This window comes from Rhinolophus sinicus, linkage group LG16 (genome assembly GCF_036562045.2).
Source record: "Rhinolophus sinicus isolate RSC01 linkage group LG16, ASM3656204v1, whole genome shotgun sequence".
Lineage (NCBI taxonomy): Eukaryota > Metazoa > Chordata > Mammalia > Chiroptera > Rhinolophidae > Rhinolophus > Rhinolophus sinicus.
The window spans coordinates 19,038,923-19,541,983 of record NC_133765.1 but is presented as its reverse complement, the minus strand read 5'-3'; the positions used below and the strand labels follow the sequence as shown (position 1 = coordinate 19,541,983).

The 503,061-nt window shown below is 44.6% G+C and overlaps 8 protein-coding genes, 2 long non-coding RNA genes, 1 other non-coding gene and 1 pseudogene across 56 annotated transcripts; 6 read left to right on the top strand and 6 right to left on the bottom strand.

Annotated features, from left to right (window-relative positions):
- Nucleotides 1-9,996: 9,996 nt before the first annotated feature.
- On the bottom strand, nucleotides 9,997-28,370 carry PATZ1 (POZ/BTB and AT hook containing zinc finger 1). 6 transcript variants are annotated; one of them, XM_019754287.2, is made up of 5 exons: nucleotides 26,774-28,370; nucleotides 25,290-25,353; nucleotides 18,903-19,074; nucleotides 12,993-13,130; nucleotides 9,997-11,516 (listed from the first exon to the last, which is right to left on the bottom strand). In XM_019754287.2, exons 1-5 carry the CDS (start codon nucleotides 28,042-28,044, stop codon nucleotides 11,098-11,100), a joined length of 2,064 nt encoding a protein of 687 aa, XP_019609846.1. In that variant the 5' UTR covers nucleotides 28,045-28,370; the 3' UTR covers nucleotides 9,997-11,097. The 6 variants fall into 6 exon arrangements, with proteins under 6 accessions (XP_019609846.1, XP_019609847.1, XP_019609848.1 ...); XM_019754288.2 differs by having other exon boundaries at nucleotides 9,997-11,513; XM_019754291.2 differs by having other exon boundaries at nucleotides 11,340-11,516; nucleotides 12,993-13,065.
- A 22,427-nt stretch (nucleotides 28,371-50,797) lies between these two features.
- On the top strand, nucleotides 50,798-69,660 carry DRG1 (developmentally regulated GTP binding protein 1). Its single transcript, XM_019754303.2, has 9 exons — nucleotides 50,798-50,958; nucleotides 51,789-51,912; nucleotides 52,734-52,909; nucleotides 59,865-59,934; nucleotides 61,872-62,041; nucleotides 64,249-64,379; nucleotides 65,525-65,692; nucleotides 65,956-66,078; nucleotides 69,284-69,660. Exons 1-9 carry the CDS (start codon nucleotides 50,917-50,919, stop codon nucleotides 69,381-69,383), a joined length of 1,104 nt encoding a protein of 367 aa, XP_019609862.1. The 5' UTR covers nucleotides 50,798-50,916; the 3' UTR covers nucleotides 69,384-69,660.
- Nucleotides 52,916-55,787, top strand: LOC141569146 (RNA-binding protein FUS pseudogene; annotated as a pseudogene).
- Nucleotides 69,661-74,208: 4,548 nt separating the features above from the next.
- On the bottom strand, nucleotides 74,209-117,074 carry EIF4ENIF1 (eukaryotic translation initiation factor 4E nuclear import factor 1). Of its 4 annotated transcripts, none has more exons than XM_019754240.2 (19): nucleotides 116,915-117,074; nucleotides 115,850-115,972; nucleotides 103,178-103,251; nucleotides 100,950-101,077; nucleotides 97,380-97,666; nucleotides 96,897-97,098; nucleotides 92,926-93,101; nucleotides 87,906-88,041; nucleotides 87,518-87,697; nucleotides 86,430-86,662; nucleotides 83,744-83,815; nucleotides 83,149-83,332; nucleotides 82,132-82,211; nucleotides 81,645-81,784; nucleotides 79,009-79,093; nucleotides 77,499-77,631; nucleotides 75,974-76,318; nucleotides 75,539-75,703; nucleotides 74,209-74,944 (listed from the first exon to the last, which is right to left on the bottom strand). In XM_019754240.2, exons 2-19 carry the CDS (start codon nucleotides 115,943-115,945, stop codon nucleotides 74,703-74,705), a joined length of 2,958 nt encoding a protein of 985 aa, XP_019609799.2. In that variant the 5' UTR covers nucleotides 115,946-115,972; nucleotides 116,915-117,074; the 3' UTR covers nucleotides 74,209-74,702. The 4 variants fall into 4 exon arrangements, with proteins under 4 accessions (XP_019609799.2, XP_019609803.2, XP_019609800.2 ...); XM_019754244.2 differs by lacking the exon at nucleotides 116,915-117,074 and adding an exon at nucleotides 116,630-116,782; XM_019754241.2 differs by lacking the exon at nucleotides 116,915-117,074 and adding an exon at nucleotides 116,473-116,779.
- A 1,091-nt stretch (nucleotides 117,075-118,165) lies between these two features.
- Nucleotides 118,166-122,213, bottom strand: LOC141569147 (uncharacterized). The gene is made up of 4 exons (XR_012492569.1): nucleotides 122,022-122,213; nucleotides 120,359-120,406; nucleotides 119,876-119,989; nucleotides 118,166-118,570 (listed from the first exon to the last, which is right to left on the bottom strand). It is a non-coding gene; the product is annotated as an uncharacterized LOC141569147 (long non-coding RNA).
- An 87-nt stretch (nucleotides 122,214-122,300) lies between these two features.
- On the top strand, nucleotides 122,301-194,304 carry SFI1 (SFI1 centrin binding protein). 3 transcript variants are annotated; one of them, XM_074321170.1, is made up of 32 exons: nucleotides 122,301-122,700; nucleotides 129,809-129,934; nucleotides 135,564-135,737; nucleotides 137,009-137,080; nucleotides 147,403-147,513; nucleotides 148,467-148,561; nucleotides 152,287-152,404; nucleotides 153,716-153,818; nucleotides 162,075-162,231; nucleotides 163,624-163,785; nucleotides 165,717-165,787; nucleotides 166,741-166,833; nucleotides 171,732-171,829; nucleotides 172,883-172,949; nucleotides 176,004-176,134; nucleotides 183,275-183,356; nucleotides 183,688-183,866; nucleotides 184,656-184,731; nucleotides 185,214-185,309; nucleotides 185,818-185,894; nucleotides 186,956-187,058; nucleotides 188,237-188,333; nucleotides 188,965-189,125; nucleotides 189,552-189,626; nucleotides 190,099-190,173; nucleotides 190,311-190,487; nucleotides 190,558-190,799; nucleotides 191,529-191,609; nucleotides 191,760-191,991; nucleotides 193,143-193,480; nucleotides 193,978-194,089; nucleotides 194,167-194,304. In XM_074321170.1, the coding sequence occupies exons 2-32, from the start codon at nucleotides 129,912-129,914 to the stop codon at nucleotides 194,269-194,271; spliced, it is 3,783 nt and encodes a 1,260-aa protein (XP_074177271.1). In that variant the 5' UTR covers nucleotides 122,301-122,700; nucleotides 129,809-129,911; the 3' UTR covers nucleotides 194,272-194,304. The 3 variants fall into 3 exon arrangements, with proteins under 3 accessions (XP_074177271.1, XP_074177273.1, XP_074177270.1); XM_074321169.1 differs by having other exon boundaries at nucleotides 122,307-122,584; XM_074321172.1 differs by lacking the exon at nucleotides 137,009-137,080 and having other exon boundaries at nucleotides 122,301-122,584.
- Nucleotides 194,305-194,307: 3 nt separating this feature from the next.
- On the bottom strand, nucleotides 194,308-233,435 carry PISD (phosphatidylserine decarboxylase). Of its 9 annotated transcripts, XM_074321177.1 has the most exons (10): nucleotides 233,303-233,392; nucleotides 225,432-225,511; nucleotides 219,707-219,882; nucleotides 200,582-200,780; nucleotides 198,829-198,994; nucleotides 197,136-197,372; nucleotides 196,843-196,981; nucleotides 196,437-196,583; nucleotides 196,012-196,172; nucleotides 194,308-195,614 (listed from the first exon to the last, which is right to left on the bottom strand). In XM_074321177.1, exons 4-10 carry the CDS (start codon nucleotides 200,629-200,631, stop codon nucleotides 195,390-195,392), a joined length of 1,125 nt encoding a protein of 374 aa, XP_074177278.1. In that variant the 5' UTR covers nucleotides 200,632-200,780; nucleotides 219,707-219,882; nucleotides 225,432-225,511; nucleotides 233,303-233,392; the 3' UTR covers nucleotides 194,308-195,389. The 9 variants fall into 9 exon arrangements, with proteins under 9 accessions (XP_074177278.1, XP_074177277.1, XP_019609805.1 ...); XM_074321176.1 differs by lacking the exon at nucleotides 200,582-200,780 and having other exon boundaries at nucleotides 233,303-233,379; XM_019754246.2 differs by lacking the exons at nucleotides 198,829-198,994; nucleotides 200,582-200,780 and having other exon boundaries at nucleotides 233,303-233,435.
- Nucleotides 203,775-209,804, top strand: LOC109459626 (uncharacterized). 2 transcript variants are annotated; one of them, XR_012492570.1, is made up of 4 exons: nucleotides 203,775-204,187; nucleotides 206,748-206,830; nucleotides 208,242-208,418; nucleotides 208,663-209,804. It is a non-coding gene; the product is annotated as an uncharacterized LOC109459626 (long non-coding RNA). The 2 variants fall into 2 exon arrangements; XR_002139424.2 differs by lacking the exon at nucleotides 206,748-206,830.
- An 8,076-nt stretch (nucleotides 233,436-241,511) lies between the features above and the next one.
- On the bottom strand, nucleotides 241,512-289,381 carry PRR14L (proline rich 14 like). 16 transcript variants are annotated; one of them, XM_074321507.1, is made up of 10 exons: nucleotides 289,186-289,365; nucleotides 281,476-282,001; nucleotides 272,971-273,043; nucleotides 262,861-262,973; nucleotides 257,843-260,763; nucleotides 255,070-255,141; nucleotides 254,246-254,417; nucleotides 253,340-253,446; nucleotides 247,160-247,231; nucleotides 241,512-245,894 (listed from the first exon to the last, which is right to left on the bottom strand). In XM_074321507.1, the coding sequence occupies exons 2-10, from the start codon at nucleotides 281,947-281,949 to the stop codon at nucleotides 245,618-245,620; spliced, it is 4,281 nt and encodes a 1,426-aa protein (XP_074177608.1). In that variant the 5' UTR covers nucleotides 281,950-282,001; nucleotides 289,186-289,365; the 3' UTR covers nucleotides 241,512-245,617. The 16 variants fall into 16 exon arrangements, 11 of the variants coding, with proteins under 11 accessions (XP_074177608.1, XP_019609810.2, XP_019609811.2 ...); XM_019754251.2 differs by having other exon boundaries at nucleotides 257,843-262,973; nucleotides 289,186-289,367; XM_019754252.2 differs by having other exon boundaries at nucleotides 257,843-262,973; nucleotides 281,863-282,001; nucleotides 289,186-289,366.
- Nucleotides 289,382-292,134: 2,753 nt separating this feature from the next.
- On the top strand, nucleotides 292,135-396,945 carry DEPDC5 (DEP domain containing 5, GATOR1 subcomplex subunit). 12 transcript variants are annotated; one of them, XM_074321841.1, is made up of 43 exons: nucleotides 292,135-292,188; nucleotides 293,056-293,179; nucleotides 295,186-295,273; nucleotides 295,665-295,711; nucleotides 297,048-297,133; nucleotides 297,940-298,023; nucleotides 299,030-299,079; nucleotides 302,444-302,513; nucleotides 308,935-309,013; nucleotides 309,894-309,955; nucleotides 312,613-312,682; nucleotides 312,976-313,048; nucleotides 314,056-314,159; nucleotides 314,449-314,523; nucleotides 316,325-316,459; nucleotides 317,294-317,355; nucleotides 319,114-319,187; nucleotides 323,650-323,719; nucleotides 325,462-325,498; nucleotides 326,020-326,140; nucleotides 329,311-329,531; nucleotides 332,502-332,705; nucleotides 334,333-334,468; nucleotides 335,451-335,548; nucleotides 341,879-341,944; nucleotides 345,207-345,390; nucleotides 345,868-346,028; nucleotides 349,395-349,512; nucleotides 349,947-350,114; nucleotides 350,938-351,157; nucleotides 352,422-352,558; nucleotides 359,441-359,549; nucleotides 362,068-362,133; nucleotides 372,320-372,474; nucleotides 374,345-374,422; nucleotides 374,938-375,070; nucleotides 376,967-377,075; nucleotides 378,380-378,604; nucleotides 387,078-387,247; nucleotides 390,212-390,383; nucleotides 392,924-392,984; nucleotides 395,942-396,024; nucleotides 396,209-396,945. In XM_074321841.1, the coding sequence occupies exons 2-43, from the start codon at nucleotides 293,122-293,124 to the stop codon at nucleotides 396,499-396,501; spliced, it is 4,812 nt and encodes a 1,603-aa protein (XP_074177942.1). In that variant the 5' UTR covers nucleotides 292,135-292,188; nucleotides 293,056-293,121; the 3' UTR covers nucleotides 396,502-396,945. The 12 variants fall into 12 exon arrangements, with proteins under 12 accessions (XP_074177942.1, XP_074177943.1, XP_019609822.2 ...); XM_019754260.2 differs by lacking the exon at nucleotides 292,135-292,188 and adding an exon at nucleotides 292,218-292,357 and having other exon boundaries at nucleotides 345,234-345,390; XM_019754259.2 differs by lacking the exon at nucleotides 292,135-292,188 and adding an exon at nucleotides 292,218-292,357.
- A 30,781-nt stretch (nucleotides 396,946-427,726) lies between these two features.
- YWHAH (tyrosine 3-monooxygenase/tryptophan 5-monooxygenase activation protein eta) lies at nucleotides 427,727-438,826 on the top strand. The gene is made up of 2 exons (XM_019754298.2): nucleotides 427,727-428,035; nucleotides 437,357-438,826. Exons 1-2 carry the CDS (start codon nucleotides 427,949-427,951, stop codon nucleotides 438,008-438,010), a joined length of 741 nt encoding a protein of 246 aa, XP_019609857.1. The 5' UTR covers nucleotides 427,727-427,948; the 3' UTR covers nucleotides 438,011-438,826.
- A 9,957-nt stretch (nucleotides 438,827-448,783) lies between these two features.
- LOC141569294 (U6 spliceosomal RNA) lies at nucleotides 448,784-448,890 on the bottom strand. The gene has a single exon (XR_012492801.1). It is a non-coding gene; the product is annotated as a U6 spliceosomal RNA (small nuclear RNA).
- Between the last annotated feature and the right edge of the window lie 54,171 nt (nucleotides 448,891-503,061).

Genomic DNA, 503,061 nt, shown 5'->3' with positions numbered 1-503,061 from the left:
TAAAAAAAATAAAAAAGATTGGATGAGGTGGACAGAGGGTGCAAGATTCCAGGCAGAAGGACTAGCATGAGCAGAGGTGCTGGCTGAAGTAGTCAAGAGCTTGGCAGTCTGTGTTTGGGTAATGACGGAGGTTTGGTATGCGGTTGAGGATTGAAGATGAGATGGGAACTGATGGGAACAAATGAGTTGCAAGGAAAGGGGCACACAAGCCTTCAGATGTCAGTATATCCCTGTACCATTAAGACATAAACAGTTTTAAAAACAAATTTGAATGAAGTTAAGTAAATTTAACAACAACAAAATTATGAATGCTCCATTTTTTATTGAGCTATAATTCATATACCATAAAATTCACCATTTCATGGTACGCAATTCAGCAGTTTTTAGTATATTCGTAAGGTTGTGCAACCATCACCACTATCTAATTCCAGAACATTTTCATCACCTCAAAAAGAAACCTACCACCCATTAGCAATTACTCTCCATTCTCTGGCAACCCTTAATCTACTTACTTTCTGTTTCTATGGATTTGCCTATTCTGGACATGTTTAAATCAATGGAGTTATACTATATTTGGCCTTTTGTGTCTGGCTTCTTTTACTAGGCATAATGTTTTCAAAATTCATCTATGTTGCAGTATATGTCAGTATTTCATTCCCTTTTATGGCTGAATAATATCCCTTTATATGATTCTACCACATTTGTTTATCCATTCATCAGTGGGTGGACACTTGGGTTGTTTCCACCTTTTTGCTATTATGAGTAATGCTGCTATGAACAGTCATGTACAGGTTTTTGTTTGATACTTGTTTTAAATTCTTTTGGGTGTATACCTAGAAGTAGAATTCCTGGGTAATTCTATGTTTAACTTTTTGAGGAACTGCCAAACTATTTTCCATAGTGGACTCTCAATTCTATTCCACTAATATCTATGTTTATTTTTATGCCAGTGACATACTGTTTTGATTACTGTAGCTTTGTGAGTGCTCTGTTTTTATTATTCCAGATGTACTTCTGATTTGTAATACATTTATATATCATTATCAGTACTCTGTATTTTCCTTTTCACTTTTTTTGGAGCATGTACTTCTATGGGGATCATTTATATAATCAATACCTTTATCATTTAAAATAATTAACAAGTGTTTTTTTATTGCTTTACTGTGCGGTGCTTGGTTTTGTCAAGTTCTTATTTTACCCTGTTTTCTGGGTTGAGGTTACTGTCCTAGACAGCCTTGTTTGCACTGTTTCTTCTGAATCCAGACTCATTAACTATCAAGCCCCACTTCCTGATGTCAGGGTATGATGGCTGCTGTTTTCAGTTCATCCTCACTGAAACTTGGACTACTCCCATTAGCCTCAGCTCAGACCCAATACTTCCTGCCAGCTGTCAATTAAACTTCGGGGGCAGAATGGCTGCTAAGAAAACCTCTTTCTTGAGCCAGAGCTTTCCGGAGGCCAGGAGTGGCACCAGCCTTATGATCTGCTGTATGCTTTTTTGTAAATTACTATTCCTGAGATGTCACACTGATGAGGAGACATATGGGAACCTGTCTTCTGAATTTCTCTCATGTTGCCAAAACAAGTATTTACAAGTGCTGTTTCCATATGTAATATGTCCCTGTCTTTAGAAAGGAGGAGCTCCCAGAGATTATGGGACTTGTACAAGGTTGCCCAGTGACCTCACAGTGCTAGTAAGAGCAGAATTCATCCTCTACTCCCATGGATTCCCGTCTCATCATCATTACCAAACTCTCCTTCCCTATTGGGCAACGGAAGATAGAACTGACATCTCAGTATTTTCCCTGAGGGAGGTTTTGAGTTTCTTCTTACCTGCTCTTGTGAATAACACAGATAACCCTGCCTCCCAATTCTGAAGACCAGTAAGAACTCTTAAATGAAGAGACAATTACCTGAGCCTCTTGAGAAGGAGCTTTTATCCTTGATCCTTTCGTTTCGCTAAAGAATCTGAATTTCTCTGGCTCCCCCTGCTGGTCCCTCCTGGGCAGTTGCATCTGGTGGCAAAGGATTGGAGCCAGAGTCTAGTTCTGCTAAAGGAAAAGAGAACATTATTGTGGACTGCCCTAGCCAGTCCAGGCAGATCTGAGGCATAGAGCAGCTTGTTGAAAACAGTTCTAGGAAATGCAGCTTTCTGTGTAAGGGGCAGGATATAAGGTGGCCCACCACCAGCGCAAGTCAGGAGGGCAGGGTTGGTGCCTATAGCACTGGAAGAACAGGAATATCAGGACCACATGGGCCCATAAATCGGTAATTCTTTGTAATTCTATGGGGATCAGACCCTATATTGAGACTAGAGATGGGCTCCTCCCCTTAAGACAAAGCAGGCTGGGGTCAAACATAGTCACCATGCAGACAGAGTGGCTCCAGTTTTATTTTGGCCTCCTGTGAAAGCTGAGGCAAGGAAGGTGGTGAAGGTAGACGACAGTGTCCCCAGAGTTCATGGTCCTGTGTGGTGTACATGACCCCACCTCCCAACTCTGAAGACCAGTAAGAACTCTGTGGAGTCCTGGGTGCATGTTTTGCTGGGGCCTCCTCCTTCCACCTTCTGTAACTGCCGTCAATTCTCCACACCTACCCACCCCCTAGATCACATTTCTGGTTGTTTACATGTATTTATCTTTCCCACAGCACAACTTCCCAGAAAATGGACTTGGCGGAATGAATCTTGCCAGACTCCAGCCAGCTATAGGCATCAGGAAGAGGGTTAAAGATGGTCAGACATGAGGACAGATCCCCCCCTCTTCTATTAAGCCCCAAGCCCCAAGCATAGGGTATTTCCACTTAAAGTTGAACATGGAAAATAGGCTTGTGTTCCCCTTCAGGACATAGAAGGAAGCATGTGACTTTCCCCAGTACACAAGGAAGGGGACACAGTCCAGAAGAACCCCAGGGCATGAAAATTGCCGTTGGACTCGGGCAAATGCAACTGTGGAACAGTCATTATAAAGAAATTCATTATAAAGGAATTCATTTCTGTACTGGGTGCTGGGGATGTAGCAGTAGGCAGAGTCCTGCGTTCTACTGGGGGAAGGCAAACCATAAACAAACTTACAACAGGTGAGGGGCACTACGTACTATGAAGGAAGAAAAACAGGGCAAAGGGAGAGGGCAGAAGTGCGTTGTTATAGACGTGGTGGTCAGCGAGAACAACTTTGTCCGGGTGAGGGAGCAGCCCTGTGACTATATGAGTATTCCAGGCAGACGGACGAGAGTGCAAAGGCCGAGGTAGGAGGATGCTTGGCTTGTGCAAGAAATAGGGAAGAGACCTATAGGCTGGAGCTGGGTGAGTGAGGGAGAGAGTGGCAGGAGTAAGGTCAGAGAGAGAACCAGGACCAGATCGCATGGGGCCTTGGCCACCTTGGCAGGGCTGTGGATTTGCTTTGAGTGAGATGGAAAGCCATAGGAGGGTTTGGAGCCAAAAGTAACGTGAACCAGTTTATGTTTGAAAAGGCTCACTCTGCTGCAGGGTGTATCACAGGGAGGCAAGGATGGAGAAAGGAGACCGATTGGAGGATTGTTGCCAGAGACAGGCGATGTGGCTTGGATGCGGTAGATACAGTTTAAAAGTACAGCCAGCAGGGTCTGCTGATGGATTGAATGTTGAGTGTGAGAGAAGGAGAGGGCCAAGCCTGTGGCCTGCGTCACTAGAAGACTGGAGCTGCTCTTTACAACATGGGGAAGACTTGGGGAACTGTGGATCTGAGGGAAAATTCACCAGTTCACTTTCCACCTAGTCAGTGAAATACCTATTGGATCCCTGAGTGGAGGTATCCAAATAATGGTAGACATTTCAAATAATAGGCTCCTCAAAAGAATAACAATAGCCAATAACTGCTTACATAGTGCTTTAGAGTTGACAGTGTTCCCGCATACGTTATCTTACTCTGTTTTCACATCACCCACAGAAGGAAGTTCGTTTTCTTTCCATTTTACAGATAAGGAAGCTGAGATTCTGAAAGGTTTGCACAAGAGAGCCAGTTTTTAGATGCTGCCACGCAGAGGAAGACAACAGCCAGTTAGTCTTGAAGAGCAGCAGCCAACCAACAGAGAGAAGGCCACCTCCGCCAGGCTGTGGGGTTTGAAGACCTGTGCCTCCCCAGCCCTCTCCCAGCCCAAACGCAGAGAAGAACCGGTGGGGAAGTGGCAGAGAAGGCTACGTTCTCCCACCCTCTACTCAAACCACCGTGGCCATGGCCAGGCCTAGCTTCCTGGGGAGGGGGCAGGGCAAGAGCTTTGAAGAGAAGCTTGAAATGGACATTTTAAAAATCAATATTTGTGTAAACATTTGAAACAAATCATAAATACCAGAAGGAGACTATTCTAATTCCTGAAAGTAGCTGAGACTCTATAGCATCCATCATTAAGCTATGCAGTGAGAAAAAGGGTTTTGACACGGTGTCACTGAGGGCAGCTATTGCAAAAGATCAAAAAAGCATTTTAGGATTACTTTGTTACATAGCTTCCTACAAGTAGAATTATTGGTTTAAAGGATATGAGCATTTTTAGACTCTCGATAAAGTAAAACAAATTATTTTCTAAAAAGGTTCTGCCATCGGTAGAGGAAAGTAAGAGTACACCTTGGAACCAAGATTTTTGACTCTAAATCTCAGGCATTTTATTCTGAGCTGGGTTTATGAGCCTCGGTTTTCTTATTTGCAAAACGGAGACAACTGTACCTGTTGCGATCATGAGAATCAGAAGAACTGTGTACTCAATACATGGTGGTCGTTTATATTATAACGAGAGAAGACTTGTCATTTAAAAAGCTGGCACAGAATTCCTCCTGGGAAATCGTCTTTGTTCGTTCACCCAAACTGGCTCCACATTGGGTCCGTCACCCACAGTGACCCCCCACACACACACACACACACACGGGTCTACCCTGACCAGCTCTTCTTCACAATCTGATTGCTGGCTGACTTTTTCCAGCAGCTCCTACACAGTGTGCAATGGCCCTTTTCTCCCTCAGGGACATGAAGGGATTTGTCACTTTGGTCATCAGCTGGTATTTGGACTTCAAGGGCAAGTTTGTCCATGTCCTCCCTTCGCTGAGCTCCCATGCTTCCCCCACCCCAGCCCGCTATACCCGAGTCCTAAGCATGCTCCAGGGTCCTACTCTTAATGCCACCGCCTTCTCAGACCTGGCAACATCTCATCCTTCTCCAGATCATCAGAGCATTTATTTCTCCTCACCTCTCTCTCGTGGTACCGACATTTGTTTATGCGTATGTTCCACGTCCTGTACTGCTCTGTACACTGACATTCCTTGAGAGCAGGAACTCAGGCTTCCTTAGTGCACAGTAGCCATTAAGAATATCTGTTGAATAAACTAGTGGCTGCTAAGAGTCAAACACCAGTCGAGGTGTTGTGAATACAGAGATGAATTACCTTTGAATAAACCCCCTTTGCAAAGAAACCTGGTCTCATGGGGAGACAGATCCATAAAAAGATGACACAAAGGTACAAATATGTGCAGAACAGGGAGATGGCACAGAGGGGGACACAGCTATGGAGCCCAGCCTGGGCTCCACAGTCAGACAGTTCAGGATTCAAGTCTTGGCTCTGCCACTTCACAGCTCTGTGATGTTGGCAGTGACTTGACTTCTGTGGGCCTCAGAATAAAGTAGTACCTACTCCATAGGGTCGTTATGGGCGTGAGGCCCCCTGCACAGTGCATGGCGCCTAGTAGTGATGCAATAAATGACAACTGTCTCTCTTCTGGGGGTCAGGGGGAAGCTATGCAGAAGAGGGGCCATTTGAGCTGAGCTTTGAATAAGAACTCCGCAGGTAGCCAAGAGGTTAAGGACTTTACAGGCAGAGGAAACGACATGAATAAGCAAACAGTGTATCATCATCTGAAGAAAAGCTTTAAAAAAAATTGAAAAACGGCCCCGCCCCTCATGGACTTTGTGTTCCTTCTCATGGACCCCAAAGCTTTCAGCCGGCTCAGGGCACAGATTCTGACTCAGAAAAGAAGATCAGAAGAGAATGCCGTTGGAGGGAGGAGGATATCAGTAATCACGCAGTTTTCTTGTCACCCGCAGCCTTTGACCTCAGACTGGTATGTACTGGCCGTGAGCTCGGATGGCAGCTTTCGGAAGGCCAGCAGACTTTCCCTGAAGCAAAAACAAGTCATTTTCCTGTGGTGCCCGTCCATCGCTACACAAAGGCTTTATTCAGAGCCGCTTACCTCCACAGTGCCTTGTCTTCCAAGGAAACTTGTTTTGTTAGGATGGATTAGTCTCTTAGATAAATATTTGGCATTTCCTTTTACAGCAGTTTAGCAAGAGATGCAGATCCAGACAGTAATTATTCTGCCCTCCTCCTCCTCCTCCTCACCAACCCAGTGAGAACTTCTTCACACGGTGTAAGAGGCACCCTCCTCCACTCGTGGAGAGGACCAGGGAGGGTCGGGCAGGTGGCCGTGGGCGACGGGGGTGGGGGTGTGTGTGTCAGGACTAGAATTCTGGGGACCCTGCTGCCAGGTGTCTGGGCATGATTATGGAAACTGGAGGGACCCCCAGCCTGCTGCTTCCAAGGGCCAGGAGGGACTTGCGAGATTTGTGGTAAATTAGAGTGAGTTTTAGGTGACTTTAGGGAGAGTGGTGACCATTGTCACTCAACATAAGAGATGGCATGACTGTGGGATTTCCCCCTGCAAGGGGCACTCAAGAGAACTGTGAAATTCTGAATTCACTGCCAAAACGGGCAGCCCTCGCTTTCTCCCTGGTGACTCCAAGTACAAGCCTTTCAGGAAAACCAGAAAGCGGAGGGAGGTAAGCAGCCAGAAGGAACCCGAGGAGACAGAAACAGGTTGTCACTGATGGGCCTCATTCACCACTACCCAGTCCTTCCTTCTGCCAGCTCCCTGCCTCCCCATTCTCTGCCCTCCGTCCTTCCTCCTCAGCCCTTACCCTCCAAAGGAGACATGCGTGAAAACAAAATAACCAGAAAACAGGTGAACTGGGCATGCAGTTCTTATTCTGAGCACATTAGGCCCTTCTTTGTGTGGACGCTGAAGTTTCTTAGAATGACCTTGGTTGGGGGACCTGGTATGGTACTCTGTGTGGATCAAAGGATTGATTGATTCACAGACCAAGAAATCACAAGCTCTGCATGTCAGATCAGTTGATCAGTTTAACTCACATGAACCGTGAGCCTGCAGTTGGCTGGAACCCGAGTCTGGGTGACATCCAAGATCTGAGATCAGGGTAGGGCCTGGAGAAGCAGGAAGAGAAGCTGGCCTTGTGCAGTAGTCAGCAAACCATGGCCTGGGGGCCAAACCCAGCCCACCACCTGTTTTTGTACAGCCTGCAAGCTAAGAATTGTTTTTACAATTTTAAATGGTTGGAAAAAATCAAAAGAAGAAGAATGTTTTCTAACATGTAAAAATTACAAGAAATTCACATTTCAGTGTCCATCAGTGAAAGTTTATGGGAACAAAGCCCTGCCCACCCCTTTATGGATTGCCTGTGCCTGGCTGCTCTTGTACAGCAGAGCTGAGTAGCTGTGACAGAGCCGTATGGCTCACAAAGCTGAAAACGTCTACCCTCCAGCTCTTTACATAAAAAGTTCGCTTATCCATGCTCTTGTTCATTGTGAGCGTGTGGTCTGGTGGAGGTCAACTAAAAGGAAGCTTTTTGAGTGTTTCCGAATGTGCTTTACAGGTATCAGCCCACGTAATCCTCACAGCAGCCATGTGAATAAGAACTGTGATCCTCGTGTCCCACACGAGGAAATGGAGACGCACTTGCCCGAGGTCACCCAGCTAGAAAGTGGTGGTGCTGGGATCTGCCCCCAGCACTGTCTCTGGAGACCTGTGAACCAGGGCACAGTGATGATGACCTGGGGAAGAGGCGGATGCAGTGCTGAGGAACGTCAGAGAACAGCGGCCAAGGCCATGAAAGGGTAAGTCAGATGCTCAGAGCTGGGAAGGAAGAGCCTCCAGGTGGAAGGGCAGGTGTGCTGGGAACTGACGTCTGTACTGAGTGGGGCGGGGTGCACATCGCCCCCGAGTGTCAATCTCAGTATGAAGAGTGTGCTCACTCACATTTGTTCTCTGGGCACTCCCTCTGGCACCGACCCTGACTTCCTCAGTGGGTGTTTCTGCTGTGCTGTGCAGGCCCTCATCCCGGGCACCTGGCAGGGCATCCAGTCTCCTCTATGCCAAGCATGGTTACATGTGTGTAAGGCACTATCTGTCACTGAGAGTTTGGGAATGAAGATTCTGGAGTCAGAGGACAGACGTGAGTTTGAATCCCAGCTTGGTCACTTACTATGTGACCTGGGGTGTGGGTGGCGAAGCCTCCAACCCTCTGAGCCTGTTTGCCCATCTGCAGGAGAGCGACAGTGACAGGACCGACCTCACAAGGGAGCGCCGAGGATTAGGCAGAGAATGTTAGCTCATGAGGATGCTCTCCCTTAGTCTTCACAGCCCATCTTACTGATGAAGAGACTGAGGCTCAGAGATTTGCCCAGCGTGGCACTGGACAGTCAAAGCGCAGGCTCTTTACCCTTGACCATGGCAAGAGAAGTCAATCTGCCTTCGCACACCCATGTTCCACACAGCTTTTCTGCCCATGGCCTGAAGTGTGTGGCATACAGAGGAGATGCAGAGGTTGGAGGCACCAGGGGCAGGCAGGGCCACCTCCACTTGCTGCTCAGGCCCCCAGGTGAGTAGTGGTTTGGAAGGAACGGCAGCCTGCTTGCTTTGTTGTTCCCCTCCTGCCCTGTGACAGATACCGCTTCCTAACGGTGGTCCCTTCCTGTCCTGGGACACAACCAGGGGCTTCAGGTGGGGAGCAGGATCGAGAATGTCTCAAGTCCTTTGTTCAAGGCCAGGTTCTTTGCTTTAATACCCAACGGGTATGACCAGCTGGCAGATCCTGAAGTGGTCTACAACACTATGTCCACAGGACCTCAGCATTCCAGGGTTTGTTTTCTCTGATACTCACACCAAAGAGCCCCAGCCTCCGTCCCACACGCTCCGCAGAGCCCAGCCACTTACCCAAGATTTCATGTCGGTGGGTTAGGATTTTTTTTTTTTTTTTTTAATAAATCCAGTTCAGTCTTTTTGCCTTTAAATCAAAACGATGTGATTACTGATATTAATGTGGATCTAAATCATTTTGTGCTCTGTGTTCCTCCTGGTCTGTGTTCATTTCTCTCTCCTTTATCACTTTTTTCTACTTGTTTGGAGGTTAAATGCTGTTTCTATTAATTTAGGAGTTTCCCTCTTCCCTGAGTTTTCTTAAGATGCTCCAGCTACCCTAAGTCTGCCTGTCCCCTCACTCTGATTCTTGCTCCCGTGAATTCTCCACTGTGCTCACTTCTTGCTTCGTTTCCTGTTATCTGTCCCCCTTCTCTTCCTGCATTCACCAGTGAAGGGTGCAACAACCTTTACTTACCCCATAGGTAACAAAGGGTTGGGGTGATTCAAGTTGTTGAGCTCCTTAGAGCCCGTTGGCCATGAGGATTTGCAGCCTGCCGGTCCCTCCCTAGGACCCAGCCGGTCCGCTCTAACTGTAGATCTTCTCTCCCAGAGTCCCACCCCTCTGCCTCTCACCTTCCTAGACACCCCACTCACCCGCCCTCTGTTACTGTTCCTACTTTGCCCAGTTTTCCTTCTTGGACTTCTCATTATCTGACCTCAGGTTAAAGCTGCTTACTTGTTAATTGTCTCTCTCCCATTAAGCTCCACAAGGGTGTTCTTTCACCACTGTATCCCCAGAGTCAGACGCTGGGCCTGGCACACAGCAGAAGACAACAAAGAGTGAATATTTGTTGAACAAATGGGTGAATGCTGGCAGCTGAGTCTTCAGTGGGACCATCTACCTGTGAATCCCAGTGGAACTGGTGCAATGAAGAGAAAGATAGGTCTTCTGGGATCCCATCCCCAGGTGCAAGGGCGTACACTGCCTACCCTCTGGGTGCCACAGACCCCCGCAGCTGAAAAACCGGACTCAGGGGAACAGGTAGAGTAACGTACTAACGTTTTTAATACAGTCTGATCAGATCAATTCACATCACGAGGTCAACCTAGGCTTGCTCATGTGTGACACAACCGAGGTACACAATGTCCCCACCTGCCAGCTCTCCTGCCTTGCTGGCTCCCAACAGCACTGAAAACCCCTACCTCCCTGACCAGACTGGCATTTTTTAAAATTTTGCATAAAACTATTTCTTCCATAGACTTCAAACAATCAACTAGCCAAGTTAATTATGGTACATCTAAACAAAGTTTAATACTAACCCTAACTTGTGACTGCGGTTTACAAAGAGCTCTGTATCACCTGGGATAGCTTTCAGTAGCAATTCACTACAACTGGTCCTAAAAAATAATAACAACAATAATAATAATAATTAGAGAATTAAAACCCAACAGCAAGTTGAATGGTTAAAATCACATAAGAACTGGAATTTGGGGTGGGGGTATCCTCAGTAGCTAAGCTTGCCCTTAGTAGCAAAATGCTAGCCTCCAAACAGGGCTCAGAAAGGTCTGGGCCCTCCAGGTCAAGGGTCAAACTTAGCGGGCTCTCAGAGGACACTCACCCCATGGTCCATGGGATGCTACAGGCTTCCAGCTTCCTTAAACAGTTGGGCATCGGCGTTGTGTAAGTGGGTGGGGACCCTACTGTGGTTTCTTTTGAGGAATATGAGAAAGGGGAATGAGGGATTAGAGAAGTACGAGGGGACCCAATCACTGAGGTCCCAGAATGCTGTCAGGTGTGGGTCTGGGATGGGGGTCACTAAGAAATAAGCACCAGGAATTCCCGCTTCTGCCCATTAGCGAAACCGGGACTGGTGTTGCCTCGGAGGCCTATGTAGTGTTTCCTGCCCTTGCCCCAAACGGGTCTTGCAGATATTTCTGCAGAGCATCAGATGAGAATCTATTTCTAAAGACCTTTGGGGGAACGGGTGGTGGAGAGGGATGGGGTGATAAGGTTGGGGGGTGGGGAGTTAAAAACGAATAAAAATCTCTCAGCTACAGAACCCAAATACATCACTTCCCTCCGCGTTCACAGCATTTCTCAGCAGTCCCCGGATGGCCGTTTCCGTGGGGACACAGCATCTGCCTCACTTCCCCTCAGGCCCCATGGGCTGCTGGTCAACCTCAGGATCTACTAAAGATGACGCAAACGCCGACTGAACAATCTGAAACCCAAAGGACTCAAGGAGAGACATGTTCTGCTGGGGAGAGAAAGGTGAGCCGAGGGCAGGGCCCAGGTCCCCCAGGGGGCCCCCGAGAGCCCGGACATGCACCTTCTGGATGTGTTTGTTCAAGTAGGACTTGGAGCGGAAGAAGCTCCCACATTCGGGGCAAGGGTACTTCTTCTCCCCGTCAGACTCCATTTTGTTTTTGGGGACTGCCATGTCGCAGGAGAAGGAGCCATTGGTGCTCTGCTTCTCCGGCGTCTTCAGGTCGCTGGCGTCCGAAAGGTCACCGTAGGAGTCGGAGCTCTCAATCGGATCCTGATGTGAGCATTTCTGGCCTTCTAGGAGAAAAGAAAACACAGAAGAGAGATGAGGCCAGGCTTTGGAGATGACCCTTCCTGGAGGGGTCATGAGGGGCCAGCTCACAGGCCTGTGGAGGGCAGCTAGTGGCCAGCCACTGCCCTGGCAGAACCCACGGAGGTTCAGCTGGTCAGTTTGGGAGCCTGGCATACCTACGGGGGTGAGGCAGCAGGGCCCTGGGGCTGACAGCCTCCCTGCCGCGGCCTCTTCATGCAGGTGTGCAGGTACCGCTCATCGCCATCTCAGCCTGCTTCCAGGAAGGGGGTGCAAAGAGGGGACCTCCACTGCTTCTGTCCAGAATAACTCAAACACCCCCAACTCCTAGGCATTCTCTTGGGTGCCTCTGAAGGGAAAAACAGCTGTTCTCGTGATGCCAAGCAGGTATGGCAACGGCCTCACCTCTGCACCAGACTAGCTGCACCCTAGCAAGGCAGAACCAGAGCAGCCGGGTCCTCAACCCAGCAGACCCCACCGATGGCTGAGACAGAAGTGCATCCTCTTCCCAATGCTGCAAACACAAATCCTTCCTCACCACCTTCCTTCTGCAAAAACCCTTCCCAGGCCGAGTGGCTAAAGCACAGAGATTAAAAGCAACTTTGAACAACCCAGTCGTCTGGCTGCCACACGCAGGACCCAAGACAAGCTGGGCCTTGAGACAACCCTCACTGCTCTGCCTGCCCAGTCCACCTGCGGTCCTCCACCGACCAGCAGCTTCCTGCCTGGGTTCAGAGAGCCATGCCAGGAAGGGAGGTCTGTGATGGGAGCGTGGAGCATGCCATCTCTGCCATCCACCAAGCCCCTGGCCTCATCCCCAAGGCAACAACGACTTGAAATACCGCAGAACACTCTGAATCAACAAGTGAAGGTGGGGCTTACGAAGCTCTATGCAAACCTTCTCCAAACCTTCTCCAAGTCAGAGGCAGCCAGGTAGCTCACTGAGCGCCATGCATCTCACAAACGCAGCCAGAGGCCCTCTGGAAAGGGCCACTCACAGCAACCAGTCACCCCTATCAAGGGGGGAGCCAGCCTTTGGCTCCCCCTGCCCTGCAGGGTCAAAGGAGAGGAAAGCATTCAGCCACAGCTCCGCACCACCCTTAAAGAGCCACAGGCAACAGACAAGCCCAAGGTGACTCATCATGCAGGCTCCTCTTCCTACCCTGGGCCTGGGGCATCCCTGCAGGGCTCCAGACAGCGGGGACTGGCCAGGAGCAAGGGAGGAGGGCTGGCGAAGAGGAGGCGGGGGGCTGGATCACGGCAGTGCCCTAAAGCCTCACTCACTGCCCTGGAGTGAGATACCTACTGTGACTTTTGTCCTGGAGGCCACTGCCACTCAGATCTCCGAGCCTCCTCGAGGCGGCCAGCAAGCCGGCAGCCTTCCCGCCTCCCCACGCCCGGCCCAGCGCCCCCACAACACAGTCTGCGCAGAGAAGCAAAGTGCAGAGCAAGGGGTCGCTTGCCTTTGTTGCCATAGGTCCTGGCGCAGTGGAACGCTGCTCCCCCATTCGGTATGGGCTCCGGGTGCCTGGAGACCTGGGGAAGGGGAACACCGTGGTGGGTTTTAACATGGACCTTTAAGTAGGAGGCAGAGGAGAAACCTAAACAAGACAAAAGGAGATGAGATCCCGCGGCCAGCACAGAGATACCTGTCTGCTTCCCCCACGCCTCTCCTCTGGCCGCTCTGGCTAGCATGCCCAGGTCAGCTGCACCTAGAAGGGGCCCCTCCTTGGCTCAGAAACGGCTGCAGCCATGGGAGCCACCTGGCTCAGGATGGAGGGTGACAGTGTCCTCGATTCGGCTTCTCTGCAGAGCCCAGTGCAAGGCTGCCGTGGAGGCCCCGGCTGGACAGTCGGAGACCCTGCTCCGCCAAACGCCTCTAGGCTTGCTTGGCACATCACTAACAAGTGGTTTGAGGGGATGTCCCACTGCCGCAGGTCAGCTGCAGGGACCACAGCTAGAAATGTAGTGAGAAAAGTATATGGGGCTCCAGGGCCGCCACGGACCACCAGCCAGCAGAAGGCCTGCTAACACTTGTAACGGTAAACTGCACAACAAACCAGATGGAGACAGGATGAAATCCCAAAGGAATGCCTCCAGGAGTCCCCCTTCTTCTGTTAGGACATGTTCTGTTTTGCTAACTTTCTCACCTTCAGAATACGTAACTGGATTTAGTAACGGTTTAGACCTTTTGAAGAGCAGCAAAAATAGGAAGTTATGTTAAAGAGGCGCAGTCATCTCTTATTCATGGTGGTCTTTTTGGTTGTTTTGCAGCATCCATCGGAGGAAACAGGGATGAACTTTGTCCTTATTTTGGGGGAGGGGCCGTCCAGCCATCTTGGAGCTGCTCCAGCCCAACCCAGACGCTCCGGTCATTCTGAGCCGTGTCGTATCTCAGGCTGGGAAGAGATCTTGGGCCAACTTCCACACCAGCCACAAGTCTGAGGACATGGGACCGGGTCGGCCGGTCAAAGGATGCTGACGGGTCTCGCAGGAAGAAGGGTGTCCTCGCACCCCATGATGGTCAGGTATCAGAAAGTGCCTTCCCAGGAACTGCAGTTTTTTAGCACAAGGCCTAGTTGGAATGCCAGGCCCTGATGATGCCCCTTTAATCCACTCCAGATCTGGCTGATACATTCTCAGGTTCTTTCATTGCCTTTTGAAATGACAGTTATAGGATAACAGTGGGATCCACTACGAACAGGTCAGAGGCTGCAGAGCGCTGTGTAATGTCTGCAGAAGACTTGTGTTAGAAAGTCGGAATTGGCCTGGGCTTTGGAATGCTGCTGGAACTATAGTAAAGGTCCACGGTCAGCAAGGGGTGGTCGTGTGCCGGGGCCCAGTGCACTGCCTGTGTTATCCTGTGGTATTCCCCGGCCACCCTGTGAGCTGGGAATGATTATACCTATTTTACAGGTGACCAAAATAAGACGCTTGGTGAGGTTAAGGAGCTGGCAGTCATGTGTACAGCTGCTAAATGGCAGGACCTGGACTCTGACCCCAGGACCTGGTGCCACCACGTGCTCCTTAACCACTGGGCAAACTCTCGAATGGTTCCTGTGTCTTGGCCCTGGCCCTAAAACGTCCCTTGGATTTTTGTAATAGGTTTTGTTATCACCATTTACACTCCTGTATTTCTCTTCTATTAGATTGGAAGCTGTGAGCAGATAAGGGCTGACCTGTGGGAAGTTTATTTAACAAATACTCCGTTGATGGCAGCGCTTGGTGGTTCTGGAGGAAATGGGGGCACTGAGTGGATTTTCCTTCCTTTCCTGACACAGTTACTTCACAGACCTGCTTGGACCACATGCTGGTGTCCTGTGCTGCCTGGTAGAGCGAGTTGTCCTGTGCTGGGACCAAGGGGTCTGCCTGGGCCCAATCATAGGGGACAGACTGGCTTAAGAGGGTCCTGTACAAACATTCCTCAGAGCCTCAGAGAGAGGCTGTAAGCAGGAAAAAGGATCTTAGCCCTGCTCGTTGCTGTGGCCCCGACAACCAGCATATGGTACCAGGACTTTCTGATGATATGATGGTGCCACTTTAGAAGGGAATTTTTTCCTTTGTTTTTGAATCTCTTGCAGGGCCTCTGAGTGGTCAGGTGTACTCAGGCAGGCCCACTGCAGTCAAAGGGGATGGGCAAGGCGGGACGGAGCACCAGGAATTGTTATAGTTACTCCCTGTGGGAAGAGGCATACCAGGGGAATACAGCAGATGCTCAATGAAAACTTGCTGCTTTTTCCTGAAAAACAGTCTGAAAAACACATGGCTGGGTCCTCTTGACTTTACCCAGCTGCAGACTGTACTATCTATAGCAAAACCACATGGCTGGGTGGGAGGAGTGGACCCACAGCTGCTACTTTAAACCCACAATTTAAACAGAGAGCAACTCAGCAGCCAAGTGTTGGGATAAAACAGAAACTGAGTTTCTGAGAACACATCTTTAAAGTCAGAAATATTTAGTTGGACTTCTGAACTCACCTGCCCATTCACCACTGACTAACCAAGAATCAAAGAGGCCGCTTGATCCAGGCACCAGAATGATGGAGACGCTGAGCACACATGTGACTCCACTAGAGCCAACAAGCCACCCTCCCTCGCACTCCGGAGACGAAGAATTTATTACCAAAAGGCTAACTGCTCCTCCCGTTGCATTTTCTTGTTTGCTGTGCTGCATTTTGCACTCCAGAAGCAAATCCTCCTTTTGCAAGTTCCCCATCCACACAGGGGTCAGGGACTGCTTTCTCCTTGTCCAAACCTTGGTGGGGCCATGCCCAACGGGGCAATGCCAGAGGGAGGCACTAAGTCGGTTTTTGTCAGCTCAGGCTGGGGGGATGGCAGGCTGTCTGCACCCATGACTGGCACTGATGACAACTTGTACGCCCACCTCTGACTGGGGAGAAGACTTCCTCTACCTTTTAAGAAATGACGTTTGAGACCAGATATTGTCTCTGTCAAAGGCAGATTCCCAATAAACTGTGCCTCTTCCTCAGACCGGTACATATGCATGTATACAAAGAACCTGCTACAGAAATTTTAAAAGAAAGGAGGACAATCATGGTGATCTACCAGGTCCTTCTTTCCTTCCCACTGAGCAACTTAACTGATTTCCTCCACTTGAAAATGAGAGCACAAGCTTTTCTCCCCGTCATACTCCTGCCGCTGCATATTATCTTCCTCTCCAGAAGGTCTGCCCCACATCCTGATATGTCTCTAGGACAAAGACAAGGTCATCTGTCTCAAGTGTGGGGCTAGAGCACACTTTCCCATTCTTCACAGACAAGAGTCTTTTGTGTGGCAAAGGCTGAAAAAGGCAGATCCCTAGGTAGGTAAGTTGACCCCTTAAGAATTGTTGGGACTGAAGGACCTCAGAGGGCACTGGGAAATTCACCTAATCGAACCTCAACTGTCTTGACCAGCTGGCTGACATTAGCCTTTACTCAAACCCTTGTAGAGAGATAGGAACGTTCATTTTTTTTGCGCAGCTCGTCCTGTCTTCACAGCCGTGGTAGCCGGCAGGACCTGGAGGATGACCCAGAGCTGTCTGCATGCTGATTCTGGTCTCAGTGTCTTTGACGTCTTTATCCTCTTCCTGGAAAAATTGCCTTCCTCTTTGCTTTTGCTTGTTTTTTTCCGGGAGAAGTCTCTTCCTATTTCTGTCCAAGAAATGAATCCAGAAGTAGAATCCTGCTCCTTCTCTTCCGATAAAAACTGAAATTGTTTTCTCTTCCTTCTGAGTACCCAAGGTGGGTTGGACCAGAGCCCTCTTTTATCTTCTTGGAGGAATGGGACTTCCCGTTCTCGCTTTGGGACCCAAAGCTGTTTAGCCTGTGATCCAGATCTACTCTTGGCTTTTCTGAGAAAAGGTGGCCTCTGCTTTTCCTCTTCTGGTGCCCCCATCCCATTCATGTAGCCTGTGGCTGCCGCCCAACTCCTCTTGACCAGCCCCAGGAGAAAGAAATCCTGACGTACAACAGTTGTTGGCTTTGCCACATCAGCTGTCTCGTAACTGGGTCGACTTTCCCTGCTGTTCCCTGCTGCTCTCAGCTCTTCTTTCCTCGCAGGCTGCGCCCCCCATAGGCTATGGCCCTGGGTCTCCCGCCAGTTCTTGCCCCACTCCGCAATCTGGGCTAGGCTTTCTGGGTTTCCTCATTAGCATCCTTCTCCACGCTCACTGGGTCCCGCCGCTGGTCTCTGAACTCAGTTCTCAGGCTGAGAACTTCAACCTGGAAAACTTGATGTAATGCCTGAGGATGGCATGTTGCAGCATGTTTAGCGTTATTGGGGGTGCTGTCAGGAAGCCAGGTTAGGATGAAACAAGACAAGAAACTTTTTCTAGAGCTGAGGCAGCCACGGTCAAGATGGTCAGCCACAGCCTGAGAGCTCCCTGTACACACAGTCCCACTTCTCACTACCTGGGGGAGGCTCCCGCCAGAAAGGGCTCTACTGACAGGTCAAAACAGGACAGACACGTAAGCAGCTTTTATTACCACCTCCCCATTTTCCCAGCAGGTTTCCCGATGCTACAAACAGTGACATCCTGCAGCCTTCAAGGCAAACCCCAGGTGTGCAGTCCCAGGGAGGGACCCAGCTTTAGGGCACCAAGAACACCCAGCTACTCAGCAGTGTCCCTCCACCAGTGACCTCAGGGCACGTAGACACAGCACAGGTACCCAAAGGTTCCAGCCACGGCCGGCAGGGAAGCCGCGCCTGGTCCAAACCAGAGAGCCAGGTCTTTTCTAACTGTTCCAAGTATGAGGATGGGGCCTCCCGAATGTGCAGCACCATGTGGGGTTCAGTTAACTTTCCTCTACCTTGTCGGCCGGGATCCTCACAACAACCCTGTGAGGTGGGCAAGGGGGTGTTCTTAACCCCGTTTAAAAGATGAGGAAACTGAGGTTTACAGAGGGGAAGGGAGAGCCCAAAGTCACATAGCAGGGTGAGGTGGGAGGGGCCGGAATTAAACCCTAGGTCGCCTGTCTCCTGGTTCAGTACTCAATCCACTAAGTCACACCCAAGACTTCCAGAAGCATTGGGACAAGAGTGTCCCAGGAGATAGGACTTCCAGCAGTGTCCACACCTGGCCAAAGCAAGCGCACCATGCAGAAGCGTCTTCACACCCACCACACACAGCTGCCCCGACTGCCTTCAGCACAGACACCGCACAGGCCTCCTCCACTGACACGATGCTTGCAAAACACAAACCTCAGCCCTTCCAACAGCCAACAAGCCCTGGCAGAAGCTCAGGGACAGGACAGGCCTGACTTCATCCAACACAACACCAGGGCCTAGAGCCAGACGCCACCTAGGCCGACCTCAGCCGCAAGCACGCTGCCCTGCCTAGAACACCTTCCACTTTCCTCTCTCATCAAGGCCACAGTCTGCCTGGGTTTGTGCTCTTTGCCGATCATTTGTGCTAGAAAGTTTCCGCCTTTTATCCATCTCCAGACTCAACCTCCTTCACATGCCAGTGAATCAGCCAGCAAAAGCTCTCAGGCAGGACCCCTCTTTCTCCCACTTCTTGGGGCCCAATGACTCTCCCATCAACATCCAGATTTCAGTGGTATCGACAGAGGCATCCATCCTGCCACCTGAGCAGCAGATGCATGATGGGCCCAAGCTTGGAAACAACACTCTCTCCTTCTGTTCCCACTTGTTGATCTCCCGGGAACTCCCATTCCAAGCACCCCAAATTTCTTGGGAAGGAAGGGGTGGCAAGCAGCTAGCTGGGCGATGAAGGTGTTTACCATTCAGTGGGAAGGGAGGGCCGCCTGAGCAAAGAACGGAGTCTGAGGGAGGGTGGTTAAGACACCCCACGGCCTCCCACACAGGCTCAGGCCCATCCTCTGGGAGCGAGGAAACAGCAGGGAGATTACCTCGGTTACAGATGCTGCAGAAGTTGCTGGGCCCCTCGCTATGCTTCTTCAGGTGGTCTGCCATGTACGCTGCCCGCAAGTACTTCCCACACACCTGGCAGGGCACCTTGTCTTCATGACAGGCCAGGTGGGAGCGCAGCCGGTCTCGGGTGGCGAAAGAAGCATTGCAGGTCTGTGGGCAGAAAGGCAAACAGGATGAGGTGGAAGCTGGCATTGCACACCTGCCTCACTACCAAGCACACCATGGAACAAAACCATTTCTGGCCAACACACTAGACTCCCTGTATAGAGAGAGCTTCCGAATGTGATCCCGGCTTCCTCCCCAGCCTGTCGAGTAGCGGCTCTTATTTCCCATGACGGCGCCTCATGGGTTACCTGAGTGGGAATTATTGGTTCCAAATGGCTACCACACATGCCTAGAACATGGCACACTGAGTTCCATGCTCCTATCCAAAATGAGGGTCTGGCATTTGTTCATTTGTAACATGAAGCATTGACTGCAGTTGCATCGACAATCAGTAAATTGACAGACGAGTTACTGGCATCTGAACAGACCCGTCTTCCTGATCTCCATCCCGGGTTTCCCCTCGTTGCTTCATACAAAGAATTCAATTTATTCACTTTATTCAAAAGTGACATTAGTCTTGGCCACAGGGAAATGGAAAGGAAAGGCAGGACAAAGCACAGAGATTACTCTATAATCTCATGAGTTTATATTGAAAAAGCAACTCCTAACATGATAGCGTCAATTCTGCTACCGTGAGAATGAGCAGAGGCTTCAGGAGCGTTTGTGAGATGTTACGTAGGGAAGTGCTAGTAATAACAAGCAAGGTGATACTACCCTGCATTGACTGAGCACTCCTTCTAGGCCAGGCAGACACCGTGCTTGGCCTTTCAGAGGCACTTATCTGATGCAGTCCATCCTGGCAGCAGCCCTCCCAGGCAGGATGTGTTACCACCTTCCAGAAAGTGTGGTCACAGAAAGCTGTGCTGTGAGCACCAACTCACAGCCAGGCCCCAAGGGCAGATGACACAGGTCCTGAATGTCAGCACCAGCACCTGGGAGGGCAGCCCCAGGCACCGGCCGCACCTGGGGACCTGACTCAGTCTCTGTCCCGGATCTCCCCGCAGCGTCCCTTCCTCAGCTGGGGCCTGCACAGGCATCCCCGCCTTGGAGGTCACGGGACGTCAGGAAAGCCCTCAGGAGACATCAATCTGGTGACTCTCAAGCAAGTTTGGTTCTATGGAAGTGTTTCAGGGCTTTTAGTCCAGCTTGCCTCATTTCTCTGTGTGTTTCACAGCTTTAGAACTGCAAGAGAAAGCAATGTTCACCTTGACGTGCACGGCAGATCGCACGTTAACCCACTGAACACCTGCCTCCCTGTTCACTTGCTACAACGGAGCTGCTCCTGCCATGTCTAACAGAAGCATATCCTGCGAACTCGAGACCTCAAGGTAAGTATCTGAACACTGTCACCACACACACTTTTCTATCTCCTTACTGTACAATCAAAAGCAAGAACCAAATGCACGCACTACTGCAATACAGTGGACGCAGAGAATGCCACTGTTGCTACCCCAATCCCAAATGTTGTGAGGACCGGCCTTGCTCTTCTCAGTCATTAGCTTGCAAGTAAATGTTACAAATTTGAATAGAAAATTTATACTAATGAAATACTGATTTTATCTGTTTTATATATTGAGTTCATTCATTTGACAAATGAGGCAGCTAAGTTTAGAAAGTGCCCAAAGCACATGACTCAGCTACGAGAGAAAGCAGCAGTCCTACCACTGCCAGGCCATTACCTACCAATCCTCCTGGCTACCCTGGGCTTTCTGTCTTTTCTGATTTACAGCTGGGCCTGTGAGCCAGCAGCCCCTGAGCCTGTGCTCTTACCATCTCCAGACTCAGTAGAGTTCGCTTCTAGTGAGTGCAAGGTGCTGATACTTTTTAACACCGTGTACTTGGTAGCCAGGACTGCCCTGACGGGGAGAGATGACAACTCTCGAGTACTTAGGTGACTCAGAGAGCCTGATGGCGCAGCGGATGCTCGTGGAGCACCACAGGTGGGCCCGCCTCAGTCTGGGACCTCATGGCCCAATTATAGGCCACAGTGAGGGGGGAAAGTCTGAATCGTCCACATCGCCCACCGGCCTGTGAACCAGAGCAAGGGCTGCCGTAAACACCCTCAGGAGAGAGAGGTGGCACCTGTCAATTTGTCCACGGTCAAGAGCTGACTTTGCCAGCCCGTGACCAGAGGACCACCCCTCCAATGATGAGAGGCAGTGTGATCTATGGCTCAGAACTCAAAGGAACCAAACGGACCAGGTGTGAGAAAATGCGGCTGAAAGCACACATTCAGGATTCTGCCTTCTGTGGTCCCTGGGAGAAGGCCCACTAGAGGGATTTGAAAGAGATGCCTTGTTTCTCTTGCCAACCTTCTTTTGGGATCTATCCTTTTAAAGTATTGCCTGTCATACTTTGCTACCTAAAGATAATGGACAGCCAAATCTCAATTATCCACAAGTGGGTTACCATTTGAGGGATTAGCTAAGCAAAATTAAAATCCCAGGCCAGGCTGACTTCCCCCACCCGAGTCCTCCATTGATTCTCTCTCAAGGAATGAAAGCTAACTTTAGCCTCAGTAAACATAATTAGGAATGTAAATCTGCTGCGGGGGGTGGGGGGGAAGGAGAACCCACAAACACAACAAAAACTTTCAGTGTTACAAAGCAAAGCTGAAGTGATGGTTGGCTTCTCTGTGCCAGAGTTGACCCTTCGTAGCCGAATCCCCAAGGTTTTTCTGGGGGAATTGGGAAAGTACGAGTTTCAGTCTAGAGCTGCCAGAAGTTCAGAAAACACAGGACATAAAAAGCCTGGTCACATGACCCAGTAGAGAAGGGACATAGAAGAGCGGCTGAGGGAGAGACAGATCTCAAACAAGGGGACACCTAGAACCTCCATGCTGGGGCCACTCGGGAGAGGCACTTCCCTTCTGGGAGACAGGGAGAAGCCAGAGACCTTGACGGAACAAGAGTGAGCCAGCAGTAGCGTGATGGGATTGCCGATGGTGCTCGGAGTGGCCACCCTGCCCACGCAGCCTACTGTTCGGCAGACCTGCCGGTCCCGGCCCAGCCACCCTGAGCGTGGGGATTCTGCGCTCATCACCACTCAACACTGAGACCCAGTCATGCTCCCTTCCCTCCCCCACCAGTTTCTCCCCATCCAAGACTTCCTAAAGCTTTTCTTCCCAAGGGTTGAGCAGCTCAGGAATGGGACCCAATGGTATCAGGCACACCTGACCTTTGGTGGCCTTTTAGGTCTGGCAGCCTCAGGGTGTATCTTAAGCAGCCTTTTCCACAGCCCTGGAAAAGTCTAAAGGCAATGATGGAGGCCCCGTGCCCTGGGCCTTGCTGGCCCCCTTCTTCTTCTTGAGGGTGTCAGCTCCCTTATTCCCACCTCCCATTCATTCCTTCTCTAACAAGCTATCCCTCCAGCCCAAGCCACCCCAACTAGCCCAAGAGGTGGGGCCGCTGGAAGCAATGGGAGAGGTCTCAGCTGTTCTAGCCTCTCAGCTTTAGGCTGAGCTCCCCAAGGGGGAAATGTCCCAGCCCAGGGCACTCCTCACAGACCCATCTGCACCAGTTAAGGTACACACAGGCCAAGCCCAGAGGAGATTTGTGTGTCACTGCCAAGCCCGAGGCTTCATGCCTCAACATCCGATGGCCTTTTTACTTAAGCTGTGGCACCAGTCTCGGTTAACTGGCCCCTTTTGTGCTCTGTGGCATCAGGAGGGGCCGAGAGGGACAGCCCATACCCAACTCTGCCAGGGACCCAAGGAACCGACTCCCAGAGAGCCGTCTCTTCACCTCTGAGGCTTTCAGAATACACACCATGCAAAGCAGAGGCCCCTGCGAGTTAACCAAGCCCGGGCACACCTGGCTGGCCAGCCCCACGCCTGAGAGCCAGCAGTCTTCACCTGCTGGGTCCTCCTTAGAGGAATTCTGGCTATGGGGCTGGAAGTGGGGCCAGCAGGTCTGTGAGAATGCGTGTTGGAGGGGCAGGGGAGCAGCGGGCTCGTACACCGACGGACAATGACGTCAGTGTTATGACACAGACCAAGGACAAAACACACAAAGCCTCAAATGTTAGAATGAAAACTTTTATCATCACTCCTGTTACCCCCGCGGAGCCTGCGGGGGCGAAAGGGCACACCACCGGGATCCGAGGGCGGTCTACATCTGCTTTATCTGCCCCCAAAGCCATATACTGGGATGACCCAATATACAGCTACTGGTTAGTCTAGTTCCTGAGCAGACCTACTAATAAACCTCAAAAACACAAAAGTCTAATTCACTAGCCAGAAATGAAAGCAGGACCTGTCTGAATGGGAAGGGAAGAGGGCAGTGTGGGTTGACCTAGCTGGAGTTGTACCAGTCTTCTCTGGAGGGGCATTCAATGCCAGGGTGGGGGGAGGGGTGGCCAGGCCCCATTCTAGAAACCGTGTGCCTTAGGGGAGGTGATGCCAGGGGAGGGGAAGCGTAGAAGCCAGTGGCTTAGTTCCCAGGAAAGCACCAACCTCCAAAATCACCCAGGCAAAGATAGACACCCAGGGGTACCATCTAGTAAAGGGGGGTAAAAAAGGCAAGAGAGCCCAGAAGGAAACCTGGAGGCTGCAGGGGGACCCAGAAAGGAGCTTCTTGCTATCACCATCTGGGGTCCCTGAGCTGGGAAAGACTCCAGGTCACCCAGGTAGGAGCCGGGCATGGGGGGTGGGAACACTCTGTTGGCTTCTCCCAAAAGGAAGGGTCTCAGAACAACCGCCACTCCCTTCTCCTCCACAGAAAACCCTCTCAGGGAGGCCAGGCTAGCCTACAGGCCACTGGGGAAAGGCTCGGCTGCCCTCTGGGGCAGTCCAGCCCTGCCTCAGATATCCCGGTGGGGCTGGGCAGAAGAGAGTGTTGCTGGAGTGTGCTGGGCCCAGGTTTTCGAGGGCTGGGAATGATTTTTTTAGAGAAAGGGAAAAGGCGGTGTCAGGAACCGAATGGGACGACCTCCACAAAGCAGGCTGGGCAAAGTCCCATGATGGCAGGTCGCTAGGAAGAGATTCCAGGGGCGGCAGGCCGCTGCTGCTCCCAACCCACACCTGGAAAAAGGGCAGAGAGTGCAGGTTACCCCCCCAGGCCACCGGGCACGCCCCCACTGCCCTCTGCGCTCCGCCTACTCTGCCAGGCTGCTCAGCACACTACCTGGGAGAGTCAGAATGTGCTCTGTGATGAGAGAACCAGAGACAGAGAGAGAGAAGGCAGCGAGGCACAGATGGATCCCAGCAGACCCACCCCTGGGTCATCGTCCTCGGGGGAGGCCACCTAGCCTGGCATACATGAACACCATCCACGCTTAGCCCCTGGGGGCTCTGTGCCCTACCTACAACATGTCCATCTCTCTCTACAGGTTTCCCTGAACCCTCTCTCCTTGCCACCAACAGGATAAAGAGAAGCAGGTCACCCTACCAGAGTTTGTCATAAGCATCCCACAACTCTGGCTCCCTCTCAGATGGCGGGAACTTGGCACGGGAGAGGGGAGGTAACCAAGGAGAAGAGAGAGGCGTGTTTTCCATCCACACAGGAATGCTTAGTGGCCAGGAGAGGAAACTCAATTTTCTGGGTGCCACAGGGCCCCAGATACTGTTCAAGCAGACAAACCAAGGGGGAGAATCTTGCCCAGCCTTCCCTACCTGCTACACAAAGAGCTCACAGGAGAGGAAGCCACTTGCTCTCCAGTCCTCAGAAGCCCTGACTACTTGCACACATGGCTCAGGAGGGTTAAACAGCTGCCAGTGCTCTAAGATGAGGCCACCCACCCGTCACCCCCTCCTGCCTGTGCCCTAACCTTAGGGGACCCAAAAGGAGCTCCAACTTGGGTCAGGCTGCCTGGCAGGCAAGGAGAAGAGGTGTTGGCTGGACCACTAGGAGCCCTTTACAAACCCTTCCCTCCCCACAGTGGCCCCTGCAAACTGCTGAGAACCAGAAGCTGGGCCCAGTGGGGTGACAGTGCCCCCAGGACAACAGTTGTGCAATGTGGCCCACCATCCAAGGAGCTGGCTAACACCAGGAGAGGAAAGCCAAGCAACAGAGCAAAGATGGAAACAGGGTGGGAACCAGGACCCAGCAACCAGGAAGGAGGGGACATCAGCAGTGGGGGGAAGGGGGCCAGGGGGAAGAACAAAGGAGAAGAGCAGACCGGAGGGTGGAGGGACAGAGGGGGAGGTGTGCAAAGCGGTGGTCAGTCAGCCAGCCCAGCACACACATCAGCTGGCTCCTGGCTGGGCTGTGAAAACAGCAGCAATCTCTTTCAGCCCATCTATGCCCTGGCCCGACCCCTACCTGACACTTGTGAGGCCGCTCAGAAGTGTGCACCTGCTTGATATGTCCGTTCAAGTGATCAGGCCTGGAAAAGAGAGAACCAAGACAGACTTTAAAATGTGACCTCAAAAAACGGGCCACACACTTGGCCAGCACCCCCACCCACACTCGAGCGCACCGGAGCACACACACTGCTGGAGAGGACTTGCTCCCCCCTTCCCCCCCAGCATGACAAAGACACAGTCACCACCCAGCTCGGGTTCCACAGGCCCAGGCCTCTGTGCCCTGGTTTTCTCTAGAGGGGAAGGGAAGTGAGCGTTTGTCTCTGATCTTGCCTACCCGCCTCCCCCCACCAGAAACTCAATGATTTCTAGGACCCGAGGAGGTGGCTTTAGAATGAGACAGGGCTGCCTTGCGGCAGCCTTTCCGGGAGGGGGTATGTGTGATTCATTGTCCAGACTAAAGCCCCTTAGAAACTCAGTATTCCCCTCCCCCAGCCTCTCCCACCGTGGCAGCCAATGAATGCCACCCGGATGGAATTCAGTCCCCAGAGGCCAAGGGATGGAGCCTTAAGTCCCCAGCTGGGCTGGTAAGCCAGATGCCAGCCAGAGCAGGTGGGCAGGGGCTGCCTGACCGGTAAGACTGGTTCCTGGTTGGGGCCTCTCTGAGGGAGTTCTCCATCCCTAGGTTCCACACACAAGGTCTTCAGTATCCAGGCAAGTGAAAACCAGGCTGTTATTCTGGATATTCTCTTAAGAGAAACAAAACAACCCTCTGCTCACAGACAAGTCCTCAGTTCCCTTTCAGGCTCACTAAAAAGTGAATCTAAAAAGGTATCCTGTCCCCTCCTTCTTCCTTTCTGTCCTGAGAACATCAAAGGGACCTGTGGGTTCAGTTAGGCTCTGGAGCCCCCAGGTCAAAGCTGATCAAAGATTTCAGTGTTAGGAAGAGACTCTGGGTGCCCAACTCTGTGCCCTGTAATCCCAGGGGGCTGTGAGGGGCAAAGCTGGAATCTACTGATCTATGATTGCCGGTGCTCTATGCTGGGGGATTTGGTGGCACAGGAGCGTAAGGAGTCCCAGATGCACTTGTTTCTGTTTCAGTCCCTCCCTCGGCAGCCATTCAAGCGGAGAAAGTCGCTGGAGAAGCCCAGCCTCCCGCCCCCAGAGGGGGCCCCACGCCTGGTGCCGGAAACACAAAGGGAGCCCAGGGAGAAGAATGGTGAGGCCCGGTGGCTGTGGCCTGAGGAATCCGGCCCCTTCCCACCAAGCCCCTAGGAAGAGAGACAGTAGGGCTCGCCTAGTGCCAGAGAACTTCCCTAAGGGAAGAGAAAGCAGCTTCTTGGCCATACCATCTCAAAAACAGGGCTGTTAAAACACTCCCCAAAGCTGTCATGGCTCTATAAGGTCAAGTGACCCCCACAAGTCCCACATGCCCACATCTTTGCAAGTTTTCTCATGAGCCAGGAATAGGACAGGTCATGGGGTGGGGGTACCATTCCTCACCTGGAGAAGCCTTTCCCACAGCTCTGGCAGATGTAGGGCTTGCCCACAGACCCGTCGTGGGACCGCACATGGTAGGACATGCGATCTTTTCTCTTGAACCGAAGCCCACACACAGGGCAGGAATAGGGCTTCTCCCCCGAGTGGGAAAGCTTGTGCCGATTGAGATGGTACACGTCACGAAAGATCTTGCCGCAGATCTCACATGCCACCTGCTTCCTGGTCCGGCTCCTCTTTCGGGGGCCATCGGGGTCCTCAGAGATGGGTAGCCCATTCTCACCCAGCCTGGGAGGAGGAAGGTCGATGTAACCCAGCTGGAGGCTGGTGACACCATGCTGGGCCTCGTGCTGGCGGAGCCGGTTGGCATCAGTGAACACTTTCCCACAGAGGCCACATGGAAGGATGCCTGCTTCCCTCAGGCCCCCTGGGGACCCGAACATTGAGTCCAGCAGGTTTGCCTTCCTTGGGCGTCCTCGGCCTCGCTTGCCAGTCAGGGGAGGGGCACTGGATGCCACATTGGGGAATGGGGAAGTCAGCAGTTGGGGGGACAGGGGTCCAGCCACCATGGGCAAGCGGTCCACCCCAGGTAACACAGGCAGGGAAGCTTGGCTTGCAATGGCTGCACCAGCTGCCCGAGCTGCCTCCTCCTCGGGCTGCATGCTGCCTGCAATGCCATTGCTGTTGGCTGCCAAGGCTGCCCCGTTGGTCATGTCCAAAGGGAAACCCAAGTCCGAGGTCCCAGGGGGACGAAATAGCATGATGTCAGCCCGGGCAGGGGGCACCAGGATCTGCACATTGGACTGTTTGATGACTTCCTGGCAGATCTCAATGACCGACCTCATCAGAAGGAACTTGGCGGCCGTCATGAGCTCAGGGAAGCTCTCCAGGCGAACCACGATGCGAGAAGTATAGGCGAAGTCCAGGATGTCCCCGAACACCTTAGAGCTGATAGTATGCATCTCCAGCTCCCGGCTGCCCCCAGCCCCGCCGCCCGGAGCCGCCGCCGCGCCACCCACGTCAGCGGGACCCCCGTCCGCAGCTCCGCCGTCGCCCAACTGGGCGCTGAACACCGACTCAAAGTACTCGCTGCAGGCGGCCAGCACGGCGCGGTGTGCTGGGAAGCTCTCGTCACCCACCCGCAGGAGCACGTCGCAGAAGCGCCCGCCGTTTTTGCGCTGCTGGTTCAGGTTGTGCAGCATCTCGGTGCTGTGCCGGCTCACCTGGTAGGTGTAGCAGCCCGACGGGCCGCAGGAAGCGTCGTTCACCCGCTCCATGGCCGCCGCCCCCTCCCCACAAACCGGGCCGCGGCACTTGCCCGCCCCCCTCTCTTCCCCTAGGCGGCTACAAGACGGGCGCAGCGGACGTGTCTACACTCCCCACACGTGCCGACCCGGGGCTCTGTAGTCTCGCAGGTGTGCCGAACGCACACGCCCCCTGCCCGGATCGGACTGTCTAGACTGCAGGGCGCACCACCCCCCGCATAGCGGCCCCTACCCCTGCTAGATCGCGCGCTCCTCTCTCGTCTCCGCCCGCCCGCCTCTCCTTCTCGGTCTACCTCGGGGGGGTAACAGAGCAAAGAGGTGCGCCCCTCCAGCAAACGCGCCTGCCACCTCCCCTCCCGCCCGCCAGGCGGCGCCGGCGCGCAGCCAAGAGGGACGCGCGCGCGCGCGCGCGCGGAGTAGGAGGAGTCAGCCGCGCAGGCGCGCGCGCGCGCCGCGGCTTCTCCCGGGCCCGCTGGGGGCGCGCGCTGCGTCCCCTGCAAAGCGCGAGCCGGGGCGGGGGCGCCGGAGCGGAGGAAACAAAAGGCGAAGGCGGCGGCGGCGGCTGGGCGCGCACTGGGGCAGCAGCGCGGGCCGGGTCCCGGAGCCTGGCGGGCGGTGGAGGCAGCGAAGGCTGGAGCGGGCGGGCGGCGGCGGCGGCAGAGTGGGCCCTTCCCCGGGCCGGGCGAAAGCAGCAGCGGAGCGGCGGCGCTGCGGCCCCGGGCTCCGTGTGTTCGGAGCGGAGGAAAGATGGCAGCGGCTGCACTTCCTCTTGCACTTTCACCCCTGGGGGGAGGAGAAGGAGGGGGCGATACCAACAACACCCCCCCTCTCGCTTGCAGGAGAAAAAAAAAGAAACGGCAAGCTTGGTGTGGGGGGCTCCCGGCGCCCCCGGCCCTGCACGTGCGCACCCGGATCCCTGGCCCGGGCCGCCCCACGCTACAAACTTTCCACTTTCTTTGTGCCGAGCGCCCCCCCCTCACCCAGCCGAGGATGCACGTCCCCCCTTCCCTATTTATACAACCCCCCCGCAGCTCCACTCCCCCGGCTTCCTGCCCCCCCTCCCCATTCCCCAGCTCCGCCAATGCTAGCGCAGCTGAGCCCCCGTCCGGCCCCCGCCTTCCCACCCCGCCCGCGGGGCCGGGGGCTGCAGTCTCAGCCCCCCCGGACCAATGCAAACGAAGCGCCAGGCCAGCAAACCAGCTCCCACTGCCCCTCCCTCCCCGCCGAGAGTGGCGGCGAGCGGACGGGGCGGGGGGAAGGGGACCTAGAGGTGCAGATCTGGGCCCCCAGTTCCAGTCTGCGACGTGCGCCAGTAAGTGAAGCGGGTGTCGGCTACCCTTCGGAGCTCCCCTTTGATGCGCGAAATCCCCAGAAGTCGCCTGCCGACCGCCTTCCCGCTCCCAACCCCAGAGAGAGCCCGGGGTCCTAGCTGGGGGCAGGCCGAACCTCCGGAGCTGCTTCTGCAAACAGCGCACCGACCGAACCGAAGGGGCTGCGCGCCCTAGAGAGCTGGGGAGATGAGGCCATCGTCCAGCCTCTCCCCAAACCGCCACACGCCCAGCTTTGTGCCCCGGGGAGCGGAAAGTCAACTGCTCTGGGAGGCGACAGCATAGAGTCAAGGGCGATGGACAGAAGCAGGGATCCACGCGCACCCCAGCAACCCCCAGGGAAGTGAGGGTACTGGAGGGTCTGAAGAGCGCCCTTCGGCCTCCTCAGGCTGGGAACATCCCCAGCGCCCGCAGCCCAGCGAGTCGCCAAGCGCTCGGGCCATGGACCCCGTGGGCAGGCCTGGGCGCTTTGTCCATGGCTGGCCCGGGGATGCTACTGCGCGCGGGTTGGACACCCAGGTCCTCCTGCGGGGGAAGCGCTGGCGACCGCTGTCGGGCAGCCCGACTTGAAGCCACGGGCTGCAGGCACCGCGTGTGCGGGCGGGAAGTTCCCACAGTTGCAGAGGGAGCGAAGTATGTGTTCCAAACTTTCCACGGTTCCAAACTGAGCGCTTCCATTAAGAGAAGCGGCGGCGGCGGGGGGTGGGGGTGGTGAGCATTCTGGGTATTAGCATGCAAATGAACGGGCCTGGCTTCCAACTCCCCACTCGAGATTCCCACCGCCGCGCGCCTTCCCTGTACCAAGCCATGCGAGCCTGGAAGGGTTCCACGCGTGGCGCCGCGGGAGGACCCGAGTTCGAATTCGAGAGCTCTGCTCTCTGTTTGTTCTGGTGCCAGTCAGTTGGCCTCTCTGAGCCTCTCGGTTACAGTTTTCCTGATATGTACACGGGACAGCAGCACCTGTTTCATGAAATGATGAGGCTTCAAAGATCATGTCTGCACAGCACTTAATCCTGAGCTGGGTCTTTTTCCTTACACACGTCTACCCTTTCTAGGGTGTAGTACGTTTTGGAGAGAACAAATGATATTTAGAGGCTTCAGTAAAGTTTCCTGGACTCGCAGCCAGGCTACCTGTGTTCTAAGCCCAAACTAGCTGTGTCACTTCGAGCTAGTGCCTTAACCTCCCTGAACTAGAGCTCAGAGATTCTTGGGCAGACTCTGGAACCGCCAATTTTTTTGTGTTCCAGAGTGCTGCTGGGAGCAGCCACAAAGAAAGAAGAAAGAAATCTGATTATTGAGTGCCTAAGGTATATACACATCTTCAAGATAGATACAGCCATTCCCATTCTACCACTGAAGAAACCGAAATGAGTGACTTGGCCAAGGCCACACAGTGGTAGAGCCAGGAATCCAACCAGTTAACCCGTGTGCCCCTGCCTTACTAGTGGCTTCTGAAACCCCTCAGTGGCTCCACGTGAAACAGAAACTGGCTCTCAGTCTGCTGTGCTTAGAAAATGGTGCTGTGACTAGATTCATCCCAGAGGGTTCACCCTATAAAGATGGGTTCACAGAGTGCTCTCAGGACCCCCATCCACAGTGCTCTGAGAAAAACAGAAGATGCACCAGCCCCATTTTGCAGGTAGAAAGCCTGAGGCTCAGGGAGCTTGAGTGAGTGGCCAGAGAAAAATCCAGATTCTAGTTCTGACCCCGGCTGCGTGTCACCTTGGCAGTGTAACTGTGTTGGAGGTCTGTGATGATCTCTCAACTTCTTAACTTGACCGTCAAGCCTTGCCCATCTCTTAGGCTCTCAGGGTTTCATTCTGTAACTTCAGTCTGTAAGGCTTACTTGCAGGACACACGATTTTTGTGTGTGATTAAGGTGAAATTCACATAAAATTGAACTATTTTAGTGTGTAATTCAGTAGCATGTATTACATTCACAGTGGTGTAAGCCATACGTCTATCAAGTTCCAAAACATTTTCATTACCCCAAAAGAAAATTTTGTACCAACTAGGCAGGTACTCCCTACAACCCTCTTCCTCCAACCCCTGGCAACTGCCAGTCTGCATTCCTTCTCTGTGGATTTACCTGCTCTAGATATTTAATATAAATGGAATCGTATAATATTTGAACTTTTGAGTCTGGCTTCTTTCACTTAGCATAATTTTTTCAGTAGTTCACGTCTTTTATGGTTGAATTTCATTGTATGTATATAATACCTTTTCTTCATCCATTCATGGCCTTTTGGCTGTTGTGAATAGCGCTGCTATGAACGTTTGAGTACAAGTATTTGTTTAAGTACCTGTTTTCAGTTCTCTTGGGCATATACCTACAAGTGGAATTGCTGAGTTGTGTGATAATTCTATGTTTAACTTTTTGGGGAGCCACCAAACTGTTTTCCACAGCAGCTATACCATTTTACATTCCTACTACACAGGTCTTTTCATAAGTAAATTTAGAGCTAGTTAAACTTCCCATTTTATGAATGAACATGCTGAGGCCCAGAGAGATTAAATAATTTGTCCAAGGTCACACAGCAGGGTCCAGAATAGAAACAAACTTTCCTGAGTTCCTGGCCTTCCATCCACTAAAACCTCCCATCCACCTTCAAAGATCCGAACTGCCTGCCTGAGCATTTATTGATTCATTTGACAAACCTGTCCAGTGAACAACTGAATTAACCATGTTTATGAAGTTCCTTCTTTTCCCTCAACACTTACTGAAAGAGCCCACCGCCATTTTCCCAATTTCCAGGCTACACCTTGAAAAGATGCAGAGCTCACAATCCCTGTGTGTGTCTCCTGCTGCTGGCCTGGCTGGCTCTCTTCTGTTGTCATGGAAACCACACACCTCCGTTTTGGCAATGCACCAGCTGGACAGTGAACTGAGAGCATCCTTGTCTCCCAGGCTAAGTGGAACTGTCAAGGTTATTCGATTGCTAGATCCGTATTTATTGAGCACCTACTAAGCAACAGGTTTTTTTGTTTTTTGTTCTAGATGGTAGGGATACTGCAGTGAACAAGCTAGACCCTGGACCATGCCCTCAAGGAGCCCACAGCCTAGGGGAGGAGACAGACAAAAAACCAAGGAAATAAAAAAAAAGGCTTCTGGCTCCCCTCCCCAATGCTTCAAATTTCCCCATCCTTGGAAGCCCTGCTCAAATCCCACTTCCCCTGGGCATCCTCTCCCAGAGCCCAGATCCAAGTGACAGCTCCTCTCTGCTCTCAGAATTTTTATTTATCTTTCCTGATTGAAAAAGTGATATGTGCATTGCAGAAAATGTAGGAAACACATGAAAACAGAAAAATAAAAATTCCCCTATAATTTCACCACCAAGAGTTAAGCACTGCCAACATTTCTTTCTGGTCCTTTTTCCTTTCTACATCTGTATAATGTTTTGTTTTTAACGTAATTGGGTCCTATTTTCTATACTGATTTATAATCTTGTTTCATAACAATGTATTTTCTTTCCAACACCGATTCGAAGTTCCCCAAGGGCATTGATGATAACAGTGAGCATTTATTGAGCACTGGCTGTGCCAGCCATGGTACTGAGAGGACTCTTGGTCTACTCTGTAATCGTCGAACCACTCCTATGAGGGACCTACTATGGGAGTCTCATTTTACAGATGAGGAAACAGAAATGGCCAGGTGAGGAAGGGAAAGGGATGGCCCAAAGTGTGTGAAAGACGACAGAATGGCACCTGGATCCCAGCCTGCTCCTGGGGCCCACCCCAGGAACCCCAGGAACCCCAGGCTTCCAGGTTTTATTGAGTGATTGGCCATGAGCCAGGCCCCCAACTGGAGGCAATGATGAAGGAAAGCACAGGAGAGGGGCACCCTTGTTTCTTCCAGACAACAAGAAACCACCCCACTTGCCTTATCAGAATTGCTTAGACGGCATGTGAAGCCAACCCACCTCCTCCCTGACTCTTCAATGCTCGACTGTGTTTGGCTCCCTAATAACAACAGGGACAAGCTCCTTCATTGAGCAGTCATGGCTTCTTGTGCAGGAGCAACATTCGGGGTTTGGAGCCAGACAGACGCCATTCAGGTTCCATCTCTGCCCCTTGCTGACAGTGGAGTTCTGGTTGATCTATGCCAGAAGTTTATTTAGTGCCCCCAGCCTTCCTCTGAGAGTAACTGGGAAGTTAGGTGGTTCATCCAAGTCTGTACAGTGGAGGGTGGAGGCACAGTCCTTCCTGACTCCGACAGCCAGGCTCTTTATACAGAAGCCTGCACCTCTTTTCTTTCTTGAAATTGAGTTTTCTTTGTGACTGGAATGAATGTGCAAATCATCTGCCTGTTCTGGAGGCCCAGCTCTGTGAGCTTCATCAAGGATCCTGCAAGAGGCACAGGCTCAGCCGTTAGTTCCTGCCTCCCCACCCAACCCGGGTTATCTCTGCCGGTCTGCACTGTGGTCTTCAGCACAGGGGACCCTGTGGGCCATGGTTTATCATCAGCCACGTTTCCTGCTTCTGTGCCACCAGCAGGACCTTAACTCTCTCTCTCTCTTTCAGTTAATCAGGAACAACAACAACAAAAATCCTCATATGAAACTTTTATATTTTCGGTACACAAATCTATGAGGATTTTCTTTTTTCGTTCCTTATTAACTGACGGAGAGTTAAGATGTGACCAGTGACATGGAGGCAAGAAACATGGCAGATGTTAAACTATGGTGGGTGCGCATGCACACGAGGCAAATGGCCAACTGAAGAATGCTGGCTACATATGACAGAAAGAATCAATATCCTTAACATAGAATGTGCTCTTAAAGATCGACTCAAAAATACACCCCTCCCCCACCATTAGGGTATTTGTTTTACTGCTTTTTAAACATTTTGTGGATTTGAAAGTTTTCAAAATAAATTAATTTAGAAAGAGAACTCCCCGTTGCACAACATTGTGAATGTACTAAATGCCACTGAATTTTACACTTTAAAATGGTTAACACAATGAATTTTATGTTACGTGAATTTTACCTCAATTAAAAATTTTTGTTTTTGTTTTTTAAAGAATACCTTAAAGGAAAATAATGTGCAAAGGATAGAAGCAGGCAACTCACAAAAGAGGAAATGCAAATGGCCTATAAACACCAAATACTATTTGCAAGGTACTAATTCATCTCTGTAAATGCGGCTTCCTCAGAGAGGCTGCCCCAGAGACCCTAAGTAGTTAGGGCCTTCTGTCACGTTTCCAATAATGCCCTAAGCTTCCCCTTTCCTCTTTCACAGAAGTTCTGACACCAGTACCAGTGCTCCTCTACGTGATAATTACCTTTTATATTGTCTTCTCTCTCACTAGACAGAGGCTCCAATGGCAGAGACCCCTACTATCTTGTCCCTACAGGGTCTCCATGCCCAGCATCGTGCATGGCACTCGTAAATATTTGTTGAGTGGATACATGAAAAACTCATTTTTAGCTTGTCAAATATTTTGTCAAATATTGTCAAATATTTTGCTAACTGTCATTATGGCTGACAAGGACCTGGAAGTACCCAGTGTTCTCACACCCTGCTGCTGAGAGGGTACCTTGGTGCAACTTTCTGGAAAGTGATCTGGCAATATGTTTTAAAAGCCTAGGAAAGGGCGGCTGGTTAGCTCAGTTGGTTAGAGCGCGATGCTTCTAACACCAGGGTTGCTGGTTCAGTCCCCACATGGGCCACTGTGAGCTGCGCCTGCCACAGCTAGATTGAAACAACTACTTGATTTGGAGCTGATGGGTCCTGGAAAAACACACTTAAAATAAATAAATTAAGAAAAAAAGGCCTAGGAAATCACACTTACCCTTTGACCCAGCGATTTCACTGGTAGGAATCTGACAAAATAAGTACAGTGGTGAACCTACAGCTCTAAGATAGAGGTTCGCTGGAGCACTGTTTCTAATAATGAAAACTGGAAACCATCTAAATGTCCAACAGCAGGGGTCAGTTGCGTGAACAAGGGTGCTGGTGCTTGGGTTGAGTTAGGCCAACTGGGTTGGCCACTGGGCCGGCCCTTAGCAGAAGTTTTAAAACGATCATCTGATTTTATAGGCTGAACTAATAGAGGAAGATTGTTTCTGGGGTCAATGGTGTTTTCACAAGGAGTTTTCTACTGGAGGTGGGAGATAAATAGATTTTGGCAGAGGGGGCTTAAAACAACAGAAATTTATTCAGAAGTCCCAAACTTTGACTTTAAAATAGAATTATATAAATTACTGGAGTTTAGCTAAATGAGCCTTAGTTCCACTCTGGCTCAGGAAGGTGGAGGGTCGTTCCAAGCTGGTTAATCGTTGTTCACTTCAGTCCCAGGCTGGGGTGGACAGTAGGTGGGCAAAGAAGCAAAAGATTGTGGTTCAATTCATGGCCCATATTTACAAAAACACTGCCTAGTCCCTTGAGGTTCCCTCCGAGGGCGACTTCCCAGCTGCCATCTTTGGAGACCTGACAGAGGAACCTGGAAAGTCAAGGGGATGAAGTAAAACCCACATCCTCAGGACTTTGGGTCTCACTTGATTTTGAAAATCCATGTCTAACAACTGAGGTACAAAAACTAGAGCATCAGCTTTGTGTCAAACAAGGTCTCATCCCCACTTCCACGAGATTTGGGGGAAATTTACTTCCCAGGCCTAAGGAGTTCTTATAGAGATTAATGAGAATATTCTTATGCACATTTTTAATGCTTAAGCAAATGGTAACTATTTTGTTGTTGTTTGCAAGTCAGTGTTAAATGCTATGATTAGGGAAGCATCAGAATTAGATCATATCAGGGATGCTGGAACTTAATCTGGGGGATCAGGGCAGGCTTCCACAGCCAAATTCTGAGTGGCAAAGAAGAAAGGCCCTGGGGTATTTCTTTTCTGGCAGCTGGGCCTTTCTGAGTAAGCAAGTAGCACATTCCAGTGCCAGGTGATTCCCAAGCCTGCTGGGTTGGGGGTGGGGAGGAGAGGGGAGGAGAGGTCAGGAGGGGGATGGGTGGAGTGGAAGGTTACATGAGATTCTGGAGGCACCAGCCCAGAGGGAACTGCTATTCCATTCTGTGTGAGGCCCCTGGCGTACAGTAGGTTTTCAACCTTCACCTCAGGCATGAGGAGTCCTGGTTTTCTGGTCTATGGCTTGTGCTCCGAAAGAAACGCAGAACTGAGAGCTGGACCCTGGAAACTAGCTAGACTCCAGTTTTTGTGACCCTAGTTAAGTCCCTTCCCGTCGCTAGGATTCGGTTTCCTCACCTGTAAAATGAGAGAGTCGACCTAGATCAAGGGTCTCAAACTCAAGCGTCTCCAAGGCCCAGGGTAACTTGGTGAGGTGTGTGAGCTGAGTGGGAACTCTGGGGCTGAGTGAAGGGGCAGCCGGAGTCCAGCCCATCGTGGAATATGAGACCAGTGTTGTTAGCTTTTCCCGTTTTTCACGACCATCTAGAAATCTGGAAATCTCCCATTTTTAAATGTTCGCTATCGAGTCCAAACTTTTCAGTAAATGTGCTGGCCAAATGGAACAGGCCAGGGAGCCCAGTTTATCATCTCTGGAATGGCTCCTCTCAGAGGAGTCCTCTGACTCACAGTTTGCCCTTTTATGTGCCTGGAAATTGCTCCCAGGATTCCCGGCTGAGCCTTTCTCTGTCAATGAAACATAATATACAACCTTGGGCAGCGAGGTCAAATGCTTTGAGCTTGCAGGCTGTTCTCCCACCACAGAAGCACTCCACGATGGGGCTTGAGCCTCAAAACCAGTCCCACGTAGCTTCCCAGAAACTCAGAGCTTTCTTAGAAATTCCTAGAAACCCCTGCATTGTCCCCAACCCATGGCAGGCTCATCTGACCTACCAGATCCCGATGGTTGACAAAAATACTGCAGTGAATCAGAACTTGGATTCACGGGGATTAAGCCAGGACAGCCTTAGGTATCATCTCATTAAATTCCTCCATTTTACAGGCCCATTTTACAGAAGCAATCTGCCCCAAATTCTGGAGGACCCAGATCCCTGCTAAAGGACAGTGGTTACTAGTGACCACTTAGGAACCAGGCAGGCCTGGGTACAAATCCTGATTTTGCACTTGCCAGCTCCCGATGTTAGGCCTTTTTCTAGGTAAATAAATCTGTTCCATAATCCACTTCACAAAAAAATCTTGCCTGTGGCATTTGGGGGCAGAAGTCACCTGTAGGTGAAATTATTTTCTACTTCCCTTTTCATGTTATTCTTCATTTTCAGAATTTTCTACATAACCATATAATCTAATGACTTTGTAGTCATTATAAAATAGCAATTCTTTATGCTGTTGAATCTCTTATCCTCGTCCACCATGCAGCAGCTCTGGGTGATCAGAAAAGTAAGGAGGACTATTATTCCCATTTTAGAGGTGCTCAGACTGAGGTTACAGGGGGGTGTAGGCTTTGTCCAAATTCTGAAGCTAAGGCATAGAGCCAAGAATGAAACCCAGGTCCTCCCAAGTCCTGTTCTTTGCTGCGTTAGGGGAAACCCCCTGTCACTTCCTGCATTTTTCTAGCCATGCACATGAGGCATCTAAAGATTGGGCAAGCGGCAGAGAAGCCAGTAAAAACAGACGTAAAGCCACATCTCAAATAGGGTTGGGGGAGCTTGGGCCAACGTTGACTTCTGCATATATGCAGCCATATGTTGTTTTAGTCAAAACTCTTTGCAAAGACCTATTCAAACTAGCTTAAGTGAACAGAGTATGAATTTACCAGAAGGCTACTGTCACATCTCACTGAACCCAAAAGTAATGTGGTCTCAGGAGGCCTCGAACGAGACATGGGAAGGAGATGGGAGTCCCGAGAATCAGTTAGAGCTCTTTTGGTTGCAAGTAACAAAATCAATTCAAGCTCTGTAAAAACAAACAAACTAAACCCCACAAATTTTGTTTGAAAGACACTAGCGTGTTCCCGGGAGCCAACAAGCAGGAATGCCAGCAGGCCCAGAAGAAGGGAGAAGAGCTCTTGGGGATCATGTATATCTTATCTCTATAATTTGTCTCTGATGTGTTTTTCTCAGGCTGCAGAACAGCGTCTCTGCTTCTCTGGTCTGGATGACAGCAGATATGTCTGTTCTTAAGACTGGACTGCTCACCAAATTCCTGGGGGAAGGACTAAGTGGCAAGACTCGGATATACTGCCACGCAGGTCCAGTCTGCTGTGGCCAAAGACAGCATCACATGGTACAAACACAGCTGCCAGAAGCCATGTCTTCTTTTCCCTGAGCAATCGTGCCCTCTACAGATTGGCTTTATCTATCTACCCAGGCACATGGCAAAAGATGGCTACACCATGGATCCCAAATGTTGCCTTCTTCCTCATCCCAGACACACTAGGAAATGATTAGAACTGCTGAGCCCCAGGGCCGAATCTTCTGGTGAGAGAATTGGATGAGCCCAACTCAGGTCCTTTATCCACCCTGTTACCATTCTCTGTGGCCAGGAGAAGGGGAGGGGTCTTGTCCTACCAAATGGCTGCCCTGACCCACACTGTGGGAAGAGGGTTGTTCTCAAAAAATGAGGATTGTTAGGAAATGGGCAGCTACCTTACAAGATGAGGACTCTTCTTGATGTAATTACATCATGTCACGGCTGCTCAGCTTGAAAGCATCATCATAAATGAGGGGCTAGCTTCACTATGGTCCATCGGGGTGTCTTTTCCTTTTAAAGACATCAGGATTAAAAACCTTTGTGCACACTGACTAATTCAATTTGGCCAGCATATTGAGCAATAACTTTGAGCTCGACACTGTGCCAGGCTCTGGCCACGGAAAGATCAGATATCATCTCTGCTCAGTAGATCCCACCCACCCCTGCCCCCAGTATTGTGTTCCTATCAGTCAAGTTCATTTAGAAATCTGTTATTTCCGACACAGCCTGCTTTGGAACTTCCATCTGACTGCATTAGGAGGCAACTAAATTGCAGGAATTCATCTGAGAGTTGAGATCACAGGAACTAATAATGTACTTGATCTCCTTACTCCAAATCATCATTTTTTAAAACAAAAATATTATAAAGGCCATTGACAGTGGTGAAATTAATATCCGGTTGGGATTTCCCAAGCAGCTTCGGAGGCCGGTCATGATGGAGTGGAATCTGGGCCAGACACACTTGTGATGCTCTCCAGCGTCTGCCTTGGCTTGTCATGATATTAATGGTTCTGCTAAAAGCATGAAGGGAGCACATTTGATGGGGGAAGCAAGTCCCGATTCTTCCATTTAGTAGCTGGGTCACGGTGGATAGCACACCTCCCCTCTCCGAGTCTCAGTTATCACCTCCCTAGAAAAGTCACAGAACCACACACTAGCCGCTCTTCTAGGAGGAGTGGGAGATTTCAGTGAGCAGCAAAAAGGCATTTTCTCATATTACTTCATTAGAGGCTGTCTGAATTAACTACCGAGAGCTTGTATTTCTCTTGATTTTTAGAACAAATTGAAAAAACCTCAAGAGTAGAGTGGACAAAGATAAATTAAGAAAAAACATTGCATATCAGCTTTTAACTGGTCCAGTCATGTGTTGCTGCTAATATCTCCTTGTACTAAAGCTAAATAAATGGTGCTGCTATTTCAGTTGGGTTTTTTTCTCTTCTTTTACCTGGAGCGCCTCACTCAGAAGCAGAGATCCTAGGATTTCTCTCTTGGTTGCCCCCAGGGCTGGCTATAATTTGTGGGATCCTGTGCAAAATGAAAATGTGGGGCCCCTTGTACAAAAAGCAGGGGGGAAATGCTGTTGAAAGTAACATGTAAAGCTTTTTCCTTTCTTCTGTGGTTTTTCTCTCAAGTTGTCATTTTTTAAAAAATTGCTATTTAATGTCATTCTAAGGGAAGAAAAAACAAAATTTTAAATTATAAGCATGAATTTTACCATTTGTATTTATGTTGTGTAATGCCAGTTTTAAAATAAAAAAATATAAGAGACTTTAACTCATATGTGGAATAACCAAATTCACACAATTTGTATTTTGTGACTTGTACGTGTGTGTTTGTATTTTGTTCTTGCTACCGCAGTGGAAATGCTGCACGAAACAAGCTCAAGTGTTTTTATTTCGCTGCTTCTTCTCCTTCTTCTCCTTCTCCTTCTTCTTTTTTAAAGATTTTATTGGGTTAGGGGAACTGGACTTCATTGGGGAACAGTGTGTATTTCCAGGATTTTTTTCCAAGTCAAGTTGTTGCCCTTTCTATCTTAGTTGTGGAGGGCGCAGCTCAGCTCCAGGTTCAGATGCCATTGTTAGTTGCAGGGGGCGCAGCCCACCATCCCTTGTGGTAGTCGAGGAATCGAACTGGCAACCTTGTGGGTAAGAGCCCACTGGCCCATGTGGGAATCGAAATGGCAGCCTTTGCCATTAGGAGCATGGAGCTCCAACCGCCTGAGCCACCGGCTGGCCCTATTTCTCTTCTTGATACATGCACATGTTACCAACACTCTCTCTCCTTACTGATGAATAAGGAAAGACTAACAGGGAAAGGAGCTATGTGGTTGCCCTATATTTCCCTTTCCTTCTCTCATCATTTTCAGCATAAGTAATTAGCTGAAGGCACATGAGTAAGGCAGAATATGATAGGGTTTTTGGTCATTCATGTTGCTTAGAACATTAGTGACTTCTTTCCGTATTCAAACGAGTTTTGATTCAAGTAGAAGACATGGCCTCTCAGGGCTGTGGCCTGCTTGTTTTCAATAGTCAGCTCAGATTTCAGTCTTAGAGTCACCCATTTACCTTATACTCTCTTTGAGTCTTACTGAACGCCCATGTATGGTGCATTCACTGGAATTCTGTGCTCATGGGGCATCGAAAATGCCATGACCATTCTCCAACTAAAACTATGTATGACAATTAAGTTTACAAACTCATCCTAGAAAAAGTGCTACATACCTCATTGCTGAATATCACTATGGTCACCTTCGAAGTCCTCCCCTTGGGAAGCTATGCACTGACGCCAGCGCCTAGTCCACTCTTCAAAGCAATTTTGGAACTCTTTTACTGGCATGGCCATAAGAGCTGTCGTCGTATTACCCTTGATGTCCTGAATGTCATCAAAATGTCTTCCTGTCAATATTTCCTTTATCTTTGGGTAAAGAAAGAAGTCATTGGGGCCAGATCAGGTGAGTAGGGAGGGTGTTCCAATACAGTTATTTGTTTCCTGGCTAAAAACTCCCTCACAGACAGTGCCGTGTGAGCTGGTGCATTGTCGTGACGTAAGAACCATAAATTATTGGTGAAAAGTTCATGTCGTGTAACTTTTTCACGCAGCCTTTTCAGCACTTCCAAATAGGAAACTTGGTTATCTGTTTGCCCAGTTGGTACAAATTCATAATGAATAATCCCTCTGATATCAAAAAAGGTTAGCAACATCGTTGCAACAAAGTCCTCGAACTTAATTGTCAGACCTCGTACTATCTCCATGGTTTATCACTGCTGACGGTGGCCTTGATCACCTGGCTAAGACAGTGTTCGCGGGTCCTCCACTGTCAAGGTCCTCCCCTCCATATGTACTGTGCTCTTTAGAAGGAAGTCACTATGTAGAGCCCACACCTAAGTAGTGGGAACCTATTTCTTCTTCAGAGAATCTATATAAATCATTTCCAGTTCTGCACAGGGGATTTGTCTCTTTCCCCCATTTATTTATTTAATCAATAATTTATATCAGTTTGAACTCATGGATATTTATTATTTATACTTTGGGTTCTAATCCCATACTTCTTTATTTATCTTTTTGCTCAAATTGTTCCAGCTTTGGCCATTGGGAGCTTCTATCTATAGGATTTTATGCAAGGTGTTTTGTTTGCTTATATTTTTACAAAAATTAGGTCAATTGTACATATTATTCTATAAATTGATTTTTCACCTAAAAATAAATTGTCATGTATTTGCTTCCTAGAAAATATAAAGATATTATGCATTCTTTTCTACTGTTACCCTACTGATGGACATTGGGTTATTTCAGGCTTTTTCTTTTTTGTAACCACAAACAATATTGCCATAAACATTCTTGTACTATATAGGAATCATAGAACAGATTCCCCAAAGTGGGAATGCAGGGTCAAAGGACATGAATGTTTTAAAATTTAGTAAATGTTACCATCTTATTTCCCAAAAGGATTGTAACAATTCACCTTTCTAGTAGCAAGGAATGAGAGTACCCCCCTTTCCACATTCTTATTAGCACTGGATGTCACTTCTCTGTTTTTATCAATACCACAGGAACCAAATGCTATCTCATTTTGTCTCTCATTGGAATTTCCCTTGCTGGTAGACATGGTAAGCAGTTTTTCATATATTTATTGACTATTTGGGTTTCCTCTTCTTGGAATTGCCTGTTCATATCCCTTGCTCCCTTCTCTGTTGAATTGTTTATCTCCCCCCCCCCCCCAATTATACAGGCTTTTTTGTATAGTAGGAATCGTAAATCTTTGTCTTTCATATGTGTTGTAAATATTTTTACCAATTGGTCATTTGTTTCTTACTTTGTTTTGGGTGTATCCTGCAGTCCAAAAATATGTCTTGGGTTTTTTTTGTTTTTTTGTTTTTTTTAAGTTAAATTTGCCAGTCATTTCCTCTAAGGCCCTTGGGTTTGTCTTATTTTGGAAGGCCTCTCTCGAGCAGTTTTATAAATGTTTTCCTAAAATTTCTTCTAATATTTTTAATTGTGGCCATTTAAAAAAGATTTAATGTTGTACCATTCTACGTAACATGTAAGACTCTTACAACAATATAATTCCACTTACACCTCCAGTATTTTCCCTTGTGCCATCATAGTCTTGTATTTCATGTGTCTATACAAACCTCACAATACAATATTTCTGTTTTTGCTTTAACCAGTCAGTTGTCTTTTAAAGAAAATAAGAAAATATAAAATATAAATTTTCCAGTTATGTTGAGATATAATTGACATATAACATTGTGTTTAAAAAATAATGTAAAAAATATTTATCTATGTGTTTATCATTTCCAGTGCTCTTCATTCCTGACTGCAGATCTGCGTTCCACCTGGTATCATGTCCCTTCCGCCAGGAGAATTTCCTTTTAACATTTCTTATGGCTGGCAATGAACTCTCTTTAATTTTTGTTTATCGGAACATGTCTTTATTTCACTCTCATTTTCTAAGGATATTTTTACTGGATAGAACTGTGGACACGTTCTCTATTTTAGCACTTTTAAGATCTTGCCCCAGTGTCTTCTGGCATCTGTTTCTGATGAGAAAGAAGTGAGTTGTCATTGTATCTTTTTCCTCCTGTATATAAATGTATCTTGTTTTCCTCTGTCTACTGTTTAGATTTTCTCTTTAACCATGGTTTTTAGCACTTTGAATATTATGTTCCTACGTGTGTGTGTTTATTTGTATTTATCTTACTTGAGATCTGCTGAGCTTCTTAGATCTGCAGGGTGATGTTTTCTGTCAAATTTGGGAAATTTTGGCCCTTATTTCTTCACACAGTTTTTCTATCCCATTATCTCTCCTCCCCCTCTGTCCGGTATGTTACAGTTTGGTACTGGCGCACGGGACATGAAGACTCTGTTCATTTTTATCTCCATTATTTTATCTTTGTTTTTCAATTTAGATAATTTTTATTGATCTTTCAAGTTTATTTAAGCTTCATGCTGCATTCTTTGATCTTTTGTTAACTTTACTGGGTGAATTTTTCATTTGAGATGTAGTGCTTATCTGTTCTATAGATCCCATTTTTTATATTTTCCATTTCTCTGCTGAGATGTTCCCTCATTATATCCATTTTTCCTTTAAATCCTTGAACCTGTTGATAGTAGTTGAGTTAAATCCTTTTCTGCCAATTCCAATATCTAAGTCCTCTTGGGGTCTTTTACTATTGACTTTTCCCCTAGATTATGTATCTCATATTCCTTCATCTTTGCAAGTGTAATAATTTTTTATGGTTTGGTACACATGAATGATACATTGCAGGGAGTCTGGTTTTGTTGCATTCTTTTCAAGGGTTTTGAGTTGTTTCTTTTCTGATAGGTGGTTAAATTATTGATAAAGCCTCTTGTTCCTATCAGGTTTGGTTTTAATTTTGTTTGGAAGATTTCCTTTTGATTTTGTCTTTGGTCCTAGAGCATGGCCCTTACTCTGGGACTTGGTCCTTAATCCTAAAACATGGCCTTTTGGGGGTCTCCACTGAATGCCCAAAATGTTTAGCATGTCCACTCTGGCTGGCTTGAACTCCATCCAACATGTTCCATACTGAGCAAACGCTGGTATATCTACTCAGCTCTCAGCCTTGAGCTAAGCCTCATATCACAATGTCTTACTCTGTACACATACAGTCCACAGCCCAGCCTTCTTTGGCCAAAGACTCCAGAGGAATTCCTGTGTAGAAACTTCTGCCTCCTTCTAGCCCTGTTGTGCTACTCCCTTCTATTCTGTACCCTGACCTGCAAATTCCTGCTGCTTCACCAGCCCCAAATATTGATTTCTGCCTTTTCTGCTCAGGAAGACAACTCCTTTGCTTGAGGTCCACCTCTCTCCACTGTAGTTGGGAAATTGTCCCCAGGCAGAAAGCCAGGACAAACATGGGGCTCATCTTGTCTATTTTCCTTTTCTCAAGGTTCAGAGTCTACGTGTATGTTGCCTGTTTACCAGGGCCTGAAAACAATCGCCTCTGATTTCGTCTAGTTTTATAGTTGTTTAGAATTAAAGGATTGGTTCATCATCAGTGGAAGTCCTACTTTCTGTCTTTTTGTAAACATTTTTTTAGAGGTATAACTGACATATAATACATTGTACATATTTAAAGCGTACAATTGATGAGTTTTTATTTATACCTCTACCTGTGGAACCATCACCACAATGAAGAAATGAAGATAATGAACATATCTATCACCTCCAATTTTCCTCTTGTTCTTTAAGATTGAAGACATCTCAGCTGTAAAACCATCTGAACCTGGTGTCTTCTAAAATGATTGATACTTTTTCAATCTCTTTTACAGCTATTATTCTATTTAGGCCTTCTTTCTCTTCTTGAGGGTATTAGCGTATTTCTTTTTTTTTGCCAGGAAGTTATTTCCCCTAGATTTTAAAATTATTTGGTATATAGTTATACACATAGCCTTTTAGAATTCTTTTAGTTGCTATTGTTGGTGGTTATATTCCCTTTCTTTTTCATGATTACTGTTTATTATTATTTTTTTCTCCTATCCTTTACTCCTTGTTCAGGCTAGCCAGGATATTTTTCCTTTCTATTATATTGGTCCTTTCAAATCATTTCAACTACTTTGACAAATTGTTATTTTGTTAATTTTAGATTTTAATTTTTAGAAGTTTCTTTCTATTTTATTTTGGTTTACTTGTACAATTTATTTTCATTTTATTGTACTAATTTTTAAATTTGAATATTTAATTCATTCATCTTTTTTTTTAAATGATAAAAACCTTTAAGACTACATAATTTCCTCTGAGTATAGCTTTAGCAGTATTCCCATGGTTTTGGTATGAAATATTCTTTCCATAAAATTATAAATGATTTGAATTTTTACTTTTTGTTTTTATTTAAGAGAGTGGTTCGTATTTTCCAAGTGATTACATTCTCCTCATATCTTTCTTTGTTGCTGATATTTCATTTTATTGGATTATGTTCAGAGAGTACAGCCTATGTAATCTCTACTATTTGGTGTACTTGGAAGATTTAAAAAATATTCTCGCATTTTTTAAAACTACAATTCAATAGTTTTTTAGTATATTTACAAGGTTGTGCAGCTATAGCTACAATCAATTTTATAACATTTTCATCACCTCAAAAAGAAACCCGTAACCTTTGGCAGTCATCTCCCCACAAAGTCCTAGGCAGTAACTAGTGTACTTTCTGTCTCTATAGATTTGCCTGTTCTGGACATTTCATATAAATGAAATCATATAATATGTGGTCTTTTGAAACTGGCTTCTTTTACTCAGCAAAATGTTTTTAAGGTTCATGCATATTGTAGCACATATCAGTACTTCATTCCTTTTTATTGCTAAATAATATTCCATTTTATGGCTATACATATTTTATTTATCCATTTTCAGTTGATAGACATTTGGATTATTTCCGTTTTTTGCCTATTATGAATATTGCTGTTTTCCTTGTCTTTGCAATTATCTGGCCTGTCTTTGATCACCTAGCTATCTATTTTCACTTTTTTTTTTTTAACCTTTGTCACTTTGTTTAGGTGTTTTCTTCATATTTAAGATCCAGGTAGATATTTTAAAAATCCAATTTGACAATCTCTGTTTTTGAAAGTGGAAGTCAGCCTGTTTATTGTATGATAACAGATATAGCGGATGTTATTCCCTTCATTCTACCATATGTTTACTATTCTACTTTATTATTTCCGCTTTCTCTCTTTCCTTACTTTTGCTGCCTTAATCACATTTCCCTATCCCTCCTGTTATTTCAGAAGCTCTACTATGCTTTTCAATTCTACCATGGCTACCTTCCCATTGCTAACATTATAATCAAATGTATGGTTTTTTTTTTATTAACATGCCACAATTAAATAATGACTAAGGCTTTAGAGAACAGTTATTTCTCTATTTCCCCCCACTCTCAATGCCTCCATTTTGCTAAACTAGGTAGGCATTTTTAACCCAGTGTTTTAATTAGATTTCTCTTTAGTTCATTTCTTCTGTCTTTTTTTTTTTTTTTTTTAAGATTTTTTTAATTGGGGAAGGGGAACAGGACTTTACTGGGGAACAGTGTGTACTTCCAGGACTTTTTTCCAAGTCAAGTTGTCCTTTCAGTCTTAGTTGTGGAGGGCGCAGCTCAGCTCCAGGTCCAGTTGCTGTTGCTAGTTGCAGGGGGCGCAGCCCACCATCCTTGTGGGACTTGAGTTGAACCGGCAACCTTGTGGTTGAGAGCCCACTGGCCCATGTGGGAATCAAACTGGCAGCCTTAGGAGTTAGGAGCACAGAGCTCCAACCGCCTGAGCCACCGGGCCGGCCCATTTCGTCTGTTTTGAGCATACTTACTTAGAACAAACAACATAAGTTTTTGGACATTTTTACAACTTTCTCAGAAGAAGCCTAAGGAAGGAAAGTGAATTATCTTTTAGCAAAGTACAATTTTGCATGACTGGTCATGCTGATCATATTCCTGATCTCAGGAGGATGAGCAGGATGTGTGTCGATAATCAAAAATAATTTTCTATTTTGGGATGTTCCTAGCATATACAGTCTCAATCCATCCCACTGGCACTTGTGGAAACTACAGATGTGCACTGTGTTTCCCTCTGCCCTGCCTTTTGCTTATCTCTCTGGAATGGTTTCTCTCTTCCATCTCCATCTTCCCAGGCCCATCTCTTCTAGAAGCCTTTTCTGACCCAAGCCAGATGGAAGCGCACAAGATACCTCATTTACATCTCTTTTGACACTTACCTCATTGTGCTTGTATTACTGAGGTTTGTGTATTTGTATATCTTCACCCCTCTCCTCTTCTCTTGGGGTGTGGGGAGGTATCTTGTTTTTGTATCCTTGGTTTCTAGCACAGTCCCTGGCACATAATACATACTGAGATGAAATGACTAGAGGTACTAGATGGGTCAAGAAATCACCCACTTGAATGACAGAAAAAGCAGACTTTGATTTAGTGAAGACTTTTCGGCACTTTTAGTTTTTGCATCTATGAGACAAAGTATTTATAGAGAAGAACTGTCTTCATTGTGCCATAGATAAGCACATTCTTGAGAATTCCCTTTTTAAAAGCAAAACATTTATCACTCACTAATGGTATTAATAACTGTCCTTCATCTAGGTCTTCCCACTCCCTACTGCTACAGTATCCTGGGAATTTTGATGTGTTTAGAAGCTAAACTTAAAAAAGTGGCAACACGGTACATTGTTTTGTACACTTGAAACTAATAAAAAGAATACACATAATGTAAAAAAAAAAAAGTGGTAACATGGATTTTTTCCCCCGGTATCATTATCCTGTTACTTTTCATTGTTATCAGCCAACCAGACCCAGCTGGTTTAGCTCTCAATTACTGTGGTGTCTTTAATAAGGAATAAATGCTCATTTAGGAAAACAAAAACGACATACCTTTTCTGCTTTTTCTTTAAATTTTTTTTTCTGTCTCCTTGCTTTTATTTCCATTTGTTTAATAAATATGTTTCAAGCGCTTGCTGTAGCTGCCCTTGTACTGGTGCTTCAGACACATCCTGCTCCTCTCTCATGGACTCAGGGGTTACTGGGAAGTCAGACGAATCAACAGGCAGAGTGATTGTACTCTGATGGGGTGAGAACCTGTGACTGGGAAAACAGGGAATCCTACTGAGCCAAGGAACGCTTCTCAGAACTATACAGATCAGAAATCTATGAGAATGAGGGAGACTTAGCCAGCTATGGGTGGTGAAAGGAAAGGGTGGGAGGATAATATACTGAGCAGAAAAATCAAGTGCCAGAGAACATTCACATACTTGAAGAAGTGTAATTACTTCAGAGTGGTTGGAGTGTCCCAGCAAGAAATAAAGCTTTTCTGTTTCATTTACTTTTTTTTTTTTTTTTTTTAGAAACATAGTTGGCAAGGCACTGTGATTTAGCCATATGGCAAAACAGGCCCGCTGTTCTGGTTAATACCAAGCAGACGTCGGCTAGCGATGGCTCTTAGGAACTTAAAGCTTCAAGGCCTGACCTTGGCCTCCCAAGCTAGATACTTCTTAAGTGCAGGGACATTGTCTGATTCACTCTCTGCTCTGTCCCCGGCCCTGGTACAGCGCCAGGCAGCAGTCAAAGCTCAGTAAATATTCATCAGATGAATAAGATGGCCACTTAAGACCCTGGGGGAGATGAATATTACCCTTTGGCACACTCTCGACTGCTTGGGGCACCCAAGGTGGGTCTTAGGGTGTCTTTGAGCAATGAAGTAGTTAACTTAGCTGCAGGTCTCCTAAGACAGATTTGCTAAGGAGAACCTACTCACAGAGCAGTGATGCCTTTGATATTGTCAGCCAATTAATTCCTTAAGTACTCCGAGTTAGGAAAGGCCTGCTGATTTGATTTTATCTGTCTTTTAAGACTGATCTTTGATCATATCCCATTCCAGCTGGACTTCCTCTCCTCTTCTTCCCTCCTCCATTACTGATGGTACAGGATCTAATTACCTCATCACCCCTTAATTTATTTATGAAAGGGCTGAGGTTAAAGAAAAGAAGAACAAAACTCCTGGGCCCTTTGGGGATCTTGGGTAAAAGCTTTCCTTTCTCTTTTCCCTCCCTGATGCCCAATAAAACCTCCTTTTCTGTCTCTGGCAAGTTGGAATTGTTCTTACTTACAAATTTAAATAAATAAACTTCCCTCCCAGGGCTGAGTGGAGGCCAGCCATGTGGGTAAGCTTGGCCTGCCACTCCCAATGGATCAATCAATCTATCAACAAGAATTCATTGATCCCTCAGGAAGCAGATTTCAAAACCAGCACATAGCTCCTGGACATCCTGGCTTCTTTTTTACAAGACACTTGGGGAAGAGGAGTGTTTTGAAATTTTAAATTTTATTATTACTCAAATATTACATGGATACATTCACCTTTTAAAAAAAATTCCAACAACACAAATATGTGGCGTAACAAGTGGAAGGCTTTCTCCATTTCCTCACATCCCATCCCACTGTTAAGAGCTTGAGGTTGTATCCTTTTATTCAGACCTTGATGTACACCTGTATAAACATCTTATTTAAAAAATAACAAATGGAATCACAGCGTAGGTACCGTTTTTCTTTTTTCCTTTTTTTTTATCAGTTAAGACCTGGACATCGGAGTAGTCAGACCACACACACCTACGTTTACATGGCTGAAATAGTATTTAATAGCATAGAGGGACCATTATTTACTTGTTTCCCTATTGATGGGCGTTAACATAGTTTCAAAATTTTCAGTATTACAAGCTAGGTTGCAAGTACCGGTTCTCTAGGAATTATCCATTTAACCATGCATTTACTGTGGGCTCACCATGTGCCATGCACTCGGGATTAGGGGTAAACAAAACAGACACCTAAAAACAGTTTGAGAGATGGAAAAGGGGTTATTTTCTTTTTCCAAGAGGGGGAGACAGGCTGAAGATCGTTCTCTACATCAACCCAGGAGGCCGAGGAGTCCGCCGCGGTGTGTCCTCAGCTTGGAAAGGGGCTCCGGGACCCGTAAGGTGGTGGCGAGGAAGCAGGGTGGAGAGCGCAAGTGCGCTTTTCAAGAATGCCCAGGGTCTGAAGGCTGCGGGGCTGGAGGTGCTACACACAGCGAAGAGCCGCTCAGCGCACATCAGAAGCTCAGCGCAGGTCCAGCGGGGCAGGGCGGGGCCGAGCAGCGCGCGACCCTCGGCGCGCTCGGGAAGGTACGGACCAGAGCGGCCTCTCTGGCCCCCGCTCCCGCGGGCTCTATGACACCGCGTTGGCTAGCGGGACGGGGCGGGGTTGCCTGAGGGGGAGGAGACTACGCCACACTATGGCTCTCGCGGTGAACCTGGAGCGGAGCTCTCTCGCGAGAACTAAGGAGTACCGCGCTTGCGCACTGAAGTAGCGCTTGGTGGCTGTAGCAGGTCCGTCCGCGGGTGTGAAGGGAGACAGTAAGTGTGGAGGCCACTGCGCCCCCGGCAACTCACCACCATGAGCGGCACTTTAGCCAAGATTGCGGAGATCGAAGCCGAGGTAATGGGCGCAACTGGCGCTTCACTCTCCTTCCGAGTGTTCTTTCTTCCGCGGCGTTGCTCCGGGCTGAACTCCTTTCAGCAGCATCGGGCCCCACATTCCCCGACTCCCCTCAGCCCGGACCCGCTTTCCCCGATTCCCCCCTGCCCGGTTCGGCGTTCTCCCACTCCCCTCCTCCTGGGACCGCGATCCACACCCCTGCACCTTGTTTGGTTCGCTCTTCCAGTGTTCATCTTGTCCGAACGTTGTTTCTCTCAGATTTTTCTTCCTTTTTTTGTGAGACAACGAATCCTGTTCCCCTACTCGAGCCCTCAGTGCTCACGTACTGCAGTATCTTTCCTTATCATCCTTCGAAACCCCCACCTTCCCCAGTCTCTAGTTGGATGACTCCCTTTCCTAAAGTATAGCTTCCGGGAAAAGGATCTAGAAATAAATTGACATCTGTGGTAGCTGTTGATTCCACCTGGATTAATGTGTGGTGCTATTGCCTGAAGAGCTCTTTAAACTCGGCGAATTGGTGGCTGTCAGATGGGGCATGCCAGGACAAGCAGTAGAAAGGGAATTAGCAGATGAGTTTTAGTCTTATCGGTGGTCATGTCTCTCCACGGGCCTCAGTTGTTTGCTCTGTAACGAGGTGAATGAGCTGGGTGATGGGAAGAATGGATTTTTACTTTTTTTTTTTTTTTTTTTAAGTCTGACTGAAATGGGTATACCGACATTAGAGGGACCTAGGAAAAAAACATTTTTTCAGAGCTGGGGGGGGCATTCATTCTGGATATTTTACCCTGTAGGAACTACTTCTGATTATGGCTGTGATTCTTCCCTTATAGATGGCTCGGACTCAAAAGAACAAGGCCACTGCACACCACCTAGGGCTGCTTAAGGCTCGCCTTGCTAAGCTTCGCAGAGAACTCATTACTCCAAAAGGTGGTGGTGGTGGTGGGCCCGGAGAAGGTTTGTGTTTTTCGTCAACATTTTTTTTTTTCTGGTGTAATTTCTACCAAAATAATATAGGCATAATGGTTTAAAAATAATTTTAAAATTTCTATCAAAGTATTTCTATCAATTGTATTTTCTAAGCCTAAATTCTTGAATTGTGTTTATTTTATTTTATTCTGCTGACTTCAAAGACAAATGAATATTGTCTAATTGAACTAGGGTTTTTATTTATGTATATCTTATACTGATCCAAATAGATTTACGTTGGCTTACAGAAATATATAAACATATACAATCAAAAAGATGGAAAAATAAGTAAGGATATTGATGCAAAGAGAAATGAAGATAGGAAGAATAAGTTGAAGCCGAGAGAGAAGGTTAGGATCGAGTAATGTCATAAGGTGTGTGTACTTCCTAGAGAAGGGCTACATATTTGACTTTGAACGTGTTTCAGCCATTGTAAAAATAAATACATAAATAAAACCCAGTTAATCACACAGTTCCCAGGGTTTGTAAGACAAAAAGAGAAACCCATTTTTAAGATGAGTTGTCATATATAATATTTGAGCCTTAAATACTGTGGGTACTAGAAAGGTGTATAACAATTTTAAGTGGTAGAGGCATAAAGCTTTTATGTCAAACACTCTGTTAAACATTGTGAATTCCTATGGGGGAATTTTGTATGCTTAAGTTCCACTCTAGAGGTAAACTATAAAAAATTGGGGAGAAATAGGTCCTAGAGAGATATGCAGCCAGAATGTGAAAGGAATTACGTGAGTCTCAATACTCCCAGAAATAACTTTCTTCCTCTTTTTTGATATTTATTGATACTTTAGGTTTTGATGTGGCCAAAACAGGTGATGCTCGAATTGGGTTTGTTGGTTTTCCGTCTGTGGGGAAGTCAACACTGCTCAGTAACCTGGCAGGGGTATATTCGGAGGTGGCAGCCTATGAGTTCACTACTCTGACCACTGTGCCTGGTGTCATCAGATACAAAGGTGCCAAGATCCAGGTGAGTCAGGCCTGCAGGCCAAGGAAGGGAAGAAATCTGTTCCTTAATTCATTTGAAAAGTATTTATTAGGAACTTCTTATATGTCAGACCTGACCTTTGATCTATCAGACCCTCACTGTCTAGCAGGGAAGATAAAGCAGTAAAGACCATAATACAGTGGGATAGTACCTATGAAAACGCAGAGCAACAAGGGGCTACTTTTTCATCTGAATATTGGGGGTAGGGGACGGCCAGGTAAGACCAAAAAAGCTTCATGTAGAAAGTGACAATGGAGGTGGGTTTTGAAGTTCAAACAGAATTTCACCAGCTAGAGAAGATAAAGGGCAATTTCAGGGAGCTGTCATGGTGCACAGCCTACTATAGTATGAGCTTAGGTGTGGGACAGGGAGTATTTGTAACTGAATCTGAAAAGGTAGGTTGGAGCTGAATTATGAAGGGCCTGTATGCCTGCTAAGGAAGTTGAATTTTATTTTGTACACAGCTAGGAACCATTAGAAACTTTTAAATGAAGAAATAATATGATCAGATTCTTTTTAGAAGATCGTTCTTATCTGTAAGGCCTAATGAAGTTGGTGTCCTGAGAAGTTCTTAGAAAGATGATAGACTTGGGGCTTCCAAATGAGGAGTCCCCTTGGCTGTGAAAGAAGGTATATGTTGAAATAATGGAACATATTCTTGTTAGCTGCAAAGTTCTGAATTCCATATTTGAATCTAGGCTAAAGCTTCCCAAACGTTCTTGGTTCACTGCACCCTTAGTGTCTCAGTAGTTATTTCATGACACCTTTTCTTGTCCAGTAATTTTTTATGGTGCCCCAAGCCAAAGTAAATCACTAATGGTTCTGTTTGTAAAATAGGTCCAAAAAGCATAAGTACTTATATCCATATAACGAGTTATTTACTAATGGGATATGTATACTGTTGGGTACCACATAACTTCTCAAATCTTGGAAACAGATTAGATACTGCCACATTTGTTTCCTTTTCCACATTGGCTTTTTGTGTGGTGCTTACTTTTTACCATAGCAGCCACGGAAGTCCAACTTCCCAAAGATTTGGATCTGACATAATTGAAAGCAACGTAGTAGAATTTAATATTGAAATTGTGAGCTATCGAGCTAGTATTTCCTTCAATGCCTGACAGAATTTCTGGTCCTCGAGGCATCAGTGCTCTGTGGTGTTAAAATCTTGTTGCATGTCGGCCTGTATGCACGTGTGCCGACATGGCCTCAAATGACTATACCCAGCAAGCCCAAAGCTATGGGGCTTACCCCTCCCAGCCTGGACAGGGCTATGCCCAGCAGAGCAATCAGCCCTATGGACAGCAGAGTTATGGTGGTTACAGTCAGTCAGCAGACTCTTCCGGCTATGGCTAGAGCAGCTATGGTTCTTATGGACAGACCTAGAACGCAGGATATGGCTTAACAGGTGGCTATGGCAGTGGCCAGAGTTCTCAGTTGTCTTAGGGGCAGCAGTCCTCCTAACCTGGCTCTGGCCAGCAGCCAGCTCCTAGCAGCACCTTGGGAAGTTACGGTAGTGGTTCTCAGAGCAGCAACTATGGGCAGCCCCAGAGTGGGGGCTGTGGTCCCGTCTGGTGTGGTGAACAACAGCAAACCTCTAATCCTCCTCAGGACTACGGACAGCAGAACCAGTACAGCAGGAGCAGTGGGGCGCTTGTGGCGGTAACTACGCCCAAGATCAGCTCTTCGTGAGTGGTGGCAGCAGTGGCGGTGGTTATGGCACTCAGCACGAGTGGTGGGGGGTGGTGGCTACGAGGAGGCAGGGGCGAGGAGGCCATTCCCGGGGTGGTTACAACCGTGGCAGTGGTGGCTCTGAACCCAGAGGTCATGGAGGTGGCCATGGAGGCAGAGGTGGCATGGGAGGAAGTGACTGTGGTGGCTTCAATAAACGTGGAGGCCCTCGGGACAAGGATCCCGTCTTGACTCTGAACAGGATAATTCAGACACCAACGCCATCTTTGTGCCAGGCCTGGGAGAGAATGTTACAGTTGCGTCTGTGGCTGATGACTTCAAGTAGATGGATGTTATGAAGACAAGTAAGAAAATGGGACAGCCTGTGATTAATCTGCATGCAGACGGAAACAGGCAAGCTCATGGGAGAGGCACTGGTGTCATTTGATGACCCAGCTGCTAAAACCGCTCTTGACCAACCAGTTTGATGGTAAAGAATTCTCTGGGAAGCCTATCAAGGTCCATTTGCTACTTGGCAAGTGGATTGCAATATGGGATGGTGGCAGTGGTCGTGGAGGCCGAGGGCAAGGAGCACAATGGGCCGTGGAGCCTGTGGAGATGGTGGCCGTGGCCGGGGAGAATTCCCCTGTGGAGTGGTGGTGGTGGAGGACAGCAGCGAGGCGGGGACTGGAAGTGTTCTCCAGGTGAGAACATGAGCTTCTCCTGGGGTGTAAGTCCCCTAAACTAGATGGCCCAGGAGGGGGACCAGGAGGCTATCATATGGGGGCTAGTTCTGGAGATAATGGTCGTGGTGGCAGAGGAGGCTATGGTCGGGTCAGCTACATAGGGGCTTCCAAGGGGCCCGGGCTGGTGGGGACTCCAGGTGTGACCATAGACAGGATCACAGGGAGAGGTCATAGTAGCCTGGTTCTTGAGGTTCTGGAACAGCTTTTCTTCTTTACCATCTTACCCTCATTATTTTGTAACCTACAAGTTCTGATCACCCATGGATTCTTTGTGTCAGTCTATGTAATTGTAACCACATCTGTGATTAAAAACCATCATTTTAGTTAAAAAAAAAATTACTGTTTCTCTTGAAAATTTAGAATATCCCATGGCACCACTAAGTTCTCGGTGGTGCCTCAAGAGTGCCTGAGCCCATCATTTGGGAACTATTGGTGTAGGCATTTGTTTTCCCTCTTACTGAGCTACACAGTGAATTGTGAGGTGCATTCATGCTTCTTTATTATAGACTCTGAAGTAGGGCGTACCAGTGTCCTAGTGTTATTTTCAGTGGCCTTTTTTCATGCTGATTAGGTGCCCATGCAGAGACTGTGTTGGGACATGTACCTTTCTGTCACTCCACGTCCAAATGGATATAAGAATGATGATGCTTGGGCATATCTGGACCACTGCTTGGTTCCATCTGGTTTCAGAGTGTGTTGATAGTCCCAGCTTTAGCAGCTCAGAGAATAAATAACTTCTTTCCTGCTGGGATCCTAGTGACACTTCTCTCAGGGCTTCTGAGAAAAGAGCTACTTAACCCCTCTCTTTCCTTGTCTTTCCCACAAAACCTTAATTCATGTCAGTCTCTCCTGACCTTTTAGTTTTGGGGTACCCCCCCCGTTTTTGCATGGTACTTTCTTTTCTGCCTGTATCCTTTGCCTCTGTTTTTCTTTCCCTTTTGACTTTCTCCAGATACCAAGTTAAGTAAGCACACTAGTAGGTGTGCTTAACTGGATTAAGCTGACTGCCCTCAAATGTTTTTTAAATGGCTGTTTTGTGGCAGAGGACTCATTATCTGTGACTTGGTGGGGGACAATGACAAAGTTAGAACCACTTAGTAAGAGTTATAAGGGAGGAGATTTCTGGGTTTTTGTTAGGAAGGAAGATCTTTTAAAATTACGGAGTTTATATTTCACCTTTCCAGGGTCTCTAGGACTCCTATTGTCCTATGTATATAATTGACCTGGCACATTTAAGTTATCTGCTTAAACCTCTAAAGGCATTTGAGTTTGAAGTAGGTTAATATCCAATTCTTAAAATCCTACATTTCCATGATTCAAAGAAATATTTTTTCTTTTCTTACATTTTGGTTGATTATAATATGAAATTCAGGTGTGTGAAGCATGGGCTATTTTTATTGAAAAAAAAGTCGCCACATTTAAATAGTTCAGTGTAACTTTAAAAATATTTCCCTCTTAAGAAAAGCTAAATTTAACTTTCTTTTACTTTTGTAGGGACCTCAATACATTTCCCCTGTGTTTTCAGCTGCCATGGTTAGAAAGTCCTTATTTTCTCTCAGTATAATATTCTCTGTTTCAAATGGTCTTTTATTAGACATTATAGTCACATCCCAGATTTAGGAGTTTTAGATTATCCAGATGGATATTTCTTTTTGAGTTCTTGATAACATCAGTTAGGCTCAATATGCAGTAAAGCGTTTTGCTGATGGAATACTTTTTTTTTTTTAAGCAGAAAAGGATTTACAAAGTGGTAGTAGATTACAGAATCTTTGAGAAAGCTGAAGAAATAATCTCTAGACTTAATTTCTAGGAACTGATGATGAACTTTTTGTTCGTTTTTTCAAACGTCTTTATTGAGGTGTAATTCACATACAGTAAAATACACAATTTGCATATAAAATACACAGTTTGATAAGTTTTGACATATCTGTATAATAGTGCAAACGTCACCATGATCAAGATTGTGAGCATACCCCCAAATGTTTCTTCATGCCCCTGCCCTTCTGTCCCTTCTTGTCCTCTTCATCTCCAGGAAGTCGCTTGCCTACTTTTTGTCACTGTAGATTAGTTTACATGTTAAGAGTTTTATATAAATAAGGCCATGTGTAAATAAATATAAATGTACTTTCTTTTTTGGGCTGGCTTTTTTCATTGAGCATAAATTATTTTGAGGTTCTCTGTGTCATTCACCCTGCTGCCCTTAATGTTAACATCTTACATAACCATAGAATAATTATCAGGGATAGATTACCATTGGTGCAATAATATTCACTACAGACCTTATTTGAATTTTTACCAATTTATCCACCAGTGTCCTTTTTCTTTTCCAGGATTCTATCTGAGATCATCCTATGTTGCTTTAGTTATTTCTCCTTATTCTCCTGTCATCTCTAATAGTTCCTCCTTCATGACCTTTACATTCTTAAAAGAATATTGATCAGTTAATTTGTAGAATGTTCCTCAATTTGGGTTTGTCTGGTGTTTTCTTATGATCAGACTGAGATATGTATTTTTGGCAAGAACAGCACATAAAGGACGTGTCCTTCTCAGTGCATTTTGGGATTCACGATGTCAGTATGTCTTATTGGTGATGTTTACCTCTATCAGTTGGTTAAAGTGGTGTCTGCAGCCTTTCTTTACTGAAAAGCTATTTTCTTTCTTTTTGTGGTAATAAATATCTTTGGGGATATATTTTGAGAAGAGGCAAATCCTGTTTCTCAAACTTGCCTGCTAATTTTAGCATCCATCTCTGGATCTTACCTGGAACCATTAATACTGTGCTTCTTGCCTAATGGTGGTTCTCTGTCTTTCTCTTTCTTCTTATGTCTATTAATTGGAATTCTACTGTATAGAAGAGCTGTTCATTCTCCCCCATTTATGTATTTCTTTATTTATTAATTTGTATCACGGTGGGCTCAGGGGTGTTTATTTTATGTTATGTGTTATAATCTAGTACTACCATTATTTTATTACTCAAATTGTTCCAGCTTTGACCATTGGGAACTCCTTCAGAATGGCTTCTGTGTTCTTTCCATAAGCCTCCGTCTTCTTGTGAGTACTTCCTTATTATTTTCAGGCTAATCTTATATTTTCCCTGCCCCAGCCCTGGAATCAGCCACTTCTGAAGGAGTTCTAGTTCCTTTTATTGGAGAATGGTATTTAGAAATCAAGATCTGGTTTCCTTATTACTCCCCATGTAGCCTTTTAAATCAATATAACTAAAGTTTCCAAGTCAAGGTAGGTGTATTGAATATAAATGATCTTTTTTGAAAGAGAAAGGGAAAACATAGGTCACTTTGACTGATACGTCATATCAATCTTAAAGGAGGCAGTGTTGTTTATTAGGATGGAAGGAATAGGGAGGAACTTTTGAGTAGATTCTGGAATGGAAAAATTGAACTGTCTAAGCACCTTCTGAATTAGTTCTTTTTCACTGTGGTTTATTTAATGTGAAGTATGTTTCTATAATGTTAGATATGCTTATAGCAAAGTTTGGTTAGTTTTAAACAATGTTTTGATAAAGTGCAACTCTGTTCCCAGTCCATTCACGTGGATAATTCAGTATTGACCACACAGTAGACCCTTGGTATTGTCAGATTTTACATGCTGTCTTAACTGTTTTTGACAGACTCTTAAGTGCTTAAAACTAATAGTTTGTAATTTTGTTGAGAGGTGAATTTGAATCATGTACTATGGAGTTGGTTTTGGTATTCTCATCATTAGATACATACACTGTGACTTGTGTGAAGTTTTACTTTTACTGCATTTCCTGGGCAATTGAGCAATCATTTTCATTTGGGGGCACACATCAGGTTCACCCATGGAGCCTTATGAAGTACAGATCAGTATCTGAACCCTACTTTGGCCTTTCCAAATCAGAATCTGCTTACATAGCTGTGTTTCTAATGGTTTTACAGGTGATTTCTCATGTGCTCGCCTAGTTAAGAATGGCTACAGAAATTTTTGTGATTGGGGATTTGCAAAGATCTCAGTATGTATCACGTGAATATCAAGATCCAGCTATTATCTATAGTAAGGAATTTGTGTGGAGGCTCAACGTTCTGAAGAGTGGGGCATATTGAAAGATATTAATGTAGAATAATGGATTTAGCCCCCAAAAATGTGGGGTATAATATTTGATTTGTTAGGACTATGACTTCGGGCAAGTCACTTAACTTCTATCTATGAACTCAGTTAATGTCCTTATCTCAGAGTTGTTAGGCATTTTAAACTTGATAAAGTATATCAAAAGCCTGTAGCTGACATTTTATTTTTTATTTTTTTATTAGAGTTTATTGGAGCTAAACTGATGACATATTCTGGGGAGTAAGATCTCAAATCCCCTGTAGCTGACATTTAGAAGATGCTTAGTTAAATTAATATTAATATACTCATAAGGAAGATTGGATTTGGGTCTCCTAAATTTTGGATAGTTGAGAAGTAAACCATTCTATTTGATCTGCTCAGATTTATAACCATTTTTTCCTTTTCTCACCTTCCCCCTGTCTTTAATCTTGCAGCTCCTGGATCTCCCAGGTATCATTGAGGGTGCCAAGGATGGGAAAGGTAGAGGCCGTCAGGTCATTGCAGGTGAGTGGTCCAGGGCCACCATCCTGGGATATCATCCCTTTACCAGGTATTGTTCCTTTAGATGGGGACTGTGGGCTTGGAGATGACACCACAGTGAAGGGCATAGTTTTACCTGAGTTCTTACCAGAATGGAACGTCAGAACTTGAAGGGACCTCAGAGAGTAATAGTCCAGATCCCCATGTGAGGAGAAACAGTAAGGACAGGAGAAGTGAAGTCCTTTTGTCCAGTGTCGCACTGTTCATGGCAGATTTAGAACTAGAACTCTTCTTTTTATTTAAAGTAAAATCTTACAAAAGGCTAATCACGAATTGCAACAATCTGCCACCACTCCTCACCTCACCTTCAGTTACTCCCCATTGGCAACTATACTGTCAACTCTTCAACTGTTCCTTCTGCTACTTACCTTCATATTTAAAAAAATTATTTTGCTATTTCATAATTTTAGATATCATCTATTTGTTTATTGTGGTAGAGAATTAGCTCTCTTATACGCCATACCTTTTTTCCTAGTCTTTCAAAGAAGTTACATCACAATTTTTAATTCATCAGTTGTGATTTACATGAGTATGTAAAAACTATAACTTTTGGTCAATGCTGAGATAAGTAGTAATTTATGACTGGGTTTCTTTTCTCTTGAAATCTGTTTTTGAAATTTGTTTTTCATGGAATTAATAATTGTCTATTGTTTCATTTTCTGTGTTTGCTAATATTTTTTAAATGTTCCAACAGATCAAGTGCCCATCAGTCGTCATTTTTCTAGATACTTAAATACAGTTCCCAAAATAAGCTTGCTGATTTCATTCTCTCCCCCCAACCCTGACACTATCCTTTGTCTTCGTGGTTCAGTCTGGATTGATTGCTTTCTAGACCAGCACTGTCCAGTAATGGAAATATTCTGCAGTAATGGAAATGATCCAGATCTGCGCTGTCCAATAGGGTAGCCCCTAAGCGTGTGTGGCTGCTGAGCACTTTAAATGTGCCTAGTGCACCTGAGGAACTGAATTTTAAATTTTATTTTAATTTAAATTTAGCCACAGGTGGCTAGAGGAGTCTGTATTGGACAGTGTAACCCTAGACTTTTTGTGTGGCTGTCATCGTGAGATTTTCTTCTGTGTTCTTGTATGGGATCTTTTATTTCCTAGAGTCAGTGTTTTACTTTTTTTGGGTTATCGTTATCTTTTGCTGAAGTACATTCTTTAGTAACTCCTGAGAAAGGGTCAATTAAATTAGAGGTAAATATTTTTTTTTTCATGTTTGAAAGTATTTTATTCAACCCTTATACTGGATTATTAATTTAGCTGTTTTATATAATTATAGGTTTCATGTCATTCATGGGTGAATATCAAAAACACGCTAAATTAAAAGAGCCAGGCGCAAAAGACTATATACGTTTTGTTTGAGTCTATTTATATAAAATTCTGAAAAATGGCTGTGGTGACAGAAAGCAGATCGGTAATTGATTGAGAATCAAGGGGAAGACTGATTGGATGGGGGCGGGGCACAAGGGAACTTTTGGAAATGATGGACATGTTCTGTGTCTTGATTGCCGTATTGGTCACACAGGTTTTTTTGTTGTTAATTATGCCTCAATAAAATTGACTAAAATATACTAAGCAGATAATTTTGTTCTTTTGAAGTTCTTACTGTTTATAATCTTTTTAAACTCAGGAATTTAGGTTATTGCTCTGACTTGTTTTTCTACTAGAAGTTGACACAACTTCTAGATACACTAGTAGAAAACAAGGCATACATCGCAAATTGACTTCTAGCATAAATCTTTGTAATCTTAAGAACTTCACGTGTGTCTATGTATTTACAAAAAAATCCTTTGTCTCTTAAGTGTAGGAACTCTGCTCCCCCTCCCACTTTTGAGTATTTGAATTAGTTAAGTCTTTAATGAACTTTGAGTATAATTTTTTTTTTTTCAATTCTTCAGTGGCCCGAACGTGTAACTTGATCCTCATTGTCCTGGATGTCCTGAAGCCCTTGGGACATAAGAAGATAATTGAAAATGAACTGGAAGGCTTTGGCATTCGCTTGAACAGCAAACCCCCCAACATTGGCTTTAAGAAGAAGGATAAGGGAGGCATTAATCTTACGGCCACTGTAAGTGGAGAAGGTGATATGGGGCAGGCTGCTGAAGAAACGGGGGTGGGGAGTGGATTGAGGTACAGGGACAGTGACATTTAGAGATTACACGACTTCTAGCACTAATTGAGGTAACAACAATGACCTTGTAATGACTGACAAGAATCAAGAGTGGAATAAGAGTCAATCTCAAACTTAACTTTACAACTTAATTTCCTCTTTTGGGTTTTCTATTTGGGGTGATACGGGAGTACAGATCAATCTTAGGCTTGCATGAAGTAGATGGCTGCCAGTATCATGTTTCTATTCATTCATTACAGATTAATAGAGCACCTACCATGGGCCAAGCATTGTTTTAGGCTCTGGGGAGTGGATGGAAGAGGGAGCAAAACAGACCAAAATCCTTGCCCTTATATCTTAGTGGGGAAAGTAGCAAACAAAATTGAGTGAATATAGTACATTAGATGATGATTAATCAAAGAACAAAAGTAAACTAGGGAAAGAAGATGGAGACTTTTGGTGGGAGGGTTGCAATTTTAAGTAGGTTGATCAGAGAAGTCTTCACTGAGGTGACAGGAAGGAATGAACCAAACGGCTATCTAGGGAAAGAGCATTTCATGTAGAGGGAGCATTCATCGCCCTGAGGTAGAGCACGCCTTTGTGTGTTTGAGGAACAGCAGAGTGAGCAAGTCGGAAGGAGAGCGGTAGGAGATGAAGTCATTGCACAGGGCCGTGTGTGCTTTCACTTTGCAGGAGCTGGGTAACTGCTGGTTGGGTTTACCAATCTATGGAGTAAACATGACTTAGGTTTCAATGGACTCATTCTGGCTGTTTGTTGAGAACAGACTGAAATGGATTATGAGCATTCTTAACAGAAGTGAAACCATTTAAGAGGTTATTGCGATAACTCAGTCAAGAAATGATAGCTTCTTAGACCAGGGTTGCAATAGTGGAGGAGATGAGAAGTGGTTGATTGTGGAAAGGTTTTGAAAATAGTTGGTAGGAATTACAGGAGTATTGGATGTGGGTTGTGAAAGAAAGAGATGACTGAGTTTTTTTTGTCCTGAGCTAGAAAAATGTACTCTTATTACTAAAATAGTAGGACTTTGGGTAGAATAGGTTTGGAGAGGAAGGGAAAAATCAAGATGTTCAGTTTAAGATGCCAGTTAGTCATCCAAATGTTACTGTCAGGCAGGCATATGAGGACTGGTCTGGGCTGGAAGGATGAGGTTGGTGGTTATCAACATTAAAGCCACGAGTTGAGCTGAGATCACTAGGAAGTGAGCATAAATAGAAAAGAGTTTCGAGGATTAAACCTTGTGCCCCCCCCCCCCCAAATGGTTAGAGGTTAGGAGATGGGAAGAATCAGTAAATAAGACTCTCAGACAAAGAAGGAGAAGGAAAACCAGAAGAGTTTGGAATCTTGGAAGTCAAATAAACAAAGTATTCCAGATTGGAGGAGTGGTCAGTTTTGTCAGATGCGGCTTCTAAGGCATATAATCGAGGACTGAGAATTTCCTGCAACACTTAACATTCTAGAGGTCCAGACGATTAGAATGGCATAGGTTTAAGCTGTCCTGCCCAAAAGATCCTTCCTATTCTGCCATAATGTTTGAATTTGAGCATTCAGTATTCTTTCAGTATTGGTTTGATGAGGCTGCCATAATAAAGTACCATACACTGGGTGGCTTAAGCAACAGAAATTTATTTTCTCTTAATTGTGGAAGCTAGATCTCTGAGATCAAGGTGTGAGGAAGGTTGGTTTCTTCTGAGCCCTCTGTCCTTGGCCTGTAGATGGCCATCTTCTCTGTGTTTTCACTTGGTCATCCCTCTGTGTGTCTATGTCCTAATTTCCTTTTCTTGTAAGGACACTAGTCACATTGGATTAGGGCCCACCCATATGACCTCATTTTAACTCAGTTACCTCTTTAAGACCCTGTCTACAGTCACATTCTGAGATACTAGGTTAGGACTTCAGCATATGAATTTGGGTAGGAGGGTGGACACAATTGGGTAGGGACACAATTGAAGCCCGTAACACCTTCCTTAGAGTTTGGAAAGATTTTTAAAAAGTATTTCCTACTAAAAGGCAGTTACTCTTATCCAGGATAATAGTCTTTAGAAATTTAGTTCGCACGTTAGCTAGGATTATCCGTATACATCAGTAGATACTTTCGAGAGATTTGTTGCTCTCCGACCAGTCATTGTCTTGTATGCCCATTCAGTGCCCTCAGAGTGAACTGGATGCTGAAACTGTGAAGAGCATTCTGGCTGAATACAAAATTCATAATGCTGATGTGACTTTGCGTAGTGATGCCACAGCAGATGACCTCATTGATGTGGTGGAAGGAAACAGGTACGGGCCGAGGGTGCAGTCTAATGCCTGAGTTCGAATTTGAAGGCACTTCCTGGAACAGCATTGGATCTGAATCTGGCAAACATTGATTCTAACTCCAGTTGTGCTACTGTCTCAAATAATAATAGACCTTGGTTTCTTTAGCTGTAAAATGAGGGGTTGGTCTTGATTTTCAACATCCTTCTTTACATCAAAGATTATGATGGTCAAATTACTCATTTCAGGTACTTGCTGTGAACTAGGCTGCCCCCCAAGGTCTGTCTCATATGATAGTTGAAGAGAGTAGGTTCTCAGTCTTCTCTCCCAGAATTAATCTATCTGAGAAATCCTATAGTCTGTCCTATAAAACTCAGAGCAGGCTGGGTTTTGTCTGTTCTCTCTAACCTAAGAGTATGTACCTGAAACCCTATTCCATGAAACATTACTATTAATATTTGAAATTGAATAATAATTGAAACCACTGTTAAAATTATTCTTGGCATTTGGATATAATATTTTCTAGTTGCTTTCCTGTTCATTTGTTCCTATTTATTGGATTAATTTATTTGATCCTTTTTTGAAAGCAAACAAGCCACTGCTTTGAGTTAGACATTTTCTAAGTGAGGCAATTGAAGCCTGAGAGTTTGTGGCCTGCCTTCTTACTAATAACCTGAGCTGCCAACTGATTGGACATTGGGATTGTGACATTGCTAGATGCTGTGTTAAATTTTTTTTTTACTCATTAAAAATTATGAAATATATTATTACAAATATACTTACATTCTTAAAACAACTTTGTGGGAAATTGACTCTAAGACGTGTCCAGGGGCATAGATCTAAAAAGTGACAGAGCTGGGAGTAGATTCAGTCTGTGAATCCAAAGCTTGTGTTCTTTCCACTGTAGCATGTTCTGTCAGTCGTTAGCTGAATTGCTGGGACTAGGGCCTGGATTTTGTTATAATGCTTTTCAACCCATAGTTCACCTTTTGGATGTTCTACTTTATTTTGGTAGGAAGCTTTTTTGGGGGTGGGAGTTGATCTACCTCTTATAATCCCTTTTGGGAGTCTCTGATTTGGGGGTTCTGGGTGAGGGGATGCCGACAATCAAACTGACAGTCTTGTCTACAGTTCCAGGCTAATGTCCTGTTTTTCTCCTATTTCTATAGAGTTTATATCCCCTGTATCTATGTGTTAAATAAGATTGATCAGATCTCCATTGAGGAATTGGATATCATCTATAAGGTACCTCACTGTGTACCCATCTCTGCCCATCACCGCTGGAATTTTGATGACCTGTTGGAAAAGATCTGGGACTATCTGAAACTAGTGAGGATGTAAGTCTCAGTGGATAGGGTCATATTGCTGTAAGAATTAAAACAGACTGTCCTAAACTGATTTCCTGTGGAGCTCATTAACATAATCTTTTTGGAGATATAAATAAACTCCTATCATCTGCTATGACATATTGAGGGCATTTTTTCCCTCAAGTTCGAGGTTATCTGGGTCTGATCTTCTCAGGGGTGATGGAGGGTTGATTTTCAGTCAACACATGAAACGTTCCAAGAAGCAGACAACCTATGCTCCTTCTCTGTTCTAGTTACACCAAACCCAAAGGCCAGTTGCCAGATTACACATCCCCAGTGGTGCTGCCTTACTCCAGGACCACAGTGGAGGATTTCTGCATGAAGATTCACAAAAATCTTATTAAAGAATTTAAATAGTAAGTATCATGGGTATGTGGCACCTTCTTTTCCCTGTGAGCTACTGAGTCCATTAACTAGAAATTCTTACGATAACGTTAAATCGGGCATCAGGGAGGCTGCTGAAATGCTTGTTCGGTTAGAACTCTGCAATGTCTTCTTAAAACCATGTGAAGTTGGAGCAGGAAGAGCTCTAGAAGCCTTTTGTCAGGAGGGCCGACAGTACAAAGGGCTCTGATTTTCTCATTAGTCCATCTTCCTCTTGGCAAGCACAAATGTTAATTCTTCCTGCCCGTATCCAATGTGATGGAGTACTGAATCCCCCCTAAACCTTAAGCATGGGTAAGCCGCCCCAATCTCTTTCTCATACTTTTCACTGCTGACGGGGCCTACAAGCAATGATAGCTCACTAGCAATGAGCGTCTCATTATTTATTTATGTTACTTTTAGCATCTTATTTTGAACTGATTTTAGATTTACAGAAAAGTTGCCAAATATACTTCAGAGGGTTTCCTTATATCCCTCATCCTACATCATCAGTTTCCATAACCATAGTACGGTTTCCAAGAACAGAAACTAGTGTTGGTATATTACTTGAATTTTAATACCTTTACTATCAATGTCCTTTTTTGTGTTTCAGGAATTACATAGCATTTAGTTGTCACTTCTTAGTCTTCCAGTGTTCCAGTCTCCCAGTAATATTTCCTTAGTCTTTCACTGTCTTTCATGACCTTGACAGTTGAAGAGTATTAACCAGTTATTTTGTACAATGTCCTTCACTTTGGGTTTGTCCAGTGTTCTCTCATGATTGAAGTGAGATGCATTTTTGGTAAGAATACCATAAAAATGACGTGTCCTTAGTGTATCATCACAGGATTCATGATGTCGATGTCACTTGATGGTGATATTTACTTTGATCATTTGGTTAAGTTTGTGTTGATTGATTTTTTTGGTTCATTTTAGCCTTCCCCTTTTTCTTGTTTTTAACTTCTTTCTCCAACAATGAGAAACCTGGCTGTTATTATCTATAATCTACTTATTTAATTCTAGTGTACACATAAAGTAGTTCAGAATTGCAATCAATAATCCTGTGAGAAATATTTTAACTAACTGGCTTATAATATTTATGAATAGCTTTTCATCTTTAGAAGCTGAAATTTTAAAAATTGTTTTAAAAACAAAAGAAGAAAATAGAAAATAATTGTAAAAAATCAGGGAAGCATAGAAATAGTGACATTTTAAAAATACTTGTTTCTTGGGCAGCCGGATGGTTCACTTGGTTAGAACGCGAGCTCTTAACAGGGTTGCCAGTTCCACAACTAGATTGAAGGACAACTTGGAGCTGATGTGCCCTGCAGAAATACACTGTTCCCCAACATTCCCCGATAAAAAAAGAAACAGAAGAACTTGTTCCTCATCCTAAGAATACCGAAAGAGTGAAGTTCTTTATTAAGCTTTATATTTCTTTTATCTAAAATAACTATATTCCACGCTTAGGTCCTAATTTCCACTATCATCAAGCCATTATAATTTGGCACAGGCTTGAATCAGTGGGAGAGTCTTGGGGAAAACTAGACATTTTCGTTTTTCGAATTTTATGGATTTCTATATAGCTCCTGCCTTCCATGGTGGCAGAACACTGTGCAAAGCCTCTAGAATTGTATGTTAACCAGGAAATCAAATGAGGGGGGAGAAAAATATTTTGGGGAAGAGACACATCAAAGCAAATAGAATTTTATTTGGTCACTATTTTCCTGTTGGTTTTATTTTATTAAATTATTGCCCAAATAGCATTTTAACTATTTTAATAGAAAAAATTCAGCTTTTGGCCTATTAATTATAATATTTGTCTCTGTGCCATTCCTTCTGTATCCTTGACCTCATGCACAGCACATATCTTTTGATCATTTATAAGTGTTTTCCATGTGTCACAAGATTCATATATATCATTTTTATAACTATATTTTTCCTATCTTTTGCTACTTTACATAATTTTCTAATCTTCACTCATACATCTTTCCTTTTTTATTTCTTTAATCTAGAAATAGGATTAATGATTATAGCTTTTGATAGATTTTGCTGTATTGCTTTCCAAAAGGGCTGACCCTGTTTACATTGCCATCAACAATATAGCAAGCAGTGACTTTACTGCAGGCATTGAGTATGGCTGGTAAAAACTAGTTTTCTTGTTTAAGATAGTAGACAGGTATTGATCTGGTTTGTTAGTGAATTTGAAAACAAATTTTTTTTTAAAGTGTGTTTTTCCAGGACCCATCAGCTCCAAGTCAAATAGTTGTTTCAATCTAGTTGTGGAGGACGCAGCTCACAGTTGCCCATGTGGGGATAGAACTGGCGACGTTGTTAAGAGCACCACGCTCTAACCAACTAAGCTAAGGGGCTGCCCCAAATTTTTTATGTATGTATTTATTTTATAAATAGTGTTACGTGTTTAAAAAGTGAAATCTTAGTGAATATAGATTCTTACAGTTTTGATGCAAAGATGGTATAATAACAATATGATCACCATTTTCTACCTCTTGGGACCTACCTAGTTCTTAGCCTCTGTGAGGCAGGTCTCAGTGTCTTGTTCACCAATTTCCATCACTAGTACAACATCTTAATATCGGAGACTCATGGATAAAAATTACCTTCATGTATTCTAAGAAATCAGGGGAATATACCAATTATGGTTTCTTGATAGGGAGGGAGGATTTTCCTGGCATGAAGGCTGAGGAGGGAGGCCCTGCATTTCTTATTAATACTCATTGATGTTTCAGTAGATCCAATGAAAAACTGGTATTCTTTAACAGTCTGTAACTGACACTGTGTATGTAAGAATCAATTTCCAATCTGAATTATTTCAGGGTATTTCTCTATAACAAACCCTTGCTTTCTTTTAACTTTAAGCTAGGCTTGTCACACTTCTCATTTGTGTTTTTTTCTTTGACTTTCTTAAATGGGCTCTGGAACAAAAGGAACTACACAACTTCTAAACGTCTTTGCCACTTTGTATGTGAAGGCTCCAGTGTGCCACACTACTGGGGAAGCCAAAGCCTCTGAGCTTTGAGTGTGATTCTTGATTGGGAGAGGGGACCACGGCTGTTGCAGGCCTGTGGCTCTTAAGAGCTGGAAAGCTAAACCTGAGTAGAAAGGTGGCACCGGGGTAGATAGGGAAGAAGCCAGGTGATTATTTATACTGACTATCCTTTTTTCCCTTCCATACAGTGCTCTGGTCTGGGGTCTCTCTGTGAAACACAATCCTCAAAAAGTGGGTAAAGACCATACATTGGAGGACGAGGATGTCATTCAGATTGTGAAGAAGTGACGCTGCCTCCTTTCCCCATCTGCTGGGCCAACCACTGCAGCTTTTTCCAGGACCAAGCACCCCATCCCAAGCCCCTTCTGGTTTTGGCAGCCATTGGATCAGGATTCAGGGGAGGGAGATGGAGGCACCCAAACTGGAACTTCACTTGTCTTTTTTTTTTTTTTTCCCTTTTCCCAGGTCACATTTCTATTTTTTCACTTGTCTTAATTTGGTATCACCTTGTGTGTTGAACTGCATAAAGGACCTGGTTAGGCCAGCTGGCAGCTGGCTCTGTGCAGTTCATGTGTCATTGTCGGAATTTGTTTTGGGATGGACTAAATGAGGATGGGTATGTACAGTGAGGCAGCTGCAGAAGGGGTACTTGGGCGCTTGGTCTTGAGTGTGAAATGGATAAAAATGTGACTGCAATTTTTTTTTCCTAATTTTATTGGGGAATATTGGGGAACAGTGTGTTTCTCCAGGGCCCATCAGCTCCAAGTTGTTGTTCTTCAGTCTAGTTGTGGAGGGCGCAGCTCAGCGCCAAGTCCAGTTGCCGTTTTCAGTCTTTTAGTTGCGGGGGGGTGGGGGGCACAGCCCACCATCCCATGCGGGAATTGAACCAGCAGCCCTGTTGTTGAGAGCTCATGCTCTAACCAACTGAGCCATCTGGCTGCCCCTTGTTGTCGTCAATCTAGTTGTGGAGGGTGCAGCTCACTGGCCCTTGTGGGAATCGAACCGGCAACCCTGTTGTTCAGAGCTCATGCTCTAACCAACTGAGCTATCTGGCCGCCCTTGCAACTATGGGAAACCCTTCCATCTGGATATGACCTTCAGTCCTTTCAAGTAGTCTTTTTCAGATGATACTGAAGTGAGGAGGGTCTTGATGTAAGTTAACTGATTATTCTTTGGAAGACTAGCCCATTTGGGAGACAGTGTAGTATGGCAGTTACTGTGACCAGCTGCACTGGAGTTTGAATGGTAGGTACACCTCTAATTAGCTGTGGAACCTTGCACAAATTATGCAACCTCTCGCTTTTCGGCCTTTTGGCAAAGATCAAGTATAGTATCTGTTCTTATCAATTACGCAACCTCTATATGCCCGTTTCCTCATGTAACATGGAGATGGTAATAGCATCTTCTAGAGTGGAGATTGTTAGTATTAAGGGAGATGGTACTTATAAAATGCTTGGCACAGTATCTGGCACGTAAGCACTTGGTGAATGTTGCTCTTATTGTCACTGGTTCCTTTGCTTTACCTGGGCTCGCGGCCGCCCTAGTCAGAGCACAGCTGTGTATCAGTGTGGGGCTGAATGTTGAGCTGAACCATGCTGCCGGTTGGGCCACTAAGTGGCTCCTTTCCTGTAGTCCAGCCTTTCTGCTTGAACCCCCATGGCAGTCCTGGCCTCAACCATATAACCTGCGCGAAGGCATGGAGGCAGAACACTGCAAGTGAGGCAGCCGGTGTGATCAGAGCAGGTTTGTGTGAACACGTGTATGTATGGTGGCGGGAGGGTAGGTTAGGAGGGGTGAGGGCAGGACTACCTGAGGGTACTAAGGGCATAATCAGAGGATTTGGGCTGAGAATAAGGGAATTTAAAGGGATTGCCCTGATAATAGGAAATTGGCAAAAATCTTTGGTGGTCTGGGCTAGTGAGAATATGGGCAGAGGGAGGGTGTGGGCATATAGGTACAAAGAAATTGAAACTTGGTGACTGACTTGGTCTTTAGCGGAAGAGAAGCCAAAGGTGATTTCATTGTGGATTACAAGGATGAGAGAGAAGGGTAGTCCTCGAGAAAATCAGGAAGGGAAACCGATTTGCAGGAAGATGGTTTGATGATGAAGTGAGCTAGAGCCAGCCGGTTGTGAGGGACGGGGAAGTGGGGTTATCCACACAGCCTTTTGCAGTACTTCTTATCCCGCTACCTTAGGGACAGTTACCGGTTTCCCCGATAGTCTTCCTGGAGCTTGGGCTTTGCACTGTCCCCAGATCCGGGAGACAAGCTCCTTAGGCCTGTCATCCTAGTCACTTTGCAGGATATAGACTTTAAAATCACTGATGCATTCATAATAAAAGCCATACTCTAGAGCCTAACTCTTCAGAGAAACATTGGTTTTCCGAGCTGTGGGATTTCCAGTAAGGTTTGCTCTCTAGCCAGAACATATAGAGTGTTTTCGGGGGAACCCTCATACCCCAATTCCCTTTCATTGAGCCAGAATTTAGCACTGCCAGGATGTTGGGGAGGGAAGGTTGCTGAAACCCAGTTCATCGAAGGCATCAGGAGTGCTTTGATTAGGCCTCGCATTCATTATTAGTGCCCTCCCCTCCCCAATCGGTGGCCCCCAGGTGCTTGAGAGCATTACCTTACCTTTCTCCCTTTTGGGAGTTCTGGGAGAGGGGTAGTTTTGTGTCCAGAATGCTGCCTGGGATAGGGCCACCAAGGAGGGGCATTCCTACAGCTGAAGTCTTTTCATGAAGTCCAAGGCTAGTGGTTTGGCTATCACAGCATGGTTGGAATTTCCTGTGCTGTTATATATTGTTTCTTCCCGGTCTTTTTTAGCACAGCTAAGCAGACTTACTGTCCTATGCCATTAATTAGGTAGAATGCTTTTAGCTGTATTTTAACAACGAACACTAACAGCCAGCTGAAATGAAGGAAACTGACTCCACATAAGTTGTCTGGAGCTCAGATGGGCTTATGGTAACTGTCATGTCACTGAGGGTCCAAATTCTTTCCATCAAGCTACTCTGCCCACCAGTTTGTTGGCCTTGCTGGGCAACTGGCTGCCCTCAGTCACGAATGTCTGCTGCTGCCCCACGCTTTATATCAGCATCCAGAGGATAGTAAAGAGGCTGAATCTTATCTTTTTGGGAAGCCATTTCCCAGAAGCTGCCCAGCTATTTTGACCTTGTGTCACGTGGCTTAACTTGGGTCACATGTTCATTCTTGAACCAGTTGCTGGTAAAAGGAATAGAACTATTGAAGAATCAGGGTTTATTCCTGTAAGTTATCTTTGTTCCTGGATTGTGTTTGTGGACCTGGCTTCCCTTCCATCTTAATAAAGCCTGGCTTATAAGACACTATCTTCTGAAAGGCCAGGCCGTACTCTCCATTTTCACTCCTCACTTCTCATTCCTTACCACTGACTTCCCAAGTACTGGCTGCTCAGCTGCTTCCTTTGGGAGCCACTTGTTCTTTTCTCCCTGGACCCCATCCTTACAGGTAGGTCTTCCATGAGGTTCTGTGGCCCTCTGCGGTTTGACTTTGAGGAGGCCTTTACATCCTTAGCTTCTCTTAACGTTTATTTTGCACATCCTTCCAGCTATGATTGCGTCTAAACTTGTCTCCTGCCTGCTAAGTTCCCAAAGTTGCTGCATGTAAGACGTGTCTTATCAGCCGAGACATCACTTCCTCCCACTCTGAGCACTGTATCAGGCGCTTAGCTCCTGGAGGACGGCATCAGCTTCCTCTCTACCCTCTACTCCCTCCCATACACCAAAAGAGTTTTGTTAAAACCTGTACCTCTGGCTTCTGTTGTGCTATTCTTAGCAACACTCCCTTATTTCCTTCTGGTTTCATCTCACCAATCACTGGCTAATTGCTTTGCCCTTTATTTGGTGCCTACATTTGTTCATTTCTGTCCTACCAGCTTCCTTCTAGAAGGAAGCCCTTACTGGCAGCTCCAACCCAATCCTCCCCACCCTATACCTCCAAGTTGTTGGTTCAACACCAAGGGGAAAGAAGTGAAAGGAAATGTGGAACTGGATTCAGGTATCTGTTCTGCCATTGTTACTTGAGACTGCCTTCTAGCTTCTACCTGTGGAAACAAAATGTTTGCAAGAAATAATCACAGTGAGAGCAAATCCTACTGAGGGGAGGGAGGGTAATGAAGCTGAAGTACCAGGAAGAGACAGACCTCGTGCTTAATCCATGGAGCCAGGTTTTGTTGAAAGGTGACCTGTTTTCTTATGTTCCTGGAAGTATAGGGCAGGGTGGGCAGCTCCAGGTTTATAGAACACAACCCTGACAGTCAAGACTCAGGTTGTTTTTATACCCTTGCGGTCAAAATCCAACTACCTTGCCCTTCACCTGAGAATCAGAATGGCCTCATTATTTGACCTTCCAGCATAAGGCCAAAGTAACTGATGGCCCTAAGTGGGCAAGTATTGAGAACTTGGGAAAATTCACTTGAGGAGTTTGAGAAATAAGTATCACCTCAGATCAGTGGGACCAAAAAACCTTTGATCAGGAAAGGGGACTCAAGACCACAGCTATAGTATTCTGGTAGAATCCTGTTCTCCAATGCTGTGCATGTAATTAAGGTGAACAGTGAAAATAACTGAGCTGGAGAACGAGACACAGAACACAACGAATCACTTACTAGGCATCAGAGCCTCCAGAGAAGTTCTATATGGAAAAAAATTAATGGACTGAATCAGAACTCAGGCCCTGGTTTTCCCTGTCGGGGACTTTGAGCTGAACAGGATGCCAATAAACTATTTACTTTTGCTCCAGTAAACGTGGATTTGTTTGGGAGAAACTACCATATATATGATTACCCAATAAACAAATTGCTTTCACTAGGTCGTTTAACCTTAGAAAATGCTCGCTATAATCTGGTATTAGCCACAAGGCTACCTAATAGCATCAAGCCCAAAATAAATTTACCCATTGGGATCTTAAGGCTCAAGAAAGAAGGCCATAGCTTCCTCCTCCTAAATGAGATCAAGTTCAATGCCTTGAGTTTTAAAGAAAAATTAAAACTTTAGGTCATTTCCCTCAAGGAACCTACTTGGCCTTATGAATCCCTTCAAGAAGGGATTCAGGGAGAAATAATGCCATTCACTTCATTCAGACACAGCATATGCAATTTTAATCGATCAAAACAAAAACCCCAAATTTACAAGTGAAAAAAATCTAAACTTGACACAGGCCTAACTAACAGCTACTTTTATGTACAGCTGTATAAGTTCAAAAAACCTATCCTATATGTATGTACAAAAGTTGTTTATACACAGGTCTGTACATAAGGGTCTATACATTTATTTTCTTAGAACCCTTAGGTGCCATCTCATGGTTAAGACACCATCACTTCATTCACATATCTTACAAAAAAAGAAAGACTTTTTAGCACTGCAGCCTGTATTCAGTCCATGTCGGCTTTACTTGATCGGTTAAGATCTTTCCATCATGCAGACCTCACCAGAGGCCTAGGCCCCCCGAAACAGTTTTGCAGAGAGTGCTTCAAAGTAAAAGCCTGTAAACCAATCCGAGACGAGGAGGCAGAGTCCTGACCAGGGAGCCACCACAGGCCCAGGATCGGTGAGCCTGCTACCCTGCTCACTGGCGGTATTCTAACTCATCCACACTGATGACTTTGGCGGGCATGGAGGGCAGGGGCTGCTGCAGCACATCTGAGCCAAACCATTTAGCAAGGCCCACTGGGGAGCTGCTCCTCTGGCTGGGGCGGTGCTCCAGCTGGGAGTGCATGTGGGGCAGGCCTGACCGGTTGGGCACATTCTGAGCAGTCGTCTGAACACTGACAGCAGCTGCCTGGGAACCAGAGCCTGGAGGATGAAGAACTGTGGGGAGAAGGAGGGAAGGGGTGGTTATTCAGAGCATGAGAGGGGAGCAGTTCTAGATCAAGCCCTGCTTCACTCAAACCCTATCCGTAAAACTCCACACAGAATTCTTCACCAAATGACTTATCCTGGGGCTTCTTAAGGAAATTGCATTGCAAAATGCCAGAAGATAAAACCTTGGAAAGCTGAGCTATTCAAAAGCCATCACACTGAGAACCCATCGTAGATGACATGACCCCTACTTCCCACAGCAAGCAGCCATATCACAGAAGCACTAACATCAGCTGGTGAGACGGCATCTACTCTGGGCAGTCCCTCTGTCGGAAGGATGCTCAGCCTCCTCTCTTAAGAGGCAAAGGACAAAAGCCAGAGCACACTTGGCTCTCCCCCGGTTTTACAGGAACAGGAATTTCAAATCCCATACAGGTTGGTTTACTTCATCCTATTCTCTGGAAACACCCTTATCTCAGTCTTTCTAGGAGAAGTTCAAGAATGAATTGTCAGTGTCAATTCATCCCCTTCACTGGAAACTGGTTTAAAGCTTTAAGCCTATTCGGCCCATCCCCAGCTCACCTGGCCCATTCCTGAACCTACCTGAGCGCTGTAGCTGCTGTTGCATCACTGCCAGATGCAGCGGGGTCCCAGGACGAGGGTTTAGGAGAGGGTGATTAGCGGCAGGTAAAGGGTAAAAGGGTTGACCCAGGATTGGGCCAGATATTCCCTGTAAATGAGTCAGATCCATCCCAGGAGGAAGCACACCTGTTGGGCGGAGAGAAGAAACTGGTGAGAAGGAATCTTAATCAACCTGGAAATTTTCAAGCTTGACTGTACAGTTTTGCTGATCTGAAAGTTTATTAACAGTAAAGAATGTTCAAACTAGGTTTCTAATCTTTTAATCGACTAAGGGGTGGACTGGACCCACCAATTAGATGGAAAAATCTAGTAACATCTTTCTAGGGATGAAAACCTCCCACAGAACAGCACTTTATCAGTTCTAGCAACTGTCGTCATGGCAGGTCAGAAACTCACCAGCTTGGATCAAACTTGGAAGATGCTGCGGATGGACTCCCTGGGCCAGCATCCTTTGGACCAAGCCTGGGTGAAGCTGGTGAGCTGGCCGTACAATGGGGACATGGGGCACAAGGGGAACTTGGTGGACAGGGCGGAGGAAAGGGGTTCCTGGAACCGGGGATGCTAAGGTGGGTGTTTTTCTCCCAGGTGCTTTAGGCCGATAATCCTGTTCTTTGGTGTAACGGTTGGTCTGGGACAGTGGGGTGGGACACGAAGACCGCTGCAGCGCCGACAGTTTGGGGTTCGTAGTGGGGGAAGAGTCTCGATCAGCACTGGGCACAGAGTTGGCTGAGAGCAGGTTCTCTGTAAGGATCCAGACAACATTTTGGTGTTGGCAGACGTCTCCCAAACACTGTCCTCCCAGTGATCCGGGAAATCTCATTCCTTAGAAAGCTCACAATCCTTATTTGATCCCCTCAACAAACTTAGATGATTGCATCATAGGGACCATCGTTTGCCTTGTGAATAGGCCCAGTCAAGACCTTCGGGGTAAGTCAGGGACAGAGCTGGGACTAGACCCCAAGTTTTCCCGTCTTCAACACTTGGTTGGAAGAGTTTATTTTTGCTAAACTCTAAAATCCCAAAGGCTCTGAAGTTAAAAATGACACAACTCTTAAGATACCCACATCTTGATCCTTATAATTTCACAACCCAGGAATAGCTGTGGCCAAGTGGGCCTGGCATGTCAGGTCTGGTGGTCTAACTCAGCTGGCACCTTACTCTGCCTGGGGTCTGGTGTGTGGGGAGCTGGGCCCGTCCTAGTCAGCTGTTTGGGGTTAATATGCTTTTCAGCCCAAGGGGAAAAGCAAGTAAGAGTAAACTTATGCAAATCCATCACAACAGAAAGTTTAAATAACAATTACAGGCTGGTAAAGGAATCTTAACTGCCTTTTTGTGGGACAAACAGGATGTCCTTGTTTCCCCAGAAGCTTTCTCACAGGCGAAAAGCTCTCCCACCAACACTAGACCTGTATAGAGCTAACTTATTACAATCTATTTCACCATGACCTTACCAGTCTCACCGGCAACTCCTAAAAGCCTCTCACATTTCTATATACTTCTAAAAGGCTCTCCAAACTTGCTATATGCTTCACCTATTGCACAGATTTTGTTGTACACTTAGTCTCCATAGACTGGAGATAAACTTCCAGAAGTAAAATTGGTTGAACTATATAAATTTGCCAAATAAATGTACTTATAGTTCAACTCTGAGGGCTAAATAAGGATCTGAAACTAAAGCTCACTCCTTCCTGTCTAAAACTAGCACTCGTAACAATACTGTTAGAGTGATCAGAATTTTCAAGTGGCTAAGCGCCTGTGAGCTGGTCCGGCCCTTCTCACTGTGAAACGCAGAACGTGGTCCAGCGCAGTTGGGGGCTTGCCCGGGGCTGTGCCGAGAATCGTGTCAGGCTGCTCAGCACTCCAGCCATGCTCCCTGTCACGTACGTTCTTGGGCAGTATACCCGCCACAGCTCTGCAGTACCTTCACTGGCCTTCTGCGTGTCCTCTTTACTGTCACCAAGAGCTGCTTTCCCAGATGCTGGTTCCTCCTTGCTTTTCTCTTTGCTCTCGTACATCTTACGAATCACTGAGGTAGGGGTGAAGGAAGGAGAAAGCTGCAGAGACACACAAGTAGTATCAGCACATTTCCTACATGCCTTTCCCTAATCAAGCCAAACTACTCAGCAAGCTGATGAGTCCCCTTATGGCTACACGGGGCAGAGGCCAATTCCAAGGTGCTAGTTTCTAGCTATTGGAGGAAAAGAAACAGGATGGGCCATATGCACGGTCCCTGTTGCTCACAACTCACTTTCATCAAAACCTGGACTTAGTTGTAACATAAAGGTAGTTAAAGCACAGAGCGCTTTAACCTCCCTGTATGTGAGGTGATGGGGACCTGCCTATGCAGCTGCCACCTCCCCAGCCAGGGCATTGGGCTGGGAAGAGGCAAGAACATAGACCTTCTAGGTGGGCAAAGACATTTTAGAGACAACCTCAGAGCCTAAATTTCTTTATACAGCAAGTCCCCGCTTAATGCTGTTGATAGTTTCTGTGACTTTAAGCAAACGACGTATATTGAAACCAATTTTACCAGAGGCCAATTGATATAAACAAGAGTTAAGTTCCTACAGCATCCCATCAACGTTATAAACAAACGACACTGAATGAAACATTATTCGAGGACCTGCTGTACTCCTGGTGCTTTCCATCTTAACTTAGCTACCAGAAAATCCAAAATTATCTTACCATTCTCCTCAGCCACTAGGACTCACCATTTGGGGTCCTTTTTTTCCATCTCTTCACTGCTGATTTCTACTTGGATGATTTATTATGCATGCAACTATTATCATTAACCAACCCCAAATCCGTGGTTGGTTAAGAAAAGCTCCTTCGGGATGGACCCTGCCTTCAAGGTGCTTAGTGCAAAGACCCACTTGGGGTCCTGAAGCAGAGTAACAGTTTTCCCCATGTCTATCAGCTTTGACTAGGTGATAAAAACTTGTGGGGAAGGAAACTTTAAAAAATAAATAATGCCAGTACATCAGTCGGTTGTAAAACTAGACCTGTCACCACAAATAAGCAAACCTCTCTGTTCCAGATATACTTTATATCATCACTAAGACCTAAATCTGAATTTATTAACTCACCATGTTTCACTGGACATCCCAGGACCTGACCCCACCCACCCCAACCGACTCACCTTCTGTCTTTCACCCCTTTCCTCCCCACTTCAACTGTTCACCTGTTTGAACATGCTACATAACTCGTGTGCTCCAGCCATACTCGTCTATCTGCTGGAACACACTTTCCCCAATGTAGGGGGCTTCACTAGAATCCTAAGAGTTAGACAGTATCCTGAAAGGGGAAAGCTTAATAAATAGTTATTCGTGTGGAAGGCACTCAAGGCCATCTGGGCTTCCCAGTGATACAACACTAAGCTCAGCCAACAGGGAGAAGCTTAGAAGTCATTCACCAAGGCAAAGGTCACTGACCATGCTTGTGATGGAGGCAGCGGGGGCAGGGGAAGAGGAATTCCCTCTGTGCACGGGTGCTGGTGACTTGGTCACTCGCTGTTGCCTGTGAACAAACCAAGTATCAGTGTGAGCCCCAATCTGCTCAAACTCCAAGTCCTAAAACCATGAAAACACTCAAGACCAGTGGCCTAGGACTTTAACATCCTGTTTCCCTTTTCCAATTCAATTTCCCAAGCATTTAATAGGTGTCTAAATACACAAAACCACATGCTAAGTTCTGAGGGAAGACAAAAGCCAACTGAAACAGTCCTGGCCTTGCAAGAACTCTCGTCTAGTGGAGGAGACACTTACTAACCTAGGACAAACCAAGGCATGCAGATGTTAGGTACCAACAAGATATAATGGGGAAATGAGGGGTAGAAGGAATGGTAGGATACTTCTATTGGACTCTGGGAAGGCTTCTCTGGGAAGGAGCTGCATTAAACTGGTTGTGACCAATGAGAGTCTACAAGATGGAGAACAATGATTCAGGTAGAAGGAACAGGTCCAGGGACTTGGGAAAGCCGTGGGAAAGTAGGGTTACCCGGGGCTGGTGAAGTTTACTTGTAGACAATTCCAGTGAGGCGGGTGAGGCTGTGCTCCAGAGGGTAGAGGGCAACAGTGACTAGCACAGTGCCTGGCACAGAGGTGAGCCCTGTGAGACACTGGTTCAAATCAAACAGGGCGCCGACAGTTTCAGCTACTTTAAGGCCTAGTTACATGCAGCATTTCCCCACCACTCCCAGTCTACACACAAGGCTGATCGCAGGCCTCCCAAATAAAGTTTAAAAGAACAGACTTCCCTTCTCTCCCCAGACATTCTACCTTAACTTGAAGGAAAACAGGAAACAGCTGATGAAGATATAAACAGGCAGAGAGAAGAATGAATTACATGAGCCACTGGCTCATGAAAGCTTCACTGCATCTCAACCATGTCAGACCTTGCACCACAAAACCAAAGGCCAAGTATAGTCCACGATTCTGGCAGTTACTCTGAATCATAAGCAGATGGGAATCCTAAACCCACGGCTTCTTTCCAGTCTGTACCAGGGAAGCCCCAGTGCTGCCGTACTGAGACTCTGAATGTGACAACGAGGGGAAAGAAAGATCAGCAGTATTGAGTGATTCAGACGTGAACCCCAAATCAGGTGGTCCTGATGACCTAGAATGTATTCCTCCTGACAGACATGCTTGAGGACCTACTCTGTGCTAGACGTTCTTCTAGGTGCTGGGGATAGAGCAGTAAACTGGACACACACACACACAAAATATCTCTGGCCTCATTACATTCTTGTGGTCACAGAGTAGAGGGGTTACTATGAGCAAAGAGATGGACGAAAAGTAAATAGTATGCTAAAAGGTGGAAAGTACAATAAAAAACAAAGCAAGGCAAGGAGGAAGTCATGTCTGTTGGGGGCATAACCGTGTATAATGTGTTCAGGGAGGGCCTGCAAGGCTGACACTTGATTCAAAACACGGAGGCTCCAATGACACTGACTCAGGTCTACTCACTAGTTTCAAGTCTGTCACACTTTAAAAACCTAAGTTTCTGTATCTGTAAAATGCAGTTATTTATCCTGTCTACCTCACAGGGTTGTTGCCAAGAGCAAATACAATTCCGGATATCAAAAGTGTTCTCAAAGTCGACAAATCATGCCAATGAATATTAGATAACTCCATTACGCTGTAGAGAGAAATTCAGTGACCGGGCCTCAGCAGACCAGTCCTGAGCTGTTCAGGCTGAGGGGTACTGAGGTAGGGTGCATTCAGGCAAGGGGACAGGGTACTGACTGGTCTCAATGTTTTCTGAAAGTGTCAGCATAGAAACCAGCTGAAGCAAGACACTGAGACATGAATATGGAAAATTTTAAGAATCATATCAAAACATAAATACTTCTTAATTACCAAGTACTGTATGGGCAGGACTAAAATGTCCTTAAAGGCTGGACAGTGGTCACTTCTGGGGGAGATAAAGGGGAACTACTGGGACAGGGCACATGGAGGGTTTCCGGGTAGCTAAGAAGAGATTGCCTTATAGTAAGTAATACATTTGTTTAATGCTGTTTTCTGTTTTATTTTACAACGAAAAAAGTACAATATTGCTAACCCCCACAACTTACGACACATTTCATTTCACTACTTGTTGCAACTAGCAGAAAGAACAGGAAGTGAGGTCAGTAATCATTTGTTAACGGCTCTGATTAACAAACCCTCAAACCCATCAGTTCTGACCAACAAATTCTTGATCAATAAACCTGCATCCAGGGATAGACCGATAACTTAGCGAGGAATCTATGGGGGAGGAGGCTGGGTATAGTCTTGCTTTCCATTATCTCATAAGCATAACTGCAAATAAGGAGCAATGCTAGCTACATTTGTAAAAACGAACCCTTTACATCAAAAATATAAATTAAATAAGATGTAAAGCCTATGCCCATGCTGTAGAATTCAATCATATTATTTCCTCTACTGAACATCTGGAGTGAGATAGAATTCTCACCAGATGTTGTACAACATATGAGTGTGTACAACAGAATTATACTGTGGGTAACTCATTTGCTAACCTGACGAAAATTAATTTGCAAATCCCCACAAGGGTAAGACTGGTAACTTACCTGTTTCTGAATCCATCTCTGGTTCTGTCCACCTGCGGTTTCCCAAAACCAGGCTGATAGAAGTTTGCTGCCTGCACTGCAAGATCATGTGGCAGGGCCAGACCCTCCAAAGCTGCTTGTTGCAATTCAATCTGGCTCATCTGTTGACCAGAAATGGCAGAGGGGGATCAACAGAAGAATGAGGACAGTCAATGAACTTTATATAAAGGTCTCTCTTAGAAGGGTATATTTAAGCAGCAACTGAGAGAAATTAGATACTGCAACCTGACTAAATCGTGCTGCTGCCCACTGAACAGGACTTTAACTATTTAAGTATGACTTTAATTGTTCATTAATTTTCTAGCCTTCACTTGAATTATAGCTGAGCTTGAATTCTAGTTTAAAAACCACTTCCAAGAATTCTAGCAATTTAATTCTCCATCCCACAAACAACAATAAGGATGAAAAGTGAGCAATAGATTGCGTTTGAGAAAGAGCTCAGCCGGACCTGGGCTGTGACAGGGCTCATGGGCTTGCGCATGCCTTGGAATGGATCTCCAAGCAGCTGCGGTGGTCCTGGGGTGAAACCTGTGGGGAAAGTTCCAGTATCAGTGAGTGTCAAGACAGCACATTGCCCATCAGACATCATCCCCAGTGCATGCTGCTCCTGAACACCATCTCTTCAAGGAAGTACCGACTTCCCGGGCTGAGGGTGTCCCTCTTCTTCCGTGCCCCCCACCCAGTGGGCTAGGTGGACCTCAATCAGCACTTAATGACTCGAAGTGCTGCTTTTTCATCTTCTGCACTAAGCTGTCAGTTTTGTCCCTTTCAGAGCTGAGACCTCTATCTAACAGAGAACTTTTCTAGCCAGTGACTTGACCCATTATCACAAGCCAGCTGATACCAAAGCAGAGACCAGTGCTCTGAGGTGCACAGTTTCCATTCTATCTCCCTAACTGTGGAGGAAGATTACAAAAACTTCTTCTCAAGGTGTGACTGGCAGGGACCAGAGTGGCCGGAAGCCTAAAACAGTCCAGGGTGGTAGGAACACTGGGATTCTGCACAACACTTTGCTGAGACAGCTTTCTGGAAGTGCTTCTTCCATTCATATTCTGAATTAGTCACAAAACCTCACAGCTGATTGCATATCAACTTCATTAGGTTGGTAGAGAGCCACCATTCCGACATCTACTCTACCAAGAAAAACCTAGGCAGTCAAATTAACTTTTTTGGATTGAATTCCCAAAATAAGATAACTAAAGAGCTGGATCCAATTTAGATCAATCTCAAGAGAAAAAACTATAACATGAACGTATTTATCTAGATGAACAGTTGGATAATAAACTACCTTCCACATTTGTGTCCCCACCACCCCCAGAAAAAAGTATAAAAAATCCACGTATTTATTTTTCAAGTCTTCAAGGATGCTGATGAAAAAAGACTGGACGAGTATAACCTTTTGGGGGGGAGGGGTACAGCGCGACAGGGGACAGATGGACGGATACCTACACACAGAAGTATTTACCAATTGGCGATGGTATTCGAGGACGAAGGTAGTCTGCTGAGGCTGCTCGCGTCTGAAACACCTGTGACAGGGGAGGAGAAGGTGCCCTTTGGCCAAGCAAAGACGTTGTGGGCTCCAAGCTCCCCATAAGGCCACTCAGAAGATTGGAAGAAGCAGGTCTCTGAACTGGTGGCCCCAGAAGTTCCTACAGGCAGAAAAGTCACTTGTGAACAAACCTAGTTCTTCCTCCTAGTCAGAGGGTATGGAGTCACTTTTGGAAGCCAACGAAGAAACTCCCTGATGCCCCACTGAAGGACTTGGCACATGTCCATGCAGCACATTTCTCTGAATGTTCCCCTAGCAACATCTGCTACACACACAGGTTACTTTAAATTCCCATAGAAATTGCAAACTGGAAATCAAGGGCTTACTTTGTCATCCTTTTCAGCTCCTTCCCCACACCACCCTGAGATTAACAGCAACACAGAACTAAGTCAACAACATATCCTCAGGCGACATGGCCCATCCTCTAAGGCCCAGAGCTCGCCCCCCACAAGAACCCATTCAGAGGACACCTGTTCAGGGCCCTGAGGCCTCGGGTAAGATGAGGAAGTACCTGCAGGATGTTCTTAGGGACGGGCCGGCCCGGACTCTCAGCAGCGGACAGCAAATGGCTTTCAAGGTTTCGCTAAAAGAGTCAGAGGAAAACTGGTTTTAACCTTCTTACACACTTCACTTTGAGATTAGGTGGGGACCACGACAAAGCATTAAAAACTCCCCGGGGAGTCAGCACGAAGAGCAGGAAGATGTCAAAGTCACAGAAAATTAACTTAGGTCAACTTGTCCCACTCTCTCAACACATGGGTCCCAAAGATCTGGGGAAAGAATCTTCACATGTGCATGTGAAATCCAGTCACAGACCCTCAGACGAGGTCTTTTCCTCCCTGTGTTAACCCCAGTTCATTTCACTGTTTCTAACACTGTGACCAAAAGAAGAGAAAATGGTGAAATAGGGAAGCACTTACTTAGTAAAAAGTTACACATGGGAAATTTTGACAATTTACAGGCTTTAATTTTTGAGGCAACCTTTGCTACCCTTTATCTTTAACAAGATTTACAGACCACAGATGGTACTGAAAAGCCTAGTAAACAACATGCAGTTTTGGCCAAAATTGTTATATTTCAGTTTTGTATTTCAGGAAATTTAAAATTTATTATTTATTTATAAGTAAGCTGTAACAAAGGGGTTTTATATACAGGGTCAAATTCAAATCCTCCACTTATTGCTCCTCTGATGCAGCAGCAGTTACGTTTTGCATCCAACTTGCATTATTCCTGCACGTTAGTACATCCTTGCGCCCACTTAGCTCTGCCTGAAGTGCCTGCTCTGGTACAGTTTCCCTTCTCCTAGGTGGAGATGCCAAGGTCCACAGCAACAATCTCGGGTGTGACCAATAGCTCAAAGGCATCCAAGTGTTTTATCGCTGTTTTTGGAATCGGGACTCAATGCAGATGATTTTAATAAGAGATATCCTCAAGAGTCATTTAATTCCACCTAACAAAAACAAGTAGGCAACTTTATACTACAGGGCTTACTATATTTGGAGGATAGAGTATACAATTCAATTTGAAATGGAGTTTAGATTAAACCATCATGTCCTATGCTGGGGATGAAACAATATGACTGAACCTAAACAGATGGGGGCAGATCAGAAATAGTATACATAACACACACAGCAAGGTAATGCAAGACTTGGTTTTAGAAGTAGACTATGACTCAACAACATGCAAATCAAGCAGTAACTGGGGCTAATGTGCTTATTACATTACTTTCCTTGTTACTTCTTTTTCTAGGTTAGGTTGAGTTTGTGTTCCTCTTTGCCTAGCAACTTGAATTATGTCACCCATCACTTTACGTGCAGGTGTTTAAGGCTCATTCCGTTGGCTGAAACCAGACATATTTCAGAGCACTGAAACACCAATATTAAACCTTACAACTCAGGGTCAATTGTGTCAGTATCAAACCCTCGAATCATATCTGAAACAAAATGTTCAAAAGCATCAGGTTACCTGTTGAATTTCCCCGCTCCCTTTTCTGTACTCACTCACTCTAAAAGAAAGAGGCTACTTACAAGAATTGACCCACACCGCTGCAGTCAGCACCCACTCACCAAGACACAAAGGTAACAAGGAAGGAGTACAGGATAGTTTGTGATCTTTTAATCTGGTCTTCATTTGAAAGAACTTGTATCTAATAATTCTTTGTATGGAAACTTACTCCAAAGTAGTTTATGATAAATGTTCCCCTACAATTGGCATGATGTGGTCACTTATGTAGGAATAAGTCTACCTACCTGAGATGCCTCCTTTCAGAGGTAGAGCGTCAGTCCTGGCAGTAAGACCGGGAACAATGATACTATCTCTGTTGGAATCTCTGTCACTAACTGCTGGTCATATAGGAAACACCAAAAACCAGTTGCCTTCCCGAGGTACAACCTGTCACTGCCGTAGCTCACTTGTCGTCCCCAGACAAGGTGTAAGGGGAAAACAAGTGGCAAGACTCAATTTGGTGAATTTGCTATAGCTTAACTGGAGTAAGTCTATGTTTTTATTATTCAGATTTACCTTTTCCTTTTCTTTTGTATCATCAAGGAACAGCAATACTGACACATAGGCCGTGGCGGAGAACTACCCTCAAGTGTGTTATGACAAAGACCAGCATGTGCTACACCTGACATGCGCTCACCTTTTAACTTCATGCCTAAAGGTGTTTTACAAGTTTGGAGTCATAGCTTTTTCTATCAGTAAATACAGTGTACATTTGTCTTGAAAAATCTATCCTAGATACTTTACAAATGATTTGTACCACTGCCAACTGCCTAATCAAGAAAGCCGGTAATCCCAGGTATTTGGGACTGATAAGAAGGTGTGAAAAGACCTGACTATAAAAATACAGTAAGTTATTTTAACTTAAGTAGCTGAATAAACAGAAGACTTTCTTTGGAGCTCATCCAAAAAGATATTTTCACACCTTTTTTTTCCAACAGTGACTTAAAGTTATGTCTGAATCTTTCAATCTTTATACTGTCACCCACAATCCATACAGATTAACCACAAACCTTTCCCTAGTAACAAATAGGATGGCGATAATTAAAGAACACACAAAAGCATCAAGGACTAAGTGACTACTAAAGAATTTCCAACTTACTCAGAATACCTTTTTAAAAATCCATTTATTGTGGTGGGAAGTGCAATAGAAGAGGGAAAAGGAGGAAAGGCTGGGGTTTGTGCCAAATACTTACGCTGACTTTGGGCTGAGAAGGCAAAGTCCCACTTGCCTTCATGGTGCTCACTAGCTTGTTGAATGCAGTCATATCTCCATCTTTTTTGAGCTGTCGATTGCTGGTTACAGCACTCAGGGTCTCCTCTAAGTGTTCTGCCATGAAGGGAGTTGAATTCTTCACTTGCTGGTCCATCTTCAAGCCCTTGAGCCCTGCTTCCACCTCTTCCACTGAAAGCACAACCCCTGAATGTGCTGAAAAGGTTGAGAAAGTCCAGGTTAAGCCAAGCAAAGGACTATATGGTAGGAATTCTCTTTGGCTATCATGATGGTTAAGGTGAAAATAAAAAAGGCTGACACCAAAAATAGACGAATTGAAGACACTTAAAATCATTGTTGCTCAGTGGGAATAAGGCCATAATTGCATACTTAGTAAGAGATGGCATAAACTAACCTAAAATGTTTAGGTGCTAGAAATGGGGGGACCACAACCACGGGGTGCTATGCTTTAAGACTCGACAAGGTCAAGCAGATGGCCTTTGGACAGGAGCCCACCGTTCTCCCAGAATTCCAGCATTCTGAATAAACCTGCTTTTCTTTCTACCAAAAAAAAAATAAAAAAAAAATAGACGTGACAGGATCCCGTCGCATATCCTGCAGGAGAACCTCTACAATGAGTCTTCGGAGACTTGTTACCAGGGACAGGAATCCCAGCAGCTCAACATCAGCAAGATTGTTACCAGCACTATGGTTATCTCACTCAGATTCTACATTGAGGGCTTATAACCTAAGCAAGAACATGGCAGATTGGGGCAAAGATGTGAGGAGCTATCAAGTTAGGAGGATTATACCATTCACTGGTGTCATAATTAGGCTCCAGGTAAGAAAGGAGACTTGGTGGAAAAGTTCTTATCACAAGGCCCATGACCCACTGACTACAGGTTCTCAAAGAGGTGCTACTGTTTGATAGAAAGTTTTTTTTTTTGAAGAACATTAAATAAAACCCACCATCTTTTTGACTTTTGATGAAATAGTATGTTAGATTTAACTGCCTTAAGAGAACATTGAAGCTTTTTCAGATACCTAAAGCAGACTCTAATAAATACTTACAGCTCTCTTTAAGTTTTTCTTTATTTGCAGAAAGGCTGGAAAGAAGAGGTTTTAAATCCACTTTGGCTTTCTGTAGCATTTCTAAAATATCCACTTTATTTTCAGCATGGTCTTCCAATGGTATAGGAGCAAAATAATTCCCCGAATTCTGCCCAGGAGAGAGGATGGCTTGCTCCAGACCTAATATTTCAAGTACATATATTGATAATTAATTGGTGTGAATACAGCACAGAAACATATCTTCAACAGTATTAAAAGGACACAAATTAAAGATTTTACTCTCCAGAGATCCTTTAACCCTAATGGACCCCCGACTAATGAAGACAGAATGAACGATGTCAGAGAAAGCTCAAGTCTACGTCCAAGGCTAGAATCTGAAGCCATTTACCTGCAAGTCTCTCCAGTTCTTCATGTGGTGTTGACCCGAGACTGCTGGATCGGCTTCCTGATCGGCTTGGGTTAGAGAACCACCTACTGAAACGACTGGCAGAGACTGACCCTTCTCCCAAAACATCTTCTATCATCTAAAGGGAAATACAAAAGGAGCTAAGACAATAGTTTCTAAGTGAAAAGGACAAGAAGGTTCAAATTTTAAGAAAGGGTCACTTACTTTGAAACTTCCTTTGAAGCAGCTGACCTGAAGGTAAACACCCTCAGAACTTAGGATTTTGAACATCTTTAACTTTTCTTCCTCTCCTGGGTCATTTCTGAGTAACCCAAACTCGGGCATAACCAACCATGTATTTTCTAAGCATATAAAGCAAAACCTCTGGGCCACAGAAAGCGTTTTCGTTTTCTATCCTTTGCCTCATTAGAAAATCCATGAACTACTGAGTTCTAAGAGGACATAGTTTCAAAATCAAAATCAGCACCAGGACTAAAGCATTCCATTGCCAAGCAGATGAGTGGCCTTCAACTAAACATCAGGTATGGAGAGCTGATGAAAGAAAACCCTTGCTTCAAACATTCTCAAAGTTGTAATGAACATTATAAAGTTCAACGCTGATAATTTCAGAAGCCAAAAGTTAAAATGTAGAGCTCACAGAGATGATAACTCCAAGCCCAAGTTTAGAAAGTGTCAGAATGTGAAAGATGAAGTTTTAACTAATCTCTAGTATCTATTTGAACTTAATGGGGAGTTTTCAGGTGCTTGTTTTGTTTTAAATCAGACTTCTATGGTGTTTGGCTTAATAAGAAGGCCAACTAAACGATGCACTATGATCAGAAATGATTTCTTCAACACTGTTTCATAATAGTAATTTGTATTACCAATCCTTAAAAACTAGATTTAAATATTTTTTAAAAAGGAAAATTCTATTCTATCATAAATCCAGTCAAGTATTCAAATTGATCTTTATGCAGTGTTCTTACTGATATTTAGAAGATAAAGCAAATGTCAATCCAAAAAATGGCGCATCCTTGAAAATAAGGCATAAACTTTCACTTCTATACCAATGGTAAACAGAAAACACATTTTCCCCCAAGCTGGTACATGGATGACAGTTAATGACTGTTTTATCTGAAGTGTGGCACTTGCAGTTTCCAGTTAAAGTTCAGCCGTGGAAGGTTAAGACTCTTTTATTCTTATCTGGAAGAATTTTCTCATTATACATACCCAAACTAAACCATAAAATACTTCTCTTGAACACAAGGGATTTTAATTCAAGACACTAATTTATTATTTGTGGTACTTCGATTTTCTGAGGTATTATTCAGACAGTTTCAATCACATTCCACTTGTAGACCCTCATACCTTAAATAATGCTGACTTTTAAATGCACTAATTCTGCAATAAAGTATAAGAGAAGCATGAATCATGTGGCACTGTGAAAAATTGGGAATTGTACCCAAGATACAATCACCTTGGTGATAAACAGGAATTACTTTAAAAGTAACTAAAAGCTACAGCTACTAAAAATATTTTAATGTTAGAAAGTTTGAAATTAGCAAAAAAATGGCTTTGCATTTTAATCCTTGTATTTCCTCTGATCATACTGTACAGGGAAAAATCTGAAGATACACAGGAGGAACATGAAAAAGTAAAGGACATGAATATAAAGTATTTCTATATTGGACATTTTCTAAAGATATGATAGGTAGTAAGTAGAGAAAGTTGTTTCCATATTTTGATCATTGACCAACTTGGTTTTGCTTAGATTTATTATAGGCTAAGTTTTATTATAGTTAAGACATAAAAAGTAGAAACAAAGTTACTTTTACACACATTTACTGGAAATGCCAATTTCAAGAAACTAAAGCATTTAAAACCCAAAAAGAACCTGAAAGAGTTTAGCTTATCAGTCGTTTTTACCACAGAGCAAGCTGAGATGCTCTAACAGCAGTGCCTCCCATCCTGCAACCTGGCACAGGAAATGGAAACCTGAGCCCATAGCTCTGACTTCCTGGTCAAGACACCCTCTGCTACATCCTTGTTGACCATCAACCGATCAAGGAGAGGACCCTGTGAACTGTATTCTGGTATGTTTCAGCTGCTCTTTCTAGACTAGATTTTTAATAGCATTTTTAAAGTAACCTGTGTGACTGTTAGTCTGGTCCCTCAAACAAAGGTCACTTAGACAAGTCATATCCTAAGATTCATATTATTATTCTGATTATCAAACAGATACTGTGTAATATTTTTGCTCTTTGACAATTACTAGGTTTTATTGATCAATGCTTTTCTTTTATTACTTTCTACTTTTAAGAAAATTTGTGAATTTTTGTATTGTTTCACTGTAGCTTAATTTTTTTGGGATTTCTAATGAGTGCATTTAAGGCTATACATTTTCTTCCAAGCATACTTTTGATTATGCCACCAAGGATTTTCTATGTCATGTTCCTGTTCATCTCTACATAGTTTAGGATTCCCGTTTTGATTTCCTTTTTTCTTCATTCAACATACTTAGCACCTGTTATGTGTCAGGCACTGTATATAGATTAATAGTTGCGACATACCTAAACAAACCTATTTTTAATTATTTAACTGAAATTATTTGCACATGGGATCCAAACTGAAAGTTTGGATCGATTTTTGTGACTGTCAACTTCTAATACCAGTAAATATAGTTTAGAAATATAGGTATAAAAAAAAAAAAAAAAAAAAAAGAAATATAGGTATATTTCTGTTTATACCTATTAATACTCAACACTGTGGAGCTTATGGAGTGCCATGTACTATTTCAAGCACTTTATATAACATTTGTTAAATGACATTCAAATCTTATATAGCCCTTCTTACTTATTTTCCCCAACTGACTGGTCATTTTCTGAGCATTGTATTAGAATCCAGCTGGTCATATAGCACATTGCAGCACCTGTTTCACTGATCCCAGTTTTTCTTTTAAATTAATGTGACACAGTATACGCACCTTAACGAGCAGTACCTCCATAAAAAGCATAGATTTCCTACCCAGTACCTACTGCTCAGCATTAGCCAAGTTTTGGTTGAGGGTGAGAGCCAAAGGATAAGATGGTGCTGAATTACTATTCCTCCCTTTTATGCTTTAGAGGAAGTATAGTTGTGGGGAATTAAGAGCAAAGACTATTAACTGAAACCGCATAAATCAGAATTCAGTTCCCACCACTTACTAGCTGTATGACTTTGGACGAGTTATTTAAATCTCTGTGTCTGTCTCCTCATCTATAAAATGGAAACAGCAGTAAACTAACTTATAAAGGTTTTGTGAGGATTAAACGACTAATTATATGTAAAGCCTAAAGCACTGTATGTATATCACCTATCGTTAAAAGTTTCGTTTTGAATTTTTCGTCTGCCTCAACACACAGGTAAGTTTTATAGATGCTCACATTTGGAGCCACATACAGGTCTCTAAATTTGACCTTTTGCTGTGAAAACTTTTTACAATAAGATTTCCATCTGTTTTCTAAGAATACAAAAAAAAAAAAAAAAAAAGTTACCGAACACAGTTTGTTGGTATAAAAATAAAAAATTACTGTTCCCTCAAAAGCTAAGAATTTGAGAGGACTACTCAATTTTACATCAAGTAAATTAAGTTCACATTTGGATGTGACCCTTCTGTTCATAGTAAGCCAAAGGACTGTTGGCTAGCTAGTGAGGTTTCTGGCTAGGAAACTTTGAGTTAAAATTGTTCTTACACTTTAAGAAACAAAACCAAGCAGTTGCCAGTTGATTTGGAGCCATGCTCCTGAGCAGTGCCACAGACTGTGGGCTTGGACCATGCTGTCTACATAGAAGTAATTTCAGAGAGTGGGAGTACATACTTAGAAACCTCTACAGCAATTTGTCACTGCTGTGACATTGGTACTTTATACTGAAGTTTTGGTCCTCAGTGAATTGGAAATAAAACCTTGCCCCCCTTACCAAAGAGAATTTAAGAAGTACTGCCCTAGAACTCATCTGTGGCCCTGTACCTATCAGTGCTGTGCCGTGTCTGCTCACCTTTTCTGGGTGGCCATCTTTTGGGGGTTGAGGGTGAGGCAGGCAAATGACAAAAGAGATAGGCCAATGTTGCCCGCTCTGTCGTGCCCAGTTTTATCTGCTAATGCACTAATCAAACAAGGAGCAGTTATAGTCAAGCAGTAGCGTCATTGAAGTTAAATTCCATGAACCATCAATTCTAAAGGACTGGTCAAACTTACTTGCTGTATTTGGTCTTGTAAATGGGACACTGGAATGTACAGATTCTTTTGGTCAAATGATTTTTAAATTCTATTTGATCAGAGTTCTAGGCACTCTTTCAGCAACCACAGAAAACCTGATTTCTGTGTATGTAGGCCAGTTAAATGTTTTCTTCACAGGTTTGATGAGGCTATACTAAGCCCTAAACAGCTGAAGGGGATAGGAGCAAGGGCAGGTAGCAAGTGAAGGTCTGGGATGTCGTACTGTTTCTACTGTAAAAGTCAAGAAAGCCCAGACCTCAACAGCTCAGCAGCAACACTGAAGAGCATCCTGAATTCCTCTGCACTAAAGGTTTTCAGAACCATCGCACCACAAAGGCACCACCTCACCAGCCAGCCTGACCCAAGGAATGCAGATCAGTGTGACACCAACCACCCGGTATAAAACTCCACCTCCACTGAAATCTTTACAACACACATTTAACTACTTAAAAGTTAAAGCAGACAATGTTCTTCAACATCTGAAGAATTCTTAGGCCAATGCTACCAGTCTGGGAAAACAGTTAACTTGTACTGAATTCTCAGTCATTCCCACTAAGCCTCTCAAAACAAAGCCAACAAAAATTCAAATGAGTTATTTGAATTCAAAAATTCAAACAAGAGTTCATTCTTAAAAATTAAGAATAAAAGCCCAAACAACCCCAAAATATCTAGCAAAACAATACTTTAAAAAGAGGTATCTTCAGACTCGGGACAAATGTAAGCATATAGTTGCTCCTCCATGTTTATAAGTGGGCAGCTACACTCACCGAAGCCAAGCACGGCACTTTATCAAGGTTAAAGAACTCATTAAAGTCAAATTCTCCCGGGGACTGCTCAGGCAAGACGGCGTCCCTCGGCACTTCCTGATCAGCAGCAGGCTCGTGTGCGAGGATGACCTCCACCTCATGCTCTTCGGCCACTCCTCCATTGCACTCGACTATGCCTGAAAGCAAAACCAGGACAAAAACAGGCTGATCAAGCGAACTGCTCCAGACTTACTCTGTGGCTTCAGCCATCATCACACGCGAAGAAGAGCCACCGATGACTTTAAAAGCAGACTTCTTGTGCTGGTACAGCATTTGCAACTGTAAAACAGGTCCCTTCCTATGGAGCTAGAGGAGGAAACGGCCTTGACAGGCCAGAACACCACATGATGAGAGCAGGACTGTAGCCCCCACTCAGCCCACTCTTCAAGTTTTCTACAGTGTAGTGGATTCTTTTTCTAACGACTTATTTATTTATTTAAAAAGATAATCTTTGCCAAGTCTCTTACTGATTCAAAATGGAACCAAATTAATTTCGCTCTGTCTTCACACATGCATCTGGCACCATCAGCGTTCTGCAACCTAAGATATTTATGTGAAACCTAGCATGAGGGCAATTTTCACTTGCCTACAGGTTGGTTGTTCATCCTTCAAGGCATAGCACAAATGTCACCTCCTCTAGGAAGCCTGCCTGCCTGTCCATTTTGATCCTACCCAGCAAAATTGATCACAGCCTTCTCTATAATCACTGTATTATGTCTCAGGGTACTTACCATTCTATAATACAGTAACCGTCTGGTAAGACTGAGCTCTCTGAGGGCAGGAAACCTGCTCTAATCAGCTTTATCTTACTCTGTAGTGCCTGATACGTTTAAAACTCAGTAATACTTGGTTGTTGTTAGGATGGGAAGGTAATGTCTAAGTGAAGCTACCGAGAACTAATGTTTAAGGAAACTAACATCTTAATTTTAGCCAGAGTATGGGCAAAAAGCAAAATCCGTAGGGTTAAAAAAAAACACACCAAAAACTTTTTTCTTTTAAGTAAGTGCACTGAGAGATACTGGGCATTCAAGTTTTTAATCTGAAGAACTGAACTCCCAAAGCCCCACCCTGTAAAAACACCTATATAAGAGCTGCCTACAGTTTCAACATCACAATAGATGTGAAAATCTCCTAGGAAAAAAAGCATAAAATCTGGACTCATCCCTTCTCAAAAGTCCCTAACAGTTCCGTAGCCTTGATATTAATCAGCCAGGATATTCTAGACCAAGAGAGGCTAAATGCTGTCATCTGCACTGACATTCCAGTAACACTTCCGAGAGCAAAGCGGGACTACAACAACTGAAGGCTTAAGTGGCTTGCTTACCCAAGGTCTCCACACTACCAAGTAGCAGAAGCTTCCACCCCAGGACGCCCACCAACGCTCTGCCACAGCCCGCTGTGCACGTAAGGCAGCACCACTCCTCCACAGGGTGTCTGCCACCTTTGTGAGCCCTGGATGAGGCAAGTCCGTCTCTTCGGTGGTCAGCACATCTTACTGCTAACCACCTGAGGCAATGACTGTAGCCCCTCAAAGACTTACACTGAAACTACAATGACTACTTTGGAGGAAGTATTATCCTTATTTTACAAAGAAACTGAGCCCTAGAAAAAGCAAACAACTTCATCACCCAATCAAGGCCACGTCTGTGTCCTTTTCACTACAGCAGTGCTTCTCCTTGACCTACTATGCCCACCAGAACCTGCCTACTGACTTCAGGACTTACAAGCAACATACATTTTGTTACAGTTTTGTTTCCCAACTTAAGGATGGGAGCCAGAAGAATTTATATATACATAGCTCATCCATTTACAAAAGAAACTTTAATATTTTTCCTGTGTTGAAATGAGAACATCTCTTAACAGATGAATGGCTTTTGCAAGTAGCAAGAGTGCCCCACATGCAATTTTATGCAGCCTCAAGCTCTCTGGAAAGCAAACTGGGCCTGACAACTGAGAGTGGGCACAAGTAGGGAGGAATATGCACTAGCAGACAAACGTAACTGGCCATTTATTATGATTGCCTCAAAAGCCAGGGACCCAGGAAAGATAACTAAGGGCAAGCTTTACCACATTTCAGAATGAACGTATACTTTCTTTAGAGAGAATGCAAATTACAATGTTCTTTCCTATCGCTAGAGGGTTTTAACTGTTTCCCTGTTCTACATAACTTTGTGCTGGTCACAAGTGTAATACATATTCAAATAGTTTCATTCGCCACCGTACACACATCACTTAGCGTGGGTGCTCAATACTTATCTGTTTTAAAAGCCTGCAGGCAAGGAACATGTTTGTCTTGCTCAGTGCTACACTCCCAGACTAGCACGTGTCTGCAAAGAACTGCTACATGGTAAGTTCAGTGGAAAGCTGCAATACAGACACAAAAACGAACTAAAAGGCACTCACCGTTCCTCCCCCCCTTTTCATTTTTGCAGCCAAGATGAAACTACAGGGTACCTATTTTTCTTAAATACAGTTGCTAAGAGAACCTATGAACCTTTTGCAATTAACTGATGGGGGTGAGTGAACCAAGACCCCTGGATTCTACTCGAGGCTTCGTCATGAAACCTGTGTGACAGGGTCTCAGGTTGTTGCCTCTTTCTAGGCCTGTCTCTCTTTGCATCTGTAAGGTGAGGAGGTGACATCACTGATATATCTCACTCCTTTTGGCCTCTCCACTTGTTGATACAAGAATGGTTAAAATTCAGACTTCATTTCAGTGAAGAAAAACATGCTTCTCACCAGAAGCCTGATCTGCAATCATTAGGAAAAAAGACCACACTTGCTGGTGCTGTTTTAGTCTAATCGAGAATGAGACAAAGGCATATCTCAAAGGCAATGTAATAGCAAAGTCTCCTAAGTTATCCATCAATTTCCTGCATTACTTTAGGGAAGAAAGATTAACAGCATAAGATAATGATAATGTCTCTGTATTTTAAAGATTGTGCAAAAAAAGACAAGTAAAATGATTTCTCCTAAATAAATCCGATTAGCTTATTTCTGTTTAAATGTTTTAGCCTCATAATTTTAAAGTGGCACTGATTAAAAACCCACATGTTAAAATAGCTTTCCCCTTTTGTTGCCTGGTCTCTGCCAAAAGGTTTTTTCCCCACTAAACCTGAAGGCTGCAAGGAACTAGAATTTACTGAGTAACTGTCCACAAGAGGCTGAGCTCTGATGTGTACATTTGATCTTGATGCTAAAAGTAACCCTCAAAGTAATGAAGTAGGCATTGTCTTCACCTTACAAAGAAAAAGGCCCACCTGTTAAGAGTTTTATCAAAGATTATCGTGTTTCTAAGCAGCAGCCTCAGAACTCAAAACCCAGACTAGCCCACCTGGCTCTTCACTGCTTCTTCCCAAAACCATCAGCCCAGAGCTAGCCACTTCTGAGCCAGGTTGCTGCCCTGAAAACAACTACTGGGGCCCCTACTCTGCATCTGGCACCTCTCATACATTTAGCTCTGTTTTCGTCAGTTTAGTAAAGGAGACACCTAACCTTATCTCACTCACAGTTAAGAAAACTGAGTTTAGGAGATGCCAAGTCACCTAGGAAGGTCTAATACCTGGTGAAGAAGGTGGGCTCCGAAGCCTAAAAGCATCGTTTGACTCTTCACTACTTACTTCCCTAGTGCCCACAGACAAGTCACTTAAGCCCCCTGTACCGCTAACTGTTCACCTCTAAGATGGGCATAAAAGTACCTAGCTCAGGAGGATTATACAGACAAAATGGAGGATTAGATAGACAAAATGCTTCTGTGTCTAGTCATAAAGTGTGCTCAATACATGAGACCCCTCATTATTTCTACCATGTTTCCTGTCTCTGGGGAACGCCTTCGTGTACCCAGTGCTCTCAATAGGGTAATGTGACACGTTTCTGTTTAGCAGCAGGCACAAGCTGAGGACACAGCATACCATCCCAAAGGTTCTGCTGACCTTCCTTCACAGAGGCCGTCCGTCGCCTTGTTCTTTTTCTCCCCTTGTGATCTTCTTCCAGTATCTTATCATCAAAGCCAGTCAGCTCAATGGTTTCAGACTGACTTGTGGGTCCAGCTGAGAACCATTCGGGTTCTTCTTCTGTGTAGGAATCATTTCTTCTACGCTCACCAAAGACACGCTTACTATCGCCAAACTCCCTCTGGAAAATACATAATACAAGATAAAAAACAAGATTCTACTTAAGGCACTTCTACCTCAATCAAGGTCTTGATGAATTAGATAATGCTCCCTGGTGCAATGAAGATGCTATGCTGTAGAACTGAAGCTGCTCCCCGACCCCACCCAGCTCTCTCTACTGCTCCCTACGTGGCTGAAGAATGAGTGGGCTGTGTTCATCCAGGATCTCAAAGGAACCTGGTAGGAATGAAGCGAATATTGAGTCCCTACGTACACGAGGTGCCAAAAGATCTAGAAACAAACCCTGAAACGCTTGTCCTTGTAGTCCCTCTCTCGGTCTCTGTCTCGCAAGTCCCGCAGGTCCTTATCGTTAAGACGGTGATCCTTTTCAAAGGTCCTAGCAGAGATTATCCTCCCACTGCCAATCCTTCGTCCCCCAAGCAGGCGAAGCCCATCACTGTCTTTCTCCAACGGGCTTCCTGAGCGCCGGGAGCTAACAGCAGCCGTCACGTGGCAGCCCCCTCCAAAGCTTCGTCTCTGTGGGCTGAGAACAACATCTAAGTCATCTTCTTTTACGCGCTCTCGTGGATCTGCAAAGATGCCAGAAATACAAAGATAAGCAAACCAGCAAGGGCATTTTTCCTCTCTAGGTGGCATGTCCACAACTGGCGGTGGTAGGAGTATTGGAAAAGTCACCACTAAAAGCTACAGAGTAACACGTACGTTGCATATTTAAATAAGACTGAGATTTTGCTTTTTCGCTTTGGAGCAATAAATGTACTTAATAAATGATTTTCCATGATTCGTCTCCTCAATCACTTTATTTTGACTAAGTCCTTACCTAAGTAATTATTAGCAAATATTTTATCAAATAAACTATAGTAGGTGCCAGTATTTGAAAACATAACTACTGAAAAAGTTAAAGTGTCTCTTCAACAAATGGTATTGAGGGGTGGACAGGTGGCTCAGTTGGTTAGAGCGCAAGCTCTGGGCAACGGGGCTGTGGGTTCAATCCCTACATGGGTCAGCAAGCTGCGCCCTCCACAACTAGAAGGAAGTCAATGAGCTGCAGCTGATCTCCTGGGTGGCCAGATGGCTCAGTTGGTTGGAGCGCGTCCTCTCAACCACAAGCTTGCCCAGTTCGACTCCCGCAAGGGATGGTGGGCTGTGCCCCCTGCAACTAACAATGGCAATTGGACCTGGAGCTGAGCTGTGCCCTCCACAAAACAATTGAAAGGACAACAACTTGAGTTGGAAAAAACCCTGGCAGTACACACTGTTCCCCGATAAAGTCCTGTTCCCCTCCACCCCCCCCAAAAAAAAACCAAAACAAAAAAACAACCAAATGGTGTTGAACAGTTGGATATCCATATACAAACAAATAAACCCGAATCCACATCTGGTACTATACACAAAAATTAATTCAAAATGGATCATAGATCTAAATGCAAAACCTTAAACTATAAAATTTCTAGAAGAAAACATAGGAGGAAATCTTTGTGACACTCGGTTAAGCAAAGTTTTCTCAGGCACGACACAGCAAGAGCATAATCCCTTTTAAAAAATGATAAACTGGGCTTGATCAAAATTTAAAACTCCTGCTCTTTGACAGATATACTGTGTTTCACCGAAAATAAGACCTAACCGGAAAATAAGCCCTAGCATGATTTTTCAGGAGGACATCCCCTCAACATAAGCCCAAATGCGTCTTTTGGAACAAAAATTAATATAAGACCTGGTCTTAGTTTTGGGGAAACATGGTAGTTAAATCCTCACTTAATGTCACTGACAGGTTCTGTGACTTTTAAGTCAAACAATGTGTAATTAAACCAGTTTTACCAGAGGCTAATTGATATAAACAAAAGTTAAGTTCCTAGGGCATCTCATCAACGTTATAATGAAACGATGTTGAATGAAATGTTATTCAAGAACCTGGTGTGTTGTTCAGAGATGCAAAAATAAGCCCTAGACTGCGAAAAAATATTTCAAAGCATCTATCTGACAAATGGCCTGTATCCAATACATACAAAAGCTCTTATTAAAAACTCAAAAACAATCCAGTTAAAAAATGAACAAATGGTTTGATACTTTGCCAGAGAGGATACATGGATAGTCAATAAGCATATGAAAAAATATTCAACATCATTAGTCATTAGGGAAGTGCAAATTAAACCATAATGTGATACCACTACACACCTGCTAAATGGCTAAAATAAAAAAGACTGACCATTTCAAGTACTGATGAGGATGTGGAGCAAATGGAACTCTCATACACTGCTGTAAAATGGTATAACCACTTTGGAAAATGGCATGGTAGTTTCTCAAAATGTTAAACATCTACTATAGGACCCAGCCATTCTACTTTTAGATGTTCACCCAACAGACAAAAAAGCATATGTCCATATAGAGACTGGTACATGAATATTCATAGTTTTGGTTAACAGTCAAAAACTGGAAACCCAAATGTCCATCAACAGTGAACAAACTGTGGCAAATTCATACAATGGAATACTACTGGGCAACAAAAAGGAACTATTTATACATCTGACACCATGAATGAATCTTAAAACAACTATTCTGAGCTACCTAAAGCGTGCACGCCATATAATTCCATTTACATTAAGTTCTAGGAAATGCAAACTAATGTGTAGTGACAGGAAGATCGGTGCCTGTCTGGGGGGGAGTGTGAGGAGGAGATTCACAGGAGGAGTACTCAGGAAACTTGTGGGGGTGATGGAAACGCTTATTACTGTGTGGTAATGGATGCACATGTGTATACACACGTCAAAACTTTAAATGGTACACTTGATGTACAGTCTATTGTATGGCGATTATATTTCAATAAAAGTGTAAGAAAAATACGCATGTCAACACATAAAAATTCTTCCTAGAAAAATCAGAAAACTGAAGGTAAGTCCAAGTGAGAGAAACCTCTTTTAATCTTCACACCAGAAACAGTTCCTGAAATGTTTCGATGTGTGCTTTTCCAGAATTTCCATGCAGTGTCTCAGTTTTTTCCAAAACAAGATATAACATGGACAGTTATATGTAACTTGGTAAACACATCTCCAACATATTTTTATAGACGAACAATGCAGGACTCATACATACTCAACCTAGTTCTACTGCTGGACATTTAAGTTGCTTCTAAGTTTTCATCATTTTAATGAAGTCTGTGGCATATCTTTAATGATTGTTAGAATAAATCCCTTGTTTGAGGGACATGACTGCACTAAGTGTACTAATAGGTTCTGTGTAGAAATATCTCACAGCTCAAACTAGCGTCACTCCTATCTTCTTCGCTCAGTTCCAAATTTATGATGCATTGTCTTCCTATCGCAATAGGAGTTCCTCTTGCAATAAGTTCTTTGACGAGTTTTTGTATTGCCAGGACCCCATTTCACTCTTCAATATCTTTTCTAGTTTAAAAGGGTAAAGGTATGGAAGATCACATGGTACTCCAGTCTCAAACTATAGCTACACCCTGTATTCAGATCACAATCCATTACGAATTAAGAATTGCCAGAACTGATTTATACCTGAGGACGAGGCTCATACATGAGACTAAGCATAATCGGATTTCCAGTACAACTTTATGCCCCCTACCACATCTAACTCAGTTATCCATGTCAATGAGAGACATCAGTACTTTTAATTCAAAAGCACACAGCCTAATACAGTCTATTTGCCTCTGCGATACAGGAAGGCTATAATTTTACTCAGCTAATCAGGAAAAACCCAATTGGTAAATCAGTTTCCTGATAAAGATACTTTGCTCCAATGCATAAAACTCTCGCAGGTAAGAATGAAGCCGCAGCAAAGAGCATTGTCTGCAAAACTGCTCCCTCCACTTCCGAGTGACAGCATGCTCACCTACTACCCTGCGCACCAGGGAAGGCCGGTCTGTATCCAACTCTTTCTTCACATTTTCCACTGGTGAGCTCCGCCCTGAAGCTGGGTAGAGCGAGGCATGCCACTTCTCGGGGTCCCAGACGCCATCACTACAAGTCAAAGGGTATCAACAGTTAGCACTTGCACCCGTGAACTACAATACGTAGTCTAATTTCTGAACTTCTTCAAGTTACGGAAATCCTCTCCAAAATAAAACTTCACGGTTGCCATCAGAATAGTTACCTCTTTTAAGATGAAAACAAAAGCAACTATTAATTCAGTAATACTTTGTTGTTGTTCACATGACACCAGTAGTCACTTGAAAACCAGTGGTCTGTGTATAAATGAAACATTCAGACCACAAACCTTGGGGTGCACATGGATTATAGTAACGATACCTGTTCTACACAAAGAAGATGGCGCCATAAACACTGACTACTCAGTTTACTAAAAATTAGTGTAAGGGAGGGAAACTCCCTTAATCCTCTCACTAGAAGTAACTCTGGGAATGCTTGGTGTGTATTTTTCTAGAATTCCTACGCAGTCTGTTTTTCCCATAAATAAGATAGACAGTTCTTATGAACTTAAAATGTGTGGTTTGGATTTTATTTTGTTTTTCCTTCTCTAACGATGGGATGGGGGGTGGGGCAGATAGTCCAGTGTGCAGAGCAGCTTTGGAGCTTGTGGGACCGAACTGTGGCTCCGCCATCACCACCAGGGACACCCTGGAAAGTTACTGAGCTATGCACTTTAGTCTTCTGCAGAAAGCACTGCCCCAACCCTAGATCAGACCAGGCTGCACTGAACTCTGCACTTGTCTTTCATAAACTCTTATGAATATTTGACTGTATCCTTCCACAGACTGATGTTCCATGCAGGCAGTACTTGATAGCACCTGGCACAGTATTTGCCACATGGCAGGAACTGAACATTTCTTGACTAAGTGAGTCAACCTCTTAGTCTCAAACGCCTCACAATAAAGGACATACAACCTCGTCTGGTTGTAGGAACTGCTTGGAGTTTAAGAACCCAACAAATTTTAATTCTCTGAGAGGAGAGAAACAGCACAATGAGCAGCTCTTTCCTCTAGCTCGCTATTTTCGTTACTATTACTAGGCACAATGTCTCCACTTCAGAATAAAAGGAATGTGTGTGCCCACAGAGCTTTATTTTATGCCAAGAAGAAATAGTTGTAACAAAAAAAATTCAACTTGAGGCATAAAAAAAGCTTTACAGCTTTAATGAGAAACAAAACAAAACCCTCAGGCTATCTGAGACTTACCAAAAAATCTTAACCAATTGGAATAGCCATTATTCAAGTATCACCTTCAGGGGAAAGTGGTGAGGAGTCCAGATTTAGCAACCTTCTGAACAGTCCATATACAAAGTAAAGAGTATGTCTTATTCAACCAAGACATTAAACACAATAGGTGCTTTATATGCTGAAAATGTGGGCCAGTATGAACTTCCTACCTTGCTATAGCGGTACCTCGGTTTTCAAACATAATCCGTTCCGGAAGACCATTCAAGTTCTGAAACACTTGAAAACAGCCAACAGCTAGGCCTCAGAATCTTGCACTCAGCAGAAGCCATGTGACATGTTCGACTTCCGAGGCGTGTTCAAAAACCGAAGCATTTACTTCTGAGTTTATAGCGTTCGTAAACCGAAATGTTCCTCAATGTTTGAAAACCGAGGTACTACTGTATTTAAGAAGTGACCTTTAAGTCTTAAGGTGACTGTAAGAAGTGCAATGTAGGGTTATTGTAAGAGATTTTCTGATCACCCTACCTGGGCAGACCCTTGAGGAAGGACCCTAAAACCGTGCAAAAACCATTGGGAGAGAGAAAAGACCTCAGTGAGGACTCTCGTGTTCAAGTCTTAATTCTGCTTTCTGACTATGTGCCTTTGCCCAAGTCATGTTCTAGTTTTAGTTTCTTCACTAGTTAGTTTAAAGTGAATTGGTTTAGTTGTCCTCAGAATCCCTTGTAACTCAAATCTTTGAATCGATGGTTTAAAGCTAATTAATAATAAAACTGATGAAGACAGTACAATAAGATGCTAGCCATGTTCATGTATTTATGCTGAAGCCCAATATCAATACCCCTAAAATCTCCCCACTCATAATTCTACTAAAAAGCTTCAAAACAATACAATTCCTAATTTACCAAGTTTGATGTAATAAAAAGGTGAATAGAAGCACCCACCCTACCTGTCGTATTTTTCAGAGAGGCATGAAGGCCTTTGTTTGGAATGAGGGCGTTCTTTTATATCCAAAAGCTCCTCCTAGAAAGAGAAATCAAATATGATTGTGAGGAGTATTTCACACACTTTAAACTTATTTTTGCTTTTAGCAATTGTCTACCTTAAGCATTTCACACAGTTCTTATTTATTTATACCTTGACTTATTCCAGAAAGGACTGGAGTCAGTTCAAGGTTCTTACAAGACGCTCAAACACAACAGGCAAATAACAGTGATTAGCTTCTTGCTAAGACATTCTCTCATAAATTGCTGTCCAGTAGTATATTCCACAACACTGAGTGCTCATTAAGGCATGAAAGCTTCAGGCTTACATAAAACATCCAGCTAATGTTACTCTTAAATGCATCAGATACCAATTTATAAGAAGATAGTTTTTTAAACATAAAGTTGCAAGGAAAAAACCACCCATATACTATTTGTCTGATTTGCCTGTTAACATTTTCCCTTATTCGCTTTAGCATTTGAACTCGCTATATGTAACTTTTTTTTTGAACCATTTAAGACTGTATGTCATGCCTTCACCCCTAAATACTTCAATGCCTATTTCCTAAAAATGAGGATATTCTTTCACAGCCTCTTATCTAGCCCCTTGAGAGAATTAAGCCTTGCAAAAAATGATTTGAGTGACTATTTTTCCATTCTCCCAAGGATTACACTTGGCCAGTATAATTTTAGATGCACAGGAGAAGGAAATCCATTACATAATGGATGCCTTAGGGCATAATGGCTTACTTCTGCAGAACCTGGTTGAGAACCGTCAGTTTTATATAACCACTTATCAATAATACTTTAATCTACCCCTCCAGATTCCAATATTGTCAGTTGACTCAATAATATCCTCCATATTTTTTCAGCCTCCAACACAAGATCCAGTCTAGAACCAGATATTGGTTGTTGTATCTCTTTGGTCTCTAATCTGGAACATCTCTCCAGCTTCTTTTGTGTTCAATGACACGGACACTTCTAAACAATACAGAAATGTATTTTAAGAGCACTTTGTTCATTATGGGTTTGTCTAATGTTTTCTCATGATTAGATTAGGACTAAGCGTCCCTGGAGCAGAATAGTGCCCTAAGAGATGCTGTGTCCATCTCATAGCATCATCACCTTTGGATGCCCATGATAGCCATCTGTCCCTTACTAATGATGTTAATTTTGACCACTTGGTCAAGGTGATCCTGTTTCTATACTGTTCAGTTACTACTTTCCCTCTTGCAATTAGTATGCAATCTGTAGGGAGACACTTGAACATCATCCAATGTCCCAGTCTTCATCAAAATTTCTCCAAATTTAGCATCTATTGATGATTCTTGCCCAAACCAATCTCGATTTTCCAACTCTAGGCCTCTTCCACATTTACCAGTCAGCACTTGACATTCCACTCTAAATACAAACCCTCCATTCTCGCCATTTAACTATTTATTATTGGCAAAGGCTCACAGATTCCTAGTTTTTCCAATGGTTTATAATTTATTAATGCCCTTAATTATTCTGGTGCTCAAACTGGGAGCCTCTTCAAGCTGGCTCCTGTGTCCTTTTGACATGCCTCATCATTTTTCACTTTCTGTCTTACCTTGTACCAATCCTGTCCTAGACCCAGAGTTGGCCATTTTTCTAAGAAATTCTAGTTCCCTTAAGTGGAATGATATAGGAAACCACGGTCTGGAAACTGGGTGTCCTCATTTGCTTCTAGGCCCCTTCAGCAGAACTAGGATATATGTGCATTTATGTATGCCTGTGTGTGTGTGTGTGTGTGTGTGTGTGTGTGTGTGTACACATATATATATATACACACACAAACTAATATATCTGCTCATATACATGCATATACACAAATAGTGTTGCATCGTTTTTATATACATTTAAACACTTTCATAATAAAGGGGAAAAAAGCAATTCCCAAACTTTTAGTACCAGTAAAATGATACAACTGCCTTGCAAAAAGCATATACCATCGTGCTGTGACTTCTGCGATACCCCCCAACCACATGCCTCACAAGAGAATGCTTCCTTGTCTTTTTAACCACTGCTTCCCATGTTTTGGGGTAACTATGGAGGGATAGATGTACTCTCTCAGCCTACAGGAAACATTCCACATAAGCATGTCATGAATTCACTCAGTGTCTTTAGACACCTGAAGCATCAAATGTTTTCTCCATGACCTCAAAATGCACTAGGACCAAATGACATTTTAGTTTTAAAATCTGAATATCAGGCATTCTCATTTATTTAGGATTTATTTATAATTATGTCTTATTTTTTTGGATAGAAATATCTAGAAAAATGTAGAAGTCTGAAATGAACAGAATTCCAAATGTAAGAAAATGTCTCAACACTGCTCAAAATTCTGAAAATAACTGTCAAAGCACCGGCATACCACCTGCAAACCACCAGTGAAGATGACAGTCCAGTGAAATCTTCAGGGCAAACATAGTAACAGAGGTGCAGGGGTGACACAAATTTGGTGGTGGGAGAAGCAGGAGTGAGGCAGATGGACCAATAGTAAATGGTTTTGATAATAGCAGATATTACAATACAGAAAGCCTAAGGACAGGAGGGCTTAAAACATTTTCCAGTAGAAACAGGGAAGACCTTGCAATATTGGAAATACATACTTATACATACACTACGGAAAAAAGATTGCAAAGCCATTTTCTGCTATTAGAAGCAACCCAAAGATTATTACATATTCCCTTACTTCACCATCCTCAAATTCAAATGCTAAACTAAGAACCCAATTTACTACCGTTTCCCCGAAAATGAGTCCTAGCCGGAGCATCAGCTCTAATGCGTCTTTTGGAGCAAAAATTAATATAAGACCCAGTCTTATATTACATAAGACCTGATTTTATATTACAGTAAAATAAGACCAGGTTTTATATTGATTTTTGCTCCAAAAGACGCATTAGAGCTGATGCTCTAGCTAGGTCTCATATTTGGGGAAACACGGTATAAACCAAGGGCAATATATTTCATACTTATACATATTCTCAATACACAGGTTTCTAAACAATGAGGCATTATTTGAAACGTTTAACCCCAAAAGATAATAGGGAGTCCAAGTAATAGGTATTCCCTCTTTACTACAGCTTTTTGCTTAAACTCTGATTTTATCTATTTAGGAGCCAACTGGGAAAGATTAACATTTTAACACAGCCACAAAACACGTAGTAGTAGTAAATGTTCTATTTGTGGGGATCAAAAAAATATTTTAAAAAAGGTAATAGCCTTACAAAAAGGGAAATGGGGCGATTAAAGAGAGATGACAACTAACGTAATATGGCATCCTGGATGGAATCCTGGAACAGCAAAAGTGCGTTTAGTTTAAAACTAAGGAAATGTGGGCCAGCCCGGTGGCTCAGGTGGTTGGAGCGCCATGCTCCCGCTGAGGTCGCTGGTTCGATTCCCACATGGGCCAGTGAGCCGCACCCTCTACAGCTAAGATTGTGAACAACTGCTCTCCCTGGAGCTGGGCTGCTGCTCCGTGTGCTGCCGTGAGCAGAGCAGCCGGCGGCCAGCGTGAGCGGCCGGCAGCCATCGTCGTGACCTCTGAGGGAGGGAACACAAGGCTGATAACAACAGCATGGGCCAGGGAGCTGTGTCCTACACAACTAGACTGAGAAACAACGGCTTGAACCAGAGGGTGGTGGGGAGGCAGGAAAAGGGGGGAAAAAAGAAAAAACTAAGGAAATGTGAACAAAGTGGGGACTTTAGTTAATAACAATGTATCAACATTGTTAATTGTAACAAATGTACCACACCAATACATTAATAATAGGGACACTGGGTAAGGGGTATATAGGAACTCTCTTACTATGTTCCTAGTTTTTCCTGTACATCTAAAGCTGTTCTAAAAAATAAAGTTTCTTTTAACCATATACAAAAATTAACTCAAAATGTATCAAAAACCTAAATATAAGAGCTATAACTATGAAATTCTTAGGAGAAAACACAGGTGTAAATCTTTATGACCTTGGGTTAAACAATGTTTCTTGGCTATGAGACTGAAAGCACAAGCACCAAAGAAAAAAACAGATAATTGGACTTCAAATTTAGAAACTCTGACACTATTAAGAAAGTGAAAAAACAGCCCCTAGAATAAGAAAAAATAAACAAATCATATGCCGTAGTCCCCCCTTATGCACGGTTTCACTTTCTGTGGTTTCAGTAACCCCTAGTCAACCGTGGTCTGAAAATATTAAATGGAAAATTCTATAAATAAACAATTCATAAGTTTTAAACTGCACACTATTCTGAGTAGCATGATGAAATCTCGAGCCATCCCGCTGCATCCTGCCTAGGACTTTCATTATCTCTGTCCAGCACATCCATACTGTTCATAAGTACGATAAAATATTTTGACAGACACCACATTCACGTAACTTTTATTACAGTATATTGCTATAATTGTTCTATTTTATTATTGTTAATTTCTTACTGAGCCTAATTTATAAATAAAACTTTATCATAAGTATGTATGTATAGGAAAAAAGATAGTATATGTAGAGTTTGGTACGATCTGTGGTTTCAGGCATCCACTGGGGGTATCACAGTATCTTCCGCAGATAAAGGGTGGGAGGTGGGGCTACTGTATCTGATAAGGGTCTAGTATCCAGAATACAGAGAGAACTCATACAACTCAACAACAAAAAGACAACCCAATTTAAAAACAGGTAAAAGATTTCAATAGATTTTTCTCCAAAGATACAAATGGCCAAAAAGCACATGGAAGATGTTCAACATCATTAGTCACTAGGAAAATGCAAGTCAAAACCACAGTGAGATACCACCTCACCTCTACTAGGATGGCTACTTAAAAAAAAAAAAAGGAAAATTAAGTACTGGCAAGAATGTGGAGAAATTGGAACCCTAACAATGCTGATGGGAACGTATAGTGGTGCAGCTGCTGCGGAAAATAGTGGCAGTTCCTTAAAAAGTTAAACAGTTACGGGCCGGCCCGGTGGCTCAGGTGGTTAGAGCTCCATTCTCCTAACTCCGAAGGCTGCCGGTTCGATTCCCACATGGGCCAGTGGGCTCTCAACCACAAGGTTGCCAGTTCAATTCCTCTGAGTCCCACAAGGGATGGTGGGCAGCGCAAGGGGCGCTGCAACTAAGTTTGAACACAGCACCTTGAGCTGAGGTGCCACTGAGCTCCCAGATGGCTCAGTTGGTTGGAGTGCGTCCTCTCAACCACAAGGTTGCCGGTTCAACTCCCACAAGGGATGGTGGGCTGTGCCCCCTGCAACTAACAACGGCAACTGGACCTGGAGCTGAGCTGCACCCTCCACAACTAAGATTGAAAGGACAACAACTTGACTTGGCAAAAAGTCCTGGAAGTACACACTGTTCCCCAATAAAGTCCTGTTCCCCTTCCCCAATAAAATCTTTAAAAAAAAAAAAAGAAAAAAGTTAAACAGTTATCATATGACCTAACAATTCCACTCCTACCGTGTTTCCCCCAAAATAAGACCTAGCCAGACCATCAGCTCTAATGAGTCTTTTGGAGCAAAAATTAATATAAGATCTGGTCTTTTACTATAAGACCGAGTATAACATAATGTAATATAATATTAATATAAGACCCGGTCTTATTTTACATATAGTAGTAAAATAAGACCGGGTCTTATATTAATATATTATACTTGGTCTTATACTACTTTATGTAAAATAATATATTATTACATAGTAATATATTACATAGTAAATACATTTATATATAATATATAAGTGTATTATATATAAATATATTAATATATTAAATATATATTACATATATTACTATATTACATAGTAAAATAAGACCGGGCCTTATATTAATTTTTGCTCCAAAAGACGCATTGGAGCTGATGGTCTGGCTAGGTCTTATTTTTGGGGAAACACGGTAGGTATATACAAAAGAGAACTGAAAAATTATGTCCACACAAAAACTTGTACAAGACTGCTCATAGCAGCATTGTTCACAATAGCCAAAATGTGGGCCGGCCCAGTGGCTCAGGCGGTTGGAGCTCCGTGCTCCTAACTCCCAAGGCTGCCAGTTTGATTCCCACATGAGCCAGTGGGCTCTCAACCACAAGGTTGCCAGTTCGACTCCTGCAAGGGATGGTGGGCTGCGCCCCCTGCAACTAACAACGGCAACTAGACCTGGAGCTGAGCTGCACCCTCCACAACTACGACTGAAAGGACAACAACTTGACTTGGAAAAAATTCTGAAAGTACACACTGTTCCCCAATCAAGTCCTATACCCCTTCCCTAATAAAATCTTTAAAAAAACAAACAAAAATACAATAGCCAAAATGTGGAAAACCCGTACAATGGAGTATCACTTGGCAATAAAAAGGAGTAACATACTGATACATGCTACAACATGAACCTTGAAAACATTATGTTAAGTGAAAGAAGCCAGACACAAAAGGCCACATATGATTCTATTTATATGTAATGTTCAGAACAAGTAAATCCAGAGTCAAAAAGTAGACTCAATGGCTATGGGAAGGGTCTAGTGGGGAGTGAGTGATAATGGGTCAGAGTTTCTGTTTGGGGTGATGAAAATGTTCTGGAATTAAGATAGTAGTGATGGTCGTGTAACTTTGTGACTTTATTAAAAACCACTGAATGATCAACTTTAACGGGGTGAATTTTATGTAAATTATATGTCAAAAAATATTTTTAAGTAAATTAACCTAAGAGGTTCAGTCATCAGAGGTTAATGTTTTGTTTAACTTCAGTTCTTACAGACTTATTGCTCTAATTGCAGGCTGATATAAATGCCAACCATTCTCAGATACAAGAGTTGCTCAGGTTGGTAAAAATGTTTTAACTTTCCCTTCCATAGAATTCCAGTTTTCTTCAGTGACTTTATATGCTTGGCATATACTAGATGTGAGTAAGTGCTCAAGTGACTGACTATACAAACCTGACAGGCCTGTGGGGACACAAGGCAGAGCAATGAGCCAATCGCACACTGGCATTATGATGCCAGCAGCATGATTTGTGGTAGGATATACTGCTAAGTGCAATGGCTAAAACACAGCCCACCTGTCTAGAGAGGAGGGAGAGCCACTTTCCTCAACAATACGCTGAGAACTGGGAAAATAATTCTTGGACTGTGAAGGCTGCTGGGAATAACTTGAAACATCCCAGTAAAACTACACTTACTGTTCTTGAGAGCAGGGCTTCTTAAACCAGTTTCATTGCCTCAAGGAAACCATATACAAAAGTATGCATTTGTGCAATTTCTGCAGTGATTGTTCATACCTTCAAAAGATCTCCAACAGACCCCAAAGAGGTTAGGAAGTAGTGCTTTAAACCGATCCCGATTACGTTTCTCAACATGTGACTCAATGGCCACCTGGACATTTAGGGGAAAATGAGAGAAAGCCTCTTCATAGGGTTGAGAGAGCTAAATCTGTTAACTCCCAGCAAAGTCTTAAGTTGCATAATATGGTATCCCAGCTTGAGAGGATCCCCCACTTTAGGGAGGAGAGAGACCAAGAGCTAAGTCAATACGAAGTTTGTTCTTTTCATACCTGTGCACAGAACATTTCCTGTGTGTCAGGCTTAGAGTCTAGCAGACAGATCACTCTTGTCCCTGGCCCCAAGGCTCTCCTGACTTTCAAGAGAAGTGTTCTTAAACATACCATCTCATCAAGTGCCCTTAACAGCAATTATTCCTGGAAAGAAACCCTTTGGGATATTTTCAAAGAAAACCTTCAACTTTAGCTAAAGGAAAAACACTTGTAAAGTGCCCAATATGAATTGGGAGTGCTCCCTCCCTATGAGTACTTCAGGAGGGAATGTACAATTACCCTTTCGTAGAATCCTAAGAACCTACAGGAACTTACTGATTACGGACAAATTCGCCGCTAAAATTATCATCTAGACAAGAGTTAACATCTGAGACCTTACTTTTTCACAGGATATTTAAACCTGACCAGGCAAGAACAAGCTGCTAATTGCCTAAGAGCCACACACCCAAGGAAGTATAAATACATTTTCTTAGTTTTATCAGCCTCCCTTAAAGAAAATGTCAAGCTACCGAGAACAATCTACATATTTGGGAATCATTAGTATGGACACCCACTTGCAGTGGTCAACATCAGAGAGCAAATGAACACTGAGTATAAGCCCAAAACAACAGTGGTTAAAATCTTCATCCAGTTTTTTCCTGCAGAAATCCCATGCAGAAGCAGCTACGCATTCTAATGACATTCTGACCTTATAGAAGAATTGCATACAAGTCACTTATAAGAGATGAAACAGTAGAAAGCTCAATTTTTTATCACCGTGTTTCCCAGAAAGACTGGATCTTATATTAATTTTTGCTCCAAAAGACACATTAGGGCTTATGTTTAGGGGATGTCATCCTGAAAAATCATGGTAGGGCTTATTTTCTGGTTAGGTCTTATTTTTGGGGAAACATGGTATTAACCTAGATATTTTGTAAAAACCCCAAGTTTTATTTCATTGCCAATGGTCAAACACTCTAGAAGTGAGCCAGTGTCGCACCTGTGCCTGGCTCCTCCTAAAGAAGGCCACTCTCCCTGGGGCAGCGTTTGGGTTGGGTCTGCCTTTGACCTCCTCTGCCAGTCCCTACCCTCCACACACCCTCTAGCACTGGGCTTAGCCCATCAGACTCTCAAGATAGTTGCTGACTAACTTGATATTTCATTCTAGCGACTTACATGACTTTTCTGACAGGATTAGAAAGCTTTTAAAAATAGAATCACAATGGGATAATAGTATCCATAGATGACAGCCAACGCAATGGTGAACAAACAACATAGGGGACTCAGCGGATACATTCCACCATCCTCCCATTTGTGAGGTTTGTTGCTAAAGGGGGCACCATTTAGAACAGTTCAGGCAAGTCAGGATTTAAACTGGATCCTGCAGAACTGATAAGCAGGATTTAGCACCTGGATTCACCCAAGCATCTAATGGTGGCTGACTTGATGCAAATACCTTCTTCTACGGACAGGATTTATTTGAAACTAAGAAGGGAATTGGAAACAAAAAAAAAAGGAAAGTGTTTTTTCCTGTTAATCTGGCCAATGCCAAGGTTTATAAAAATAAACCTTGACTTTTAAATGTGTTTATACAACTGATAACAAAGCAATATAAAATGTTAAGTGAGCAGGTAGAAAAATACTAGAAGAAAACAAGAAAATCCTTTTAAGGGTTGCTGGCATGACATCTTTAATAGAGCTTTCCGATTTCATATTAAAATGGAGATGGTCACCATGACATTTAGAAAATAAGCAACTTGATCTAAAATTGGTATCTAAAGGAGGTAACTTTTAGTATCTCCCCCTAACCTTATACACCCTTATTAGGCCTTAAGCAGTTTTCAATACTTATTGTGTGGCAGACACTTTTCTAAGCACTAGACATATATTTTCTCATTTATTCCCCACAAAACTCATGAGGTCGATACTATTCCACCTGGATTTTACAGAGGAAAAGAATGAGATTCAGAGAAGCTAAGTATATGGCTGAAGGCCACACAGGTTAAGTAAGAGGTAAAGTGGGAAATCCTAAACTAGGCAGGATTCAACAGCCCCTTCGCCTCCTCTCCTCTGCTTCTCTTGAGAGGACAAAGAAAGGTGCACAATCTCTCCCAGCAACTCTGTCCCTCAGTGTTGTGTCCCTCTCCAGTGAGACAACTGGGAACCCTAAGCCCACTGCCACGTCACTGGGCAGGCTTCCCCTAAGGTGGCCTCCTCTCATAGCACCCGTTCCTAAATCAAAGGCCCTGCCTATAAATTTCTATGTTAAAGGTTCCAATTGTGAAATGATCGATTCCTTATGTAGAAGTTCCCACCACGAGTGAGTAGGAAAAGATACTCATGATGGCAAGGCCCTGAATCTTAACTTTTCAAGATGACTTGGAATTGGAACACGTAGGGAAGTGCAGTCAGAAGACAGTATCTATGGTGTTGCCCTCTAAGAACTTCCAGTGAGCTAGATTTTCTGGACAGCTGAAACATTAAGATTTTATAATGATTTTTCATACCAGAATTTGGCCTTCCCCAATATAAACAGGTATCTTTATTTTTATACTAGCTTAAGAAGTTTGTAGCTAAATGTGTCACAGAAATGATGCCTGTTAGAGGTTACTTCTCAACTCAGTTTATGAAAGAAACCTATGAAGCTGTCAAATGAAACCTCTGTGTAGGAAAAACCGACCATCTGACTGCTGATTTCAACCTAGGATTTAAATAAGTTACTCTTTTCTCAGAGACTTGACTTCAAGTCTTCCAACTGATTCTCTACGAGAAGGCTAAGAGGATTACTCAAATCAGTCCACTTCAGTTGCTTGTCTATCTTCTTAATGGTGTTAAAGCAAAGACATAAATATGGCTGTACCACTGATGAACTATCAGCCACAAATTAGGGTGGCCCCTTTTAAAGATCCCTACAGACAATGATGACTAAAATGGTGCCAATTCATAACAAGTCACCTCTAATGAAGAACACACATGAAATTAAGCTCAGATAATCCAACATCTACTCTTTAGATTTAATGTGCATGATTAACTCTGGTCAAGATCAAGTTGAATGTTTTGAGTGTCCTCTGCTGTTATTTCCTGTCCAACTGGCAGGTGACAACATTTACTAAGGGGTCAGTGGGAAGATACAGGAGCTAAGGAGGAACAGCACAAAGTATGTATATTTTGTGATCTAACATCAGTTTGTTCACTTGAAGAAAAAAACATAGATCTGAATGGGATCATCCAAAGCATTTCTATTGTGTACTTCAAACAGAAGATAGTATCACTAATAGAAAAGCAGGTATTACACCTCGAGAACTAGTGAACAAAGATCTCTGATGAAGATAAGAAAAAGTTGAAAGGGTCTCACATAAAATTACTAAAGTGGAGAAACATATACACGAAAGCACTACCCTAACATTGTTTGAACACAATCTTAAACCAGCCATTAACTAAATTCTGTTGAATGGGGCGGAAAGTAAACCTATTTCCAACTAAATTTGTTACAGAAGACCATTAAATCTAAGCTCTGCTGTCATTAACTTAAAAAATGCCTTTCTTAACCATTTTAAGCACATTTATCTAAATACGGCAGAATTCTGAGGCTTGATTGTCAAAAATGGGCAATACTGAGATTCTTAATCTTTATTGTAGACATACATAAGTTCTACCCTAACAGAGACCAATAATATCTTTCTAAAAATAACTTAAGCATAAAGATGGATATACATTAAGTATGATATATACATGCCACCCTCAGATCAGTGTGTGAAAGTGATTCAAAAGCCTCTCTGCCAGGACTCTACAAAGAGAGTACCAGTCAGAACTCTTATTCAAAAGGTGCTGGCCGAGTTGAAATCACAAAAGCAGTTCAAATCAGTTTTCCTTCATTTAATAAGCTTTTCTCCATTCAGAATTCACCTGTCAACATTTCAGTTGATGAATTTAAGTAGTGAAATACTCAAGCACTCTCAGGTTTGAGGGGAACTACACTTGGGAAGACCAAATATGAATGAAGTACTAAAGTGCTTTCTATCAACTCACTGTTATCCCAAAACAGATTGTGTTAAGACAGCAATTAACCAAGAACTCTTTTACACCTGAAAACACTTTTTCTTCTAGAGTTTTTCTTTTAATGCTGAAAATGAGTATTACTGACATCATTTGATACTTTATCGAGTAGGTAAGAGTAACTTTATCAAGTAGGTGAGAGTAGTGGTACCAGTACACAGACAAAGCCCGACTTTATAATATTAACCCATCAGTATCCTGGGAAGCTAGGGACAATAACCACACCAGAGTCCTTGATTGGGTCCATACTAAAAAAATACAGATATGGGCCCACCTAGGACATAATCCTTCCTGTCAACTGTCCCAAGCACATTTTATGTATTCCAGCCCAATACATTTCAGGGAACCAGAACGAATTCACAACTGAGTCCTGCCAACCTCTTCAGAAACATTCAACAGTCAACAAGATACTGAAACCATAGCTTCAATAAACACATGACCTTGAGGTGATTTGCAACCCCCTGGAAAAAGCAGGTATCTAGACGAGCAGTTCTAAATCACAAGTTTTTAGCTAGGGGAAATACAACTGAAGTCTTACTTTTGTGAATCCACATCTAATTTATAACTGGAAGTAAAAAACAGAATTAAAAAATCTGGTTACCCTAGCCAAGCACCTAGAATGCACCAAAAAGTATTCCTTTGGGGTGTCCACCTCTTAAGGAAACATCAATACAGAGGACACTGGTTTCGTGAGCCATCTCAGAGCTGGAATCCTTACTCTATAGCATGTAAGTCAACAACATACCAGACACACAACTATTACAGAATTTGTGTGCCAACATATACTGGTCCACAAATTCATATGGGATCTGAGCAGATATTCCCTTCACCTGAAAACGACTTAGAAGCAAATTCTAAACAAATTCTAGTTTAAACTCGGTATTCCCACTTAGAAAAAACGTTCAAAGCCATGCTTTACTAAATCTAGTTAACATTTAGTCCATTTAGTAAGTCAGAATGAGACTACACTTTAGATAATACTAATGAAATACCTACACAATGTTACTAACCTCCCCACCTTTATAAAGAAACACTATTTCAGTAGTAACAAAGCTTACTTTTGTATAGCGATGGGGGGATTTCGAGGCCTGCTGCTTCTTCAAATCAAGGAAAGCATCTCCATTTTCTGTTTCACCCACACTTCTCCTATCCATGGCTCCTTGGTCTACAATTCTTTGCACCTGGAAGATAAATCAGCACAAAACTGTCACAGAGAATAGTAATTTTTCAGAAGTCTTAACTGTTTAAGAAACTGAAACTATCTCTTAAAATGACTACCTTTAAAAAAAACAAACCCTCACAATTACGCTATAAACCAGAACCCAAATGGAAATAAAACCACTGGTAGTTATCTCTTCTAGTAAATAAAGTGCTCTAAGCATCAAAAACGTAAAGAAAGAAGTGGAAGGTGCCCAAATTAGGGTAGAGAGCCTTTAAGCATCTTTACTACAAAAAGATACCAAGATTAGTCGTTGCCACCCATAGGGACCGTTCAGGGAGGAGTGGGGAAGTTTCCCGGAGTGGGGGCAGATAGGAGACTCGTTGAGGCTGGGGATCCGGTTAAGTCGGGCTGTAATACAGTGCCTGTCACTTGCCAATGGACGGCGCCAGCTGCCCCTTGTTATCCAGGGGCCAGGGACTGGGGACGGAGCCCGAGCGCCCCTCGCCCAGCCGGCCGCACCTGTGGCCATGTCAGGGGCGCCCGTAGCAAGGAAGGAGCGAACGCCGGCTTCAGCTCCGAAACTCAGCTTTCCCGGGCCGCGACCCCAACCCCCGGCCTCTCGCGCAGGCCCCTACCCAGCGCCTTCCTTCCGAGGAAGGGCGGGGATGCTACTCACGAGGGGAGGCGGGCCGGAGGGAGCGGGAGGCCGAATCCCCCGGCCCGGGCGCTCAGAGCAGGAGCCGGCGCAGGCCCGCCGCCGTCCGCTCCGGCGGCTCGGGCCCCGCCAGCCCGCTCCCCGCCCGCCACCCCGCTGGCCTGGCGTCCCTGCCCGCCCCCCGCGCGCGCCCCGGCGCTCGCGCTCAGGCACGCGACCCCGGGAGCAGCGCGTCCGCGCCCCTTCTCTCCCTGCGGGCCCTGGCGCGCGGCGTCCCAGACCCCGCCGCCGCCGCCAGCCCCTTACTCGGTGCCTCCGCCGCTTGGCGGTCTTTCGCCTCGGCCGTCGCTCCCCTCCCCACCGTCCGCGCCGGTCCGAGGGCTACTCCGCGAGGCCTTCACACTCGCCCCCCCAACCGCTCCGGCTGTCTCTCTTCAGCCGCCGTAACCGCGGCCCAACCCTCCGCCCCTCCTCCCCGGCCCCCTCCTCCTTAATAACTCCCTCCACGCACCCGGGCCCCAGCACCGCCTTCGCCCGGATGTGAGGTGGCCGCGGCAATGCCGGACGGAAAAGAGAAACATCGCGACGCGCTTCCCGGGCGCTGGCCCCTGCGTGCGCTTGGTAGCGGGAAGGCGGTGGCTGGGAGGCGGCGGCGGCGGAGGCGAGGAGGCCGGGTCCAGGGCGGCGGAAGCCGTCCCTGGTGCGCGCAGGCGGTCGTCGTGGGCAGCCCCGGGAAGGATGCCGCGTTCCCACGCGCGCTTCGGGGCGGGGCGGAACGGGATGGGCTGTGCTCGGGGCCCGCGCCAGGCTTTCCTTTTGGTAAAGAGGTGGCAGCTGACAAGTGGGCCGTGGGCCGCGGCTTGGCCCGACTTGGGAGCGTGTGGACCGCTGCGTTTGCACAGTTGGAGCTGGCGGCGAACCCTGGGGCTCACCAGTGCGAATGAGTTAGGCGAACCTGGGGGCTTTTGAGCCTTCCGGGTGTGGGCTCGAACCTCAGCTCTCTTTTACTGGTGGTGTAATTTTGGTGACATCTCTGAGTTTAGCTCTTATCCTTTCTAAAATGGCCTCTCTGTATAAGTCTGTGAGGAATAAACGAGATCACGCGTTGATGCCTTAGTAGGCAAACTTGCCACGATTGCTTTTGATTGAGCTAAGGGCGACAACTGTATTGAAATGTTCTTTCCCGCCCATAACTATAAGAATGCATGGGAAGGGAAAGTGCAAGTGTGTGGGTGAAAATGAGATGGCGAACGTCAAGCACTTAGTACCCAGTGCCGGGACTCTGGCTGACGGGGACACAGAAACGCAAATGTTAATTCCCTACTCTGTGAGCAATGAGAGTAACTGCTGTGCGGAGGGGTGGGAGGGGGGAGCCGTCAGGAAAGGTTTGACCGAGATCACCTGTGAGCCTGTTCTGCAGGATTATCACCAGCACTTTTGCCCAGTGGGACCGCCCAGGGCTTGTGTAAAATGATACATAGGTGTGGAGGGAATCATAACTTTTCTTGCTGGGTATCGAAGTCTACATTTCTTTTTTTTTTTTTTTTTAAAAGATTTTATTGGGGAAGGGGAATAGGAGTTTTATTGGGGAACAGTGTGTACTTCCAGGCCTTTTTTCCAAGACAAGTTGTTGTCCTTTCAATTTTAGTTGTGGAGGGTGCTGTTCAGCTTCAAGTTGTTGTCCTTTCAGTCTTAGTTGTGGAGGGTGCAGCTCAGCTCCAGATCCAGTCGCTGTTTCTAGTTGCAGGGGGCACAGCCCACCATCCCTTGCGGGAGTCGAGCCCACTGGCCCATGTGGGAATCGAACCGGCAGCTTTCGGAGTTAGGAGCATGGAGCTCTATCCGCCTGAGCCACCGGGCTGGCTCCCGAAGTCTGCATTTCTTTGATGCTTCACTTTCTTTAGCTTCACTTTCTTCACTTGTGAAATCCTGATTGGACAGTGAGTTATCACTTAGTCCTTCCTGGAGTTTTGACAACAGAGAAAAGAATTATGAAAATGTTTTCCTTTTCCTCTATAATACTGAATAAAAAGTGTTTCTTACAAATGATCTGTTCTCTGCAGGCAAGAGGTAGAGGGAAACATTTGCAAATTGAAGGAGTTTGCATCCCAGCTCAACCCTATAGGCCGTAGAGAATTAGGCCCTTTATTTTTAGCCCTGATTTTCTCATCAGTAAAATTAGGAAGATGATAACCCACTCAGAGGGCTATTGTCAAGATTAAATGGGAAAAGGTGGGTAAAAAGCCTTATACAGGGCCAGCCCAGTGGCTCAGGCAGTTGGAGCTCCGTGCTCCTAACTCCAAAGACTGCCGGTTCGATTCTCATGTGGGCCAGTGGGCTCTCAACCACAAGGTTGCCAGTTCAATTCCTCCCACAAGGGATGGTGGGCTCTGCCCCCTACAACTAAGATTGAACACGGCACCTTGAGCTGAGGTGCCTCCCGGATGGCTCGGTTGGTTGGAGCGAAGGCTGTCAACTACAAGGTTGCCAGTTCGATTCCTCGAGTCCCGCAAGGGATGGTGAGCTGCGCCCCCTGCAACTAGCAATGGCAACTGGACCTGAAGCTGAGCTGCGCCCTCCACAACTAAGACTGAAAGGACAACATGACTTGGAAAAAAGTCCTGGAAATACACACTGTTCCCCAATAACGTCCTGTTCCCCTTCCCCAATAATAATAATAAAACAAAAATCTAAAAAAAAAATAATGTCAAAGCCTTAATGGTATATTTAAAAAAAAAAAAGAAAAAATCCTTATACAATCTCCGTAAAGCTGCTGGATGTTTTTTTTAAGCCTATACAGAGACATGTTGTAGGTGAGCAAACAATGGTGGTGGTTGTTATTATTAAAACCAAATTGCTTTCGGAATCCAGGTTCTTCCTAATGCTGAAGAAATGGTCTAGTCCCCTTGGAGTAGTGGAGATGCCTATTCTTTGGAGCTCTTAAATCCTGATCTCTGCCACTTGGTGTGAAACCTGAGCCAGTCATTGCACTTTTCTGGACCTGTTTACTCGTGTCAAAAAGGGACAGCAGTATCTACTTTCTAAGCTTGTAGTGGGCGTTAGACATAACGTATTAAAAACACTGTTCTGGTTATCTATTGCTGTGTATAAAATCACCCCAAAACTCAGTGGCTTAACTCAACATTTATTTTGCACCCAAATCTGCAACTGGATTGGTTCTAACTGGGACAGCTGGTCTCTGCTCCATTCAGCATCATCTAGAGCAGTGGAAGGCTGAGGGTTAGGATCATCTAATGGTTCACTTACATGTTTGGTGGTTGATGGTGGCTGTCAGCTGGGAACACTGGAGCTGTTGGCTGGAACACTTACACAGGGCCTCTCTGTGTGGCCTGATCTTCCTCACAACATGGTGGCTGGATTCTGAAGGCAAGTGTCCAGAGAGAACAAGAGAGTCAGTCAGTTGTTGCACTTTCTAACCTAGCCTCAAGGTCCCTCTGTTCTGCCACATGCCGCATTCTATTCTTTACATAGGAGTCACTAAGTCTGGCCTATATTTAAGAGGAGGGGCCTTAGACTACACCTTTATATGGGAGGAGTGTTAAAAGAATTTGTGAGCATACTTTAAAATTACCACAAGCCACAAGTGAAATCTGTTCAAGGCAATTGACTATCCTGATATTGGCCTGGCATGGAGCTAATTTCCTGGGCCCTCTGGTCTATCCTAGTTAGGCTGTATTCTAGCACCAGGCTCTTCTTTTAATGTCGCGTAGAACTTTGTTCTCAACTTACCTTTCAGAGTCTCAATTTGTCCTCGTGAAAGGAGAAGACAATTATTACCTAGGAATAAAGATAATAATATACTAAAAGAAGCCATGCAAAAGCTAGATCCTTGCAAACACTTGTTTCATTGTAGCTTTTGAATCTTATTCTCCTTAGCAGGAATAATTTGGAATTCTAAGTGCCCCTTTTTGCAACTAACAATTTTCAAATACCAGTATGGGAAACCCCTTGAGAGAGTAAGAGAAATGATTTATTCTAGTTGCTTACTAAATATTTGTAAGATCTTGGTTTAGGTTCAAATTTTTGGTTCAAAGTTTGGCCTACGGGGACTCAAATATTCAGTCAGTTGGAGAAATTAGCAGTCCAAGAACAGTAAAGAAGCAAATGAAAATATTAAAAACCTAGAAAATTTGAGAGCAGCCACTTCTCAGAAAGTTGAAATTACAAATCAACTGTCCTGTACCTCTCTAAATGGGCTTTTTCCTACTCAGTTTTGTTTGTTTGTTTTGCTCCAAGGGTAATTCTTAGTTCCAAGAAAATAGGATATGAACAGTTTCACAGTTGTGCTATCATGTACTCAGAATAAGGACTATCAGAAAATTACTAAGGGACTTACTGGAAGATCACACAACAAATTATATGCAGAGCCTAGACCCCTTCTGGCACTCTACATCTTTGATTTTATATATGAGAAGTACTTAAAACAGCCTGACACTATGTAAGTGCTGCTGCCCTAGCTATTCTATACTATTATGTTCCAATCTTTCTCAACAGGACTATTTTCATAACTCAATTGCAAAGGGCTTTCATCCCTTCCTAAATTATGATGGTAAATGCATGTGACAAAGAAAGCACCAGCAAATCATCTAGAAAGCATGCTTATTGATTTATTGTCTTGGATATGTCATAATTTATATAAAGTACTTATAAGAAAGACTAATTTTACAATAAATATTACAGTGTTAATTAGGACTTTGAAACTCATTAAATTTTTTAAAGCTACTTGGTCGCATATCTTTAGATAAGAGTTTTCCCTAAAAGATTGGCCCCAGTGTCCCACTAAAGTGGAACTCCTCCTTTTTAAACACTTTTTTTAAATTACAAAAATTAACATACGTAGAAAATAGAGCGAAAATACAAATTAACCTGTGATTCCATTCCTGAGACAACCAACAAGTTATTTTTCTCATGTTTTTAACGTAAAATCTTTCAAGGATTTATATACAAGATGCTACCCTTTGCTGTCTCCACCAGACGTCTCACGTGCTTTCAAACGATGTTTTACAAAGCACAGTAGAAAAGTATTAAAAAATGCCTCACCTGTGCTCCCCCACCCCATTTTAAAAAATGATCAGAATGGACCCAAATTTTAAAATTTAACAACTGTTCATTAACAACTAGTGCTTATTAATTATAATTTTAAAGGAAGGGTTAAGAGACGATACCAGCCTAGGATAATTTTAATTCGGGGGCCGCGGAACGACGCGATCTCACCCCCTAGTCCAGACTGACGAGCTCCGGTTCCACGCATGCGCGCGCCCTACTCCGTACTGGTGGGCTCGCCCTACCCGGGAATCATGGAGAACCCGGAGAGGCTCACGTGGGAATCTAGACGTGAGGGAAGAACTCTAAGCGCTGGCCTCCAGACAGCAACCTCATCCCTAGTGCTTGCCTTGCAAAGCATAACTCCGGGATCCGCTTCGAAGCAACTCCCACTCTTGTCCAAGAGCAGCAGTAGGAAGCTGAGCTCAGAGAGAAGCTGGCGGCCCAAGGAGCCCCACAGGTGCGTTTATCCACGCCCCTCCTGGCTAACTCGCACAGCTGGCTTTCAAACGCTGCCAGGAGCAGGCGTGTCACCTGTTGGACTGAGGCTGCGCGAACTCGGGTCCCTGGCGGGGCGTCTCACGCACGCCGCGTCGCCGTGGAGACGGGGGCGGGGCTGGCGCAAGACCTGCGTGCTGAGGCGCGGGAAACGCAGAGCGGACGTGGGCTGCGCGGGCCTCAGGAGGCCGGTGGGTGTCCACCCGGTGTCCGCCCGCACTGGTTGAGACTTCCCGGAGGCTCTAGTCCGGAGGGCTTGACTGCCTTAGGTCTGAGGCCCGGTCCAATCGTCCCCAGCCTCTGAATGCCTCGGCCTCTCCGGCCAGGAGCCCAGCGGCGAGCGTATGTGCCTCCGAGCTGGGCTGGGTGGCTCTGTTGTGGGAGCCTCCGCTTCCTCCTCTTCTAGAAGTGCAGGTGATGCTGCCTACCCACGGGGCTAGGTGGGGAGTGGAGGAGACTGAAAGGAGCGCGCAGGACGGCGTCCGGGGCCTGCCCTCTGCCCAGCGCTGCGCTCGCGTGGTTTTTGCCAGGTGCTTCTCGTCAGCGTCTTGTTGCCCGGGTCTGGGGGCGCAGCATCCTCTTGAGCGTCCAGAGCGCTGCAGGCAGTTGTGGGTGCCCGGGTCCAGGCAAGGCCCATTAGGGTGCCTGAATGCGAATCGGGAGTTTCTGGATCCCTGCTGTGTAACTCCGAGAGGGTCTAGTCACTAGCGGGCGTGTCAAAACTGCTGGCGCCCAATCCATTTTTTATTGGCTTGCAGCAAATTCCAAAAATATATTTAGTTTACTTGAATACACCAGGTGAGACAATATGTACTTCACCTCGAGTGGCCTGGCTGTTTGTGTTATTTTACTGCATATGGACCTTGGTGAAAAATGTTGAAAAAAGTTTGGACACCCCTGTATACACTCAGAGTATACAGACCTCAGGGGCCCCATCTGAGCCCAGAGGGGCCAACTGGGCAAAACACCGTGAAGCCGCCCGCCAAGTAGTAGATTAGTATTTCGTTTTTATATGCTTGTAGGCCGTTCAGATTTCTTTTTAACCTTTGTAGATGTACAGTAAGTATTTGTTGAATGAGTGGTGTTAGGAACCGGAGTACCAGTCCCAGCTCTGCCGTTTAGCTGGTGTGACCTTGGGCACTTCGTCTGTGAAATGAAATGGCTACCACCTTTTGGGGGGGTTGTATTAAGTAAGTATTAATGAAAAATGCTTAGTACTATATGTGGCACAGAGTAACCACTTCATAAGTGTTATTTTGAATATAATCTCTACGTTTTTAGGTTGCGTGGTACCCTCCTAAGTGCCATGAAAGTATGAGGCTTGGAGGTGTCAGGGAAGGCTTTCTGGAAGTTGTTGAAAATTATTCTGGGGCTTAAGACATAAATTTAGGTACTGTATTTCCTTGCCTTTTTTTTTTTTTTTTTTTTAGTAGGATCATTCAGTTCTTAGTCATTGTTAGAAGTTGCAAAATACTGTAGAAACTTCAAGATACTTTTGATTTAGATTTTTCAAATTAACATACAAAATTTATTATAAAAACTAATTAAAAAATTTATAGCCAATAGCCACCATACCCCAGTTCTAATTTCCATTCTTCTAGCTGTTTATTCTGATGTTATTTATAAATTGAAAGTAAATATTCTTATAGGTGATATTTCTTTCACATACATTTCACCTGTTGTGGGGGCAGAGCCTCAGAAAGTAGTTTCCAGGCCCTCGGCCTCACATAGACAGGTGCTGGCTCAGGTAGTAAATGGCCAACTGTGATTGCATGGCCATCAGCTGTGGCTAGTTGGCCGTCAGCTGTAACCAGTGAGCCATTAGGCCACAATCTAACTGCTGTGGCTAGGCTAGCAGAGAGAGAGAGAAAAGAATGGGGCTAGCAAGAAGATGGCGGCTGGGCTGGCAAGCGTGGATGGTGATTTGCGGACAGTGTGGATCCAGCCTCCAGTGAGAGTATAATGCCGCCAGCGAGAATATAGTGGTATGACTCCCCTACCTATGGCTCCGTGGGTGTTCCTTTTTGGCCTCACCATATCCTGCGTTCTTGTATGGGGAGCGGGAGCAGAGACCGAGCAGGGTCTCCCGCACGACACCATATCCTGCGATATGTGGGGAGCGGGAGCAGAGACCCCGCCGGACGCCCTGCATGACAAATGGCGCAGCGAGCAGGGTCTCCTTCATGACACCTGTGTTTGTTAGTTTTACACGTTAAGTGTTGACTGTTATTTGAGGGAGGTAATTACTTAGCTCACAGTTTTCCTTTCCTTATCTCACCAATGTGGTTATGTGGTAATTCGTTGTTAAATTAATAGTGTTTATATAACATAGTCATTGCTGAACCAAGTAGAGTACTGAAACCCTTTCGTATGCCATCATTTCTTCTGAGAATTAATAATGGTCTTATTTTCTCATTTGCCTAGTAGTCCATGCGCAGATCACTAAATATTTGTTCTGAGTGCTTCAGCATTTCTCACATGGCTATCTAATTTTTTACATACTCGTAAAACCATCCGTTTCTTTTTTTTTCCTGGAGACCTCTTTGCTCTGCTCTAATCTGATCTGGTGTCTCTGTCTGTGCCTGCTGTCCGTACCTAGTTCTAATCCAGGGACTTCTTTTCACATCTGTCCTAGGATTTGCTTCTTTTCACTATTGTCTTGTGTTGAATTCGCTGTTGCTTGGACGCCCTTTTATTTTCTTAATTTGCTTCCTTGGCTTTTGGAGCACATTCTCCTGTAATTACTACTTCCACTTTTCTTCCTCCACCTCCTCCTCCTCTTTTTCTTCTTTTAACAGTTTTGTTGAGATATAATTCACATACCACACAAGTCACCCATTTAAGTGTTCAGTGATTTTTAGTATATTCACAGTTATGCAACATCACCATAATCAACTTGAGAACATTTTTATCACCCAGAAAAGAATGTTAGTAGTCACTCATCTGTTAGTAGTCACTACCCGGTTTCCTTCATTCCTCCCAGCGCTTGGCAACCACCAATTTACTTTCTGACTTCATAGATTTGCCTCTTCTGGACATTTCATATGAATGGAATTATACAATATGTGGTCCTTTGTGATTGGCTTCATTCACTTAGCATAATGTTTTCAAGGATCATCCTTGTTTTAGCAAGTAACAATACCACATTTCTTTTTATGGCGAAATAAATATTTCATTGTATGGATATACCATATTTCGTTTATCCATCCATGAGTTGCTGGACATTTGGGCTTCCACTTTTTCACTATTACAAATAATGCTGCTATGAACATTCACAGACAAGTTTTTGTATAGACATTTGTTTTCAATTCTCTTGGATATATACCTAGGAGTGGAATTGCTGAATCAAGTGGTAACTAATGTCTGCACCATTTTACATTACCACCAGCAGTGTATGAGGGTTTCTGTTTCTGTATATCCTCACCGACAGTTATTTGGTTATCCTAATGGTCGTTTGATTTGCATTTTCCTCATGGCTAATGATGCTGAGCATCTTGTCATGTGCTTATTGGCCATTTATAGATCTTTGGAAAAACATCTATTCACATCCTTTGTCCATTTAAATTGGTTTATTTGTCTCTTTATTGGGTTGTAGGAATTTTTAAAAGTATAATCTAGCTAGTTTGCAAATATTTTCTCCCATTTCTTGATAGTGTCTTTGAAGCACAGGTGTTTTTAATTTAGACAGTGTCCAATTTTACTCTAATTGCTCAAGGGATATCTTAGGCTTTTTCTTCTTGCCTGTTGGAAAAAGTGTTTTATCTGCCCTGACATTTGGTCTTAGTGCAGGAGGACCTCTAATCTTAGGATTTGTATCCTTCAGTTTTGAGAAACTTTCTTGTTATTTCTATGATAATTCTTCCTTTCTCTCACATCTCTCTGGAATTCCTGCTAGTTGTATATGTGATCCCCTGGATTGAGCCTCTGATTGTCTAACTTTTTCTTTATTTTTTATTTCATTTTGTCATTTTGCCCCCACTCCTCTATTTCTGGGACATTTCTTCAACTTTATTCAGCGACCTTCAAATGTTTTGGCTCTCCTGTTTCTCGTTCTTCTTTTAAATAACATCCTCATTTTAGTCTATGTATAATATATTCTCTTATCTCTCTGCGGATATTAATTACAGGGTTTTCTTTTTTCCTGTTCCCCACATTGTCTTTCTTTCCTCCAGAATTTTTACTATTTCCTCCAACATTTTATTATGAAAAATTGTAAGCACATGTAATATGTATCCATCCCCCAGTTTCAAAAACTATCAACTCATGGATTATCTTGTTTTCATCTATATCTCTGTGCACTCTGTCCCCACTGGATTATTTTTGTTTTCATTTTTATTTTGAAATAATTTCAAACTTACAGAAAAGATGCAAGAATGATACAGAGAACCCCCATATACCTTTATCCACATTCACTACTTTTTAATTTTTTTGCCTCCCCCCAAAAATGATTTTCTCCATGATGGTTGCAAGATGGGGTTTTTCCAGCTCTACAACTTCTACGTTTTTCGGTGGGAATTCTGTGTAAGAGTGATCCTTCCCTTCTCCCCCATTTATCTGTCTGTCTGTTCATTTCTTTATATCAGCCTGGAGTCATGAATTCCCATTTTCTTTAATGTTATAATTTATTATTGTCCTTAATTATTTTGGTACTCAAATTTCTCCTATTTTATCTATAAAATTTTCTGTATATTCTATAGAAGATAAGATGTCCTTTTAAAAGAATAACCGACACCACTATCACAATAAAAATTAATGGTAATTTTTAAGTAACTCATGAAAACTTTTTTTTCTCAACTTTTATTTTTTAAGTGTGTTTTTTCAGGACCCATTGGCTCCAAGTCAAGTAGTTGTTTCAATCTAGTTGTGGAGGGTGCAGCTCACAGTGGCCCATGTGGGGATCGAACCGGCAACCTTGTTTTTAAGAGCACCACACTCTAACCAACTGAGCTAACTGGCCGCCCCATGAAAACATTTTTAAGTTTAAAAAAAAATTGAAGTTTACATTTTCCTGATTGTTTCTTGCTTTCTGTTTGACAGTTGATTTGTAGTTTGTTAAAATCAAGATCCAAAATCAAACTCCATACACTGCATTTGGTTAATATGCATCTTAAGTCTCCTAATGTGTACGTTTTCCCTTCTTCGCAGTTTATTTGTTGAAGGAACTGGGTCGTTTGTCCTGTAAAGTTTCCTACATCATTGATTTTGCTAATTGCAAAGTCATTTTATTTGTCCCCTGTATTTTTTGTAAGTTGGTACTTAGTTTTAGATGAGGCTTGATAATATTTAGATGCAAGTTTTGGGCAGGAATACATCATAGGTGGTGGTACTTCCTCAGATTCCTTTGTTTTGGTCTCTCTTTCTTGTTGGAGGTCATTTCCAAATGTCTTGTGATTCTTGACTGTCCATTCATTCTTAAGTGTCTGCAACCGAGAGATGTAGTTGGAAGTTCCCAGAGTCTGAGCAGGAGTTGCACGTTTGTGAGCTTCTCTGTAGGGTTTTTATTGATGGAGGTGAGGCACAGATGTCAGAATCTAAAGTTCTATTCATTCTTAGCTTCTTCTGAGACTGGGAAGTACCACTCTAGCTGTACGAATTCTGGAAGCAGGTTGTGGGGAGGGAGCTGTATACTTACCTGGCCAGGTTGGGGAGGAGACCAGGGGCCTCAGGTGCTCACCATATAGACTTTCATTCAAACCCCTCATTTGTGGCGTATGACTTCTGGGAACCTTTCCTTGTTCCTTGAGTTCTGAGCTCTTCTGGGATTCTTTTGGCCTGCTTCTCTTTGGTCTCCCACTCTGTTGATTTTTACTTCCTCAAATCTGTTAGATCAATTAATTTTCCTCTTTCCACTTTCTTGTTGCAAAAATTTGTGGCAGTCTTTCATTTCCTGTGACCTCTTCTCCCGCCTCGTGTATACCCTTTTATCCTTTACTGTCAGGTGGGCAGTTTATACAGGTAACTGGGAGTCCACACCTAGTAATCTTTGTTTTTCTTGGGCTATCTTTTATATTTGGTTATCATTTATATTCCAACTCAGAAGCAAGTTCATCTTCATATCCTTGAGATCAAACCTGTGTCCCAGTCTTTCCAGTATTTATATATTTCACCTGTCATGTTCCAGACATTGTTTTAGATGCTGGAGATAAGTGGTGAGAAAATCAGGCATAGCTTTTGTTTTCATGGACTTTATACTCTAATGGGGAAGGCAGATATGTACAAGTACTTAGAATGTTGGCACAGAGTGTATAACAAAAGGGGGTCTTTCACTACAGGTAACATTCCATAGAATCATTATAACAAGACAAACCCATGGCAGTGACCCATTTATTATGGTAATATTTTACCAAAAATCCCTTTTTGAATCATCCTTCAATTTAATTTATTTATGGACATCGTCACTAATGGTGACCTTTGTCACTTGGAGTGTGATGCCAGAAAGACTACTAGTACTAGGTTTGATCTCAGTAAGGACTGTTCATTTTATATGGATAAACTTTTTTTGGGGGGAGGGGTAATTCCTTGTCTGATTGTCATTGAAATATGTGACCTTGAGGGTGACCTTGATTATAAAGAGTGATTTCATTCTTTTACAATGAGTGTCTCGGTATGAATGCATCACAATTACCCAACATAGGACATGTCCACCCTGTTAGCTTTCCTCCACCATGCACTTAAATCTTGCTCCTTTGTCTTACTACTTGTATTCGTTTCCAAAGGCTGCTGTAACAAAATGCCACAAACTGCGTGGTATAAAACAACAAATTTATAGTCTTATAGTTCTGCAGGATGGAAGTCTGAAATCAAGATGTCGACAGGGCCATCCTCTTTCTGAAAGCTCGGTGGGAGGATCTGTTCCATGTCTTTCACTCAGCTTCTGGCGTTGCTGGCAGTCCTTAGTGTTCCTTGGCTTGTAGACACATCACTCCAATCTCTGCTTTGATTATCACATACTGTTGTCCCTGTGTATCTGTCTTCACATGGCATTCTCTCTGCATGTATCTGTCCCTGAGTTCCTTCTATTTTTTTTAAAGACACCAATCATATTGGGTTAAGGGCCCACCCTATTCCAGTACGGCCTCATCTTAACTTACATCTTAATTACATCTGCAAAGACTGTTTCCCAATATGGTCATATTCATAGGTACTAGGGGTTAGGACTTCAGCGTATCTTTTTTTGGGAACATAGTTCAACCCACAACGTTGCTATTCTTTGCACTAAGAAATAAAAATTGTGTTATTATTCAGTTCATAATATTATTGGTAGACATTACCACCAAATGAAAATGAAAACTGTACACGGCACTTTACTACTGATCAAAAACTGCCTGAAGATTCTTATAGGTAATACTGACAACTATAAAAATTAACCTGGGAAATTCTTGGCCTACTGGTGTTCTTATGAAGGGAAGTTGAAGGTCTAAGAACTTGACCTGGACAGGAGGAATGAACCAGTCATAATCTTTTGAGTGTGGCTCAATCTCCTATTAGTTTCCTTTCTTAGAAAAATAACTTCTAAAAATGCAATTTAAAAAGTAGTTTAGATCAGAGACTTCCCATGTTCATCTAGTGTTGAAGCTGGCATGTAGCTGTTCAGAAATGTGGCTCTTAATTTACTGTCTTTTATTCCCTTTTTCTTAGAAGGGGAAGCTAAATGACTTTTTGATTCATGAAGAATCTGCTCACTAAGAAGTGTACATCAAGGCACTGGTTGAATTTCCATCAATAAGAGATAAAGCGGAGAATGGAGAGGAAGGTTGACTCCAGGTGAGTGATGGGACTTGACAAAAAAGATAACTGAAATTATGGCCTTTGTAAAAACCCACAAACATTTTGTGTGTGTGTGAAAATAATAAAAAATGTAGCTTTCCCCTAAATCATGAGTGGTGAGATAGGAAGTTTGGGTACGGATTTTTTGTTGTTGGTGTTTGGGTTTCTCATTTAGAGTATAGTGCACATTTCATACCTTATGGTACAGCCAGAAACCATTTTGCATCATTAAAATTTTGATTTGGAGCAGGAATGAGGATGATTTTCCTGAAGTTAGATGTTAAAACATTACGGCTAGCTGGCTATTGTATCTTTTCCCTACTTTTGATCCTGGTTGCTTTCAGCCTGCATGAAGGTTCTTTTGGTTCCAAATGACAGAATCCAACTCTCGCTAGCCTAGGCAAAGGGGAAGAATTTATGAGAAAGAGACTGGTTTACTAGTAAACCCCAGACTCACAGGTCTGGGCAGGCATGTGAATTGCAGCTGGCCAGTCAAGGGTGTCCCCCTGCCCTAGACACAGTGATTGGTTCAGGGGCGGGCATGTGACCACATAGGGCTAATCGGAGGTTTTTCTCTAAAGCTGAGACAGCCCACCTAATTTAAAGAGAGGCCCACCTAGTGCTGAGGTTGCTGTGACAGCAGTTGTGTTTCCACCATGAGGAGACCACAGGGAGCCTGCCCTGTAGGAGGTAAGCAGGTCGGCACACTTAGAGAAGCAGCAAGACCTTACAATGTTGAGACACCAGTTCTAGTCCTTGAGGCTGTAGTTCAGAATTCTTCCAAAGTACGTGAGCTAGGGAATTACCTCTTTGTGCTGGATAGCTTCAATTTACCCCTCCCCTCAGATCTGATCTCCACTCATCAGCATCCAGGCTTCCTCTTGGGTTTGGCTAAAGAGGAGCCCTGGCAGGAGAGAGAGAGGGAGGGAGGGAGGAGAGTGAGGCCAGACTATTTATTCCTTTGGCTCCCTCCTTGTAAGATACTGGGTTGGCCATGTCCCTGCACTGAAGCTCACAGCCCTTCATAAGGCAGCAGACCCTGTATGACTCTCCTGGATTCTGGTAATTATCCTTCCCCTCATCCCTTTGGGCTGGAGGTGGTACCAGCTTAGCTTCTACTAGCTTCAGGTTCCTGCACTGTCCGTTGTGGTTCCTGTACACCACCTTCATAAATGTGCCATCCTCAGATTGTCCTATTTTTAATATGTCATCTGTTTTCTCTGGGACTTTTGGAAGTTTTATCATGACTGGTGCTGGATTTTGTGAAATGGTTTTTCTGCATCTATTAAAATGATCATATAGTTTTTGTCCTTTCTCTTATTAGTAGGGTGTAGACTAATTTTTAACCATATTTCCATACTTAAGTGTCATATCATCTCCAGGAAGCCTCTTCTGACCACCCTGACCACCCGTGTGGATTAGGTACCTCTTGTGTACAATTCCCACAACACTATGTTTCATAGCATTTCACAATTGGTATTCTCATTGTCATCTCCATAGACTATGGCCTCTTGAGAAACTGTCTTTTATCTTTATGTAGTTAGTGCCTCACAAGCTATAGGTGCTCAATAAACTTTCATTGAATGAATAAAGAGAGTGTATGTATCTCTTTAATATATGAAGGCTTTGTGGATCTGTTGTTTCAGTTTCCTTGATCATGGAGTGTAGCTTCTTTGTGTACTTGACATTGTATATTAAAAATTATGTATTGGAATGTCTTTAGGCTTATGATGAAGTTGCCTTCCTCCAGAAAGGATTTACAATTCCCTCTGTTAGTCTCCTTGGTACGTTACTAGTTTGGAATCACCTTAAACCAGAATTTTTTTTTCATTATTTATGTATTTATTTTTAAAGATTTTTATTAAAATATAGCTAACATACAATATTATAGTAGTTTCCGGTGTATACCATAGTTATTCAATATTTATATACCTAAAGAACTGATCACCATGAAAGTCCAGCAACCATCTGACGTCATACTTTGCTGTCACAGCATTATTGACTATATTCCCTATGCTGTACATTACATCCCCGTGATGTATTTGTTTTCTACCTGAAAATTTGAACCTCTTATTCACCGTTACCTTTTTTCTTCCTTTTTTAATTTCTCAGTTACAGTTGACGCCTTAAACCAGTTTTAAGACTTGCAATTTCCTGACCTGGGTAGAACCCAGACTATAAATTCCCATTGGGCTACAATACTTCCAATTCACCCACACCCTCAATTTTGTGAACGGTCCCTGAGTCTTTTGGAGGTGGACTTCTTACTAATCTGATGTACAAACCAGAGTACCAATTACTTTAAATCGTCCCAATGCATAAAGTACCAGCTTATTCATTTATAATGAGAAATCGTATAATTGCTAGGGAAACCAATGTATGACACCTCTCTCCCATAAGGCACTTGCTGCAGGAAGTCATGTTAAATTCAGAAGATTTCTTAGGGAGTTTGAAATCAAAGTTTGGGAACATAATTGATACATCAGCTCCATGATGACTACTAGAATAAGATATCAAAATGTGAATCTGACTGTGTCACCCCCTTTCTACTTAGAAGTCACTTAGAGTCACTTTTCAGTGACTTTTGCTGCCTTTGGGCTCCAGTCCAAGGTCCTTAGCTTTGCGGTCGTGGCCTCTCCACAGCTCATTTCCTAGCCTCATTTCTTACCATCCCATGCCTCATGCTCTGCAGTTATCCTGCTTTTTTAGTTTGGATTAGGTTTAGAAAGTACAAAGTATCAGATTTTAAATAAGATAGAAGTTACTACAAGAAATTTGGAGGTAAGTGGCCCAGAGCTGTTATGATGGTTCGGTCCAGTAAGATCCTCAATGACCTGGGACCTTCCCCCTCTTTATTTCACCATCTCTGGGATGTGATCCTCATGCTCTCAGTCCAAGTTCACAGCCATTCCAGGCAGCGCAGTAGAGAAAGATAAGAAACAGTGTGCAGTGGCTGGCTATTAAGGCAGGTTACAGAAAACCGGCACCTGGTGATCCTACCTACACTCTCTTAGTCAGAAATTAATTTCAGAAGTTGGTAGTAGGGGAGCCTGAGAAATGTAGTCTTTATTCTGGGCAGCCATGTGCCCAGCCAAACATTTTATTATATGGAAAGAAGAGAGCTTGGATATTGGATGTGTGTCAGTATCCTGTACTGACTATAAGCTATCGACATCTCACTTGCTCATTGTAAGACATCTTAATATTTAATACATATTTATCTTTGTATCCCCAGGCCTACCTTTGTTGTAGTTTTCTCAATACTGAGTGGATAAACAAACTGGAGGATATAGGGCATGCCTTCCTGTAGGCACTTTTGGATGAACATTTTCAAATTCTTCTTACTTTCATCTTTCTGTGCTTCTTGGCTAATCACTCTTCCTATTGACATTAAAAAGTGGTAATTGTATTACTATGTTTTGAATTAAGCCGAGCTCCTCCCCTGTTCCCCCTGTTCTTCATGATTTTTGGCTTACTGATACTGTGTTTTTAAAGTGCCTTCTGTTTCATTCATTTTGTATTTCTTCAGTCCTTTCCATCCTGACCTTCCATAATTTAATAAATGTTTTATGAGTACCTACTCTGTGCCTGGCAGTGTGTTAGGGGCTGAATACTTATTAGCAAATAAAAATGGTCTGTCGTCATTAGGCTTGCACATAGGTTAAGGGAAACAGATATAAGTAAGTAGATACGTAGTTTCAGTTTGTGAACCAATGGTTCAATATAGTCATTAATTCAGTGTTTATTTGACTTTATAGAACATAATTACTGCAACTAACGAGAATCAACTATATCTGTATCTGTGTATATGTACCTATATAGATCTATATTTTTGTCCCTGAATCATTTCAAAGTAAGTTGAGGCCAGTTGTCTCAAAAGTGTTATTTATAGCAAAAAGAAAACAAGAAAATATAAGAAAAACTTCCCTTTCATTCCTATCGTTTTGGTTCCAGGATCACATATTGCATTTTGTCTTTTTGCTCTCCTTTAATTTGGAACTCTTTCTCAGTCTTTCCTTATTTTTCATGACTTCAATAGTTTTGAAGAGTTCAGACCACTTTAACCTTTTATGAATATTTCTCACTTTGGGTTTGTTCAATGTTTCTTAAAGGCTAGTGAAATTCAGATTAGGCATTTTTGGCAGGAATATCACATAGGTGATGCTGTGTTCTCAGTGCATCAATATCAGGAAACACATCATGTTGATTTGGTCCCATTACCATTGATGTTAACTTTTATCACTTGCTTAAGATGTTGTCTGCCAGGTTTCTTCACGATAAAGTAGTAAGTATTTTGTGGGGAAATACTTTTTGAAACTACATTAATATCATGTTCCTCATCCAACTAGCACCTCCTTGTTTTTGGGTCCATTGATGATTCTTGTCTGAATCAATTATTCCTAAATGATGTTTCTCTAATTTTCTCATTCCTTCTACCATGTTTCCCTGAAAATAAGACCTAGCTGGAAAATCAGCTCTAATGCCTCTTTTGTAGCAAAAATTAATATAAGAACCAGTCTTATTTTACTATAATATAAGACCGTACTATAATATAAGACCCGGTCTTATATAAGATCAGGTCTTACATAAGACCAGGTGTTATATAATATAACACCTGGTCTTATTTTACTATAAGACCGGGTCTAATATAATATAACACCGGGTCTTATATTAATTTTTGCTCCAAAAGATGCATCAGAGCTGATTGTCCAGCTAGGTCTTATTTGCGGGGAAACACGGTAAGTTTAATTGGTATTCTACTGCAAAGTAGAGCGTTCCAGTCTCCCACGTGATGCATGTATGTAAGTTTGTATTTATATCAGTATGGATTTATGGATTCTTATTTTATTCAGTGGGTTTTCATCTATTACAGTTAAAATTGTCCCAGATTTGGCCAGTGGGAGCCCTTTCAAGCTGGCTCCTGTGTTCTTTTGACATACCCCCGTCATTCTTGAACACTTCTTTATTTTCTGACCCAAAAAGATATTCCAGGCTCATCTTGTGTTTTCCTTGTCCCAGACCTGAAAAATCAGCCGTATCTCCAAGGAGCCCTGGTTCTTTTTAGTCTGGAATGGTACTTTATAAACAATATTTAAGCCGTAGGTGTGCTCACTGCTAATGGGATGGCACTGCTTCTAGGTATTTCCTGCAGGCAGAGCTCTGCCATACATTTTTTTAGAATCATGAGTTCATCCCAATAATGTTTCTAAATGGGATTAAAAATCAGAAATTTAGTGTTTAGTAAAATTATGTGGTTTCATATTGATATAAAAGTCACATTATCTGAAAATCATTCCTAATTGTTTTTTATGTAAGGGAATGGGAATCTGTTTCTAATTTGTAAACAATCACCCTTAAAATAACACATTAAAATGTTAGAACTAATGACTCCAGGGTACCCATTAGCTCTGTAGTGTCTGCCTACAGCCGACTCAGCAGTGCCTACCCCCTGTGGCTGGCAGGTATTTCTGTCAGAGATTGGGCTGCTTATTGTTTTTGAAGCATAGTTATTAATCAGACTATCTCAATGAGCTTATCTGTTCAATTTTGCTTGTATGTTAAAAGGTATTTGCATCGTATGCAGAGATTTGATTCTGTCCTTTCCCCCTTCCTCCTCAAATTTAAGGTCTTTTAGGGATGGTGCAGCTAAGAAACTTTATTCTCCAAAGATACTGTCCAACAAGAAATCTTCTGCCTTCTCTGGAATCCGGAGTGAGATACCTCATGCTAGTCATCCAGTGCAGTATCGTGCCTCACATGCTCGGACCCACAGGGGTCGGTTAAGAGAATTGCACATCAGGTGAGCTTGCAGGTGGTCGCCTGCCTGCAGTGACGTTTCCGTTGTTCTCCCTTCTTGGTTAAACTGAGGGGATGATTCTTAGTCTCCTATCACATTTGGATAATTGGATATCTTGGTAACTGCTCTTTATGGCAGAAAGTTTAGAAGAAAAGAATATTTAGGACTCTGCAGACATAAAGTCTGTCAGTGAGTGTTTTCATTCATGTTCTCTAATTGTACCCCACAATGTGTAGCTATAAAGATTCTTCCAGAAAAAGTCTAAACATGGTCCAAGAAAAAAAATTTTTTTTCTTAACTCTGGATTAGGTCTATCAAAGGCATCCATTTATGCATTCAACAAAATTTATCATGTACCTACTTGGCCAGGTGTTGTGCTAGGTACTGAGCATACAGGTGAATAAGACATTCCTGGTCCACGACCTCATGAAAGCTTAAAATCAGGTAGGCTTGACAGACTGCTAAACAAGCCACAACAACAAAGTATGATAAGTGCAATGAAAGGAGAAAATGCGGTACCACAGGCCCATGTGGCAAGGACAGCCACGCTAGTGTAGCCAGCAGTGATTTCCTGGAAGAAACAGAGTTTAAGCAAAGTCCTGAAGGATAAAGTAAGGATAAGCCAGATAAAGGGCAGGAGGAAGAAGAGCTATCTAAGTCAAACCTAGAGATTAACAGGCCAAGACAAGCCAACGTTTTTTGTGTGTACCAGGACTGTGCTAAGTACCAGGGAAACTGTAAGATACGGTCCTTGCTCTCGGGCTCACAGTGCAGAGGGAACAGCAGGCACCCTGTGAGCCCATAGCTGTGATTTGGTGTCATAATGTTACACCGGGGGTTGGGACAGAGTGGTGAGAGTGCAAAGCTACTCACTCTGTTAGGGTTGGGGAAGGTCCAGGAAGGCTTCACGTAGGAGCAAGCATTGGAGATAAGAACTGATGGGTAAGTGGGCATTTGCCAGGCATTTTAGGCAGGAAGAATAATACGAACAAAAGCATTATCATGTACTTCCTTTTCCTCAGCTCTGCAGTCTTCCTTTACAAAATACTTGATACTGAAAATATTTTTTAAAAAAATAATTGCTTGATTTTAACTTGAGACATCTTTCCCATCCTATGCTCTGTTTGATGCAAGATTAGCTGTGATTCACCTTTTGAGTCATACTAGCATCTCTCCCCCTGGGACGTTAAAGTTTCCTTCTCCTTTCTTGAAAGCTGATGACATAAGCCAAATGGAGTTTTAAAATGTGTATGTCGTTTCTTTCCTTCTTTCAGATGTGTGGCCAGAAAGTTCTTATACTTGTGGATTCGAAAGACTTTTGGAAGAGTATTTCCCTCTAAAGCCAGGTAGTATTAGCTCAGAACACAAAACTGCGGAGTTCATTCTGGGTTTTTGTTTTGTAGTAGGCCCTTATATAACCTTTATTATGGCATGTATGCCGTTCCTCCCCTGCCCCTCTCCCTGCCTCTGGCAGGCATATAACATAATGGTAATTTAATACATTAGTTTGACTGAATGAGTGTATGAAGGAATGCTAAGTAAACCAGGACACCTAAGGTCCTCTGGGGAAAAAAGTATTTGCCCAGAAGAAGTAAATGAGCTTTTTCAGGACACTGGCAAGAAGGACAAATTGACATGATCTAGGCCAGAACCTGGGGAAAAAGTTGGCATTGGCAATGGAATGACATTTTAGTCAAGATAATCAAGTCCCTCTGCCATAGCTTCAGTTTGTACAAGCCGCCACCCACTGCTTCAGGTTTTGGTTGATAATTTTAGCTAGGGTGCCCAGAGTGGACTGTAAGGAAGAGCCCCGGGGGTCCGGGACGCTGTGCAGGATGTGATGTAGTGGGGTGGAGAGAAGGGGCCAGTGTAGGGTATGCTCCAGACGGAGAATTGGCAACCATTGAGAATGTATTTTAAAAACTGAGATGTTAAGGTTTCTCAGCCCCTTTCTTCTCCCCTTTCCTACAACCTTTCCTGTTTTGTTTTTCTGAGTCCAGCTTTCCTAATCTGGAACATTTCATTCACGGTCTCTCAAGCAAATTTGGCCTGTGTTTTTTGTCCTTCTTTTCTCGTTCTCAGTTGGAGAATTGATCTGAATTTCCTGGTTTGCCATTTATTGGAAGTCTTTTTTTTTTTTTTTTTTTTTTTGATTGAGTTGAATATTTATTTTTCCTTGGTTAGCTTAGAAGCTATGTACTCTGCTACTTTTACAGACTGCCCTAAAGAATATAATATACAGTAGTCCCCTAATGTGTGGTTTTGCTTTTTGCAGAATATACTGTGGTTATTCATGGTACAAAAATATTAAATGGAAAATTCCAGAAATAAACGATTCATAAGTTTTTAAATGCTCATCCTTCTGAGTATTGTGATGAAATCTCACACCATCCCACTCTGTCTCACCAGGGACATGAATCATCCCAGAGCATCCGTGCGCTACCTGCCCTGTTAGTCACTTAGTAGCTGTCTCAGTTATCAGATCAATTGTTGTGGTATCACAATGCTTGTGTTCAAGTAACCTTTCATTTACTTTATAATGGCCCCAAAGTGCGAGAGTAGTGATGCTCGCAATTCAGATATGCCGAAGAGAAGCCATAAAGTACTTCCTTTAAATGAAAAGGTGAAAGTTCTCAACTTAAGAAAAGAAAAAAAAATCATATGCTGAGGTTGCCAAGATGTGCAGTAAGAATCTTCTATCCATGAAATTGCGAAGAAGGAAGAAGCAATTAGTGTTAGTTTGTTGAGAGAGACTACATTCACATAACATTTATTACAGTATATTATAGTTCTATTTTATTATTGTTGTTAATCTCTTACTATGCCTAATTTATAAGTTAAACTTTATCATACCTATGTATGTATAGGAAAAAACAATATATTTAGGATTTAACATTCTGCGGTTTAGGGATCCACTGGGGGTTTTGAAATGTATCTCCTGCGAATAAGGGGGGACTACTTTGTATCTTTAATTTGTTGGAGTCTAATGTTAATTGGTCCTTTTTTTAAAAAAAAAACTTTTTTTTTTTTTTTTATGGGGGAAGGGGAACAGGACTTTATTGGGGCACAGTGTGTACTTCCAGGACTTTTTTCCAAGTCAAGTTGTTATCCTTTCAGTCTTAGTTGTGGAGGGTGCCATTCAGCTTCAAGTTGTTGTCCTTTCAATCTTAGTTGTGGGGGGCACAGCTCAGCTCCAGGTCCAGTTGCCGTTTTCTAGTTGCAGGGGGCACAGCCCACCATCCCTTGTGGGAGTCCAACGGCAACCTTGTTGTTGAAAGCCCGTGCTCCAACCACCTGAGCCATCCGGGAGCTCAGCTGCAGCTCAGCTCAAGGTGCCGTATTCAATCTTAGTTGCAGGGGGCGCTGCCCACCATGCCTTGCGGGACTCGAGGAGTTGAACCAGCAGCCTTGTGGTTGAGAGCCCACTGGCCCATGTGGGAATTGAACTGGCAGCCTTCGGAATTAGGAGCATGGAGCTCCAACCTCTTGAGCCACCGGGCCGGCCCCTGTTGCTCATTTTTTATGTGAAATTAATTTTTCTGAACTTTTAGAGTGAGGCGAGTTTCAGTTAAGCTTTCCTTCTTATGTCGTTTTTGTAGTGTTCACAAATATGGTGGCTGCTTCTAGAGGATATCCTGGTTCTCGTCCCCTGCCATTCTTGATCTGACCCTCTATTCCCTCTCCTGCTCAATTTCTTTCTTTTATTTTTTTAAATTTTTCTTTCTTTAATTATTTATTTAAATTTTTACTGGGGAACAGTGTGTTTTTCTATGACCATCACCTCCAAGTCAAGTTATTGTTTTCAATCTAGTTGTGGAGGTCACAGCTCACTGGCCCATGTGGAAATTGAACCGAGGACCTTGGTGTTATGAGCACAGCGCTCCAACCACTGAGCAAACCATTCGCCCACCAGCGGCTCAGCTCCAAGCCCAAGCCGTTGTTTTCAATCTAATTGTGGAGGGCGCAGCTCACTGGCCCATGTGGGAATCGAACCGGCGACCCTGGTGTTATGAGCACTGCGCTCTAACCACGGAGCCAACTGGCTGCCCCCTTTTTCAAAAAATTTTTTCAATTACAATTGACATGCAATATTAGTTTTAGGTGTCTCTCCTGTCAATTTCTGTTCTATTCCCAACAGTTTCTTCTCAGTATGAAGCCCTTTCCTCAAAGGGAACTTGACAGATCTGTTTTGAGACTCTGGGGCTGGATTACTCCAGCTGTTTCAATTCTTCTTATGTGAGCCCTGGTATTGGAGAAGACAAAAACCCTCAGTTTCAGCTACGGGTCTCAAATTGGGCCTCTGGACTTTCCAGTGACTACTTACTGGCTTTCTTGGGGATCTCATGTTCTCACATTCCACAGCTACCACCTCATTGCTCCTTCTTTCTTATGTATAAATGTTCATACCATGCAGGTCTTTTGACTGTGGGTGGTTTGTCCTCACCTGCTTGCATTTTGGATTCCTGGGCCTATCTTGTGACCTGATTTTGTTGTAATTGATGCATGAGTTTTTGGTTTTGCTACATGGCTGCCCGGTGTGTTTTATGGGGATTCAGAGATTGAAAAATTATGCTGCTGCTTCCTCTCTTCCCCAAATCCTTTTCTTATTTAATTTTAATTTAACTTATATTTGACCCATATTTAACTGGAACCTTCTTTTCAAACAATACCTATTTATATTCCAAGTAGTTGGGAAATGCTGATTGTATTAGTTAGAAATGACTAAGAGAAAGTTTTGACAGTGGCTTAAACAAACTTGGATTTGCTTTTTCTCAGAAGCAGTCTAGACATTGGTATTGGTTCAGCTGTTCAGTGATGCCATCAAAAACTCAGGTTTCTAGTACCTTTCTATTAGGTTGGTGCAAAATTAATTGTGGTTTAAAAGTAACATTTGCAAAAACTGCAATTACCTTTGCACCAACCTAGTTCACCGTTCTTAGCATATTGGCCATTTGTCCTCAGAGATGACACCACAGTTGCAAGATGACTGTTCTAGCTTTACACAGGAAGAAGGGGGAAGGGTGGTGTCAGCTCCATTTGTCTTTTTATCAGGAAAGCAAAACTTTATCAGAAACCCCCAGCTGCATTCTGCTTCTGTCTCATTGGCCAGAGCTATTCACTGGCCACCTTTAGCTACAGAGGAGGCTAGGAAAAAACCTTTCTATCCTCTGTAACGGATGCCCATGAGGAAGCAGAGGCTTGGCAATAGGTGTTGGGTTAGCCAGTGACTGGTGTCGGCCACACTGCTTTACTTTATTTACTTTCTTTCCTCTTGAGTTGTGGCAGGGTACAGGGGAAAGAATACTGGACTGGAGTTTAAGAGACCCGAGTTTTGGTTCTAACCCACACCATAGCTAATTGTTTAAGGGTAAGTTATGGCACTGGGCCTCAGTTTCTCAAATTGTAAAATGAGAGAGGAGAATATTTGCTCTCTTAGCATCTACCAGAATTAGAAGTCTGATACTGTGTTTCCTTAGAAATTTGTGATGGGGTGGTTGTTTCCAACTTGCGGTCTTTTTTTTTTTTTTTAATGAGTTTTTTTGGGGGAAGGGAAACAGGACTCTTATTGGGGAACAGTGTGTACTTCCAGGACTTTTTTCCAAGTCAAGTCGTTGTCCTTTCAATCTTAGTTGAGGAGGGTGCCGTTCAGCTTCAAGTTGTTGTCCTTTCAGTCTTAATTGTGGAGGGCATAGCTCAGCTCCAGGTCCAGTTGCCGTTTTCTAGTTGCAGGGGGCACAGCCCACCATCCCTTGCGGGACTCAAGGAGTTGAACCAGCAGCCTTGTGGTTGAGAGCCCACTGGCCCATGTGGGAATGGAACCGACAGCCTTTGGAGTTAGGAGCACAGAGCTCCAACAGCCTGAGCCACCAGGCCGGCCCTTTCTTTTTCTTCTTTTTTTTTTTTTAATCAAGTGGCTTGTTACATTGGGGAGGGTTGGGCATATTGATCTGTGGGGTTTTTTTGTTTTTTTGTTGTCTTTTTCCATATTGAATTATTTATTTCTCACTTTTAGGAATATTAGTGGGGAATGAATGATATATCAGAAACTAGAATAATGCGTTTACGTTCTTGGAGGATGTCATAACTTTTATGAACTGGAGTTGCTTTATCATTAATAAACTAAACCAAAGTTACCATTGAATTAGGAGGGCAAAAGTAATACAGTATGAGTCCATATATAAGGTGGTCTTAAATATGAGGTCGTCACCTATTTTTCTCTGCAGAAAAGATCTGAACAAAATTTTTGCCTAATTTGGGAAGTAGATAAAACGGTCATGTCCATTTATGGTATAAATTCATCAATATTTCTTCCTCATTCTTAGCTAATAGCTTTCTTTCCTGTTTTCTTGAGAAAACAGAAGCAGCAGAAGAGCCCTCCACGAGCTCTCTCCACTACATCTACCCAGTGCCAGCATCTGTCACTGTGTAGCCTACTTTCCCTACTGTTAGGCAGATGAACTATCCAAGCTGTCATCTTGGCAAAATCCTTGACTTTTGTATTATGTTCCTCTTGTGCCTACTCAAGTCCGTCACCCTAGCAGTTTGGTTTTTTTTTCCGTCTATTCTGCATCATTAATTTCCCCCTCTGTACTGGGTCATTTGCACCAGCATATAATGCAGTTATTTTTCCCATCCTGAAAAAAAAATTCTCTTTGGCCTTTCTTCATCCTGCAGCTAGCACTCCATCTCTTTGCTCCCCTTTACATCTAATCTCCTGGCCATACGCAGTGTTTCCAAAACCTCTTCTTGGAGTCTTTTTAAAATCCATCCCACAAGGCTTTAGATTCTAGCACTCCACCCAAACCGTTTTGTTAAGGTCACTAAATTTGCTGAAATCAGTGGCGACCTCTTAAACTTCCTCTTACTTGACCTACCAAGAAGCGTTAGATAGTCTGTCCTTCTTCAGAAAGCCCTTTCTCACCACTTGCAGGTCTCCAACCTCTCATGGTTTTCCTTCCATTTTGACTGCTTCTTCTAACTCTCTTTTGTTGGTTCCTCCTCATCTGAATACCCTACACCAAATCTTTGCACTGCTTCTGTGTCTCACAACCGTGGCAATCTCATTAAACCTGATGATGGTTCCCAAATATATACATCCAGCACAGACCTCTTCTTAGAACTCCAGACTGCTACATACACGACAGCTCCATATATGACAGCTCTACTGTGTGTCTAATAGACGTCACAGCTTAATATGCCCAAACCTGAAATCTAGATCTTCCCCACAAAGCTCCCTGCTGATTCTTCCCCTCTCGGTTAATGGAAACTCCCATCCTCCCTGCGACTCAAACCTGGGAGTCATCCTTGACTTCTCTTGTTTGCTAACACCCAATTTAAATGCCAAAATTATGGTGATTCAGCCTTCAGAATATATCCAGACTCCAACCTCTTTTCAGCACCTCTAGTTGCTACCATCCTGGTCCAACCCATCATCATCTCTCCCGTGAATGAGTCCATGAACCTCCTCACAGGTCTGCTTCTGGCCTTGCCCCTAGTCAGTCTCTTCTCAACAGGTAGCCTGAGTTAAGTCATGTCACTCACGTCTGCTCAGATCTCAGGTGGCTTCCCATCCTGCTTAGAGTAAAAGCCACAGTCCTTACTGTAGCCTGCAATGCCAATGAACTTTAGTTTTTACCTGTCTATAGATCTTTTTTCATGTCTGCAGTCATTATTTTTCATATTCAAGAGCTATTTCTTGTTCGCTGAGTGTTCCTTTTTTTTTTTTTAATAGCATCCTGGAAGCTCAATTTTTTGAGAATAACTTAGTGATTTGTTTTTAAGATTTTTGTCCATATTGCCTGTTTCTTTTGAGCTCTTTTTTTCAGTGTGCTCTCAGTCACTGTCTCATGTTGAAACCTTCCCCCAAATGTCAAGAGATCCTTTTAATTCTCTGTTCATATTTGAGTTAGGCGTTAAACGCTAATTTTAGAAGTTTTTATATGTACGCATTAGGACTCACTTTAGGCTTTTGAGTAGAGAGCAGACACTTTCACTGGAACCTCCTGCTGTTGGTATCTGCAGGCCTTTTCCCTTTGGTTGATCAGTTTTCCCCGGAGGAAGGGAATCCTCCAAACTTTTTCTAGGGTAGGATAGAAGTGGGTGTCAGCTGTTTAAGCTTGGCTGCAAGTTCAGTATGTAGACTCTTGTTTAGCACCCTCTCCAGAGCTTGGCCAGTGGCCCTCTGGTTAATCCTCTCCAGAGATGAACCTGAGTTTCTGCTTGGGTGAATAACAAGATCCAGGGGTGAAACTGCTTCTGACTCACAGGCTTGCACATAATTCTGTATTTCATCTACACCCAGGACTCACCCCTTGCTGATGCTTTTCATTCTCATGCCTTTCTGGAGTTTGTGCCATTGGCTGGTTGTGTCTTGACTGCCCGACCACAGGACACCTACTTCTCTGCTTTCTCTGATCTGTTGATACAGTTGCCACACACCTGCCCACTTTGCATTCTCTAAAATTTGTTGACATCTCTTGTCTATCATCATTGCTCCTCTTCTCTTTGTTGGCTTACACCTTTTGAAATGTATTTGGTGTTATTTTAGTAGGGTTTTGGGAAGGGAAGGAAGTAGATGGATAAATATTAGATGGTAGAAGGAAGCACATGTGCAAATGGAAGTAGTTCTTTCCCATGAAATGTTTTTAAAAAGAGCTGTTGTTAAAAAATATTTTCAGACGACAGAACTATGTAATGTAGGAAACACCAGTCTTTTATAATCCCACTCAGAGAGAGAACCACTGTTAATAGTTTGGTATTTTGGAGATCTTTTCCAGGCTTTTCATACATATAATGCAATCATTTACATATGTACACACATATATGTTCATATGTATATGTAAAAATATATATGTGTACACATTCATTTTTAAATATATATATTTGGTATGTATTAATAATTCCAACATCAGTACTGGAAATACAAAAAAAATTGATTTTTGTAAAATGGTTTATTATACACACTGTGAGGTAACTTAATTTTTTAACTAACACCTTTTTTGGGCATCTCTCCATTTCAGTATCCTTAGCTCTACTTCATTCATAAAAAAATGACTGCATGGGGCCGGCAAGTGGCTCAAGAGGTTGGAGCTCCGTGCTCCTAACGCCGAAGGCTGCTGGTTGGATTCCCACATGGGCCAATGCCAGATTGCTCGGTTGGTTGGAGCGCAGGCTCTGAACCACAAGGTTGCCAGCTCGACTCCCACAAGGGATGGTGGGCTATGTCCCCCGCAACTAAGATTGAACACGGCACCTTGAGCTGAGCTGCTTCTGAGCTCCCGGATGGCTCAGTTGGTTGGAGCGTGTCCTTTCAACCACAAGGTTGCCGGTGTGACTCCCACAAGGGATTGTGGGCTGTGCCCCCTGCAACTAATGGTAACTGGACCTGGAGCTGAGCTATACCCTCCACAACTAAGACTGAAAGGACAACAACTTGACTTGGAAAAAGTCCCAGAAGCAGACACTGTTCCCCAAGAAAGTCTAGTTCCTCAGCCCCAATTGAAAAAAAAAAAGTGACTGCATGGCATTGACTGACTTTAACCTGGCCTTTTGTTCCCCCCTCCTTTTTTCTGCCTCCCGCCTGCCCCCCCCCCCCACTACAGTTCAAGCGGTTGTTTCTCAGTCCAGTTGTGTAGGACACAGCTCCCTGGCCCATGCTGGTATTATGAGCCTTTCACTCCCCACTGGCTGAGGCAGTCGGTCGGCCACTCACAGAAGCTCACGGCAGCTCTCGTGGGCTGGGCTGCCGGCCACTCACGCTGGCCTCCGGCCACTCATGGCAGCACACGGTAGTGCACGCTGGCTGCTGGCCACTCATGCTGGCTGGCGGCCACTCACGCTGGCCACCAGCTGCTCATGGCGGCACACAGCAGCCCACGGCAGCCTGCAGCAGCTCACGGCAGCTCACGCCAACCTCTGGCTGCTCACGCAGCCCAGCTCCAGGGAGACCCGTTGTTCACAATCTTAGCTGTAGAGGGCGCAGCTTGCTGGCCTGTGTGGGAATCGAACCGGCGACCTCAGCTGGAGCATGGCGCTCCAACCACCTGAGCCACCGGGCCAGCCCCACCTATCCTCTTTTGATGGGCATTTGTGATGTTTCTTTCTTTTTTTAATTGTTATGACTAATAGTGAGGTGAATTACTGTATGTATATTTTTGCAGGCCAATTTCTTTTTTTATTTTTATTTGTGAAGTTTTTAAGTGGGTGAGGAGGAGGTACATGTTAGTATCCTGCAGAACCATGAAAAGAAATTCAAAGTTATTGACAGGACCAGAGTTCTTGAGTTATGAATCACCTCAACAGTGCCTTGTTAGCATGGACAATGTTGCTGCTCTTCTGGTTTCTTGTTACCTTTTTCTCTTTATTTTCTCTTACTTATCTTTGCTGTTGTTATAACTCCCCTGGCCAGATTTCAGTTAAACTATTATAATATGCTCTATTCCTGTTATGTACTAGGAATACCATTAGGCATTGGCTTATTTTATAACTTTCACTCACCTGTGTATGTAAACGAGAAGCAAGCTACTACTTTTTACTAAACAAATATATTTTTTAGGGCCTGCCCGGTGGCTCAGGTGGTTGGAGCATCACGCTCCTAACGCCGAGGTCGCCCGTTTGATTCCTACATGGGCCAGTGAGCTGCGCCCTCTATAGCTAAGATTATGAACAACGGCTCTCCCTGGAGCTGGGCTGCTGTGAGCAGCAGGAGGTTGTGAGCTGCTGTGTGCTGCCGACTGACGACTGGCCTCAACCGGGAGGGAGCGCAAGGCTCATAACACCAGCATGGGCCAGGGAGCTGTTTCCTACACAACTAGACTGAGAAACAACGGCTTGAACCGGAGTGGGGCAGGAGGAGGCGGAAGAAGGGGAAAAATATATGTCTGGTGAATGAAAAAAATGGAGAATGATAATTCTCAACTCGATAGTATTTGAAAAGTCAGATTTTTATTTTACTTTAATATCTTTAATTGGTAAGATATGTAGTATAAAAATTTTAAGCCTCATTTCTAGTTTAAGTAGCTTCGTGGTTTTGTTTTGGTTTTTTCCCCCTTCTGCCCTCCTCCCCTACACTCCGGTTCAAGCCGTTGTTTCTCAGTCTAGTTGTATAGGACACAGACAGCTTCCTGACGCATGCTGGTATTATGAGCCTTGTTCTCCAACCCCCCGCCCCCAGGCAGTCGGTCGCTGGTCGTTGGTTGGCCGCTAACAGCAGCTCACGGCAGCTCTCTCTGGCTGCCGGCCGCTCACGGTGGCTGCCAGCCACTCACACTGGCTGCCAGCCACTCAGGCTAGCCACTGGCTGCTCACGGCAGCACACGGTAGCCCATGCTGGCTGTCGGCTGCTCATGGCGGCACACAGCAGCTCACGCCAACCTCTGGAGCTGTTGTTCACAATCTTAGCTGTAGAGGGCACCTCTCACTGGCCCATGTGGGCATCAAAACGGCGACTTCGGCGGTGCTCCAACCACCTGAGCCACCTGGCCGGCCCAGCTCTATGGTTTTGATCTGAAAAAGTTAAATATGTGTATTTTCAATCTATTTTGGTATTATCAAATAATGAGCCACACTTTTCTATGAGAAAGCAGTGGCAGTATAAAACTGTGATTTGGGAATAGATATCAGCTCCAATATCATCATGTATCTCTCTTCGGTTTTTTCATTGCCGTAGGTTTTACTATGAGCAGAGATTACTACGGAAGGTCTTTGAAGAATGGAAAGAACAGTGGTGGGTTTTTCATCGAGAGTGGAAACTCTGTGTTCGAGCCGACTGTCACTACAGGTCAGATTTCATTTATGTTACTTCAAGCGTATGATACAGGTTATCAAGTAATTACTTGTTGTCACTTTTCTGGTCAAAGTGAGAAAAGTTCTGAATCAGTTTCTGTTTTTCTTCAAATGTAAACAAGATCAAAATACTAAATTATATCCAAGCACACGTGCACACGAGCGCACACACACAGAGACACTCCTCTAATTCAAGTAACTATTATGTGTTGGTCTTGCTAATGCTTTGAATAGGGTTTTCTCCCTGACTTTTACTTCTGTATCATTTCTAATTCTGAGAACATTCTATTCTTTAACATAAGCTGTTTTAATTTATACTGATTGTAGGAGAAAATAATATGCCCAATATATCTTACACATTGTATATTGAAAATGGTATTCACTCATCATAATCACTTATTTAGGTTCTTTGGGGCAAGGGTTCTGATTTATCCGTTTCAGGTAAAAATGGACATGTTGAATAATTCTAATGAGGTGGTAGAGTATGAAATCAAGTCTTAGAAAGTGGTGTAGTGAAAACATGAAGGGACTGACAGTCTTAATGTGTCTAGTATATGTATCAAGAAGGAAAAGAAAGGAGAAAGTGTCATTGGTCATGTTTTAGTGCAAAAGAGAAGTAATGCTTTACAGAGTGTGGATATTAAGATGATTAAGATATGACTGGCATTCCCAACATCACAGCTTTGTGGATGATGAAGGTAACGATATTCTCAGAGACGTAAAGCCTTTTTTCCTTCAGTGACACTGTAAGGTGTGGAGAACAACTCTCCGTCAAGGACAGTAGGTTTCCCCAGGATTGCAAGAAATGGAATTTTAGTCTAGGGTATAGATACGGCATTTTTTGTATCAGAAGTCTCCGTGTTAATTTCTCCTGAGTACAGAGCAGACTGGGTGTATCGGATTAGGAGTTGTTTTAAAGAAATGCCTTTTGCTTTTTTGGCTTCTCAGATATTACTTGTACAATCTGATGTTCCAGACCTGGAAGACCTTCGTGCATCAGCAGCAGGAGACAAGGAACAAGTACTTGAAAGCCGAGAATCATGGTAAGGAAAGGAAGTGCCTGTCGAAAGAAAATAAATGCCCACACTGACATTTTTTTTCTTTATTAAAACTTTATTTAGTTTGATGGTTGCCACATGGGAGGGAGGTTGGGTGATGTTTGAAGGGGGAAGGGATTAAGAAGTATAAATTTGTAGGTACAAAATAGTCGTGGATGTAAAGTATGGCATAGGGAATATAGTCAATAATATTGTAATAACTCTGGTGACAGCTGGGTAGTAGATTTGTCAGAGTGATCACTTTGTAAGTTATACAAATGTCTAATCACTGTGTTGTACACCTACCTATAACTAATATAATATTGTATGTCAACTGTAATTGAAAAAACAAGGAGACTTTATTTTTTACAAGTAGTTTTAGGTTCACAGCAAAATTGAGAAGGTAACAGCAACTGCCCATATACCTTCTGCGCCCACACATGCATAGCCTCCCCCAATAGCACTAACCCCACCAGAGTAGTACATTTGTTACAATTGATGAGCCTACATTGATACATCATAACTACCCAAAGTCCATAATTTACATTAGGGTTCACTCCTGGTGTTGTACTTTCTGTGGGTTTGGGCACATATATAATGACACGTATCCATCATGGTATCATACAGAGTACGTTCACTTCCCTAAAATTCCACTGTGCTTCACCTGTTTATTTCACCCCCTCCTTCCCACCTAAACCCTGGCAACCACTTACCCTTTTCTATCTCCATAGTTTTCCCTTTTCCAGAATGTCATATAGCTGGAATCATGGTATGTAGCCTTTTCAGATTGGATTGTTTCACTTTGTAATATGCATTTAAGTTTCATCCATATCTTCAGTTGCTTGATAGCACATTTCTTTTTAGCACTGAATAATATTCCATTGTGTGGATATACCACAGTTTATTCACCTACTGAAGGACATGTTGGTTGCTTCCAGGTTTGGCCAGTTATAAATAAAGCTGCTATAAATATCCATGTGCAAGTATTTATGTGGACGTGGTTTTTAACTTCTTAGTATAAATACCAAGGAGTGTGATTGCTGGCCCGTATCGTAAGAGTATGTTTTGTTTTGTAAGAAACCGCCAAACTGTCTTCCAAACTGGCTGTACTATTTTGCATTCCCGTCAGCAATAAATGAGACTTTCTGTTGTTCCATATCCTTGCCAGCATATGGTGTTGTCAGTGTTCCAGATTTTGATCATTCTGATAGGTATGTAGTGGTATTATTGTTTTGATTTTTATTTCCCTGATGACATAGGATGTGTGGAGCATCATTTCATATGTTTATATGCCATCTGTTTATCTTTTTTTTTTTTCCCCATAGATTTTATTGGGGAAGGGAAACAGGACTTTATTGGGGAACAGTGTGTACTTCCAGGACATTTTTCCAAGTCAAGTTGTTGTCCTTTCAGTCTTAATTGTGGAGGGCGCAGCTCAGCTCCAGGTCCAGTTGCCATTGCTAGTTGCAGGGGGCACAGCCCACCATCCCTTGCGGGACTCGAGGAGTTGAACTGGCAACCTTGTGGTTGAGAGCCTGCGCTACAACCAACTGAGCCATCCGGGCGGCAGCTCAGCTCAAGGTGCCGTGTTCAATCTTAGTTGCAGGGGGTGGAGCCCACCATCCCTTGCGGGACTCGAGGAGTTGAACCAGCAACCTTGTGGTTGAGAGCCCACTGGCCCATGTGGGAATCGAACTGGCAGCCTTTGTAGTTAGGAGCATGGAACTCTAACCGCCTGAGCCACTGGGACGGCCCTGTTTATCTTCTTTAGTGAGGTATCTGTTAAGGTCTTTTGCCCCCTTTTTAAATAGGTTGTTGAGTTTTAAGAGTTCTTTTTATATTTTGGATACTTCTTTATCAGATGTGTCTTTTATTTTTCTCCCAGTCTGTGGGTTGTCTTCTTATTCTTTTGACATTAGCTTTTGCAGAGCAGAAGTTTTTAATTTTAATGAAGTTCAGCTTACCAATTTTTTCTTTCATGGATCATGCCTTTGGTGTTGTATCTAGAAAGTCATCACCCTACCCAACGTCTTCTGTGTTTTCTCCTATGTTATAGTCTAGGAATATATAGTTTTGTGTTTTTGAAGGGTGTAGTGTCTGTGTCTATATTTTTTACATGCAGATGTTCAATTCTTCTTCAACCACTTGTTGAAAAGACTGGTCCATTGTATTGCCTTTTCTTCTTTGTCAAAGATAAGTTGACTATATTTATGTAGGTGTATTTCTGGACTGTGTACTCAGTTCTATTGGTCTATTGTTCTTTCACTAGTACCACACTGTCTTGGTTACTATAACTTTGTAGTAAGTCTTGAAGTTGGATCGTCTGAGTCTTCCAACTTTGTTCTCTTTTAGCGTTGGCTGTTCTAGTTCTTTTAAACTAGAACTTTAGCATCAGTTTGTTGATATCCACAAAATATTATGGGATTTTGATTGGTATTGCATTGTATCTATAGACCAAGTTGGGGAAAACTGATACCTTGACACTATTGGATCTTCCTATCCATGAACATGGACTGTATTTATTTAGTTCTTTGGTTTTGTTCATCACAGTTTTACAGTTTTTTTTCATATGGATCTTGTACATATTTTGTTAGCTTTATACCTAGATATTTCATTTTTGGGAGTGCTAATGTAAATGGTATTGTATTTTTAATTCCAAATATCAGTTGTTCATTGCTGCTATATAGGAAAGAATTGACTTTTCTGTATGTATCTTGCATCCCGAAACCTTACTAATGAATTGCTTATTAGTTCAATTTTTTGTTGTTGATCCCTGCATAGACAATCATGTTTGTCAAACAAAGATATTTTTATTTTTTTGCCCCTTCTTCTGCCTCTCCCCACCCACTCTGGTTCAAGCTGTTGTTTCTCAGTCTAGTTGTGTAGGACACAGCTCCCTGGCCCATGCTGGTATTATGAGCCTTGCGCTCCCGCCAGCTGAGGCAGTCGATCGCCAGTCGCTCACAGCAGCTCACAGCAGCCCATGACAGCCCATGGCCACTCACGATGGCTGCCGGCCACTCATGCTGGCTGCTCCTGGCAGCACACGGCAGCCCACGGCAGCTCACGGCAGCCCAGCTCCAGGGAGAGCCGTTGTTCACAATCTGAGCTGTAGAGGGTGCAGCTCACTGGCCCATGTGGGAATCGAACTGGCGACCTCGACGTTAGGAGCACGGTGCTCCAACCACCTGAGACACCAGGCCGGACCACAATTATTATTTCAAATAGCAAGTTTTATAACATTATTTTTTATTCTTCTTTAAACTTCATATTATGGAGAATTTTATACATCTATGAAATTGAAAGATGGAATAATGAACCTCCACATAGACCCCCTCCACCCAACTTCAACAATTACCAATGCACACACACATATCAACTCACTTCTCTGCTTCCTGTTATTCACATCATTTCATCTGTATATATCACATAGTGTATGTGTAAAAAACTAAGGGCTTTTAAAAGAAAGGATTTCTGAACAGTGCAGTGTATTGATTTTCCTTTAAATGCTTTGTAAATATGTCATCACTTGTATAACCCTTCACTTGCACATACATCCTTATTAATTTTGTAGAGCTTCACAACTTTGCCAGCAGGGGGCACTTGAAGGCTGGAGGACTTAGATATTCAAAGGAGGGAGGGATGAGTACAGAGAGCCCACGAGCTTTTATTGTAACCCAGAGTATCCGTTTCTGCATACCCCTTTTTGAAAATCTCTTTGGTGCATCTAGATGTAAAGCAAAAGATGCGACAGGCCTGGAAGTCCTGGTTGATCTATGTGGTTTTTCGAAGAACCAAACTTCAGATGCAGACCAGCGCCCTGGAGTTTAGGCAGCGGAGAATTTTGTGGTGAGTGTGCTCAGTTGCCCTACAGATCAGCAGCTATCATTTTACGTCAGCCTTGCTGGAAAGCGGCATAAAAACCCACCTTAAAACAGTTTCGAACACAATGGATACCTAATAAATACTTATTGAAAACTTGGTCAACTACAAGATCAAGTTTTCACATAATCATAAGAAGCACTGATAGCTTCTTATGCTAAATCCTGTGTTAAGTTTGTGTGATTTTTTTTTAATGCAAAGTAAATCTCATTTAATCCTTACCATAAACTATGAAACAAGTACTGTTATTGTATAGATTAAAATAATACAAGTCTCAGAAAGGTTGAGTAACTTGCCTGAGCTCATGTAAGTTATTTAAAATAAAAAATGTTTTGAAGTTATCTAAAATTTATTCAGCATATATTTAAAAATTCTTATTAAGTATGCAATTCTACTAGAGTCTATGGGGGAATTTTAATATACTTTTATTTATTCAATGTATATTTATTGAGGACTTAAAATATTCCTGGTACTACTGTGTTTCCCCGAAAATAAGACCTAACCGGAAAATAAGCCCTAGCATGATTTTTCGAGATGACATCCACTGAACATAAGCCCTAATGTGTCTTTTGGAGCAAAAATTAATGTAAGACCTGGTCTTAGTTTCGGGGAAACACGGTATATTGGGTACTAGGGCTGCATTCAGAGAACTTATAATTCCCTAAGTGCTTAAAAAGATAGCTTGAGACTTTTACGTGAGTGATGGAGCTAACATGGCCTAGGTTAGGAGGAAAGAGATTTTGGTGGGTTTGAGTGACCAGGCAAATAGTGTTTTTGTGAAATAGAGGTTGCCAACTCTTACTTCCTTATTACTATTTTCCTATAGCAAATTAGAAAATAAGCAGAAGAGAAACCAAGACTGGAAGGAAACCTGGCCAGGACAGTAGGAAGGGAAGAAGGGATCCATCAAGACTGGAAATCTAAGTCACTTTTTTTGCGGATTATTCTGTGAACTCCTGATTTTTTAAATGTTGGCAATAATTCATATATTTAAAAAAAAAACTCCCAAAAACCTGTGTAGGACAAATAGGGCATGTCTGTAGTGCCTAAGGCTGGATTTGACCTTAGGAACCATCATTTTTCAACCCTTAATTGGCAGCTGTAGGACTGTTTCTTGATTGTGCTGTTCAGCAGTGACTCTAATAGATGTCAATCTAGCAATGGCACCATGAAGGAATGAGAGCTGAGCTGAGGGTCTGAGGCCCAAATTTAATTACCCTTCTCTTTTCTGAGTGGCATTTTTCTGACTGGTTCCATCTTCCATGTGCTGTTTGACAGGGTGTGGTGGAGTGAGTGGAGGCGGCAACTGGGACAGGCCCGCGTGGGCCGTGCTCTCCATGCCTCAGCTGTCAAGCACAGGGCCCGGAGCCTCCAGCTGCAGGTGAGTGCAGCAGACTCGAGTTTTGGTATCCTCTGTCCATGTTGTCAAGTGCACACCCACAGAGGGTGGGATCAGACTCCCAAGCAGAAGGCTGGCCATCATGCTGCTGCTGCTCTGCTGGGCCTGCCCTGCAGCTCAGGACAGAAGCAACGTGGAAGGCTGGGCTCTTCAGCAAACTGCTATTAGGAATGTGCTAGATGTGATTATCAGTGGTTCGTAGAGAGCATATGCTAATTGTGGAGCTGGAAAGGGATTTATGAATTAGCTATGAATATGTTTAAACAGTATATTCTTTATTTCCTCATTACTGTTTCCCTACAGCTAATTAGAAAATAATGAGGACAGAAAAGAAACTAAGACTGGAAAGAAAACCTGGCTGCTTTTTTCATATAATCTTGCTTACTTTTAGAGCTTTCTTTTGGGAAAGCCAGTAGCTTCTGGTCAGTATAAAGGCCTAACATCTGTACTAAAACTGTGCCATGGTGACACTTTCTTGTGGCTTTTGATAGACTCTCTGAATTTCTGTCACTTTTTTTGTCCATAGGACCACCAAGTCAGTTACAGAGACTAGAACAGTAAAGAGAAAAAAAAAAAGAGGAGCCTGTTACTATATGTAGGAATGACATCTTTTTAATCTGATAACATTTTGCATCATCCATGCAAGTATATGGAGATCACACGCAAATAGCACATACAGTGATATAGACTGGGGTAAACAAACTGGCCCATACGTCATATTTGGCCTGCTGCCTGTTGTAAATAAAATTTTATTGGGACATAGTTACACCTGTTCATTCATATATCGTCTAAGGCTGCTTTCAGGCTACAATGGCAGAATTGAGTAGTTGCAACAAAGACTGGGTGGCCTGCAAAGCCTAAAATATTTATTATTTATTTGACCCTTTAAGAAAACGTTTGCTGATCTCTGAACTCATAAGGTCTTCTGAGGCAGTAGCAAGGAATCAGAGGTCTTGCCAGTAATAAGAGTAACAACCTCAGCAACAGCAATAGCATTCATTGTGGTCTTACCTGTGCTAGGTGCTGACGAAGTGCTTTCCATGCATTCTGTCATTTAATTTTCATAATTCTCTTTAAAAAATTTTTTTTATTAGTTTCAGGTGTACAAAACAAAGTAATGTTAGACATTTACACCCCTCACAAAGTGATGACCCCCCTCCCCCAATCTACTACCCTTCTGACATTGTATATAGCTGTTACAATTCCATTGACTCTGTTCCCTATGCTGTACTTCATATCCTGTGACTATATATATATATTAAATTATAGTTGACATTCAGTATTATTCAGCTTCAGCTTCAGGTGTACAGTGCAGTGATCAGGCATCCACACTGTCTGTGAAGTGGTCTCCCTAATAAGTCTAGTGCCCATCTGACACCCTACAAAATCTTTACAACATTATTGATTATATTCCCCAAACTGTCTTTCATATCCCTGTAGCAATATTGTGACTACTAATTTGTAGTTTCTAATCTTCTTACCTTCTCCCCCATCCTGACCCTATCCCTACCCCATCCCATCTAGCAACTGTCAGTTTTTTCTCTACATCTGAGTCTATTTCTGTTTAGTTTGCTCATTTATTCTGTTCTTTAAATTCTACACATAAGTGAGATCATATGGTATTTGTCTTTCTCTGTCTGACGTATTTCACTTAGCATAATACTTTCTAGGTCCATTCATGTCATTGCAAATGGTAAGATTTCATTCTTCTTTATGGCCGAGGAATACTCCATTGAATAAATGTACCACAGTTTCTTAATCCAGTCTTCTACCGATGGGCATTTCGGTTGTTTCCAAGTTTTGGCTATTGTATAGCACTGCAATAAACATAGGGGTGCATATGTTTTTTTGAATTAGTGTTTTGGATTTCTCTGGATAGCTATCCAAGAGTGGAATTGCTGGATCATAAGGTAGTTCCATTTTCAATTTTTTGAGGAAACTCCATACTGTTTTCCATAGTGGCTGCACCAGTTTGCAATCCCACCAACAGTGTACGAGGGTTCCTTTTTCTCCACATCCTTGCCGGCACATGTTGTTTGTTGATTTATTGATGATGGCCATTCTGACTGAGTGAGGTGGTATCTCATTGTGGTTTTTATTTGCATTTCTTTAATGATTAGTGAGGTTGAGCATCTTTGCATATGTCTGTTGGCCATTTGTATGTCCTCTTTAGAGAAATGTCTTTTCATGTCCTCTGCCCATTTTCTAATTGGGTTGTTTGTCATAATTCTTTTTTAAAAATCTCATTATTACTGAGGAAGCTAGGAAGTTTAAAGAACTTGAACGAGGGTCATATACCTAGCAAAGGTCAGAGTGAGGATTTAAACCCAAGCATCCTGAAAACTGCAGAGCGATTCTTTTAACCATCGTGCCACATTGTTCTTAATAGACTTGTAATCTCAGAAGGGAGATGGAACTGACAAGTGTGAAAATGCTAAACATAGGAACATAATGAGACTGATTTTCTGTCGCTGATGGAGTGACGCTCACAACTATGTGAGTGTTCTTACCTTTCTTTCTTTTTTTTAATTTATTTTTTAAATTTATTGGGGTGATATTCTTACCGTTCAAATTGCCACTTTGTAAGCATATTAACTCCTGCTGAAGGCTGCTATAGCTCAGAGCACTTTTAGAATTCCCTTTATACAATTGTCTTCAAAACTTGCACCAACATATTTAAATGAATATTTTTAGTGATAGTGGGTTTTTATGGTTTGAGGTTGATTTTAACTTTATACGACAGCCAGAAGTCATTCAGAATCAAATCTAATGAAAAATGTGAGTAATCAGGATAATATTGATGTGGATCAAAAGCTGTATGAGACTGAGGTTTTATTGGTGCAAATTTTGAAATAATAATGCCTTGTGTCTGATAAGTACCATATGGTTTTCCAAGGACTTTTACTTAAGTCATTTCTCTTCACCCTCACAACATCTCTGAACTAGGTAGGGCAGACGTCATGAGATGTGTGAAGTTTTTAAAAATTAAATTTATGTACTTCAAACATAGAAACACTAAATATAAAACATTTATTAAAATACTGTATTCACAGATATCCAACTACCCACCGCCCAGATTTAACAGGTGTTAGCATTTTCCATACTTGCCCCAGAATCTACTGGAAACGGACACTGCCCTACTCTTCCTCCCTTCTGCCACCTTTCCTCCTCAGGGATAGCTGTTCCTGTGATACTGATGTCATCGTTGCCTTCTATTATTTTTCACTTGTAAAAATGTGTGCATACATATCCATAAAGAATAACTGTTATGACTTTGTGTAGTTAGGAAATTTATGAATGGTGTCATAGTGTACATTCACTTTGCAGCTTTTTGTATGCGACAATATATTTTTGAGGTTTATCCATGTTGATCCATAAAGATACATTAATTGTGTATAATATGCCGTGGTATGAAATACGGCTCGGCTTATCTGCTCGCTGTTGGTGGACTGTTGATTACTTTTACTTTTTTGCAACTATAGTGCTGCAGAGAGCATTCTTAAATGTGTATGTTTGTGCAAGAGTCTTAGAGTTTCGCTCTGGTTCCTAGAAGAGAAATTGTTGGGTGGTTGGGTATTCATCTCTTCATCCTTTCTAAGTATTGCCCAGTTGCTCTCCAGTGCTGTGCCAGTTTACAGGCTGTTTCAGTTCCCATTTCTTTCAGCCTCATCCGCACTTTGCATTGCCAGACTTGGTCATTTTCACCCATTTCATGTGTGTAGAATGGTAATTCATTGATACTTTATATTTTACTGATTCCTAGTGAGGTCCAGCATCTTTCCAGAGGCTTGTTTACTGTTTGGGTTTCTGCTTTTGAGCTTGTTTATATCCCTCCCTCCTTATTTTCTGTTACGTTATTTGGCTTTTTCTTACTAATCTGTGGACATTGTTGTAGATTCTGCTTACTAATCTTTTGACTGTTACATACGTTGCTGGTAATTTCTTCCAATCTGTAGATGATTTTTTGCTTTGTGGTGCCTTTTTTTCTTATAGCTATTAATTAATTTCTTTTTTTAAATTAAATTTATTGGGGTGACAATTGTTAATAAAATTCCATAGATTTCAGGTTGTACAATTCTGTATTACATCATCTATAAATCCCATTGTTATTAATTAATTTCATTGTAGACTAATTTATTATTTTATCCTACGGCTTGGTCTTTGATACATCTTGGGTTAAACTTATAAATTGTGTGAAACAGGGTCTTAGTTTGACATTTTCCATATTGATAATTGCTGCAGTATTATTTACTGATTAGTCCATCCTTCATCTTTTTTATGCGGATTATTAATCCACTTCTAGTATGTAGATCAAGTTCCCATTTATTCATGAGTCTGTTCTGGGCTCTCCATTCCATTGGTCTATTTGTCAATCTCTGAGCCAATACTAGACTGCTTTAATTATGATTTAATGAGGCAGGTAAGAAAGAACAAAGGTTCTCTAATCAGATGCCCAGGTGGAAATTCTGCCTTTATCGCTTATTAGCTTTGTGCCTTTGAATGAGTTCCTTAACCTCCCTGTACCTTTGATTTCTTATCTATAAGGAGATAATATTAGTAACTATCTAATAGGATTGTTGAAGATTAAGTATGATGATATATGTAATATGCTTCGATTGGTGCTTGATACGGAAATGCTCAGTAAATGCTAGCTGTTTATTACTACGCCTAATCTTACTATATAGCTCTAAGTCTTCATATATGGAAAGGGAACTTCTTTATTTGTGCTCTTTTTAAAAGTTGTCTTGGCTATTCTTTACTCTTTCTTATTAATCTTAGGATCAAGTTGTCAAGTTCCACAACAAAGCCTACTAGGATTTTTTTTTTTTTAGTTTCAGGTGTACAAAACAATGTAATAATTACACATTTCACCCCTCACAAAGTGATATATAACCCCCTTCTCCCAATCTATTTCCCCTCTGACATTGTATACAGCTGTTACAATTCCATTGACTCTATTCCCTATGCTGTACTCCCTATCCCATAACCATATAAATATATATATGTATGTATATACACATATATATAAAATTATAGTTGACATACAATATTATTCAGCTTCAGCCTCAGGTGTACAGCGCAGTGGTCAAGCATCTACACCGTCTGTGAAGTGGTCTCCCTAATAAGACGTGTGCCCATCTGATACCCTACGAAATCTTTACAACATTATTGATTATATTCCCCTAACAGTCTTTCATATCCCTGTGGAAATATTGTAGTTACCAACTTATGCTTTCTAATCCCTTCCCCTTCTCCCTCATCCCCACCCCCGTCTCATCTAGCAACTGTCAGTTTTTCCTTTCTATTTCTGAGACTATTTGTTTACTTTGTTCATTTATTCAGTTCTTTAGATTCCACATATAAGTGAGATCATTTGTCTTTCTCCGACTGACTTATTTCACTTAGCATAATGTTCTCTAGGTCTATCCATATTGTTGCAAATGGTAAGATTTCATTCTTTATAGCCGAGTAATACTCCATTCTATAAATGTAGCACAGTTTCTTAATCCAGTCATCTACCAATGGGCATTTCAGTTGTTTCCAAGTCTTGGCTATTGTAAATAGCGCTGCAGTAAACACCGTGTTTCTCCAAAAATAAGACGTGATCTTATACTGTATTTCCCTGAAAATGAGACCAGATCTTATGTTAATTTTTGCTCCAAAAGACGCAATAGGGCGTATTTTCAGGGGATGTCTTTTTTTTTCATGTACAACAATCTACATTTATTCAAATACAGTCATGTCATCTTCTGGAACATCGTAATAACGTACTAAATGCGTCCGTCTGGCTGATGATCTTAACTGATCTTAACTGGGGCTTATTTTTGGGGAAACACGGTACAGGTACATATATTTTTCCGAATTAATGTTTTAGATTTTTCTGGATAGATACCTAAGAGTAGAATTGCTGCATCATAAGGTAGTTCCATTTCCAGTTTTTTGAGATACCTCTATATTGATTTCCATAGTGGCTGCACCAATCTGCAATCCCACCAACAGTGCACGAGGGTTCTCCCTTTTCTCAGCCTTTCCAGCACTTGTTGTTTGTTGATTTATTGATGATAGCCATTCTGACCGGAGTGAGGTGGTATCTCATTGTGGTTTTTATTTGCATTTCTATAATGATTAGTGAGCATATTTTCATGTATCTGTTGGCCATCTGTATGTCCTCTTTTGAAAACTGTCTCTTCATGTCCTCTGCCCATTTTTTTTTTTTTAAGATTTTATTGGGGAAGGAGAACAGGACTTTATTGGGGAACAGTGTGTACCTCCAGGACTTTTTTTATTTCCAAGTCAAGTTGTTGTCCTTTCAGTCTTAGTTGTGGAGGGTGCCGTTCAGCTTCAAGTTGTTGTCCTTTCAGACTTAGTTGTGGAGGGCGCAGCTCAGCTCCAGGTCCAGTTGCCGTTGCTAGTTGCAGGGGGCACAGCCCACCACCCCTTGCGGGAGTCGAACTGGCAACCTTGTGGTTGAGAGGACGCGCTCCACCCAACTGAGCCATCTGGGAGCTCAGTGGCAGCTCAGCTCAAGGTGCCGTGTTCAATTTTAGTTGCAGGGGGCGCTGCCCACCATCCCTTGCGGGATTCGAGGAATTGAACTGGCAACCTTGTGGTTGAGAGCCCACTGGCCCATGTGGGAATCGAACCTGCAGCCTTTGGAATTGGGAGCTATGAGCTCTAACCGCCTGAGCCACTGGGCTGGCCCAACTATCCTCTTTTTAAAACTCTTTGCCTCTCCTGGGTCCCTGTTTCCATTCTTCAGTCTCACGAGACACGATCCCAGCACTCACTCAAAAGTCCCCTACATTATTTGGGGACGCACAGCGACATATACCTCCTTCATTAGCTGGGTGGTAAAGTGTGGTCTAGAGAGAGATGTTAGTTCATTGGTTTGAGAATTACTCATATATTCCTTTTACAAAGTATTTTTGTGGCAGCAATCTTTACCCTTCAAGTTTTTATTTTTGACAAATACCAAATCACAGAAAAAGGTGGATACTGTGTACTATTCATTAGTTTAACTGTTGTTTACATCTCGCCACGTTTACTTTCTCTTATTATATTAATGTATTTCATATTTTCAGAGCCACTTTTAGGTTGCAGACATAAAGTGTACCCTAAATACTTTATATTTTCTAGAAATAAGGATGTTCTCATATGTTACCACAATATCATTATCATATCCACGAAATTTAATATAGATATGATAATATCTAAAACACAGTTTATATTCAGACTGTATATTTTTGCTATTTTAATGTCAGGTTCAGGTCCCATGAAAGGTGTCACCCATTGCTTTTGGTTGTTACATCCCTGAAGGGATTTTTTTTTTTTTTTTTAGGATGGGAGAAATAATAGCACATTCATATGCTCATTTATATGCTGATTTAAAAAATCTAATAGTGAAAATTGATGATGCAGAAGTGGGAGAAATTGCCAGAGTGATAAACTTGAGGCGATGACAGAGGATGGGATGTATCCATCGTGGGGCAGCGGTGACCTTTGATAGGAGCAGGGACAGTTTATCCAGAGTATCCAAGAGAGAAGACAGAGCCTGTGGGTAGGTGGTGGGTCCAGTAGAGGGTCTTGAGAAAATTTTCTTTTGATTGCTTTTATTTTCTTGGTGAAATATGAAGAATGGTATTCAGCTGAGAGGAAGGAAAGGCGAAAAGATGTTACAGGTTTAAGAAAAGAAGGTATAAAGTCGTTGTCTGAGGTAGTTGTCTTCAAAGTAGGGCGTGCATATTGCCGAGCACACACAAAGACTTACCTAAGGGTGCACATTGACAGACAGTCTTAAGGGACTCCTCTCGTAGACCCTGAGTTTCTGTAGGCATGCTTCCAGGAAACTAATGTGTCTGAGAGAGGGCCTCTTGACAGCAGGCTCCCTCCCACTTTGGAAGAAAAGGCAGACCGTCACCTGTCCCAAATCTGAATTAATTCTATTACTCCTTGGATTGTCCCTGCTTCTTGTCTGCTCATTGATTTTAGTATTCCTCTTTATTTTTGTCCTTAATCTAGGAAAAAAAACCAACAACTTACTTTCTAGAAGCAGAATGCCCTTCTTAAAGACCCTTTCACCCCATCTTCCCATAGCTTATGACCCTACATAGGGATTGCTGCTTCCTTGTTTCCCACGTTAGCCTTTCCAGTGTGTCTCTATTTCTCTTTTCCCTTCTTGGCACTTCACCTCTGCTTTCCTGCTTCTGCTTCGATCATGGTCTTTTCTCTGGTTTTCAGGCTTGGTCGCGGTGGCGGGAACAGCTCCTGTGTGTCCAGAGGGAGAGATGGCAGGCCGTCTCTGCAGTGAAACACCATCAGCACTGGCAAAAGTGGAGATCCCTGATGGCCTGGCTTGAATACCTGCAGGGCCGTAGAGTGAAGAGACAGCGGAACGGTGAGCAGGAGTCCCGGGCTTGAGAGACAGAGGGTTGGGTCACCACTTCCACTCTCCGTCTGCCAGTGGTGCTAATTTATTAAGGAGAGATATAACCATATTATGCCATAAATTTTGGAAAAAGGATATTGAGGAGGAAAATACATCATCCTTGATTGACATTTAAGTGATTTTCTTCTGGCCTTTTCTTCTATGCATATATTTTATTCAGTAGGGTCTTAATTATGCTATAACTGTTGTGATTATTATGATGAATATACATACAATGGTTGCATATTGCTTTTTCCCCCCATACAACTAACCACCACTTTCCTTTGTCTTTTAAGTATTGTTCTTAAATGTTACTTTTCTAATGATTGTATTTTATAGAATGACTCACCTTAATCTATTTAGCCATTCTTCTGTTGATAGATATTTAGATTGTTTGTTTCTCCCCAGTTGTGCAAATGCATGTGATTTATGATGTTGGGTTTTTCTGAATACTCTTCAAATGGTTTATTTCCCAATGAGAGTTCAGAAGTAATAATACATAGGTCATGATCGTCAGTACTTTCTGTACTTTGGTTTCTTAAACCTACGCAGAAGTGACTCAAGCCCTGTGCTAGACACTGGGTTGGGCTCTCCAGCTTTCACCGAGGTCTCCTGCAGAAACCTTCCAGGCTGTTATACTGCCTCTTGGGAGAGTTTGAATATGTTCATTTGAGAATAGTGACAGGGCACCAGTCACTATTGTCTAGTTGCCCAAGCTTCAGGTAAAGGCATTAAGCTATTAGACATGATGAGCTGCAGACTAACGTTTGTCCAATTGTGGCCTTCGGCCTTCGAATGCCAGAGCCTACTCCTTTTCACTTCCTGGACTTGAGCTCATCAGGCCATTAGCTAATTGGTGTTAAAAGGAGATAAAGCTGGCAGCCCAGATCAGCCTGACTGAAAGCTCAGAAAAGCCTTTGCCAGCATGGTGACTGAGTTGTGTGTCATTGACAGTCCCTAAAGTACTATCTGGGAGACATCAATAAAGAGTAATAAACAAACATAAATTTTTAAAAAGACAGTGATCAGTCAAGTAAAACTGAGTCTTTAAAAGCAGCAGTCTCTATTCCTACTCATCAGTAGTAGGTAGGAGTCTCAGATCTTTGATGTAACTGATTTTATAGCATCCACCTCCCTAAAATTACAGACCTGTTCTCATTCCTTGGAGAGAAGAGATATAGCTAAGGGACTCCTAATAACCCTCCTATGTTTAAAACTACGTTTGTTCTGGGACTCTGTGAGAGCAGCCTTGAATTCCTACTGTCTGCCAGTAGCGGCGTTCAGCTCATCTTAAAGACGCTTCCAGCTCATTGCCAAGTCTTGGTGTGGGGGGCAGCACTTAAGTTATTTTCTCCGTTGCAGAGATGGCTGAGCGATTCCACCGAGTCACTGTGCTCCACACACACTTCTGTGATTGGCAGTGGGCCTGGGAGCGGAAGGAGAGCTTGTATGCCCACTACGCTCAGTTGGAGGTGCTGGCCAGGAAGATGGCACTGCGCAGGGCCTTTACTCACTGGAAACACTGTATCCTTTTCAGTCACCCAGGCCTGTCTGCCTCAGTCAGGACAGCATGAGCTCAGCAGCCTATAAAATCAGTCAGGACAATAGGGGAGACAGTCACTAAACAGTTTAAGACAGTCCTGATTTCTGTTGTCTTCTTTAAAATGAACACCTCTGTGCCCACCACTCAGCTTAAAACATAGAACATTGCTAACACCCGTCTGTCATATGGGGTGTCATGTGGGGTCTCAGCTCCCGCTTCCCACATAAGAACGCAGGACATGGTGAGGCCAAAAAGGAACACCCACGGAGCCATAGATAGGGGAGTTATACCACTATATTCTCGCTGGTGGCTGCGTTGGAGACACAGGAAGCAGGAGCCACACGATCCGCAACCTGTCATCCACTTCTCTCTGCCAGCCAACCTCACTTGCTAGCTGCAATCTGCTCTTGCTAGCTCAGCCACCATGCACTGCTAGCATAGCCACGGCAGTTATATTAGTGGCCAATGGCTCACTGGTTACAGCTGATGGCCAACTAGCCACAGCTGATGGCCATCCAATCACAGGTGATGGCCATTTACTACCTGAGCCAGCATCTTTCCACGTGAGGCCGAGAGCCTGGAAACTGCACTCCTGGCTCTGTCCCTACACCTTTTCTGCTCCTCCCTGACCGCATTCCTTTCCTGTCCCTCAGAGGTGACCCCACTCTCCTGAATTCTATGTTACCATTTCATCACTTTTCTTGGCAGGGTTTTTTAAGCCTAGCCTTCGCTCCGGTGTTCCTGTTCTGAATCACTGCCCCCACCACAGTATGTGCCCAGGTGTGAGGATTTAGACTGCCTGGGATGTGATCCACACATTCATTTGTTCACTGAACTCTTGTTTTAAACTCTTGCCTAAGTTCTGGAATATGGACAAACTCAGAGACTCACAGTCGTTCATTGTCCAGTGGGGAAAATAGACATGAAAATGGGTCTTTTACAGTATGGCATGGTAGGTGCTGTCATAAAAGTTTGTATGAAGTTCTGTGAGAGCTACTGTGGCAATTCAGCCGCGGAGGTGATGTCTGTGCTGAATTGAAGTCTTAGGGGATGACAAGTTCGTCCAGCAGAGAAATCAGGAAGGGCGTTGCTGGTGAGAGGAATGGCATGTACACAGGCATTGATGAGGAAAAGCAGCCAAGGATGGCAGTGGGGGGGGGGCTGTAGTGAGTTGTAGGGGTGTGGCTAGGAGAGCTGTAGTTCAGCGCAGGTAGGTGTAGGCTGGGGCTCCTTGTGTGTGGTGGTTGGGAATTTGGGCTTTGTCCTGATGGCACTGGGGGTCCTCTGGAAGTTCGTGAGAAGTGGTGCAGCAGATTTGTACTTCAGAAAGGATAAATCTAGGTTAGAGGAGCGAAGCGCGCCCAGGGCGATCAGCTATAGGTGGAGGCTGTGTTGCCAGGCTGTGGGAGGGGCAAGTCAAAGGAACTGCGGTGTGCTGGGGGCGGGGACAGAGGAACAGGAAAGATTTGGGAGAGCAGGTGGACTTGGCCACTGAGTAGATACAGGGAGTGGGAGGAGAAGAGGTTTGAAAATAACGCCAAGCTTCTTAGCTTAAACATCTGACTGGATTGTGACGCCAAAACAGAGAATGCAGAAGAAAGAGTAGGTTCCGCTTTAGATATGGCAGTTCTGAAATGTTTACTGCAGTTGGTGGTCATTTATCTCAACTATTTTTTGCCTCTCGTGCAATGGGCATGAGGGGACAAAGGCAAGGCCAGCAGTTTGGTAAGTGACTCACGTGGTTTCCCTTTACCCACCCTTCCTTGGGTCATCAGGAGGAAACAGAGGTGGACATCAGCCCACTGGCATATCCCATGATCCCCTGCAGCCAGAACGCTTCAGATGGGTCACTAGGATTGTACTGTGCGGGGCTGGGAACCTTGTTGAGACGAGAGGCCTTAACTCCTGACAGATGTGCTGCTGTGTGCCGAAGGAGCTGCCCAGTGGAAGGTGGCGGAAGAGCACTGTAGACGCAGCTTGCTGGTAAGCTTGTCAGCCTTGCTCAGGCATCCGCTCTTGGGGTCCGGACCCACATCATACTCTTTTAAGTGCATCTGGTCATGTGGGAGCTTCAGTCATGAAGCCCTCCTTCGTTGCAGGTATCCCTATTTTCATTTTGGATCAGAGATGGTAATGGTGTGGGGTCAGAAGGGTTTGGAGCTATAAACGAACCTTAGAAATGATCTAGTCCTGGGTTTTTTCACATGACGGGCCCCCTTTTAAATGGTGGGAGCCTTGTCTGTGAAATGAAAGTAGAGATGCTATGGATGAAGCAAGGTCTGGGGAGTAGTCCCTCTTCTGGCTGCTGTCCTCCACCCTCACCAACCCTTTCAGTATCCTATGGGGTTCCATAGAGCACAATTATGAGAATCCCTGATTGCTTCACTGTCTCAGAAAACTGAAGCCCAGGGCATGGGGGAATGGGCTTTGCCTAGTCACATGGCAGACATTGTTGATGGAGCTTGAGCCAGGTCTGCTTGACCTGCCCCTAGTCTGACCTCCCTTCTCACCGAGGATTCCTTCTCTTCTGCTCTTGCAAAACTGCATTTATAATTGTGCAAGTCTACACGTTGACTCCACATGGTAAAAACACAAAACAAAACAAAAAACCCCCCCATAAGCTAAAAATCTGTCTCCTTTTTGAGAGGCAAAGTTGATGTTTTTAACCTTTGTCTGCAGTGTTCCCATCTGGGTCATGGCGATCTCTCCTGGTCGGAGATGAAGGTGTGTTTGTTCCTGTGCATTATCTGTGAACGGCAGGGAAGTTTGACAGCTATTTAAGTGCCTACTGGGTGGCCTGGCTTGTATCAGACTCCCGTTTGAAACTCAAAGCAGAGAAACACTTTCAGGGACATGGGAGCAGCTGTGAACTGTGACTGAGCTGTTTTTACAGATAGCTGATTTGTGACTGGTTGTGTCCTTTCTTCTTTTCACAGCTCCTTTGCTTTAGAGCTCTAAAAGACAATGTGACCCGTGCCCACCTGCAACGACTAAGGCGGAATCTCGCTCACCAGCAGCATGACGTCACGGTGAGGGGCGTCTTCTGTATCAAGGGAGCTCTTCTGATAGCCATTCTCCTTTTAACCTTTGTGCTTACCGATTTGTCCCCAGATCTTTAGACTCTGAAACCTTAGTGTCCATTTTCTTTAGTAATCTATACCGGCCGATAGAGAAACCCATTTTTATGCTTTTTTGGATCCCATTTTTCATCTGTTTGCTAAGAAAATTGGTATTTGAATCAGAAGTCAGGGACTGTGGATTCTTTTTTTTCTTTTTAAAGATTTTTACCTAAATGTAGCTAACATACAATCTTATGTCAGTTTCAGGTGTGCATCATAGTTATTCAGCAGTACCCACCCAGCACTATACCCAGCACTTTACCACATTGTTGATTACACTTCCTGTGCTAAAGAAGTGATCCCCATGATAAGTCCAGCAACCATCTGACACTGTACCACGCTATCACAATATTATTGATCTCCCCTCCTTTTTAAATTTTTCAATTGGAGTTGACAGTCAGTATTATTTTATATTAGTTTTAAGTATATAGCAGAGTGGTTAGACATTTATATAATTTAGGAAGTGATCCCTCTGACTAGTACCACCTGGCACTGTGTATAGTTATTACCATATTATTGACTATGTTCCCTATACTTTACATCCACATGACTATTTTATAGCTACCAATTTGTATTTCTCAATCCCTTTACCTTTTTCACCCTGCCCCCAACCTCCCTCCAGTCTATCACCCTGATAGATCTTCTACCCATCTGACACCATACATAGTTATTACAATATTATTGACTACATTCCATATGCTGTACCCTACATCCCCACGACTACTGTGTAACAAGCAATTTGTACCTCTTAATTTGTATCCACTCCCAAACCCTCTCCCATCTGGCAACCATCAAAATGTTCTCATATCTACACATTTGTTTCTGTTTTGTTTGTTCTTTTGTTCTTTATATTTCACTTATAAGTGAAATCATATGACATTTGTGTTTTTCTGTCTGACTTACTACACTCAGCACAGTACCCTCTAGGTCCATCCATGTTGTCGCAGATGGCAAGATTCCATTCTTTCTTACAGCTGAGTAATATTCCATTGTATATATGTACCACCTCTTCTTTATCCATTCAGCCATTCAGGGACACCCAGGTTGGCTTCATAGCTTGGCTTATGTTAATAATGCTGCAGTGAACATACGGATGAGCACGTCCCCTCGAAGTAGCATTCTGGGGTTCTTTGGATAAATTACCCAGAAGTGGGATTACTAGGTTCTTCTTTGCCTCTTGTTATAGTCTTTGTTTTAAAGTCTGTTTTGTCTGCTCTAAGTATTGCTACCCCAGCTTTTTGTTTACTTGTTTTCCATTTTTATGAAATATCTTTTTCCATCCCTTTACTTTCAGTCTGTGTGTATTTCGATCTAAAGTGCGTCTCTTGAAGGCAGCGTATATGAGGGTCTTGTTTTGTTATCCATTCAGCCCCCCTATCTTTTGACTGGAGCATTTTTAATCCATTTCCATTGAAAGTAATTGTTGATGGGTATGTAGGTATTGCCATCTTATTCATATATTTATATATATAGTTTTTCATCTTAAGTCCTCTAAGATTCCTTGTAATACTGATTTGGTAGTGATGAACTCCTTTAGCTTTTTCTTGTGTGGGAAGCTTTTTATCTGTCTTTCAATTCTAAATTATAGCTTTTCTGTGTAATCTTGGTCGTAGGTCCTTCCTTTGTATCACTTTTAACATTTTGGGCCAGGCCCTTCTGGCTTGCAAAGCCTTTGTTGAGAAATCAGCTGACATCATCCGTCAGGCTCACTGGTTGTGAGAACTGGCCGTGACTACAGTGGACGAGCTGTGGTGCAGGGGCTGATCCCGTAGACATAGAGCAGCATCTGCCTCAGCAGGACTCTGGTGCCGGCCCAATCTGCCCGTTGGGTGTGTCTTTCTTGGAGGCAGCTGGGTGATGCTCCAGTTCATTGCAAAGCTGGCCACTGGGGGCGCCAGCCTCAGGATCGCCTTGGAGGGGATTTGCTGCAGGTCAAGTTCAGCTGTAGCCCGTGCCCCACCCGGGACCACCCGGCAGGAGCCACAAAGAAATCCTCAGATGGCTGCCGCCCTGTGCTGTGCTTGGCAGTGCCTCAAGAGGCCAAGCTGCGAACAAGGCTGGCTGTCACTAGTGCCGGGCTTAGAGCTGCTCAGCCAGAGGTACCGGACATGCTCAAGCCAGATGCTGCTTGTCTGGGTTCCCGCAAATCTTTGAGAGACCCTAGGAAAGTCTGCAGCATGAGCTAAGGCAGGCAGTTTTTACAGAAAGGTCATCGGCTTGGATGTGCCGAAGGGTTGGATGGGGCAGGGTCTCCAATCGCCAGGGCATGGCAAAGGATTAGCAGAGACTCAGATGTGGTGCTGCCCGCATCTGCATGCTAGGAGGAGGGCAGGCTCAAGAAAGAAACAATGGCTTCTGCCAGTTCCTCTGTCAAGGAGAAAGCTGCCCCTCCAGGCTCCCCCACCAAGCCAGACAACTCAGTTCCCCACCATACGTCCCTGCCGCCTCTCCAGCTGCTGCTCCAGCTGCCTCTCCAGCTGCTGCTCCAGCTGCTGCCCCAGCACTGGAGCTCAGAGTGAGTGATTTTGTCTGTGGGTAAGTCCGTGCACTGTCCCTTTCAGAGAAGCCCCTGTCTCTAGCCACCCTCCATCTCACTCAGTCACAATATCTGCTGGTTTCACAACCAGAAATTATGGGGACTTCTCTCCCCAGCACTGGAACCCTGGGCTGGGGTGGGGCTGGGACATCTCACTCCTGGGGCGGCAGGGAGCCTCCACAGCTGAGATATCCCTCCTGATTTTTTATGGTCATACGCGAGTGTGGGTCCAGCCTGTTCTGCAACTCTGCCCCTCTTACCGGTCTTGACGTGGCTTCTTCTGCATGTCCTTAGTTGTAGGGCTTTGGTTCAGCAAGATTTTAGGCGATTCTCAATGATGGTTGTTTTGTAGTTTAGTTGTAATTTTGATGTGGTCGTAAGAAAAGGTAAGCACAGTGTTTACCTACTGTGCCATCTTGACTGGAACCCTCCAGGGATTGTGGGTTCTGATTCTGACAGGGAATACACTTTAAGTCTACACTCAAGGAGGCTTTGGTTGTGTAAATCTATTCTCTTCAGTGGTTGACATACCTGAAGGCAACAAACATTCTGTCTCTACTTGTACATTGTGTTTCTGGGAGTGGAAGGATGATGGGTTTTTTTGTTTTGTTTTTAATTAGGAAAATGTTCAAAAGTATAGAAAAATATAAAGAATAGTGTAATAAATAGCTATATACTTGCCATCTAAATTCAACAAATGATGATATTTGTTTCCTTTTTTCCTGAAGCATTGCAAAGTAAATTACAGACATCATGACATCTTACATCTAAACATTTCAGCATGCATCACCCAAGAAGAGCATTTTCTTAATAACCACAATATCATATGATCCCTAACAACGGGAATAGCAGTTCCCTGTTATCCAGTACCCAGCCTATAGTCAAATTTCCACTGTTGCCTTCAAAATGTCTTTTATGTCGGTTTTTTCCAAACCAAGATTCAAGTAAGGATTGATTACTCGCTACGTTTGGTTATGTATTTTAAAGCCTCTTAGTAACAACCCCCTGTCCCCCCTCCCCACTTCTTTTGTTTTAATGTGTTTGTTCATTTTTTAGTTGTGGTAAAATACACATAACAGAATTTATCATCTTAACCATTTTTACATGTACAGTTCTGTGATATTTAAGTACATTCACGTTATTGTGCAACCATCACCACTGTCCATCTCTAGAACTTTTTTCATCTTGCGAAACTGAAACTCTTGGGGCAGCTGGATGGCTCAGTTGGTTAGAGCATGAGCTCTGAACAATAGGGTTGCTGGTTCGAGTCCCACATGGGCCAGGGAGCTGTGCCCTCCACAACCAGATTTAAGACAACAAGCTGCTGCTGAGCCGCCGGAGGGGTGGTCAGATGGCTCCGTTAGTTAGAGTGCTAGCTCTTAACAACAAGGTTGCCGGTTCAATTCCCCCATGGGATTGTGGGCTGTGCCCCCTGCAACTAAAGATTGAAAACGGCAACTGGACTTGGAGCTGAGCTGCACCCTCCACAACTAGATTAAAGGGCAACTACTTGGAGCTGATGGGCCCTAGAGAAACACACTGTTCCCCAGTATTCCCCAATAAAATTTATATTTTAAAAAACACTGAAACTCTTTACCCGTTAAACACCACCTCCCCATTCTCCTTTTCCCCATCCCCTGGCAACCACCATTCTCCTTTCTGTCTTTGAATTTGAGTATTCTAGGTACCTCATATTTACAGTGTTAACTCTTTTGTAACTGGCTTATTTCACTTAGCATAATGTACACAATTTTTTAATATGACATTGACTTTTTGAATAGGAAGGTGAGTTATTTTGTACAATGTTTCATATTCTTGATTTACCTGTTTGTTTCCTTTTGATGTCATTTGATTTTCCTTCTTTCTATGTAGCTCCTATAAACGAAGTTAAATCTAAGGACTTGATTAGATGGAAGTTAAACATTTTTTAGCAAGACTACTTCATAGGCAGTGAAATATGTGATAAGATCACTTTTATAATTTCTAAAATGGCATTGTCTGCCATGAGGCACAGTTTAGGAATAGCTTCTGATTTTCATAGACTAGAAGATCCTTTTTGCTTGTTATGTTGGCCCAGAATAGTTCCATATATATAGCTTAACCATAATTATTTTGCAAGCCTGTTATATGTCCATTTCTCCAAATTGCAGTAATTCCTGCTTTGGGGGAGTTTACAGTCTTTTGGAGTAGGAATTTGCTAACTAACAGGTTAAGAGAGATTATTTTCCCTTTTGACCTAATAAACTTCCATTTCCTTCCTGTTTTGTTTCAGTTGTTGCGCAGGTTCTGGAACCTCTGGCAGTCTCGGATTGAGCAGAGGGAAGAAAGGAAGCAGCTCCCCTTCCTGCGTGCTGCCTGGGAGCACTACAGGTAGGGACTCTGGCCTTCTCCTCCTCACTCACCGTTCTCCAGGGGTAATCACTTACCCTCCCATGATCCTCTGCGCCAGATGCAGAAAGACCCTGCTGTAACCACTGGTTCCTGAGCTGGCGTTTTCCTTTTGGCTGCTCAGAGGAGAGGTGGAATGAGGATGTTTGTACTGGTTCTTGGCCACCGTAGTTTGAAGTATTTGCCCGCTAGCTCACTGCCTCTGTCCTTCAGGCTTTAGTGATGTTCACGTCTTCAAATTCATGCACTGACACTGTTCAAGAGAAGGCTCAAGTGACTATTTGTGGCTTGGTCTTGAAGGGTGCAGAGAGTTTCCTCAGTTTTTTAGAGTTAATCAGTTAAAATAAATTTTAAAAAGTGCCACATGTCCATGAGGAAAACTTAATGTATAGGAAGAAAGGTAGAAAGTAAAATAAAAGCTGCCTGGGTCCCTCGCTCCAACCCCTTAGTCCTATTCTTCAGAGGTAACCACTATTCACTTGCTAGAAATGGCCAATATTCCCCCCCCAAAAAAAGTTTAATCAATTTAAGTTGCATAGTTATAGGTCCAATTCTGGAGCATTTTTTAAAGAGTCAGTGAGAATTCCTATATTTAACTGACTCACCTTGGAGTTACCAGAGTATGCTATTGTTCTAAATCCTGGCTTATAAAACTGATGTGGTTCTCACTCTCAAAATCACTGCATGAAAGGAGCATGTCACAGACCTGGGTGGTGGTAAATAACCCCCAGAGTTTGGCCATAAAACCAGAAGGATATTTGGGGGGGATTTCATGCATATTACCTAAGTTTCAGAGGAATTGTGCTTAGTGGTCTAGTTAGGTTTACAAGAAAGTTGTCAAAATTTGGGGGCAAGCCACAGCCCAAAATCAGTGTTGACAGAGTTCATGTTAGATATCAGGTTCTTATTTCCCTCTACCCTAGAATGAAACCCATGGGATGCCTTTAACACTCAAGATGTAACTATACCTTCCTTAAAAACAAAACAAAAACTTAAAAGATGGGCAGTACCTTGGTGTTCTGTGTTTTATTTCAGAATAACCTTGCTACACAAGTGTATGAAATTGTGGCTACAGCATACTCAGAAGAGGCGATACAAGCAGGTATGAAGTACTTCCTAGCAGATTGCTTTGCTGGCTTACATTCTTGGACCCATTTGCTTTGGAAAGATTCTTGGCAAAGGCCTATGCAAACAGGTGTTGGTGTTTGGATTTGGAAGAGAGGGTGCTGTAAAAAAGTCAAAGGTATTTCCCCCAGTTCCCTCTAGTGATGTCAGAAAATCCGCATAACAGCCATTCCTTCATCTGCTACGAAAATGCAGGTGTTCTTTGAAAGTGATGAACTCTTTTTCATTCCATTCATTTCTTTACTCAGATTCAATTAATTAGTTAGCCAGTCTGTCACCCAGCGGGACCTTCAGGAGATACTGGGAAAGGGGAAAAGCGTAATTATCATATATCCTAGTGCTCAACAGTGTGAGACACAGGTACCCACAGTGGGTGGTAGGAGGTGGGAGTCGGGCTGACGAATTGGTGAAGGCAGATTGAGAAAGACAGACTTCAGTTCCATTTAAGAAAGACTTATTGAGCGGCTATGCCTCAGATACTGCGCTAAGCACTGAGGATACAGCTGGGATACAAAGCAGACAAAGCTGTTCTCACAGGCTTGTAATTTAGCCCCCAGTGGCAAATAAGTGTGATCTTGCAGGCCAGCTGTAATGATGAGGGGAAGCTGTCTGGAGTGCTGAACCCAGAAGGGTTTTGAGGCCACGTTCAGGCTCAGGACTGTGTGTTCAGTTGATGACGTCTGTATGGCCATTGCAGTGGGAAGTGGCACCACTGCACATGTCTCTTTTTGGCCATGCCTGGCAGTAAAACAGGCCAACTCAGACCAAACTCCTCCCAGTTATTTTTGTGCTGCCCTCTCCATCCCCCACCGCCATCTGCTGCTAGAGTCTAAAGATTTTGGCTGGCTCTTCATAGTTTTGGAATAAAATCCAAATTTTTATCGCCGCTTACAAACTCCTTTAGAATCTCATCCCTGTCTATTTCTCTACCTTTTCTGTTACCACTCTCTTTGTTCTTCACACCTGCGCCCTGACCAGTTAAGCTGCCAGTCCTTCTCTGCATGTACTCTGCCCTCCTGCTTCTCACTGTACCTGCGCCTCTATTTCTCGCTACCCTTTCAGCTCAGGTATTACCTCTTCCCGCAGCCCCACCCAGGTGTGTGTTTCTTTATCAGAATGTTCATCCCATGGTTGTTTACTGGCCTCTCCCTACCAGGCTGTAATGTTCTTGAGGTTACAGCCTGTCTCTTGCTTCTCCTTAGCCCAACACAGTGCTTGGAGTAGGGTAGGTGCTGACTAATATTTAGACAAATGAATGAACAAATGAGTGAACAAAAAAACAGACAAACTGTCTTTGATCGCTTCAGAGTTTTTTCCAAGGATCGACTCGGTTCTTGGAGTTTGGATAGTTAGCCCAGGGCATGGCTTGTTTTTGTCACCTTTGCCTTCCATGCCTAGAAAATGCTTAGAACTGTTGCATTCTTTGATGTTCCTTTGGATAATGTGGCTGTTTCTGAAAGGACATTGCCACTTGATCTCTGAAGGTCATTTAATGCAAGCTCAAAAGAATGTAGAGAGACCTTTTAGAAATAGAATGTGAGTGCCAGAGTTGAAAAGTTGTGTCTTTTTAAGGTGGAAAAGAAGCAGAAGGTCTCTTTTAGCTCCTTCTTGGCAAAAGAGAGCACTGTGACACTGGGACCCAGCACTGGTGAAAGGTCAGGGGTCAGTACTCTTATCTGTCAGACTGCCGTGATGGCATGCACAGTGGAAGGTCTGGGAAATGTAAGGGCCCTGCTTAGTTGTTTTTAAAAAATCTTTAGCTTACAATCAGAATTTCATCACTTGGTTTAGCTCTCCAAGGAACACATCAGTCCTTTCTATTTAGAAACAGATATAAATATTAATTATTATGGGTTCTTTTGAAAAAGTAATAAAGAACGGCAAAATGTTTGCCAGTTGTTGAGCTGGATAAGTTCATGGGGATTCCTTATACTATTACTTCTACTTTTGTTTACATTTGAAATTGCCCATAATAAACAGTAAAAAGACAAGTAGCATATAGACAGTTTTGAAAATTTCTGATGTGTAGAAAGACATAAAGAGGAAAAACTAAAAACACCCATAATCTTGCCTCTTGAGATGACATTTGGTGAATATCTTTTTCCCTCCGTGTGAATAGGAGTGTGTATACTCATATATTCCCACATGTGTGAATACTGTTCAGTTACCTATCGCTATGTAAACAATCACCCCAAACTCAGTGGCTTAAAACAACCATTTTATTATGTTTAAGAATTCTGTGTGTCAAACATTGAGACAGGCTATAGCAAGGATGGCTCCATGGTTTTTGGAGCTTCGGCTAGGGAGATTCACATGGCAGGAGGTTGGAATCATCTAGAAGTTTCTAAACTCACATGTCTGGTTCCTGGGCTGGAATGACTTGAAGACTGGGCCCAACTGGGAGTGTTAACCAGAGCACCTGCATGTGGCCTCTTCAAGAGACTGGAGTTTCCTCAGTGTGGCAGCCTCAGGGTGGTCAGACTTCCTATGTTACACCTCAGGGCTCCAAAAGTGAGTGTTTCAATAAACAAGACAGAAGTTCTATGGCCCTTTATGACCTAGCCTTGGAAGTCACATAGTGTCATTTTCACCATTTCTTAAGGTTCAAGAAGCACGTTGTATAGGTATATATCACTGAGTTAAATGCTGACAATCAGATAGTGAAACGGGCAATGGGTATGAATCCCTAGGCCATAGGAAAAAAATTTAGATAAATATATATATGTATGTATGTATATATATATATATATATATATATATACACACACACATATACACACATACCTATATATACACATACATAAAAATATATGAAGAGATGCTTAACCCACTCCGCTTTTAATTAAAGTGAAAAATTGTCACTTATCATATTTCAGTTTTCATCTACCATATTGGCAAAGATTAAAAATAATAATTTAATCTTTTTCTCAAATTGTGTAGGAAGCAAACCTCCCTCAAGAGTGTGACCCTGAAAGGTCATTTTCTTTTAAATGTAAAGTACAAGTAAAGGTCATTCGTTGTTTCACTTCAGCTGCTGCAGGCCAGAGCAGACAGTCACTTCCAGCAGAGAGCACTACCTGCGGCCTTCCAGGCATGGAGAAGACTCTGGCAGTGGCGGCAGCAAGAAAGTGTCCTTCATGCGAGAGCGGCACACTTTCACAGGTAGGCTCTGCAGCCCCTGTGTGCGCTGAGGCAGGCGTCTTGGGTCTAATTCTGCCACCCGCATAGCCTTTTGCTTTTCAGCTTCCCAGCCCCCTAGGCCCAGATTCTTCTTGGTGTTTCAGTCATGTGGGCTCATTGATTTCATCCAGCAGGAAGACAGCCAGTCTTCCCCCCTGGGAACACTTTTGTCCATCTTTATTGCACATGCTTTCAAAACGGCCTGAGTTTTATGCCTCTTCCCTCATTACAAGCCACAGTGAGCTCCATTAAAGCTGTCCAGTAGCTTTCTGGATCAGTGTGGTTGGACCTTGCGTCACTTTGGCAGGCATTCTTGAGTGTGATTTCCCCGAAACGATTGGTTCCTATTCTGCTAGACCTGGCTTTTTAAAGTCTTGAAACTATAGTTACCAACAAAATTAAGATGGCAGGGAGCAGAGCTACATCTTTTTTAGCTCCCACAGGGGCAGGATTCCCCGTAGTGGGGCCTTACTGCATGTTGGTGGAATGTAAGGAAATTATTCATCGCTACAGAGTTCTGGTCAAAATGGTGGAGGAGATGCCATAAAAATCACTGCCAAATTGTAACAAATTGATGGTTTTTATAGGCAAAAATATGCTAGAGTAAAGGCCAAGAATGGAACAATCATATCATTAGATGAACATTAGTATAAGTGTAATGTAAGATTTTAATCATTTGAAGTTATTCAACTTTGCAAAAGCATAAATAAAACATAACTGAAAAATTATTAGTTGCTAACTTGGCTTTCTGCCACTGTGATAGGTGGGCGTGATGTGATGGGAGAAAGGAAGCAAATATAGACTTGTTTGCCTGACATCTTAATCATTTTTTATAATCTTTATAATCATCTGTATAATTTCCTCATCACAGCAGTCCTGAGAGAACAGGTTCAAAATGATAAATGTAACACAACCAGTAATTAGCAGAGCCAAGTTTAAATTCAGATCTCCCTGATTCCAAAGTCCAAGGAAGATCTTTTTAATGGCTTTGTAGGAACTTTAAATCTTTGGTGGGAGATAAGACTGTTACACAAGAAACAACTGAAGAACAGTTCAAGAGAATAGATCCTTGTGTCCTCAGTTACATCCTCCACAAGTTCTCCTAGAGCTCAGAGCTGGTGCTGAGGGTAGAACCTGGGGGAGACTTGGCTGTGAGTCGAGGGGGTAAGGATGGATGGTGGGAGCGCAGGACGAGGAGGCACAGAAGGGGATTGCCTGGTCCAATAGATAGGTAATGGATGGATGTTTGAGCAAGTGCATGCAGCTGGTGAAGTGACAGTTTTGGAGACTGATCTGAGTACTCAGTACATAAACTTAGGACTGAGAGACAAGAGGGAGGGACATGTATTGGGAGAAGTTGCAGTGATCTTGACTTTGGAGGACTGAATGCTCATCTGAGGGGATTAGCTAGAACCCACCTGGCTCCTTAGCACAAAGTCCAGGGACATGTTTTTAGGGGCCAGTGGCGGGGCATAGTTGCTGACGAGGGGATAGCACTTACCTCTGCCCCTCTCTTCTGCAGAGAGAGTGGCTTTGTCTTTATCTAGTTTCTGTGTTGACATCTGGTATAATAATATTCATTCAAAAAATGGCTTCACTATGTAAAACACACACACACACACACACACACACACACACACATTGTTTCATTTATAAATAAAGTCACGGTTGATTCTATTGCTGTGTTTGTATTTTGGCATGCTGCAGGGACCCAAAATTGAGAGTACCTTTGAAATAGCCATGAGGAGCTTCTAAAAGGATTTTTGTTGGGGAGCAGGCTTAGGCCAATTTGCAGCTACTCTCTTGAGACAAAGGGTGGAGGGTGAATTGGAGACAGGGATTAACCTGGAGGCTTGAAGGGTTGTGAGGCCTGATTGAGATTTTATCGTGTTTTCGATTAGTTGGATCTTTGTAGAAAACTTAGTTTTTCAGGTTCCTGACTTCCTGGTTCTTGAGGGAGCACAGTGCCTGAGAGCCTGTCTCAGAGGAAGCTGGACAGGCCCCAGTTCAGACCCTTGCTCTGCCGCTTGCCAGCTCGGTGACCCTGGGCAGACAACTCCGTCTCTCTTAGCCGCAGTTTCCTCAGATGTAAAATGGAGGTGACTTGATTACAGTCCTTATCTCATAGGGTTGTCGTGAAAACTACGTGGGGTGATCCATGTAAAATACAAGCCGAGTGCCCAGCACAGAATAGTAATTATCTCTCTAACCCCTAGAATTGACTTGTGACCTATGGTAAATTAGTATTCCCAGGTTTGGTTTGGAGTTTAGCATATCAGAGTTCCAAATAAATATGTATATTTTATCTTTCCATGATTCTTAAGTTTGTTTTTTTAATGTCTTAGGAATATGAACAGAATTTATGGTGGAATCTCATGAATGATGGCTAAAAATGGTAGTTTATTAACCCACCAGTGAAAATTTTAGCTCAATTGAAAAGAACAACAACTTATATACAGTTAAAGACACAGATATTAAGTAAACAGTTTGATGATTTTTCATGTCCCCTTCCAGCCCATCCCCACCCAATAGGTAACCACTATTCTGATTTCTGTCATCCTAGGTTAATTTTGCCTGTTTCTGAAGTTTATGTAGTAGGTTCCGTGTTTCCCCGACAATAAGACCTAGCCGGACAATCAGCTCTAATGCGTCTTTTGGAGCAACAATTAATATAAGACCGGGTATTATATTTATTTTATATATTATGTTATGTTATGTTACATTATATTATTATTATTATAAAGATCCGGTCTTATAGTAAAATAAGACTGGGTCTTATATTAAGTTTTGCTCCAAAAGACACATTAGAGCTGATTGTCCAGACTAGGTCTTATTTTCGAGGAAACCCGGTATGTGCTCTGTTGTGTCTGGCTTCTATTAAAGTTCAGCATAATATTTTTGAGATTGAGTATCAGTAGTTCAGTCTTTTATTTACTGAGTAGTACTGTATTGTATGACTATAGACACTATTGTGATTGATTTTAACATAGGAGTTGTTTCCAGCGTGAGGCTATTATGAATAAAGCCGCTGTAAACACTTATTTTAGTGGCCTGTTTCCATTTCTCTTGGGTAGATACCTAGAAGTAGACTTACGGATCATAGGGTGGGTATATGCCGACAGAAAGTCACATCATTTTATACTCCCACCAGCAATCTGGGAATTGCAGTTGCTCCACATCTTCACCAGCATTTGGTATTGACAATTTTTTTAGCCATTCTGTTTGGTCAGGAGTACACGTTTCCCCATGACTAAGGATAGTGAGCACCATTAAAGCCTAATCAGCCAGGAACAAAAGCCTGTTTAGCCAAGTCAGATTGATGTAGGAACCCTGGAGGGCTCCTCCACCTGAGGGAAAGGAATTTGTAAGGTTCGTGTTCTCACTAAAGGATTCGGAGGAGGGGCAGAGAGAAACAGGGATGGTTTTGGGGTTGGTTGCTCTTTCTGAGGCAAGATTAGGAGGGATGAGGAGAAGTGGGGACTCACTCGGGACCATTGTCAGGGGTGTCCTCAGGAATAAATGAAGATAGCAGAGCTCGTCTGGGGCTCATTGGCAAGGAAGCAGTAACCACCTGGTGGTGGTGGTGGGGTGGGGCGGCCCTTGTGGCATTTTACAACTGCTGGCTGACCTTGGGAGAAACAGTGTTGCCTTGCAGCTGGCTTTATAAACTGTGTCCGTCCTCCAAATCTGATTAGTAGTAGGGCTGCTTTTATACTTCTTATTCTTTGAATGACAGATTTTTGACTCTTTCAGCCTTTATCACGTGCTTATTGACTGTTTGCTTGTCTTTTGTGAAGTGTCTGTTCAAGTATTTTCCCTAGCTTTTTAAAAAAATGTGTTGTGTCTTTTTAAAAAATGACTAATTTGTAGAAGTTCTTTATATCTTCCTTCCTTTCTTTCTCCCTCCCTCCTTCCTTTTAAAATTGCATAGGATTTTCTGTATAAATAATTATGTCGTATGCAAATAAAGACAACTTACTTTTTATCTTTTCCAGCCTGTATGCTTTATTTTGGCCTTATTGCCACAGCTAGGATCTCCAGGAAAGTGCTGAATAGAAGTAATGAGAGGGTATATATGAAGGTCTGACAGTTAAGTTCACGAACTCATCCTAGAAAAAGTGCTACATACCCCATTGCTGAATATCACTACGGTCACCTTCCAAGTACTCCCCTTGGGAAGCTATGCACTGATGCCAGCACCTAGTCCATCTTCAAAGCAATTCTGGAACTCTTTCTGGAATGGCCATCAGAGCTGTCATCATATTACCCTTGATGTCCTGAATGTCATCAAAATGTCTTCCTTTCAATATTTCCTTTATCTTCAGGTAAAGAAAGAAGTCATTGGGGGCCAGATCAGGTGAGTAGGGAGGGTGTTCCAATACAGTTATTTGTTTACTGGCTAAAAACTCCCTCACAGACAGTGCCATGTGAGCTGGTGTGTTGTCGTGATGCAAGAGCCATGAATTGTTGGCGAAAAGTTCAGGTTATCTGACTTTTTCACGCAGCCTTTTCAGCACTTCCAAATAGTAAACTTGGTTAACTGTCTGTCCAGTTGGTACAAATTCATAATGAATAATTCCTCTGATATAAAAAAAATTTAGTTAGCAACATTGTTGCAACAGTTCTTGAACTTAATTGTCAGACCTTGTGCTTGTGTCTTCCATAGTCTTAGTGGGAAAACAGTCAGTATTTTGCTATTGAATATGTTAGTATTTCATAGATGCTCTTTAATAGATGGAGAATGTTCCCTTCTTAGTTTATTGAGAGTTTTTTATTATGAATGGTGGTTGAATTTTGCCAAGTGCTTTTTCCACATTTATTGAGATGATCATATGTAGGGTTTCCAGGTGGGAATTCCCGCCCGTTCTCAGGGATCTTTTTCACTTTCCCATTCCTGAATCCCGAGATAAGTTGGTCAGGAAATCGGGAAAGTCAGCTCCTTGAACCTAGTGATACCCACAATTGGAAATAAACGTACTACTCACAATGTATCTCTTAGACATTTTTCCTATTTATCACTAGGGTTTGCAGGCGGGAATTCCCGCCCGTTCTTGGGAATTTTTTTTGCTTTTTAGTTCCTGAATCCCTAGCAAAGTTGGTTGGGAAATCGGGAAAATTGGCTCCTTGAACCCAGGTGGTTGGTAGTATCGGCCGTCACTGTGGAAATGATTCATCGTGGAGAACAGAAAACAGTTTGTATCTTGGGATTCGGGAACTGGAAAGCGAAAATAATTCCTGAGAACGGGCGGGAATTCCCGCCTGGAAACCCTGATCGTATGGTTTTGCTGATTTCCAAATGTTAAATCAACCTTGTATTCCTTGTATACACTCTACCTGGTTGTGATGAATTACCCTTTTGGCATATAACTGATTTCAGTCTGTTCATACTTTAAAATTTGTACATAAACTTTTATAAGGGATATTGGTCTGTACATTCCTTTTTATGGCTGAATAATATTCCATTGTATGGCTAGACCACCATTTGTTCATCCATATGATTGATTGTTTCCACACCTTTGGGCTGTGGTGAATAATGCTGCTGTGAACACTGGTGAACATGCATCTATTTGAGTTCCTGCTTTTAATACTTTTGGATATATACCTAGGAGTGGAATTACTGGATCATATGGTAATTCTAGCTTAACTTTTTGAGGAACTATCAAACTATTTGGTTCGTTTTGTAGTTTTTATTTCTCTGTGAAGATTCCCTGCCTGGTAACTGATTTTGTTCTTTTCATTGAAGTAGTCAAACTTATTTATTAGAGCTGTTTTTAAGTTTTTGCTGATTCCAGCATTGAGGTCATTGTTTCTGTTGACAGCTTTTTTTCCCCTTTAAAAGCTGTTTCATTTTATGGCAGGTGTTTGCATTCTGTTTGTTCTGGTGGTTCCTGTTGGTCCTGTCAAGTCTGATTTTATTATTTCTTCGTGTGGGTCTTTTTAAATTTTGTCTTCAGTGTTAGCGTATGGCTCTTATCCCTAAGGCTTAGCCTTTCTGCGTTCTGAAGTTCTCAGTGAGGTCTTTCCACTCAGAATGGGCCAGAACTCCATCTTCCAACCCTGTCCAACCTCTGGTATCTCCACTTAGCTCTTAGCCCTCCAGCTACTACTACGTGCTAGCCTGCCTGGAATTTGCCTGTGCAGCTTCAACTGAGGACTCTGGGTGTTGTCCTTTAGACCTTGCAAGGTGTCTGTGAGTGTGCCTGTGTGTAAGGGGAGGCCCCCCGGCCACAGGCACTGAGGCACTGTGGCTGCCTGGAGGTGTAGACAGGTGGGTGGGGAAGCCCAGGCTTAGGAAGGCCACACAGGTCCACACAGCCCTTGTGCTGTGTTTTTGAACTCTAGTCTCTGCCTTGGCTCAGTGAAACTGCCATGCTCTGCTTAGACTCCCTCCCGCTTCTCTGACTGTCCATAAAGTGGCTTAGGGGCTCACCTTGTGTGTTTCTTATCTCTCAGGGATCACAGTCTGAATTGCCTGTAGGCCAGGATCTGAAAACAATTGCCTCATAGATTTTGCACACACACCCACTCCCCACTCCCACCCTTTGCCCGTGCAAAGCCCCTGGTGGCTGCTGACTAGGTGTCCCAGCGTTGCTTTGCAGGCTTTGACAGCGTTATGGTGAGCAGGTAGGCTGAGGCAGAGGTGACAAAGCAGTGGTTCCCAAACCTGTCACCCCGTCTACCTCACCTGGAATACTTGTTTTAAGTACGGTTTCTGGGGTGGCCTCAGACCTGCTCCGTCAGCCTTGGGGGTTGAGCATCTGTTTTTAACCACTTCTGCCAAGGACATGTGTCCCGGCTGATCAGCAGGGACTGGCACAGCTTTCACTAACGATCACTGAACACTGCTGGTGATTCCCCGTGAACTGATGGAGAATCTGGGTCTCTTAGTCTTTTTCACACTGTGAGCACTTGGCTGACACCAGAAATAGCTTGGAACATAGTGGGTTGTTTGTGGGGTTTTGGGCTATTATTTTCTGCTTTTCTTCCCCTTTCCTTTCTCCCCAGCTAAGCTTATGTGCCTCTTAATAGCACAGTGTAAGAGGAAAAAGCCAATTATTTGGAACTTCTTGTTCTTTTGTAGTTTTTTTTTTAAGTGCTTTATAATTATGATTTTTTTTATAGGGAGACATTAGAGAAACAAGTATTTACTGTTTGGTGGCAGAAGATGTTTCAGCATCGAGAAAACCGCTTGGCAGAGAGAATGGTAAGTGGCTTAGCCTGAGGAGGTGCCTGCCATGGGCAGGACCTGTTTCAAGCCTGTGCACTCACTGCCCCGTCCTCAGGACATCACCTGGGACTCAGACCCACACTGAAGGACTCAGACCCACAGGTCCTACCTGTGACCAGGACTCACAAGGCAGGGCAAGGGTCTGGGCATCTGTGTCCTGTGTATACATGGTTTCTGGGCCAGGGCATCTAGCTCCTGAGTGTCCTTTTCTTTTGCCTTGGTCATTATTTGTGACCTGTCGATTTTTCCTGGCTTCTGTACCTCCTCCTTCATGACCCATTCTGTTCTCCCTGCCATCTTGCCACAGGCCGTCCTTCATGCAGAGCGGCAGCTTCTGCGAAGGTCCTGGTCCACGTGGCAGCAGCGGGCGGCTGCACGTCGGCAAGAGCGGCGATGGCAAGCAGTGGCCTGTGCCCACCACAGCCTCCGGCGGCTCAGGAAGGCTTTCTGTGTCTGGAGGGAGAGAGCCCGAGGGCTCAGATCGGAGTGAGTAGCCGCTTCTCCTCCGGAAGCTTTTCCCATCTCAGACCAGCTTTGATCATAGTAGCAGCCCTGTCAGCTCTGAGTGCCCATCCAGAGTGTTATGTTAAACTAGATTCTGGTTTTCAAATTCCAGAAATTCAATCTGAAACAGTCTAAGCAAAACCAGGGCTGCAGTGAGAGGATCCTGGGGTGCTGCATGGAACCCCCTGCCTCAGGAACTCGACTGGGGAGATTTGCCTATGGATCCGAGGTCCTGTCCATGGGCTACATCATGTTTGCTGGTTGGGGCCCATTTGAAGTTACCATGGCCAAGGAATGGACCTAAGGGCCCCATTTGGAGACAGCTGACCCCCTAGGAGCAGCAGCTGTGGCCGGGGGCAGGCTGTGGCAGTTATTACCGCACCACGTGGTTAGGGGGCCAGGACAGACAGACCCCTGTCGACTGCAGACATTGTCCTGCTCTGGTGCCTGTCTGTATGCACTTTGTGGCCTGAGGACCTCCCCACTTCTCAAACGCTGGCCACATTTCACCTCCTCCTCCGTTGCCTGTACATGAGTACGCTTCAGTGGTGCTTGAAGCCTGTGAGGCTGTCTGCAAAAATTTAGTAATACGTATACTTTTCTGGGGGGAGAGCTCAAATCTCTTGGCAGGTTTCAACGAGGGTCTTGACTCTCTTCCCCATCCCCCCAAATTTAAGAACCACTGGACAGGACTAGGGACTGGAGGGGCACCCATCGACAGGGCCCTAGCTGGGTCTGGGCTGCAGCACTGAACTCTGACTCTCCCCACAGGAAGATGGGCAGGGTGTTGGCTGCAGAGTTCCACTCGGCACGGCTCCTGCGTTGGGCCTGGAACAGGTGGAGGGAGGTAAGGCTTTGGCACAGGCGCCACCCACGTGGGGCTTGTGGACAGGTGGCACTTTGTGTCCATGTGACTCAGAGCAGACATATGGGTTCCTGCCCCGTCCCTCGGAAGCCACCTGGCTCTGAGTATAGGAAGAGGCCGGCCGGGCACAGATGAAGAGTGTTAACTTGGTTTCGTGAGATGATTGGCTCAAAATTTCTTGTCCTTTTAGGTGCTAGGGTGCTCTTATCTGCACTCACTGAATCTAAAGTCCTGCTCTATTTATAGACACCATACCCCGGGTAAAACATGTCTACACTAACATTTCTGGAGCCTTTACTCTGAGTTGGGCACTTGCCCCATTTGATCCCCTCAAAACCCTATTGATACACGAGGAAGCTGAGGCTCCCAGGTTTCGTACCTTACCCCAGCTCACCCATACTGTGTGTAAAGTGGAGGCAAAGCCAAGCCTGCCCCTGGGCCACCAGCTCTCTCCTCTGTCGCAGTGCCTGGCCCTGCGGGGAGCCGAGCAGCAGAAGCTGAGGCGTGCAGACCTCCATCACCAGCACACCTCGCTGCACAGGACGCTGCAGACCTGGCGGGTAGGAGCTGCTGCCGCCCTCCAGACTCCTTGGCCTGGCAGGGCGGGGCGGGGAGGGGGAGGGAGTTCTGCAGACTCTTTTTCTCTTCCTTGTTCTTCCTGCCCTTCTCAGAACAGAGTAATTCCGCCAAGCCTCAAACAGAGCAAGTGCCCTGGACAGTGGGTCTTACAGCCACAGGGCTAAGTTCTTCCATCTTTGCTTGGCAGATTACAAACCAGAAAAGTAAAACCAAGTGCTGTCTGGGGACACCAACCTTATCAGCAAAGTGGCCCCTTATCCAGGAGTCCAGGGGTTTGACTTACTAGGTCAGGGCTTAGCGAGACAGTCCTGTCCCAGCTGTCTGAGTGGTCTCCCGGCCTTGGGCCTCCAGCCTTTTGGCTTCTCCCCACCCCCTTGTGAGTGCTCTGGGCATCACAGTCCCTGCTGCAGATGCCCCTCTGAGGCCTGCCTGGGACTAGAGAGAGCTGTGGGCCCAGGGGCTGCCTCCCGTCCTCTTGGTCTCCTACAGACTTACCAGAGCCAGGTGCAGAGCATCCTACAAGAGGTGGCAGCCAGGGAGAGCCAGCACAAGAGGCAGCTGCTGCGGTGAGTGTCCCAGCATCTCCTGGGCCCAGCCTGAGGGTCAGAGAACAGACTCCAGAGCCTGGCAGGTGGGCTGTTTTGTGCAGGGCCTGGCAGAGGACAGGCCTCGCTGCCTTGTGCTGCTCATAGCATAGCTTTGGCCTTTTCACAGCAAGCACTCCATTCACTGATTCACCACTTTTGTCTTGAACCCCTGCTGTGAGCAGAGCGGGGACATCTGGGAAGCAGCTCTCACCGGGATGTCTGTGAGCTGTCGTGCTCCTCTGGGCACCTTTCCCTTCCACTTCCGACATGGAACATTCAGCTTCTCAAGGCATCACTTCAGCACCTCTGCTGCTCCAGGAGCCACAGTGACTCCCTTTGCCTCTCAGTTCCCAGTCAGTCGCCTCCCCCTTGGCTCTCTGGGCCATCCACTGACTCTCCAGAGTCATCTCTCCACCTGTAGGACCATCTGCATCTGTGACACCAGGTCACTGTCACTGCCTCGGCTCTGGCTTCCTCATGAGCCCATCCTCCAACTCCTGCCAAGCCAAGCTCTAAACTGACTCCTCTCCAGCAGGCCTCCCTCATTCCTCTCTGCCTTCCCGTGTTTGTTCAGCACACACTGTTCCAGGCTGCCTGTGGGCTGTAGGCCTCATGGACTTGAAACACCACCGTCCCCCCAGGGTCCCGTAAAGTAGCATAGAAAGGAGTCCTCGGACTGAGCCCCAGGCCCCGAGGTGGTGGTGCCCTTCCCCCAGCTTCCTTCTCTCTGCACCGCCCTTTTCACAGCGTGATTCACCTGCATTGTCATTGCCTGGTTATGGTCTGTGTTCCTCATAGCACGTCAGTGTGTGAGGTTATGGTGTTTGGTCTTGTTCAGCCCTGGGTCCCCAGTGCCTGGTCCTCAGCAGCTGTGAGTCACGTGTCCACGTCCACATCAAGGTGGCTGTGAGTGAAATATGTCTTAGGCATAGGGCATCCCTGATTCAGGAGTCGGCTGAAGAACCAGGAAGGAGTCACAGAAACCTCACCCTGTCTCTCCACACTGGTGTCACCCCTGTCCCCGGCCTGTGTACCTGCAGGGATGTATTACATCGCTGGAGAGAGAACACCGTGGCTCGTGTAGATGAAGCAAAGAAAACCTCTCAAGCACGTGCTCACTACAGAAGGACCGTGTGTTTCAAGGTGAGGTATGGGGGGGCCAGCTGGTCACCCAGGAGGGTCTGGGACTATGTTGCTCCAAGGTGGTGATGTGGGAGGTGGTACCAGATTTGAACTGAACAAGGAAATGGGGGTAACTCTCCTCCTTTATTTATTTTGCTGAATTATTAACCAACATCCATTAAAACAAAAACACAGCACACAGTGAGTGAAACAGTATTTGTACAGAACCAGTATTTTCTATACGTGTGGAATTTTCCACTGGGACAAACCGTGTCAGTCTCCATGTCTCCGTCTCCTCTGTCAGAAGAGAACACTTGCTCCTGCTCACTGGCTTCGCAGGTCTTGTGGCTGCAGGACTTTCTGAAAAGCATAGAGCATCCCAGGAATGTGAGGCCATTGATCATTGTTGGTGGGAAGTGGCCCCAAAATGTCACATGGTGGGGTCTGGTCCCATGTGCTGGGGGAGGGAAGAGGTGACAGGATGTAGCTGTGGGAAGAAGACGTGTTATAAGACAGCGGACTCAAACAAATGAAATGACAGAGGTGGTCCCTGGACTCGGGGATGTTTTAGAAGAAAACGGTTTGCTGGGGGCCCTGCTGGAAGGCCGGGATGGGGGACTGGTCCTGACGATTGTGAAGCGCCCCGGGGATGAGAAGCAGCTGCATATGGGGAAGGCCCAGTCTGTTCTCAGGAAAGCTCCGCGGCCAGTGTGTATGTCCCCTGCCCTGGAAGGAGGGTCAGGACTCTGCTTGGCTCCATGGCTCAGACGGGAGGAGGCCCTTTTGGGGAGGAATGGAGTTCGAGACTGTTTGGGGAGCAGGCACCAGGCATATCCCTGGCTGTTGACTTCATTTTAAAGTGTTCTGTTACTGTGATTTCATAAGTCTCTCATCTGAAAGCGTGCATGTAACGTATAGCTTCAGTTTAATGAATGATTATAGAAGGAAAGCCCATTTACTCCTTTATGGCATGAAGTTTAACTCCTGGGAGCAAAGCCCTATCACCACGACACTGGGCTTCCTGTGAGGGAATGTGGGTTTCTGTCCTCAGCAGCCGTGTGTCACATGTGGATGGTGGGCACTTCCTGGAATGCGTTTGAGTGCTGTGTGTCCACTGCCCGGCCTCACGCCACGAGAAGCTGCCCCCAGGATGTCAGGAGGTGCCATGATCACCTCTCTGTTCTTCGTCTGCCCCTTAGGTCCTGGTCCAGTGGCGAGAGGCTGCGTCTGTGCAGATATATTACCGACAGCAGGAGGACTGTGCTATGTGGGGGGCCCGGAAGGTGCTGGATCGGGGTAAGCGGGGCCGGATGCTGAGGAGAGGGTTGTGAAGGACCCAGAACGCGCATGCTGTGCCGTTCACTTCCCCTCGGTCTTTGTCTCCTCACGTGTATTGGTTTCCTGTTGCTGAGGTCACAGAGCACCACAGACTGGGAGGCTTCAAACCCAGAAAACTGTGCTCAAGAGTTCTGGAGGCCAACTCCAAAATCAAGGGGTTGGCAGGGCCATGCCCCCTCCAAAGGCTTAGGGAGAATCCTCCCTGGCCTCTTCCAGCTTCTGGTGGCTCCCAGCAGCCCTTGGTGTTCCCTGGCTCGGACACACATCACTCCACTTCTGGGTCACCTGGCAGCATCTTGCAGCTCACTCCAAGTGGGCCCTGGAACACCTGCAGTTGTTGTACCCCTGGTGGGCACTTGGGGGGTCAGAACAGCAAACAGCAGACGTGGTTCCAGCACCCAGGGTGCTCTCAGGAGCTGAAGGTGGCCGGAACTGTCCTCAGAGGAGTGGCCGTCCACGTGTGGTTTCACCGAGTGTGGGCTGACACCCCAACACTGTCCCCACACAGCCTTCTCCATTCGAAACTAACAGTGGCATAGTCGTTTGTATAAATCCTACAAAAGAGCAAACTGACTCAGTTCTGCCTTAGGCCGTCTCAGGATGTGGTTTCGGCGCTGGCGGGACCTCGGCTGGAGGGCAGCCCAGCAGAGAGCCCAGCTGCAGAAGGCAGCACAGCATTACCAGCGGCAGCTGCTGCTGCAGGGCCTGGCACGGTGGAAGGTGCACCATCTGGGCTGCGTCAGGAAGAGGGTGAGGCAGGTGGCAACTCCCCCAATTGCCCTGTGCCGGGGAGCTGTCCCGACCAGGAACCCACCTCCTGGGAGGAAGAGAGCCTTCCTGCAGAACCCACAGCAGCCAGTATGGGTGCTGGGTGGTTTGGGGTCCTGCAGGAGCCTGTCTGCGATGGCTGGGGGGAAGCCAGCCTCGGACCGGGGCTTCCCCAGCTAGAGGAGGGCTCAGCAGAGAAACCCGGTTCACTCTGAGTCACAGGGTGTCAGAGCTGGAGGACCTGTGGAGTCATCTAGAAGCACCTGCCTGGTGCAGGAGGCCCTTGGCTTCACCCAGGACCCCTCCTGGCGATGGGAGGACCGTTCCCTTGGGTCAGGAGCCTCACCCTGCGGCTGCCCTCAGGGGGTCCGGGCCCGGGGCACCTGATGCAGCGCCCTCTCCCCTCAGCTCCTGCAGAGGCAGGGCGCCCAGTTCCTGTCCCAGACACTCAGCCAGTCCTACTTCCGCCAGTGGACACAACAGGTGGGAGCTGTCGAGAAACCCCTTCTCCCAGGGCTTCCCCCCCCCCACATCCCAATTATTTCTCGGCATCAGCAGCTTGCTTCCACCTGTGACCGGTAATAAGGCCAGGTCACTTCAGAGCCCTGTTTCTACAGTGTCACTTTAAAAAAAAAATACATCAGGGTAATATCCAAATATTAATATGAAATGCATTTTAAGCCTTTGCCAAGGCCTTGATAAAACACCAGGCAGGACTGCATCCTGCTGAGCAAACCTTCGTGCGCACAGGTTCCTCTCACTCTGGGTTGTCTCCAGTTTTTCTCCTATGAGCCCAGTGCGCTGTCCCCACTTTGCCTTTGTTCTTCCCAGAGGCTCCTTCCCTGATCCACCCTGAGGGCCTGGCAGGGAGGGGTCTGAGGGTGACCAGCTGTGTGGTCATTCAGGGCAGCCTCCCCGGAGGAGGTGTTTCCATAATCTCCTTTCTGGCCCGTAGCTGGTGAATAGGAGGCAGGAGCAGCAAGGCACAGCCCGGGCCCTGTGGTTCTGGGCCTTCTCCTTACAGGCCAAGGTAACAGGGGCTCCACATCCTACTTCCCCGCCCCTCCCAGGAGAGGGCCGTGCCTCAGAGGGCAGCGTGGGTTGTGGGCACAGTCCGGGGGAGCCTGAGCAGGGAGAGCTGGGCCTCACCTCCTGGTCTCCCTGGAGGTGTGGGCCGCGTGGCTGGGCTTCGTGCTGGAGAGGAGGAGAAAGAAAGCGCGGCTGGAGCGGGCGGTGCAGACCTACCACGAGCAGCTCCTCCGGGAGGGCGTCACGCGCCTCCTGCGGTTCGCAGCTGGCATGAAGGCCTTCCGGCAGCAGCTGCACACCCAGCAGCAGGTGCAGGTAGGCCTGGCGTTCCCCCTCTCCTGGGCCGTGGGCAGGACATGGCATGAGCTGACAGAGGCCATTGCAGGCGGCGCACAGTCTCCACCGTGCAGTCCGTCGCTGTGCCATGCTCTGGAAACAGAAGGTGCTGGGCCCAGGCAGGGACACTGTGCCCAGGAGAGTGACATTCGAAGGTCCACTTCCCGACCACATCACTGCTGGGGCTGGGGATGCCACCCTGGAGACCAAGAGGCCACGAGCTCCTCGTGGGCCTCGGGGAGCTCTGGGCAGCCTGGCCCTGGATGCCGGGGACCCCGAACTCTTGGAGCTGTGAGTAGTCCATCCCTCGCCTCTTCTTCCTGGCTCCCACCTGGGGCAAAAGCCTGGACTGGACAGGAGGGAGGATGCTGGGTCCTGAGTCTCAGCTGAGCTGCTGGGACCTCTGTCTCCAGCAGGAGCTGCCCTTCCCAGGTGTGGAGAGAAAGCACATAGCAAGAAAAATAGCTGTGGGGCAGCCCGACCCTCCTGCCCTCAGACCTGCCAGTGGCCCGCTTCTTCCCTTACAGCCAGGAAAATGGCTCCCTCTTGGAAACCCCACTTTTTGTGCCCCTGCTCCTGCCACATCACCCACCCCGTGCCAATGGAGCTTTTGGCTCCCAGAGTGACCACTGTCTGAGCCTGAGGAAGAGGTCACTAGCGAGGAGGGCCACTGGCCCAGGCCTTGTCCTGCCTGCCTGCTTCACCCCCTGACCCTGCTAGCCTGCCCTCCCCCATGACATGGGACGAGCACCTGTGTCGCCTGGGTTGCTGTACAGGTCAAATGAGATGACGTGGGTGAGGCACCCGGGGCATCAGACTCACCCCATTGAATTGCTAGAAGTTCCATGTGACCCAGGCCCACCCCAGCTCACCCGCTGACCTCGGGCAGGAGCCTTTCTGGCCTTCAATCTCCCCATAAGATTGGAGGGGTCAGAGTGGATGACCCCCCACCCCACAGAGATCTCAGGCCCCCAGCAGCCCCTGGGTAGCCTGCAGGAATGGGCCCATGTTTCTTCCCAGCAATGCTGTCCGCTTGGCAAGGAAGCAGCCGCGATGCCCAGACTTCCTGCTGGAGCCCTTGCAGAGCCAGAGGCCCCTGGGGTATGACACCTTTTGGGAACGGGTAGATCGTGTGGTCCTGGGCCCCCAAAAGCACGTGGTACCTCCCTCCAGAGCCAGGCGGCTCCCTTTCCTTCCTGCTCCTCAGGAGGGTACCACGGCCTGAGCAGCTCCTGCCTTCTCTCTTCTCAGGCCTGAGGCGCTGAGGGAGCACGGCCTCGGCGTGGCCCAGCCAGCACGCCCTTCCCTGACCAGGCCCTTGCTGGCAAAGGCCCAGACGGCACTGATCCCAAGCAGCCCCCCGCCCCGGCCTGAGGCCCTGCTCAGGCCCCCTGGCCTGAAGCTGCCCCCACCAACGAGCACAGGCCTGCAGCTGCTTCCTCCTTCCTCCTTCACGCTGTGCAGAGTGGACGCACCAGCTGGGGTAAGTCTTCCCTGGTCACCTGGGGTCCCGTTCTGGGGTCTGGCCTTCAGGGCTCACTCTTGTGTACTCGATGCTGTAGCCATGGCTGTACTCACTGCTTCTGGAACACGCCTGGCTCGAGAAGATGAAGGGAGGCCATTCTTTCACCAAGTGTAGGTGCATGAGGTCATGTCTGTGGTGGGGACAGAGACCTCCGCCCGCGAAAGACTGCATGTGGTGGAGGGTCGAGCAGGGCCTGGGCCAAGTCTGGATTTGCAGGAGAGGAGCAAGTTGTGGAGGCTGGTTGGCTGCTGTGATCTGACTGCCCGACAGGTGCTGGGGCTGCAGACGTGGGACAGGCAGACTAGGTTTGTAGGAACGAAGGAAGGCACCCGGGCGGCTCCTGGTTCTGACTTGGATAACTCAGGGAATAATGAGTTCTTTTACTGAAAGAAGGAAAACAGGGTGGGACCATTTGGGGCGGGCGAAGCATGAAGAATGTTTTGAACCTGTCAAATTTGAGATAAAGCAACAGGATTGAGTCTGGCCTTCAGGGAAGAGGTCGGGGCTGGAGATCGAAATTGAGACTTGTAGCACAGATAGAAGGTAAACCCGAGAACCAGTGGGGTCGCGGGGGACGAGGGGGCTGCAGCTCTGAGGCAGGTGGCATCAAAGTCAAGTCTGGGAAAGCACCTGCGCTCGGTAACGCAGGGGACAGGACGGCAGTGGGATTGGGCCACCGTGAGGAGCTTTTGCCTGAAGAGCAGAGCTGCGGGAATGCTGAGGGGTGACAGCAGAGAGGACAAGTCGTCACCAGGCGGGAATGGAGCCAAGTTGTAGGTAGGCGGTTGGACAACTGCCTCCAACCACTTTTCTCACTGAAAGGCAAGGTCGCAGCTGAGTGAGGCAGGGGTGAAAGGTCTGTAAGTGAAACAGCTGCTGGGGGCAGTGCTGAGCCAGGCCCTGAGGAAGGGGGGGAATGGACTAAAGGGGTGCTCCTTGCGTGGCTTGTGGGACTTCCACCATCAGTGTTGGGGCCCGAGAGGTAGGCTTCTCCGGGGGAAGCCCAGCTCCTGGGGCCTCCCCTCCCCTCCCCTGCAGTGCACAGCCGCGGCGCCCCGTCGCAGGCCTTTCCCCAGCTTCCCTGCTCAGTGTCTGTCCTTCCTTCACAGGTTTCAGCACGGCTGACCTCCCCTGGGCTTACACCCCAGGCCCCCCCATCCCTAGCCAGTGTCCCCGACTCCCGTCTGCTCCTTCCTGGGGACTTCACAAGCACCCGGCCCGGGCTGGGCTCCGACACTACAGGCGTGTACCTGAAGCCCCTCAGCGCAGCAGGCACTCAGGCCACTCCCAGCGCCCAGGCTCCCTCCATTCAGCCTGGACCCAGCCTGGAGGGGGGTGAAGCTCAGGCGTATTCTCCTGTGGCCCCGGGCCACGCCGACCTGGAGGCTGAGCTTGAGGGCATCCAGCAGCAGCTGCAGGACTACCAGGCCACGAAGCAGAACCTCCAGTAAGACCCAGGAGCAGCCCTGCCGGCCGCCCACAGGCAATAGCTGGGTGCTGCCTCCCCAGAGCCGGGTGCCAGGGCTGCTTTGCCTGTGCTGTGTACTGCCAGCCCCCACACCAGGTGGGAGGCCAGGTTGGCTTTTGTCGTCACCTGTGGGATGACAAAGCTGAGCGAAACTTGGAACCTGACTGGGTCACGTGAAAGCTGGGCCACTGGTCTACTCAGTGATTGTGTGGCGTGGGAGGAAAAGGTGTGAAGACAGGCCTGGGCCCCAGCTGCATGCAGTGGGCTGTCCTGTCCTGCCTTGGTCTTCGGGCCCATGTCCCCCAAGCCCAGGCCGGGGACCCTCACCAGGAGTAGCAGCTTTGGGGAATAGGGAGGGTTTCTGAGAGAGGAACAGGAGACGTTCTCCCAAATCAGAAGTAGCTGATGGGCTTCTCCCCAAGCCTAAGGCTCCACCAAGGGCGCGGCCAGGCGGACATCAGGTCTCACTCTCTCAGGTCCTACCAGCGGCAAGCGAGCAGCCTGCGCCGGTGGCTGGAGCTGAGCCGGGAGGAGCCCAGGTCTGAAGACCAGGAAGCGGAGCAGCAGGTGCAGGAAGAACTGCAGGAGGTGAGGCCCCAGGCGGCCCTGGGAGGGGCTCTGGCTGTGCCTCTTCTCAGCTTGGCCGGTCCCTTCCTGACCCCCAGGTGGAACTGCACGTCCGGCAGCTGGCTGCTCAGCTCCAGGCCTGGCGCCGGCCCGTGGACGCCTGCATTGCCCGTGTCCAGGCCCTGCGGCGAGCTCTGTGCTAGAGGCCTCCGCCCACCTCCGGGAACAGAATGCAGAGATCAAGTTTTATTTTTTTATTTCAAAATGTTGCAATTAAATGAATTACTGTTCAGAAGTCGCCCACTTTTCATACAAAAATACTGTGCTACTGATACAGTTGAAAAAATTCAAATGGCTTCTCCTGCAGGAGAAATTCAGAGTCCCCAGGAGACATGAAACCTGGCCCTGTCCCCACCATCAGTGGCTCCCCAAGGACGGCATACCTGTTACCTGGGGACAGGTTTTCTAGGCACTGACCCTGCCTCCCCCTCCCACCCAACATACCAAGGCTCTTCTGCCTCCAACACAAGCCCCTGAATCAATAGCAGCAACTTTCCCGTATTTAATGTAGGTCTGGATCTGGGGAGGGGCACACGCTCTCCCTGGCCCAGAGCGGCCACCACGGCCTGCCTGCCCCATTCACATGGGTTCAGTAATGGGACTTGCCCGCTGGAAAGACAACTTGCCGGCTCCAGAGGGTCACTCACTGGGGCCTGCGAGGCATCTCACCATTGCTCACCATCCTTGGAAGACACTGGCAGAGCTGGGTGATGTGTTCAGCCACAAGTGTGGAGAGGAAAGACAGGGTTTCCCAGCGAGCAAGGTGGGTGACTTGGGGATCAGAAAGCGGTTGCAGTAAAGGCCCTGTGGCCCGGCTCTGGGGGCAGGCCCACGGGCAGTGCCAGAAGGCACCTCACCCAGTGCAAGGGAGGCCAAAAGCAGTGATGGGAGGAGCAGCAAAAAGGTATGTCACCACTTACCGTCTTCAACGGAAACCAAGACCAACAATGCTCAGCCAGGAGACGAAGGGTCTCCAGCTTACACAACAGAGGTCAAAACCTCTCCAAAAGGGAATCTGAGACCGTCCCGGCACTGACGTTCTCTTTAGGGTGGGAAGAGACCGTGTAGGCCTAGGGCATGATGGGGGCTCTGACCTCACCTGAGTCTCTGAGACAGGGACACAGGTCACCCAGGTCCTGCCTGGTGAGACCCCACGCCCGAGAGAGTCCCCTCCCTGGACAGCTGGGAGGTTCCCCTCAAAGAGACCCTCCCACTTTTGTTTGGAAAAGATCCCTCAGCAGCTGCAGCCAGGAAAGGGGCCCTAGAGGGAGCCCAGCGCCTCCCCAAACCGGATTTTCTGTCCCGCTTTCAGCTTGAAGTTGAAGTCCTTGGGTGCCTCAAAGATGAGCACGATGGTGGAGCCCAGGTTGAACTCGCCCAGGTGCTCCCCCTTGCGCATGGGGATGCCCTCCTTGTTGGCGTGCGTCACGAAGCTGAAGTCGTTGTAGGAGCCCTTACTGTACCGCGGGCTGTTCGTGTGCAGGTCCTGGGGGAGGCCAGGGCAGGGTGTGAGCAGCTGCCCGCAGACCGTGAACACACCTCTGCTGCCTGTCCCCAACCCAGCTTGGAAAGGGAGGTGGGGACAGCGACTCAGACCACCGGCCGCATCTCCAGACAGGCCAGGAACCGGGCCTCCAGCACGCCCCACCCTAGGTCAATGTTCCCTTTTGGTCCCCGACAGAAGCAAAGGGCCAGGCGGGGAGGTTAGTCCCTCTCATTCCAGCCACCTCCAGCCGGGCGAGAGCAGAGCGTGCACAGGGCAGGAGCTCAGGGCCCAGCCCTTCCTAGAACTGTCACGACAGAGCTGACTGCACAGGAGACAGGGTAGGGGGACCCCAAGTGACCCAGCCCGTGTGCTTCAGCAGGGCCTGGGCTCTGCTCACCCGGTCAAAGTAGATGCGGATGGAGCCCACGTTGGTGGCCCCCACAGCTGTCAGCGAAAAGAAGCCATGTTTCCAGTCCCCGGTGAGGACCACCCGCTCATTGTGGCAGAAGAGCTCTTTGATCCAACGGGCCATGCCAGGGTTCACGGACATCAGGGAGCCTAGGAAGCAGGGGCACTGCTACTCCCCACCCAGCAGGAGGACCAGCCTCCCAGAGCCCAGTGTCCCCCTCATGTCATTCCAGACACAGAGTGGGCTGGACTCCAGCCTACCCCCCACTGCGCACTCCCTGCCAGACTAAAGCAATCAACTCTCAGCTTCAGCACCCCAAAACTGCAGCCTGGGTCCTCTGACACGTAGAAGCTGAGGACATCTGTCTGGGGCTTACGGAGGCAGCTCTCAGACTTCTGCTGGCCCTGGCCTACCTGGGAAGTGGCGCCGGTGGGACACAGTCCAGTCAGTGGGGGAGTGGAAGCAGTGGTAGTCCCCGGGGGCCAGGTAAATGACACAGTGGTACAGCTCATTCCCTTCTCGGGTGACCAGCTGGTTCCTGAAGGAGCTGCAGGAGGTGGCTGTGGGGGCAGACAAGTGGGCCAGGTTCTCAGACAAGCCCGTCACCACCCAGCACAGGGCTGGCACGCAGCCTGGACACAGGCTCCAGGGAGGCCCTGAAGCTCTGGGCAGTGATTCCGGGCCCGGGACCCGCCCTGTGTCTCCAGCCTTCCCAGTGTCCATTCCCTCCCCACCCGGCCCCGCCGCGGGCTTCGCGCTCTGCCCTCCAGCTGGTCACACTGCAGCAGGAACCCTGCCTGCGACCAGGCAAGAACCCACCTGGGGGAAAGGGCAGGTCCTCGGCGGAGGTGCGCGGGCCCAGGAACGACTCCAGCGAGTAGGTGACTCCCTTCACCTGCTCCACCTCACTGTTCTTCACCTGCCCAAAGTTGAGGATTTTCCCATCTGATGGGCTGATCTGGAAGGGCCAGGAGAGGCTTGTTGTCAGGACGGGAGGGGACACAGGGCAGGGCCTCCTCCTCCCTGGGAGGCACGCCCGCCCGGCCATCCCTGGGCAGCGTTTCTGGGGGAGGAGTGGCTGCAGGGCAGGGCAGGGCCGGGCTGGGCCTCACCACGCTGTGCAGGCCGCACACGGGCCGGGCCTGCGGCTTCAGCTTGCGCCGGAAGAACTCGCTGAGGTTGCGGTAGTGGTGCAGGTCCTCCACGGCCGCCTCCTTCATGTTCACCCCGAAGGTCCAGATGTACAGACTGTAGACGGGCCTGCGCAGCCAGTGCGGCAGCTCCACCTGGTTGAGGCGGCCCCAGGCCCGCGACAGCAGGCGCGTGGGCACCGACTTGTACAGGGCCACCTGCAGCCACAGGCGGGCGGGTGTCAGCCACACTCCGAGCCCACTGCCCTCCCCCGCCGCCTGCCCCGTCAGCTTCCCCCCACGGCAGGGCCACCTCAGGAGGCCCGGGCACCCCACGCCGGCGTTGTGATGTGCTGTTTCTCACGAGGAACCAGACTGAGCCTGCCAAACACTGAGCAGCCGAGTGCTGGCGGGACCGTGACACAGTGACTTACAACTCAGGTGTCCCGTCTTTCTATGCAGAGGTAGGACAGCAGCTGTCCCAGTCCCTGGGGAGAGACTGGCCAGCACAGTCTTACTTCTTGAATCGGGGGACGGAGCATAAATGGATCTGCTACCTGCACAGACAGGCTGTGGCAGGAGGTGGTGCTGCCTGCGTCCCAGACCACAGAAAGGAGCGGGAGGCCATGGGGGCAAGGGAACGGCTACAGCCCAAGCACACACCCTGTCCCAACAGGAAGCAGGACACCAGCCCCCCGCCCCCCCCAACACACACACAAGGTTAGGGACTTGGGCATCACGCAGATTCGACTGTCACTGTCACCAAGGCCAGGCTCAGAGGCTTGGACAGACCCTGCTGACTCCGCCTGGCACTCAGCGGCATGCTCCTGTGACGGCCACCACAGAGCTGTGTGGACTGGGGCACGAGGGAATCAGCCCCTCCAGCCAAAGTCTCAGGGCCAATCGACCCTTCCAGGTGCCACTGACACAGTGGAACCTGCCTCTAAGTGGTGGCTGCTGCTTATCTGAACACAACCAAGACATCAAATCCCCAAGGCATAGAAGTAATTTCATTCCAACTTTAAACACCTCTAGGAGGTACTGAATTAGTGGCTCCCAGAATTCCTCCCAGCTGACTCCTGTCCACTGGAGTGGCCAGAGCTGCCGAGTGCCCCCAGGTCTAATACCCAGGGCCCTCCAGGTGCCCGTGAGCTTTCAAGCCCTCGTGAGTCCCCCCCGGGTTCTCCAAGGGCTCAGGAGCAAGGTTTCCACCTCGGTGTCAGCCTGCTCTCCAGGGAACTGCCTGGGGCTCCCAGGTCCCCAAGGCGTCCCCAACCGTAAGGGCCCAAACAGGCTGCAGGTTTCCTAACCACCCTTGGCGTCCAGGAATTTGGATTCTTCTCAAAAATCACCTCTAAGCTCACGTGGGCCTCAACACAGGAAATCAAACACCATTTTTTTGAATGCCCAATGTGGTTTCCTTTCAGAAGGAGAGCCCCCAAATAGCACAAACACTGGCAGAGAGCAGGCAATAGACAGCGAGCGCTCAGTCACCTGTCTGCCACCCGCACGGCCACCGACCAGCCCTCTCAACCAACTCGCCTTTCAACATGACCCTCCCAGAGGGCTCAGCCCCCAGAGCCATCACCTCTAGCATCTGTGTCCTTTTGGGTCTCCTGGGTTCCACCTCAGGATGCTTGGGGGCAGGCCAGGCCAGCAGCCCGCACACACTTACCCTGCTCACGGGCCTCCATCCCACCCGGCTGAGTGGTCTGAGGGCACCGAAGGGCAGGAGGTAGTAGAGAACCGTCAGGGGCCAGGAGCGCAGTTTCAGGGCAGGTCTGGACATGCAGCTCAGCTGTCCCAGCCTCCGCCGCAGAGCCAGCTGGGGGAAGTGCAACCTGCAGGGCACATGTCACCCATGGCCAGAGTCAGCGGCCAGGGTCTGGGAGGGACTGGGAGCCCCCACCCCACCCTCAGCAAGCCTTTCAATGGAGTCTGGCAGCACTGGCCGTGCCCCCCGCCCCCATCCCAACCTCATTTTGAGTCAGGGCTTGGCCGCCTCTGGTCGGCAGACTCACTTCCCGGTCTCTCACACCTGCCTGCCAGCTGGGGAGGACAGGGGATGTGACAGCCAAGACACAGAGGATTAGGCCCAGCTCCTAACCGCTCAAAACATGGGAGGGCCCCAGCAAGCGCTTTCAGGGTTAAGCATCACCTGGACCCAGCACAGGGAGAATGGGGTACAGAGCCAGTCTCCCAGCCCCCACCTCCCAGGACACCAGGAGACAGTCTGATTGCCCAGAGCCCCTAGCAGCACAGCAGCACATGGCAGTGGGGGCTGCTAGCACCCAAATGCAGGGTCCGGGGAAATCTTTATCGCCCCAGGCTTCTTATTTCCTCATCTGATATATTAAGGGATTGGGCCTGAAAAAATCGCAAAGGAAAACACACACACACACACACTACCCCCGACCCCAACAGCTACTGCTCCATTTATCTGCATGGTTATTCTTCACCAGGTTAGGTTCTCCAAAACTGAGGGGGTAACCTGTCCCCACCCTCCGGCCACCTGGCAGGTCTGCTGGGACCATACATCTGACCCATGCCCCTCCTTTCAGCAAAGGTGGGTGGGCCTTTCCCCAGGTCCCACCAGCCCAAACCCAGTGCATTCAGCACAGGCTCCACTTTCCCACTAGAACCCTGGCCACCTGAAGCGTATCAGTGAGACCCAAGTCCCCTGTCACATTCCTAAGCCCTAGAAAACGCTCCTGAGGCCCCAGTGGAGCCATCAGGAGACACACTGCCATCCATTCTGAAAATGTTCCCAGGCCTCAGTTTCCTCATCTGTAAAAAGACTACATTCAACTGACAAAGGCACCCCTCTGTTCCTGTGCATGCTCAGAGAAGCTGTGTCCTCTGTCTCCCATTGCTGAACAAACCAAGGAACAAAGAGACATCTCAGCTGATATGAAAAGCCGCAAAAATGGAGAACTGAGCCAATGGCTGGGCCCAATTCTGTGATGGCGATGAAGGCGCCGCGTCTCCAAAGCTCCCCAGACTCCCTGCATTAGTTTTCTCTCCCATCCCACCCTACTGTGTTTTAAAAAGGTCCGGGAGGGGGTGCGGGGCCAAGCAAAGCTGGACAAATCACTGCTCCCCCCTCCCACAGCCCCCACCCCCCTGCTCACTGCAGAAGCACAGGGACCAATCCCGGAAGAGCTACACCAGAGCGGGGTGGGGGCGCCTGGGGGGGGCAGCAGTTAAGGTGCAGCACAGACAGTGGGCCACCAGCCCGATCTCCTCCCTGGGTACCTGAAGCGGGCTCTCCGGCTCAGGCCCCCTGGGCCAGGCCCTTCCAGCCTCGGGGGCTGATCCCCCGGGCCCCTGCCGCCACCTCCACCTCGAGGCCGCTGGACATGAACTCTGACCTTGTGGAGGTCGTAGCGGGGCACAGCGGGGTTAGGAGGCCGCCGGCAGCATCTCACCATTTCGCTGCTCGGAGCTCCGGTCCTCGCCGCGCCTCTGACTGACACATGGTGGGCGGGCTGGGAGGGCGGGGCCAGCACGCTCGCCTTTGTTCCTCCTCCTTCCTCCCTTCCCCCCAGAGGCGCTCCCGGGCTGTCACTGCCCCGCGGTGGCTGGTGGGGCGCTTCCTCGGCTCAGGGGCGCAGGTTAGAGTCCGGGCTATTACGAAGACAGGCACTTGTCACACACCTGCTGGGGCCGCAGCACCAGCCCTGCCTCAGCTCACTCTGCCCCCCGCTTGGGCACCTGTCTGCTCCAGTGAGCTAATGGCAGGGAGGGGACCAGGTGCTTCTGGGACCAAGGAGCACAGCGGGAATCTGAGCCCAGCGCTCCAGGCTGGTGCCCAGCGTCACCCAGTCTGCGGCTTGGGCAGCCCCTCCCTTGCTGGGACCTGACCCATTTTCCATTCAGGTGACAAAGTAGCATCTGAGGAATGAGGGAGGGAAAGCAGGAGAGGTGCAGCTGATGAGACCCTGGGCGTCTGACCAGCTCTGGCTCTTCCTCACAGCGCCCTCTGCTCAGAGCCCCCCAGACTGGGCACCGAGTCTCCAAGGCCTCCTGGGAAGATAAGCACCCATGTGACCTCAGGGAAAACCGGTGTAGAGATGGGCCTATTTGGGAGACAGGCACTGGCCACACACCTGCTTGGGTCCTGCAGTACCAGCCCTGAGCTTGGCTCACTCTGCCCCAGGCGGCCACCTGCCTGCTCCAGTGAGCTGATGGCAGGGAGGGGACCAGGCGCCGTGTGGAGATGGGAACAGGTCAGGACTGAGGCTGTCATACCCCTGCCCCCACCCTCCTCATCTTCACTTGGGAACAGGGACAGCACTCTTGACAGGGGCGTCCTGGCTCTTGGGAGGACACACTGCCTCCATAAAGCCCTTCCAGTCGCCTCCCAGGTCAGGAGGAGCACACACTCCGTGCTTGTTGGTGTCTCACTCTGGGGGAGTCAAGGCCCCAGGGAGGACACCCCATGGGCCTGGCCTCCAATCCCAGCTGCAGGCGGGCAGGGGCAGGGGCCTGGCCATCTTTGCATGAAGAAACAAGGCCCCAGAGCAGCTCTGAAGGCAGAGAACTGATCCAGTTCAAGACCCCACATGGTCAACGTGCTGTGATCCAGCAAAAGGCCCCAACTCAGACATGGCTCTACCACACAGGCGGATGGTCTGACACCCAGCAAACCCATCTCAGCCACAGAGGTGAAAACGCCAGCCCAGCACCTGCCTGGGGAGTTGACGAGACCCCAGGTGTCCAGGGGCCCATGGGAGCCAGGACAAGGCCACCTAAGGTCTGGACAGACGCATGGATTTCTGTCCTGACCAAAGAGGTGGCAAGGCCTGGTTCACCCCAGACCAGAGCGGGTCCAGGCCCCAGCATCAGCACTCATCTCCCCAGGCCACTGGCCTTGATGAGTGGCAGGGACAGCTCACTGTGGGTGGCCCGGCAGGAGGGCGCCTACCCACCAGGTCAACGGGCACCCCAGCTTTAGGCCCTGTGAACCTCCTGCTAACAGTCCCTTCCACAATGGTCAGGTCACCTCTAACACACCCCGCGGCCCACCAGGCCTTGGCCTCATACCGCTCCCCAAGGGAACAGGTCCAGAGGGCTGACGGGCAATCGGGGTTGAGTCTGGTGCTTGGCTCGCTCCCAAGACGAGACTCTCTTCCTGCTTCTAGAAACTGGAAAGCTCAGACTGAGCGCACACCCGGGATTGACTGGTGGGGGCCAGTGAGGCCTCCTAGGCGGGGACTAGAGCCACGGTCTACTCCTGCCAGTTTTCCTTAGTCTTACTATGTGGGATGGTGACCATGGCAGTGCAGTCAGAAAGGCATGTTCAGGACCCCACGGACCACCCCCGTTTGGCCTGAAGCCTCGAGTCCTCAAACCAGAGGTCCATGCTTGCACTTCATTCTTCCCCAGGGCCTCCCACCAGGGCCGGACGGACCCTCACCCCCTAGTTCCACAGCAGAGGGAGCTTAAGTGGGACCAGCCCAAGGAACTGCTGTACTGGAGAGAATCCGAACTTCCCTGAGGGGTGGGGCAGGAGGTCCTTACCCCTCAGTCCCGGCTCTGCCACTCCTCTACCTCCTCTTCTAAACGGGACACTGAGACCAGGGCGTCAGGCTTCTTCCAAATCACGGCCTGCGGGCCCCAAAAGGTCCTCAGGGAGCAGACACGAACTCAGTTGTCCCCCCAGGAAATGAGCCTGGCACCCTCTGTCCTGCTCAGAGCTGTAAGATGGAGTCTAGGGGTTCCTTAGAGGTCACGCTTCACGTCTCAGCCAGCAGGGCTCCAGGCCTCCCATCTTCCCATCTCAGAGCCTCACTTCCATCCAGACCTGTGACGGCCCTTGGAGCCCAAGCCAGAGCTTTCTGTCCCTCTGGCGCTCTGATTGTGACTCGCAGGGGCTCAGGCCAGATGAGGAACCTGAAAGGAGGGTGCCCTGAAGCAGGAAAGTGCAGACACCCTCCTTCTCTCCTGAGAGCCTCAAGGACACTGTGGAGATGAGTCGGACTTTAAAGTCATTACAGGGCCGAAGGGCCAGCCATACAGAACACAAGAACTCTGTGGCTTTGGTGGCGGACGGGGCCAATCTGGTTGCTGCCAATCCTGGCTGCCTTCCCCACACCCGCACTCTGAGAGTGGGCAAAGGCCTTGCGAATCTCAGGTGCTCGCTGGCATTTCCCCTGCCCACCCCCGGATGCTCAGAAACTCTATGCCTCACTTCCACACGAGAGCTTGGTGCAGCCTCATCCCCCAGACCTGGCTGTCGACATCTCACCTCCCTTTCCAAACCCACACTCTGGGGGGACAGAGGTTTGCTCCCCTGGGAGGATGGAAGGAACAGGACCAAGGCGGCAGCTGTGACACAGGAGCCTAAACGGCAGGGGCAGTGGGAGTCCCTGTGAGTAGGAAGCAATGGCCAAACAGGGCACTGGAGGGGGGGTCACCTTTGCCAGGATGTGCTGTTCTGGGGGTTCACACCGAGCAGTGCTGCAACATCCCCATTCACCCCTCACTAACCAGGACAGAGGGAACAGTCCACCCCCCCTTGGTAGAATGGAACGTTCCAACTGCAGCAGGTGGATGGACCCAGGCCAGTTACCAGTGACTACAGGTGGCGGTTGGGGGTGGCATGTGGGGTCTGCCGGGTTCCCTAGGACCTTGATAGATTCAGGTCTGAGTCTGGGCAAGGCCAGGAAGGCAGTGGGCGGGTCAGACTGTCACTCCACAGCAGGCTCTCCTTGCTTGAGTCCAGCCTGACACCACACCATCATTTGCTCCTGCTTCCTGAGTGGAAATCTCACTGGGTGCCAGGGTTGCCCCTCCTGAAGCGTAAGCAGAAACCTCAGTGCCCTCAACACACGTGTCTACTGGCCTGACTTTCTGAGCACTCCCACCCTGGAGGGCAGGGCAGCTTTCTCCACCCTTCAACCCCCCTGAAGCAAGGCCACTACACAGCTGCGCCCAGGTGGGGCCACCAAAACTTCCTTCCCTGTGTTCCAGGGCTAGAAGCAGACAAAACTTCACAAGGAAAAGGAAAATGGACCTTCCCGGGGAAACGGGTAAGCCATCTTGGGGCAGCCTTGGGCAAGAGAAAAGGAGGCAAATGGAGGGGCCTGCGAGTGCCTGAGGGGAGGCCCAGGGACGGGCAGGTAGAGGTGGGACAGGACTCTCCGGAAGGAAAGAAACCTCCTTTCCTGCAATCCTTGGCGACTGCAGGAAATGGCACTCGGTGAAGAGCAGCATGTCACCCCCTCCCCGCCCCTCAGGTGGTGACATGCTGACACCTCCAGTTCCCGCTGAGGGGCAGTGCCGCTTCCCTCCCCCTCTGGCGCCTACTCCAGGCCCTTCTGGCAGCATTGAGGAAATCGGCCAGAGCTCACAGCGCTGCAGGCGCCGTGGAGCCTTTGGCAAGGCGAGCACTTCCCTTTTCCTGGCCCTAAGGCCAGGAGATGCTGCAGGATGTGGAGGAAGTGAGCTCATCCAGCCTGCCCCGTGACCGCCATGTGGGGACGGACGGACGGGGAAATCCACAAGTTGATCGAGACTGTGGGGTGGGCTCCTCGGGCCCCAGGGCCTCAAGGCGCAAAGCTGTAAGGGCGTGCCCCACACCCCAGGCGGCTGGACGGCCCTCCAGGTCTGAAAGCCGCCTCCCAGCTGGGTAGGCAGCCCCTACGGAGCCGGGCTCACTCACCAGCAGGTGGTCCCGTCCCGCTCGGCTTCCAGGCACCGCCGACTCCGGGAGACGCTGTTCCTCCACGGAAGCCTGGGGTTGGCGGGCGGGGCTCGGGCTCCAGCCACTCAGATCGCCAGGGCGGGGGCAGGAGGGCGGACACCAGACACCCGGAGCTGTGCTCCGCCCCCAAGCCCAGCCCTGCCGGACCTGGAGGCCCCTTTAAGAGGGAAGAGGGTACCAGCCTCCAGCCGATCAGAATCAAGGGGCTTCCCCACTGATCCCTCCTGGGTTGGAAGGCTCCTAAATTGGGAGTCCTCAGCAGGGGTTGGTCTCCTGGGGCCACTCCTCTCGGATTCCCCTTCCACACCCTCCCCCACAGCTGCCCCTCTGGGAAAGCTCCCAGCCTCCAGGTGCTGGCCAGCTTCTCTGGACTGAGCAGACAGCCACTAGACCCACATTTTCTAGCCTTCCAGGTGAGATAGAAGGTATCGAAGTCCTCACTCCTCCCCACACCCCATCCAGAAGACACAGGTTGTCCCCAGTCCTACTTCTTCTCACCTCCAGGCAGATGTACCCGACAAACAAAATCCCCTGAGTAGACTAGCAAACAGAACCCAGGGGGCAAGGTCAGCCATTGGGCTGAGCACGCGGGATTAAGAACACGTGGGGGGATTCTGTGCCCTGACTCTCTGGTGGAGCCCCAGCCTGCGTAGTCGGCACCCTACCCCATGCCCACCAAGTCAAGGTGGGATGGAATGAACCACGTCAACACTTCTCTCGGGGAGGACAGTCGGACAGGGAATACTGTTAAACCAAGGAAAGGGGGTGCAGTTCGGGAGCCTGGTCACTGAGGTCTGTGCAGGTCGTGCCCCAAGGCGGCACACCACCCACTGGTCAGGTTGCCTCAGAGACTCATTCTTCTGGCTCTGGGCTACTGAACAAGGAACCAACCCAAGCTTCTCCTGACCACTGAGAATTTAGTTTCTAAAGCAACATTTAGAACAGGAAGAAAGAGCCTACAGGGCTTGTGAAGAGATGGGCAGCTGGGCCAGGGCAGCTTGGGACAGGACACAGGGGCACACAGACAGCTCACACACCTGTCCTCATCTGGATCCAGCCCAAGCAGGAGCTCGGTGACAACCTACAGACCTAGGACGCTGCCGTATGGAGAAGGGGAGACACGGTGAGGGTCCTACCTCAAGGACGTCTGTGATATTCGAGTCCTATAAGGCACCAGTAGGAGCAGGGAGGCAGGGGTGAGCCATGTCAAGTTCCAGCCCAGTGGGCTCACAGCATTCTCTGAGCCCTGGCCAGACTTCAGACCCCTTCTCACTTCAAAGCTCCAACCAAACACCACATGAGATGGGATAAAAAGGAGTTAAGGCACAAGAACATGCGGACACAGAATCCTAGCGACATGAAATGCCAGACCCTGGAAGATCCTGGGAGACTATTCGGACTTCCCAAAAGCCTCCAGTACTTCCAGACCAGTCCCAGCCCATGTCAGACTCGAGGAAAAAACAAAAATCTGTGGATCAAAAGCCCAGCTTCTCATTTGCTGAGTGGCCTCTGATACCAACACTCTCCCCTGTAAAATGACCAATCAGCGGCTCCACGCCATCTCCCAGAGTTCCTTTATGACCACTCAAAGCCCCCCCGGCCATGGGTGTTTGGAAGCCATAAACCAGCCCAGCATCTGGCCTGAGATCAGCCCTCCCTGCCTTCTAACCTGACCTCCAGCACCTATTTCAGTAGGGAAATGCCTTCCAGATTCTAGACAATAGTTGACAAATCATTTCTGGGAAAAACAAAAGCCCTTTGGTAAGTGTACTTTCCCACACTGAACGAAGCCTCGTTTGGATTCCTGGATGGGAGTGCCACCTAGTGCCACTGTGAGGCTCTGCAGGCCCCTGGCTGCCAACACCTGAGGACACTTTCCCCTCCAGGTCAACCCACTGCAGCTCCCAGCAGAGTGAATTTCATGCAGGACTGAGCCAGGAAACAAGGTAGCTGTGGACAGGAGTGGCAGGTACTCTCTGCTAATTCTCATTCCCTGGGGGTGGGTTGGGGCCCCTTGCAGAAGACCTGTGATGTCTTGTGGTGTCTCGGGGCTCAGAGGCCTGTGCGAGGGGCCCAGACGAGCATGAAGTGCCCCCAGATGATTTCTTCACCTACAAGCTTCTCCCTGCTCAATTCCACGCTCATGTTTGTGAAGGTTTCTTAGCAGCCCCACCAGCCGGCAGGCCTTCTCTGGTGTCCCCGGCCCACGCACAGCCCCTCCAGAAGCTCCCCTGGGCACCAAGGAGCCATGGCCTGCAGCATGATTTAGAAAGCAAAGCGCTTTGCGGGGAGTAAGCCCAGCAGAGAGCTCCCCGCAGGGCCCTGAGGCGTCTGAGCAGCCACCCGGGACTCCTTCCACTGGGAGCTCAGCCTCGTCTTGTTCCACATCTTCAGGCGGAGTCCTCTGCTCCTCCACACACTGGCTGCTCAAAGCCACAGGCGGCAGTTGCCAAGTGGTACAGGCCCAGAGCTGTCCCCAGGCCGGGGGAGACGGGACAGGCAAAGGCTGGAGTAGGGGGTCTGAGCTACCTGGGGGAGTGGCTGCCACAGGTCCCCACAGTACCCCAAGAGGCCCCGAGGTCCTCTGAGATCTCCAGCCCTAGAATAAGCCCAAGATTCTCTGAGGACAGAGCTGGGCTGTGAGTAAACTGACGCAGGGAGATCTCCTTTCCTATTTGCCCATTTTAACAGCCACAATTGTTTTCTCAACACCTATTAGGGAAGAAGTAAGACAGTCCCCCCTGACTCTCCACTCCCTGTCACCATGGGACCCAGTATCTGCACACGCATCATTCTCATTTAACGACTGTATGAGGAAGTTACCAGCCGCCTGCTGACAGATGAGCATGACAGAGCTACAGTCGTTACATCAAGTTTAAAAACATGCAGCCATGTTCACCACGGTCCAGGGTCCCAGACAGCGCAGCACGGAGAGGGGTGGGAACGACGACACGGGGCGCTGTGGGAGAACGCACAAACTGATCTGTCTATGAACTGGAATTTTGCACCACACATTTCTACAGTTCTAAACTGAGGCTAGAAATAAGGAAGCAGGGCTAAGATAGGGAGTGAACATAGAGCCCAGCGGCTCCTGACTAGGGCCCATCCTCCACATGGCTGCTCGCCAAACACCTGACCTGCCCACAAGCCCCATGGCCAGGAGGGAACAAACAAAACTGCATTGTTGTTATGCTCAGACATGGACTGAAGTGCTTTGGGTCTGCAGTGCACTTGCAAATGGTTCAGAGATAAAGCAGATATGATAAAACATTGACAAGTGTTCAAGGGGTGTGTATGTGGGTAACTGTCCTCTCAACTTTTGTACTCTGTTCAAAAGTGTTCACAATAAAAGAATGAAAACACTTTGCTTTATACCACAGAAAAACCTCGGAATTCCATTACTGGGGAGAAAAAGCCCAGCAGCCCACGCTCCCCACAGAGCGCTTCTCCTGCTCTGAGGTGAGGCGGAACAAGCTGGGCCTGCTCTTGGTGCCACACGCCCCCACTGCTGCTGCTGCTTCCAACACAGGAACTCAGGACCCAACCATTCAGCCAAGGTGTGTATTCAGCACTCCGCACGCGTGCTCGGCTCCGAGCTGGTGCTCGTGTTCAAGAGAGAGCCCCGTGTGCATGATGGGAACGGCCAGCTGCCAACCATGGCTCACTCTGAAGCCTCAGGCCCTCCCAGCTCCACGCAGTCACCTCCAAGCCGTGCAGGAGGGCGTGTGGACTGATTCTTCCCCAAAGGGCCCCCCATTTCCATCAGGCCAGCTTTCCCACCACATGCACTTCTGTCCTCAGGTCAAGGAAGAAAGAACACCTCGGAAAGGCCAGAGACCAAGGGGAATCTGTCACCAGATGTCATCCTGTGTGGACGTTCACAGGAAACCCTGGGGCGACCATGCTGCATCCTCAACACACCTGACATCTGACGTCACCAGGTTTAGAGACGCTACACACCCCTCTTGTCATTAAGTACTTATGAAGGTTTTGGTCCCCCTTTTTGACTTACGGGGACAAGCGGACAGTGTATCTGAAATCACAACTGCCACACAAACGCAGAACCTGCCACAGTTCCAGGCACACCTGCTGCCTCCCCTCTGTGCTGTTCGCTCAAGGCCTGCTCTCCTCCTGAAGCCCCAATGCCAGGCCTGGGCAGCTCAAGTGGGCAGGCAGTGTGACCACACCCTGAGCTGTTCCAGGACACTGTGAGTTCCTGAAAAGAAACTCATGAAAGCGTCTCCTCTTTCCCAGTGCTCTGACTGCTGCCTAGAACACTTGCTCTAAGGGCAGGGAGTCCCCATGGTCTGAGCAGGGCTGAGAGGCTTGTTTCTGGAGGAGCACGGATTCCTTGTTCCACGCCATTCAGCCTAAATTTACAAATACTCTGAGCCAAAAGAAACAGAGAATAAACATGTGAAAAATGTTGCAGTGGGCTCACATTTTAAAAAAAGCAAATCATACACCATATGAAGGTACCTGAGTCTTGATGTTTTACCTATTTCCTCTGACACTCTATCTGCTCAAGTCAAAAATCAGGAGTCATTTCTCTCCCGCTCCTCCATCCTCTCCATCACTGCATCCTGTCCACTCCTCAAAACATACCCAGAATAGAGTCCCTTCCCCCAAACTCCCCCACTCCCACCCTGACACCCCCTCTACCTTCTCGGGCTGGGATACTGTCCATCCCAGCTCTCCTGCACTCTGTCTCCACAGCAGCCAGTGACCCAGTCAGAACCTAGATCACTCCAGCTTCACTCGGAAGACAGACTAGGCGTGACGAGGTCCTCCAGCTTTCCTAGCTCTCTGCCCTCTGACGACTTCCAGCCACATTGGCTCCTTGCTCTTCCTCAACAGTGACAAACACACATTGTCCATCTCAAGCCTCAGCCTGGACTGCTCTCCCTTCAGAAACTTGTTTTTATCCCCCCTCTGGATACATAAGTTTTACTTTAGCTGAGGGGAAGAGGCCCTAAAAATTTTCCTATCAGGTTCTGAATCTTCAGCTTCCAGTTTTGCCAAATTTCTGATCAAAATGTTATTAAATCCTTTCAAGTGTCTTGTCAGGTTTCAGCTGGGCCAAACAGTGAATATTTCTGGCAGTATTAAACAATTCCACAGACTCAAGAGGGTGCAAAGGGCAGACTGAGTAGACACCAGAGCCCTGCTAAAGTGCATCCTGCTCTGTGGGGTCAGCCCCCACACCACAGGTGCTCCACTGTAGTCACAGCCAGTCCTCACAACCAATCAGCCTGAGGGTCAGTCCCTCCCACTGACATGCAAATAGCAAGCAAAGCTCAACTACAACAGGAGGGCACACACAACCCACACAAGGGACACACCCGGAGTACCTACCTGGCTCTAGTGACCAGGGAGACTGCACCACTGGGTCCCACAGCACACCTACTACATAAGGCCACTCTGCTAAGACCAGGAGACGTAGCAGCCCATAGAAACAAACACAGTGAGGCAGCCAAATGGAGAGACAAACAAACATGTCCCAAATGAAAGAAGAGAATAAAGCTCCAGGAAAAAATAACTAAACAAAATGGAGACAAGCCATCTGCCAGCTGCAGAGTTCCAAACACTGGTTGTAAGGATGCTCAGTGATCTAAGGGAGAACTTCAACAAAGAGATAGGAAGCATAAAAAAGAAGCAGTCCAAAATAAAGGATACAATAACAAATGAAGAACACATTAATTGGAATCAACAATAGATTAGATGAAGCAGAAGACTGAATCAGTGATGTAGGAGATAAGGTAGCACAAAACACCCCAATCAGAACAGCAAAAAAATAATAATAATCCAAAATAATGAGGACAGTTTAAGGCGCTTCTGGGACAAGATCAAGTGTACCAACACTTGTATCAGAAGGAATAACTAGAATGAGAGAGACAGCAACGAATTGAAAACCTATTAGAAGAAATAATGACAGAAAATTTCCCTAACCTGGTGAAGGAAATAGACATACAAGCCCAGGAAGTGCACAGAGTCCCAAACAAGAACCCAAAGAGGCCAACACCAAGACACATCATAATTAAAATACCAAAGGTTAAAGACAAAGAGAGAATCTTTCTTTGCCCCTTCTTCCGCCTCACCCTCCACTCCGGTTCAAGCTGTTGTTTCTCAGTCTAGTTGTGTAGGGCACAGCTCTCCAGCCCATGCTGGTGTTATGGGCCTTGCACTCCCCTCGGCTGAGGTAGTCGGTCACTAGTCATCGGTTGGCTGCTCACAGCAGCTCACGGCAGTTCTCACTGGCTGCTGGCCATTCACGCTGGCCACCGGCCACTCATGGCAGCCCATGGCAGCCCACGGCAGCTCACACCGACCTCCAGCTGCTCACCGCAGCCCAGCTCCAAGGAGAGCCAGTTTACAATCTTAGCTATAGAGGGCGCAGCTCACTGGCCCATGTGGGAATTAAACCGGTGACCTCGGCGTTAGGAGCACGGCTTCCAATCACCTGAGCCACCCCGGGCTGACCCACAAAGAAAGAATCTTGAAGGCAGCAAGACAACAGCAGTTATCTACAAGGGAGCTCCCATAAGATTGTCAACTGATTTCTCAACAGAAACTTTGAAGGCCAGAAGGGATTGGCAGGAAATATTCAAAATGATGAAAAGCAAGCACCCACACCAAGATACTCTGCCTGTAAGCAAGCAATCACGACAAGCAATCACATCACCAAAATATTTTGGAATGGTTTTTGTGAGGAGAGGAAGAGAGGGTGCCATTAGAACAGACAGCAAAGTGACCAGGAGAAGGTGATGAGAAGAGGGGCAGATTGGGGGGGTGGGGGCACATGGACCGACACGAAGACAGAGGACACAGTTACACACAGGGGGCAGAGGCAACAAGGACAGGCTGTGGAGGACGGAAGAAAGGTGAGGGAGGGTGGTGGTCTCCAGGTCCCCCTCCTCTAGCTGAGTCATCAGTCTCCTAGCCCCCAACCTCACATTTTATGTTAAAGTGACCTCTGACCTCTCGTCTCCTCCCACACACTTATCCAGTGAGCAAAGTGAAGTCACCAGCAGCACATGAAGGACTTCTGGGATCCCTGGGGCATTCAGAATGTGCCCTGGCCTCCCTAAACTCAAAGCACAGGGGCAGAAAGGCAGCTGGTGTCTTAAAACTGCAACACAGGGGCTGAGGAGCCTTAAATGAGTGGTGACAGCTTCCACAAGCAATCGTTCCCAATATATAACTGTGCTACTATATAAAAAATACATATTCATCATTCTGATGACCCAAATATATTCCTCATATATAATCTGGTCATGATTCCTGGCTCACAGTTCCCAATACCCTTGGAATTTCCTGAATGATAAGAGCAAAGGGCGTATCTTTTGTTATAACATTTGGTCTCTTGCCCTCAGTTCCTAGAATCTTCAGAGCCATAAAGGTGAAATGGGTATCTTGTTAGTCCTAAGTCCCTTTCCATCACAACTGGGTTTACGTCAATGAGGTGACTTTTGGAGAGCACCTAAGGACGGGGGCTGGTTGCTAGGGAACCAACCATAAATAGAGAGTAGAAATTTTCTATCCCACCACCCTGATTTCCTGGGAGGGGCTAGGGGGCTGAAGGCTGAATCAATCACCAATGGCCAATGGTTTGATTCATCATGTGTACGAAGCTTTCAAAAAACCCAAAAGGACAGAGTTCAGAGAACTTACAGGTTTGGGAACCAGGACACATCCCCTGTGCCACTGTTCAGGGCTCCAAACTCCATGAGGACAGAAACTCCTTTGAGAACTGGCCCTATGTATCTCTTAATCTTGCTGTTGATTCAAATCCTTTAATATACTTTGTAATAAACCAGTAATCTAGTAAGTTAAAATGCTTCTGAGTCCTGTGACCTGCTCTAGCAAATTAGCTGAACCCAAGAAAAGGGTCATGGGAACCTCTGATTTAAAACCATGTGGTCAGACTGGCGTCTAAAGTTGGGGTGAGGGGCTCGTGGAGGACAGAGCCCTGAACCTTGAGGAATAGAGTGGAGAAATAAAATGGAGTCACTGTGGTTAAGTTGCTAAATTATTAACCTCAAGGCTGGAACATAAGGAAACAATTATTTTTAACTAACTCTGAGACCTTAAAGGTTTGAACTTTCTAGTCCCATGTCAATACCTGAAAGCACATCAGTGAGTTGAGCATTAATGCCTAGACATACATCAAACCTTCAGTTAACCATACGAATGACCTCAAGAAGAAAATGTCCCACAATCTAGACTACCGGACATTCGACGAATGCCACCTTGGACCAATCTGGGGGCTAAGAATGCAGAATACATGCTTCTCAAGAATGTACTTTTTATTACAAAACTCTTCGACTTTTCTTTTTCCTTCAGAACATTCTAGGTATTGCCTAGTAGGGTTTCTGGTTTGCAAATCCTTACGACCCTTGAATAAATCTTTGTCATTCTTTCTGGCTAAATCCTCCTGACTCTTTTAGAGTACGTTCAACGTGTAACCCAAGGAGGTGGTCATTGGAACCTGTAATCTACAGCCAGTCAGTAGCACAGATGACAACCTGGATTTGAGATTGACATCTGACGTGGAGGGCAGTCTTGTGGGACTGAACCCTCAACCTGTGGAATCTTATGCTATCTCTGGGACGTCAGTGTCAGAATTGAGTTGAACTGTAGGACACCCAGCTGGTGAGAGAGAATTATTGGTGTGGGGAAACACACACATACATACACACACAACTGTGCACATGCGTGCAAACATTGTAATTGGTCCCAGAACACTTTAATAATAAAAAAGACCCCTCCAAGTGTCCCTGCTGAAGTGAGTCCTGCTTGTTTGTAATGAAACATTTACACCAATAATGAGCTAGGTTCTGTAAGGTAGAGAACAAGAGCTATGCAGAGAAGAATTCCTTAAATCTACAGAAGGGTTCCTCTGAGTCTCTTGCTGAGAACTGAACCATGCGTGTCTATGGTTAAATTTCATGAGGCTCACAAAGAATAATCAGAGAGCTGTAAGCCAAACTGGTTAAATTCCCAGAGCTCACACAGGACCAGGAAACATTTGCATTCAACAGGCCAGATGGAAAGTCCTCACTGAATACTCAGGGCATTTAGTAGATATCCCAGAAGGGTCACACCTCAGTACAGTAGCAGGGCTAAACTAGTCCAGAGTAAAAGCTACTCTAAATTTATCCTAACAAAGCTTCCAAACAAGCATAAAAGGATCAAAGTGATCCACAAATACATTAATTACCCGCTAGAATAAAACCTAACACTATTTGTAAGAAAACAAAATCCAGCATTGGACAAAGTAAAACTCACAATACATAGCACTGAATCAAAATCATTAGACATGTAAAGAAGCAAGAAAAGATAACCAGGAAAGGGGAAAAAACAAATCAGTCAATAGAAACGGACCCAGGAAGACAGATGATGATGAAATTAGGAGAAAAGAACTTTGATACAGATATATACATAAGCTCAAGGATTTAAAGGAAAATATGAACATGAGAGAAATGGAAGATAAAAAAAACAACAACACTTGAAATTTCTAAAATTAAAAACAGAATATCTACAATGTAAACTTCTACAAACAAGTTACTAGACAGAATAAGTGAATTTAGCAAGATCACAGAAACTGTAATATATTACTAATGAGAATACTAAATGGTACAATAACTTTCAAAACAGTTTGGTAGTTTCTTATAAAGTTAAATACAAACTTACTTAAAACCAAGTAATTCTACTTTTAGGTATTTACACAACAGAAATGAAAACAAATGTCCACACAAAGACTAACATGCGTATGCAAATATTCATATAGACTTTATACTCATACATAATAGTCAAAAGTTGCAAACAACCCAAATGTCCACCAACAGATAAAGGATTAAAAATAATTTGTGATATAATCCACCCAATTAAATACTACTCAACAATAAAAAGGACTTAACTCCCAATATATGCAATAACACGTATGGATCTCAACATTATGCTCAGTGAAATAAACCAATATAACTGAGTATATTCCATTTATATAAAATTTCTTAAACGACAAATCTAATCTATAGTGACAGAAAGCAGATGAGTGATTAGAAGCAGCCCTGGGGGGACACTGACTGCAAAGGAACGCATGCTCTCTGTCTGGAGTACGGCAGTTACTACTCAGGTGTATACATTTCTCAAAAACCAACCAACTGTATGCTTTCCAAAGGTGTTTTAATTGAATGTAAATTAATACCTCAGTAAAGGCAACTTAAAAATTAAGTCACAGCAGCATTATTTATAATAGCCAAGACAGGGAAACAACCTGTGTCCATTGATGGATGAACGGATAAAGAAGTTGTGGTGTATATATGTATACGATAGTATATTATTCAGCCATAAAAAATGAGGAAATCCTACCATTTGAGACAACGTGGATAGACCTCGAAGGCATTAGTATGCTCAATGAAACAAGACAGAGAAAGACAAATACTGTGTGATCTCACTTGTATGTGGAATCTAAAGCAAACAAACAAACCCAAAGTCATTAAAGAAATGAGATTGCAAAGGCTGGGGTGGGGGAATTGGAGGAAGGTGGTCAAAGGTACAAACTTTCAATGAGAAGATAAATAAGTAGCAGGGGTGTATGTAACATGATGACTAAGTTAACACTACTATATAATATACAGGAAAGTTAATCTTAGTTCATCACAAGGAGAAAAGATTTTTCTTCTTTTCTTCTTATTGTGTCTATAATACATAAGATAATGGAGATTAGCTGAACCTACTGCAGTAGTTATCATTTCACAATGTATGTAAATCAAATCATCATGCTCGCTACACCAACTTATATAGTGATGTATGTCAATTATTTCTCAATAAAACTGGAAAAAAATTACATCAACTTTGAATAACAAAAACAACTGTAAGTATGGAATTTCTGGGAAGATACACTGGAAATGCTAAAAATGCACGCGTGCTTCTGGAGAGTGAGACCGGGAGTAGTAGGTGGTGCAGCGAGTGGGCGGCTCATTTATCAAACCCTTCTTTACTATTTGAATTGTTACCTGATCACGTGTTAAATTTTTCAAAACTGTCTCATTAAAAATAAAAATTAAATGAACGATACATACTCCTAAACACAGCCAAAGGCCTGGAAGGGCTGTGTTCACCAAAACGTTAACTGTGTTCCTGTGGGTTGTGATTACAGGTCATAATCGTTTCCATCTACATTATTTTGCAATGCTTCCTGACTTTTTTTTTTTTAATGAACACATCTTTATAATTAGATAAAGGACAAAGCTATTTCCACATTGGGGAAAGTGATGCTACACACACACACACACGTGCTGCATAACATTTCGTCAACCACAGATATTATATGATGGTGCTGTGCTCTGCCACATAGCCTAGGTGAGCAGTTGGCTGTATCATGTAGGTTGTGTAAGCACACCCTATGATGTTTGCACAATAGCAAAGTCACCTGACGATGCATTTCTCCAAGTATCCTCCCTTCATCATGAAGCAATGCCGGACCCTATACAGAAAGAGTGAAGCTGCTACAAGGTGGGTGTTTCTGAAAGCTTCCAGAAACTTCAGAACAGCTCCTTGAGAGAGGTTACTTTGTTGCTAGTTATGGAATTTAATCCCATAGCAGTAAACATATAGGTTGTATTTCTACTCAGCCAATTGCAAGAGCTTCTTTTTCCTACCATAAAAAGAACATGAATCTTAGAGCAGGCAAAGATCTTGGAAACATTTTCTTGAAAGTGTAAAAACAGAACCCAGAAAGGTGAAACAACTCGACCAAGGTCACACAGTTGGTGATGCCCAGAGTTCAAGTACCCTTACACCCTGTCAGACCCTCCCTCCTCGCTGCCCCTCTGCAAGAGCTGTGTCCTCTTCCCCACCCCCGAGGACAGCTTGCAGTGAGTGAGGACGCATAGATTTTGGAATTGCAGTTTCTCCTTATACTAGTAACAAAAAAAAAGGAAGTCTGTTTCAATAAAGGAAACTATTGGTATAAATTTTTCAAGAGCGTGATGCTGGGGGAAGGGCACCTAAAGTGAATGCTCATGTGTGTCATCACAGACAACTTTTCAAGTCAGTACACTCAAATCCACCTCACATTTAAACAGTCGGAGCCCTCGGAGCATGGAGTCACCTCCAGTACACAGCAAGCCCTGGCGGGCAGGTAGCTCACATCCATCTCTTGCTGTCACTGTCTAACTTCTGTACTGAGCGCACCTTTTACTATTAGTGACACGGTATTGTTCAGAGTATGGGATTTGGTGTCAACAGATCTCTATTCTGGAACCCACTCTGCTACCAACTAGACTTCCCATTTGTAAAATGGCTCTAACATTTGCCCTGCCCCCCTCGGTGAGCTGTTGTTGCTAAAGGGTTCAGAAAAACTGCGGTGCTGTTCAATACAAGGTATTACAACGATGCTCTTAAAAGTTCTGATACAGACGGATAACCAGATGTTTCTCTGGCACAAGAGAAATTTACAGATGGGAAGGGGAACGAAGGTTTCCTGCCGGCATACTGACTGACAGGCGCTAACAGGAGTGTGTTGTGTATGGTGAAGGTCACACTGCCCCTTGGGACCCGCGTCTATCTCCTGGAAACCCATAAAATGCTATCTGGTAAAACAAAATCATCGCATCACCTCTGTGCCATTGATCCCAGGGGCTCATTTCAGCAGTAACTACACTACCAGCCTATCTTCTCTCTCAGCTCTGGAGATGTCAGACTTGACCTCAGGGACATGAAAGGACTATATTCCAACAAAATCACCACCAGAAATGTTCATTTGCCACTTAACAAAGGTGCCCTGAAGGGAACCTTGCAGCTCCTCTGTCCATGGTCCCTAAATCTGGCTTGTCATCAGAATGACCTGGGGGCTTTTAAAAAACAAAGATCTAGGCCCTTGCCAAAACTCTCAGGGCGAGACCAAAGAATACATAATTTTTAAAGCTTCCCAACAATTCTGATGATCAGCCAGATTGGGATACTCTCATTTTTCATCTGAGATGAAGTGGAGCCAGGGGTGGGTGGCCAGTTCAGAACTCTCCCTTTCACAACCAGCTGTCTGTCCTGAAATCTTACAATGTCTCCTCTGATTCCAGACCATTTCCCCTTTATAAAGTGAAATGTTGCAGCCCTGCTTTGACTTTCAGGATTGGTTCTGTGGCCATTTTACTCAGCCAAAAGAATGGTATCTCACTTAAGCCCAGTTCTTTACCAGTAGGGGCTTCAAACCTCACGCTGCATTAGACCACTCTGCTCCAGTATCCTGTCACTGTCCCCGCCCTGCAACTTATGAGCTAATCCAGCCCGCCCTCTTTACAAATAATCACCTTTCAGGTACTGACTCATACATGGCAGTAATCGCATATTACACAAACGGTGGATGCTGAAAAAACTGAAACTACTGACGTTCCTCTTTTATGAATGTGGAAGTAGCAAATTTCTTCCAAATGTAGATTTTCTAGGGATACTTTTGTAATGAGTGGTAATTTCCTGAAAGCATGTAAGTTCGTCACAGAGTGAGTCAGCCTGAAAAATGCCTGGGGTCCAGAGAGAAGATAGTTTGGGTCTAACACTTGGGTGGGGTCCTACGATCACAGTCTAATGCAAAAGGGCATGTTTACAGAGGAAACCATCAACGTCATGTCATGGGAAATAAACAGCACAGCACACTTTGAAAGTGTGACTCATATACTACGCAATTACCCTTCAATAGAAGGATTTTGTGATACACTAGCAAACAGAAAACCCTTTGTTCTTCTTGGTCTGAGGCAGGTAAAGCACAAAACGTATGAACAAGCCAAAAGGGAGACACATGAGTATGTAGACCAATACTTCTTAGGGTAATGGCCACATCTGGATCTACAAGGCCAGTTCACTAAGTCACAGTTTTACAGAACTATGGCAAATCAAGTGGAATCCTTCCACTGGATTCGTTGGAGGAAGAGGGTTGAAACCAAAATTCAAAACATGATTTTTGGAAGGAACCTGTAATATGTAGCATGTAATGTGAATGCCAACAACGATTACTAGATAAACTATGTTAGAGCTGGAAGGAGTCTCAGAGTCGTGTTCCAATCCACTGTTTTACAGCTGAAGACACAGAGGGCCAGAGAGAAAGTGACATGTCCAAGTTCAACACATGGTTGGGACTCGCCTTCAGGATCCAGATGCCCTGGCCACTGGATTCAGCTGAGCTAGACGACCCATGTGGAGTGGCGCATGAGGAACCTAAATGCATCGATCCAAATACCATCAAGTCTCTTTCACCCCCTCTTTTGCCCAGGCTACCACGATCCACTGACATTTCAGATTTTTCATTTGTTAAATTATGGCTGCACAGAAGGCAATTTTTAAATTGACGTCTTCATATTCAATTTCAGTATTTACCGAATGTGTACTCTGAGTCAGGTATCGGCCCCGGGCAGCACAGGTGAATCAGACAGCGCATCACGCGTGGTTCCACACCATCAAAGCCTGCCCCTATCATGTGGCCCTACTGCACGGGACCATTCTGAGCAATAATAGGAAAGGAATTTGATGATTTCAGTCTGGTTCCTGGTGAGAACTTATCCACATCCTAAAAGTCCAGCTGTTTCAGCTCCTCCTCAGACTGAGAAGGGCATAAACGGCCAGGAGGCCAGCCCCAATATAAGGCATGAACTCTGAGGATTTCAACAGCAGGAAATTCTACTCAGAGCCCTTGGGGAGACCAGAGGTAGGTCTTGGTGGGACAATACAGATATAACTTCTGTTATCTGGCCAAAAGCCCACTGGAGACATGAGCTCCAAGAAAGCACATTTCCCTTTTTCAAACATTTCAGCTTGGGGGCATTTAAAAAGTGATCCACTTTGCTCCTACCTCCCAGTGACCAGCGAGTTTGGGTGGAACCTCCAACCCCAGCTTCTCCAGCTCTCGCTCCCTGTACTTCTCATACTGCCGGTAACCTGCATACCCTCCCCCTGTCGCAAACAAAAACGGCAGGGGGCGCAGCAGGAACAAGGTTCGAGCAGGGGCAGTGTGGACTTTCCTGGTATCTGTAACAAAAAACAAACAAACAAAAAATTAAAAGACAATGTTGAGCCTGGGCGAAAGGACACAAACGAGTCATGCAAACACAGCCCCACCAGGAGGGCCAGGAAAAGTCAATGTATCTGAGCAGCTCTCAGTACAGGTGACCTCACGCTGAAGGGACGTGACAGGCAGGTGCAACCCTGAGTCCTACTAAGACCCTTCAGTCTCCAAATTCTGTCAATAAGTAAGGACAAGCATCTTTCCTATGACACTACGATGTATCTCAATTGCCACCACAGTCACAGAATTTAAGAAGAAAACACTGAATCGCAAAAAGGTCAAGAAACGAATCAAGGTGGCCCCAACAGGTCCGAGACTGGGAGCCAGGTACCATTTCTCACTCAGAGCTCTCTGATCTCATTTTAACAATCCAGGCCCAATTATGACTGAACACTCATATTTTCAAATGCAAAATCTTATAAGCTCTTACAATTCAACAATAAAAAAAACAAGTAACCAAATTTAAAAATGTACAAATGTGGGCCAGTCTGGTGGCTGAGGTCGCCGGTTCAATTCCCACATGGGCCAGTGAACTGCACCCTCTACAGCTAAGATTGTGAACAACAGCTCTCCCTGGAGCTGGGCGCCATGAGCAGCCGGTGGTTGGCGTGGGCTGCCGTGAGTGGCCCGCAGCTATCATGAGCGGCTGGCCGGTGAGAGCTGCCATGAGCTGCTGTGAGCCGCCAGCCAACGACTGGCGACCAAATGCCAGGGAGCTGTGTCCTACACAACTAGACTGAGAAACAACGGCTTGAACTGGAGTGGGGGGGGGGGAGGCGGAAGAAGGGGGAAAAAATGTACAAAGGACTTGGCGCCAACTTGGCACCAGGTCTGGCCCCGGCCCTGTCCCGACCCTGACCTGGCCTGGTAGAGCCCTCTGGCCGGGCTCTACCCCACCGGGCGGTCCGCCAGGCACCCGGGCAACCTCCAGAGCAGCCCAAGCCCCTGAAGGCCATGCGCCCAGCAGTCGACACTCTCCTGACCAGACGGGGCTCCCGGCCCACGAGGAGGTGCAGAGGTTCAATGCTGCTCAGGAATCGATTCCAGCGGTGGGAGGGATGGAGCCCAGTGCTGAGCCGCCAGTGCCGGAAGTGCCGGCCAGAAGTGGGTCCCAGCTTCCACCTCCTCCCGTGTGGATCCCGGCTCCTCCCCTGGATCCATTCCTCCCACCCCCTCATCCCGATCCCACATCTTGTCTTGGCCAGGGACCAGCTCCTAGGGGATTCTCCCGCCCTGCTGTCCCTGGGTGATCCCCTCCCTGCGAGGACCAGGATCTCTAACCAGAGAACCACCCCACCCCACCCTTCCCCACCCCACCTCTCCCCACTCCCCACGTACTGCGGACCTCAGATTTCCAGACCCTGAACCCCGAGCTTGTCTTCCTCCCTGGGGATTCCCATTGCTCACCCCGCTTCACCTTCCCAATCCCCATTCAGACCTGGCTCTTACTTGCTCTGAGGACCCGAACCCCAGGTGTAGACGCCAGCCCCCGGTATTTAGACCCTGGCTTTGGCCTCCACCCCGGGCCTCCTGGAGGGAGCGGAAAGAGGAGCCAGGTAGCTGCGGTGCCCTGCAGTGAGATTTGTCATTAAGTGGGGGTGCTGGGCATTTTAGGTGCTTTGTCTATAAACGACCCTACAACAGGGAAACTTAGACACACTCCATTGGTTAGCTGGCCTGGCCACAACCCGGCCTTGCTGGTTCTCAGGCTTAGTGTTGTAGGGCTGGGCTATTTGGGGCATTGCGAAGGGGCAAGTTAGCATTCAAGTGGTAAGATCTGCTGTTGGGGCACCTGTGTTAGGCCACATGGAGGAGAAACAGAGGAGGCACCTGGAAGGCTGGCAGGCGGCTCACGGACTGGAGACCTGGTGAGAAGGCCCCCCTGGAGAGGCGCCCTGGCTGTCCTTAATCCCGACTAGGTCTCTGCCATCTAGCAATATGTGGAGGCTGGCCCTTGGTTCCGAGAGGAAGCTCTAAGCTTTTTTTCTAATTCTTATTCGTCTAAGTGGGTGAAAGTTCACCTCTCCTGTTTGTGGTAACTCTCCATCCCTTTGTCTGAATCAGGCAGCTGTCCCTGTTCCCAGTCCTTCACCAGCACGACAGCTCACTGTACAGGGCCAGGGGGCGCTTGAAAGAAGAAAAGGGATGCATGAAGTCTTCCAAGGAGGTTATTGTTGAGTTCTTAGGCACTGTCTTTTGTTTCAGAAACTTAAAAGTGCATTTTTTTCTCTTTCCAATTCCCTAATCCCTCTATGCCCACTCACCATTATGCTTATTTCATTCCTTCCCAGTCCCAAAGGCTAAAGGAGCCAAAAACGCATAGGAAGAGTTGTGGTGGCCTGTGCCATCAGAAGGGCGATCAGTTTTAAGACTTGGATTCACTTCTGAATTTTGCTCATCACTCAGGATGTTGAATGTCTGGCACTGTTTCCCCAGTGGGAACATCATATCAGTGCTTTTAAAGTCAAAAGGATGATATTCTGGCTTTAGAAGTCAGAAACGAAGACTGGGGGGCTTTGAGGGAGACGTACACGCGTTCAGGCACGACTGGCAAAGCCCTGTGCATGTGGTTTTTATGATTTGGTTTTACCTTCGTGCTCTTCCTGTTTTCAGAGAACAGTGGCCATATTCTGTGAAATTACCCTTCCTTATTTAAGAGTTTGTATTTCTTTCCTAGCCTTTGAATTCTTCTCTAGAAAGAAAGGACAAAAAGAGCTCGTTTTACTGTTTGTTGCACAAACAGTGTTAAGAGAAATGAAAAAAAAAATTACTTCATTTAGGGTCCTACCATCTCAGCTGACTGAACTATTTTGTTTTTGCTGGACCCCAATCTATCACAGTTGTAATGTGAGTTTGTGCTCTACTTTATTTGTTTAAAAATGAAAAATAAAGGCATTTTCTTTTGGTAAGACAATAAAAGATATGTTTCTTCAAATCCTTTACATTTTATTTTAAATAAATAAAATGTAAAGGATTTGAAGAGACATATCTTCAAAGAAGATATATGAATGGCCAGTAAGCACATGAAAAGATGCTCAACATCTGTTATGGGTTGAACTGTGTCCCCTCAAAATTCGTATTTTGAAGCCCCAACACCTAGTAACTCAAAATATGACCTTACTCGAATATAGGGTCTCTACAGAGGTAATCGAGTTAAAATAAGGTCATCATGGTGGGCCCTAATCCAGTGACTAGTGTCCTTATAAAAAGAGGGAAATCTGGATACAGACATACATACAGGGAGAATGGTATGTGAAGCCACAGGCAGGGATCGAGGCGAGGCTTCTACAAGCCCAGAAAGCCAAAGACCGCCAGCAAGCCATTAGAAGCTAGACACGTGGCACGGAACAGATTTTCCCTTACAGCCCTCACAAGGAAGCAACCCTGTGACAGCTTGATCTCCGACTTCTGGTCTCCAGAACTGGGAAAGAATCAATTTCTATTGTTTAAGCTACTTTGTGATACTTTGTTACAGCAGCCCTAGCAAATCGACACATCACTAGTAATTAGGGAAATACAAATCTAAATCACAGCGAGATACCACTCCACACCCACTGGGATGGTTATAATAAAAAAGCATTGGCAAGGATGTGGAGAAATTTGAACACTAATACACTGTTAGTGGAACTCTAAAATAAAGCACCCACTCTGAAAACCAATTTGTCAGTTACTCAAAATGTAAAATATAAAATTACCATATAACCCAGCAGTTCTGCTTTTAGGTATATACCCAAAAGAAGTGAAACACATCTACACAAAAACTTGTACAAGAATGTTCAATAGCCTATTACTCATAATAGCCAAAAAATGGAAACACTCCAAATGTCCATCAAGTCACGAATGGATAAACAAAATGTGGTCTATCCGTACAGCAGACTATTACTTGATAATAAAAAGGAATGAAGTACTGACGTGTTACAACAAGAACCCTGAAAACATTACGTAGAAGAAGCCAGCTACAGAATGCTCATGTTGTATGATTCTGTTTATATGAAGTGTCTAGTATAGGTAACATACCACAGAGACATAGCTCAGTGGCTGCCGGGGGCTGGGGGTGGGGAAAAATGGGGAGTGACAGTTTAGTGAGTCAAGTGTTGTCAATGGGAGGGGGCGGGGCAAGGAGGGAACGAAACTATTCTAAAATTTGATAGTGGTGACAGTTGTACAACTCTGTGACTATACTGAAAACCACTGAATTGCACACGTAAAAGGGCAAATTTTGTGGCATGCAAATTATATCTCAATAAAGCTGTTATTAAGATAAAATCTCAAGAGGTGAATTCTCAGTAGTCTGTGCAAAACCAAACAGCATACCTTTCATACTGCCTTTGATGTCCAACGGAAGGAAATAGTCCTGCCCACCATCCCCCCACCATGGTGTGGTTGTTGCTGTTTCTTTTAATAAGCAAGTGTGGATGTCATTATAATCTCTTCCATCTTCTAATTATTCCTAATGAACCCTTACTACTTAATAATTAAATATGTTACCTCTGACCAAGAAAGACTTGTCAAAAAAGCAAGCAAACCATTTTTTTCCTGTCTGACATATTTGGTGAGAGAACGGCGTATCCCCCCTGCCCCTGAGCCAGCATCCTAGACTGTAGTCACACTGTACTGAAAGCTGTCTGCTACGCTGGTCCTTTCTTCAACTATCGGTGTCTTTCTCTTGCTTCTCAATGACTTGACTCTTTCAAAAGGAAGTAGTAAGTAGACAGCGTCCTCTACGCTTGACCACTGCTCTGTTGGGTTTGTCACTTTATAAAAGCACAGCTTCTCTGCAGATCCAAGATTACAGCTTAATTGCTGAGGCTCCATCTTTCACGTGATTCCTACGTGTTCCGGCACGCCAGTCCTAATTAAATGACACCCAGATGTGTTCCTATTAAGTATAACAAGATTTTGTTTTTGTTCTGATTAACCATCTCATCCTATTCCTAAGGTACTCTTATCGGGCAGTTAAAAACAGAATAAAAACGGTATTCAGACCATGAAGACAACACACATTTTCGGAGGGGTTCAAATAGCTGCTTACAAGATCAAACAAGTTCACAATCCACAGTGTCGCTGTGGGTGTGGGGAGCTGGTGTACACACGACCACTTCCCCCTCGTCTGAGGGTATACAGGGACAACCCTCTTTGAGGAGCAATTTGGCCTACATACCAAATTGTAAAATACATGAACCTTTTGACCCAACAATTCTACCTGTACAAATTTATCCCGAAAGTAACACAAAGGAATGTTATTATAGAACTGCCTGTAGTAGAAAAACAAATGCCCAACACCAAATGGTACAGCCATATAACAGAATATTATGCCGGCGGTAAAAATGTTGAGACAATAATAGCTAATGCTTCAGTGATAACTACATGCCAAGCCCTGTAAGCACGTCACAGGTACAGTTTCATTTAATTCTAACAACAACTCTGTGGAAGAGGTGCTATATTTATCTCAATTTACTGAGGAGCAAACGGAAGCACAGAGAGGCCAACACCATCTCCAGTTGCTACTTACTTGTAGAAAAGGCTCGGAGAGGCAGCTTCCGTAAGGATTGTAGGAAATGGCTCAAGGCAGTGTTTTCACAGTGAAGGAGGCTATAATCAAGCAAAAATGAACCATGAAACATTTTGCTTAAAATTGAAACAAAATTAATCAACTGGCAAAATCTGAATACAGTCTATAGATTCAACAGTAGTACTGTATCAATATTAATTTCCTGGTTTTGACCATTGTACTGTGGTTATGTAAGAAAATGTCCTTGTAGGAAAAAGGCTGAAATATTTAAAGGTAAAAGGACATCAAGTCTGTAACTTGCTCTCAAGTGTTTGACGAAACAAACAAAAAATACACATATACACATGAAGAGAGAAAGAGAGGAAGGAGAGAGAATAATAAAGCAAATACAGTCGACATCTGAGGCATCTGAGTAAAGGGTATTCGGGAAATCTACGTGTTATTTTTCTAACTTTTCTGTAAATCTGAAACTATTTCACAATAAAAATTACTTTTTTCTTAATTAGGCATAAAATAAGAATAAAGCCAGTACTCTGACACAAAGCCATGTTTCTGCAACACAAAAGAGCTGTACATAGCCTTGCAAGTATCTAACCCCTACTCATTAAAGAATCGAGTATTGCAGGTGACTGAAATTTTAAATGTCCTAGGGAAAAAAGGACACAAAGAAACCACATTCAACTATTTATTCTAATCTACTTCAAGTCTGGAAGGCTCAAATCGTTTAGAACTTTTGAATTATCTTTCATGGCTATTTTGCCACAAAAGCTACTTTGACAGAGTGAATAGGTTTCAAGCATTTTGAGAAAAAAATTACCAATTATTTTCATACAGAGAAAATATTTCTCGGATTAAGTTTGTTTCTCTTTATTTCATCGTCATCTGGGGAAACTGGACATATCCCCAGTGGCAATAAGTGACTGTGCCAGCAAGTAAAGCATTAATGAATTTTTGGTTAACAATTGGATCCCCTTAATTAAACAGCAAATATCCCACTTTCAATTCGGACAGCGCTTCTGTTTCCCCAAATATTGCCCTGAAATCTAAAGAAACTGTCTTTGTCAGTAAGCATTTGTTTTCCATGGAGCCCTTTGTGATAGAAGTAATAATTTCTTATAAATGTCTAAATTGCTATTTTGTGGACAATGGAACTACACTTAAGATTTTCATACAATATTTATTTTCAGCTATTTAATAGTTATGTCTTATATAGATATCCTGCCAACATGATCAAATTTCGGCACCTTCATTTTTTCACATGAAATTTTCTTGACTTAAAATAACTCCCCCACAACATGATGCAAGTATAGCTACAGTGATGAACCCGATCCTTCTACAGGCAAGTAAGGTTTGTATGGAGAAAAAGTATGCAGCCGTGATAACCACCACCCCGAATGCCAGAAAGATGCGCAGCTATTAACACAAAGAAGGGTGTGTTTCAGTGTACGACCATTCTTTCAGCATTGAACAATGCTCATCTCTCAGACTGGAAACTCCCACCCACAACAGCTAAAAGCCTAAAACCCTGCTTTCCAAACAGAATTACAAGTGTAAAAACTGACGAAAGGGTACATTGTTGTTTTCTGTACACTGCTGTATTGTGTTCCAGAATTAATGCTGAACTCCCAACTAAAAATGAAAGCATGTTTGTAGGCTGTTGAATAAGGCTTTTTTTTTGGCTGGGGAAAGTACAAATGAGAGGTAGTTGGTTATCCACTGTAACCGGACGCACTGCACTCAGGTGTTTCGAGCACGGGTGGTGCCCTCAGAGCCCTGCCTGAGAACACGCAGCTCCCCTCTCCCACACTGTAGCCCCCGCTCCTGGAGCAACGCCTGGCAAATGCCCCATTGCATCGGTTTGTCTTTTCTTACTGGATCACTCCTATCCCCATATACCTGCTATCCTTTCTCCAATCTTACATAAACACTGTCCACCATGTATCCTTCTCTAGTTTCCACCCACTTTTCTGCTCTCCTTCATGAGAAGCTCTTCAAAAGAAGTATGTTCATTGTCACCACTTCCTCACCTCCTACTCGCTGCTCCCTTAATCCCACTGAACCGGGCTTTTGTTCCTATCACCAACCTCCATGTTGCCAACACCAGTGCACACTTCTTGGGCCTCCTGTTATATGACCTCTCAGCATTTGCCACAGTTGATCTCTTTCTCCTTTTTTTAAAATCCAGGTATAATTGACATATAACATCACCTCAGTTTCAGGTACACAACATAATTTGATATTTGTAAATACAGCAAAACGAAACCACAATAAGTCTAGTTAACATCTTTCTTCAGAAGAAAATTTTTCTGAGGACTTTTAAGATTTACTCTCTTAGCAACTTTCAAGAATGCAATACAATATTAGTAACTGTAGTCACCATGCTGTACATTACATCCCCAGGAGTTACTTAATAACTGGAAGTTTGTACCTTCTGACCCCTTCACCCTCTCTCCTTCTTGAAACACATGCCTCATTTGGCTTCTGGGACCCTGATTTTCCTCCTACCTCTCTGATCTCTCCCTAACTTCAAACTGGTGCCTTGCCAAGGTTCAGACGTCTTCTCTGTATATGCTCTCTCCCTAGAGATGCTCATCCAGTCCCATCTTTAAATAGCCAGATACTGATCATTTCCTCACTGTTCCTTCAGAGACCTGGCTCCCCAACATCCCCACTTGGAGTCACCTCAAACTGAGTTTGTCCAAAACAGAATTCCTGACCCTCCCTAACTCCTATTCAACCTGCTCCTCCTCCCCCAGAGGTGTCCATCGGTGGCACACTAGCCAGATGTCTATCAAATCCATTTCCTCTTCTTCCTAGGTACCAAAGGGACTACATTTCCCAGCCTCCCTTGCAGTAGGATGTGGCCAGAGAACTGCGTTCTAACCAATGTGAGGACCATTCAGACCTCCCAGGCATCCACCTCCAGGCTTTCCCCTTTCAGCCTGCTTGATGCAGACAAACGTGCAGACCTTGGGAAGCTATGTGTTAAAGATGGCAAGAGACTGGGTCTTCGAATCACTGCTTCCCCACTATCAGGAGCGCCCAGTGGGACTTTACAAGATCAAAACATAAACTTTTATTGTGTTACATCACTAAGATGCTGGGGGTTACCTGTTACTATAAATTTGTATCCTACCTCAGAAAAAGGCACCACCCTCACCCAGCTACACAGGTCAAAATGCTAGGACTAATTCTTAAGTCCTTTCTTTCTCACTACCCATGTTCAAGCCACTGGCAAGACATGAAGACTGTACCTTCAAAGTGTATCCTTATCTGCCTATTTCTCATTGCCACCATCACAGGCACACATCATCGCCACTCATCACAGGTGAGTTCAGCTCCAGACCACCACAATAAAGTATTGCAATAAAGCAAGTTGTAATCTTTTTGCTGATGGAGGGTCTTGCCTTCCATTTGTAAAAAACGCAGTATGTGTGAAGCACAATAAAGCGAAGTGCAATCAAATGAGGTGTGTGCCTGTACTCTAAGCCTCGCCCAAGACATCTGAGCTCTCACCCATGACTGCAATAGCTTGTTCTCCCTGCTTCCACTCTTGGCCCTCTATATCCTTGTCATGCGGGAGACCCTGCTCGCTGCGCCATTTGTCATGCGGGGTGGCCTACGGGGTCTCAGCTCCCGCTCCCCACAAGAGAACGCAGGATATGGTGAGGCCAAAAAGGAACACCCACGGAGCCATAGGTAGGGGAGTCATACCACTATATTCTCGCTGGCGGCACTATACTCTCACTGGAGGCTGGATCCACACTGTCCTCAAACCGCCATCCACACTTGCCAGCCCAGCCGCCATCTTCTTGCTAGCCCCCATTCTTCTCTTCTCTCTTCCTGCTAGCCTAGCCACAGCAGTTATATTAGTGGCCAATGGCTCACTGGTTACAGCTGACGGCCAACTAGCCACAGCTGATGGCCATCCAATCACAGTTGATGGCCATTTACTACCTGAGCCAGCAGCTTTCTATGTGAGGCCGAGAGCCTGGAAACTACTTTCTGGGGCTCTGCCCCCACAATCCTATTCACCACAGAACAGCCAGAGTGATCTTTTCAAAACCAAAAGACCAGACCCTACATGATTGGTCCCTGCGGAACTCGCAGCTCTCCTGCTGCTCTCCCTTTCCTTCTCAGTCCTCTTGCCATCCCTGGGACACATCACGCCTGTGCTACACTTTTCCATTTGCTATTTGCTCTGCCGGGCACACAACCCTCTAGTATGCGGTTGTGGGGACAGAGCCAGGAGTGCAGTGTCCAGGCTCTCGGCCTCAGGTGGAAAGGTGCTGGCTCAGTTAGTAAATGGCCATCAACTGTGACTGGATGGCCATCACCTGTGGCTAGTTGGCCGTCAGCTGTAACCAGTGAGCCACTGGCCACTAATATAACTGCCGTGGCAACGCTAGCAGCAAAATGAGGGCTACCAAGGAGATGGTGGCTGGCAAGCGTGGATTGCAGTTAGCAAGTGGGGTTGGTTGGTTGGCAGAGAAGTGGACGGCAGGTTGCGGATCGTGTGGCTCCTGCTTCCTGTGTCTCCAACTTATCTATGGCTCCGTGGGTGTTCCTTTTTGGCCTCACCATAGCCTGCGTTCTTATGCGGGGAGCAGGACCAGAGACCCCACATGACACCTTGCATGACAGGGGTTTAATCGCTGATCATTCGGATCTCTGTGCAAATGTTTCCTCACTCTGGTTTTTCCTGACCACCAGATGCCCAAGAGTTGTTCCTCCCAAGCATTCTCTAATCCCTTCATTACCTTATGTTTCGTCATAGCACTGCTCACCTGAAACATATATTCACTTAATTGTTTACTGCCCTCTCACTGGAATATAATCTCAACAATGAGATGAAGCCCCAGGGAGATGACTGGGTAAGATTAGATGCCTCTTCCACGTGGTGAACTCACGTGGCCATGTGGACAAGCAGGCAATTACATGCCCATGATTAAGGACTCGGGTCTGATCACATGGCTCAAATCTCAGTTCTGCCACTTATTAGCAGTGTGACCTCACGAAATTTCTTAACTAATACTAAACCCCCGTTTCTCCACCTCTGAAAACAGGACCTACACCTCATTAGGAGTGAGACCATCATATAAAACCCTAAGGCCAGGGCCTGGTACCTACTTATTTATTATTATTGCTGTTACATAAACTAATATAGAGTTGATATTCATCTGGCACACACTAGGATGGCCATATCAAGTGTCTATGACCAATGCCCATGCTGACTGGTGTGCCCATATTGTCATAGTTATAAAATATTCTTAACATCAGTAGTTTGTTTCCTCTCTCTTCTACTAAACTGTAAAGTTCTTTAAACACAGGCCTGGGGCTGGCCTGGTGGCTCAAGTGGTTGGAGCTCTGTGCTCCTAACTCTGCAGGCTGCCGGTTCGATTCCCACATGGGCCAGTGGGCTCTCAACCACAAGGTTGCTGGTTCAATTCCTCGAGTCCCGCAAGGGATGGTGGGCTGCGCCCCTGCAACTAGCAACAGCAACTGAACCTGGAGGTGAGCTGCGCCCTCCACAACTAAGACTGAAAGGACAACTTGAAGCTGAATGGCACCCTCCACAACTAAGATTGAAAGGACAACAACTTGACTTGGAAATAAGTCCTGGAAATACACACTGTTCCCAATAATAGTCCTGTTTCCCTTCCCCAATAAAATCTTAAAAATAAATAAATAAATAAAAAAATAGGCCTATTTCAAATACATCTTTTTTTCTTTTAAAAAAAACTTTTATTGGGGAATATTTGGGAACAGTGTGTTTCCTCCAGGGGCCATCAGTTCCAACTGTTGTGGAGGGCGCAGCTCAGCTCCAAGTCCAGTTGACATTTTCAATCTTTAGTTGCCGGGGGGCAGCCTCCCATGCGAGAGGAATTGAACTGGTAACCTTGTTGTTGAGAGCTCGCACTCTAACTGAGCCATCCGGCCGCCCCTCCGAAGCTCAGCGGCAGCTCGTTGTCTTCAATCTAGTTGTGGAGGGCACAGCCCTCTGGCCCATGTGGGAGGCGAACCAGCAACCTCAAACTGAGCCATCTGGCCGCCCTCAAATATATCTTTTAATTCCTGTCTTTCCTCCCATCCCCCATGGTTCCTGGGATTATGGTTTGCAGTGGTAGCAATGTCAAATATTTCTTAACGGAAGTCTTGCAAAAGCAACCACTCCCTAGGTACTATGTCCATACTTGCCTGAACCTAAGTATCATCTGGGGGCACTTGTAGCCTACACCTACTGAATCTGAATTTGGCAGCAGGGTGGGGATATATCTGGGAACCTCTACTTCTTATAAATATCCACCCCATCCTTTTATCCAACAAGTTAGGGAAACGCGGCCCAAAATTATCACCCAAGATGTTGCTTTTTTGTTCTACCACCTGTCACAAATCCCCCAGTTTTGAAAAACTTTCCTGCAATATAAGGCTTTCATCTATATCTCATAGACGCTGCTTCACTTAAAACTGAAGAAAATGTTATCTTTTTGTTTTCTGCGTGTATCAATATAGTTTCTTTTTGTCTTGATATGTACTACCTTTGAAAATTAAGAGTTCTCATTGTATACGAATTCTCATTCCTTCCAACCACTGCACCTAAATCCAGTCTTACCTACCTACGTTGGTACTAAAGTGTGACTTTCTCCCCCTTTTTTAAAGACAGTGAGTACATCCTCCTCATAGTTTTTAAAAACTATTTTAGGAATGCCATTTTTCAGTCTTTCCAACTCATTACACAACTTAGAAGACTTCAATGGCTGACTAGAGCAGCACACCTGGTAATGACATTGAAACCAGAGACCCATCTGTCCAAATCCTAACAGTTACTACCGACTGAACTGCAGAGTCCCCTCCTGAAAGAGCTAAGCTATCTCTGAATAGTTAATAATGGGAGAGTTAAGCTTTCATGACAAAGCCAATGACAGCTTTTGTTCCCTCTCAGTCCAAATCCAGTGTCCTTTTACCTCCCAAAATTACAATGATAGGTCACCTCAGGTCAAAGTCCACGCTTTGGTCAACGCTAATAAAGGGAACCCTGCTGGAAACACTAAAGTACTGTGAGTCTCTCAAACCTTCCCTCTTTGAAATGACACCAAGCAGCTGACTCTGAATCACACCTACCAACATTTTAACACATTTTTTGAGAGTCCAAATGCTACCAAGCTATTTGGGATAATTATAAATGCCCACATGGTAGGCAGCCTGAGGGAAAACCCTTGCATGAGAGAAAGGTACCCCAAGTCCGGGTTCTGACTGTGCTACTCACTGGCTGGGTGAAAATGAGCACGTCTCTTCCTCTCTGAGCCTCAATTTGGCCAACTCCAAAAAGAGCTGGATTTGGATGACTCCTCAGGTGTCTTCCAGCTCTAAGAACCTAAGAGTTGGGAGTCACCAGAGTAACCAAGAACCCAATTCCATAAGACCATTTTGCCATTACCGAATCCAATCCCCTCGCTTCACCGAACAATCCAAAGTGAAAGCCACCCGACTCCCAGTCCAGTGCTCTTCATATTATCACACCGCCCTTTTCAGGAACACGAATCCCTAGACGAGGCGTCCAGTCCTGCCTCGACTCTAGAGACTGAAGCACGCAGCTTATTCCATCTTTTCTTTTTTCTTGTCCCTTGTGCACTCCCACCTAGTTGGAAACGGCAAAGCGAGAGCGCTTAGGCCAGACCCTAACCAAACCCGGACCGCCTCACGTGAAGGCAGTCACACCTGCTGCCGAGCTAGAGGTGAAGGTGGGTGGCTCCGTCTCCACCCGAGCTCCCCTCCGGGTGTGCTCGCGAAAGACAAACGATTCCGCTCTCCCGACCCCAGCTTGGCCTAGGCCGCCCCCCGCCCCGAGGCAGCCATCCCAAGCACCATACCTGTTCCGCCAAGGCGTGACCCCGTGCAGCAACCTCAGGTACCTGTGCCCCATGGACGCCGCCATCTTGTCTCCTCCTTCTTGGTGGGCCACGCCCCCTTTCACACGAGGAGCGCACGCATGTGATGTCACGAGCCTAGAGCTCACAGGGCCAATGAGGAACGCGGGAGCCTGGGGGCGGAGTCGACTGAGCTCTTCCCCCAGCTTCTCCCCGCCCCATCCCCCTAGCGCTTCAGGCACCTCCAAAGCCAGTTTGGGTAGGTGGGGGAGATGACCGCTCGCGCTGTGCTAAAGCAGGGCCTGGGCGCAGCGTTACCAGTTGAAAGAGATGTGCTCATATTTCCAGCTAAAATGTATACTTGTTTGTTTTTTATTTTAGTTCTGACAGTTTTTATTAAACATAGTTTAATGTTTATGCAAATTCTAGATTATTACATCATCCTTCTGGGTTTGCCCCTTTTACCATTATGAATGTATGCATTTGTCTCTAATGCTATTTTCCTTAAAGTCTAGCCACATCTGATATTAATACAGTTACCACATCTGATATTAATACAGTTATGCCATGGTTTTTTGTTATTTAGTGTTTGTGGGGGCAGAGCCCCAGAAAGTAGTTTCCAGGCTCTCGGCCTCACATAGACAGGTGCTGGCTCAGGTAGTAAATGGCCAACTGTGATTGCATGGCCATCAGCTGTGGCTAGTTGGCCGTCAGCTGTAACCAGTGAGCCACTGGCCACTAATATAACTGCTATGGCTGTGCTAGCAAAGAGAGAGAAGAAGAATGGGGGCTAGCAGAAAGATGGCGGCTGGGCTGGCAAGCGTGGATGGTGGTTTGCAGACAGTGTGGATCCAGCCTCCATTGAGAGTATAGTGCCGCCAGAAAGAATATAGTGGTGTGACTCCCCTACCTATGGCTCCGTGGGTGTTCCTTTTTGGCCTCACCATGTCCTGCGTTCTTGTATGGGGAGCGGGAGCAGAGACCCCGCAGGCCGCCCAGCACGACAGTGTTTGTATGTCTTTTCCCATTATTATGTCTTCAAATTTTACATGTCATTATATTTACAGCATGTACTTTGTAAACAGCATATTGTTGGGTCTTGGTTTTAAATTTAATCTGACAATATTTATCCTTTAATTTGAACTTTTAGTCCATCATTGTTACCAATAGATTTGGATTCAAATCTATCTTACATTTATTTTCTATTTGACCAAATTGCTCTAGATTCCCTTTTCTTTCTTCTCACCTACTTTTGGATATATCAAGTTTCTTTCTTCCTCCCTTCCTTTCTTTTCTTCCTCCTTCCCTCCTTCCTTTCTTTTTAATTTTTTAAAGTGGGGAACAGTGTGTTTCTCCAGGGCCCATCGACTCCAAGTCGTCATCCTTAAGCTCAGCGGCAGCTCGTTGTCTTCAATCTAGTTGTGGAGGGCGCAGCTCCCTGGCCCATGTGGGAATTGAACCGGCAACTCTGTTGTTCAGAGCTTGCACTCTAACCAACTGAGCCATCTGGCAGCCCCTCAAGTTTGTTTCTTAATTATTCCATTCTTTCCCATCTGTTAACTGATTAGATATAATTTCTGTACTAGTCTTTTAATGGTTACCATAAAGATTAAAACATGTATGTTTGCCTTTTTTTATTTAGGTAAAATTTACATACACAGAAATGCATAATTCTTAAGTATAATTCAATGAGATTTGATAAATGTATATGCAGCTATGCAACATATAGAACCTTACCACTATCCCAGAATGTGTCCTCAATTTCTTCCATACAATCTCTGCTAACTACAGGTATAGGTAATTACTGTGTAGCCCTATGTTAATGTAGCCTGTTCTTGAACTTCATATAAAAATTAAATCATGCAGTGTGTACTCTTCAGTGTTTGGCCTCTTTTGCTCAGAATGTTTTTGAGATTTAAACATGTTGCATATATTGGTAGTTCAGTTATTTTACTGCTGAGTAATATTCCTTATATACTAAACATATCACAGTTTGTCCTATTGATAGACATTTTGAGTTCTTTCTGGTTTGGGGTTATTATGAATAAAGCTGCTGTAAACTTACTTGTACAAGTATTTTTTAAAATAGACATTTTCATTTCTCTTGGGACTGGAATTACTGGTTGTAGGGTAGGTAGATGTTTAATTTGATAAGAACTTGCCAAAGAGTTTTCCAAAATGGTTGTATCATTTTACATTCCTACCAACAATGTATGAGTTCTGATTGCTTCACATTTTCACCAGTGTTAATTTTAACCAATCCATGGATGTGATGTGATACCTCATTATGGTTTAAATTATATTATTGAGAAGGTTAGTGATGTTGAGCACTTTTTTATGTGCTTATTGATCATTCATATATCTTCATTTGTGAAATGTCTACTCAAGTTTTTTTCCCACTTCGGTTGCTTGACTTTTTATTATTGTGTTCTCAGGGTTATTTATATACTCTGAATATAAGTTCTTTGTCAGATATATGTATTGCAAGTATTTCTTCCAGTCTGTCGCTGGTCTCTTCATATTCTTAATGGAGTCTCTTGATAAGCAGAAGTTTTTAATTTTAATGAAGTTTAAGTTATTAATTTTTTATTTTAGTTTTTTTAGTCCTAAGAAATCTTTGCCTACTCAAGACTATGAAGATATTCGCCCATATTTTTTCTAGAAGATTGTAGTTTTATCTTTTATATTTTGGTGAATGGCTTATCTCAAATTAATTTATGTGTATGAAGTTAGGTTCATTTATCTATAAATTTATCCAATTTTTCCAGCACTATCACTGAAAAGGGAAGGGGCATGAGGGAACTTTATGGGGCAATAGAAATATTTAGGTGGTGGTTACAGGGGTGTATATGTTTATCAGAACTCATCAAACAATACATATAAGTTCTGTCCATTCTCCAGTGGGTAATCAATAAAATGAAAAAATCTGGGATAACCAAAAGCAAAGACAAAAACTACTGATGTAAGCTTTGCTGAAAAAGTTTGCTCCATTTAAACATCTCCAGTTTCCCTCTGACTCATCCTGCAGCCAAAAGATGATTTGAAGAAAACAACAACAGTTTTCTACTTTTGTTTTCCAGAGACCGTTTCTGAAATGACCCTTGTAAATCCCAGGCTTGATGTGCAGGTGAGGCACATGAAGTCTTTCTTTCTTCCAACTCATGTATTGTCACACAAGGTTCTAGTGGTATTAAAAGGAGGAAGAAACACTGTAGCTGCCTGAGATAAGTTTGAGGGAATTTGCTATGATGAAGTGAAACCCTCTACTCCAGATTCCTCTGGCTACTTCCCAGCTGCCTTTGATGTGTTACTGGACTAGGAGGTTCCAGCTACTCTTGTGTTGACAATGGTCTCCTCTGCTCAGGGTAACGAAACAGTATGTGGATTTCATGTGTTGACAGATTTTATCTCATTTTTCCCTTAAGTCATCCCATATAGAAACACATTGGGTTGGTGAGTCCACTGGTAAAATCCTGGGGGGAGGAGTTTTCTGAGTCCAAGTAGAGATGGTGCTCCTCCAAAGCAGGGTTGACAAACTAGGAATCCCCATCTGTTTTTGTAAATAAAGTTTTATTGGAACACAGCCACACCCACTGGTTTATGTATCATCTATGGCTGCCTTCCTGCTACAACCGCAGAATTAAGTAGCTGCAACAAAGACGGTATTGCTTGCAAAGCCTGAAGTATTTATTATCTGGCCCTTTACAAAAAAGTTTGCTAACCCCTGGTCTAGAGCACCCTGCAGGGTCACATAGATTGAGTTGGAGGCCTCTGTCCTATCATTCAGAGTGACAACAGCATCAGAGGTGGGGGCTGGCCACAGCCTCAAGAAAAAGGTGTGGGAGGCCGAGTTGGATATAGTTCATCAAGAGGGAAAAGTATCTCCTTGGGATTATTTCTGCTCTTTGACCTTCAGTTACTACCAAGACTAGAACTCAGAGGAATCAGAGGGATTTGGATCAGGTTAGTTGTTGTAGGGGTTCAGAATGAGTCACCCCAAGATGTGCCACTTTGGCATATAAATTATCTTGAGCTGAAGGCAACCGAAACCCTGCAGGCTCATAAGAAATTTTTACCTTTCCCTTAAATAATTTAAATCAGGGGCTTTGCCCTTAATAAGAGTTACCACCGAAAATAACTTTTCACGGGCTGTCTATATGGCAGAGCAAACTGCTGATTACTGAACATCTGCTCTTCTTATCGTCCTGTGAATGAACTTCCTTCCCCACTGAAGCCCCAAGATGCTTTACCTCATTCTTAGCGCAGAATGCCATATATACCTCATTTTCCCCTTTCTGATTCTAACTCTCTGGTATAGGTGGGGTTTCCATGTATGTATGTATGTATGTAATTAAATTCGGTCATTTTTATCTTGTTAATCTAATCAGTCTCTGGTAGATTTAATTATTAGACCAGCAGAAAGAACTTTGAGGGTAGAGGAATTTCTTCCTTCACCACACTGTCCTGGAATGTGTGGGGAAAGATACAGAGGGATTGCTGGAGAGCTGGAAATCCTTGTGGAAAAGGCAGGGAGGGCTTGCCGATGACTTCAGAGGCTGCAAGGGGGCAAGTAAGTACCTAGCTAATCCACAGGAGCAGAGGTCATGGCGTCCAGCAAGTACCTCATAGCTGATGCTCGTATCTGTAGGTTATGGGCACAGAAACTTCCTATAGAAATCCTAGCACAATTTTGAAGAGGAGGGTATTCATTACAATGTGTTTCAAGAGTGAACAACAACAAAAATTAAAAAGATGCCAGTATTCAACCTCTTACATTTTAAAAATGGATACACACACACACACTTATTCTAACCCTCTGAAGTTTTAGGACCATATATATTCGTATGTATATGTTTATATGTGTCTGTATAAAATCTTTACATATAAAATCTTTAAGGTCTCCCTCCAGTTATGAAGTTCAATGATTTTAAGGCAATCTGTGACTGATTTGGAACTGTGTTCCATAAAATTTTCAAATGACAAGTAAGTTCTAGATTGTGTCTTTTTTAAAGGGGATAAGGGAGAGGCACTGTCCGGGAGAGGGAGGGAGAGAAGCAGGAATACAAAGGAAGATGCGGCATTAGAAGTTAACGTCCATAAAAGTCACAAATATGAAAAGAAGACATAAGGAGGGCAGGCAGTTTCATGAGGCCTCCCCTCCAGCCCCTGGCCTCTCAGAGATGTTATTAAAGTTCTTCCAAAGCTGTGTTGCAGACCTAAGTGTGGTGCATGACCTGTAGGCAGATAACTGTGGTCAGTGGGGTCAAGTTCACTGCAAGATCATGGCCGCCTTCACTGGCCCAGGAAAAGCTTTCTTCATGCAACAGGAGCACAGGAGCACCTGCTAAATCGCAGTAGCTTATTCACCTGAAACAAGTTATGTGCAGTTTACACGATGCAGCCGAAATGAAAATATTACCCCAAAGGTAGCTCCTGAGGGACTCTTGGACAACAGTAAGCAAATCCCAGTCCTTCCAGTTGCCACTGATAACCCCTGAAAGTATCGTTTCTACTGTAACATGAGTGGGTTGGAGAGAGCCTTTTTCAAATCTTACAGGAAAAGAAAGAAATGGATAACTGAATGGTTTTAGTAGAAGATAGTCCCAAACTTCAAACCATGCTCCTTGCCCATCAACACTTGCCCTTGCTGTCCTCCTTCAGCAGGGAAAAGTGTCCACTCTCGTGTCCAAGAGGGTCAAAGCATCCAGTGCCTTTCTTTCAAAGAGGCTGGTGGTATGTCAGCAGAGTGGGAACAAAACTGTCAACCGTTTTTTGTGTTTTGTGACAAAACTATTCATTTTTTCCATGCGCCCTTAATACTTGAATATTTATTACTATAGATCGTTTGGCATGTGATTCTAAAGAGCTGTGAATGAAGCATCAAAGTCAAATCCCTTCTCTACTTTGAAAATGTAGAGTCTCCTTAGGAGATGCTGATAACTAGTTACATTTAGAAACAATCCCCACCACAGTTCTGGAAGCACATTCTCTGGCTCTAAATAAATGACAGACCGCATGAAAGATGCTGACTATGTAAAACTCTCCAAAGGTTCTGCTTTGTTTCCCAACTGGAAACCCTGGCCCATTCATGTAATTATCATCTGCCTGAGGCTCCCATATCAACAAAGGAAAATCCGGGTAAACAGAATTCCCTGTAGTCCTGGGCAGGGCTTGCAACCAACTCTCCACTAACTAGTTATGTAACCCAGGTTAAATGACTTAACCACTTGGATCCTCGCTGTCTTATCTGGCCATTGGGTATCACTTACCTCATGGAATTGTGAGGATGGAATGAGGCGGTACACTTTCCAAAAGCTACTGGGCATTAACTGCTTCTGAAATTTCCCAACTGCCACTAGGGGGCAGAATTAGCCTAGGATTTAAGAACCAGCATGCAATCCCCAGTGACTCAACTTTCCATTTCCAAAGCAGTTTTGCAAACGGTGGATGGTGGATGGTGGATGGTGGTGGCCGTGCTGTATTATGGCGTTTGTAGTCCCTATGCACATTTTCATTAATGGACCCCTTTGTCCATGAAAAAAGATATTTAAAATTATTATTTTACAAGTCTTGATATAAAGGCAATAGAATCCTGGTCTGATTCATTATTATAATTATATTCATTTTTTCTTATTTGCAATAAATTAAAACATTGCTGTGGGACCCTAACAATATTATGGCCTCTAGCATTTTTCCTACTGTGCCTACTGGTCAAGTCAGTCCTGGGTAGTGATAGGGCGGGTATGCCATCCCTCCTGGTGCAATGAGAGAAGCTTGGGCTTTGGAAATAGCTGAGTCTTAGCTGGGCCTCTTAGACGTGGTGTGTATTAGTCTGCTAGGGCTGCCATAACAAAATACCACAGACTGGGTGGCTTAAACAACATCAATTAACTTTCTCACAGTTCCAGAGGCCAGAAGTTGACGATCAGGTTGTTAGAAGGCTTGGTTTCTTCTGAGGCCTCTCTCTTTGGCTTACAGATGGTCGCCTTCTCACTGTGTCTTCACATGGTCTTTCCTCTGTGTGCGTCCATTCCTGGTATCTCTTTTGTGCGTCCAAATTTCCCCCTCTTATAAGGATACCGGTCAGATTAGGGCCCACCCGAACTGTCTCATTTTAAATTAATCACCTCTTTGAAAACCCTATCTCCAAATACCGTCAGATTCTGAAGGTTCTGGGGATTAGGACTTCAACATGTAAGTTTTGGGGTGGGGAGGACATAATTCAGACGATAGCCCAGTGTACCTTGAACACTTGCTTAATGTCTCAAAGCCTGTTTGTCCATCTGTTAAAATGGGGCAACATCAGTAATTGCTTCATGGGGACAATAGGATTTTATTTTATGGTGATGAAAATCTTCTTAACTAGATAGAGATGATGTTGTACAACACTGTGAATGTACTACCTGCCCCTTGAATTGTTCACTTTAAAATGGTTAATTTTAACAACAAACCCAATTTAAAAATGGGCAAGAGTTGAACACCACTTCACTCACACCTATTAGGATGGCTATAATTACAAAAACAAAACAAAACAGAAAATAACAAATGTTAGAGAGAATGTGGAGAAATTGGAATCCTCGTATAGTTTTGGTGGGAATGTACCATGTGTCCCCCCAAAATTAGACCTAGCCAGACAATCAACTCTAATGTGTCTTTTGGAGCAAAAATTAATATAAGACCCGGTCTTATATTATGTTAGATAAGACCTGGTCCTATATTATAGTAAAATAAGACCAGGTCTTATATTAACTTTTGCTCCAAAAGATGCATTAGAGTGGATTGTCCGGCTAGGTCTTATTTTTGGCGAAACACAGTAACTGCCTTTGGATTTCCCGGCCAGGTGAGAAAATAACTTGCATTATTTAAAAATCACACCTAAAACACTTGCTCAGCAACCCTACCCTATTTAACTGGGTATGCCTTGGATCTGAAGGAGTCTCAGCCATTTCCAAATACCAAATTCCTTCACAAGAGATGATCTACCACCACTAAGTAAATTGAAAAAGCTCCACTGCAGGCTTAGAAGGCCATCTGTAGGTGGACTTCTACTCATGTTCTGAGCACAGGACAGTCCTCAGAAATTGGTGACCTCTTTGGAAGGGATAATGCTTTTTGTGATAATTTTGAAATTGTGTATTTAAAAAAATACCACCTTATGACATTAGCAGGCAAAATTTTAACTTATTTCCAAGCCATAAGAATAATAGCCTTATTTGAAAGCTTTTCAAAAAAAGGTTTTTTTATTTTCATAAATTAACACACATAACAGTGGGAATTTTAGAGTCACAAACTACCAAACAGAAAAGGAACTGCAGGGGCATCATGTATGCCAATATTACCAAAAAATGTACAAATTTCACTGAACTATTGACCGTGATAATATATAAACACAGGCAGCTATTTACTGGCCCAGACCAGCCCAAGGAGATGCTGAGGCCTCTCACCAAGAATTCAAATCCAATTCAGCACCAGAGAGGGGCTCGTAAAGACACAATGAACAAGCTTCAAATCTGAGTATGCTGTGCTCGAGGGCGGGTTACATGGGGACCCTCACTTCACAGTCAAAATAGCCGTTGCTGCTCAATTTGTGGCTAGATATTAAATTTCATTTTAGTAAAATTGAGCCTTCCTCCTAAGCCATCTTTTTACTTAAGAAGTTCAGTTGTGGTAAGGAGCCCTTCCCTTGCATGAATCCAGGAAAGGTTACTCCGCACTTCTGGCCAATTATTTACTTTGGATACAGCCACCCACAATGTGGTGTTTAAGAGGTCCTTTCCATGATACCAGGGGAGGGGAGGGGGAGATTACAGAAACAAAACAAGGGAATTAAAGAAAGCACCAACTGCATACTCCCCCACCACCCCCGTAATGGGAGAACATCATCACTGCCTAAAAGTTGGTCTTTCGCGGACCTTAACGTACAACGGCATTGATTAGATGGGATCCCAGCCTGCAGACGAATCCCGGCTCTGTGTTCCATCAGGCTGCACCAAAGCGTGGGATCTGCACCCGGCTCCTGCATGCACACTCCGTGCTGCTCTTGGCCTGGTGGGCTGGGAATGAGCCAAGGAGGGGGGGATCACGCCCAGAGGGTGGGATCTGGAATTTACCTCAGGTTGGCTCTGGCAACCGCTCAAAAGACTCTTTCAGGCAAAATTGTGACAAAGTGTCATGATTTTCACAGCTCTTGGAGGAGCGCTGAGTTTTGGGATTCACAGCATGAGTTTCTGAGTTCTTCAGGCTCCAAGTAAGGCAAATTCTACATTATCTTTCCACTGTACCTCCCTTAGCTGCAGCTCTCAGAGTCAGGTCAGTAAGAAAAAGTGGACATAATCTGCTTTAACAGGTAATGAGGTACATTTAAACTAAAGGAGAAATGAAGCTGGAGAGGAGACCAAAAGGAGGGAAAGGTGAGTGGGGGAAGCAAATATAGCCAAAAACTGGAAGATGAAAAAAACCATAGTTGATAGTTTCAGTGAAAAACTGATGGGCAGAACCCTGATTGGACCTGAGATTTCTCCTCTTTCCTGTATTAATAACACTAAACCACCAGTACTGAGTAAATTAATTAACTGTAACTCCCCACCATTTCAGTGGGAAGTCCCCAAACTCAGAAGTGACCAACTCCCATTCCAGAACCAGACCTCCTGAGCTCTGGGCAGCTGGCACGCCAGCCTGACTAACGTCTCCCACCGGGCGCAGGTACCAGACAGCACTGCAACTCATTAGGCCAATGTGAGAATAGGTGTTAAGACAGGCGTGGCTGAGCATGGCTAGAACCGGGTGTATCAGCTTCAGGTAAGCAATCTCCAGTTTGCAATGGGGGCGCTTTCTTAACTTTGGAGCAAGGGAAGGGCCCTAGCCAGAGGGCAGGCCAAGAATTTCCGGGACAGACAGGGTTGGCCTCAGAGCAGCTTCTTTCCTACATTCCCAGGACAAGGAGGGAGCCCGGGTCTCTGTCTCCTCCAATTCTCCCTTCCTAGACGCAATGTTCCAAATCATTGCACCTGGCCGTAGCAAATGCCATGCCTCTAACTGGCAAACATGAAGTTGTATCTCTGTAATGTGGGCGATCATCAGTTGTACCCACCTCAGCTTCAGTCTGTGGGATGACATGGCTGCCACACTGCTGACGCACCTACACTAGCAATGGAGCCAGCAAGCAGGGCTCTGTCGACTCACTGGGAGTTTGCAAGCTTGTCCAGCAAGAGTTCCCTAAAAATGCTTGTACGGGGGCACAATGTATTATTCATCCCGCTCCCTTAAGCAAAAAGAATAGAGAAGCGGATAGTGTCTCAGGACCCTGTCCCAGGAAGGAAGACGGATGAGGTGAAACAGCTCACGTCCATCCAGTCTGGGCAAAGGGGACTTAGAAGGGCAGAATCTGGTTCACATCATTCAGAGCACTGGCTCGTGCCTAATGCTATTTGGCCATGGCCTTACAAACCTCCGCGGAGTACCGGGTGTGTATTTCACTTACTAAATGCTATGTCTGAAGCAGTGAGCCTCAAAGACGGACGTGGCACTTTGTTTTTTCTTGCTCAGGTCAGTTTTTCTGCTCCAGTGTGGCATAGACTGTCAACCTGCAAAGGAAAGGCACATAGAGACCCCCCACCCCACCCCACCTCCCCACCCACTAACAAATGGGGAACAAAAGAAACCTAGGAGAGACATTCCAGGATGGCACCACTCACTCTCCTCTAACAGATTAACTTTAAAATGTCTCTGGAGCTTTCCTAGTTCCCATTGGCAGCTGCTTCCCAGCAATGGCTCCTAGGAAGATGGGAAGAGGTGACCAGTGTCCTGAGGCTGGGTCTAGCATCCCACTCACCAGCCAAGGAATGTTAATTCTCTGAAAGCTTGTTTAGCTCGCAAGAAAAAAAGGATAAAACACAAGGGAAGAAGGGGAGAGGAGGCAGGGGGAGGGACACAAGGATTAGCAGAAAAGAAATGAAAACTCTGGGCCTGCTGACCTACACAGCATCCTTTTGCCCCCAGACTCTTGTGGGCACACAAGAAGAAACTCAGCAAACTCTGGCATTCCACAACATTTCCAGTAGGTTTGACACAGGAGACCAGAGTACAATGAGGTGTCCTCAGAGAGGGCTGGCCGTGGAGTTTCATGATCCCACCACAAGAAGGCATTACTGGGTTTGAACCACGGCCTGTTGCCTCTCCCCAGTCTCAGAGCAGGTTGTTCTGACAGCTGCAAACACTCTGGGTCGGCCTCTTTTACTGCCCAAGCCAAGCCGTGGTACCCAACTTTCTTACGTACCACCACTTCAGATAAAACCCATTAAGACCACACCCAACCTTTGCACTTTTTAAATGATTGGGAGAGAAACCTGCTCCTACTTCTGTCATTAAAATAAATACATCTACTCAGTGGGCAAGAATGAGAACCCAGATGGAAAAACTACTCCCTCTAATGCATTACACTAGAAGGTGGAGGTGGGGCTTGAAACACGAATGGAAAAATGTCTCTCCATCATCCCATACCATGCACTGATAAACTGGGTCAAATGCCTATCATATATTCTGAAGACATGTACTGTCTTTCTCCTCAATGTCTTAAAAAATTTGTTTTAAAATCACATTTAAAGGCTCCAAACATGCAGCAATTAAAAAATAAAAAAGGAAATAAAACAAATGAAATTAACACCACAACATTAAAAAGTGCAACTTACTTCGAATGGGGCCTGGATGGGCTCCTCTGGCACTAGTGACCCAAAGTCACAGAGGGGAGGAAAAAATGATGGGAAAAAGCATCACACACACATTCACTCTCTCTCTCTCTCTCTTTCTCTCTCTCACTCCCCCAAGGTTCTGGGCAGACAAACTCAAAGGATTAGAAAACACACAAGCTCATCTTTCCTGAACTACTGAAATGAGCCAGTGAGACCTCGCAGAACAGGACGCCAGGTCCCCCTCCCTAGGCAACATCTCTAGATAACCTTGGTCTAGCACCACCGTAAACAACGCAGAACTTTCACGTGGGCGTGCAAATGCTGTGAGTCCTTGGAATCCTAGTGTTACTGAACGTATGCTGTGTCCTCTTCCTGTGGATGGCAGAGTGGGAGGGGGAGGCCAGATGTCATTCAGGACCATTTCCAGGAGAAAGGGAGCATTCCTGAGGTTCTATACTCAGCAGTAGAAGTGGAGGACCCTCCTTCACCAGTTCCTAAAAGGTTGCATCTGGAAACAGGTAAAAATCCATGGTCTGCATTTTGAATGATTTGGGTATAGGGCAAAGTTAGGCAACTTCTTCCAAGGAGGCCCAGCAAATCTAACATTGAGACCCCGATACCAAATTGCTTCTCAACAACCAGATGATTGCTCCTGCTCCTCTTCCTTGGCAAAGAAGGTCTCCAGTTCCATTAGTTTCTGTATCAAAAGGGCATCAAGCTCTCGACTCTGCAGCGCCGCCTTCTGGGCCCTGGTGAAGCTGCCTGTCACCTTGACCTTACCGCGAGCTCTCCTCTTTCGCGGGACTGTAAAATCCTGAAATTCTAGAACTCGTTTCCTCTTCTGTTGGCTGACTGAGATTAACGTACCATTTCGTTCCTTAGGTTCCTCAAAGATGGTCTCTAAACACCTAAGGGGGAAGCACATTCAGAATCACCAACACTCTGACCCATATGGCAACCCTTCTAGTCACCAGGGGCTGAAAGCTACTTGCACTAACAACTCCTTACTCAACTGTTTCCTCTGGCCAGTTATCTATTTTTTTGCATATATGTATATCCGCACACACACATGAATATGTACTATATAAGCACATAGTGAAAAAACTGAAACTGGACAAAAGGGTAAAAAATAAAACTAAGATCAACCCCTCACAGGCAACACCAGCAATAGTTTTTTGTGTATCCTTCCAAGTCATTCAATGTATAGACATGCATAAATAAGCATATATTATCAGAAGTCAGCACTTTTGTGTGAAGGTCCAGATAGTAAAATTTTAAAATTAATGAGCTACATATATCGGTTATGTATTCCTTTTTGTTTTTAAACAACCCTTTAAAAGTACAGAAACCTTTATTAGCTCACAGGCCATTAAAACAACAACAACAACAACAAAAACAGGCCGCTGGCTGGATCTGGCCTGTAGTTTGCTAACCTGGGGCATATATCCTCCACCTTGGATCTTTTTTCTTTCTCAAATGGTAGCAAACCACATACACTGCCCTATGCACTGTGCCTCTCTGACCTATCAATAACTAAGACTGTTCCATTTTGGTACATAGGCATCTGATTCATTTTTTAAAATGGCTATATAGTAATGTATTCCATTATATGGATGAATCATATTTTAATCAGAACCCTATTAATGAATATATTTAGTTCTTTCCAATCCTTTCCGTTATTTAGCAATGCTGCAATGAATAGTCTTGTAAAATGTCTTAGAGCAAATGTTTGTCTTGCATAATAGGATAAAATCCTAGAACTCTCTGGCTACAACCTAGACACAACCAGAACTTAGTTAAGTGTTCAATGACTTGAACAGAACTCAGACCCAAATGTAGCCAAGTGAAGCTCTTTCTGTATTTAGGTTTGGAATCACATCTGAAGACCCATGATTTATTAGCCCTGAAGAAGACAACCAGCATATTTAGTAAAAACTCAAGAACAAACTAAAAAGAGACTACATTTTCCGTATCTAACCCAATATACATTTCTTTCCCATCCTACCAGACCCCAATTCAAGTGCTGGGAACTGAAAATATCAATTCTAGCTATTTCCAAGACCCGACATTGGAAGAACTGAACATACCCTTTCTGAAGTTAAAGAAATGAAAATGTACACTGATCATTTTGGAAGCCCTCCCCATCTATTATTTCCTACTCACATGTACCTACCTGTTTGCAGGAGGAGACATATAATTCTTGTTGGTATATATTTCTTCTAAACTAAATTCCTTTTTCTTTAACCTGAAAAAGAAAGTAAAATAAATTCATCATGCTCTCTTAAAAAAGGTAAGATTGGCTTTCCAACTCTATCCTTTCCATTCTTCACTTTGAACCTTTCTGTAGTAAGTTTTAGACAAGTCCCACGTGAATCACATGTACTGGATTTTCTTTCCCAATCTGCCATTCTTCAACTTTATGAAATTTAGTTAGTTTATACTTATTGGGAATGATATAATTTGATTTATAGCTATGATTTTACAGCTTTTTGTTCTACCCTTTAAAAAATTTTTTAACTTTCATTTATTTTAAGTGTATTTTTCCAGGACCCATCAGCTCCAAGTCAAGTAGTTGTTTCAATGTAGTTGTGGAGGGCGCAGCTCAGTGTCCCATGTGGGGATCGAACTGGCAACCCTGCTGTTAAGAGCACCCGGCTCTAAATAAACTGAGCTAACCGGCCACCCGTTCTGCCTTTTCAGTTTCTTTTTGTTTTCTTAATTGACTACCTCCTTCTCTGTCTGTCTTACGGCCCCCACGCTCCAACAACTTAGAAATATACATTTTAGTGGTTGGCAAGAATTTTAAAGAGCATATTTAACTTAGAAACTGAAGTGCATCAATATTTTCACCCTCTTCCAAACAACGCAAGGTCCCTGGAACTTCTAAGTCAGATCAATACTGTCCCAATTTACATGTTACTAGTGCTCTATTTTGTCTCCTTTTTTTATTTTGTAATTACTTTGTTGAAGAAACCAGGCCATCTGGCCTATGGCTTCCCCAATCTAGATTTTCTTGATTACATCTACATGGTGTCATTTAACATGTTCCTCTGACCCAAACAAATGGGAAAAATACTACAGGTATTCCCTATAGATTGGCAATCAGATACAGAGGCATAATCAGATTTAGATGTTTGTTTTGACAGGAGAATTTTTAGATGGTGGTGGGACATGATACCTGTTGTCACCATTTTTGTGACATTAATAGCCACTTATAAACAATGACTATATTATTTCTTTAGGGTTGTACATAGTGACAGTTTATCATTCCTTCTTCATCCATTTGGTAGAATTCTTCTATCTAAATGGAAACTTCATGCTCATTAAGATTTTGGTAACCTTGAGGTACAGTTTGCACAGGAAAGGCAGGTCACATGTTTGGTTCTATTCCATTTACCAATTTCCAAAATAATTCATTGGTTTCCTAATATAGTCCAGATATAACCAATGAGTTTTGCTCTTTTTTAAAGTATCATTACAAACTATTGGATTTAAACAAGTTCGATGTCTTTAATCTATTGTAGTTATTCCTTTTGATGCTCAGACTGTTTCTTCTGTGTCCAGTGGGAGTTCCAAATTGGTTCCTCAATCTCTGTGACATGACCCAAGTAGTCTTTATTGCTTTTTAGTGTAACAAGGTATTTTACACTCTTGTGCATTTCCTGCCCTGTAATCAGTCTTCAAGGAACCCTGATTCACACACAATAGAATTTAACCTTTTAATTATTTATTTATGAGCACTCAATTTATTTGTTGTTAATTTTTACTACAATGTAGAAGATAATAGCTTTAATCCTCAGGTCACCACTCAGTAGAAACTTATTTTCAGAGAACCTAACCTGATTACAAAAGAGCAAATCACTACCAAGTTTCTGTACCTTAAACCTGTTTCAGATAAGACAAGGAGAGACTGCAGAGCATGGCAATTAACTTTTTGGCACCATGTTTTAGGGTCTTCTTGGGTTTCTGAAAATCTTAACTGAGGTTTAGTTTGGTTCAATTCTAGTTCAGCAAGAACATGCTTTTGAAAACTATACACAAATAATAACAGCTTTGAAAAAAATTATAACACAGATATGATTTTTCATAGTGATTTTGCCCTGGCATTCCTAAAACAGCGATTTTGCTGTACAACAGCAATAGCTGGCATTCCTAAAACAGCGATTTTGCTGTACAACAGCAATAGCTGCATTAAATTGAGGATGTCAGGTGAGCAATCGGAAAGTGAAAGATTAGGATCCCAGGCAGTCGTTCTGACTTGCAAATCAGGGCACTATGCACCCATGTCCAGTTTTTGAGCTCAGGTGAAGGTCGGGGAGCCAAGCTCGGATGCTGGAGTTCCTGGGCTCCCAACAAACTGCCTTTCTCAGAGGGGCCTCTCTCACTGGAAGTGGTAAGACGACACAGTCTATCTCAAAAGCAGACACTTTCTCTGGAGATGCTACCTTGCTCGGAGTGGCTTTGCAAAGAGTCTACACTTGAGTGTCTTCCTTCTGGTGATTCCTCGGACCCTCTGTCACTTGATCTGTTTTTATGACTTGATTTCCCTTCAGTAGGAAGAATCTTGAGATTATTCCAAAACATGGTTGTGCTAGTCTAGAAATAACAAAACTACCACAATGTCATGTGGCTGAAACCAGATAGTATGTAGCTTATTTCCCTAAACATATAAAACACACTAAATTATATTCTTCTTCAGTAACTCCAACATCGTCTTTTCAGCTTTGATTTGATGTTTATTTCCACTGGCACTCGAGCAAAGAAACTTGCTTCCCTCCATGCTTTGGGATTTATTTTATTGGGAGTTTACATTCCCTGAACTTTTATTTAAGGCCAGATTTGGAAGCGGGTTCCTTGAGAGCCTGAGGGCACCACTAACCTGGGACCGCTCCACTCAAGCCTCAGAGGCCTAAGGTGTTTCCAGTCTGCCTAGGTTGCATGGATTCAAGATAGATATCTGTGAGGCCAGTGTATGGCCGTTAATTCTCAAGGAGAAGTTCTTTACCTCCACCCAGTAATAGGATTTGGGGAAGGTAATTTCCTTTGTTGTCCTCTTGGGAATTGAGAAAGGGGAGGAATGCAGGTTTATTTTTGGTTCACACTGAGGTTATAGCCCTTTGTGGGTGTGTATGTCGATTTAATGTGTATGTGTATCACATATTAGACTCTCATTTTAGTAAGGGCATAGATTTTCTCTTTTGCCCTCAGCACCCATGAGGCCAATGAAAACTTAATAAGCTCAGTATAACCCTGATTTTGTAAATGCCCTCAAAGCAAAAGGTGGCTTAACTATTCACCCACCTCTTTCCTCTCTGGATTGCTACTTACACTTAGTTTTTGGCTTCCAGGAATCCCTTATTCTCCTGATAATTCAGTGATGCACATAAAAACTAGTATTTATTGAGGATTATTATTTGTTTCCTAAAGGAAAGCTAGCAAGATAATGCATCTATCACATTGCTAAAACAGAAGTTCTAGTACCTCATTTCTACTCCATATACACCGAAAGTCTCAAGGATGATGATAAAATGGAACTTGCGATGGAAGAAAGATCATAGATAGAGAAGTTTTACTTTTTTATTTTTATTTTTGATGAGACAGTCTTGATGTGGCCTTTTCTTTATATCCGTAGTTATAGGACTTCTGTTCTGCTAGTCTTCAGATGGTTCTCCAGGTTGATTGTTCTATAATTAAGTTGTAATTTTAAGGTGGTCATGGGAGGAGGCAAGCACATCGTTTACCTCCTCCGCCATCTTGATTGGACCTCAGTTGTACAGTTTTTAAACTATAGCTCTGTCACTCAATGACTTTATGACAAAAACCAGGAGTTGAATCTCTACTGTTAGTTTTGGCCATGTCATTTTATGATGAAATTGTGGTAGATTCACCACTTAAAGTTCATGCATTTTATAGGATAAGTTGCTTTCATTGAAAACTCTGCATAAGGCATGGTCTTGATGCTGAGATGTGCTGAAATATACCAACTAGAATATAGCAACAATTTTAATGGCACCTGACTTCTGGCCTGTAAAATGACCAGGGCACATGAAGTAATCCCTAACATGACCAAATTATTTAAGTAGCAATGTCTTTTATTCTCTGACCTAGAGAGAATACATCTATAAATAAGGCCAAGGACAAAACATCAGGTATTTGGGGGTGGGTACAAATCCTGTTCTTGATAAACTGTGTCTCTCATTTACAAATGTTTATGAAGACAACCGCAGAAATAATTTATACGAAACACAGAAGTCTTAAGAAAATTTTATTCCCCTGAAACCTTTATAAAATGTTGCAACTTCTACTTCCTGTTAACAACAAAAATTATATAATGAGCTGCTATGCCAATTGATTTGTCATACTTTTCTCCTACAATAAATACTGAAGCAATCATGAGATATATATAAATTAATGGATTTATTTCTGATTTTTTTACATGATTCATAATTGTTCCTAAAAGTCTAACAACAGTTTAATTCATGTGTGCATACATTTACTGAAGGAGTATCATGCTTTTTACCATACTCTTCACTTGATAATTTATTATTTTAGCTACACATTACATTGCTTTAGTATAAATTCATAACAAGAAAGAGCATTATCGTATTTCAATAATGCATGATTAAAATGGATAAATTAATTATATTTTTTATACATTTTAATTGAGTTATAACTTTTACAAATCTACCTTATAAAATGTGTTCATAACTTATTTCTCAATGGTTTGCATAATATTTTGAAAGGTGAAAATTAACACATTTACTTGCGTTGGAAAACAGAAAAGTGAAGAATGAATGACTGATGGACTTGAGTAATAACAATTGCCTTTGCCAATTAAGTTGTATATATTTCCCAAACACCAAAGACACAGACTGCCTCCAATGTCTGGGCAACAGAACCTACCTAAGTCACCGCCTTTTGATCCTCTGCTTTCAAAAAAATTAGGTGATAAATTATTAAATATAATTTGATGATAGATCACTGTGATTGTTTTTGGGTATTATTTGAAAAATGTCTCCAAAGAATTGAATGTCATATCTATATTAAAATTCACTCCCAATTACTTATGTATATAAACAATGTTTTTCAGAACTTATATCTACATGTAAATGTGAGATAGAATACATCTAATTCTGAATCCTATTTCATCCTAGCAATAAGTTCTATTCAACCAGGTTATCTGAAATATTTAAAAAATAGCTCTTGAAAAAAAGCAAATGCATTATATTTGCCTTAACTTGTAGACTAAACCAACTATTGTCAAGTACACAGTGATAACTGGTTTTTAAAAATAAAAACAATTTCTTCAAAAGACATGGTAGGACAATTAATAAAATAACTAAGATAAAAATATAATACATTGAGATAAAAAACACATGGGAAAAATGGGATGTCAATCATGATCATAGTAACAGTTAACTATATATTGCATTTGTGTTATGTGAAGCAATATAACAGATAACAGTACACAATTTTTTCTCAATTGGACTGTTCAGCAATCTTGAGCCTTGAAAATTCTTATTCACATTTTACAGATAAGTTTTGGAAGCTCAGAAAGGTTAAATAACTTACCTTGGGTTACTTAAGGGACCACTGTTAGGCTTCCACTGAGAAACGGAGGAGTGAAATCAACCACATGAAAATACAATTCTGGAGATCTTTATTTTATTTATTTTTTGAGATCTCTTTTTAAATGTTTAAATTTTCATAGTGTGTCTGTGTAATATATATAATTCCAAAACTGGAATCAGGCTTACTACATAATTTGATAATCTGTCTTTTCCTCCCATTTTACTCTATAGGGTTAGCAATTGTCTCTGTCATAAAAAATAAGTCTTTGGAAACCAAAAATTTAAAGGCTATACTATAGACCATAACATGGACCTGGCATTTTCTAAAGAAAACTTAAGTTGTTTCCTTCATGATATTTAGGTTCCTTCTGTTATGTGCACAGAATGTTGTGTACTCAGGTTGTGGGATCGGGTAAACCTGTGTGAGACAGAAACCACCTGTGTCATGATTGACAACAGAGCCTAGCACAGGTTTCTCAACCACTGAGCCTCAGAACTGTTACTAAACCTAAGGACAACAATAGTGCTTACCTCCCATCATCATCAGAGGATGAACTGAGATTCTGTACGCACAGGGACAGCACAACACCTCAATAAAAAGGATTAAGAATGCATTAAAATATCCCTGCACATAAATCCCTGGCCATATTGCCAATGAATTCTTTTGGATAAATTCTTAGAGGTACAATAAATAGCTCAGAATATATGATCATTTAAAACGTCATTTTGTTCTGCCAAACAATTTTCAAAAAAAGTGAAGCTGTGTGTATTAAAGAGCTCACCTTTTGGGTCGAGGAAGGCCCATGGGGGTAAGATTAGGGTCTGGCTTAGGAATGGTTTTCCGGATGCGAATCTGTGAGACTTTCTTTGGCCTCTTCTCTGGCTCAGCCTATTTTTAAGGATTAAAAAGAAAGATGGTCAAGTTGCAAGACATTTTAAATACAGTGGTACCTCGGTTTTCAAACGTAATCCATTCCAGAAAACTGTTTTGAGTTCTGAAACGTTCGAAAACAGCCGACAGCTAGACCTCAGGATCTTGCACTCATCAGAAGCCAAGTGACATGTTCGACTTCTGAGGTGTGTTCGAAAACCGAAGCATTTACTTCCGGGTTTACGGCGTTCATAAACCAAAATGTTCGTGAACAGAGACATTCGAAAACTGAGGTACTACTGTATATAAAGCCCCCTTTTTTGACACGGTATCACTTCCTCAGTTTATAAAAGACTAATAATAATAAGTAGTTTATGACAAAGTTTCCCCTCCTACTCCTGCCAACAGTGTTTTCAACAACCCCCTTTATAGTATTAAAAGAGAACTGTACATTCAGTTCAGTTATTGAGCTATCAATATGAAAGTTTGCCTCCGTTGGAGACAGCAGATGTTGCAAAATTGAGAAACACCATTGTTCACTCATCCTCTTTGAATACATGAAGCTGCTCTGTGGTCTAATTCTCTAAACACTGTTAAATGCTGTCGTCAAGAAAAAAAGGATCTGGAGAACAGTGAAGAGTAAGAGATCGAGGGCCAAACAAAACCCCCTGCCTTGGCCATCTCCAGTACTCAGCTAAAGCTAAAGGTGGTAAGTGAAGATACTGAGGGGCCCGCCTGTATCTGTCACGTGATCTGCAGTCAACAGTGGGCATCTCCAGTGCTACCACCGCTTGATCCTACCAGCACTGTATCTTACCTCTTTCTGTTCTGGAGGGCTACTCTGTGGATGGGGGCATGCTGCTGTCACACCATCCAGTTCATCAAACCCAGGAACCTGGAACTCAGAGGCTGACAGCAGGAGCTTGCTGACAGCTGAGTCTGTTACCAAGCAAGACTTTGGTACCAAGGCAGGAAATGGAGGTTCAAGCCTAGCACCATGGAGAGAAAATATGAGCAGGTTTTATTTCGACATCAGCACATTGAACTTCTTAACATTCAGACTAGGGTTGCAGCCTTTTTCCAGCAATAACATTTCTAGTCAACCTGTTCTCTAATCACTTTCTGGACACAGCCTATGTCTGCAAACGTAAAAATTCACAAGAATGTGGTTAATCCATTGCATTGGTATAGAGCAATGAAATAATCAAAATGTAATGAACAAGGAAAAATGTAAAAAGAAACATTTTACATGGGAGGGGTGGGAGAAGGCCTTTAGTGAACTAAACAAATGAAATCAATCCCATCCAGGCACTGAAGTTGACTAAATGACCAAGAAATAGCTTGAGAGGTAACTTACAGTACAATGAGCTGGTTAAGTAATTTTGGCTCCCCCTTTACCCCCACCCCCCCGTATTTGGTATTGATTACACATCCCTAATTGCTACTTGTAATAAAACACATTTGAATCTAAGATTCAATCTTAGATTAAATCTCAGATTGTTCATATGAGACATGTAGATTAGGTTTAGAAGGAGAACAAGAGCTCAGAATCATGCCATCCCTTAGCTCTCTCTCTCTCTCTGTCTTTCTCTCTCTCTCTCTCAGCAAGCCCTCATATGCCAGGCACCTTTGAAGGCTTACCTCATCTGACTGCCGCTGGTGTTGTAAGTAGCTTCCATGCCCGGAAGAGGCACATATGGTAACATGGTGTGGCTGAAGTGAAGCAAAAGTACAAGAACAATATTTTAGGGCAGCAGAACAACAGGAAAGATTTGATGCCATTGCGGATTTGGCACATGACATTCAATTAGAGCTTAGGAAGACAAGAAATGTTAGTCACTCAGAAAGATGAAAATCTCCTAGTTAGGAGAATTACATTTAGGTGCCCATCACTGGAATGGAGGCAGGCTGACAGGAAAATTATTTTCTAATTGAAATGGAAAGAAGGTAGAAATAAACAGAGGACAGTAAGAGAAGGGGGGGGGAACAAGAATGGTTTTGAGTCTTGTACCTTCTAATCAAGTTGTTGAACAGGTATATTAAAGATTTAAAAAATTACAGATAAAAATCTTATACCACATTCAGATCCGCATTAACTCTATTAAAGTAAAAGCTACCAATTTCTACAAACTTACACAAAATTATGAGAAAACTTTATTTTCTTTAAAGCCAAGGTCCACATAAAACATGGCTACGTAGAAGAAAACAGATAACAGGATGGTTGGTTCCTTTAAAAATTAATCTTTTATTTTTAAAGATGAAACAATAGTATTAATAATCACTCATAGATACATTAATACACAATGTTGAAAAGATCTATGTGCCTCTCAAAGTGAAACCTATTATCAGTTTCTCCTGAATTTAGAACAGAGTACAAGTTTAATTAATAAGACGTTTGTATGAGGAGCATACAATCCACCTCCTCTTAGAAATTTGTTCAATGGCTAGGAAAAATACAGATAATTCAGATTTTTAGGACGTTCAACACTGACTCAGGATTTCCTGAGGAGAAACTGATTAAGGGAAAGAGAGGCAGGGTGGAATACTGAAAAAGGAGCTGACCAAATCAGAAATTGGGAGACCTTGGTTCTAGGTCAGCTCAGCTGAAACACTAACCAGCTCAGTGACCTGGGTTAGGGGAAAAAAACCACGTGCCTCAGACTCATCATCTATAAAAAAGGCAAAAAAGATGCCTGTTCAACCTATAGCACAGAGTGCTGGAGAATAAGGCTCAAATAAGAAAATCCTATGGAAACATAATTTAATCTTTGTTAAGCTTTGCTTTCTGGGGCTCACCAACTTATCATGCTTAATATTTCTAAGTGTCTTTAGGAATACAGAAAATCTCTAGACTCAAAGCCAAAGCATATTATGTTAAGACACTTTTTGAGCCAAAGAGAAGGAAAAGTCCCACACAAATACCACCCCTCCACTTTCCACTTGAATTAAAAAATAAAATATAACAAAATAAATTGAATTCAAAAAGCTAAAGTTAAATAAATAAAAATGCCAGATACAGGAAGTAAGGGAGAGAGAAAACATTCCACAACAGGAAACAGAAAAGTTAGGTGGGAAGGAGTTCTGGAAGAGGAAAAAGCACCAAAGGGTCACACACCTTCCTGGAGTGAAATGACTGTCTTCCCTCTACACTAACTTCCGGAATGAACTTACTTTAAAGCTGTGTTTCACAGACAGAGTAGAGAGCAATTACGAGATTGCAGAGGCATACCAACAAACTAGTTAATAACAGTAGTACACCATCATTTAAAACAATTTGATTCATTCTAATGTATTTTTATGTCTGCATTATAAGAAGTGAACATTTTTATGTAATCATAAGACAAGTACTTATATAGTAATTCAGCTCTCCATTTCAATCAGCCACATTCAAGTTCTTGGGTATTTTTCTAAAACCTCTTTTTCAGTTTGCAGCTAAGATGCTGGGGAAACTTCACAATATGCAGCAGCAGCTTTCTAATGACACAGAATAAGTCTGCATAAGAGACAATCCACATACACAAAGCTCCCAGGCTATTTGGAACTTTAAGGCATTTTGGCTGTTGAGTTTTTAAACCATAGCAATGGTAAGGGCCAACTAAAAAATGTTCAAAATTTTTGTTCATCCAAAGAATTACAAACAGGAAGATTTATCTATATCTAAAGCAGATCTTCAGGGATGTAACTCTCAAAATTCTTTTTCTTCTCTTATTTTTCAATTACAAGGTAAAAGGATATTGGTGAAATTATTTTTTAACTATTCTCAGTAGTCGAACTACAAGAACTCCTTTCCAGTTCACTTAAAACTCTATAAATTCTACAACTATCATATGCAAATGCCGATCTTTGAAGCCTCTCTGCTCCAGAAGAAATGCAGAGGTTCAGGTACACCTGAGACCAATATAATATTGAATGTCAACTGTAATTGAAAAAGAAAAAGAAAAAAATGCAGAGGTTCATAAACTAGATTTGATTATGCCTATATAACTAATTAACTTATTTTAAAAGTATTTCTTCTGTATCGTTTATACATCAAAAACTGAGTTAAGTGCTGGCTGTATAATACTTTGTGAACAAGCTATAGTTACAAGCCACTATTTGTCACTACAAATCTTTAACTTGTAATGGTGTTTGTTCTTTGCAAGGTGGGGACAAGAGAAGAGAAGAGATTCAAAACATCTGATGGTTTGCAGAATACATGGACAGAACAAAGAATCGTACAAAATAAAGGATTCTGTAGGAAAATTAGAGGGATCACCACTTAAGAATTACTGCTGCGAGATTTGAGATTTGGCAAAGTTATAAATGGAAAACACAGACACAGAGACTCCCAATAGCCCTGCATTTCCAGTAGTGCCCATCTCCTCTCCTCACCGGCAGGAAGCAAGCATGGGGACACTTGCAAAGAATGGTTTACCTGCTTGTGGTGCCCAGAGTTGGCTGCCGCTTGCTGTGAGTGGAATGAAGAGCAGAGATTTCGAAGGGGCAGGCAGAAGGTCCATGCTGGCTCCAAATGGAGAGCACTCGGCCCACCGAGTAGGGCAGAGAACAGAAGACCTTGTCAGCTATGGAGGCTGGAGACCTTAACCCTTTCAAGCCCTGTGTAAACTGGGTCATGAAAAGCCTCTGCATGGTAGGCATGTGACTGGAGAAGCTCCATTTTTTTGTCCAGATTCGGTAACATCCAGGGGAACAAAGTGCTAGCAGTGTGTGAAGGCCAAGGACAGAGCGGCCTGCTCTGGTCTGGACGATGGCGGTGCCTCCGTAGTCCTGGAGAGGAGCTGGAGGGTGTGGAGGAGCCTGGGCATGTGCCTGACCGTGGAGGCCAGTGTCTTCCCTGAATGTGGCCATCCCAGGGCAACCATGGGACAAGAAAACAGAAAAGGTCCACTTGGGAGGTTGAGAAGGGTACCGAGCGGCCTCTCCTAAGGCAAGCCTTGCCGGAGCACAGTGCTCAGGAAAACTCCTCGGGGACTCCGCCGTGCACTCAGAGCCCGATTTCACATGAAAGGATACCGGGAAGATTTCAGAACCGAACAGCAGGGACGGCATCTTGTTGCTCAAATCTATGAAGCTCATTTTGATGGCTTCCAGCGGATAAAGTGTCAAGGGTTTACTAGTAGGCCTTTTATTCCATCCAGTAGCTGTCAAATATGGACTCAGCTGCATTGTATTGGGTGAAAATCCATCCAGGAGCCTTTTATATCTGAGCCGCTTGTAGCTTTTAGCCACTGGAAGAAGTTCAGAGGAACACCGCCGATACCTTAGTTTCTGGGTCTTTGCGGCTGGGGCCAGTTTGGAGGCAAGGATGGACAGCGTGGTGAGTAAGGCCGATTCTTTGGTAGGCGTCCTGACATTCAGGCTCCTTAGGAGATGGCACGGCGTAGCCTTCTGCTTTGGTATGTGGCTAACTAAGGTCCTGGCAGGTACTGTTTTGGGTTCTAGTCTTGTGGGTGCAGACGCGGCATGTGAACTGAAAAATCTGTGTGCTTTTGTGGGGATGGTTTCTGAGGAATGCTTTAAAAAGGCAGGCTTTCTGACTTTATTTAATTTTCTCCCCATGTTGACTTGCTCCTGACAGGAAACTTTCTTACATGTTCGATGGGGCTGCTTCTTTAAGGGAAGCACTCCTTTCTGATGTGACGTGTTCCCAGAGGCACTGTGTCTTTCATCACACCTAGCAGGGCCGGGGTCTCGTGCTTTCTGAGGGACACCACGAAGGCAAGGACCTATACACAACTCAACGTCCTTTTTTAATGGGTGACAGAAGGTTTCCTCTTCTGGGTCTTTCAACTTCTGAAACTGTGCAGCAAAGTCACCCCTGGCAAGCTTTGCTGGGGTGCTTTCTTTCATCACTGTGGACTCATCCTTGCAACCCTTAGGAGGGTTCTCATTTTGCACCTCATCTGACAACATATTAGATGATGTGCTTTGTTCCAATATCCTATGTGCTTCTTTACGAGGCGTATATTCCTCTTCCTTCTGCAACGTGTAGTCCAAAACCCTCCGGCTTTGTTGTTCTCCAGCATCGCCGAGCATCCTCTGGGATTTACAGTGGATCTGAGAAATCTCACTCATATTACCACCACAACTATCTTCTCTGGTAATCACCTCCTCAGATTTCTCCCCAATAGTGAAGTGACGCGGTGATCCCCTCTGATGTTCTTCGGTTTCCTCTGTCACTTTAGTTTCGGTTTCCATCGTCAACGGCAAAATTTTCACACTGATGTCTATGCCGTTTTCTTTACTAGGATTACTCAGATCCCTTAGTGCTCCTTCCTTCGCCCCAGGCAGGACTGTGCAGTCCTTTACATTTTCACAAAGCATTTCACCATCTTTTGGCTTACAAAGAATTTTAAGGTCAGTTTCTTCGCTCTTAATATTTGCTTCTGAACTTTCTTGAGAAGACAGATATGAAAGCATTCTCTCAATGGATTTTGGGCTCCCTGGGGGAACAGAGTTCTCACCTTGGTGTTTAGAAGACATCAACTCTTTTGAGGGAATTCCAAGGGTATTTTCCTTGTCAAACTCGGAATTTATTTCTAGTCTTGATCTTTCAATTATTCCTTGTGTTTCTCTCAGAGATGCTTCTTTAACTTGCTGTTCATGATGAATATAATTTAAAGACACATTTACTCTATCCAATAGTTTTATATTTAATGGTTCATGATCTGCAACAGACTCTAGCTCATTGGCACTAGAGTCTGGACACACTTTCATTTCACATGATTTTTTTATTTCAAGAGATTCCACGGTAGAGGAAGTAGCATTTGGGAAATCTGAATCCTGGTCAATCATAAATGCAGCATTCCGTTCTCCTCTCTGAGACAGGGTACTCCTCGAGGTTTCATGTAATACTAGTCCATCTTGCCATGCACCACCATCACGTGTGTTAGATGCTCTTATGTCCTGCATGCCTTCTGCAGGCTTATCACTACAGTCTGTGTAGAAGGTGTCTTTAGTACCGTCTGTGGACTCCTCACAACCAGAAATCCTTTCGAAGGCTCCTTTCAAACTGCCTTCCTTTGGACTACCACGAGACAACGAGTTGTTGTTGCCTGAACCAACTGGCAGATCCTTTTGGTTGTGGCTTACCTCTCTGACAGGCTCTGTGACGGTCTCTCTCTGGTCACTACCTAGTGTCTCCTTAGCTGGTTTATCTTCACATCTGCATTCAGCTGGTCCGTATGGATTATGCTGGCAGTCAAGGACTTCATCTGTCTTCTGATCAGGAGTCTCAACTGTTGGGTTCATGCTCTTAAAACTGGAGAACATAACAGTAGGAGACTGGTCCAACAGTTTCTCAGGATTCGGAATGTTTCCAGATTGGTTTAGTTCCTGTGTGGCACAATCAGAGATGTTATATTTACAAAACACAGTCTCTTTGGGTATATTCTGTTCCTTTAATTCTAGCCCTTCCTTACTGGGTTGGATGGGACTGGTGGTGTGAATGGTTTCATTTGAAGCTTCTGTCCTTCCGTTTCCGATCTTATGGCCTGGAAGGCTGCCTTTAGTTTCCCTCCCATCAAGTTCACTTTCCTCCCGTGTGTAACTCACTTTATGGGTGCTACTTTCCACAGAGTTTTCTCTTCCTGGGGAGTGGAGATCACTGTGCTGAAATGCATTCTCATATTTGGCTATCAAAGAGTTTTCAACTTCCAGGATGATTCTGCTGGACTCAAAAGCAGCAGCACAAGCAGAACACATGCTCTCTTCTGGTGCATTTTTTCGTACACAATGGCAGCTAGAGAGATCCTGAGATTGAACACTTTGACATTCCATGACAGGGACCTCTGGAAGCAAGTCTGCTGCTTCTTCCTTACTTGAGAGAAGTCTGGAATGTAGATTTTCTGTTCCTGAATCAGCCATTTCGTTTTTACTTTCTAGGCTTCCTGGTTTAATGTTTAAGGTGGGACTGTTTGAAGAGGCACCACAGCTTTTGTCACCTGGTAGAGAGATGTCTTTCATTATTGTCTTCATGGGAATGGTTTGGGTATCAGCAATGACATCTGCTTTGTCCTCTAATGGAGGGTGATGGCTCTGTTGGGAATCCTTGCTTGTTGCTAAAGGCAACTCTTCCTCAGTTGGCAACTTCGCAGGGTCTTGAGAATTAAGGGACACTTGATTTAAAAGACATTCACTTTCTATTTTGTTTATAGCTAGTTCTTCGGTACAAGAAGCTTCATTCATCTCATAGGCAATGCTTTGTTCTAAATGTGGAATATTGTCCTGTGAGGTCTGTACAGCTTTTTCTGACTCAGGTCTGTAATCAAATTCTAGGGATAATAACTGAGCAGTATTCTTCTTGGGTTTTGATCCCTCATTTACAGAACTTATCTGGTCCTCTGGCATTAAATTCGTAAGGGACTTTTTTTCAATCATAAATTCATTATATGATGCTTCCTTTAACTGGGTGCTGCCTTCCAGATTTCTCTGGGTGATGACTAAAGAGCCTTTACTGTAAATCTTTTCACTTAATATACTGGGCTCGACAGTGTTTATCTGTTCTGGCTCTTTGATCTGCATCAAGGAGGAAAATCTGTTCTCTTCAGAGTGTCTGCCTGGACGGCTACTATTAGTAAGAGTTTCTCTATGGTCCTCATGATTTGTTAAGCTAACTTGAATGTCTAAAGTGATTCTCGAATCTTTTTTTTTAAACATTACTTCTGTGGCTTCGGTAAAAGAATTGGGCATTAAAAAGCTAGAGCTGTCTGTATGGATACTGCCTTGAATGCAACAGTTATCATGGATCTTTTCTTTTGGGGAGGCAACAGTCTCTTTTTCTCCAAAACAATGACCACTGGCATCCTCTTCTGGTTTTCTGGCATTAACAAGAAACAGTTTCTCTCTTTCACTCCTGGGGTTCAAAAACTGTTCTTTATTTTCTTCTCTAGAAGCCAAGTTCTTGTTTTGAGCGTCCCTATCAAAACAGGAATTGTCTGTCTTTTCAGTGGATCTCTTCAGCAAGCCATCACCTTCAAAACCACATTTTTCCAAGGATGACGTTCTGGATTCTGGACCACACAAGCTTGACGTGAAACATGAAACTTCTGAATTTTCTTCTAAGGGTTCTACAACTACATTTCTCACGAGTTTGGGACTGCCATGTGCAGAACCGTGTTTTTCATTATGGTGGCCAAGAATCTGTTGGTGATTGTCATCTGCTTCACACACAAGGCTTAACTTACACAACTCTTCCTTCCCATTGTCCACTTTGGAAATGGCACTGTTCCCTGGTAACAATGACAACCAAGAAGGACAAGTTTTTAATTCTTCACATTCTTTTTCTTTAGGAGTTGCTTCTGTTAATCCAGGGTCCACAAAGTTTAAAGGCTCTAGGGAAACTAATGTGCTGGTTTCTGAAACCTCACTACTGGTCATGATTTTGTCTACTTCTGGGTATTCGCTGCACCCAGCCGAGAGACTTTTACTCACATTGCCATTCTCATGTCCTTCATTATTATCCGTCTTAGTCCCATTGACCTTCATACCTTGTACTTCTTCAGTAGATTTTAGGAGAGTTTCAGTTGTAATTTGTACATTTCCTTCTGCACAAGAGAAATAAATCCAAATCAGCAAGCAATCATAAAATCGTTTGCTCTGCCTTCACGAATTTAATCACGCAACCAACGGCAACAACAAAAATGATCCAACTCAAAAAGAGAATTGCAAAACAAGTGCACTGTACCATTGGTTTTGTTCTTCTCTGCACAGCGTGATGGAGGGCCAAAAGTGTACCTGGCAGAAACAGATAATTTTGAACAAATGCCTTTCTCTAAACGTTACTTACTTAAATGTACCTGCTTACTGGACAAAGAACTACAACATGGAGACAAATGTCTAAGAAGCTTCCATTCCGAAACGTTAATAAAGTAGACTCAATACAACAGCTTATATTATTAGATGACCACCTTATTATTTGAATAATTAAATACTAAATACATCATAGATAAGTTACCTCTTTGAAAAAGAAGAGTTATACACAAACCCTTATGTACAAGAGATTAATCGGTAAGTTGAATGTTAGTCTTGAACCCAATTACCTGCATTAATTGCTTCTTTACAATATTGGTCATGAGCTGGTAATCACTGAAGCCAAGTCGTTTAGTACTCTCCACTTTTGAATCAATTTGAAAATTTCCATTTTGAAATATTAAAAAAAAAAATCTTTCTATACAGAATATAAATACAATTCACAAAGGAGTTTTATAGTACACAATTTCTCTGAAATACTAGGTATAGGATGCAATATAAAGAAGTTCCCCAAACTTGTTAATGTACAAAAGAAATTTTTCATTCCTGTCCCTTTTTAGAAAGCAAATGCAAAGTTATATACATTCATGTGAATATGTGTATATATATATATATATATGTATTCATGCATGTATCAGGACACTTGCAATAAACAGATACAGCAAAATACAAATCAATCTAAAAATATAATTCCCACTAGAATATAAACTCCATGAGGGTAAGGATTATGTTTGTCTTGGTCTCTTCTCTTCACTAGAGTCCAGCATAATACCTGGTACATAACAGCACTCAGTAAATATCTGTGGAATTAATAAATGAATACAGTTAGGTCAAATCAACAAATGCTATTAATTGTGTCTTCCTAGGGCTTCCCTATCCATTTTTCAACTGGTAGCGAGAGCAGCAACTTTAAGAGAAAGAGCAGGGCCAGTGGGCTCTGTGATATTACTTACCGCTCTGAGTCTGTTTCCTCCTTTGAAAAAGGAGAAGTACACTTACCTCAGTGTTAGTCTGAGGATTAAATTAAACAATACATGTAAAACACCACCTGGTAGTGTCTGCCATTTAAAGAAGAGATGCCTTTCCTTTGCTCTGCTTTCTTTGATTCTTATTTTACTCAACCTGACAACAGTTAAAATGATAAACTTAATAACTAGGCAAGGACAAAGCATTTAAAAATATTTGGAATCAGCAAATATTGATGGATAAGTATACACTAGGTTCGGTAAGTTTGCACAGATACCACTGATAAAAGGCAGCCTCGAAATCTTAAAGCCCCACAAGTATATAGCTTCTTAAAACTAGCTTACTTTGTTTATCACAGCAGTCAATTCTACCCTGTGCATGAACTTTTTTTCTTTTGGAACCATCGCACTGTTTAATTTTATTATAAATCTACAATAATCAATACAACATGGTATTGGCAAAGAGACACATAGATCAGTGGAATAAAATACAGTCTAGAAATAAACCTTCACAAATATGGCCTGTTGATTTTTGACAAAATTTGAAGGCCTTGACAATGGAGAAAGGATAATCATTTCAATAAATGGTATTTGAACTGGATATCAAAAAAAAAAAAAGGAACCTTGATGTAAACTTCATACCTCATGCAAAAATTAACTCAAAATGGATTATAGATGTAAATGCAGAAACAAAACTATAAAACTTTGCGAAGAAAACACAGGAGAAAAATTTCGTAAGCTGGGGTTAGGCAAAGAATTCTTATATACATGAGACCAATAGCATGATCACAAAAGAAAAAAATGATAAATTGGACTTCATCAAAAGTTAAAACTTTGCTCTGTGAAAAGCACTATTAAGAGAATAAAAAGACACGTTACAGACTGGAGGGAATATATCTGCAAATAACATAAAAAACTTCAAAGGACCAAAGAAGAGCAGTCTCAACTTTCGAAGACTCTTCAAACAGCGTGCCTCAGTTTATGCTATAAATTTATTCTCCAGGCATAGATGATCCAGTCCGTGCTTTGAAAACTTAAGTACAGAAAGATTAAATGACATTTTTATAGTCACACAATAAATCAGTGCATGACTCAAGAGATAACACATAAAACTCCTTGTTTGCAGAAGGGCTTAATCATTTCTGTAAAAATCCTTCCTTAAATTGGAAGAGTAACACTTTCCTTCCATCCACAGTATAGGTTTAACCTGAAATAAAACCACCTAAGAAATGTGAACCAAAACTTGGGTTGGGGTGGATTCCAAAGTTAAGACCCAGCCCACAGTGGGCGGCGTGGTGAGGAGGCCTCAGGTCTGCAGGGGCGGGTCCTCGTGCCAACTTCCTTCCCTCAGGGTGTGGAGGCGCTACACCAGCACCTTCTGAACCAATCTTCTTGGCCAGGCCTGCCCCTCCACCGCCTGACTTTCGAACCTTGTCCCCCGCCTAACGCCTCACAGAACTCGTGCACCGCTGCTGCCTCCCCCTCCTCCGGGATCCATGACAGGTGCTTTCAGCGCTTGCCCACCATACTCCTCACGTCTTCCCAAAGTGCCCTGGCCTCCGGGAGCAGGTGCCCCCTCATCGCCACCAGGGGTGTGCCCAGCCTGTGCGTGAATTTCTAAGCATGAATACTCCAAATGGTTGTATTATCTCTCTCCACTGAACGCAACAGCATTCATCAAATCATTCCCATATATTCTGGGCCTTTCCACTCTGTTCCTACACTATGCTAGTTGTATTCCTGATTATATCCGCTCAGAAAAACTCTGAAACTCTCCATCCATCCTCAAACTGTCTTGTGCAAGGCACTTAAGGCAAAACTCTCCCTCAGAGCCCCTACCTGCTGGAAGAATGCCTGTTCTCCACTTGGACAGCATTTGGGGAGGAAGCACAGCTAATTTCCCAGGCAGTGTGGCAGAAGGCGGGGTGGGGAAGATGCATTGTGTACAGCTTGAAAGCAAAGTGATACTCTGCCCACTCTTGAAGAGTTTGGAGTAACTTTATTAGAAAAATTTGAAAAGGTGAAAAGGTCGTGGAACACGGACATGGTCCTCATTTATAACATGGGGAGAAAGATGGTACCTACTTCATAAAACTTATAAAAATTAGACGAGTTAATACATGTAAAGCTCTTAGAAGTTCCAGAAAGAGTCCACGCTTGATTAGTGCTAGCCATTCCTTGGACTTCCACTCCCTTGCACAACATCTCTATCAGAAACCTCTGTAACACTGCTTCTCAGTTATTTAGCATCTGCATAAGACTGGAGCAATCTGAGGGAAGAAACAATCCTTAACGATTGCTGTGGGTTCAGTATCCGACACTGACCATGGCACATGGCAGGTACATAGTAGAGGTTGGCTGACTGAAGCGTCAGAAGGTTAGGGAAGTTGTTACAAGTATTCGGTATACTAAATCCAACAATTCTGTACTTTCTTTTCTTTCTTATTAATAGTTTCAGGTGTACAAAAGAACATAATGATTAGACATTTACACACCTCACAAAGTGATAATCCCACCAAGTCTACTACCCATCTGACGTCGTATGTAACTATTACAATACTGACTATATTCTCTACGATATACTTCATACCCTGTGACTATATATATGTGTATATATATATATACATAGTATACATACATATGTATAAATTATGGTTGACTTTCAGTATTTTATGTTAGTTTCAAGTGTGCAGTGTACTGGGTAGGCATTTATAAAATTTATGAAGTGATCCCCCTGATAATTCTAGTGCCCACCTGATACCACACATAGTTTTGACATTATTGACTACATCCCCCACACTGTGTTTCACACCCCCATGACTATTTTGTAACTAACAATTTGTACTTTTAATCCCTTCACCTTTCTCATCCATCCCCCCCCAATCCTGTACCCCCATTTTCACTGCAGAATTATTTACAGTGGACAAAGACATGGTAACAACCTAAGCATACGTCAATGGATGAATGGATAAAGAAAATGTGGTATGTTAAAAAAAAAAAGTATTAGGTATACTGGAGGGTGAAATGTATTGAGAGGTATGAGCCCATGTTATTAGAAGCACAGGAGTTTCATGACCTCAGCTGAAGATCCTGGACTTGTCATTTTATAATAACCATTTAAAAAGTACTCATGTTTGTAGAAATTGGCATATTAATCCTCAAACTCATATGAAAATGCAAAGGACCAAAACAATCTTGGAAAAAAGAACAAAAGGCGGCAGACTCCCACTTCCTGATTTCAAAACTTTCTACAGAGCTACAGTAAGCGAGGCAGTGTGGCACTGGCACCGCACAGACACAAAGACCAACGGAACAGAACTGAGAGTCCAGAACTAAACTCTAATGGTTAGTCAGTCAAACGCTTTTTGACAAATGGACTAAGAATACTTTTCAACAAAGGATGCTGGGTCAACTGGACATCCACATCCGAAAGAACAAATCTGGACCCTAGCTCACATCATACAAAAAGTTAACTCTAAGTGGATCACAGACTCTAAGTGATCTAAGTGGATCATAAATGTTAAGAGCTGAAATGATAAAAACTTACAGAAGAAAACACAAGAGTATACCTTCATGATCTCTGGTTAGGTATGTAAAGATGTGTTAGCTAAGATACCAAAAGTACAAGTGAAAATGAAGACTGATAAGCTGAACTTCAAACTAAAACCTCTTGTGCTTCAAAGGGCAACATCAGAAAGTGAAAAGACAACCCAACTGATGAGAAAACATATGCAACTCATCTATTTGATAAGGGATCTGTCTTTAAAACATACAAAGGATCTTTACAACTCAACAATGACAAAAACCCTAATTTAAAGACAGGCAGAGGGAGCATAACTCTCCAATCCTTAAGACTGTGAAAGCACCTAGCACAGCTTTTGGCATATCGGAGGCATTCATTACATGTTTGTTCTTTCCCTTCTATACCTGTAACTTCTTTCTTTGTCACTATGTAGGCTACACAGTGACTTCCTTCCAAAGAGTACAGTATGGAAAGGGAGGGGACTAACTTTACAGTGGAAAAACCTGCTAAACATAGACTTTCTTTATAACCCAGCAATTCCACTCTTAGGTGTCTACTCAGTGAAATTGAAAACTATGTCCACATAAAACCTGTACACAAATGCTGGGAACAGAATTATTCACAACAGCCAAAATGTGGAAATAACTCAAATGTTTCAGTTTATCAACTGATAAATGGATAAAATTAAATATCATTCAGCCATAAATAGGAATGAAACACTTTGGCTGCACCTTAAAATCTTTGGGCAGCCAGTTAGCTCAGTTGGTTAGAGCACAGTGCTCTTAACAACAAGGTCGCCAGTTCCATCCCCGCGTGGGCCACTGTGAGCTGCACCCTCCACAACTAGAGTGAAGCAACTACTTGACTTGGAGCTGGAAAAACATACTTAAAAAAAAAAATCTTTATGCCAAGCAAAAGAAGTCAGTCACAAAAGACCACGTATTTTACGATCTCATTTATATAAAATGTTCAGAATAGGCAAATCTATACAGTGTTTGGAAGAAGCTGGGAGTTAGAGGAATGGGGAATGACTGCTAATGGGTACAAGGTTTCTTAAGGTAGTGATGAAAATTAAATCATGGCGATGATTGCACAATTCTAAAAGTATACTAAAAAAAAAAAAAAAGACTGAATTATGTACTTCGAATGGGTGAACTTTATAGTATGTAAATTTATCTCAAAAAGTTGTTTTTTAAAAAACTGCTTACACTCTAATTACAACATAAGCAACACCAGAAAACTTAGACTTAGGGGTGTTATCTCCATGTAACCATAATTCGGGACAGACATGCTAGAGGTTGACAAGGATTCAATAGCATTTCTGTTAAAACCTTTTCCTGAATCAAAAAACTAGGACGCTAGACAACGGAAACTAAAAATGACATGAGTTTTGGGTTATTCTGTGCCGCATCCTCAGGAAGATGTGTGATGGATTAGCAATACTGTAGAGTCTTACAACAGGAAGCTCCCTGTGGAGGTTCACCCCGGCTGCCTAGAGGTAGGAAGACAGCGGCAGACAACTCTACAAGCTTTCGTCATCTCCTAAGCTTCTTCTGACCACCGAGCGTCTGCCTTTCCAAATTCAAAATAAATTAACAAATAATGAAAAGGATTCAACTCCTTAACTGGAACTCCTATACATTGCTGGTAGGAATACAAAATGGCACAACCACTCTGGAAAAGTTAGATAGTTTCTTATAAAATTAAACATGCACTTTCCAAATGACCCAGCAGTCCCATGCCTAGGTATTTGCCCAGGTGAAATGACAACTCATGTTCACACAAAAACTCACATGCAAATGTTGATAGCAGCTTTATTCATAATTGTCAAAACTGGAAATAACTCAAATTTCCCTCACATGGGAAGTAACTGATAAAAATCAGATACAGGATATTCTTCAGCAACAAGAAGCAATGAAACACTGATACACACAGTAATATGGATGAATCTTAAATGTACCATGCTAAATGAAAGAAGCCAGACTCAAAAGTTTCTCCTGTCTGGTTATATTTATCGAATATTCCAGAAAAGGTAAAACTATAGGGACAGAAAACAGATTACTGGTTTCTGTAAGGACTGTGGTTGGCAAGAGGGACTAAAAAAAGCCTGTGAGAAATTTCTGGGGTCATGGTAGTTACACAACTGTATATATTTATCAAAACTCACAGAACTGTACACACACACAAAAAGGATGCATTTATTAATGGTAAGGTACACCTTAATAAACAAAAATATTCATTTCCCCAAATTTCTAGACTTCTTCCATGTTGTCTGGTGTGGTACTGGATCATTTTTAAATTCTACGTGCCCTGAAGTGTAAGTTACAGGATAATGACACAAATAGGAATACAAAACAGGAAATATTCATTCCAAAGTATAGAAACAAATCAATAAACTCCAAGAATCTAGATGTATATAAGGCATAGGGGCTTTATTGATAGGTTTGTTCATTCCATCTATGATGCTTCATTTAGTCACATAACAGAAATAGAGGCCTTTAAAAGACTGTTTCAATTTTAATCATTCTAAATAATTTACACTGTCTTGTTCCCAGAATTATATAAGGTAGGTAGTTTTTCCTTCCTTGACTGCTTTCACCTCTGCATCAAAATGTATTCTCATAATGCTCTTCCAGTTTCTGGTGACCCTCCTATTTCAGTTAATTCACAAATAAGCCTTAAGGGAAATTGCTGTTGTGGGAAGGAATATTGATTTTATTCCTGGTGCCCATTCCATCTTTCTTCTACACACAACCTTCCCATAGAAGCCCAGTTACAAGAAACTCTCTGAAAATAAAACACAACTTGATAATGTCAGTTTATAAAAGTATTAAACAGAAAATTACAGTGAAACAGGCACATTAAAACTCAGAACAGCAGAAAAGGCGAGGCACCAGCCAGAGTGCCTGACAGGACATTCTTGCCTTGTGAAATATTCCCTCAACTAATACCCATCACTGCTCCCCCATGCCCGCTTCTCTTGCACCTGCCCTACAACAATCAAGAAATAAAGACTAATATGCAAAATAGCATCCTACCAATTAAAGAGTGCTTTTGGTTTATACACAAAAGAATCCTTTTAAAGGATTAAGCTTGTTCTCATTTCACCGAAATGAGTCACAGCAGACATATGACTAAAGAACCTCAAAATTCTGGAATACCATGCTAATTTGCAAGTACTGCGAATGGGACGTTTATACAGAGAAGGAAAGACAATGCATGAAGGGAGAGTATAGTAGCTTAGGTTCACTTACTAAACAATTCAGTACAGGGGAAATAAAAATAAATAAGAACATTTTAAGAAGAAATAAACAACTCATTGCAGGGGATCCGAATTCATTCCTCAGCAAATTCATAAATTATTACAAACACTGACCTGTGAGGTGCCCCAGTTATAATATAAATAAAACTAGCAAAGTTGCACAGTGCTCAACAGTGCAGACACTTAGAGGTAGCAAAGATATATTAGATTTTCACCAGGAAAACTTAAATCTAGTATGCTTAGGACCAGGAGCTATGATCTGGGGCATAGTGAGTGAAAAGTTTGGCAGCTGAGGTCCCTACAGAGAGTATAACTAGACCTAAAAGAAACATTTATTTCTCAATTCTTTAGTAAATTATAAGTTAGTAGATGCATGACCTTCACCCTGGCAAAGCAAGCTGAAAGCCTGGTGACACTACAGTAGAGCATATGCATCTGTGTAGCTCAGGTCCATGGTGGTGGCACGTCCTGCCCAGGGCTCAATTCTTTCACAGACCTGCCTTCACAGAACCTTCCTTTCTGCCTTGTTATGACAGGTTGGGACTCTGGACAGCTGAGCTTGTTTCCTAATGTGTAACAGAAGGATATCTTGAAAGGTTCTTGGGGAATTGAACAGAAGAACATATAGCCAGGCATTAGGTCACTGCTGCTAAAAAAACTCTAGTAAAACCCTCATCTAAAACAGAACCTTGCACGAGGCTTGGGGAGGTGGTGGGTAATTCATTTTACCAATGTAAGTCATTAAAAAGGAATGATACTAAGACAGGAAAAAAAGGGCCACAAAGTAGTTTACCTGAGGACACTTAGTTAACTATCTGAGCATACTCTTCTAAAGAGCTCATCTTATCCATGATCCAAAGTGGACCAGTTTTTAGGGGAGAATAACCAGGTAAGTCTGAGAAGGCAGATTTCCTCATAGAAAAGAACTCAGGTTTTTCTGTTTAAAAGGTCAGTTCATGTTGTTAAATGAAAGTGTAATTTAACACACAGACAAATTTTGTGGTTAAGATGTGGGTAAAAATTGACCAACACACCCAAGATCCATACAGCAATACTGGAGGCACACTGAAAAGATTTGGGGGCCCTCTATAAAGCCCGAAGAAGCAGGTGACACTTATGTATGACGTGGCAGTTTTCAACTTCAGAGCTTTAATCTACACTGGACAGCCAAGCCTTTGAGCCACAGAGAAAATGTCCAGCAGCAGGAAGCAGGGTGATAAACTGGGACAAGAGTCCTTTCTCCTAAGGACGATCTGTGCTTCCTTTTCTGTCCAGGCTGCCAAGAAGCAGAGTCAAATCTGATGTTGTGTCATCACAGCAACAACATGTTCACATAATTAAACAGATTTGCTGTGTCTATGTTTTTGTGTTGAGGTTCCGATTACCCTATATTATTAACCTCAATTGTATAATATGTACATATAATCCTCTCAAGAGTTACCTAAAATGGTTTTCAGCCTGGGGCAGAAGAAGAATCCTGGCTCAGCACTCTCTTTTGGGCCTCAGCTTCCTCCTCAATCAATCAAACAAACAAACAAACTAAAGGCACTATCTCAGATGCGTCCCCCAACCAGTGCTTTGAGAAGCAAAACCAGACAATGGAAAGAAACTGCTTTGCAAGCTCTCAAGGTGACCTGGAGTAAACGCTTTCTCCCATCTTGTTCGCCCAGGAGAACAAGAACAGCTGCACTGCCCAGTGCTGAACCGGACTGGGCGGAGTCCTCCTCCATCACACTAACCCTTCCGAAAAAGCCATTTCATTTTATAAAATCAAATCAAAGATTCCACATCCGCAATGAAGGTTCAAAACAATGTCAACAGGGATGCACAGAAAAATGGGAAGCAAACTAGTGTGAAAAACAAGCCTTGCTTGATACACTAGGGTTCTTCAAGTACGTCCATGCGCAATACCAAGAATTTCTACAGTTGAGTCGATCTTGCAAGGCAGGGACCAATAATTCTTATATTGCCAACGCAAAATGGAAACTGAACTAAAATAGTGTGTGAGTGGAAAAGGGAAAAGCTTTGCAACAAGTAAATACCTTTGCTCCTCAGACAATCTTCAGGGAGGTCCGTGCATAAAAGTTCTTTGCTGGAAGGCATCAGGAGGTCCTCCTGCAGTGAAGAAAATCAGCGGTCAGGGAGGATTCAGAAATACCTGAGGTCATGCATGCAAATTATCCTCTGAGAGACTTCTTTATGACTCCTGGAAATTTACTAGCAGTCACAAAGATTGGGAACTGCAGGAAACCTCACATTTAAAAAAGCCCCAATTATCACCAGACCCCACAGAGCTCCTCCAAACCTGAGCTTCCGGAGCTGGAGGAAGAGGCAGAGGCAGATGAGTAAGGAAGGGCAGTGATGGCCCCATCTTCAGATGGGACTGGACACTGAACTATGCAATGACGGGTCCACGATACGGAGCAAACGAGAGACTTCCTATTTCCTGACATTTGTGGAAATAGCTGTGATTATGTTCATAGCAAAGAACACTGAAAACAAAGGAACTTTTGTATTTCTAGATGGATCTTTCAGTTTCCTACATGCTTCAAGTGATCAATAGCCGCTGGGCTTCCGTACGTGATGTCCCCTGTCCAGATATCTTCAAAGATCTGTCAAGAAATGTATACTGAGTCTTCATATGTTACAGCTAACAGACAATTCAGAACTTCTGTATCTGTGCTGTGCATGATCAAAGTAGTCTACCCGGGAACCAAAGTTATTACAGCACATTCAACCCAGGCACATCTACCACTATGAGGGGGGGGAAAAAAAGCAAAATATATAAAAATTTAAAGACCCTACAGCTTATATCTAAGCACCATGAAAAACAAAATAAGCACAATATAGTTTTCAATGTTAAATCATCTATGTGGGATATCACATGCCATCTCTTTATATCTCATTCTTAAGTAAGACCAATCTTTTCCACAATCTGGCTGGTAATATGCATGCAACATAGTTTTCGATCTTTCTTCTCTACAAATGTGTTTAGAACTGAATACATTCTTTCACCATTCAGTCTGGCTCATGCAGCTGTCCGTTCCACTGTGCCTGTTCTCAGATACTTTCCCTTTCTTTCTGCCTTTCTTCTCCCCTCCCTAGTAACAGTGCCCCTGATCAAAGCGTATTAATTACAAGTTTTTATACCCCTTTGACACAATCATAAGGCAGGCAATAATCATTTTTTGCTGGTTTACTTTTTTTTTTTTTTTTTTTAAGATTTTATTGGGGAAGGGGAACAGGACTTTATTGGGGAACAATGGTCAAATTGTTGTCCTTTCAATCTTAGTTGTGGGGGGTTCTGTTCAGCTTCAAGTTGTTGTTCTTTCAGTCTTAGTTGTGGAGGGCGCAGCTCAGCTCCAGGTCCAGTTGCCGTTGCTAGTTGCAGGGGGCGCTGCCCACCATCCCTTGCGGGAGTCGAACCGGCAACCATGTGGTTGAGAGGACAGGCTCCAACCAACTGAGCCATCCGGGAGCTCAGCGGCAGCTCAGCTCAAGGTGCCGTGTTCAATTTTAGTTGCAGGGGGCGCTGCCCACCATCCCTTGCAGGACTCGAGGAATTGAACTGGCAACCTTGTGGTTGAGAGCCCGCGCTCCAACCAACTGAGCCATCCGGGAGGCAGCTCAGCTCAAGGTGCCGTGTTCAATCTTAGTTGCAGGGGGCAGAGCCCACCATCCCTTGCGGGACTCGAGGAATTGAACAGGCAACCTTGTGGTTGAGAGCCCACTGGCCCATGTGGGAATCGAACCGGCAGCCTTCGGAGTTAGGAGCATGGAGCTCTAACCGCCTGAGCCACCGGGCCGGCCTAGTTTACTTTTTCATGATTGAAATATTTCATGTTTGGAAAACATTTCAATTTTTTTAAGTGGATCTTTAAAAAAATGTTAAATGCAGTCACAAAAGGACAAAGACTGTATGATTCCACTTATATGAAGTACTTGCAGTAGTCAAATTCATAGACGGAAAGGAGAATGGTGGTTGCCAGGGGGCGGGGGGGAGAGGCTAATGGGGAGTTATTGTTTCACGGTACGGAGTTTCAGTTGGGGAAGATGAAATGAATTCTGAAGATGGATGGTGGTGACAGTCATACAACAATGTGAACATTGAACTGTACACTTATGAATGGTTAAAATGGTATATTTTACATTATGTGTATTTTAATAAAAAAGCAAATTAAAAGTTAAGCCCAACATTTAAAAATCAGTTGCTACATAAAATAACATGTATTTTGTTGTTTTTCTTTTAACAAAAACAATGAAAGAAACCCTCTAGTGACTTTAAGATTAAATGAGTGAATGAAATGAATACTTAACAAAACCAGTTTAGGTTTCATCAGAGCCCAAGATATAGAAAAGCGTGGACGTCCAATTCTAAATACTGGTGCACTTCTCCATGAACTGGGAAATTCTCCAAGCCAACTGAACTTCGTTATATTCTATTCATTCAATTCATGCCACACATGCCTGGAAAGCCCAGGTCGCCATCTTTCCCAATTACAGCAAGTTGTTATTACTGGAGCCGTGACCCACTTGAAATCACTACCTTGACTCACGTTGGTCCAGAGGGAACAAGAGGGGTGGGCAAGTAGTAGTAATCTTTGAACACTTTCCCCCAAACCTGAGCCAGTGCACACCTATGGGCCTCTTGGTGGTTTGAGACGAGAAACAGCTGAAGGAAAAAGAACTTGGTGGCGGGCTGCTAAAGGCAAACCAAGGACTACTAGAAAAACTGCAGAACCTCGGGTGGGAAGAAACACCTCTGAGGTTGCTGTCCAAACTGGAATCCCCTTTGTTACGCTCCTGACAGTCACTCAACTCAGCCTCTCCATAAACATGATTTCCCCGTGCAACCTGCCCCATTTCGAGATTCGTCTAGCTGTTCAAACAGGACCTCTCATATTGAGCTACATTCTGTCACCCTGTAGCAAGAGTATTTTTTTTTATTATTTTCAAAAAATTCAATGTTTCTAAACATTTGATTTAGAAATAATTTCTAATTGTACAAATCTGCAAATACTGTTCAAGTTTCCTGTAGTCTTCATATCCAGCTTTCCTTACTATATTAACATCTTACATAACCACAGCACAATTACTAATAGCAATAAATTACTACTAATGTATTACTAACTAATCTAGAGATCGTATTCAAATCTTGTTAATGGCTCCATAATGTCCCTTTTCAGGACCAGGATGCAGGCCAGGCTCCCACAATACATTTAGTCATCATGTCTCCTTAGTCTCCTTTAAACCGAGACAGTTTCTTAGGTATTTTATCTTTCGTGACTTTGACACTTTTAGAAAGAAAATCCCTCCATTTGGCTTCGTCTTATATTTCCTCGTGCTTTAGATTCTGGTTATGCATTTGGGGGCAGGAATCCCACAGAAATGATCCTAATTCTCAGTGCATCCTCTCAGGAGGCACATTGCTCGGGGGGGGCCTCATTCCCGGGGAGGTGAGCTTTCCTTTCCTGCTTCAGGTGGGGTCTGTCAGGTTTCTCTACTGTGAAACCTTTTTAATTATTAAATACAGAGGGTGCCAAAAATATGTATACACATTTTAAGAAAGGGAAAAACTATGAAAATTGTAATACTCAATATATACCGATAACAAAAGATGAATACAAGTCATGTTTGACTTCTGCAATTACAAGAGGTGCTCAAAGGGGTTACCATCAGCATCCAGACACTTCTGATTAGGAGACCCACTGCTTGAGCAACCTTGACCAAAGTGTCTACTTGTAAACATTTTTTTAGCACCCCGGGTATCTTCTGAGGAGATACTTTGAGACTATGTAAATATTTGTTTCTCATTCAAACTTGTAGCCACTAGTTTTAACATCTATTGATGATTCTTGCTGGAGATGGATTATTGCTGTGATGGTTGCCAAAGGATGACTTTTTATTTCCCTCATTCCTTCTACATTTATTAATTGGAACTCTTTAAGAGTTTTCTTTTTTCAAGTTATTTATTCAAGTATTTTATATCAGCACGGGCTCATATTTGTTTTACTCTATGGAATATAATTCATTACTATCTATTTAAGCTCTAATCATCCCAGTCTTGGCCACCAGGAGTCCCTTTAAATTGGCTCCTATGTTCTTTTGATATGTCCCCATAATTTTCTGACCATTCACCACAAATCGTTCCAAGTTTATTTTGTATTTCTCTGTGCCGGCCCTGGAACAGCATTTCTCCAGAGTCTCAGTACCTTTGCTTGAAGATGTTATTTAGAATCCAGGATCTGGGTGCCAGGTGTGCTCACTGCTAGGAGGTGTCACTGCTTCTAGGTCTTACCTCACATCCCCCCACACGTACGTTTCTATATCTACCTGCATATATTAAAAAGCTTAGTTTATACCATTAACTCCAATTCCAATTCCACACCACAGGGTTCATTCTAGCGCCCATTCCACCATTTGTAATTTCTTTATCAGTGAAAACCTGGGTCTCATTATCCACAATAGTTACATATTTCATTCGATCCTAGAATACACATAAAGTAGTTTAGGAATTGCTAAGCCACACCCCTGTGAAAAACAAATTCACTAAAATGTTTGGTTCTTTTTTTGAATTTAGTCTTAGAGTACATAGTCAAAATACTGTTTCCCCGAAGTTACTTGGGTTACTGTTCTTGTTCTTCTCCATCCCCACCCCTCAGTGTGGTTTCATCATTTATTTGTAACAGTCATTTGTTAGCTTGTATCCGATTCTGGGTTCCCATAACATACTGGTGTCTGTTTACTTTTCCAGCATAAAGTCAGAACTACACACAAAAAGGTGAACTCAGAGTGTCCCGTCGTCCTGTCCCTCCCATCCCATTCCCATATTCTTTTCACCCTGCATCCGCCTGCTCCCTGTAGGTAACCAAACCCATTTGTTTCTGGTTCATCCTTCCGGTGTGTACGTGTGTGTTTTATACAAATGAGCAGATACTTATATACTTGCTTATTTCCCCTTCTTTCTTCCATGAAAGGGAGGATACCACAGATACCAGTTTATACTTTGGTCTTTCACTTAACATTATATCCTAATTTGCAGAAAAGAGTTACCATAGCAGGCCTGGCTGTTATCCTTAGAAACGCTTGTTTGCAAGGGTAGCCTTGCTAGCAACTGGGAACTTAGATTTCGAGTTTCCACCATTCCCTATATGAGTAGTAGTTTACTGCACTTATACAACAATATGGTTTATAATAAACCCTTGCTTTCTTCCAGAAAGTCTGGAATTTTGGTATGTGCTGTCTGGAGGATGCCCACGTGACCAGCCCCCAGGAAAATCCCTGGGCTCTAACAAGCTTCCACAGTAGACACCATGTCCCATGTGCTGTCACAATGGTGCCCAGCGGAATTTAAGTGTGTGTGACTTCACTGGGTAGAGGACTCTTGGAAGCCTGTGACCGATTTCCTCTAGACTTTGCCTCTACCCCTCTCTCCTTTAAATGTGGTTAATCTTAGCTGTGAATATGACCATATACTGAATCCTGTGAGTTCTAGTGAATCACCAAAACTAGAGGTGGTTTGCGGACCTCTGACACACCTGGAAATCACTCCACCTCTGACTGAGGTGGTACACGGAGCCCTTCATTCTTTACTAGTGCTGCACAGTCCTCCATGTATGCATGTTTATATACCTTAAGTTTATTCAACATCTCTCCTATATGTGGACACTTAGGTTCTTTCTAATATTTGACAATAAATAATGCTTCAAAGAATAACCTTGTGCATATGTACTTTTACATTGCTGGAGGTGGTGTATTTTTAGGGTAGACACCTAGAAATGAGAGTGCTGGGTCAACAGGCCAGGGCACGTACAGTTTTGTTAGGGGCAGCCAAAGTCCTCTTCCAAAAGCTATCAGTACGCATTCCCACCAGCAATGTGTGAGAACACCTTTTTCCTCACAGCCTTGCCAACCCAATATGTTGTAAGTTTCCATTTTCACCATTCTCAGGGAAAAAGTGGTATCACGTGTTGTTTAAATGTGCATCTCTAGTTCTGAGTGGGGCTGACCATCTCTTCATGAGTTTCACACACACACACACACACACACACACACACACACACACACACACAGAATTATCAATGTCTTTCCTCCAATTTTCTATTGGGTTTTTCATTCCTCAATGAAGTTCTTTATACATTAGAGATATAAGCCCTTTATCTGTGATGTATGTTGCAAGTATGTTCTCCCAATTTGTCAGTTGTCTTTTGACCATGTTGTGGTGTTTTGCCAATCTAGGAGAGGCCTTATTTGGAGGTTCCCAGGATGTCTGGGCTTTGCAAACCTCCTGAAATGGTGTCTGCTTTTCTGAGAGGTCCGTAGCATTCATTCAGATTTCCAAAGGGTCCTGTGACCTGAGACTGATTGGGAGCTATCACTGCCATGTGTTCCACTAAGCCTAACGGTGCCCAACAGAAGCACTTCTGCTTGATAGCTCCCCAAATTCTTAAAGGCTTCTCTCACTTCTCCAGTCTTCTCTTTCATAGGAAGACATACCCAGCAACTTGGCCTCCAGTGGTGTATTTTCAGTTGTATTACTAGTGTGAATTCTTATCCATGAATACATTCCTGGTTTTCTATACTCCTTCCACACATGACACAATGCTCAGTGTGGGCAGCAGGGGACAGGATCCACTTTGGCCAGGAACCCCAACACTGACACATTCCTTGCTTCCCCTCTGACTACAACCCCCACCCCCTTCCCGCAACTCTGGGGCATCTTGACCTTGTCTGAGTGCTGGAAGGAGAGCGGACTGTGAGAATATTCTAGCTATACGCTAACCAGAACACAACAGAGGACAACCATCCCTCAGTCCAGGAAACACATTCCTGTTACTGTATGTTAAGAGCAAATGGGCTTTTCTTGGCAGCCACACCACAAAGTTAATTCTAATTGACCAGCTGAAACCTGTAGGTCTTCTGTTTCTCCATAACTACTGCCTTTTTTTTTCTTTTCAATTTTGGAGTTCAAATTATGGAACCAAGTATAAAATCGTACATTTATATCAATTTCATTTTGCTTTATACAAATCAGAATATTCACTTCTGATGGAGTTGGGGAAAAAGGGATGATTTCAAAAAAGGAACAGAAAACAGTAATCTTCTAGTTCTTAGGTTGGGTGGTATGTATACACATGTGAGTGTGTACATAAATGCACAGATGTATATATGTTGTGTTCATTATTATACTTCATAATTTATATATGCATAATTTCACACTGAATATTTACATTAAGGAACTCATCTCGTTAGACTCAACCCATCATATCAAGAAGTAAGAAACTTTTAGATCCTGAATCTGTTACCTCATTCATTTAACTATATTTTTAAGGGTAGGTCATCACAGCATAAAATCGGATTATCACGTTCCACTGTTACTTAATGTTTTATCATTCCTACTTATGGGCAATACATGCAGCCTACTAACAATAATAAATTGCCCTGTAACCTGTGTAAAGAAATGATGTATTTATCAGGTGGAGAATGAAGCCTAGCTCCAGAAGCCCAGAGAATATGAATTTATTAATGGGTCTAGAGGAAGGATTGGCAAACCAGTCTGAGCACCTATGCTTACAAATAAAGTTTTGTTTGTATAGTCACACTCATTTGTTTACATATCATCTATGCTTGCTTTCACTTTACAGTTCTGCAATGGCAGAGCTGAGTAGCTTTGACAGAGACCAAGTATCCTGCAAAGCCCACGATGTGTACTTACTACATAGCCCTTTACAGAAAAAGTTTAACTCCTGGTCTAAGGCACCACCCAGGAAAGAAAGTAAGTTTTCTAGTCTACTTGGCAGGTATATTCCGTTAGGATTTGGGGGTCCATCACAGCTCACTAACTATTAGTCTCACCTAACTAATCCCTCTTACTCTTAAGTTCAGACCCATAATGAGAGATGAGATTTGGTTTCCCAGGTAATGATTCCACTTTTCACTGTGTACTAATTAAAGAACTGGCTTTCTGATTTATACTTCAGCCTCTTATGAAGTGGGTCAGCATGGGTCTGTCCCTTGGAGACATTATATTATCTCTGATGTACTGAAAAACCAAAGTCAAGTTTCTGGACCTGCAAAGCTAAGGACTTGCTTCAAAAATATAGAGCTCCCTTTAAGGTATCCGTCCTCTGAAGCCCTACCTGGATCAATAGCTTCCCTCAAAGATATCTATCTCTGTGACATCTCACTCCATCATACTACCACTGACCATGATACTACCAAAACATAAGGAAAAAATACACATCATTTCTTAACATCAGATGCAGAAATACCACGTGACTATCACAAAGAGCCTCAACATTTCATATACAATAGCTACTTCAGAAAAGTGGCACTTTTTCATTAGATAAGCACTTTTCCAAGTGTCTGATGTGATACAAATGTTTTAAATCATCAAAAGAAAGTTAACATCAAAATCAACATTTTGGAAGTGCTTCAAGAATAAATCATAAGCTACCTGTTAGCATCTGTACTTTACCATGTGACATGTTACTCTGGAAAGCTGTCATTCACACTCAACTCATCTAAATCAAGATCTCATTTCTTACCTGACTTGGGCTGATCTTTGCTTCAGCTGCTGTGGAATGTTGACGCGGGTCTTCCTTTGCTCCCTCACAGAGGTCTCTTACAATTTCCACCTGGTTCCCTCGATCTCTGAAGACCTTTAGCTCCATGCTCTTGGTTTTCTCTTCCCTATCCAAGATCCCAGAAGCCACAGAACTGCCTGCTGTGGAGTCCACCAGCCCACACCGCCCAGGCTCACCCCCATGATCCGAGGTCTCAGAGGTTTCTTCGCAACAACTTTCCGCATGAGTCCTCTGCAGCTCCAAGGGCACTGCCCTACTCTGACTTACAAGAGAGCTTGAGGCTCCAGGTTTTACATCTGGAATCACACTTGGCACAGGGTCAGCATGAAGCTCTTTGGAGACACTTACTGGGAGTTCAGAGTATAATTCCTGTACCACGGCAGACATGGAGGAATCAAGTGGAACTGGCTGAGTCTCTACTCCGGATGACAGCATTAGGGCAGACTGCAGATTATGGAGTCAAGTCTTTTACATCAAATGGTTCACCCTGACACAAATCAAAGGAAGGGATAAAAGTTTAAAACCTTGCAGGGTAGAAGAAAGCTGTCTCAGCTCAAGCTGGCTAAAATAAAAACAATAAATTCTACCTCAAATGCCAGTATTACCTGGCACCAGAAAATTCTCCTTCATAGACTGCCTTATGAACAATTCAGTTAAAATCTGGAGGGTTAGCAAATGCAGATGAAAATAAGACATGTCTAAGCATCCAAGGATAGACCTAACGTAAATTAGAAGATAAAGACAGTTTCCTACTTGTTTTTAACGCGTTAACCCTGCTCGTTTTGTTCACTGCCTGGAATAAGTACTTGACACATAGTAGGTACTCAGTAAATATTTCCTGAATGAATGTATACTTAGGGACTCTGAAGAATTTGATTCACTGGCTTTTCTTCATTACGAATACTCTTTGAAAGACGATATAGAGAAAATGAATTCCATTCCTTCGCTGCTCACCAAACACTTGAGCTATATCTACCCAGGCTGGCACAGACACGCTTTAGCAGGATATTTCCTTTTATTTAGCATCTTTGCATTTTCCAAGTGCCTTCACAGACCACTCATTTGATTCTCACAACCCTGTGAGCTAAGTAGGGCAGCTATCATCTTCCCATTATAGACCTAAATTCACACCTGAAGAGGTTAAAAGCGACCTGCCTAAAATATGACATGCTTATCTAAGAGGAAGGAGGGGGCTATCCGGGGGACTTCGTTTGAAATGGGAACGTTCAATTTCTTGCATTGGGTGATGGAAACACAGGTTATTTGCTGAAATATTTATACCTAAGGAGTTCATCATACTATATTATTAAAGTAGTCAAAACACACACACGCCCTAGGGAATGGCTGATACACTTCGGAACAGGGTTTCCCGGCAGGAAACTTTTCCATTGTAGTCTATCAACGTGTGCAGTTCCCACAAAACCACTTTGACCTGACAAAGGCAAAAACTGGTTAGCCAAGTAAGATACCACTAGTACATGCTTTCATTCTTGATGCTTTCCCTAACCCTAAACAAGGACAGAAAAGATGAGAACTATTTGGCAACTCAGAGTTCATAACAAGGATTTATTGGAGGTATTGATGGCAAATCCCTTTGGCCAAAATGCACACAGGGAAGGATGTTACAGAAAGCCATCCGATGCCTACTCCTACCCTTCCTAACATCCGTCTTTTCCCCAACTAAACATATCACATACGAGCAAGGCCCAGCACTGGCTGGGGAACTGTTCGGATTGTTGAGCTGTCTCACCTTGTTTTCACTGCCAACAATGAGATTTCTGAGCAGGAGGGACTCTCCAACACTCTGTAAATCTTCACACCTCAGTTTCCTTGGTCGTCCCTGTCTCTATTCCTACCTTGATTTTCTGGGGTAGCCCACAGACGTTGCTCACACAAAGGCACACGCTCTGCCTCCAAGTGAAGAAGTACCCGCTCTTTGAATATTCCGGGGTTGGCATTCGTTCCTTCTTGCACAGAAGGTCCCATCCTCTGACCTGTGCTATTTGGACCGAAGCTGGGAGCTGAGGAAGGGCAGATGACAGGTCCTCTCGTTCTGGACCATTCTGCCTTTATCTTGGTTTTCCAACTTGCAGTGGATGGTTTACTCGTGTTCCTACGCTTTCATCCACTGGGCGTCCTTAGTGTTTTTAAGGAACCCTTCTCAAACATAAAAGGACATAATGCTACACTACTTACTTAAACACTAGGAATTACAGGAAATCAGGCTGCTGGTTCGTAAAGTTTAGGTAACAGGAGGGCTGATGAAAAAACTTGAATTCCCTCCCCCCCAAAAAAAAAGAAGGGAAAAAAGCAAGGAGAAAAACTGTTGTGCACAGGAGTACGATGAGACTCAAACGAGACTCATAAACAGTGCTGAGAGAAATGCATCCTTTTTGGAACTAGTCTTCTTTTTTCTCCTCCAGGTCTTTGATATTTCTGGGGGCACGTTAGATTTTGGCCATTTTGTGGGTGCGCGCATGTGCATGGGGGTTACTAGAGATAAAGTGGAACTGCTATTTGATGACGCCCCCTCCCTCCATAGGTAGAAGCGCTCAATTTTAATGTGGTTCAGTTTCCCTTTCCCAACAACAGACACAACCCAGTTTTTGGCTGGCATGCCACACACAGACCAGAACAGTGCTGTAAAGGATACTGGGAAAAGGCAGGTTTGCTGGTGGAGATCAGCTCCATGGGTCTGTCCACCAGCTTATACTCAAGAGCTCTTCTCCCTGCGTGCCACCAAAGTGCGAGTGTTCTCAAAAGTTTAATCCTTGAGACGCCTCCCTTTTTAGGCTTCACTTTTTTGATGACCTCACCTTTTCTTGCAGCTTCTCTGCCATGACTTCTCTGCCAAAACTGTTCCTTTAAGCATGGGGTGACCACACGACCCAGCAAGTCCACTCGAAGGGTTGCACGCAAAAAGCCCATGTGTCCACATAAAAACTTGTACACAAATGTTCACAGAAGCACAAAAAGTGGAAACTCAAATGTCTATCAACTAATGACTGGAGAAAATGTGGTCTATCCAGACAATGGAATAATACTCAACTCTAAAAAGAAATCAGAAGTACTGATTCCTGATACAGCACGGATGAACCTTGAAAACATTACGGTAAGTAAAATAAACCAGTCACAAAAGACCACATATCGCAAGATTCCATTTATATGAAATGTCCAGAGCAGGTAAATCTAGAGTCAGAAAGCGGATTAGCGGTTGCTTAGTGCTGGGAGAGTTCGAGAACTAGGGAGCGGCTGCTAACGGACAGTTTCTTTGAGGAGATGATAAAAATGTTCTAAAACTGATTGTAGTGATGGCGGCACAGTTCTGTGACTATGCTAAAAACCCTGAGCTGTATAATTCAAGTTGGTGAATTGTATAGTATATGAATTATATCTTACTAAAATTCATTTTACTTTAAAAGAAAGAAAAAAAAAATCTTTGCCCCAATCTTTTCTCAAGTTCCTGACCTGTTTTACTTACAAGGATGGCAATCCCAAAAACCTAACATGTTTAAAATAGAACCCATCCAACCCAATGAATAATTGAGCCTTACTCCCTGCAAATAGCTACGAAAAACATGTTTCTGAAGGAATAAGATGCCCTCAGGACACTTATATACTTATTTTTGATCCTATTGCCTCTCTGAGTAATGGCATCCCCATTATCCTAGAGCTCCAACTTGAATCCCCAACATAACTATACCTGACCTTCCACTTGCCTTTCAATTAGCATTTGGTAGCCCAGGACTCAACTCCAGCAGTGTTTCTAACAAATCCCACTCCATTCCAGCCCCGTGGTCCTAATTCAAGATTTTCTTCTGAACACAAACTCAGGCAAAAATACATTTACTAAACAGATCTTTAACGCAAAGAGGTAAAATCGATAATCATATAAAATGGCTCAAAATATTCCTCAGGGAAAACAGTGCCTTTATCTTTCCTATACCTCCAGATACACTGTAAACTGGTATTGGTAGAAACAGAATTTTAAATGTTTTGGTCACCAAAAGATAACTTCCAATTTACAAAAGCCAACTATATCACAAAGCTACCAACATCGCTTGATACTCTTGTTTGGTAGAGACATAATTCTAAGAAATTTCAACCTGCAAAAAAGCTAGCCACATTGGCTGTCAAAACAGACACACCCTCCTTTTCCTCCTAGCCCAATTCTGGGTCCTCGAGTTTCTCAGCAGCATCTGCATTGAGTCACCAAGAACAGCTGAGTGCCTTGGCTGGAACCCTCAGTGATGGAGTGGTACTTAGATGTAAGCCTAGAGTAGCAGTTTAAAATTACTCTCAGCTCACTAGCTTGCACCATTAAACTGTTCCCTCATTTTTTGCCATCTATCAAGATACTGGTAATACCACACAACTGCAGAAACAGAACAGAATTTTACCACCCAAGTTCTTTAAAACTAAATCTCTGAATACAATGGAGCAATTAGAAATGGTGCAGAAATACATATTTACATAGAAAGCTGCCTGATATTTTAGCTAACTACATAAACATCAGGACTCTAATTTTGGCAAAACTAAATATGCATATAGGAAAATGTTTGAAAGAATACAAGTATTAACAATGTTATCCTGGGTGATGGGCTCATCAATGACCGGTATATTGTCCTTTTTTCTTTTTTTACAATATTACCTGTCAAAAACATTTGTAAACATTATTTCACAAAATCCAAATACGTAGCAATAAAAAAAACTGTATATCCCTTTCTTTTATCAGTATCTTCCCAAATGTACGCTCTCTGCCTCAACTATAAAAGTTTTTACATTAATATGTTAAATAAACTTCACATAAAAGAAAAGAGTAACACAAGCTTCTAAAACGTAGACAGGGATTTTGTGTTCAATCCTTACGAATGACCTATTGGGTGAGGACACCAGATAATCATCTAGTTTGAGATATAAGCAAAAAATAACCCAGAGTCACGACCAACTCTTGCCAGCTGCTATTAGCTTGTCATCTTTACCATAACGCAAATAAGAATCAGACTGTTTAGAGAATTGACATTTTTTTCCCAAAAGAAAAAAATGACTAGCATTTACAGGGAGTATGCAGTACAATTCTTCCAATAAAAGAAATGGTTTTGAAATGAAAACAATCATCTCCAGATCTTTGTGTTTGAAATGCACAAGCAGTGCTGGGAGCAGTCTAGATAGATGCTGGTCTCCGCGGGGGGGTTTGGGGGGTGGGGGTGGGGGTCTCTATGCTGCCGTGCACTTACAGCTGCATGGCCTGCAGTGTGTCACTTGTTTTTCACATGTAAAATCAACAAGTTAAACAGAATAATCTCAAAGGTCCTGCCACCCATAAAAATCCCATGACTCGAGGTAAAACTTTTCTATTTCACTTTCTTTCAGCACACCCATAGACACCAACAACGGTGGTACAGAGTTCTGACTAATCCTCACTGCAAGTACTTAAGGGCAAACAGAGGTAATTTAAGAATACATACAAAAAAGATAGAAAGCTTTTCTTTAATGCGTCTGCAGGCAACTAGGCAGTGCTAATTCCTATCCCACCAAATAACAAAAGGGAAGGGAAAAAAACCTACCAGTGAAAGATTTAACATTGCAGCTCTCAATCTCATTAGAATACATTTTGTAATATTAAAAACCTGACACAGCAGCAATTTTTACTTTAGTTGTTCAAACACTCCCCAAAACAAAAGTTCTGGGGGTACAAAGTTCATAGCACTAAGCAAAAAAAGAGGGGGGAAAAATCAAACAAAGAAAACAGCAGAACAGAAAACCATGTGCCCCCATAATCCCGAGTGTGAAGGTCTCTCCTCCTTTTCATTCTAATGCAAAGGGGCTGCTCTTAACGAAAAGAAGAACAGTTAATAATGCCGGGCGCTGCCACACTCGTTTCAAGGGACAATACTCACAATAATGATCAGCCCTCAGAAGTTCACAACACTCCTTTCACTTTGAGAAAGGGGCTTTCTTTTCCAAAGATTCGGACACTGTAGCCAATCCCTCCATGAGGGAATTCGGAGAAGGGGCCTCTTCTTGAGGGGACAGAGAGAAGAATCTTTTAACAAGATCTCTAGACAAACTGAAAGTGGGGCAGGGAAGCCCAGCTCTTCAACATGGAGCGCGCAGGAAATCTCAAAAGCATCAAACACTGTTTCCCTTTTCCTCCCTTTATTAACATGCAGAAAAAGGATCCCTGTCTCCACATGGGGAGTGAAAACGCTCCTGATTTCTACTGACAGACTCTCTGCATAAAGGATTTTAATTTCTTTTTCAAAGGAAGAGGAGAAAAGAAGCCATCTGTGCCTCTCTAAATATATATAGCAGGAAAGAGTCTTCCTCTCAAAGGTATAGTCTTATTTTTCTTGGGAAAGCAAGTTGGAATCTCCCTCTATGGGGGAGGGGTGTGTAGCTAGAAGGAAGCTTTTCCACCACTATTATCAAGTAGGGAGAGTGGGACAGGACATCTCTAATCAGTGAGGAAGAAATGATAGCTTCTGTGAACAAAGAAAAGGCTGGCTTCAGGTATCAGGTCTCCCTAACTCCTGGACTACAGACCTTTTTCCAAAAACAAAGTCTATTTTCCTGATTATTCTAATTGAGGCCCTCTTTGTTAATTGGAGTAGTACGGTAGGATCTAAAAGGATTAGTGCCTCTTTTTCCGCCCCAGGGGAGAAGTCTCCTTTCTTGTGAGAAAGGATGGGTCGAATACTTGCGATAGGGGGGGCTGGGGGTGGGGTGGCTAGGAAGACACCGCGTGGAAAAATCTGTTTCCCTGTCGAAGATATTGGTTTCCTTTTAAACACAAACTAAGTAACAGTACTAGCAACAACGCAAATGCTTCTTTAGCCCTTATGACAATTGTATGAAGAGAGGACCCAAATTAGAGATGGGCTAACTGAGAGTGAGAAAGGTTAAACAATTAGTCAAGGTCACAAAGATAGGAAACGGGAGACCTAGGCTTGCAACGATCCCACTCCAAACGCCATGCTCTTAATTGTTCAAGGGAAACGAGCTCACTGCACACCAGGAGGCTTGGGGACGACAAACGAGGTTCCCTCTGTGGACCTGACTGGGCGAGGGGTAAAGTAAATTCAGGGTCTGCCTCTCTGTATCTCGGGGTAAAGGTGAAAAATAAAGGGGAGAAAGAAAAGTCTTCTACCTTCCACAGTGAAGGACGATCCCACTGTCACTTTTAAGCGAGTTGAGTCTCGCTCTTCACTTGTGGGGGCGGGCGATGACCAAATAGGGGGGAAAGGTCTTGTTGGGGGTTATCGCTTATCCCTCCTTAAAATAAGTTCTGAATCGTCCTATCGCACCCCAGGAGCCGGTCTCGCTCCGCTGATAAACGCCCTGGAGCCGGATAAGCGCGTACGCCCACGACAAGGGGCGTCGCCCTACCGGAGAAGTTGGGGGACCCCCGCCGTAACGAGGTTAGAGTATCTCTCCCCCGTCCGAACCAGGACTCGGAGAAGCCGTTTCTCCCTCGCGACGCGGGGCCTGGTCTCCTTCCTTTCCCCGGGTCGTTCCGCCACCCGCAGCACAGCCTCGGTTCCCGTCGGCACCCCGAGAGGGCGGGGGGCCGGGTTCTCCCTCAACCTGTACCTCCGGGAGAATGGTCCCCTTAGGGTGGAGTGGGGCGGGGCGGCTACGCCCGAAGCTTTCCCGCCCTCGGCCTCTTACCCTGAGGCCTGCTCCGCGGCACTCGCTCGCCCCGCCAGCCTTGCCTCTGCAGCCGCAACCCCGCCGCCGCGAAGTCTACCTGAGCCTGTGGAGCTAAGCGAGCCTAGGGGCGCTCCGGCCACAGCCGCCTCTTCGTCTCTATGGTTCTCCCCCCACGCCTCGTACTTCCTCATCCGGGGCCCGAGCCAGCCATGCGGGCTCGCCCAAGGCCCGCCCCCGCACGGCGCGCGCGCACTGCCAGGAAAGGCTCTTCCAGCGTCGCGCCTCCCGCCCTTGGCTAGTCCCGGTCGCCTTCTGCCCTGCCCCTGCGGCCCGGACTCTTAAAGTGGAACACACCTTTTGACCCTGCTCCTGCTGAGTGAGCCCCAGGGCCCACTGTCTGTCTCCACTGCCAACACTCGGGTCAAGTCCACCATTTCTCTGACCTGGACGGCTGCAACTCTAGAGACCTCCCGCCTTCCACATGGCAGCCCAAGAGATCGTTATAACTGGAATCAATGTTTTAGGTCATACCACTCCCCTGCTCCTTCTAATCCCACTGACCACTAAATTTAAATGGCACCCCTGTTTCCTGTCCTTTAAGGCCACTTGTTTTAACTTATTCATAGCTTTAACACTAGCTGAAATGGCCATGTTTTATCTCTTCAGTGATTCGTTCACTGTCTGTCCATTCCCACCCTTGCGTTTTGTTCATCATTCATTGCTCAGCACCTAGCAGAGCCCTGTACAAGTAGACACTCCCTAGACATTTGAAGGAAGAGAATGTTTATCCAAGAGGGAATTGAGGAGGTCCAGGGAATGCAATTGACTTGCCCCAAATCACACAGCTTTCTTTTTTCACACAGCTTTCTTTTAAAAATAGAAATCTGATGGACCTTAGAGGAGCTAAAAGTTTGGAGGTTTCCAGGAGACTTTAAGTCTCTTTTGTCTGATCAAGATATCTTTGAGCCAGTCAACATGTGGACCATTGTGGCTGAGATAATGATTTTCTCACCTTTAGTTAGGACTGGAGATATACAAACCCAAATGCCAATCCTTCTGTTTATAGCCTGTGAGTCCATATTTTGCATATATATATATATATATATATATATATATATATATATATATCATATATAGGCTACTACAGATGCTGTTGAGAAGAATTAATTAGAAATTCACTTTAAAACATTTCGACTTTTATAGTATCCACGTCCTTAAGTACTTTCTCAGGCAACTGTTTGCCTATAGAAGAGAATCCGAGAAACCCAGTATTACTGGTTTGTCCTTATGCCCCAGGCTCTAACATGACTCTGCACAGCACCATTACTGATCTTGTCTTTATTTAAAAATGTGATTATTTTGTACATCATGGATTTTTGTATTAATTTTAATTTTAAAATACTGCATTAAATAAATATTTACCTTGCTCACTGAGTTTTTTAGCACATACTGCAGATGGTTGTAATACAGTGGTTGTAGAACCAAGGCTGTTGGATCCCCTGTCTGTGAGCTCCAGCTTCCCCCAACCTTAATCAGCTTTAGACAAATTTTAAAAATCTCAAAATTTGCCAAAGTGTTACAAACGTTTTGGCCAAATTAAAAAGTGAAATATTTGTATTTCTAAGCTATAATACCAATTATGGACATCACTCAAGAGAAAGAATCAAATTTCCCTGAGGGTGGGGGAGAGAGAAACCCATTAGCTCCCTCTGAGATGGAAGAATTTCCCACCAGCCACTGCTGCTAAGGTTGGAAGACAGCCTGGGGATCTGGGTGTGCCCCTGAATTGGCAACATATAAAGTCTTTTACATTTAACATTTTACCTCTTAAAAATTTTGCAACTGTTTAAGTCTGTTTGATTATATGTTTCCCTTTAACATAAAAATTACAATTACTTAATTTCTAAATCCTAAAGTAAACATGGATGTTTCAAAAAGCTCCTCGTTGTCTTGCCACAGGGTCTCCCTTCACCCACTCCCAAATCTCTTTGTGGTATGCGATGTTTTTATCTTTTTTTTAATTTAAAAAATTTATTTTATTTTTTCTTTTAGGAGGACTCAGCTCACAGTGGCCTATATGGGGATCGAATTGGCAACCTTGGTGTTATTAGCACCAGGCTCTAGCCAACTGAGCTAACCAGCCACCCCAATGTTTTTATCTTTCAACTTTCAGAAAATATCCGCAAACCATAGGTTAATTACATGGAGCTGGCAACTTGTCAGGAGACTTTGGCCAGCTTCAGGCACAGCCCACACAGCTGATTTTTCTCGAGAAAAATGTCCCAAAAATGTCCTGATGGATTGGGGCTTAGATTGAGCCCTTGGGAGTAACATGAGGATGCTGTTTAAATGCTTAGATTTCGGAACCAAGTTGGACCTGACCGGGTGAGGATCCGAACCTTTCCCCAGCCTGTTTCCCAGTGTGTGAAATACAATATGGAAGTGCCACCTTAATAGGGAATGTGAGAATTACATAAGGATGCCTGTAGAAACTATAACCTATTATAACCAGGGAGGCGTTGAACGTCATTTGGGGGCTGTAACGATTTGAAAAGCCCCCCCAAAATGGATACTTTCCGGCAGGGGCCATCGCACTAAGTTTCACGTGCTCAGCTCTTTCCAAAAAACGTTCTCCCAGAAACTCTACTTTGTGCCTCTCAGTCGTCCTGTGAAGCCAGACTAGAGTCCACAACATTCTCTTCATAGATCCGGGGAGACTCGCCCGAGTTTGCCTTGTTCGCAGATCATTACATTGGAAACGGGCCCGGATCTATTTAGGAAAGTCTAGGAGGAAACCAACTTCCTATCTAGGGTAGGCGATCGTCTGGCCAGCAAGCAGGAAACTGGGGGCAGCCAGACTCGAGGCCGCACGCGACGCCCCACCCCCGGCACAAGCCCCGGATGGGGAAGTGGCGCGGACACCGAGAGGAGGCGGAGGCCGGGCCAGAGAGGCCCGGGGCGGGTGGGCGGGAAAGGGGCGGGGCCCCGGGGCGGAGCCACTGGAGCCGCGCGGGTTCTCAGGTGAGCGCTCCTTGGTTGGGGCTGGCTGGTCGGCGCCTGGAGCTCCGGCACCAAAGCAGTACAAGCTGTGGGGGCGTAGGCAGGGCGTCCAGAGGAGGCGCGGGGGACCCAGCGAGGGTCCGGCCCTCGGGGCCCCGGCCTGAAGCGGGAAGGGACTCCGGAGCTGCGGGTGAGTGGAGCTGCCAGCCGGGGCCCGGGTTTGGGGAACATGAGGGAGGGGGCCCTGGCTCTGGTTCGAGTCCTGGCCCCACCCCCAACCCGCTGTGTGACCTTAGTTAGACAGGATTCTTCATCTCTCTGAGCCTCAGGAACCTCAGCTGTGAAATGAGATTCCGAGGGGAGGAACCGCTGAGAGTTTGTACAGACGGAGGTTCAGGGAATGAACCCTTGCCTTCCTCCCATTTATTATACTCTGTTTGCTCAGGTTATTGACGGCGAAACGTCAACAGTGGGAATGCCTCTCAGTCTCTGAGTGACCTTGGGCAAGTCTCGTACTCTGGCCCCCGCTTTCCTCATTTACAGAATGAGTGTACTTACCTCTTAACATCTCTTTATTATTTGAGTGTTATTGGTTTAGACAGAAGCAAGGTAATGAGTGCCCCATTCACTACAAGCTTTCCCTTTAGGGGTGTCGATAGAGAGAATGTCTTCTTGGAGGTTAGACTGGACCCTGGCCTGAATTCCCCTTAGTTCCCCAGATTCTGTGGTTCTATTTGTTCTCCATCACTCCTTGTACTTGGAGGAGTGATTTCATCCAAGGGTCGATGCCCCCTCCTAGCTGAAGAAAACCAGTATTTTCACTAGCCTAGAATCAAAGAGCAGTTGCAAGGAAAAGTCTGAGTTCCAGTCTTTTTATTTGTGTTTCAGTGGCAAGGACACAAGATGACTTCTCTCCCCCAAGCTTGGAACAGCTGAAGGAAACAACAGAACAAGATGAGGACAACAAAAGTCTACAAACTGGTCATCCACAAGAAGGGCTTTGGGGGCAGTGGTCAGTATTGACCGGTCTTTGGGGGTTGTGTAAGTTGGCTGAGGTTCTGGTGTGTCCAGTACCTTGAAAACTAGACACTGACTTTATGTGACAATCGAGGCAACTTAACTGAGTGAAGCAGCAAGTATAATACAGTAGCTGGAGGACAATATTATTGGATAGCACAAACCTCTTCTAAAAGCGTTTGCACTCTGACTTTTAAGGAACGTTATAAATATTGTCAATTTACTACCTACCCTTCATTTGTATTTCTTAATTATATATTTACTATATGTGTTCCATAAAATTCCAGTCTGCACACTGGTTTGGCAGAAAAGAAACTTACGTTCAGTGAGAAACAGCAGATGTGCGTAAGGCAGTTACGATCAAAGCATGAACCTTTATGTGGCTGCGCCATGTAATGAGAAGGGGCAGGACATCGCTGTTTAGTGTGCTGTCCTGCACTAAATCAGAATCTTTCCCTATGACTGTCAGCTCTGCCTCTAACTTTCCCTATGACTTGGGGTAAGCCCCTAGTTTACCGTATCTACAAATTCAAGCCCTTTAAAATAGTTTCTCTGTTTCTCTTAGCACCTTGAGTCTATAAATGTGCAGAATAGGATGATAGTAACGTGATTTTTTTCTTTTTGTAAATGAATCATTTCCCCTTCTGTCCTAACAACCTTCCTTGCTTCAGAAACTGGAATTAACAACACGAGTCTTTTTGAAATTGTATTTTAGTATGCGTTTCCTCCAAAAGCAAGGACTGCCCAAAAGTGAAAACAATAGTTTTATATCATACGGTGTTGTGTGGATTAAGTTAGATGATGTATGTGTTTAGCAGAGCACCGGGTTCATTAGTGCTGCTCAATAAATGTAGCCATTTATAATGACCAGTATGAGGATATACCAGGCATTGCTATATTTAAAACAATTTCTGCTAAAATGTACAATCTGTGGTTAACGCTGTACTTGGTATGCAGTTGATGCTGCCTAAACGTTTGTGGAGTAGACTTGAATAGACAGCAGAAATAACTTTTGGCAGAAGGAAGGATACAAAGATACAGTATAAAAAGTACATATACAATGTATCCAATTCTGCTTTTTCATGTGCACAAGACAAAGGTAGCTAGATGCTGTGCCCAGTCTCCAGAACTATGAATGAAAACACATCCAACAAATATTAGCTGCATACTTGTGCCAAACATAAAGGTTATGAATATGACAGGGTCCCTTGTCTCTAAGGGACTTTTAGCTTGATGAGACAGACATGCAAAAAAGGAAATGATAACATGAAGCAGAACAGAATACATGCTTGGGGCTTAATTTAGACTATGGAAATTAGGGGAAGGCTTCACAGAGGATTTGGCATAAAACTATCTGTGGGAACAATATACCAAAGAATTTTTTTTTTCCCTAGGCTGAATTTTTGTTTTGATTGTATTTGAAACCTGGATATACTTATTTGTCATGGTTTTAGCATAATTAAAGACCATGTCTTTTCCCCCAAATTAAAATAGAAATCACTCCATTTGTATGGTTCTGACTTAGTATGTTATATTTGAAAGAGTTCTCCACCCCCATTGAGGAGCAGGGGTAAATAAACAGATGAAACTATGTCCTCTCTACACTTTAAGGGTCTCATTGGACCCTAATGTGAACTGATATCTGAAGTTTTTCCTGATCAAGTGCTGCCCTTCAAAGTCCAGACTTTAATTTTTGATTTCATTTGGCTTGATTTTTGTGACATAATGAGAGATGGTGGGCTTTAGGTAGAAGGAACTCTGGACTAGGAATCAGTCCTGGCTTTGCTGTTACTAGCTGTCTGCCTTTCGGCAAGTTGCTTTATATTCTAGGTTATTTCCTCATTTCTGCTAGATCCAAAGATTTGTTGTGAGAATCACAATCGGACAATATTTTGGGTAATTTGGGATAAACATAAGGGATTGTGCTGTACACCAACCTGATGGGGTTATGAGGACTTACTGTGAGACCATACTTGCTTGAGATTGCTGAATTTCTTGCAGATGATGAGCTGGTAATGAACCCCAAAGTCTTTCCTCACATCAAGCTTGGAGACATTGTGGAGATTGCTCACCCCAACGATGAATACAGGTTAGTGTCAGACTAGGCTCAAGGGAATTAACTGGGTGATATTTTGCCTAAGGGGCTTGAATGGCAAGACAGCTTTTTGCTTTCGGATAAAAATGTTCCCTCTGCCCTCTAGGATTTGATAAACCAATAATCTTTTAAACAGTGGTCCATTCTTTCTGTTTTTAAAGCTGAGATGACAACTCTGAAAACTCTGGGACGTTTATCCATTTCCTTGAGCACAAGAGCAGAGTTTCTTTGTTTCTAAGGGAATTTTTCTTCCATTGTCCTACTGCAGGTTACAACAATATGTCCAGAATGATCTCTCTGCCTCTTGTGGGGGGTGCAGAAAGCTAATTAGTTACTGCTTACAGCATCCCATCTCTTAGTGGCTTTTTTTTTTCTTTCTTTCCAGCCCTCTGCTCTTGCAGGTCAAGTCACTTAAGGAAGATTTACAGAAAGGTAAGAATTCCATTGCTTTTCTCAAGATTCGCATGCTTCACTGTCACAGAAACTGCAGGAAACCTCTCTCCACAATCTCAGGGAATGAGGGCACAGTATGTCTCTTCTTATCAAATTGTGCTCCCTCTTAGAAAAATGGGCAGATATCAAAACTGCCAAAGAATCTCATGTGTCATCATCTGGTACTGAAGAAACTAGAGTCAGGAGGAAAATTAATCCGAAGAGGTGAAGCTTTAAACTTAACTAAAGTAATAATAATAATAATAATGTCGGCAAAGCATACTTTCTTAAATATTATGTTTTTGCACAAAATATTTGTTAAGTGCCTACTCTGGATGAGGCTGGGAAAGAAACATGTTGATAGTTAATTACAACACATGCAAGGCACTGTCCTGAAAGCTTTTTGTAATCTCTTTGTCTTCCCACCAACTCTTGAGTGAGACGAATTGGCTTGCCTGGAATCAGTGAGTGGAGGAGCCAGTGGTGATTCTGCTTACTTATTCTGGATGCAAATCCTTTCTTTTTCTTTCTAATGACTTTACCATGTTGATCAAGGAATTAAAATGTTATGGTAGCAAATAAGGTAATGTCCTAAACAGTACTTAAAGGAAAATAAACCTTCTAATTTGCTCTAAAGGATTTGGTGTCAATTACTTTTTTATATTTCAACTTAATAGGAAAACATTCTATAAAATCCAAATTCTAAGAGTGTCCTTCCTACCCTCCCCACCTCCTTCTCCTACCACCTGTTGTGTTTCTTGTTTACCAGATTTAAAGGCTCATTGAGAAGTTTCTTTCTTCACCACCACCATCACCACCAGTTTATTTTAAATAAGAAAGGATCTCTTCCTCTCTTCTTCTGAATTTTCACAGCTCTTTGACCTTTTTTTTTTTTTTTTTAATTGGGGAACAGTGTATTTTTCCAGGATGTCAAGTTGTTGTTTTTTCAATCTAGTTGTAAGGGGCGCAGCTCAGGTCCAAGTCAAATCATTTTCAGTTTAGCTGTGGAGGGCGCAGCTTACTGGCCTATGTGGGACTCAAACCGGCGACCTTGGTGTTATGAGCACCGCGCTCCAACCACTGAGCCAACTGGCTGCCCCATTTGACCTTTTTTTATGTTGCTTCTTAAATTCTTTATTCTCTCTCTGTGTCCTATTTCTGTCTCTCTTTCATCTTTTAATTGTTTGGGCTCAGGTAGAGGCAAAGAATGTGCCTTGTCCATGGCAAAGGGTCAATTGTGTTGCTTGTTGAATGTCTGAGTATTTATAGATTAGAATGTATTTACCTGCTTTTTTGCAGAACATAGTATCTGATCCAGAATTCTTCTCTGTTCCAGAAACTATCAGTGTGGACCAGACCGTGACCCAAGTGTTCCGTCTAAGACCTTACCAAGATGTGTATGTGAATGTGGTAGACCCTAAGGTATGACTTTGTTCTAGACTTGCGTGTCTTTGGAGATGATTCGCAACCTTCCTCAAGTTTAGGTCTCTAAGGAAACAGTGAGTTACTTAAGTATAGTGTTAGACTATTAAATATGTGGTCACGTGTAGGTCATTTATTTTATAGGTAGTACCGTGTTTCCCCGAAAATAAGACCTATCCGGACTATCAGCTCATAAGACTGGGTCTTACATTAATTTTTGCTCCAAAAGACGCATTAGAGCTGATTGTCCGGCTAGGTCTTATTTTTGGGGAAACGGTATGTAGGTTGCATCTAAAACCCTCCTCACTTTTTTAAAAGCTTGTCCTAAAAAGATTTTGTGTGTGTATATATATATGTATGTGTGTGTGTGTGTGTGTGTGTGTGTATATATATATATATACACACACACATATATATATTTTTGTGAAGCTAAGTGTAAAATTTCTATTAAAATACTAAAATTTCTTTATTCTCATTTTTCTTGTAGATGATGCTATTATAGGTAAAAAAAATCATTGTCTAAAAGATATTATTGACATTATGGAGGGAAATAAAGACTAAAACACAGAATTAGTCCTCTGGTACTTTTTGAACTTAACCATGATACAGCTGCTGTAGCATCTATTACAGACTTATCATTTGTACTCAAAAGCCTTCTTTGGCAGGATAAAATTCTATTTGTCTGGGTTCTGTTGTTGAATGGTCTTACAGTAGTTCTTTTTTGCTAAAAGGTTTGTCCATAATGAGTGGGCATTATCCTATGACTATAAAGTGTGTAGAGAGATATATTTGATTATCCCTTTCAGGATGTGACCCTTGATCTAGTGGAATTAACCTTTAAGGATCAGTATATTGGCCGTGGGGATATGTGGCGACTAAAGAAAAGTTTGGTAAGATATGATTTTGAAAAAGTCTGTTTTTCCATTATATTAATAATCCTGTTCATCTTAAAAATGAAAAGATCTAGTAGGGAGAAGAGTTTAAAATAATTCCAATTCCAGCATCACAATCATTTTAAACACTTTGTGTATCTTCTTCCGTTCTCTTTTTATAATTTTTTTGAGCTTTTTTTTTTTGGCTTGGTGATTGTTGGTGATTTTTACTCTGCATTTTTGGTTTGAATATGAAATTATAATATTACTTTATATTTGAATGGGACTTTAGTTTTCAGATTTCCACTTGATCTCATTTGCCCCTCACATCTCCTTGTGGACAGGTATTTATTACCCCTAATTTATAGATGTGAAAACTGAGATTGAGAAGGTAAGTGATTAGACAAGGCTGGAAAGCTAGTAAGCAGTTGACACTGGGCTAGAATCCAGGTATTGTCTCTTCCAGATTAGACTGCTTTTGCTGTACCCTCTTCCCATTTTCCTTATTTATTTACTTTTAACGAACATTTTCCACTTAAAATGATGAGTTCATCAGAACTGTGAGCTGGTGCTGAAAATTCTCCTTATTGGACTTACTAAGTATTGTAAAACAACAAATTACAGATAGAATTTCCAAACAGGATATTTTCAGGAAAAAAGTATCTTTGCTCATTTTTGATGGTGGGAGGATTCCATTTTCTAAAATGAGAGATAAAATGAGAAATAAATGTTCTATATTTTAAATGAGTATATAAATGTAGGTATATATGCAAACATATGTGAAGATAAGTATATTGGTGAAGCTGAGCACTTATCCACCTGATTTTTACTGTTGTCTATACTTGCCAAAGTCTTAAGAACTTACTGTTATACCTGTCCAAGCAGGTCTTCCTATGGGGTCAATCTGTTACTCCCATGTTAATTGAACTTCAGGTTGTTAAAAGAGATTAGGAAGCCAGGGCAGTTTCTTTGTGACCTTTTATAGCCTTGATGTGTTGTTGAATCTCTCTCTCTCTTCCCTTAGGTCAGCACATGTGCCTATATCACTCAGAAGGTGGAATTTGCTGGCATCAGGTAGATAGTACATCACTTTTGACTTAACCTGCTACATAGTTAATGGGTGTAGGATCTAATGCAGTAACTGGGCTACAGACAGCATTTGAGATGTATGAATGTCCATGTAATCAAATGCCCAGTAGCTTAACATGTTAGATTGTTGTAGCTAAAACAAACCAGAAAACCCCAAAGTACATTAGAATAGTTTTAAGATGAGTGGGAGTTGCTGAAGCCTCCTGGTATTTTGTAGACGCAATAGTTTTAGAACTGTAAATTGCTTTATTTATTTTTTAAGATTTTTGTGAAAATATAATTACATATAGTATTATATTAGTTTCTAGTGTACACAGCAGTTATTCAATATTTCTGTATCTAAAGAAGTGATCGCCGTAAGTCCAGCAACCATCTGACACTGTACTATGCTGTCACAATATTACTGACTGTGTTTCTTATGCTGTATATTATATCCCCATGACTTACTTGTTTTATACCTGGAAATTTAAAACTCTTATTCCCCTTCACTTTTCCCCCCTTTTTAATTTTTCAATTACAGTTGACATTTAATATTATTTATGTTAATTTCAGGTATGTAGCACAGTGGTTAGACCTTTATATAATTTGAGAAATGATCCCCCTGACTGACGAGTCTAGTACCCACCTGGCACTATATATAGTTATTGCCATATTATTGACTATAGTCCCTATGCTCATAACTATTTTGTAACTACCAATTTGTATTTCTTAATGCCTTCGCCTTTTTCACCCTGCCCCAGTCCCACTCCTGTCTATCACCCCGATGGATCTAGTACCCATTTGACACCATACATAGATATTACAATATTATTGACTATATTCCTTATGCTGTACCCTACATCCCTATGACTACTTTGTAACAACCGATTTGTACTTCTTAATCCCTTCCCCTTTTTCATCCACCCCTAACCCCCTCCCATTTGGCAACCATCAAAATGATCTGAAGTGAGTCTCTTGTAGGCAGCATATGTAAGGGTCTTGTTTTCTTATCCATTCAGCCACTGTGTTTTTGATTGGAACATTTAATCCATTTACATTGAAAGTAATTATTGATAGATATGTAGTTATTGCCATTTTATTCATATTTTTTATCTTTTTTTTTTTCCCTCATCTTAAAGAAGCCCCTCTAAGATTCTGTGTAATACTGGCTTAGTGATGATGAATTCCTTTAGCTTTTTCTTGTCTGGGAGGCTCTTTTTCTGTCCTTCGATTCTAAATGATACTGTGTTTCCCCGAAAATAAGACCTAGTCAGACAATCAGCTCTAATGCGTTTTTTGGAGCAAAAATGAATAATTATTTTACTATAAGACCGGGTCTAGTATACTATACTGTACTGTACTATACTATACTATACTATACTACTGGATCTTATATAACAAAAGACCTGGTCTTGCTCCTGGGTTGTGTCCTGGGGGATGTGGATTTGGCATTTGCATCTGTCTGTGGAATTTCTCTGTTGAACCAGTAGAAAAGAGAAGAGATGCTGCCTCAGGGTGTTTTCAGTTCCTGTTTGAGTAAGGGCTTATTTAGGCTTAGCAAAGGTCAAGATTGCATTCTCTCTCTCTCTCTCTCTCTCTCTCTGTCTTTCTCGCTTTCTCTCTTTCTCTTTCTCTCATTAAAAAACCATGTCCATAGGAATAATAACTTGTGCAGTTTACCAAGTCCTCTCATTTACAGTCTTTCATTGGGTCCTCCCAAGAGGTCTAGATGATGGACAGGGCAAGGTTCTTAACCACATTTACTGAATTTTTCAAAAAACTGAGGCTTAGAAAGATTATGACTTGACCTCCACAGGGAGTGAAGGCACAAGAATCTAAGCCCAGATTTTGTAATACCATTATGTCTGTGCGTACCAGCAGAAGGTGGTTGAGTGAGCGCACTGTCAATGAGCTCGTTTTAAGTACTTCTGGTTAATTTCGTCTTCGGTAGCCTGTATGCAGGGTACTTCCTGCTAATAGATCTCATAGATCTTGGGCACATTCAGTCCTTCCTTATAATGTTAAAGAAACAGAAGTCTCTGCTCAAGTCAGGCTTGCTGCAGTTGTCCACTCACAGACACACTTGGGCAAAGGAAAAACAAGAGGCACTCTTCTTGGTGAAAGCAGAGCTGGAATCCTGAGAAGCATATTTGAAAAACACAGGCTTGGTCCAACCTTCTTTATTTTCCAGATGGGAGGGAGGCCCAGGGAGGCTAATTGATTGTCCAGCGTTTCCCAGGTAGCCTGTGCTGTGACTCATGGTACACAGCATTTTCCTTGCTTTTATTTTATCTTTTCCTCTTTATTTTTTTTTAATGAGGACTGATTGTTTAGGGCTAGGCAGGCAACTGTATTGGAGTTGGTAGAAGAGAAAGGCTTGCGTAATTGGTTGAAAGATGATTACAAGGTCCTTGGGTAACAGCTATCACTTCTCTGGGATAACATTTTGTGCTACTATTTTCCTATTGTTATTGTTCTTGCTTATACAAATAGCCATTAGTGCTCTTACCTGATTTTTTTTTGCGGGGGGTATAACAGGGTCAGAAAGATTATGGCCTGCAAGCTGGATGCTACATCTGTAGTGTCTCCTGCCCCAGCACTGTCCTGAGCAGCTTCCCAGAATTACCTGGTTTTATTCTCAAACAGCTCTGTAAAGTAGGTGTCATTATCTCATTTTTTTAGATAAGGACACTGAGTGATTTCCCCAAGGCCATTCAACTAGTCAGTGGCACTCAGAACTGAGATAGCTGCCTAGACTAATTTCAGTCCAGATTGGTGAGCTCTGGAGGCCATGCTGTTTGTATTATTCATTTCACACCTTAAATAGTTACAGAGGAGAAAACATCAAGCCTTCCAAATGCAATATGAAGTTGCCACGAAAATTATTCAGTAGAATGGCCTCCACTGAATAGAGACCCTGTCCCTTCATGCCTCCTGACTGCCTGTCTTCTAATCCTGATATTAAGGTGGATTTTATTTCTGTTGAAACTCATTGTATCAAAGCTGGAATTAGCAAAATTGTTCATGAGTACTTCTTAACTGGTTTTGTAGCATGGACCTTTTAAGATTTGACAAAAGCTATAATTCTCTACCCAGAAAAATTTGCATCATTTCAGAAGGTTCATGGGTTCTCTGAAGCCCTTCTTTGGAGCTGCATGGACTCCCCAGATTAAGAGCTCCCATTGTACGTAATCGATATGCTTTAAGAATTCTTGATGTTGTGTAATCTGTTCATGGTGCTGTCTGTGCAAGTCTATACCTGGCCAGGTCATTGGGGTATAAGTCAGAGAGGAGAGTAAGCTACCTTGAAGTCACCCGTTTCTTCATGGTTTATGTAAGACTTGTAAATTGTGTATGTATTTCCTTTTAGGGCACAGGCTGGTGAGCTGTGGGTCAAGAATGAGAAGGTTATGTGTGGTTATATCAGTGAAGATACCAGGGTAAGACTGATAACCTGCTTTGTGGTTTTGTTTCCCCATACCATTATGTCTAAGTCCTGAAATCTACAACAAAACAGAGACACAAGCAAAAAGTTGATAATCTCATGATGGCTACTGTCTGTCCAAGTGGGCTATATTGTAATATTATCAGGGACCCCTGAAATTCTAATGTTTTATAGTTAGAGCTCTCTAGTTTGGGGATGATCTTGGTTTTCTTCTTCTGAAGCAGGTCTGTTTAATATCAGACACAGATGTAGTGTCTAGTGTGCAGACTTCTGTGCCCGCTAATACATAGCAAAAGTTAGACTCAGTAGTAGATTGCATTGGAATCTCCGTTGCTCTCTATTCCGGTTGGAAAAATCCAAACTGAACAGCTGTGACTATTCCCCATGCTGGTGAAACCATCCACCTATTTTCCCTTGTTCTCATCCCCCTGCCTCCCTGGAGAGCAGTGTTTCTCAAATGGGGATAATAGTTCCCCAGGGATTTTTTGCCAGTGTCTGGAGACATTTTTGGTTGTCACAACTGGGGTTGTGTGGAGGATGCTGCTAAACACGCTTCAATGTATAGGACAGCCAATGAAGAATTATCTGGCCCCAAATGACAATAATGCTGTGGGGGGCTGTTTTGTGCATTGTGGGATGTTTAGCAGCAGCATCCATGGCTTCTACCCACTAAAGGCCAGCAACACCCTCCAGCGCCCTGCTCATGAGAACCAGAAATGGCTCCAGACATCACCAGATGTCCCCTGAGGGAGCAGAATTGCTCCTATTGAGAACCAATGTCCCTAGGGGTAACCATACCTGATTTTTTTTTTTTTTGTAATTTCCTTGTTTACATAGTGGTTGTATATATATATTACCCTAAATAGCATATTATTTGTTTTGCTTAGTTCGAACTTTATTAAAGTGGAATGAAAATGTATGTAGTCCTTTTTTTTTTTAAGCTAGTCTGTTTGTACTCAATACTCTCTCTCGCTCTCTCTCTCTCTATATATATAATTTATTTATTTTTATTGGGGAATTTGGGGGAACACTGTATGTCTCCAGGGCCCATCAGCTCCAAGTTGTTGTCCTTCAGCCTAGTTGTGGAGGGCGCAGCTCACCTCCAAGTCCAGTCGCCGTTTTTAATCTTTAGTTGCAGGAGGCACAGCCCACCATCCCATGTGGGACTTGAACTGGTAACCTTGTTGTTAAGAGCTTGCACTCTAACCAGCTGAGCCATCCGGCCGCCCCTCCGGCGGCTCAACAGCAGTTTGTGGTCTTAAATCTGGTTGTGGAGGGCACAGCTCACTGGCCCATGTGGGAATTGAACCAGCAACCCTATTGTTCAGAGCTCACGCTCCAACCAACTGAGCCATCCGGCTGCCCCTCAATACTATATTTTTAATCTATAATTAGGAGTGTGTTTGCTGGGTCATAGGTTCCACTTTGTAAGATAATGCCAAATTATTTTTCAAATTCTTTGTATCAGTTTATATAATCGTAGTAGTAATATATATAAAGTCTCTTGGTCTCTTAATAGTTTTTCACTTTTCCCAATACTTGGTCTTAAATTTTCAAAGTTTTTGCAACTCCAGTGGGCATAAATTGGTATTTTATAGTGATCTTAATTTGCTTTTCCCCAGTTTTCTAGAAATTCAGTCTTAAGCATGATATATAGAGACCATGATAATTTTGTATATGCTTACCTCTTCAACCTCATTCATTCCTTTATTTAACAAATAATTCAGAAACACCTCTTGTGTGTCAGCTACTGTGCATTTTTTTTTTTTTTTTTTTTGATTGATTAGGTACAGAACAGTATCAGTGAACAACCTTCATCCTAGAGGGGAATTCAAAGGGGGGAATCCCCATTCCTCGGGGCTCCATGGGTAAACAGTGCAGACCAGATCCCTCCTGGTAGGGAGTTTATAACCTAGTGAGGAGACAGAGGTAACTAGACATCTAGTCCATAAATGTAATTACAGATTATGATGAGTACTTCAAAGGAAATTAACTGGATAATGAGAAGGACTGAGGGTGGTTTCCTTGGTAAACAAATGGGATAAATTAAAAATTCTGAGGAGAACAGGACATTGAGATAGAGAATAACAGGAGACCCTTCTTTACAAAGATGGGCAGTGAAGGCTTCTGTGAGAAGGTGCCAGAAAGGTGAAAAACTTACCAAGCATATGGAGGTTGAGGCAACGAGTTCCAGGCAGAGGAAACAATTGCAAGAGGCCAGTGTAACAGGAGCACAGGAGTTGAGTAGGGAGAATAGCAGTGAGGAGGTCGTCAGGTTCCCGCCAATTCACGCAGGGCCTTGAGGGCCATTTGTTCTAAGGACAGTTCGAATCCATTGAAGGATTTTAAGAGGGGGTGTGATACATGAATTATGCTTTTTAAAGAGCACTTAATCATTTAGTTGCATTTTGTTGAACAAAAAACCCAAAATAACAATGGCAAATTGGTGCTTGAAGGTTAACTTTCATAGGTAGGCAATTCATGGCTGGTATGTCTGTCACAATTATTGGTGATTTAGGGCTCCTCTGTCTTCCTGTTGGGCCATCCTCAGGACGGGGCTTCCCTGATACAGCGAGAGCTGCTGTTGCCACATCCATATTCCAGGCAGAGGAGGTAGAAAGGGAAGAAAGACAAGAGGGGCGCATCCTCCAGCCAAGTCAGCTTCCTTTAAGGACACAACACTTCCATTTACATCTTACTGGCCGGAATTTAGTCATGTACAGCTGCTCACAGACTGGGAGGTGTCTTTTTTTGGGTCTCTTGCCTCCCAGAATAGACAGCTGCCCGTTTCTTAGGAAGAAAGGGCATTGGATAGGCATCCACAGTACTTGCTGTAGTCCCTCTGGCTCTGGTGTAGAGAGTTGTTTGTAGGGGCTAGAACAGAAGTAGAGACGAGTTAGGGAATTAAAAGTGGCATGGACTGGAGTGGGGGCTGTAACAATGGAGAAATGTGGGCAGATTTGAGACACATTTTGGGTTAGAGTCCACAGAATTTACTGATAGATTAGATGTGAGGCGTGAAAGAAAGAGAAGAATTGAGCAGCTGGGTAGATAGATGTGGTACCATTTATGAAATGGGGGAGACTGGAGAGGAGACTTTGGGGACATCAACAAGCTCAATTTGTGAGATGCCTGTTGGACACCTGAGTGGAGAAATCAGGGGTGGCAGTTGAGTCTGGAGCTCATTTTGTCACTTCTTCCATATATCTCCCCCACCATGTCCTAACCTTGGGAACCATTCGCTGTTCCTCAAACATGACGCAGTCTCTCTTACCTCTGTGTCTTTGCACAGGCTGCTCTTTCCTACTTGGGAAAGACCCCGCCTTCCCCTTTTCCCAAGCCACTCATCTCTTTCAGTGCTAGTCTCAAGCTTTCATGCTTCTGGAAAGCCTGTCTGGTTCCACCAGGTTGGAAGTGCACCCTGGACGTGTGCATATGTTGGCACATACCACACTGTGCTAGATGTTTGCTTGCATGCCTGCCAGCAGACGGCAGACACTTTGTTGGAAAGGAATGTATCTTTTGCCTTTCTATTTCCAAGTTCTCTGGCATGGCTCCTGGCACTTAGCAGGCTTTCAGATGTTTGTTAAATGAAATTTTAGACGTGCTTTCCTCACTCAATAATTCATGATTTGATTAGGAAAATAAGAGTTTAGTGTGTGAAAAGAAACGAGCACTACAAAGTTTAATTAATGGCACAGGGTCCTCTTACTTTAGATAAACTTTATAATCAGTTCAATTACCTGATTTTCTAGCCCACAAAAGATTAGAAGTAGCGAACAGAACAGGAAAGAGTATAGATGTCTACAACTTATTTTTATATAGAAAAAATAAGGTGGATTGATTGATACATAAAGGGATGGCTAGGTGGCCATAGGTAAATGATAAAGCAAATATCATTCAGTATAGGATTTAGGTGGTGGGTATGTGGGTGTTTGCTTTATGATTTTCTTCAACTCTTTTGTATGTTTGAAAATTTTCCTGATAAAATAATAAAAAGAACCCCCAATTTTAAATTAAGAATGGCAATATAAATTGTATTATACAGATATAGCTGTATTTCTACATAAAAAATACAATAGAAAAAGTTCTAACCAGCATTATCGAGAATTTTTCAAAGTATCTTTGAAAGGCATTCAAATAAAGGAAATCATTGATCCACTTAAAAAAGAAGAAAGGCAAACAGCCTAATTGAAAATTGAGCAAATGGTTTGAATAGACATTTTTTCCAAAGAAGATATACAAATGGTCAATAAACACATGAAAAGATGCTCACTATCACCAGTCATTAGGGAAATGTAAATCAAAACCACAATGAGATACCCACCTGAAACCCACTAAGATGGCTATAATAGAAATGAACATTTTTTAAAAGGAAACTAACAAGTGTTGGAGAGGCTGTGGAGAAATTGGAACCCGCATACACTCCTAATAGGAATGTAAAATGGTGCAGCCACTGCGGAACAGGTTGGCAATTCCTCAAAAGGTTAAACATAGAATTACCAAATGACCCAGCGATTCCCCTCTTATGTAGCACCATTATTCAAACTAGCCAAAAAGTAGAAACCACCCAAGATGGCCATCAGCTGATGAACAGATAAACATAATATTGTATAGCCATACAGTGGACTCCTATTCAACAAAAAAAGAATTAAGTGATTCATGCAACACCATGGATGACCCTTGAAAACATGCTAAGTGAAAGAAACTAGTTACAAAAGCCCACATATTGTATGGATTCCATTTATGTGACGTGTTCACAGTAGACAAATCCATAGAAAGTCAATTAGTGCTTGCCATAAGACGGTAGTAGGGAGTAACTGCTAATGCATGTGGTGTTTCTTTTTGGAGTGATGAAAACGTTCTGGAATTAGATAGTGGTGATGGTTGCGTAACATTGTGAGTGTACTAAAAACCACTGAATTCACTAAAAATGGTGAATATTATGTGAATTTTATCTTTAAAAAATCTGGACAAAATGAAAAAGAAAAAACCATTAGGAGGGTAATTTGAATATAACAATAATTGACACCTTTACAGTTTCAAAGTGAAGGACACATTTAAAATTCTAACCAGCGTCAAATGGAATTTTTTATAGTATCTCTGAAAGACTCTTATACAGTAAATGATTTAAAAAATGTAAAACAGACATAACTAAAAATATCACTATATATTTGTGTACACACACTTTATAAATATGGACTGTGTTAACCAGATCTAGAAAAGTATCTTTTAAATCAACTTAATAAAAAAATAGTTTCCATACAATAAAACACATCCATTGTATATGTATAGTTCCAATTTTGACTAATGTATATACCACAATCAAGTATAGGATATTTCCGTCATCTCAAAAAGTTCGTTTATGCCCCTTTGCTGTCAGAACCTGTCATACACAGGGGCAACCATTGATCGGCTTCTAGCTCTAGAATTATTTTCCCTAAAAAGATATCTTTTCAACAATAGCTTCTTTAATTATAAGAGCATTGCATGTTGATTATAAAAAATTTAGACTATATATATTTCTGTTTGTTTCTCTGAAATATTTTGAAATTTAAAAGATAAACAAAAAAAGCAAAATCATTCATAATGCCCAGAGATGATTACAGTTAATATTTTGAAAGGTATATTTTCTCTGAAGTTTTGTGTTTCTGTGTGTTAGAGAGGGAGAGTGAATTTATCGAGTGTTGTCCGTTATATGCCAGAGACTATGGAAAGCCCTACCTGGAAAGTGCATGGTGACCGTGCTTCTGTCTTTTAAGGAGCGAAGTCTCCAATGAACGAATGGAGTGTCAGAGATTTACATTTTGCTTTCCCACCAAATGTCTTTAGAGCTTGTGGAGGAGGGAAGTACTGGGTAAGGGGCTTTGTGGTAAAGCACACAGGCCCAGAAAAACACTTACATTTTTCCTGCAAGCAGTCTGGGTATGGAGCTGGGGTACGATGGGAATTATTTATTAGACCCAGCAACTCACCAACTGTCATCAGCCTTAGCCCAAGTTCTACTTCCATAATGAGGTTTCCTTGGCCTTCCCAGGTAGATTTGCTGCCCCTTCTCCAATGTTTCTTATAAGAAGCTTCATGGAATGTTTATATATATTGCAGTACTTTGCAATCTTTACCCTCTACTATAAGCTCGTAGAGGGCAGGGACAGGATTTTCTCATGGCCGATGGTGCCAGGGATGAAGCTTGCCTTTAGCAGTCCCATGTCACAGTTCCATCATTGCTCTTTTTGGTGGTGTTGGTGGTAAAACAACATAAAATTTATCATCTTAACCATTTTTAAGTGTGCAGTTCCGTAGTATTAAGTATATTTACATTGTTGTGAAACAAATCTCCAGAACTTTTTCATCTTGCAGAACTGAAACTATATAGTGTTGCTGTTTTAATGCAATGATGTTTTTGTTTATTTCAGGTGGTGTTCCGTTCTACGTCGGCTATGGTTTACATATTTATTCAGATGAGCTGTGAAATGTGGGATTTTGATATTTATGGTACTGTTCCTAACTGCTGGTTGTAACTGCTAATGGGGAGAAGTTTCCGATTTCTCTTAGGTTGTCATTTGCAGTAAGCTCTTGATGTTCTCTAAAGATGCGTCCTGAGATTTTTACAAATCCTCAAATACTAAACCAAATATTTTATATATTTTATATATATAGTGAACTACATGAAATATAGTAAAGTATTAATGAAAAATCGGAATTCTCAATTCTTTAATTCTATAATTACAGGATCAAAAGTCATGGAGAGAATGACTTTGTGGCTAGGAACCAACACTTTCTCTGATATCTTTCATTTCTTGTCCTGTCATTCACAGAAATCACCAAGTTTATTTCTTTATTAGAATTACACAATAAGTGGAGCACAATAAAGCTGCTATGAGGTTGTAGGCACTGTGTCCTACACACCAGCCTCATGGTACATGCAGTTCACATTTGTGTTTATCAAAATTATAAATTAATTTTTACTGTGGGTCATCAAGGTCACTCACAAACAGCAGGAACTGAAAATGGTAATTTAGTGAATGCCCAGGGTCTACCAGATCATCTTCTAACAAACTGTAAGCATCATTATGAGAATAATCATATTTAGAAGTTAGATGGTTCGCTCATATTGAAGATACACCATAGTTTTCTATCATCAAAGCTTTTTTAATCTTGCATTTTACCTTGAAGCCATGGCCTCTTACAGAGTAAGGTCAATACTAAATTTTGCTCCATAGAAAGTCTAGGTTGAAACCACTTTTATACATCTGGCTTTTGTGATCTTGTTTTGGGATATAGCAGAACCCACCTTCTCTGACTGTACTGAGAGAAGAAATTGTAAGCAAGAAATAAAGACAATCCTCGTCTTCTTCTTATTGTTTCTTTTCAGGGGATCTGTATTTTGAGAAAGCTGTGAATGGTTTCCTTGCTGATCTCTTTACCAAGTGGAAGGTATGTTTCTTATGCACTAAATCTCACCGAGTAAACATAATTCAATCCAGATTTTTAAAAAATGCGCTATTTCTATTAAGCTGCATTTAAAATCTTAGCTAAAGCCTAAATTGATGAGACTCTAGATTTAAATTCCTTTAATCACCTCAACATGGTAAAAGGCATTTATGAAAAACCCATAGTTAATAGCATACTCGATGAAAGACTGAAAACTTTCCTTCTTAAGATCAGGAAAACGATAAGGATGCCTGCTTTCACTAGTATTCACCGTTGTACTGGAAGTTCTTGCCAGGCCAGGAAAAGAAATAGAAGACATCCATACTGTAAAAGAAGTAAACCTATATTAGAGCTAATAAATGAATTCAGGACAGTTGCAGGATACTGAATCAGCACACAAAATCAGCAATGAGCAAGCAAACAGGAAATTAAAAAATAAGAAGAAATTAAAATTTAAAAAAAGGGAAGTAAAAAAGAATTCCATTTACAAGAACATCGGAGAGAATAAAATACTTGGAATGCTTTACCGAAGGCGGTGTAAGACTTGTACACTAAAATCTCCAAAACTTTGCTGGTGAAGGGCAGACTGTCATTAACAGACCTGCTAGGAGGCTTCTGTAGTCACGTGGCTTAAGGATGGTCAGGCCTTTGCGTCTTCCTGGTAAGGGTTCTGAGGGGAACATAAACAGCAGGGGCTGCAGGAAGCCAGGCCTTCAAGGTGGACTGATTAATGGTCCCCTTGGATCACCTCATGGCCATTTCAGTGTTGGCTCCATGAAAATCTCCATTTCAGGTCTGGCTCTGTGGCCCTTGAGAGATCTCCTAACCCAAGATTCTGTGTGTGTGTGGGGGGAATATATATATATATATATATATATATATATATATATATATATAATTAGATGTAGGGACAAGGTAAGGCACAAGCCCAGTCATTGGTTTACAAGACTTTGTTCTTAGGATTTGTTTATTTTTTAAAATCATGAACTTGGTTGTAAAGCAAGAACTTGAAAATGAATTAAAATAACTTTCTGTAAACACTCTATTGATTTAATGAAGATTGGTGCAAGTTACTTATTCATATATGCTATTGAATAACCTAAAGCTGACACTATGGCCAGCAGGATCAAGCATGGGAATATATGAGTTTGTCTCTCAGCCCAAAATAGTGCGGTGGTGGAGGTAAGAGCAGTAGTTCTAGTTAACGTTTATTGAGTATTTTGACATAGCAGGTATTGTGGTGTTTTACCCATATTATCTCACTTCTCTCCTCCCTATTACGTAGGTAGGGAAAATACAGCTCTAAGAGATTAGGTAACTTACCCATGATCAATAGCGTATAAAAGCAGAATAAGGATTCTAATACTCTTCCATCCACTCATCCAGACCTAGCCTGAGGTCGTAATCCCTGCCCTGTCTATGTTTCTATAATCCCAGGCCATGTCACCACTGTTGTTTATTATCTCCTCCATCAGTCATGAGTTGAGAGGCTCATATGCCCACACCAGCCTCTTTTTTAAATTTTTATTAGAGAATATGGGGAACAGTGTGTTTTTCCAGGACCCATCAGCTCCAAGTTAAGTCGTTGTCTTTCAATCTAGTAGTGGAGGGTGCAGCCATTTTCAATCTTAGTAGCAAGGGGTGCAGCCCACCATCCCATGCAGAAATTGAACCGGCAACCTTGTTGAGAGCTCACGCTCTAACCAACTGAGCCATCCCGCCGACCCACCACACCAGTCTCTTATAAGGACTTTTCCCTCTACATCACTTACACCAAAATCAGATAAAGATGCCGAGTTGGGAGCACTGGGAGTCCAATAAATTAGGTGACTAATGAAGGTCTTTTTCATAGCACTCTGCTTTTGGTACTGTGGCTTATATTTAGGAATTCCTGCCATGAAAGATGATAATGTGTCATACAATGTGCAGTATGTTGTATGGCTTATTTGGTGAATGCTGAATTGTGTAGTCGGTAAGTACTGTACGAGAGGGTTAGAGATGGGGTTGGTCAGTATAGGCTGTTGTCTCAAAGACTCAGGAGGAACTGAAACGGAGTTTGCTGGCTCACTGGTGCAAGCCGAATTGCGTGCTTCCAGAACATTGATCTCTAGACTCCATGGAAGTGTTTATTCTCACTAGTCCTCATCTCAGTCCAAAGGTAATTCATTGCAGCGGCTGTGACTCCTGCATCTCAAGCAGACCCTAGTCCTCATCCTGTGTCATTGATAGGATGTGGGCGTGTCTTTGATTGTTACACCTACCACCATCAGGTCTGTTCGTTCCCTAAACCACAGTGAAGCAGCTACAAATACCATGATCCTCTGATACTGGGCTGATCTATTTCATGCCAAATCAAGAGCTGGGAGACTGGGGCCTGTACCTTTTGGTGATTTGCTATTTTCACTTGCCCCATTCCTGGGACTTTAGGTAACTTGTCCAAGGTGATGTAGTGGTAAGTTTCAGAGCCAGGACTCAATCCAGGTCTGACTCCCAGCAGTGCAGTGTCCACTGCGTTATGCGACCTGCGATTACCTGATGTTATCCAATACTGTACTGCCATGAAGCCTCCTAGAATTGAGAATATTATGTTCATGCTGAGCTGCTTCATGGTGAAGTAAATGGAATAAACTTAAGTTCTCTTTTTCTCTACCCATGCCTAGGAGAAGAACTGTAGTCATGAAGTGACAGTGGTCCTATTTTCTAGAACTTTCTATGATGCAAAATCTGTTGGTGAGTAAGTCTTTCTCCTAGTTATTTTTTGTTAAGCTTCTCACACCCTTATCTCCATCCATTCCTTATTATTTCCCTTTGCACTGTTCTGTTATGAGGACTGAGCTCAAAAGAAAATAGCACCGTGTATGCAAGAAGTCTGTGGGATGTGATTCCTTGTAAAACCGACTTAATAGATATATAATTATATTCATTCATTCATTCATTCATGTGATGCAAATGTTCAGTCCAGAAGAGGGAACAGAGAAACTGTGAGTTTCTCTTTTCAATCTACGTACTTTGCTCTATTTCAGATGAATTTCCTGAAGTAAACCGACCCTCAATTCGACAGGATCACAAGGGACGATTCTATGAAGACTTTTATAAGTATGTTTTGGGTGCTTCACTGTGCCGCTTACCCCCCACTTTTTTTGGTTGTTTCTTTCTTTAAAAAAAATAACCGTAATTTTACAGAGACGTTACAGAGATAATTCAGAGATCCCATTTCCAGTTTCCCCTGTTAACCTTTCATAACCAAGGTACATTTGTCAAAACTGCAAGAACAGCATTGGTAGTTTACTATTCACTAAATTTCAGACTTTTCGCAGATTTCACGAGTTTTTCCACTTATGCACTTTTTTTTTTTTTTTTTGGTTCCAGGAATCTGTCTAGGCTACCACATTGCATTTAGATTTTGCAAACTTTTTATTGTGAAAAATTTCAATCTTGCAGAAAAGAAAAATAATATACCCAACACTTGGATTTAACAGCTGTTATTACGCCATATTTGCTTTATCTGTTTTTTGGCTAAATTTTGTTTTAGAGTAAATTACAGATATTATGGTATTTTATTCCTGTGCATATCTAAAGAATAAGGGCATTTTCATATATAATCACAATATAACCACATAAGTTTTTAAGTTTTTATTTTCAATCTCTGTGACTATTGATGTGATTACATTTCTTTGTTAATGTTTGTTAAATGCATTTGACTTTATAGCTTATTATTGCATGATTAATTCTCCTAACTTTGGCAATTTCACCTTCTCCTTTTCTTGAAACCCTGTAGTAGGGTTTCCAGGAGGGAATTCCTGCCCATTCTCAGGAATTTTTTTTGCTTTCTTGTTCCCGAATCCCGAGATATAAACTGTTTTTTGTTCTCCACAATGAATCATTTCCACAAAGTGACGGCTGATACTACCAACCACCTGGGTTCAAGGAGCTGATTTTCCCGATTTCCCCACCAACTTTTCTAGGGATTCAGGAACTGAAAAGTGAAAACAATTCCCTGAGGACGGGCGGGAATTCCCACCTGGAAACCCTACCTGTAAGGGACCTGACATCCTGTACGCAATAGTTGTTTGATAACTATTCTGTGATAATACTCCTTTCAGAGTGGTGGTGCAGAATGAGAGGAGAGAAGAGTGGACTTCACTCCTTGTGACCATTAAAAAACTCTTCATCCAGTATCCAGTGTTGGTGCGACTGGAACAGGCAGGTACTGCATCCATGTGATAGAAGGTGCAACAGGGAAAGGTGTAGGATGCAGGCTGGGAGATAGAGAGGTTCATGTTGTGTCTCCTCCAGCGCCGTGTATAGTTAGTTTCTGCTTCCGGTCAGGTTTCCATTTCTGGTCGGGTCCCGTTGTTCATTATGTGTACAGTAAAGTTCAATAATGTCCCTACCTCAGGGTGGGGGGGCCCTATGGAGCCAGGCACCTTCCACTTGTTTCTTAAGAGTTCATCTTTCATGAGATGTTTTTCCTTCTCTTGTGTCTTTTGCTTCAGAGGGCTTTCCTCAAGGAGACAATTCTACCTCAGCACAAGGAAACTACCTAGAGGCCATCAATCTGTCATTCAATGGTGAGTAAGGACACCAGCCACAGTGAGTAGGCATCTTGCTTACGTCATGGCTATGAACTTCTCTTTACTAATGTCCAAAAACCCAGATGATGTCCCCAACCCCCTACCCACCCAAATTAATTGAAAGCAATAACTTTTATTATTATTAGCTTCAGGTGTACAAAACAACGTAATAGTTAGACATTTACACCTCTCACAAAGTGACAACCCTCCTCCCCAAACCTACCACCCCTCTGACATCGCACACAGCCCCCATGGTTCCACTGACCCCATTCTCTGCGCTACACTCCACATTCCGTGAGTTTATATATACGTTAAGCCACATTCGACACTCGTCACGATTCATCTTCGGCTTCAGGTGCGCAGCGCAACGGTCAGGCCCCTACACCGTCCATGATGTGGTCTCCCCAATAAGACAAGTGTCCCTCAGATACCCTACAGAATCTGTACAACATTACTGATTATACTCCCCAAACTGTCCTTCGAGTCCCCGTGGCAATTTTGTGGTTACCGATTGTGCCTTCTAATCCCCTCACCCTCTCCCCCATCCCCACCCCACTCCCATCAAGTAGCCCTCAGTTTTTTCTCTGTATCTCTGAGACAGTGAAAGCAATAACTTCTAATGGTCAACATTTAGCTATTAGGTCTTCTGTTGGGAAATTAACTTGCTATTCTCATCTGCTTCTCCTGGGCACCTAAGAGTAAAGAGCTGGAGGGATCTTCCTTGGCCTTTTTGTTGTACTAAACTATGTTCTTACTATTTTTTACCCCATCCCTCTATTGTTTCTAGGTAATTTTTTTTTCAATCTACTTTTTTCATTTTGGAATTATACAAGTGACCCATGTGCCTAGAATTCAAGTAATGGAGAGATATACGAAGTAAAAATGAATATCTCCCTTTTCCCTCCACTGTTAGAATCCTTCCAAGAGGGACCATTTTTAAGAATGTGGTGCGATTTCTTCCGAATGTTTGTCCCTGCATTTATGTGTTGGCTGAGCTACTACTTTGTTTGCAAACAACAGGAATCTACTGAATTCATTTAAACAGAAGGGAAAATTTACTCTTAAGGATGCAGGGTCTCAGTGGGTCAGCCAGGAAAGATGTGAACACCATACTGAGGAAGGCGGGGACGAGGATGGCTCTGGGGACTGCAGCTGCAGGAATTCCGAGAGCTGTGTTCATCTCCTAGCAGCCCCATCTCTGCGCTGTTTAGAATTCCACATTCCTGGCAGAGAGCATATGATCGGCTCAGCTCCGGTTAGGCCTCTGGCCTGCACTGGCCAGTGCCTGGAAGTGATGATGAGTGGTCCCTTCACTGTGCGTGTCACCTTCCCATGTGTCTGTACTCAGGTGCTAGAGATTCTAGAGCACGGAGTCTTTTGTTAGTAAATCTTTTTGTCATATTTGAATGTTGCTGATTTTCCAAAGTAAGAATTACAGGCCAGAAACAAAATTAACTTGCCCAATTTACAAAGTCATCAAAGATTCTGGTCTCCTAAGTACTGTCTATGGGTGGAAATTAATTACATGAGATTTGAGCATTTGAGGCTGCACGAGGCAAGTATCGATGGAGAGAGATTAACAAAGGTGACAGTGACATAGTCTTGTGATCAAGCAGTTCTTAGTGTAGAGGGGGAAAGACAGACATGCACACGACTAACTAGAAAACAGGTCAGAATGTGGCAATTGCTGTAACAGAAATGTGGATAAAATCCTCCAAGAGCATGGAGATGTTTGCCAGTGGCTGGTTTTTGAAAAGCTGTAACATCTTCATTAGAAGACTTTATACTTTTGTTCAAGTGTTTGACAAGCACTACATCAACCGCAACTTTGACCGAACTGGGCAGATGTCCGTGGTGATCACACCTGGGGTGGGTGTGTTCGAAGTAGACCGTCTACTCATGATCTTGACCAAGCAGCGGATGATAGATAACGGTAATGCTCCCTGATTTGTGCTGTCTCCGAACTTACCTGAGGGTATAGCCTGACTTACCCTTAGAACTGTGAGCTTTCCCTGGCTCTGCATGGAGATGTGGGGATGTGAATAATGTTAGGTGACAAAAAGAGTTCCATGGTCAAATCGGTTTGGGAAATGCTGGATTGTTAAACACCTAGGCCCATTCCTTAACTGCAGGTTTTACTGTGTTAGTGTATCTTGATTATCTCTAAAGGGCATAACTGGTACTGAGTTTCCCAAACATATTTGACACTGGAGAACCCTTTATGTGTGTGTGGTGGGGGAGGTGTCAAGAAATCAGTGTCCATCAGCCCATCTTGGGAAGTACCATCAAATCATCTAGTCCAGACCTCCTTCGGTGATGTGCCATGTTTTCCCAACTCGCATCCCCAAACTCCCATTTAATTTGTGTTTCAACAACAAATGGAGTTGGAAAAGTAAATCCTGATTGCCAATAAAGCTCTATTTAGTGATGTGGATTGTTTTGCTTTTTACCGAGATGGCAAGGTTTCTTTTCTGGCCTTGACGCTTCAGTAATGGAGGCCTGGTTGTCTTTTTGACAAATCGTGACCTGCGAGGCAGTCAGACGCTGATTATCAGGCACTAAATAGTGGCAGGTGTGATGGGACTTGGGAAAGAGAAAACATAAAATACATCTGTTTATTTCTTTAACCACTGAGGAGGTTATAAATCATAGGATGGTAGTCAGTTGGCCTTGCCTCAAACCCTGACCCAGTGAAATAGAAGGAACACTTATTTCTGCTTCTCCCTTCTTACCCACCTCCAAATTATTTTTATCTTTTCTTTTTTAGGAATTGGTGTCGACTTGGTGTGCATGGGGGAGCAGCCATTACATGCTGTCCCATTGTTCAAGGTAATTAGATTTTAGATTGCTTACTGAAGGCCTGCTTCTAGCACCAGGGTGATACTGAGAATAGTGAAAAACAGGAGCAGTCCCATGTCCTACTTGTTTTTTTGTTTGTTTGCATTTCTATTTTCAATATTTTGTATTAGAGTTGTTTAATTGCAAACTGAAATAGAAAAAACACATAGCATAACATAACAATACAGCATGATATACAATGGTATGATCAAACAATATGGTAAATGTTTAAATAAAAAATAGTTAGTTTATTACAATAAAAGACATATTGCCATTAATCACCCTCAAAATACTCCCCCTTACTTCAAACACACTTATCCCATCGTTCTTGCCACTTTCTGAAGCAGTTCTGGAAGTCCTCTTTCATGAATGTCTCTAATTGTGCTGTCGTGGCTGCCTCGGTGTCCTGAATCATTTTGACTTTGGGGAAAAGCCAGAAGTCATATGGTGCAAGATCCAGTGAATAAGGTGGATGAGGACACACCATAATTTTTTATTTGACAGAAATTGTCATATACCAGAAGCAGTGTGTGACACAGAGCGTTATCATGGTGGAGGATGATTTACAGCATACTTTAAAACACACCTTCTCTCAACCGTAGCTTACACGTGACTGACTGCACCGAACAAGTTGAAACTTGTCACACACTGTTACTAAGGTTTGTCACGCCGCTTCCCATATTGAAGATCCCTGCTTTTCTGTTTGATGGCACTTGGCAGCAGCATTCGCTGTATTTTATTTGCCCAGATCACAACAGAAAGGCTCCGTGTCACATTGCTTCCGGTATGGCAATTTCTGTCAGATAAAAACATTACAGTGTGTCCTCATCCACCTTATTCACCGGATCTGGCACCGTGCGACTTCTGGCTCTTCCTCAAAGTCAAAATGAGCACGAAAGGTAAACATTTTGAATCTATTCAGGCCATCAAGGCAGCCATGACTGCAACTAAAGATACTCATGAAAGAGAACTTCCAGAACTGCTTCAGAAAGTGTCAAGAACAATGGGGTAAGTGTGTTTGAAGCGAGGGGGAGTATTTTGAGGGGGATTAATGGCAGTGTGTCTTTTACTGTAATAAAATTTTTAAAATTTAAACATTCACTGTATGTTTTGATCACACCTCATATATATGGTCTTCACAATAATGTTTTTTGACATTCAGTTTTATATTAGTTTCAGGTTATATAATTTAAGAAGCGATCCCTCTGACTAGTCTAGTACCCACCTGGCACTATACATAATTATTACCATAATATTGACTATATTCCTTATGCTTTACATCCCCATGACTATTTTTAACTACCACTTTGTACTTCTTAATCCCTTCACCTTTTTTACCCAGTCCCCAAACCCCCCTCCCATCTATCACCCAATAAATCTAGTACCCATCTGACACCATACATATTTATTACAATATTATTGACTATATTCCTTATGCTGTACCCTACATCCCCATGACTACTTTGTAACAAGCAATTTGTACTATTTAATACCCCTTTTTCACACAGCCCCCCAACCCCCTCCCATCTGGCAACCATCAAAATGTTCTCTGTATCTATGAGTTTGTTTCTGGTCTGCTTTTTTGTTTGTTTTGTTCTTTAGATTAGATTGTACATGTGAGTGAGATCATATGGCATTTTATCTTTTTCTGTCTGACTTATTTCACTTAGCATAATACTTTCTAGGTCCATCCATGTTGTTGCACTGCTTGTTTTTTAGCTGATCTGTGCCTGGCTTTTTCCCTTTCAGCTGCACAATAGGAGTGTTCCTCGCGATTCTTGTCTGGGTGACGACTATAATATTCCTCACTGGATAAACCACAGGTGGGTGTGATCTTGACTCATAGTAGATGATAAGAATTTTGAGTAACTTTCTTGCCATTTTCTCTTCAAATCGGTTCCATTTTTACTATCAGATCTTTTGTCAAGAAAATACAGAAACCAAAATTCCAACATTTGCTTAAAGCTTCTCTATATATAATGCAGTAGCAGTAACATGAGAACAGTCTCTGATGAAAAAACTAAAAACAAATTTTGAAGGACTTATTTTCTGCTATCTCCAACTCTTACTATTGCCCCCTCCCACAGACTGTTATCAGACCAGCATCGTGCCTGGTCTCCTCCATTTGTAGAAAAATCCCCATGCCTCTTCTTCACGTGGGATGAGGCCCCAGAGTTCCTGCGACTCTAGCTCAGGGATGGTGTCTCTCATGCCTCTGCCAGTGCCACTACCCTCCCTATCCCTGTCCTTGTCCTTTGGAACAACTGCAATGATCTTATCAGTGTGTGAATTTCTAGTCTCTCTCCTTCAGTCCATCCTCTAGACCAGGGTTCCTTAACCTTGACACTACTGACATTTTGCCCAGGTCATTCTTTGTTATGGGGGGGGGGGAGTCCTGTGCACTGTAGGAGCAGCATTCCTGGCCTCTCCCCACTACATGCCAACACACACACTCGCAGTTGTGACAACCAAAAATGTTTGCAGAAACAGTGGCTAAGTGAATCTGCCCATCAGAAAGGCTGGAGAAAGTTAAACTGTTTCTTTGAAGCACTGCTGGTGGAGCTCAGACCTCTGGAAACTATAAGAACTAGATGTCCTCAAATAAGCCAGCCAAAAGTGAAAAGACTTGGGCTATTCTTTTTAATGTTTTATGATTTTTTAAAATGACTGCAGGTTTATGGAGAATGCAGGCGAAACCATTGAAATGAGGGAGGGAAATCATTTAGGCAAAAAAAAATTTTTTTGAATGTCTGCAGACATTGCCGCATATCCCCTGGGTGGCAAAATCCCCTCCCCGTCCATTGAGAATCACTTCTTTACAGCAGACCTTTTGTTTTTTACTTAAAAAAATTCTTTTTTCTTAAACAACAGGGCCTCTAAAAGTCTTAGTTGGAACCAAGCATATAAAAGCAGAAAGTATTATTGTTCTTCTGTGTCCTCACATAGCAGGTCCTTATGTAGCACCAAGGCATCCTGGGACTCTGGGAGCAGTGTCTGTCAAACACTGCTGTACCTGGTTGCCAGAGTCATTTTTGTGAAAACCCAATCCTATGGCTCTTTTCCTCCGATGTCTCATGCCAGCTTGGTAAAGATTTAAGTGTTTGACACCTGAGGCCTTCTCTCCCCCCACTTGCCCTCTTTCATTCTGCGTGGCAGATACCCACATCTCACTCTTGCTTCTGAGCCTTTCTACCTGGAGGGCTTCTCCATCTATCCTTTCTCTCTCAGATGCCTATTTATCTTCTAACAAACAAGCTCAACATCTCTCTTCTGTGAGTTCTGCTGCTGCCCTGAAAGCCAACAGCCACTTACATTTTAGTACTTCCAGAACTCTCTACCCTTCTCTGGGTTGTCTGTCGTAAGACAGGACTCGTGAGGGGCAGAAGACCACTTGGCTCATGCCTCAAGCGCAACAGAACCTTCAACGTCGACGCCTGTTTAGTTGCAAGTGCAGGAGACCAGCTGGAAAATGCATCCTAAATGTTGGTTTCAGCCTGTAATATTTTCTTTATCTTTGTTATGGGCCACGTTGTCCTTGCTGGTTAGTTGTAATTATTCATAAGTGAAGAACCAGTTTCATGAGCAAGGAATGGTCCTTCGGCTGGCTCATAAGGGTAGAGTGATCACACTGTAATTATTCCTGTTCTGAGTATGCCTTGCTCTTCTCAGGGAGCCCAGTGAGATGCTCTCTGGCTGGACATCCATGTTATTCATTTACATGTATATATACATATATGTGGTTGTTTAATGATGCTCAATTTTGTATGCTGTCATAGTATTGCCTGACCAAGTTACTTTAGAACAAGTGACTGCCTCATGATAAAATGCCTTCAGAATCTTCCTGAACGAAGATTCTGTTTATGTTATTGTTATTTTAAAAACTTGGTTCAGGTAAAATAGGAAATATTTTGAACTTACTGCTTTTTCACTTCAGATACAAATGTATCTTCTTTTTTTTGTCAGCCCTCTTAATTATTTTTGGATTTGTTATCTTAAATAGACACTCAGATTCTTTTAAAAAAAAAAAGATTTTATTGGGGAAGGGGAACAGGACTTTATTGGGGAACAGTATGTACATCCAGGACTTTTTTCCAAGTCAAGTTGTTGTCCTTTCAGTCTTAGTTGTGGAGGGTGCCATTCAGCTTCAAGATGTTTTCCTTTCAGTCTTAGTTGTGGAGGGCGCAGCTCAGCTCCAGGTCCAGTTGCTATTGCTAGTTGCAGGGGGCATAGCCCACCATCCCTTGCGGGAGTCAAACCGGCAACCTTGTGGTTGAGAGGATGTGCTCCAACCAACTGAGCCATCCGGGAGCTCAGTGGCAGCTCAGCTCAAGGTGCCGTGTTCAATTTTAGTTGCAGGGGGCGGAGCCCACCATCCCTTGTGGGACTCGAGGAATTGAACTGGCAACCTTGTGGTTGAGAGCCCACTGGCCCATGTGGGAATCGAACTGGCAGCCTTCGGAGTTAGGAGCATGGAGCTCTAACTGCCTAAGCCACCGGGCCGGCCCCTACACTCAGATTCTTTTGTCAATAAGAATATAGCTGCTGTTTAATTATATACCATATATTCCATGGTTTTACGTTTAGGAAATAATTAGGGGACAAAGGAGCTAGAGCATGCACAAAATTGTATATGAATTTAAGTATTTCAATTTCCTCAAAGTTTACTTCATATTAACTTGAAAGTGTGCTGATTTGTCACTTTAGTTTCTATCCTAAATTGGCTCTCTGATGCCAATTAAGATGGAGGATGGAGCACAGGTGAGACTCAGGGTCTGAGAGCTGGGAGGGCAGAGGTCTGCTTTTCACATCTCATCGCGAGCCTTGTTTGCTTGAGCCACTCAAGGCCTGAGGAGGATAGCTGCTCACAGGGGCCATTGTTCTCATTCTGTCAGCAAAGCCTCTTCAGAAGCGGGCAAAATGTTCCCACTGTAGTAAGGCCAGAGACCCTACTGAGCATAATTAAATTGTATTCAGTGAGAACTTATTACTCCCAAAATATTACTGGCTAACAATGAAAATTGATTCAAAAAGTCAATTAATACTAGATCCATAAGAATTCTAAACCTGAGATTTGGGGGATATCACAGAATATAACTGGAATCTGTCTTGGAGATCATAGAGAGCATCAGCCACATTGTACAGGTGAGGAACACAAGTTCCAGAGAGGTTAAGTCGCTTGCCTAGGGTTGAACAGCAAGTTCATGTCAAAACCTGCAGCTATTGGTATGAACCATTTGAAACTATGGTATTAGACTGTTTTTCACCTTCAAACAGCAATTTCATACGGTTCAATCTAATAGAAACCCCTTCTTCTGGCTGATACCACTTTGCCACTCAGATCTTTTACAATTAATGTCTCGAAAGAGAGTAGCCTCCTCTACCTGGTACTTTCCTTGGTAGCACTATGAGAGGCCGAGTCCCATGGGCTGGTTGGACTCCAGGTCTCAGTGCTGCAGTATTCTTAATGTTCTTTCGCACTTAATGTGTTACTAGGATTGCCCCACACCGCACTGGTTACTATTGACACTGCCTTTTTTCCCCCCCTTATGATCAGAGTTATGGAAGGTGGGGATTGGTCAATGTTCAAAACATTTTTAGCATAAATTAATTGTAGATTAAAAAAAGGAATACAGAGATGCCTAAGGAACAGAAAAGGGTTCACAGCCTCTGTTCACTCATTCATTCAGCATACCCAGGGCAAGGTTGGTTCTCCAGTTTTCTTGTGTGCTTGTCATGGCTGCAGTAAGATATGATTTTCAGAGGGATTTGGACTTAATGGTTTCTGCCATCGTTTCTCGAATGCCATCTTTTTCTTTTCTTGCGTGGTTTGTTCTTGCTTAGTAAGTGCTGATCAATCAAGGAATGATAACGACCTCCCTTGGTCCCCCAGCATCATGCCAAGTATCTAGGTGAAAAAGTATTGTGGTATAAATAGATTTATCTCTGCCATAAGGAGGAGATTCTAATCCAGTTAGGAATCAGGACTAGCATGGAACAATTTATGGGGGGAGAAAGAATAGAATACAATTGAAAACATAATTTAAAAAGGAAGCATAATTAATGTTTTATAGTGGTTACAAAAGACGTTAGAATTGAAGACCAGTGAAGCCTGAGATAAAGGTATTGATGAGAGGGCTGATCCATGGCTGGGATTTCTTTTTTTTTTTTTTCTTTTTTAATTTATTGGGGTGACAATTGTTAGTAACATGGCTGGGATTTCAACTGTTTGTTGAGGTTTAAAATGAAAGGGGTTTAGATCAATAACCTTGTGTGTTTCTTTTACAGTTTTTACACATCCAAAAGCCAGCTCTTTTGTAACAGTTTTACCCCACGGATAAAACTGGCAGGAAAGAAGGTAGGTGTCACCAATCAGCAGAGCCTTCAGAGACTGTCACACACCCATGTGGTTAATTTGGTCCTGAGAGCCTCCCTTCCCCTGCAGGGTGATAAATGAGTTTTAAGAAACTATCTAAGAACTTCATGATTTTCCACGTTAAATAAATAACAAGGCAAACCCCCCAGATATAAGAAATACCTTTGGCAAAAATATGACGAACTATTTTAAGTTCTTTAATAATAAAAGATCTGTTTTTACTATGATGTTATTGGTTTGTTCAGATACTGAGATGTCTTAGATACTGATAGGGACAAACACATGGACACGTTGCAGCAAAGTGGAAATACAATAAAAAGATCACATCTTAAAAAAAAAAAAAAAAGATCACCTCTTAGCAGTACTTAAATGGCAAATTCAAACAAGCATGGCGATTCAGTTTTTGCTTACCAAATAAATTTCAGACTCATTACTAATTACATCAAATGCAGGAAATAAGTGTGGTGAAATTGGTGCTTGAGTACCTGCTTGGTATCCAATACTTACAGAAAGCAATTCAACTATGTGTATCAAGAGCAGTGCAAACGGTCATGCCATTTGACCAGATAATTACATTTTTGGCCATGTGGCCTAAGGAAATAATTGAGGATATTGAATATGAATAGATCTTGGTCTAGTTTTATTCCTAATAGTGACAAGTTGAAAATAATAGGGAAATGGCTAAATAAACCATGAAATAGCCACTTGATAGGAAATGTTTGCAGCCAATAGAAATGCTACTTTTAAGAATCTGAAAAAGCCTTTTTAATGTAATATGAAGAGAAAAATAGGCTGTTATGTATATCGGCCCCACACTAGGGTGCTCTCATCCATATATCTGCCTATTTCAAGCAGAGCTGAACTCTGAAAGTTGCCCATTGTGACTGTTATGTTAGTAGTTTCAGGGCCACTTCTTCCCTCTTTGGGGGGGTGGCTAATGTTATTCTTTTAATAGGGAAAATATTAATTTCGTGGAATAGGCCGTGTCAAGTAGAGGAGTGCTGGGAGAATGGGACTCTGCCCAGATAGGTCCTTCTCTTGATTTCTGAAGTTTATACCATCCCCACAATCATTCTTGGCAACGTGGGACATGGAGGACCATCTGCAACATGATCATTTGGAAAGTTAAAATGTTATGAACGGTTAAAGGGGCCTGAGAAGGATTTATTTTATTAGAAAATGGTAATTCTTTTCGTTTTCTCTCTACCGTCGTACTCCATTTTGGCAAATTGGGCGATCTGTCGAGTGCTCAGCTTTTACAGGTGTAGGCAGACAGGTGAGTGCACCATAGTGAAGCGAAGGAAGCATACAGGGTTTGGGGTCAGGTGGAACCTAGTCATGGTAGGACACACACACCAGTGGATTGGCCGAGTCTGAAGAGCTGGGCTTGGACTTTGGCTCTGCCATCTAGTAATTGTGTGACTTTGAGCAAGTCCCTTGTTCTTTCTAAAATTGAATATCCTCACCTGTAAAGTGGCGTCCTTGCCTCCACTGGATAGAGTTGTGAGAGTGAACAAGATGTGAGGTGGGAGATAAAGGACCTAGCAGGGCTTGACACCATGGTAGGTAGGTGTCTGGTGTTAGCTCCTGTTTTTCCACCCATTACAGTGGGGTGAGATACGGTCTCTGCCCTGGGGAGCAGCTACTTGCATTACTGTGCCTTGTGATAAATTCTATTCCAGCAGAGAAGGGAGTGATTGATTCTCTAACATTTAATTTTACAGCCTGCCTCTGAGAAAGCAAAAAATGGCCGTGATACGTGTGAGTATTTTTCTCCTTTCATCTTTTTTTGCCAAGAGTCAGTTAACTCATGGCAACAAGATTATGTGAGGTTGCATAAAAAGTTCACAGCCACGTTGGGAGACCTCGGTTTTCCTTGTGTGATCTTTGAAAGGTCCCTTAACCACCTTGTATATTTTTGTCCTGTCAACTGCAAAATGGATAATGATAAAACCTTGTTTTCTTTCTCATACATAGGTCAGTTGTAGGGGTCAGGCAGAAAGTTTCAAAGTCCTAAGCATACATATTAAGATCATGTTTTAAACGTGGGATTACAGAAGAATAAAATACTGCCATCACCTTGGCTTTACGGAGTGCTCTATACTATTTCTACTTCCTTTGACGTATATGTCATTACATCTCAACCCGATGAAGGGTTATTATCTCATTTTTTTCAGGGGAGATGATGACGATCACCTGTGGTTTGCAGAGTTGGAGGAAGACCCTCTGAAGGCATCTGGTTGAAGTGTGTTTTGATGACAATTTGTATTTATGTATTTCAGCTCTTGGGACGCCGAAAGAATCTGAGAATGCCCTTCCCATCCAAGTAGATTATGATGCCTACGACGCCCAAGTGTTCAGGCTGCCAGGCCCATCCCGAGCTCAGCGCCTCGCCACCTGCAGGTGTCCTGCCAGATTCATTTTGGGGTGGATATAAAATTTGCTTAAGGAAAACCTGAGGTCATGAGAGCAACCTTGAAAATGTTTTCAATTAAAATTAGCCAAATGGAAGCTATACCATGTAGATCATTAGAGATTCTGTTCTCAGATTCTCTGGATCAGCCATTTTGTTGGCTATGTTTGCTATGAAGTATTGTCCTCAAATAAGGAGAGCGCTCTGCTTTTTCTAGCCAAGAGAAGCAATTCACAGTTACCGGAATCTTCTTCTCATTGGGCTATGACTAATGTATATAGGTCCTGGGGCCCAGAGTTTATTTTAGGTTTATTATTCCCAAAGGGCAAGAGAATTTTGTTTTTCCCTTCATTCCTGCTTGTTAGATTTGTTCCATGGTGTTTTGGTCATATAGTAATTGTGACATAGCCAGATTTACCAATATATTCATTTCTGGGTCTTGTATAAGAAAGCTCTACCCCAAGGTTAGAGATAGTATTTTTATATTTTCTTCTTATACTTTATAGTCTTGGATGTTATGCTTAGCTCATTACGTAGAAATTTGTTATTAATGTGTGAAACAATTTTAGTTTATTTTTTTCCTGGTTGACCAAATTTACCAGATTTCTTAAATATGGAAGTTTATCTAAGCACAACTGATTGGAACAATATTCTGTCTCTTCACATTGTGACAAATAAGCTCATAGTGGCTACGTGATTGTTTTCTGTCCTTTTCCCTCATTCCCTCATCCCATCCTAATGTCTTGTCTTGACACATGTTTGTAATGTTTGGAGCTCAGAATAAGGACTGTTAACAGCAGCTCCTGTACACAGACTCTGCTTAGGGGCTCAGGAGTGCTGATCTTAAAATGCTTTCGTAGTTCAAGATTCTTGGTTTTCTTTTTTCGAATCAAAGATGAAAGACCTGGTGTTTTAGACACCCAGGTTGTGTGTTCTTGAGGGCCCAGACCATGTCTCAGTCAGTGCTTTGTCCCCGGGCCGGGGTTGAGCCTATACTGTGCTCAAATATTTACTGTTGAAATAATGAACATGTATTCAGCCTTTGGGATCTATTTTCAGGCTCTATTTAAGCTCCTACTTAAAACAAACTCCTTCCAGGTGGACGGAGAACAGCTGTGATGTCAGAAGGGCAACCCTATCGATGGTTGCTGACTCTTTCATTCTGGATTTTTCCTACCCATTGGGCTTCTCGCCTTCTAATCTTTCTTCCTACTGCTTTCAGAAGTTTTCCGCTGAGGGAGTTTTGTATTTTAATGAGGGTGTACTCTTTTTTAAACTTTTATTAAGGAAATATGCAAGTATGTTCAAATAGAGAGACTAGTGTAATGAATAGTTATCAGTGTGTTGTCAGTCTTATTTCATCACTTCCCAAACATTTTATATATTTTTATTTAACTTTTTAGATTTTTAATAATTATTTTCAGTTGTACAAAAACAGCATAGTGATTAGACATTTACACACCTCACAAAGTGATAACCTCAACAAGTGTACTACCCGTGACACTGTACACAGCTATTACAATACCATTGACTACATTCCCTGTGCTGTACTTTATATCCCATGATTATACATATATTTTTAAATTATAGTTGAAATTAAATGTTATTTTATATTAGTTTCAGGTGTACAGTGTATTGTTTAGGTATTTATATAATTTGGGAAGTGACCCCCCGCCCCGATAAGCCAAGTACCCATCTGATACCATGCAGTTTTTACACTATTATTGATTGTATTCCCCATACTGTATTTCACATCCCCATGACTATTTTGTGATTACCAATTTGTACTCACTAATCCTTTTACCTTTCTCACCCATCTCCCAACCCTCCTTTCTTCTACCAACCATCAGTTTGTGCTCTATACCTATGAGTCTATTTCTGTTTTGTTTGCTCATTTATTCTGTTCTTTAGATACCACCTATAAGTGAGATCATACGGTATTTGTCTTTCTCCATCTGACTTATTTCACTAAGCATAATACCCTCTAGGTCCATCCATGTGGTTGGAAATGGTAAGATTTCATTCTCTTTTATGGCAGAGTAATATTCCATTGTATACATGTACCACATCTTCTTTATCCAATCGTCTATTGATGGATATTTTGGTTGTTTCCATATCTTGGCTATTGTGAATAGCTCTGCAGTAAACATAGGGGTGCATATATCACTTTGAGTTAGTGTTTTGGAGTAGAATTGCTAGGCCATTTGGAGTAGAATTGCTGGGCCATACGATAGTTCTATTTTTAATTTTTTGAGGAACTTCCATACTATTTTCCACAGTGGCTGCACCAATTTGCAATCCCAACAGTGCATAGGGGTTTCCTTTTCTCCACATCCTCGCCAGTACTTGTTGTTTATTGATTTATTGATGATGGCCATTCTGACAGGTGTGAGGTAATATCTCATTGTGGTTTTTATTTGCAATTCTCTGATGATTAGTGACATTGAACATCTTTTCATATGTCTGTTGGCCATGTGTGTGTCCTCTTGTTTCTAACAAATAAGAATTTTTAAAAAATCCCATTATCACATTATTACCGGTAACAAAATTAACACTAATTCCTTAATGTCTTCTGATACCCAGGCCATATTCAGATTTCCCAATTGTTTCAAAGATGTGTTTTTACAGTTGTTTTGTTTGAATTGGGATCTAAAGAAGATGCATATGTTGCATTTGGTTGTAATGTCTTTTTTCAATGACTGGTGAATGTCTTGCTTTCTTCATTTGACTGATTGTTTCCTTATAAAGTTTAACTTGTCCTCTGTACTCTGAATTTCCTGTAAACTGGCAGTTATCTCTAGAAGTTCGATTAGATTTAGGTTTGGTGTTTGTTACAAGAAGACTCTTCAGATGTACTTTCTCTTGCATCACATCATAGCATGTCTGGGTACCTCATTTTCAGTGACGTGAGATTTATCGGTGGGGTCAGACCATTGCAATCATTTCTTTACAGCTATGATCCCAGGACTTCATCCATTTGAGAACTGTCCATCATTTCTCCACTTTTTTCCAAGCTACTCAGGGCAAAGTACCTCCTGTATTATTTCCCACTCATAGATCTTGGGGATTTTTGTTACTCGGTGACGGGTTTTATAGTTTTGACTCTAGGTGGGTGGGGCAGTGTCCCTTACTTGGTGGTAACTTGTCCCTCTCTGGTCAGGTCTGTGCGAGAAAGGGAAAGTCACAGTCGAAAGAGTGCCAGCTCCTGTGATGTCTCATCCAGCCCTTCCATGCCCAACCGTGCGCTGCCCAATGAGGAAGTGAGGAGCCAGGCTTCTGATGACAGCTCCCTGGGCAGGAGTGCCAACATCCTGATGATCCCACACCCTCACCTGCACCAGTATGAAGTCAGCAGCTCCTTGGGCTACACCAGCACTCGAGGTCAGACAGCTGAAGCGTGGGCGGGGGCACAGCTGATCAGAGCGGGGCACAGCTTCCTGTAGTAAGGGATGGGGGTGTGTGGCCAGGTGTGGAGTGTGTCCCACATTTTACTTATTTCCATGCCAGTGTAATGAGTACGAATCGCCTTAGCTGTATGTATGACACTAGTTTTGTCTGTACCCTTTCTTCCCCTGTCATATAACTATATACCTTTCCATATGTTAATGTAGAGCTATCCTTAGGCCCAGGGTCAAAGGTGTTTGCTTATTTCCTTATCATTTACGTTTGTGCTGTACTTAAAACAGCCTCTGTCCTATATTCCACTTTAAGATTTCTTCTGGAGTTACCTGTTTACCTGGCTTGCACTAAGGAGCACAGGTGCTGCTTTTCCTGTGTCTTATCTTTCCCATCCAACAGCACCTACAACTAGATTGTGCAGGCCCCTCCTGACTTTTTAAGCTTTTTATTTTGAAATAATTATGGATATATGGGAAATTGTGAAAAATATACAGGGAGGTCCTGTGTACCTTTTGCTCATTTTCCCCGGTGGTGACATCCTAACTCGAGTACAGTATCAAAACCAGGAAAATGACATGGGTAAGATCCATAGAACTTGTTCAGGTTTCATCAGTTTGTGTGTGTGTGTATGTGTGTGTTTGTGTGTGTGTGTATGTGCAGTTTTATCACATGTATAGATTTCTGTAGCCACTACCACAGTTAAAATCCAGAATTATTTCATCACAGCCAGGCTCCCTCGTGCCACACCCTCCCACTAATTACTCCTCCATAATTTCGTTATTTCAAGAATGTTATCTAAATGGAAGCATAGCCCTCCTGACTTGATCACTGACTTAGGGATGTTATGTATACACAGCTGCCTTCTGTTGCCTGGGAAGGATTCCCAAAGGGCAGGGAGTGTTTTCCATGACCCAGCACATTGAAGGGGAAGCCATTGGCAGGGCCTCAGGACAGAGGAGCAGGGCATCCATTAGGTACCATACACGCTGTGCCAAGGACCTAGGAAATTTTTGACTGCTGAGAGAAAGGTTTTGTTTTGTTTTGTTTTGTTTTGTTTTTTACTGGTTCAAAGTATACAAAGAAATTCTGAAAGAGAAAGGAACAGATATTTAATTACATGACTGTAGTAAACCATCTATGTTACTTAGATTAATTAGAGTTAGTATTCAAAAGAAATTTAATACATAGGGAAATTTCTAGGTTAGCTTTTTCCCACCTTCTGGGAATTTCTAAGTTTACATGACAGTTACTCCCATTTTGCTGAAAATATTCTTAGAAGGGTCTGTCTCAAAAGTTGAATTAAACTAAACAATCCTTTAAAAATCTTTAAAAGCCAGATCTCTGCGGAGATAATGTTGCTCTTAATCCAAGTGACTTTGAAAACAGTTTTCTTAAAAATCATCTGAATAGTAGAGTTGATTTCAATTTGGGAGTTTATTAGGACAGCCGATAAGCAATTCACTGGAATATTATAAGGCAATAACATCTATAGGCCTTTAGTTTCCTGTTTTTTTAGGGATTCTCACCCACCTACCCACTCAGTGTAACATAGGAAACATTTCTCCTTTCCTCTACGTATATTTTTGACCCACTTTGTCCCTCGTCCTGTTTTTCATCCTTTTCAAAGTATGTACTCATATATCTTAATTGGGTTTTCTCCTTTTATTTCCATGATAACAAACTAGACCACATTCTTTTTTATTTGTTACACTGGAGCATCAATTCAATAATTTACAATGAAAAATACAGCTTTCATGGAGATCTGAATGTTCTATTCTTGCATGTAAATCAGCTCGAGGAATTAAATATTACTACATACGATGCTCTTGTTGGACAGATGATGGAGGACCAGACAGAGTCCTTGATGCCATGGAATTTGCATATGCTGGACCCACAGCCTAGGTGGTAACTTAGTGAACGTAGGACGTGCACAAGGGGAGTTGGTTGTGGGTTTTAGCTCTTTTATCCACTCAGGTTAGCAGGCTAGCTCCACCTCCAGAATATGGACCTGTCTGCCATTGGACGGCAGGTCAAGTCTAACTACCATGTCATTGCTGTGCCTGCTCAAGGCTGGATACATTTCCTTGTTCTTTTCTCCCAGAATTTTTTTTTTTTTTTTTAACAACAAAAACGTTTGATTGCTCACTTATGTTCCAAGCCACTGAGTCAATGGGATGGGTTTCTAATCCACCTGGTCATTTAGGGTCCCAGGCTTCTTTCATCCTGGGATGCCATGATCATCAACACTGGTCTCCAAAGTGGCCACAGCAGGGGAAAAGGAGTGGACATCATACGCAGAGATGTTTGTAACCTAGGTTTTCATTGGGAGCATGTCATTTCCACCTGTGTTCAATTGGCTGGAAGTTGGCTGGGTTATTTGGCTCCAGTGCAGAGGGGCTAGAAACTATAGTGTGTGTGTGTGTGTGTGTGTGTGTGTGTGTGTGTGTGTGTGTGTGTGTACGTGCGTGCGCGTGTGCGTGCACGCGCCAAAGAGGAAAATCAAACAGGTTTAGCGAACACATGGACTATGGACTATCTCTGCCAGGGTCTGCCCTCTAGTCACCAATATACAATATTTTTATCGTCCTTCCCACATACAGAATATACCCACCCCATCTCAAAGTGAGGCAACTCAAGTCCTACCATTCACTCGTTGTACGTAGCTTCCAGTCGAGGGTCCCAGGTGCTATGTTGTCCTCCCCATTTAGGTGTGGGTGTGGCTTCATTGGGCCACTAGTTTGGGAATCAGAACTCCCTTCTCCTAAATATTTGAAAAGTCAACAAACCCAATGTTTCATTTCTTTAGTTTGGCAATTTTACTTATTTCCCTCCCTGCCTAACATATATGATGTCCAAGGTTCCCATCAGCCTTGGCCAATCGATCTGCCTAGTTCAGGTTTCATTGTGGCTCTGTGCTCTCTCTTCGTGCCTCAACTCTACGATAACTGGCAGACGTCCTGGAGAACATGATGGAGCCATCGCAGCGAGACTCCAGCGCGCCGGGGAGGTTCCACGTAGGCAGCGCAGAGTCCATGCTGCATGTTCGACCTGGGGGATACACACCCCAGCGGGCGCTCATCAACCCCTTTGCCCCCTCTCGAATGCCCATGAAGCTCACGTCCAACAGAAGGCGCTGGATGCACACTTTTCCTGTGGGTAAGTTGGTGGCTCAGGAAAGAGTCCTGGACTAGGAGCTGCCAGTCCTGGTCCTCAGCACTAATCCACCACGTGGCCTTGGTCAAGTATCTAAACTTCTCTGTACCTCTGGTGCCCCGCCTGTAAGGTGGTGATAACCACGCCCACTTTGCCTGCCCTGGAGGTTCTTGTGAGGGTCCTGAGGGCACACTCAGGAATGGGCTTTGTAACTGGAATTAGCTGTATCAACCTGAGGGCTTCTATTTTTCTATTTGAAAAGACTGTGCTTTACCACCTGCTTTCTTTCCTAAGACTAATGTCCTGCCTTCTTGTTCATTCCTTCCTCTCCTGTCTCGCTCTGAATACTGATAGTACTGTTTTGGGTACACATTTGCGTTCCTTTTTCTGCCTCAGGGGTCTCTGACAACTAAAAAAAAAATGGTTTTTCCTCCAAATTCACTGTATTTCCTAGCCTGTCCTTTTTGATCTGTAGTCTCTCCTAAAGGTGACAGTAAGGTTTTATAAAGCTATTGCTAAAATTAAACTTCAGCTTAATGGGCTCTTACTGGGCTGGGAAGGAACAGATGCATTAAACTCCAGGGTTTTTTCATGGGAGCCATCCTGCTGAATGCTTGGAAATGTCTAGTTATTATTATTTTTTGTGCTTGTTTTTAGTGTTAAAAGTTAAGTGAGTGAGCAAGGAACCTGGTTCTTTTGGCTGTAATTGGGGGTCCTTCCCCAACCCCTGCCCCCATCTCTGCCATAATCAGTGACACAACTTGTTTCTTTCTGGTGTCTTTCTGTTTCTGTGGTTATTCCTACTGCCTCTCTTCAAGTTCTCTTACAAGAACTATTGATATTTCTTCCGATAGCCTCGGCTCTTCTTGCTCTTGTGCTTTTCCTCCCAATACAATTTGGTGCTTTTCAACTTCTTTACTAAAACAATATTCTCCAAACCTGCATCCTCCTGCCCGCCTGGCCCTCTGATTGCTAAGGCCCTCCTTTGCCGGGCTCCCCAGTGTTCCGTCTCCTCACTCCCACCCTCAGAGGTTCTTTTCTTTCCCAAGCTAATCTGGTCTTCTCCTGCATATGTCTTTCCTCTTCCACATTTGGGGTTTTGCATGGATACCCCAGATAGCCTCTCCTTCAGGGCCTACTAACTTTAACACTCAGCTCTGACACTTCTCTTTCTCCAGGAAGCAATTAGACTTGACTGATTCTCATTTATCTCTTATTCGATGTCTTTTTTTGCACCTTTGCAGCCTCTGCTTCTTTAAGTCACAGTTGTCATCTTATGTATGAACAGAGTCATTGATGTTTCACTTGTATGTTCCTTTTCGTTTAGTTTGTGTTATCTCTCCTGGGAAAGGGCCCTTGCCTCCTGTACGTCTATATTTCTCTGTGGCGTCTCAGTTGACATGCACAAGACAGAGGCTCTTAAATATGATGAACATGAGGCCCCACAGGAGGATGAGTCCTGCTCAGAAGAGGAGCCGTCCATGTGGGAGCCAGAGGGTCATGTGTATAACATTCCTCTCTGTGTGTCGTCTGTGGGGTGCTCTCTCCAACACCTGTATTCCAGCAGCTGGAAAGGAGGGAGATTGAAGCCAAGTGCACAGAACTAGCTGTCGGGTCTTTATCTGGGTAGGACCGTCCGGAGAGGCCATCCAGATCCATCACCAGACCCGACAGAATATGGCGGAGCTGCAGGGCAGCGGGCAGAGGGATCCAACCCACTCCTCTGCAGAGCTGCTGGAGTTAGCATATCATGAAGCTGCTGGAAGGTGAGAATGTGCATAGGGCTCTGGACGGTACTTGGAGAACACGCTCCAGCAGCCAGGACAATGCAGAGCAGACCTCTGACAAATGTCGTGTTTAGAAGACTTGCAGATGAGGTCAAGGCCTTCCTTTGTCAGTCCGCGTCATTCCCGCCATTGGGCCACGTGCAAAGCAAACAGGCTGACAGTTTTGCCAGAGATGTTACTAGGCCTTGCGTTAGCTTTAGGTTTAATTCAGAGCATGCTTTGTAAACTTCGAGCATGAATGTTTTCTAATCCTCAGTCAAAGGTGAAAATGGGTGCTGAGATAGGTGATTTATGCTGTGTGTTTTTTTTTCAGTCAGGCTACGACTTTTGTCATTTTGGTCATTGAGAAATTCTACTGTTGAGTTTAGAAGAAGTTAATGCTGAAAGCAATGGAAATCAAGGCCTGTGTTGATAGAAACAACTTCTTGAACCAGAGTTCTGAATGTGTTACAGGCATCCAAAGAGAGTCAGTGTGGGAAGAGAGTCATTTAAGTCTTGACAAGCATGAGCCCAGGTGACACCTAGACTCACTGTGATGCTTTAGGAAACACTTTGCAAAGAGCAGTCTTGGGCCCCTTTTCACCCATCTCAGTATCCAATGGGATGGATGAGGGATACAGACAGGGTGTGACCATCTTTACCAGATTAACTTGGTACCTCCATTCAAGCACTTCATATTTTCCTGTCGGAGTTAGCAGGAGGAGGCTTAGGACAGAAAGGTCAGGCGATCTAGTGTGCCAGTGGCAGCTAAGGTGCGAGGGTGGGAGGAGCCTCTCACAGGAAGCCAGAGCTGGCACACAAACCAAGTACTGTGGCCTGTGATAGGATCCCAGTGGTTGCCAGCCTATGCGGCCGAATATTCAGGCCTGTTTTTGATGAAAACCCCTGGGACACAGGGTGAGCAGGATAGAAGAGGTGATGCTGTGCGTTAAGCCAGGTGGCTGGGCTCTGTTCTCTGCAGGCACAGCACCTCCCGCCAGCCTGGTGACGGCATGTCCTTCTTGAACTTCAGCGGAACTGAAGAACTTTCTGTCAACCTGCTTAGCAACAGTGGTTCAGGTAACCAATCCAAGAGGTAACAGAGCGGCCGGTTAGCTCAGTTGGTTAGAGCGCGGTGAACAACAGGGTTGCCAGTTTGATCCCCACATGGGCCACTGTGAGCTGCGCCCTCCACAACTAGATTGAAGCAACTACTGGACTTGGATCTGATGGGTCCTGGAAAAAAACACTTAAAATAAATAAAAGTTAAAAAAAAGAGGTAACAGAGTTGGGATGCCCAGAGCAGGCTTACATCTAGAAATGACACAGGGACCAGAAAAGCAGGGCCACGTCTATTTTGGGATCATTTCAGCCACAATTTTGGGTGACCTATTTAGAAGCAGTGCTTTATAATGCATGGCCTTATAAATGGGCTGAACATTACATTTTTAGCCAAGAACATGTTGGTCAAGCCACATTTATCATCAGTATGTCAAGGAGTCGTGATTGAGGGCGGCTTATGAGCTTGGTGTTGAGGGCAGCAGCACCAGAGCCAGAGCAGGAGTAGTTTCTGCTCTAGAAGAGCTTTCAACTGTGTGAGGTGGGCAAACCCACCCCCATAAATACAATCAGGAGAGGCCCAGAGGGGAACAGTGTGGTTGGTCCCCTGCCCTCATATCTTTGCATAGACTAGTCCCTCTGTATAGAATATGCTCCTCCTGTCTTCATCTCCTGGCTCTGCCTGGGAAATGTCAGCTCAGTCTTTATGAATCTGCTCCAACAGTAGCTCCTCTTTGAAGCCCTCCCTGGTGCTTGTCACTCTTCCTGAAGCCCTCCAGGAGATGTCAGGCGTGTTTCCACATAGTTCCACACGCATAAGCCAGTTGTACCACTTGGCACGTCGTGATCCCACTGTTTCCATGTTTGTCTCTCCACTGGACTGAAAGAGCTTAGCACATTTATTGACAGATGAACCTATACTTCTAAGACCAAGCTGCTGTATGTGAGAAGCATTTGAATGATCCACAAAATTATGCTAATTGGTGTGCGAGTGTTCAATTACATAAATATGTTCTAGAATGTTTAGCTTCTTAAAGAAGGCGTGGGCACCTTGGGTTTTTTTTTCCTAGTTAGGGTGATACAGTTAAATAGGGTCATATTTGCTCTTGCCTGGTCCCTTTATGACCAGTAGCGTGTGTTTTCTTTTTTAATTTAATTTAATTTAATTATTAGTAGCATGTGTTTTCAAAGGGGCCAGAGGTCTTCTGGAGGTGGGCTGTAGCATTGGTCTCACGGGGAATTGAACTCCCATCTTTGCTCTTGTGCTTCCTGATCGATGATGCCAGCTAGCCACAGAAAGAAATGAGATAAAATCATTCTCATCTTTGTAGCCATATGCAATAACCAATGAATGTCAGATTTACCTTCAGGACATATCCAGAATCCTACCATCGCTCATCGCCTCCACCAGTCCTAGCCCAGTACAAGATACCATCTTTTGCCTCGATTGTCTCAGTAGGCTGCTGACTGATCTCTCAGCTTCTTCCCTTTGCTCTTCCATGTAGTTTATTTCCAGCACAGCAATTGAGAGTCATGCTTCAAAAACAGACGTCAGATCATGAAACATCTGCACAATAGCCTCTGCGGGCTTCCCGTCGCACTCGGAGTAAAAGCCAAAGGCATTGCAGTAGCCTACAGAGCCCCTGCTTCATGTGGCCCCTTGTCACTCAGGCCTCTTCTCCTGCTTTCCCCTCTTACTTCACGCTCATGATTCCCCAAATATATCAGGCACATCTGAATCTCAGGTCCTTTCTCTTGCTCTCCCCTCTGCGATGCCCTTACACCAGAGAGCTTCATGGCTGAGGTCCATATCTCTGAGTTTGCCCACGACAGTCCTGGTTTGAATTCGTTGACCTATATGATTATTATTAGTGTCCCTTTCACTCTCAAAGGTGGGTTGGATGATAAATTATATGACCACCTACCGGCAGCTTGCTCTCTTTCTTCAGGTCTCTCCTGAATTGCCACTGTCTACTCTGGCACTCATCTTCTCACCTGTCTTCTCCCTCCCTGATGTTTCTCTACAGTACCACTTGACATAGTAGAGCTTTTAATTTTGTTATATATTTTTATTATAAGCTCTATGAGCACAGGGATTTTTGTTCTTGTTTTTCATGGCTGTATCTCCAGAACTTAAAACAGTTCCTGGCACTTATCAGGTTGTTGAATGAATGCTAAAAGCCTTCTGAGGTTAGCTTTCTCTTTACTGAAGAATGTCTTTCTTCTCTGATAACCTTGTTGAACAATTAACTGGATTTCTTTCCTCAAAGAATCAGACAGTCTTTTTCTGCCTTGTTTGGTTTTGAATTGACTTTACTTTCAAGCCATCCTCAATCCTCATGGAACATGGTTTGCTTTCTTCATACTCATTAAACTCTTATCCATTCCAGAAATGTTTCTTGGACTCTAGGCACCGTGCTAAGGCCTGAGAAGAAACAAAATAATTAAGACACCGATTCTCCTCACCTTAGGGAGCGCTGGCTTGTCATTCACTTGGGATTCTATTTGAAGCACTTCCATGTGGGGTAACAACCGTGAAAGGAAAGCCAGCCATCTCACAGGGAGCTGGTCTCTGAGTGGTTCCAGTGATACCGTGTGCTTTGAACATGTGAGCTAAATTATGATGTGGTAGATGAGGGAGCGTGCTATGATGAAAACGATCAGAACAAAGTCCCCGGCCCTGCTCCTCTTGCCTTTAAAGGAGTTTAGCCTTTAACCTTTGCTGAGCCTCAGGTTCTTCATCTGCATAATGGGCACAAAGATCTCCTGCCTGCCTCACAGAGTTGTAAGGATCAAGAGTAGATCTGATTCCTTAAGGGCAAAATGTCACATTGGGTCCAAGGTGGGGTCTAAACAACTAGCTAGCATTTCATTAAAAAAATATTAATAGAAAAGAAACAGGAAGACCTTATCTGTGACCCCACCCTCGCCTCCTGGGCTTGACAGTTTGTACCATCTGCAGGCACTCAGTCATGACTCAGATTTTCTCCTGCATTTGGACTTGATTCATACGCAAGTCACGATTCACAGGAGGGATGTCTCTGTGGGTTTCCATCCTGGCCTCCCGGCCCATTGAAGTTCATTTTGAGCGCTGTGAGCTGGGGCCTCACCTGTACTATTCACTTGTTTTTCACATGCTGCCCAGCAGGGACCAGGTAGTTGGTGGGACCGGGCAGATAGATTTTATCTCTCTGTTTCTTTAACTGGGCACCAGTTTATAAGACTTGTTAGTCAGTTTCCTTCCCTTTGTTGGGGTAAGTGCTCCAGAGAATTTTGAAAAAGAAAATAAGTGGTGCCGTGTTTTCTTTCTCTGGTATTGGGACTCAGAATCTGCAACTCGGTGTTTCTGTTGAGCATTAGGTCCATGGAGCAGATTTGACCTGAGAGCTAAAGTAAAAAGTAAGTCGTAGTACACCGAGGCCAAGAGAAGGCCTCGGAGTCACTTATCCAGTCCAGGTTGGGTTTTTATGGCTAAGTGCCACCTCTGTGACCCAGAGAAGAGAAATGACTTGCCCGAGGCACAGGCTTGCAGATGTCCCCAGGTATCAGCCCTGAAGGCTCCACACTGATTCCCCTGTTTTGGCCTAAGGTTAACAACCAGAAAACCGGTTGAGACTTCTTGACTCTGAACAGATGTCAGAAAAGACAGAATTGAGATGACTGTTCTCAGCTTTGGCTCCCCACATTGTGTGTCTGGCTTGGAACTCTGTGATGTTCGTTCCCAAATGTCAGGTTGGAGCATAGCTGACTGACCAGGAGGTCTCACCTGTGTCCTCTCAGGTTGTTGGGGCTCTTCACATGCCAACATCACATCTGTGACTGAAAATAAGCTTCCAAGACAGAGCTGGTGGGCGGGACAGTGAATTGGAATGCAAGGAAGCTGTGTGGAAGCCCTTAAAATACTTATTTCTTTACACTTTCTTCATTGCTGTTTATTTAAAATAAGTTTGTGTGTGTGTCTGCACGCACACACGCATATGTGTGTAGCATAAGAGACTGGTTGCCTTGAATGTGCTTGTATCCACTAGAAATGGCCCAAATCTGCTTTTGGCCTGGGAGCCAAAGCTGCTCTGAGTACCCTTTGCTCGTGCAATTGTAAGGAAGAATTTCATTTCTTATACACCAAGTCTAGATTGGGTTTTCTTCCCTCCCCTCCCAAAAAAGGGGGTGATCTAATGACCAAAGTTAGCATCCAAACCTATGAAGTGATGTATTTAATAATTTAATAATTCTCCTATTGTTCAGAATGTTTTGAGATTGCCAATTTTGTAATTTTTTTCATACCAGTTCTTAGGCTGAACTTGAAAATCCACCTTGTTCTTTCTTTTAGTCATGCTTTGTGTTTTTGTGAAAATGGATGTAATCAGCCAAGATAGCTTTTTCAGAAAATTTAGCTCCACATGGCTCTTGTCTATTGACAAAGAACAGATAACATTTCCAGTAGCTGAAAACTGATACTCAGATGGATAGTTAGGTTTTACCTACTTAGTGTGTGATCTTCAGTAAGTTACTTAACAGTGCTGGAGGCAGTTCCAAAAAAGAGGTGCTAAAACTGTTTTGGCCAAATTACATCATCTTTTTAAATTTAAAAAAAAATATTAATTTTTAAATTTACATGCAGTAAAATTCACTGTTTATTTAGTGTGCAGTTATATGAGATTTGACAATTTCATAGATTCATAACTACCAACAAACACATCAAGATACAGAACATTTCGTTACCCCCAAATTCCTTTGTGCTGCCCCTTTGTATTCAACCCCGCCCCACCTCATTGCACCCACTGATACCTGTTCTCTCTCCCTTTAGTTTTGCCTTTCCCAGCATGCCATGCCCTTGGAATCATACACTAGGTAGCTTTTTGAGTCTGGTTTCTTTCACTTGGCATAATGCTCTTGAGATTCATGTAAGTTGTTGCATGTATACGTAGTAATGTTCATTACTTTTTATTGTAGAGTTGTATTTCATTGTGTGAATGTACTAGTTTGTTTATCCCTTCACCTGTTGAAAGACGTTTGGGTTGTTCCCAGGTTGTGGCAACTGAATAAAGCCACTTTAAACATTTACATAACAGGTTTTTGTGTGAACATAAATTTTCATTTCTCTTTGGTCAATTCCTACAAGTGGAATTGCTGGGTCAAATGATAAATAGATGTTTAACTTTTAAAGGAACTGCATAACTGTTTTCCAAAGTGGTGTACCATTTTGCATTTCTCTCCCATCGCTGGATAAGGGTTTCTGTTACTCCACACCCTTGCCAGCACTTGGTGTGACCTGTCATTTTAGCCATTCAAAAAGGTTTGTAGAGGTATGTCACTGCTTTTAATGTGCCATTTCCCTAATGACTAATGATGTCGAGCATCTTCTCGTGCTTATTTGCCTCTGTATATGTTGTTCGGTGAAATGTCTGTTCAAATCTTTTGCCTGTTTTCTCATCGAGTTGTTTGTTTTATTGCTCCTGAGTTTTCAGAGTTCTTTATATGTTCTGGATACAAGGCCTATGTCACATGTGTGATTTGTAAATACTTTCTCCCAGGTTGTAGCTTGTCTTCTCGAAGATGTTACAAGGGATTTATAAATGTTTGTTCTTGTTATAAAACATTCAGATGACACAGAATAAAAAGCACAAGTTTTCATTTACCTTCTGCCACCTCCTCCAGCTTTCTTCTCAAAGATAGCCACTGTTGTCAGTTTGGTGAGGATCTTTCCAATCCTTTATATAGTATCATAATTTTCTGGTAAATATATATATTTTGCAAGGGAGATTTAAATGTTGGAATGTGTGTTTTAAAATCAGTTCTATTACTTTTCAGTCAATAAGTGGCATTTCAAAGAATCTTTGTTTTCCTGTCAGCCCAGTAGGTAAAACCACTGTTTTTTTTTTCTCTTAAAGTAGTGAGTTTTGATGTTATATTTCAGACAGCCATGATTTGAGGAAGAAAATTCCAGAAGATGACTGTTGAGTGGACTGAATTTAAATAGGTCATTTTATGTTTGCTATAGATTCCTCTAATTAGTTGAAATGATTTTGAAATACATTCTTTTTCTTAATATAAGTGGTAAGTTGCTTTTTGCTTGTGTGTGTGTATGTGTTTGTGCTAATGCCAACGGTCTCATTGGGCAAAGACTAGTATTGATAACCTCAGAGTGAAGTTCTGGCTCATTCCCAAATTTTAGATTGCTCATTTTTCTTTGATTCATTTGTGCTGTTGGAAATACTCAGCACAGATTTTGTACTTGGTTCACAATTTTATTTTTAGCTACAGTTTTGATCTTTTTTTTAACCACAACTGGTCAGAACTTTTCTGAAGAATGAGCCTCATTAAAAACAAGTTGTTCTCGTCTTTCCATAGGTATGAATCCTAGGACCCAGAATAAGGATTCTCTAGAGGACAATGTTTCTACCTCTCCAGACCCAAGTAAGTGGGGCGGCTGAGTGGGGAAGGTGGAAAGGTGGTGGAGGTGTGGGGTGGTCCAAGCATGAGAAAGCAAGAGGGGGAGCCCTGTGGGAAGAGAGTGGTCAGGGAGTCCACATGGCTCTGGGGTTCCAGAAAGCAGTGTAAGTGGCAAGGGAAGACTCTTCAGCCTATCCGATAGAAGGTGAGAGAGAAGGGAGTAGCCAAATAACCTGGTCTGCAATGTAATTCAGAGGATCATGGGAAGGGTAATGGAATTCCCATGAGACCTTTGTGCCAGTCCAGAGTTGGTCTTAGCCCTTAATGATGGCTTTGGGGAAAAGTTGGAAAAAAGTAATAAGAACTGCAACTGTTTACATACTTGTAGCTGAAAATGTTTGGGTTGCATTTGTTTTTATTCTCCTTGTCTATTGTAGTAGCTGAACATCTAAATACAACTGACCCTTGAACCATGTGGGGGTTGGAGTGCTGACCCCCATGTAGTTGAAAATCTGCGTATAACTTTTGACTCCCCCAGAACTTAACTACCCATAGCCTACTGTTGTACAGAATCCATACCGATAACAAACATTAACACATATTTTTATGTTATATGTATATACTGTATTCTTACAATAAGGTAAGCTAGAGAAAAGAAAAGAAAATGTAATTAAGAAAATCATAAGGAAAATACATTTATAGTATTTGTTGATAAGAATCCACGTGTAAGTGGACCCAGTGCAGTTCAAATCTTTGTTGTTCAAGGGTGGACTGTATTTAAGAGAATATCTAAATATCTATAATAGCAGAATACCAGAAAAAAAGTCCTACCACCTAATAGACTTTATTTTCCTTAGCTGTGACCAGTGGATATACATCACTGAGTTTTTTTGTTCCCACTTATGATTATTAACTTAATATTGCTTTCGCGACTTCTTCAGGTCCCTCATATTACTCATTTTTAGTGGCAAGATCAAACAAATTACTGTATCATAGTTCGAATAATAATTTCTTATTGGTGGCCATTTGAGTGGTTTCTAGTTTTTTTGCAATAGCATATAAAACAGATACAATGCATGGTGCAGTTGGTGTGTTTTTTTCTTTTGGTTCAGATCCTTGGAATATATTCCCCAAAGTATAGTTGGCAGATTGATTATTTTCTAGGAAGCTACCAGCAATGAATAGATGAGCCTGTTTCTTCTATACAACCCCAGCACTGGATTTTGTAATCTGTGTATATTGTTAATTTAATGGTTCTGAAGTGGAACCTCGTGAGAGGTCTTTGTAGGGCTGAGGCTACTGGAGTTAGAAAAGAGGCCACACGCTCATCCCAGTGAAAGAACACATTAAACTAAGACTTGGGAACCTTTCTCACAGTGGGATTTTGGACCAGGCATTTAAATTCTCTGTATCTTGGTCTATGCCAGCAGAAAACATTTCTGAAAGGTTTTATAATCCTGAGAGTCGGGAAGCTGATGAGGACCAGAACAATCTAAGAGGGCATAAAGATATAACTATCTTCTGTTTCTGGCTTCCCCCCTGTGGCTTTGATCAGGTGTCTTCCTTCTGGTACTGGTTTTAACTAGAAAGTAGGAATGAGCTCACTCCCTCCTTTGCCGTATAGAGAAATTGGGGGGGATTAATTAGGCTGTTCTGGGCTATGTTTTGAAATCTTGAAGTGTTAATGAGTTAACAAGACTTGTGTATAGTCAAACTCGTAGAATGAGAGAGTGGAATGGTAGTTGCCAGGAGCTTGGGGGGGAAGTGGAAATGGGGTGTTGCTAATCAATGGACATAAAGTTTCAGTTATGCAAAATGAATAAGTTCTAGAGATCTGCTATACGACATTGTGCCTAAGTTAATGACACTGTATTGTACGTACACTTAAAAAATTGTTAAGAGGGTAAGTTGCATGTTAAGTCCTCTTAACAAACAAACTGAAAACCACCCCACGACCTGTTATATGTACTATGTAGTTAGGCCTGTTGCAGGTCAGGTCATCTTCCCCAAAGCAATGGTGCTACATAGGACATGTTTCCTGCTGTGACTTAGCACACAAGTCCTCTTCTTGTCCTCTAACTCCGAATTCAGTGGGACCCTGTTGTACTGGGTAGTGTGTGTCTGTCAAGGTATGGTGGAAAGATTCATGCACAGAGACTGTTGGTCCTATAAACTCTGAGAGGTTCGGCTTGGCTAAGTGTTGAAAGGGGTTGATGATGTCACCACATCTGCTCCGAAGAGCAGTGTGAGGGCAGAGGAGATAACAGGTATAACACCCTGAAAGCCACGTAGCACTGTGCAAAGCTAAGGTGTATGAGGATGCCAGTCGGGACTCAGGCAAAGGCACGGAGTGTTTCTGCTTCACATGGTTCCCTCGTATAGAGAGTTGAAAAACATTCTTCACTTAAATAACTTAAAGAGGTAACTGCCCTATTCCTTTAACTCAGTGATTTTCAACTGGTGATGAGTTTTGTCCCCCCAGGGGACATGTGGCAGTGTCTGCAGACATTTTTGGTTTTCACAGCCAGGTGATGCCACTGGCATCTAGTACGGAGAGTCCAGGAATGCTGCTCAACATCCTGCAATGCACCGGACAGCTTCTCACAACAAAGAATAATCGGTCTAAAATCTCACTAGTGCTGAGGTGGAGAGACCATGCTTTAACCAAAGAGCAGGCAATTTGGGGCAGACCCATGTGGTCAGGCCCGCTCTACCAACTGAAGCTTTCATTTCTAGATTGTTAAACTCTGTCGCCTAAAGTTCTGGCCTTGATTTCTCCTCCTACCCTTTTGGATCTGTGACTTATTTTTGCAATTCTGAAAGTATTCCTGAATTCTGCCACCGTGTGCTGTTCGCTCCAAAATCTGGCTGAGCTCCCTTCTTTTCCCCACCCAGCCACTCTGCAGTCCTCAGGAGAGGCTCCGGCTTGAGTTCTCTTCCATTCTTGGAATGTTGATTTGCTTCCATGTATAACTGCCTGCCCTGCCCTGCGGTAACCTCCCTGGCATTGCAGCTTGTAGCTTACAATCAGCAGAAAATGAAAAGTATCAGCTGTGAATCCCATTTGCATGATGGGATTGAATAAGCACGCGCACTGCATTGTCTAACAAACTGTTTCTTTCTCTTTCTCCTTCCCCATCCCTTGCCTGGCAATTTTACCACCTTTCACCATGAACTTTTCCCCCCATCTCCCCTTCTTTTCCTCTCTTTACCCCCCAATTCCCACACCCGTCCGATGCCTGCCATGGTGACCCCACGTACCTTTCCCCCCGTTTATACGAGGCAGTTCTGACACTGTCTGCTCCCCCTGTAGTGCCAGGCTTCTGTTGCACAGTGGGAGTGGACTGGAAGTCTCTCACTACTCCGGCGTGCCTCCCGCTCACCACCGACTACTTCCCTGACCGCCAGGGCTTGCAGAACGACTATACAGAAGGCTGTTATGACCTCCTCCCGGAAGCAGACATGGACAGGTCGGTGTTAGAGGAAAGGCTTTGTTTGTGGGTGCCGGGATGGTGGGATGTCTGGGTATGGTCAGCTGTATGTCAAAACACTGAATTTTCAAACCTGTGTCCCCTTATGTTGAGGAAATTTTACGAGGCTAGAACAGTTTTTTCTTTAGAGTTCTACTGACCTGCCTCCTTTAACCATTTCTCCTCATTGATCCTTTCCCATATTTTCTATTGCAGTTGTTCTGGGCACACTACCTCTGATCTTTTCTAAGATTACCCATTTGGGCATCAAATTACCTGCCTTCTCTTTTCACCTCTTCAACTGATCATTTTCCCCAAAACTGTTTACAAATTGTTTGTTTTGTGAACACTGTAGAATAGTTATCAGGGCTGCCTTGTGGGGTTGAAGCAAAGGAGAGAATGGAACTGTGTGGGCTCCAAGTGTCACTCTGCCCTGGGCCAAGCATATTCATGTGAACAACCGTTTGCTTTTTTCAGGAGGGACGAGGAGGGTGTGCAGATGACGGCTCAGCAGGTGTTTGAAGAGTTCATTTGCCAGCGTCTCATGCAGGGCTATCAAATCATAGTGCAGCCCAAGGCCCAGAAAGCCAACCCGGCCGTCCCGCCCCCACTGAGCAGCAGTCCCCTCTATAGCCGAGGTGAGTTTTTCTCCTGGGGCTTACATTTTTTCCTTTTCTATTAAGTGTATGTAAGTTGGCTCTCAGAATGCTAGGAAATAGATACATTTAGGAGTAATTCTTTTTCAGCACAAAATATTTCTAAATTTTACATTACGTGAGGAATAGAGCCTCCACAGGGCACAGATTTATCTTAAAACTCTCTTTCATCTACGACTCTCCTTTTAAGGAAGAGAATATGATCAAGTTCAGGACTGTTGCTGCCTGGCGTGGGCAACACCTGGGAATAGCAGGCAGCTGAGCCAGGACTGGTCTGTCAAAGCACATAGTGAACATTCCAGACTGAGAAATCTATGTTTATGTACACCACAGTACCTGACACAGCAGGTTCTCAGATGGTACCTAAACCTGAAGTTTATAGTTGTTATTTTTTTTTCCTATTCTGGATTTCTTTTCTCTCGTTTCTCACTGAAGCTTAGTGACTTGAAGCAAGAAAGGGTCATCTGTGAGTGACAGAGGCCCAGTGATGCCAAAGGAGTTAGAGCCAGGCTCTGGAAAGCTTTTCTAAAATAAGTCAGGCAGAGAAAAATTCAGTGTGGGCTCCTGGAATCCAAAAGCAGCGATCACATACTGGAACAATCAGTGAGCAGCCATTAGTGTCTTGCTTTCTCCTTGTCGCTGACTAGCTCTCCCACTCTCCTCACCACCTCAGCTCAAAACCTCAGCTCATGTTTGGCTCTGTTAAAGCGCCTCTGGCCAGACGATCAGAGAAGCGTGGTCCTGTTAGAGGGAGCTTAGTGGTCATCAGGTCCAGGCCCCATTGTTTATGATGAAGCTTTGATTCCCTCTGGATTTTCTCTGAAAGCCCCTTGTGATACTAATCACATGTTGCCTTCTTTTCATTTTCTAGACTCTACTAAATAGTAACCTTTCTGATGCCGGGACTATTTTAGCTTCATCTTTTTATCCTCTACAATGGAAACCACTGTGCCTGCTATACAATAATATGGGTCAATAAATATATGAATTCATTCATTCAACAGTATGTTTCACCCACCTGCTCTGTGGGGGGATTTATAGCCCAGTGGGGAATAATAACATTAGTCAAACTTTGAAATTTAAGTCCATGTTGTGATAAAGACTATGAGGGAAAGATCAAGGGACCTGATCCGGTCTGGAGGGTCGGGGAGGGCTTCCTTGAGAAGGTGATGTTTGAGCTGAGACGTGAAGCATGTGCGGGAGTTATAGTAAGAGAAGCAGTTGGAGGTGGAGGGCAGGAGTGGGTAAGAAGAGCATACCAGGCAAAGGTATGAGTATGTGCAAAGGCTCTGAGGCAGGAGGCATTGTGATACTTTCTGGGCACCAAAAAAGGAGCCTGGTGTGGTAGAGCATAAAGAGTAAGCCAGAGATGTGGCCAGAAATGTCAGGAGACTCAGGCTTCACGGGACCGGGGAAGGATTTTGTTCTTTATCCCAGAAGTAGTGGAATGAATTCGCCTTTACTGTCAATGGCCCCATCCAGGCTGCCTACTTGCTTTTCTCTGGACTAGCTGATGGGTGTCCCTTAGTGGTCCATAATTCCTCGGGCGTACAGTTCTGTTCTGGTTGATTCATGAGCTTCATGTCATGGCTAGTTGGCTAGAGGCTACTCACCTGACTGTACCCTTTCTGGCTATTTTTCTCCTTTGGTAAATGTAATCCCTTTTATTTCTGTAGTAACAGAAATGGTACCATTGTATAATTACTGGAAAAGGAGCCATCATAAGTGAGTGTGTGCCACTCACTGACTGCAGACTTACTGAATACTGATTGTCGGACCCTGTTCCAGTAGTGACTAGAACAGCATCGGCCCTGTCCTTGGAGTTTACAGTCTACTGGGGCAGACTGACGTTAAACTAATAAACCACAAGTATGTATTAGATCCCAGGTTGTGTTGAGTGCTCTGCAGGATAAAAACAGGAATAACGCTGGTTGTACCTAATTTAGAATGGGGTATAGGTACCATGCTAGATGCTCATGAATGTTGTCCAATGACGATGTCTTCCTGACAGTCAGCAGGGTGCTTACTAAACACGTAAAAGAATTCTGAGATGGGGACAAGCCCTCTTTCTAGTTGCAGAGAGCAAGACTCAGAGAGATTTGGTACCCAAGATCACACAGCTGGCAAATAAAAGCGCTGGGGTTTCACCTGCGGTCCTGAGTCAAAGCCGCTCCCTCACCATCATCAGGAGATTTCTGCATTCCTGGTGAAGATCCTTTCAACCTCTGCCATTCTTTCTTCTGACAGGTCCCATGCTGCCTTCCGCTAAATGAGGGATCTGTGTTTCATTTCTACCGTGTTTCCCCGAAAATAAGACCTAGCTGGACAGTCAGCTCTAATGTGTCTTTTAGAGCCAAAATTAATATAGGACCCAGTCTTATTCTAATATAATATAAGACTGGGTATAATATAACAATTAATATAATATAATATAATATAATACTGGATCTTATGTTAATTTTTGCTCCAAAAGACGCATTAGAGCTGATGGTCTGGCTAGGTCTTATTTTCGGGGAAACACGGTAGATCATGGGAATCTTACGGCTCAGTTGTTCATTGAGGTACTATTTTTACTTTCTTAAAAGCTTGTAGTTTTCTTGAGTCTTCATTATTTTCCTTTTTCCAATGTTCAACTCAATTCAACTAACATTTTTTGAATACCTACTGTGGGCATGGCACCTTATCAGGTGCCACTGAAAATATAAAGACTTGGGCCCTGGCCTCCTGGAACTTTTAGTTTGTAAGTGTGTGAGACACACACATAAAGGGCTACATACAGAGTAGAATTCAGGCTGCTGATGGGGTCTGCTAGCTTTCTGGAGGCAGTGGCATTTCATGGTGACCTTAAATGATCTGTAGGATTTTGACGGTGGCCCGGGAAGAGAAGGCAGAAGAAACAACGGAAGCAAATGTTTGGAGATGGAAATTACAACAAATAAATATGTGATCCTTTAAGGCAGTAACACAGTGCAGCAGTGTGGGAGCCGTGGGAGCTAAGTCCAGAAAGCTCAGTTGGTTGCCACCCTGGGGTAAGGGCCTCAAATGCCAGGATGGCCGCTTGTGCGTGAGTGGAGTGGAGTTCCACTTTGTCCCACAGTCATCACTCAGCCTGTTACCATCTCTAGAACTTTCCAGAACAGCATCGGGCTGTTCAGCTTTGAGTGTGTCCTCTAGGTGCTATGAGCAGCCCCAGGCTCTGATCTGCTGCTGGTTGCTTCAGTAATAGAAAAATCTGCCAACTTTGGGACTTTTTGTGTTGCCTCTTTTGTGTCTCCTTTTCTGAATCCGTATGGAAGAGAAGCAATTGCCTGTTACCAGGTGGCGGAAATGATTTTTTTTTTCTGTTAGGCCTTGTGTCCCGAAACCGCCCTGAGGAAGAGGACCAGTACTGGTTGAGTATGGGCAGAACATTCCACAAGGTGACACTGAAGGATAAGATGATCACAGTGACACGGTACCTTCCCAAGTGAGTCCTTGGATATCTGAGGTTTGCAGCTACTGTCCTGAGTTGTGTCCACCTGCTGTCCGCACACTGAATTATGTGTATCACACGTAATTGAAACTGAGGCGGTTAGGTGGTTAATTTTTCTTCCGGAGTCACTGTTTTGTTTTCTAGGGTTATTTTATGGTCATTGCTCCCCTACTTTCAAAAGGGATTTGATTAAGCTTATGTTCGGTCTGATTCTTAACAAGCCAAGTAAAAATAGAGAAGGTGGGGAGAGAAGAATGAGAAAGTAAAGCAGGTCTGAGAAGTCGCCATTACCAGTCCATGGGGATGAGTTGGTTACCGTGGTCGGGGGTAGAATGCCAAGAATGGTGCTCAGTATATTGAGACGGAAAAGGTGGTGCAGAATCGGGGGACTCTCCTTTGGACTTCTGGGCATGTCCTTTTTTCCCCAGGTACCCTTATGAGTCTGCCCAGATCCACTACACCTACAGCCTCTGCCCTTCCCACTCAGACTCGGAGTTTGTCTCCTGTTGGGTGGAATTCTCCCACGAGCGGCTGGAGGAGTACAAGTGGAATTACTTAGATCAGTATATCTGTTCCACCGGCTCTGAGGATTTCAGGTCAGAGAACATGCTTTGGCTTTCCATCCTGGGTGTGTCCATATTTTAACACTTCTGGCCTTTTTTTCTGATTACAAAAGGATGTCTGTTTTGGGGGGTCGGGGGGGAGGAACAAAAGCACATTTGTTTTGGGTTAAAAACTCATTGAGGAGATGGATGGTGGTGACGGTTGCACAACAGTGTGAAGGTACTTAATGCCGCTGAAATGTACACTTTTTCTCCCATATTGAGGTTTTAATTATTTATCTTTTTTTTTAAGTAATTTTTTTTTTTCAATTACTCTGCCATCTTGACTGGAAATCCCGTTGAAATGTACACTTAAAGATCTTTAAAGTGGTAAACTTAGTTGTGTGTATTTTACCACATAAAAACAAACAACAAAACCTTGGTGATGATGACCTCTTTGATGGAATCTCAGTGCAGATCATGTTCTTAACATTTTCCTGACTACTTGTGTTTTGTTTTTAATTTTTATGCATAATTTATGATCACGATGATAAAAAGCCATAACTCCAATGGACCTGAGTGCACAGAAGCATTCTGGCATCTCTGGGGTGTATACACAGCATTTGAGTTCTTCCTTCCAAGCTTGTAGTGTGTTGTGTTTCTTTCCTCCATGTTTTAGACATTTATTTTTAAATTATAGTTGACATGGAATGAGCTTGTGCTTTAAATGAAACCCTGAAATATGGCACATCATGGGGAGAGGGACCTTCACGCACCAACTCCAAGGGGAAGGTTGAGCTGTCGTGTCCATCGGGAGTGATTTCTGTATCTACTTTTGCTCACCACCACCCCATTTTTCTCCTTTGGTCCTCCGTAGCTTAATTGAGTCTCTGAAGTTCTGGAGGACCCGATTCCTGCTGCTGCCAGCCTGTGTCACTGCCACCAAGCGCATCACAGAGGGGGAGGCCCACTGCGACATCTACGGGGACAGGCCTCGGGCAGACGAGGAGGAGTGGCAGCTCCTGGATGGCTTTATCCGCTTTGTGGAGGGCTTGAACCGGATCCGCAGGCGCCATCGCTCCGATCGCATGATGCGGGTGAGGGCTCTGTGGGGACTGTGCCTGGTCCAGGGTGCAGGGGCTGTCTCCTATTTTGGGGACCTCCATGGGCAGGTGTATTTATTCCACAACTGTCCAGCGTTTGCCGTAAATCCAAAACAGTGTGTTCTTCTCCAGGGCAGGGTGTAGGAGGGAGGAATTGGGTACAGACAGCCACTGGGCAGTGTTCTGTGGCACAGGGCAACCTGAGGACACAGCTTCCTCACGTGCACCCCAAGTGGGACCCGTTGTTGAGCACAGCTGCTTGTGTAATACTGTTAGATTGCAGCAGCAATATCACTTATTCCACTTTTAGAGTTCCCAGTGCCTGTGGACATTCATTCAACCACACATTCCCTGGTGGGGACACTGAGGCTCATGGGGGTTATGGGATATGTCTGAAGACACCCAGCTCTGTGTGTGCGTGTGTGTGTGTGTGTGTGTGTTGTGTGTGTGTTGGGTCTATGAATTTTACAAATATACAGATTCATGTAATCACCACCACCACAATCAGGATACAGAATAGTTTCTGTCACTCCAGAAACACTTCCTCTGGCTACCCTTTATAGCTGCACTCCACCATGGCAGTAGCTAGTCTGTTCTCCATCAGTGTATTTTTGTCTTTTCCAAATGTCACATAAACTGGACTATAGAATATGTCAATTTTTGAGGCTGCCTTCTGTCACTCAGCATCATGTCTCTGGGATTCATCCAACTTGTCCCTTACATCAGTGATTCATTCCTTTTCGTTGCTGGGTTGTGCTCCATCATCAGCCATTTAACTTCAAGGTCAGGATTCTTCAGCCCACCCAGCTTCTGTACACAGCATCCCTTATGGTTGTGCACAGCCTCATTGCCAGGAGGGCTTCTTTAGTGGAAGGAACCTTGGCTTTGAAGTCAGGTAACTGTAGTTTGAATTCCAGCTCCAGTGGGATTTGCAGTAGGTTCCTTAACTTCTCTGAGATTCAGTTTCTTCTATAAATTAGATATAACGTTATTTACTTCCTAGAGTTATGATGAGAATAAAATGAGATAATATGTGTAAACCACCTCAAAGAGGCAGTTTCTTTTCAGTCAACGGGCTTTTGGGGCCTTCAGTTCAAGTGGAAAGCAGTTTTCGGGCATTTGCTGAATCCTGAGAACTCGTGCTCCTCAGTAAACTGGCAGCAGCACAACAGATGTGACAGCATATGCTGAGCTGTGAAGGGTGTTCACTGAGGGGTCCCCTCGGGCTGATGGCCTTGTCTCCTCTTCTCTGCTTTAGAAAGGGACCTCCATGAAAGGCTTGCAGGTGACCGGACCCATTTCCACGCACTCCCTCGGGGAGTCGACCGGCCCCCCGGTTGGGAAGAAGGGAACCTCAGCTCTGTCTGCCCTGTTGGAGATGGAGGCCAGTCAGAAGTAAGTGCCTGGTTGGAGAGAGTCGCGTCCGCATCCCACATCCCCGAGTGTTTTCAGTGCGCCACTCTTGTGATTGGGGTGAAATATGATTTCTATCTGCAAGGAGCCTGTAATTGACAAAAGGACACATCCATGAAAAGAAAGCTGGGTTAATACTTGGTAAATGTCATGTAACACAAAATAGGCCAGAAGTTATAAACTTGCAGCTGTGGCTTAATTGGAACTATAGATACATTTGTTTTGGCCTACAAAGTGCTTTTTTTTGTTGTTAGTTTTTTTTTTCTTTTGTTTTCTTAATAGACTATTTTTTGGAGCAGTTTTAGTTCAAAGCAAAATTGAGTGGAAGGAACAGAGATTTCCCAGAAAACCCTGGCTCCACATATGCACAGCGTCTCCTGTTATCAACATCCCCACCAGAATGTTTGTTACAATTACAGTTGATAAATCTACACTGACACATCACAATCACTCAAGTCCATAGTTCATTTACATGAGGGTTCACGCTCGCTTGGTGTTATACATTCTGTGGGTTTAGACAAATTTATAATGACATGTAGCCACCGTTACAGGGTAGCTTCACTGCTCTAAAAACACAAAATATTTTTTTAAATATTTGAGCCAAAGTTTTTTTTTTGTTTGAAGATTTCATATAAAAATCCAGACTTTATATGAATTCTAATATGAAAAAATATTAGTATTTTAGTAACATGATGTATGGTTATATGATATAACATATAAAACAATATATCATCAATAATACAATGCAAAATTATATTATAGATAATATATAAAATCCAGCTTTGCTTGAAATAGTGGAGGCTCAGTGAATACTGGGTCCACAGCCATACCCAGCTATGGTGAGCTGGCACTCTAGAATGGACATGTGCCCTCTGGTTTTCCGTGGAACCAGCATGCCGTCTGGTCTTGGACTTGTCTTACACCCTCAGTCGTGCTACCTGACCAGCTTCTCTAGGCATTTGAGTGTGTGGTCCTTTTATAAACATTAAGTGCTACAGTTCTCAGGATGCTGATGGGACTACATCTTGCTTGGGAGGTTAGGGACAGTGTCACAGGAGGTAGGATTTAAGTTGCCCTTGTAAGAAGGGAAGCATTTACATAGAGAGAAGGTGGGACTTGGGTAAGAGGAGGAAACATTGCCATGAGTAGGTGGGACCTCCTCTGGTGCACGTTCCATGCCTCCTTCATCCTCCCAGCCAGATCCGGTTCCCTCTGCGCCTCCCAGCATCCTGGGCCTACGTCCATTAGAGCACTTCTGAGGCTGCAGCTGATTTACTCATCTTCCCCCCGACTTGTCTGTGCTCTGAGGGCAGAGGCTGTGTGCTGTGCCTGGCACATAGTAGGTGTGCAGTAGATGTGAATGATGAAGAAAGGGGTGCAGAGGGTCCCTATACAAGATGTTAGAGGAGACTAGACCTTGTCTGTCTGGTGTGAGGGTCCATGTCGTGCCCAGCAGGAGCCTGCATACACTTGGCTTTCTGAAAGTAATGTTGTGTAAGCATGAGGCACGGTGGGAGATGCAATTACAGACTGCTTGGGAAATTGGATACAGGCTGTCCCTTTGAGTGTTTTTTTTATTTTAATGGAAAATTTCAAACAGATTTAAAAAAAGTAGACTAGTGTAATAAATCCCTGTTTACCCATCACCCAGCTTCAGTGATTTTCATCTCATGGCCAGTCTGTTTCATTTATATCCCACTTGCTTTCATCTTCTTTTTTATTTCTTATTAACTCCCAGACATCATATCCCTTCATCTGTAATATTCCAGTATGTATCTCTGAAAGATAAGTACTCTTTAAAAACAAACAAACCATAATACCATCATTTATCTAAAAAGTTATAGCAATTCCTTAACATCGTGAAATATCCATTCAGTGTCTTTGCCTGAAGTGGTGTTTTCAGAGATGAGCCCCATGTACCAGGAAGCCCATGGGACGGGCCCCAGGAGGCAGACGCCCAGGTAGACTCCCACTAGTCCAGGCAAGAGGCGACAGAGGCTGGATCAAGAGTGATGATGACATGGAAAGGAAGTGATGCAGGGAGAGAAGTGAAGAACATAGTGGGGGACTGGGGGGGGGCCAAATGAGAGGAGGAGAGCTGGAGTGGGTTGGGCTCGTTACTGAGGACACAGGGTCCTCTTCAGAAAATACCTTCATCTGCCCAAGGAAAGACCCCAGAGCTCTGCCTGGCACGTTCTCCCTATGACTAATCATAGACCCTTCCTGCTGAAAAAAAGAACAAGGAACATATGTTTCTGGGAGGCATGTGAAGATGGGAGTGGGGGAATCTTATTTTAATTTGTCAGTGAGTCATCATTTAATGTGCTCCTAGGAGCCTGTTTCTGCTCACATTAGAAGAGGAAAGATAGCTTGGGGTGGTGGTGTCCCCCTGTGAGGGGTGAGACTCTCAGCTAACACCGGAGCAAGAGGCGGGACAGAGACCGAGATTTGTTCCCTGCCCCAATGACTGTTCCTGGGTGACATGGTATGTTTCCTCAGTGCTGGAGACAGAGCAAAGGGAGCTTGACCTTTATATGATATTTGCACACACAGCATATTTTTGTGTGCCTTTCCTTTTCTTTTGCTGCACCAAGCAGATCCAGTTTTATTTATTAGGATAGACAGTGACAACAACATGAGGAAGAATGAATGAAATATTACCCATGGTCCTGCCATCTTACCATAACCGTTTATCTCTTCCCTTCCAGTCTTTCTCTGTAGACATATATGTTTAGTCATGCTCTCGTGGAAGATACAGACCCCTGGAATCTTGGCCCTGGGGTGACTAGCAGCATGGCTGTGAGCAGTGGGCTGCAGGTACCGGTCAGCCGCTCTGCTGCTCCTGTTAGATGACAGCTGAGTCAGAGCAGAGAGACCCCCATGTGATGACCGACCCCCTCCCGGGAGAAGGCAGCGTGCCCTCATGTATGTTCTCATATATACGTATCTGTGTACAATACGTAAAACCAGCTATATGTGGCAGTCCCCTCCCCTGAGCCATTAGACAAGGAACCTCCAAGGGCAAGGACAGGGTCTTATTCGTCTCTGAATCCCTAATTCCATGGGTCAGCACGGAATTAGATGGCAGCTCAGTAGATGGGGATTGTCATGGGCATTGGACGATGCATCTGAGTGGACACTTGGGGGTTACCACGGCTTCCTGCCACTGCTATCCCAGTCATGGCCTGCCATTGCAGCCCTCAGGAAGTACAAGAGTATGTTATAGTGTGTGTTTGTGAATGAAGCTCAGAGGAAAACACGTGGTAGAGAGAGAGAGACCGTGTCGTGCAGTGAAATAGGGAAGGAATCAAGCACTTAAACTCTGCTTTTCCTGTATGAATTATACCTCAGAGTCACCAAGTAATTGGCGTAGGGAACTTTCTCTTTTTTCAATATTCTAGCTAATAGGTACAGTAGCTAAAGGAATGATAGAACATTACCATGTGTGGTTTCTAATGAACTTAATGGGTTCAGCAGAGCTCATCAGTGGCAACTAACATCACACAAGAGAGACTGCAAGACACTGTGGGTCTCGAAGCAGAAGTACACAACACACTTACGGAGAATTCTTGCCCCAAGTTGAACCTAAAACTGTTCAAACTTTTAGATACAATTTCTAGTTGTCAGGAAGTGCCGGCCACAGAGGAACATGATAAACAATAAAAGGATATAATCAGCTCATCCAGGCAGTAAATTTACAGGATGAACGAGCTACTTTCTTCAACAAATAAGTTGCGAGGATAAGGAGAGATGAAAAGGAGTTTATAGCTTAAAAAAGACTGAAGAGACACAACTTATTGTAATGTAGGGGCTTTAGTTAAATCCTGTTTTGAACAAACTAAAGAAATTTTTGGAGATAACTGGAGAAATATTAGATACTAGAAAATGTTTTTTAAATGTTGAGTGTTGCACAAGTCTCATAACACCAGCATGGGCCAGGGCGCTGTGTCCTACACAACTAGACTGAGAAACAAGGGCTTGAACCGGAGGGGGGTGGGGGGAGGAAGGCAGAAGGAAGGGGGAAGAAAAAAAAATTTTGAGTGTGGTGATAGAATTGTGGTTGTGTCTTTTAAAAACATTTTCTTTTAGAGATACAGTATGTGCTGAAGTGTTGATGGATGAAATATCATGTGTGAGTTTTGCTTCAAAATAATTGGGGTGGATAGGTGGGGTGTATAGATGAAACAATATTGGCTCTAAATGAATAATTCTAGGGTCTAAGTAGATGGGGTTCGATTATATTATCCTCTTTACTTTTGCATATGTTTGAAATGTTTCCATAATAAAAAGTGAAAATGAGAGAGTGTATGTAACAGGTTACTGTGGAAACTGATTTCTAATCTATGGGATGAGATTACTTCACTGTCAATAACAAACAGATTGGATTCCTAGGGAGGCAGATGGAGTTTAACGTGTAGGATGTTTATTAAGGAGAGTCTTGGGCTCAACACCTGTGGAAGGGAGAGGGAAGAAGAAACAGGAGTGGACAGAGGGAAAAGCTGAGATGTGATGAAAGCCTAGCGACAGCCTCAGGCCACCTCACTCGAGGTCTGGAGCTAGAACCACCTTCAGAGATGACCGAGGTTGGACCCACATGGCCCGCCCAAGCCTTTCCACTCCCTCACTGATCATTCATTATCCGTGGCAGCCCGGGGAGGGGTGAGAGCTTGCATGAGTCTGCTGTGCAGCTGGGGCTGTCCCTGAAGGGGCCGACAGCTGAGCCAGCTGGGCAATGTGTCCAGCTACTGTGGCGACAAGGCGGCAGCAGAGGGTTCTGGGTGGCACCTCGCACTGTCGTTACAATAATAACGAAGCATTTAAGACTATAATGTGAGCCTTCTGAAACTTAGCAAATAAAAATTCAGTAATAAAACAATCTAATTTGGAGGAGCATTTAAGTTATAATAGTTCAGAGTTAATTTTAGTATGGAAAGAATTAGGAAAATAAACACGAAAGTATGTATTTATATGTATCAGAACCAGGATGGGATGGGATGGGTGTCATAAGAAAACGATATCTGTCTTGTTATGAGATGATATCTGTTAGATTTGTGTGGGGTTTTCTTTTGGGGGGAATATAAGTATGTACATTGAAATGTTAACATACCGTGGTTCTCCGAAGATAAGACCCTCAGCTGTAATGTGTCTTTTGGAGCAAAAATTAATAAAATTAAAAATTGTAGTAAAATAAGACCGGGTCTTATGTAATATAAGACCCGGTCTTATTTTACTATAATATAAGACTGGGTCTTATATAATATAATATACAATAATATCGGGTCTTACATTAATTTTTGCTCCCAAAGATGCATTAGAGCTGATGGTCCGGCTAGGTCTTATTTTCGGGGAAACACGGTATAAACCTTCAAAATGTATATAGAGTGTCAACACATTTCCCCCTATTAAGTTTATGCCACAGGTTAATGCAGCCCTAATTTTCAGAATGTGTTTCTGCTGGTATATTTAATAAAAACAGAAAAAGTCTTTCCCAGAGGATTAAAAATATGGTGTTCCAGCAAAAGAAACCATTGACAAAATAAAGAGGCCACCAACTGAATGGGAGAAGATTTTTGCAAACAGTGCCTCGGATAAGGGGCTAGTATCCAGAATATACAAGGAACTCATGCAACTCAACAACAAAAAAACAAACAACCCAATTGAAAAATGGGCAGAGGACTTGAAGAGACAGTTCTCCAAAGAGGACATACAAATGGCAAATAGACATATGAAAAAATGCTCAACATCACTAATCATCAGAGAAATGCAAATCAAAACCACAATGAGATATCACCTCACCCCAGTCAGAATGGCTATCATCAACAAGACAAACAGTAACAAATGTTGGAGAGGCTGTGGAGAAAAAGGAACCCTCATACACTGTTGGTGGGAATGCAGACTGGTGCAGCCGTTATGGAAGGCAGTGTGGAGGTTCCTCAAAGAATTACGAATAGAATTGCCATATGACCCAGCAATCCCTCTCCTGGGTATCTACCCAAAAAATCTGAAAACATTTAGAGATAAAGACACGTGTGCTCCAATGTTCATTGCAGCTTTGTTTACGGTGGCCAAGACATGGAAACAACCAAAATGTCCTTCGATAGATGAATGGATAAAGAAGTTGTGGTATATATACACAATGGAATACTATTAGAAAAGATGATATAGGAACATTTGTGACAACATGGATGGATCTTGAGAGAGTAATGCTGAGCGAAACAAGTCAGACAGAAAAAGCAGAGAACCGTGTGATTTCACTGATATGTGGTATATAAACCAAAGGCAGCAAGGGAACAGAAAAAACAAATGGGAAAGAGAAACTCGTGGACACGGACAATAGTTTGGTGGTTGCCAGAGGGTAACAGGGGTGGGGGGTGGGGGGTGGGATATGAGGATGGGGGGGATCGAATATATGGTGATGGAAGGAGAACTGAATCTGGGTGAAGAACACACAATGGGATTTATAGATGATGTGATGCAGAATTGTACACCTGAAATCTATGTAATTTTACTGACAATTGTCACCGCAATAAATTTAATTAAAAAAAAAAAAAAAAAATATGGTGTTCATGGATGGAGTCACTCAAACCATGTCACTTGTCTTTTCAAAGTAATAGGGAAGCACCAGAAGCTGCCAAGATGCTTTTTAAAGTGGGCTGTTTTCTGATTTACCGTGGGGGCTGGTGATTGTTCAGGACAACGAGTGAAATTAAGGGTATCACGTAAGGCCTGAAGGAGAAACAAAGCAGAAATGTCTGTTTCAAAAGATGACAGCAACACAGCTGCCTTCATTCCATCTTGGCTAATGTGGGTCTTTCACCAGGGGTCTCGGAGCAAGCTGCAGTCATGTGTTTTTCCTCCTTTCAGGTGCCTGGGAGAACAGCAGGCAGCTGTGCATGGTGGCAAAAGCTCCGCCCAACCCACCGAGAGCAGCAGCGTTGCCATGACTCCCACCTACGTGGACAGCCCACGAAAGGTAAAGGAGGCCACTGCAGCAGGGAGCATGCTCTCAGAGATGCGATGTGGAGGGGAGAATGGGGAGCCATTCGAGTCCAGGATTGACTGTGCTGAGGATGAATTAACTCTACCCTGAGCACTTTTAAGCATTCCGTTTTTTATTGAGGAACTTTGCTGCTCACAGTTGTAAGGAAGCGAATAGCTAGCTAAATTCAGATATTCAACAGTCAAGCTAAACAGTATTGGTCAAGGCCCAAGCTCTGAAACTGGCCATCTGGTTTTCCTTCCGCTGCATCTTTGGCTGTCCTGGTGTGGAGGGGTCTGTGGGGGAAGGTAGAAAGCTACTGAAGCAGCTTCCATGAAAGCTCACTTTTTTTTTTTTAACTCCCTACAAACGAAAGTCCAGGACCGGAGTGCTCACTCTTTGATAATGAAATTTCCATCAGTTTGCTTAGACTCCTGAGAAACACAGTCAAACAGAAGCAAGACCAAAAACCAAGAGTAAAAAACAAAACCTGAGGCTTTGGGCCTCTGTATGGAATAGCAAGTACAGCAGAGGGGCCAAAAACTCCCTAGGTCTGGATTTTTGTACCTTTTACAACCCATGGCCTTGGCTCTGTCCACTCCTGGGAAATTCAGAATCTGGTATCATTCTGATGTAGGGTGAGCTGACTGTATATTTTTTCATCTGGTCTCTATCACTAGGAAACAAAGGAGATTTAATAGATGTATTTTCTTTTCAAAATTGTGGTCTGATTGTATATCTACCTATGTGTTTATTTTACTTCCATATCATGAAAATTTCCCCACATCATTAAATATTTTTCAAAAGCATGATTTAGATAACTATATAATATTTCATCATGGTGACTAGACCTTAATTTATAACTCACTTTTTTTGTTCAAAATGTAGATGGTATCTGATTTTTAAAAATAATTTTTGATAATTATTCCATAAATTTTTATAATTATTCTACAAGTTATCACAATTATAAATAATATGGCAAATAACCTCTTTGCATATAATTATTTGACCATATGTCTGATTGTTTCTTTAGGATAAATTACTAGAACTAGACTACTAGGATGGAGGGGTTAAAATCTGAGAAAAAGTATAACTGAGGCTGTAGGCAGCTTATATGATACAGAGATCAGAGGTTGGCAAACCTACTTTGGGCTTTGGGGGCCAAGAGGCAAGATCAAGGCTTTTGTGTAGGTACTTCCATAACCATTTACAAACTACTCTTAGGTGCTATGAGACAGCCAAAGTGAAGAGCCGTGGCTGATATACTCAGAAATGCCCAACGTGTCCAATCAGATTCTTGTGTTAGGATGTGTGGAGGGATACCTGAATTTGCATCTCCTCAGCCACATATTTCCACGGTTGGTTCCTTGAGTTCAGAATGACTTGTGGAAAATAGCAGCAGTGTTAAAATGGATAGCCAAATATTGCAGTGATTCCACTTTTAAAAATGAAGAAAAGTTATAGGAAAACAGAGACCTTCAGATGTATCAAGTGCCATTTCTGAATTTCAGGGATAATGCATCAAAAGTAAACAGATTTGGAAGGGACAACAGGACACTTCTTGACCTTAAGAAAGATGGAAGGAGGGGTCTTTGGAAAAGTGCTTTATGTCATTTTTGTTTCAAATACATGGCTTGAACCCCAGCAGAATCGGGTGGGGAGGGGAAGACAGCTTCAAGAAGCTGCCCCCCTCCCCCAGTGAGTGCATATGTATCTGACATTATGTATGCCTCAGCTTCTTGGTGATTTTGTTACACAAACAGTGGAGGAGAAGGTATTGCTGCTTTTGTATCCTGTTTGCTCAGAAAATTAAGTACGTAAGAACTTCTCCCGCATTGAGGCTTCTCCCATCTGGCTGCCATGTTTAGTAACAGGCAGAATTGAAAACCTCAGGCCGCTGTGTATCTCTCCGAGAGGCCTGCTCATCACCTAGCCAGGCAGGAGGCCAGGAAGCAACCACCGAAGCCTCTCCCCTGCCACCCCCTGCAAGCTGCTCTTTGGCCTCTTTCCTTCCCCTTGGCATTGGTCTGAAGGAAGTTCAGAGCTATGCAGGAGGGTGCAAGCATCCAAGCCAGGCTCTGAGGAGACCTGAGGGAGCTTAGACACACCTTCTAACCCAGGTGCTTGCTCCCACATGATGGGATAGTCTGCCTAAGAAGGTGTGAGTTCCTGCTAATGCTTTGCATTTGGATATTGTCTTCCTGGGTGGGTGGATCTCTCTCTCTCTCTCTCTCTCTCTCTCTCTCTCTCTCTCTCTCTCCCCTCCCCCTCCCCTCTCCCTCTCCCTCTCCCCTCCCCACCCTTCTTCCTTCATTCCCACCTTCTTTCCCTCCCCCCACTCCCCACCCCCATCCCTTTATGTGCCCTTGTTTCTCTCCTTCCCTCCTTATTTTTATTTTTTTCTCTCATACCCCTCTCCTTCCCCTGATGGTTCACCACTGGTCCACATTCCGTTCCTTCGCTCCCTTGCACCTGCTGCTGTGGCCACTGCTTCCTCCTCCTCTGACTTCAGGACGGGGCCTTCTTTATGGAGTTTGTCCGCAGCCCGCGCACAGCGTCGTCCGCCTCCTACTCTCAGGTCAGTCCAACTCTGCAGCCCATGCATGCCTGTCCTGTCAGCAGGAGCCTTCTGCTCGGCTCTCAACAGTTGGAATTGGGCTGCAACTGAGTTGCAAGGGCTGGTGAAATTGAATTTGGTCTCGGAGGTATGCATTCTCACCCATGGATTTGGCAGCTGGAAATGCTTAATGTAGGAGAACAAACAGTCACACCCGTGTTGACTCGCGTGTTTCATGTCTCCGCCTGTTTCACATAGTTGCCATGGATTCTCCGCCACATGGCAGCATCTTCCCTTTAAGGTGTTTATGTCCACACAATGTAAGCAACGTGAAGTATACTTACTTAACGACTAAACGCTTTTTTTTTCCTCCCAGTATCAGTAGATAAATTTATAACAGCGTGGAAGGAAGTGGTGGAAAACATTTATTGATAGGCGTGTGCTTTGTCAGAGGCTAATGGTGTGCGACCCTGGGCAGCGCATCTAGGCTCTGGACTTCCCCTAACCAGATCTCTAAGGACCTTCTCAGCCTTAACGTTCTCGTTATTATCCGCTATGCACATGGTATCGTCTCGTTTCATCCTTACAACATAGTCTAGGAGTTAAATAGAAATTTTATCACAGTTTTACAGATGGACAAAGAGGTTGTGTTTTACACAGTATGGGCTTGAGCGGGGATTTCAATGCAGGACCAACAGGCTTGACTCATGACACACACACCCATCCCACTGTGTAATTAGTGTTAGTAATTACTGTTCTAAAAGGTCTTAGGTGAAGAGAGACTGGGTTCTATGCTCTTTATCAAGACTCCTAAGTATATAAAATTGGCTTAAATACAGAGATTTGAAAGGGTTGAGGGGGTTTATACAGAGCAGGACAGGCCAAGGAGGACGGGACTCGGGGGCGGTTCAAGAGCAAAGGTTGCAGAATCCTTATTTGGTGGAAGTCAGAAAACCGACACTGAGTACCAGCTCTGCCAGCTACTATGCAAGGGACTCTGCAACCATCATGTTCAGAACAGTGTAGGAGGTGCAGGTATTATCACCCTACTTTCCAGATGAGGAAACTGAGGCTTAAAGATATTACTTGGTCAAAGAGCAAACAGCTAGTGAGTGGCTGAGCTCCTGCACTGTCCTGCCCACCACCGTGCTGGGAGGGAAAGGGGTTAGTTGACATTGGAGCCTTCCCTTTCTGCGAGGTGCAGAGGCTGCCATGCCTGTCAGTGCAGCTCTTCAGAGGTCTGCGCCCGCCTCTTTCCAGTGAGCTGCATGACCCTGGCCAAAGCCCCGTCAGGGCCTGAGTCCTAATCCAAGAATCCTGATCTCTGAGTGTGGGAGGCACACTGCATTTGTGGTGTAAAATAGACTCAGCTCGGACTTTTTAACCTTTTACTGTTTGAAAAGAGACCCTCTTGTGACAAGTTTTGGACTTAGATTAGAATAACATAAGAAAAATAAACAGCCGGAAGAAGAGACTTGTTTTATAAATCCTGTAATAGTCCACACATCTTCTCATGATGGAATTTGCCAGTAGAACAAAAATGGACGAGTTCCCGCAATTGGAAATAAAAAGTAGAGATGAGATGTTAGGAGAAGCACATGAATAAAGATTATATTATGTACCAGGTATGTTGTTAAGATACATAATTTTTAAAAATTATCTCTAATCATATCAGATACAGTAAGGGAGCTCTCACAAAATTACTCACAAAGATACTTATACAAAATTAAATTGTACTTTATTTTTGTTTTATTTATTGTGTTAAAAATATGCATAACATAGAATTTGCTTTGTTTTCTAACACGTAGCCTAGAGAGTGGAGGGGCCAGTAGAGTCAGCTTCTTTCAGCTCTTGGCTTCAGCACTGTCCCAGGGAATTGCTTTAGACATGTTAGTTAACCTCCTAAACCTCAGTTTCCTCATTTGTAAAAGGAAATAAAAATAACTTCCTTGTAGGGTTGTTTTGAGGATTAGGAATAATACATGTTTCTTCAACAGATTTCAAGGGAATGAAGTCACATAGAACATGTGTACAGTTAAGTTACATGTCAGTGACACGATAACTAGAAGAGCCCCACCTATTTGGAAAGTAACACACTTCTAGTAATGCATGAGGCAAGAACAATACATGTAAGGCCGCTAGCGTGGTGTGTGGTATGTGGCGGCCACACAGTAAAATGTGCTAGGATCAGGATTAGGAGGGTTGTGATGCCAGGTTTCGATGTCAGTTTGGCACATATTTATTAGTGTCTACTCCCCGTTCGTGCTGCCTCTGCTCTCTCCATCTTCGTTCCACGACCAGAAAGTACAGAGGGTGCAGTGAGCTCCTTAGGAGAATGGGACTACTTGTTAAAAGACGGTCAGCATGCAGGCCCTGGCATCAAGCTGCCAGCGATCCACGGGTTGCCTGTGAGCCTTTCAGCAACTGCAATAACCTCGCTGTACCTTGGGTTTCTCACCTGCATAGTGAGACTCATAACCGTGTTCTCCTTATAGAGTTGCTGTGAGAGCGAAATGGGACAAAACATCTTTGTGGTTAGCTCAGACCCTGGCACACAGTAAATTCCTCATACATGTGCGTGTATGTGAGAGAGGGAGAGAGGAAAGAGAGGAGGGCGAGGGAAGAAGGATGGGGGAGGGCACAAGCTCGTGAATGAGCTTGATTGGGCCAAGCAGCTCTTTCTCTTAAGTGTGTGTGTGTGTGTGTGTGTGTGTGTGTGTGTGTGTAAAAATGCACTTAGACCAGGTGACCTCTCCTATGCTTTTTATCTCCGAAATTCTGGAATGACCCTATTGGACCTGGAAAAGTAAGTCCTCTAGCTCTGGCGGAGTCACAAAGGTATATATAGCCTGTGGGTTTTGCAACCTCAGCACAGCTCCCTGGAAAGGGGATCCTATTAGCCAAGGGGTGCAGGGGCGTCACCTCAGACTCTGATTCTTCAAAGGGAAGAAAGCTCCTGTAAAATTAAAACAGACAGTAGTACACAGAGCATTCCAGGTACCAGGGCTGCGCACCAGTCTTGGAAAATCATTCTTTGTGCCACCAGTTCATCATTCTAACGATAATGAATGTGTCACTCTCTGATAATCAGAACAGATTTCCTCTCCGTATTCTGCTTTCTGGAAATCAAATTTCATCATCACAAACTTACAAAAGAATTTGGAGGGCGTGAGAAACACTTGGTTATGGGATTTTCCTCACAAGTCAGCCTCATGATGTCTCTTGTCTGCATCGTGGAACCTGAAGGAACATTTTGGTCAAGGAGACAGACTCCTGCTACCTGAAGCCTGAGGCAGTGTTAGGGTCTCTTCCCCCCCATCCCCTGACCCCCCCAGCAGTTCCTCTCACAAGGAGGCTTGGCTCTCAGCAGCCTGGCCCAGCACAGCTTCTTGGATTTGCGTGGTAAATGTGTCTGGAGTCACCTACTTCTCTCTGTCACTTCTATCACTACCACCACACCCCCAGTACGAGGGACCATTTCTCTACCTGATCTTTTGCAGCCTCTGGCATGGTCTCCCTGCTTCCTTCCTGGCCCTCTCCTAACCTGCCTCCAGGGTATACCTTTCGAAATGAAAATCTGATTGTGTCACCCCTGATTAAACCTTTCCATGGTATATTAGCTTGGGCTGCTATAACAAAATACCGTAGACTGAGTGGCTTAAACAACACATTTACTTCTCATAGTTCTGGAGGCTGATAAGTCCAAGATCAAAGTGCCGGCACATTCGGTTCCTGGTAAGGGCCCTCTTCTGGCTTGCCCACCTTCTCACTGTCCTCACATGGCAGAGAGAGAGCTCTGGTCTCTCTTCTTCCTGTAAGGGCACTAATCCCATCGTGAGGGCCCCACCCTCATGATCTCATGTAAACATAACTACCTCCCAAAGGTCCCACCTCCAAATACCATCACATCAGGGGCCTAGGATTTCGACATATGGATTGGGGGAGGGGGAGGGCATACATTCAGTCCACATCATGTGGCTTTCCTTCCTTTAGGATGAAGGCCAAAACCCTTGTGATGACCTGAAAGGTCCCACGTGAGCCAGATCCTGCTTCCATTTCCGGCCTTGTCTTCTGCCATCCTCTTCCTCACTCTTGCACTCCAGTGACAGGCCTTTCCCCAGCGACACCAGGTTTCCTGCTGCCGTGCCTTAGCACTTGCTGTTCCCGCTGACTGTGTGCCTAGTTAATTCCTACGCATCTCGTCAGATCCCATGTCTTGGACTTGCATAGCTCCAGTGCCTGTCCTTTCAGCACTTCTCACAGTTCTGCTCTTGCGTTTGTATGACTGGGATTAATTAATGTTCATCTTCTCCGCGAGACTGTAAGCTCCGAGAGGGCAGCTGCTATGTGTGTGTTGCTGACCGTTGATTCTTCAGCATCTAGTCTGGCACCTAGGAGGGGCTCAGTAAATACTGCCTCCGAGATGCTCGTGCAGGAGACAGACGTAAAAAAGTTTATGCAGTGGAACCCTTTCTTTCTCTTTGATAATTTACACAAGACCCTGAACTATATACCGGGATGCCAAAAAAATGTATACATATTTTAAGAGATGTTAAAGGAGTTTTCTGGGGAGTCAGAGGCGATGTGACCAAAAGTGGATTTTTTACTCTTGGATCTATTTGCTCTCTTCGGAGACATGAATAAACAAAAGGCTCCTGTTCCCTGGGGCTCAGTCTCCCCTGAAACTCCAGGGACATGTTAATCACCCACTGCCATAACTGCAGCCCTATACCGTCAGTCAGGTTCTTATCAAAGATCCACATGCAAGACTTCTACAAGGAGCATGGTGGGTCACTCTGTTCCCAACTCCTGAAAACATGTTCAGCCTTTCTGTGTTTTTAGTATTTTCGAATTGGTTGGAAATATTTAAAAATCAGGAGATTTTGTACAAAAATCCAGATTTCTTTGGTGAAAAGAAGCCGGACACCAGGCCAGGGTTCCTTCTTGGTACTAGTCACACGGCCACAGAGTAGCCTGCGGCCTTTCCTTTTCGTTTTTTTCATACTTAGCCAGCTGTGCCAGTACATATCTACTGGCCACTGGACACATGTTTTGTTTGCAGCCTTTGCTGTAGAACAGTGTTGTCCAATAGAACTTTCTGCCATGGTGGAAATGTTCTCTGTCTGTGCTGTTCAGTATAGAAGCCACAGTCACACGTGGCTGGTGAGCATTTGAAAAGTGGCTGGTGCAACTGAGAACTGAATTTTACATTTTATTTTAATTAATTTATATTCAAATGGCCACATAGGGCTAGTACCTACTGTATTGTATGGCTCCGCTCTAGACATTTAAAATGTTATGACTAAAGTAGCTATTTATACCCTAGAATTTCACACTTGTCCTAGGCTTGTTTTCTGGTTTTTTTCTCATACTTTTTCTATCCTTGGTTATTGGATTTGCTCATGTATTTATTTTATCTTATTATTTGTTTGTTTATTGACAGCCTCATCTTCTTTGGAGTGATAGGAGATATAAACCTACACATAACCATTCAGAATAAGGGGTTAGAATGGACAGGAGGAAGAAGGCTGTACCTGTGGAGAAATTTCAGTTCAATTGCGATCGCGAATGCTGAGCGCCTGCTGGGTGTGGAGCTGTGCCAAGTGCCATGGGAGATACAGGGAGGAATAAAACAGTTTACAGAACTTACTTATCTAATGTCTATTCTCCCTCCCCACCCCCAAATGGTTAGCTCCATGAGCGCAGGGGGAGGGTTTTCATTTGGGATGATATTCCTTCCCTGATGTTACAAACCTTGGAAAACGTCCTGGCTATCTGGCTGGGAGTTATTCCTGAGCTTTCCATGTCTAAAAGGTATATGGAATTCTTTCATGAGTCCTTTTACCATTTACTGCTACTTACCTACGAGCCTCAAGGCACAGAGAGCTGGGCTGGTGCATATGGCTTCCTGGTGGCTGGTAGTCCTCCCACATGAGAAAGTGGGGCTCTGACCAGCACATAGGTTGGAGGCCTGTGGGGGCGCCTGTTAGGGTTGATGCTAATCTCAGAGACATCCCTGGCAGAGCTCCCGCCCCTACCTTCTTCCACAGCTTTGAGCGTATGGGAAAGTGGGAGGAGACTGGTGATTGGTATTGCTGATGAGGGTTTGTTTGTTTAACAAATAAATGCCGGACTTTATTTGGATTTCACCAGTTTGTCTATTAATGTCCTTTTTTTTTTGTTCCAGGATCTAACCCAGGGCACCACGTTGCATCTAGTGGTCATGTCACCCAGTCTCTTCTGGTCTGTGGCAGCTTCTCATCTTCTTTTTTATGGCCCCAATAGCTTTGAGGAATCCTAGCCAGATATGAGGTGTGATCAAACAATATAGTGAATGTTTAAATTAAATTAAAAAATTATTACAGTAAAGGATATTGCCATTAATCCCCCTTAAAATATACCCCCTCACTTTGAACACCTTTAACCCATCGTTCTTGCCACTTTCTGAAGCAGTTCTGCAAGTCCTCTTTCGTGAGTGTCTTTAGCTGCGCTGTCGTGGCTGCCTCGATGTCCTGAATTGATTCAAAACGTTTACCTTTCATGGTCATTTTGACTTTGGGGAAGAGCCAGAAGTCGCACAGTGTCAGATCTGGTAAATAAGGTGGATGAGGACACACCGTAATGTTTTTATTTGACAGAGATGGCCGTGTACCAGAAGTGATGTGTGACGTGGAGTCTTTCCATTGTGATCACAACATATGGTGAATGCTGCTGCCGAGAGTCATCCATCGGAAAGGCAGGGATCTTCAATATGGGAAGCAGCGCATCGAACCTTAGTAACAGTGTGTGACAAGTTTCAGCTTATTTGGTGCAGTCAGTTGGGTGTGAGCTATGGTTGAGAGAAGGTGTGTTTTCAAATGTGCCATAAATCATCCTCCATCATGACAACGCTCTGTGTCATACATTGCTTCTGATATATGACAATTTCTGTCAAATAAAAACATTATGATGTGTCTTCATCCACTTTTTTCACTGTATCTGGCACCGTGCAACTTCTGGCTCTTCCCCAAAGTCAAAATGATTCAGGACACCAAAGCAGCCACAATAGCACAACTAGAGACACTCATGAAAGAGGACTTCAGAACTGCTTCAGAAAGTGGCAAGAACGATGGAATAAGTGTGTTAGAAGCAAGAGGGAGTATTTTGAGAGGTATTAATGGCAATGTGTCTTTTACTATAATAATTTTTTTTTTTAAATTTAAACATTCACAGTATTTGTTTGATCATACCTCATATACCGTAGAATGTCTCCAAATCTGAATTGGTCTGATGTTTTTCTTATGGTTAGGCTGGAATTATGTGGTTTTGAAAAGAATACCACAGAGGTGAAGTATGTTTCTCATCACGTCATATCAGGGGATACACGAGACTCACACAGCATCACTGGTGACATAAATCTTCATCACTTGGTGATGTAGTATTTGCCAGCTGTCTCCACTATGAAGTTACTGTTTTTCCCTTTCTATACGCTATTCTTTGGAAGCAAGTCACTAAAACTAGCTCACTCAAAAGAGGAGGGGGAGAATAAACTCCACCTCATGGAAGGGGGAGTATCTGCGTAAGTTAAATGGAATCCTCTGTGAGGAAGACTTTGAATCAGGTTCCTAAGATGAAATGCATCCGAGACCAAGCACTTCCCTCCATTTAGCTGTTTCCAGGCCTCTGTGTGAAAAGACTGCTGTTCTGTCCATCTAGCCTTCCTTGTCTTTTTGTTTTCCACTGGTCTCATTCTAAAAAGTTACTTTGGGTGGCTTATGAAAGTAATTGCAACCTCCAAAATAAGAATGTGACTAGATTTTCACATTCAGGGGAAATACAGGAAATGAGAAAATAAGATAACATATAACATGAGGCCTTATGAAGTACCTAGAGTTTCATGCTAAATTCAGCCTTGAACTTTTTGGTAACCAAAGAAAAGTGGGAAACGTGTTGCAGGATTCACAGTGCTTATAAGATAAGACAAACGAGTTGCTCAGGAGAAGCACAACTTTTCCTGGTATTAAGATCTGAGCAGAATGCCTTTCTGTGCAGCCTCTTGAGAGACAGACATCGTGATATAGAGCAGGGGTCAGGAAACCAGGACAAATCTGGCCCACCATCGGCTTTTATAAATAAAGTTTTATTGGAACAGAGCCATGCCAATTCATTTACATTGTCCAGGGCTGCTTTTGTGCTTTTTTGTGCAGAGTTGAGTAGTTGCGACAGGCCGTTTGGCCCACAAAGCCTAAATATACTATCTGGTCCTTCACAGAAAATGTTTGCCAATTTCTGATTTAGAGGATAACTCCTTAACCACACGTTTACTAAAAAAAAAAAACCAGCAAGGATCGTGTAAATTTTGGTAACATCCTGCAGTTTAGGCTGGTGGGGCAGTTCTCAGGGTGCAGTATAGGATAGGTGACCTCATTATAGGGACCTACAAGGAAGCTCTTATGTGCCCAAGAGCTGGGTCTAATCCCCTTCAATTAGTGTCTAATTTAAAATTACAGTTACTACCTGTTCCTAAATCTTGCTGGTTAGAGGCAGATGGTGATTGGTAATTGCAAGCTGCCTCTGACTGCATTTCTCCCATGTATTTATGGTGCTGGCAGAGTCTCTGTGGTCCTTTTTTGCAAATCACTGAGCCTGCTATAGGAGAGCAAAAGGGTTCCTTCAGAACCAGGGGCGATTTTGCTTCCCAAGGGACATTTGGTGATATCTGGAGACATTTTTATTTGTCATAGCTGGAGTGGGGGGAGGTGATAAGAGTGGATATTACTGGCACCCTGCGGGTAGAAGCTAGGGATGCTGCCCCATATCCCGCATAGGACAGCCCCCCACAACAGACTTACCTGACCCCAAGTGGCAGTAGTGTCGAGGTTGAGACTCCCTGTCTTAGAAGGAGTGATTTTTACATCATCTAACAAAATGCCTGATAATATAAGGCTCCGTTCTGGAAGTACTCAAGTCCCCCTAGTCCCATGTAAAAGGGACTAGGAGTCTTAAACTTTTCCAGAAATGCTCTGGAAAGCTTACCATTCTCCACAGGTACTTGCTGTGGGGTGCGGCCTTTCCAGATGAGCAGGTCATAATCCTGCTCCCCAGGACGTGTAAAGGGAATGAGACGGATATGACACCAAAATCCGGCAGCTGCCAAGAGAGGGTCATAGAGCTCCAAAGCGGAGAGAAAGATAGCTTTGGTTTGGGGCCTGGGGCAGAGCGATTCAGGAAACATTTTACTAAGGGGGTGGTGTTTGAAACGGGCCTTGGAGTCTGATGGGTGTTTAGCTTGTGATTGTGGGGAAAGGAATCTCAGGGTTGTGGGGAAGGGAATCTCATGGTGATGGGGCACGCAGGCAGGGTTTGGTTTGGCTAGAAACATGCACGTGGGTGGTGGAACAGTGGGGTCACAGGTTGGGGCTGTTGTGCTGGACCTCCAGTGTCCTGCAAGTCCTTTCTCATGAGGAGACTTGAGAGATTTCAGAGGAACAGTGATGGGATTGGAACTGTCCTTTAGGAAGATGAAAGTGGAGGTGACTCGCTTTTGGAGGAGAGGCTGTAGTCAGAGGAGTCAGTTAGGAGACTGGTACAGCCCTCTGGGGTGGGAGGAAGTGTGGGCCTGGTGAGAGTGGTGAATGGGCATGACTTGGAGAGGCATGTGAGTTGGCAGACTGGAGGCCACAGGACAGGCTTCTCTTGAAAGTGAAGCTGAAGAAGGAAGCTATCAGAGGCCTCTGAGGTTTGAGCCTGGACACTTAGAAGACTGATTGTACTGCTGACAGACAGGAAAGGAGGATTGGGTGGGAAGGGGTGAGCCATGGTAAGTAGAAGGTGCCTGCTGCAATACTCACCCATTGGTCTCTAATTGTGTTTTCTCTCCCTCCGCCCAATCTCATCGTAAGGAAGGAGTTTGCCTTCTTTACTTTCTTTCCATGGAGGTTTTTCTTTCGTGTAAATCTTGTGGTTTGAGTCAGGTGCTGGAACCATTTCTCTGGTCCTGGGCATTTCCTGTGAATGGCAGCCTCCTGGCAACCTTTGGAGCACAGCAGTTCCTGTTGCTCTGCTGGAAGCAGTGCGCACAGGACTGGGTATGGTCCCTAGATTCCTTCAGCTCTTCCACCAAGGACCCGCAGGACTGAGAGTGAGACAGGAACGGAAAGGTCCACGAGTATAAATAGCCTTAAAGAAGTTTTTGTTTCTTTGGTGTTAATTGTAAAATCTCCTGCAGGTGTCTGTGGACCAGACGGCCGTCCCGATGTTGGATGGCACCAGTTTGGGGGTAAGCGCAGGTCAATCCGTGGACAGAGGCAACAGCCAGACCTTTGGGAACTCTCAGAACTCAGGGGAACAGGGCTTCACCTCCGCAAACCCCAGTGACAGCAGGTGAGATTGGGAACGGCCAAACTTATGCTCCTGGGCAGTGGGGATGGTCTAACCTCAGAGGCTGTGTCACACATTCTGTGCTGGTTTTTCCCATGTCTCATGCACTGCAGCTCATTCACTCTGACCGGAGGCACAAGCAGGCCTGGGCTCCTTTAGTCTCTGTCGTCTCCCCAGGTCCAAATCTCCACCGAGCCTGGGTGACTTTTCAATGCTGGCCATGGGGGAGGATGGAGGGGCTGCCTGGTGCATTGGAAGAGAGTGCGTTTCTCTGCTTCCTCATTCCTTACAAGGGTGAAGTGGCAGGTTTTCTGCTGCTTTTGGAAGAAAAGAGGAACTGGGGGTTGGTTAGACTGGAGATGAGACCAAAAATGACACGAATCGGGATGATGACTGAAAAGTACAGAGAACAGATTCCATTTCATGATACAGAACTTCCTAGCAGTTGGCACTGCCCCAGGGAAATGGTCCGCCTTAGAGGAGCTGAGGTCTGTGCCACTGAAGGTGTTCACAGAGATGAGACAGCCTCCTGTGCAAACTTTTGTAGCAGGGGCTCGGGCATTAAAAGGAAGTTTACTTCCAGGGTCTTTTAAAGGCTTTTTCTTTTTTTAACTCTGAGATTTTGAAATGTTGCAGTGGGTCCTGGACCCTCCAAATAGGAAGAGGAAGCCAGGACTGAGAAAAGGGAGAGGTTTGAGGAGCTTGAGGGGCTTCCAGATACGCCCCAGATTTGGTATGGTCGGTGGCCATGGATGTCCCACACCCAGTGATCTGGGATTAATTGCTAAGTATTAAGCTTATTTACGCATACCACTGAGGAAGAACTCGGGCATCACGTGCTAGAAAGATCTGGGCTCTAGAGTCTATCAGACCTGGATTCAAATCTGGACCCAGGGTCTTTGACCTTCACCATCTCCTGTAACCTGAGTTTCCAAGAGTTCCTGCCATGATTATGTTTAGTATTGTTTACCATTGTGGACTCTGTCGGTATTAGTCCTTTGCTCAGTATTTTACACCTGTTAACCTCAGAGTAACCCTGAAAGGCGGGAATACTATCATCCCAGGTTTTCAGAGGAGGAAAGTAAAGTTAGTAAAACTAGAGGACGTGCAGCTGGTAGGTCCCGATACTGGGATTCTGTCCCCAGTGCTCTCATGATGTTACCTAGTGCTCTCTGGTGAGGTTAAATGATGTGACTCGTAAAAGGCCTTTGGGCCAAAACCAGAGCGGTCCAGTGATCCAGGGGGATTTCTTGGAAGTGGTCAGGCCTGAGGCAGATTGTTAAAAAGCTAGGAGAGATGCCTTTTTTTCTTTTTTTTTAAAGATTTTATTGGGGAAGGGGAACAGGACTTTATTGGGAAACAGTGTATACTTCCAGGATTTTTTCCAAGTCAAGTTGTTGTCCTTTCAATCGTAGTTGTGGAGGGCGCAGCTCAGCTCCAGGTCCAGTTGCTGTTGTTAGTTGCAGGGGGCACAGCCCACCATCCCTTGCGGGAGTTGAGGGGTCGAACCAGCAACTTAGTAGTTGAGAGCCCACTGGCCCATGTGGGAATCGAACCGGTGGCCTTCGGCATTAGGAGCACGGAGCTCCAACCACCTGAGCTCCACCGGGCCCGCCCAGAGATGCCTATTAAGGATAGCAGCTGTGGACACAAAACCAGTTGGAATTTTTTTTTTTTAACATGCGCACTTTGCGAATAGAACCCCCTGTGAGGTATCCCCAAGATGTAGCTATCCAGAATTTGCTGGAATGCGCTCACTGTCAGTGTCGTCCTGGTTTCCAGTCTGTAAGAAGTGGAATGAAGTTGCTGAGAGTCACACTCTTGACCATGCGTGTGCCCCCTTGCCTTGCTGACCAGACCCTCTGTGTTACAGCGCTCAGCAGCTGACAGCAAGCTCCTTGACGTCGTCCTCCCCCCTGGCGGAGATCCTGGAAGCCATGAAGCACCCCTCGTAAGTGGTTCTGCGCACGTATGAGTGCAGGGGCGGGAAGACCCCACAGGCCCGGGCTGGGGCGATGCTCAGGCAGTATGGTTTGGTGGATTCATAACCTGACTCGCTGCTCACCAGCTGGGAGACCTTGAGCAAGTTACTTCTTGACCTCTCTGAGCCTCTGTTGCCTTGTTTGTGAAATGGGATAATGTAAAGCGGGTTAAGTCACAGGGTTGATAAAGGGATTAAATGAAATAGTTACATAAATTACCTAGTCTAATGCCTGACAAGTACAGATAGTCTCTAAATGTCAGGTGCTTTTTCCTTCCCCTTCTCTCTTCCCCCTGATTACATATTTTTTGTTCTGTCATGAGGATTTCTCTGGGTCTAGAAATAGTGTAGAGAAATTGCACTATGGGGAGCCTCACTTCAGATATGAAATGCTTTAGTGGGAGTCCCTTTGTCATCTTCTCTTTCTGCTTGCTGCCACCGTGCCCACACATACTCTGCTCCCTGCCCGCCATGTTGGAACTCAGGACAGGAGTCCAGCTGCTCTCTGAGCAGAAGGGCCTCTCACCGTGCTGCTTCATCAGTGCGGAGGTGGTGCACTGGATGGTGAACAACGTGGAGGGGGTCCAGACGCCGGCCATGGCCATCGACATCATGCAGGTGAGACAGTAGGGCAGGGCCCGCAGAATCGCTTGCTCAGGCCCCTGTGAAGCCAGAGCCTGTCTCTGAAGCAGCCGCCCTTTGCTGTAACGATCGTGTAGAATATTATCTTTGAAACCGAAGAATGGAAGCACGGACCAAGGAGAGGCGAGGAGTTGTACAAGAGGATAGTTTATTAAAAGTGAAGAGTAAAGAGTCGCAGCTCTTGGAATGAGAGGGGGTCCCGACTGGGTTGCCCAACGTGGGGCAAAGGCTCTGATTTTTATATCTTCCCTTGCCTGCTTGGAGAATGGGGCTGGTGCCTTCTAATGGCATTCGTCTCTCAGGTTTGTCCTGTTTGCCCACCCTAAAGGGATTAACGAACCCATCCCTGTCTATCACATCTGCTCCTTTGTCTGGCCAGAAGGGATTTCTGAGATGATTTATTAACCTCAAGGCGCAGTCTCATATCTTTGTCCTGGAGTGAAGGAGACATTCCAGAACCTGAAGTTTCAGGATATGGCTGCCTTTGTTTGTTCCACCAGGGACCTTCCTGTAACCTGTCTCAACGAGGTCTGCAGGTTGGGGGTGAGGATCTGTTTTTAATAAGCGTGAGGCCTATCTAGAATTGATGAAAGAGCAGGTCTTTCTTTGAAAGACATGATACTTTGACTTAAAAATCTGGCAGAATTTATTGTCTGAACTGAAATATTCTGAAAGGAATCTGTACTTTTGAACCTCGGAGGAATCTCTGTGAAAGATTCCCAGGGAGGGTCCTCCCTCTGACCTTGAGCCCCCATTTTCCCCTGCTCACTCAAGACGGGAGGCTGGATTCAAGGCTCTGCCTCAGGGACCTTCTGGTGCCCTGTATTTACTCTGTCAGAGCACTTAACACAACAGAGTGAAGATTCTGCGTATATCTCAGTCATCTCCCATCTCAACCAGGCTTCTTGAGGGCAGGGCCACCTGTCACAATGCGTTTCCATATCACCAGTGCCTGGCTTGTTTGGCACACAGTAGGTATTCAGCAAACGCTTAATGAATTTAATTACACTGTTCAGAGCTGGAATGTAACTTGAGAGGAGAAGAATGGAAAGGTCAAGTTGTTTGGCTGAGGCAGTTCACACCATTCCGTCCACACAGATCCCCTCCACCCCAGAAATCAGTACTGTTTGCTGACCGGCTGGGTTGTCATCACTGAAATGTAAAATCAGTAACTGAGTTGAATAAGCGTGAAATCCTCAGTTCTCTGAGGGTCTTAGTAGGCTGTTTGCATGGCCTTTGCCTGACTGTGTGCCCAAATTCCTGATAATTGTACTTGTTCATACAGTGAATGCTGCTATCACAGTTAAAATGAATGAGCTGAAGGTACACGCATCAACATGGGTAAATGTCAGAAGCATTAAAATCCAATTTACAAAATGATAAAAGTATTGCTCCCTTTATGTAGAACTTTAAATCCCACAAAAATACCTCTTATTCTTTATCAATACATGTCTATGTAATAAAATTATTAAAAACATGCCTGAGAATAACATTATACTCACTATTTGTTTATGGAGAAAGAGGAAGAGGATTGGGATTTTGAAGAGTCCATAGAGATTTTTTTAAAATGAAAAGATCAGAGGTCAATGTAGCAAATGTTCAATTTGTTACAGTCAGATGGTGGTTTGCTTAGACTTTCTTTATACTTTTCTATATGTTTGAAATATTTGATGATGTCATAATATGCATTTATACTTTATAAAGTCATTTACACCAGGTACATTTAACGGGCAGTCATCGTGGCTGATGGGGTGAAGGGGAAGGTCTCCTCACTGCCCCTGTCATTCCCTTGACTCCAGTGCTTAACTGAGGGCGGCACCTGTAAGACGGCCCTCTGCAGAAATTTCAGAGTCTCAATGTCTCTCCCTCCAGAAAATGCTGGAAGAGCAGCTCATCACGCACGCATCCGGGGAAGTCTGGCGGACCTTCATCTACGGATTCTATTTCTACAAGATAGTCATGGACAAAGAGCCCGACCGAGGTCAGAGATGAAGCGAATCATATTGCCCACAGGGGCTGGTGTTTTGCTTGGTGACTTGCTCCTTCTTCCTTGTGTCACTTTGTATCCTAAGTTGACGGATCTGTCAACTTCCTTGAGCATTTGTACTTAATTTAAGCATAACCAATGTGACATAAAGTTTTTTTTTTTTTTTTTTTTTTTTTTTTTTTTTTTTTAAGTTTTTTTTAAAGCAGTAGTATGTTTTGGGGGAGAACAGTGTGGATGGAAGATAAAGACGCCAGGGTCCTGGTGTGAAGAAATTCCCAGGGGTCATTTTTTTGGTAGCTCTTTTTAACTGTAGTGCCCCCCCACCCAGTGTGGGTCGTTCTGAGTCTGACATGATGGGCTCTAATCTATAACTTCCAGCACGTTTTACCTACTAGGTCTGCAGACTCCATTTCTTCCCCCTAGAAGACTATCAAGTCCTAGCAAGTTTTCCAAGATATATATTGAGGTTTTTGTTTTTGTTTTTTCAAATGAGAAAAAGGAATCCCCAAGAGGGGAGCAATTTCCAGCATGGTCAGAGCTGGCTCGCATAGCGCTGGAAGCAGCTGCGATTCAGGCCAGCGTCTCCAGTCCACCCAGAGCACGCGGAGCCTTGGCTGCATGACGCTCATCCTGCAGACAAATGGCTTCTCAGCCTCTGGGTTTCAGGAATCATCCATCAGATGAAGCAACTAGTACCATGCCTGTATTCTCTTATCTGAGGATGTGTCAGAAGTGGATCTGCGTGGGTTTTTTTCCTTTACCACTAGCGTGTCCATTGCTACCTCCTCCCTTAAATTCTGAGTTTGACCAGGACATACTTACTTTACCTTCAAGTTGAAGAAATTCCAGTTACTGTTACATGCTGTGAAATGAAAGATCTGAAACCGAGGATAAAGTATTTTTTTTCAGTTGAAGTAAAGTTCACCTAACGTAACATTAGCCATTTTAAAGTGAACAATTCAGGGACGTTTAGTACATTCTTAGTGTTGTGCAACTACCATTCCTATCTAGTTCCAGACCATTTCCATCACCCTGATAGGAAACCCTGTACCCATTAGCAGTGACTTCTAAACTCCTCCTCCCCCAGTCCCTGGCCACCGCCAGTCTGCCTTTTGTCTCTAAAGATTGGCCTGTTTTGGACATTTCATTTAAGTGGCATCATATACTATGTGGCCTTTTGTGTCGGGCTTCTTTTATTTAGCTGAATATTTTCAAAGTTCAGCCGTGTTGTAGCGTGCTTCAGTAAGAAAATAAGTATTTGTGCTAAAGGTACTTTCTCTCCGCTCTGCCTTTCCCAGTGGCCATGCAGCAGCCTACCACCTGGCACACGACAGCGGTGGACGACTTTGCCAGCTTCCAGCGCAAGTGGTTCGAGGTGGCCTTTGTGGCTGAAGAACTCTTGCACTCTGAGATTCCTGCCTTCCTCCTGCCCTGGCTGCCCAGCCGGCCAGCCTCCTATGCAAGCAGGCACAGCTCCTTCAGCCGCAGCTTTGGAGGACGGAGCCAGGCAGCTGCCCTTTTAGGTACGTGTCCAACCCAGATGGGGCCTGGGGATGTGCTGGCAGCGAGCTGAAGGTACGATGCCATGGGACCCAAAATTAGAGCTGCAGGGGCCACTCTGCCAGCACTGTGGGCTCCTGGGCTGGCTTCTCCTTGCTGAATGGGGCAAGCTCATTATTCTCCCATCTAAGCAACAATGTTCAGCTGTTCTCAAGTCAAGGCACAGCGCGGAATCTGCACGGAGAGGAGAGAATACACAATGTGCCCACTTTTCCCAAAAGACTCAGGATTCAGGAGACAGGAGCTAGTGCTCAGTGCTGGCTTAGTCCCTGCCAGAGGCCTTCCGTAGGACTGTAGCGTCCTAGGACCTCAGAAGAGGAAAGCACCTCAAAGGTGGCCTGTTCCAAACACTCGTACTGAGCATGAATCTCCCTCTGACCTTCCTCCCCAAATGTGCTTACCCCATCGAGGGATGTAAACGAGGACTTGTCCCTCCTTTCCTCGGTTCCTGCAGCTCTAAGGTACGGGTGAGCACCTGCTTACTGAATGGTGGTGACTTCTGATAGGAAAGAGGGACCCCTACATTGGAGATGGAATGACGGGTTGAGATGTGAGTGTCTTTACAAAATGCATGACCTAGGCAAGGAAACATGAGATTCATCCCTTAGGTAGGTTAGAGAGAGCCTGAAAAACCTCTGGAAGGAAGGAAGCAAAAATTAAGTAGCCCAAACTCCAGTGCAGTTCCACCACCTAGTTAGCTTACAAGTGCTCCGCTAATTGGGATGCTAACCTAGCTGGTAGAACGGAAACGTTAAGAGTCAGCACAGTTTCAGGTCCACTTGGATCTGGGTGTGGCTTTGACCTTGCCTTAGACCCTCCCCCCAGCATGCCCAGCACTGTGTGTGAGAAGTGAAGAGGGGTAGAGAGGACAGAACCTTGAGATAAGCAGCTCCTCCTTCCCCACAGGCAGTCACCACTTGCCCTTTCCCTGTGTTGTATTTCTAACTACCTCCTTGAGGCCTTTTGGAACAAAGAGGCCACATGCTCCCTGTTGGCCTGGGACGCTCCTCTCCCGCAACCTAAGCCACCTGGAGCACCACCAGAGCTTGGTAGCAAAGGCCGTTGGGCACCTGAAAGAGCAAGCAGTAAGCACGTGTATTTTATGCCAAGGACGGATCTAGCAGCCCATTAGAAGCAGCAAATAAAAGGGCAGATACTCTGATGCCAGTGGGAAGCAAAAGCCAACAGCCTGACAATGAGGGTGGAGTCAGGAAAACCTATTACAAAATATAACAAGCCCAAGAACTTGTAAGTGCGGCATTAATCATTCATTTGTAATGCTGGGTTCCATATGAGAAGCTTCTTAAGAAATTAAGTTTTGTACCATTTCTTCCCCCACCCCCCCGCCCCAAATCAAGCTTATTTTTACTAGCCAAGTTTTAAAGTCTGCTTACTCCTTTCAGGTAAAAGTTAAGGATTTTCGTCTTCTCCAAGGAGCAAGGAGATAAGCCTGAAAGCTAGGTGCTTTTATATACGTACTGAAGAGAGAGCTGGAAAGTCAGCATCCCACTCTCTTCAAGGTCATTTTCTGAGATGAAGACACAATGAGTTACTTTAAATAAATATTGGCTAGAGTATGGTAATACTTTATGTATCTGAGAGCTGTAGGAAGCAAAAAGATTTCCAAAGAACCCAAATAAATGCTACAAACTGAGGTGTCCCCTCTTACAGGGAGAGTCCCTCAGACTAGCACATCGAGCTGCTTGCTCATACTAGGTTCTTACAAGTCTGGTTACACGTCACTCAGTAACATCCCAGATTAGAGGCAGGGAATGAGGGGTACCCGGTGGCAGCAAGTGTGCTACCACATCATAGAAAAATGTCTTACAAAACAAATCGGTTAGATTTGGGCTGCCTTAAGGCACGGGGTAACATTAGAGAAATTCCTTTTCTTTACAGTGTTCGATAAAAGGGCTTAATCTAATGTGTGTTCTCCTACAGAATGCACAACACCATAGAGCAGGGTTTCTCCACCTCGGCACGATGCATGTTGGGACCAGATCATTCTTTGTGGTGGGGCTGTCCTGTGCATCGTAACACGCTTAGCAACATCCCAGACCTCTGCCCACTAGATGCCAGTATCACCTCCCACCCCCACCCAATGTGACAAAATGTATCCGGACATTGCCCAGTGTCCCCAGGGGAGTGCAGAATTGCCCCCAGTTGAGAACCACTGCCTTAGAGGGACTTGAAGGATTCCAGTGAGGAACCAAGATCTGGGAGCTCAGCAAAGCCTGGGAGGCCAGAAGCTAATCAGTCACTTCCCTAAGCAGTCGTCAGGCTGAGAAAGTGAGCTTTTCCAGAGCTGGGGGTGGAAGGAATAGTGCGAACCAGAGCTGGGCATTTAGAAGGAAGCGCTGTTCTCTGCTCTGTCCTGGCCCTGGGCTCTTCTTGTGCTTTCCGTGGGGGCATTTGTGGTTGCGTTAGCTCTGCCTGATGTGGTGCCGAGCTGATGACAACGTTCATGCTGTGATTGCTAGATCGTTTCTGTGTCAGGCGTTTTACCAAGCAGAAAATTACCTCATTTACTCTTTGTCTCCATCCTGGGGTTGGTGCTCTGATTTATGTTTTAGAATTCATGAAACCGAGGCTCAGAGAGGTGAAGTCATTTGCCAGAGGGTCTGCTTCTACTAAGTATTACAACTGGAATTTCTTCTCAGGGCTGCCTGTTCCTGGAGCCTGGGCCCTAACCATATTGCACTCTGGCCTCAGGAACAGAAAGTCAAAGCTGGTCAGGACGTCACAGGATTTGCGTGGTGGCCCAGGTCCAGGGGCAGCGGCTATCCTGAGTGATGAGGGACACTTATGTCCCCGCCTCTTACTACAGAACCATAGCTCTCTTACCAAAAGGGTGGCTTTTGTTCCTCTCTCTGCTACTCTTCGTGGTCTTTCCAGCACAGTCACTATGCTCCCCACTCTAGCAGCTCCGACCCCACCAGGACCCACAAGCAGTTGATCTTGCCATCTTGCCACTGTCCCCACCCACCTCCCGTCTTCACTTCCCTCGCTGCACAGCTCACAGCCATCAAACCTCTAGCCCCAGCTTCCCCACCCTCAGCTTTCTGTGTCACTGAGAAAACTGAAGCACTTGGAAGTAAACTCCAGATTCCCACCTGCTGTCTGCCCTCCCTGTAGCCATGTCTGCCCACCGTGGATGAGCCACTGTGCTCCTCTCTATGGCTGGTGTTGCCACTTGTGCACAAGACCCCACGCCGCCGCACTCAGGGCAGAATTCCAACAGTTATCCCCCCTCTCTGAACTCTCCTTCTCTACAAAAGCATCCTCATCAATCTACAGATACTCGCCCTCTCTTGTCAAAAGCAAAGCAAAACAAAACCATAGCAAAAAAATCTCCAGTCAGGTTTCTGCCCATCTGCTCCGCGGTTACTGCGGTCTTCCTGTCGCTCAGGCTGTGGTCAGTCCTCAGTCCTGGCCCTCCTTGCCCCTTCAGCAGCGTTTGTCAGATACTCCCGACTCCTCCGTGAAGTGCTTCTTCTACTTGGCTATCGGACCCTGCGGCTTTCTCTTTTATCTGCCTCCTTTGTTGATTTCTCCTTAGCTCCCTGGTTTTTAGCCTGGCAGCACCCGGGCCTCCACCTGCGCCCCCATCTCTGTGCTGCATGGCATCTCATCCATCCTATTGGCCTTCATGACCCCTCAGATCTGGTCATCCCCAAATCTGTCTATCCCAGACTATACCTTCCAGTTTGAGACTCATCCGCCCACCTACTTCCTGGACATGTCCACTTAAATAATGAAAGAAAGTGTGCAGAGTTCCTGCTGTCCTCCCCCTCACACACACACACCTGCTTTTCCTTTAGCCTTCTTTTCTCATTCTTGTCACTCAGGCCGGAGAATTCGGTCAGCTTCACACTCGTGCTCTGCCACCCTACGTCCAGTCCATTAGCAAATTGTGTCTTCCTTCTACCCACCTTCGATGTGGATCTGAAATCGACCGCTTGTTACTATCTCCTCTACGACCCCTGGTGCAAACCACCATCATCTCCTGCATTATTGCAGTCACCTCTGATGGGCCTCCCAACTTCCACACTTGCGCTCCATAACCCACTCTCCACAGGAGCCAGAGAAACCCTTTTGATGTAAGTCAGCTCATGTTCATCGTCTGGGCAGGATCCTATCAGGGCTCCCAACTCACTTGGAAATAAAAGCGAGTTTTAGCGGCCCACGGGCCCTCCGTGATGTGGCCTGCCCAGCTCACTGCCTCGTGCTTGCTCGGCTTCACCACGCGGGCTTCTGTGCACTGCAGTGAACACACCAGGCACCCTTCTGCTTCAGGCCCTTTCCTGCTCCGCCTGGGGTCCTGTCCCCCAGGTACCCTCAAGGCTCCCTCACTTGCTCAGCTCTCTGCTCCCAGGTCACCGTATGAATGAAGCCTTCCTTGACCACCCCCAACCTGCTCTCTGGGCCCCTGACCCTGCAGCTTAGTCTCCTTTGCTCTTCTCTCCTCTGCCCTTGTGTGTGTGTGCACAGGTCGTGTTTTCTCTGCTTCCACAAGGACCTAAGTTGGGTGATGAATTTTATTTCATTTGCTGGCTGTCCCAGCACCTACACCAGTACTTGACACATAGTAGGCTCCAATAAATGTTAGCTGAATGTTTGAAAAAATATGAATGAATGCAGTTTGGCAGAATTGGGGAAAGTTGAATTTGGGACATCTGGTCTGGAGTCCGCTGACTCCAGACCAGATGTCCCAAATTCAACTTTTTGGAGGCTAAGCAGTTAATTGTCGAATTGTCGATAAAATGATCATTTTTTCTTTCACTCAGGGAACAGACAAGCCCTGTACCGGCCCAACCCGTTGGCTGCACTTAGGCCTTAGCAGTTAGAGTTGCCGCTGGAAAGTGCTTCAGTAGCTGTCCCTTTTGTAACATCATTTTTGTTCTAGAGGCAGTCTTGACAATTTCTCTATGAAGTCCTTATTTCTAAAGTCCCTCAGCGAGCTGCAATAGTCCTAAGCTCAAAACGAGGTTCAGATCATTTCAGTTTAGCTTTTGTTCTTCAAAAATTGCACTTATAAAGAGGAGCAGCATATGGAGAAATAAGTCGTAATTCCCAAAAAGAGGGAGAGTAAGGGAGAAGAGAGGACTTGTCTTCAGGTTGTTTGTTAGCAGTGTTAGCAGGCGGTCTTCACCTGGGCCCTACGCATGGGCGTTAGGGGGTCGGTGATGCTGCAGTTAGGCAGAATCTTGCCTGTGCTCATGTTTTTCAGGAAGACATATTTCTATTAGCTTCTCAGTGGCTCCGTGATTGTAATAGTGGAATTTCACTCCATCCGCTTCCTTTCCAATCACCCCTCCTACAGAAAGTGGGTTTCTTTTCCTTTTAAACCTGGCATGCCTATTACAGCTAATTCTATCCGTTACCATCCCCCAGACCTTTGTGTTAGGATAGGAGATACTTCTTCCCAGCGTTTATTCAGATTAGAATATAGACTTTTGCTATGTCATCTCCTTAAGCAAGAAAGATTAGTTGTCTTTAAATTGGACTATCTTTGGTGTTGGTTTTTCCTCAAAAACAAAAAAAGTGACATGATCTATAGAAGGAAGAAGGCCTGTGTATCATTTGTGACCTCCTACTTTTTATTTATTCGTTCTGACATGTTAAACATTTCTAATTCCCAATTGGAGTTTAACAGAGGAAAGCCATTTCGAAATGCCTGGCAGCGGCACAGGCTCCTGCCTGGCTGGGCCCATGGTGGCTCCCACTTCCCTGCCCTTGTCATTGTGTCGCTGGGCTGCGAAGCCGCAGGGACATCTGCGACCCTGGAAGGAGCAGCACTGCATCCCTTAAGCCCACGCACACACCTTGTCCTCTTCATCCTTTTCTTGACAACCCACTGGATCTCAGGGTCAGAAGGGGCTGTGGAGCACCATGGTCCAAACCCTGACGCTGGAACATTTTCTCTAACACTCCTGATAAGTGAGAAGCCATCTGGTCTTTGAAAATTCCTGCCAACACAGCACTCACTCCTGAGACCACTCAGTTGCATCACTGGGCAGCTCTGGTGGTTTCGCTGAGTTTCAGTCCCCCTCCCTGATTTCATTATTTCTCCTCTCGGGACACTAATCCCCTCCCCCCGCTCATTAATAACCCCCTCCCTGTGACTCAGGTGAAGGATGCCCAGCCTGCCCCTCCTCTGGGTCTGCAGGTGTTAATTGGATTCACGGGTGTCCGTGTCTCAAGGTGAGTGAGTCAGTCCTCATGGAACTCAAGTAGTGATTCCGAGAGCTCACTGAAAGCTGCTGCTCACCTGGGCTCACATCTCAGTCCGCATCATCAGCCTGCTGGCAGCATCTGTACTGTCCAATCTGACTCCTGAAGTAGGAAGCCAGTGGTACCGCGAGAATTCGGCTGAACCATGCACTTCCTTAGGCCTCCTCAGATCAGCCTGTTCTGAACTTGATATGCCAGAAGTGAGGGCACTGCTGGTGTTTATCCAGTGCCCTTTCTTTTGTGACCAGGGGCTTTTCAGCTGGGGAGAAATACAGTGTCCAAGATCAGAAGGCAAAGCATCCTTCCTGTTAAGCAAAGAGTTACTCTGGTGGTGTCACGGGTCAGGAACACAGGCAGAGACAAACTAATTTTAATGAAACTTTAGCATCGGAGCCACCAAGTTCTTTAGCCTTAAGTATCAGTGTCCATGGGTGTCATGGACCAGCGTCAGACTGAGCATCGGTGAGCTCGTGGCTTAAACCGGGAGGAAGGAGTAACAGGAACAGGAGGAAAGGGAGGAGAGTTACAAGTGAGGGTGGCCCGCGGAGAAGGAAACAAGGAGAGTCTGTGACTCATCCACGTTTCACGGATCCTCCTCCCGCCTCTGTGAAGTAGCTGGGTGGCACTGCCTCGGTCTGCAGACAAGAAACTAAACCAGGGGACGTAAGGCAACATTCCGGGCACATGGCCAGTAAGTGGCAGAGCTTAGCACTTCCGACTCCAAGTTAAGAACATTTCCCGTTTTGCATGTTCTGGTTTTGAGAGAATGGTAAGCTGTCCCCCAGGCAGCTGGATATCTTCTGCCTGGGTGCCATTCAATGTCCTAGCGTTAGCTCCTCTGCCTCCCAGAGATGTTCCTTAAAATTCCTGACTCAGGAGCCATTTTCTCCTTGTCAATGATAAAAGCCGCTCAGGGCTTCTACCTGCAGAAGCCAGAACTAAGCTGACTCCTTCAGATAAAGAAATGCCGTTGGACTCGGGCACAGGGGAGAAGGAGGGGCTGATAATGGTTTATAGAACTCAAGGCCTGGCAGTGCCCACCAGGCAGAGCAGAGCCCTGATCTTTTTTCACTTCTGAGCCTGTTTCAGGCCTTTAGTCTGTTCAGGAACTTGATCGTCTGACCCGTCTCTAAAACATTCCTCTCTTGATTGTATAGGATTTGTGAGCAGGCATCTCGGATAGGATGAGCTGATTGGATACTGACCGGGAATTTTCGAGCAACACGTAGTTGATGGAACTGGGCATTAAGCTTCATTATTAGGTTTTATTTCTTGAGGAAAGGTTATAGAACTATTGCCCGCCTGGGTTGAAACCAGAAAAGCAGGACCCCCTCACTGCGGTCTGCGTCGCTGGTCCAATTGTGTCCCTTCGTGGGTCACTGGACTCAGAAGATCAGTTCAGTCCAGCTGAGGTTCTGACTCTGTGATCTTGGCCAAGGCATTTCCCCTCCTTGGGCTATCATGTATTTCCTCACCTGTAAATGAAGACATTGGGTTAGATTAAGGGGAGGCACACTGTGTTTTAATCAGCCACTTCTGGTCTATCATCTATCAGCTGGTTGGTTGGTTTGTTTTATAATAAACTTCATTTCTAAAGCACTTTTAGGTTCAGAGCAAAATTGAACAGAAAGCACAGTTGCTATTTACTCCCTGCCCCAACACACACAGCCTCCCCTACTGTCAACATCTTGCACCAGAGTGGGACATTCATTACTATTGATGAACCCTCAGTGATACATCATCACCCAGAGTCCATGGCTTGCATTAACGTTCACTCTTGGTGTTGTGCATTTTATGCTTTTGACAAAAGTATAATGACATGTGTCCACCATTAGAGTATCACACAAAGTAGTTTCACTGCCCTGACATATCCACCTATTTTTGTTAATAAAGTTTTATTGGAACACAGCCGAACCCATTCATTTACGAAGTAGTCTGTGGCTGCTTTTGCACTCATGGCAAAGTTGAGTAGTTGAAACACAGACTGTATAGCCTGCAACACTTAAAATAGTTATTATCTAGACTTTTACAGAAAACGTTTGCCGACCCCTGGAGTAGATGATTTCTAGGAAGCTCCTAGAATCTACAATTTTCTATTAGGTGATTCTGCATTTTCATATCTGGGCACTTAGTTATTTGTTCTTTCTCCTCATCCCACTCTTTTTCCCTCTCTCTTGGGAACCCTCCTGTGTGCTGACGTAGCGGCTACAGTCCCGGAACAGAGGACTGTGACCCTGGACGTGGACGTGAACAACCGCACAGACCGGCTGGAGTGGTGCAGCTGTTATTACCATGGCAACTTCTCCTTGAATGCAGCCTTCGAGATCAAGCTCCACTGGATGGCGGTGACGGCTGCGGTCCTCTTCGAGATGGTGAGAACCTCCTCTCGCTGTGGACCTGGCCTTGGCTCACTGCGGAGGGGCACAGTGGATGTTTAATATTTATGTCACACTTTTTTTTTTTTTCCTAGTTCAGTCTCCTTTTTCCTTTCACTTGGATTACTGAAATAGCCTCTCAAAGAAAATTTTAAACACAGGAAAAAATTCAGTCAAAAAGGGTGTAGTTCAGTATTTCTCAACCTTTGCACCACTGACATCTGGGACCGGATAATTCTCTGTTGGGGGGGCTGTCCTGTGCATTGTAGGATCTCACCTCTACCCATTAAGTGCCAGTAGTACACCCACCTTGTGACAACCAAAAATGTCTCCAGATATTGCCACATGGCCCCAGGAAAGGGATGGAATAGGACCCCCAGTTGAGAATCACTGAATGAAAAGGAAATCTCTCTCCCCTCACCCTGCTCCTTGGGGCTTCCATCTAAAAGCAGCTACCTACCACTTTGTTGAGTGTTTCCAGAGAGATTCTAGGCATATACAGAGCCATGTGTACGGCCTCATTGTTTGTTTGTTTGTTTTGCCTCATTATTTTTAAAGGCTGCAGAATATTCTGTTATTTGTTTGTATCATAGTTTACTTGACCAATCCCTGGTGAATGAACATCACTGCTTTTAACTCTGGTTCTCATCAGGAATGGTGTGGGGTGTGATTTTGCCCCTATTGGGGCATTTGGCAATATCTGGAAACATTTTTACTTGTCACAAATGGTGGGGGAGTGCGCCTGGCATCTAGCGGTTAGAGACTCAGGATCTTCCTCAACGTTCTACAATGCACAGCATAGGACAGCCCCTACGACAAAGAATTAACCAGCCCAAAATGTCACAAGTGCTGAAGCTGAGAAGCCCTGTTTTAATTGGTCTTCTGCCTGTCTTTCCTCTCTCTGATTAGGTCATTCATTGCTCCTGTACTAAGAAGCTACCCCTGCCCTCCCCCCAGCCCCAGTTCCAGTGTCTGAAGAATAAACACTCTTTGGCCAAGCTGTTAGGAGCCCTCTTTAACCATCCTTACAGCCTGCTACTCTATATACTATGTCCTTCAAAAAAAATATTTTTCTGTGGTTTCAACCAAGTCCCATTCCCCTCCAACACTGGCCGCAAGCATCTATCTCATCGCACAGCTGAAAGCAGCCAGAAAGTTCAAAAAGGGTTTATGAAAAGCTAAGGAGGTGACCACAGAGAAATGAGCACAGCGTCAGCTGGCAACGTGGCGTCTCTGTCCAGGACTCCTAGGCCCAGTTTTGTCCCACCGGCCATGGTATCGTGGGGAAGAGGCTTGTCCAGGTCTCCGTCTGCCCAGCCCCCGTCCACCTCCACGTGGCCTTAGCACCGTTGAGGACCCCTCCCCTCGAGAGTCTCTCAGGGGAACATTCTTAAGGTCCAAATTTAAAAAGATGCCCAGCTCCCCATCCTGCTCAGTTTGCAGAGGACACCAGTTCTTCCCCAGCTGGTTGGCACTGGGATGACCACTCCCTCCGGCAGAAGTAACCCTCTGCCCCAGTAGGCTAAGCCTCCTCCTTGGAAGCCCTGTGAGATAATCCTATCTCAAAACAACACAACCGTAACACTAACACACACATAGAGTTACCATTTGGCCAGAAGAAGAGTATTTCCTCAGAGAAATTTATTAGGTCGGTGCAAAAGTAATTGTGGTTTAAAAGGTTAAAAATAATTGTGAAAACTGCAATTACTTTTGCACCAACCTAATAGCAACTATCTATTAAAAACACACTTTTCACATCAATTTATGTAAAATCCACTGAAAGCTACTAATCGTTTTATCATTATTTTGTTAAGTTTTTATAAATCTCTATTGCATGTTTAAGGCAATGTTCAAAATTGTTATAAATCAGATTTTATTAGGATAAATATTTATATAAAATAAAAAGATCATTGACTAAGCTTTAGAAATTACTTTGGTCAAACAGAAAGCTTGGCTTTTGTGTTGTTGTTGTACTATTGTTATGAGTGTGTCTGGAAAAACTAACTGGACCCCTTCAGTTTCTAACATAATTGTATTTGTTTAAGTCAAGGTATGGCCCAAACTGTAGTTTTTTGAAATAGTGTTTGACACAAATCTTATCTGTATGCCAGAGCCACATGCATCAATCAGCTTTTTTAAAAAAACAAAACAAAAACAAAGAAACAAACTAAAAACATACATCAGTTTTATGGTTAGAAAAGTATCATAAGACCTAGAAAACAGCCACTGCTCCCTAAGAAAATGTTGTTTATGGGAAGGCTTGTCTTTACGCCCCAGTAACTTTCCTTTTCAGTCAGTCTTCAGACAGACAGCTTTTGGGAGTTTGCCGGAGAGCGGCTCTCATTCTGCCAGGTTAGGGCTTATCGCTTTTGGACAGAGGCCACCACAGTCATCTTGCACCCTGCGTCATGTCCCACTCAGCCATCATTAAGTGGCTTGTTTTTCTATTCGATACTTTGGCCTTAGTAAATTTTTGATAAAGGACAAAATTGGAAGGACTTAACCTATGTCCTATGTCTTTCCTCCAACAGTCTATAGAATGAGAAGCGTTTTTAGGAGACAAGAAATAGCTCTCTCCAATCTCTTCCTCCCAAAAGAACCGCTGAAGTTGCAGGACCTTGGGCTAGAAAGAGGAAGTGTGTACTTAACTCACAGTTTTTCGAGTGTTCGTTGGGAGGTTAGACTGTGCATTTTCCTGCCCGGGACTGGTTTGGAGCCAGCGAACATCAATAAATGAGCGTGCCAACCAATGTGTATGACGTCACTAATAAATGAGCGTGCCAACCAATGTGTATGACGTCACTAATAAATGAGCATGCCAACCAATATGTATGACGTCACCAGTATATGAACCTGCCAACCAGTGTGCACGATGCCACCCCAGTGGCTTCACCCCTTGTGCAGTAATTTCTCTTGTCTGAACAAACTTAGAGATGACACTGTTTCTGTGCTTTCCACCAGGTCCAAGGTTGGCATCGAAAAGCCACCTCTTGTGGCTTTTTATTGGTCCCGGTTTTGGAAGGCCCCTTTGCTCTGCCCAGTTACCTGTATGGCGATCCGCTCCGAGCCCAGCTCTTCATCCCACTCAACATCAGCTGTCTGCTCAAGGAGGGCAGTGAGCACCTGTTTGACAGTAAGAGCTACTCCTCTCGGGGGGTTCTGTCTCTTTCCCCCAAGGACACCTCTGTAGGTTCTCTAATCCATACAGGCTAACGCATAGAGGCCGAAAGGATCTGGGTTTTCATCCTCGTCCCTCACTTAGTAGCTGGGAAACCCTGGACAAGTCACTTAATGTCTCTGGGTCTCAAATTCCTTATTCCTCAAATGAGGGCGTTTAAAGCTGCTTTGTAACTGAGACCCTTGCAAGGCCTGGAGCAGAATGGCGGTTGGAAGAGGGTGTGGTACTCCGTAAATCACAAGCAGCCCTGGTCTTTTCCCCACACCGTCCTTCCTTTCTATGCTCCAACCTGACTGGTTTGGGCTGCGGGAATTTGAACCTCACAGGAGGCTTGAATCTGCCATTCCTTGCAAAAAAAGCTGAGAAAGGGAGGCAATGAAAGCAAAACAGGAAACAGTGTCCTATTGTGCAAAGCTGTGGTGTGTCAGCACCTGGAACACTGCACATGGCCGGAGCCCTGCATCTCAAGGGAGACAGAGCAGGAGGAGGCTCGTAGGAGGACGGCAGTCAGAGCCCTTCCCTAGGAACACTGTTGTCAGTCTGAAAGGGAGAGCCCAGGGGGCCGACACCACCCGCTGTGCCACCCTCGTCCACCGTAACTGAGGGCATGTGTAGGACAGTGCAAGCATGTATGTCACTTCACGCAGCGTGGAACTTCTTATTCCCAAGCTCATTGTGCTGCATTGGCTTTCAATGCACTCACAGGTGAACTTTTTTAAAAATGGAAAGCTAGAGTTGCTGCTAATACATTAGGAGTCCCTTTAGTTTCTCAGATATAGACGTTATCAATGTGAAAGGAAAAACTTTGGATGGAAGGGAGATGCTTTCTTCTGTGCCCTTGGAAGTCTGTCGTGGTTGGTGGCAGAGGACCGGCCCAGAGGGTGAGAGGTTTCACCAGGTCGGGGAGGCCCAGCAGTGTTCCTCTGCTTTGCCTGAGACAGGCTGTCCCCAGGGTACAAGCAGTTTTGTTCCAAAGGCTCATTTGTATATTCTTTGTTTACATCTTAGAAAACATTTTTGTATAGAAGCAATGTTTTAAGTGATAGTGGAGCTTCCAGGGAAGCCCCACAGTGATGCTTAGAATTTACAAAGTGTGCCCTCTCTCTCTCTTTCTCTCTTCCTCCCTCGCCCCTCCCTCCCTCCCTCCCTCCCTCCCTCCCTCCCTCCCTCCCTCCCTCCCTCCCTCCCTCCTTCCCTCCTTCTCCCGTGCCCTCACTGTGTGCCTGAGACAGGACCATTTTTACAGTTCTGAAATGCCAGATGACTATGTTCATATCTGATGGTTGTAAGGCAGGCACTACCTCATGCTGCTGTTTTTAATATGTTGAGGGGACAGACTGATCGTCCCCCACACCATCCAAAGACTCTTCTGGGGTTTTCCACCTTGACAGTCACAGCACAGTATTGCTTGCGGGACATTTTTATGTGAGCTGATGGTTTTCCCTGCCAGTTGTAACCCAGTCTTCAAGGCCAGCAGCCTCTGTTTGTTGCCATGGTTACAGCGGAACGAAAGTCCTCGCTTCAAGGAATCAGGGCTTGAATCTAAAAATCGATTTTCTTGCTTCTGTGCCGCTTCTCTTCTGTTATCGCCCCTTCTGATAACAGTGAATTCAAAACCCTTAAAAATTTGCCAAGAATCTGCCGTGTATGTGTCTTTTCCTATTAACACCAGTCTTTCTTCTCTCTTGCTCTTTAGTTGCTCAGAATCCTCAAAGCTATCCTAGATAGAAGATTTCAAATGTGGAAAGAGTAATGGCCACTGCAGGCACCCCTGGTCTTAGGGATGTCTTGTCCCATTGCTGCTTCAGCCCACGGCACCTCAGTCCTGAGCGCAGCCCCAGCCATTGCCAGTTGCTGTGTCTGACAGGCTGCCCAGCCCTCTTGGTCCTCACACCAGCCCTAAAGAAGGAGCAAGGCTGGACCAAGGACGTGGGCGACGGGGGAGGGCAGTGGTCTGCCTTGCTCCCCTCCCGCGCTGATCACTTGTCCCAAATCATTTTTATATTTATTCGCTTCAATTTCCCTACCCCTAAAATGGAGCTTTTTATATTGCCTTTCCTAGTAGGGAAATGGAAGATTGGTAATAAAAATAAAAATCTTTTTTTTATTCCTTAGAAGCAGGTAACATTCATTTAAAGCTTATCTTCTCTTTTCACTGTAATATCATGCTCCTTTCCGCTTGTGGCATAGGAGGTCATTAGAATGAGTCATATATTGAGTTCTGACAGCTCACACTGGTTGCTGAGGACTCATATTCATCCCCTTTCTAGATGCTGATAGAGCTTGGGGGAAGGGATGCTGAGAACACACGGCTGTCATTTTCTTTAGGAAGTTCCACCTTGGGATGGAGGCTGGTCTTTCTGAAAGTAGGTGGTGTGGAAAAGCAGAGCCTGGGCTCCAGGGGGGAAGAGCTGTCAAAAGTAGTGAGAAGGCTAGACCCAGGGAGAATTACAAACCTTGGGGGCAGAGCTCAACATTTATTCTTTTCCTTTCAGGCTTTGAACCGGAGACATACTGGGATCGAATGCACCTTTTCCAGGAAGCCATCGCACACAGGTTTGTCCCTTAGCAAGAGAGAATAGTGGGAAGGCATCCTTGTTTGTCTTGAATAGCAAGTTACCAAAGCCAAACCCAGTTTGTTTCATTTCTGGGTAAACGGATGTAGTCCACCAATGACCAATTTGCTGCTTGCCTCTGATAGGACCCTGGCTTTGGTTTCAAAGGTAAGCACTGCCTCTTCCTGTGGCTGTTGCTTTTCAGAATGCTTTGCTTTCTTCTTCCAGCTGAGAAGAGAGCAGAGAGCTCCCTTCTTAGCTTCCAACAAAACCCTAAGCCGAGCTATCCAGGCGATGACATGAGGTGAAAAATGATGAAATTTGTCAAGAGCCCCTTGACACATGTTAAAAGGACAGTCAGTAGTTTAAAAGCAATAGATAAGTCAGGAGTGTTTACTGGCACCTAATATGTGCTCCAGGGAAAGCCTTTCCTAGGCTTAGCTGTCCACCCCCAGGACAGTCCAGCCTTGTCTCCAGAACACCACTAACTCAGGGTCCGATTGCTGCGGCTTGTTAATCATGGTGTAAATGAAGCCTCCTGTTCCTGCATCACTAATCCTCCTGCTCCACCTTCTTCACTGTCATATCATCTCCTTATTCAAGTGTCTTCAGCTGTTACCACCCCCACTGTGCACACCGCCTCCCCGCCCCGCCCCCAGTCGCAGGCTGAAGTCCAAACTCTGCAGCATCTCCTCTCCCAAGTTGGCCCCAGCCTGCCTTAGCCCTTACCCTGCCCTTTTCCTCACAGGCGTAGCTCTGACGCTCAGTCAAGGCTGTGGAGTGAATGCCAGGGCATCTCATTTCCTCCTTCCAGAGGGAGGGGGTGCAATTTGGGGCAGAAGGTAGGGAGTGCAGTGGTCAGTGGAAAGGGCATTGATGTGGGAAGCGGACAAGCCTGGTTCAGCTCCTCCACCAGCATCTGGCTGAGGAACCTTGAGCGAGTCCTGGATCTGCTTCGCCTTCATCTTCTCACCCCTCAGGGGGTTGTTGGGAGGCTTCTGTGATGTTCCTGGCACCTAGTAAGCCCTCAGTAGATAGAAGTTCCTATGAGGAAGACCCCGGCCAACCGACAAGTTGATAAGCAGGTGTGACACTGCTCCCCTCATACTGTCACCGGGCAGTCGTTGCACCTTGCAGGCTGGATACCCTTCGGGACGTGGCCTTTGTTTATGAAATCCGCTTGGTTCTTCACAGCATCCTCCTCCAGCTCCCAGTCATGACTTCTTTCCACTATTGCCCTTTGCTCTTTAGCCTGCTTTTCCAGCCTTCCATTTCCTCATACGTCTCCTGCCCTGCCCCTGTGTATCACTGCTCCGGACTCTGCTGTGTGTCCCTTCACCTAAACCTGCTCCCCTTCCTCACCTAGACCCCTTCCCCTACCTTCCCTCCTAGACCCCCAACCCTTCTATACCTGTCAGTCTTGTTCTATCAGGGATCCCAGGTCCTTCCACTCTGACTCCCTCCTTCCCTTTGGCCCAGTACCCTCTGTCCATCCATCACACTAATTTGGGGGCCCCTGGAGGGCAAGGGCCAGGGCGTGCATTTTTCTCATGTTTGTATCCTTCCACAAGGCCTAGCAAAGTGCCTTGAGCTAAAATGTTCACCATGTAGCTTTCTGCAGAGAGTGGAACTCTAGGTGGCATGTGGCTCTGAAATGAAACAGCCCAGCTCCACCTCCATCTGGGCAGTTGGCATGAAATTAGTACAGACCCTTCTAGGAACTGGAGCTCCTTCCCTCGTGGTCGTCCTGCCTGGTGTGTTCCCCAGATGGACAGCGAGGGGGCCGAGGACCACGTGATTAAATCGTCTTTTTTAAATTAAAGGTCCTTCCTGGTGACCTAAGGAAGAGATAAGGCAGGAATCTGATCAGGCTGATCCACACTGAGTAAATACATGGCTTTGATTGAAAGTGGAGAGGAAGAAAGGCCAAACCCAAAGCCGCTTGTGCAAGGGATAGAATCAGCCTGTAGGTGATGGGGCTTGCAGTGTCGGTCAGCCTGTCGGTTTCATTTGCATACCTGACTTCACATGTTCTCAGTCTGTAATCATCAAATGCCAGGATAAAGCGGACATCTTATACAGAGGCTACAGCATAGCACCTCCCTGAGGAACTCAGTCCAGGAAAAGAGACAGGCATTTTACCTCCTTTAGTTCTGCCGACATCCCTGCCTTCATTCCCTAAAGCCCTCAGACTCAGGGCAGGAGCCATATCTATTAACACGTTCTTTACAGCACTCATCAGCTAGACCTGTAATAAATGTTCTCTGTGGAAATAGCAAAACCAGGAATAGAACAGGCCATAGACGAGAGGTGAACTAGAATAGCCATAGATGAAAAATGGCCCCTCCTGCCTGTTCCCAGAGCACAGCGAAGCAGAGAGCCCCAGCGTAGTGTTTCTCAGTTTTAAGAAAAGAATTTCAATTAAGACACTTCATTTCACTTCAAAGTCTTTATTGAGAACCTACTGTGTGCTTTGGATCATTTTCACTTCAAAGTCTTGAGAACCTACTGTGTGCTTTGTGTGGGAGACATTGAGAAAAGGAAGAGAGGTGTGGCTAAAGTAAATAAAGATAAGGACCGTTTTCTGGAGGACCTGACAGTCTCAAGTATGTGGATAGGCACAGTGGGGAGATCTGATGGGACAGCTGGGGGTTCACAGGAGGGAGAAGGTGGCTGGGCAGAGATGAAGGCTGGATGAGGAAGAGTATGGCCGGTGAGAGGGCTTTCAGCCACCATGGAGATGAAAAGAGGCTGGGCGGGAAAAGATCTGGTGAGCCATTGAAAAAGTAGCGGTTGTGACGTGAGGACAAAAATAAGCAGCCTGAATGTTCCATCTCGAAAGAGATCTTTCCAGATCCCTTTAGCCCAGGCTATCAGAGAGTTCTGTTAGTCACACACTCTCCCCTTGTCCCTTCAGCCAAGTCGGCCCTAATCAGTATCTTCCTGTCCTTCCCTTAGGTTTGGGTTTGTACAAGATAAATATTCTGCGTCTGCTTTTAACTTTCCAGCTGAGAACAAGCCTCAGTACATCCACGTTACAGGTGAGGCACTCGGGGAAAACGGGGGCATGTGGGCCCCTATGGCAGGAGTGTGAGCCCTGGGAGGGGCCTGGCCGTGAGCACGGGGGTTCTTTCCTCACACCAAGCCTATGGCCGCAGAACCACCCCAGCCGACCCCAGGCGCCCTCCTGGTGGCTGCGACACACGTCCCCCCCTCTGCCCTCAGGAACAGTGTTCCTGCAGCTGCCCTACTCCAAGCGCAAGTTCTCCGGGCAGCAGCGGCGACGGCGGAACTCCACCAGCTCCACCAACCAGAACATGTTCTGCGAGGAGCGGGTTGGCTACAACTGGGCCTACAACACCATGCTGACCAAGACGTGGCGCTCCAGCGCCACCGGGGACGAGAAGTTTGCCGATCGGCTGCTGAAGGACTTCACGGATTTCTGCATCAACCGCGACAACCGGCTGGTCACGTTCTGGACGAGCTGCCTGGAGAAAATGCATGCCAGCGCCCCGTGAGGCCCAAGGACGGGGAGGATTCCCGTCTTGCTGCGGATATTCAGCAGTAGTCAGGCTCTGGGCGGCAGACATCAGTTTGCCACCGTCAGCGAGTGGGGGCTCCCGCTGCTGCTTCTTCCCCACAAGTGTTCTTCCACTCGAGGAGGAAGATTTGGGAAGCAGCTAGCACCCAGAGCCCGTGGGAGGCCCAGATAGCCCGTGGGAGGGCTTCAGTGTTGGGGGAGGGGGCAGGCAGCCCCAGTGAATGTCCTCGGAGAGGGGGGCGGCTCCTCTGAGCGTCCTCATCCTGCACCAGCCGTGGGCTATTCGGAGCAGAACCTGTGCTTCCTGCCCAGAAGTATGCACAGGATGTAAGATAATTTTGTGAAATAATGTACCATAGGCTCACACCAACTGTATATACCTGTACATAGCGGAAGCAGGAATAAAGTGCCACGTGCAGCATCTCTGTCCCCAGCCTGGTTCCACAGCAGCAGTCCCACCCTCAGCTGAGAGTTGTGCCCTGTTGCCAGGGCTGTCATGGTCAGTGAGGCAGCCGCAGACGGTGAGGACGGCTTTAGGATTCACCGTCTTGGAGAGTCTGGCTCTGAGTTTACTAAACGGTATCTGTTCACAGTCCCATGGGCCAAAGCAAGGAAAATTTCAGTCAGGCCTAGAGAGCAGGCGGTACAACCTACTAGGACACTGCTGGCTTGTTCACTGGTGCCTGCTGCTAAGTGAGGGAGCCCAGCTGTGGCACGCAGACCTCATGGTGTTCTGAAAAAGACAAATCAAAGGAAAAGCCTCAATTCTAACTGAGGTTTATGAGCCCACTCAGCATGATGCCTCAATCTTAGTGCCCTGCCCTAACCTGCTGCGGGTGTAGGGGGTACTATAGGCCAGAGGGGGACCTGACAGTTACTGCCACTTCTTCCCCCTCCCCCTGTTGACTTACGTCCTTAAGTGCTTGCACATCTATCCACGGCCCTCTGCTGCCACTCTCAGCCTTGCCCTCTTGCCTGGCTAGGAGGGCCTCCTAGCTCGGCTCTGCTTTCACGCCACACCATCCTCCACTGTTTTTAAAAACCACTCTGATGGTGATTGCTACTTACTTAGACCCCTTGTGACTTGAATTTCAAAAATCTTAGACATGGCCCTGCACGGTTTGGTCCCAGGATGTTTCTCCAGCCACCTGGAGCATCGCAGACTCTTTAGCGGTTTCACTCCTTGCACCTGCTGTTCCATGTGCCTAGAACACTGCTCTCCACACCCACTGACTCCCGGTCATCATCCATCAGCTCTTAGATCCTGTCTCTTCTCCAGAGACGTGCTATAGGACGCCCTGTGACATCTTCCCACCGCCCCTGTGCTTCTCTGGCAACACTCGGCTCACTGACGCTCTACATGGCAGGAGTTTGCCTCTTATGTCCATGTCTTTATTCCTAAATGTGCAGCATAATAGTAGGTGCTGGAGAAATGGTTGTTGGCTGAAGGCAGGGATTGAATGAATGAACTCTGGGCTCCAGGGCTGGGCAGCTGGGTGTTGCATCTAAATCTCTCCCCCTCCAGCCTAGTTCCCAAGTTACTTAGTGGAGTAAGTAACCTCATGTATAAAATGCAGCTATTGATGCTGCATGTAGAGTTTTTTGAGAGGACAGTTCTGTTAATATACGTGAAAGTGTACTGGCGGATTCCTGGCATGGAGCAGGTCCTTGATAAAAATCCATTTTCTTTTCCGCCTTCCCTTCCCTCAGACAAAGCTTTGCTCCTTTCTAAGCATCAATATCCTTCAATTATAAAAGGGGAGGCTGTCTCCCAAGGTGGATGGACGATCAAAAGACAGATATATGTGAAAGGACTTGCTGACCAGGCAATAAACAAATGTGGGCTGCTCTCACATCCCCAGGCCGGGAGCCCTCTTTGTAGTCATCTGTGGTCCTCAGTATCCATTATAAGGCCTGCACTCTTTCCTTTTGCAAAGATGACCCAGGAGAAGAAGGCCCAGAGAGTGCTTTGGTGGAAGAAGAGGTGGCTGACAAGTTAAAATGCCAAGTCATTTCAGAGCCGGACCTGAAACACATGCCCTTGAGCCCCACTCCTCCAACTGGCTGCTCCCCCTGCCTCGCTCCTTCCTCTGACCAGCACCCTTCCACCCACCTGTCCAAGCCAGAATCCGGAAGTCGAACTCAATCCTCCTCCATCATCATCTAGTCCTTCCACCTAGCCTTCCTGCTTGTCCCTCGGGCCCACCCACCCCCCTCCATCCCTGGGCCAGAGGGCAGAGCCCAGCCCTGGGGGTGTGTGGTTTGGTTATAGAGGATGTGTCCGTGCTGACTACAAGCACACCCCCAGGTGTAGACATGTGAATAACCATTTATCGGTAGAGAGAAAAAAGCACTACGCTTGGGCCCAAGAGGACCTGGGTTTAAATTCCAGCCCGGCCATTTAGCTGTGGGAACTAGGGAGAGTTCTGACACTTGAACCTGTTTCCTCACCTATTAAATGGAGATGACGTGGCCTCATCTTTCTCCCCAACCCCTGTAGACACATGCACCTGCACATACACACCTCTGAGTATTGCTCTTCCTGTGCTTGTGACACTAATTATTTGCTGACCCATTTCGGCTCACTAGGCTGAGAAATTCTTCCGGCACACTCCAGTCAATGAGAGTTGAATGAGTGATTTGTTGAGATCAAGAAAGCATAGGGCCTGGCACATGAGAGGGATGCATGAATTGTAAGAAATACCTTAACGGGATCACCCGATCTCGCTCCCAAAATCAAATCGTGGAAGGTACTTATTCATGTTGAGAAATGAGCCCACTAAGGCCAAGATGTGTTACTTGCCTTGGGCCACCCCAGTGCAGGTGGAGATGAGAGCGGTCCAATAAGACAAGATTCTTAGAGCAGAGGGGTTCTCGGAGATACGGTCCAACCTCTTCATTTTCTCCCAGATAAGGAAACAGAGTGACCTGCCCCCTGCTCTAACCAGAAACAGCACAAGGACGCAGGTCCTGCAGCTCCCAGCCCAGTGCCTTTCTAGGCTTTTGGTTAGTCAGTAGCCTGGTGGTTGAGAGGGCAGGCTCAGCAGACAGGTGGCTGGATTCAAACTCTAGCAGCGCCACTTGGCAGCATGTGAACCGACTAAGTTACTGCACCTCTCAGAGCCTTGGTTTTCCTATCTGTAAAATGAGACAATAATACCACCTCATGGGGCCATGAAAATCACAGGAGAGCCAAGCCAATTCCTGGAAGTTTGTGACCCCCTCCCTAAACATTAGCTGTTAGGATGACGATGATGGCCCCGGACTCTGAGCCACAGGAGTTTAGAGAAGGGACTAACCACAGAGGGCCAGAGTGGACAGCATAGTCTTTAAAGAGAAAGTAGCCTTGGGCCTTGTGGGCTATGTAGGAGTCAGAGCAGTCAAGAGGCGGAGCCCATTTTGCTGACTTGGGCTGAAGGGTCTGCTCTCTGGCTGCTGTGGTCGTTCTGCCTTGTCTGGGCCCTAAGAACCTCTTCTTGAAGTTTTTTTCTGTTGGCGGAAGTGCCACGTTGCCAAGAGCAGGAAGAAGGACCTCCTGACCACGGTGCCCCGGCTTCCTTCCCTTGTGAACAGGGTTGTTCCCCGAGGCTGGGCAGCTCTGGAGACATTTCTCAGCCTCGTGGTTGTGTTTGGGGGTACACACAGGCCCCCGTACACCTGGGGCAGCACCAGTTGGCCTCCCGGACTTAGAAATAAATCTGGGGTGAGGAACCACACACGGTACAGGATGCAGAAAAACATGACGGGAAAAGAAATGTGATAGGGTAACACGTCCCTTTACCTAAGGAACTAGGAAAAATCGTGGTTCTCCAATGCTACTGTGCGGGAGCGCCCGCTTAAATCGCAGCTTCCAGAGCCTTCTCCTGAGATTCTGATTTAGGAGGCCTGGGACTCTGCATGTAGACAGACACTCCAAGTGACTCTGCTACCAGTGAGTGGTCCATGTGAGAAACCCTGGCCCAGGTTCCTTCTCTGGGCTTCTTCCTGCCTGCTTTACACGCAGTTCTAACCAGCCTGGAAATCTGATTCTCAGACCAAATCAGATGAGAAGCCGCACACTACAGGCAGCAGAGTAGAGGCAGAGAACTCGACAGCAAAGTGAAATGACAACTGACAGCTCAATGGAGAGCTACAAGGACCGCCAGAGGCACAGGACCGCCAACGGCGGAGGAGTTGGGCTAGGAACTGCCAAGTACTACATTGGATAGGCATAAGCCTGTATGAAGTGACCTATCAGAATAATTAAAATGGGAGCTTCAGGTATTAAAAGGAAGAAGTACAGTTAACCCTTGAACAATGTCATAGGTGTTAGGGGAACCGATCCCCCATGAAGTCAAAAACCATGTCATTTAAGTCGACCCTCTGTACACAGATTCCTAGCAACGGCCAAATCCGTGGATGCGAAACCCAGAAAGGATATGGAGAGCTGAACGTATATTGAAAAAAATCTGCATATAAGTGGCCCCGTGCAGTTCAAATGTGTGTTAAGGGTCAACTGTGCATGATATACAGCTGAGACAGCTGAGGTTTTGTTAACGTGGTTAGAAACTGGTGGGAGAGAAAGCTGAATAGAAGCCAATTGACAGGCCTCCTCGGTTACCCAGAAATTTTCAGATACATGAAATAACGGTTGCTCTATGTCTTGAGTGTTTCCTGTATACTGGGCATGTAGCATACTTTACGTGACTTTCATTGTGTAGACTTACCAACCACCATCATACCAGGTGAGAGGCAGGGTGGAGCCCCTGACCCCACAGCCAACAGTGGGGCTGGGAATAGACAGCACATCAGTTCCCACCCGGTGTGCTGTCTCCCTCACCTTCGTGATGCTGGGTCAGCGAGGCATCGCCTGCTGCTCTTTCCTGGGGCCCCGGCTGGGAGCTCTGTATTCCTGTCAGCAGATTGTGTTCCATGTGTGGTGCTGCCCTGTTGGGGTGCAGATGTGGCGTAACGTGGACGTGGCCTCACATACAGTCCCTCTGGCAGGGAAGAGCCAGTGACTGAGTGGGGGCCCGTGGCCTTTCCTCTCCCCCAGGCTCCTCTCTGGAAGGCACTGTCTGCTCCTTCCCTTCTGGCCCCCAGCCCCCGACTTCAGCCTGCAGTGCTTCAGGCAGCTCCTGGCCTTCACACATGCCCTAAGTCTTTGTGGGAGCAAAACAGGCACCAAGAACTCAGCCTTTAGAGTTGACCTCCCTCTGTTCCTCAGCGAATCGCACGTAGTCCTTCCAAGAAGAAAATCTCGTCCCCGTGGGGGCAATGGCAGGTGGGGAGTCCCCGTGTAATCCCCAGCGAGCTCCTTTCTCTCTGAGCCCCAGCATTTTCATCTGAACTCAGCTGGCAATGAGTCTGGGAGAAACCTTGGGGGCCACGAGATTTCAGACTTGGCCTTCTCAACAGGAGAGTCCTGGTCAGTCTCTCAGGCCGCTCACGGCATTTGTGACTGGAACTGAGTCTGGGAGCTTCGAGCTGTACCAGATTGCTTCTCCAGGTTCAATTCCCACCTCCCCTTTCATCCTTAAATGTCTTTTAAGAGACAGGAAAATTTGATTTTAAGCCCACAGCATCCCGGGAGAGGAACTTTTCCTAGTGCCTTTGACATTCATCCAAGCCCAGTAGCTCCCATCCTTCCCAGTGTCTGAGAGCATCTGGTTGGCATTAGCAGGTCCTGTCTTGAAAGAGAGACCCCTTTCAAGGCGACATAGTTACCTCCTCAAGCTGTGTGTCCTCAGAACCTGAGTGACACAGCTTGAGAGGGTGGGCAGGGCTCTGCCAGAGGCAAGCCTGTGGAACTTCTGTCCTCTCGCTGTTTCAAAACACACCCCTCTCCTTTTCCAGGCCCCTGGGTACTCCTGGAGGAGAACCAGGAGTTGGCAGGGTTTCTCAACCCGGGGGGGATTTGGACCCCCATTTGAAGGACATTTGGCAATGTCTGGGAGGTGCCACTGGCATCTAATGGATGCTCTTAAACACTACAATACACCGGAAAGCCTCACAACAGAGCATTTATCAGCCCCAAACGTCAGTAGTGTTGAGGTTAATACACCCTGAACTAAATTCTGATCAGGTAAGACGTTCCCTTTCCTCCTGTGACCTGCCACTTGCCCCTGACTGGAGCTCTGCACTCCTCCATGGCTGCCCAATCCCCGATCTCCTGTAGCAATTCCTCTTGGTAGGTTCCAAGATCAGAGTGGCTAAGAGACCTGCTTAGCGCCCCCAAGCAAGTTACAGGCAGAAGCAGGATTCGAATGCTGGTTGTGTTTAGCACTCACGCTATGGCGTGGCTGTTGTGTTTCTTTCCTTGTGTGCACTGCGTGCCTTTCCAATTGCATATACGCTCCTTGTGGACAGAGAGCACAGCTTGCTCACCCTTGTGTCCTGCCCTGTAAGTGCCCATCACACACAGGTGCTCATTTAGAATGGGCTGAATCCATTCATTCAGCCAACATTTATGCAAAGCTGAACCACCGCGGGCGCTGCTCTCTTGGTGAAGGGAAACAGACATGCAGAGCAGCACCTGTGCGATCTCGGCAAGGCCTCTCGTGGGCTGTGTGTGAAGCACTGTGGAAATAGAGGAGGGGGCTGACTGCTGCATGAGGGAGCTGGAGAAGCCTGGGCAAAGGGGCGTTTGGGCTAGGATTTGAAGGCTGTGTAAGAGTTCTGGCTGGTGAAGAGAAGGGGTTGGGGAACGGGTTTCTGGAGGGCGAAAGGGCTTTGGCACCAAACCAAACATGAGAAGGTGACGGCCTGAAAACGGAAGAAAACGGAGGAGAGATATCTCCAAACCTACCCCACCCTGCCTGCCCTTGCAGCAACTGATTTCCAGAGGGAGGTGAATGCTGTGAAGTTGCAGGATGCAGAGGGACAAATGAGTGATTGTCTGGGAGCCCTGATCCAGCCTGAGCCTTGGGGTCACGTCACCAGGAGGGACCTTGCTCACCTGTCAGGCTTTGCTTATCCTGGCTGCAGATCTGGGTAGAACACACCGAGGCTCCAAGGGGCTGGCCGGCATCTCTGTTGGGAATGATCCTCCTTCCTCATCCCTCTCTCTTCAGGGAGCCAGAAACCCTGCTCCCATTCACCCTCCATTGCCCCCAGTGACCCCCAATTGAGAACCCCTGGCCACTTCCGTGTGTGACCCTGCACAGGCTCCTGAAATGATGCTGAGCCTGGGGGGTTGGGGTGAGAATGGGGTGATAAGGGCTTTGAACTGTTTTGAGAACTGAACCCCTGCACGGTCAGGTGGAGTCTCTGCTGTTCTTGTCCGATTTCAGCACCAACTACCTGTGTGATCCTGCACAAGTCTGTTTACCTCACTGGACCTCACGTTTGGGGGTGGGGTCATGACAGTGTTTCTTCTGCCTCCTTCAAGGGCTCACAAGGAGGGTCCGATGATGTCAGCTTTGCACCGGTGTCTGGGTGGCGCAAAGTCCCCCATAACTCGAAGGCAGCCCGGTAAACACCCCCTTAATGGAGGCCATCCGAACTTCTGTTTTGAATGTGCCTGGAGGTCGGCCAAGAACCGGGTACATTGCCAACTAGTCAGAAGCTTGGGAAGGGAGGGAAAGAGAGCAGAAGAAAGGTTCCTTTATATTTCTATTCCTGTTATACTGAACCCCAAGCCAGTGTGCGCCCATTGCCCTGCTAGCGCCTGAGGACAGCCCCAAGGGAGGAAAGTGCGTGGTGGTGCCCCTGCTTCTCAGAGGAGAAACCGAGTTGCAGGGAAGTAGAGAGACTTACCCAGCGTAACTGAGCACACACATGGCAGAAGAAGGATTGAGCTCAGGGATTCTCCACCCCAGGGCTCTTCCCTTGGAGAGGAGTTGGGGCGTAGGAGAAAGAAGCCCACCGCGAGTGGCTTCCACAGTGGGGCAGCCACATCTGGGAAGGAGGGAGGGCAGGGCTTGGGGCCGGGGCTCCCTGCACCGTGATGAGGGCCATGTCCGCAGGCCCTGCAGTGGCTGCTGACCACACTGGCTACCGTTGGTGGCCAGCACAGGAGCACTCCCTGGGTGGTCTGACACACAGGATGTGTCTCACCTCAAAGCAGAAGTGAAACAGGGCACACTTCCCCTTGCAAGACAGGAGGCAAGTCTGACCATCCTCTCACCACTGTTTCCTGCAGGAACCAGGAAGACTGGCTGCCACTGCTGGGTTCTGATATTGGGGGATGACAGAGAGAAGCCGGCCTGGTCTGGGGACCCACCCCATGTCCACCTCCCACCACACACCTCTTGGGATCTCATTGCACATGCTTCTTTGGGCAGCATCTGTGCGATTGGAAGATACAGTTTCTGTCAGCTTTTACGATTCAGACGCGAAGGGAGATGGCCCTTTATAGTCCCCTGTCTCCCAGCAGAATCGCAGCCAGCCTGTCAGTGCAAGAGGGAGATCCATTTATGGTTTATTCGCTCATTCATTCTCCCACCAACAAATAATATTAAGAACCCTCTATGCACCCGGCATTATGTGGATACATGAGAAGGGCTGTAAACACAAAATGACACAGACCACTATTGTTCTGGTTGTGAAATGATACCTATGGTTGTGAAAAGTGCTTCCAAGGCTGAAAAGGTTGCTGTGAGGGGTTTCATGGGGCCCCCAACCTAGTCTAAGACTCAGGGAAGGTTTCCTGGGCATTTCCATGGAGACCTGATGAATGACGGCTTGCAAAGGGCAGAGATGGAGGGGCAGGGGGAGAGCTCCTGGCTCTGAAGACCCTGCGGCTCTGAGTTGGGGAAAAACTTGGTGGAACCAAGGGAGAAGGCGGAGACCGGTGTAGGGGAGAAGGAAGCAAAGGCCAGGTCACGCAGAGCCTTGCAGACTACATAAGGGGTCCCTCCTGTTTGACACGTCTTCAAAAGAAGGAGCGTCTGGAAGGCTGGGTGACCTTGGGCAAGACTTTCTCTTCTCTCGGCCTCAGTTTCCACGTCTTTTCAAAAGGAACATGTTCACTGTCCTTGCAGGGTTGCTGAAGAGCCCTCAGGTAAAACACTAGCACCGCAGCTGGCACAGCACAGGCACCCGAGAAACGGAGCCATTAATCTGATTGTTGTGACCGAGCCAGACCAGGAATCCGGGCTGCTGGCCCGGCTCTCTCTCCAGTGGCTGTTGCCGCAGTTCCTACCTTCCCCCCAGGGCTGCTTCTAGGAGACATGGAGCCGGGTGCCGTCATCAGGGCTGAACACATTGGCCCCAGCTCCAACTTGCACTCTGCGGAAGCATTTCTCTGCTGTCATCACTGCCCTTTGCCAGCCAAGTTAATGCAGCCCGGGAAAGGCTCCAGTCTACAGCTGTGGTCAGCACTAGAAGCTGATGCCCCCACCCCTCCTGCCAGCCCCCGCAGTGTCCCTGGCTCCAGCTAGGTGACCTAGTCAGTCTTTGCAGACTCCTGATTCCTGCAATGGCAGCCATGTGCCATGCAGGTGAGGGCCAAAGTGGCACAGAGCTGGCAGCCCTGGGGTTGACCAGCAGCAGGAATGGACTATGCTGAAAGAGTAGAGCCACCCCTGACTCTTCTGATTTGGGGAAGAAATCCTCCTAAAGGAGAAAGAAGCTGACACTGACCTGCACGTGCCTGGGGCTGTGCCAGGTGCTTTGCTTGCTACCTGGCTTACTCCTAGCAACAACCCCTCATGGTGGGTTGCCTTCTACAGATAGGTAACTGAGAATCGAGGTTACCAAAGGTCAGCCAGCTGACAAGCGGCAGACTCTGGATTCTAGTCTGGGTTACCATCCCATTCTCCTGCCCCTGATCGTCAGTGGCAGGCCTTTGGGCTGTGTTGTTTTGTATTTTTGCATTTCATCCAGTGACCGTTGATTGTAGGAGACCTGGAAACGAGGTGGGTGAGCCTGAGAGTTGATTTCTTTATCGGGCAAGTGGCCGCAGGAGTGTCACAGAATGATCGATCTGGAGCCACCCCTGTTGACAGAAAAGAAACTGAGGCCTCAAGAGGGGAAGCAACTTGCTTGAGGTTACAAGGTTGGTCAGCAGAGAGCTGGGCCAGGCTGGACTCTCTTGCGGCCTCCTTTGTTGGTCTTTCTCGCCCTCCCTTGCTGGCCTCTATGCCTCAGTCCAGTCTTCACACATTGGAGGATCCCAGCCTGTGGCCCCTGGACCTCTTTTCTGCATCTCATTCCCCAGGTGACCCAGGCCCATGATTCTTTTTTTTTTTAATTAAAGTTTATTGGGATGACAATTGTTAGTAAAGTTACATAGATTTCAGATGTACAATTCTGTAATACATAATCTATAAATCCCATTGTGTGTTCACCACCCAGAGTCAGTTCTCCTTCCATCACCATATATTTGATCCCCTTTACCCTCATCTACCAGCCCCCTCCCCCCTTACCCTCTGGTAACCACCAAATTATTGTCTGTGTCAATGAGTTTTTGTTTCTCATTTGTTTGTCTTGTTCTTTTGTTGTTTTTGGTTTATATACCACATATCAGTGAAATCATATGGTTCTCGGCTTTTTCTGTCTGACTGACTTCGCTTAGCACAGTCCCATGATTCTAATTACTGTCTACATGTTTGTGAGTCTCCACCTGATACCTCCAGCCCTGACCCCACCTCTGAACTCCAACTTGTTTGTCCAGCTGCCTTCTTGGCCTCTCCTTAGAAATCTAAGAGGTTAGAGACAGGGTGGAAAAGGGGAAGGCATTAAGAAGTACAGATTGGTAATTAAAAAATACTAGTGGGGGTGTAAAGTAAAGCATAGGGAACATAGTCAGTTACATGGTAATAACTATGTATAGTGCCCAGTGGGTTCTAGACTAGTCAGGGGGTCACTTCTTCAAATATATAAATGTCTAACCATTATGCTGTACACCTAAAATTATACAAAATAACATTGAATGTAGCTGTAATTGAAAATGTAAAAAAGGAGGGGGGAGGTGAAGGGGAATAAGAGATCTGAATTTCCAGGTATAAAACAAATATGTCATGGGATGTAATGTGCAGCATAGGGAATATAGTCTATAATATTGTGCTGGCACAGTATGATGTCACATAGACTTACCATAGTGATCACTTCTTTAGGTATATAAAAGTTGAATAACTATGGTGTACACTGGAAACTAGTATTATATGTTAGCTATATTTTAATAAAAGTCTTTAAAAAATAAAATTTAAATTAACAACAACAACAATAAAAAGAACTGAAGAGGTGAACAACCTGTTTAAAACACAACTCTTGATAAAGCTGTGTCTTCTCGGCTCCTACCCAAACCTGCCCCTCCCACAATCTTCCCCATTTTAGTCACTGTGCCATCATCTACCTAGTTTATCAGGCTGAAAGTCTTGGAGTTCTCCTATATTTCCTTCCCTCAACCTTCACATCTAATCCATTAGCAAAAACATCTTGCAACCTGACCCTTCTTCTCTCATCTCCACTGTCATCTGATGCAGCAGCAGCCTTACTGGTCCTCTTTTGCTTTCAAGAATTTATTCTCCTCACAGCAACCAACACACTCTCTTTTCAATATAGAATATGTCACATCTTTCCCCTGCTTGAAAACCTTTCAGTTATTTCCCATCAGTTTAGGATGAAACCCCAGCTCCTTGCCAGGGCCCACAAGGGCTTCTGGAAGTCTCCGTCTCCATTCTCATCTCCTCCTGCTCGTTCAGAATGATGCATTGTCTTCTCTTTCTGTTCTATAAACACCCCCAAGGTTGCCCCGGCCTCCGGGCCTTTGCACGACTCTTCCCTCTTCTTGGAACCCTCTTCCCAAATCATGGCTCAGTTGCTTTTTCATTGCTGGTGTCACTTGTTGCCTTCCCTGACCACCCCATCTAGAGAAGCACCACCCCTCTGCCCGTCACTGCCCATCACACTGTCCTGTTAGCTCTCCCCTGTTCCCTGAGACCATTGGCATTATTTGCCCACTTGTGCACTGTCTTTTCTCCTCACTGGAAGGTAAGTTCCGGGACTGTTTTTTTGTCCCTGCCATGTCCTCAGTACTTACAACGGTGTGCCTAACATGGGAGGTGCTCAACAAGTGCCTGCTGACAGAACCGCCACACGGACCAAGGGCCTAAGTTACCAGTCAGGTTTATTCTAGGTTGCTGTCCCCAGACTCTCTTTTGTAGGACAGCATTTCCGTGTCCTATGGCTTCTTTAAGACAGTAATTTCTTTAAGCCTCTCACTTACCTGCCAGCTCTCCCACCTACAAGTTGTGTGACCTTAGACAAGTTACCTAATTATTCTGTGCCTCAGTTTTGTCAGCTGTAAAATGGGGATAATAACAATGCCCGCCTCAGAGAGTGAATGTGAGGATTAAATGAATGAATGAATGCATAAAGAGTGCTTAAAACAGTGAGTGGGACATACCATTCCATAATGTTAGCTCTATTATTATTGTCATCATGATTATCACCACCACCATCATCATCACCAGTTTTTTGCTTTTTTTATTATTGAGATATACTTGACAGATAACATCATATTAGTTTCAGGTGTACAACCCAATGATTTGATATTTGTATATATTGTGAAATGGTGGATGTTAACTGGACCACAATAAGTCTAGTTATATCCGTCAAAAGTCTGACTCCTGGAAGAGGCAACTGTTGTTTTCTCTCTACCTTCAAGTAATCCTAGTTATGTGGTGCCACCTTGCCTGCTCAGTACCCCTTAGCGGCTTCCTATTTCACTTAAAAAAAAGACCAAACCCCTTTAAGTAGTCTGCAGGCCTGCACCTACTTCTCCAGCCGCATCTTTCATGTCTTTCCCTGTTGCCTGAACCCCTGCAGTCACACCGGCCTCACTTCTGTTCTTGACGTGCTCATCCCACACCAGGCACTTTGCCTGGACTTGGCTTTCCCTGTGTCTTCACCTGATCATTGCCTGTTCGTCGTCCTGATCTCGGCTTGGTTATTACTGTCTCAGCCATCCATGACCACTGACTGAGGGGACTTCCCTTATTCCACGCTCTTAGGACATGTGCCTCGGTTGTAGCCCTTAGCACGGTCGTAAGTTGCACTTAGTCCTTCTATTTGGATTACTGTCTGATTTTTCTCATTGAGTCTAAGCTCCATGAGAACAGAGACCAACTCATTCTTTGCTCACCTTTGTCCTCTCAATGCTAGCAGAGTGTGTGCACATAGGAAGTATTCAATAAACATTAAGTGAATGAGGGAATGAATGAATGGTGAGAACACCTTTGAATTGGAGGGTAGCCCTTCAGATCAAGCACAGAACTACCCCAAGAAAAAATCTGGCGTCTTTGAGCAAACAGCCTCCAGCCCTGGAGCCAGAATAGCCCTCTTGGCTTCCGGTAGGCGGCTTAGCAATGCGGCCACTGCTTTCGTAAGGTGCCCACAGCCACGCGAGTAGGAAACGCTTTTGCTCATCTAAGCCGAGATAGAAACTGGATATGAAGCTGGGACACGATGGAGAAGTCTGTCTCACTTCCTGACCCTGACTGTCTCTTGGTCAGACACTTTCAGTCTTTCCTTCCCTCTCAAAACAAAACTCCGGTGTCCCGATGGCGGAGTGCTCTGTTCTGGTTATTCTAGCTGATGGTGCTTTCTTTAATTGGTTGGAGCAGAGGTCCTTGCAGGCTGCAGGCCTGGGCTAGTGCCCCACAGTCCTCACCGGGACACGGCAAAATGAGAGAAATCGGGACAATGCAGGGAGTATTCATAAAGCTCAATTAATTCTCAGATTGTCTGCCCTACTTTTTGTGTGTCAGGATGCCCTTTCTTTTATGAAAGGAGGCTGATGGGAGGTGATGGTAGGGGTTTTTTGTTTTTTGTTTTGTTTTGTTTTAATGTCCTTGCTTGTCATATCACGTACTTATTTTCTTTTGAAATGTACTGGTCTGTGGACAGCAGCTGAGCCAGAATGAGAACCTGGGTTTTCTAGCTCCAGGTTGATATTCTCTCTGCTCTGTGGCCCTCCCTGGAGGGAATAACATGGAAGGTAGACATGAGAGCTGGTTGTAAATTATTGATGGGCTGCCATGTGGAAGAGGGGACATGCTTGTTCTGGTTGCACCCAGGGGACAGCATTGGGGTCACTGGGTGGCAGTGGCAGATAGGCACATTTCAATTGGTTTAGAATAAAGTTTCTGACAGGCAGGTATTCAGTAACAGACTGGCTGCCCCACCCCCACAGTGTTCAGGCAGAGGAGGGGGGTGGTTACATTCAGGCCTGGTGGAGACACTATGGGGCCTGGGCGACCAATGAAGGATTTTGGTCTTAGAGTCAACCTGGTGTCAGCCCCAGGTTCACCATTTACCATCTGTATGACCTTGGCCAAATCAGGCTCCTCTTAGTTAAAATGGGGGTCATCATGCCTCCCTCATTCTCCTGTGAGGATTAAAGGAGTGTGTGTACAATGCCCGGCCCACAGATAGCCCTTCCGGGAGCTGTGGATCGTGTCCTCAGGGAGCTGCCTTAGAGTCTGGTGGAGAGTGAGAAACTCAGAGAAAGGACACCAGGCAGCAATTTATGACCAAGGAGCAGCGAGAATGGCCCAGATTATGTCTGGGACATTTCTGAGGATGGGAGATAAGGCATGGGCTGATCAGGGAAGAATTCCTGGAGGAGGTGACACCTAAAGTGAAACTTGAGACACTGCTAGGCTCTGGATAAGTAGAGACAAAGGAGTGGGGAACTTCCCAGGGAAAGAGCGTGCAGTGGTCTCTGGCACGTAGTACAGGTGACCCTTGAGCAACACAGTTTGAACTGTATGGGTCGACTTATACACGGATTTTTTGTTGTTGTTAATGACTGCAGTTCATTTGAGCTGCGTAGTTCAAACGCGCACTGTTAAAGAGTCAACTCTTTGGGAATCCGTGTATGAGGAGGGCTGACTGTAGTTATACAAGGATTTTTGACTGCACAGGAGGTCAGCAACCCTAATGCCCACTTTGTTCAAGGGGCAACAGTAGTAAGTGTTAACTGGAAGTAGCTAATATTATTATCTAAGTTTTAAGGGGATGGTCATCCCTCTTTCCTTGGGCTCCCACAGCTCTGTGGGCACATTCCTGGCACATGAGATGCTTGGTGCATGTTGAATGAACAGAGGGAAGATAGGTTAACCACAGAATAGAGTGAGATAGGATTAGATCTAAGTAAGCTGGGAAAAATGAGAGCATCCATCCATATAGTCATATGTCTATCCATATACACATGTCTATCACCCAACAACACCTACACATGGTCCATATATACATGTATCCATCCATACATCCACTGGTCCATTTTACACTTATTCATCCATCTATACTCCATCTATCCATCCATCCATCCATCCATCCATCCATCCATCCATCCATCCGTCTGTCCATCCATCCATGCATTCATCCATATGTTTCAGGCAGAGAACAAGACAAAGTTACTGCCCTTACAAAACTTACATCACGTAGAGCAGGGCTTACAGATATGAATCAAATCATTACATGAATAAGTGTACAATTGTAACTGTGGTAAGTGCTACATGTAAAGGGGTACACGGTGCCAGGAGAGCCTGAAACGGAGATCTGATCTCTTCAGGGAGGTCAGGAAAGGCTCCCAAGGCAGCGACCATTGAACTGAAAGCTAAAGGGTGAGTGGGAGTAGCTAGAGTAACTGGGGAGGGGGACAGAGAATGTTCCAGGCAGAGAGGGCAGAGCACATGCAAAGGCAAGATGAAGTGTGGGTATCAGCATGACAAGGCAGGGCCTCCTTGTGCTTGTTAAGAATTTTGATTTTTTTCCTTAGAGGTTCTAAGCAAGCATCAGGTGACATGATCAGATTTGTATTTTTAAAAGATTGTCTGGCTGTGGTTATAGAAAATGGAAGCAGGGGATGGGATGAGCAAGTGTAAAACCAGGAAGCCTGTGAGAAGCCAGTGTGATTGTCCAGGAAATCCATGATGGAACCTCCGACTAGGGAAGTGGTGGGGAGGGGGTGGGGGAGGAGTGGATGACCTGAGGGCCATTTAGGAGATAAAATGGACATAACTGGGCAATGGGTTTGGTGGGAAGGGTGAGGGCGAGGAAGTTGTCTAGGATGACACCTAGGTTTCTGGGTAGAACTGTTGCCAGGACAGAGTGAAGGAAGGGGTGGGACACACTTTCCCTTGCAGTTGTTATGATGCCCATGTTTGCAAAATAAGGGGTGTTGGGAAAATGGGCATGTACAGCTCCCTGATCGCCCGCCGGAGGGTGAGAAGACTGGTTGAAGGAACTTGCACATTGGACCTGGACCTGGAAGCTGGGGCTTCTAGTCTTGGCTCTGCATCCACATTGCTGTGTGACCTTGAGGGGCCAGCTTCACCCCGTGGGGCCTCAGTTCTAAAATTGACAGCCCTGCTGGTCTGACATTTTAAGAGCACAAAGAAACCTGTCTTATTTGTGTCCATTGGCATTATTTACAGGGCTCTCTCTTAGAAAGTTATTCGTTGTACATTCATTTTATCCAGAGCCTGAAGTTGAAAACAGCATTAAGTCTAGAATGTGAGATCTGAAAGGAATCCCAGAGCCCATTGGTTCCATTTTCTAATTTTACAGAAAGGGGCAGCACCTGTGTCTGACCTTGATCTCTATCCTCCAGCACTGCCCTGCACGTAGGAGAAGAGGTGAAGCAGTTTGTGCAAAGCCACAAAGCTATAGGGCGAAGAGGACTATTTGGGGGATGAGCCCCAAGGTCCTTTTCTTTCTTTGGGGGTTGGGATTTTTTCTGCAGCCTACGGCTATTTCTTAGGACAGATGGGGCTGGATAGAGCTATGGGGATGGCCTAAGATCATAGACACAGGTGACACTGAGCACCTGGGGAGGAACAATGATTAAGGGGACATCTGAAGCTGGGTCCTTTCTGACTCTTCGGAGATGCCTGTTATACACTCCTGCTGTGACTCCTAAATGTCCTCCCTGGGATGTAAGATGCTCTTTGAAAGAAAAAATTGCAGAAAACCCAGCCCACCCCTTGCAAACAACGAAAATCTGGTTGGAACCTTGGGGCTGAGGTTTCCATGGTGGCTCCACTTTGCCACCCTTCCCATTGGCCAGGCATCTTGCTGCGGCTTTAGCAACAGAGGCTCAGATACCCATCTCCTTCCTGATTGGCCAGGCTGTGATACAGTACCATGGCAACAGGGGCAGAGGGACCAGTCTCTGCAGAAAACTTGAGTCACCATCTACCTGGGGTGAATCTGATAGCCAGATGCAAAGGGAATAGGTAGCCCCCACCTCTGCTCACAGTCAGGTGGGGAACCTTCCTCCTTGGTTGCTCAGGGGTTTGGGAGGCTAGTGTGCTTCTCCTCCTCATCTTGTCTATCCTATATCTTGCAGCATCTTCCCAGCCCTTCTCTTGCCCCAGGTTTCCTGTCTGCAGAAGAAAAACCAAATCTCTGGCAGTGCCAGAGGTTAACTTATTTGTCCAAAGTCACACAAGTTGCAAGCCAGCATTTGAACCCATATTATATTGCCTGACTTAAGGGCTTTAGAGGGTTTTCTTAGAGAATCCAGTGGTCCTTAAAAAAAAAAAAGACTATTTTTAGAGCCGTTTTAGGTTCACAGTAAAATTCAGCAGAAGGTAGAGATTTCTAACTGATTGTTTTCAGTTTTAATAACAATCTCCCTTTTATTTATCAGACAGCTAATGCTTTCCAAAGCACTATCCCATTTGAATTGTTATCTGATCCTCCCAACAACCCTATGAGTTTAGTAAATCAGGGATGAATGACCCATTTTATAGCTGAGGACACTAGAGCCCAGAGAGGGCAAGTGATATATTCCATGTCACACAGCACATTGGTGCCAGAGCTGGATCGCCAACCCCAGCCTCCTGAATTCTAACCACAAACCGTTGACTTACGCATACCAGGGGGCCTCCAGGAGGGTTGGAGGGGTGCTCTGAGGGATCCTCTCATCTGTTCAGAGAGCAATGCCAAGTAAAATCAGGCATTCCAATGTGGACCAAGGGTTTCACACCATAACCCTAGTCCCTGCCAGGCAACTCCTCGGTGTGGTTCCAGTCCCCAGGAAGGATCGGTGCTTCCCTGCAAACCTTGCTCACCACCACCCTCCCCATACACCGACAGACCAACAAATACTCAAAAGCTTAACTACAATCAACTTAGCTACGTGCTTGGAGCTGTGCTGAGCATGGAGGGCCTCGCTGAGTTCTTGTCACAACCTTAGGTGTTAGGTCTTCATTGTCTACCGTTTATAGATGCAGGAACTGGTGCTAAGGATATTTAGGCCGCAGTCCAAGGTCGCACAGGTAGGTAGCCGTGCAGCCTGAATTCCAACACGAGGCTGCCTGACTTGAAAGCAGGCTGCCGTGAACAGCGGTGAAGTGCTCTCTGCTCCCACAGAATGCAGAACGTCGCTTGAAGAGGCGTCTGAGAGCAGATCCTTTCGCTCTTGGGTTAACATTTTGTCCTCAGTTGAGGCTGTGGCTAGACCTATTTTTTGGCACTGGAAAAAAAGCAGGCTAAGAGGATCTGCTGTGTGTTAGGGATTTAGAAATCCTTGGCCTTGAGAAGTGACTCAATGTCCCCAACGCTGTCTCCCATTGCCTGGTTTCTCAGCTTCGCGGTCCTTCGGGAAGGTGTGGCTGGGCTGTTGGTAATCAGCAGGAGGACAGAGGAGAGAAAACCCAGTGACTTCCTTGCTTTGAACCTGAGCCCCTGCTGAAAATGAACATTTTGGCACTTTCCTTTCCTTCCTGCTCAACTCGGGCTCCCAGAAGCCCTTGCCTCTGAAACAAGCCCAGCCACCTGGCTGGGCCTGCCCTCCCAAGGCCACTGGTTTTGGAGGATGTGGCAAGGTGAGAGCTCACGCCTGCCTCACTGCTTCCCTAAGTGCCACACCAGCAAGGGGCAGGCACACAGTTTCACCACCAACATGTCACAGCATCTTCCCTGTACCAGACACCACATAGGCTCTAGGGAGAAGGCAGGGAAGAAGCTATTATAATGACCCCTGCCCTCATGGAATCTGCTGCCTAATGGAGGAAATGGACACTAAGTCCGCAAGTGAATAAATCATGATTTCAGAGAGCAGTAAGTGCTCTGGACAGCATGAGACAGGATAATGGGATAGAGAGTGGCTGGCGGTGCGGGCTGTGGGCTGTGCTGTTTTAGCCCGGATGGTCAGGAAAGGACTCTCTGAGGGGTAACATCTGAGCAGACACCTGAATCAAGGAGAAGCAGTTGTATCAGTTGCCTATGGCTGTGTAACGCGCCCAAACTGCACAGCAAACGCCCAAACTTAGCTGCTTACAACAACCGCTTCTTATCCTTCATGAGTCTGTGCTTGGCCTGGGTGGTTCCTCTGTCCATTTCTCCTGGTCATATATGTGGCTACGTGCAGCTGGAGGCACAGCCGGGCTGGAAGGTCTAAGGCCTCACTCTCGCATCTAGTAGATAATGCTGGTTACTGGCGGAAGCGCCTCAGCTCCCCGTCACAGGCCTCTCACCCTCCAGTCAGCTGCCTTACATGGCGTGGCAGTCCAGGGGCAGCCTTCTAAGAGGGTGAAAGCAGAATCTGCAATGCCTCTTGAGACCTGTTGTCGAAGTGAGTCACAGGGCCAGCCTGGATTCAAGGAGTGGGGAAAGGGACACTACCTTTTGATGGGGGAAGTGGCAAAGTATTTGTAGCCATCATCTGTGGGAAGATCTTTGGGAAGAGTATTCCAGGCAGAGGGAAAAGTAGGTGCAAAGGCCCTGAGGTAGGATGCAGTCCAGAGACATGAGCCTTGAGCAGTGGATTCCTCCACTTCTTCAGTTTCCTCTTCTGTCAAGTGGGAACTAAGGATGCTTCCCTGCCATCTTTACAGGCATATAGGATATGGAAGGCATTGCTTCAGGGCAGGGTTAGGATTTTGGTTATTGGCCATGGAGTGTGGGGAGAATCAAACACAGGAACTTGGTTTGGCATCCTCCAAGTTCACCAGAGTTTGTGGACCACCATTGGCCAGAAGGCACAGTGCTGGGCACTGCAGATCACAGAGGAGTCTGAGGGATACTGATTTGCTGAGCTTATGGAGTGAAAAGACTGCTCACTGAGCAAGAGGGTGACTGAGCTAGAAGGATTGTGGGCCCCAGAGAAGGCCTGAAGGTGGTATGATCCCAGCAAGGGCCTTGCAGGACACGTAGGATTTGGCTGAATGAGGGGAAACTGTTGTCAAGGGAAGTGCAGAGGGCTGTGAAATGTAGCAGTTCAATGCAACAAATGTTTGCTGAACCCCTACTCTGCATTAAGTGAGCAGGACAGACAGAGGACCTGCCCGAGGCATCATGGGAACCCAGAGGAGGCACCACCCAGCCCTGGAAAGCCAGGAAGGCTTCCAGGAGGAGGCAACACTTCAGAGGCCTGAAGGATGAGTCAGGTCAAGCGCAGGGGGGTAGGAGGAGGAGTAGAACGTAGCAAGAGGGTCCCAGTGGAAGGAACAGCATCTCCAAAGGCCAGAGGGGAGGGAGGGCTTGGGAATTTTGTGTAAAGGCAAAGAGTTGTGTCCGAAGCAGAGAGTTCATGTGGAAGAGAAGGAAGGAGGAGCTTGGATCCCCAAGGCCTTGTGGACCAATGAAAGACTCCAACCTTTTACTTGAAGGCAGTTTGTGTACGATTGCCAGATTTAGCAAATACAAACACAGGTTGTCCTGTTAACTTTGAATTGCAGATAAACAACAAATAATATTTTTAGTATAATTATGTGCATGCAATATTTGGAACATTCTTATACTAAAAAATGACTCGCTGTTTATCTCAAATTCAGTTTTAACTGGGTCTCCTGTGTTTTCTCTGGCAACCCTAAGTGTGGGTCCACAGAAGGGTTTTAAGCCGGGGATGACATGGTTGGGTTTATGTTTTGGGAAGCTTCCAGAATTTGTGGGAAACATGCTGGAGGGAGACAGAAAGGGGTGGAAGATGGGGGTCCTGCTTTGTCCAGGCCAGAGAAGCGGAGGTCCCCACCAGGGAATGGGAAGATCTCATCATGTCACCTGCTTCCCAGACCAGGCAGGAAGCCTTGGACAAATCCCTCAGCTGATGCAGTCTCGGGTGGGTGACTGCAGACCAGGTCAGACCCCAGCTCTGTTGTGTGAGCCTCCGGGCTGGTCTGCTCCCTCCTGGGCCCTCAACATCTTCATCTGTTGAGTGCAAGGGTCACACGATCAGAAGAGATGGTCCTTAAGGGCTCTTCTGCTCCTGGCATCCTGGGCTCTCTGCTCCTCTCTAACGTCTCTCCTGGCTGTCGCCCCACCATGATGACAAGTCCAAACTTGAGACGGTTGGCTCCAAGTTCACTGTTTCTGTGCCCCCTCGCTCCTTTTTCCTCTCTGCTGTCACTCTGGACAAAGAAAGTATGAAGCAACCCACATCTCTCTCCAACTTCAGGCCCTACGCCGGGTTTGGGAGAAGGGACTCAGCATTTGCTGAGATCCTCCTATGTGCTGAGCTGGGTCCTCTACATCATGTACCTCATTTAATCCTCACAACAGCTCCTCAAGGAAGGTATCATTATGCCCATTTCACAGATCAGAGAACTGAGGCTCAGTGGTATAGTTGCGGCCCAGACCACGCAGCTGCGCAGTACAAACCTGCAGTGGTGTCCAGGTCTGGCTGGCGCCAGTGCTCTGCCCTCCTACTGTCTCCAGGAAGTGCCCCCAGGGAACCCCTAATTCCCCATATATGTATCACTTGGGCTCAGTCAGCAGTCTCCTGTCCCACTGTAGGCACGTGCTGCCCTGGCTTTTTCCGAGTTAAGCCAGGGACTAAAATGGGCCCATGTAATGCTTATTATCCGCTGGGGGCTTTTGGGTTTATGAAGCCCTTTCCCAGCAGTGTCCTCCTCACGACCCCGACCCCACAGAGACTCTGCATGGTCCCCTCCAGCTCTTCTAGCTGGCAGTTCTGCGGCAGTGAAGGCCGCATTAAATATTAACAGGGCAGCTCCTGGCACTGCAGTGACGTCAATTACTGGGCTGCTTGGTGAGGGCCGCGGCTGCCTTTCCAAGGTGAAGCAGTGACCTGAATTCAGCTGGCTCAAATGGCATCCCTGGGGGCTGGCTGTCAGGACTCAGAGAAGATACTGCTAATGTAAGGCGTGGCAGGAGCTCTAAAGCTTTCTTCCCATCTCCCGGCTCCCTCAGGGCCCAGTGGATTCCTGATGCTGACGCAACACACTCGGTTATTGGGAAGTATTTACTGATCACCTGCTGTATGCGAAGCACAGTGCTAGGCTCTGGAGATAACGCTATGAGCCTGATAAGGTCCCTGCATCATGGGACTCCCTGTTTGTGGAGGAGATGAAGAAACAGTCTCAATGCAGAGGGGAAAACCCAGCATCCAGCATCGTGCCAGCTCAGCCTGAGGCAGAAGGGTCCTTCCATTGTGCTGAAACCTGAAGAAGGGGCTGAGTTAGGTATGGAAAGAGTAGAGGGGAGTGTTTCAGGCAGAGGGAACAGGATCAGAGCTCAGATCCCGGTTCCAACCCTTCCTAGCCATTTATCTGCAAATTGGGCCCCCACCTCACAGGGTTGCTATGAGGACTATGTGAAGCCACGACCAGTGAAAGCACAGGGCTTGATGCATAGTGAGAGCTCAGGGGGCCTATTATGAAAAGAGCTCTGTGCCTCTTTATAATTCCTTCATTCTGCCAGGAATTCCTTCCCCCATTTGGTGAGCAGAGAAACTAAGGCTCAGAGAAGTGACTTGACATGCCCAGGGTTTGCTGTGCATTACTCCCCAGACTGGACCATGACCCCATGCTCTGACTTGGGCTTTTGGCCTTTCTCTACCCATAGGTGACCCAAGCAGTTGTCTGTTCAATGAGACACAGAATCTCACCAGTGAGCCCAATGTGAGGTCCTTGGCTGCATTTCCAAGGCTGATCTCTGCCTTTTTCGAGGTAAGGCTGCAGCTGTCCAAGGAGAAGCCCAGGCCTTGGCTTTGGGAGGCCTGGGCACAGACCTGGTTCTGCTGCTAACCTGCTGTGTGACCGTGAGTGAGTTACTTTCTGTCTCTGAGCCTCAGTTCCCCATAGTTAATACAAATACCAGCTGTCATTGCCTGGGTCTCTGATCCTTCCAACAGAGCTGTGGCAAAGGAGCAATTTTTGATTCCATATTAAAGATGAGGCACCAATCTGAGAGGGGCAAAGTGACACGCACAAGGCGACACAGCAAGTGGGGGGCCGGATTTGGGGCCAGGCCTGGCTGCCAGCAGAGCTCGCTATTGGTGCACTGTGCTGTGCTCTCTCTCAGAGGATTCCTCCAACCTGAGTTGTCTCCAAGATCCTTATATGAGTCTGTGATTCTGTGAGTTCCCTGCTCTCCCCAGGCCTTCAGGGCCCAGTGATTTCATGGGAAGGGCATTTCAGGTTGGGCTGATCCTCCAAATGTCCCCATTTAAGGGAGGTAATGGCACTGTCACAAGTGCCTGCTAGGTAGCGCCCAGGCTGTCCGTCGTCTGGGCAGCTGCTTCCCCTGGCTGGAGTAGCAAGCTCTGTTGCAGCGTGCGCATTGGATGGATGAGGAAACTGAAGGTCAGAGAGGTGCAGCAACCGGCCCAGGCTGCCCAGCTACTGTGGGAACACTGGGATTTGGGGAGGGTCTGAGTACCTGCAAGGCAGCCAAACTCACCTGGAGCCCTCCTGCTCCTGTCAGCCCCCTCCTGGCTCCTGCAGTCTTGCCTTCCTCTCCCTTGCTCCCTCCCTCGTCTTAGCTTCCACTCAGCTGTCAATCAGTTAGATGTTAGCTGATTTAAAGTGTTCCCCTAAAAGACCTGGGCCACCCACCAAGAGGGCTCTAGTGGGGGCATTTCTGCAATACGCACAAGGTGTGATCAGATTCAGTTCAGGTGCACCTCAGGGGCTCAGACGATGAACGAAACACAGGCCCTATCATCTGGTGTTTATATTCTGCAAGGGAAATGGCAACTTCCTAAGGAAGCAGGGAACAGGTGGCACAAGTGACACAGTGCATGAACTTTATAGTCAGGAAGACTGGGGTTCAAATCCTGACTCTGCCTCTTCTAGCTACGTGACCTTGGGTAAATGAGCTTTAGTTTAATGGGTATGAGAGAAATGCCTACTGGATGGTTTTCATGAGGATTAAACGAGATTACCTATTAGATTAACTTGCATAGCATAGTGCTCGATGCCTGGTAGCGGGCCAGTAAACACCAATCCTACCGAAAGGCCTCTATGCAGATGGTGGATACCAGAGTCACAGTGGGCATGGACAGAGGGGAGAGTGCTTCTTGATGGAGAACTGGGAAGGCTCCTTAGAGGAGGTACGATTTCAGCTGTGCATTAAAGGATTTACGAAGCAGAATAAGAGGTGGAGGAATCAGAAGGGACATTCTGGTTGGTAGAAACCTGTGGGTAGCATCTGGGAACCTGGTAGGCCTAGGGTGTCCCGGGAGTACGTGATGAGTTTGGAAAGGTAGGCCAGGTCAGGTTATGAAGGACAAGGTGGAGCCGCATGTACCTTTTAAGGGGGAAGAGGTCTTACCTATGGCCCCAGCGCCAGCCTCAGTGCTGTGTCTGCTGAGGCCAGCGTCCTGGAGTCAGCCTTCTCCCGTGGCTCTGGTCCCCTCAGATCCCTTTGTTTCCCGAGTTGGGGGCCAGCCTGCCACTGTTGTCTGGAAGAAGACAGAAGGCAGTAGCAATCTGCTCACCTCCTACTAACATACTGGGAGGAAAAGATGTTTTTTTGCACAGTTGCCTGGCAAGGAACCTTGGTGAAAACTCAGTGACCCTCTCTCTTACTCCCCAGGGTACTGTTTCGGCAGCAGGTGGTGACAATTTTGTTCACAGCTCTCAGACTCTCCGAAGGTTAGGGGCAGCATTGGAAAGAATGGTAAAGGTGGAGTGGGCCTGGATCCTGGTTCCTTCCCCTGCTCTCTGTGCTTCAGTTACGCAAGACTCTTAAGGTTTCTGGGCCTCAGTTTTCTCATCTGTAAAATTGGAACAATAATACTGACCTTACCTTAACCAAGAGGGAGCTCACTGGCAAATTGCTGCCCTGTGGTCTGCTATGGAGTAGGTACTTGTTACCTTCCTCCTCTCCGTGTACATGGTCCAAACACGGGTCCTACGCAGCACCTCTGTTCATCCTCGAGTTTGCTGAACTGCCAATAGTGAAACACCTTACACTTTCAGAGCTGGTAAAAAGAAAGAACTCTGCCATCCACCTGTGCAGCTTCCCATTTCACAGATCAGAAATCCAAGGCTCAGAGAGAGGAAGTCATGACACTCTCAGCGAGGTCCTCCAGCCTTCCCAGACCACACAACCCCTCCCACCTGAACCCACCTCATGGGAACCACTCAGAAGCTTGAGGCAATTATCCAGATGGTTCCAGCCAAAGGATCTAGAAAATTCTGGCTAAGGAAACATGAACTCCTTGACCATCTGCAGAACTAAAGCAAAAGCCTTTTCCACCCTCGTTTTAACTGAGATTCTACAGCTTCTTCTCCCTCAGAACTGAGCTCCTCTGAACAAGCTTGAGGGGGGTGGGTGCTGAGAATGGGGCTCCAAGCTCCACCAGCTCACAGATTGCAGCTACCAGGACATTTTCGCACTTCTTAATGCCAAAAGCTGCCTCGGGAGCTGATCTGCTCCCAAAGCAGGCTTTGCAAGAGTGGCAGAAGGCTCTGGATGATCCTGAAATCTGTGTGTTCACGCCGATCTTAGACACAGGGGGTGGAATTTGGTATCAACGAAAGGACACTGGGGCAGGAAGTGGGCATGAGTGGGGGCCTGCAGGTGACCGCCTTGACCACTGAGCAAGCTCCTGACCCTTCTAGGTCTCATTTTCCTCATCTGTATAATGGGGATAACGACCTCCTTCTGAGAGTTGTGAGGCTTCAGTGAGATAATATATGGGGGTTGTCGTGCGGGGGACCCTGCTTGCTGCGCCACTTGTCATGCGGGGTGGCCTGAGGGGTCTCTGCTCCCGCTCCCCATACAAGAACGCAGGATATGGTGAGGCCAAAAAGGAACACCCACGGAGCCATAGGTAGGGGAGTCATACCACTATATTCTCGCTGGCGGCACTATACTCTCACTGGAGGCTGGATCCACACTGTCCGCAAACCGCCATCCACACTTGCCAGCCCAGCCGCCATCTTCTTGCTAGCCCCCATTTTTCTGCTAGCGTAGCCACAGCAGTTATATTAGTGGCCATTGGCTCACTGGTTACAGCTGACGGCCAACTAGCCACAGCTGATGGCCATGCAATCACAGTTGATGGCCATTTACTACCTGAGCCAGCACCTTTCCACGTGAGGCTGAGAGCCTGGAAACTGCTTTTTGGGGTTTGGCCCCACAGGGGTAAAGTGTTTACCCTCAAGCCAGGCAGAGATCCAGTGGTTGGTAGTCGTATCATAATTGGCTCGGAATCAGCAAAGTCACTGGCAGCAGGGGACCTGTGTTTAGGGGGAAAAAATTAGAATCCTATCTGGGTGACACCAATCTGTACGCAGGAGGCCCCTCCTGCTCAAGATGGTAACCATGCCAACGGTGTGAACGCCATCTCTTCCAGAACAATACCAGGTCTTCTTTGTAATATGTCCCTTGGTGTCCAGACTTCTCAGGGAGCTCAGAGTGTCCCAGAGTACCTGAGAGAAAAAAACAGGATGTGCCTTTTCTGGGTCACCTACCTATTCACTGGGTCCGGCAGAGGGTTCTGGCAATGCTTTGGAAATCCAGTCCCACGCGAGGAGCAGTCATTACCACTGTTTCACGGTGGGACACAGCAAAGAATTATCATAGAGCTGTGATGGCTGGTGCCCCCTATGTGCCAGCACCATGCGGGCGTGGTGCAAACATGCTCTTGCTGATCCCCAACCCTAAGAAACAGGTGTGGTTAGTCCTGTTTTACAAGTGGCTTGCACAAGGGTACGCAGCTGGTAACTGGCAGAGCAGGATTCGAACCCAAGTCCAGATCCTCTCCCTCATCACACCACACACATGTCCTCAGGTAGCCAGGGGAGTTTGCTCTATTCCCCGAGTGAGACCTGAAGGCACAACAGACCTGGCCCTGGCGCTGGGGACCTGCTCTGAGCTTTGGGGCAACACAGCATGTTTAACCTTAATCATTAGCCCCCTTCACCTGGCTCAGGGGCTCTCCTTGGAGCTGTTCAAAGGCCATGTCTCTTGGTGGGACTTAGAAGTCTGGGGGTAGGTGACCTGTCCAAGGTGGTTGTCCTGGTATTTATTTAAGAAGCTTTGGAGAGTTGGCAGCTCTCTCCCAAGAGTGAAGGTGGGTGCTGCTAGAAGTATGTCGGCTACAAGAGGGGAGACTTGTGCGTGCTTTTCACAATGTGAATGACCCCCCCCCCAAGAAGAGTCACCCCTTGACCCCTTCTCAGTTAACACCACAGGGCAGCATGGGGCCATCAGGCTTGGGAGTCTGACAGACCTGAGTTGAAATCCTGGCTCTACTGATGACCAGCTGCGTGACTTTATTCAAGTCATGGAACATTTTCAAGCCCGTTTCATCTGTGAAATGGGAATGGAAACGGTACCTACTTTATGAGGGTATCTTGAGGAAAAAAACACCTCATTTCTGCAAATCTTCTTGCTCAGTGCTGGGAATGTGGTAGATGTTCCTTTCCTGTCAATAGTGGGTGTGGCTGAGGTCACCCAGAGTGAGAAGAGGGCCCGCGGCAGAGCCCTGAGGAACCCCAGCATTTCAGGGTAGGCTGAGAAGACAAGCCACATAGGAGACCGAAGAAGAGTGGCCAGAGCAGCAGCGGGAAGCCAGCAGAGTGCAGGGTCATGAAAACTAAGAGGGCCAGGAAGGCGAGGCCCATGAATGACCTCGGATTTGACAACAGGAGGCCACTGGTGGTCACAGTGAGGGCCATCCAAGTGGAGGAGTTGGGGCAGAGCCAGAGTACACTGGGCTGAAGGGTGGTGGGAGGTGAGGAAGTGGAGACAGTGAAGCTTGGTGAGAAGGAAAGAAAGGAAATCAATTAGAATTGAATTTAATTAGAATGTTCCAGTCTACCTAATTTTTACTGTTTTGAAATCAACCTTAGTCCAACATGATCAGAAAAGCTGGAAGGGCTCTAACCCCTCTAAGAGTTGGAAGGAACCGTGGAGTTATCCCCAGCGCTGGCCTTCTTCCCACCTCTCACTGGAACCCTATTCTCATGGAGGGCAGGGTTGGTGGGGAACAGTTATTATCTGTCAGACTCTTTAAAAATATTCACTAGGGGAAACATCAGCCTGGTTTGTAAACCTTGATTCCATTTGTAGTTAGCAAAGGTGACTTTTTTTTTTCAAATTAAAGTTTATTGGGGTGACAATTGTTAGTAAAGTTACATAGATTTCAGGTGTACAATTCTGTATTACATCATCTGTAAATCACATTATGTGTTCACCACCCAGAGTCAGTTCTCTTTCCATCACCATATATTAGACTCTGTTTACCCTCTGCTAGAATCCCCTTCCCCCTTCCCCTCTGGTGACCACTAAATTATTGTCTATGTCTACGAGTTTTTGTTTCTTCATTTGTTTGTCTTGTTCTTTTGTTGTTTTCAGTTTTATATACCACATATTAGTGAAATTATACGGTTCTCTACTTTTTCTGTCTGACTTATTTCGCTTAGCATTATAATCTCAAGATCCATCCATGTTGTCACATATGGTACTATTTCATCTTTTCTTACGGCAGAATAGTATTCCATTGTGTATATATACCACAACTTCTTTATCCACTCATCTATCAAAGGACAATTTGATTGTTTCCATGTCTTGGCCACCATAAATAAAGCTGCAATGAACATTGCAGCACACATGTCTTTATGGATAAAAGTTGTCAGATTTTTTGGGTAGATACCCAGGAGAGGGATTGCTGGGTCATATGGTAATTCTAGTCGTAATTTTTTGAGGAACCTCCACACTGCCTTCCATAGCGGCTGCACCAATCTGCATTCCCACCAACAGTGTATGAGGGTTCCTTTTTCTCCACAGCCTCTCCAACACTTGTTACTATTTGTCTTGTTGATGATAGCCATTCTAACTGGGGTGAGGTGATATCTCATTGTGGTTTTTATTTGCATTTCTCTGATGATTAGTGATGTTGAGCATTCTTTCATATGTGTATTTGCCATTTGTATGTCCTCTTTGGAGAAATGTCTCTTCAGTTCCTCTGCCCATTTTTCAATTGGGTTGTATTTTTCTGTTGTTGAGTTGTAGGAGTTCCTTGTATATTTTGGATATTAGCCCCTCATCGGAGATGCTGTTTGCAAAAATTTTCTCCCATTCAGTTGGTTGCCTCTTTATTTTGTTGATGGTTTCTTTTACTGTGCAGAAGCTTTTAAGTTTGACACAGTCCCATTCATTTATTTTAGCTTTTACTTCTCTTGCCTTTGGAGTCAAATTCATAAAATGCTCTTTGAACCCAAGGTCCATAAGATTAGTACCTATGTTTTCTTCTATGCTGTTTATTGTTTCAGGTGCAAAGATGACTCTTCAAAGCATAGTGAAACCTGGGGTGGAGGCCTCTCCCCAGACCTACGCTCAAATCCTTTTTCATGGGTCCTCATTTTAGCATCACAGTGGAGTGAAAAATCCGGGCAAGCAGGAGACGTGGTTTGGATGCCTCAGCTCTGCTCACTTGCTGTGCAAACTGGGGCCAGCCTCTCCTCTCGCTTAGATCTGTTTCCCCTTATGCAGGACAATGAGTTGGACAGCGGTGACTTCTAAGGGTCCTGCTGGCTTTTACATTCCAGGATTTCTATTCTACAGTGCTTTAACAGTCCTTCAAGTCCAATTTCCAGATGGTAAAACCAGAGCAAGATTCCTGAAATAATGGCTTCCACACCTCTGGTGGTTCCCCATTACCTAAGGACGATGCCTCAGATCTTCAGTCTGTCATTTAAAACACTCCACAATCTTGTTTTACCCAACCTCATTTCCCACTGCCAGGCCTCTCTTACCATTTGGTTTCCATCCTCACTGACAAGCCTTTGCCCATACTGAACCCCAATCCCTAATACCTTTTCCCTGTCATCTCCTCCAAGGTCCAGCTTACCCACTCTTGTGTATTTAGCTCTCAGCTTCTGAGGCAGTGGGAGTGGCTGGCGGGGCAGGGGGAGCAGTGGGAGTGGGAGGGGGAAAGGGTTGTATCTTACTTATTCGGTAGCTACTCCTACCCTCAGTGCTCAGCATACAGTAGGCACTCAACAAAATTCTCAGAGAGCCTAAGGCCCCTTGTCCTGTGCTGCCCCTGACTTGCTGTATTTAAGTCAGAGCCTGTTTTAGCCACTGGGATTTTCCTAGCTTGTCCCTGCCCCAACCCAGGGCCTGGCACAAAATACCCTCAACATTGAATGCCAGGACTGGGATGGGCTTAGTGACCAGCCAGGCGGTCCATCCCCCTTTCTGCCACAGCAAGTCTATCCTGGGTTTGAACTCAAATCCTGGCCCCACCACTTACAGGCTGTGTAACCTTGAGCAAGTCACTAACCTGGCTTTGAAAAATGGGGAGACCAGCTGTGCCCACCTGCGGGGTGGGTTGTGAGGATTAAATAGTATTATACCTGTAAAGGCATAGCACTGGGCCGGCTCCTAGTAGGTGCGCCTGAGATACTCGTCCCAGCAGGGCCACCCAGTCTTTCCTCTCAAGGAAAGCACAGTACGCCCAATGGCCACTTATCAGGATGGGGCAACAGCGAATGTGTGTGTGTGTGTGTGTGTAGGTCTGTCCTCATAGGCCGGACCCGATCTTGCCCGGGCCAGTGCAGACCCAAGTGCAGGGCGTGGCCCAGCGGAGCCCATCCGAGGCGGGAGCGGGGCTCGGGGCGGGCGAGACCGCAGGGCGGGTTCAACCCGCCCCTCTGGGCACGCAGCCTCCCGGATTCTCCAAGCCCTAGGTTTATTTGCTTTTTGGGCCCTTCTCAAGCAGACCTCTAACCCGGATTCAGAGGCGTTTTTCAGGGTGGGGCTGTGCCAACACGCTGCCTGCGCAGCCGCCATCACCGCGCCCCCTCCTCTGGCCCGCAGTACCCACCCCGCGCTTCTCTCTCCCACCTCCACCTATGCGGCGGTAAAATGCAGCACCCGCAGGGCGCCTGCGCGGCTCTGGGGCGGGGCGGTGGCGACAGCTATTTATAGTAGGTGACGTCACCTTGAAATAGACCGTTAGGGCCGACCCGCCCTTCCCCCCTCCCACTCCCGCCGCTCCCGGCTGCCCGGCCAAGCCCCTCTCACTGCGCAGGCGTCTTCCAGTCCTCCCATCCCCCAGGCGCGCCCGCCTCTCCTCCTTTCGCGGCGTCAGCGGCGCCAGCCACAGCGCACGCGGCGAGCCAGAGAGAGGGCGCGAGCAGCTGCGCTGCCTGCTGCCTGAGCCTTGGGCCGGCCGGCGAGCCAGTGCGCGTGCGCGGCGGCGGCCTCCGCGGCGACCGGGGAGCGGACGGGCGGGCGGGCGAGCAAACGAGCTAGGCGCGAGGCGAGGCCGAGCCACGAGCGACATGGGGGACCGGGAGCAGCTGCTGCAGCGGGCGCGGCTGGCCGAGCAGGCGGAGCGCTACGACGACATGGCCTCCGCCATGAAGGCGGTGAGCGCGCCGGGAGCTCGGGCAGCCGGCCGGGGGGCCCGGCGTAGGGGAGGGATGGGAAGCCGGGCGTCGTCTCCATCCAGGCCCGGGGCGACCCCGCTGGGCGCGGCCGCCAGACTGCAGCCCGCACTTCCCGCGCCCGCTGGGCGTCCGGCCATTTCCTGCAGCCTGGCGCGGCCGGGGTCTCTGGGGAAGGAGCCGCTCGGGGTCGCGCGTGCAGCCCCGCGGGGACTGGCGGGTGGGGGTCGCCATATGCTAGCTCCGAGCCCTGCGTGGGGCGGATGGGGTGCCCGAGGAAACGTGAAGCAGCCACATTCTTCCTCCTAGAGCGTTCTTCCAGTCTTGGGGGCTTCTCGTCTTCCTCTACATCCCAACTTGTATTAAAGAATCACCTAATGAGTGGCGCCCTGTCTCCTGGTTTTCGTTGCCACGACCTGAAGTCTGTAATTCCAGTCTGTTTTACCGTGCTCGCCCGAATCGTGCTCGTCCCATCTTAACTATGCCCGGGGGGTCAGGCTTTGTGTGCGAAGACCCCCCATCCTGCAGTCTAGGCGTGGATTCGGGTGGAAGGGCGGCGGGCGTGGGGCCCCACTCCCAGGTTTGATGCTATGCCCATCTGCTTGGTGATTAAAATGAGACGTGACTTTTAAGCGAGAAGAGCCAGTGTGCCTTTGCATTCCCGAGACCCTCACACATCGGTTCTGCAGTTTGCTTCTCGGCGAAGGAGTCGGTGGCCAGCCACACCCTACAAATTCCTTGGATTAGATACCACCTGCATTTCTGAGACTTAGAGTCCTGGTTATTCTCTCACTTTCCCTGTCTCTTAACCTCATTTTACGTTTTCTCTAAATGAACATTACTTATTTCTGCGTCAAGGTCACACAGTGGTAGAACTACAACTGCCGCCACCAACGTGCTATGTTCATCCCGTGTACAACCTTCTGAGACGTGGGAGGATGATGGGTTTGGGCCCCACCTTAGACCTAAGAGTCTGAAACTCTGGGGGTGGGATTCCGAAATCTGCACTTTAACTAGCTCTCCTGGCAAATTTTAGCGGGAAGTTCGAGAACTACTTCCCTGGTTTATAGCTCATTTGCCCTTTTGCTGGCTTTGTGAGGGAATTAGAGAAAAACCTGCAAATCCAGAGGCACCATAAAATTTCAGAATCATTTGAAAAGCTCCTATTGAGGCCTTTTACATTAATACGTGAAGTATGTTGATGTCAGTATTTAGGATTATTCAGGTAAGAAACATGCTCGAAGAGTTGTGTTTCCTGTGGTGTCCTTGTTACATACACTTGAACTAGGTGTGTTCGGAAACCACCACCACCAGGGCCCGTTTGTTGATTCAGTGGTGACATGACATGATGTCATAGATTATATAGGAGCTTTTCATCTGAACCAGGGACAAGCTGGGTCTGGGGCTGAAGTCTTTGTAATTCTGGGGGCCTTCTATAAGAAAAAAAAAGTAAAATATATTAATTATGGAAATTTTACAGAAACAGGACTGAATGTGTGAATTTGTTTCTTTGGAAGGGTCCCAGAGCTTTAATTTCTTTTAATTTCCACAAAGCAAGTCATATTTAAGTGAGCCTCTTCTCCCCAGTAACTGGTACTGGGTTTATGCAGCCGGAGGAGACCTTTCTGGACCTTTTAGAAAGGCCCTTGCTCACACAGCATTAGGAGCCTTTTGGGAAATAAGGCATGGGGCTTGAAAGAAGGTCAATTGAGGTTCAGGGAAAATGACTAGTAGGTATGTTCTGGAGCTTATAGGCTCTCAAGTTGTTCTGAGGCAACTTGAAATGGAAGGGAAGGGAAGAATGGAGAGATGTAACCAGCATAGACTCTAGTTTGGGAAGAGAAAAAATTGGCTTTCTGGACTTCGTAAGCAGGCTTGAAAAATGCTTTCCTACAGCTTCCTACCTGGCTCCACAGTTTTTCTCAGACGTTTAAGGTGACATTTTGCAAACTAATGGACCCCCCCATGTGTTGCAAATCTGTGATACCTGTATCTGAAATGATGGATGGGTTGGATAAGCCATCCAGCATTGAAAATTCAATCCAACCTCTAATCATGTCTTCTCAGAATTGTGATAAACCATTTTATGAAGGTAATTCCTATTAAATAACTTTCAATATATCTGTTCTATTAATTTTTTTTGTCATTTAAATTAATGGAATATATTTATTGGAAAGGACATGGCAAAGGTCAATGGGAAAGTTTATTTTTTTACCCATTAAGTTGATGTTTGTATGTTAAACTCTTAATGCTATTGAAAAGACTCAGTCTCCATTTTATTAATACCACAGGCCTTAAGAAGAGCTTTTGGAAAGGGTCTGAATTCTAGTAACCCACTGGGTTTATGTGGGTTTTCTTCAGGGCAGGTAAGTAGACTGCTCTCGGGAGGACAGAACAGTGCACCTGAGTGAGGGGATGTTCTAATGCCACCTCTTTGACCTTGAAACTTACCTTCTGGCTTTGGGTCCTGTGAAGTGTAAAACTAGTAATGTTGGTGTTAACTATAAGTTTTCAGTCTTCATTCTTCTAACTTGTTTTCATTTTCCCTTATAATGTAAATGGTCACCTAATATTGCCTGCCTGTAATGACTGATGTTTCTTATGCTACCAGCGTCACCTGGAGGATGGTGTCGGTAAGCTTTAAGAAAAATCTTGCGTATTGGAAACAGGGGTGTTGCCTTCCATCAGTTGAGAACTGCAATTCCCTGCCTCCCCCATGACTGGAAGAGGCAAGAAATGTTCTGAGGTGAAATAAAGGCGTGTCTTCAGCTCTAATCTCATACCTAGTAGCTTACATAGAGTGTAATAGTGGAAAGAAACATTGAAAGATTTTAGAACCCCAGTCCTTTCTCAAGAACACCATACACAGTCAGTGACAAAGATGACAGAGGATGGGGAGAAATGCATTTGAGGGACTTCAAGAATATCTGTAGAAATCTTAAGTGCGGGAAACAGCTACAGTTGAAGGAAACAGGAGTCAGAGGGGAAGAGGCACTTGCCCCAACCAGTGGCAAAAGGCCCTTATTCCAACAGCTGTGAGATTATGGGAAGTGGGGAAACGAGCAGGTGGTACGTAAAAGGAGAGCACGGCTGAGCAGCCTGGGGTGAGACGACCCGTGTTGCAGATACTAAAACAGGATGATTTTGAGGTGTACCCAAATTATGGTTAGTGTGAAACCTTAAAGCCACTTTGGTACTGCAGCCTGACATATATATAAATTAGTGAACCTGTTTCCCACTAACTGGTCATTTGAAATGTAATTATCACTTTGTCATCTATTGGCTGAGGAAGGAAGAAAGCTCTGGATTCTTGGAATAGTCTGACGTTAAAAGTACTTTAGATGGTGAACAGTTCACATAGTCTGAAGAGGGAGTTGTGATCACCATCTGGGTTTGGGTTCCTGAATTCTACCCAGAAGAGCTCCCACCACTTCCTTAAAGAAATCAAAAATGTTTTTCTCATCTTTGTCTGGAATTTTATATTGGTAGAATCATATTGTTTATTAGACAATCAGTAAATGTTCGCTGTTGGCTGTTGTTCCATGTGTACATTCTCAATCTTTATAACAACTCTGGATGGATACTGGTAACTCCATTTTACAAATGAGATTTAAAGAGTTTCGTTTTCTCACGGTCTAATTGTAAAGCGAGCATTTGAACTCTTGAATTTAGAGCTCTCACTTTAACTGCTGTATGACAGTGTTGCATGAGGCTAAGGGGTAATATTCCTAGTATACACTCATGTATATTTGTCACCATGGCCTTCGTCATCATGGGTGACTACATTACAAGCCTTTGACATCAGTGGGCTTACTGAACACATACGTCGCATCTATTAGGTGGAAGTCATTTTTGCTAAGTTTGATGAAAAACAGAATCTACCACTTCTGGGTCGTAGCCATAGCAGAGGGGCATAACACGCAAAGTCACACATCTGGGTTTTGCTTCTCTTGAAGACCAGGATTTTTTAGCTCAAGCAGAATACTAACTGACTGAGTTCCTGCTATGAATTCCGAAGTGCAGCACTGTGTTAAATTATACTTGCAGTATTTTAAGAAACTATTTGATATCCTTGGCACCGGGGGCTTCTATTGCCTTTAGTATATTTTACAAGCCCATAGGCCCCCAAATGTCAGTGTCTGGGTTGCTGGTAAAATTGCTAGTGTCCCAGTTGAGGCCACTTGTCTTGTGCCCCCTCCTCCTTGCCACCATGGCATTCCTCTCTGGTGGTGGGTGTTGGCACTTTCCTGTGATCAGAACCTGGCACAGATTCTGAAGCCTTCAGCCCTGGTATCTCCAGGGACAGTAGCATGCAGTAATGTCATTCAGACGGGCTTGTATTTAATCCCTGCCAATACCTACGAAAATGTTCAGTATGTCAAGAGCAAGACAGGCAGTCTTTTAATGATACAGAGGTAGCTATTTTGACTAATATCAAGCTTAGAATGGATATTAATGACCTGAACTCATCTGCTCTGAGCTTGCAGTTGAGTCTCTCGGGTGGCCTTAGAGAACTGCAGCCTCACCCTGCTGGGGACAGGGTGTGGCCTTTCCAGGCTTGGGCAAGTGGTGACTGATGCTGGGTGCTTTGCCAGTTTGGGACCAGGCAGAATCCTCACTGGCAGGGCTTTGACTTGGGAGAGAATCAGCCAAAAGAGCATTCATCCTTCTAGCTCACTTTTTTTTTTCTTCTTAAAACATGTATAGGGTTTTGCCAAAGAAGCTTAAAGATTTTATGATGTGGTTATGTTTACCTAATTGTTCCTGAGAATCGTTTTCTTCTCCTATAAACTCTAATTATCAGAAGCAAGTTTTTTGGTGGTGTGTGGGTGTGGTAACTATAAAAGATGGGGTGGCAGCATGTGGTGTAGCTGTGAAGGATGGGAGTGCTATTTAGGAGACGCAGCAACCTCCACTGTGGTCTGGCAGCTCAGGGGTGGCATTTTTGTTTGCTCAGTATTACTTTTGAGGCTGGATGAAGAACTTTTAAGTTTTCCCAAATAGTCCCTGTGCTATTTTTGGCAGTGGATCTATTTTTATTCAGAAACGCATGGTTTTTGCCTTGTGAGTTAGTGGGAGGAGGCCCTTAGGGAGTTTTGAGTAAGCTGGTGGTGTCATAGGAAGATAAATGAAGTCGTAGTATACCAGGTGATTCGTGACTTTTAGTAATGCTGTGTGGTGTTGAAGCAGAGAGAAGGGGTGAAGCGAGCGCCCGGGGTTGGGAGTTGGTGTAGCCAAAGGCTGTGTAGTAAGGACGCCGGTCGAATCACTGACTGGGAGTCCATTCCTTAAAGAAATGGAGGAGGGCCTTTCTAAACCCGACGGGTCCATCAGCTTAAGATGTTTCAGGAGTGTCAGTAGGATTAAATGGGGTGGAGGTATGAGCAGGAGAACAAGGGGGCAGAGAGGCTGTGAGCAGAGGTGGGGAGCCCCTTACACATGGTGCAGCCCCGTGAAGACTTCGTGTCTGGAGTGGCTGCATGAGGGCAGCTGAAGCTTGGTGGAAATGGGTTGAAATTGGCGCTGGAGTAGAAAGAAGGTTGTCTATGTCTCTTCTGTCAAAAATTCTGTCTTTGCTTCATGTTTCTAATTAGAAGCCATCTGGAAACTTATGATTATAAAGATGTGGTAAATCATCTCCATAGAATCTTCAGGTGATCAGCGTGGTTGGGACTCGTAGTTAGTGTTTTCTTTTCTGTTACACTTCATTGCCTCGCAGTGTCTGCTTCTCTTAGTGTAGGACCAGACTTTTCTTTAGATCTCCTGGCTCCAGGATTTTGGAATTTAAACTATTGGGAACTGGTGCTAACTAATATTAATGAAGGTTATTCACAATAAGTATCACCAGTCAACACTGGCTGTAAATCTTTTTTGTTTTAACGGGCCATCTGATTTCCCTTCCGTCTGTAATTTTCCAATCTGGAAAAGCTCCCAGTTTTCTTTGGTTATTTGATCAAGTAATGAAACTGTCTTCATTCCATAAGTTTCCCTTCGTTAACTGTGTTGTACCTTGGGAATATTAAAAATACCGTATTTAAATGTATCCGGTTATTTCCTAGTTAGGCCTTGGCTGGGGTTCTAAGAACAATGCTTGCTTAGTGATGTTAGTCACCCTCAGCTGATGCTGATAGTGATTCATTCAGACTGGCAGGCAACCAGATTATGATTGTTACATAAACACTAATACTCCTAGTAAATGGTTTTTCTTGTGGAGGTGTCATTAGTATTGCCCAGGAGCCTTTTGGGGCAGTGTACTCCTCATGGAGAAAGGAATATGCTATGTGAATTCCTGAAACCCACAGATACACCCAAAGTTCATTTACGTTAATAGTATCAACCTCGTGCCTTAACCACACTTTTTGTTGCTCAGGAAAAAATGGAATCCTCGAATTTAGGAGCTGAAGAAGTCCTTGGAGATCATTTGGGCTGATTCTCCTTATTAACTTTTGATGCCCAGAAAGGTTGTGATTCATTCACAGTCACACAGATTTCTTAGGGTGGTTTTTTTTTGTTTGTTTGTTTGTTTTTAAGTAATATTGCCACTGGTACAAACATCCTATGTGATATACAGTAGTACCTTGGTTTTCGAACGTCTCCGCTGACGAACATTTCAATTTACGAACATCGTAAACCTGGAAGTAAATACTTCCGTTTTTGAACACACCTCGGAAGTCGAACATGTCACGCGGGATCCGCTGAGTGCAAGATCCTGAGGCCTTCGGCTGTTGTTGAATGTTTCAGAACTCGAATGGTCTTCCGGAACGGATTACGTTTGAAAACCGAGGTACCGCTGTATAAATGGATTTCACATATAAGCTCAATTTTAATGATGTGCTCTGGGGAGTTACCTTGGTGTATCTTTGCAACAATCTTAACACAGGAAGCTTTATTAGGCACAGGATGAAGTTTGTGGTGACTCCTTATGGATACATTTGCCTTTTACTGTCAAGTGGCCTCAGTCACATTTACTTAGATGCAAGATCTCCGGGGCTCTCCAGATTCTGTTCTTGCTTATTAATATTTTGTCTTATTGACTATCACCCCAGAAACGTGAGTCATTCCAAAGGATTCAAGCATTCTGGGACTTGTCAGAGAGAATTTTGATTATTATAAATGTTTCTTCCTTAAAAGACCAAAATATCAAAAAAAAATCTACAAAGACTTTATATTTTCAATAAACAAATGAGTGTTTAAAGGGACTCACTGGAGGAGAAAACTGCTGGGGTTAACGTCTTCAGCAGGATTCGAAGGGAGCCTGGCTTGTGGATTAGTGGGTTGGCAGGTTGCAGAGATCATGAAATACCAGTTGTGTCTGAGGAGGAAAGAGGAACCTGGTTTGCAGACAACCCGTGGGGGGGGGGGGGCAGCTTGTAGTCAAAGACCACACTGAAGATAGAAGTGGGGTTGTATTGATTGAGTAGGCAAAGGAGGAGAGACTAAATCTTGGGCTAAGAATTTGTGGCAAACAGTAGGGGGACTTGGGACAGGGAAATGAGCAAATTAAAAGTGGGAGCTGGTCTTTTTATTTTGGATTTGTTGAGTTGGGTAGTGGTAGACAATTGCTTGTTTTGCTTTTTAAGAACTTGGTACAAGTTTCCTTCCTAATTTTACACATAATAATGGTTATATTTGTTGCTTATATTCTTGCACTACTAATTTTTCAAATAAACCTATCATTTTTTTCGTTAGTTTTTAAAATTCCTGATTCTCCACTGCTCAGTCTTCTCAATTCATGTTAAACATGTCTGTTTTAATATACTATTAACAACTTTCTCCATTGAACTTGGCTTTTCCCCTCCATTGGAGGAAATTCTTTCCTTATATTTTGATTTACAGTAATACTTTTTTTTGTGGAGTGTTTTATGGTTTCCTACGTGCTTTTTTTTTTTTTTTAATTAAAGACCTCTACCAGTAGGTCATATAATTAAGTAATCCCCCACTTTATAGAAGATACAGGCCAATTTAGCAAGTTTGTGGCTTTTCTGGGGTCCAGACCAAGGTTTTCTGATTCCAAATCTGTATTACTTTCCTAGGGCTTCCAAAAAAAGTACCACAAACTGGGTGGCTTAAAAAACCCCAGAAATGTGTGTTATCCCAATTTGGAAGTCTTGGCGTCTAAGATGAAGGTGCTGGCAGAGCTGTGCTCCCTCTAAAGGCTCTAGGGAAGGACCCTTCCTTGCCTCTCCCCTAGCTTCTCCTGCCTCCTGATAACCCTCGGTGTTCTTGGCTTGTAGACACAGTACTCCAGTCTCTGCCTCCTCACCGTTGGGTGTTCTCCCTGTGTGTCTCCAAATCTCTCTTTCCTTATAAGGACACCAGTCGTTGGATTTAGGATCCGCCCTAATGCAGTATGACCTCATCTTAACTTGGTTACCGCTGCAAAGGTTTTATTTCCAAATAAGGTCATATGGCAGGTACTAGGGGTTAGGACTTTAACATCACTTTTTGGGGGACAAAATTCAACAGCAAAGTCCAGTGCTCTTTCTACCAATGACATAGGTGGCCCACTTGGAGGTGGCTTCAAGGAGAGCTAAGCAAAGGAAGTTACAACTTGTTCAAGTAATTGGTGCTTCCATCCTTGATAGCCAGTCAGGGTTTCCTGTCAGGTAGGTCAGAGTAAAGCTTGCTGCTGAGTAGTTATGCTTCCTTTCAGCAGAGGCTGGCATCACTTTACTGTCACTAATGCATCCGTTTTGGCTTGGGAGAGGGCTGGGTGTACCAGTAGGATTCCATGTGTAACCACACAGGCTGAAACTGGCCACTCCGTCAGTGTGGGGTTTGAACTCCTCCATGAAGCTCTTATCTATTCATATGAATATGTATTTGAGGGAGGTATGATTGGTTCTTTCTAGATTATAAAGCTGGAAGTAGAACCTGGAACAGACATCTAGTCTGTAATCTGAATATTTTACAAAGAAATCACATGATCTTATCACTTGAGAATATTTTTTGCAGAATAGCTGGACCGTGGGGCTTTCTCACCCACCATTATGTACCATCACCTCACAGCCTTGCTGTGCTTGCCTTTATCCCCATCCATCCCTCTACCAAGTTGAAGGCAGCATTTTGTAAAGGTTGAGTTAGGAATTTCTCAAAGCACTTATCACAATATTTTGAATTTCAAGTATTTATCCCTTCTCTTAGACTATAGTCTTCCTTGAAATAGGGTTCATGTCTGATTGGTTTTTCTCCACGGGCTCCTCCATAATCCTGCTTTTTGAGGATTGATTAGGTTGAAGGGCAGATTTCTTTCCAAGAGTTTTGGACTTGGATCTCAGTGTTTATCTTTTTGGGATTTTGCAGGTGACAGAGCTCAATGAACCTCTCTCCAATGAAGATCGAAACCTCCTCTCCGTGGCCTACAAGAATGTGGTTGGTGCCCGGCGATCTTCCTGGAGGGTCATCAGCAGCATTGAGCAGAAAACCATGGCTGACGGGAATGAAAAGAAGCTGGAGAAGGTGAAAGCTTACCGGGAGAAGATTGAGAAGGAGCTGGAAACAGTGTGCAATGACGTGCTGGCTCTGCTTGACAAGTTCCTCATCAAGAACTGCAATGATTTCCAGTATGAGAGCAAGGTATTTTACCTGAAAATGAAGGGTGATTACTACCGCTACTTGGCAGAGGTAGCTTCCGGGGAGAAGAAAAACAGTGTGGTGGAAGCTTCTGAGGCGGCCTATAAGGAAGCCTTTGAAATCAGCAAGGAGCACATGCAGCCCACGCACCCCATCCGGCTGGGCCTGGCCCTCAATTTCTCGGTGTTCTACTACGAGATCCAGAATGCGCCCGAGCAGGCCTGCCTCTTAGCCAAACAAGCCTTTGATGACGCCATAGCTGAGCTGGACACTCTAAACGAGGATTCCTATAAGGACTCCACACTCATCATGCAGTTGCTGCGAGACAACCTCACCCTCTGGACAAGCGACCAGCAGGATGAAGAAGCAGGAGAAGGCAACTGAAGAGCCTTCCGGTCCCTGGCCCTTCCTTCACCCACCACCCCCATCATCACCGATTCTTCCTTGCCACAATCACTAAATATCTAGTGCTAAACCTATCTGTATTGGCAGCACAGCTACTCAGATCTGCTCTCCTCCCCCCTGGGAAGCAGTTTCAGATAAATCTTCATGGGCATTGCTGGGTTGATGGTTGCTTTGAGCCCACAGGAGCTCCCATTTCGAATTGTGCAGACAAGTGCGTTAAAAATGAGGCATTTTACTATGCCTGTTGATCTGTGTGGAATGCAGACAAAGCAATGGGGAAGTTTAGAAAGGAGAATTAGCCAAAACAGGCTACAATGATATTTAAACGATCCATTTAAAACAAGCTGATAGTGTTTTGTTAAGCAGTACATCTTGTGCATGCAAAAATGAATTCACCCCTCCCACCTCTTTCTTCAGCTAATGGAAAACTGTTAAGGGAAGCTGATACAAAGAGACCACTTGCTCCTTTCCATCAGCTTTGTAATAAACTGTTAAAGTGAGGTTTCAGTAGCGCCTTGTTTTGCCTCTTTAAATTATGATGTGCACAGACCTTCTTTTCAGTGCAATGCATCTAAAGTTTTGATACCTGTAACTTTTTTTTTTTTTTTTTTTGGTTGCGATTGTTTAAGAATCATGGATTTATTTTTTGTAACTCTGGCTATTGTCCTTGTGTATCCTGACAGCGCCATGTGTGTCAGCCCGTGTCAATCAAGATGGGTGATTATGAAATGCCAGACTTCTAAATTAAATGTTTTGGAATTCAATGGGTAAATAAATGCTGCTTTGGGGATATTATCTCTGTGTATAGTCTTTATTTCCCCCCTCACCCTCGCAAGGAGCTGTATATATGACATGACAGCTCACCATTTTGAATCCTGGTTTGAGTCTTAAACACTGAAGCATTTTTAGTCCAGTAAGTTTTCTTGCCCTCTGATTCCATTACACATTTTGCAACATACACATAAGACCCATGAACTTGAAATAGTTTTCTGTGAACCTAGCCAACATAGCCTGTCTCAGTCACTCTTCTGATACCTGGTGCTTATCCAGGAGCCGAGCTGACCAAAATGCTCCTTTAGTACAGCACAGCACGTCTGTGAAAGATAGTTCTGTGTTTAACTTGGGAGGGGAGGGTGTTGCATGACCCACCCTGATGGAATGTTTGTTGACACGTAACACAAGGTAGATACTGAGCTTATACATGTCCTCAGGTGTTCTTAATATTCTTTTTGTGTTAGATGTAATAAAATGTTAGGGGGCACAACCTGGATTCCTGAAATATACTGATGATTATTAAGACCGTTTTGAGTATTCTTTGAAACAGAAAAGCAAACTTCCGCCTACGTTCGCCTGCATCCCAAAGCTTCCCTTGAGGCTCAGCGTCACCAGGCGGACTCTTCCTCAGGTGGTACGACCTCCAGGAAGGACTGAATGTGCTTTTTAAGTGGGTTGGTTCAGTTACACAAAGGCCTTAAAAACCTTGTTCTTGACTAAAGCTGGACACCAGACGGGTGAGAATGGCCATGACCCGTTTTCTGTCCTTGAGCTTATATTGTAATGGAGCACAGAACTTGTCAAGCATAGATGTTTAACCTATTTTCTCATTCTGAAGTAGAGGTATGACCCACGTGTTAATACTCCTTAGGAAGCCTGTTTCAAGTTGACCTAATTGCTAGCTAAAATGGTTACTGAATTTCACTTCCATTAGTAGGTCAGGTATTTTAAGGTTACAGACTTTCTGTGGCTGACACTTGGCTTTGATAAACATATCTAGACATTAAAACCATACTTAATTTGAAATGTCCTTCACAGGAAGGGCTTTAAAAAGAAGCGCATTTTCATCTCACAACAGTCTTGTGAAAGGTTTTTGTCCCCATGTACAGATACGGAAGCTGAGGAGCAGAGGTGGTGGACCTCTGGAATTCACACGGCTGGAAAGCCACAGGACGTCCTCCACCCAGGACTTCTAATTCAGAGTTCTGACTGCCCTCGTGGGCTCAGCAGTGTCATGCTGCCAAAGCTCCAGCAGCCTTGACAGTCAAACCACGTAACCTTCAAGACTCAGGTCCCTCGTTTTCTAAGTGTAGGATTTGGAATATAAATTTGAATTTAAAGTGTGTAAGGCATGCTCTAGTCTCGGGATGGAGTGTGGGGAAGTGTGGACACATAATTACAATTAGCCCCATACCGATAAATGGGGTTCTCTGAGAGGACCTACGAGGGGCCTATAAATTACACGTGGCATAACCCTGGGAGGCTTCGCTCCCGCGTGATCTCAAAGGTTTCCTTCCAGTTCTGCAGATTCATGTTTTAAAACTTGTCAAGATAAATTTATGGAGCAAGATGGGGTCATCTTTGTTACTGCAGGGGAAACTGAAGTCCAGAGAAATGAAACGACTTTTCCTGAGTCACTGCAAAGTCAGTGACAGAACCTAGACTAGCATTCAGATCCCCTAAATCCTTGTTCATGGTTCTTTTCACTGGCACACTTGGGATTGAGATGGGGGGGAAAAAATGGGTGTGACTGACACATCCCATTCTGGGGACACTATCAAAGTGCATTTAATGTTTTCACTTAGATCTGAAGTAATTCTACTTGGAAAGGGATGTTTCAATTTATTGGTGTTACTGTTTCAGATTTGCAGTAAATCCTCAACGCCTGCTTTAAAAATCCATTTCTTTGAGTTGGAAGAAAGGGTAGTTAGGATTCTTGATAATGGAGCTATTGTCAAGTAAATACTTGCTCATCTTAAATCACCTGCGGTGGGGAAGCCCAGGAGGCCGCTTGGCTCTGTAAAATAAACCAGGCTGCGTTCTGACTGGGCCCACCACACCCTCCTCCATACACTGACAGGCTGACTGCCATTCAGAGACTGAGAGGGTCTTTAGTTCTCAGGAAACTCTCCAACCAACAGCTCACCTTCCATTCTAAAATCCAGTCATTAGGCTGACAAAAACAACCATTTCAAATACCTATCATGTCTGGCACTAAGTGCATGGTGTGAATCTTGACAGCGACTGGAAGGTAGGGATGCTAACCTTTTTAACAGCTGAAGATACCAGGAGGTATCAGACGCTAGTACGTACGTAGCTAGTAAGAGGAAATGCTGAGATCAAAACAGGGGCTCTCCCATTTCAAGTCTCTTTCCACTACATCATGTGAAAAGGAGGCCTAGAAAAGTTAGAACAATAGCGAGCTCCTCTGCCTCTGGTTTTTATCCCTCTCCAATCTATAGGACATCTTACCCAAATAAAATCCTTCAAGGCCTAATGAAATGCTGTCTCTTACGAAACCTCTGATCTGGGGGAAGCCGCCTGCTAGGTGACTTGGGCTCAGTCTTTGCCTTGTTATTGGTAAGTTACTGTGCACATCTCCACTGGACCATAGGCCCCTACGGTTTCTAGCAAAACAAGGTCTTGAAAAGGTTGGGTGAGCTAACGAATGAACTGTCAAGTTCATTTGCCTAAAGTAGAACTCCCATGCCATTCTGGAGGGCAGGGACTGTACTAGGAAGGGGAGGGGAAACAACATTTGCTGACTGCCTTTTGTGGAGCTTTACAGACAGTTTAAAATTCAAAGCTGACAACCCGTGAAGAAGGTGGTAGCTCCAATCAAGAGGCTCCGAGAGGAAACATGACTTTCATGTGGTCACACAGCTGGGGAGTGACCGAGCATGTCTCTGTGCAGGGCTCCAGGGTCCTTGTTCTTTTCATGAATCTGTTGCCTGCAGGCAGAAGCTGGAAGCCTGACATTGCAGGTCTAACTCAATAGGGCCTCTTCCTTCCTCGCCAGCCGGACTTCTCTCCGTCACCTCTTTCACATTTGCCTCTTCAGCCATATCAGTCCTTTCTGCTGCCCCACTCCTACCCCTGAGCATATCCAGGACACGGACCTTAATGTTTTTCTTCCTCCTGCTCCTTGGCTCTCCTATCAGTCATATTGTGCTACAGCTACAGTATGACTCAAGAGGTGGACCCAAGCACCACCAGGTGAAATCTCTCCCCAGCGGTACCCAACTTGTTCAGCCTGCTCTCCCACTTGGCTCAAGCCTTTACTCTCCCCTCTGGAGTGGCTTCCTTCTCTTGGCCTATTCTAATCCTGTCTGTGAAATCCCACCTCCTCCCTGCCAGCTCCCGTGAGCCCTCTCCTGTACTGCGGGTCTGTATCACACAGTGGCGTTTACCATTTTGTCTTTGCTCATTCAACAAACATACTGAGCCATATGGTAGACACTGGGGAGGGTGCCTGGGCATACCATGGTGAGTTAACTGTCCCAATGGGGCTAACACTCCAGTGGGGGGCTACAACTATGCAAATGTCACTTAGATTCTTCCCCAGGGCCTAGCACATAATTCACAATAAGCATTTATTGAATTCAAGAATAGATTGATTTGAGGCCAGGATTTTTAAAAAAGAAATGACCAAAAGGAATCCTTTCTCCCCCCACTCTACTGGACTACTGGTGAGCCCTGTGAGAAACTAGGGGCACGAGGCCTCAGGCCTGCTTCTAACATCACTTGTAAGCTGGTGGTATGACCTTGAGCAAGTCCTGGTCTCTCAGCAGCCTCTAATAAGGACGTGGGTTCTTTTGGTGGTCTTTGGTCCCTCTCCATTTCTGAGGTTCTGTGATTCTGTGTTATTTTCAACTGTTTTGGGATGGTCCCCATCCTCTTCCTGGCCTTTTTTTCTGCACTCCCCCTCCTTTTCCTTCCGCCCTTCACATCTGTCCCCTCTGCATCCGCCCTCCACCCCCCTTCATCTTCCTGGCCACCTCCTAGTTCCACTGAGATGGTTACCATGGCATTCATCTCCTGGAAGTGACATCACTCATCTCCTAGGCAACTGTTTCCAGGGCAGTGACATCATTCGATCACCATGGCAACCCTCCAGAAGGACGGTTTTGCAGTGAAATGGGCAAACAAAATTCTTATGTATTTCTGAGGGTTGGGGGCAATGAGGAGAGAATATTAAGAAAATAAAAATATCTCAGAAGCAAGGAGAAAAAGCTTGGGGCTTGTAGAGGAAAAGTGGGAAACCCAGCATGAAAAGAGCAGAAGCTCTAGGGTGAACACTTTCTTCTTTCCAATAACCAGGCTGACCATATATCAACAAACTGGGACACTTGAGAGTGAACCAGGGCACATTATTTTTATGCTGGGACAATAGGTGAAAACTGGGCCTCCCCAAGCAAACCAGGGCGTGTGGGCCCCCGCTCATAAATGGGCAGGTGCCTGGCCTCCCTCCCTCACCTATGGCTCATCCTGTAAGCACTGATTCAGCTCTTCCTGTGTGTGTGTGGGCACCAAAATACCACAATAAGCAAAACCAGCCAGGGTCCCTGTCACAGTGGAGCTCACAGTCGTGTGTGGTGGGGCTGAGGATAATCCCGCAGTTACCCAATGAATGGTGCAGTCTGAGTGCAGTGCTTGGAAGGGAAGGCACAAAATGCCAGGGATGTGCTCAATAAAAGTATCAGAAGCAGCCTGGATAGGGGACAAATTAACTAAGGGGAATGGTTGGGGTGGGGGAGAAGTTTGTTTTGGCAGAGGGTACAGCATGTGCCAAGGGAGTGTGCAGCGTATTCGGAGCTGAAATGGGGTCAAGTAAAGAGCAGGAGGGAGCCAGGTATGAATCAGGGTGGCAGGGGATCAGGCCTCACAGGGCCTGGAGGCCAGAGCTCTGGGAAGCCCCATGGAAATGTTTTGAGCAGCGGGAGACATGCTCCGGTTTGTATTTTTAAAGTCTCATCCTGGCTGCTGTGCGTGGCAGAGTGGGAGAGCAGTTTGCCAGGAGAGACATTGGGTGGTGGGGACCCAGGTGGTGGCAATGAGATGGAGGGACATGGTGGATATATTTGAGAGGTGGAGCTGACAGGACTTGCTGAAGGACTAGATACGGGGTGATGGTAAGGAAGGTCTCAGGATGACACTTGGGATGACATGAATGACTTGGGTGGAGGAGTGACTGCTATTCGCAGATGAGGAAGGAGGGCAGGGCTGGGACTAAGGGAGGCAAGAGAGGTGCCCAGGGCACAACATTTAGGGAGGCATGCACTCTCAGGGCTGGCCTTTAAAAGGAGTACCTCCTTAAATGCTGTGCCTTGGGAGGAGAAATTTTGTTTTTGTTTGTTTTAGGTGTGGGGGACCATGTCTGTTGATCAGTAGTAATGACAATCTCTTGTGTTTATAATATAGGGCCTTCAGTTTTACTAGCCCTCTAATAAAAGTGGAGAGAACAGGCAGCAGGTCTGAGCCCTCCGTACCAATACATGCCAGCTGCTTTCCTATCCCCACAGAAGCCGTGGGAGAAAACTCCTCACTGGCCTATTTTACAGATGAGGAAACCGAGGCTCAGACAGGTTCCAGAACTTGCTGAAGGCCTCACAGTTTGCAAGTGGCCACACCAGTCCTCAGACATGGGCTTGCTGACTCCTGAGCCCACTAGACCATGTTTTACCAGCCTCCCCAGTTTCCTGGTGAAAGGGAGGAAGGAAGGGAAGCCAAGTGCATTCAGGCCAGCCACCTCCTCGATCTTTATCACCACCATTTGTACTGAGGAGCAAACAGAGGGTCTGAGAAGGGATACGACCCTCAGCCCCATCAGAGCTGCTTTCTCTCCACCACAGGTGTTCTCAACCCACCTTTATGTTCTGCCCTTGGTCGGTCTCATCAGGCAGAGGAACAGGTGGGAAGCTGAGAACATGCCACTGTGCCTCAGCTTCCTCCTCTGTAAAATGGGGATAATGACAGTATTAAATCCTGCCCCATAGGTTTGTGCTGAGGCAAAATGAGATGAGTAAAGTGCTTGGCACGGTGCTCCAACACAGACTAATCCATGAATGTTAGGGGCTGTTAGAATTAGGGCGGGAGGGCAGGAGGTGTGGGTGTGTACATGACACACAGCCTATGGAATGGGGGCGGGAGAGGCATGGTACAGCGACATATGGACCGGCTGTTGCTGAAGAAGAAGCCACCTCCTCAACCAGCTGGCTCCTGGGGAGACAGCATGGTTTGTACCCCTCATTCCCAATCCTATACCTCCTGCAGAGGGAGGAGGATGAGCCTGGCTTCCCTTGGGAAAAGGAGACTGTAGAGAAAGTCTAGAAACAGCAGGTTGCATCCATGAGACCTAAGACTGGGGGCAAGTGTGGTGGAAGGGACTAACAGGCCTGGACCTGGGCCCTCTGCCCTCATCTACCTCCTAGCCTGACCCTCAGCCCTACCATTAAACAACCCTGGTTTTGCTATAGCTTCATACTACAGGATCCTGAAAGGCACAAACCACCCTGAGCTTACAAAGGACAGAATAACACAAGGACTGGGCCCTATGATCCCAGCACGCGTGTGCACACATGCATGCACACACACACACACAAACACCCTTCTCTTCCTCTATATCTGGGTTCAACCAGAGAAATAGTACTGCTAGGAGATGCATATTAAGAGATTTTGTCTTCTTTTTTGCAAGGAGTTGTCTTACATGACTGTGGGGTTGGCTAGGCAAGTGTGAAATCATTAGGTGCAGGCTGGAACTCTTGCCAAGGGCCAAAGCTGCTGTCCGCAGGCAGAATTTCTTCTTCCTCAAGGAAGCCTCAGCTCTGATCTTAAGACTTTTCAACTGATTGAATCAGGCCCACCCGGATTATCTAGGATAATCTCCCTTAAAGTCCGTTGATAACGGACTTTAATTGCATCTACACAATACCATCACCAGCAACACCTGGATTAATGTTTGATTGCATAACTCGGCCCTGTAATTTAGCCAATTTGGCAAGAGACCATCACACTCACATATCAGCCAGACGTGGCTTTGGTGGCCTGTGGAACACGGCTTTTTCATTTACTTGTATCAATGTGGTTATTTACTGAGCATTTACTATGTGCCAGGCACTGTGCGAAGCAATTTCCATGCAGCATTTCAGTTAATCCTCAAAACCTGTGAACTAGGCGCCCTTCTTGTGCCTAATTCTACAGGTAAGGAGACATCCTCAGAAGGGTGAGGAGACTCCCACCGTCACCCTGTCTGGATGTCAGGTCTAAGTGCATCTGTGCTCTGAAATATCACTTTCTCTGGTCTCTCCCTGTTAGCCTCTCCTCTCTGCCTCGTCTCCTTTTCTCCTGCCACAGGAAGTCAGAGTTCAAATCGCCGCGTGATATGAGCATGTTCCTGCCTCCCTGGACGTCAGTTCTCTCTTCTGTGAGGTGGCTCCATCCTCCCCGGCCTTTCTTTCATGTATGTATGTATGTATGTATTTATTTTTATTTTTATTAGTTTCAGGTGTAGAAACTCCCCGGCCTTTCTGACTTAAAGGCAGAAGGGAGGGACCATTCTGGAACCACTTTCTCTGGCCTTTGCTGCCACCTACCGGGCTCGCCGGTATGTACCACATTCCAGACTAGCCCTCGGGAAGGCAGGTGCGTTTGCAGGTGAGCTGCAGCGGTCCCCCGGGATGGGAGGAGTGGCCAAGTTGTGTGAGGGGCAATTCTGGGCCCAGGAACAGAAACAAATTCCAATGCAAATTCCACCGGCGCTTGCCCCCCACTGCTCACTCAGGCCCCCAAGCCCCTGCAGAGTCATCAAGGATTTCTGGGGCCCCGGAGTGGTGGGCCCTGCCGCACTCTGCCGCCGACCTAACCCCCGAAGGGTCCCGCCGTCCCTGGCCCCAGCGGGGCTTTGGAGCCGACCGGCTGCCAGGCTGCCAGGAGGTTACGGAGAAGCGGGAACTCGTCTCATCCCATCAGGTTCCGGGACAGATCCGCAGTGCGGCTCGAACTCCTGGGAGGACCCACGCGCTCCGACTGGAGAGGAGGCGGAGGTTCACGGGGCGAGCAGAGGAGGCGGGAAAGAGGGGCCAAGTCCGGAAAAGAGGGTCCTGGAGAGCCCCGCCCAGCCCCTCCTCTTTCCGCTGCACCTTTTCCCTCCCGGCTCCTGACTCCCAACCTAGCCTCGCTCCTCCAAGCCCGGCTCCTCCGCTAGCCCCCGCCCCACCCAAGGCCCCATCCCTGCCCCCGCCCCACGGCCCTTCCGGGTGCGGACAGCAGGTGGCGCCACTGGCAGCGCAGAGGCTCCCACCAGTACTTGGCCTCCGGAAGGAGCGGCGGCTGACCAGCGCTGTGCGCTTTGGTTTAGGAACCCTTTGGCGGGGGGAGAGGGGCGCGGCGAGTGGGCGTGGAGTGAGCTGGAGGCGAAGGGGCTGGCGGCCGGCGGCAGCTCTGTCAGCAGCCAACCCGCCAGTCAATCTAGCCAGACGGCGTCAGTACCGCCAGTCTGTCCGTCAGTCCAGTCAGTTTGTCAATCCCATCGGCCAGACTGTCAGCCAGTTCAATGAATCTGTCAGTCAATGCCGTCAGTCAGCCTATTCGTGAATCCAGCCAGTCCGTCAGCAGGCGGTCAAGTCACACAGCAGTTGGTCACACAGTTTCTCCATCATTCTCTTAGTCGTTTAGTTTCTTGCTGGGTGTTCAGAGGGCCATCACGGTGCCCTTGTCACTTGCATCCTGGTGCGCTGGTCTACGGATGGGTGGGGGGAGGGAATAAGTGGAGCCCAGTCCTTGCTTTTCCCCTTGAGGTCTTCCAGGCACTTGAGGAAGAGTGACAACCACCCGGAAGGGTCTTGAGTGCCATGGCGCTTCTTGGGACCAGTCCAGGCGGTTCAGAAGCTTGCAGGGCTGCAGTGGAAGCATCAGGCCCATGCTGGCAGGCAGCCGGGCTGGGAGACGCTTCTAAGTTCAACCCTTTGCTGTGCAGATGGGAACCTGACCTGGGAGAGGCTGTGGATTTGGCCGAATCTACTCCACTTCTCCAGCGTCAGAGTGGGCACAGTCGTGGCCCAGATCCTGGCCTTCCCCGAGGCTCAGGTCAAAGTGTGTCCTGGCCCTGAGCTGGAGGGAGGATTCCTGGGTTTTGGTCTTGGCCTTGCTTGCCTCAATGTATTAGGTTGGTGCAAAAGTAATTGCAGTTTTTCAATTTTTTTAACCTTTTTTTTTGGTTGCAATTTTTAACCTTTTAAACAACAATTACTTTTGCACCAACCTAATCTGTCCTTGTGGGAGCCACTTAACCATTCTGGCCTCACTGTTACAGTGCAGCTCTCTCAAGTGGGGGAAACAATCTCTGTAAACTACCACCTACTGCCCTATCCTGTCCTGTACTGTGGGTTGGAAATGAGATCACGGAGGTGAGAGCCCAGGTGTGAGGAGGTTATAACCAGACTTGTGGTTTTCCTGAGGTAAGGGGTGGCCTGAACCCCAGGGCTCCAGGGGAGACCAGGGCCTATTACCTCCACCCACAGGATCCTGGGGTTCTGGCCTTGGCTGGTGACCCTGGACAAGTCCCTGCTCCTCTCTAGACTTCTGGGACAGTGAGGCACTTGGACTCCGTGATCTGTAAGATCTGGGACTTCAATCAGAGGAAAATGCCTGCAGGGGGAAGTTCCCCCAACGACATTGTGGAACTCTGATCACCATAATTTTGGGGATGGGAACAGACCCTGCTGCTTTTTAAATTTTTAAATTCTTTTTTCAGTATGTATTTTTTTTTAAGTTACTTTCAGGTGTACAAATCAACATAATAGTTAGACATTTACACCCCTCACAAAGTGATGACCCCTTCCCTCAAGCCACTACCCCTCTGACGTCTTATATAGCTTTTGCAATACCATGGACTACCTTCCTTATGCTCTACTCCACCTCCCATAAATTTAATTATAGTTGACATACAATATTATTCTACTTCAGCTTCAGGTGTACAGCAAAAATATGCAACGCTTCATGAATTTGCGTGTCATCCTTGCGCAAGGGCCATGCTAATCTTCTCTGTATCATTCCAATTTTAGTATATGTGCTGCCGAAGCGAGCACGAGACCTTGTTGTTTTTTGACCTGGTGGTAAGGGTTTGACCTGGTGGTAAGTGGGAGGGTTGAAGTGCCTGGCCATGTGCTCAACTCAGTGGGAGTGGGGTAAGGAGGGACAGGATGGTACCTTAGTCTGTGGAGTCAGAAACCTTCCCTTAGCCCAACGTGGGTGGACTCTTGGGACCCTTGCTGAGAGGAGGGCTCCGCTGACCCTGGGGAGGCAGGGAAGGTAATGGGCAACCCTCAGCCATACCCCAGGGACAATGGCCTTCCCTCTTTGCCTCAGTCCCTCCCCTTTCTTTGAAGCTGGGTCCCCAGTTCACATCATGCCCAGGCCCCCTCAGAGGTCCAGTGAGGTGGGAGCTGCAGCTCCTGGAGGCCCGAGGAGACCAGGGCAAGGCAGGCTCCTTGAAGGGGCCTGTAGGATACCCGCAGGGGATTGCTTACCTGGGCAGGGCTGGAAGGTACAGGAAGAGTTGGTTATTATTATCCCTGGGGTATGGCTGAGGCTTGCCCATTACCTTCCCTCCCTCCCCCAGGGTCAGCAGAGCCCCCCTCTCAGCAAGGGTCCCAAGAGTCCACTCACATTGGGCTGAGGGAGGGTTTCTGACTCCACAGACTCACCTACCGCCCTCTCCCATCCTTACCCCCATTCCCACTGAGATGAGGACACAGCCAGGCACTTACCAGCAGGTCAAACCTTCACCATCAGGTCAAAAAGCAAGAGGGTCTGTTTCCATCCCCAAAACTTTGGTGGTCAGAGTTCCACAATGTCCTCGGGGGAACTTCCCCCTGCAGGCATTTCCCTTCCATTCAAGTCTCAGATCTTACAGCTCATGGAGTCCAAGCGCCTGACTGTTCCAGAAGTCTAGAGAGGAGCAGGGACTTGCCCAGGGTCACCGCCAAGGCCAGATGTCCAAAGCCTTGGACATCTACCACATGCCAGGCTTTGTGCTAGGCAGTGGGTGGCAGGAGCGAACTGTACAGATGCTGCCCCTGTTGGTGGAGTGCAGTGTAGAGTGGTGGTGAGAGCAGTCAGAGGAAGACAAAAAAGGAAGGCAACAAGTTGCCTCCAGGCGAAATTGTGTGATGAGGATGGCAAAGAGGATGCTGAGATAGAAAGTAAAGGAGGGCAGCCTGGGAAGGCTCTCTGGGCAGGTGGCACTTAATCTGAGACCCGAAAGAGAAGGAACCAACCATGGAGTGGAGAGTGTTCTAGACGGAGGCAATAGCCTTCACTCACTCACTCACTCACACACTCATTTGTTACTATGTGCCATGTACTGTTCTAGTTGCTAGAAAACAGAGATGAACAATAGAAGGAAAATCCTTTTTCTCATGGAGGCATGTTTTAGTGGAAGGAGACAGAAAAACAAAACAAAACAAACAAACAGAATTTCAGGGAGAAATGAATGCTGTCAAGGACATAAAAACAAAATTATGGGGCCTGCCTGCCCTCGCTCCCTCCTTCCCTCCCTCTTTCCTTCCTTCCTTCCTTCCTCCCTCCCTCCCCTTCCCTCCCTCCTTCCTGCCTCTCTTTTGTACATACCAAACTTTAATGTTTATAATACTTGCATAATGAAAAATGTAAGAAAAAACTTTTAGAAACAAACAAACAAACAAAAAACAAAATTATGGGATACAAAATGATTAAGGACGAGGGGACTTTGGCAGATAGGGTGGTGAGGGAAGGCCACTCAGAGACCTGAATGACAAGAAGGGAGCCAGCCATGCGAAAGTCTGGAGGAAGAACATTCCAGACAGAGGGAGCAGGAAGTGGGGATGGGTTTAGCAGGTCTGAGCCACATGACTGATGGGAGAGTGGTGGGCAGCAAAGCTAGGCAAGGAGTTTGGATTTTATTAGAAGGCACTAGGAAGCTGATGGAGGGATGTGGGCAGGGTGGTCTGACCCTTCTGGCTGCTCTGTGTGGGTGTGGAGTAAGGGGGTGGGAGGGTAGGAGCGGAAGCAGTTAGAAGGCTACTGCAATAGTCCAGGCAAGGTGATGTAGGGTAGTAGCCGTGGAGATGAGAAAGGTGAACAGATCTATATCTATGGGCTGAATTGAAGGGACTTGATGACTGTTTGGATGGGGAGGTAGGGGTGAAGGAAAAAGATGACTCTTTCGATTTTCATTCCAGCAACCGGATGGATGGTGATGTCATTGACTGAGCTGGAAGGAGTTGTGGAGATAGGTTTTGGGGTGGAAGATGAGAGTGCAGTTTTGGAGACAGGCAAGTGGAGATGACACGGAGGCAGCTGGCAAGTGCCTGGAACGCAGGGGAGAGGACAGGTCTAGAGATATTTGGATTGAGGCACGGGCAGCGCTGGTTAGGTCAGCAGGGGCAGTGCTGTTCAAAGCAGTAGAGCTGAGCTGACTTATAGATGCCATTCGCCACGTGTGGCTATTGGACACCTGATATATGGCTTGTCTGAACTGAAGTGTCCTGCAAATGTAAAATACACACCAGATTTTGAAGATTTAGCATGGAAAAAAGAATATAGAAGATAGAATATCTCAATAGTTTTTTTTTAAAGATTTTATTGGGGAAGGGGAACAGGACTTTATTGAGGAACAGTGTGTACTTCCAGGCCTTTTTTCCAAGTCAAGTTGTTGTCCTTTCAGTCTTAGTTGTGGAGGGCGCAGCTCAGCTCCAGGTCCAGTTGCCATTGCCAGTTGCAGGGGGCACAGCCCACCATCCCTTGCGGGAGTTGAACTGGCAACCTTGTGGTTGAGAGGATGCGCTCCAACCAACTGAGCCATCCAGGAGGCAGCTCAGCTCAAGGTGCCGTGTTCAATCTTAGTTGCAGGGGGTGCTGCCCACCATCCCTTGCGGGACTTGAGGAATTGAACTGGCAACCTTGTGGTTGAGAGCTCACTGGCCCATGTGGGAATCAAACTGGCAGCCTTCAGAGTTAGGAGCACAGAGCTCTAACCTCCTGAGCCACCGGCCGGCCCTCAATAATTTTTTTATAGTGATTACATGTTGAAGTGCCAATATTTTGGATATATTGGGTTAAATAAAATAGATTGTTACAATTAACTTCACCTGTTTCTTTTACGTTTTTAAATGTGGTTACTAATCTTTTTTTAAATTACATTTGTGTCTCCCATTACAGTATTTCTATTGGGCGATATCTGTCTTAGAGGGTAGGGCTGGTGGAAGGATGTAAGATGCGCCGGATCAGGACACCAGGGGGCAGCAGCGGTCGGGAAATGGAAAGGCACCTCGAGGAGGGCAATCCTACATCATATACACCCAGAGTGGGGGTTGTTGGCCTGGCTCGTCCTTAACTCTCCTTTCTGGGACCTTGTCAGAGCAGAATTACAGCACACTCCTCTTCACTTTCCAGCTCCTGGCCTATCTTGGTGTTGAGGAAGGAGCGGGAGGAATCCCAATGTGGTTGACAGTATGAAGGACTCAGAAGGGGCTGGTACTTCAGATGCTGAATTCTCATCCCCTTCGTATCACTCCTGGCTGACATCACCCTGCCTGGGGAACATTTCCACCCTTGGACTGAGCAAGGTACACCAACCAACAGCTGGGTAGTCAAGGCAACCCAGGCCATAAAACTCACTCATCATTTATATGAAATAGATGTGGCTGTAACCCATTTCCATCCATTAGCATTCTAAACACCTTGTTCAAACTGCCTGTAGTGTGTCTAGTTGGCAGGAAAACTGCCATTAGTAGAAAAAGAACAGAGATGACTGGGGGTGAGATTGAATTCACTTCATTTCATTTGGTATGACTTTTGTGAGCACCACTGTGTACCCCACACGGCTGGGTGCTTTGGGTTGTTTATTGAGCTGTCCTCAAGGAATATGTGTCCAAATATGTTAACCCAGGGACAAATACATGGAGGTATAAACAGAGACCCGTGGTGAGAGCTTAGAGGAAGTGAAATTAATGCCGTGTGTGTGTGTGTAACTTTGAACTCAGGCAAGGTACCAGGTACCAGAACCCAGGAATAGGATTTGGCCATGCAGCAGAGGTCATGGAGAGAGGGTTTTCTAGGCACGTGGGACATCATGATTCAGGAAAGTGCGGAGAGAATTGTTCGGTTAGAATGTTGGGCATGTGAAGAGTTCCAGGAAAAGAAAGTTGGTGCCAGCACTTGGGAGGCCTGGATTCCAGGTTAGAGAGATTTGGCGTGAGGTTGTAGGCTCTTGAGAGCTATTGAGGAGGAGCTGATCTGGACAACATGTGCTTAGAACAAATAAACCAGTAGCCTGGAGCTTGTGGTGCTCCGAAGGCAGGTAAAGCAGGGGGAGGAAAAGGTGCTTGTATGAGGAAAGTAGGGGGTAAAGAGCCCTTGGCGGATCACCCTGAAAACAAGGCAGTGTGGGTGGATAGTGGTTAAAAGCATTCATTTTGGAAATGGAAAGACCTGGATTTGAACTGTAGTCTTACCATTTTTTTTGGGGGGGGGTAATAGCTTTATTGAGATATAATTCACATACCATACAATTCACTCATGTAAAGTGTACAATTCGATAGTGTTTAGTATACTCAGTTATACAACCATAACCACAATTTTTCTTTTTGAAAATTGAGATGTAATTTGTATACCATAAAATTGACCATTTTGAACTGTACATTTCATTTTTTTTTTTTTTTAGTAAATTCACAAGGTTATGCAAACAGCACCAATGTTTAATTCCAGACTATTTTCACCACTCCAGAAAGAAACCCAGTACCTGTTAGCAGTCACTCCCATTTTCCCTTCTCCCCAGTCTCTGATAACCACTAATCTGCTTTCTGTCTCTATGGATTTGCATATTTTGGATATTTAATATACATGGAATCACCTATGTGGCCTTTTGTGTCTGGCTTCTTCCGCTAAGCATAATGTTTCCAATCAAAGCTGTAGTAGGTGTTAACACTCATTCCTTTTTATGGCTGCATACTATTCCATCGTGTGAATTTTGTTTATGCAGTCATCAGTTGGGCACCACGTTTTGTCTCTCCACTCATTGTTGATGGACATTTGGGTTGTTTCCACTTTTTGGCTATTATGAATAATGCTGCTATGAACATTCATGTACAAGTTTTTGTGTGGACATAGATTTTTGTTTCTCTTGGGCATATACCTAAGAGTAGAATTTCTGGGTCATACTCGATGTTTAACTTTTCAAGGAACTGCTAGCTGTTTTCCAAAGAGGCTGCACCACTTTATAGTCCCACCAGTAATGTGTGAGGTTTCTAATTTTGCCACATCCTCACTAACTCTTGTTACTTCCATTTAAAAAATAAAAAGCCATCCTAGTGTGGGTGAAGTGGTGTCTCATTCTGGTTTCGATCTGCATTTCCCTAATAGCTAACGATGTTATGCATCATTTCATGTGTTTGTTGGCCATTCGTATATATTCTTTGGAGAAATTTCCATGCAAGTCCTACACCCATTTTTAAATTGGGTTACTTGTCTTTTTATTATTGAATTGTAAGAGCTCTTAAAATGTACTTTATCTTCCATTTTGTTGATTATCTTTTTACTTTCTTGAAAGTATCCTCTGAAGAATAAAATTAAAAACACTTTTTGATGAAGTCTAATTTACGTATTTTTTTCTTTGGTTGCTTGTGTTTTAGCTGTCACTTCTAAGGAACTGTAAGGTCATGAAGATTTACATCTGTGTTTTCTTCTAAGAGTTTTCTATTTGTAGCTCTTACAGTTAGGCCTTTGATCCATTTTGAGTTAATGTTTGTATAAGGTGTTTGTATAGGTTCATTCTTTTGTATGTGGATATCCAGTTTTCCCAGAAACATTTGTTGAAGACAGTTATTTTCCATTGAGTTGTCTTGGTACCCTTGTCAACAAACCACTTATGAGGTCGGACAATTAAGTTTGCGAACTCTTCCTAGAAAAAGTGCTACGTCCCTCTTTGCTGAATATCACTATGATTACTCCACTTGGGAAGCTATGCGCTGATGCCAGTGCCCAGTCCACTCATCAAAGCAATTTTGGAACTTTTTCTGAAACAGCCATCAGAGCTGTCATCGTACTGTGTTTCCCCGAAAATAAGACCTTGCCAGACCATCAGCTCTAATGTGTCTTTTGGAGCAAAAATTAATGTAAGACCCGGTATTATATTATATTATAAATTATATTAAAGACCTGGTCTTATGTTATATTAAAATAAGACCGGGTCTTATATTAATTTTTGCTCCAAAAGACGCATTAGAGCTGATGGTCCGGCTAAGTCTAATTTTCGGGAAACACAGTATTCCCCTTGATGTCCTGACTGTCATCAAAATGTCTTCCTTTCAATATTTCCTTTATCTTTGAATAAAGGAAGAAGTCATCGGGGGCCAGATCAGGTGAGTAGGGAGGGTGTTCCAATACAGTTATTTGTTTACTGGCTAAAAACTCCCTCACAGACAGTGCTGTGTGAGCTGGTGCATTGTCATGATGCAAGAGCCATGAATTGTTAATGAAAAGTTCAGGTCGTCTTTTTCACGCAGCCTTTTCAGCACTTCCAAATAGTCAACTTGGTTAACTGTCCAGTTGGTACAAATTCATAATGAATAATCCTTCTGATATCAAAAAACGTTAACAACTTTGTTGCAACAAGTTCACAAACATAATCATCAGACCTCGTATATATATTCCTACCACTTATTAGCTCTGTAATTTAAACCTCAGTTTTCTCATCTGTGAAATGGTGACACTAATATCCAGATTGACTTATCCATTAGGAACAAAAAGTATAATGTCTCGGCGCCGTGATATTTTTAGAGGACTCTGAAAATGTTTGTTTCTTTTCAAATTAGAAAAAAAAACTTTTAGGTCAAGGAAGATGTCTTAATATACAATATGAAGACAATATTAATATCTTCATACAAATGAAGTTATGAAATACAATGCCTAACTTTTTTTGTTGAGGAAGGGACCCATGAAGCAACACTGCTACTGTAGCCCTGATAATACGTCCCTTATAGGGTTGTTGTGAGGATTAAATAAGATTAAAGAGTCAAATACCATGTACTGTGCTGGGCAGTGGTAGACAATCAGTAAATAAATGGTCATTATTTGTGGAGGAGCAGAGAGAGTTTCCTTCACTAGCTCAGGTCCCTTTAATAGGACTGGTGCCCTTGCAAGCTGGTGAATTATTGAATGTGCAAAACCATGAAGGAGCCACCCCGTGAATTCAAAGGAAAGTCAGCAGTAAGGAACTGCCCCTCTGCCCTGATTTCCTGCTCTGACACCTCTGAGGGCTCTGGAGGCACCTGTGGGCTCACTAGGCAGAGAGAGAGAGAGAGAGAGAGAGAGAGAGAGAGAGAGAGAGAGAGAGAAACAGAGAAACAGTCCCTAGCTATGACTCCTTGACTTTGTTAGGCAGAGTCCTGGAGTCCAACTTGGTGGAGAAGGCAATGCCTATTCAGAATTATTTAAGTGGCCCTGATAGACCAGTTTTTGTTTTTCTTTTTTAAATTTAGGTGAAATTCACACAATGTAAAATGAACTATTGTAAGGTGTGTAATTCAGTGACATTTCATATTCGTGTATCTACATTGTTGTGCAATCATCACCTCTATCTAGTTCCAAAACATTTTTACCACCCTAAAAGGAAACAGGTATCCATTAGTGGTCATGCCGTATTTCTCCCTCGCTTCAAATCTCTGACAACTACTAATCTGCTGTCTGTGTCTATGGGTTTACCTATTTTGGACATTTCATATATACTCGGATAGAATCATAATATGTGGCCTTTTGTGTCTGTCTTCTTTCACTCATCATAACGTTTCCAAGGTGTATCCATGTTGCAGTTTTTATCAATAACTTCATTCCTTTTTATAGCTGAATAACATTCCATTGTGTGGATAGACCACATTTAGTTTATCCTTTTACCAACTGATGGACATTTGAGTTGTGTTCACCTTTTGGTTATTGGGAATAGTGCTTGCTATGGATATTCGTATACCAGTTTTTATGTGGATATATGTTTTCAACTCTGGAGTGGAATTGCTGGATCACATGGTAGTTCTATGTTTGATTGTTTTCACGCTGGCTGCACCACTTTACATTCCTACCAGCAATGTACAAGGGTTCTGATTTCTACATATCCTCACCAACACTTGTTACTGATTAATTGATTGACTATAGCCATCCTAGTGTGTATGAAGTAGTATCTCACTGTGGTTTTTTTTTTTTTTTAACTTTCATTTATTCTAAGTGTGTTTTTCCAGGACCCGTAGGCTCCAAGTCAAGTAATTGTTTCAATCTAGTTGCAGAGGGCACAGCTCACAGTGGCCCATGTGGGGATCGAACCGGCAACCTTGTTGTTAACAGCACCGCACTCTAACCAACTGAGCTAACCGCTGCCCCCACACTGTGGTTTTGATATGCATTTCCCTAATGGCTCGTGGTGTTGAGCTTCTTTTCATGTGCTTGTCATCTGTTCCACTCTTTTTTTGAGCTGTTTGGATAAAATCAAACCCTCATGAATAGAACTGTATCCTCCAGGTAGTTTCATAGATGTGCCTGTGGCATAGTCTGAGATTCTTTTGATCTAAGCCTGGTGAATTCTGCCCCAGGTCCTATACAAAGGCTTGCCCTGTTCTGGGAAACAGGTAGACTTAGATGTTAAACGTGCAGTCTAAATGCCCTTTCTGCCTCAGGTGTCCCCACAACCCCTTCTCTACCTGACCTCGTCCCAGTCCTTGCCTCAGGCTGCGGGCCTTTTCTGCTGGCTGCACCATTCCCAAGGGTAACAACTGTGTCTTTGGGACTCTTCTTTGCTCTGACGAATTCCTTGTTGTTTGTTTACCTGGAGCATACCCACTATAGCCTCCGTCCACTTTGCCCTCACTGCTTTCTTCTCTCTATCTCTACCGCCTGCACATTTCCAGTTATCTTAGATTTCTTAGACTCCAAAGTTTCCTAGACCCTCCCTCTTAGTCCTGGGTAGACTGGGTTGACAAACTTTTCAACGTGGGGCCCCTCCTGTTCTGTTACAGCTAGAGGAAGGGCAGGAGACTGGCTGGTCTCCCCAAGGCAAAGGATGTTGGGGTGGCAGATGATTCACACTCTACTTCTCACCAGGAATGGGGGGGAGATCTCTGGAGGACCCTGGCTGGGGAGCAGGAGGAGGTTGTCATCCCAACCTCTTCTTTATCCAATCATCCATCGAAGGACACTTAGGTTGTTTTCATCTCTTAGCTATGTGAATAATGCTGCAATGAACATAGGGGTACATATATCTTTATGAATATGTAGTTTCAAAATTTTTGGGTAGAGGCCCAGAAGAGGGATTCCTGGGTCATAGGGTAGCTCTATTCTTATTTTATTTTATTGGGGAAGGGGAACAGGACTTTATTGGGGGACAGTGTGTACTTCCAGGACTTTTTTCCAAGTCAAGTTGTTGTCCTTTCAATCTTAGTTGTGGAGGGTGCCGTTCAGCTTCAAGTTGTTGTCCTTTCAATCTTAGTTGTGGAGGGCGCAGCTCAGCTCCAGGTCCAGTTGCCATTGCTAGTTGCAGGGGGCGCAGCCCACCATCCCTTGCGGGAGTCTAACCGGCAACCTTGTGGTTGAGAGGACGTGCTCCAACCAACTGAACCATCTGGGAGCTCAGCGGCAGCTCAACTCAAGGTGCCGTGTTCAATCTTTAGTTGCAGGGGGCGCTGCCCACCATCCCTTGCGGGACTTGAGGAATCGAACTGGCAACCTTGTGGTTGAGAGCACACTGGCCCATGTGGGAATCGAACCGGCAGCCTTCAGAGTTAGGAGCATGGAGCTCTAACCGCCTGAGCCACCGGGCTGGCCCAGGTAGCTCTATTCTTAATTCTTTGAGGAAATTCCATAGTTTTTCCATACAGGCTGCACCAATTTGTTTCCACCAACAGTGTCTGAAGTTTCCCTTTTCTCTATATCCTCTCCAATACTTGTTATTTCTTGTGTTATTGATAATAGCCATCCTAACAAGTGTGAGGTGGTATCTCATTGTGGTTTTGATTTGTATTTTCCTTTACAGCTAGTGAAGTTGAGCACCTTTCCATATATCTATTGGCCATCTGTATGTCTTCTTGGGAAAAGTTCACAACATATGTTTATTGAGTGCCGTCTCTGCAAGGTCGTGATACTAAAAGCTCAGCATTTGAGGACCTCATAGTCTAGAGAGATATACAAGCTCATAAATGCAATATGATGTGATGTGTGTTATAAGCAAGGTGTGTATGAAGTGCAGTGGTAACACAACTGAAGGAGGAATGATTTTGTCCCAAGAGAAAGAATGGGTAACTTGAGCTTGGGAGAAAATGTGACATTTGAGCTGGGTCTTGAAGAAGGAGAGGCTGACATGGGGGAGAAAAGCGTTTTAGGTAAAGGACTCAGGGATTCTTTGCATGGAGTCAGATCAAGAGTGACTTTAGGGGACGCTCAGAAGCCCACCACATTTCCTTTCCTGTGTCTCCCTCCCCATCTACACTGGGACAACTGTGAAGTCAAGAAACCCTGTCTTCCAGGGAAGTGGCCCAGGCCTCAGGGACTGTCTCTTGTCCTCCCATATAAATTCATTTTTCCTGCATCCCACCCACTCCAGAGGCAGCCAACTGATGTGATCAACTCACTCACACTAAGTGTTACTGGGAACGGATGGGTTAGTTAATTAAATAAATAACTCATCTGGCGTTTATTTTAGTTTACAATATACACGTCATATAAAAGATTATAGTGTGGTGCTTAATAGGACAGGCCTAAAATCAGAATGGCCTGGGTTTGAACGCCACTCATTAACGGGGAGACTTTACTCAAGGTATGTAACTCCTCAGTTTTCTCCTTGACAAAATAGAAATAATAATACTCTATAGTGTTGTGGAGATTAAATAAGATAGTATCAACTCTGAGCATGGTGCTTGATGTGGTAAACATTAATTAAATGATGGTATATACGGTATATACAAAAACACACATACAAACACATGTAGATAGTATATACATACAAAAAATATATACATAGTATATACATATAAAATGAATTATATATACGTAGTATATACATATAAAATATATACAAAGTGTATACATAGTATACTATATACATACATATAATATATACATATATATGTAGTAAACATATATGTATATATTTGACCTTTGAACAACATGAGGGTTGGGGCACCAAACCCCCCACACAGTGAAAAATCTGTGCATAAGTTTTGAATCCCCCAAAACTTAACTACTGATACCCTACTGTTGACGGGAAGAAAGCCTTACCAATAACATAGATAGTCGATTAACAAATATTTTTTATGTTATATGTATTATATACTGTATTCTCACAATAAAGTAAGCTAGAGAAAAGAAAAATTTGTAAGAAAATCTTAAGGAAGAGAAAATACATTTACAATATTTATTTTAAAAAATCCACATATAAGTGGACCTGTGCAGTTTAAACCTGTCTTGTTCAAGGGTCAACTGTATATGTAATCTGTCTACTCTTAAGGAATTTCAAATGGGAAAGAAAAGTACACAGATAAACTAACTATAAAGTAATGCTGCATTTTTCCCGGGTTATATATTAGCATTTGAAATAGGGACTTTCTGGAGACATTAACCAAAGGATGGTTATTCCCAGGAAGATTAATTTCTTTGAGACGGAAAGTAGGACCTACAAATGGAAGTTGCCAGGAGATAGATTTTGGTTCCACTATAAAAGAGAAATTGGGAGCCTCTTGGAGGTGGTGAGCTCCTTGTGGCCTTGGAGGTTACCAAACAGAGACTGGCTGACCTGTTAGTAGAGCACCTTCCTGGATCCCTTAGAAGGCTGCAGAGGGGATACTTGGCTCCTGAAGGGCATTTTGGAAAGGCTCTCTTTTCCACCCGTTCCCAGAAACCCTTGCCCTCTCCTCTTTGGGTGATTCCTTCCTTTGGTAGGATCTGGAACCCTGCAGGTATGGTGGTACTAGAAGCAGCTGCTAGGGCAGGTGGCTCTTGCAGGTGACCTGGCACCTTACCTCCCCTGCTCCCATCGCCCCTCTGCCTCTTTTGGCTTACCTCCTAGAGTAGAAATAGCCCAGGGCCAAACATTAACTGTGAAGCCATAAAATCATGTGCAGCTCAGGTGGCTCCCAGCAGCCTGAACTCTTGGTGCCCTGTTATCAGGAAATACTGCCTCTCCTCCCTGTGGGTGGGGACGGTGGAGTGGCAGGAATGAGGAGGGGGACCCAGCACTTCAGGCTTCCACCCTGGCAGAGCAGGAGGCAGAGGCTGCCTCTATTGCCTGAGTCTCAGGTAACCACTGTTTAGAATCTGATCCTTGGGCCTTAGGGACGGAACACAGCAGCATCTTTCATCGTCAACAGAAGATGTGCCCTCACTTGTGCAATCAGGAACTTGCCTAGTTTGATGTGGGTCCAGAAGTACACATACATATGTACAATGATTTCATAAACATTTACATGGTACTGAAAAACACGCTTACCATCTCTTATTCATCCCCAGAATCTCACACGGTGCGTGCAACATCAATACATCTTCGCTGAACTGATGGGTGAATAGTGAGGGAAAAATATTTATGCCCACCCTCATATTCACCCACTCATGTGTACATTTACCACTTACTCTTCTCCACGTGTATACATTTGTAGATACCCATGGATGTTCACAGTATGCCTATATAACACACACTCAGGTTACACACAATAGCATAAATGCACCTGTCCACACACCTAATAGTTATATGCATATGAATACGTGCATATATTTACAGATTCTCAAATGACCCTGCTGAATAGTAATAGTGGTGGCTGTGATGACAGCATATGGTTCCACCACGCAGGATGGGGCAAAGACGATATTTCAGCTGGGAAGCCCTTCTCCCAGTTGTGTGCTGGGGTGCTTGCCCACACCCCAAAGCCTTCACTCTTCTCTTCTCCCCGCGAAGCAAGGTGGTGCATTGGGGGAGGAGGGCAGGGGCTGAGGGGAGTACCCCAGAGCAAGAAAGACCAAGTCCAGCATCTTCTGGCCCTTTATCATCTATTGGAGAAAATGTATTGATCTGGGAGCTGTCATGAGCTGTTGTTCCCTTAGAAAATGATGATAAAAGAGGGGCGAAAAAGAGCCCTAGAGTCCAAAAGGGTGAAGCCCTATGTAGGGTGTGTGTGTGTGTGTGTGTGTGTGTGTGCGCGCGCGCGTGTGTGTTTGCCTGTTGGTATGGGGCCGCCCCAGGCTGCAGTCTCTTCAAAAGGGGGTGAGGCTGTGATTTTGCTGCCTGGTACCTAACCCAAAGCCCAGGACTGGATGGTGAGAAGTCTGGTGTATGGTTCCGGTTCTACCACCAGCTTGCCACATGGCCTTGCGGAGTTTGCTTTGCTTCCATGTTAAGTGCTTCACACTCCAGTTAAGTGGTTAGCCCGCCTCAGGGTTCCTGTGAGTGTCCAGGGAGCTAAGAGAGCTTACAGGGGCTTTGAAGAGTTATAACTTTTCCTAGTGGTCAGGGCTTAGTTCTCAGCTCGGTGAAAGGCATTTCAAGTGTGCCAGCATCCTTAGCAATGAACCTGTGCATAGGATAAAAGGTAGAACACAGCACAGTTTCCACTCCCAAGGGGAACAGCCAAGTAGGAAGTACCCAAAGGAGAGGTCCCTACAACTGCTGTAGTCGGTGGAAGGTGCCTTGCACTGGGATATGGGGTAGCACAGTGAGGCTGTCGGAGGGCTTGGTCGCAGGGCCTTGGGGAATCCGAAAAGGTTTCATGGAGGAAGATGATGTCTCACCAGAGTTACAAATGGTAAAGATTAAAAGGGGAAAACAGGAGTAACCAGGTTAATTTTTGAGTCTTTTCTGGAACTGACCCAGCCCAATGGTTAATCGTTTGACCCTGTGGGAATTATTTGGACCCTGTCCCTGGTGCACGGGCGCGCATGCGCGTGCTCATCCCCCCGACCCCCCCACACAAAGCGGCCCAGACCAGAGCTGAGGGGGGATTTGGAAGTCACCTCGTCCAAGCCTGACCCTTTTCCAGATGCAAAACTGAGGCCAGAAGGGCCAAATAGAGGGAGGGAGGTTTCCCAGGGAGTTAGTGGCAGAGCAAGGATTTGAACTCAGGTCTCCCAAGTCTAGGGCCTTTTCTCAGTCTTAAACGTGGACTGGGTTTTGGAGGCTTTTTAACCTAGTGTTGAGTAATGCTGAAAGTTTTGATCCTGCCTTATACGTACTTGTTGATTGTTTCTGGGTGCAGAGCCTAAGATTGCCCCCTGGCTAGGCTCCTGCCACTAACTGAGGTAGGCAGTTCCCTGTGCCCAGAGATTTCAGGGGTGATCACAAGGTCCTCTGTGTTCCTCCCTGATAGTCCCTGCCTATCCGTTCCTAACTGATCGCTAACATCCTACTGGTAGACCTTCATGCTCATGGATCTCTCTTGAAATGCTGTTCTGCTCTGGGACACAGAATATATGCAGTAATCTGCAAATCAGTTGCCAATCGCTCAGTGTAAATGGGGCAAGCAGATCCTTTCTGAGAGCCAGTATTGATGGGGAAAGAAAGCATGAAGGCTTTTAGAGCTCCAAAAAGATAAGGGCAGCCCAGGAGGCCCAATCCTCACAATCTGTTCTAGAGGTTAGGAGTTTGGTTTTGGAATGAGGCAGATATTTTTTCTTATTAAAAAAGCAGTATCCCCTTATTACAGACAAATCAGAAAATTCAGAGGGCCATAATAACAGAAGAAATAAACTGCATGGCCCCATACTGCACCCCTTACCCCTTAGGTGGCATCATTAATATTTAGGTATATATCTCCAGTCCCTTCTCCGTCTATTCTGTGTGTATAACGTATATGTGTGAGTGTATATATGTGGAAATTAGTTATATGTGTACTGTATGCATATAAATAAAAGATAATTTGTAATCTCCTTGATTTCACTCTGAGCTGGGAAGTCTATGCCTATGGACATTTCAAAGCAGGCCCCTGTGTGCTTAACCGTCATGCCAATTTGTTCTAATATCCTCCCCTTGTCACTCTTCATTACCTTCAGAGCAGGGATTGGCCAACTTTTTCTGTTAAAAGCCAGATAGTGAACATCTTGTTTCGTGGGTCATCAGGTCTCTGTCACAGTCACTGGACTTGGCTGTTGCAGCAGAAAAAAAAGTCACAGTCAGTATGTAATTGAATGGGTGTGGCTGTGTTCCAATAGCACTTTATTTATAGACACCAAAACTTGAATTTCATATGATTTTCACATGTCAGAAAATATTCTTCTTCTTTTAATTTCTTAGCCATTTGAAAATGTGAAAACTGGTCTCAGCATGTGGGTCATACCAAATCACATGGCAGGCTGGATTTAGCCCATGGACCTCTAGAACAGTGGCAGCCAATAGAACTTTCTGCTCTGATGGAGATGTTCTATATTTGTGCTGTCAGATATAGTAGCCATGAACCACATGTGCTATTGAGCATTTGAAATATGGCCAGTGCAAGTGAGGAACTGAATTTGCAATTGTATTTCATTTTAACTAATTTACATTTAAATAGCCCCGTGGGCCTTATGACTCTTGTTGGATAGGATATTTTCCGAGGGCTGCCGTAACACATTGCCACACTGGGTAGCTTAAAACAGAAGAAATTTATTCTCTCACAGTTCTGGAGAACAGAATTCCAAAGTTAAGGTGTTAGCAAGACTGTGCTCCCTCTGAAGGTTCTAGGGAAGAATCCTTCTTTGCGTCTCTCCTAGCTTCTGGTGACTCTTGGTAATTTTTGGCATTCCTTGGCTTGTAGACACTTCATTCCAATCTCTGCCTCCATTGTGATATGTCATTCTCCCTGTGTGTCTGTGTCTGCTTCTTCATTTATAAGGACACTAGTCATTGGACTTAGGTGCCCCCCGCCAATCCAGTATGACCTCATCTTACATAATTACATTTGCAGAGACCCTATTACCAAATATGGTCACATTGTAAAGTTCCAGGGGGACATGAATCAACCCAACATTGATGGAGGAGCTCTAAAGCAATGTGTCTCAAATGTCATCATCAGCATCTCCTGGAGGGCTTGTTGAAACACGGACTGCTGGGCCCCACGCCCCCGGGGTTTCTGATTGGCAAGTCTTGCCCATCTAAGAAATCCCAGGTGATGCCGACCCTGCTTTTCCAGGGACCGCACGTTGAGAACCACTGCTCTAGAGGGCTTCTGGTAGCTTGCTGTGGCTGTTGTAACCAAGTGCCACAAGCTGGGTGGCTTAAAAAAAAAAGAGAGAAATTTACCATCTCACAGTTCTAGGGCTAGAAGTCCAAAATCAAAGTGTTGGTAGGGGTGGTTGGTGAGAGAAGGGTCTGTTCCGGGCCTCTCTCCTTGGCTTGCGGGTGGCCATCTTCATTGTCACATGGCGTTCTCCCTGTATGTGTGTCTCTGTGTTTAAACTCCTTTTCATAAGGGCATCCATCATAGTGGATTAGGACCCACTCTAATGACCTCATTTTCACTCGATCATCTCTGTAAAGACCCTATCTCCAAATAAGGTCACGTTCTGAGCAACTGGAAGTTAGGACTTCAACATATGAATTAGGGGGGAAACACAATTCAACCCACAGCAGAGCTTGACTATACGTTTGGCACCCTGAGCCAAGGGGTACCTTCTTGGAAGCCCTGTGTCCAAGAAAACCTTGCTTCTCTCATCTTTAAACTTTGGATGGAAGCTGCCTGAATGGACTAGGAGGCAGGAGTCTTGGCTTCCAGTTCTGCTCTGCCGACAAAAGACTGGGGACCTTGGATAAATCATTTATCATGAGGCCTTCCTTAGTATCTCCTTGGTCTTTTGTTAGTTCTGGCAATCTGTGATTCGTAGGTGGCAAGGTAAGGTTAGTTTTTGGTAAGTTCTCAGCTTTCACGCTGTCTTGTAGACCTTTGATCTGTGTTAATAGAACCAAGGTTGGAAATTTGGTTTTTGAGTGACTCGTTGTTGTTGTTGTTTTTTTCTTTCTTTTTTTCGTGTGTGTGTGTGTGTGTGTGTGCTGTCAATTTTTCATCCATCCATCCATCCATCCATCCATCCATCCATCCATCCATCCAATTATTATTGAACATCTGTTGTATACCAGGTATTGCACTCAACAGGACAGTGTTGCAGCCCCTCTGAGCTCGGTCTGGTGGGAGGATAGACATATAACCAAATAATCAGAAACACATTTTGCTGTAGCTGTGTTGTCAGTATTATGTGCTATGGGTCCTGGGGGAGTGAGGTGGATGATTCTACCTAGAGGTGGCAGGGAAGGTTTTAGTGAGGAGATCAGCCATATCTTAAATGCTGAATCGTAGTTCTACAGGGAGAGAAGGCCAGAAGAGGAATTCTGAGTAGAGGGAACAGCCTGTGCTGTTCCTGCTGGTGTGAAAGAGTAATTAGCTATGGCTGAGATATGTGGTGCTCGGAGACACATGGATGACGAGTGGGAGATGAGGCTGGAAACATGGTGTCAGACCTCACTCTGAAAGATATTATTTGCTAAGCCAGAGTTTAGATTTCATCCTGGGACAAAAAAAGGAGCCATGAGGGTTTTTACATGGGGGGAGTTATATGTTCACATGTTTGTTGGAAGATCTCTGGCAGCCGCCTGAGGGAGGTGCTGGAGGTGAGGAGGCTGGCGGCAGGGTGAGCAGTTAGGGCCATTCGAACAGCTAAGGCCAGTGATGATGAGGTCTGAACCAGGGCAGGGGTCATGGTGATAGAGAGAGGACAAGTTCAAGAGACATTGAACAGGTCTTTAGCTTGGGCCACTGGGTGTGCAGTGGCTGGTCATGGAAGAGGAGGGGAGGTTGGCTAGACAAAGTAATGACTTCTGTCTTGCACATAATTGCACTGAAGGGGTCTGAGTATCACCGAGGGAGGTGTGTGCAGTCACCTTGTGAACTATAGGTCAGGAGCTTCAGAGAGGGGCCGGGGCCATCACATGTCATCTTCTCCTGCTCATTATTCCGGTCACATTGTCCTTCTGTCACTTCAAGATCATGCCAACCCAGCTCATTCCCACCTTAGGACCTCTGGTTTTCTGCATGACTGGCTTCGCTCATTCTTCAGTTCTCAGCTCCATGAGGAGGGGACCTTGACTGTTTTGTTCAGTGCTGAATCCTTAGGGCCAACCATAGTGCCAGGCACAAAGTAGCTGCTCAATGAATGCCAAATGAACAAGTGAAGGGTAGCTAAAGTCCAGGAATGAGGCCGGGGGAAAATGCATGTTAATATTAAAGGGACCTGAGGGGAATCCAAGGACAGAGTAATTCCTTCCACTGTTAAGGGAAAGTACTAGAATCCTTTCTGTGTTTTTATTTTTGTTGATAACAATAATATTAAAAAGGACAATGTAAAAGTCAGAGTGCTTGGGTCCAAACTACCCTATCACTGGCTTTGTGACTTTGGGCCAGTGCCTCTGTTTCCTCCAGTAAAATGGGGATAATAACACTATCTGCCACTCTGGGTCACTGTGAAGAATAAATGAGACCCTGCCTGAATAGATAGGCACAGAGTAAGTGTTCAATAACTATTTGCTATTATTATTATTGTTTGAATATTACCTTCTGCCAGGCATTATGCTAAGGACTTTCAATGCAAGTTCTTAATTAATTTTCCTAATAACCTGGTGAGATACAAATTTTCGTGTTTTAAAATCCATGTTGTATAGTTGAGAAAATGGAGTTTCCAAAAGAGGAAGTCACTGAGCCACGCATTTACCAGCTGGGAGGCACTGGGAGTTAAGCCCAGGTTTGTCTGACTTGAGTAACAAGTGTACCATACCGCAACCCGTCTGCAGGGTGACCTGGAGTCTTGACATGGTCAAGGGAGCTGACCGCAGAGGTTGATCAGCCCTCAGTGGTCTTTTCTCCTAGATGTTACCCTTTCTGAGCCTGCAGAGGGCCTCTGTGGAAGGGCCGCAAAAAGGGGTACCCCAAGATCAGTCTTTCTACCTCTGACTAGGAAGACTGGGCAGGGGACCTCAGAGACTTTGTGGCACATTTACAGCCTGCTGACCAACACCAACCTATAGACCAGAATGTTAATAGTCAGTCATCACAATTCTCGCCAATATCTAGAACCTCTGGGTAGGATAACAGACTTTAGCTAAGGCACAATTTTCCCCTTTGACCGATCAATCTTTAATTACCTCCCCACTCACTAACCTTGGCTCATATCATGATAAGCAAGAGGAAATGACTTCTGAATTATTTCATTGACAGCTAACTCTTCTAAGGAAACAGTGTTTTATATACACACAGATATACATGCACGCACTGCTCAGCTGCAAACACGTGCCTCCCAGGGCATGTATCTACAAGTACACAGGCCCATATGTTCCTGGGAACACAAACAACCTTGCAAGGAACTTGCTGCATGCGCAAGGGATCTTATCTACCCAATTGCACACATAGCAAAAAACAAAGCAAACACACCACACACACACACACACACCCTTAGTTGATTCTTAAGTTTGGAAGGACAAAAACTAAGTAAAAAAATAATAAGAATATTAGTTTCCATTCATTGAGTGTTCACTGAGTGCTGGGGATTAAGTTTTAAGCACTTTATATATACTATCTCATGTCATCGTCATAATAACTGTATCAAGTCGAAATTAGCATCCCCTTGTTTCCCACAGGGAGACAGAGGCTGTGGTGAAGTCTGGATGCTCCAGGGGTTTGTATGCACATCAAAGTGTGGTATAGCTCACCCGAGGTCACACAACTAGTAAATCACAGAAGCAAACTTTGAACGCAGCTGTGTTCTAACTAGAAAACGTTTGTTCTTAACTACCTGTCTGTATTTCCATGACAGGGACAGAGAGAAGAAAGAGAGATATAATTTTTACTGAACAGCAGCACGAAACATCTTCCACAGCCATCATCCTCAGCTTACAAGGAGCAGCTATTTAAAGAAAAAACATGGTAAAATATATTCAATATACAACTCACCTATTAAATCATTTTTAAGTGTACAATTCCATGGCATTAAGTACATTAACGATGTTGTGTAACCATTTCCACTATTTCCAGAACTTTCTCATCATCCCAACAAGAAACTCTGTTCCCATTAAATAATTTAACTCCCCTTGACCCCCCCTTCTCCAACCCCTTGGTAACCACTATTATACCTTCTGTCTCTATGAATTTGCCTGTTCTAGGTACTTCATGTACTGCTGAATGTTTTCAAGATGCACCTGTCATGCAGGGCATCATGTGGGGTCTCTGGTCCTGCTCCCCGCATAAGAACACAGGATATGGTGAGGCCAAAAAGGAACACCCACGGAGCCACAGATAGGGGAGTCATACCACTATAGTCTCGCTGGTGGCTGGGTTGGAGTCACAGGAAGCAGGAGCCACACGATCTGCAACTCGCCGTCCACTTGTCTCTGCCAACCAACCTCACTTGCTAGCTGCAATCCACTTCTCTGCAATCCGTAATCCACAGTCCGCCACGCCATGCCACTACACCACCACACCTCACCACACCACACCACGCTAGCTTAGCCACGGCAGTTATATCAGAGGCAAATGGCTAACCGGTAACAGCTTATGGCCAACTAGTCACAGCTGATGGCCATCTACTACCTGAGCCAGCACCTTTCTACGTGAGGCGAGAGCCTGGAAACTGCTCTCTGGGGCTCTGTCCCCACACACCCAGGTTGTAGCATGTATTAGAGTGAGAAGGAGCAGCTTTCAGATGAACAGAAAGCCAGAAAGATGTCTTTTATCGGGCAAAGAGAACATTATCTCAAAGTGGTGGTATAGTCAGAAAATCAAACGGATTCAGTATGAATTTAGACACAGCCTAGTTGAGCAGTTCTTTTTTAAGGTAAAATTGGTATGTAACATTATATACGGTGTTTCCCCAAAAATAAGACCTAGCCGGACAATCAGCTGTAATGCGTCTTTTGGAGCAAAAATTAATATAAGACCCAGTCTTATTTTACTATAAGACCCGGTCTTTATAATATAATATAATATAATATAATATAATATAATATAATATAATACCGAGTCTTATATTAATTTTTGCTCCAAAAGACGCATTAGAGCTGATTGTTCGACTAGGTCTTATTTTCGGGGAAACATGGTAGGTATCAGGTGTACAACATCATCATTAGACATCTAGATGAACATTCTTGAACTGGTTAGTCAAGGCAAGTTTCCTTTTTCTTCTTTCTTTTTTTTCTGATGCCTTTGCCCACTTGTATGACTCCCCTTTGCTTTCCCTCCACTGTTTCTCCAGGAAACCATTTTGAGGGCAGGACCTAATGAGAAACAGCATGTTGCTGTAGAAAGAGCCCTGGACCAGGAATCAGAAGACCAGTGTTTCACTCTGGTTTTGACACTGGATGACCTGGGCCTCTCTCTTTTCTCTGGGCTCATGTTCCTCCTTTGTATTACAAGAGGGTTGGTGTGGCTTATCTTTAGGTTTTGTTCTGGTTTTGGCTTTCCATATTTGACGCTACACTCACACTAAAGTGGCAGTGTTACGTCTTCCATGGGTGTTGGCATTGAAACATGGGACAGAGCCTTAGGCCAGAAGAAGGCAGAGCCGATGGTGGATTGCCAGGCTTCCTTATGTGGCTGGGAGAGGTATTCCCCTGTCATCACACAAACCAGGAAAGTACAGATAAGGTGGGTCCTAAACCCAGCCCCAGAAACTTGCCAGCTCTTACGTTCAGCCCTGACTCACACTCAAGGATGTGGTGGAGGAGGCTGTGGAGCAATCCTCGGGAATGGGGCCTCATGCCCCATTGGTCTGAATCCCTGTGCTCAGCTGGTGTGAATGAGCCTGGATTCCCGGATGTTCCAGGGACTTTCTAGGGATTAGTAGGCCTACTGGGTAAGAGGAAAAGGCTTGTCTGGGAAGAACGGGCCTTGGAGAGCAGGAGGATGGGGGTTTAGTCCTGAGTCTGTTGCTTGCTTTGCTAGTCATGTGACTTGAGCAAGTACCTTCTCTCTAGACATCACTGTAGAGGACACAAGGGAGTGGAATTCTCTGATCTCTTCCACGCTTTGGCCACCTGGACCTTTCGATTCCCCAGATGCACCTCCATCTCTCTCTGTTTGGAGCATATGCCCACCTGGAACACTCCCTCACCCCATTTCCTACCCCACTCACTTGGCTCTCTCCTTCATGGCATGTCTTTCAGAGTCCAGGCTACTCGTTGTGAGAGGGCACTGAGAAGAAGACAATATGGAGTGGTGGGGACTGTGGAAAACTGGAGAGTGCATGTCCCACTGAAGCCATGCAGGTGCTTTTAAAACACGGTTCTGTCCAAAATAGTTGTCTGAGGTTGAATTTGTTCCTGACACTAGGAATTTGCAACCTCTGGCCTACAGACATGGAAAGCCCCATCCAGAGACTCTCCTGGTGTCTTACATTCTCCCTTTCGTAACACTTATTGTTTTATGGTAATTATTTATCACAGCCTTTCCCACTAGGCTGTAAACTCCATTTGGTCAGGCACCTAACTATTTTATCCTCAACTCTATTCTTCACCTTAGCACAGAACTGGCCCATAGTAGGTGCTCAATAAATATCTGTAAAATTAGCAAATGAGTGGATGCTTAACACGTAATTGGTGAGTGACTTCATCTCAGAGTCCTTTCGTGATGCTGTTTGAGTTTATTTTATTCCATTCTCTGGGCCTGAAAACATTGCAGCACCAGCCTCATCGCTAATGATTGAAATTCTTTAGACTCCAGTTTACCCACTTTGACTCAGTGTTATCATCTGGTCAAGTCCTTGACATTTTTCAAATTATGTCAGTCAGCTCCTTCAGTGCTGTTTAGACTGGGAAAGGCAACTAACGACTCCGGAGTCATCAGCTCTCTTGCTCATCCAGGGAAGTTAACAGGAACACTTGAACCACCTCACATATATTTTCTGAGATCTTTCAAGACCCTTCAAATCCATGGTCTTGTTTTTGTGAAGTAGGCTGGAAAAGCATATGCATCCTTATTATATAACGAGAAAAACTGAGACTCGGAGAAGTTACAGCTACATAGAGCTATGGTAACAGAACCTTCCCTAAGACAGATGTGATGGTACCTGAGACAGATGTTAATCATTAATGGCCTTCTTTCCACTGAGCTCCAACTCTGCCTCAGAATCCTACTTAACACAGTGTTCTAGTTAGTTACCACCAATTAGTTGAAGTTGACACTGAGATGAATGATCCTTGCTTCTCCTATCAGGCAGTTTTATAGTTAAAAAAAAAAAGGTTATTTTATTTTTCAAGAGGGTCTGAGGCTCATGGGTTATCAATACCATCTCACTCCAACCCCTGGGAACCTCAGTGGTATTATTATACTCCTCTTCCTGTCTCCCCCATTTCATTTACCTTTCAGTCTTTCTGATCTTGTCTGTCCTGATCTTGCCTGAAGTATGTTAGAAAGAAGAGAGGCCTCTGGGACTTCAAGGGAGTCCCAGAATAGGACCTCTTGATTCCTGGTCATGTCTGTTTTCACTCTAGTTCTTAGCTTCTGCCGACCCCCACCTCCATCTAGTGACGTCAGATGCAGACAAGGCACTGGACTATCTCAGTGCAGCGCTGGGTCTCACCACAAGGTGGCGCTGTAGCCTCCGTTGCTTTTGTTTTTATCTTCCTGGGAAATGTCGAAATTGGCACAGTCACTCAACAAGTAATACTGTGACTAATGTGTGGCTTCCCAATTTAAATAGATGATTTAATTAACTATCCTGTTTCAATTTCTATCAGGTTTCAAACAGTTACAAATAATTTTATGTCCCTGCTGTGCCTTTAAAATAATGGCAGTATGCTATACCAGAAGGACAGGGGCTCTAAACCCTAACCCTAACCTTAAACATATGGACTTTCCAGAACTTTCTGCCATACCCAAGTTTCCTTCTTCTAAGTTCTCTGAAAAAGAGGCAAAATTGAAGCAATAATCTGGTTTTTCCTTCCTCTTGCAAAACTCTAGGAGTCCTAGGCCCCTCTTGCCCTTAGGTGATATTGCTTTCATTCTGTTCTATTTTGGGCTGTTTGGTATATGCAGTGAGATTGTGGAAAGGCAGGGCTTGGCCTTTAGGTTGCTCCTAAAGCCTTCTGGAGAGCTTTCCAGCAAAAAAGAGTATAAATGCTCCCTTCACTGGAGGAACCCTCTTTCCCTCTCCCCTCCTTTACTCCTTTATCTCAGGTGCAGTGGGGTGACCTGGCTTTCCCCAGTCTCCCTCCCTGTTCACGTCACTATGCCTTTGCTCAGTCTCGCCTTCATCCTAGCTCAGGCTGTGAAATCCTACTCACCCTTCAAGGCCCAGCTCTAAGCTGCTTCCTCCATGAAGTCTTCCTGGAGCTTCCCAGGCTCATGCATCTCTTTTTTCATAGCTCTTTGCTTGTTCTGATGTTATCACACTCTCTTTTTTTGTACTTATTTGTGTATGTTTTCTGGTTCAGATCTCTTTGTTCTTTTAAAAAATAATTAAATTGTATAGCTTCAGTTAAAGCTCTGCCCTTCAGCTTTTCTTCCTGCCTCTCCAGAGGTAACTACTGTTTTGAAATTTCCATTTGCCATTCCTGCTTATTTTTATACTTTGTTTATTCATATGTATGTACCCATGAACATTTTCTTTCTGTTTCTCAGTCTCTCTGTCTGTCTCTCTCTCTCTACACACACACGCACACACACACACACACATACACACACACAGATTTGGGTGCTTTAAAAATGCATATAAATGGAAGCAAACTGTAAAATTCTTTGCAATCTGTTTTTTTTCACTCCACATTCTATTTTTGAGACTTACATAGCTATAAGAGTTCCATATAAGACTTACATGGAACTTTATAAGTTCCATAACACATTATGGCTATAAAATAAGTTCCATAACTCCTAAGAATAACGTCTTACCTGATGTTCAGTTATGTTTTTCCTTCCCTTTTTTGTTTTTGTTACAAATAGTGCTGCAATGAACATTCTTATATCTGTCCTTTTGTGCATATGTGTAGGAGTTTCCTTAGGGTAAGTACCTAGGACTGGAAGTACTTAAAGCTGCATGAATATTTCTACCTTTACTAGGTATGACCAAATTCTATCCAAAGTATTTGTACTAATTTTTACTGCCACCCGTAATGCAAATCAATCAATCATCAATCAATCAATCAATCAATCAATCAATCAATCACACTTCTTCATATCCCCTCTAACACCTTCTGTTTTTAGCCTTTTTCCATATTGGCCAATCTTATATACAATACAATTTTTAATTGTTTATTTCCTTTATGACTATTGAGGTGGAGCATCTTTTTATATGATTGTTGGACCTTTAGATTTCCTCACTTTGAATTGCCTGTTCACATCCTTTACCCCCTTTTCTGCCCTATTGGGTCATTTTTTTTCTTATTGAATTATAAGAACTCTTTATGTATTCTGGATGCTTATTTTTGTGTGTGTGCACATGTTTATTCCCTGTCCTCACAGACTTCATAGTCAAATGAAGAGAAAAGGTAATAGAGTATGGTGAGTGCTATGAGAAGTACACGAGGGTAAAGGAACACGGGAGGGGCTCATAAGCCTGATTTTAGGGGGCGTGGGAGGCTTCCTGGAAGTGACATTTAATCCAGGCAGGATGAGGCAGCCAGTTGGGGAACTGAGCTTTATCTTCTTTTTATGTCCTCAACAACACTATCCACACAGTATCTTCCACTTGTTGAACACTATTTAGTGTTTGTGGAAGTGAAATGGAATTTCAGGCAGAGGAGAGATTTGGGGCAGGTAGGTCCTTGTAGTATCTTTAAAACTTACTCATTTGAAGAGTCCAGGGGAATTCAGCTTCCTCTGTGCAGTGTTTGGGACTTCTTGAATTTTAGAACTGATCTAGACCTAAGAGGGCATCGAATCTAATCTTTCCCCAGTGCTGGAATCCCCTGTGTAAAATCTTAGGTAAGTGGTTCACCTGCTTCTGCTGTTGAGTCTCTGAGGCTGAGAAGCTCATGCCTTTGTGAGGCATCCCAACCAGACTAACTGGTTGTTAGAAATCTTTTATACAGTGTTGGGCTCCATGCCTCTTCTACCCATTGTTTCCTCTCTGCCCCTTAGAAACACAAAACATATCTCTCTTTTCTCCTGATCACCCTTCAAGTACCTCAAGATAATAACCTTTGAGTCTCCTTTTCTCTAAATGAAGCATTCCTACTCCAGTCAAACACCATGTTATTCTGAGGCATTCATGGATCACCTTTTCCAACTCAATGAGATATTGTTACTGAGCATTGGGCTGGGTGAGCAGATTGGACTTCTCTTGAGGAACCTGGGAAGAAAAGGTAGTCCTGGGGGCCTACACATGTGGGGCCTTGAACTATGGTTATTAACCTTGATTGCCTATTAGAACCACCTAGGGAAATTTTCTCTTATTAAGCTGTAAAGAATTTTATTGTAAATCACACATCTTTCATTGTAGTTTTAAAAAAATACACTTTTTAATTTACATGAAATTCACTCTTTTTTTAGTGTTTAGTTCTATGAGTTTTGACTAATCTAGTCATGTAATTGCCGCTATAATCAAGACACAGGAAACTTCCATCATCCTGCAAAATTCCCTCTTTCTGTCCATTTGTAGTAAACCCTCCCCCAACCGTTAACCTCTGGCAACCACTGATTTGTTCTCCGTTACTATAGTTTTGTGTTTTCCAAAATGTCATATAAATGATATAATACAGTATCTAGCCTCTTGAGTATGACTTCTTTCTCCAACTTTGTTATTCTATTTCAAAATTATTTTGGCTATACATGTTCCTTTGCCTTCCTAAATTTTAGAATGATCTTGTCAATATCTACAAGAAATATGGCTGGAATTTTGATTGGAATTGTGTTGAGTCTATCGGTTAATTTGGAGAGAGTTGACGTTTTAACAATTTTGAGTCGTCTGATCCATACTCAATATACTTCTCCATTTGTTTAGGACTTTGATTTCTCTAATTGGTGTCTTGTAGTTTTCAATATACAGATCCTGCCCATATTTTGTTAGATTTGTACCTCAGCATTTCGTTTTTTCTTTATTTTTCAGCGTTTCATTTTTTGATGCTATTATAAATAACATTGTAAGAATTCAGTTTGTTCATTGTTACCATATAGAAATACAATTGAGTTTTATATATTGATCTTGTACCCTGTGACTTTGTTAAATAAATGTATCAGTTCTAAGTGCTTTGTTGTGGTTTGCATGACATATTATATGTGGAACTTCACGTTGTCTAAGAATAGAAGCAATTTTATTTCTTCCTTTCCAACCAACCTGTAGAATTTTCCTCCCTCTCTCCCTCCCTCCTCCCTTTCCCTTCTTTGTTCTCTTCCACCATCTCCTTTTCCACCTCCTTTTTCTCCATTCTCCACCCTTATGTGCTTGCCAGGACAATGTGGGATAGGAGTAGTGAGAGTGGCCATCCTTGCCTTTTTTCCTGATCTTAGGGGGAAAGCTTTCAGTCTTTCACCACTAAATAGTTAGCTGTAGGTTTTTTTTTAAATTATTTTTATTTTTATTGGGGAATGTTGGGAAACAGTGTGTTTCTCCAGGGCCCATCAGCTCCAAGTCAAGACATTGTCCTTCAATCTAGTTGTGGAGGGCACAGCTCAGCTCCAAGTCCAGTAGCCGTTTTCAATCTTAATTGCAGGGGGCACAGCCCACCATTCCATGGGGGAATTGAACCCGTAACCTTGTTGTTGAGAGCTCATGCTCTAACCAACTGAGCCATCAGACCGCCCTCACTGGCCATGTGGGAATCGAACTGGCAGCCTCTGGCATTAGGAGCACGGAGCTCCAACCGCCTGAGCCACTGGGCCAGCCTCCCCTTGTGTGGTTTTGGTGTTAAGGAATGGCTGGCTTCATAAAATGAATTGGAAAGTGTTCCTACCTCTTCAATTTTCTGGAAAGTATTTGTAGAATTGGTATGATTTCTTCTTAAATTAGTTTGGTAGAATTCACCTGGGCCTGGAGTTTGTTGGAAGATTTTAAAACTATAAATTCAATTTTTTCAATAGATCAAGGACTATTTAGGAGTTCTGGTAGTTTTTGTCTTTCAAGGAAATGTTCTATTTCATCTTAGTTGTCAAATGTGTGTGTATAGAATTGTTAATAGCAGGCTCCTATTTCTTCTCTGATGTCTGTGGAGTCTATCGGGATAGCCCCTCATTTATTCCTGGTGTTGGTAATTTGTGTTCTCTCTCTCTTTTTGTTTTTGGTCACTTTGGCTAAAGGTTTAATTTTACTCACCTTTAAAAAAACTCAGCTTTTGTTCTCATTGATTTTTCTCTATTTTTCTGTGTTCAATTTCATTTTGTATCTTCATTATTTCCTTTCTTATACCTTTTTTTTAAGGGGGGATTTAATTTGCTTTCCTCTTCCGAGTTTCTTAAGGTGGAAGCTTTGATAATTGACTTTGTACTTTTTTCTTTTACAATATAAACACTTATTCTAGAAATTTCCATCTAAGCACTGTTTTCCTTGCATCCCACAAACTTTTAAACTTTAAATTTTCATATACTTGTAGATTTACATGTAGTTGTATGTAGTTGTAAAAAACAATACAGAGATCCTATGTACCCTTTTACTCAATTTCTCCTAGTGTTAACACTTTGCAAAACTGTCGTACAGTATCATAAAATCAGGATATTGACACTGACACAGCCAAGTTACAGAACAGTTTCATCACCACAAGAATCCCTCATGTTTATAGCCACATCTCCCTCCACCCCTGGCTCTAACCCCTGGTAGCCACCAATCTTTTCTCTATTTCTATGTTGTGATTTCAAGAATATTATAGAAATGGAATTATACACTATTTAATCTTTACGACTGGATTTTTTTTCATGCAGGATAATTCTCTTGAGATTCACCCAAGTTGTTGTGTGTATCAATAATTTATCACTTTCTATTTTTGAATAGTATTCCATAGTATGGCTATACTACCATTTATTTAACCATTCATCCATTGATGGACATGTGGGTTGCTTCTACTTTTTGGCGATTCTGAATAAAGCTGCTATGAACATTTATACACAGGTTTTTCTGTGAACATAAATTTCTAGTTCTTTGGGATGAATTCCCAAGAGTGAATTCCTGGGTTGTGTGGTAGTTGCATGTTTATTTTAGTGTGTTTCTTAAAAAAAAAAAAAAAAGAACTTTTCTAGAATGTGTGTATCATTTTACATTCCCACCAGCAATGAATGTTGATGTGGTTTCTCTGCATCCTTGCTGTCATTCAGTGGTGTCACTATTTTTAATTTTAGGCATTCTGATAGGTGTAAAGTGATACATATATTACTGTGGTTTCAATTTCTATTTCCCTGATGGCTGATGAAGCTGAACATCTTCTTATGTCCTTTTTGCAAGCTGAATATCCTCTTTGGTAAAATGTCTCTCATGTCTTTTGTCCATTGAGTTGTTTATTTTTATTGTTGAATTTTGAGTGTTCTTTATATGTTCTAGATACTGGTCTTTTGTCAGATATGTTGTTTGCAAATATTTTCTCCCAATCTATGCTTATCTTTTGTTTTGTTTTCTTTTTTTTTTTTAGATTTTATTGGGGAAGGGGAACAGGACTTTATTGGGGAACAGTGTGTACTTCCAGGACTTTTTTCCAAGTCAAGTTGTCCTTTCAATCTTAGTTGTGGAGGGTGCCATTTAGCTTCAAGTTGTCCTTTCAGTCTTAGTTGTGGAGGGCGCAGCTCAGCTCCAGGTCCAGTTGCCGTTACTAGTTGCAGGGGGTGGAGCCCACCATCCTTTGCGGGACTCGAGGAATTGAACTGGCAACCTTGTGGTTGAGAGCCCACTGGCCCACGTGGGAATCGAACCGGCAGCCTTTGGAGTTAGGAGCATGGAGCTCTAACTGCCTGAGCCACCGGGCCGGCCCTATAGCTTATCTTTTTATCTTAACACAGTCTTTTGCAAAGTTTTACATTTTGATGAGGTCCAATTTATCAATTTTTCTTTTTGTGAATTGTACTTTTGGTGTCAAGTATAAGAACTCTTTCCTTAGCTCTAGATCCTGAAGAGTTTCTCCTATGTTTTTAAAGTCTTGTAGTTTTACATTTTAATTTATCATCCATCTTGAGTTAATTTTTACATAAGGTGTGAGATTTGGGTTAAAATTTTTGTGTGTGTATGGATGTCTGATTACTTTAGTACCATTTGTTTTATTAAAGTTTAATTTAATTTAATTTATTTAATCAAGCAGAAATGATTAGTCTAATGAGCAGGGAGCAGTACCAATGTCCCAAATGTGTCCTTCTCTAACTTAATGCTTCCCAGACCTTCATGTACATGTCACCTGGGGATTTGTTAATGCAGCTTCTGATCCAGCAGGTCTAGGGTGGGGCTGAGACCCTGCATTCTCTTTTTTGTTTTTCCAGCACCATTTGTTTTAATTTGAAATTCCCTAATGACATATGATGTTGAGCATCTTTTCATATGTCATTTTTACATCAGAATATCTTTGGTGAGGTGTTTGTGCGTATCATTGGCTCATTTTTAAATTGGGTTGTTCATTTTCTTTTTGTTGAGTTTTAAGAGTTCTTCACATGTGTTGGATAATAGTCTTTTATTAGATGTGTCTTGTACAAATATTTTCTTCCAGTCTGTGGCTTGTCTTCTCATTCTCTTGATATTGTCCTTCGTGGTGCAGACATTTTTAATTTTAACGAAGTCCATCTTATCAATTATTACTTTCATGGATTGTGCCTTTGGTGTTACATCTAAAAAGTCATCACCATGATCAAGGTCACTTAGATTTTCTTCTATATGTCTTGTAGGAATTCATTTATATGAACACACACATACAATTTTTTTCCCCCTGAACCATTTGAGAGTCAGTTGTAGACATGACACCCTTTTACCCCTAAATACTTCAGTGTGTTTTCTAAAAAACAAGGACATTATCTCACAAAATCACAACAAATCAGGGCATTGACACTGATATAACACTATTTTCTAATCTACACACCATACTCAGATTTTGCCAACTGTCCCAATGAAAAGAAAACCCCAGACCATGTGTTGCATTCACTTGTCATGTCTCTTTCGTTTCTTTTCATCTTGAGCAGTTCCTCAGTTTTAAAAACTACTCCCGGGGTCTCAGTCCATGATTTCTTTTTAAGTGGTTAGAGTTGAGGTTTGCCCATTGATAGGTTAAAACACAAACAGAAGAAAAACTCTCCAGTTGGTTCCAGTGTGCAGCCAGGGTTGAGAAACCCCTGACTTTGGGATTTAGACTAAGGGTTGAGTTCCTGCTGGGTGAGATTTAATTAGGTGAGACTTGAATGATGGTTAGTTAGACCAAAGGCACAGACTCAGATATGAATTCAGATGCCAGCTTTGTCTTTTACTATCTGTGATTTGGGGCCCTTTCCTTTCCTTCTATGAGTCTCCGTTTCTTCATCTGTGAAACCTAGTAATAAATCTCATTATATGCAGGATTCTTGTGAAAATAAAACTAACCAATATATTGAAAAATGCTTACCCAGTGCTTAGCACATAGTCAGTAGCTGCCTTAACAGAAGTAAAGCTGTTGAGGCAGGAATAGTGAGTTATATAAGTGACATCTCTCCTCTGACTTTGAGGACCGTGTCTGATTCATCTTTGGCTTCCTCAGTGCTGAGTTATGTGTAGGGTGTCGTTCAGGGCAGGCTGGTAAGAGTCACCTATGGGGTGGGCAGGGGACGAGTACTCTACCAGACGAGTAGTGTCTAAAATCAATGGGAGGCATGGGTGGTTTTCAGCTGGTGTTGTGAGGAACACTGGGAGAAGTATGAGGCCCTTTGTAGGAGTTGGGGGGGCCGTGCTGTGGCAAAGTATACCAGGCTCTGGACTCCCCTCCACATGCTTCTGTTTTAAATGTATACCGGGGGTCCGTGGGAGAGTTTATTTAAATCACAAACTCACAAGATTAGATGGTGGCCAAGAATTTCCTTTCCAAGTCATAGCTTTCCACAAGATTGTAGGATGTGACTCTGGTCCAACAGCTGGCTTGGTTGCCTCTTCTTCTCTGGGCCTGGGTGTGAGGCACATCTTCTCCCAGTCAGTTGCTGGTGGCTTCCCTGCTGTGGGAGGCTGAATAATGAACCCCCAAAACATTTACAGCCTAATCCCCAGACCCTGAATGTTATTTTATATGGGACTTTGCAGACGTGGTTAAATTAAGGACTTTGAGATGTGGAGATTATTCTGGATTATCCGAGTGGGCCCAATGTCATCACAGATGTTCCTGTAAGGGGGGGTGGGATTTGACACAGAAGAAGGCAACATGACCACAGAAGCAAGATGCTCTAAAGCATCTTGTTGGCTTTGAAGGTGGAAAAGGGGCCATGAGTTGCAAAGAATGCAGTTTTTAGAAGCTATAAAAGGCAAGTAAACGGATTCTCTCCTACAACCTCTGGCGGGAGCATGGCCTTGCTGACATTTTGATTTCAGCCCAGTGAAATTGATTTCAGATTTCTGACCTTGGAGTCAAAAACTGTAAGAGAACAGATGTGTGAGTTTTTCATTTTATTTTTTTCATTTTCCAATGAAATTTAATAAGAAGGAAACTCTTCATTAAAAATTGTTAGGTAACAAAAGCAGGCTATAAAACTATACGTACACAGTTTGCTCCCCAAATAATTATGTACGCTTGTGCATGCGTGTGTGTGCATTGGGGAGTGTTACATGTGCATACAATAACATACATGAAACCTGGAAAGAAAACTGTTAGTAGTGCTTATCTCTGAATGCTGGATGACTTAACAATACTTTTCAGTAGTAACCATGTTCCACACTATATGGGAATTCTCAGCTTCAGTTTGAAAGACAACATAGAAGAAGCAGAGATGAGATACAAAGTTAGAACAAGGGAGTCTTGACATCATTTGGGTGTCAGCTGCTCATTGCCTTTCCCACAATTTTATTGTATTTACAAATAGGTTACTTCGTTTTTTGCTTGCTTCATTTTCCCTTATGTAGATTGAAACAACGTTTCTATCACTTGAATCAAATTTGTGTGTTGTTACAGCAGCCATAGGGAACTAATACACCTGCTCTTCCCCCATCTTCACCCCAATGCCTTCTTGGAGCAGTTGAATGTTCACCATACTGCTTTTTTTCAGTTCTCTCTCTCTCTCTCTCTCTCTCTCTCTCTCTCTCTCTCTCTCTCTCGTTTCAGCTATACAAAACAATATAATAGTTAGACATTTATACCCCTCACAAAGTGATAACCCCCCTTCCCCAATAACCATACTGCTCTTGATTTGTTGACCATAATGTGGGTTCTGGTTGAGATTTGTTCTATCACCTCTTCTCTAGTACAAAATACTGAAACAATTAAAAAATGGAAAGAATGAGCCAGATGTTTTGGGTTTCATGATTCAGCTGATTCTGAATCATTGTATTTGATGGAGTTTTTTCATCAAATACAATGACCTAAAAAAAAACACACAAAACTAAGCAGCTAACATAATACTGAATCGAACTATAAATAACGATACTGTATCATATGCTTGGAAAGCTGCTAAGAAAGTAGATCTTAAACATTCTCACCACATACAAAAAAAATTAATTATATGAGGTGATAGTGGTGTTTAGCTTTATTGTGGTAACCATTTTGCAATATATACATGTGTCAAATTATCACGTTGTACACCTTAAGCTTACACAATGTTATATGTCAAATTACATCTCAATAAGGCTGGAGAGAAATACTGAATTGACAAAATTGACTAGTTTTATGTAATTCAGTTTTATATAATTTTTTCCTTCAAAATGATTGTTTAACATGTAATTTCTTTCTTTCTCACTAGATTAACCAAATTTACACTTACTGAAGTTGCTTCTTTTTGCCCTGAGTTCTGTGATGGCCCCTGCTCTGTCCCAGGTGAATCTGAAGCCAGGTAACTCCCTGGAGTGGCTGTGCTCTCACCCCGGTTGTGCAAAGAAAAATTTCCCAGGCAGAGGGTGTGACAATGCTCGTAAGGTGATTAGTGTTTCTTGCTTCAGAGAAACCTGAGGAGGGTGGCGCCAGCCTCTTAGACCGAACACCTAAATCGGGCAGGCGAAAACATGCCCGGGCCTGAGTCAGCTGGAGGAACGGAGGAGGGTCATCCAAGCTCCTTCCCAAATCTCTGCATCATGGAACGGGGCTGTCTTCGTGGATCACGTGAGGACAGTGAGCACAGGGCTAGGGGGAGACTTACCTAAGGTCACAAACTGTGACTGTGGTCGAGAATCCTACGGCTCTACCTTCCACCCCAGGCTGCCTCTTGGGTGGCAAATACTTCTTGAGCACCAGCTGTGTGCAGGATGCAATGGCGCTCCAACTTGTCTCTGTAACCTCTGTCTCATGCTGTCTGCCCTGCACAATTTGCTCCTTTCTCCTGGATCCGTAGTACTGGTCTTTCTAGATATCACCTAGATCACTCTTCTAGAGCACCTTTGCTGAGCACCCGCTTCCTAAGACACAGCACCCATTCAGTGCCTTTTCTGGAAGCTCTAAAGCACTATGTGGGTGTTTTTGTCATAGCACTTATTACCTTGGACGATATGGAGGTCAGCTGTTTCCTTGCTGTCTGCCTCCCCACTAGTCTCCGAGTCTTCAAAGGTCAGGCCTAGTTTTATTTACCTCTGTGTGCCCAGCATTCTTCATAATTCTGGGTGCATAGCTGGAGCTATGTTTATTTTTAATATCAATAGTATTACCTTATCAATTAAACATTTACTATGTGCCAGGCATTGGGTTAAGCATATACCATATGTTGATCATTACAATAACTTTGTGAACTAGCTGTTGTTATTCCCATTTTGCAGAGGAGAAAACTGAGGCTCAGAATGGCAAAATAGTTTGCTCAAGGTCGTAATACTAGCAAGTGATAAAACTTGGACTTGTACTCCAAAACTCTGTTCAATAAATTATTAATAAAAAAAGAATTAATCAATGAGTAAAAGGCACCATGCAGGACTTGTGGGAAATATACAGACAAATCAATATGTATTCTGCTTTTGAGAACGTTTGTATCCTGTTAGCAGAGAAAACAGGTACGTGAGTACCTAAGGTTTAAGGTAGATCCACCCATCATAGGTCAGTTACTTCCATTGAAATTAAAGTCTCCATGGCGTGAGAGGAAGACTCCATGGGTTCCAGAAACTGGCTGAGGGGTGAAATCAGGGTCTAGTATCTAGGAGGCAGTGTGGGGTCAGGCCTGAGTTCTGGTTCTGGCTGAGCCATGTGGCCTTCCTGGGCCTCAGTGTCCCATTTGCAAAAGGTGGAAGATGAGTTATGCCATCTCCAGTGGCCTTTCCAGGACTCATATTCAAGCCATGTAATTTCCATGTCTGTGAAAGGCACTGAGCGAGTTGCAACTGAGGTAAGCAGACTTGGAAATGCAGACCAGTTGTCTGCTGGGGGAAGTGAGCTGGCTTTGGCAAGACTGCAGCTCTGGTCTCCCCGGTGAGGTGGCTGAGGAGCTGGATGGCTTTGTTACGAGTGTGTAATCAGGGAGCTGTGATAACGGTATTAGATACTCTGCTCCCTCAAACATTTTTTTGCAGTGGTGTATGTTGGCACGACTTAGGTTATTGCCTAAATTGTGTACCTGCTGAGAGGGGAGTGTGTGGTTTCTTGGCCTCTGAAAGTACCAGACTCACAATGAGAAGGCTCAGTTGTGGGCCTTGCTAAAGGGCGCAGACAAAGAACCAAGGTGCTGAGAGGAGCAGAGCTCCCCGGAATCTCCTCTCTGCCCCTCCACCCACAGGCCATCAAGACTTCAGGTCCTAGTAGGAACCTGAGTCTGGCACAGCTGGAAACATGTGAAGAGGGGTCAGTAAAATGATGCCAGGATCCATGAAAGGATGAAGGAGGCCAGTGAGCTATGGAATCAGGGAGATGCTGATGCAGGTGGACCACTGAGACCCTCATAGTTCCACAGAGGAGCAGCAGGTCAGAGAGGGCAAGGGATTTGTCAGGGTGATGTGGTGAGTCGGTTGGGAGTAGGGACTGGAAACCAGCATTCTGAGTTCTTTCCCAGGGTTTTTTATTTCCCCTTTCCAGGATACACTCTCTGGGCACATTCCCCCCTTTTCTTTCCAGCTTTATTTCAGTATAATTGACAAATAAAATTGTATATATTAAAAATGTACAATGCAATGATTTGGTATATGTTTATTTGTGGGCATATATTTTTATTTTATTTATTTTTTAAGTGAATGTTCAGGACACATTTATTTATTTCTTTTTCTTTTTTTTTTATTAGTTTCAGGTGTACAAAACAATGTGGTAGATATTAATCATTTATATCCCTCACACAGTGACAACCCCCTCCCCCCATCCACTATCCCTCTGACATCGCACGCAGCCATTACATTTCCACTGTCTCTATTCCGAATGCTGCACTCCACTTCTTGTAACTGTATATATATATATAATTGTAGTTGACATTCATTATTGTTCAGCTTCAGCTTCAGGTGTACAGTGCAGTGATCAGGCATCTACATCATCCCTGATGTGGTCTCCCTAATGGGACAAGTGTCCATCAGATACCCTACAAAATCTTTACAACATTATGTGGGCATACATTTTTAATGTGTGGTTAAGAGTCATGAGTTCAAATTCTAGTTCTGTCCTTCATGCGTTTCTTAAACGCTCTAAGTCTCAGTTTTCCTATCTAGAAATTGGGGCTAATAGCACCTGTCCCACAGGGGTGTTGTGAGGATTAAAAGAGATAAGATAATGTTTGTAAAGCACTTACTATAATGCTCAATAAATGATAGCAGCCCTTTTTGCTATTATTCTAACAATGGTCTATGGAGAATCATTGCCTGGGTATAAGGGAATGGGGGTGGGGGTTGGTGCAAGGCTTTGAACTTCACCCTCTTCTCTGGCCCTGCTCCCCTGTCCTGTATACTTTCTCTCCTTTCTCCTATAGCTTAGAATTTGTCCTGGATATAACAGTCCCCCAATGCACACACACATGCACATACACACAATGTCAGAAATCTAGAGGGCTTCAGGCTTCCAGGTCATGTAAGTTTTTTTTTTTTAATTAAAGTTAATTGAGGTGACAATAGTTAGTAAAGTTACATAGATTTCAGGTGTACACTTCTGTATTACGTCATCTATATATCACATTGTGTGTTCACCACCCAGAGTCAGTTCTCCTTCCATCACCATATATTTGACCCCATTTACCATCTTCTAGAGTCCCCCTCCCCACTTACCCTCTGATGTAGGTGTTTTTTTGCAGGTGGCTTCCAAAGACAGTCCCCCTTATATTTCCTGGTTCCTAGCCTTGGGCGGGGTGGGCGTGGGAGGGGGCTCCATAGTGATTTTCAGTATAACACATGCTACTTCTCTCCATTTGTTTTTAGGACAACTGACTTCCATGTTTAACACCTCGCTTTTAGAGGACTTCCTTCTAAACGGTGAGGGCCCCTCATTCTCCTTTGCAGACATTACTGAGATAAATGCCTTACCCATACTTGTCTGGTTATTTTCTTAGGGTAAACACCTAAGACAGGACCCGCTAGTCAAAGGACTTGACAATTTTTAAGACTTTTGTATGACGCCAAACTGCTCTGTAGGATGACAGTCCCCTCAGAAGTGTATGAAACTATGGGTTCATCCATACCCTCACTATAGTGGGATTCAGAATTTTTTAAAACGGAATTTTCCTTTTTTTAAAAAAATTTCAGTAGAATATATATAACATAAAATCTACCACTTTAACCATTTTTAAGTTCAGTGGCATTAAATACATTCACACTGTTGTGCAACCATCACTGCCATCCATCTCCAGAAATTTTCCATCCATCATCCCAAACTGAAATTCTGTACCTATTAAACACTAGCTCCCTATTCCCCGCCTCCCCTAATTCTCTGGTAACCTCTGTTCTACTTTCAATCTCTCTGAATTTGCCTGTTCTAGGTACCTCATATAAGTGGCATCATACAATGTTTTTACTTTTGGTGGCTTTCCAGACTAAAACCAGCAAGGAAGCCCTACGTTTCTTTCCCTTTCTTTTTTCTTTTCCCCAATTTTTATTGCAGCAAAATACTCGTACACATATCTTAAAATTTACAATCTTAACTATTTCTAAGTGTCAAGTTCAGTGGGATAAACAACATTTATAATGTTGTGCAACCATCACCACCAACCATCTCCAACTTTTTTCACCTTGTAAAACTGAAATTCTATACTCAGTAGACAGTCTAACTCTCCATTCACCCATTCCCTAGCCCCTGGTAACAACCATTCTATTATACACTATGTCACTATGATTTTAATTACTCTAAGTACCTCACATAAGTGGAATCATATGGTATTTTTCTTTTTGTGACGGGCTTAATTTACTTAGCACAATGTCCTTAAGATTCAACTCTGTGTCAGGATTTCCTTCCTTTTTAAGGCTGAATAATATTTCACTGTATGGAATGCCACTCATCTGTCAGGGGATACTTGGATTGCTTCCATCTTTTGACTATTGTGAATGCTGCTGCTATGAACATGGGTGTACAGATATCTGTTTGAATCCCTGCTTTCAATTCTTTTGAGTATATATCCAGAAGTGGAATTGCTGGATCATATAGTAATTCTATTTTCAATTTTATGAGGAACTGCCATACTATTTTCCATAGTAGCTACACTGTTTCACAGTCTCACCAGTAACACAAAGGTTATGGTTTCTCTACATCTTCACCAACAATTCTCTTTTCTCCTTTCTTCCTTCCTTCCTTCCTTCCTTCCTTCCTTCCTTCCTTCCTTCCTTCCTTCCTTCCTTCTTCCCTCCCTCCCTCCCTCCCTCCTCCCTCCCTCCCTCCCTCCCTCTCTCTCTCTCTGATTATCATCATTCTAATGGGTGTGAAAAGGTATCTGGTTGTGGTTATGATTCACATTTTCCTAATGATTAATGATGCTAGCATATTTTCATATGACTATTAGAATTATTTTTAACATTTGTCAATCTGGTACCATCCACATTTTAGTTTGGTTCACTTCCATTCACTGTAATTCACATATATTTACATCCCCTTGCCTAGAGAGCTGTCACTCTTAGAAAACAAAGACCATATGGAGAAAACCTTGATGCCCATTTGCAGGGGAATGGTTCAATCAATTATTGCACATATATATGATGGAATACTAGTGGTCATTTTAAGAAAATGAGGCAGTTATCAACATACAAGAAAGTTTTCCTCAATACCAATGAAAAAAGCTCCATAGGATTCCATATTCTAACCGGTCCCCTATAATGAACGTCTAGATTATTTCTAGTTTTTTACTCTAATGGGTAAATATTTTTGCTCATCTGTGAATATTTCTAGAGGATAGACAGCTTCAAGTTGGAGCTGCTGGGTCAGAGAGTACACATTTAAAATTTTGATAGATATTGCTAAATTATCATACACAATTTATACTTCCATTGACAATGTATGTGGTTGCCTATTTTCTCTCACCTGTGACAACCCTGAATATTAGTCAGCTTCTAGATATCTGACAATTTCTCAGCTGGAAGACGATATCTTATTTTAGTGTTTTTCTTCGATTACTAAGGTCTTATTCTTGAGTGGTGGCAGATGTTCGAGGGTGGAATAATATTGGGAATTATTTCCTAAGAAACCACCCTGCGGATAAATTTATTTGAATACTGAAGTCCTTGATAACCAGCTGTGCATAGGACCCGAGGAGCCTGGAATTTACATGGGGTAGAACTGGGATTTGCAGCTCTGCTTGAGGAAGTCTGGTTGGCACCCCCAGGATATGAGGGCAGCCCAGGCAGCAGGAGCCAGCCTCAGGCTGAGAGAGGAGAGAGGGTTACACACGTGCAGAAGGAGGGCTCAGGGCCTGTGAGTGGGGGTGCACACTGAGCCAGGAGCCAGGGGTCCACGGCCCTCAGCCCAATCCTGCTACAGATGCACTGTAGGACTCCCAACCCCTGCCCCTCTGTACCACAGTGTGTATGTCTGACAAGTGAGGGGTGACTCCATGCCTTCCAGGTCCTATGACCCCAGAGAAGCTCCCAGTACCTGGCACAGGCTGAGGCTGCTGCTTCTCAACCTTAGTTTTCTGTCCTGTAGGTGGGAGACAGTGTCGCCTGCCTTACCTCACTGACTACACAGGGCTGTTTTGAGGTTGTTGTGAGATGGAAGGTGGGAAAGTGCTCTGTGAACCGAAAAGAGCAATGCAAATGTAAGGGTTTGTCTTTCCCTGTTTCATTAATTAACATTATTAAGGTACAATTACATACAATAAAATACACAGATTTTAAGTTTGGTGAGTTTTGACAAATGGTTACACCCATATAACCACCATCTCAATCAAAATATAAAACATTGCCAATTCCCCAGAAAGTTCTCTCATACCCTTCTGCTGCCAATCATCCCTTTACTGCCCAAATTATGGTCTATTTTCTATCACCATAGACTTAGTTTTGTCTGTTCTAGACCTACATAAATGAAATAATATAATATGTACTCTTTTATGCTTCCCCTCTTTTCTCAGTTCACTATCTGCAAGATTCATCCATGTTACTCTGTGTATCAGTAGTTTGTTCCTTTTTATTGATGAATAGTATTCCATTGAATGGATATACCTCAATTTGTTTATTCATTTACCTGTTAGTGGATAGTTGGGATGTATCAGTTTCTGGCTAACAAAAAGCTGCTGTGAATATTTGTGTTTTTGAGGATATATGTAGTCTTAGTCCAATTGAGCTGCTGTAACAAAATACCACAGACTTGGCAGCTTATAACAAACAGAAATTTATTTCTCACAGTTTCAGAGGCGGGAATGTCCAAGGTAAAGGAACAAACATGGTTGAGTTTTGGTGAAAGCCCTCTTCCTGGTTCATAGCTGGCACCTTCTTGCTGTGTCATTACCTGGTGTAAAGGGTTAGGGAGCTCTCTGCGGCCTCTTTTATGAGGCACTAATACCATTCATGAGGGCTCCACCCTCATGACCTAATTATTTCCCAAAGACCCCGCCCTATCGCCTTTGGGAGTTGGGAGTCAACATATGAATTTTGGGGGACACATTCACACCATAGAATATGTTTTCATTTCTTTCAAGTAAATACTTAAAAGTGGGTTGAATGTCTTAGTCTTTTCAGCCTGAAGAATCTATTATTCTTAGAGGTTGTGGAAATCGAAAACCTGACACATGCCTGATTCAGGAATTCAAAAACAACTGGCCCTCAAGGCCACTCACCAGCAGCTCCCAGGGCGGAAAAAGGCAAAAGCAGGCCTCCCATATCAGGGCTATGTGGGTGTAGTCACAACGTTCACGACAATTATAGTTGAAAGAGGCCTTTGCCCCAAAGAGGTCACAGCTCGTCCACATGGACAATGACTTTGGACATACTGAAGGAAGCTCTGCCAGCCCGGTGCTTTCTCAAGGAGTGGAAGTGGGAAAGAAGCAGAGAGTGACTCAGGATGAGTCAAACAAGAGATTAAACTGTGACCTGGCATGACTGCTGGCAGCAGAGCAGAGCCAATGGGCCTTGCAGTGGCCTGCCACTAAAAATGAGGCCCTGTGGTGGGATGCATGGCCTGAGCCCACAAAAAAATCTGTTTGGCTTCTCTACTCTTTTCAAACACAACCCTGAACCATCTTCTCTCACCTGTCCGCAATTGAAATCTCAGCAAGGATCAATTCTTTGTTTTGCCTACCTGTCAGAGCCAAACAAGCTGGAAGGTCCATCAACAGGCCCTCCTACCGTCATAGAATCACCCCCGAGACAAAGAGAAATTTTAGGATTTTGCACTTTGGAGCATCACCGTGGCTCTTTCTCTAAGTGGAGTCAATTTAAAGTTGACGGTTCTTCATCTCAGGCTTATTTTATTTATTTATTTATTTTTTGGAAAAGGTCTCTCTTTTTATTTTTATTTTTTTATTGGGGAAGAGGAACAGGACTTTATTGGGGAACAGTGTGTGCTTCCAGGACTTTTTTCCAAGTCAAGTTGTTGTCCCTTCAATCTTAGTTGTGGAGGGTGCCATTCAGCTTCAAGTTGTTGTCCTTTCAGTCTTACTTGTGGAGGGCGCAGCTCAGCTCCAGGTCCAGTTGCCGTTATAGTTGCAGGGGGCACAGCCCACCATCCCTTGCGGGAGTCAAACTGGCAACCTTGTGGTTGAGAGGATGTGCTCCAACCAACTGAGCCATTCAGGAGCTCAGCTGCAGCTCAGCTCAAGGTGCCATGTTCAATTTTAGTTGCAGGGGGCGCTGCCCACCATCCCTTACGGGAGTCGAGGAATTGAACTGGCAACCTTGTGGTTGAGAGCCCACTGGCCCATGTGGGAATCGAACCGGCAGCCTTTGGAGTTAGGAGCACGGAGCTCCAACAGCCTGAGCCACCGGGCTGGCCCCCAACAGGCTAATTTTTTTTCTTTGGGGTTGACATTTGTGTGTGTGTCTACCGTGTTTCCCCGAAAATAAGACCTAGCCGGACTATCAGCTCTAATGCGTCTTGTGGAGCAAAAATTAATATAAGACCTGGTATTATATTATATTATATTATATTATATTATATTATATGATACTCAGTACTATATTATATCATATTATATTATACCTGGTCATATTATATTATATTATATTATATTATATTATATTATATTATATTATGCCCGGTCTTATATTAAAATAAGACCAGGTCTTATATTAATATTTGCTCCAAAAGACGCATTAGAACTGATGGTCCGGTGAGGTCTTATTTTTGGGGAAACAAGGTATATGGGTATATATTTTTGGAACGTTTATATGTATTTGTGTACATATAATTTCATTTTTGTACATGTTATATAACACTTTTATGAAAGTCAACCTAAAACATTAGGCTAAGCCACAGGCTGTTGATTGTTGCATCTTTGTCATTTGAGGTAGTGAGCATGACGCTCCTCTCTTTTCTTGCTTCCTGGTAGGGTTTCCCAAACTTGGAAAAACCTTGTTGAGGAGTTTGCCTAAGATCCTTATAAAACCCAAGGGATCAGGGAACCTTGACCATGGGTTAGGTTTTAGCCTCTTGCTCAGACAGAAGATCATTCTTTCGCTGAATCTCTGCCTTATTTCTTTGTCTTAACATTTTTCGTGTCTCAGCAGGGAAAATGGTTCCATCCTTCGAAAAGGTGTGCGTGTGTGTGTTGTGTGTGTGTATGTGCGTGTACAGTATTTATTTATGACTCCTAAATAATTGTTTGCATGAATGGAAGATGAACATAGTATTAAATAGCATTGGGAGATCTTTCCATGGCTGGCAGTGACTATAACTATTAGAAAGCGTGTGTAGGGGATAAAAGCTTTCTGGGAAGCCAGTTTTGTGGTGCAGTTACCTTTACACTCGTAAACATTGCCTGTGTAATCAAATCCATTTCCTTTACTATACTCGTACTTTAAGCCCAGGGTAGATAATAAAGCCAGACAGGATCTTGAAGACCTGGATTTCAGCCCTAGCTGTCCCACCAGCAAGCTGGGTGACTTGACCAAGGTCCATCCATTCTCTGGCCTCCGTTTCTCACTGGTAAACGATAAGTGAGGTCTTTCCCCATTGGATTGTGTACTCCCACATCTTTGCATCTTGCTAGCTACAGCACCTGGAACAGTGCCAGGCGTATATTGAACACTCGGGGTTTATTTGCTGAGTCAGTGAGTATAGTATAGAGTCACCTTTGAAGATCTCCGAGGTCTCTAGCTGCTTGGACAGTCAGCGTTTAGTCTCCGTCTCTCTCTTTACCTCCCTGCTTCCCTTCCTCCTACTAGCCACTGATGTAGTAAATAGTACATTTTCATGGTTCATAAAGTACGTGTGTGTATATAGAGAAAGCCTGCCAGTCATCCAAATTCTCTTCCTGAAAGCAATCAGTTTTGCCGGTTTCTTGTGTTTCTAGGAGATTTTTGCGGTGCACAGGTAAGCAAATATGTACCTATATGCTTCCTCCACCCTTTGGTATTTTACATTAAGTTGAGTATACTGTATGTTGTTTTGCACACTTTGTTTTTTTAACGTAACAAAATATCTTGAGATCAATCCATATCAATATGCTAGAGTTTTTTATTTATTTATGACTGCATAGTATTATTCCATTAAATGGATAAGCTGTGCTATATTTAACCAGTCCTTTATGGATGGGCATTTAGGTTACTTCTAATCTTTTCCCATTACAAATAGTGATGCAATATATAACTTTGAACAAAGGTCATTTTCCCCTTACATAGGCCTATCTGGAGGATAAATACTTAGAAGTAAAATTGTTGGGTCAAAGGACATGTACGTGTATAATTTATTTTTATTTTTATTGGGGAAGAGGAACAGGTCTTTATTGGGGAACAGTGTGTACTTCCAGGACTTTTTTTTTTTCCCAAGTCAAGTTGTTGTCCTTTCAATCTTAGTTGTGGAGGGTGCCGTTCAGCTTCAAGTTGTTCTTTCAGTCTTAGTTGTGGAGGGCGCAGCTCAGATCCAGGTCCAGTTGCCATTGCTAGTTGCAGGGGGCGCAGCCCACCATCCCTTGATGGACTTGAGGAATTGAACTGGCAACCTTGTGGTTGAGAGCCCACTGGCCCATGTGGGAATCGAACCGGCAGCCTTTGGAGTTAGGAGCATGGAGCTCTAACTGCCTGAACTACCGGGCTGGCCCCTGTACGTGTATAATTTTTAAGTAGACTTTATTTTTCAGAGCAGTTTTAGGTTCCCAGCAAAATCGAGCTGAAAGTACAGTTCCCATATATCCCCCTCCATCATTAGGGCTCACTCTTGACGTTGTACATTCTATGAGTTTTGACAAATGTATGATTTGTCTATCTATCATTATAATATCACATAGAATAATTGCACTGCCCTAAAAATTCTCTGTGCTCACCCATTCATCCCCCTTTCTCTTTAACCCCTGGCAACCACTGATCTTTTTACTGATTCCAGAGTTTTGCCTTTTCCAGAATGTCATATAGTTGGAATTATGAGAGTATATAGCCTTTTCAGATTGGCTGTTTTCACTTATGAATACATGTTTAACATCCCTTCATGTCTTTTCATGGCTTGATAGCTTATTTCTTTTTATCGCTGACTAATACTCCATTGTCTGAATGTATCACAGTTTATCTACCCATCACCTACTGAAGGACATCTTGGTGCTTCCAAGTTTTGGCAATTATGAATAAAGCTGCTATAAACATCTGTTTGCATGTGCCAGTTTTTGTGCAAATATGTTTTTTTTTAATTTTTATTAGTTTCAGGTGCACAAGACAAAGCAATACTTAGACGTTTATCATTTATATCCCGCATGCAAATATGTTTTTAACTCCTTTGGGTAAATACCACGGAGCACAATTACTGGATCGTATAGTTGGAGTGTCTTTAATTTTGTAAAAACCTGCCAAACTGTCTTCCAAAGTGGCTGTACCATTTTGCATTCTCACCGGCAATGAATGAGAATTCCTGTGGCTCAACATCCTTGCCAGCATTTGGCTTTGTCAGTGTTTTGGATTGTGGCCATTCTAATAGGTGTGTAGTGGTATCTTGCTTTAATTTGTAATTCCCTAATGACACATGAGGCTGAGCATCTTTTCATGTGCTTATTTGCGTATCTTTATTTGCATATCTGTATATCTTTGATGAGGTGTCTGTTCAGATCTTTTGCTCATTTTTAAATTGGGTTGTTCATTTTCTTATTATTGAATTTTAAGAATTCTTTGTATACTCGTATTTTAGTTAACAGTCCTTTATTAGATGTGTCTTTTGTCCTCCCTGCCTCCAGTCTGTGGCGTGTCTTCTCATTCTCTTGATACAATTTTGATAGATGTTCTCAAATTACTCTGTCAGAGGTGGTACTGACTTATGCTCCTACCAGTGTTGGGTGATATAGTACATGTGTCTCTTCCAAAATAGTATATTATCAACTTGTTTATGACCTTTTCCAGTCTGGTAGGTAAAAAAATAGTATCTCACCATAGTTTTAATTTGCATTTTTCTTATTAGAGAGAAATTGGGATATCTTTTAATATGTTTATGTGCCATTTGTGATTCCTTTTCTATGAACTATTTATTTATTTTTCTATTGGGGTTGGCTATGGATAGTGAGATTATGGATGAGCAAATCCTGTGGGATAGTTCAAAACTCAATACCCTCAAAACCTCCTGTCTCTGCATTCTTCATTTATACGTGCTTCTTTGCCATCTGGATGCATCACTACCGGCAAACTCTATGGCTTAAAGTCCTGAAATTTTAGTGACTCTATTTCTTCTGTTTTGACAGATGTTTTGGTTGTTTAATACAGAATGTGGTTTACCCAACTCGAATCACTCCCACCTTTCCCTGGAAACCCCACTCCACTCCAGGAAAGCCCATTCTTCTTAGTCAGCAATACCTTGAGTTGTCATACATAATCCTTTTACTGATGCCTGTCAACTGTCATCATGAAAAGCACAGAGTTACTCATCTTTATGAATATTTTGAAATTGCTTTTTACTCAGTATTCCTTTCATTGTTACAATGGGGTCACTTGTTACGTCACAGTATCTCTGATGTCTGGTCTGTCCCACAGATGGAAAGTGTTACAGCCAGAACAGGAAATAGATCGAACGCTCAGTTCAGTACTCTTTTATTTATCTACCCATCTGTCTATCATCCATCCATCCACCTATCTAATGATCATCTGTCTATCCAGCCATCCATCCATTCATCCACCTGTCCATCCTTTGACTACTTGTATTTCAATAAGCGCTAAAAAAATACATACCTATGTTCATAGCAGCATTATTCACAATGGCTAAAAAATGGAAGCAATCCAAGTGTCCATTAATGTATGAATGGATAAAGAAAATGTGATATATATAATGGAATTATTCAGCTTTAAAAAGGAAGAAAATTCTGACACATGCTGCAACGTGGATGAACCTTGAGGACGTCGTGCTAAGTGAACTAAGTGAGTCACAAAAGGACAAGTACTGTATGATTCCACTTACATGGGGTTCCTAGAATAGTCAAAGTCATAGAGATAGAAAGTAGATTGATAATTACCATGGGCTAGGTGGGGGTAGCAAGAAGGGGCGTTATTGTTTAACAGGTACACAGTCTCAGTTTTGCAAGGTGAAGGAAGTTCTGTGCATGGATGGTAGTGATGGTTGCACAACAATGTGAATGTACTTAATGCCACTGAACTGTACACTTAAAAATGGTGAAGATGGTAAAATTTATGTTATGCATATTTTACCACAATTAAAAAGAACACCTACAGTAAGATTTATTTAGTCAACAGGTATTTATTGAACTGTGTGTTTCAGAGCATGTGTGTTAGGCACTGGAGATAGACCCTTGAACAAAAAAGACAAAGATCCTGCCCTCACAGAGGGGAAGACAGACAATAAACAAGTAAACAAAGAAATCAACAAGCTATTTATATTTTGTTATGAGGGCTATGAAAGTCACGAACTGGGGTGGGGGTGGGGCAGTTTTAGTTAGAGTGGTCAGGGCAAGCGGTGGTTCTTAACCCTTTTTTGAGTCATCGATCTTTCTGAGAATCCAATGAAAGCCATGGGCTCTCTCTCCCAGAAAACACAAATCTGACCACAATTATGCATACAATTTTATGGAGACCATGGATATTCAAACCCACCTCTGAGGGGTCCATCAGCCTAAGGTTAGGAACCCGTGCTTTATGGGCTGTCCAATGTCCTGTGGGGTGAATGCCGTATGATTCCCAAGGTCCCCTGAGGTCCAGTTCCTGCCCATATCTCTGACCTTATTTCCCGCTGTTCTGCCCAGCCATGCTGACCACAAGCACTAACCACTCCATGAATGTGCATACTGTGTGCTCTCACATCTTAAAACCTTTCTCCAGCTGCATTGCCTCAGGAACTCCTGCTTATCCCTTACCACTCAGTGCAAATATCCCTTTTTAAAAAAAATTGAGGTAGGGGCTGGCCTGGTCTCTCAGGCGGTTGGAGCTCCGTGCTCCTAGCGCCGAAGGCTGCCTGTTCATTTCCCACATGGGCCAGTGGGCTTTCAACCACAAGGTTGCCGGTTGGACTCCACAAGGGATGGTGGGCTGTGCCCCCTGCAACGAACAACGGCAACTGGACCTGGAGCTGAGCTGCGCCCTCCACAACTAAGATTGAAAGGACAACAACTTGACTTGGAAAAAGTCCTGGAAATACACACTGTTCCCCAATAAAGTCCTGTTCCCCTTCCCCAACAAAATCTTTAAAAAAAAACATTGAGGTATACTTGACCACATATCCCCTCTTAATGATTATTTCTTTTGCCCCTCTCTCTATGTCTCTTAGAGAGACAAAGGTAGGCATGTTCTGTCTCACCTTGCCTCACTGCCAGAGCATCTATCACATTATAATTGTTTATGTTCATTATTTTAATTCATTTATCCACCCAGCTAATATTTATTGAGCATCTATTATATGCCAGCCCCAGTCTTAGGCATAGTGATGGCCAAGAGACACTGGCACCACACTCATGAAACTTATAGTCTAGTGAGGGCTATAGACATTGAACATAGAGTTATACAACTAAATGTGAATTGAAAATTGAGAGAAGTATCGGTAGGACGAGAATAGAGCTTGAGATCAGGGTTCTCAGGGAGCTTTGAGGCTAAGGGTGGAGTGCAGGTCAGGAAGTCTCTTAGAAGAAATTAAACGGAGGTGAAAGGATTATGAGAGTTAGTCGGGTGAAGAGTAGGAAAGTCCTTGCATAGAGAACAACACGTGCATATCAGATGTAAACTTTCCTTGATGGACCGGGAGGTCCTCAAGGGAGAGACTGTGTCTTTGTTTTTGTTTTTTGTTTTGAATAGTGTGTATTTCCTTCTTTTATGCTCCCTCACTTCATTGAGGTATAATCGACAAAATTGTGTGTATTTAAGGTGTGCAGCATGATGACTTGATATCCACACTGTAAAAGGATTACCACAATGGAGTCAATCAATGTATACATCACCTCACATCATTACCATTTTTTTTTCATATCCAAAAAATATAAGAAACTCATACAATATATGAGGAACTAACAGGCACTTGGAAAGATGCTCCAGATCACTAATCACCAGGAAAATGCAAATCAAAACCACAATGAAATATCACCTTACACCTGTTAGAGTGGCTATTATTAAAAAGACAAAAAAAAAACAAGTGTTGGCCAGGATTTGGAGAAAAGGGAAACTTGTGCATTGTTGGTAGGAATGTAAATTGGTGCAGCCACTCTGGAAAACAGTTTGGAGGGTGCTCAAAAAATTAAAAATAGAACTACGATATGATCCAACAATTCCACTTCTGGGTATGTATCCAAAGGAAATGAAGTCAGTATCTTGAAGCACTATCTGTGCTCTTATGTTCATTGCAGACCTTGTGTCTTATTCAAGTTTGTAACTCCAGTGCCTGGTGTAGAGTGCATACTCTGAATGAATGAATGAATGCATGAATGAATGAATTTCTCAATGTAGAATTATCAGGACCAGACATTCGATGGGAGACAGTATTCTTTTAATGGTGAAATAAACCCACCTCTTCATTCTCCTCAGATGACTTGTTGAATAAATGAATGAAATGCATGAAAACTTTAGGACTAGCCAACAGGTTGGGAAATAAATTTTTATCACCTTTGGCCTGTTGCCTTGTGCATTTTTTTTTCAATTGAGGTGAAATTCACATAACATAAAATTAACCATCTTAAAGTGAAGAATTCAGTGCCATTGAGTGCATGGAACTGCCACATCTATTTCCAAAATATTTTCATCACTCCAAAAGGAAACCCCATACCCAAATGTGCATGGGTTTTAAGCTTCTGAAAGACAGGGACTACATTTGTTTTGCTCACGTTGTACCGCCGATGCCCAGACAAATGCTCATCCAGTGTTTGTTGAGTACTTCCCATCAATGACTTGCCATGCCCACTGTTACCTCTGTGGGTCTTTTGGTTGCCCATGAATTGAGCCTGTTTTTGTGTGTTTCTGGAATCCCAGCCTCAGTGGCGGTGTGGTAATTGGCTGTGTGGGAGGTAAGGTTCACAGGGGAGAGCTCTGGTGAGTTCCTCTGCCAGTGCCTGCAGGCCTTTGGCTACCTCCTGCCAGGAGATGCTTCTTTGTCTCATCTCACAGAGGGAAGTGGAACACATGGGGTGACAATCACACTGAGGGGTGGCTCTCAGAGGACGTGCGTGACAGTTAACTCTTCTACTCCACCTGCTTCCATCCTGGGCTCTGAAGATAGTGCCTGTAATACTGTTGACTTTTGGCTGCATCTTTTATAAATAATGACTCACTGAAATGCCACACACCTCCAGGCAGCCAAGTGTCAAGCTGGGAGTGATAGATGGAGGCTACCTGGGGAGTAGGCACAGAGTGATAAGTTTTCACTTCCCCTTTCTCTGTCGTCTTCTGTCCCTGCTCTCTGCACCAGGGGTTAAAATATGGGCTTTGGCATTAGACACACAGGGTTGAGTGCCATCTTGGCCTTTTACCAGCTTGGGTAAGTTACTTAACTCCCGTGAGTCTCAGTGCTCTCATCCATAAAATAGGGATAACAATAGGGTCATTGTGAAGATTAAAGTTGCACTATTTGTCCAACAGTATCCATTTGCTTTCCCATATCTGTCTTCTGCTCTGCGAGGGCAGGGCCCCAGCTCTGGCTTCCACGTCTTGGGGTCTAGACAAAGTGATGATGATGAAGATAAAAATTAACCTTTTATCGAGCACCACATATGTGCTTGTCAGTGCCCTGAAATGTTTTATATGTTCTCTCATTTATCTTAGGTATTATTACCCTCAATTTGTAAGTGAGGACACTGAGGTCCCCCAAAATTTGATAACTTGATCCAAGGTTACGTAGTAACAAGAGGAGGAACCAAAATTCCAGTCAGGGTATGTTTCCCGCACTGCTTTGGAGGAGCGGCCAGGGAGGAGTGATATGCTTTCTGAACACTGGCCATAAAGTGTCTCACCCTTTTCTGGACGCTTTTAGAAATGGCGGTGAGCAATAGAAAATGTCACCCTTGGGGCCAGCAGATATAGTGGGGGATGAAACTCAGGGGGAAGTGCCATTGACATGCTTCTGACATGCAACTTTCCAGGGCTTATTGTCTCCAGTTTATAAATGAGAGACGGAGGTTCTGGGAGCTTCAGGGCCCAGGCTGCAGTCATAGAATTGGCACCAGGATCCTTCTTAAGAAACCAGTTGGTCAACTTCTGCCAATTTGACTGGACAGAACACTATCTTAGAGAGAGGAAAGTGACTTGCCGAAGGCTCCTTGGTAGAGGAACCAGCCCCTGAACCCAGGCCTCCTGACGACAGGCCAGGCACTGTCCCTGCTGCCCTAGGCTAAGGACCAGGGTTGAGGCAGTCCCCTGTGAAGAGCTCTGGGGGAGCTAGGCTGGGGTGTCTTGCAGCCTCTCACCCTGCAGCTCCTCCTGAAGCCTGTCTGGGATTTGGGATCTAGAGGAAAGAGATACAGCCTGCCAACAAGCCACCTGGGTTCTGGTCCAAGCCCAAAGCTGACATGCATGGTGGGCACTCAGCAAGCTTCTGTTAGATCAAGCTGTATCCCCATAGTAGAGGTGATTCTCAGAGAACATAGAGGGCTTACCCAAGGTCACCCAGCATGACAGAGGCCAGGGCTCAGAGGCTTAGATGGAGCCTACCAGGGGTCCACCCTCTGTTGACTTCAGCTTTAAAGGAGGGTCAGGGGCACTGTGTCCCTCTCAACTTTCCATATTCCCCCGACTCACCCCAGGCCCAGATAACAGCTCAGGGGTGGGGGTGAGGGTGGGCTGGCAGCCTGAGGCCAACTCACTGCTTCCCTCTCCCTTCTTATGCATCCTCACCCCCTCTTTGCCTGGAAGCTTTTTGGCCTGTACCCCTGGACTTGGAGTCACCCTCTCCAGCAGCGACTTCCTCCCCATCCTGCCCTGCCCAAAGCAGCTCCAATTCTGCTTCCTTCACCAAATCCTTCCACATTCAGACTCCTTCACTCGCACCTGTTGCAACAGCCCAAATAATGGCCACCCAACAATATCAGGTCCCAATCTCGGAACTTGTAAATGCTACCTTATTTGGAAGACAAGTCTTTGCAGATGTGATTAAGTTAAGGATATTGAGATGAGGGTAGATTATCTTGGTGGCAGTATCCTAAATGCCATCACAACTGTCCTTGTAAAGGAGAAGAGGGAGATTTGACAGACACAAAAGAGAAGGTACGTGAAGATGGAGGCAGATTGTATGATTCCACTTGTATAAGGTACTGAGTAGTCAAACTCATAGAGACAGGAAATAGAAGGGTGGTTCCAGGGGAAGATGAGGAGTTATTGCTTAGTGGATACAGAGTTTCTGTTAGGATGACGAAAAAGTTTTGGGTATAGACAGTGATGATGGAACATCATGAATATACTTAATGCCACTGAATCGTACAATTAAAATGGTTAAGATGGTAAATTTTATGTTTTGCATGTATATTTACCATCCCTTCCACACACACACAAAGATGGAGGCAGAGATTGGAGTGATGCAGCCATAAGCCAAAGAATGCTGGTAGCCACCAGAGGAAGGAAAAGACGAGGAAGGATCCTTCCCTAGAACCTCAGTGGGGAGGTCCTGCTGATACCTTGATATTAGCCCAGTGAAACTGACTTTGGACTTCTGCCTTCCAGAACTGTGAGAGAAGAAATTTCTGTTGTTTTAAGTCACCAATTTTATGGTAATTTGTTACAGCAGCTGCAAGAAATTAATACATTAATCAATACCTGGGCTTGCAAGAAGGAAAAGGAAAAGGAGAGAAAATCATAGCGGCTCTTTCAGTCCGTCACATTTACCTCCTTATTGTCAACATGGCCCCTTTACACTGTCATCTCAGTTAGACCTCATAGGTAGGTGAGACAGTCCTTATTGTTTGCGCCATTTTATAGATGTTCAAAGGGAGACTCATGGATGTCAAGTGAGGTGTCCATGGTCTGCTGCTGGTTGATGGCTGAGCTGAGATTCAAACTAGTTTTGTGGGTCCCCTCCACAGGCAACTTCCCAAACTTATGGCTTCTGCACTTGGGCTGTTGATTTCACTGTGTGATAAGAGTTCAGAAGCTGGCCACCCCACCATGGGGTCTTTTGCTAAGGAGCACAGTTTGGCCAGTGAGAGGTGGACACTGCACATTTGGGGCTTGCTGGAGAGAAGCTCCCAGGCTGGCAGGAGCAGGTGGAACTCCTGTGGGACCTGGACAGATGAGTAGTGTGAAGGGAGACAGAGAAGAGAAGACAGGAAAATTCCCACAGAATGATAAGTCATTACCCTCCAAATTCTGCATCCCTCCCTTGACATGTATAGATATTAGCTTAGCGATCTTAGAGTCATTTGAATATTTATTCTTCTCCCAACAGTCAGGTTTAGCTGTGAATCTGTGGGCACCTGGCTTTTCAAAATTATTATTCCCTTTATTCCCATTATTATTCCCTTATATTTCACTATTCCCTTTATCTTCGGGTAAAGAAAGAAGTCACTGGGGGTCAGATCAGGTGAGTAGGGAGGGTGTTCCAATCCAGTTATTTGTTTACTGGCTAAAACTCCCTCATAGAAAGTGCCGTGTGAGCTGGTACATTGTCGTGATGCAAGAGCCATGAATTGTTGGCAAAAAGTTCAGGTCATCTAACTTTTTCACGCAGCCTTTTCAGCAGTTCCAAATAGGAAACTTGGTTAACTGTTTATCCAGTTAGTACAAATTCATAATGAATAATCCCTCTGATATCAAAAAAGGTTAGCAACATCCTTGCAACAAGTTTGCAAATTTAATTGTTAGACCTCGTATATCTATATATCTATACAGCTGTCTATATATCTCACATTTTCTTTATTCATTCATCTGTTGATGGCCACTGAAGTTGTTTCTGTATCTTGACTATTTTGGATAATGCTTCAGTGAACATGGGAGTTCTGATATCTCGAGATACTGATTTCATTTCCTTTAGATATGTTTTCAGAGGTAGGATTGCTGGATCATATGATAGTTCTGTTTTCAACTTTTTGAGGAACCACCATACTGTTTTCTTGTGTTTAACTTGTCCCTTTAGAAGAGACCAATGAGGAAGAGAAATCACGAAAGGGCCCCATACAATCTATGGCTGGCCGTGGTGGGGGGTTACTTGCTGATGACATGCTTTTTATTTATTTTTATTTTCTGCTCCAGCTGGTCCCCCCCTTGCTATTGTTGACAACCCCCTAACCTCCGCCCCATGCTTGCCCTGTTCTAGTACATTCCTCACTCCTACGTTACCTGGCTCACTCCTC

What these genes read in the sequence shown, in the direction of transcription:
- PATZ1 (XM_019754287.2), bottom strand. Translation starts at nt 28,044, where the DNA reads ATGGAGCGGGTGAACGACGCTTCCTGCGGCCCGTCGGGCTGCTACACC. An exon ending in AGCGGCCTCACAAGTGTCAG is followed by an intron (nt 19,075 to 25,289) that starts GTAGGGGTCGGG and finishes TTCTGCCCACAG; the next exon opens with ACCTGCAATGCTTCTTTCGC. An exon ending in CAGGACCTATGGCAACAAAG is followed by an intron (nt 11,517 to 12,992) that starts GCAAGCGACCCC and finishes CTTTTCTCCTAG; the next exon opens with AAGGCCAGAAATGCTCACAT.
- DRG1 (XM_019754303.2), top strand. Translation starts at nt 50,917, where the DNA reads ATGAGCGGCACTTTAGCCAAGATTGCGGAGATCGAAGCCGAG. An exon ending in TGGTGGTGGGCCCGGAGAAG is followed by an intron (nt 51,913 to 52,733) that starts GTTTGTGTTTTT and finishes TTGATACTTTAG; the next exon opens with GTTTTGATGTGGCCAAAACA. An exon ending in ACAAAGGTGCCAAGATCCAG is followed by an intron (nt 52,910 to 59,864) that starts GTGAGTCAGGCC and finishes TTAATCTTGCAG; the next exon opens with CTCCTGGATCTCCCAGGTAT.
- EIF4ENIF1 (XM_019754240.2), bottom strand. Translation starts at nt 115,945, where the DNA reads ATGGATAGGAGAAGTGTGGGTGAAACAGAAAATGGAGATGCTTTCCTT. An exon ending in ACAAGGACAAGCGTTTCAGG is followed by an intron (nt 97,099 to 97,379) that starts GTTTGTTTCTAG and finishes TGTATTTTCCAG; the next exon opens with AGGGAGTTTGGCGATAGTAA. An exon ending in ACAGCAGCTACAGCGCTCAG is followed by an intron (nt 74,945 to 75,538) that starts GTAGGTTCAGGA and finishes TTCTCCCCACAG; the next exon opens with TTCTTCATCCTCCAGGCTCT.
- SFI1 (XM_074321170.1), top strand. Translation starts at nt 129,912, where the DNA reads ATGGAGAGGAAGGTTGACTCCAG. An exon ending in GGACGCTGCAGACCTGGCGG is followed by an intron (nt 185,310 to 185,817) that starts GTAGGAGCTGCT and finishes GGTCTCCTACAG; the next exon opens with ACTTACCAGAGCCAGGTGCA. An exon ending in CCGGAAGGTGCTGGATCGGG is followed by an intron (nt 188,334 to 188,964) that starts GTAAGCGGGGCC and finishes GTTCTGCCTTAG; the next exon opens with GCCGTCTCAGGATGTGGTTT.
- PISD (XM_019754245.2), bottom strand. Translation starts at nt 200,584, where the DNA reads ATGGTGAGATGCTGCCGGCGGCCTCCTAACCCCGCTGTGCCCCGCTAC. An exon ending in TGTGCGGCCTGCACAGCGTG is followed by an intron (nt 196,982 to 197,135) that starts GTGAGGCCCAGC and finishes TGGCCCTTCCAG; the next exon opens with ATCAGCCCATCAGATGGGAA. An exon ending in GGACCTGCCCTTTCCCCCAG is followed by an intron (nt 196,584 to 196,842) that starts GTGGGTTCTTGC and finishes CTGCCCCCACAG; the next exon opens with CCACCTCCTGCAGCTCCTTC.
- PRR14L (XM_019754251.2), bottom strand. Translation starts at nt 281,949, where the DNA reads ATGCTGTCATCCGGAGTAGAGACTCAGCCAGTTCCACTTGATTCCTCC. An exon ending in ACTCTGGGCACCACAAGCAG is followed by an intron (nt 255,142 to 257,842) that starts GTAAACCATTCT and finishes GCTTCACTTCAG; the next exon opens with CCACACCATGTTACCATATG. An exon ending in GGCCTTCCTCGACCCAAAAG is followed by an intron (nt 247,232 to 253,339) that starts GTGAGCTCTTTA and finishes TTTCTTTTTCAG; the next exon opens with GTTAAAGAAAAAGGAATTTA.
- DEPDC5 (XM_074321841.1), top strand. Translation starts at nt 293,122, where the DNA reads ATGAGGACAACAAAAGTCTACAAACTGGTCATCCACAAGAAGGGCTTT. An exon ending in AAAAAATGGCCGTGATACGT is followed by an intron (nt 325,499 to 326,019) that starts GTGAGTATTTTT and finishes TATGTATTTCAG; the next exon opens with CTCTTGGGACGCCGAAAGAA. An exon ending in GGGCTACACCAGCACTCGAG is followed by an intron (nt 329,532 to 332,501) that starts GTCAGACAGCTG and finishes GATAACTGGCAG; the next exon opens with ACGTCCTGGAGAACATGATG.
- YWHAH (XM_019754298.2), top strand. Translation starts at nt 427,949, where the DNA reads ATGGGGGACCGGGAGCAGCTGCTGCAGCGGGCGCGGCTGGCCGAGCAG. An exon ending in TGGCCTCCGCCATGAAGGCG is followed by an intron (nt 428,036 to 437,356) that starts GTGAGCGCGCCG and finishes GGGATTTTGCAG; the next exon opens with GTGACAGAGCTCAATGAACC.